Source organism: Molothrus ater, chromosome 16, assembly GCF_012460135.2.
Source record: "Molothrus ater isolate BHLD 08-10-18 breed brown headed cowbird chromosome 16, BPBGC_Mater_1.1, whole genome shotgun sequence".
Lineage (NCBI taxonomy): Eukaryota > Metazoa > Chordata > Aves > Passeriformes > Icteridae > Molothrus > Molothrus ater.
The window spans coordinates 3,140-564,996 of record NC_050493.2 but is presented as its reverse complement, the minus strand read 5'-3'; the positions used below and the strand labels follow the sequence as shown (position 1 = coordinate 564,996).

The 561,857-nt window shown below is 48.4% G+C and overlaps 19 protein-coding genes and 1 long non-coding RNA gene across 48 annotated transcripts in view; 14 read left to right on the top strand and 6 right to left on the bottom strand.

The window, feature by feature from the left end:
• COG7 (component of oligomeric golgi complex 7) overlaps window positions 1-11,400 on the top strand; it is a 15,889-nt gene extending 4,489 nt beyond the window's left edge. The window contains exons 7-17 of one of the 3 annotated variants that reach the window (XM_036392401.2): window positions 758-956; window positions 2,961-3,088; window positions 3,453-3,607; window positions 4,837-4,953; window positions 5,462-5,527; window positions 6,227-6,413; window positions 7,342-7,482; window positions 8,516-8,599; window positions 8,919-9,033; window positions 10,258-10,401; window positions 10,572-11,400. In XM_036392401.2, coding sequence (XP_036248294.1) covers window positions 758-956; window positions 2,961-3,088; window positions 3,453-3,607; window positions 4,837-4,953; window positions 5,462-5,527; window positions 6,227-6,413; window positions 7,342-7,482; window positions 8,516-8,599; window positions 8,919-9,033; window positions 10,258-10,401; window positions 10,572-10,738 — 1,503 coding nt within the window. In that variant the 3' untranslated portion in view covers window positions 10,739-11,400. Of the gene's footprint in view, window positions 1-757; window positions 957-2,960; window positions 3,089-3,452; window positions 3,608-4,836; window positions 4,954-5,461; window positions 5,528-6,226; window positions 6,414-7,341; window positions 7,483-8,515; window positions 8,600-8,918; window positions 9,034-10,243; window positions 10,402-10,571 lie in introns of all 3 variants that reach the window. The other 2 variants (XM_036392404.2, XM_036392405.2) reach the window with 2 other exon arrangements.
• Window positions 11,401-14,002: 2,602 nt separating this feature from the next.
• On the bottom strand, window positions 14,003-27,349 carry SCNN1B (sodium channel epithelial 1 subunit beta). The gene is made up of 13 exons (XM_036392425.2): window positions 27,299-27,349; window positions 22,712-23,030; window positions 21,211-21,610; window positions 19,843-20,036; window positions 19,477-19,580; window positions 18,879-19,042; window positions 18,332-18,439; window positions 16,579-16,696; window positions 15,971-16,046; window positions 15,727-15,784; window positions 15,275-15,336; window positions 14,819-14,894; window positions 14,003-14,470 (listed from the first exon to the last, which is right to left on the bottom strand). Exons 2-13 carry the CDS (start codon window positions 23,020-23,022, stop codon window positions 14,105-14,107), a joined length of 2,037 nt encoding a protein of 678 aa, XP_036248318.1. The 5' UTR covers window positions 23,023-23,030; window positions 27,299-27,349; the 3' UTR covers window positions 14,003-14,104.
• An 8,344-nt stretch (window positions 27,350-35,693) lies between these two features.
• On the bottom strand, window positions 35,694-46,629 carry SCNN1G (sodium channel epithelial 1 subunit gamma). Its single transcript, XM_036392828.1, has 13 exons — window positions 46,556-46,629; window positions 46,078-46,402; window positions 45,034-45,328; window positions 44,432-44,625; window positions 43,944-44,047; window positions 43,058-43,221; window positions 40,215-40,313; window positions 39,098-39,215; window positions 38,568-38,646; window positions 38,432-38,489; window positions 38,060-38,121; window positions 37,789-37,864; window positions 35,694-37,406 (listed from the first exon to the last, which is right to left on the bottom strand). The coding sequence occupies exons 1-13, from the start codon at window positions 46,584-46,586 to the stop codon at window positions 37,020-37,022; spliced, it is 1,992 nt and encodes a 663-aa protein (XP_036248721.1). The 5' UTR covers window positions 46,587-46,629; the 3' UTR covers window positions 35,694-37,019.
• Window positions 46,630-47,036: 407 nt separating this feature from the next.
• On the top strand, window positions 47,037-76,417 carry USP31 (ubiquitin specific peptidase 31). Of its 8 annotated transcripts, none has more exons than XR_004981160.2 (18): window positions 47,037-47,739; window positions 56,771-56,908; window positions 57,345-57,433; window positions 57,847-57,939; window positions 58,996-59,131; window positions 59,646-59,790; window positions 60,551-60,734; window positions 61,222-61,333; window positions 61,529-61,623; window positions 62,157-62,234; window positions 62,425-62,554; window positions 63,714-63,833; window positions 63,989-64,214; window positions 64,595-64,753; window positions 65,479-65,631; window positions 66,610-68,165; window positions 74,241-74,302; window positions 75,482-76,417. XR_004981160.2 is itself a non-coding variant. In XM_036392343.2 (17 exons), the coding sequence occupies exons 1-16, from the start codon at window positions 47,158-47,160 to the stop codon at window positions 68,148-68,150; spliced, it is 3,981 nt and encodes a 1,326-aa protein (XP_036248236.1). In that variant the 5' UTR covers window positions 47,037-47,157; the 3' UTR covers window positions 68,151-68,165; window positions 71,256-74,014. The 8 variants fall into 8 exon arrangements, 2 of the variants coding, with proteins under 2 accessions (XP_036248236.1, XP_036248235.1); XR_004981159.2 differs by having other exon boundaries at window positions 75,479-76,417; XR_004981158.2 differs by having other exon boundaries at window positions 66,610-68,669.
• A 4,011-nt stretch (window positions 76,418-80,428) lies between these two features.
• On the top strand, window positions 80,429-80,887 carry LOC118692653 (proline-rich protein HaeIII subfamily 1-like). The gene has a single exon (XM_036392613.1). It carries the CDS (start codon window positions 80,429-80,431, stop codon window positions 80,885-80,887), a length of 459 nt encoding a protein of 152 aa, XP_036248506.1.
• Window positions 80,888-90,602: 9,715 nt separating this feature from the next.
• On the bottom strand, window positions 90,603-100,983 carry HS3ST2 (heparan sulfate-glucosamine 3-sulfotransferase 2). The gene is made up of 2 exons (XM_036392552.2): window positions 100,528-100,983; window positions 90,603-91,847 (listed from the first exon to the last, which is right to left on the bottom strand). The coding sequence occupies exons 1-2, from the start codon at window positions 100,959-100,961 to the stop codon at window positions 91,229-91,231; spliced, it is 1,053 nt and encodes a 350-aa protein (XP_036248445.1). The 5' UTR covers window positions 100,962-100,983; the 3' UTR covers window positions 90,603-91,228.
• On the top strand, window positions 100,960-105,114 carry LOC118692654 (basic proline-rich protein-like). Its single transcript, XM_054516590.1, has 3 exons — window positions 100,960-101,094; window positions 101,207-101,751; window positions 104,425-105,114. Exons 1-3 carry the CDS (start codon window positions 100,960-100,962, stop codon window positions 104,492-104,494), a joined length of 750 nt encoding a protein of 249 aa, XP_054372565.1. The 3' UTR covers window positions 104,495-105,114.
• A 61,306-nt stretch (window positions 105,115-166,420) lies between these two features.
• HS3ST4 (heparan sulfate-glucosamine 3-sulfotransferase 4) lies at window positions 166,421-223,155 on the top strand. Its single transcript, XM_036392393.2, has 2 exons — window positions 166,421-167,242; window positions 219,651-223,155. Exons 1-2 carry the CDS (start codon window positions 166,593-166,595, stop codon window positions 220,285-220,287), a joined length of 1,287 nt encoding a protein of 428 aa, XP_036248286.1. The 5' UTR covers window positions 166,421-166,592; the 3' UTR covers window positions 220,288-223,155.
• A 2,334-nt stretch (window positions 223,156-225,489) lies between these two features.
• LOC118692518 (uncharacterized) lies at window positions 225,490-359,593 on the bottom strand. 5 transcript variants are annotated; one of them, XR_008508653.1, is made up of 8 exons: window positions 359,341-359,593; window positions 339,990-340,126; window positions 319,880-320,070; window positions 317,561-317,746; window positions 275,655-275,821; window positions 257,030-257,220; window positions 229,002-229,796; window positions 225,490-227,202 (listed from the first exon to the last, which is right to left on the bottom strand). It is a non-coding gene; the product is annotated as an uncharacterized LOC118692518 (long non-coding RNA). The 5 variants fall into 5 exon arrangements; XR_004981163.1 differs by lacking the exons at window positions 225,490-227,202; window positions 229,002-229,796 and adding an exon at window positions 243,050-244,913; XR_004981165.1 differs by lacking the exons at window positions 225,490-227,202; window positions 229,002-229,796; window positions 317,561-317,746 and adding an exon at window positions 243,050-244,913.
• A 142-nt stretch (window positions 359,594-359,735) lies between these two features.
• KDM8 (lysine demethylase 8) lies at window positions 359,736-368,295 on the top strand. The gene is made up of 7 exons (XM_036392395.2): window positions 359,736-360,226; window positions 360,304-360,470; window positions 361,667-361,799; window positions 362,681-362,722; window positions 363,473-363,622; window positions 367,090-367,182; window positions 367,275-368,295. Exons 1-7 carry the CDS (start codon window positions 359,738-359,740, stop codon window positions 367,437-367,439), a joined length of 1,239 nt encoding a protein of 412 aa, XP_036248288.1. The 5' UTR covers window positions 359,736-359,737; the 3' UTR covers window positions 367,440-368,295.
• Window positions 367,050-377,167, bottom strand: NSMCE1 (NSE1 homolog, SMC5-SMC6 complex component). Of its 4 annotated transcripts, none has more exons than XM_036392396.1 (8): window positions 377,103-377,167; window positions 375,923-376,097; window positions 373,611-373,732; window positions 372,701-372,778; window positions 371,814-371,960; window positions 370,725-370,841; window positions 369,737-369,857; window positions 369,067-369,295 (listed from the first exon to the last, which is right to left on the bottom strand). In XM_036392396.1, the coding sequence occupies exons 2-8, from the start codon at window positions 376,038-376,040 to the stop codon at window positions 369,255-369,257; spliced, it is 744 nt and encodes a 247-aa protein (XP_036248289.1). In that variant the 5' UTR covers window positions 376,041-376,097; window positions 377,103-377,167; the 3' UTR covers window positions 369,067-369,254. The 4 variants fall into 4 exon arrangements, with proteins under 4 accessions (XP_036248293.1, XP_036248289.1, XP_036248291.1 ...); XM_036392398.1 differs by having other exon boundaries at window positions 369,067-369,283; XM_036392397.2 differs by having other exon boundaries at window positions 377,089-377,111.
• Window positions 377,168-377,309: 142 nt separating this feature from the next.
• On the top strand, window positions 377,310-391,061 carry IL4R (interleukin 4 receptor). 3 transcript variants are annotated; one of them, XM_036392370.1, is made up of 11 exons: window positions 377,310-377,392; window positions 377,667-377,905; window positions 380,436-380,549; window positions 383,938-384,079; window positions 384,918-385,069; window positions 386,117-386,271; window positions 386,841-386,997; window positions 387,799-387,898; window positions 388,491-388,560; window positions 388,700-388,776; window positions 388,874-391,061. In XM_036392370.1, the coding sequence occupies exons 3-11, from the start codon at window positions 380,480-380,482 to the stop codon at window positions 390,612-390,614; spliced, it is 2,664 nt and encodes an 887-aa protein (XP_036248263.1). In that variant the 5' UTR covers window positions 377,310-377,392; window positions 377,667-377,905; window positions 380,436-380,479; the 3' UTR covers window positions 390,615-391,061. The 3 variants fall into 3 exon arrangements, with proteins under 3 accessions (XP_036248263.1, XP_036248262.1, XP_036248264.1); XM_036392369.1 differs by having other exon boundaries at window positions 388,871-391,061; XM_036392371.1 differs by lacking the exons at window positions 377,310-377,392; window positions 377,667-377,905; window positions 384,918-385,069 and having other exon boundaries at window positions 380,440-380,549; window positions 388,871-391,061.
• An 84-nt stretch (window positions 391,062-391,145) lies between these two features.
• IL21R (interleukin 21 receptor) lies at window positions 391,146-412,284 on the top strand. 2 transcript variants are annotated; one of them, XM_036392373.2, is made up of 9 exons: window positions 391,146-394,534; window positions 401,285-401,359; window positions 404,450-404,555; window positions 405,169-405,365; window positions 406,997-407,148; window positions 407,554-407,731; window positions 408,961-409,051; window positions 409,875-409,956; window positions 410,451-412,284. In XM_036392373.2, exons 2-9 carry the CDS (start codon window positions 401,305-401,307, stop codon window positions 411,363-411,365), a joined length of 1,776 nt encoding a protein of 591 aa, XP_036248266.1. In that variant the 5' UTR covers window positions 391,146-394,534; window positions 401,285-401,304; the 3' UTR covers window positions 411,366-412,284. The 2 variants fall into 2 exon arrangements, with proteins under 2 accessions (XP_036248266.1, XP_036248265.1); XM_036392372.2 differs by having other exon boundaries at window positions 408,958-409,051.
• Window positions 412,285-419,304: 7,020 nt separating this feature from the next.
• On the top strand, window positions 419,305-427,585 carry LOC118692551 (interleukin-9 receptor-like). Its single transcript, XM_036392452.1, has 9 exons — window positions 419,305-419,349; window positions 420,226-420,316; window positions 420,710-420,818; window positions 422,078-422,271; window positions 422,962-423,107; window positions 423,423-423,597; window positions 423,834-423,948; window positions 424,974-425,058; window positions 425,546-427,585. Exons 2-9 carry the CDS (start codon window positions 420,238-420,240, stop codon window positions 426,083-426,085), a joined length of 1,443 nt encoding a protein of 480 aa, XP_036248345.1. The 5' UTR covers window positions 419,305-419,349; window positions 420,226-420,237; the 3' UTR covers window positions 426,086-427,585.
• A 5,117-nt stretch (window positions 427,586-432,702) lies between these two features.
• Window positions 432,703-464,287, top strand: PDPK1 (3-phosphoinositide dependent protein kinase 1). Of its 5 annotated transcripts, none has more exons than XM_036392789.2 (14): window positions 432,703-432,717; window positions 443,413-443,685; window positions 447,345-447,387; window positions 447,579-447,716; window positions 448,957-449,101; window positions 451,410-451,507; window positions 452,261-452,336; window positions 453,816-453,884; window positions 454,377-454,473; window positions 455,773-455,946; window positions 456,362-456,579; window positions 457,325-457,382; window positions 458,297-458,449; window positions 459,031-464,287. In XM_036392789.2, the coding sequence occupies exons 2-14, from the start codon at window positions 443,470-443,472 to the stop codon at window positions 459,136-459,138; spliced, it is 1,593 nt and encodes a 530-aa protein (XP_036248682.1). In that variant the 5' UTR covers window positions 432,703-432,717; window positions 443,413-443,469; the 3' UTR covers window positions 459,139-464,287. The 5 variants fall into 5 exon arrangements, with proteins under 5 accessions (XP_036248682.1, XP_036248680.1, XP_036248679.1 ...); XM_036392787.2 differs by lacking the exon at window positions 432,703-432,717 and adding an exon at window positions 432,829-432,915; XM_036392786.2 differs by lacking the exon at window positions 432,703-432,717 and adding an exon at window positions 432,854-432,981.
• Window positions 464,288-464,483: 196 nt separating this feature from the next.
• KCTD5 (potassium channel tetramerization domain containing 5) lies at window positions 464,484-496,494 on the top strand. 3 transcript variants are annotated; one of them, XM_036392328.2, is made up of 7 exons: window positions 464,484-464,760; window positions 472,034-472,142; window positions 473,280-473,371; window positions 474,225-474,320; window positions 477,363-477,479; window positions 483,188-483,313; window positions 485,810-486,547. In XM_036392328.2, exons 1-7 carry the CDS (start codon window positions 464,527-464,529, stop codon window positions 485,852-485,854), a joined length of 819 nt encoding a protein of 272 aa, XP_036248221.1. In that variant the 5' UTR covers window positions 464,484-464,526; the 3' UTR covers window positions 485,855-486,547. The 3 variants fall into 3 exon arrangements, with proteins under 3 accessions (XP_036248221.1, XP_036248223.1, XP_036248224.1); XM_036392330.2 differs by lacking the exon at window positions 477,363-477,479 and having other exon boundaries at window positions 464,496-464,760; window positions 485,810-486,019; XM_036392331.2 differs by lacking the exons at window positions 477,363-477,479; window positions 485,810-486,547 and adding an exon at window positions 490,388-496,494 and having other exon boundaries at window positions 464,503-464,760.
• Window positions 496,495-498,507: 2,013 nt separating this feature from the next.
• On the top strand, window positions 498,508-510,404 carry UBE2I (ubiquitin conjugating enzyme E2 I). 2 transcript variants are annotated; one of them, XM_036392336.2, is made up of 7 exons: window positions 498,508-498,597; window positions 502,485-502,563; window positions 502,752-502,835; window positions 505,493-505,565; window positions 506,726-506,835; window positions 507,008-507,087; window positions 509,747-510,404. In XM_036392336.2, the coding sequence occupies exons 2-7, from the start codon at window positions 502,498-502,500 to the stop codon at window positions 509,808-509,810; spliced, it is 477 nt and encodes a 158-aa protein (XP_036248229.1). In that variant the 5' UTR covers window positions 498,508-498,597; window positions 502,485-502,497; the 3' UTR covers window positions 509,811-510,404. The 2 variants fall into 2 exon arrangements, with proteins under 2 accessions (XP_036248229.1, XP_036248228.1); XM_036392335.2 differs by lacking the exon at window positions 498,508-498,597 and adding an exon at window positions 498,844-498,928.
• Window positions 510,405-511,699: 1,295 nt separating this feature from the next.
• On the bottom strand, window positions 511,700-516,411 carry TSR3 (TSR3 ribosome maturation factor). Its single transcript, XM_036392327.2, has 6 exons — window positions 516,289-516,411; window positions 515,982-516,198; window positions 514,944-515,137; window positions 513,989-514,162; window positions 512,604-512,667; window positions 511,700-512,525 (listed from the first exon to the last, which is right to left on the bottom strand). The coding sequence occupies exons 1-6, from the start codon at window positions 516,368-516,370 to the stop codon at window positions 512,381-512,383; spliced, it is 876 nt and encodes a 291-aa protein (XP_036248220.1). The 5' UTR covers window positions 516,371-516,411; the 3' UTR covers window positions 511,700-512,380.
• GNPTG (N-acetylglucosamine-1-phosphate transferase subunit gamma) lies at window positions 516,354-530,750 on the top strand. 3 transcript variants are annotated; one of them, XM_054516526.1, is made up of 13 exons: window positions 516,354-516,477; window positions 516,558-516,612; window positions 516,868-516,935; window positions 519,047-519,101; window positions 519,210-519,293; window positions 520,342-520,435; window positions 521,739-521,853; window positions 522,410-522,492; window positions 522,748-522,876; window positions 524,297-524,378; window positions 525,494-525,689; window positions 528,575-528,973; window positions 530,201-530,750. In XM_054516526.1, exons 1-11 carry the CDS (start codon window positions 516,369-516,371, stop codon window positions 525,616-525,618), a joined length of 999 nt encoding a protein of 332 aa, XP_054372501.1. In that variant the 5' UTR covers window positions 516,354-516,368; the 3' UTR covers window positions 525,619-525,689; window positions 528,575-528,973; window positions 530,201-530,750. The 3 variants fall into 3 exon arrangements, with proteins under 3 accessions (XP_054372501.1, XP_054372500.1, XP_054372499.1); XM_054516525.1 differs by having other exon boundaries at window positions 516,420-516,477; window positions 516,555-516,612; window positions 528,575-528,788; XM_054516524.1 differs by having other exon boundaries at window positions 516,420-516,477; window positions 516,555-516,612.
• Window positions 526,112-528,153, top strand: LOC118692474 (ubiquinol-cytochrome-c reductase complex assembly factor 4). The gene is made up of 2 exons (XM_036392332.2): window positions 526,112-526,467; window positions 526,573-528,153. The coding sequence occupies exons 1-2, from the start codon at window positions 526,112-526,114 to the stop codon at window positions 526,907-526,909; spliced, it is 693 nt and encodes a 230-aa protein (XP_036248225.2). The 3' UTR covers window positions 526,910-528,153.
• Window positions 530,751-561,857: the final 31,107 nt, after the last annotated feature.

Genomic DNA, 561,857 nt, shown 5'->3' with positions numbered 1-561,857 from the left:
GTGTCAGTGCAAGGCCTGTGCTGCAGAGGAGCTCAGTGTTTCCTTGAAATGTATTTTTTCTGCCTAATGATTCGATGTGACTTACAGGTCAGATGTCAGGTTACATTTTAGCAGATACTCTTTGAACTGGGGATTGTGAGAAACGGCATGTGGGGCACAGCTCATGTCACTCAATCTCCTGTGTTGCTTCTGCTTTCTGAAAACCTCTGGGAACTTTCTGGTGGTAAACCCAGCTTTCAAAGCAAATGAGCAGAATAGCTGATGAAAAAGTCACAATGAAGGCTGTAAAAAGTTTTATGCTAGTGGAGTGGCTGATTCTCAGCTGATTACAGACTTTCTAGCCTTTCCACTACTGACTTCTGCCTATCTGACCAGTAATTTGGCTGATATAGTCCTATTTCTTCATATTTTACTGATTCATGTTGTTTCCCAACACACCTGTGTAAACTTGAGTGCTGTTTCAAATGCCCTCTTCTGCCAGGTGTTTTTAGAATCACTGTAGTGCCTGTGTTCTGAGTTCAGGTTTTGACCCGTGCCTGTCTTCTAGTTTCTTGGTGGCTGTACTCCATGTACTGCCCTAGGCTTGCAGTCAGGCTTGTCTGTGTGTAGGTCAGCATGGCCCTTGCAGCCTGAGCTGACACCTCTGGGCTCTTCACCCCTTGTGGGGTGTTCCAGGTTTGGCAGCTGCCTGCTGCTCTCTCTGCTGTGTGTCCTTCCAGGTAATGTGCTTTTGCCAGTAGCTGTTCTGCTGCCACAGGTTTTCAAGAACCCGCATGAAGTCGTGACTGTGCTGTTGATTCAAACCCTGGGAGCTCTGGTGCCTTCCATCCCCGTGTGTCTCAGCACTGCCATGGAGAGGACGGGCCAGGACACCAAGCTGGCCCAGCTGCTGGAGCTCCACGATGCCACCGTCCACTTTGCCAAGGGGCTGGAGGTAGCCATGCTGCCAAACCTCAGTAAGGCTCTGCCTCTGCATTCTGCCATTCTGTGCTGTCCCCTTTGTGAAGTCCCATTGTGGGATTTTGTTTAGTTTTAGGTGGAGAGGGGGATTATCTCTCTTAAGCAGTGCCCAGTTCCACGGCACTTGCACCTTTGTGGTTGTGTGTGTGTATCTTACACCTGAGCTGTTGACACAACACTGAGTTTCCTGAAGTTGCCCTGTCCTGAGCTGGCTCTGCAGGGTAAATAGTATTTAGCATTCTCCTTTTACAAGATTTACTGTTTCTTCTGTCTCCCAGACAAGGAAATGTCTCCAGGGAGGCAGCGAGACCCATTGTGCGAGATGACAAGGCAGAAAAGTTGAGGAGTTTCCTGGAGTTATCACATCTCACTAAACAGGAGAAAACCTGCTTGAAGGCTGCATCCATTGGATGCTTGTATTTGTTTTTGTAGTTTTTCTGATGCTGCTGGCTTAGGGTTTAATCAGGTGACAATGCCCAGTGTTTTTTCTGAGCTGTTGGTAGTTTTTTTTTTCCAGCAGCATCTTCAGTGTTTGTTTCCAAATCTGTGGTTTCCCCTCCCTGGGACATTTGTCTTTTTGGTCATGATTGCTGAGTGATTCCTGCAAACCACACAGCAGTGAGGTGCTGTTTGCACAAGTTTATGCCTGGCTGGAGCCGTTGGCTATTTATAGACCCTTATGAATTTGGTGGGGCTGCTTCAAAGACTGGCTGTGGGAAAATCCAAAATTAAGGCTAAGGGAGCATTTCTGATGCTGTGCTTCCTGTGTTTGGTTCCTCATAACATTGTCTTGAGCTGTTTAAACCCAGATTCTTTCTTGATCCTGTAAATTATGATTGCTGGGCAATGTCAGGGAGTGTGACTGTGTCTGTTGTCAGGCTGGTTGCATACACATCAGTCATTTTCTTATTTAATTTGTGGTTCATTATAGAAATTAGTAAAAAGGACTTGGAAAAATAATGCCAGATTGTAGAAGATGATGGAATAGGGAAACTACTGTTGTCTGAGTGTGTTTAAAAAACACCCAAGATCTCTATTTCTGTCTCTTTTAGTGTGGGGTAGGACATTTGAGAAAAGAAATATCTCAAGAATGGAAAGGCCAGGTGACTCAGCTGAGGAGACTCAAACCAGTTCCTGCGTGTGTGTGTGTGTGAGGGGAGGGCTCAGCTGTGATTCACTGGATAATTCAGTTTGGAAGGGACCTTGGGAGATGATCTGGTCCAGTCTCCTGTTGCAGGCAGGATCTGCTGTGAGGTCAGACTGTGCTTGGGATACTGTTCAGTCTGGTCTCTAAAGTGTCCCAGCACAGAGGCAGTGCTGGCTGTGGACAGACTGCTCCATTGCTTTCCTGTCCTCAGGGTGTGAAAGTCTTTTCTGATGGCCAGGATTCAAAGTAAATTTGGTCTGCTGCAGGTTGGAGTTTGGCAGAGCTTTGTGAGAGCAGCTGGTGTCCAGTTCTGATTTGGGCAATAATCATTCAGCCCTGCTTTGTGTTTGGGCTGGCAGCTCCCTGCTCAGGCATGGCACTGAGAGGCTGAGTTTGTGCTTCATGTTCAGCTCTGGGTGATGAACACTGGCACAGTAGTGCTGAATGAATTGAATTAGTGTCAATTATTTTAAGTGTGAACTAGGCTTTCTGATAAATGAGGATTGCCCCTGTTTGATGCCGTGGGAGTAATGTGTTTCACTTCTCAGATGGCTTCAATTCTTCTGCTGTAGGTTGGAATGTTTGATAGATTTTTGTCACCCAGGCTGTTTTGGGTCAGTGAGTGCTAATTTTCTTGAGACACTTGTTGAGGTAGAACATCTTGGTTTTAGGAAGCAGGTAGAGATAATAATCTTGTTTCTAAAAAAATAAAAAAAACCCAATCTGTGTAGTTGAGATTGAAGCTGTTGGGCAGCATTCCAAGCCTGTGCAGGCAGCATGCTTTAGTAGCTTGAAATGAGGCTTTTAGTAGCATATTCATCTCTTTGTAGACTAAACATGTGATTCTTTGTAGAGGAGCAGAACCTGGTGAAAGTGATGGAGCTCGTGGAAGTGGTGTATGCTCCCTACAAGCCCTATCAGCTCGAGTATGGAGACCTGGAAGAAGAGAATCTCCTCATCCAGATCAGCGCAGTGCCCTTGGTAATATGTACCAGCCTTTGCTCAGCTGTCCTGGGAGAGGCTGAAGCTTCCCCTAAACACTGGGGTCTTTGTCACAGTTACTGCTGTCTTTGCCCCTCTCCTTTTTGGTTGTATTTCCTTTCACTTGCAGAAGATTCTGCTGTTGCAGAGCTGTTTTTCCTTGAGCACGTGGGGAGCGCAGGGTTTGGCAGCCTGGCTGTTGCTACAGTCCGTGGGCAGGAGGGTGGGAGCCCCAGCGTGGTTCTGCCTTGGGAGTTTCACAGGGAAGGAGGATACCAGAGAGCGCTGTGTTACACAAGGTGTGTTTTCTCTATTGCCTGGAAGGAGAGCCAGGCTCAGCTTTGTTGTTCCTGTTGTTATTTAGGAGCATTGGGAGGTGATTGATTGTGTCCAGGAGCTGAGCCACTCGGTCAGCAAACTGTTCACGCTGGCGGCCGGAGCCATCGACAGCTGCCTCAAGCTCACGGACGGCCTGGGGGTGTGTGGGCTGCTCAAGGCCCTCAAGGCCCTCTTCTCCAAGTAAGCTGCCTTTAGCTACTGCTCCATTCATCCTTTAGCTACTGCTCCCTTCATCCTGAGCGTGCAGTTTGTGGCCAAGGACTCGGTAGTTTATGGAAAATGGCTGAGAGCAGAAAGTGTCTCTGACTGTACCATGAGTCATCAATATCCCCCTCGCTGCTTCATTTGAGCACAGGCTGTTTTCTAGAGGAAAAATGGAAGATTTTTATGGCTAAATCAAAGGCTTGCCAGCTGTTTCCATTCTAGATGGGGAGAGTTTTCATTTTTAATAAATACTTTTGAAGGAGAAAATGTTTCCCAAAACAAAATAAGGCAAATTAGGCTGATGAAAGTAGATCTCAGCGGGAAAATAAGTCTGGAGGTTGAGCTTGTTCATCTTGGAGGTCTTCTCCAACTATATTGATTCTGTGAATACACAGTTACTGGGACAAGTGACCTCACATTCAGGATCTGCCTGTAAGTCTGAGATACCCCACAGAGTGAGGTTCACTCTTAGTTCTTGTTTTAAAGTATCACTTTCCTATTCTGATACTGATTTACTCCTTATTCCTTCACGATGCTTAAAGAGCTGCTCACAAGGTATGAATCAGGTATTGCTGCCCTTTGGGAAGGGGAAAGAGGAAAGCACAAGTCTCTGATCTCATCTTCTTTATAGGCTATTAGAGAGCAATGTACCTGCCTCCGGCTTATGGGCATTATTAAAAAGAAAATGGGGGTGGGTGGAAAACAAAATGTTCTTCTCTTTATCCGTGTTCTCATCTGGGGAGTAGCTGAGAAAACAAATTCATGAGATTGTTGTCACCATGTTCCTGGAGTAAGAGCCAAGTGATGTTGGAGTAGAAGGAGCTGTATAAAGTTTTCCTGGTCTTTCCTAGGAGATGGCCAATGTAGTGGTAACTAAAATATCTTACTCCTTCCTTCTCACGGGCAGGGAGAGCTCCTGGTAATCCATAGGCAGCAAAACTGAGGCAGCCACACAGCATCTTTTGTGCTCCTTGTCTTCTGGTCTGGGCTGGAGTGGGCTGTGGCTGATCACTTCTTCACATCCACCTGTTTGGAGTGGAGCCAGAATGTCTCTTCTGTACTCCTTTTAGTATTTCTGGCTCTTTTCTGGTTCTTTCTGGGCCTTGCAGAGGACTGACTGAACAGATCACAGGACATGTCTTTGTGCTGCTCTCCAGCCTGTTCCCTTATGCTGGTGCTTCTCTCTGCTGCTTTTCTCACTGCAGATACACATCTGACTTCACGAACACACTGCAGTCCATACGAAAGAAATGTAAACTGGACGATGTCCTGGCAGATTCCCCGTTCCAGGAGGACTGGACTGCCTTCCAAAACTCTGTCCGGTAAAGGGTGTGGGTTTGTTTGTCTGGCTCAGAGCTGATTTTTGTATCAAAGCTGAAAGGGAACTACTCGGGGTCAGTTTACACAAGTTCTCGGTGCAGAACACAGGGCTGAGCTCGCTGTGCTCCTGGGAGCACCAGTGTCAGTCATGGGTTTCAGGTTGCTCCTGGCACAGGGAGGGCTGTGGGGCTCCCCACCCTGCCTGGAGCAAGGCTGATCTCATGTCACTTGTAATATTAGCAGCTCTTAGAATTCTTCCCAGTGACACTGAACTGGCCTTCCCACAATGACAAGAAGTAGCATATGGATGAGGCCATTGGGCAAAAAAATTCAGTGTTATCAAATGGATGCAGAGTTAACCACCAGACTGACTCTTGACTGGTGTGTGGGCTGTGGTTTGGTTATGGCTTTTCATAATTACTTGACATGGGTCTGAGATGGATCTCTGAGGGGGGTCTGGCATCATCTGCCTGAAATCTCACAGTGTGTTTTTGTCTTGTTCTTTCCCAGGATAATTTCTGTTTGTGGTGAACTCCTTCATCAGTGTGGAGACTTTGAGCAGCAGCTGGCCAACAGGTGGGCACTGGTGACCTTAATTCACAGCTGCCAATGTAGAAACCAAGTTGAAAGAAAACAAACTCCAAGGTGCTTTGGTTGCAGAGACCATGGAGGGAAAGGCACCACTGATTCCCCTTCCCCGGGCTTTGACATGTCAGAGATGGGGCATAGACTGTTCTGCCCAGTCATGTTCCTGAGGCAGTCCCAAGAATCTTTTCCTTGGATTCCTGGCTGGGCACCACTGGGCTGCCAGATGGGGGTCAGGGAGGAATTTTCCACCAGATCAAGTTGGCAAGATCCTTGTGACATGGGGCGTGAATCACGTGCTGAAATGTGTGGGTGTGCCTTACCTGATGGGTTCCCTGTAACCTGAGGAGTGTAGGCACAGGCAGCACGTGGGGTTTGCTACTCCTTGTTGTAAGCAGTGCACTGCCCAGGCTGTGGTTCCTTGAAGTGCTCGGTGTGACTGGAGAAGAGCCCAGCCTGCAGTGCTCAGTGGGGCCCCTCTGCCCTCCCAGAACACAAACCCCCCTGTTCTCCCAGCACTTCTGCAGCTGGTGAGCTGCACACTGGATGAGAGGACTGGCTGCAGGTCTCTGTCAGTGAATGCTCTCCCTGGAAGTCGCTCAAGGGTGGTGCTGGTCCCTGGGCCAGCATGAGGACAGGACTGCTGAGTCCAGAGGATTCTGCTGGTAACTTTCGTGTACTTGTTTTCAGGATTTTGTCAACTGCTGGGAAGTATCTCTCAGACTCCTACAGCCCTTGCAGTTTTTCTGGCTTGCAGGACACCAGTTCTGCAGAAAAGAAGAGCTCCATAAAAAATCCCTGGCAGGAATACAATTATCTCTCAAAGGAGAATCCATCCGAGTATGCCAGCCTTATGGAAACACTTTACACTCTGAAGGTAGCCCTGGTGCCTGGAGAGCCTGCCTCTATTACAGTGTGTTCTTGTGCCCCTATTGGGTAGATGACACCTGGATTCCCCCTCCAGTCTAGTGACTTTTCATGCTGGGCTGCAGCCTTTCCATGGGCTGTGTTCTGCAGAGACACTGATACACAGAGAGATGAAATGTCCAAACCCAGGGAGTCTGGACTCATTCCATCTCTCCCCAGATCCTGGCTCTGTTTTGTGAACAAACCCTTATCAGCTCAGGTGAGGGAGATTTTATCACACTTAAGCATTGGGAAGGTTGTGTTGGAGCCATCTCAAATTCTGGAGCCCACACACCACCTTCTGAGGCTTTCTCTGCCACTTAGGCTCTGCTGCCCTGTCCAGTCTGAGACAGAATTCTGCAGGATCATTCATGCATGGATCTGTGAACAGGGTAGAATGGCTTTAGTTATCTTCTCATGGATCTAAGTTCTGTTTGCCATCATTGGTCACATGGAGTTGTGAATTCAAGGTTATGAGTTTATTTCCTCAAAATGTTTTGATTTCTTCTTTTGTGGTTCCACCTTCAGTGTCATGTGTCTGATTTCAAACCTTGACTGAACTGTCCAGTTCCACAGGTCCTCTTCAGGTAGAACTTAATTCCATGGAGGGTATCAGTTGTGCCCTTTGAGTAAAAGGCAGTTTTGCCACCTTCTCTGTAAGTTTCTCAATGACCAGCATGTGCCAGAGCCTGAGGAGGCTGGAATGTGATGCTGATTGCTTGTCCTGCAGTTCAGGGAGCAGTGGGAGTTGGAATAGGTCATTCCAAAAGAAACGGGCTGTGCCATCACGGAGGAAAGCTCTGGTGCACAGGGATGGCCTGATAAAACCCCTGTATGTTAGCACAGCCCAGTGTGGCACTGCAGGCTGGTGTGTGTGACTGTTTCTCTGTGTGTGTCAGGAGAAGGGCACCAGTAACCTCACGCTGCTGGCGCCGTCGCGAGCGGCGCTGGCGCGCCTGAACCAACTGTCGCACCAGCTGGCCTTCGACTCGGTGTTCCTGCGCATCAAACAGCAGCTGCTGCTGCTCCCCAGGATGGAGGTGGGCACGGGGCTGGGCCCAGCAGGCAGGGCTGCCTGGGGATCCCTTGGGTCAGGGTTGCTGGGGGTCCCTTGGGTCTATTGCTGGGTGTCCCTTGGGTCAGTGTTGCTGGGGGTCCCTTGGGTCTATTGCTGGGTGTCCCTTGGGTCAGTGTTGCTGGGGGTCCCTTGGGTCTATTGCTGGGTGTCCCTTGGGTCTATTGCTGGGTGTCCCTTGGGTCAGTGTTGCTGGGGGTCCCTTTGGGTCAGGGTTGCTGGGTGTCCCTTGGGTCTATTGCTGGGTGTCCCTTGGGTCAGTGTTACTGGGGGGATCCCTTGGGTCAGTGTTGCTGGGGGGATCCCTTGGGTCAGTGTTGCTGGGGGTCCCTTGGGTCAGTGTTGCTGGGGGTCCCTTGGGTCAGTGTTGCTGGGGGTCCCTTGGGTCAGTGTTACTGGGGGGATCCCTTGGGTCAGTGTTGCTGGGGATCCCTTGGGTCAGTGTTGCTGGGGGTCCCTTGGGTCAGGGTTGCTGGGGGGATCCCTTGGGTCAGTGTTGCTGGGGGTCCCTTGGGTCAGTGTTGCTGGGTGTCCTTTAGGTCAGTGTTGCTGGGGGGGTCCCTTGGGTCAGTGTTGCTGGGGGGGTCCCTTGGGTCAGTGTTGCTGGGGGTCCCTTGGGTCAGTGTCCCTTTGGTCAGTGTTGCTGGGCTGTCTCCTGCTCAGAACGGTTCTCCCTGCTGCTGCAGGCAGTGGAACAGTTTCCCTTCCTTCACCCACTGCCTTTGCAGCACAGGTGTTTGAAGGCTCCGCTGTTGGTTTGAGGTGTTGCTTTTCTGACCTATGTGAGCATGTTTCCCACAGGGAGTTGGGCAGAAAAAGAGTGGGTGTTTTGGGCCTGAGGGATAACGTGGTGAGCAGTTTTCCCACCATCTGTGTTCTGCTTCCTAGAATCCCTTGGGTAGTCACAGTTCATGTTGTTGGGTCACCCCTTTCTAAAATGCTGACAGGCTTCGTGCTCTGGGAGGTCATTGATTCATCCTGCACTTTCTGCCTTACAGGGCTGGAGTTCTGGTGGCCTTGGTGAGACCCTGACAGATGACCTGCCAAACTTCAGCCTGACCCCTCTGGAATATATCAGCAATGTAAGAGAACTCATCTGTCTTTCTGCTCTAGAAAACAAATTGCTGGGAACACTCCAGAGAGCAAAGATTTGCTTGGAGTAGCAGTTCTCTGTACAGGTCTTTCTTACCATGAGTGTTTCAGTGGCTGCTTCTCTGACCTTGTGAAAAACTGTTTCTTGTACCAAGTGTAATGATGCACGAGAGCCAATTTGTAGGTGAGTGAGTGGCTGTCAGGCTCAGCTCTCTGCTTTCAGGTGTATTTACTGCAGGTGACCTTTTCTGTGTAAAGGACTTGCCTTGCATTTGTTCAGTGACTCAGCTTTTGGTGTTTTTATTCTAGATTGGGCAATACATTATGTCTCTTCCTCTGCACCTTGAGCCATTTGTCACTCAAGAGGATTCTGCTTTGGAACTGGCATTACATGCTGGAAAACTGCCATACCCCCCAGAGCAAGGTAGGGTGAGACCAAAGGCTTGGGTGTCTGGGGAAAGCTTTCCCATCCTGGCATCACACAGGTGGGATGTGATACACTGACAAAACCATTGGAGATTCTTTCCTATCACACTGTTTCTTCCAAGAATCCTTTGGTAAAACCCAGGAGGAGCCTCTAAATAATGAGTAAAGCTTGTTTTTGTTTCATTCAAACTGGAAGCTTTGGTTTGGTCTGTGTGAGTTTGATGTTCATTAAAATGGAGGTTTGGGGTCTGAAGAGTTCTGTTGGGTTGTGGCTCCTGTTCCTGCTCCAGGGGACTGGCCCTGCCTGCTGTGTCACTAATGCTGCTGCAGGTAACAGCAGTAGCCACCTAATGCCTTTCCCTGCAGGCTGGCAGTGTACCTGGTCTGCTGGGCTTAGTGTCTTTATGGGGTTATTATTTCCACAGATAGTGAAGAAAGCATAGAGCTTGGTATTTACAGCCTTCCTGGAACCTTCCACAAACACACTCTTCAGTTCAGGCTTTTGCATTACTATTATGTCACCTTGAAGCATTTACATGTTGTAATGCCTTGATAATTTTCAAAACACTAATGAACACAGACTGCCTTCAGGGCTGGAAAAAACCTCTTGTGAATCCTTGTCTGTGGTTTGCAAACTGCTCCTGGAAGAGGATCCTGTAGGAGGTGCCAGGCAGGGCCCTGTCCCAGCTGCTCACCCATCAGCCCTTTGGAAGTGACTTACCTGGAGGGTAATGCAGGGAGTACACCACATGTCAGTGGTGTGCAGCACGGGGAGAGTACATGACTGCTCAGATTACCCCAGAACCAGCTGATAAACTCTGGCTACCTGGATGTCCTGTGGAGGGAGCACTTCAGATGTTGTTAACCAGTTGTTCATTAGCAGTTCAGATGTTGTTAACCAGTGGTTAATTAGCTGTTCAGATGTTATTAACCAGTGGTTAATTAGCTGTTCAGATGTTGTTAACCAGTGATTAATTAGCTGTTCAGATGTTGTTAACCAGTGGTTCATTAGCTGTTCAGATGTTGTTAACCAGTTGTTCATTAGCATTAACCAGTTGTTCATTAGCTGTTTAGATGTTGTTAACCAGTGGTTCATTAGCAGTTCAGATGTTGTTAACCAGTGGTTAATTAGCTGTTCAGATGTTGTTAACCAGTTGTTAGGGCTGTGTGCTGTGCAAGCCCAGGGGCTCAGGAGTGCTGCCTAACAGGACTGTGTGTGCAGGAGATGAGCTGCCCGAGCTGGACAACGTGGCTGACTACTGGCTGGGCTCCATCGCCAGGGCCACCATGCAGACCTACTGCGAGGTCATCCTGCAGATCCCGCAGCTCACACCTCACTCCACCAAGCAGCTGGCCACGGACATTGGTGAGCTCCTGGGCACAGCTCACGTCACCCACGGGCAGCTGCTCTGTCCCCACGCAGGGCTCCTGCCTGGGTGGGAGCTCTCTGTGACAGGATTCCCTCAACAACCAGGATAGCTTTCATTTCACAGTGTCTATCGCAAGTTAAATACCAATTTTTCCTTAATTTTGCAGATTATCTCATAAACGTGATGGATGCCCTGGGCCTGCAGCCCTCACGGGGGCTGCAGAACATTGTCACCCTGCTGAAGGCCAAGCCAGAGGAGTTTCGCCAGGCTGCCAAGAGCCTGCCCCGCCGGATGGCCGCTGGCATCGCGGCCATGAGGGGCCTGGAGGCTTAGCTGTGCCCTCCCTGCCCCTGGCATCGCAGCCATGAGGGGCCTGGGGTGCCAGCTGTGCCCCCCTGCCCCTGGCATCGCGGCCATGAGGGGCCTGGAGGCTTAGCTGTGCCCTCCCTGCCCCTGGCATCGCAGCCATGAGGGGCCTGGGGTGCCAGCTGTGCCCTCCTTGCCCCTGGCATCGCGGCCATGAGGGGCCTGGAGGCTTAGCTGTGCCCTCCCTGCCCCTGGCATCGCAGCCATGAGGGGCCTGGGGTGCCAGCTGTGCCCCCCTGCCCCTGGCATCGCGGCCATGAGGGGCCTGGAGGCTTAGCTGTGCCCCCCTGCCCCTGGCATCGCAGCCATGAGGGGCCTGGAGGCTTAGCTGTGCCCTCCCTGCCCCTGGCATCGCGGCCATGAGGGGCCTGGGGTGCCAGCTGTGCCCTCCCTGCCCCTGGCATCGCAGCCATGAGGGGCCTGGGGTGCCAGCTGTGCCCTCCCTGCCCCTGGCATCGCAGCCATGAGGGGCCTGGGGTGCCAGCTGTGCCCTCCCTGCCACTGGCCCCTGCTCAAGGACTCATCTCCTCAGACTGGTTTTCATTTCTGCAAGGACAGTGAAAAGATCTCTGGGGAATAGGGAAATTTATTTCAGACTAACTTTTAATAAATGTCTTTGTCTAGGAAAAGCTTGTTCCATTCTTCCATCTTTAGAAATAAGGAAAGATGTCCTGCAGCCAAATTTCCCAAAACCTCTGCATGACCCTGAGTAGGTTGAGGAGTGCTGGAAATGTTCTGCCAGGTGCTGCAGAGTTCATGCTTTGTGGCAGCTTTTTCAGAGAATTTAATCTACTGTATCTGAGGTGATGGTGTAGATGCAGCACAGAGGGAGCTGCCTCTAGGCAGTGGCCACTGCTCAGGGCTGTTGTTAATACAGGGTCAGGAAGGGTCTCTTCAGCTGACAGTCGAGGCTTGATAAAGCTCAGCCCTGAGACTAGAACCAGCTTTGTAGGTTGTTCCTGGTGCAATTTCACTATTCAACTGAAAGCCATGAAGTTTGTAAGGAATTTAAGGAAAGTGGTGCTTCCTTGTAGTATTTATTACCATTTGTTATATAGATTTTTGTGAAGCAGCTGGTCTAGCCTTGGTGTGCTCTCCTGGGAGACAGCGGGGCAGAATACAGGGACTGGGCTGGCAGCTGAGTCTGGAGCGCCTGCACTGCTGCTGCAGCTGCAATCCCCTTTGCTCAGCTGGGCTCAGGCTGCTCTGGGTCCAGCCGGGCTGGGACAGAGCTGGAGCCAAGCACTGGAGACACTTCCCACTTTTATGAGATGTCAGACAGCTCCACGAGCCAGCTGTGACTGGAATGGTGAGCTGTCCCTGTCCTGCAGAGAACACTCTGTTCCCTTCACCTGCTGTAAGGAGGGTGCAGCTCACTGGCTGTGCCTCTCCCAGCCTTCCCCTGCCCCAGTGCTGCTGGGGAAGGTTTTGGGGCTGTTCCTTGTCTGCTGCTGTTGGCCTGGGCTGGCAGCCAGCTGGGGCTGAAGTCATGAGGACAGGGTGAGCAGCCTGGGACCTGCTGCCCATCATCCCAGGGACCTGCTGGTGACAGTGTGAGAGATGATGCCCAGGTTCTTGCTCTCAGCATTCCCCATGTTTTAAGAAATGTGCTCTGGTTTTTCACTGATTTATCCTTAGGAGGCCTTTGCCAAGGATGGCACTGCATACAGTGAGCACTGATTCAGGAGGGGAGGGTGGCAGGTCCTTGTTTCCCACTAAGCTGTGATATGGGATCAAGTGCCATCACTCTATGAGAGCTCTCCTGTGGGAAAGGAGGCTGTGCTTGTGAGTTTGTGGTACCCAGAGATGGAAATGTTCCTTTCAGGAGACAGGAAAAGTCTAGGACAGCTTGTAAGGGCTGCCTTCCTCTGTCTTTACAGATGTGTTTGCTGTCATTTGCCCTCTTTGCACTCTGGTGGGTTTAGGGCTCGCTGAGCTCAGGCTCTGCCTGGGTGGGGTGGTTCTGTACAGAGCAGTGTGTTTGGGGCTGTTGGTCCTTCTTCCTTCAAATGAGAACCAGCTGGGGGAGAAAGGGCTGGGGCAGAATGTGGATATGTGAAGGAGGTACTCCCTGCATCAGGATTCAGTGAATTTTGAACACAGAGTTCTGTTGTGTGGGGCAGAGTCAGCTGTGCTGGTGGCACCTCAGCTGTCAAATGCTCCCCCAGTTCCTGTGTCCTGCTGCTGGTGGTCATCAGCAGCTGGCCCCACCATTTCCAGCACTGCCGAGGGGCTGGAGGGGCCCTGGGCACGCTCTGCCCCACGGCCCTGCAGCAGAGCACCCAGTGCTCGGGGACCTTGCTGTGCAGAGGGATCCTGGACCCCCCTCTCTGCAGCTGTCCCATGCTGGGCGCCGTGCCCAGAACAGCGTGTTCTGCTACGAGGTTTAACCACAGGATTGTGCTTCCTCTTGAACTTCTGCAGAGGTACTTCAGCAAGGCCATCCCCCGTGATGGGTTCCTGGGAAAGCTCCTGGGGCCCATAGCCAGCCAGGGACAGGTGAGCTCCCTGCCCCACTCAGCTCAGCCCCACAGGCACCACCCAAGGGCCCCGGCTGCCCCCGTGTCAGGGTGGGCACCCTGTGTTCTCCTCCTCCCAAGCCACTGCCATCAACCTCTTGCCAGCACTGCACTACCCCCACTGCCAGCAGGGAAGCTAATGGCAACTTTTTATTGTTGCAAGAATGATAATTAAACAGGCTGGTGCCTCCTCCCACCCGAGTCTCTGTGGAGTGGTGTTCTTGGCACACACCATCAGCTGTGCCCACCCGCACCGTGAGTGGTACAAACCCCGGGCAGCAGCACAACAGGGCACCCAGGGGCTCCAGCAGTGAAGGGAGAGTTCAGTTTCCATTGTAGTTCTTTGGGAATGGAAATTCTGCAGCCTCAGAAGTCAGAAGCAGCTTTGGTGCCATCCCAAGGCTCTGCTCCATGGTATGGCACACGCTGTGCCACATCCCTGCAGCCAAGAGTGCTGGAGAAGGGGGTAGGATGAGACAGTCTTTAAGGTCCCTTCCAACACAAACTCTTTTAGGGTTCTGTGATCTACCAGGCCACGGCCTTGCATCCACTGTGAGCACATCCTGTCCTCTCCCTGCCACCACCCTGCTCTGCTCACTGGGAATTGCTTCCCACCCACCTGGTGACGAGAAACAGTGACATGATTTTACAGCAATACTGATGTACACAAGCCCTACACACTAAAGCCAAAGCCTGACTCTGTGAGGTTTATTGCAGGGTTTATTGGGCAGAGCTTCCTGCCAGCGATCAGTCATAGGAGAGGACAGCCTGGGCTTTAATTCCCTCTGACTGTGGACAGACATCTGCCCTGCGCTCACTCGGTGTCCGCGTCGCTCTCGGGGCCCAGCGTGTCCAGGGGCTGCACCCGCAGGGAGTCGTAGTTGGGCGGGGGCGTGCCGGGCTCGGGGGGCAGCGCCGGGGCCCCGGGCACGGCCCCCACGGGCTCGGGCTGGAAGCCCAGGTTGGTGTGAGCCTCCACCAGCTCCGACACCGTCGGGGGCGAGTCCGGGAACCGCGCCCGCGCCCGCCGCTGCTTCAGACCTTTGCACCAGCTGATGACGTTGATGATGGTGATCCACAGCGAGTCGATGATGATCTCCCCAAACTCAATGAGGCACAGCACCGAGCCCCCCATCCAGAACCCGAACTGGCCTCCCAGGCTCGACAGCAGCCAAACGATCTGTGGGAGGAGAGCAGAGTGAGCCCCCCAGATGTGCCCCAGCCCGATCCATCACCCGCGTGCCAGTGCTGGTGTGGGTGATGCCCCTGAACCTGGGACCTGCCTGCTGGGGCCCCTCCTGTGCTGGTGTTGCCCTGCAGGGCTGGGACAGCCCTGAGAGGTGGAGTGGGGGAAGGAATTGAGGGCTGTGAGCCACCAGGCAGAGGTGGCTTCATCCACTTCATTTCAGCAGGTGTGCCAAGAAGCAGCCTCGAGGGACAGAGTGTCTCCCAGGGCACTGAGCCCTGCCTGTCCCCGCTGGCTGGCTCCTGTGCCTGCCCTGCCAGAAGGGCTGGCATGGGCACTCACCGTGGTGGCAGCTGACTCTGAGATGGTGCGGTAGTTGTACTCCTGGAAGTAAATGTTCAGCTTGATGATCCCATTCCTGTAAAGAGCAAAACCCACCTCAGTGAGGAGCTGGCTGTCAATGCCCTGCACCTCTGCTCCAGCCTGGCCGTGGGACAGAGAGACACCAAGACATCAGTACAGCGTGACAAACGTTATGACATTGGAACTGTCCTTAAGGCTGATTTTACTTTGCTGCATGCTTGCGTTTGACTGGCCCAGTGTGCAGCTCTGGAGAGCAGAGGACATGCATGAAGTGCCTTTTGGATCTGCTTTTTGTGTGTCCCAGGTGAACACGCTGCAAACCTTGTCCTCCCTGAGCATTTGCACCCGCGCGCGCTGGCCCAGAGCCAGGGCTCGTGTCAGGCTGATGTTAACAGGCTCAGCAGAGAAGATAAAGTGGTTGTTCCTTTCACTCACCTGTCCAGAGTCACATTTGTTGACATATCCCTTTCATAAGACAGAATATGGAAAATCCAGTCCTAGGGAAACAAAATCTGTTCAGAAAGAGTAGAGACATCCTGTGCTCCTGAAGAGCACAAGCCCTGCAGGTGCTGTGCCCCGTGGCAGGCAGCCCTGGCGCCCTGTGCAGCTGGAGGGGCACTGTGGGCTGAGCAGGGCAGCTCTGCCTCAGCAGGGCAGTGGGTGCTCCTTCCCTGTCCCATGTGGGCACAGCCTTGGGCTGACACTGGGACAGAACCCAGCAGGGAGGGGCCACTCTGGGGGTCCCTCCCTGCCTCATGCCCTGGTGCTGGGCTGGTCTGCGTGTGGAAAACATGGACTGCAGCAGAGGTGCTCTGACAACAGCCAGGGCCCATGTGCCTGGGAACAGGAGCCAGCAGTGTCTGCTACAAGCCAAGCAATGGGGTTACCTCAGAGGCTTCTGATGGCCAGTCCGCCATGGAGATGGTCATTTTGTACTGGGTGTCACTGGAGTGGAGAGGGACAGCATTAGTAGGGAGATTTCCCCTCCTCTGAAGTCCCTGGAACTTCAGTTCTCACACAGCAAACCAGCCCTGCAGGGTTTGCTGCCCTTTTGGGACAGTCAGGGCTGATGGAGTCAACGGGAAGGATCCCTCCACCTCCACAGCAACCAGGTCAGGCTCAGGTACTCACTTGCATGTTTCTTTGCAGGAGTCAATGCAGATCTGACGCTGTTTTATGCTGGATCTCAGTGAGGAATAGCAATATGCTGTTTGGTGAAAACAAAATTAAAGTATTTCTTTAGATAAGGACTCAGTTACTGAGGTATATCAGTTCCATTTATCAAAATAAATATTAGGTATAACCATTCAGCACAGATTTGCCATCTTTCCTTTCCTTGAGAAACTTGAGCAAAACATTCAGGCACTTTGCTAATAAATTAAAAATAAACTGTCAGTTTCTGAAGGCAGTTCTTACAGAACCAGCTTGCCCAGGGCTGGTATTTTTGGCACAGCCCTGGCCTCTGCCAGCACAGAGCTGTGCTACCCCAGGCGGGCACTGGACCCTCCATTGCCCCTGCCAGGGGACCCAGAATTTTTGGTGCAGAGCCCTGGAGTGATACCCTGTGAGCGATTCTCTCTCTTTGGTGCCCGAGGGCTCCCCCAGCCCACAGCCAAGACCAAACGCGGCCCCTTCTCCCCAGCACGGGCCCAGGTGGCCTCGTCCCACGGGGAGCAGCTGTGCAGGACCTGCAAGGACAGCAGCAGAGCCCGGCCCCAGAAAGCCCCAGCAGCTCTTACCCCAGCCTGGGTTGTCCTCGTTGTTGCAGTAATTCACCCCTTCAGGCAAAGGGAACATGTAGTGCCCACACCCACAGATCTCCACCATGTGGGTTTGGAAGCAGGAGCGCAGGCAGGCCTGGGGAGGCAAGAGGGACGCTCAGCCCTGGGGAGCTGTGCACTGCTGGGATGGCAGCGGCCCCAGAGCCCCTCTGCCCCCAGGAGCTCCCTCTCCTGCACTGAACAGGTGATCTTGGCGCTGCCAGGGCCTGCCAGACTTGCTGGGCATTGGAGTCCTTCAGGCCACTCGTGAGACCTCGTGGGCAATGCAGGGAGCTCAGCACCTGCTCCCACTCACACAAGAAACTGCTCATTTCTCGATTATTTCAGGGCTTCACAGAAGTAACATTCAAGCTTCCAAAAGGGAATACAAATGTTCTCTTCCACCACAGACAGGGCTGTGCTCTCCAGGCTTTACACAACACTGACAAAGGGCTGGTTTTACATTTTAAGGCCAGGAATTTCCAAATCCTTCAACATAAAGAGCAGACAAATGAATGATCTTTGTGTAGGTGCTGCTCTTCTGGGGAGGATTGTGGCTGCAGCTCCAGCTGCTGCACTGCCATTAGCTTGGTGAGGCGTGAAGTTCATCACCCACGACTGGAGAGGGATTCTGCACGAGGCAGCACAAAGCAATAGCAAAGTTTGTGAGAAGATAATTAAATTTAACCGGTGTGGGCAGGACAGGCAGAGAATTTCCGTGTGATAGGAAAGGTCCACAGAGTGCAGAGCAGCCAGGCAGTGATGGAGAGCCTGGTTTAGCTGAGAGGGCTCTGAAGTGGCGTTACGTGGGCACAGAACTCCGTCAGCATTTGCACTTCCAGGGAATAATGCAATCCTCCTGAGTGTTTGCTTAAACCTTATACAAGCATCTTCAAAAGCTGGCTAAAGTGGTCCAGTTGTTATTATATTATATAAAGGTAGAAATACAAAACCACTGCCAGCCCAAAGCCCTCCTGATCTCCAGGTGCATCTGTGAATCACCCCAAATGGTTTGGGTGTTTCCCTTATTATCACATTGCACCCTCAAGAGCTGCTTCTCTCTCCAGCACAGCCTGTTAGAGGTTAATTTGTATTAACCTCTGCTTAATGTTGGCCCTCTAATTTTCTACAGATGCAAGGTTTACTGACACTCAACTTTCTCATCCAATTTTCAGAGTGATGAAGAAGCAAAGGGCTGTCTCCCTTCCTGCACAAACCAGCTGCATTTTCAGGGTGAAAAATTACCTGATTCCCCCAAAGAGAAAAAAGTTAAAGATCACAGGAGTGTTCAGAGGGAGACTCTCTCCTTTGTACTCCTCTCCCTTCAGGGGTAAATATCACTTGTGTTCACGAAACACAGGTTCCTGAGAAGTGTCACTTTGACATTGTCCCAGCAGAAGTTTCCCAGAGCCTCAATGACTATTTCTACAGAACCATGTGGGGCTTAGGTCAGATATGAGGAAAAACTTTTCATGGAAAGGGTTGTAAAGCATTTGAACAGGCTGCCCAGGGCAGTGGTGAAGTCACCATCCCTGGAAGTGCTCAAAAATCATTTGATGTGGCACTTGAGGACATGGTTTATCAGTGCTGGTGCCGTGTTGATACTTGGATTTGATTATCTTGAAAGGTTTTATGGTTTTATGATTCCCCAGTACCCTACATGACAGGCAAAGATCTAACTGCTTTGATGGCTTTTCCTAAAGAGTGGTGTTTGATCCGGAGGGTGTTTCACCTGGATGGAGTAGGAGGTGTTGTACTGGCTGTAGAGGTTTCTGACGGGGACGTCGGAGCCGTTCACGGTGCAGTCGCTGTAGGGGTAACCCATCCGCTCCAGCTCGTCCTGCGGAGAAACCCAAACACCAGACTGTGCTCATCTCTTCTCCACAGGTCCCTGCGCCCATTCTCCAGAGCTCTGTAATTCTGTGCTCCCCAATGGCTTTGCTAGAGATGAGAGTCAGCGGTGGCAGAGCTGAGGAGGCTGCAGCCCCTTCCCTGGGTGGATCCAGGCAGGCCAGGCTGCTCAGGGGCTGCCAAAGCCCCTTCTGACGTGCTGCAGAAAGAGACAACCACGACCCGAGCCCAGAATCCCGGCCTCAATCAAGCACTTTGCCAGGACCGTTACATAAAACCCTCCATAAAGCGCTCCAGCCCCTGACAGGTGTGTACCTCGTCTCCTTTGGTTTGAGCCAGTTCAGCCAAGACTTAAAGCAAACTTGGTTTGGGTCCCATCAGATAACATTATTCTCAGACAATCTGCTCCCGAGGAATGCCACACATACCACCAGCACTCCAATGGAGGTTTCTGTCCCAGCCATGGCGTAGATGCCCTGATCCTTGAGAAAGGGGAAGCTCTTCTGTTGGTGCAGCATGAGCCTGGCCCCAGCAGCAGAGGACAGGTAGGGAATGTAGTCCTGCTGGCTGATGTCCAGAATCAGCTTCAGCCCTGGGACACCAGAAAAAACACTCACAACAGGAATTGTATTGGAAGGTGAGGCTTGGGGAAAGAAGGGAGTCTATTTTCTCCTCCCTGTTCCTTGGGAAGAGCCAGAGTCTGGCTGCCACAGCAGCCTGATCTGGGGAGGAACACTTGTGGTGGTGAATGCCCAGAACTGCAATAGCTGGCAACAGTCGCGTGTTGCCTCAGATATTTCAAACATCAGAGGATGCCCTTCTGCTACATGTCTGTAGTCACTTTTTTCTGTGTGGCACATTTTCCTTTTGGGGCTCATCCCCTTCTGGAAAGCCTCTGCTCCCTGTTGCAGTGCTCCAGTGACAGAGGAATCATAAGTCTGTCCTGAGGGACAGAAATGGGCACCAAGAGACAGAGCCCTCACGTCTGCCCCTCCAGCCCCCTCCTCCACCACAGAGCTCCCTTACCGAACTCAGCCCCGGGGTTGGAAGAATTCAGAGCCTCTTCATCCATGCCCCAGTTAAAGATGTAGCAGTTACCGTGGTCTGGGTGGTAGATTTGGGTGAAATTCCTGGAGGAATCATACACAGAAAACTGTGACTCTCGGGAGGACTAAAGGGGTGTGACATAAAGCAGAAGGTGGGCCCAGCTCAGCAGCTGTGCTTCCCAACACTGGGAAGTGTTGCTAGAGCTGAGAATCAGCAGCAAGCTCATTATCAGCTGACCTATACCAATCTCATTAGCAGCTGATATATACCTTAAAAAGAGAAAGGAACCCGTGTGCTGTTTGTTGCGCAGGGACAGAAAGGAGCAGGGAGCTTGTGTGCACCTACTTGTAGTTGCAGGGTTCAGCCCCATAGAGACAGGCCAGGATCATGTCCTCTGCCTGGTAGCCCATCCTGATCCTCTCGTGCAGCGGGACCTTGGAGAGGATGGAGGTGGACTGCAGGATGTACCACTCGGTCACCGCCTGCGCCGCGCTGCTGAAGTTCCTGTACGTGCAGTTCTCAGAGCCCTGGTGGCTGCACTGGGGACACAGAGCAGGCAGCCTGAGCCTGGGGGACAGCAGGGCCGTGGGGGACCCCTCCCCATGTGCTCACCCGCATGCCAGCCCTGCCTGCAGCTCCAGGGACTGAGAGGTTCAGCCTGACGGGGCCACAGGCCGACTGTCACTGAGCCGGCTGTCACTGAGCCGGCTGTCACTGAGCTGGCTGTCACTGAGCCGGCTGTCACTGAGCTGGCTGTCACTCTGAGCTGGCTGTCACTGAGCTGGCTGTCACTCTGAGCTGGCTGTCACACTGAGCTGGCTGTCACTGAGCTGGCTGTCACTGAGCTGGCTGTCACTGAGCCGGCTGTCACTGAGCTGGCTGTCACTCTGAGCTGGCTGTCACTGAGCCGGCTGTCACTGAGCCGGCTGTCACTGAGCTGGTTGTCACTCTGAGCCGACTGTCACTGAGCCGGCTGTCACTGAGCTGGCTGTCACTGAGCTGGCTGTCACTCTGAGCTGGCTGTCACTGAGCTGGCTGTCACTCTGAGCTGGCTGTCACTGAGCCGGCTGTCACACTGAGCTGGCTGTCACTGAGCTGGCTGTCACTCTGAGCTGGCTGTCACTGAGCTGGCTGTCACTGAGCCGGCTGTCACTCTGAGCCGGCTGTCACACTGAGCTGGCTGTCATTACAGGGTCCTTCCCCAGGGACATTTCCCTGCTGGGCAGGTTATACATCATCCCCAGGGTGACCCCACCAGTTAACAGAAAATGTCAGTTTTGGACCAATTCTTTAAGGCTGTAGCTTCCCCAGCCTCCGAGGTCTGCCCAGGCAGGGTCCTTGGAGCCTCCATGGGAGCAGGGGTGAGGGGTTCCAGGATCACCTTGTGCCTCTGCACTGTGGACTGCAGCAGGAAAGGGATGGGGCAGCAGCCACAGCCTCTCCCTGGCATTTTGGGTGCCTGACCCCAGGAAAGGATGAAGGTGCCTGGGAGCCTGCAGGGACCACCCCTGCCTTGGCTCTGTCCTGGGCTCAGCCTGCAGCAGGGTCTGGGCACAGGCAGTCCCCAGACGTGGCACAGCCAGAGCAGAACCCCAGGGCAGAGGGCCATGGGCAGCTGGTGCAGAGGAGACACAGATCTCCCCGCTGCATCCTTGCCGAGGCACCCATCCCTCATCTCTGCCCGCTGCCACTGTGGGACCCCTCTCATCTCACCAGCTTCACTGCCAGCTTGTACTTTTTCTCTTCCAACGTGGTGTTGGCTGGGGCAGGTGCAGCAGTGGTTTGGTTCCCCTCAGTGGTTTCGTTGTCCATGGTTCCATTGGTCCCATAGAGCTGGTGGCCCTCAGCAGTGTCACTGCTCACATTGGCTCTGCTGTCCATGGCAGTTTCGTTGTCCACAGCAGTCTGGTTGGTCTCAAAGATGTCCAGGATGATGGGATTGTCTTTGTCGTGCTCGTCAATGAGCACCAGGGGGATCTGGTTCCAGAGCTCCAGGTCGAGTGGCAGGGACATGTTCTCAGTGCTGTTGCCTGGCGTGGGCTGCAGGATCCTCTCCAGGGCTGCCTCGATGAGCCTGTCCAGCTCCTTCAGCAGGGGCTTCACCTCCGAGTACCTGCGGGACAGGGAGTGGGACCAGCAGTGCCAGCGTGTGGGGACACGTGGCAGCTCACCTGCCACACCACTGGCTTGGACCCTCCTGGGCACCTCAGAGTGTGCCTCAATTTACTGCAGGACAAGGGGAGCTTCCACGCACAGCACGGCCAGCTCGGACCCTGGTGTCCCAGCAGCTGCAGCTGGGCAGAGCAGTGAGAGGATAAACAGGGAGTGCTGCAGGGCTGAACACACCCGTGCTGGGCCACGTTGGTTCTAGTTCAGTAATTCACTGCAGTTTACACAAAACATCTCTAGCAAGTGGAGGAAAAACTACCCCTAAGCAATTCTTGTGTTGGCTGGGAGCTACACAAGATAGTCTTGCCTTGGGTTACACTATTGCATGGATTTAAAACAATGATAAATTTAAAGCAACTCTAACGAAAATCAGTGACTCCTTTGAAATCACAATTCAGTTCTCTGTCTTTATGGCAGACAGGACTGTGGAACCAGCTCTCAGTGACTGGAGTACGAACAATGAGAAGAATGCTCACAGCAAGGAAGGGGAAGGAAAGTGTGGGAAAAAATGGAAAGACTGATTCTAGCTGGGAAGGGTGAGCTGAATTTGGTTCTTTTATGAGCTGAGGAAAGTTTGCAGGGAGGTAAAAACCTTCATTAGATTGACTGATATGTGCAGAAACTGTGTTAGGAAGAAACTCTTCCCCATGAGGGTGGGAGGCCCTGGCACAGGTGCCCAGAGAAGCTGTGGCTGCCCCTGGAGCCCTGGAAATGTCCCAGGCCAGGTTGGACAGGGCTGGGATAGTGGAAGGTGTCCCTGCCCAGGGCAAGGGGTGAAATAAGATGAACTTGAAGGTCTCTTCCCAACCCAAACTGTTCTGGGATTCTGTGAAGCCCAGGAGAACTTGCGGGGAGATGAACCCTCCTCTGGCCCTGAGCCATTCATCTTCACATTGTTCTTTATTTGTTTTTAGGGACACCTGGAGACTCCATTGATGCTCCTAATGTGATGTCTCAGACAGGAACGGGCCCTCAGTACCTCACACTGGCAATGTTTCTGAGGGGTTAGGGCACACATGGGGAAATCCTGAGAAGAAAAGCTTACTTGAAGGGGTTGGCGTTGCAGATGGTGACTGCGGGGAACTTCATGGTCTTAAAGCCAATGGAGAGGGATGAGGTGACGTTGTAGGAGAGGTAGGTGTTGATGAGGATCCCCCACTGCCAGAACACCAGGGATGCAAAGAGCAGCGTTAGGAAGAACCAGATTAATTTCTTCTTTGGCCCCTCCTTGATGATGCGCTTGGGGCCGTGGGTGTTGGTGTTGTCGCAGTACCAGACCAGCAGCTCCTTGTAGGTGTAGCCAGGGCCCTTCTGCAGGCGGTGCAGTGCCCGCACCAGGTACTTCTTCAGGTTCATGCTGCTGCCTGCAAGCAGGAGAAGAGACATCAGAGCAGCTCTGAGAGGAGCAGGGCCTGTGCCACACCAGGTGCCCCAGGTTGGGCAGCCCAGCAGGAGTGGGGCAGCCACTGCAATGGCACGGCCATGGTTTGTAATCCAGAAAACACTCAAATGTTCTGCAGGGTCATGCCATGGCAGCAGCATGGCACCCAGCCTCCTCTGCAGGAGAGCTTTGGGACTGGCAGTTCCACGGGTGGTGAATGGTTTTGTCACATTTGGGTTCTTGCTGGCCCCACCAGAGCTGAGTGACCTGCGGGACGTGGCCGTGCCCGGTGACTCCCGAGCCTGGCAGGGCCCTGCAGTGTGGCAGTGCCTGCCCAGGTGCTGCTCGGGGAGTGGGAATGCTGTGTGCACTCTGATACAGCTGGAATGCTGTCCCAGCCTCAGCCAACGCTAGATGGACCAAGCAGTACACGCAGGAGCTGGCCTGGGTAGAGCTCGGGCTCACAGTGCTCAGGGATCAACCTCACATGGAGCCTGAGACAATTTTTCTTTAAAGTAAGAAGTATTAGAGCACATCCAGCTTTCAGAGGGACAGAAGAAGAGGAGCTGGAAGCAGCAGCACCTTTCCCAGGACCAGGAATGCTGTCCAGGGCTGCTGCCTGCTGGAGGAGGGAAACCAGATTGGTTTTTTCAACCAAATTCCTTTGTCTGTCAGATATTATCAGTATGCCCCCCCACTCCTCTGCTCTGGTGAGGGATGCTGCATACTTGGCATTCATGTTGTGAGTAAATAGAACATTTTGTGCTGCTATTTTAAGGTTAGAATCTGTGTTACTAAATCTTAACATCCCGAGGCAGGATTTCAAAAAGAACCTGAGGCAGCCAATCAGAACATTTGTCAGATTTAAGCTGCAGGAGAGCAGAGTTAAAGATTAATGCTGGGAATAGCCCCATCCTGGGAGGAAGAGTGGCGGAATAATGCAGCAATAGTTCACCAAGGAGCAGCACTCGGCAGGGCAGGAATGAGAGTGACACAGCATTACTTGCAGGTGAGCAAAGAAGGCAGCAAAGGTGTGCACGGGCCCTGGGGAGTGAAAGGAGGTGGGTTCTTCACACTTTTCAAAAATAAAGAAGGTGATACTGATTCCTTGATCTGCTGGCCAGATCTGCAAGTTCTCCTGAGTAGCACACGGAGAGTTTGATAACACTATAAACCCAACAGATTTTGAAGTCTCGCTGCATGACACAAAGAGAGGTGATGGTTTTCACTGCATGCCTATTACCTCTGATGTTAGATGTAGGTGATCCTCTGTGGGAGAGGACTTTGGGAAGAACAAACCCCAGCTGCTTCCGAGGGCAGGCTGTACTCCTCTAGACAAAGGCTTTGTTCTCCAAGGAACTCGTGTCCTGGGACTGGGACCCCTGGACTCCCAACCTCACCATCCCATCCTCCATGCCCTTGTGCCGCTGAGGTTCCCCTGCCCGTGGAGGGAGCACGCCTTGCAGCAGAGCCTGGCTGGGGTTTGGGCAGATACCAGCAGAGGGGGGCAGTGCCCTCAGCCTGTCCGAGCTGCCCAGGCTGTGAGGAGGTGCGAGCCCCGGGGCGGTGCTGCCCCAGCCCTGCAGTGTGAGCCAGCCCTGCCTTACAGAGCCCAGAGCTGCTTTACATCTGGGAGCCCAGCGAGGCCGACGAGGAAATACCTTCTGCCTTTTAACAAATCCAGTAACAGATTTAGATCAGATTGCAGTTTCCAGCCCCTGCCTGGCTGCTGTTGCCAGCTGCGTGCCCTCGGCCGTCCCTGCTGTCACCAACCACTGGCTCCTGCCACAGGGGGACCCCACTTGTGTGCTGGTCTCTGTGGGTCACTCATCAACCTGCCAGTGCTGGGAGAAATGATTCCTTTTTATATGGAATAAAAGAAATGGCAAGAAGCAAAAGCTGCATTTGAATATGCCTGGATGACTTTCTTGCGATGTATATTCTCATTTTAACAGTTTTCTTCCTACCTTTATTTCCAGTGTTCCCAAACAGGCTCCTTCCTTGCTGACAGCTGGAAGCTGCCCCAGGTGAGCCCCAAGGCCCTGTTTTGGGGGCTCCTCCCTGGCACAGTGCTCAGAGCTCAGCCCAGAGCTGCTCAGGGCAGGGTTGGTGCCAGGTTTGGTGCCAGCCTGGGGTGGGTCCTGCTCTGTCCCATCAGTGGGCTGCACCTGAGCAGAGAGGTGATAAATGAGGGGTGTAAGGACCCACTCTCCATCCGTGCACTGACAACTGTGTCTCCTTCCCACAGCCCCTCCGGAGGGAGGAAGAGGAGCAGCGATGGAGCAGGAGCTGAGCAGGGCTGGGGGCACAGAGGGGCCACCCCCTCAACAGACACACATCCCTGAAGCCTTTGCAGGTGGCTCTGGGGAGCCAGCACTGCATTACATCCCTGCTCTGCTCCAGGCTGCCCTGGTCACAGACCCCAGGGCTGTGAGACCCTGTGTGTGCCCACAGGGTGCCATGGCCCCTCTCCTGGCAGCACCTGCATCCCTGTGATGACCAAAGCCATCCTAGGAGAAACCTGCTCCTGGTTCCAGTGGGGTTTCTCTGTGCTGTGGACGTGTCCTCCCTGTCTCCAGCAGCTGATCCAGCCCTGCCTCATCCCAGCATCACCCTGGGTGAAACTCCTCCACCTCACAGTGACATCAGACTCCCACATTACGAAATGATCCTGTTGACTCTGTTGAATCTCCTCTGGGGTTTTCCTAGGGCAATTGCCACTTGAAGGAAATAAAGTCATAAGCAAAACTTGCCCCACTCCTGGAAGCTCCAGAGTCAGATATGGGCAGCAAAACCACGCTGACACTACCAGCCTGATGACACTGTGATTGCTCAGCACTTTCTCTCCTGAGACACACCAGTCACTCCTCTATGATGACCAGCTGCTCATCTGCCATCTCCCCTGAACCCTGAGGGAAAAGCCTAGTTTTCCTAAATGAGACATCTCCCTAGTGGTACTTTTGCAAATTAGAGGAATTTCTTTTATTACCTCACAAGTTTACAGGTTGGCAGTTTGAAAAGTGGAGCAGCCACGTGCCAGTGAGCAATGAAAGCCTGTCTCAAGGTGGGGTCAGAGCTCCCAGCAGATGCTCTGTGCTGCCGGTGCAGGGCCAGTGGCCAGGGCACACCGTGCCAGCTCCACCGCCCACGGCTCCAGCCCACGCAGGTGCCTCCGGGGCTCCAGCCCCCGGGCAGGCGTGCAGCACTCAGGAGAATTTACAGTCTGGAGTCAGATAGCGCTGCCCTGACGCTGTACCGTGTGCCAGGCACTCTGCTCCCGCCGCCCTGCCCAACCCTGAGCTCCCTCTGCTCTGCAGCCGGGCTGGGGCTGCTGGGGCTGCAGAAGGGAGGGCTCCAGGCAGAGCTCAGAGCCCTGCCAGGGCCTGAAGGGGCTCCAGGAGAGCTGCAGAGGGACTGGGGACAGGGCCTGGAGTGACAAGGGCAACAAGGGGTAATAGTTTCCCACTACCAGGGGGCAGGGATGGATGGGATATTGGAAAGAAATCCTTCCCTGGGAGGGTGGAGAGGCCCTGGCACAGGGTGCCCAGGGCTTGGAGCAGCCTGAGGTAGTGGAAGGTGCCCCTGCCCAGGGCAGGGGGTGAAATGAGGTGGACTTGGAGGTCCCTTCCAACTCAACCCAGTCATGATCCTGTGGCTCCCATGATGTCCCTGTCTCTCGGGACAATCACAAGCCGTGCTCCTCATGTGCCAGGAAGGTCACATTGTGAGTTCTCTTGGCTGCTTGGGCAAGGAATCCTGGACAGTAAGAGGAGCACACCCCCAAGACGAGCAGAGCGACTGCATCCCCTGGGATGCTGCGGGCACACGCTGCCTCACTGGGAGCACCATCCTGCGGGAGATGGCACATTTCCAACGCCAAACCAAACACTGAACTACTCCACGAAGATGCAGTTTGCTCCCATTCTCTTTTATCAGAAAGATTAAAGGAAACCCCTGGGTAAATAAGGGCTAAATGCGAATTACTGCCCCTTGCTGCACGCCGGGTACACCCCAAACCCCTGCCCAGCACGAAAACCTGCCCCGCTGCTGCCAAACCAGGCAGAGACCGGGTGACCTCAGGAGTGTAGCAAAGACACCACGGCCAGTCCCGTCGAGCCGGTCCCTTCGGCCCGAGACGCTGCCCGGGGATGCCCGCGGGCGCTGAGAGATGCCAGGGCATCCCTGGGCAGCGTCTCGGCCGAAGGGCAGCGCCCACCCGCACAGCCCGGCCCGGCCCCCGGTGCCCCGTACCTGCCGCCCGTGCGGCTCCGGCCGCGCTCCCGCCGACACCGGCACCGGCCCGGCCCCGCCGCCCGGCCCGCCCCGGCCCGCCCCGGCCGCACGGCTGGGCCCGCCCTCCCGTGCCGAGAGCGCTCCCCGGCCGGGCCCGGTTCCTTGGAGCAGCGCTTTGGTCTCCTCCCAGCACATCCCGAGGAATGGCGCCTGATTCTGCTGCTCCTGCTCCCGCCGCGTCAAACGCAGCCCGGGACCGGTGGCACGAACCTCACAGAATCACAGAGTTACTTGGTTAGGAAGGGACCTTAGGAACAGAATCCTGTCGTGGCTTGGGTTGGAAGGGGCCTTAAAGCCCATCCAGTGCCACCCCTGCCATGGCAGGGACACCTCCCACTGTCCCAGGGGGCTCCAGACTGTCCAGCCTGGCCTTGGGCACTGCCAGGGATCCAGGGGCAGCCACAGGGGCTCTGGGCACCCTGTGCCAGGCTTCCCACCCTCCCAGGGAAGGATTTCTTTCCAATAGCCCATCTAACCGTGCCCTCTGGCAGTGGGAAGCCATTCCCCCTTGTCCCCTTTGTCACCTCACCACTTTACCTTCCCTGGTGCCAGCTGTCCCTGGTGCCAGGCTTTTGACATGGGTAAATAAATGCAGGTGAGGTGCATTAGTGTTTTGAAACAGTTTTATAAGCTGTTTTAGAAAGATCCTATAATCTTTTTTCTATTTAAAATAATAATAAAACCTTTTAACCTTGGCAGAAGCTGCCTAGGACAGTGATGGGATCCCCAGCCCTGAAGGGATTTAAAAGCCATGTGGATGTGGCACTTGGGGACGAGGGTTAATGGTGGCCTTGGCAGTGCTGGGGAAATGGTTGGACTTGATGATCTTGGAGGGCTTTTCCAACCTGAATGATTCTTTGGTTCTATGTTAATTGATTTTTTTCTGTAAAAAGCCTGCCTTCGCAGCTGTTTGCTCCCCTGCCTGCTGCTGGGCACACTCCTGGCAGGAGTCAGAACACCTCGAGCCTGTCAAGTGTGGACTAGACAAGATACTGATTTTCAAACAGAAGGGGCAGAGCTCAGAGCCACCAATGGACTGATCTGGACCTTGACTATCTCTTTCCGGGAGAAATGAGCGATGTTTCTATAAAATGACAGAATGAAATAAACATGGCAGCAGCTTTTCTGTTTGTTTCAGGGCTGGGAGGCAGCAGCTCAGAGGGGCCAGGGTCCTCCCAGCCCAGCTGTCCTCGGTGATTTTCACGGTGATTAGTATGTGCTCTGTGATTTCATGACTTAATCTCAATATTATGTGTCTTGCACGCTGACTCCTGTTGATCCCATAATTAATCCCTCGGGGGGCTGGAGAGACCTCCCCCCCTTTTCTGTACTCTCCTAGCCCAGGGCCAGCCCGGTGTGTGCACGGGCTGGGATCCCTCAGCCCAGCACTGCTGTACAAACACATTTGGGGGTAAAATCCCGAGCATCTCCAGCAAAGTGGGAGACGTCAGCTCCTCACAACAGAACAGTGAACCTGTGCAAACCTCCTTGGAACCATAAATCACTGCTGAGGGCACAGCATTGTACAGGGGAGTGATTGCCTCTTGCTAGGAGAGGTAATGGCAGATTCTTGTTCAATCAGGACTTGGTCAGACTTTCCCAAATGTCCCCGTGTTCTGTTATTTGGGAACAAAAGGGATTTTTATTTTTAACTGGCACAAGTATAGCTCATGCCATTATGTCAGGAGTGGAATGTGGGATTGTGTTTGAGAAGTATCTCCAAGGGAAGCTGGAATGAACAGGTTGGATGGACCAGGACCTGCCGGGTTCCTCTGTCCTGTCACAGTAATTGCCCTGCTGTGGCCACTGCTCTCCCAGAGAACAAAGCCAGTTACCAGCTCTGGCAGCTCCAGCACTGGAAATAGAGCAGCTGGCGTTTGTTCCAGGGTTTGGAACATCAGCTGCGCAGCCAGCAAGGCCAAATGACCTTGAGCTGCTTGACTTTCCATCATCTCTCAATTGTTTATGAGGAAGTTTATTTCATAAGCAAAAACCTCCTGCTGAAAATACAGCTGAAACGCCACAGGAAGCTCCCCTGCATCCCAGGCATTGTTTCCCCAGTGGTGTGTGGTGCTGGCATGATGCACTGCTGACAGCAGCTAAATACAGCTGGGACACCAGATCCACGGGGAAAATCAGCCCTGAAAGGGACTCCATCTGCCCGATCCACCACCTTTCAAAAACATCAGCTGCTCCTAAATTTGTCTGATGGAAGGAAAACGTTTTGATGGTGGCTGTGGCTGGTACAAGGGCAGCTGGAATTTTGCTGGATGCTGTTAGGTCTGGATGTACAGATGAAGAAGAGCAGAGGTGATTGTTCCTATCGGTCCCCATCAGTCCCTGTCACTGTCACCCGCCCAGTGCTGGTGCAGGCATTGTGTCCCCACACAGGGAGGCTGCTCCTGCCCCTGCCCCTGTCCCTGTCCCTGCCCCTGCCCCTGCCCCTGTCCCTGTCCCTGTCCCTGTCCCTGTCCCTGTCCCTTCCCCTGCCCCTGTCCCTGTCCCTGTCCCTGCCCCTGTCCCTGCCCCTTCCCCTGTCCCTGTCCCTGTCCCTGCCCCTGTCCCTGCCCCTTCCCCTGTCCCTGCCCCTGTCCGTGCCCCTGTCCCTGTCCCTGTCCCTGCCCCTGCCCCTGTCCCTGCCCCTGCCCCTGTCCCTGTCCCTTCCCCTGCCCCTGTCCCTGTCCCTGTCCCTGCCCCTGTCCCTGCCCCTTCCCCTGTCCCTGCCCCTGTCCGTGCCCCTGTCCCTGTCCCTGTCCCTGTCCCTGTCCCTGTCCCTTCCCCTGTCCCTTCCCCTGCCCCTGCCCCTGCCCCTGTCCCTGTCCCTGTCCCTGCCCCTGTCCCTGTCCCTTCCCCTGTCCCTTCCCCTGTCCCTGCCCCTGTCCCTGTCCCCCTGCCCCTGTCCCTGTCCCTGTCCCTGCCCCTGTCCCTGTCCCTGTCCCTGTCCCTGCCCCTGCTGAGGGAGCCGTGCATCCGGCCCAGGCTCACCCAGCACGGTAATTGCCAGGTTTATCTCTCGTGTGCACTTCCAGAGACAGACGCTGTCACTAAATGAAACAGAGTCGTTTCGTTGTGACCAGTAAAAGCCCGTGAAGTGACAATGAGCATCTCACAACCACCGTGTGCCGGAGCCCTGTGTCAAACCTGTTAACTGGCCTGTGTTTGCGTTACAAAGATCAGGCAGTAAAACCCAGACTGGTTTTGTTTTACAAGGCGCAGCAGAGGGAGGGAAGGGGCCCCGTGGCTCCTGCTGGCCTGGCACAGCTCGGTGGGCCGGTGGCACACCTCAGGGGCCGGTGGCACAGCTCGGTGGGCTGGTGGCACAGCTCGGTGGGCCGGTGGCACAGCTCAGGGGCCGGTGGCACAGCTCGGTGGGCTGGTGGCACAGCTCAGGGGCTGGTGGCACAGTTCACGGGCCGGTGGCACAGCTCAGGGGCCGGTGGCACAGCTCAGGGGCCGGTGGCACAGCTCGGTGGGCCGGTGGCACAGCTCAGGGGCCAGTGGCACAGCTCGGTGGGCCGGTGGCACAGCTCAGGGGCCGGTGGCACAGCTCGGTGGGCCGGTGGCACAGCTCAGGGGCCGGTGGCACAGCTCAGGGGCCGGTGGCACAGCTCAGGGGCCGGTGGCACAGCTCGGTGGGCCGGTGGCACAGCTCAGGGGCCGGTGGCACAGCTCAGGGGCTGGTGGCACAGCTCAGGGGCCGGTGGCACAGCTCGGTGGGCCGGTGGCACAGCTCGGTGGGCTGGTGGCACAGCTCAGGGGCCGGTGGCACAGCTCAGGGGCCGGTGGCACAGCAAGGGCTGCTCGGTGCCAGGCTCGGGCACTGGGCTGTGGCACCACCGTGTGTGGCCCTGCCAGCCCAGCTGTGGCCACAGGGACAGAGGGATGGGGCAAACCCCTCTGGGGCCCTGCTTGCTCAGCCTCAGCACGGTGACCTGGGCACCGAGTCCTGGTTCCCCTGCGGATGACACGGGGCAGGTTCAGCACAGCCCGGTGATCATTTGTCACTGGTGGGGTTTCCCCTGACCAGCTCTGTAACTAATGGTGACAGAGCATTAATTGCACTCATCTGCCTTTTCCGCTGTACAAGTTTACTGGAAAAAATATCCCTCCTGCTGTGACTCCAGCATCCAGGGATGTGGCAGCTCAGGTCCTCTGGATGCCTCCAGGCCACCCTGGTACAGGCGGGAGTGCCAGTGTGGCTCCAGCAGGATGCAGCAATGTAAAGGTGCCCTGGGCTGGTGCTTTATGGTCCCCTCCCATGTCCTGGGGCAAATGTGAACTATTTTGTGACTGATGACATTTTATAACAAGACCAGAGCTGATTTATAGCAAGCCCAGGAGTGATTAGCCCTGTGTACCCAGGGGAACAGCTTGTACTGTTCAGGATTCATTATGTAAACTTGGGTGAGAAGGTCTTAAAACCAGAGGGATGGCACTGGTTGTGACAACAGGGTGATTCACCCCGGCTGGAGCCGGCTGCCACCTCCACTGTGTTCTGGGTGATCACATCCCGCCAGGACTGCGCTGTGCTCTGCGGCAGGTGAATAAATACAGGGAACACATGGTTTTAATCCCTGGAAACACATTTGGACAAAGCACATGAGTGGAAGAGAGAGATGTGACCCCACATCCCACACCTGGTGCTGGATGGGGCCTGGCTGGCTCAGTTCCTCGGGGCTTTGCAGGTTGGGTTGGGTTTTTGTCACTCTCCCCACAGTGTCCCCTCCTGTAGTTTGTATCTCACAGCTTTAGGAACATTGCCAATGGCAAGGCTGCTGGGGTCACAGTGCCACCACGGTCCTGGGGGGCTGGCAGGGCTGGCAGGCACATACCCAGCAGTGAGGGAGGCCCGGGTCCTGACAGGGTACAGCTCCCACCCAGGGGAACTGAGGTAGGTGTGTACGACTGGGAGGGACAAGGCAGTGCAAGAGTGTTACAGGAAAGTGCTGAGGCTTGGCTGAAGATTCCAGAGGACAGAGGCAGGAACACTGTGTCCACAGCCCTGGGGCCAGGTGTGTTTCCCTGTTTACACCCCCGGCTGTGTTACAACCAGGCCAGGGAGCAGGCATGGCTGCAGGTCAGCATTGGGCCACGCTGCCCGCAGGGGCCGCAGGGACAAGGACAGGGAGGGCTGGAGAGCCCCTGCCCTCCACCACCACTGCCCCAGGGCCTCCACTGTCCCTTGCTGCACACCGGGCACACCCCAAATCCCTGCCCAGCCGGGTGCCCCGGGTCCCCACTGCCCTGGAGAGGGGTGCCCAGCCATGTGGGACGGGTGCAGGCCGTGCCCACGCTGCCCAGGCCGGAGTGGCACAGCAGGCTCAGTCTGGCGGCTGGGATGGCAGTGCCCAAGCTGGGCCAGGGTTCCTGCTCGCCCTCCTGCCTTGGGCACCGCTCTCTTCTCAGTCTGGTTCCAGGGTGAGCCGTGCCCAGTGCCATGAGTGCCAGGGGGTGTGGGCAGCTGACAAGGGCTTTGCATGTCCCAGCCCGTCCTGCTCTGGGGAGATGCCACCATGGGGATTAGTGTGGGCCCTGTGGTGGCATGTCCCTGCTGCAGCCTGGGCCACACTGCCATGGGGATTAGTGTGGGCCCTGTGGTGGCGTGTCCCTGACTCACCTGGAACTGCTGTGGTGCCACCACGGCTGCCCTGCCATGGCCTGGCCTTGGCTGGGGATGCTCCAGCTGCTGGAAAATGCTTCCAAAGTACTGAGAACAGGCTGGTGGGGATGGCTCAGGCCATCTGTCCGGTATGGGGAACTGCTCCAGGGCTGGCTCACCCTGCCCTGGAGGCAAAGGGGTAAAATGTTTGGCCTGCCCAGAGCTGGGCTTGAGCACAAGAGGCTCAGAGCCTGGATGGATTTTCCATTTCCATAGGCATGTGCTGGAGATGCCTTTCCCCAGCCCAGGCCCATTTACATTAATGAGGCATTTAACTCCCAAACCTGTTTGTGGACCACTGGATGTCACCCAGATGTCACCTCTCTGGAAGGGACCTGGGCAGTTTTTAACCCTGTGGGTGCTGCCTGGCTACATCTGCTGGGAGCAGCTTTGGGCAGCTGCTCCTTCCTTCCACTCTGAGGGAGGCTGGGGTCACCCCTCCAGGCTGACAGCCCCGCACGGGCAGGTTCCTGCCATCCCGAAAATCTCCGTGCAGCTGGATTTTCCTCCTCCTCAGCCACTTTCCCCCACAGCCCCTCCATCCTCTGGCTTTCTCCCCGCTGGCAGTGGCTGTGGAGGAGCAGAGCGAGGTTCTCCTGCTGTGCCTCCTCTCCTCCAGGGCCGGTCCGGGGTGCCGGCAGCCTTTCCCTTGAGTCACCAGCACCTGCTGCCCCAGGTTTGTTTCAACACCTCTCCCCAGCCCGTCCCTGGCCAAGGCAGTGCCTGCCATGCTGCCTGCACCTTGGCTGTGGTTTTGGGTACTGCAGCTGCTCCCCGCAGCCCTGCGGTGCCACAGAGCTGCAGCTGTGGGTCTGTGGGTCTGGGGACATTGCCATCCCTGCCCACTGTGGCTGCAGCTGAACCCCAGGGACGGGAGGCAGGCAGAGGCTGTTGTGAGTGAGGGGTGCCTGCTCTGGAGCCCCGAGCGGGGCTGGCTGGGCTCCCAGTGCCTGCCGTGGGTCTCATGGGGCACTGTCCCCATGGCAGGACACCAGGCTTCCCAGCTGAGCCCAGAGCCAGCGCAGTGCAGCAGGGGATGGTGCTGAGCCCTGGCTTTTACTGCGTGTTGTTCCTGTAAACTCCGAGCTGAGTTTCTCAGGAACTGTGGGTTTATGATGTTCAGCGTGTGCCAGTCCTCATTCTCAGACCATCCTCAGTGGCTTTCTGTGTTTGAGGTGACTCAGGAGTTCAGCACAGTTCAGCGTTTAACTCATGATGAAGTAAGCCATTTCTGTAGCTCCATGGCTCTCTGCCTTCTGAGGATTATTCATACAGAGAAAAGGTGTTGCACCTGCCCAAGAGTAACTGCAAACAACACCTGTGGAACACCTGTGCTTTTCCAAAGAATTTAAAGCAAGTGTTCTCCCAAAAAAGCACCTGCCAGGACACATATCCTGGGTTTTCAGTGGGAGACCCCTGACATTTCTGCTGCTGGACCACAACAGGTTAGCAGCTTTGCTCTCCATCAAAGGATATTCCCCTTATTGGAACTGCAGTTCTTCCTATAATGTCTGACCAGTCCTGCACCTGCTTTTGTGCAGGGTTGGCACTACTCTGTTTACTTTGCAAGATTTTGTTTTGCTCTGGGGAGGCTTTAGAAGCACAAACCCCTGACCCATCCCAGTCTGTGCCGGCTGCCAGGGCCTTCCCCAGCCCTGGAGCGGGGCTGGGGGGTTCCCTCCTGTCAGGGGGCTGATTGCATGATTAGCACTCGATGATTGCATGATCAGCACTCCTGATATAACCCAGCTCTGAGGGCTGCTGGGGCTGGGTAGAGATGCTGGAGTAGCCTGAGGGGAAGAAGAAGCCCAGAACCAGCATCAAGCTGAGCTTGGGCAGTCTCTCCTTAGCACTGCCTGCAGCAGATATGAGCAAACCCTGTGGAGAGCTGTGGTCTCAGGTGCTGCTGCACACGCAGGTACAGATGTGGAGTTGAAGAACTGTGCTATGGCCCACTTTGTGATGTTTGCTGCTTTCCCCGGGAGGTGAGCCCCTGAACGGTCCCTGTAGGCTGTGCTCCATGGCAGCTGGGGGCAGCTGACCCCTGTGCACTGGAAGGCAGGTCCTCAGTCAGGTGTAATGGGGTCAAACCAGCTCCTGTGCCAGCACCACCATGCTGGCAAGGAAGGGGTTTGTGGTGGTGTTCCTTAGCTCTGCACTTTGCTGTTACTCCTGTCCCTGCTGTAGGGGGACAGCTCATGCCTGTAACACCAAGGGGAGGTGGGGCTGCCCTATTCTGCTCTAGCTCTGTCCTGCCACCGCTGCCCATGAGGCAAGATTGCCATGATGAGCTGGTACTTGGTGCTGTTGGGGTGATGGGGATGAGCCACGGCTCGCCCAGGGCTGCACCAGGGGCTGAGGCAGGTCTGCTTCCCACTTCTCCTGTGGCCTCCAAGGGACTGCTCAGGTGCAGAGCTCTCTGGGGACATGAAAGTTCCAGTGGTTTAGGTCTCTTGCTGGTTAACATTGCTATGTGAAAGGCCTTTTCACTGTTTCTGCTTGCACCCCATGCTCCTTCTGCCTGCTCTGAGCTGGGTCCCACAGAACCCCCCTGCTGCAGCTCTCTGAGAGGCCTGGGGTCGCTGAGAACCTACAGCCCCTGGACAGGCACAGACAAGTCCTCTCAGTTCCCTGCAGGCATCCTGAGAGCTAACTCATACAGTGGTGATTTAAAAACAAAAAAGGGCAAAGCAGTTACTCAAAAATATATCTTTATTTTTTCAGTTTATCATATATTTAAATAATTCAGTTAAAATAGGTTTTATTGCACATTAAAGAACCTTTCTGGATTCTCACTGTCCTGTATAAAATAAGGTCATAGAGAAAGGAAAGGAGAGACTCTTCCACTCAGACCCCCCTGACATGCTCTGCATGGCTCTGGCCCTACAGACCCCACCAGCCAGTGTGGGGTGGGCTCTGCCCATCCTCTCCACAGGGAGCTGAAGGCAGCACAGGGGGCTGTGGCAGGAGGGAGGCCCCAGCTGCCCCAGGAGCACTCGTGGCTGTGCTGCACAGGCAGCAGCCCCTGGCCCTGGGGGGAGCAGCACAGGAGGTAAAACGCGGGTGCTGACACTGCTCTGCGGATGGGAGTGTGTGGGGGCAAGGTGGATGAGGTACAGGGGGGCAAAACTTCCTCCAGGCTTTGCCAGCTCCAGGGCAGGTAGGTGGGGAACTGGCTGCAGGAGGAAGTCCTTGCCTGGGGTTGAGCAGGAAAGGAGCAGCCAGCTAACTCCCTGTGAGGCTTCTGGGAAGTAATTTAATGAGCGCCTTGGAAGTTATGTTTAAGGGCTGCTTGAGTGATGTGGAATGGAACAGGCTTGCAGAGGATGCACTTCATTACTGTGCTCCAAATTGGATTTCATGCCCTTTCAGATGATTCTTTGGGGATGACTCGGGCTTTCCTACCTCAGCTGTGTAGTAACTTGCTCTACAAGCCCATTTTTGGTTGTCCTGGCTTTTCATCTCACAAGAAAGAGCTCCTCAGGCCACCATTGGAATCGGGTTTCTAATGAAAATTCAAGTGAGAGCTTTCCTTTCATGCTCTTTTGTGCCTTACCCAAGCCCCTGTCATGCCCTTGCTACAAATGCTATCCTGGATTCCTGACAGCCTGGGGTTTTTCCCACAAGTCCAGCCACACAGCAGAGAGCAATTAGTGTTAATGCTCAATGTGGCATCAATCTGCTGCTGTGGAGCAATTCCTGCCCACATGCAATGGGGTGTGTGCAGCTGGTGGCTAATGCGTGCCTTTGCCTGGTGAGACATCCCAGCTTAGTACCACATCCTGCTCCAGCCATCTCCTGCCATCATTAACTCGAGAACTGATGTTGCTTGAAGCTCCCAATGTCTCTGAGCCCTCGGCTTTTGTGTCTGAGCTTTGTTCGGGGCAGCTTTGAGTGCCAGTTCAATCCCTGAGTAAGGGTCTGACCTGGCAGCCCTTCAGTGCTTGTCCGGATCGGTGCCTCGGCCCCGGACACGAGTCCAGCACCCACCTGGGGGCGGGTGGGTGTGTGTGGCGGGTGTCAGTGCTGGCTGAGCTCCAGCGTGTCGGGCAGCTGCTCTGTGAAGGCCGTCTCCAGCCGCAAAGTGCTGTAGTTGGGCGGGGGAGTCCTGGGCAGGGGGCTGTCCTGGGGCAGCGGCAGGCGCAGGGCGGTGGTGAAGGTGGGCAGGTCCTCGTCGATGCACGCGGGGTTCTCGTGGCCCTGCCTCTCCACATCACTGGCCGTGGCCTGGGCCGCCCTGCCCTGCTGGCGGCCGCTCCACCACTTCTTGGCCCTCTGCCACTGGCGCCGCAGCACGATGGACAGCGAGTCGATGAAGAACACCTCCACGATCTCGATGACACACACCACGGAGCAGCTCATCCACAGCCCCAGCTGGCCCCCGAAGTTGGACAGAAGAATGACGAGCTGCAGGAGCAGAGAGCACAAGGTTAGGGGCTGCCATGGAGCCATCACAGCAGGCAGAGATGGAGCCGGGGCACCCAGGGCTTGCTCAGCACTCCCAGTGCAGCGGGCCCATCTCTGCTGTTGTTGTCTCTGGCTCAGTTTCAGAAGGAGCTTGGAGCTGAGCTTGCTGCGCAGCCCCTGCACGGGGCTCGGGGCTGGAGAGGCAGAGACGTGGCCTGAGATAAGGGCTGGAAAGGGCAGGACCAGCCCAGAGGTGCATATCTGAGATCAGCTTCCTGCCTCTGCCCGTGTGGGACTGCTCCCCTGGGCAGGTGAAAGCTTCCAGCCTGCGTGGGAGGAAGCGCTGCGTCTCCTGGGAGTAGGGACCAGCATGCTCACTCACCGTGTTGGCAGGATTCTCCGAAATGAATCTCTCGTTCAGGTCCTTGTAAAACACCATGAGGTTGGCAAGGTCTGTCCTGGGGAAGAAGGAGGCAGGCAGAGGGTTTAGTAAAACAATAACATGAAACATACTGAAAAACTATGCAAATAACCAGTTGGACCAGTAGGGCTGGGCTGCTCCAAGGGAGCTTTTTCCCCAATTGCCATCATTAGGGCTGCTGAGATCGTATCAGAGCTGGAGGTGCAAGGCAGGAACACACAGGGGGACTTACTTGTTCAGCTTCTTGTTGAGTTTTTGCCCTTTGTCCCAAGAGAGAACTCGGAGCATCCAGTCCTGGAGAACAGACAGAAAATGCTGCTCTAGCTGCAGGTTCTTGTGCAGAGACCCTTGGGAAGGGACTCATGCTCCACATCTCCTTGGGCTAGTATGGGCACCAGAACTGAGTGTGTGACAGGCCAGCTGAGCCTGGGCATCTCCCAAGACAAATTTCAGTTTAATGATGAACTCCTGGAGGGGAAGCCCTGAGCTGGAAATTACAGACTGATCTCTGGGCATAGTATCACTGCTTTAGTGCTGAGCCTCTGGGGTTACTCAATGCCTTGTGCCAGGCTGCTGTTGTGGTGGAGTGCAAGTGGGGACTGACCTCTGACACGACGGATGGCCACTGAGCAATGCTGGTGGTGAGCGCCCACTCCTTGAAGCTGCAGAGAGAGGCAGGGTGTCACTCGTGAGCTCCAACTCCCACGCACACTTTACCTCTGGCTGTGGCAAGGACTTACCTGCAGGCATCTTTGCAGATCTGCTGGCAGCCCAGCTGCTCCTTCACAAACTTTTCATGCAGTCTGTAGTAGCAGTACACTGCAGGGGAGGAGCAGGACATGTGTGAGAAGCCAGAAAGAAAAAACCTGCTACCTGGGCTGGGGTGGGACATCTGGGGCATAGGTGGCCTTTGTGGCCATCGCCTACATTGTGGGGATAAAAAGATTTATCCTATAAATATTGCAAAAGACTCTTGAGAAGTGGCTGTCACTTGATATAGGCATGAACACTGCCACACCTGGTCAAGCCCTCCACTCGACTGCTCTGTGGTGGGCACAGGTGACAAGCCATCAGGGCAAGTTTCACAAACCAGTCAGTGTGAGCAAGGGAGGCACTTCTGGCTCTGGGTGTGGGGGCTTAAGTGGGTTAAGGCAGATTTGGCTCATCCCAGCATGCTGGGTGTGCAGCAGCTGAGACAGGGACACTGGGGGTGCAGGGGACAGCACTGGCAGCTGAGGCATGGGCAGTGCCAGAGTGTTTCAATACTAACTCCAGTTTGGGTTCTTCTTGTAGTTGCAGTACTCGGCCCCAGCAGGTAAGGGCTGTGCGTACTGGGCACAGCCACACGACTCCACCATGGCCTTCTGGAAACAGGAGTGCAGGCAGATCTGGGGAGAAACAACACACCTGGGGGCTAAGAGGCAGCACCAAGCTCCAGGCTCCTGTGCAGAATGCCCCCACTTCCCCTACAGCCACCGAAAGCTTCAGTGTTGCAGTTTTACAGAGTCAAGGAGAGGGTTTTAGGCCTGCCATGGCACGTGGCCCATGAATCACTAACTAGGTGTGGGAAGTGACTCACAGCAGCAAACGTTCACAGCTTCCACCAAACCCTGCTGGTGCCTAAGAGAGGTGAAGCTGGGAGGATTAACAGGGCAGCAGAGCTGTGGCTTGTGCTACAACACTGGGACATGCAGGAACAGAACTTCTCTTTTAAATCCCAGTCAAGCTTTTCGGTCCCAGTCCCAGCCCTCCTGAGCACTGAGTTTCGGTGAAGTACTGTTATTAAAAACCTGAGATAATGTCTGGGTGATCCTACCTGGCACTACACCAGAGCAGATTTCATATTCTTCATAAAACAGAAATTCAGCCTAGACCTGGGCTTTGCAGCAGGCAGGAGCTAATGTAAGTACAATTCTTCAAGGGGAGAGTGCCAGAACAACTGACACTCTCCAAGAGGACCCAATTACAGAAACCATGCAAAATTAGTGGAAACTTACTCTGTAAACAAACATCCTGCTATCTGGATACTGATTAGATGGTTTCTGTTATTCTTGGAGTCCTAAAGGTCACAATTTCTGGCTTCAAGGGTTACTAAGCTGCAACCTTTACTTGGCCAATATTTTCCAGTCTCACATTGCTTGAAAATTGCCTAATGAGCTCATGTTCTCTCTTTATCTAACAGGGTGCCTGAGGGAACTTCAAACAGCAACCACTTAGGAATAAAAGTTGGATTTTAAGAAGTGCTGTTGCATTTTACATCAGTGGTAAAAGCAACAAGCCTGTGCTCGGACCATTCCCAGTCTCAGGTCCTCAACCACAGACTGTTACAAAGTTTTTCATGCAGGTAGTTTTCAAGCAACTGATAAACCCAAGTGGAATGGCTTTACCTGGAGTGAGTAGCTCTTGTTATAGAGATTTTCCACAGGTATGTCAGCTCCTGTCTCTGTGCAGTCACTGTAGGGTTTGCTTAGCTTGCGAGACTGAGTCTGGGAAACAGAAAAGAAAAAACTTGTGGTCTTGGAGTTCACAGACAAACCAAAGGGTTCAGTGACACTTTATCCCAACTCTGAAACTGTAAGTGATAAGGCAGCTTTGAGCAGAATGTTTACCTTTTGCTACCTAAAGTGATTTGTCGATCCCTTGTCAAAACAAGGGGTTTTTTGTCTCTAATATCCGTTTCCCAAAAAAACTGCTCTGCTGGGATTCTCTGCTGTCTTCCTGGAAACCTTCTGCAGGAATGCAGGGTGGTGTAATCATGGCAGTGAGGATTTTTCAAAGCACAGTAATCCATATGCATGTTCTCTCCTGGTCTTAGAGGCTGTGTTTTTACTCTGGATGTTTGTGCTCTGAGGGAGGGCAGTTGTTTTCGAGGGTTTTGGGTTATTTTCTGTGAGGATCCCCACCTGCCTGAGCTGCTGTTGCACTGGCTGCTCCTGTGCTGTGGGCAAATAGCACTTGAGGCTCCACTGGTGCTCAACAGCACCTCTCTCAATCCACTCTAAATCAAATGTTTGTGTCTCCCTCAAACATTTTTCCAGGTGCTGCTTTGACCCTTCCTCTCAAATGCTAATGACTTTTCCCAATGTCTGCCCAGAGCAAAGAGCTCTGACATGCCAAGTCTGTGCCCGCAAGCTCTGTGAAACCAGGGCTGGGAGCCCTTAAATTCCCGAGATCTGATTCCAGCTGCATGGCCCACTTCCTGCAGACTGCCCTACCTCCCTCAGCCCCTGCTATCTTTCCGCAGCAATTATGCACTTTACAATAGAGTGGCCTGAAACCACAAGAAACATCCATTTAAGAATCCATTCACCGATCTTTCTCTACAGAGTTTAAAATTAGAATTTAAAATTCCGCACAAAGGATCAATCCAGCAGGAACATGAGAAAGGCTCGTTACCCCTAAGGCTCTGAATGCAGCTCCTGAGGCCACCTGATAAGAGCATACCTCACCACCTTGTCTACAGCAAGAGAAGGCTCTGGGCCAGTATGCTGCAAGTCAACACTTTTAGAGATGTTTAAATCTCTCTTTGGAGGGAAAGATGGGACTTCAGTACTAGAGATGCATTACTTCTGAAAACTGACTGAAACCAGCTTTGAAATTCCACATCCACAGTGCCAAGGCACTACCTCAGTCTGCTCCTGGGGCTTCCAAGAGATGATCGATCCTTTGTATAGAATTATTTTGTTGTGGCTTATGCTCCTACAAAACTTACTTGTTCCATCAGGTACTGAAATAATTTCTAAACTAAATATTTAACTAAAGCATTGTAACTCTGACCAAGCAATGCCTTGTTTGCATGCCAAGCATGTTGGAATATTTTTGGAGGTGGGAGGCAGTCCTAGTAAGCAGCAGAAAGCCATGAGCACTAACCAGACACTGAGGGCATGTTCAGAGCCCAGCGAGCAGCACCGTGTGGGACACAGCTGCTGTGTCCTCCTTTGTGACTGTGCATGTGGGACAAGCACTGACCTGGCCCCTTGGTGCTGCAGCCCTGTCCTGACAGTCCTGACCCCCCAGCACTCGGCAGGCTCTCTGGAGTTGTCTTTTCCCAGCAGGACAGTGATCTCCAGCTTTTGTTCTGAGACCAGAAATTGTTCTGAGACCAGCTTCTATTTCGGCTGCCTCATTAGGACGCAATTGGATCCCTTCCTCATGACAAATCCTTTATATACAGACATTAGGATGTGCCCAATCTTGTTTTTTATACTACAGCAAAACTTCAACCCTGTTGTGCTAGGAACATATTACATTAAATATTGAGACTGCCTTGTGTGACAGAGTCTCAGTACGGTGTGACAGTGACAAAGAAAAGAGTCTTGAGAGACTTTGTGTCCTCACACCATCCTGGTTCCCAAACCTCTCAGTCATGATTGACCAAGGAGCTGCTGCCAGTTTTCCAGACAGCTGGAAGACAGTTAACTATTTGCATTTTGTGAAACATCAGCCCTCTTTTAATGCCTTTTCTAAGGCAGAGCCTATCAATATTCGGCATATCCAGATAAGCAGGATAGCTGGTGCTCCACCAGAAAGAAAGGCAGAGCTGAAGTGCTCACTTAACAGCCCATCCAGATGAAAGGGGACCTGGCATAGCTTTCGCTGCTGCGCCGAATCCCCTCGGGCCGAATGCCTCCTCTGAACTACACTAAATGGGGAAAGCAGGAGCTGCAGCTCTCCTCGCCTTTGCTCACTGCTGGCAAAGGCAAAGCCGCTGCCCAGGGGAGTGGTTTACTGCTGGGATAGAGAGAAAACCGGCAAAGTGAGGCTTACAGTCACAAAACACTTCAAGGGTCTGTGTTGCCACTATTCCTAAGGACCCGACCCCAGCATGGGCACCCACAGCTCCAGCTCTGGCTCCTCTGTCTGGGGACCCTCGTGGGATCAAACTCCCTGCTCATTGCTAAAGCCAGTCAAGTCACTTGACAATACATTTCTGTGGTTGTGGATATTGCTGTGAAAACAAAACCAAAAATCCCCTGGAAAGCCAAGGGGAGGAAGAAAAGGGAGAGCAAACAATATCCCAGGCCAGTTTGGTTTAGAAAGACCTGATTTTCCCACGGCCTATTTTTCAGAGAAGTGCTGTCACAGGATTTCCTTCAGGGCACTTCAGCTGCTGAGTGGGAGGTATTTAAAGGCCTTCGAGCTGCTGGCTCTCTGAAATCACCCTATCAGTTTTTATTTACAGCTGTACCAAGGCAAAGGTGCGCCCAAAAAGGAGATTGTTGCCACTCACAAAGTGCATCCCTATGGAGGTGGCTGCTGCAGTCTCAATTTCCGTGCCAATGTCTTCAATGAAGGGATACTCGTTTTGGTCGTGGACCATGATCTTGGCTCCTGTGGATGTCACCAGGAAGGGGTTGTAGTCTGCTTCATCGATGTACAGAACAACCTGCAATCCTGAGCCGCAGAGACAAGGCAGAAGTTACACCAGGAGCTAGAGCCACGTTTTCTCCTCAGGGAGGGCAGGTTTGTTTCATGTTATCTGGCCTTAAGTGGAACTGTAACAGCCAAGCACAGCCTCTGCCCAGCCAGACCAAGACACCTGCAGCCAGTAACATCCCTCTGTGGTACTGAGTACAGCAAACAAATAACGTCTGCTGAGAACGTGGCTGGAAGTCACTTTAAAAAGTTATATAACTGGGCAGCAGTAATTTCAGCTGGAAAACATTAGTGATGCAATGATATTATCTGTATTCTCAGGCAAGAGTTTGCACTAGTTCAAACAGGCATTTCCCCAATCAGCCTGTACATCTACAGCCAACACATCGCTCACGCTCCAGCAGGATCCAGTTTGCTGCACCACTTGTTATCAAACAGTTCCTCTGCAAACCGCCCTGGGACACCACAGGTGTGCAAAGAGCCCTGGAAAACCTCAGGTGTGCAAAGGGCCCTGGAAAACCTCAAGTGTGCAAAGGGCCCTGGAACACCTCAGGTGTGCAAAGAGCCCTGGAACACCACAGGTGTGCAAAGAGCCCTGGAAAACCTCAGGTGTGCAAAGAGCCCTGGAACACCACAGGTGTGCAAAGAGCCCTGGAACACCTCAGGTGTGCAAAGGGCCCCAGAAAACCTCAGGTGTGCAAAGGGCCCCGGAGCAGCCCGGGTGGGCAAAGGGCACTCACCGTACTCGCTGCCGCCCGTGGAGGTGCTCAGGATGGTCCCGCTCTCGCCGCTGTTGAAGGTGTAGCAGTTGCCGTGGAGGGGGTGATGGAAACGAGTGAAATGCCTGGAATAAATCGAATATCATGACATTGTTCCCTGTAGTTCAGTCTGTGGGAAAAAGGCAGCACATTTGGACTTTGGTTTTGACAGAGACAGACCAGGACTGCATGGGCGGTTTATTACTTCTTTTCAAGAAGTTTATTTTGCTGAAAGATGTGGGTCTCTTTCTGAGACTTGAAACTACATGGCAGTATGATCTAGTTTAATATTTCAGGAGATGGAAACTCGAGGAAGTTTTAATGTGGGAATGGGGGTTAATAGCATGGGGGAGGCAGATTCACAGAACCATCAGTGGCTCCTGCTGGAATTCAGCAAATACCAAATATTCTTACATATTATGGACTTGGAAATAAGCTGTTAAGATGGCAGGAATTTTTTGTGCACTGACCTTTTGTCACAAGATAGGCCATCAAAGAAACATGTCAGCAGAAGGTCCTCGGCAGAATAACTCAATTTTTCTTTAATCTCCAGGGGAATTTGTGCCATGATGTTCATGTAATGCAGCTTGTACCACTCCTGGATGGCGTTAACCCCCGAGCTGAATGTGTACAGGGCACACTCGCTGCTGTTGTTTGCGTCACACTGACAAGCACAGAGGGGAAAAAGCATTCAGATGGACTGAAATCAGGGATTCTACAAGGCAGGTGTAAATTAAGGATTGTACATCCGATAGTGTTTCTCTTCCACAGAAATAACCATATATGAAGTTAGAGTGGGCATCAAAGACCTTTTATGCAGGGCTAAGTGATATGACCAAATATTTCAGGACCAAAAGAAAGGTCAGAGATGGCACTGACTATTTGGGAAGACTTCAGGAAGGTACTTCTCTGGAGGTGGATCTGCAGCAGCCATGGAGGCTTAGGCAGAAGAGCAGACAGGGTGCTCTTCACCACTGTGCACTGCAAAGCCACCTGAGCAGGCAATAAAACCTGCAGGAGGGACACTGACCCCAACACAGCCCCTTGCTGGCCAGGGCACAGTGACACTCACCAGCTGAAAGCCAATGATGTCGTTGGAATCGCCCGAGTTCACGATGGAGGAGTCCTTGTGAAAGACACTTCCCTCTATTTTCCTCTTCTGCCCACTGTGCAGTTCAGTGGCTGTCCTGGAGAAGTCCTCGACCTTCAGCAGAGGGATCTGTTCAAAGAAGTCGCTCCCTGTGCTGTTCCAGTCATCCACCGACCGGCGCACCTTGGACTTGCCCTCAGAAAATCCATAGAAAGTTTCCAAAGCTTTTTTTGTCTCTTTGTCCAATTCATATAAATATTCTTTCATGGCACTGTACCTGCACGGGAAACAACGTGACAGTGACATCCCATCCCACTTCACTGCCCAGCTGCAGTGCTCTGCCTGCTGCACTGTGGATGCTGGGGCTTGAGACAGAATTCCCTGTGGTCTCCCACCGGGTTCTCACATCACTGAGGGTAGACAGAGCTACATCCATGGAGAGATCTTGGAGCAGGGACCCCAGGAAGCAGAGCAGACTGAACTAGAGAGAAAGTTCTCCCAAGACTCTCAAGCTCCTTATGTTAGGAAGTCTGAGGAGGCAGAGCATGTGGAAATAAGACTTCATCTGTCTAGTGAAGCATCATTAAAGAGCTGGATCCCCATGGGGATCGGGAATCTGGCAGCAGAACAGAGAGCCACGTAAAGCATGATTTGACAGGAGGAAAAGTATTGATGATGAATCATGTCAAAATATCCCATACGGAAAGAAAGAAGCAAGAGAGGAGTGAGAGATCTGCCCGTTCCACTTTTTAGGAGATGATGCTGTTTGAAATCCTGGAACTTCGGTCCTGGGAAGAAGGGAATTCGAAGAGAGCCAAAGAGCTGACAGGGACTGTCAGGAGCAGAAAGCAGCACGAAGCGAGCCGAGGTCAGCAGGCAGCAGTGAGAGGTGAGAGTGTAAGCCACGCAGCACAGAGGGGGATGTGGCACCCCAGGTGCCCTACAGGGAAAAGCCACGGTAGGGAAAGTGCTGACAAGGAGCGCCGTGCGGAGCCCCCATCGTCCCGCCAGCCCCCCAAGCCTTACTTGTACGGGTTGATGTTGCAGATGGTGACGGCGGGGAAGGGCAGCTTCTGGAACTGGACGGTGACGGAGACCGAGGCGCTGTAGTAGTTCATGAGGAGCTCCGCGCACTGCCAGAGGATGAGCCCCACGGCGCTGAGGGTCAGCACGATCCAGAGCAGGCGGCGCAGGCGGCCGCGGGACACCACGATGCGGCGGCAGCCGTGCGTGTTGGTGTTGAGGCAGTACCAGCGCATCAGCTCGCTCAGCGTGGGCGCCTGCGGGCCGCGCACCGGCAGCGTCCGCTTCAGCCGCGCCGTGATCTTCTTACCGGGAGCCGCGGCGGCCGCTGCGGGCGGACCAGGCACTGAGGGGGCGGCCGGGGGATCGGCGCCCGCCCGGTGCCCCGCCACACCGCGACCGCAGGGTCCCGTCCCGCCGGGAGCCGTCACCCGCCATCCCGCCCCGTCCCGGGGGGGGGATCGCGCTCGCCGCGCCTCACCTCGGCCACCCTCGGGGCCCGGCGGCGCCATGCTCCTCTCGCAGTCCCGGCGCCGCTGCCGATGGGCCGGCGGGCGGCCGCCCCGGTACCTACCCCCGCCGCCACCGCCCCGCCCCGGACCGCCCCGCCCCGCCCCGCCCGCCCCGCTCCGCGGCCGCGCAGCGCCGCCCCACGGCGGCGGCCGGGGCTGCGCGGGGCGCCCGGAGTAACGGGCCCGAGCGGGGCGGGTCCCGGGAGCGCTGCCCGAGCCCCCGGTGAGGCGCGCGGGGCCCGCGAAGGGCGGGGCTGGGGGCGGGACCAGCGCCGGGACCGGGGGCGCGGCCACGGGGGTGGGGCCCGGCCCCGCCCTCCCGGGCCCGCCCCGCGCCAGCACCGAAGATGGCGGCGCTGCGGCAGCGTCTGCCCGTCGCCAAGGTGGCGGCGCGGTCACGTGGCGGCGCGCCCCGCCCCGCCCGCTGCATGGCGGCGCCGTGAAGCGGCGGAGCCGCGGCCCGACCCGGCCCGGCGGGATGCGGCGGCCGCCGGGCTGAGCTGCGGGCCGAGCGCCGGGCGGGCTGAGCGGGCCGAGCGCCGGGCGGGGATGCGCGCTGCGCCGCGCCGCCATGTCGCGGGTGAGCGGCCCCGGGCCGGCCGGCAGCGCCAAGGAGAAGCGCTCCTTCAGCAAGCGGCTTTTCCGCGGGAGGGCGGCGGGCGGCGGCGCGGGCTCGGCCCCGACCGCCGCCCCGGCCCCAGCGCCGTCCGGGCGGTCGCTCGGCGGGTTCATGAGCCGCGTGCTGAAGACCCTCTCCACGCTCTCGCACTACAGCAGCGAGCCCGAGACCCGCGGCGCGCTCGCCCCGCGCCTGCCCCCGCCGCAGGCGACGGGCGGCCTGGGCAGCTGCTTCCCGCCGGGCCCGCCGCGCAGCCCCGAGCCCCCGCCGCGCCCCGCCGGCGGCTCCGAGGCCGTGCCCGGCGTGGCGGGGCTGCGCAACCACGGCAACACCTGCTTCATGAACGCCATCCTGCAGTGCCTCAGCAACACCGAGCTCTTCGCCGAGTTCCTGGCGCTGGAGCAGTTCCGCGGCGGGCCGCCCCCCGCCGACGGGCCGCCGCCCGCGCCCGGCGAGGTCACGGAGCAGCTGGCGCAGCTGGTGCGGGCGCTCTGGACGCTCGAGTACACCCCGCAGCACAGCCGCGACTTCAAGGTGAGCCGGGGCCTCGTCCCGTCGAGGCGGGAGGAGCGAGCGCCAGGCCGCCGGGAGCAGCCCCGGAGGGCCGGTGCCCGCGGTGCGGAGGCGGCGGGGCTCGGGGCTCAGCCGGTGCTGCCGTGGCTCACAGCAGGTCCGAACGTGACGCCACGGGTCACCATCACACCGGCACCGCAGGCTGCCCCGGTCTCCAGCTGTGGTGGGTATCTTGCCGCTGCTGCGAGCAGCCGCGCCGTGGGAAGAGCCCTCTGGCCCTGTGTGCCCGTGGCCCTGGAGTGCTGCTCCTGCTCCCAGCATCCTCCCAGGGCAGCAGACCCTGCTCCGGTGACAGCGCTGGGCACCCACGGCAGCGCCCTGGGGATGGGACAGGTGCTGCCGCCGTGCTCTTTGCTCATGGTGTTTGATGCTGGCTGATGCTGGATGGTTTTTATCGGTGAAAATACCCATTTTACTGTTTCGTTCCTCTACTGTGCTACCATTAGGGAAGTTGCAAGTAACTGTTGTTTGGGAGTTGTGAGCGTGCAAGGAAGGAAGCTGTTGAGAGGTGTGCGTTCAAGTCTGCTAACCAAGAACTCGTGAGTCGGGGCTGATTTGGGGAGTGTGTTTCAGGAGTACCTGCTTGTCCTCTCTTGCTCGGACTCGCTGGTGTTTGGCCCCGCGGTGTTGGTTCCATCCAACAGCCCCTGCCCTGCCCGGGCCTTGCGCCTGCCCCAGGAGCTGTTGGAGCACAGGGCTTGGTCCTTGTGCTGTGGTGTAAAAACTCCCTGCCGTGGCTTTGGATGAAATCGGGCACAACTGTTTTAAAAGTACCCTAGGCCTGCTTTGCCTCCTGGACAGGGAGAAGTATTATTCCTGGCACAGAAGAGTCTCTGTCTGTGTCAGAGGATCAGAGGGTGGGTGGTAGCCTCCACACCATCAACTTAGAGACACTTTGGGGAGTGTCTCTACCACTTTTAGGGGTATTTTTCTTGCAGAGTGACTTGTAGAGGAGATGTTCAAATGCATGAACACAGTGAGGATATTGACACAGTCTTGGGCCCTCTGCGTGCAGTTCAGCTGGGGTGCACAGCAGGTAGAGACTGGGTCCCAAAGTCAGCTCTCCCTTGGCGCTGCTGGATGCTGGGATGTCCTAGAGGGTTCTCTGAGGTGGCAGTGGCCTTTGGCACCCTCAGTCATTTGCATGGCCAGCACCTCTTCCCTCTCTTGTCTTTGCTTCTCCTGTGCCCTTTGAGGCAGCTGCACCCACCTGTCCTGCAGGGGGATTCCCTGGAGACCCTGGCTGTTTGCCTTCTCTCAGGATGCCTGCCACAAGGACCACGTGTGGCTCTGGTCTTTTCAGGAGAGGTTTTTATGGGGGAATGCTTGGAAAGCTGATCACTCTGAGGCCGGTCTTGGCAGTACCACGGGCCACTCACCTTGACCTGTCACTGCTCCTGAGGTGGTGTGGCAGGAGAAGGAATTGTGGATTTCTCCTGAGTAATAGCAGGAAAAACGGTTGTGAAAGCAGGATTGTCTTCTGGCAGTAGAGCTGATAGAAGAGGGAGCAGCTCTCTTTCTAGGCCAGGCTCTGCTGTTCAGGCAGGCTAGGCTGTGGGAGCAGGGCTGGGACACGAGTGACAGCAGGAGGAAGAGCATCAGGGCCAGGGATTAAATTAAGGCCATGTTCCACGGGTGCTGAGAGCAGAACTTTGCTGTTTGCAGGCGCTGCTGACGGTAAGCCAGTGCTGTTCTGCTTGGGATGGAGCTGGAGCCCATCCATCTCCTACCTGCCAGCTCCCTGGAGGTTTTGAAAAGCCTCTTGCTGGAGGGAATGTGGTCCCAGTGGATCCAGTTCAGCGCTGCACAGTGCCAGCAGCCTGGGTCCTGCTGCAGGACTGTGCCATTGTGTCAAGTGCTGTTCCCTTACAGAGGTCAATTACTTCTAATATGGAATTAATGTTTCTAAAGACAGTTAAGTTGCCTGAACCTGCTATTAAATTCAGTTTTTAATTAAACTTTTTCTCAACAGCAGATTTGCACAGATCATTTACAAATGTAAACAATGGGCTCGGATTGGAGAAAGGCAAAGATCAGTGTTTTCATTCTGGAAACTGCTGCTTCTCCCCAAAACAAGGAAAACATCCCCCCCAGCTTGTTCTGCTTAGAGGGTGGAACATTCCTGATCTGCCTTGATGTAACTGTTTTTAAGGGTGTAAAGTGTTTTCACAGAGTAATTTTGGGCTTTCCCTCCAACAGTAATAGCCACTGACAGTAATATTTATTTGATAGGCAGAAGGCTCTTTATTCAGCATGCTTTCAAATCCATGTGTTGTTTTGTTTGCTATTTTTCTTCTTTTGGCACCAAATGTAATGGGGCAAAGGCACTTGCTAATTCCTAAATACTTCTCTGCAGCTACTAAATGTCTTTTAGGACAAAGGATGATACTTATTTTTTTGCTCATTCTTATATCTGTAGGCTTCTGTCTTGGAAGAGAGGAAATTATTTTCAAGGAAGCATGTCTTAGAGTCCTTGTGGACAGGGGCCTTTGAAGGGATGGTTTTTGGCATGCTTTTTACCCTCAGCTGGTTTTCCTTGGTAGTGTTTACTCTCTTTTTAAGTTGGTCTTCAGGAAATGACCCATGTCATGGGTCTCTGAATGATGTAGCTGCTGAAGCTAAGCAAAATGCAGTTTGAACAAGTGGTTTGTGATAAATGGTTCATCTATAGGTGCAGGTTGAGAGGAGAGCCTGGCAGAGAGCTTGTGCACAGAGAGGGGAGGTCAGGGGTGCTGACAGAGCAGGGGGAAGGAGGCTGAGGTGGTAGGAAAAGGTCCCTAAGGACTGGACTGAGAGGTGGAAGCAGAAGGGTTTGATTCCTGTTGGGAACAGAACGGGAGCACCGTGGCAGGGCTGGCAGTTGCTGGGTGTCTCTGCTGAGGGTGACTTTCCCACTGGTGCTGTGCTCCTTTGCTGTTTGCTTTCACGAGCCTTCTCTTCCGATTGCTCAGTGGGTTTTGTTTTCCTGCCCAAACAAAGCTGCTGCTTTCATAACAGGGGCCGATATTGCAGCTCGTGCTTCCTCTTTCCCCTTTGTGATGGGGTGACAATGGTGACAAACATCTATTGTAGAAGCAGGGTTTTGGGCTTGTTTTTCTGCAGGGAGCTGTCCTGTCCTGCCTGCAGAGCTCCTGGGAGTGTCAGACAGGGAGGACAGAGTGCCCTTTGTATTGCAGCACTCGGAGGTGATGGTGGGGGTCGGCAGTGAGAAGGATTTTGATTTAAACTAATTGGGCTTGAAAAATTATGTTCTTATGCAAATCCTCTGCCTTCTGTGGAGTATGGGCTTTCTGTGAATGATGAGGCTCTTACTGTTTTGAGACTTTCTCTGAGGCTCTAGGGCAGTTGACCACTGAAGCATGCCCATGTTTAACAAGGCCCTTTGCACGCCAGAGCTGGGATTGCATTTCTCATCCTACAAGAAGATGGCCTTGGCTGTGACCTGCAGCATGTTCAGCAAATACAGCACAGTCACCATAACTCAGTTGGGTTGGATTGTCAGAATTGGATCTGAACCCAGAATGAATCCCTGTTGGTAGAGCAGGGATTATTGAGCCAGGTTAAAAGTGCTGCTTCCTTATTTATTTATTTATTTATTTATTTATTTATTTATTTATTTATTTATTTATTTATTTTTAAACTTATGCTTGGTGTGAGATTTCCCGGTAGCTGTTTGAAACTCGTTTCAAGGTGTTTTGGGAATGCACTTGGTGCAAATATCTCACTTTGGGACAAGCAATCTGTTGGGCACTTGTTTGGGAGTTAATCGCTAACTCCTGAGTTATGAAGGAGCTCCTGGAGGTGTTGTCATGGTCAGATCTTTGCCTCCTGCTGAAGGTGCAGTGAGAGCAGCTCTCACTGGGGGCTGCTGGGGCAGTGTGGCTGTCAGGAGCCTTTGGTCCTGCTCACAGAGCTGTCAGCCCCAGGCCCTTCTGCTCACCAGAGCCCTAGTGCCTTGCTAATGGGGCCAGTGATGTGTCAGATGTGATCTCTGGGATTGTATTTAATTGTCTTGCTCTCTGCCTAGCACAGGATCAGTTATTTTATTCTGGATGGGGTCAACTTATTCCTAAGATATTTCTGCAGAGAGCAAACTGTCCTCCCTCTGCACAGAGGGATGGAAGAAAGGGACTTGAAAGAATAAATGTGAAACCCTTCACGCTTCCCTTCTGGTAGCTTGGCTGTTGGTTCCTGGTGCTTCAGTTTCTGTGTTGCTCTAAAGAGGCTTTGAGTGGGTTAGGTAATATGGGATGTTGAAGTGCTTGTTGCAGTTCAGTCCAGGTGCTTCCAGTGGTGGCATCAAACTGAGGAGATTTGTCCTAGGGCTGCTCTGGGAGTTGGAGTTGAAACACTTTCCTTAGAACAAAAAGCAAGTTACAAATTTTCTACATCATTTTTCTGATGGTTCTTGACATCACAGAAATGTGGTTCACTGGGATCACAAAGGTCTGGCAGTCCTGCCACTTTACACCTTTTTTTTAAATGTCCATTATCAATAAGATGTAAGTCCATTATTGCATGTATGGTTTGTTTTGTTTTGCTTATTTTCTTGCCTATTTTTCCTTACAATCGCTTTGCTCTCTTTCTACACACATACTCCTAAACCCCTTGGAAAGGGTTTCCTGCAGCAGATCTGGTTGCCTTAAGGCAGCTGTCTGACTTACCTGTGAAATCCAAATGCTTTCTGGGGATTTCTGTGTTGTGCTTCAAACTCTGATCTGAGTGAATGCAGCACAAGGCTGGGGAGCCGAGGCTGAGCAGCAGAGTCCAGAGGTCGAATGTGGTTTGCTGAGGGGGTTCTGCTAGAGGGGCCAGCAGAAATGTGCTGTGGGTGCTCCTTTCCAGAGCAGTGGGTTGGCTGAGGCAGGAGGAGACCCCAGTGTGGAACAGCACTCCTGCTCCACTGCCAGGTGGCCATGGGGGCTGGCAGGACCCTCTGTGAGGCTGCAGGGCAAATGTACATCATTGCCAACATGTGTTTTTTGTCTTCTGAGCTTCCAGGTTTTTATTTCCGTGCTGCTTGTGCAAAATGACACATGGTGAAAGTATGAGAACTGTGTGGTGCCCGGCAGCCCGTGGAAGCCGTGAGGGGGATGCATGTTCCCAGGCAGCTTAACTGGATCCGTGCTGCCCTGTGCTTTGTACATGGCCACACTTCATTGGAGTGAACCCATTCTCCCTGCCATTTCAGCAAAGCACTGCTAATGAACTTGTTTGCATATGGCTGTGTCACTGAAGTGACTGTTTGTTATAACGTGCAAGGGGAGGCTTCTCAGAGTGGTAATGATGGGATCCCCCATCTCAGTTTCTGTGCCCAACTTGGGACCTGAAGCAGAGCCTGGAGAGAGCAGGAGAGGTGCAGGTGTGCAGCTGGAGCATGAGCTCCTCGGGCTGCCGAGCCCAGCCTTCCTCCTCCCCGAGAGGGGCTGCGAGGAGGGCACACACACGGCATTCCCTGGAGCAGCAGCCACGGGGATTCAGCAGTCATGGACCCACTTGTCTGCCCTCTGTGCCAGCATTTACTGATAGTCCTTTACTGGGCTGCTTCACGTTTGTGGCATTCTCCTGCTCCTCAATCCCTTATTCTTTTCAATCCCACCAGTTGCTCTACTAGAGTAGCAGGAAAACAAGTTCTTGCTGAGCAATTTGGGATTTCTGCTCTTGTAAGGGTGAATTCCCCCGGCAGCCAGCACTGGCTCCTGGCAGTGCCTCCTGGCAGCAAGGGCTGCCCTCCTGGGAAGGGCCTGGAGGGGAGTGTGCCAGCTTGGGAATGCAGCACCACATCCTGCCTCTGTGTCTGTGCACACTCGGCAGCCCTGGACAGCATCATCTGGGCACACTTCACTCTCTCCTTACGGCTGAAGGAAGGTGCTTAATGAGGATTAACAGGCTTCAGCCTGGGAGGGTGAGAGTAGCTGCTGGCATGAGAGGTGTTAGGCAGGGGCAGGGCAATGATGCTTCTTGTCTGGGCTTGTTAAACGTGGTGGAGAATCCCTCTGGTGCTGCTGTGCTGCTCCCTGTAGTGCTCCTCATGGCTTTGCTTCCTGAAGTATTCTCATAAGGGCTGTGCTTATTCCCCTCTGCATTGCACAGGGGCCTGTGTGGGCACATGGGCCGCCCATGGAGCTGCCACGTCCCGTGGGCTGCTGCCTCCGGAGCCCTGGTGCCTCTGGCTGCCCAGAGGGCAGGGAAGGAGTGTTTTGTCCTGCCCTGGCCGCTGTGACAGACCTCCTGTCATCAAAGCTCCCTTCTCCCTGTGTGCTGCCTGTGCTAAGGCCAAGTCCACGGTGATCTCTTCTGCCCCTGAATGGAGGAGCTCCCTTCCTGAGCCTGACCCGCGCTGCTGGCTGGGTACTGGTCTCCCCAGAAAAGATCATCTCCAGAGAGGGGGAAGAGCTGGCTGGGTGTGAGCAGAGAGGGCGATTCAGGTAACTGGTTGTCTGCTGTAGAACTTACTCAAACACAAAACTGTGGCTGTGGGCTTGAACAAGAGCAATAACATGCTTGAGCATAACTGGTTGTTGAACAGAAGATAAAGAATAGCCTTTCTCTCCTGCTCATGTGTGTCATTGGGTCAGGTCTCTACTGAGCTGACTTTATATCTGCAAATCCTTCCACATTTGCTTCCTAGCAGGGCCACACTGGAAAGTGGCAGACTGGCATTTTTCCTCTAGTTGTCTTTGTGATCTGGAACAATAATAGCAGCAAAGAAGAGGCCAGTAGTTCAGCTCTGTTTTGATCTATTTATTGCATCTATTTGGAGCAGTAGATGAATTATTATTAAGCTTTCAGTGGCCTGGTAAAAATGATAATGTGTCTTTGCTATAGATCTGCTTCATGGACAGGCAGGGACCGATATGGTTGTAGGGTGCTTGCATTAGGGGTACATAAGTGGGGTTGATGGGAAATTTTGCTTTTCCCCCTTATCTCTTTGGATGGAGCCACTTCACCCAGGGTGTCTGTGTACCACTGCATGCACATCTGGTGGAATGGAGGATCCACCCACCTCCTGCCAGGCCCACAAGGGCTGAGCTGAGCAAAGGGCTGGAGGTGCTGTGCATTGTGGAAGGTGTTGGGAGGCAGTGTCAGAGTCCATGCCCACTCCTGGTGCCTCACAGCAGAACCAGCAGCACCAGAATTGTTCCAGAGTCATTCTTAAACCTGGCAGGAGCTGGGAGGAGGGCACACACACAGCATCCCTTGGAGCAGCAGCCACAGGGGTTTCAGCAGTCGTGGACCCACCTGTGGCCCCTGATAGGGGCTGGGAGGAGGGCACACACACAGCATCCCCTGGAGCAGCAGCCACAGGGGTTTCAGCAGTCATGGACTCACCTGCAGCAGTGCTGGCAGGAGCTGGGAGGAGGGCACACACACAGCATCCCCTGCAGCAGCAGCCACGGGGGTTTCAGCAGTCGTGGACCCACCTGCAGCAGTGCTGGCAGGAGCCCTGAGTGGCACTGGGAACACGCTGCTGGTGCTGGAGTGTTTGTTTAGCGGAGCCTCTCGTGAGGAAGTTGCATCTGATATTTTGTAGTGCTTCCTGAATCACTTCCAACATCTTGTGATGTGTCTCCACAGGCAGCTCTTTATCCTTAGTCCACTCAGGCTGCTAGAGTGCTGAGGAAACCAGAACAATTATCATGGAGATGCTGCTGAGCCGAGCAGTGGCACAGATACAGAGCAGGGCACGTGACTCTTGTGCATCCCTGGGTTCCCTGTGCTTGGGATTGGTACAGGCTGGCTGCTCTCTGGGCACACTGCACACCAGGGACACACATCAGCAAAAGCCAGGGAGGCTCTGGACTGGAGTGATGTGCCTCTGGGGAAGAGGCAATAACAAGTACTAGCCTGGATTCCCAAAGTCCTTATGTTTCTGTACAGAACCCCTCCATGTCCCCTTTTCAGAGGTGCTGGGGTCACACCAGTGTGGCACAGAGTGTTGGCTAGGGACCACTCCCATGGTTCAAGCTGTGTGCACATATTTTATGTGGGAGAGTGCTGGTCCCTGCACAGCAAGGGCAGTAAATCTGCTGTCAGAAGGTTTGCACATATGTAATGAGAGCAGATTATTTCTGTTTCCCATTATTTTGCAGCCTTGAGACAGTGGACAGATTATAGAGCATAGACGGTGTATGTTTATCAGTCCTTTCCTGCCTCTTTCATCACCACCCCCCTCTCTGGTGACCCCATTTTCAGAGGGATAAAGCGAGCAGCCCAACCTCATTTCTCAAATCTGTTGCAAACTCTGATTAGAGGAGTGGAGGAGCTCTGGCACGAGGCACATGTGCAGCCTGCTGGGCCTGGGCTCTGCAGCCTTCCCGCCCATTCCTGCCCTACAGGTGCTGTCTGGCCTCTGCCCTGCCACTGTCCCTCCTGGGGACCCTGCTCTGTAAGTCAGAGTCCTGTGTGAAGAGTTTTTCTCTCCACAGGTGTGCCAAGGATGTAGGTGCAGCACAGCATGGGATGGGTGCTGCTCCAGCACTGGGAGCATTGGCTCTGCGATGCCATGGTTCCTTGTGTCCAGGAAAGCTGCACCTCCCTGGCTGGGATGGCAATAGAAGATAGTGTTTAGGATGAGTGAGTTATGCATAGTGGAGTCTTGATACCCAGCAGAAAAAATTCCATGGTGGCCTGTACTCCTGTGCTTGACAGGGTGCTGATGGGAAGTAATTTTGCTCTACCTGCATGATGATGATTGTAGAAGCATCTGTGATTTAGATGTTCTGATCCTGGCTGAGTCCTGGAACTGTAGACCTAGATTAGCATTGATCACCTGCATCAAGGTTTTGGGAAATGTGTGACCCTGCCAAAACTGCGGTGAGCAAGACAGAGTGTGTGGGCATTAGGAGACTAAATTGTTGTTTTGCTTCAGTTGGAGCAAACAGAAGGTTTCATGAGGGCAGCAGTGTCAGGTGCTGCGAGGCAGGGAAGGTGTGCTGCAGTGGCCCCAGCTGTGCAGTGGCTGTTGCTGCAGTGTCTCTTCTCCCCACAGAACATCGTGTCCAAGAACGCGATGCAGTACCGCGGCAACGCCCAGCACGATGCCCAGGAGTTCCTGCTTTGGCTGCTCGACAGAGTCCACGAGGATCTGAACAATGTGGTGAATTCCAGTGGCATGCCTCCACTCAAGGTAAGGGATGCTGCTGGGGGACACTCTGGGAGTCTAACTTGCACACAGGCTTTCCTTTTAAAGTAGTTCTCCCCAAGCTTAAAGTAGTACTTTAAGCTTGGGTTAAAATAATGTATGTTTCTGCCCTGGGAATGTTCCACTAATTCCTGCTGAGTGCTCCCTGGGGCAGTTGTGTTTGAATGGCTCTGCAATAGCCAGGAGGTGTTACTGGGGGCTGCCAGACACTGTCTGGTATGAGCCCTGTGCCCGTCCTGGGGCCGCCCTGCCCACCTGACCTTCCTGCATGCCCACCCCTTGGAGCAGAGTTAAAAATGCTTGTGGCATTTTTCCAGTGATTTTTGGCTAAGGAAAGCAGAATTTGACTGGGGTTCTGGAGCCACCTGCTTGGTGCTCCCCCCACCCTGAGTGTGTCTCAAGGGTTTGTTCTCTCTTTCAGCCACCTCTGGAGGATGATGTGCTGCTTGAGGGCCCAGCCTTTCCCATCAGTAGCACTTTTGTGCAGGAACTCTTTCAAGCCCAGTACAGGTATGGTATTTTGTAAATTTCTTGAATGTATGGGTGACCCCAGTATAATTCTAAACTGACACTGGCTCCCAGTACAGTTGGGACTGGTGTCACTGTTAACAGCTGTTTCTGAATTCCTGCTGAACTAAGACCTTGCTCTAGAGGAAAAAGAGAATTTCACTGCTACAAAATTGGTATATTCTGTGTAAATCTGCAATATGTACCACTACACCTGTTCCTGTGCATCCTGAGAGCGAGTCAGTGCTGCCCAGTGCTGGCTCTCTGTCCCTGTCCTGTAACTTCACCTCTCTCCAAAGACAAAACCCTTCCAGGGTTTCCCGTTGGATCTGCTGATGGTGAATGTGGGGTTTGATGGTTTATACATTCCCAGTGAGGTGAGGTGTAACTGTGCCCTGTTATCCATGTTGTCCCAGGTCCTCCCTGACGTGCCCTCATTGCCAGAAGCAGAGCAACACCTTTGACCCCTTCCTGTGCATCTCGCTGCCGATCCCTCTGCCGCACACCCGGTACGGAGCTGTCCCGAGCTCTTGGCTCTTTCCCCTGCATGTCCTGTTCCTTCACTTGCTGCTGCAGGAAGACAACACCAGCAAAATTTCTGATAAGTCATTAAAAAAGATGGATAGGACCATATGGGGATTTAAGGTTTTGCTTTGCAGGTAAAATGGAAAATTGAGGCTTTTACTTGAAAGGCCTATCCTTCCTATAGAATTAATTTTGCGAGAAAAAGTCTTTGCTTCACATAACCAAAATATTTTGCTTTTCACTTGATTTATAATTAAATAAGTTTTAAAATTAAAAAAGGGAAAAGGATGAAACGCTTTGTTTTTTGAGAACAGCCTCACTGATCACTCCAATTTCAAAAATTGAAGTTAAAATCTTTCCTGCAAAATGTTTTGCTTTTTTGAAAGACAGATGATGCAGATAAAGAAAAAACTTCAGGGGAGGAAAAAAATCCAGATAAAACATTCAAAGTGAAGATAGAGATGCACAGCAAAACTACCTGTGGTATAAACAAACTCCTTCACTTGGTGTTTGCATCCAAAAAACTTGTGTAGGTTCCAGAAGCAGTGGAACAGAGTGATGATAGGGCAGATTAAACATTTGTCTCACATTTGCTCTGGAAATCTCTGCTTCACCACTGGGTGGAGGCTGAGTGGGCTGTCCAGGGAAGGTGTCCCCTCCCTCTTCTGTCTCCAGTAGTGCTGCTGCTGCTGTTGGAGGCAGGATTGAGGCAGCCTGTTCGCAGTAGCAGCTCTCCAACACTGCAGGGTGCTGTCTTATACTGACTGTCCCCAGCTTCCTTACTGGATCCCTGCTGGAAAACTGATTGCCTTCTCCTAGACAGTTTTGGTTTTAACTTTGTGGGCCTCTTTGAGATGTTCTCCTTATGGGAGCAGGTAACACCAGGCCATACAGTGCAGCTGCAGTGAGGTGGATGCGGGCGGTCAGGAGGGCCCTGTACCTGGTGGGCAGCCTGGATGTGCCCAGGCTGGGCTGAGGCTGCTCGGGCAGTGCCCAGAGGTGCTGAGCCCAGCCTGGCAGTGCTGCCATGCTCTCCACAGGCCTCTCTATGTCACCGTGGTGTACCAGGGCAAGTGCTCGCACTGCATGCGCATCGGGGTGGCCGTGCCCATCTCCGGAACCGTGGCCAGGCTGCGGGAGGCTGTGTCCTCGGAAACCAAGATACCCACGGAGCAGGTAAGGAGCTGTGCTGCTCACCTGGCTGCCCTCCCTGCACTGGGAGGGAGAGGGGAGGCTTTTGTGCCTTGCTGGATATATAGGAATCGAAATTGGCTGCCCACGGTTGAACAGGGAAGCGAGGTAGTGGTGGAAATCTGGATCATGCTTTTCCCTGTGCATTGGCTGTTTGGATCCTAGTGATGTTGGAATAGCCCTCAGTGCACTGTGCAGACCTGCCTGACCCCATGGTCTGCATGCTGGCAGTGAGGCAACCACAGGGCACCTACAGCAAATTCCTTTGTAGGAAGAGCTTCAGGAAAGCTGTTGAATTCCACCAAAACCTCTCCATATGTTGCTTTTACCTCAGCTTCTCATTTATGGCTGTCCTTTTCCCTGTTCCTTGCTGCTGGCTGATGACAGGGTGTCTTGAGGAGTGCCATCCCTTAGCAGGAAAATCCCAGCTGAGAGATGGGGCACTGAACTGAAACCGTGGGTGGTTTGATGGGTTCTGGTTTGCTCCTGGTGCCTGCAGATCGTGCTGACAGAGATGTACTACGATGGGTTCCATCGCTCCTTCTGTGACACCGACGACTTGGACACCATCCACGAGAGCGACTGCATTTTTGCCTTTGAGACCCCAGAGATCTTCAGGCCTGAGGGCATCCTCAGTCAGAGAGGTGAGTCAATAACTCTTAATTCCCACCTCGGGTGACTAGTGAGGGAGGTTTGTGTGGGAAAAGAATGAGTCCCACAAGCTGTTGATGTTCTGGTGTATTGATTTCAGCTCTGACTTTGTCCGGGCTCATTCCGGAAGATTTAATAGTGTTGTCAGCTGGGAGGTTATCAAGCAGTGTTGTACACTCCTTTCTGCCTCTTCTCGGGGCTGATGCTGCAGGCCAGGCTGGCTTAATGGGAAATCTCTTGTCAGGCTTAATTTAAAGGCCTGCCAGGGACCAGATGAAGCCATTGAAATCGTGTTATTTAAAATCAGATTGCTAGCGATGAATAAACAGTCTCAGGAATGAACAAACACTTTCTCTTTCCAAGCTCAAACTCCTTGGCCTCTGCATGGCCCCTCAGTGACATGTAATCATGGTATCCTGGGCAGATGGAGTGTAATCAAAGGCAAATTTTATTATTGAAAGTAGCAAGTTGGGTTCTTGGTTCTTGGTTTCTTGCGGGCAGTAAAAGCTGGAGTGCTTGTACAACCTGCTGTGAAAAATCAGATGGGGAGCACTTGCATATAATGTCCTTCTCTAAAGAAACAGTCACTGTGAAAGGAAGTTGCTCTTTGAAGCCTTTGTCCAAGTGATGAAAATGCTCCTGGTTCCATACTGACATGCTCCTCTGTAGCCCAAGGAGGGCTTCTTGAGGGGGGCATCCGGGCACTAAAGGCAAATGACGTCATGAAATCTTTCCTTTCTCCTAATTTTTCAGGAATACATGTGAACAATAACCTGAATAACTTGAAATGTGGCACTGAGCACTCCCGAACAATAGCTTACTCTCAAGGAATGGTGAAGTCTGGAAAACTGGAACAGTCCTCTCCTAAACTAGCAGCAAATGACAAGATTGTCTTGCTGGTGTGTAACAGAGCGTGCACTGGACAGCAGAGCAAAAGGTGACTGGCAGCAGCATGGCTGGAGTTACTCTTCTGGCTGCTTCCTAAACTGACCTGGATTTTACTTTCCTGTAGTACAGGCTCCAGGTGAAGGAGCAGCATCAGGTGCTAAAGAACATGTTGATCAAAAAGCATTAATGGGTGCAGCAAAATATTTCTAATTTTGGTGAACTTCAAGTATTGCATTACTGCAAAGAAACAAATGCAGCCCAGTTGAGAGGATACACCACCTTTGTCTGGTTTGAGAGCAGCATGTTTGACCAGACCCTCTTATGGGTGGGAATTTTTAATTGGAGTGAAAATGGGAGGAAGGAGCAAGGTGAGAAGCAACCAGGGCAAAGGCATTTGTATCAGCTGGAGGCTGAGAACTGCCTCAGCCTCTGAAGCTTCACAAAACTTCACATGAAGTTCTCCCATGTAGTTTGGGGTTCCGATTGCTGAACAGGATAATATTTAAATTGTTCCTCAAATGCTTTACTTCCCATAGGTTTGGCTTGCCCTTTGTGTTGCACTTGGAAAAAACAATTGCTTGGGATATTCTGCAGAAGGAAATACTGGAGAAGATGCAGTATTTCCTCCGGCCTGCAGCCTGCTTGCAGGTGAGACTAATGTGAGCTGTTGCATGCACAGGTTCCATTGCTGTACTCAGCCCTCTGTCAGCTCACTGGCACAGGCATCTTCGAGACCTTGTACATTTGCTTTGTCATGTCAAACGTGTTCTAGGGTGAAGTCTTTGCCAGCCAGTGGCAGGTTGGGTCGGAGGCACTGAGGTGGTCTCTGTTCTCCTGTTGCAGGTTTGCCCATTCAGCTTGCGAGTGGTCAGTGTTGTGGGCATAACATACTTGCTACCTCAGGAGGAGCGACCCCTCTGCCACCCAACAGTGGAAAGGTGAGCAGGCCCTCAGTGCTGGGTGCTTCCCAGGAGTGGAGAGAGGTGTGTTAGCTGGGAGCCTGGTGTTTACCATGCAGAAATGAACAGTCCTGGTGAGGATGTGTGGCATGCACTGCAGGGGCCTGAGGAGCAGGGAAATGAGGGAGCATCCTTAGGAAGCTGTGTGAGAATACCTCAGTTGTGTGTCATGCCATCTGGAGTCTGTCCTCCCTGGAAATGGAGAACAGAATGAAAATATTACTCTCGCTATTTTTAATTTTTTTCTTGTGTCTGTTGCTCTTTGAAATGTTGATAAATGCTGGTTCTGTAACAGGTGTATGTTGCCTTACAGAACTCACATACTTGGGTGAAGGCATTTACCAGCTTTGCCAAGTGTTTTGCTGTGTGAATTCCTTTTACTCCTTTGCAAACCTCAGCTGTGGGAGTGAAGGAAGGGTGAAGGGCTTGTGGAGAGAAATTACATGCCTGTAGAAGATAATGTAGACTTTGGATTGAAAGATGGTCTGACTTATTTCTGCTCCTCCCCGCAGGGCATTGAAGTCATGCGGACAGGGGGGAACTGCTCATGTGAAATTAGTGGTAGAATGGGACAAAGAAACTAAAGATTAGTAAGTATGAATTAAAAAACCTTAAACTGTGTTCACCTCACAATTGCTGCTTGCAGCTTGCTTGTGTGAACTGTGCATCCTTCAGCAAACATGAGATCACTCAAACTCCACCTGTGCCCAGCCCCTGTCTGCAGGGGCAGCCTGGGGACCAAGGGGATGTGCTGGTAAATGTGGTGTCTCCCTGATGCAGCTTGTTTGTGAATACAGAAGAGGAATATATTCCAGACTCTGAAAGCGTCCGCCAGCAGAGAGAGCTTCATCATCAACCTCAGATCTGCACTTTATCTCAGTGTTTCCAACTGTACACCAAAGAGGAACAGGTAGATACAGCCTGTGTGCTCTGGCTTGTTCACACGCTGCAGGAACTCCCTCACTCCAGGCAGCTCTGTTGTGCAAACATTGATTCCTTGTGACAGGAGAATAGATTTGTAGCACAAGATTAGTTATCTGTGCTGCTAACAGAGCTCCTCTGCAGTGAGAAGCTTGTGGGAGGTCCTGGGTTCTTTGCTGCCCAAATGTTGATACAAGAACTTAGTCCTCTCCTTGGCAATTTCCTCTGTGAAATATTGTGAACATTATAAAGGGTTAGGACAGTGTGGCTTCATGGCTTCAGTTCTGCAGGAAGGTGGCTGCTCCCCTGCTCTGGCTCTGCTCTTTGTGTGAGGCTGGAGGGACAGGAGTGATGCTGTGCACAGGCAGGCTAGAGGGGGCTCTGACCTGGCCCCTGCCTGGCGCATGGAAGCCATCTGAATTCCTTTGGTAGTCTCCAATCTGCTGCACAAAGGGCTTGTCTGGAGGTAGTCTTTGGACCCAGGACTGAACTGTGATAGTTTGGGAACCTCTCTAGTTGGTTCTTTCAGAGGTGGGGGAAGAGTTGTTCGGCAGTTTAAATCTCTGGCTGCTGAGTTCTCTGAGCACTGGGCTGTGGAGGGAGGCTTGGGGGACAGGGAGAGCCTTCAGTGTGTAACTCTGTGCTGTTGGGACTACAGAGGAAGGAGGGGGTTCCCAGAGGGCAGTGACGTGTCAGAGGGGCATCCAAAGTACACCTTTCTTTTTTCTGTTCTGTTTTTTTTTCTGCTTTTTTATCCCTGCTTTTTTTCTACTGCTGGTTTTCTTGTGAGAATACTTTTCAGGCTGCCAAGCCTGCCTGCTTTTTGCCTTGGTTTTTCCTTTTCCTTCTTCTCCACCTCCAAGGCACTGGTGTTTATGAGGTGCAGAAAGGTCCTCTCCACAGCAGCACGGGCTGAATTCTGCCTTGCAGCAGAAAGTGCCTCCTGAATGAGACACACATATCCCTGCTTGTCACTTTGAAAAAATCATTGGGAACCCTGCATTTCCAGTGAGCTTGATAAGTGCTGGAGGGAGATGAGGCAGAGGGGTCAATGTCTGCACAGGGCTTGGGGCAGCAGGGGAGCAGTGGTGTGGTGGAAGCTGCCTTGGAATTTGCAAAGCAATACCCACTCCTGCCTGTTCTTGTAGCTTGCCCCAGATGATGCATGGCGATGCCCACACTGTAAGCAGCTGCAGCAGGGTAGCATCACACTGAGCCTCTGGACCTTACCTGATGTTCTCATCATACATCTCAAAAGGTTTAGGCAGGTAAGGATGCCTGTAGTGTTGCTGGAGGACTGCTGAGTGAAGTGAGTAGACTCTCCTCTTTAGAAGCGGCCATTCTGCCCTGTGTGTTCCTCACCTGGGGTTTCCCAGGCATGGTGGCCCTGGCCTCTGCAGCTCATGCTCTTCTCTGTACACAGGAAGGAGACCGAAGGATGAAACTTCAGAACATGGTTAAATTTCCCTTGAGTGGCTTGGACATGACTCCTCACGTTGTGAAACGCAGCCAGAGCAGCTGGAGCTTGCCATCACACTGGTCACCTTGGAGGAAACCTTATGGCCTCGGCAGAGATCCTGAGGACTACATCTATGACCTGTATGCTGTCTGCAACCACCATGGCACCATGCAAGGGGGACATTATACAGGCAAGTGTCCTGCTCTGCTGTCTGTGGGGGAGCCTTTCACAAAGATGCTGGTTATATTCCTGAAGGGAGTCAGAAAGGGAGTCACTGATGGAAGCAGTGTCACAAGTTACAGAGGGTGAAGGGAATGGAGCCACCCCAAATGATACTCTGCTCTAAGTGGTAATGGTGGACAAAGAAAGTCCTGAAATGGAAGCTGTTTATTATGTTCTGGCAGCCTCAGGCTTCTGTCTTGCCAGTCAGACTGGAAGATGATGCAAGAATCCATCTGTTCCTCGCATTGTCCGAGTCCATCATAGCAGAGAACCTTATGTTAAATGTCATGCAGCAAACCTGAGAGCAGTAGGAGTGAGAGAGTCTTACTGGAATGTATTATTCCTTAGCATATTGCAAGAATTCTGTTGATGGCCAGTGGTACTGCTTCGATGACAGTGAAGTTCAGCAGCTTTCTGAAAGCGAAGTCTGCAAGCAGACCGCTTACATCCTGTTCTACCAGCGGCGCACAGCGATCCCCTCGTGGTCTGCCAACAGCTCGGTGGCAGGTAAGCCCTGCTGGCCCTGTCCAGGGGTGCCTCTAACTTGTCTTCCTTGGGTAGTTTGTCCTTCTGGGGAATTTTCCACCCAGTTCTGCTTAAACCCCCATTCTTGTGTCCCAGAACTCAGCGAGGTTTGTCTGAGTCTGTGGCTGGGTGTCAGAGGCCATGGGAACTTTCCAGCTCTTCTCCTAAGGCAGTTTTGGCAGGGACATGGGGGAGCCCCTGTGCCCCAACGGGTGACTGCTCAGAGCTGCCCTTGTGCAGGACATCAAATCGTGACTCGCTCCTTCCCTGTGGCAGCACTCTCAGTCCCAAGGAGGTGCCCATAGTGCCTGTGTTGGTGGAATCCAGGGTGAGCTGTGGGCAGGTGCAGGCTTGGTGACCTGCCCTGGAAAAAAAGGGAGTTTTTTGGCCTTGGGGTGGCAACTGAAATGCCAGTGCCTGCATGCTGGTGTTCACAGCACACTGGGACAAGTGCAGTTCTGACCATAAATGCTCCACAAGAGTACATCCCCATTCCTGTGCCAGTGTCTAGGTGCTGGGGCTGCGAGGGCCAGCTCCAGGCTCAGGTGTGGCCCAGGGCAGGGCAGCAGTGCCTGACCCGGGGCTGCCCAGCTCTGCTGACCTGTGTGTGTGTGTCCTGCAGGCTGCGAGGTGTGGCCCAGGGCAGGGCAGCAGTGCCTGACCCGGGGCTGCCCAGCTCTGCTGACCTGTGTGTGTGTGTCCCACAGGCTCCACCAGCTCGTCGCTGTGCGAGCACTGGGTCAGCCGGCTCCCGGGCAGCAAGCAGCCCAGCGTGGCCTCGGCCGCCTCCTCGCGCCGCACCTCGCTCGCCTCGCTCTCCGAGTCCGTGGAGCTCACCGGGGAACGCAGCGAAGATGATGGTGTGTATCTCTCCTGGGGACACGCTGGGGCAAGATCCTTACTGAAACAGCTGCAACATCCGTGGTTGCAAGGGATGGTTAGTCCAGCTGAGAGAGGCAGGAGCTGGCTCGGTGGGAGCACAGATGGGCTTCCGTCTCATAGGAAGGGAGGAGGAGAACAGGCAGGAACCTTAAGCCTTTCAAAGAGAGCAAATGCCATCAACAAAACCTCTCAGTCAGGAACTTCTTGTGCTAGTGTTCTCTCTGGGTCTCACTGCATCACCTTTGCAAGGTGGCTGACACAATCCTGACAGATTTAGCATAGGTACTGATTACCTGCTGCTGTGCTTATGGATAGTCTCAGGGAGGGAGATGAAAACTCACCCATGTATGAAAGTTACTGTTCAGTTCCTGGCTTTGCCTGGTTCCTCCACACATTGTCTTGTAACTTCTGAAAATGCAGAGCTTCATGGGTCAGTCAGAGCATTGGAAGCTGGTGTGGAGATGTCCCTGCAGCAGTGCTGTGACAGCTGTCAGGTCTGACCATGGAAGTCACACTTCTAAAATACTTACATTTTGTGTTTCTAAATACAATTACATCACTTGATCTAGAAGTAGGAATCCTACTTTGCCTTTCATAGAATGCTCTGGGAAATATTCTTTAATACAGAATCATAACCCTAGCTGGTGATCTTGCCAGTTTCAAGGACTTCTGAGGTGCGAACCTTGTGTTTGATCTGGTGCACAGGGATGAGAAAAGAATCTGGGTTATCAGTTAGAGGCTTCAGAAAGCTGCTCCTGGGTGACCCCTAGCACGTAACAGTTGTTGGATTCCTCATTCAGCTTCTGTGCAAGAAGCTGTGCCTGCAGCCTGCATGGGGAGACACATAGTGAGGTGTGGGTGGGCTTCTTGGCTCTCGTGGGGAAATGTGCATGGGTGGGGTAAGCCAGCTGCAGCCTTGGCTTTCCCATTGAGACTGTCACTTGCTTTCTCTGCAGGAGGATTTTCAACTCGACCATTTGTAAGGAGTGTCCAGCGTCAGAGCTTGTCATCCAGATCCTCTGTCACCAGCCCGCTGGCAGTGAGTGAAAATGGTGTCAGGCCCTCGTGGTCGCTCTCTGCAAAGCTGCAGTTCCGCTCCAACTCCCCATCACGCTTCTCTGGAGATTCCCCAGTACATACCTCTGCTTCCACTCTGGAGAAGATTGGGGAAGCTGCTGATGACAAAGTTTCCACCTCGTGCTTTGGCAGCCTGAGGAACCTCTCTAGCAGCTACTTGGAGCCCTGTGACAGCAGTCGGCGAGAGCACAGGACAGCTCGCAGAGCCCCTTTGGCTGTCATGGAAGGGGCGTTCAGGGAAGAGTCCGTTGTAAGGACATCGAGCTCAGACCTTTCAGATGGCTATGGTAAAAGCTCTGTGCAGCCAGACAGGAGTCACCCTGCTCTGGACCCTTTTGATAACAACAATCAAATCGCCTTTGTTGACCAGAGCGATTCTGTGGACAGCTCTCCAGTGAAGGAGGTGAAAGCCCCAGCTGGGACGGGGCTGGCTGCAGAGAAGGCACATGACACCCCTAAGAAGGGTCACAGCTCCAAAGGAGCTTCTGAGCCAGACAAAAGTTTGAGGAAGGGAAGGACAGTCTTAGCTACCCAAGAGACCAAAGTCTCTCACTCTTCTCCTCCACTGAAGAGCTCTCAGAAAGCTTCCCGGTCTAGAAGTAAGGCAGACTCCTCTAGGGTCAGCGGGCGACACGGGTCTCCTGCTCCCACGCAGGCCAGGAAGGAGCACAGCACAAAGCCCCTGGAGGCATCTGTCCCTTCAGCTGCACAGAAGCAGAAGTCAGGTTCTTCTCCATCCTCCACGGCTGCCAAGAAAACCCCATCAGGCTCATTGACTAAGGGCTCTTCCTCTGGGAAGAGCCGGACTTTGGAGCGCAGCCTCAGCAGGGAGGGCTCCAAGGTCAGCCTGGGCTCAGATAAAATGAGCGTCACCAGCGGCTCCAGGACGAGCTCCCCACGGATCAGCCACTCCAGGAGTGACAGCAGGGCAGTGGACAGCAAGCACGTGCGCAGCTCCTCCATGGCCAACCTGCGCTCCCCGAGCGCCGCCGCGCGCTCTGGGCTGAAGAGGGACAGCAAGTCGGAAGAGAAGGGTTTGTCTTTCTTTAAATCAGCCTTAAGGCAGAAGGAGACACGGAGGTCGGCAGACCTGGGGAAGACAACAATGCTTTCAAAAAAGACAGGGAGTGTCAGTTCCAAGTCAGGCAGTAAAAATGTGCTGGAGGACAAACCGGAGAAAGGCGGTGTCCCACCAGCCTCTCAAACCAATGCCAACATTACTACAAAAGAAAAACTTGTCTCAAAAGATGCCACATCTAACAAACATTCTCTGCTATCCAGTCGCAAGTCCAAGTCTTCCCAGCTAGATCCCAGAGTCCAGTCTCCTCCTTCCAGTGGCAAGCAGGCTGCTGACAAGCCGCTGAAAAAGTTACCTTCCAGCATGCAGGTGTCTGTACGGCCTTCTCTGGAACCTCAGTGAAATGCTGCAATCCAGGTGTCTTTTCTTCTGCTGAGAAGCTAATTTATTCTGAGCTCTTGATTTTTGTTCATGTGCCTAATGTATGTTTTGAGGAGAAGTTAACTGCAAGTTGTTAAAGCGCCTTTGATTCTGCCATCAAACCAAATAGCCACAGGCAGCCAGCACTGGTGCAAGTAGCCTAGCTGGAGTCATTGCTGAACATGAATGCAGCTGTCCCATAGCACTTGTACAGGAGTCTCTGTCGAAAGTGCAACAACTTTCTTCAGATTTGAGGGTTGGGACCTGCCCGCAGTTGTACTGACACTGGTGTGCTTTGTAGAGCTGTGAACTGATATTCCTTTGGTCTTGTTCTGAGTGGGCTGTGTCCACACTGGTGTATGGCCTTGTTCTGAGCTGTGGAGGATGCGAAGGAAACTGGAGAGACTGTCGCTTCTTTCTGCTCTCAACTCTCTGTCCCTGCTCCCCTCCATTTCCAAGCTTTCTAAAGGGCAATATTTCAACACTAATGTTGTTTCTCAGGTATATACTCAGCCAGTATAGGAGGGACTAGCATTAGTGACGGACAGAAAGGTACCTGTGTGTCTCTGTGCACGTCTGTGTAATAGTTTTCCTTTTTGCATTCCAACAGCAGGAAGTTTGAAATGTAACCTGCAGTTTTTGTCGCTGTGTCTGTGGAGAGTTTTGCTTTGTCCATACCTAAGGCAGCCTCTGGCCTGTCCTGTTTCACTACTTTCTTCTGAAATGCTCTACTAAACAACAGAAGAAATCCCTGGGCAGCAGCTGCTGGCCAGCTTGTCCTGTGGAAGCAGTGCCATGGGAGAGTTATGTCCACACACCTGGATGGCCATGATGCTGTCAGGATGCCCCTGTTCCAACTCCTGGGAAGCATTTCCTAATGTGCTCAGACCCTTATCGTAGTGGTGTAATTAAGCCTCCGTTATCTCTAGGGGTGATGTTTAGATCCAGTGTCATCCTGCCCTCTCTGAGCATGCTTTGACAGGCCCCTTTGTGTGGGTTGGAGGGGCAGTTTTCCTGTTCCCCAGAGTGCTGTACATTCTTCCCTCTGGCATGCCTGTCCCCTCCCCATGGGACTGGCTGCCACATGTCCCTCCATGGAAGGTTCCCCTTCTTGTTTGGATGACAGCCTCCACCAGGGTCAAAACACTACATCTACTGATGTCTTTGTTTACATGCCCTTCTTACAGGGGAGATTCCTCAAGTTCTGTAAGGTTCCTCTTAAGGTGGATTTCTTAAGTCCTTTTACATACATGTGGTGTAATCCTTTTTTCTTTTTAAATCCATGAGTTTTTATTGATGTGCTGCATATCCTTTATCCACAGCCTGTCGTGTAGGTTGTGACAAGCTGGGCAATGTGCTGAGCGAGGTCTGTGCCTGTCCAGCCCAATGGCAGAGCTTGGGGCCAGGGACGTGTGTGCTCTGTCCCATCAGCATAACCAACTGGCCTCTGCCACCTCCCTTGCTGAGGTCCTGCTTGCCCTGCAGGCAGCCTTGCCCCCAGGACACCTTGCTGCTCTATCATCAGTTTTCTGCTCACCACACACCTGCAGCAAGCTTGGGAGGGAGGGGTTGGGGGTAGCAGGCTCCTCATGTGTGTGGGGCTGGGCTGGCAGTGCCATCGGGCTGGGTCAGTGTGGGATGAGCCCACCTGCCATGGAGCCCTTGCAGGGTCCTGGTGATGTCCTGCTGCATCCCCTCCCCGTGCTCCAGCAGTGCCCACGGCCTGAGGTGTAATGCCCTGCCTGTTCCAACCCAGACATGACTGTCCCCTCATGCATTCCTTCACCCGGGCATTGTTTCAGTCTCATTTATTGCAGCAACGAGAAGCAAAGATTGCATTGCTTGCTTCTGAAATGTATGACTTGGATTATTCATGGATTATTTTCTGTTACATCCAGCAGAGCAGATAAGACTTGCTTCACATTGCAGTACTTAAATTACTCCCTGAAATGTTGATGTTGAAGTATTTGTTTAAGGTTTTATCTGTATTAAGGTCTTACACTGTCTTGGCTCTTCTCTTGTAACAACTCTTCTAGCAAGAATGTAATTCCGGTGGCTTACACTGACTCGGTTTGGGATCTTTTAATAGACAGAAATACTTTCTGTGCATTTTTGCCATGGACATTTGTGAAAGGTTATTTTTATCAAATGGCATTTTTTTTTCATGTCATCATTCACTGAAGGAGTTTAAACTGGAAGCTGGTGTGTGGGTTTTGAGGTGGTTTTGCTCCTGTGCTGCATGCCTGACTGAAGGGAATTTGAAACCATGTCCAAACCCATGTTTTAGCTGAACACCAGTTCAATGTTTGTATCTGTAGCAAGATAATGGTCCTTGGAGCTCTCATTTGGGTAGAAGGGAGATGGAGGTCCTGGTATTCCAGCAGCTGATAAAAGTAATTGAACCTCTGCAATCCCATGAGAAGCCAGTCTCACTCTCTTTCTGCACATTGTCCATAACTCCTGATGCTAATTGCTGCCAGCTCCAGCACTATCTGCTCTCTCTATGCAGCCAGACTGGATTTCTGTCCCTCTGGAAGGGCAGCTCTGTGCCCGGGCTCCTTGCTCTGCAGTGTGAGTAGGCAGGAGGGGCTGCCCTGGCAGTACCCTTGTCTCTGAGCGGGTGAGGGCTGCTCCTGGTGGGTTTCCTGCTCGGGGCCTTGGCTTGGGGTGTCCTCAGGCAAAGTGGTTTGGCTTACCAGGCTGCACCAGAGTTCGTGTGGGACGTGCACTGGGCAGAGCGTGGAAGTGTGAGCCTGTGGGGAGTGCAGTCCTGCTCGTGTCTGTGTCCGTACCAGGGCCCCTGGGAGCAGCCACTCCTGTCACTGCACACCTCTGCCTGTCCCTGTCACACGTCTTCAGCAGTCAATGAGCTTCCTTGCACAGGACAGGGTCGAAGGCTGTGGGTCTGGGAGTGTTAATCAAAGCCTTGTTGCTGTTACAGTCCTGACTCCATCAATGAAGTAGGAGAAATGTTTCTGAAATGGAATGTAGGTTATTACAGGCCCTACTTAAAGGGATTTGGGGAAAATCATCAGTCTTCTCTCCTTGCTTTAAAGCAGACTTCTCTCTTGTCCCTTTCACGTGTAGGAGCTCCTGTCCACGGTATTGTGTTGTCCAGCTGCCAGGATGTGGCATGGTACCAGGGAACACTCAAGAGAGGGATCTGCCAAGTCCTAGATGCCAACGCCACCGTGGCTTTGCATACGGATCCTTCAAGCAGCAGTGGCTTGAGGCTGTTCTGGAGCAGCTGCATGTACATGGTCACGTCTTAAAGTTCCTGTTGGCCATCAGAAGCACTCATGGCTGCTGGGGAGGTGGGCTCTGCCATCTCCCAGAGGCTGTGCTGCCCAGGGACCTCTGCCTCCCCTGGGTGGTGGCATGTAGGGCCTGGAAGTCTCACGGGCATCTCAGTGTGATGGGAACAGCTCTGCCAGGTCTGTCCTGCCCAGCCTGGCTGGGGTGGTGGGGTCTGGGACCTTCCTGCCAAGGTCCTGGCAGCAAAGGTGTGGCTCACAGTGATGGGCAATGCCTGGGAAGGGAGGCCCAGGCATGCCCCTGCTCCCAGACAGGCGAGCTCCAAGGCAAAGCAGGCGTTCAGGCAGAGTGTTTCCAGCTGGCTTTGGGTTGGTTTGCCTGTGCCAGCCTGTGACCTGCACTTCACCTCACATCCCCAGTCTGCCACTCGCTCCTGCTGCTGGAATTGGCCCCCTGGGCGCAGGAGAGCGGCGCCTTCATTCCAGTGCTCAATTCCTACAGGAGTCACCTAGAGACTTTTTTTTACCCTTTTTGGGCTGTGTCTTTTGGACAGTGTTTAGTAGTATTCAAGTTATAAGCACATTTTCAATGACGTGTATTGAAGAGGCACCTTTTATTTGTATTAATCACATTTGATAGACAATTTGGTGCCTGCAGTTCTCTGTAACTTGTGTCTCACTTTGGGTGTGTAAATTGTTAACCCTTTCACACTTATCAAATACGGATTAATAAAAACAAGATGCTTAGGATAGAAAGCTAGCAGCTTAATTGCACTTCTCCCACTGCAAGTGCCCTCATCCGCCGTCGCTGCAGGGGTTTTGCTTTCTGAAGCTGAAACTGGAGCATGCCCAGCCCTTGTCCTCGGTGTGAGGCAGCCTGCATGGCCCTGCTGTCCCCCTGCATGTCCCTACTAACTATGCAAGCCTCTAGCCCAGCCGTGGCTCTGGAGCAGGCTTGGAGCCTGTGCTGGCCTCGGCGCGGCTGCTGCTGGCACACAGGAGCATGTCCCTGCGTTCTGCTTCCTTTGCACATCTCTGGCTCTTTCCTTTGCAGGATTCTGCGTTACTGACAAGGCTGCAGCGTAACGTAAGGTTAGAGGGATTGGAGCAGGGAAATGAGAACAAACTGATTTCTCTTTTGTGTTGTTTTTCCTTTTGTTAGCAGGGCGAGCTGCTCGGGGTTCTGTGTGCCGCCTGGCATTGCATGCGGTGTGAGGGGCTGTGAGCAGGGGCAGGGTGGTGCCCGGGGCACACAGAGCTGCTGTGAGTGTCCTTGGCAGGGGAGCTGTTCCCTGCTGCCCAGGCTGCTGCTGGGCTTTGCTCTCTCTGGGGGAGCCCCTGGGCTGCCTGGCCGTGCTCAGAGTGCCCTGGTGCTGGGCTTGGAGCCGTGTCCTGCGGGGCAGCCCCGGGTGCTGCATGGCCAGAGCAGCTGCCCTGGGCTTCCTGCAGGTCCCAGGACTCCTCCTGGTTCTTGGCCCTGCAGCTTTGGTGCCCTCCTCTTGGTCAGCTGGCATGGAGAGGGTGTGGAAACAACATTCCAAATAATTTCACTGTTGGGTGGTGTTGTGGTTTTTTTGTTTTTTTGTTTTTTTTTTTTAATTTTAGTTTGGTTTGGATTTTTTTAATCTTTGTCATTTGCCTACTAATCCAAAAGAATTTGGCAGTATCTAATGATACCTGTGGAGGGAACTGAAATTTAGTTTTAATCTGTGGTGAGATGAAAGTCCTACATGGTTTTCTCAACAAAAGCATCGTAAAGCAGTTACTGTTAAGAGCTTTATTTTGTAGAAGAAAAGCACCTGAAGACTTGTACAATGTTTGGTTAGACCTGAAGGCTTAGGGACTCTATTTTTTAAAAGGTGATAGCACTCAATTTATCTGCAAATAGTGTTTTTTAAAAGACACAGATTAAAACTAAGTGTAACCACCAGTCCCGGCTCACTCAGCCCTGCAGTGCACACGTGCTGGCCTCAGGCCCGTGTGCCATTGTGAGTGCAATAACCCCTTTGGAGGTGCTACACTGCCTTGGGTAGGGTAACACAAGGGAATCCAGGCCACCAGTGGCTCCTTTATTGTCCTGTGGCCTTCCAGGTATGAATTTGTACAGATTTGCTCACCACCTGTGCCTCACCATTGGTTAAAATTGAATTTTAAGTCCTGTTGCAAATGCAATTTCTCTTCTGGACACAATGTCAGATTTTACACTGGAATATCTACAGTTCTCAAACTGCATGTCACATCACTGTACCTGGTACAGGGACGTGGGGCTTTCCCACACCTTTGATATTCTCCTCTGTATTTTAATGTTTTTGACCTGTACAGTAATTGGAAAGCAGGCTGTCTACTTGGGGTTGAACATTGTACCATAAATTTTAAATTATTTGAGGACAACTGCATGAGACTGTGTCAATGCCTTTTATTATTTATTTGTATGTTTTATTATTCGAGGTGTATGCACTTTTAATATGCAGAATTTATATTTTTATGTTGAAAATCATTTTCTTTCAGAAAGAAGAGTTTGAATATGAGGAATTGGAATTAAATGCAAAAAGGGGAATATGTAATAAAATACAATAAATTTATTACTAGGCATCCTGCCTGAGTGAGCGTTTTTCCAGGCTGCAGCTTCAGCCTTGCTGTGTTCCTGCCCTGCCTGCTCCGGGCCCAGGGCGGGAGCACGGGAGCTGCCCTGTGTGCCCCAGGGCTCCCGTGGGGACACCAGCCCCAGAGCCTGGCTTGGGCACAGCCTGCGTGCTGGGGAGGGGAGGCTCGGGCTCCTCCTGCCCCTGTGCTGTTCCTGATGCTTCTCTCTCCACAGACCCTCAGCCCCGTGCTGCTCTGCCCGGAGGGGTGTGGGACCTGCACCAGAGCCACGCGCGGGTGAGTTGGGCCCTGAGCCCCAGGGCAGGGGGATGTGCTCGGGTTCCCCTTTGGTGCTGGAGGGCTCACACCTGCTCAGGCTGAGCTGGGAGTGCTCCCTGTCCACCCATCCATCCATCATCCACCCATCCACCCATCCACCCATCCATCCATCCATCCATCCATCCATCCATCCATCATCCATCCATCCATCATCCATCCATCCATCATCCATCCATCCATCATCCATCCATCCATCACCCATCCATCCATCCATCCATCCATCCACCCATCCATGCATGCATGCATGCATCCACCCATCAATCCATCCATCCATCCATCCATGCATGCATCCATCCATCCATCATCCATCAACCCACCCATCCACCCATCCACCCATCCACCCATCCATCCATCATCCATCCACCCATCCACCCATCCACCCATCCACCCATCCACCCATCCACCCATCCACCCATCCACCCATCCATCCATCCATCCATCCATCCATCCATCCATCCATCCATCCATCCATCCATCCATCACCCATCCATCCATCCATCCACCCATCCATCATCCATCCATCCATCCACCCATCCATGCATGCATGCATGCATCCACCCATCAATCCATCCATCCATCCATCCATCCATCCATGCATGCATCCATCCATCCATCATCCATCAACCCATCCACCCATCCACCCATCCATCCATCCATCCACCCACCTATCCACCCACCTATCCACCCATCCATCCATCCATCCATCCATCCATCCATCCATCCATCCATCCATCATCCACCCATCCATCCATCCATCCATCCATCCATCCATCCATCCATCCATCCATCCATCCATCCATCCATCCCTCGTGTCTCAGCCCCCCATGTGAAGGGGCTGCTCAGTGCCAGAGCAGTCCCTGCCACTCCCAGCCCTGCCTATGCCCCTGCCACCCATGGCAGTGAGGCCAAGCTCCCCACACGAGGGATACATGGCCCCAGGTCCTGTGGTATTTGGGGCCAGGAGACCCCCAGCCAGATCCCCACTTGTCCAGGAGACCCTGAGGCCAGCCCTGACTGCAACATGGCCAGAGGTATTGAGGGCTGGGGTGGCCTCAGGGGCTTCTGCCATCATCAGACACGGGAGGCTTGAAGCTCCTCCAGCTCTGTCCTAATTAAAGATCATTTGTCCTTTAGCAGGGTGTGCAGCGGTGGCTCCAGATGCAGAGGAGATGAGGATGGGCTGCTCCTGCTGCCACCCCTGAGCCCAGCGAGGAGGAGGATGGAGCAAGGCAGGAGGAGGACAGGCTGCCTGTCCTGGTGCTGAATGGAAACCTCTGTCCTTGGTGGATTGCTTGCAGCGACCCCCCTGGGCTGGGAGAGCTGCCCAGTCGCGGGGCAAAGGGGGCACAGATTGGGCCACCCAGGGTCTCCTCTGGGCCGAAGGATGGAAGATGATGTGCCCCCAGCCTGTGCCTGCAGCCCTTTCTGCTGTGGACTCGGATCCTCCTGCTCCAGTGAGCCCTCGGATCAGTGCATCAGGGGCTGGCTTGGGCATAACAAACTCACCTTTCAACACGATTTTTGATTCTCAAGGGTTCTTTTTCTCTTTCCTCCTCTGTGCATATTTTTGCAGGAGGGGGCTGTTGCACAGGTGAGCAGCATTATCACCCCCATGCCCTTCAGTGCTCACCAAAGGGGAAGTTGTCAGTGACTCCCCCTGTTCCCCAAATCCCCAGATGGGTTGTCCTGTCCCCTTTCCTGGTGGTGGTTACAGAGGTGGTGATGTTGGTGTGTTCATCAACAGCTGTGCTGCATCATCCCTTGCCCATAGGGTCCTGGGGCCTTGGGGGACACATGGCCCCTGCCAGGGAGCCTCAGTCTGTGTTTCCATCCATCCTGCTGGGAGTGGTGAGCTGGAGCTGAGCCCTGGGTGCTGAGCTGAGGAGCTGCTTGCTGCCCTGGCCCAAGTCCTGGCACACAAGTCCCACCCCTACCGTGTACCAGAGGCACTGCTTCACAGCTTGTGTGGAAATGGGGATGGCAGATGTCATATTAAATCACGGGGTCATCATTTATTTATAGGTGATTACATTAAAGAGAGATTAATATAGCCGAAGGCTTCACAGAATTAGAGTTAATGTACTTGTGTTTATTGTATTTGCCAACATTTCTCCAATCCAGCTGGGTTTTCTGGCCACAGGATTTAACAGTGAGCCCACTGCCATCCTGGGAGGGGGGTGTGAGGTCCCTGTAGAACGCCTGGGAACTTTGGAGTGCTCAGTTGTGCTGCCTCGCACTCGGAGGGTCCGTGGGCAGCACCCGGGGCAGGGCAGGACTCAGCAATGCTTAGAGTGGCTCGGGAGGGGAGCCCGGGGCCGGGGCTCCCAGCTGGCGCTCCCAGGCTGGGATTATGCTGTGTTTAACTGGGATTGCACCATGCAGAGCTGGGCAAGGGCTCTGACACCCTGGGGAGGGCGTGTGTCCCTGAGGTGTTTCCTTGGCCCTGTGCCCCCAGGGCCTGGCCGGCTGTCACTGTCCCATGGGCTGCAGGGTGGTGCTGCCAGCAGAGCTGCCCTGCTGATGGGTGAACCAGAGGAGCCAAGAACAGCCTGTGTTTGGCTGGAGGTGCCAAACCGCACAGCAATGGGCCCTGGTTGTGCCAGTCGGGACTGAGGGTGCAGAGTGGGTGTGTGAGTCCCTGCTGCTGCTGGCGGGACGCCTGCCTGCCTCTGAGAGCCAGAACAAACCAGGCTTTGGGAGGCTGTCAATAAATTGTAACACGTTAGGCACTGTCACCCCTACCCCTGGACTCTTAAATTTTGCTCTAATTGGAGTATTGCTTTTCCTTCCTCAGCACTTTTTCCCCTCGGCCAGGTATCGATCCTGGCTCTGTGGGGATCTGGCTAACTGTTGGCAATTTATGGGAACATAAAACTAGTCCATCGTAGAGCAAAAACCCAGCCTTTACGAAGAAATGGCAACATCAGCCAGAGCCTGATTCCAAGGTGGGTTTACCATTTTACAGTGGGTCCCCAGGGCAGGGGAACAGGGGCTGTTGGGGAAAGGGACCATTAGAAGCCCTTTGGGCTGGGCAGCCTTGTGGGCAGGGGAGGCCTGAGGGGCTTTTGAAGATGTGGGGCGCTCCTTTTTGGTCTCCTGTGCCCCTTCCCATGGTGGCTGAGGGTCTGGCTGGGGTCCCCTGACCCCACAGGACCTGGGTCCATGATATGTCCCCTCCTGCCTGGAGCTTGGTCTCTGCTGTGTGTGACAGGAGCTGGTGGGCAGCAGGCTGGGCTGGGGCTGCAGGAGACTGCTGGCAGTGAAGGGCTCTGGTGCTGGGCAACCTCCCCAACCCTTTCACATGTCCCTGCACAGTTCCCCCAGCCCCTGGGGCTCTCCCCTGGTGATGGATGCTGGTGGCTTTGTGGACTGAGGCTGGTTGTGGATTCCCAGACCTGTGGGCCTTCACCCCCCTGGGGTGTTCCTGCAGCTTTGGGGGCGTGGGGTCCTTGGGGAGCAGGGCCCTGGGAATAGGGGGCACCTGGCACTCCCAGCCCAGCTCCAGCCCGGCAGGAGCTCCCGAGCATCTCCTTAATCCCAGCCCAGCTCCAGCCCGGCAGGAGCTCCCGAGCATCTCCTTAATCCCAGCCCAGCTCCATCCCGGCAGGGGCTCCCGAGCATCCCTTTAATCCCAGCCCAGCTCCATCCCGGCAGGGGCTCCCGAGCATCCCTTTAATCCCAGCCCAGCTCCAGCCCGGCAGGAGCTCCCGAGCATCCCTCACTCCCAGCCCAGCTCTATCCCGGCAGGAGCTCCCGAGCATCCCTTTAATCCCAGCCCAGCTCTATCCCGGCAGGAGCTCCCGAGCATCCCTTTAATCCCAGCCCAGCTCCAGCCCGGCAGGAGCTCCCGAGCATCCCTTTAATCCCAGCCCAGCTCCATCCCGGCAGGGGCTCCCGAGCATCCCTCACTCCCAGCCCAGCTCCATCCCCGCAGGGGCTCCCGAGCATCCCTCACTCCCAGCCCAGCTCCAGCCCCAGCAGGAGCTCCCGAGCATCCCTCACTCCCAGCCCAGCTCCAGCCCCAGCAGGAGCTCCCGAGCATCCCTCACTCCCAGCCCAGCTCCAGCCCCCGCAGGAGCTCCCGAGCATCCCTCACTCCCAGCCCAGCTCCAGCCCCCGCAGGAGCTCCCGAGCATCCCTTTAATCCCAGCCCGGCTCCAGCCCCCGCAGGAGCTCCCGAGCATCCCTCACTCCCAGCCCAGCTCCAGCCCGGCAGGAGCTCCCGAGCATCCCTCACTCCCAGCCCAGCTCCAGCCCTGCCTCCCAGCCTGCAGACGGTCGCTCTGCCCTGTCTGTGTCACGCAGCGCCAGGGCGTGTTGTGTTGGGTGTCCCGGTGCTGTAACAGCTGCTCTTCCCGCCATTTGCTGCCATCTAATTGTGGTTTTATTGAAATGAGTCTAAATTGTCTGGGAATACATTAGCTCGCTGTGTCCCTGTGGCGCGCACTCCGCATGGATGCGAGCACTCCGCAGAACGCTCCCGTTTTTAATCTTGTGGACCCGGCTCCCCGGAGGGCGCTGCATTTCCCAACAGCCCTGATGAGTTCCCAGAGCTGGGCTCAGGTTGTGTTGGCAGTGGCAATGGGGCCGGGGGCTCGCCCCGCCGCTCTGTGCTCCAGACTGTGAATAACGCCCCGCTCCCTCTGCTCCAGAGTGTGAGCGCTGCAAAGCAACTCCCGGAGCCCCCAGGACGGTCTTGAAGCACTTTAATACTTTGCGAATGATTTATTGAGGGTAACGAGCAGATGATAGACTGCATTTCAAGGTGTGGATTATCTATTAGAGCTCATGTTGAAGGCATCTGCGATGACAAGCTGCTGCCGAGCGAGGCAAGTACGAGCGATCTGTTGAGTGGCAGGAGGGGTCAGCACCTCCTGCCGCAGCTTGGAGACAGCTCAGTGCCCTCGGGACAGCGCTGAACACCTGTCCCTGGCCGGGTGGCACCTGTCCTGCCACGGCCCAGAGCTCCTGTCGTGCCTGGTTAGGAGTTCGGAACCTGGTGGCGGCTTCCCCCAGTGCTGGATGGTTCATGGGCTGTGGCATCACCTCTGCAGCTCTCAGGGAGGCGGGTGGGCAGCTGCTTCACTGCCCTCTCAGGTGATTTGTATTGCAGGGCCGGTCGTGCCCCGGGACCTGCGGTGCTGCCCCATCCGTGACCCGGCGGGGGCCGCGGTGCCCAGGAAGGCGCTGGCTGCGGGGCACGAAGCTCTTTGCCCTCCAGGGTCTGCCCTGCACCCCCTTTCACACCTTCTGCAGTCGGCACCGCCCGTCCCCGTGCGGCACAGCCAAGCTGGGCCAAAAGGGGGCCCTGTGGGCTCAGAGTGACCGCGACTGGACATTGTCCCCTGGGTACCCCTTCTCTGCTGCGGGAGCGGCCGCCACTGCAGGGAGGGCAGGGGCTGCCCTATTGCTGTGCTGGCTTCGTTACAGCGAGATTAATGCTGGTTATTGGGAGTTTTTATCACCTCAATGTTTCCCCTCAGCTCCTGAAACCAGCTTCAGCCCGGATTTATTACCTGGCAGATAAATACAAGTGCAGGTTTATTTTGTCTCCCTGCTCATCAGAAAGGAATGAAAATGTAAGCAAAATAGTAAAAATAAAATAGACTCAGTTTTTCTTTAATTGACCTTTGATTTTTAACGTAATACCTTCCCCATGTTGCTGCTTCAGCCTTTAATTTCTCTCGGTGAAGTGGCTGTGTTCAATGATTCATTCTGTCCTGAGGCAAAGCACACACTGTAATTGGTTTTTAACTTCCTGGAATGTCAAAGCCAGGATTGAAATTTTACGTATCACACCACCAATTCAATACTGGCTTTAATAATAATGTTGCAGAAAGGAAAGCAGATTTACAGCTGTAGAAAAATGTAATCAAATTTTGAGCCTGAATGCAGTAAGTCCAAATGCTAGTTTTCATTTGGAAACTTGTTAGATAAATGTGACATCACCTGAGTGGTTCCCAGCTCATTTCTGCTTCTCCGAGCCGCAGCCGGGGGAGCTTGGAGGGATGGGGCGAGGTGGGGACTGCGGGTCCGCGGCTGCTGGCGCTGCCCTGGAGGGGCTGCGGCTGCTTCGGGGCCGAGATGCGCTCAGCCCGAGCCGCTCGCGATGGCAGCGGCCCGAGATCCGCCCCAGGTCCGGCCCGAGATCCGCCCGAGATCAGGCCCGAGGTCCGGCCCGAGATCCGCCCGAGGTCCGGCCCGAGGTCCGCCCGAGATCTGCCCGAGGTCCGCCCCAGGTCCGCCCAAGGTCCGGCCCGAGATCCGCCCCAGGTCCGGCCCGAGATCGGGCCCGAGGTCCGCCCCAGGTCCTCCCGAGATCCGCCCCAGGTCCGGCCCGAGATCCGCCCGAGGTCCGGCCCGAGATCCGCCCCAGGTCCGGCCGAGGTCCGCCCCAGATCCGGCCCAGGCAGCGCCGCCGCCGGGGCTGTGCCGGCCCGGGCCGGGCTCTGCCGGTGCCGCTCCGCCGGGCGGGGGCTGCTGGGGGAAACGCAGCACTGCAGACGCCAAACAAGCAATCGATTTTGGCCAATTAATGTCTGATAAAAACTAACAACCCTCCTCTCCCTTTCTTATTACCGAATGACCTCCAGCGATCCATTAGTTTAACAAATGATATGCGGACGTTCAGCATGGCTAATGGCTCTGGATTAACGCCGCTGACACCTAATTTATCAGCGTGCCCGCACCACAGAGCTGCCGTGCCGCACCCTCCATCACAGCGCGTCCCACAGCGCCTGGCCTCGCACCCAGCACGGAGCTGGGCTCCGTGTCCCCGTGTCGTCCCCGTGTCCCCGTGTCGTCCCCGTGTCCCCGTGTCCCCGTGTCCCCGTGTCCCCGTGTCACCGTGTCCGGGCCGGGCCCGCGGTGCCGGTGCCCTTTGGCCGCGGGCTCTGCGCATCGCCCCGCAGCGCCGCGCTCCCTGCTCCCTGCTAGCGTGTCCTAAAAAGCTAACTAAGCTGAAATTATTTTCTTTCCTTGGAAAAGCCTTTAAATAATGTATTGCCCTCACTCGCTGTTACTGAGTGTTTTTTTTAAACCCAGGAAACTTTTCCTTCTCCCTTGTGCGTTGCATCTGTTTGTTGTAGGGTGTGAATTCCCTTGGGAGGATCACTGGAAATTCCATCTCAAGGCCAGTGCCCAGTGCCCCGTGAGCTCCCAGCCCGGCCCCTGGAGCGGAGGGCTCTGGAGTGGCCCCTTGCAGGGCTGAGGGGAAAAGCTCCCAGCCCCGTTTGCAGAGAAAAGAGCTGAGCAGCCGCAGAGGCGGTGGGGAGAAGGACGGGAAGGGCCCCGCAGTGTTGCTCCGGGCTGGCAGCGCTCCATCCCCCCGGCCTGTGCCTGGCCGGGAAGGCTCCCTGGGCTCCGGGATCGCTCCTCCCAGCCAGCTGCCAGTGCTGGCAGCAGCGCGGCACCAGCCCCGGCTCCAGCCCAGCTCCATCCCAGAGCGCGGCAGCGGCCCCGGGGCTCTCGGCTGAGCTGCAGCACCGCGGCCGGCCCCTATTGATTTCCATGGCTGCTAATGGTCTTTTTCATACAACAAGAGGCTTTTGTGGGGAGAACTTAATCCAGTCCCATCACTGGGTGAAATTGCACTGCTCACTGCTCAGATTTCCAGGATGTGAGCTACTGTAATAGCAGAGGGAGTTTTATCTAATACATTTAATGCTCCAATATTTTTATGGCATGACAGGTTCTAATTGCACTGCTGCAGTACCAGGAGCATGAGAGCCCAGGGTCTGCGGGGTGTGAGGGAGCTGTGCTGGCACACGGTGGCTTGTGGGCACCTTGGCAGCGTGGCTGTCACTGTCACCAGTTGCTGTGCTGATCCCCAGTGTAGCCACTAGCATGGATTATTGAGGTGATGATGAGGCTGATGCTGGAGATGATGGAAATGTGCAGGGAACAGGAACTTGGTGTTCCCCAGGGCCATTTCTTGGTCTTTTCTCTCCCCAGCAGAGCTGCTCTTGTTGCTGGACACTTGGGCTGGGGCTGGGGCAAAGCCTCGGGTCAGGTGGGGGTGACAGAGGTGGCACCTCTTGGGACAAGGGGATGCCAGGGCAGGGTCAGGCCCTGTGTGCTCTCGTGCAGGGCAGCAGCGCAGGCTCAGGGCAGGCAGGACGTGCTGACCTGTGCCTGCAGTGCAGGACAGGCTCCCCTTGCCGTGCCCCTGGCCTGTGCCAGCCCCGGGCTCTGCCAGCTGCAGCCAGGCCAGCTCTCCCCTTGTGGCCCAGAGCAGAGCTCAGGGCTTGGCTTGTGCAGGGCTGGAGATGTGCTCCTGCCTTTCAACCAATGTGCAGGGAGGTCTCATGGACTGTGATGGCCAGGATCAAAGGTTAGGAAATTTCTCTGTGTAACTTATGTAAATGAGGACTAATGAGGTTTTCATGATTACCTTTAATTAGCTTTTCCACAAGTAGCAGAGGTTTATATGGCCAGGATGGGTGGCACATGCAGGTATGTGCACAGCCAAGAACCTTCATTCCTTCATTAAAAACATTGTTTAAAAATTAATCTGCAAGATGCAAATTATCTATTAAATGCTCAAGAAGAAGGTTTCAAATGGGGAAAAAAAAGCACAAGGAAAGCAGCAGCTCTGCAAGCCCTCCAGGGCTGTGGTGTGCAGGGCAGCAGGGCAGGCAGTGCCACACGGGGGACGTGTCTGTCCTCGAGGCTGTGTGGCAAGCACAGAGCTGCTGCTGGGTGCTGCTGCGGGGTCCTGGGCAGCCTGGACCAGAGGGGTTTGTATCAGAGTCAGAAGCAGCTCCCCTTGGAGTTTCCCTCTTGATCCTGAGGAGCTGGAGCCTCGTGTTGGGCGGGAGGAGAGCGTAAACGGAGAGACAGCAGAGTGAGCGAGTGAGATGGTTCGGACAACTGCATCCAATTAGCCTGACATTAATCCTGGGCAAACATGTGGAAAAATCACTGCAAAATTCAATTAATGGGAGAATTAGAGCCTGGGAATATAAATTCATGCCTGTCAGCGTGGTTGAACAGAAGTAGGTCCTGTCAAACCGACCTGATTTCGTTCTTTGATGAGGTTGAGTTTGGTGGTGGCACAGCAATGGCCTGTGTTTCCCTCAGTGCCACAATGCCCTGGGCAATAAGTGATGAAAAAGGATTGGAATGCAGGACTGAGGAAGGGGAGGGAAAGCCTTGTTCTGCAGCTGGCAGGGGCAGTGTCTTCCTGGGGAGCTGAGTCTCCGTCCAGGGGTGAGAGCGGTGGTGCTGTGGGGCAGGGATGTCTGGTGCTTGGGCAGGGGGAGTGGAGGAGAGACACGAGAGCTGCTCCTGCTGCTGCTGCTGCTGCTGCTGCTCTGGGGCAGGGAATTGCCTGCCTGGCACAGGAGCAGAACTCCCCTCCCCACAGCACTGGCTCCCTGGGGAAAACGTGTGCGCACAAAACGTTAAGTTTGCTTTATTCAAACTATTACGTGAAAATGATTCTGAGTGTTGTGAAAGCAGCAGAAACTGTGCCCACATCTCTGGTGCCCTGGCAGGAGATGCCATGGTGGGATGGCATGTCACAGCCAGAGCACTCTCTGCCCCGTGCCTGGGCACCTGGCCCTGCCTGGCTGGAGGACGCTGCCTGTCCCCGCTGCCTGGGAAGGTGACAGCAGCCGGGCTGCAGGAGGCACTTGGCTCCAGCACTGCCACTAACGCTTCCAATTTCCCTCTGGAAATTGTTTCTGTCAATATTTTAATTTCATTTGGGCTGAGCAGGTGGAGCGGAGGCAGCGCATCCTGAGCAGATCATTTGTCTCCTGCTCCGGGTTTGGCAGGGACCCACTGCCAGCAGCTCCTCATGGCTGGAGCCAGGATGGCCGGAGCAGGAGGGCATCGAGCCCTGCTGCCCCCAGGGCCCTGCTGCAGGGCTGGGCTCCGGGGCAGGGCTCACGGGCAGGGACCCTCTGGTCCCTCCTATGGGGCCACCACACTCCCCCCGTGCCACAGGAGCACCCTCAAGGTGGGAGCCTGGCTCAGCAAAGCCCCAGAGGGCACAAAGTGCCAGAGGTGGCAGTGCTGGGGCTGCTGGAGCACTGAGGCCACGGAGGGCAGGAGGCTCCTCGTGCTCCTCTGCACTCCCAGTGCCCCCAGGTGCTCTCCCTGCAGTGAGGGGTGTTTGGGGAGAGGAACAGGGTCTAACCAGATGGTGGGGCTAATAAATTGCCCAGGAAAAGCAAACTAGTACATGCAGCTCGCGTTTCCTCTGCGTCTCCATTGCAAAGTGCCAAAAGAAATCTGTCTCAGGAATTATTTCAGAGAGGGTAATTTCTGTTTCCCAGTTGCTGTCATACATTAGAAATATCTGAAATGCCTCCGATTGGTTTCCAGTGGTGAGGAGCAGCCAGGGGCTGCCATGGATGAGAAGCACTAAAAGAAAATAAATTAGCCTCTTGCACTCAGCCCTTCTCAGCACCGCACCACGAGTGACGAGCAGCTGCTGCTTAAGTAACAACCAGAATAATGAGCAGAGCAAGATCCTCAAGGGAATATTAACTCTGAGAAATAACATTTTCTCCCCCTTTTGAAGTTTGCCCTGTCCTGGTGTGGAGGTGAGCCGTGGCTGCTGGAGCTGGCAGGGAGGGCTGTGGTGCTGTTCTGCAGCATCCTCTGCCCCACTCCATCTGTGCCAATCCTCTCCCCTTCCTCCCTGTCGGTCCCAGCCCAGTCTGTCCCTTCCTGGCCCCGCCAGGTGCAAACCTGCTGTGCTTCCCACAGCTGCCCAGTCACCTGCGCTCCAACAGGATTGGCACTGGTCACTGCAGCGCCACACTGCTCACCAGCGCACGCTCACCCCAGCTCTGCAGGCAGGAAGAGCCTGAGCAGATGGGACAGGGCCACGCTGGGCTCTGAGCTAAGCTGGGCTTGCAGGCAGGCTGGCCCACGCTGATTTAAGCAGGTGGCTGCGGCACCAGAGCTTCTCAGTGGCCATGAGTGAGCCCCTGTGGCCTGGCACAGGGGTGGGGGGAGCTGCTGGCACCAAGGCCCCCTGGGCACCGTGAGCCCACCTGTCCCTGGGCTTGTCCTGCTGCTCTTCTGTATTTCCCAAAGCCAAGGGTGTGTTTGTCTGGCCCGTAACAGGAGCCACCCAGTGCTGAGCCCTGCTGTGTAGCAATGAGTGTTTCAGAAGGCTCATCCCTCTGAAGATGTAAGCCAGCAGCACTCCTGAATTTCAGTTCTTTTATCTCCTCTGGTTGGCTGAGTCATCCAGGGATGGACCATTCCCCTGACGTATGGCTGCATGTGTGTACAATCCCCAGGACAAGCACTGCAGTTTGGAGAAAGTGCCTTTTTTCCCAGTGGTGATTAATGATGATAATCTCCCCTCCCACTGAGCCTCTCAGGTACCTGTTGCAGAGCCACCATCCCCAGAGGATGCTGTGCACTTAATGTGCCACCGTCAGGAAAACTACACATCCTTCTGCTGAAAAAGACACAGCACAAACCTGAATGGGCTGTAAGTTTTCTTTGTCTTGTTTCCCACAACACCCATTTCATCTGTCCCCCACGGGTGAGCAACGGGGAAGCAGCGGGTTTGGTGTGCCCTCCCAAGCACGTGGGGGGATCCCTTGGCTGATCCCGTGGGGCTGCACGTGGGGGGATCCTGTGGGGGGATCCCCCAGCTGCTCCCCTGGACAAGATGCCATCAGCAGGGCTAATGGTGGCCATTGCACTGGTAATTTGGACTTGCAGTTTTTGCCAGGGCTGCTGGTCCCAGGCAGGCAGCCCTTTGGTAGAGGCAGCCCTTGGCAGAGTCTCTGCCTTGACAAGCTGCAAGCACAGGAGTGAGGGCATTAAAATGCTTGTGTTGATCTGGCAGGGACAGCGCTGGGACAACGACAGGCAGTGATTTGCTGGGAAAGAGGGAAATGACAGTATTCTCCATCAACATTATTATAGGGCTGTGCCTCGGGGTGGACAACCCAAGAGCTGCGAGAAGGAATTTAATTTGCTTTTTCTCCCCAAGGAGAGCTAATGGCGTTTAGTGCAGCTCTGGCCATCAGCCACCCTTGGTGCCACTGGGGCACCGAGCACCCTGTGTGCCACACCAAGCACACGGCAGGGCTGGGGGGATTGTCCCCCGCTGGGGCCGGGGCTGGCGTGGCTGAGGTGCCCCCCTGCTCCACTCAGCTCTGCAGAGACACAGCGCATCTGAATGAGCTTGTCAAATGAAATTTTCTGTCTGGTTAGAAATGGATTTTCGAGCTCCTCGCTCACATGTAAACATTTTTAGTGGTCCCCAGCCAAATCAGAGCCAGTGAGAGCAAACATCAGCCTGAGCAGACCCAGTCCCTGCAGGGAAATCACTGGCCACGGAAGGAAACCAAATGCACGATGGCTTCGAAAGGCATCCATTAAAGTTGTGCTGAAGTGATTCATGGTGCTGGTAGTCAGACTTTAATTAGATCTTAATCATGTAATTTTATCTTTGTTTTAGAGATTAGAGCTAAATGAATGGATTGGTCTCATAACAGTGCTGTGACTAAACACAGCACTGCCACATGGCAGCTCTGGGGCAGGCAGAGATGGGGCTGAGAGCATTCGCCTCTTTGGGTGTTCTAAATAAAATTGGTGTGTTTAAAATAAATAAAGAAACACACAAATTATTTAAAACACACAAATCCACCAGGACCTACCAACACTTTCCCTCCTGGGTTGCTCTTTTGAGCATCCACAGAGCTGTGGCACAGAGCTGCTGTGCCCTGCAGGGTTTGTGGATGGACAGGGGGATGAGCATGCCCTGAGTGGCAGTGGCAGTGGGGACCATCCCTCTGCTGGCATGCAGGAACCCTGGATATGTGTCCCTGGAGGGGGTTTTCCTCCCTTGCAGGTGTGGGATCTGTCAATATCTGCCCTGCCTTGCACCTTGCTCTTCAGTTACTTCATTTGAGCCATATAAAATGGGTTCAGGTTTGCAGAATTAGTGCCTATGGGGGTAGGACTGGGACAATGCTGCTGAGGCACAGTCCAGCACAGAGCCCACTGCCAGGGCTGCCCCTGGGGCTGGGACTCACCCATGCCTGGCACAGGGGCCGTGTCCTGAAGCACATCCCCGGCAGCCACGCCTGGCTGGGCATGCAGCAGCTCCATCCAAGTCTCAGCTTTCGCCTCTCTGGGCTCTCCGAGCTCTGCCCGGGGCTTGCCCCTGGGCTGGCAGGGAGGATGAGGTGGCAGCTCTGTGCCCCATGGTGCCAGCTGCCCAAGGCCGAGCCAGCTCCCCTGTCCTTGAGCCCTGCCTGCCCTTGCTGCAGTGGCAGTGGCCCCTTCCCACCTTCCCCCTCCTGCTTGATATGCCACAGGAGCCACTCCAACTCATTACTGTGGGAGATTATAGGTCCCCAGGTAATAACGAGTCTTCAGATAATTACTAACAGATTCTCTAATAGGAATGAACTCGGTTGAATCCATTCAGTCACTGGGTAAATATTTATCCCTAAGCTGTCCTTATCTCCAGCCACTGGAGCGTGCCAGAGATGCTTTGCTGTCCCCACGCCGTGCTCGCCGCAGGAGCCAGCTGGGGGAGCAGGCACGATAAGGTCCCTTCACACCCTGACACACCTGTTAACACACCTTGACACACCTATGCACACACCTATTAACACACCTTGACACACCTATTCACACACCTATTCACACCTATTCACACACCTATGCACACACCTTGACACACCTATTCACACACGTATTCACACACCTATTAACACACCTATTAACACACCTTGACACACCTATTAACACACCTATTCACACACCTATTAACACACCTTGACACACCTATTAACACACCTATTCACACACCTATGCACACACCTATGCACACACCTATGCACACACCTATTCACACACCTTGACGCACCTATTCACACACCTATTCACACACCTATTCACACACCTTGACGCACCTATTCACACACCTATTCACACACCTATTCACACCTATTCACACACCTATTCACACACCTATTCACTGCTCTGACCCAGCCTCATGCTGCGGCTCAGGGCTGGCCAGGACTCAGCATCACACCCTGTGAGCCCCAGCAGCGATGTCCCCTGTCCCTGTGGGAGCTGTGCCCATCCAGCTGTGCCCATCCAGCTGTGCCCATCCAGCCATAACCACCCAGCTGTGCCCATCCAGCTGTGCCCATCCAGCCATACCCATCCAGCCATGCCCATCCAGCTGTGCCCACCCAGCTGTACCCACCCAGCTGTGCCCATCCAGCTGTGCCCATCCAGCTGTGCCCATCCAGCCATACCCACCCAGCCATGCCCATCCAGCTGTGCCCATCCAGCTGTACCCACCCAGCTGTGCCCATCCAGCTGTGCTGGGCAGCAGTGACAGAGCCCTGAGTCACACCAGCCCACGCTCTTGTTCCTTGCTGCAGCCTGATGGAATAATAGGAGGAAGCTTGACCTACTTGACTGTGTGTGAATCCCAGCTGCCCTGAGCATCCATCGTCGCCGAGGGGTTGGAGGTCTCCATTAATGAGTGTATTCACTTGCTGCCCGCTCTGTGTGTGGGGAAGGAGGTGAGTTGGGAGCACACAGCCAAGCATTGCAGTGGGGGGACAGGGCTGGGAGTCCCCCACAGCCACTCACAGGACTCTGCCTGCTCCAGTAAACATGGAGCCAGCACTGAAATTGAATCACATTAGCTTAATAAGAAGTTAATCAAATTTTCTCGGTGCTCACGGTGCTGTGATCCTGCCATGGTCAGAGGGATAACAACGCTCCTTGTGCACCTGGAAATACCAGGGCTGAATTTAACGAGCTGCGCCAGGGACCATGGGAGACACTGGAGTCGTGGTGCTCCCCCCTGGGTCAGGTGTGCTCATCAGGGCCAGGCAGGGTGAGGAACTGGAGGGGACGCTCTGCCACAGGTAAGATCCTGACTGGGGGGCCTGGGGCAGTCCCAGTGGGGAAAGGACCATTCTGGGAGGAGAGGCTGCTTCCAGGCAGGAGTGGAGCTGTGACTCTGTGGATGTGCCAGTGGCTCTGCTCTCCTGGGCAGGGCACTGACCGCTGATGGGAACGGGCCAGGGAAGGACTCCCTTGGCCCAGCTGATCTCAAGAGCTCTTCAGCTGGATCAGGGACCACTTAAACCACATTCATTATGTTTAACTATTTATGAGCTGATAAATATTGAACAGCTGCTCTCTGGGGTTCAGGCCTGAGTGAACCCATCAAAACACAGCACACAGGACGGGGTGGCTGCTGTGGGGACAGCTGGGGCCGTGCTGTGCCAGGGATGGCTGCAAGCAGTGGTGTGACAGCCCTGAGAGCAGAACCCCTGTTCCCTGTGCCCTGCCAGGCTGGGCCAGCACGGGGGCTCCCTCTGGCAGCCCCTCTGCTCAGCCTCACATCTCCAAACCAGCACCACTCCATGTCCTCACCAAACCCTGCCATCCTCAGCAAACCCCTGCCCTGCCTCCTCGGCACGCAAATTGCCTGCTTGGGGCTTTTTAAGCCATTTTTAAGAGCTCCTAATGTGCTCTGCATTTTCAGTGCAGCCCTGCCTGTGCCCTCATTTGCTCACCCTTTGGAAAGCTAATACTTGATTTAAGCACATTTCTGCTCCCTCCATTTGTAAGGACAAATGTAAAGTAATTGTTTGATATCGCAGCAGTTTCCTCAGGCTCCAGCTCTAATTTCCCACTAATACAGTATTGTCAGGAGGATCAATCTAACCTGGCACCTTCTGCCTCCTTGGAGTGGATTGGAAATGGCTTTTCTACTGTGAGGCTGGGATTTGTGAGTCTCGCTATGAATGTTTTTCTCCTTTAAAGGAAAAATCATACAAGCAAATATCCCATTTTCCTGTCAATGGCCATTAATTCCCTCCACCTGCCCATACCTGCCTCTGGGTCCCCTCTCTGCTGTGTCTTCCCCTGCGGCTGGCATTGGCAGAGATGCAGATGGGGCTCTCTTAGGTGGCCACTAATTAACTCCAATTTTTTCCTATTAGAGCTCACTGGTTACTAATCACTCTCAGTAAGGCCTTGCAAACTGGTCCATGATGTGCTGCATCCCTGTGTGGTCCCTGTGCACCATTCTGAGACATCCCAGCCCCGTGCCAGGGGATGAGCCTGGGCAGCCCCAGGCAGGGCTGTGCCACAGCTTCCCCTTGGTTGTGTAGGGCTGAGCCCCTGTCCTGCCCGAGCCCCTGCCCGTTCCCTCGCCTGTCTGGGGGTGGGGGGGCTCCCCGTGGCCCCCCAGCTCTGCCCAGCCCTGTCCTAAGAACAGCCCATGCATACGGACTGGTGGAAGCCACTTTATTTACATGAAGGGATCACAAGCTCAACAAGGAAATTAGTGCCACTATTGTACCCGTAACAGCAGGATTCTGTGCTTTATTCACAGGACAAAATATCAGTACAACATTTTCCATAGATTCTGTGTCAAGCAGATACATCTCACTGTCCTCAGGGGTACACACGGCGCGCAAGTGACAAAGAGCAGCTCTGCCTGCCCAGGACAGGGCCTGGCAGGGACAGTCCCACTGCCACTGTCCAGGAGCACCCATCTGCTTTGGGACACAGAGGGATGTGCCCTGGAGCAGCCTGAGCACAGGCCGCAGGACAGGGCCATCCCCGTGGCCCTGGGGACCATGTGGTGCTCAGAGCAAACAGGACCCCACAGAGGCAGCTGGGACAGGCAGTGCTGCTGGGCACTTATCCCTTAGCTTGGGGGCTGCAGCAGGACTCTGAGTCTTCCTTGTCTTGGTTCTCCGGAGCGCTGCAGACTCCTCAGGGACAGGGAACCCCTTGCCTGCCTCTGCCCACAATTCTGGGCAGGATGGGCTGAGGGGTCCTGGCTCCAGCCCCCTTGGGCCCTCCTCAGAGAACACCGCAGCTTCCTGTCACTGCAGCTCTGCTCCTGGACACTTACTCCCACCTGAAGTCCTGCCCGACTGTTTCATAGAATTTGATGTTATAAGGTCTATAAAAGTCCCGAAGCTGCTCGATGACCTCGGGGTCTATCTGCACGTGAGTCCTGCCCTTGGACTTGCCAAGGCAGCGAGGCAAGCCGCTGCTCTCTGACTTCTTCAGGCACGGAAAGCCTTTTGTCTTGTTGAAGTAGAAGTGCTTGTCTGTGATAACCCGTTTGATGCCCAGGAAATCCTGGACTTTGCCCATCTCGCCCGCCGGGTCCGTGATCAGCCTCTCGCCGCTGACGAAGTGGATCTGGGACAGGGGGAAGTACTGGAGCCAGCTCTGCAGGTGCACGGCGTACATGCCGATGCGGATGGCGTTCCAGGAGGTGTCCACCAGCCCCAGGCTGCGGTTGCGGAAGGTCAGCCCCTCGAAGGTGGGGATGTCTGGCTTCTTGGACAGCGTCTGCGTGTAGTCCGAGATGGCGCGGGTCACCGGGTTGCGCACCACCACGATCAGCTTCGTGTCCCGGGACATGTTGAAGATGCGCCGCGGGGCCTCCTTGGTCACAAAGTAGCTGGGGGTCTTCTCCACCGTGATCTGGCTGTCAAGTGTTCGTGGCATCAGGCTCCTGCAGGCGAAGCAGAGGGTGATGGTAAGGGAGGAGCCGGGACAGGCACCGGGAGGTGGTGACGGCGCCATGGGGCTGGTGACACGTCCCCTCCCAGTGGGACCAGGCAGGCACAGACCCCTCCAGCAGCTCTGTGGAGGACCCATGGATGGCTTCCAGGTCCATCCCAGTCGCAGGGGACAGCCTGGGCAGAGGATGGGGGCACCGGCAGCCCCACACACACAGAGCAGTGTGTGTCCAGAGCCAGGACGCAGGAGTGGGATGGCTGTGCCACACCACCACCACAAGCAGCCTTGGGGAGCAATGACAGACCCCAGGGGGCTGTGCCGCTCTGCTGGTGGGAGCTGGGACAGGGATGTGGGGCTTGTGCCCACCAGGGTATCATCCACCCCACCAGGGCCTGGCCCAAGAGCTCCAAATGGGCTCCTGGGTACACACATCTGTTTCTGGCACTGGCAGCTGGGCTGCAGGCCAGGCAAGGAGCACCAGCCTGGGGGAAATGCAGCATCCCTGCAGCCCAGCTTAGCACTAATTAAATCATTTGCTTTGACATCTGAACATCCAAATCAAATAAAAACTAATGGGACGGAAAGATTTATAAATTGGTCTTGTATTACTAGAGTAAACTATCAAATCCACTGCAGTCAGATTCATGGCACTGGAGGTCCCCTGGCTGGAGCAGGCAGGGAGCAGGTAGGGAATGCCTGGCTGGAGTGCACAGGGAGTTGTGGCAGCCAGGATGAGGCCAGCATCCTTCTGCTGCACCCACACCCCAGCAGTGCCCTGCGGCAGCAGCAGCTGCTGTGCTGTGAGCAGGCACAGCCCCAGTTCAGGTTGTGGAGCTGAACACAAGGCCAGCAGCAGCCAGGGAAAGCAAACACACCGTCCCTCTGTGCATCCCTGCCTGCAGCCATCCCTCTGGAGAGCCCGGGGCACTGGGTTATCCGTGCCACAAACCCAGACAGTGCCAGGGCCACCAGGGCTCCCCAGGCCGGGCCAGGGCGGTGACCAGGACCCGGCACCTCCACCATCCCTAAAACACAGCCCATGGCCAGCAGCTTTGGGCTGATGAAAGACCTGACTGGGAGGAGGTCCAAGAGCAGCCCAGAGCACCTGTGTGAGCAGAGGACAGAGATGAACCCGGGGCACAGAGGGGAGTGGGGGCACCTGCCCAGGGCACCATCCCACGCACCCTCATGTGCTCTTGACCAGCCTCCTAATTTGAGAGAAAACAAACTAATTAGTCAGCATAAATTAGCAGGGCTGGTTCACTGAGGTACCTGAGCATGGATGGTGCTTAATTGGCCTTTCCCAGTGCTCTGCTTCAAACCCCATAAATCCCGATTACGATTCCCATTGGTTAATGACTGTCAGGAAGCACAGGCACATGGTTCTATCTCCACATCACAAACAAGTTTCATCATAAATCAGCACAGGACAGCTCTGTAAGTGATTCACTATTACAATATATTGTGTTGGATCATAAAACTGCTGTTTCATTAATGGCTCATCCTCAAGCCTGTTAGATTTTCATTACGTGAGTTATTAGGTCCATGCATTCAAAATACAAAATTACAGGTTCTAATCTATTATGAAAAACACAAAACCTCTGCATAGTAAATTACTGAAATGAGACAAGAGTTGTTTTTTTTAAATGGACTCCCAGTGTTTGCTGCTCATGAGAAACAGAGACTGCTGAGACAACAAAACACAGCATGGGCAGATAAATAAATCACCAGTGAAGCCATGCAAGGGGGAGAGATGTCATCCAGGCATTCATTTTCCCACTAACAGCAGGATCCCCAGGGCTGCAGGAGCAGGGAAATGCATGGCAAACTTAATTACACCAGACTTTAAAATAATATTTTTGGACTTCTGCACTCACAGGGTTTTTTGCATACAAATAGCATGTCACACAGCTCTAAGGCCCAGGCTGGCAGGTGTAGGTGTGAAGGTTCTTGGTGCTGGCCCGCAGTGCGTGGCCAGGGCTGAGCCAGGAGCTGCTCCTGCTGCTCCAGGGCACGTCTCTTGGCTCTGCTGATGTCCCCAGCTGGCCTTGGCACTGGCCCCTGGCACGTGCTGAGCCAGCGGTGCCAGCCTGGGGACAGTGGTGCGTGAGTGACGCTGGCAGGGGGAGGATGGCTGGGACACTCGCTGGGCACATTGGCTGCAGGGACAGCATTAATTCCTCCCGAGTTAGAGACTGCTTTCATTAGAGCTGCCCAGTTCTTAAAGCCCCTAATTGCCACTTGATACGGGCACTGACACTCCTTTCAGCCCAGATTTAGGGGTTGCCCATGTTAGTGACACGGGGACAGGTGGGTGACAGCCCAGGGGAGCTGCTGTGCCCAGCTGTGTCCAGCTGTGCCCCCGCCACCCCAGAGGTGCTGGGCAGCAGCAGCAGAGCCTGGCCTGGCTGTGCCAGCACGAAGGCAGCAGCTTGCCCTGAAGGGGTTAACTCCTCACCAGCACCTTCCCGAGCCTGAATTATTAATTTTGTTATAATCTGCCTTTGGGCACCCTGCGGCCCCTACAACACTCCCACATTAAAGAAACATGCACTCCCTCACTGGCTGCACTGCTTTGATGTTGAACATGCCTGAAACACTCTCCCAGGGAGGAATTTGTACCAAATCTCATCAAACAATTGAAATATTGCAGATAAGAGTGAGGAGGGCAGTGCCCACTGATAATCCCATCACTGCCCTGCCCGGAGCAGCTCTGGGTCAGCCCCTGCTGTGTGCAGAGCTTGGCCTGTGGGGTCCTGGCTCCATTTGCTCAGTGGCATAGAAACAAACTGCTTAATTTGGCAAAAGCCCCGAGTGCCAGCTCCTGGGGTGAGGGCTCTGCGTCCCCCTGTGCCGGCTGATGGCCGCAGCAGAGCAGGGTGGGCTGTGAGCGGGTCTCCAGCTTGCTGTGCTGGGAGGTGAGCGGGGGAGGCACAGGAGCTGGCACTGCTCCCAGCAGGGTTGTGCTGTGCCATGCTGTGCCATGCCGTGCTGTGCCAGGCCATGCCATGCTGTGCCATGCCGTGCCATGCCGTGCCACGGGTGCACACACAGCTGACAGCACCCTCAGCTCCTGCCTGGCACCTCTGCTAAGCAGGACCGTGGGTGGCAGTGGTGGATGAAAGCTCCAGCAAAGCTGCTTCTGGTAGCTCCGGGAAGTTTGAACAAAACTGGTTAAACGTGTGAGAACCGAGGTGTGATGGAAACAAAAATCTCTGGCTGAGAGACATCCCGGGGTCAGGGGGACAGCAACGCCCTGGCTGGGGGCTGCACCACCCTGCCAAGGGCTGCGAGGGGCTGAGGGGACAGAGGGGATCCCCAGCAGCTCTGCCACGCTGGCACCCCCCAGGCTGGACCAGCTGGCCCAGAGCTGGGCACTGCCATGCCCAGCAGGACCCAGTGGCTGCATGCCCAGCCTGCAGGGACAGCACCGTGCCCACAGCCACAAACGCCCCCCGAGGGCCCCTGGCCCTGGCAGCAGTGGCTGAGCCCCACGGCCCCTGCCACCACCCCACTCTACTGCAGCCACGATTTAATGACGGAGCAGCTCCCTCTAATAAATGTTTATGTTCAAAGAATTTACACCAGTGCTTGCAGACAGCTAATGAGGGACATTTCCATGCATAAAAGCAGAGCGAACACAGTAATTAACTTTGTTGCTGATTCATTTTTAATCATTTAAATGCTCCAGAGATTTGCAGTGTCCTTTAAGTCAAGAGATTCTTTTCCAGAGGGCACACTGCCATTGCCCTTCACAGACACACACCTATGTGTGACTCTCACCTTCCTCAGTAATCGCTCAGCACTGGTGGAGGGTCTGGCAGAGGCCAAGGCAGCTCTGAGGGCAGCGGAGCTGGCAAGGAGCAGGAGGCAAGGGAGGGCTTCCTGCACAGCTTGCACAGAGCCCGGCTCTCAGCCCTGCTGGGGACTGCTCTCTGCTCATGGACACTGCCCAGAGTCTCCCCCTTTCCCATTTCCAAGGCAACTCCTTCCACAGGCGAAACTCCAAAACTGAATACTTGTTTTTAAAACCTCTGCCCGTGCCCCAGCTGCTGCAGCAACTCCCGAGCCAGTGACCTGTGGCAGAGCCATGGAGACCTCCCTGTGCCAGGTGAGTGCAGAACGACCAAACACAAACCCCTCCATCCCAGCAATGGCTCCTGTGGGCTCCCCATCACCCAGAGGCCCTGTGAGCAGCTCTGGCCCTGCTCCCTGTGTGCTCATCTCTGGGCACACGCTGTGGGCACAGCCTGCCCCACCATGGACACCCAGGGCCACCAGGGCCTGCCGGCCTTTTCTCACCAGCCTCCCATGGTGTGCCAGGCCACCAGCAGAATTTGGTGCTTCCAAAGCAAGGTGAGAACAAACTGCAGATTACAAGCAAGGTGAAGGAACGGAGCTGGCATACACATCTTTAACACCGAAGGTGAGGCACCCAGCATGAGCTCATCTCCAGCATCTCCCCCAGCTCCTCAGACAGGGGGGCTCTCCTGGCCCGAGTGAGGGCCCAGCAGCCCCTGGCCCAGGCCGGGCAGGTCAGCAGGAGCCGTGCAGGGGCAGCAGGGGCAGCGCAGTGCCCAGGGAGCACTGCCCAGCACAGCTGCATGCAGCACTCTCTGCCACGGCTTCCAGGCACATTCCCCAGAGCCAGGGCACTCTCTGAAGTCAAGGAAATTTCAAAGCATCCTTGAAGCTGCTGCCTTCTTCTCTTCTCGCTAATTAACTTCACCCAAATGCACTGTCAGTAAAGCCCACAACCAAGTCCCGGGCAAAGCCTAATGGGCTCCCATTTGTGCGTGTGCCAGCCCGGCCATTAGCCGGCAGCAATTAGCAGTGGCCGGGAGCAATTAGCGTCTGCCGGCTCCGTGCTTGCCCTGCCGCAGCCCCGGGGCTCGGGGACACGGCCGGGTCCCGCAGGGTGCTCCAGCCACCCTCCTGGGGCAGCCGCAGCGCCGGGAGCACCGGAGCAGGGCAGGGCCGGGGCAGGGCCGCAGCGGCGCCGAGCTCCAGGGACCGGCGGCACAGGAGAGCCAGGCCCGGCCCAGGTGCCACCCCTGCGGTCAGGGCATTCCGGCAGGTGGCTCCGTACAGAGCCAGAGGGCTCTGCCCTGCGCCAGCACCGCCTCGGGCAGGGCTCGGCTGTGGGAGCCACGGCATGGGGGCAGCCGGGCTCAGCCCCTCTCTGCGAAAACAGCTCTGGGGCGCCTGACAGGACCACTCCGGAATCCTGAGCAGGAAAACGGCACCCCGAGATGCTGCAATTAGAGCCACTGCTCAAAGTTAACGGCAGTTTAGATCACACCATCTTCCCTGTGTTCTGGAAAATATTGAAGGTTATTGGCCCACACTACTTGCAGCAGGAAAAAGCTCAATATTGAACATTTAGTGCAGAATTGGTAATGAATCGATATCCCCAGAAGCTGCTGTTTGGTTTCAGTTGTCTTAAAACAGACCTTGCTAAAAATATCTTTCCTGTAGTGTATCTGTAGCTAATGAGGTGGATTAGAGAGTGATGGGAACTGGAAACAGCACGGGGCTCAGGGTGTGGAGCCGGTGAGCGGCAGCCCTGGGTGCTGGTCCCACACGGGGAGCTGGGGCTGGCTCTGCCCAGCCTTCATCCCCCTGCACGGGGAGCTGGGGCTGGGGCTGGCTCTGCCCAGCCTTCATCCCCCTGCACGGGGAGCTGGGGCTGCCTCTGCCCAGCCTTCATCCCCCTGCACAGGGAGCCCAGGTCTGCCTCTGCCCAGCCTTCATCCCCCTGCACGGGGAGCTGGGGCTGCTGCGGGCCATGGCAGCAGCTGAGGCAGAGGCACCATGAGAGCAGCTGTGAACAAGCATGACATTTGGAGAGGCAAGGGCAGGCAGATGAGGAGGTGTCCCCTCCCGCTAGCTCTGCCATCTCTGCGTCAGACAAATGCCAGGGCAGGGGGAAACGTGAGAAAATGATAACCAACGTTTCTGGAGCATCAAAGGGGCTCAGTTCTCACGCTACTTGCAACCGCACCAAAGACCAGCTTGGTCTCTCCACTTGGGTCCCCACTGGGGCACGAGGGAAAGACACAGCTGACTTGGCATCAGCAGCCAGGGCTCCCACAGGCAAAGTCTCTACTCACACCAGGGAATGCCTTTACCTTTACCTTTGCCTTTCCAAGGGGTCAGTGCTCTGGGCAGCCTGCAGGGACCACCCTCCACCAGCCTGGCAGCGCTGGCTCTCCCCAGCCAGAAGCTGGAACACAGCCCCAGCCAGGCCAGGGGCAGCCCCCCACCCCGGGCTCGGGGCAGGCAGCCCCTGCAATCCCTCACAGCCCCCACATCTGCTGCCCCAGCCTCTGCTCTGTCCTTCTGGGCCATGGCCACGGGCAGGACTACTCTGCTCTCTGCTCCCAGGCTCTTGGCAGAGCCACAGCAGCTTATCCCACTGTGGGTTAGACCTGCTCCACATTAATTGCTCCAGTTGCAAGGAGAAAAATCAATTCCACATTTTATACTTTAGAAGCCTCTGCGCTTAAGTTTTGGCACATTTGTCAGTTTAAAAAAAATAAGGTAATAAAACCAAGGAAGTGTCATTTAATTGTTTTAGCTGAACTAATTTGCAGGCCCCGCTGCTCTGGCGTGATCTCTCTATTGATCCAGACAGAGCTGGGCCCTGGGGCAGGGCGCTGCTCACCTGGCCACGCTCCCACTGCTGCTCCAAAACCACCCTGCCACGGCCACAGGCTGCATCCCTCCTGGTCATGGACAAGTTCCTTCACATGGAGAATCCCAGATGGAACAACGGCTCAGGGTGGGAGGCTGGCTGGTCAGCTGCACGCTGCTGCAGCCCCTCAGTGCCAGTGGGAGGGGAGAGGGCACAGCTCCTGGCCAGCACCATCCCTGGGGTCCCCAGGTGCTCCTACATGCCCCAGAAGGGTCTGTCACTTCATTCAGGGCAGGCTCCGTGTCCCAAACCTCGTAAGGGGGGAGTGTCACAGGTTCAGTCCTGCACTGCCCATGAGGCTCCCAGCCCCACATTTCCCACACTGACAGCACACAGGGGAAGCACAGCCCACATCAGTCGCAGACACAGGGATGTAGGGAAGGATCCCAGCTCAGGATTTGGGGGGTTGCTTCCCAGCTAGGTGCTGAGCCCATGGAGCTCCCCTCTGAGCCAGGGGCTCAGCCAGGACCCATCTTCTGCTCCATCACCCATCCTGACACTCTGGGTGTCTTTCAGAGAGAGCACTGTCCTCACATGCCTGTGCTGCAGGGCTGCTCACAGCTGCAGGCTTTTGGGGGATGCAGGAGGGGTGACAGTGCCTGATGTTGGGAGAGGACGTGGGAATGACACAGACCTGCCAAGAAGCAAGAGCAGATCAAGAGTATTGCTGTAGCTACTCTCTGAAGAGCAGGAGGAGCAGGGCATGCTGCAGGACACCCTCAAGAGAAGGAAATAGCTCCCATGAGCTTCACCTGTGCCTGTCTTGGCTCTCCTGTCACCTGCCACCAGTACCAAAGGATCTGAACACAGGGCAGCAGCGCTGCAGGTCTCCATGCATGCCTGCACTGCCTCTCAAGGCACGAGCCCCAGCCACCAGGACCCGAGCAGAGCTGGGAGCGAGCACAACGTCACCCTGACTTCCACCTGCCTGCCACTGGGCACTGACCTGCTTCGGAACTGGGGACATCCCTGCCAGGAAAGCGCCGTCAAGATGGAGGCAGGAGAGCTTGGTGTGACCCACAGGCCGCCTCCTGTGCCACCACGGTGCCCCGACACACGGACAGAGCCCTTTCCCCTGCTCTGAGCACAGGCAGCCAGGGCCAGGCCAAGCCCCACTCTGCTTCCCGAGGCTGATGCCCAGCAGAAGTGCCGTGGCCTTGCACCAGCACCCAGCAGCGTCCCAGAGCACAGCAAGCGCCGCTCGGGGAGCAGGGTCTGAGCCCATGGGTGCCGTGACCTGCTTACAGCAGCACTGCCTCTCCCAGAGCGCCCACTGCACCTCACAAAAGCCCTCATGGAAATTAAAATCCCACCATCTCCTGCTGGAGACACACTCGCTGACCTCTGCAAATGATTAGAGATTCCATATAGATCCACAGTTACTCGAGTTCGGAGAGAGGGGATGGCAGAGGACAAGGAGTGTCCCTCTCAGGAGCCAGCGATCAAAGCCGGCAGCAGAAGGGTGCCGGGGCGCACCGAGCAGGGCAGCGGGAGGACAGTGCATTCCGTGCAGGCACTCACGCGTTTTGGAGAACCGTTCACCCAAGCAAACGTTTCCTCAGACGGGATGGAAGGGATGCCCTGGCATCGTCCCGGCTCCGGGGTGCCTATCGGCAGGGCCGGGGCTCGGGGGGCTGCCGCCGAGAGCCCCGGCGAACGGGCAGGACCGAGCCGCGACCCGCTGGGCTACAGCAAGAGGAGATTAAGGAAAACTCCCGGAGTGCGGGCGGGCGACAGCCCCCGCCGCCCGCCCGCCCGCCCGCCGGAACCGCTCCGGCCCCGCCGGCTCCATCGAGCGACCGAGGAACGCGGAGCCGAGTCCGCACCGACAGCGAGAGCGCCGGGAGAGGAGAGGGGACGGGCAGCGGGGCGGCGAGTGCCCGCGGTGCGGAGGGACGGGGATGCTCCGGGACGGGGGACGGCCAAGGGGTGCCCGGGGCGGGCGGGGGCCGGTGCCGCAGCCCCCCGCCCTCACCTGTACCACTCCAGCCCGCGGTGGTAGTTCCTGTCGAAGAAGTGGGGCTCGGTGCCCAGGGCGCGCACCTCGGGGTGCACCCGGATGAACTCCAGCACGGCGCGGGTGCCGCCCTTCTTGACGCCCACCACGATGGCCCGCGGCAGGCGCTTGGTGCCCGGGCGGGCGGGCCCCGGGGCGCTGCCGGCCGGCGGGGCGGGGGCCGCCCGCCCGCACGGCCGCGACTGCTGCAGAAGTTTCTTGGCGGCGGCGGCGCGGGCGGGCGGGCAGCGGGCGCGGGGCGCGGCGGGGCTGCCGCAGCAGCACAGGAGGCTGTAGCACAGGTACGAGCAGGACAGCGACAGCGTGAAGAGGACGAGGACCCTCCCTGCCAGCCGCCGGGACGGAGCCGGAGCCACGGCCGGGGCCCGCCCGCTCGGCGCCCTACGCGCCATGGCTCCATGGGGCCGCGCCGCCGGGCACGGCGGGCCCCGGCCCGGCGCCCCGGCCCCGGCGCGGCCGCTCCGGCATCGCCCGCGGCTACGCGGCGGCGCGGCCGGGCCGCCCGAGGGGGCCGCGCCCGCCCCGGCCCCCCTGCGCCCGCCGCCCCGCCGCGGCCATCCCCGCCATCGGGCGGCGGCGGCTCCGCGCTGCCTCCGCGGGAAGTGCCGGGGCAGCGGCGGCTGCGTCGCTATTTAAGGGGCCGCCTGACGTCAGCGCCTCCCGGAGCCCCCGCGGCCGCTCGGCGGCCGGTGCCTCCCCCGGGCCGGGCCGGGCCGGGCCGGGCCGGGCCGGGGGTGCCGCCGCGCACAGCCCTTCCTCCCGGGACCGGGCCGCCCGCCGAGGCCCGCCCTGCCCGGCCCCGGTGCCGCTGCGCTCGTCCCGTCTCCGGTCGCGCTGTCCTGCCCGGCCCTGCCCCGCTCTGCCCCCACATCCAGCCCTGAACCGCTCGAAGCAGCGCTGTGGAGCCGGGGCAGCCGCCTCGGTCCCCGCAGCCGCGCACCCTCCGCCCGGGAGCGGGGAGCAGCGGCGGAGCGGGCTGAGCAGCCCTCGCCGGCAGCGGCAGCCGGGGCTCGGGGCTGCCGGGGTCACGGCCGGTCCCGGGATGCCCCAGCCCGGTGCCAGAGCCGCGCTGCCCCAACAATCCGGCCCCGAGGGGAGCGCGGCGAGGCCGCCCCACGGTAGCAGTCGCTTCTGTCCTCGGGAGGGCAGGAGGAGCAGCCATCGGCCGCCGCCGTGCCGCCGGTAAGTAGGAGGGAAAGCTTTAAAGTGACGCATGAATTAAATTTCACTGCCGGGCTGGGGCTGCTCAGCCCCGCCTGTCCCGGCTCCGATGCCCCACATGCAGGCTGAGCCGGGAAGCCCACCGGCTGCGGCAGACTCTGAATGCGGACTGCTCCATCCCCATCCCCGGCTCCCCTTTTCTTTCCTTTCCCCTTGCGCCCCGACATCCCAGGCTTCCGCTTGGCTGCTCCTGCTGAGCCAAAGGGCTGCGTGCGGCACCGCTTAGACATTAGCAGCCATCGCTCCTGCTTTCTCAGCACTAGAAGCTTGATCGGCTGCAGAAAAGTACTTGTCTTGTTCCTTGGGAAGAAGGATGATGACAGGGAGAGACAGGCAAGAAGTGCCAGCCCGACACAAACGAGGATGCCGCAGGCTCCCGGCTGCCAGTCCAGGGCAGGGACCAGGTTCCCTCCTGTGCAACACCCAGAACTCGGTGCAGACCTGAGAAACAATGGAAAAAAATGAAAAGCAGTGCTGCCTGCAGCCTCTCACCTGGCTGGGGTGGGAGCGTGGCACTGCTCCTCCCTGGGAGCAGGAATGGAGTTTCCAGGAAGACATGTCCTGTTGCCTCAGGAGAGCCCTGGATCTAGAGGATGGGCTGAGTCCTTGTGGAGACAAACCTCATCCTCCTCAGTGACCCACGGGTGTTTCTTTTTGGGACACTGGGTACAGTGTGCCCTGGTCTGTGTGGCAGCAGGTTGTGGCAGGCAGGGCTGAGCCCCAGCCCCTCTGTGTGGCTCAAAGCAGGGGGATGGAGCCAGGGGCACAGCACCAGCCCCTGGGCAATCCCTGACTGATGTGAATGCACCCAGGGCTGGTTCTCCCCCTCTCACATGCTGCACCAGAGCCAGCACAGGGCTGGGCAGGGCCCTGGCACTGACAGAGCCTACAGGACCTCAGCCTGGGCCCCTGCCCTGCCCGGGCAGCAACAGCAAGGGTGGAGGTACCTGAGGGACCAGGCATTGGCAGGCTCTGTTTTCTACGGAGGAAAGTATCTGTCACTTAGTTCCTCTCCATGACAAACTGCCAAATCTGTGGAAAAGTTGCTTTTTCCGTTTTAGATCACCACCTCCATGTGGTGATCCAGCCTCGGCAGCAGACACATTGCCTAAGCATGAACATTAGAGGCGTCTGGATAAATAAAGCTGCTGCGGATGCCTCAACACCTCCACGTTTCTCTACTTGCAAGGGAGGAATGTTTTGTAAAGCCGACAATTTTGCTTCCAGTCTTTGTATCTGTGCAGGGCACGTCTTTTCCATGACATGTTTGCTGTTTACGCCCCACTCCACATAAACAACAGCTTTCTGGTGCCATCAGCACGCTCCCGGCCCTGCTGCCTGTGCTAACAGAGCCCTGGGAGCCAGCCCCCAGTGGGATCCCCAGAGTGGGGTGCCAGGCTCTGGCATTGCAGGGGGAAAGAGCCCACTGGATCACTGCAGAAGATACCCCCTCCTCAGCCAGTGCCTTGCAGCATGGGGCCTGGAGGAAGAGCTGGAAACATCCTGCCTCCTTCTGCCCCCTCACCTGGTCCTTTGTGGAGCTGCTGCTGCATCCTGCTCCCAGCCTGATACCATCCTCTCCTTCATCTTCTCTTCCCCACCTCCCTTTGCCACTTTTCAGAGTCCCACCAGTGCTCCCTCTCCTCCCCATCCCTCTTGGGTCCCTGGCTCTGTTCCCAAGCAGATCTTTCCCATCTTGCCTCCTTCATCACTCCCAAGCTCTCCAATCTCTGGCTGTACATTTACCAAAGCAGCTAGGGACCCCAGTGCCTTGTCTGACACTAACCCTGAAGGACCCCAGCATCCTGTCCCTCCCAGGCCACCTGCAGCTCCTCGATGCTGCTTTGCCCAGGGCAGTTTCTCCAGTATGGCTCCTGCAGCCTCTCCTGCTCAGAGCAGCGCTTGGCTCACGGGACTGTGGGGCTGTGGCCAAACAGCGCTCATGACAGACACCACAGAAGGGGTTTGGGGCCTGTCTTCAGGCCTCAGGCCAGCCCCTTTGCCTTGTTTCCCCTCTGAGAGACTGATCTCACCATAGCATGAACTGACAGCAGCAGGAACCACTGCTGGGGGCTCACAGCTCTGTGTTTTCCAGGGAGGACCTGGTCCAGGGCTCATCCCAAGCACAGACAGCTGCCAGGCAGGCAGAGAGAAAAGCTCCCTACAAAGTGTAGGGATCAGGAGATTATTACAGAAATACACAAAGTTTGTGCCAGGATCACATTAAACCTAAAAGAATAGGGAAGCAATAAAGTGCACACTAGAAAGAACAAATACGATTAAAAGTGGTGTCCTGCCCAAGTTATGTCTCTGTGTTGAAGGCAGAACAGAACAAGTTTAGAATTTATTTCCAGAGCCAAAGAAATTGCTCAGTGCCCAAGTGTCACTGTTAGTCCAGTTTTCTGCATCTAATATTGATGTCATTAAGAACCTTTTGGTTCTGGGCTGACAAACTGCCACCTACCCTTGTGTTGGGAATCAGGGGCTGAGCACTGCACGTGCAGGGACAGGGAGATCCTCAGCGCTGCGGGGCAGCCAGAGCTGAGCTGCTGCAGCCTCGTGGCCCTGATGAGGTCCTGAAACAGACTCCAGGCCTGTTGCTCAAGTGCCTCCCTGTTCTTCTTGTCCTGGCAGGAAACTTGGAGCTGCTAAAAGGACATTTTGGCATTTTGGAGTTGGGCAGTGGAGCAGAGGGATGCATTGAGCCAGATCCATGGGCAGCTGTGAGGGGCCAGGAGGATGCAGGGATGGGGATCGGGGCTGATGGCGCTCAGAGACTTGCTGCACATCCCCAGGATACTGTGGACACTGTGGGGGCACAGGCCAGCAGGACTCAGCCATTCCCAAGCACTGCAAGCACACTGGGACTGCATCCCTCGCTCCCAGAGTCTCCAGCATCACCGTGGCACCGTCAGCCCTCAGCACTCACCGGTGACTCCCTGGCACCACTCACACCATCTGAGTGGTGCCCTCCCTGGGTGGGAGCCACGGGCTCGGTGCTGCAGAGGGTGGGGGTTCAGTCCCAGCTACTGGCACTCAGCTGCCCCGGCCCCTGAGCTGCTCCTGGGGGCTGCTCCTGGCTGGCACAGCCCCTCGGCTCCGTCACAGCCCTCCCAGCGCCGGCTGGCACATCTCCCAGCTCTGCACTTCGGGGTCTCCTAAGGCCAGGGGAGTCTCAAAGTGCCCGTCAGACAGCAGGATGGAAGTGCAGGCTGTGGAGCTGCCTTCAATTGGGTCTGAACTCCTGTTAAGCCTCATTAATCAGTTGTAAATGCACTGTATTCTCAATAAGGTCAGAAACAATAAATTTAATTTTGACTCTGACTCAAGCTACTTTGGTCCTAATTCTGAGCCTCCTGCCCAGCCGGAGCAGCCAGCCCTGGCTGTGCTGCACAAACTCATTTGATTCTGAAATGCATTTTTAAGCAGGATGGAGTGGTGCTTAAAAGCTAAATGGCTTCCCCCCGGCTGTAATCACTGCTAAGAGTCCTGGAATGAAAGGGATAAAGTCTGGGGGCGGGGGGAGGTTTTAATCTCACTGAGTAGATTACAGATTACTGCAATTTAATCCTTACATATCTGTCACTGACGCTGCAAAGACCATAACCGAGGTGGGCACGGGTGTGCCGCCCCCTCCCAGCTCTGCCCCTCATGCTGCCCACCATGCCACGGCCACTGCTGCTCCTGCTGGGGTGAGGTCCAGCGGGCACTGACCCCGGTGCTGCCTTCTGACACTGAGGATGCCGGGGGGGGCCTGGCCCTCTGTCCCAGCCGTGACCACCTGGGCAGGGAGGGTCTGCTGGCTGTGGGCCTGCAGGCTGAATCTATGGCACTGGGCACCTGCTGGCCGTGCGGGGCTGGGAATGCACCAGAACCTGAAGGAAAGGAGGGAAGGGCTCTGGGAGGAGGCAGTGCAGGCAGGCGAGGGTGACCCACAGGTTCCCTGTGTCCTGTTGCCCAGGGAGGGTGGCTGGATCCTCCCTCTCCCCATGAGCATCCCTCCTGCCCCAAAGGAGCCAGAGCCGCCTCCCTGGTGCCGGGGGCTCCAGGCGGCTGTTCTGGGTCTGTCAGCGCAGGCACGGTGTGAACAGCACAGAAATGATGCAGTGGCAGGGTTCATCTGTGTGCTGCGGCAGGCGGGGACCCTGTAACCATCTCTGCTCTCATCACACACCAGCACGGAGCTCTCCCGGCTCTCCGCAGCGCCTGCTTAGGGTAAATCTCATTATCATTCCTCGGGGATCACAGGGGCAGGAGCTAGCTCTCCAATAACTAGAAATATCTCTCTGGCTCACAGACCTTCACAATTATATTTAACTGCAAATGAGGAATCTGTACTCAAACACAAGCTGGTAAATTTTTTTTGAAGCTTGTTTTCAGTGTCACCTCATGTTCAGCCCAGCTCTTCCACAGCTCTGTAACCCCGTCCTTGCCTTACGTAAACTTGAAGGCAGAAAATCAGAACTGAGCTGCCCCGTTCCCACCGAAGGGACAGGACTGGGTCACTCACTCTTGTTCCCAACACTGCTGCCTCCTCTGGCACCTTGCTGGGTGGAGGAAGGCCTGCCCTCCTCTTCCTCGCTTCACTGGCTCCCCCTCCACATACCAGGAGGTGTCACTGCCCATGTTGAAAGCTTTGGGCTGGCTAAAAAGCCACAAAGGACCAGCAGAGCAGGACGTGCTGGCAAAGGTCTGAGGCTGTGGAGGCAGCAGCTCCTCTCCCAGGAGGGGTCCCTGCAAAACTGACCCCAACCCACCTGTGTCATCTTCGGGGACTGCTGGGCATCTGGGAGTGGTTCCCTCCTCTTGTTCCCTCTGGGTGACCAACCCATGGCTCTGGTGCAGGGGGAACTGGGCACAGCTCAGGGGACCCACCTGACCCCCACAGAGCCAGCACACGCAGAAGGTCCAGGCAACACCAACCCCTGCACTGACAGCCCTGCACTGCTGGGGGCTTTTAAAGCCTCCCCAAGAGCCAATTGAAGTGTCTTGACTGACCTCACCTGGGGCTCGGGGGCCCAGAGGGCACCAGCACCTGCACGGGCTCGCCGTGGGGATGCTGGACAGGGCCATGGCTGCAGGCTCGGGGGCAGCCCAGGAGGGACAGGTACACGGCCGTACCAGGGAGGGACAGGTACACGGGAGTTTGTGGCAGGCAGAACAGCAGAAGCTTTGGTGGCAGCTTTGCACTAAAATTAACTCGTTTGACAGCAGTTTCTGGTGCATTTCCATGGGCTCCGGAGCTGTGAGTGAGTGCAGGGCACAGGTGGGAGTGAAGAAGTGACGTGCTCCCGTCTCGGTGCCCCGTGGTGCAGCTGCTGGGCAGGGATCGCTGCCAGCCCGGCCGGGCGGAGGGGCTGCGATCAGCAGTGTGATGATGGTCTCCCAGCAGCAATACTTGCCCTGAGCCTGCCCTCCGCTCCCGGCAGCCTGCGGCTTTGTGGCTGCTCTGCACCTGTGGAAACAGCCCGGAACAGCCTCTCCCGGCAGCGCTCTCTGTCTTTGCCGGGGGTGGCAGAGGCGGCGGGCAGCCGAGAGGGCTCCCAGCTCGGCGTGTTCAGCGCTGGCCCATTCCCGGGGCCCTCCTGCAGCAGCTCCGTCCGGATCCCGCCCGGATCGCAGCCCATGGGCTCTGTGGATAAAGGCTCTTTGCAGTGAGGCGCCGGCCGTGCCCGTGCCAGGTGATAACGCAGCCCCAGCAGGGTCCTGGGGACGGGCTGCCCTGCAGCTCCCCGGGTCAGGTGCCTGTGCTGGCACAGCGGGCACTGACTGCCCCGGCAGGGCTGGCGCTGCCCCGGCTGCTGGGGATTCTCCTCCCGAGGCTGCTCGGCCCGGCTTGGCTTGGCCCAGCCCGGCCCGGCTCGGCTCGGCCCGGCTCGGCTCGGCTCGGCCCGGCTTGGCTTGGCCCTGCTCGGCTCGGCTTGGCCCTGCTCAGCTCGGCCCGGCCCGGCTTGGCCCTGCTTGGCTCGGCTTGGCCCTGCTCGACTCGGCTTGGCCCGGCTCGGCCCGGCTCGGCTTGGCCCTGCTCGGCTCGGCTTGGCCCTGCTCGGCTCGGCTTGGCCCTGCTTGGCTCGGCTTGGCCCTGCTCGGCTCGGCTTGGCCCGGCTCGGTCCGGCCCGGCTTGGCCCTGCTTGGCTCGGCTTGGCCCTGCTCGACTCGGCTTGGCCCGGCTCGGCCCGGCTCGGCTTGGCCCTGCTCGGCTCGGCTTGGCCCTGCTTGGCTCGGCTTGGCCCTGCTCGGCTCGGCTTGGCCCGGCTTGGCCCGGCCCGGCTTGGCCCTGCTTGGCTCGGCTTGGCCCTGCTCGGCTCAGCTTGGCCCTGCTCGGCCCGGCCCGGCTTGGCCCTGCTCGGCCCGGCCCAGCTTGGCCCTGCTCGGCTCGGCTTGGCCCTGCTCGGCTCGGCTTGGCCCGGCTCGGCCCGGCCCGGCTTGGCCCTGCTCGGCTCGGCTTGGCCCTGCTCGGCTCGGCTTGGCCCGGCTCGGCCCGGCCCGGCTTGGCCCTGCTCGGCCCGGCTTGGCCCAGCTCGGCCTGTCTTGGCTTGGCCCTGCTCAGCTCGGCTTGGCCTGGCTCGGCTCGCCTTGGCTTGGCCCTGCTCGGCTTGGCTTGGCCCTGCTCGGCTCGGCTCGGCTCGGCCTGGCTTGGCCCTGCTCGGCTTGGCTTGGCCCTGCTCGGCTCGGCCCGGCCCGGCTCGGCCCGGCCCGGTCCAGCGGTGCCGCTCCGGCGGGCGCGGGCGGAGCCGCGGGGTGCGCTCCCTGCCGAAGGCGCGTCCCCCATGAGCGCGCATCCTTCAGATCAGAAGTTCTCTCCAGCAGGAGTACTTTGAACACCCCGCCTGCTATTTTTAATGGGATTGAAAAGAGAACAAAACCATTTAAGAACTTGAGGAATCAAAGCAAGTGTCCCCACATCACGCCCAGTGCTTGCAGCTATATCCTGATTAATGACAAGAAAGAGTGGGGAAACAGTATTTAATCACACCCTGTTTATACTAGAGCCAAAAATCAAAGCACTGCATTCCTCTTTCATGAGAAAAACGAGGTGGGCATTTCCCCTCTGGTGATTAAGTTTCCTACTACAAGCACATCAATTTCCTTGATTTGGCATGGGGTCCTCGATCATGCCACAAATGAGGGTTTCCTTAGCAGCAAAATATTGCAGACCCCCAGCCAGATCCATACACAAGACACCGATGTCCATCTATCATTTGTCTGGATTATCTCCATACACATCTCCTCGGGGAGATGGAGATGAGGCAGCTGCAGCCAAACCACGGCTAACGATTGGCACAGCTGCAGCAGCCCAGGGCACCGCGGGGCTCTGGCCGCTGGCCCTGTGTCCTCTGGGCTCGCAGCCTGCATGGCCACTGCTGCCCCTGTGATGTGCTGAGGAAGGGTGGAGTGGGGCGTGATGCTTTGGTGGGCAGGACCCTGCAGGACCAGACCTTTGCAGTGCTGGTGGCAATGCTGCAGTTCTGTCACTGGCCAGACCCGCAGCAGGACCCAGGTCCTGTGTCACTGTGGCCACACCGACTCCACGCTGAGGAGGGAGCAGAGCGGGGTCCAGCTCTGGCAGTGGCCAGGGGGTGATGCAGACAGAGATGCTGTTGGGGCTGCCGTGGGGACCCCAGCTCTGCTCCCAGCCCAGAAAAGTGGGTCAGGGAGCACATCACCTCTGCAACACCCACTCCCTGCGTCCCCTGACTCCCCCCTGCCTACATTGATTTGCTTGGTATTCCTTGATTAATTAATGTCAGAGAAATGCAAGGTCTGTTAATTACCTCTGATTAATTAGGGTGAACTTTTAATTGTATCCCTTAGCTGAGATACGCTGTTCAATAGGCTCCGTAATTAGTGACCCAGCAATCTCTGTTAAACCAATTAGCCCAGTGTAACAAGTGTAAGGAGCTGGGGGCTGCCCAGCAGGCTGGGGTGCTCCAGCAGCCTCATACAGGGCCCTGCCTGTTGGTGCCATCTGTGCAGAGCTGTGCACATATTCAGATTCATGTCCCACATCCCGGGAGATGATGGCTGGTCATGGTGGGCTGGCCCTCAAGTGCAGTGGTGGCAGGGGCTGAAGTGCCCTGCACTGACTGGGATGCCCCATGCTCTCCTCAGGGACTTCAGGGGCTTCCAGGTCCCTGGGAAGCTCCTCTGTAGGCTCTGAGGGAAGTGGTTAAGAACAGCCCAGCCTCCATCCAGAGGTCAGCCTGTTACCTGGCTCACTCTTCTTCATGACGTCCTTCTGTCCTTCCATCCTTCTGGCCTTCCTTCTATTCTTCCATCCCTCTGCCTGGCCCTTGCTCACTTGAGCAAAAGGCTCTGGCAGGCAGAAGAAAACTTTCTTCCCATTGACATATTTAATCATCTAGTGCAGTTTAATATCCAGGTCAGGAAGCAGATGGCGAGGAGCCCGGCTGTCCTGGCAAGCGGGGACAGGAGCGGCTGTTTCCCAGCGCCTGCTTGGCTGTGCCAGCTCCATTGACCGTGCCAGCAGCACCAGCCCTCGCCCACTCCCACGCCTGCTCTGCCCTCCAGCAGCACCCAGCAGGCTGGGCCACGAGGCCACACTGCAGAGATGGGCGCTGACAGCACAGGCAGGCTCCAAGAGCAGAATCCCTCAGGGAAATGGGGGCAGTGCCCGCTCATCCCAGGGCTGGGGAGTGCCGCCACGGCGAGCCCCCTGACCTGAACTCCCCTGGGCTGGGGGGCCACATCTCAGCATGGATAAGCAGGAGCTGGAGTTGGGGGCTGCACGGCTCCCCCAGCCCTGCCAGGCTTGCTTGCAGTGGCACGGCCGTGTGGCACACAGCCCCAGCAGGGACCGGGTTGTGGCCTCTGGCTCCACACATTTGTCCCACTGGTGAACGGTGCCCCTGTGCCTGCCTGGCGCCACCGGCACTGCCGCTGCCTGGAGACTCCTGTCAGAACCACCCAGGCCCCAGGAAGTCATTAGTAATTAATTTGGTTTCTAATCTTCTAATCCAGCTGCTCCTTGATTTGATAAGCAAAAAATCTGCTTTGGCCACATGGTCTCTGTTGCATGTGCTGTGTCCCCACAGAGACGCTGGCAAGGACAGTGCCACCCTGAGCTCGAGGGCCAGCATGGCCCTTTCCTGTGGCAGAGGATTCTGGTCCTGCCAGCCGTGCCACGCCATGCTCTGCTGTGCTGTCCCTGGTCCCAGCCCTAAATAAAGGGCTGAGGGTCCACACGCCCCACCTTGCTCTTTCTGGACCTGGAGCTGAGACAAGACAATTTACACTTCTGTTTGAGGCTGGGAGCCGTCATGCACCTCAGGGGTCCGGGAAAGGAGCCTCCCCTGTCCCCGGCGCTGCTGTCCGTGGTGTCACTGTCCCAGTGGCTGGGCAGGTCACTGGCTGCCCGTGCTGCAGTGTGCTCAGTGCCCTGGTCCCCGGACCCCCGGCCCCAGCAGGCACGGGCCAGGCACTGCCCACGGCGCCAGCAGCTGTGAGCTGTGTCCAGAGCAGCCAGCAGCAGGTCCACAGCACACCACGGGATGAGGGAACATCACAGATGAGAGCCCAAATCCTTCATTAAATCCCACATTAATCTCTAAGAACAGCGATGTCAAAAATCTTAGCAGCAAAATTAAATTGTGTAGCCATATTTCAGCTGCACAAAATCAATATTAATTATGGTGGGACTGACATTGCTGAGAAGGGGTCTGACCCAGTATTTACCGCTGCAGTCCAACTCCAGCTTGGCAACTTGTTTATATAAAACAACAGCACATGTTTTTGTGGCAAACAGCCTCAATCCGGCGGGTGCTGGGGCTGAATACAGATGTTCTGGAACAACAACCCCCCGCAGAAAGGACACAGGAGGGAGACACTGGGAAGGCTGTGTGCAGCTGAGCAGGAAGGGGGAAGGTGGCCATGGTCCCTAAAAGGGGTCTGCGGGTGGGCTCTGTCCTGGCAGCACCGTGTCCTGCTGGCATTGCCGCCCCTGCTTCTGCCCAGCTCCCCCCAGCCTCTGCACGGGCTCTGCTTCCTGGGGATTTACTCTCAGCTAGAATGAAGCTCCTGTCAGAGGGTTAAATCCCATGTTCGAACACAGTTTTTCTCTTAGTTACATTAAAACTGAGTCTGAGCAGGTCAAAAGTCCATGTGGGACCTGTCAAGCTCGGCAGCCCCCGGGAGGACTGCTGCCTTCCTTCAGCAAGGAAGGACCTGTTTTACCCTGGTGTACCCACCCTGCCTCGGTGAGCTCGAACCAGAGAGAGCTGAAATGTGGTCTGCAGCTGAGCCTGCCTGCCCACCCTGTTTGCCCTGCCTGCAGGGAGGTGGGATGGCTTTAAGGGAAGGGATTTGATTGGAATGGCTCCTATCCAGTGTGGGATTTAGGGGCAGAGGGAAATTATTGCAACTTAGTCATTGAAATGTCACTTGGTGCAGGGGAAGCTGTGCAGGAATACTCCTGGTCAGGCTATTGCAAATTGATGCCCACCAAAAATCCCGACCTTGGGCTTGCAAGGAGGGGCTGTGGGCTGAGTGTCCCTATGGGCACTGGACAACAGTCGGGGGACATGGGGAGGGGGACATGGGGAGGGGGACATGGAGAGGGGAACATGCAGAGGGGGACATGGGGAGGGGGACATGGGGAGGGGGACATGGGGAGGGGGACATGCAGAGGGGAACACGCAGAGGGGGGACATGCAGAGGGGGATATGGGGAGGGGGACATGCAGAGGGGGACATGCAGAGGGGGACAGGCCTTGGCTGGAGCAGGGGCAGGAGCCCATCTGGTCGGGCTGGGTCACACCTGGCCAGGGCAGAGGCCCTGCTGGCTGGATCACAGCAGCCTGTAGGGGAACAGGGGTGCCAGGGGTGTCCCCTCACCCCCGAGCCCGTGGGGCTGGGCTGGGCTCTGTGCTCGATGGCACCAGAGCGGGCTGGCTGGGCGTGGGGCGTCCCTGCTGCCTGTCTCAAGCAGTTAGTGTCACATTATGAGATGATCCAGAACAGGGAGATTGGGGCAAAGGAATTAAAATGGGAGGGAGAGTTTTAATTAGAGGAAGAAGTCAGAGTCCGTAATCAGCTGGGTGAGTGACTGCCTGCTGTGGGGAATTCTCCATATGTCAAATGGCATCAATCAAAATGCCACTTCTTATACAACGGCCTCTGTGCAGGAGGAGGGGCTGCTGGCCCTGTGCTCAGGGCACTGCTCTGCCTCGGGCAGGGCATTCTCCCACTGCAGTCCCTGGGCTCCCGAGCACCCCATGGCACAGGGCAGCAGGGCCAGGACCAGCCTGTGCCGTGCCCCAGACTCCTGCACTGGGTGGCAATGTCATGGGGGGTTCTCTGTGCCCTTCCCCAGGCCTCCTCCGGCCAAGAGGAACAGAATGGCTTCTTGGGGGCCATAACCAGCCCCCGTGCTCTCTCCAGGTTCATCGCAGGCACCATGAGCTGCTGCAATCCTTTGTAATGGTCAGCAGGACAAGGGCAGCACGTGTCCCGGTGTGCTGGGGCAGGAGAGGCTGTGCAGGCAGCAGGAGGCTGCAATGTGGGTCCCTTTGGTCCTGTGTCCACCCAGAGCTCCAGAGACCCCTGGTGATGCCTGTCAGCAGCAGGGCCCAGCTGAGCCCAGTGTGACAGAGCCCAGAGGCAGTGCCACGGGAGATTCCTGACACCAGCGGGGCCCAGGGGCTGGCCTTGGCCTTGGCCTTGGCCTTGTCATTCCTGCCACGTCCGTCCAGCCACACCTTGCACTCCTGGCAGCCTCAGTGACTCCCCCATTCACGCTGGGCTGTGTCCAGGGAATGTCAGTGGGTGTTCCTTTAGAAACGTGCTTCATGCACCAATAGCTTAACAGTGCAGAGATGAAATGGTTCATGCTCTACATTTGAGAGAGTGGCTTTCCTGGAGATGGAGAATTGGAGTGGGAAGAGGAGCCTTGCCATGCTAGGACTGAGCAGGATGTGTGCAGGATGTGTGGAAGCAGGAGCGACAGGAAGCCAGGGCAGCCCTGTGGGAAGGGTCCCCCTGTGCTTTGGCCACTGAGGTGCCACGTGTCCCAGGGTGTCCCCTCCATGCTGCCTGAGGATGTGTTCCCAATATGTCATGGGGGGCTGCCCCCCAGGGCACCCTGCCCTCTGCCCCTGCTCAGGGTGTCTCACTGTGCCAGCAGCTGAGCTCAACACTTTTGACTCTATTTATTACTAAAAAATTATGCAACTGGGTCGCATTCCTGCTATTTTTTATGCATGAGCCAAGCAGCAAATTCCATTATTTAAAAAAAACTGTTTTAGCTAGTGATGCACTAGACCACGCAAGTAAATGCCCAAAATAATTCCAGCTGACACCTTTATGAAGGCAGAGTGAAGTTTAAAGTCTACACAAGCCTTTCATTTGCAATTTCCCATCCCTCCTAACAAGCACCTGGGAACTGTGCTGCCATCTGGCTCATGGATCCCCTTTTCTGGCTGTGCCTGTGCCCATGGAGGGTGCAGCCCCCGATCTCCTGCCCTGAAGGGCAGGCCTTCAGCCTGGAGACTCTGCTGTGACGGCAAACAACATCTGCAAACATCTGCAAACAGGGTGCGGGACAAGGGACAGAACAAGATCTTTAAGGGTAAAAATCATGCAAAGAGGTGGGGAGAGGCTGAGCTCCCCAGGCAGGGGGATCCCAGAGGAAGCTCCTGGGGTTTTCCTGCAGCTGCCTGGGTACCCTCTCACCCCTGCAGGGCACACAGGAGACCATGGGACCCTCCCCAGGCAGGAGCAGCTCCCAGTGAGGGACAGAGACAGGGTAAGAAACACAGGCACTCCCTCTCCTTGCTGTACATCACCTCCTCTGCCTATTGATGGGTGGTTTTTGGAGTTCTCTCTGCCTGTGGTTGGTGGCTGGTGCTTTGTCCCCTGAAGGGTGGCTGTGCCGGAGGCTCGCTCTGAGTGGCAGTGAGGCTGGAGTTAATCACACCAACCTGATTATTTCCAGCTCAATTCCACCCTTTGGCCTGACCTTGCTACTTTAATGAACACGATGCTGAGGTTTGTCTTACCATAAAAAATTTTGGTCGACCCCAAAAGTAAAAGACGACAAACAAACTCTGATACAAATAACCTGGCCTCTGTGGAAAGCATCAAAGGTAACTCACCAATTAGCCCTTCTCTCACCAAATAAATCATCGTGCTCTGGCACCTGACCCTGGCATGGCCGACATTTCTATAACCCATTTGCCACTGTTCATGTATCAAATGGCTTTCAGTCACCCTAAATTTGGAGATTCTAATCTCCTATATTAAGTCAGTGGTTCTTAGTAATTCTTAGTGATTTTATTTTTATTGGCTTTGTAAATCAGAGTTATCCATGTCAGTGCCCATGGTCAGGGAGAGAAGCGTTTGTCTGTGAAATTGGGTTGACACAGCCCATTGAGTGTGATGATAAGAGGTGATTTGCAGGGCTGGCTGGACAAGCCATTTACACCCAGCAGATTATCATATCACAATACAGAAGTTTTGTTACCGGAAGAACAGTGGAAGCTGCAGAACATGCAAAGTGGGGAAGGGGCACTCCTGCTCTTCTGCGCTGGTGCTGAGCCCCTGGGAGGGGACAGGACTCATCAGAGACACAGCATAGGAAAGGAGGAATAACACCTGTGCCATCAGCCTGCCAGGAATGTGCCAATGCCCTCAGACCGTGTACAGATCCTGCTGATGACTGACCTGTGTGCCCCAGCCACCAGGAGCATCCTCACCTGGAAGAAGAGGGGCTCCCAGACACTGAATAATATGCACTGTTTTTAAGAGCTATTGTGATATCTAATTAGTTTCAGGATCGACCCAGATTCCTGCAGAGAACTCAGTACCCCTGGGGAAACAACCTGCAATAAAAAGGAGCAGCAGCCCAAGCTGGCGCTGCCATCGAGCACGCTGCAGCCTCAGCACCAGCCGATGGTGATGCGAGCCCTGGGTGGCAATGTGCCAGCCTCTGCCAGATGCACCACGAGGAGCCCCTGAGCTGCATCAGGCTCCCTGCAAGGGCAGGGCTGAGACAGCCTGTGCCCCTGTCCCTGCAGAGGGGATGGAGGGTGTGGGGCACCCAGAACAGTGTCTGCTCCGGGTGCCAGCCTGGGGCAAGCAGTGGCACTGAGGCACAGCTCCAGTGGCACTGAGGCACAGCTCCAGTGGCACCGTGCTCGCTGCTGCTACGGCCGTAAATCTGTGGCTGAGCGGTAGCTGGAGAGGCAGCAGGGAGCAGTGCTTTAGGAGCGTTAGCAGGGATGTCAGCAGCCTGGGCCAGCCCTGCTGGGAGCCCTCACTGAGCGCCGGTGAGGCTGAGATTTACACACGGGGCTGGGGATCACTGCCTCATCTCCTCACGCTTTTGGGATGTGTTCCAGAGGGCGGGCGCTCCATGGATTGCAGGGACAGGGCCAGGAGCTGGCAGCAGTCAGCTTGGGCTGGGAGCAGCAGCTCTGGGATGAGCCTGACCTTGGGGAATCCCAGCTGGGCTGGGCTGTGCAGGGCTGAGCTCCCAAACCAGTGAGTGCCCAGGAACTGAGGCACTGAGCCCCAGAGGCAGCTGCAGCCAGGGAGAGGCAGGCACAGACCCGGTGGGCAGCTGCTGCCGCTGTGCAATGCACTGTGTGTAATGGATATAACATGTGTGAAGCACCACGCATCTGCCTGCCACGGGAAGCACACAGACAGCCAGTTATTTACCAGCCCTTCCCAAGAAGTGCAGTGAGGGCACTGAGGGGGCTGTGCCACCTCGTCCTGCAGGCTCGGGTAACAAGGCTTGTCTGGAGCATCACTCATCCCTGTGGGCGTGCTGGGGATGCCCGGTGCAGCTGGGGAGAGGCTGCAGGACTTCACAGCTGCCAGTGCAGCACATGGGCAGGTGCTTGGGAACAGCAGCTCCCGGCTGAGCTGAATAATGCCATCAGCTGTTGAACACGTGTCAGATGACCTTTCCCTGCACTCTTCATAAAATCCCATTAATCAAAAGAGCAGAGCAGAGCTAAGAACCCTTTAACAAAATTATTGTAATCTCTGGGTTTCTCATTCATCACGCAGCAGCTCAGCAGCCTCCACGTTCCCTGGAGGGGTCAGAGGATCCCCTCATCTCTGCTGTACAACACCTTCCCCTCCTGCTCTGTCCTTCAGCAGGCTCAGGGCGCGTTTCCTACCAGAGCTTTGCAGATTCCTGCTTTGTGGGCTTGCAGGCCCACTCACACACATCTTTCTGGGCAAAGATCTTCCTTGACTGTTGGTCATCACAAACCAGGACAAAGTCAAATTCTCATGAATCTTGTGGGTGGGCAGCTGGGGAGAAAGTGAGTTCATAGGCTGAGGAAGGAATGTTTCAGTGATAATATGAATGTGATCTTGTCTCATAGAAAATGCTACAGGGAAGCTGTAACAAAACAGTCAGGAAAGCTGTAATGAAAGTTGGCATTTATACCTCAAATCATTGCCAGTATTTTCCACTGGGAGTTTCATCAGTGCTGACACTTTCCCTCAGAACATCTCAGCATCAGCATGGGTGGTGATGGGGCAAGCGCCTCCTGCCCACTCCCACCACAGGGCCTGGCAGCTCCTGTCCCTGGTTCTGGGGATCTGGGCCCCCTGAGTGGGGCTCCAGGGATGGGGTTATGCTTTGTCTGCCCAGTTCTGATCATGTGTGTTGGTTATCATGGGCACTGACATCCGTGGTGGACCTGACCCCAATGTCCCCAGCACACCTGCTGCCCTCTGGAGCTCCTGTCCAGGCAGGTTCCACCCTGGAGCAGCTGCCCCATTAGCTGTGACTGCCTGATCCCAGAGCTGCTAATTACCAGCTCCAGCCCGCCTCTGCCTTTTAATCCACACAACATCTCAAAGAATTAATTTTCAGCAGTAGAGCAGCAGTCAGAAATGTCCCCCTGGCATCTCCCTGTTCAGGAAGTCCCCACATGCAAGCTCTGTGCTTAATTAGTCGGTTAAACACTCCCCAGTTCAGCCTGCCCTCTCATGCTGTGGGTCCCCATGGGCACTCTAGGCAAGGGGATGAGCTGTCCTTGCTGCAGGACTGAGCCAAAGGCTCGGGCAGCTGATGGGATGGGTGCACCTCACCCAGACCCCCACTGCAGGCTGGCCCCTGACACCAGCTCTGGCACAGGGACATCTCTCGAGCACTGAATCTTGGATGCAGGAAACAGGAGCAGGGAGCAGCTTTTCTAGGGGAATTTCTTCCCCCTCAGAGAGTGGCAAAGATGGACTGAGAGGTCTCACTTGCCCCCTGCCACCCCTTACCTGTCCCTGGTCCCAGAGCAGGAGGAGCAGGCACCACTGGCACTGGAGTGCTTGGTGATGCCAGGGTCCTGTTGCAGTGAGCGGGGCCATGCCTCAGCATCAAACCAAGTCCCTGCAAGGTGCCCCAGTCCCTGTGGCAGGCTGCAGCCTGGGCTGGGCTCTGGGCCTGAGATGACTCACACCAACCCACAGCGACCTGTGCTGGTCCCCCAGCAGCAGAACTGCCCAGCCCTTGATGACAGTGTGAGAGCCAGGGCCCCTCCGGCAGAAAGGGGTGCCTGCAGGGCACATGGGACCTTCCTGGGACACAACTTTGCTCTAAGGGAAGGGCAATATGAAAGCAGCAGCAGTGTGGCTCTGCCCACTGGATTTGCCACGTCAAGGGGGTGGAAAAGTGGGAAGCAAAGGACAGGTAACACACAGGACCCATTGGAATGAAACACTGACAACTCAAATCCAGCAATTTCAAAAGGCATCCATCATGGCAGAGCAGCCTGACCTCTGGTCCCAGCCAAGGGCACTTATTCATGAGCCATCAGCAGGTATGAGCAGAGCCCGTTAATAACGCACCCACGACTGGCTCCTGTGCTGCTCCGCCTGCACTCAGATCAATGGTCCTGCCTAAGTCCCTGCACCACAAAACTTCCAAGAAATACCACCCCGACCCTGCCACACTGCACTGGGCTGTCACTTCCTCAATTTATTAACAGACACGACTCCCATCACACCCACCTCCAGTCTGGCTCCTCCTGCTCCAGCAGAGACCCCCTGTCCCTGGGTGAGCAGGATGCTGCCCCCAAGCCCCTTAGTCCTAACCCAGGGGACAGGAGCCCGCTGCCTGCTGTCACTGAGCCTGGGGTGCTGGAGTGGGGCAGGACGGGGCAGCGGGGATGCATCAGTGGGTGCAGCACATGTGACACCCTCAAACGTGCATGCACCCGGCTGCGGCGCTGGGGGTGAGGATGACATCAGCTCTACGGGCCACGTCGCTCAGCAGTTTATTTCAGGGCTGTTAAACACTGCTTTGCATATTTATTAAATTGAAGACAGTTTATGCCTGTGATTACTCTGCCTGACAAGCAGCCGCCAGCGGCTGGAGGCAGCGCCTGACTGGCAGCACTGGGGCATTACCCTGCCATGGTGCTGTTCTGGCCGCAGCCAGGGGCACCCGGCCCTTCCGTGCCATGGCTGAAGGGAAGATTTAGGAGAAAACCATCATGGTGCTCCCTCCCAGCCCCAGGGCTCTGCACTACCCAACATGGCACCTCTGATGGATGAGTCCCGCACTTCACTCCAATCTGCTCGGAGTTAGGCAGTAGCAATCATTTTTTTTCAAGCCTTGTCATATATAAAAGCAATTGAGTCAGCAGGCACCAGTTGTCTGGCACAAGGAGAGATTATATTTTTACAAGGTTTTGCAGAAGGTCTGTAAAAGTTTGATCTTTCTTTAAAAAATAAATACACATTTGACAACGCCTCACTGGAAAAAAATGGAAAAAAATTAAACTTGCAAATTGAAACATTATGTCTGCAAGAGATGTGCTTAAAGACCCTCTTTATGGCTGATAGGAAATGAAAAAGATTTTGTGTATAAACTGTGTTTCAGCCAATGCCTTTGGAAAACTAGGAATTTCCCTGACAGCTCTGGCCCCATATTGTGGAAATGCTGCAGTTACCGCGAACTCCATCCCACAGAGGAGAGCAGCCATGCCCTGCCCCTCTCCTGGGCGGCAGGGCTCTGTCGGGGTTACCCCCAGCCAACAGGACTCACTCCAGCAGGGCTGGAGAGGCTGCAAAGCTACTGCTGTCCCCTGTTCCATGTCAATGCCAGCACCACGAGGACAGCCAGCCGCTGGCACTGGCACCACAGTGGATCCTGCAACGCCCTGGATGCATAAGGAATCCCCTCAGCCACTCACAAAGGACATCAGGGACTCCCACCAGGGATGGAAGTGAGAGCCAAGACAGACAGTGCTGCTGCTGGGCTTGCTTGGCACCCCGCAGCACCCAGCAGCACCCAGCATCACCCAGCAGCGCCCAGCAGCACCCCACAGCACCCCACAGCACCCCACAGCACCCAGCAGCGCCCAGCAGCGCCCAGCAGCACCCAGCAGCACCCAGCAGCGCCCAGCAGCACCCCAATGCACCCAACAGCACCCAACAGCACCCAGCAGCACCCAGCAGCGCCCAGCAGCACCCAGCAGCACCCAGCAGCACCCCACAGCACCCAGCAGCACCCAGCAGCACCCAGCAGCACCCCACAGCACCCAGCAGCACCCAGCAGCACCCCACAGCACCCGACTGCTGCCCAGGGAGGCCTGGAGGGGATGCTGCTGTGCTGGGGATGCTGCTGTGCTGGTCCCGCCAGGGCCAGCAGCTGCCAGCGTTGTTCATTCCCACTGGTCGCTCCGCGGTTGTTGGAGCTGTAGGAAACGCTGACATGAATCTGCAGCTATGGATTTTTTCTGACAGAAGCTGAGCCCTCGGGATTGCTGCTCATTCTGTGCTTGAGAAGGAGCTACTTAGTTATAACCAATCTTTTTATAATGATTTTTCATTGTAGAGGTAGAGTATTAATTATTAGAGGGTATTAAGAAAAGCGTTAGCCCTCTGACCCCTGGAGATGCTCAGGGCTTGTCAAGTGTCTCCCACAGATCTATGGGGCCAGGGGCTGTTCCTCAGGATGGGGGTGATGCCTTGAGGCATCAGGGGCAGGTGCTGGGCAGTGGGAGCCTCCGGCAGCAGCGCTGGCACCGCTGCCTGCTGACCCTCTGTGCTGAGGCCATCCCTGCTGGCAGCCCCCTGCCCTCTGTGCAGAGCCGGACACCCTGCTCCAGGCAGCCCCTCGCAGCAGGCTCTGCTCAGCACCCCTCAGGGCAGGCTCTGCTCAGCACCCCTTGGAGCAGGCTCTGCTCAGCACCCCTCGGGACAGGCTCTGCTCAGCACCCCTTGGAGCGGGCTCTGCTCAGCACCTTCAGAGCAGGCTCTGCTCAGCACCCCTTGGAGCGGGCTCTGCTCAGCACCTTTGGAGCGGGCTCTGCTCAGCACCTTTGGATCAGGCTCTGCTCAGCACCTTCAGAGCAGGCTCTGCTCAGCACCTTTGGATCAGGCTCTGCTCAGCACCCCTTAGAGCGGGCTCTGCTCAGCACCCCTTGGAGCGGGCTCTGCTCAGCACCTTCAGAGCAGGCTGTGCTCAGCACCTTTGGATCAGGCTCTGCTCAGCACCCCTTAGAGCGGGCTCTGCTCAGCACCCCTTGGAGCGGGCTCTGCTCAGCACCTTCAGAGCAGGCTGTGCTCAGCACCTTTGGATCAGGCTCTGCTCAGCACCCCTTAGAGCGGGCTCTGCTCAGCACCCCTTAGAGCGGGCTCTGCTCAGCACCCCTTGGAGCGGGCTCTGCTCAGCACCTTTGGAGCGGGCTCTGCTCAGCACCCCTTGGAGCGGGCTCTGCTCAGCACCTTCAGAGCAGGCTCTGCTCAGCACCCCTCGGGGCAGGCTGTGCTCAGCACCCCTTGGAGCGGGCTCTGCTCAGCACCTTTGGAGCAGGCTCTGCTCAGCACCTTTGGAGCGGGCTCTGCTCAGCACCTTCAGAGCAGGCTGTGCTCAGCACCCCTTGGAGCGGGCTCTGCTCAGCACCTTCAGAGCAGGCTCTGCTCAGCACCTTTGGAGCAGGCTCTGCTCAGCACCCCTCGGGACAGGCTCTGCTCAGCACCCCTTGGAGCGGGCTCTGCTCAGCACCTTCAGAGCAGGCTGTGCTCAGCACCCCTCGGGACAGGCTCTGCTCAGCACCCCTTGGAGCGGGCTCTGCTCAGCACCCCTCGGGGCAGGCTGTGCTCAGCACCCTTTGGAGCAGGTTCTGCTCAGCACCTTTGGTGCCACCCCATTCCCCTGCCCCACCACATCCAAAATCTGCTTGGGGCAGAGACGGTCTCAGCCCAGAGCCCCAGGGAGGAGGTGAGTGCCCCTGTGGGGCTGCCCTGGCCCTGGACACAGCTCGCTCCCACTGCCTGCAGCACGTGGCTGGGTGATGCCCAGCACTGCTGGCACTGGACCCTCACTGGCAGCCCTGCACACCTCCCACCTGGACACACTCATCCTGTGCATAAAATTCATGTTAAAGATTTGTCTTCACCTTCATTAATACCAGAATTTATTGCAGAAGAGAGGATTTCTTTATTTTACAAAACCTATAGATGGAACACAAGCAAATTGCTGGCTTTTACTAGCATATAAACTGGGAAAAACCTCTGAGATATGTCTACATTACACTAAACTACATCCATAATTCATACCTAAAGGAGAAATTTTTAGCTCCCTCGGAGGTTTGTGAATCTATTATTGATGGGACCGTGTTGGGCAACAATAGGCTCCCTCACATTCACACGCCATTTACTGGCTGAGTAAGGCTGCGGCTCCTCCACCCAGAGGCACCAGCTCTCCGTTAGATTTTTGCAAGGATTTGGAAGGGATTTAGTTAAGAAGCTGAAGTGATGTAGACGGAGTGAATTGGGAGAGTGTTTCTACATAGATTCCCACTCCCGGGTTAATCAATAGATCAGGAATGTGGAAGATACTCTGAACAATCTGTTCCTATTCAGATCTCAGAGAGCAGCATTCGCTCAGCAAAACACTGATACACATCTGAACTGGGAATGTTGGATCCTTTACTGGTGGTGACTGGAGCACAAGGGGGTGGGCAGAACTGCCAAGCCTTTCACTGCACTTAATACAGTAGGCCTGGCAAGGGGTCACCGCTGCATCACACTGGACACAGGCCTTTTGGTCTTCTTCTTTAAAAATGTTTAGAGTTTTTTTAGCCAATCAAAGCTAAAACCCCAGCAGACACTGAACTGAGCCCCAGGGTATGGGGCAATGCAGGTGCCTGTGAACCATGGCAGTAGGGTGGGGGGACAGTGCCCCATGCAGATCCACAGCCAGTGGAGCGCTGGGGGTCCCTGACATCCCTGCTCCAGTAGCCAGATGGAAGGGAATTTTGGGAGAGAGCAGAGGGAGTGACAGCAGTTCACAGCACCATCATAAATTAAGGAAATGTGCCTGGCACATGCAGGAATTTACAGAGCACGTAGAAGTTAGCTTAAATCTAAACTAAAGGCTGCTGTTAACAGAAGAATCCCATCCTTCCCAACCCATCGATACAAAGCTGAATTAGATCCAGGAACCACAATGAAAAGCTCAGTGCTACAAATCTCACTGACAATATGTTTTGTTCCACAAATAGATGCAAAGCCGAGTAAAAACACACACACCAACCCTTATCTGACAGATTTGCCTTTGATTAGCTTTTAATTGCTCATTAAGATTTGGGTGGTTTATGCCTTTTCTGCGTGGCAGAGGAGCAGCATCCCTGCAGGGCAGTGACGATGCTGGCCAGAACTCCCCTTCAGTGGACCCCATTCCTCCTGGGAGCAGCACGGCTGCTGCTGGCAGTGCCTGCCCACTGAGCCTGCCTCGGGCGCTGCCTCCCCTTTGGGCGCTGCCCTCCGGTTCTGTTCCCTGTACCTCCCCCTCCCCGCTGCATTTAGTGCTGGCTGGGGATAGTCAGTGAGGATAGAAACAAATTATTGCTGGAGGAGCTGCACAACAAAACCTTTCTGGAAGAAAAAACACCAGTGATGGCTCAGAGCCAAGGTGGTTATTGCAGAATTTCCGTGGCATTACCCAGATCCAAGGGATTATGATGTGCCTCTGTTTGCTGGCTCAGGTGGAGCAGGATGCCCAGTGCTGGGAGCTGGCCCAGCTCTGGCCCGGCAGGGCTGTCTGGCTGTGCTCTCACACCTGCCCTGTGCTGCGGGCGCTGGCTGGGTGCAGGATGTGCACACTGGGCATGCAGCACTGGGCATGCATCACTGGGCATGCAGCACTGGGCATGCATCACTGGGCATGCAGCATTGGCCATGCATCACTGGGCATGCATCACTGGGCATGCAGCACTGGCCATGCAGCCCTGGCCATGCAGCACTGGGCATGCAGCCCTGGCCATGCAGCACTGGGCATGCATCACTGGGCATGCAGCATTGGCCATGCATCACTGGGCATGCATCACTGGGCATGCAGCACTGGCCATGCAGCACTGGCCATGCAGCCCTGGCCATGCAGCACTGGGCATGCAGCATTGCCCATGCAGCATTGGGCATGCAGCACTGGCCATGCAGCCCTGGCCATGCAGCACTGGGCATGCAGCCCTGGGCATGCAGCACTGGGCATGCAGCACTGGGCATGCAGCACTGGCCATGCAGCCCTGGGCATGCAGCCCTGGGCATGCAGCACTGGCCATGCAGCACTGGGCATGCAGCACTGGGCATGCAGCCCTGGGCATGCAGCCCTGGGCATGCAGCACTGGGCATGCAGCCCTGGGCATGCAGCCCTGGCCATGCAGCACTGGGCATGCAGCACTGGCCATGCAGCACTGGGCATGCAGCCACAGTCCCCCTGCACTGCCAGCAGCGCCCACTCTCGTGGCTGCACAAAGGGGGCTGCTTGTTTTCTACTTGCCCCTGGAAAAAGCACCTGCACCAGCAGAGACTGAGCATGTCAGGGGCCTCGTGTTTGTTTATGAGAGGTTTGTGTGAAATTTTAGGATTTACAAAGTAGTCATATCATTTAATCCTCTTTAATGAGGTTTGGGGATTTATGAATAAGATATTTTCATTTGCAGCTCACACAATTAACCTTGGTTAACCTATAAAGGAAACTTCCGGATAAGTTTGACTTCTTTGGTTATTAAAGCTGGGTTTGCAGAGTGGCAGCAGGTGCAGTGCCCTGCTCGCTCTGCACAGAGGATCCAGCAGCACCCTGCACATTCAAAGCAGCCCCAGTGTATACGAGTTTGTGTACGCTCCTTCTCTTACAGTTTATTTAGTGATTAAGCCTTTGCTCTCCTGCCGAGCCCCGCGCTGCTCCTCACAGGGCCCCAGCTCCCCACGACCCTGCACTCCCTGTGTCCCCCCGTCCCCCCTGCAGTCATGGGGCTGCTGCCCCCATTGGGGCCAGGAAGGGAGCTGGCTGGGAGTAAATCCATCTGGGAGCCCCAGCAGACAGTGCTGCTGGCTGGAAGCGCTTCACGGGGGGAGCAGTGTGGGAAGGTGACACTGGGGGGTCACCCGAGCTCCTGAGCGCCCAGGAGTGCCTGTGCCCCAGCCATGGAGCACCAGCTCCTCCAGCCCCAGCGGTGCCCACACTGGCAGCAGTGTTTGGGCATCGCAGATGGTCTCCTGGCTGGCACGCAGCGCTGTGCGAGGGCACAGTGATCCCACGGCACAGCACGGGAGGGGCAAGTCCCTGGCACAAGCAAGAGCACTCAGTGTCCCCAGCCAGCAGTGACATCGGGGCAGTGCTGCCAGCCTTTTACAGTTCCCATAATTCCACAATAAATCAGTATGATAATTTCTCTCTGCAATAAAGCCCCTATTCCCGTCGTGAACTCTCATAACCGGCACCTCGATCTTTCTGTGCTCTTTGCTCTTTATTACCTTCCAATGACTTAAGCCCCTGAACTGAATAACTTCATCAAGGTGTCAACCTAAACAGATTTTTCCCTATAATGGCCCAACTCTCACAGGTTCTTAATGAAAAATATTGATTCCAAAGGATTAGTTGCAGATTTATGTGGTGGATGCTGATCCCTCTGTCACCTGATACCTTATCAGTGGATGAAAGAACTGATCCTCCCCACATGGTTTTAAAAAAGCAATCACAGACTGTGTCAAGCAGGGCTTATTCACAGAGAAATGCATATAATGCTGTGTCTGGATCAGATAGGACGCTTAACAGAGAGGTAATAGTGGGCTGTGGGCATGGCTGGCGTGGCCAGGCCAGCCTGCAGCTCCCTGCTGGCTGTAGCTGGGCAGACCTGGGCTGGTTCCTGGGGCCTGTGGCCGTCCTTGGCCACAGGGAGCCAGGTCCCACCACAGCTGCCTCTGCCAGCCTCTGCCGGGTGGACCATTGGCTCTAAAGACCCCCACAAGTGTCGAGCAGTGAGCTGGCAGGTTGTATGGCACAGCCAGGTGCCAGTGCCAAGGAGTGGGTTCTCTGCCACCACCCCACGCTGCTCTGTGCTGTGCTGATGCCTGCAGGGTCCTGCTGGCTCCCTTGGGCTCCCAGCACAGCGGCACCCATGGCTGGGACAGCGCCTGGCGACAGCCGGGGCTGAGGGCAGCGTCCCAGCCAGCAGCAGCTTGGCCTGGACCCTCCCAGCACCCATGGGACCCATTGTGGGCACCCCAATGGCAGATGCCAGGGCAGGGACCGGCCCGTGCTTCCCCAGGGGCCACAGTCAGGTCTGCAGGGTTTGGGGGACGTACGCTGGAGGAGACACCGGCAGTCATGGCTTTTACTGGCAGCCACACATCCGATTATTCATCTTTTTTTCCCCTCCCTCCAGAAACTTGCAGCTGAAATTAATTCATAAATTACAGCCCAGAGTGAGGCATTATAAATAACAGCAGAAGGGCTTTGATTATTTACATTTTTATGGAATCTGAACTGATCAAATACACAGAAGTCACCAGGCACATGGGAGAATTATAACGTGTTCAGACATGATTTAAGGCTGTGCAGGAGGGACCCTTCCAGAAGAAGTGATCAGGCAGGGCCGGTCACTCTGCATCATCTGAGTGATGTACAGACACCACTAAATAAACCTCAGCCCTCTGGAACTTCAGGGAGAGAAGAGAAAGCCAGGATTTGTCTATGGCATCAGCCCTACAGACATCCCTGTGTCTCCTGGTCTCCCGCTGTTTGTTGGGTGCAATAATGAATGTTTTGGCAATAGCCTTGCTCAAAATCTAATAAAATTATTCAGGATTCTGTGAGAAGCCTTGGAAATGGAGGCTGTCCTACAGCAGCCCCGCGTGGCTCTGGCAGCAGAGCTCTGCGTTTGGGCTTGATTTAAAACCTCATTCGTTTTTCATTAGCTCAGAATTGCTGCAGACGAAGGTTCATTTTTACTACGTGCGTGGAACACGAACGAAAATCGGGATTTTGTTTCTTCCATTTACCTCATGTATGAAGTCATCCGGTTTTAGGATGAAAGGAGTTATTTACTTCCAATTACCTAAACATGACTGAGAGCAGGAATATCCCTTCCTCGCTATCAATGCCTTCCATGTTACGCATGGCAGCAGGCTGCTGTCCCTGCGGCAGCCAGAGGAGCTGTCAGCCCCCTGCCTGCACCCTGGCTCTGGGCACAGACACTCCCAGCCCCTGGCTGCCCACTGGCACCCTGTGGCACAGCTCAGCACTGCCTGGGAAAGGCAGCAGTTCTGCCCCAGAGGGATGTGACCCGCCTGCCCTGGGGGCACACGATCCATCAGTCCTGGGGGAATGTGACCCACCCTTGTGCAGCCAGTGCCCACCCAGGGCACCCACAGGGCAGCTCAGGGGTAACGGGGCCTGCAATGCATCGAGCACATTGCACAGCTCCTGCAGTGAGGAATGGGCGCAGTGTCCTGCAGCCCTGCCAGCACTGCCACCCATGGGAGAGGTGCACGTGCCACCAGCCCCCAGGGACAGCAGCAGGCAGAGCTGCCCATGCCAAGTGGCAGAGCTGGCAGACCTCCCTGAAAAGGAGGTGGGGGCTCAATGCCCACCTGCCACCCCAACAACTGGCCGGCACCAGTGCACTGTCCCCATTGCACCCCCAGCCTTCTCCTCTCTCCTGCATTCCCTTCCCTCCCCAGAGCCTGGAGCCTCTTCGGGCTGGGCTGCTCCTCTCCCGACTTTGTAATTTACACCACAAGCCAACTCTGTTCTCATTTCCAATTACTTCACTATTCAGGGCATAATAAACTATTCCACTGATTAAAACGGCAATAATTAAAATCGAGGCTTTGTGTTGCTTCTGCCTTTTAAACACTTTACAAACTCTCCCTAAACTCCCTATTTCAAAGCTCCCACCATGTCCTGATTTCCTGGCTAGTTTGTAGAGGCACTGTGAGTGCTGGGTGGGCAGGGGCAGCAGTCTCTTGGCCAGGCATTCCCACTCCTTGCCTCCTCCCAGTATATATTTATTTATTTATGTTTACATTATCATTCTGCAAGCTCTGGGTGTTTGTCTACACAATAAGTGGGAAGGGAGGGTTAAGGGCCCTGCTCACCTGCAATCCACCTGCTCCCAGACAGCCAGGCCTCCTGTTCCTCCCTCCCATGGTCACAGCCCTGCCTGGCCCCTGCCAGGTATCCTGCACGGTCTTCTCTTCCTCTCCTCACCTCTGGCTGAGCCCATCCCTGCCTGGCAGGCACCTGGAGCTGCTCTTAACTCCTGATCTGCTGCAAATCAGTTGAGTTGTGACCACAGAAGGCTCTTTTGCAGCTACCTCCCTAAGGCTGTAATGCATCTCTATTCTGATTTCCCTTCCCAGTCTGGCATTTCTCACCTATTTCTCCCCAGAAAATGGGGTGCACCCTGGGCCTGGACATGCTGTTGGCTTCTCATGGGAAGGGAGGAGTGGAAAGGCAGTATGTATTTCGTATGCAGGAATAAATGAGAATGGATTTTAATTCCTTCTAATTGAGACAACTTCCCAATTAACACCAATTAACATAGTATACTTGACATCCCATAACATTCCATTAAATTTCCTAAAATAAGACATGTAAAGCTTCTATCTTCACAGAGACGATCCCACCAAATGCTGCATCTCAAAGGTATTTAAAGAAACCCTCGCACCAGGTGCAGTTTAAGCCCTCTGTGGGGAGATGCACCTGCCCAGCAGCAGGTTCTGCAGGTGCCACTGGTACCGAACTGGGCCGGTGGCTCAGCACATGGCCAAGGCTGCCGGATGATCCCGGGCACGACGTGAGCTCCCTGTGTGGGAGCCCAGGCCCAGATAAACATCCCCTCCAGCTACTCATTTATTCCATGGCACGGCTTGAACACTTTCCATCCTCATGCCATGAGCTGATTATGCAAGACCAACAAACAAGACACAGCTTTGGAAGTAAACATCTGGTTGGGAGTCAGCTGAATAACTCCTAAAAATTGGTATTTTTCTGCTTGTTGCCATCACGGATCACAGCCCTTATAATTTGCTACCCACAGCTCTCTGCTGGATGTGCATTTCTTGTCCCTAACCTGCATCTAAGACAGAATCCAGCTGTGCAAAACCATATTTCGCTTTATTTAGTGTCATGGAAACCTTTGCCTAGACAACAGAGGCACAATGCCAGCTGGCGCAAGGAGCTCAGCCCCGGGGCGGAGTGGAGCTGAGGAGGGAGTGAGGTGAGCCACTGCCCGTGGCCCCATGGCCCCAGAGCCCTGCTGAGCCACACCGTGACCCCCACCCTGCCCCGGCCGCAGCACCATCCCGCCAGCAGGGCTTGGCTGAGACCAGGGTGCCTCCAGCTGCAGGGCTGCATCCCCCCGGGCACTAACCTGTCACTGGGGTGAGGTTCTCAAAGGGCTTCCCCCACATTCCCTAGCCTCCATCTCCCCCTGGCTCTGCCCTCTCCTCCCCTCAGCATCTGTTTGGGAGGTTTGTGGGGTCCCAGCCCCCCGAGGTGGGTTCCATCAGTGAGCCTGCCAAAGCTCAGGGTACTGGGGAGGGGAAGACAAGCCTATAAATAACAGGTAAGGGAAGGAGCCAAGAGTTCTGGGAAAGGCCTGGTGACGCATCCATAACAAATAAATCATAAAAACCTGATGAACTAATACACAGCCTCCCCCCGCTGCTGACCTCCAGCTCTCAACTGCGGCAAAGTGCCAGTAGACCAAAATAGCAAAACAACACCAATTAAATATTAAAACTCAGAAATGTAACACAGAGCAGGAGAGGGGAGGGGGCCTGTGCCAGCCCCAAAGGCCCTGTGAGATCAGGTTCCCACCTTCTGCAATAAAAAAGGACAATTTGTATTGGAGACTAGACTTTCCAAGCTCATTTCTACAGAAAACATGGAATGCTGATGACACCGTTAGGAGTGTGATGGAAGCCCGTCCACCGCTGGGACTTCTGGCACACTTATCCCTGACATTTGGCTGCTTTGCAGTTACTCCGTGCCTGAATTTGCTCCTTGCTGGGCTCTGCCTGCCTGACACTGCCCTGGAGCCCTGGCAGGAGCATTCCCGGGGCTCTGGAGCTGTGACTGCGGCCAGGGCCTGTCCCCTCCTGTCCAGCCCCCACAGAGGCCAGGGGTAACAGGAAGGCCAGACAGGGCTAAGAGAGGTTCTCCATGCTAAAAGGTGGGCAAGTGCAACGCAAACCACAGGCAGATCAGTTTTGCGCAGCCTTTAAAGTGTTATCACACCTCAGGAATAGGCATAAAGGTCAAAATCATTAGTGTTTGAGTTCTGAATTAAATCCCCTGCAATTAGCCCTGAGAAGCCAACTGGAGATGCTGTTGAGATAACAGAGCAGGTATCTCTGTAATTGATAATTACGAGGTGTAAAGACGTGTGCTTGCTTTGAAAAACATAATTGTTTCTCATCTGAAAAGATTACTTTATTGTAATGGTCTGCAATTATTTTTATTTTAGACAGACTGGTGCCAACATCTGTAGCCTCAAAACAGCCCATTTCACAGAAAATTGCTGCAATTTGCCAGTTTCCCCCATATAAGAGGATGTTTGTTGTTCAAAGGGACAGAATTAGGGCTGTTCTCTAAACCTCACAAGGAATTCTACCATTCTGTGAAATCACACACTTCAAGCACCTCTCGGGGCATTTTCATCTTGTTCCAGTTCTGCATAAGCTGCAAGCATGGCCAAGGTATTTGCTGCTCCTGCATTGCTGATGCCAGCGGGGCACCAGGAGGGCAGGAGGGAGCAGGGTGTGCCCGGGGAGGGCGCAGGGGCAGTGCCAGGTCCTGCCCTGTGTGCTGGGCTCAGCTGCCCCTCGAGCCTCCCTCGGGAGGCAGCCCTGGCCGCCAGCTGCCCAAAGCCATCCTGGAGGGCTGGAGCCTGACCCACCTCGGGTAGCTGAGGGGGACAGACAAACCCTGAGGTGTCAACGTGGAGAAGAACCCCCACGCACTTCAAAGCAGAAGGTGTTCCTTTCTAAGTGATCTCCCAAATGACTCCTGCTCCTCTGCACAGCCCTGGCCAGGAGGGAGCATGGCCCCACTCAGCCAGAAGCCGTGGGGTGCAGCACCACATGGCCAAGCCCAAAAGGTCCCTTCATCAGGGCTGAACAGGTGACTTCTGTTATCCCTGCTTCACACTGCAGCTGCCAGAGACTGCGGGTCTCTGACACTGACCCTTCACCAGCAGTGCCCTGGAATTATGGCCATGAACAGCCAATGCACATGGACAGGTCATGGGAGCAGCCTGGTCAGGAGCTGCACCCGCCACAGACCTGCACTTCCCACAGCCTGGAGCTTCCCCCCTCCATGAGGGCAGAGCAGGGTGATGAACACTGTCCTTGCACCGGGGGCTGCAGACCTGCCCTCTTGAGCAGGAAGAGAGCAGGAGCAGGGAGGCTTTAGACCATCCTGAGGATGGTACCAGGACCCGTGGGGCAGGAGCTGCAGCTGGCAGTGGTGCAGGGACAGCCCCACACAGGCCCCTGAGCAGATCCCTGGAGAGCAGCTGAAATCCTGTTAAACGAGAAAATGGCAATTTGCCCAAAGTGGACACGCTTCATCAGTGGTAAGAGGAGCTGAGTATAGTTTTATAACCTTTCATGCTGCCTGATGACAGCACACACATCTGTGTTCATTACTGCAGGACTACCAGGCACGTGTGCTGCCCTCAGAGTGGGGCAAAATGGGGCAAAGGGGCTTGTGGCCAGTCCCTGCTGACCCCCTGAGCACCAGTGGCTGCTGGCTGTGCTGCCAGCTGCGGGAGGGTGATCACAGGCTGGGTCTGCCCCGGCTGCAGCCCAGGTCCAGGCTGGGCAGAGGGACTCCCCTCCGCCCAGGTGCCACCCACACGGCTGCCCCTGACAGCAGGGCACAGGAGGGCAGCTGTGGGGGCAGGCTCATGCCTGTAGGGCTCCCAGAAATGCCAGTGCACAGACAGGCTTTGCCAGAGGTGCCATCGTGTGCAGAGCTGCCCTTCTGTTTGCAATGCACAGCCGTCAGGTTTGATTTAAATATTTGCTCTGCTTATGCCAAATAGTTGTTCAAAATCTTCAGGGACATTAATATTTATGCATGAGTTTTGAATAAATCTGTTATGATCAAAAGGTCTTGCATAATTGTTGCTCGTTGCTGCTGCCCAGGACCCTTCAGAGCCCACACAAAGTGGCAGGATGGAGCGGTGCCACCGCCAGCCCAAGTGCTGACCTTTATGAGAGTATGTGCAGGGCTGCCCTCGTGTCCTGCTGCTCTCCTGTCCTCCTGGATCTTGGGAAGCTCTGTCAGTGCACCAGTGCTCCTGGGTTCTCCCTGCCAGTGCCCTCCACACAGCCCAGCTGGTCTGTTCCAGCCTGTCCCTGCCCTGTGGGGTGACACAGCGCCCACAGGCTGATGGGTGACACCACGGGGTGACACAACCCTCAGCAGCAGCAGCAGCTCAGACCGGCCAGGCCCAGCGTCTGGCAGTCTCTGCTCTACACTCTTCAGAAGGGAGCCCATCGCCCATCCCTCGGCTGGCAGAGGGTCCCGTGTGCCAGGCACTGCCAGAGCTGCTGCACAGCCACCCTGTCCCACCATCCCTCCTCCGTGTGGCACCCTGGCATCCAGGGGCTGCTCGGGGGCTGCCAAGGGACCCTGGTGGATGCAGGGGTCCCTCCAGCCCAGCACTGCAGCACTGAGATCACCCGGGCTCCTCGCCTGGGGCAGCCTTGGCTCTGCGCTCTTTAGCCCAGGGAGGCTGTGATTAAAGCGTGCTTCATGCCTGGCACAGAGGGTCCTTGCAGCAATCCATCTCCCTGACAAGTTCCCCTGAGCAGAGGAATCAGCAGGTAAATCAGCAGCTGGCAGTGGGCCCGGCCGGCCAGTGTCACCTGGGGGCTGCCCTGCTGTGATGGAGGGCTGGGATGGCCACGGCAGGGGGCTGCTGTGGCTGCCAGGGATTTATCGCCCCTGTGCTGCCAACACAAACTCAGTGTGGGGAACAGTGCCACTGTAATTATTCCGCAAATATAATTAGGTACAAATGTAGTGAATAATACTAAAATATACTTGTTTCCCACTATTCTCCCAACTCTTGGAGCCCATTAAAATGTGTTATTATGATAATTTGTCATGAAAATGACAACATTTATTAATGCATTAAACTAAACTCCTAGTAAATTAGTAATTGGCTAAACAATGCCACTGAGATCACTGTGCTGGGGCCGTTAGGAAAAGAGAGAAATGCAGGAGGAAAACCACTTGTTTTTGTAGTTTCACCCACTCTCCTCAGTGGCAGCTTGGGGTTAAGCCATGGCCAAGCGTGGCCAGTGGGGCCAGGGCTGTTTGGTCCCTGCAGAGAGGCAAGCCTGCTGCCAGGCACCTGCCAGGGCTCAGGGTCAGGGCCTGGGAAGGACGGGAGCCCCAGCACGCAGCTCAGGGACAAGGTGGGAGCTCTCTACAGCTCCTGACAGGAGGCTGTAGCAACCTCTAGCGGGTCAGGCTCTGCTCCCAGGGAACCAGGGACAGGATGATGGAAATGGCCTCTAACTGTGCCAGGGGAGACTGATGGGACATGAGGGAGAACTTCATGGAAAGGGTGTCAGGCACTGAAGGGGCCGCCCAGGAAGGGGATGGAGTTTCCATCCCTGGAGGTGTCCAGGAAACGACTGGATGTGGAAGTCAGTGCTCTGGTTTGGTGGACAAAGTGATGGTCAGCCAAGGGTTGGACTCAATAGTCTTGGAGGTCTTTTCCAAACTAAATGGTTCTGGGATTCTGGGACTCGGATCGCACTGGGGTGACTGTGTCTAAACCTCCAGGGATGTGTTTTAAGATTTCCCCTGGCTGGGTAGCAGCTCTGGGGAAGCTGAAGCCAGAGTCAGCTGCAGTCTGGCAGCAGCTGCCATTGCTCCTCGGGAGTAGTCGCTGCTGGGCATGTGTCCGACCGTCCTGCCTCTCCGTTAAACACCAGGGACAAGCCCATGCAGCTCCTCCAACCTCTGCTCTCAATCTTGTTAATTACACACAAACTAACAGAGCGATGTATGAATCAAACTGAAATTGGAGGCGCCCCCAGAACCCTCCCTGCCGCCCTGCCCCGCCCCTCAGGCGCCATTTTGTGCCGGGGAGGCGACGCGGCCCCTCAGGCGCCTCACGGCTCCGCGGCCGGCAGCGACCCCTGGCGGGCGCGGAGCGCAGGGGCGGCGGCAGCGGGGACAGCGACGGGGACAACAACGGGGATAGCGGCGGGGAAAACGACGCGGATAACGAGGATAACAGCGGGGATAACGAGGATGACAGCGGGGATGGCCGCGGGGCGGTTGCGGTGGTGACGGGCCGGAGCCCCTGGCGCCAGCGGTGCCGTCCCGCGGTGCCTCAGCAGAGGGCGCTCTCTGCCCGGGCTGAGCCGCTCCTGCCGCAGGGAACGGCCCTGAGCCGCCCTGGAAGGAATTTCCCAAAATATCCCATCTAAATCCCATTCCGGCAAAACCTCAGGCTGCTGTTTCTGATCCTATTGCTTGTTACTTGTGATAAGAGACTGACGGCCCTGAACATGCAAACACGTGCTGGCACCAGCTGAGGCCAGGCGTGAACAGGGGCTGCCTCGTGCCTCCATCTGCCGCACAGGTCGCCGCTCATCCTGCCCGCTTCAGCGCCGCCTCTGCAAACTTCTGAGCCATTCTGGGCCCAGGTGGGCCTCAGAGACCCTAGAGACCCTAGAGGTGCTGCCCATTGCTGTGGCTCTGTACCCTGTGGTCCTGTGCTGGCCCCTGTGCTGTCCTGCCAAATCCGGCTGGAGGCTTGCTGGCCTGGGGGAGCCTGGTCCAGCTGCGGCACCATCACAGCCTCTCCCCAGCGGCCAGGAGCTGCCTGTCCCCGAGGAGAATGACATGCTGCATAGTCCCATACGAGCAGAAACTACCTTGACACACTTGCTGGGTGGGAACTGTAGCCGTTCCCTCGGCTGTCTGTGTGTGATTGCGCACGGTGCAGTCTAGCTGCCTGTCACGCTGCCTGGTACATGGGCACAATGTGCTCCTGTGGAGCAAGGCTGGGTTGCAACAGCTTCTTCTTTTACCTCTTCTGCCCGAAAGAACACAAAGAAAGGCAACTCTCTGTTCTGGGCTCTTTAATTTTGTGTGACACCTTACTGCCTAGGGAAGGTGCTGTAGAAGCCCCAGGCAGGGTGGCAGCAGTGTCGAACAATGGGAGGGAGCTGCTGTGCAGCTGCGCCCAGCTCAGCTGGGTTCCAGTGCCCATCATGGCAGTTCTGAGCAGCAGCAGGAGCACTGCAGCTGGATCTGCTTGCTCAGGAGGCTTTGCCTGGGCAATGCTTCTGTCCAAGGGCCCGACTGCCTCCAGGGCTGACTGAACTTTCTGTCTGCTGGGGCTGTGGGAGGCTCCTGTCCTGTCTGGTGCTCAAGGGGGAGAAGCAAAGGCTGGTCCTGGGCCAGAGGCAGCTCCCCCTCTCCAGGATGCCCCTGTTGGCTGCTAGGGAGCAGCTGCCTGTGTTTAGGATCAGGCACTTGCCTGCTTGATTCCCGAGCAGCAGGCAACACTGCACCTGCTGTGAGAGTTCAAGTAAGTTGTGTTTCTTTCTGCATTTTTTTCCAGCTGAGAAATTCACTCTGTGAACTTTTTATTCTGTTTTCCTAAGGCAGGAGAGGGCACTGTAGGTGAGGTGGGCGGCAGTGAGCAGCTGTGTTTGCTGCCAGCTCATGAAGAGCTTTCCCAGCTGAATTACCCTGCAAACTCCAGTGGTGTGCAAGCAGCCCACATCTGTCACACACAGGTCGGCAGTGCAGTGATTTTGGGGATCCACTCTACTCTTAATGGTGCTGAAGGCTCCTCAGACTTATATCAGACTGCACAGTCACCCTGGGAATGGCAGTGGAGGGGACTTGGGGGCTTGGAAGAGGAGGATTTGCTGCATTCCCTGTGGGATAGCCAGGCTGCCTCTGTGTGGAAGATCCTTGTGTGGGCACAGACAAGGCCAGACCAGGATCAGGAGGAGGAGATGTGTCCATCCAGCCCTCGCCAGTGCCTGGTTTTGTTTAGGTGTCTGGAGAAGACAGACGGGGAGTGGGTGCCAAGGAGCCCGTGGGGAGCCAGGGCTGTGCTCTGACCTGGAGAGCTGCAGCCCCCAGCACGGCAGGGAGCAGGGCAGGGGGGGATCAGCACTCACCTGCCCTCCTTGCTAGAGATGGGACTCTGAAAGCAGCGCCTGCCACTTCATTCCACCCTGTTAAGCACCTGTAACCGTGACCGACAGCATGGCCCCAGGCAGCTGCTGCTCTCTGCAGTTCCCCTGTATTTTTGCTGTGCTGGCAGCACAGAGCCAAGCAAAGGACGAGTGGCTGCGCAGAGACACTCAGGTTCCTGAGGTGATGTTGAGGAAACTGCAGCAAGCAAAACAACAGCTTTGTAGGGAAATCCGTAGGCGGGGAAAACAGCTGTGACAAAGCCATTGTGGCACAGCTTTCTGAGCACCTAATGAAAGCTGGCACTAGGCTTGGGCACCTGGCCCTGCAGATGGGCTCTTGCCCACTTCGTGCCCTACTTGCCAAGCTGACCCTCTGGCCTGGTGCCTTCCCTACATCGGTCACCAGATGCCTCTCCATGGATGCACCGCTCCTCCCTGTAACAGCCAGGACCATGCTGTGCCCAGGTACGCTGTGAAGCCAGCTCCTGCTGCCACAGTGCACCCATGCTGTCCCCTGCCTGGGGAACAAGGACCTTGGAAACATTCCCATCCATCCCCAAAGTGCCTGAGCAAGTCCTGGTGCCATCAGCTGGCATAGAGGGGAGCCCCTGGACTGGCAGTGGATCCCTGGGGCACAGAACTGCACTTGTGCTTTTAAGCATGCCGGATATGGGTAGAACTACCACTGACACCTGACTAAATGGGGATGGATGTCTGGTGTCTTGTGGACAGTCATTAAATGGACAGACTGTAAAGGATGTGCTGTCCTGATTGTCTTGGGGACTTTTCCATCTCAGTGAAGACAGACAGAGCAGCACCTGCTAACTCTTTGCATGCCAAGACTTGTGGGACAAGAGGAAACAGATGGTGCTTTGTATTCACACAAGACGAGAGCAGAGAAGTCTGTTCTGGCACTTCAAGTGTGAGCTAGGCGAAGAGCAGAATTCTCTATCTTCAGATAAAATCTTCCCCTGAATATGCTCATGTTCTGGCAAAAAACTTTAAAAAAATCAAACCTTGGCTGTCCTTCCTGCTTCACCAGCCCTTGCCCCCATAGAACAGATCTTCAGCTGGGAAGAAAGAGCATTTGATGTCATGGAGTAGTTAAATGTTTTGCAGCCCCCTCCAAGCACCCCCTGGGCCATCCCAGGGGTATCCCCACCCCAGCAGAGCCTGCAGGGTAGGAGTGTGCCCAATGCTCACTCAGCCCCTGCTTACCCCGAGCTGAACATGCTGGCTACACATCCCAAAGGGCTGGTTCCCAGCAGCATGGGGATGGAGGTGACCAGGCCAGTGCTGTGTGCCAGGGGTTGCCAGCAGGTGCCAGGGCAGAAGTGACTCCCTGGCCATGCAGGGCTCAGGGCCTTCTGCAGTGTCAAAGGGACCTTTGGAGCATGTGGCTGTTTTATTTGCTCAGGAGTAACCTGGAGCACCAGGATGAGATCAGGAACCTGTGAGAATTTTCAAATCCTACCTTTCCAATAAATCAACATCACATTGCATGTGTTACTTATCAGCTTAATGCCATCCTTATCCAAAAAGACTAATCCAATTCCTCTAGAGAGATGTGTCTGATTAGATTAATTAATCTGTTTGCACTAGAGATTTTCCTAATGCTTGAGCATCCTTGGGGCAAACTCCTCTCTGAACCCTGAGTGTTCTGTCTTAGTTGGGGAAGAAAGGGGAGAAGGGCAAAGGCATTGTCGAGGTGGAAAGAAGGTCCTGCTGCTGTGGCTGCTTCAGTCAGATCAGAATGGGGAAGGGGTTTTGGAAAGCTGGGCGCTCCCCAGGGAGCTGTGAGCCCTGCAGCTGGGTGCCAGCTCTGTGCCCCACATTCCCAAGCCCCACGCTGAACACCAGCAGCACCAGCCTCCTTCCACTGTGGCACATCTGCCCAGGCAGCTCGGCAGGGGCTGCTTCTGGTGTTTTTCTGAGTGTCCTCACTGTTTGTCATATTTTGAATAGAAAGTTTTCCATATCAAGCTAATCTAACTCTCGGCAGAGCTCTCTGTGGACAAAACCAGGATGGAATCAAAATTACAATTTTCTAATTGCCAGTTGGTGTGGGCACACATATTTGTAGCCATTATCTTCTTACAGCCATTATTGTAGCTGCCAAGATAAAAGCTTTGGAAAATTAGTCAGTTTTGCTCAGGAATTTGCTTAATTGCGCCAAGAGTATTTCGTTGGTCTGAAGTGTGTAGGTGAGGAGCTGGGGGCTGGGAAGGGCAGCAGGGCCCCCTCCTAGGCAGAGCTGGCAGAGCTGGGGCTGGCAGCTGTGCTCTGGAGCCCTGCTGTGGCAGGAGGGTCAGAGCTGGGGGCACAGCGGTCAACACCATCCCCACCACTTCTCCCACTCTCTGGCAAGGTCTAAAAAATATCATTAACATTTGTATTCAGATGTGCTCTCCCTGCCCCTTCTCGCATACAGCAAAAGAGGTGATTTAAAATTTATCAGCAAGTGTCAAGATAACCTGTGCAATTCAGCATCAAAGCGTAAAGACCAGTGTGAGATGACAGCTGCAGCATCCATGGAGTCACATGTTTTATCCTAGTAAGCACATGAAAATTGCAATGTGCTTTTCTGCTATTCAGGCTGAAGGGCTCCTTTAGCACCGACCAGCTCCTGATATCAAAGTGAATGATTTCTTTCATTATTCCTGGTTATGAAGCCTATTTCCTTGTTATTTGTCATTTGTGAAGCAATTTGGTTTAAAGATGGCTCGAAGCTTTTGTATTGAGCAATCAGGAAGAAAGTAGGGAAGGAATAACTAAGGAGAAGATTGGGATTCTTCATCTCATCCTGTATAACGAAACAGGAGCTGTCACATGTGGAGCAAGACCCATTCCTAGCAGCTGGATTGTGCGAGCTCTGTGAGGCTCAGGTGATTTCCAGGCTGGTGCGGGTGCAGGAGAGGGGGTCAGCTCAATGATTTCAGCTGCTCAAGAACTAACAGCTCCTCTGGGACATGCTGGAATTTAAGTGACTTTGGAGCCAGCAACTTTCTGCAACTCACAAATTTGGGCTTAAGAGCCAATCAATTGTGCACTTGTTTTTGCACCACCAGAAATGGAGTATGGATCTGCTGGAGGAATTTTAGAGGGACTTTTTATCCTCCCGTCTGCAGCTGGGCTGCTATTCCTCATGCTGAAAAGCCAGCCATAAGAGTGTCCTGAAAACCAGCCCTGTGCTGCTGCAGGGCTTATATATCGCTCGCCGAGGAGCAATACCGTGGCAGCAGCTAGGAGGGAAACAAGGGGCAGAATCAATTCTCTAGCAAGTGTTGTTTGATTTTGTCATAAACCCCTAATATTCCATATTTAAAAACGTAGCTACTCAGCCTGGAGATGAAAAGCCGTGTCATTCAAATGCCACGGAGGGCAGCTGCCGGTGCTGAGAGGCTGCCGATTCCCGCTGCAGGAGGGTGGGCACGTGGCTGGCTGCTGCTGGTGGGCTGAGCCTGCCGTGCCCGGCCGTGCCCAGCGCAGCCCCTCGCGCCTGGCCCACAGCCCGTCCAGCGCCGCTTCTGCGCCGGTCCGTGCGGGCCGTGTGCCCCGGCGGCCGGAGCCGGGCGGCTCCGTGTCCCAGAGCTTCCCCCGCCCGCGGGGCTCTCGCGGTTCGTGCGCTCGGCCGCAGCCCCGCGCCCCTGGGGGCTGGCTCAGCGCTCAGCGCGGCTGGGCAGCGTCCGCGGGGCTGCCACGCGTGTCCTCGGCGCCGCGGGCTTGTCCCTGGCTGTAGGAGGTGCTGCTTGCCACCAAGAGCTGCCGGTGCTTTGCACTCCGGATGAGCAGCTTTGCTCCAAGTGCAGAGGTAGGAATACCAGTGCTTTCCACAGGATATTTTTACTGGCTGCTCATGGAGAAGTGGCGCTGCAAATCTAAAATAGCTAGTGATGTAAAAGCAAATATAGGGAATGTGCCTGCAGAGGCCCCTCCCGGAGGAGACAGATTCCATCTGCTCTGGTACCAAGCACATTTCAAAGGAGTTTTAGTCCAGTTTCAGGAATTTGGTTCTCTCTCTGCACTCTGTATTTTAAGACTGAAGTGAAACAGGGTGACGTGAGCAGGTTTTAGCATGCACACAGCATCTCTCCGCTCTCGGAGCCTGTCACAGGGCAGCCCAGAGCAGCCCCAGCTATGTCTGCAGTGGGTCCCTCTGGGTGGTCAGGGACCTTCTTGGGGCTTCCTGCCTTTGGGACTCTTAAGTAAGATCTACATGTTCCTAATTCAATGAAGTTTCATGTTTTTCAACGATTTAAAAAAATAAAATACTTCTTTTCACCACTGAACACCTGCACCTGGAATGCTGTTCCCAGCCAGAACAGCTCCATGGTTTCCCTTGTGGTGGAGCCAGGCTCCTGAGACAGTGCCCAGGCTGTCAGCCCCTTGGTGCTGTCTCTGTGCGGGAGGGGACGTGGAGGAGCTGGGAGGGCCCAGAGCAGCTGGGGTAGGGGCTGGGGCCAGCATCACCTGTCCCCTCCTGGCCTACACCAAGGCACAGCTTGAGGGGTCCTTCTGCTCCCTTCCTTTGTCTCCCCACGTTGCTGTCCCACCTCCCTGCCCTGTAACATCTCTCCTGGTCCCCACATGAAACGTCTGCTGAGAGGAACATGAATACAATGATCCCCTTATCAAGCTCGCCTTTCTCCCAGGAAACCTGCAGTTAGCTCTGTGGTGATTAGAAGACCCTGCTAATGAAGGGAGCTGGTGAAGGTGGGCTGGGGCACAGCAGGTAATAGTCATGTTGGAGCAATGAAAATTAATTGTAAAGGCAGCAAAAATGTAAAAACGTGTGGTAAGTGTAATGCATCATCAAAGCAGAGTGCCAGCTCCTGTGCTGCCCTCCAGCCTTGCTGTGCATGCCGGCCCCCTCAGGTTGTCAGGACTCACCGCTGGGCATTGAGCACCCAGACAAGGGAAGATGTCATGCCCAGCTCAGCAAAGGGCTCTGCTGCCTGGCGGCTCCGGGCACGGCAGCCCAGTCTCAGCCAAGTGTCCCCATCCATGGGGACACGCTGCTCCATTGCTGGCCATTGGATGGGGTCACCTCCAACTGGGCAGAGCAGCCTCTGCCACCCAGGGCCGAAGTCAGCACCGTGGGGACCCCGGGACCCTCCCCTGCCTGGGGCTGACAGAGCGACACCCAGGCTCTGCAGCTTCTCCTGCAAGACGCACACATGTAGTGGCTCTGTTCAAGTCTACATTCTTAAAATTACAACAGTCTGGAGGCAGAAAGAAAGCCTCTTCTATGTCTGAAAATTAAAGATACTGTGTCCTGATCATTGTAAAATTGACTTCTAAAATAAGATACTTAATTAAATGTATCCATTCTTCTGATACTACTCAAAAGATTTAAGTCCAGAAATGATGCAGAGATACTGAGGGATAATGTATTCATGGGGATGGTTATCTGCCTCATAAAGGCATTATGAACGTAGCAAAAGTAATTGCATTATATTTATGTCGATTCTCTTATTTAACTTGGCTGCAAATGAAGTATTCTGTATTGAACTGCAACCCATTTTAATTTACAAAACCAGCCCTGCTTTGCTCAGTAGTATTGCAACTAATGAAAAATGACTCAAAGGAGTAGATCTTTTCCATATGAATGCTTGTATAGACCTCAAGCAGGCACTCGATGGATGGAGCAGCTGCTGGGGCTGAGGGGCTGTGGGCTGGTGGGGAAAATGAGCTTTAGTTTGCTCTGAAACTTGCAGGAGTGGAGGGCTCATCTCCTGGGAGATGCAGCTGGAGGAGCTCCTCATCTCCTCTGGGGCCTTTTGGGAGCACTGCCTTCAGCCTTGTCCCTGTGAGCAGGTCCTGCTGCAGCTCTCTCTGCTCCCTTGGGCTGGGATGCTCCTGGACCGAGGTGGTGTCTGTGTTGGACACGTTAGGGAGGAGCAGGGCCCTGTGGTGCTGCCCATCAGGTGACAGTGACACCTCAGCTGCAGCAGAGCTGCTGGAGTGGCAGACGTGCCCTTCGCCGCAGGCAGAGAGGCAGCGCTGGCAGCACCCTCCTGTCCCCATGTCACTGCTGTGCACTAATCCAGCCTGATGTTTCTGCACGCAGAGGCATTCCTGAGTGTGCTCAAACATGGTAATTTATTATTATTTATTTACAAGTGACAGAATGTCTTCTGACCTTTCTGTCCTGCTGGGCTGACTCTGAAGCTCTGGCTCCAACAGTGTCTTGTACATCCAAAGAATGCCGAAGGCAATGCTGTCCTGGCCTGAATCCTGGCAGCATGAGGCTGCTGTGGCCACGGGAGGCCGTGTTTGCTCCGGCTGAGAGGAGCAGCCAGAGGCAGCAGTGCTGGCATGGTGGGCTCAGCAGCTGGCTCTGTACCAGTGGGCAGGGAGGGCTCCAGGCCAGGTACCCTCCCTGGTGGCCAGGTCCTCCTCTCTGCCATGCTCCAAAGTGCTTTATCTCCCTCTGCATCCTCCAAACCCAGCCTCAGCCACCTCCATCAGCAGGTCCCTGCATGTCCCATCAATCTCCCAGCTCGACACTTTGCATAACATCTGAGGGAAAGCAGAGGCCCTGCTGCTCTGGGGCCTCTCCTGCACTCTCTGCTCCATCTCCAGCTGGCATTGCCTCAGCGCTGCGGCCATCAGCCCAGTTCTCCTCACTGGAGCCAGGAGTGCAAGTCCTGTCAGTTCTCTGCAGCCATTGTGCCCTCTCCTCCTCCTCCTGCCTCTGCTGCTCTGCAGATTCTGGACATCTTGAGCATGCACTGCCCCGTTCTGAATTTTGGCTGAGCAAAACCCTCCCTGTGTTGTGGGCAGGGCTGGGAGCCCAGAGCAGAGCTGGGGCTGGAGGACACGTGATGGGTACAAAGGCTTCTGCCCTTCCAGGTTTGTCTGGGAAGGTTGTGTTCGCACAGTGCTGTGGGAGGCATCACTGCTCATCACAGGTCTGTGACAGTGCGGGGTGGGCACTGCTGGCTGAGCTCCCTAAGCCCTGCCCACGGGCACCCTGCCCAGCCCTGACCTGCTGCCCGCAGTCAGCTGCTGGCAAAGGCACTGTGCCCCCCTGCTCCGTGTCCCTCAGCCCCCCTCGCTGTGCATGCAGGAGCGTGGGTGCTTATGAAGCACATCTGAAGGCCACCGCTGGCGGGCAGACGTGGCAATACAGAGATTTTCATTGTCAGTGACAATATTAATGTTGCGTGATTTACAGTCTCTGGCACGCTTGCTCTGCTGGCAGCACAGCAGCTGCTTCGGGCCCATTTGGGTGGTTTAGATCTGTCCTTGAGGGTGTAATAGAGTTATTGAGAGGGCGCAAACATTGATTGATTTGTATTGACTTGCTTGGCAGACAGCCTCATGTGGTTGTGTGGGAGCAAAGTTTGGGACAGGAGACCATCAGATAAGGGGCAGGGACTCACTGGGCACTTACTGGGCACCCCAGAGCCAACCCCACTGACCTCTCCTGGAAGTGCAGCTGCAATGTGCTGGGCCACATCCCTGCCACTGGCATTTGGTTCCTGGCTCTGAGCAGCAGCAGTGTGGCCCTGTCCTGGTGGCACCAGCAGCTGCTCATTGCCAGGCCAATGTGTGGGCCCTGCCTGGTGCCATTGGTGCTCAGTGATCCCCAAGGCAGGTGCGTGTGCCTACTGCAGCTAACCCGCACCAGATGGTGGCCTGCTCTCTTCATTCCAGCCATCCAAGGCAATCACAGAGCTGCTGCCAGTGTGTGGGCTAAAGGGGCAGTGCTGGAGGGAAAGTTGTGAACATATTTCTTGCCAGCATGACTGATGGCAGGACTAATGCCCTGCACATTCTGCTCCCACCACACAGCAGTAGTGAGATGGATGCAGAACTGGGATCACTGTCAGCAGGGCCAGAGGGCAGCAGCTGTGGGAGCAGCCAGCCCTGCTGCCACAGCAGCAGCCAGCGAGGGAAATGCCTCCTCAACTGGCAGCTAGGGGCACAGGGTACTGCTCCAGCAGCCCATCACCACCTCCTTCCCAGCAAGGGCCAGTCAAGAGCCCGTGAGAGAGGGCGAGGGGCTGGGTGGGTTCAGGGGACCCTGCCCACCGCACCTGGCTGCACGGGGCCATGCTGAGCTGCAGCTCTGCCTTGCCCTGTCCACAGCAGGAGGGGACCAGCCTCATGCCAACACCTGCCAACACCCTCAGCCTGCTCGGATGGGGACAGCCCCCTGAGGGCATGGGAAGCTCCTGGGCTGGCAGGTGGGCTGCCCCTGCTCCTCTGGTGCTCCAGACATGTGCTGGGGCAGCTCCCACTGAGAGGCACCCCAAGACATAATTGAATTCACACTTGGGTTTAACTCATTATCCTGCCAAGATTTTGGAATTTCAAATGATTCACACTTGCTTCAGTTATAAGAATTGGGGTGTTTAGACAGTTCTACCCACCCTGGCTTCTGCCCTTCCCCTGCCTGGTGTTCCTGGCTGCCAGGTGTGTAACCTACCCCTGCTCCAGTCCCCTGGCTGGAGGAGGGTCTCCCCTGGGATTCAGCTCTTGCCCCCCTCACCTGCCTGGGCATACAGTGTGTGGCCCCTCAGGGGTGTGGTGCAGGGTGCTGCTGGGGACCTGACTGGTGCAAGCACTCCCCTTCCATCCAGAAATGAGCAGCACTCACTAAAGGCAGCATCCGTCCTGGAAGTGCCCTGCAGACTTGCTAGGAAATTAATAGCTCTGTTTCCTCCTTCTGTGGTGCAGAATTGTAATTCTTCTGGCACAGCTAAGAGCTCTGCCCAGTGGTGCAGGAGGGACGGATCGGAGCAGGCTCTGCAAAAGGACATTTAGAACTGATCTCTGGAAAACATTTATCACGGGGGGACCAGCAGGAATAATGAACAGCTCCCTGTGCACGTACGGGACAGGCAGGAGATGAAAGCTGTGGACAGTCCCTGCACGGTACCTGGAGGTGCTGCTGGAGCCCACGGGCAGCTCTTGTGACCCCCTGGCATGGAGAGCAGTGTTGGAGGGAGGGGGGGCATCTCCATGCAGGAGTTCCCTCATTCTCCTTTAGCCACCTCCCATCAACTCCAATCCTCCCCACAGATCCCACGCCTCTGGGGCCTTCTGGGGCACACGATCCCACTTTGGTCTGTGATTATTTTATCCAAATCACCAGGCTGATACTGGAGCAGCTTATAAGTATACACCAGGACCAACTTAAGAAACACTTACAGCATTTGCTGCTTCCTTGATATTTTAATTAAATTCCTTGAAAAGAGTCTAAACATTTCCTGCCTGAACATCGCAGCTTTTGGCCTGGGCACTCATTGGTCCCTGCTCCACAGCCTCTCCCTTTCTGTAGGAGCCCAACTTTGGGTCAGATCAGCCCCAAGCCAGGAATCACCCTGCAGTCCCCACAAAATCCCTGCAGTGGGGCCCAACCAGCCCCAGCAGCTTCCGTGCCCTGGGCCAGGGGCTTTGGTGAGCTGCCAACACACGCACAGGGACGTGCCCCAGACAGGCAGGAGCACAGGCTCTGAGGCATTTAATGCCAAGCTCATTCTTGGGTTTTATTCCTTCTTGCCCATGTTGCCCCTCCTTTTCTGTGCTCTGAAAATATAAACCCACATCACAACACTGGGCTCTGAAAGTCATCAGTCAAAGGCGTGTAAAGTATGTATTTGTAACAGGAACACAAATTCATCATCTTTGTAACAAGTAAATACTTTCTATTTTGAGTTCCATGACAAAGTGTGTATCAAGACATATTACATAAAATGGACAAGTTAAATTCAATTGGGCCTGAGTTAACATCAGCATTAGAAACTTGACTTCTGCATTTTCAAGATTTTGAAATTTCCAGTCCATAATTTCACTGGTGAGGTCATGTTGAAGAGATGGCGGGTCTCTCTCCTCTGGCAAGTTGAGGAGCAGATGTTTATGCAGCACGTCCTGCTTCTCTGGGAATGACAGAGACAGCTTTGTGTAATCATAAAGGAACACATTCACTTGGAGATTGTTAGCTCAGACCCCTTAGTGAAAGTGTGCTCGTTGAAATACATCTCAACCCTTGAACAGAAAAGGTAGAAATTCCTCTGCTGTTCATCTCCAATGTTTATATAACAAACTGCTGAGCTCCAAGTACTGATCTCAAACAAATACTTATTCAATACTCAAGATTTCACCATTACTTTTGAAAGCATAATTGTTATTTTCCTTGTTATACTTTAGAGAGGCAGAGAGAGGCAGGGTGGCTTTTCTGGCCCATGGGCTGTGCTCCAGCAGGGCTCACCCCGTGGCCAGCCAGGACCAGGGCTGTGCTGACGGACCCCTGCTCAGCGCCTGCAGCCCCCTGAACCCCACCTGCAGTTGGGGTCACTCCTCACTGGGCAGGCCAGCCCTTGCCTGAAGCTGAGAGAGGGTCCAGGTGAGTTTTGCTCCTGCTGCTGATTTCAGAGCAGAGCTGGGGATGAGGTGGGGGCTGGGACCTGCTCAGAAGGGAAAAGGCTTTGGCATGGTGGATCTCCAGCCCATGGTGGTGGGCATTTTGGAAGCAACTTGTGACCTGCAGTTGGTCTCAGCTCTTCCAGCTGGCAGACACTGAGTGGCAGCCGAGGATAGTCCCATAAATGTCCAGGGTTTCTGTGTTGGCTTCTGAGCCATCCACTGAAGAACTGTGTGATATTCCACAGCCTCTGGAGCTCAGTGTGGAGCCCTTGCAGCCCTGTGGTGCTGGCAGTGGGGCAGTGGCTGGCTCCCTGCGAACCTATTTCCCTGCACAGCCTGGAGTGCAGCTCGGTCCCTAGTGTGCAGCCAGGCCCCAGCTCCATGCCTGCTGCCACGGGGTCTGGGGGCTGCTGCTGGCACCCTCCCTCCAGGCACCCTCACAAAGCACAGGGCAGCGGAGCAGCTGCGATTCATTAGGCCTTAAATCCTACCAGAGCACAGACAGGAGCACAGTGTGTTTGTTTTTGAACAGAGCACATGTCACAGTAAATGCCAGCGGCCTTGGTGCTCAGAATAATAAATGTGCAAACAGCAATTAACAGTTGCGTCTTCTGCGCACATGCGAAGGACATAATTAGCCAGTTCCATCTGTTAATTATACCTGCCATGGTGCAGATATTCATATCCCAGCCAGAACTCGGAGGAGGAAGGTGAGCTTGTGCAAGCAAAGCTCCTCTCATCCAAACATTAGATCCTTTGAGCCTCTCCTGGGTGTTGCTCAAAGCAGGAGGGCAGCAGCTCCCGTTCCCTGCTCCAGCCCCTTGCTGGGCTCTCCCTAGGGGCATTTCTCCACTTTGTGAGGCCCCAGCAATAGCTTCTCACTGGAAGTACCTGCAGAGCCCTCTGCAAGTGTTTTCCAGAGACAACTTTGCTCGAAGCCCATCCCGGGTGGCTTTGAACAGGGTGGATTCTGCACTGCAGCAGAAGGTCTGGGTCAGACCTTGGGGACTGATGAGGCTGAGCCCGGCTCAGGCAGAGCAGGAGCATTACACAGTGCTCTGGCAGTGCCTGGAGCTGCACTCCCCCGTGGGAGCTTTTAGCTCCAAGGAGGTGCAGGATGCCTGTGGCCATCCTGCCCCACACCAGCTGTGGGTGAGGGTGGAGGCAGCGCTGGGGGAAGGGGCTGGAGACAGTGCCAAGGAGCCAGGGGATGCTGCCTGGGGGCCGTGGGGCCAGCTCCCACCCCTGCCAGCTCTACCATTAAGGGTAACTCCACATTCCAGTGGGGAGGGCGAAGATCAAGCCCTGACTCACAGCCCCATTCCTGTGTGCTAATTTCAAACAGACTTGCAGGATGTGCTCTCATGGATCTAAGCAAGCAGCAGAATCTTAACTATCAGAGCTCCTTGCTGGCTGATAAAATATGGATAAAGGAGCCATCACTTCAGAGCAGCAGGAAGAAAAATAATTGCCAAGGTTGGCTCTCATTTGAATATTGTTAAAACCCTTGTAGTGTGGTGATGGCTGCTGCAGGTTCATTCTGCTTCTGGGAATAATTTTGCCAGACAAGATTTCACTCGGCACAGAGCAGTGGTAACGAGGGGTGCCTGCTAATTGCCCCAGCAGCCCCAAGTGGTCTGCCTGCTCCAGTCAGGTCCCCTCCACCCTGGCGCAGGGGACCCCTGGGGTGTCACAGCCCCATGCACCAGCTGGAATGCAGCCCTGGCATGGGGCAGCAGCAGGAAATAGCGTGAGCCATGGAGGAATGAGCCACAGAGAGAGGAGACCAGTTTTGGTATGATTTGGTTTGGTTTGAGCAGGCTTTTTAGGGTGGGTTTTTTGTTGCTTTTTTTCCCTGAGCTGGTGCAGAGGCTGACAAGGACGGTAAAGTGACACTGACTAATTGAATTCTGAACTAGCAGGAGCAATGCAAATATCTGACAAATTGATTTAATTGCGTTCACGTACAATAAAGCTGAGATCTAAAAGGTCAGCTAGAAAATGGAAAGGGTCCCTGGAGTACTAACAGGAGGAAGCTGACTTTAATACACATTCATCACATTTTATCATCTAATTAGTTCACACAATGCCAGACTGATAGACAGAGGCCTAAACAAAAGTATCGATTGATTATTAGCCACATATCTATCATATTGCCTGGAGCTGGCTGTCAGCATGGGCTGGCAACTCCTGCCCAGTGTATAGCAGAGGGGGGCATTTGATATATAGTTTTTCTATAGCAGAATTTAGACTCTGGAAAGTGTTTTACACAGACACTGAATGATAAAGATCCCTGCAAAAGCTCTCTAGCAAAACCACCATCAAAACCCAGCCAGTCTTGCCTGCATCGAGAATATTTATGAGTGTGTGGGCAGCCAGCCCTGCTCGGTGAGGAGTGTCCACCCCAGCGCTGCTCAGCTCCTGCTCTGCGGTGCTGGCGCGCTGCTCCTGCCCCCTCTGATTCCCCACGGGGCCAGTGAACCCCCGGGACACTCGAGCTCCTTTCAGGTGCTGCTCCAGAGCCAGTGCTTCACCTTTGCTGGCTGGGAGCTCCCTGCAGAGCCCCACAGGAGGGAGAGAGGTCCAGGGCCAGGCTGGCGTCCCCAGGTGCGCGGGGCTGAGCTCAACTCGCCTCCGTGTGCTGCGCCAGAGCCCCCGCTCTGCTCTCCCGGCCCTCAGCCGCACTCCCCGGGACTCTGTTTACTCCTGATTAGTAAGACGGCAGCCCTGTAATTCCGTCAGGAGCGGGGGTGGCTCCAGAGTGGCCGGAACGGGTCCCTGCCAGCCGGGCGGGAGCTCTGGCAGCGCTGGCAGCCCCCGGCCCTTTAATAACCTGCCCTGGCGCTCAAGCAGAGGCGAGAGGATGGCTGCCGACAGCGGCTCTCACTCCCCACTCCATCCCCACCCACAGCTGCCTCTGGAGCCACCACAACTGGTTCTGCCACAGCACAGAAGCCGCTTTGGAGGCGCGAGGGGACCCCTCCAAAAACATCGCGCAGGGCACAGGCAAAGCAAGCACGTGAAGCCAGTCTGCAGTCACGCTCCAGCCCTGCCACACCTACACCTGCCTTTATCTGCAGTATTTTTGTCACAACATATGGGATGGGACCTCACTAAAGCGGCTGGTTTTCCCTTTTCCTTTTTCTCGGGCTTTATTAATTTGTATTCAGGATTATCTAATCATTTGGGCTTTAAATATCTACAGTTAGAAAAAGATTTGACTATGACCTGATTCAGAAGAATTAGCTTCTGCAAAGATTGACATGTTCAACAGCTGCCAAAATAACATCAGACTTGCAAAGAAAATGTCTTCACTTTCTATTGTTAAAAAGTGAGTGGAGTTAATAATGGGGATGGGGGCATTGAATCTGCGCACAGACTGTGCTGGATCCAGTTGTTGATTAGGCTGAGATCAGACCCCAGAAGCAAAGCAGTTCTCAGTCTGAATGTCCATCTGGAGTGGGGTGCAGGTCGGAGCCCTGCGGGGAGCCCTGGCCAGCCCTGGCTCAGCTGCAGAGCACGCCCTTGGCACAGCAGCCGCGCCTCACTCCCGGGCTGGCCCCGAGGCTGGGAAAACCTTCCCTGGAGCCCTCCTCTGGGCAAGGCAGGGCTGGCCAGGAGCAGCCCACAAAGGCTTTGGGATGTGCCCGCAGGCAGGAGCCCGTTCCTGGCAGCCCCCAGCAGTGCTGGAGCAGCAGCACGCACCAGCCTGCACCAGCATTCCCTCATCATCCTCAGCGGCTCCAGGAAGGGAGCAGAAGGGCCTGGGCACAAGGCTGGCTCTGCAGCCTGGTGTGGCTCTGACCTGGAGAGTGCTCCCTACATTCCAGTGTTTAGCCTGGCCCTCATTATCTCTCTGAACAGACTACCACAGCTAATTTATTTTGAACAAAGCTAGAAATAAAAGGATAATCAGGTTATCCCAAATGACAGCTGCAACATCTGTATTTTCTGATACACTGGCACATTCGTTTTACAGAATATTGTAATGAAGCTGAAAAACTTGTCAATGATATTTCTTTTGTCCCTTCTTCAAAGGAGCAATAGTTAGCTCTCCAAAAGAATATAAATTGGTGCCAAATGTGGGAAACGGGGTTTTGTGCAATACCTGTCATTTGTTCCTGACTTTGTGCAGAAGCCCCCTCCCTGCAGCAGTGAGCAGATGTGGCCCCAGCCTTTCCCTGGCTGGTGGGCAGAGTCCGGAGCTGCTTTCTGGAACCTTCACATCCCCATCAAGTTGAGTTTCCAGAGCCCCTCACGGAGCTGCCCCAGGCCCAGAGCTCAGCACTCTGGCCCAGCCACTCAGGGTCTCATGCCCAGAGCCCCGGTGGGGCAGTGGATGTCACAGTGCCACAGCAGCGCTGTGTCACAGTGGATGTCACAGTGCTGGCACACATTGCACCCCTAGCCTGCTGGTTTAACTGCAGGACACTGGATAGATCTGCCAGCTGGGGTAGGAGTCACCGTGCCACCCACCACGCTGTCCCCTGCTCAGCCCTGCCTCTGCTTCTGAGGCTGCATGAGGGCCTCTGGCTCTCCTGGAGGCCTCTGCAGGACCCCCTTCTGCCCTGTGCCCTCCTGGCCATGTGGATCATTTCTCTGCACACACAACTCCCTCGTGGCTCTCCTGAGGCCACCCAGAGCTCCTCATCACCCAGAGCATCCCTGACAGGCATGGGCAGAGCCCCTGGCTCCTTTGCCCAGGTTCTGGGTGCAGGATCTGGCCCCCAGCCAGGGTCTCTGTGCAGGTGCTGGAACAGCTCCCAGCGAGCAAAGCTGCACAACAATTGCAGATTTTCTATTTATGCTCTTTTTTGCTTTCAGCTCTTTAGCTCTGCTTATTCTGCAGGGATTATGTGCTACTCACTGCTGGCCTATTGCTTCAGTATTTTAATTCCTTTTTTAGCTGTAAACCCATTTTCCACACTCTTTCAAGGAAAGCAGCAGCCACCACCAATTGCTGCTACTGGACTGAGGCCAAAGGCAGGGCAGTGTCTTCCCAGCCCCAGGGCAGGAGCTGTGCAGGGGCCCTGGCACCAGGAGGTGCTGGCTTTGCTGGCTGTGGCAGTGGAGACTCTTCCTGAAGTCCTGATGAAACTTGGGGCAGCTCGTGTTACAGATTTTACTTTCCCAGGGGTGTTACTTTTATCCCAGTCAGTGGCTGTGGCTCCCTGTGTGCCTGGCTGTGGTTGTGCCAGAGGGGACCCTGCCAATACAGCAGAAGGTGCTGGCTCGGGTGACAATCCATAATTCCCCAATTTTCATTTAAATTGAGCTTTGTGCTGCCTTGATGAGGGAATGTATTAAAGCCAGGAAGGCTGATGGTTTTTAAATAAATTCCAAGATGAATTCCACACATATCCTGCATTAATGTGGAAGGTGGAGATAGAGGCTGGGGTGAGCTGAAGCAGAAAGTATACTGTAAATTGAGGCTTGGCACCGAATATAAGTGGCAAAGGTTGCTGCCTGCCAATAACAGTAAATCAGCGCGAGCAGCACAGCGATAAGCAGCGAGATGGATTTGCTCGTGCCCGGGCAGGCCAGGGGCAGCCCTGGCACTCGGGAGCGCTGTGGGCACACGCTCCGTGCTGGCCCCTGGGGACGCTGCGGTGCCTCCCCCGCTGGCCGCGGTGCTGGGGTGGGGCTGCCCGGGCTCAGCTCCCCCGGGCTCAGCAGCGAGACCGAGCTCAGAGCCCGCTGGCACGGGAGGGCAGCCCAGAGGGGCTGGGGGCAGCGAGCCCAGCCCGGGGCACTGCCAGTGCTGCCAGCTGTGGCCCCACGCAGGGCTCACTGTGCCAGGGAGACGCTGCTCTGTGCCAAACACTGCCTTGGTGCCTTGGAGGAATTTTCAGGGTCTCTCCTGAGGATTCACCATGTGCCATGTGCACAGGGAGGACTGCCCTGCGCCTCTCCCGTGGGAAGGTGCAGGGGTTAAGGAGTTTCTGAGGCTTTTGCTCTCCCAGACAGCCCAGGTAAGGAAAGGTGGTTGTATCAGCAGCAGGAGAGGAGAGGGGAGAAAGGGAAAATGACCACAGAAAGACAATTTTGAGAAATGAAAAGACAAATCGGAATGTTTTTATAATGAAAAAGGAACCTGTACAAAATTGGTTTTGATTAATTGTCAGTTAACTGAACTTATTCAATCCAAATTATTTTTCAGGGGGCCACATGAGAGCTGGGCTAGACAGCAGGGAGATGCTGGCAAAGTTTGGTGTCAGGTCCACCCAAGCAGGGAAAGCAAGAGAGAATTCTGCCCAGCCTTTGCTCAGCCACTTCCCTGGGGGCTGCTGGGGGATAACAGTAGTGCAGGAGTGGGGTGCTCCAGTAGGATCTCGTGGTAAATGACCAGGGGGCACCTCCTGCCCACCTCTTCACACAGGAATGCTGTGCCACTGGAGCCTGTGCTGTCCCACCTGCGCTGCTGTGCTCAGCTGGCACAGGCTCCCCACGTTCAGGGCAGAGTGAGCTGCCCGGGCACAGGGAGGCTGCCCCGGTCATCGCCTGCTCAGGATCACCCAGTGCAGTTCTGAAGCCCTGGGGAAGGCCCGGATCCATGGCAGCGAGGTGGGACAGCAGCTCTTGGCCGCCAGGACTGAGGACCTGCGCTGGCTCCAAGTTCCTCCGGGAGCCCCAGCTGCAGTGGGGTGCTGCCAGCGATGCTGGGCTGCAGCATTTGCTTCTCAAAGGCACAGCAGCTCCAAGGTCACACACAGAGGAATCTTTAGGACTTAGTGCCAGCACTAATCCCAGGTCTGAGACTCAAGAACAAGTCCTGGTTTGTAAAAACATCCCCCAAATCATCCATGTCAGCACGCTCTTCCCAGGCTGGGTTTTGCCATGACAGCAGCCTGATTCCTCTGACCTGGAGGATTATTCCAGATTTATGCTGGGATGTGAGAAAACCAAGGACTGATCAGGCCTGATGGGAACAACAGAAGGCTGTATTTGTATTACCCAGCTGTCTTCCTCACATGTCCCTAATAATTAAAACCTTTTAACATAATAATTTTGCAAACAGATTTATCACAAATGGTCTGACAGCCAGTCTGCTCCTGGAAATCAACCCTCCCATCCCCAGCTGGGAGGAATCCACAATACAGGGCATTTGTGATGGCCAGTCCCAGTCCCCTTGGCTCTCTCTTGGTACCTCTCCCAAGGAAGTTGAAGTCAAACAGTCTCAGGCACTTCAGATCCTTGGGGCAGGAATGGCCCCAGTCTCCCCAAGATTTAAGTGGGCATCTTTCAACCTGCAGAAGCCGTTTTCCAGGAAACGATGAGCACTCACTGAAACTCCATGGGAGTGCCATTGCCTCAGGTCCTTGAAGATCAATTTCCACGTGGATCACTCCAGCTGTGCTCTTGGCAAGGTGCTGTGATTCTCTTCTGTGTAAACAGCCATAACTTCAGAATTACCCAGGAAAGACAAGAGACCCCAGGAGATGTGTAAATGACCAACTGTCTCATTAATCAGACACAAATGCAAGCCCAGCAATGGCTCTGGTTGCTGAGCTGGAAAATGTTTAAATTTATTTATTGAGACCGCAGGAATAGTGGATTCCTGCCCAGGACTATGAGATCCAGAGCTGGGATGTGGCCATGCTGGCAACTGGCTCTGGAGTGCTGCTGGCCTGGGCACCCATGTCCTGCACTGGAGTTTGTTCCTGCCTCACCTGAGCCAATCTCAGCCCTTCCACCAGCGGGACTCAGAGTCCAGGAGCACCGTGGGAGCTGCACCCCTCATTTCCACAGAGCTGCTCTGTTTGGGACTGTGGCACTGTCTGCCTTGATCAGCAGGAGCACAGGCACGGCGGAGCCGGGATGTGTCTGCATCCCTGAGAGCTACAGCAAGGCTGTGCCATCCATCCTCCCAGGTTGCCATGCCAACCAAGAGGAGACAAGAACCGATGTAATTTGCAGAATCACCCTCTTGACACAGAATCCAAGCAGCTTGTGAGAAGTAGGGTGAAAGATGTCAAGGGATCAGGGAGAGGCTCTCAGTGCCTCTCTGCATGCAGTGCCTGGCTGTGTTCCATTTCCCAGAAAGGATTCTGACACCTCTGCTGCAGAGCTGGATGTACAGAACCCAGACACCAGCCCATGGGAAGGTCACCAGGCAGGGGGAAAGCAGCTGGGATCCATGAGAAATCTCAGCACAATGTACCTCAGCATCTGGTGCTGTGATGACCTGGCTGGGTCACTGGCCCAATGCTTGGAACTGTCTCAGGAACTTCAGTCTCCTTCCCCATTGCAAAGAGAGGAGGGATAGAAATGGTAAAAATTGCAAAGCCCTTTCTGCTCTTCATCCTCTTGTTGTCATGCTTGAAGCCAGCTGGGACTATGGATGATGAAGACTCAGCATCATTCCTCTGACCAGCTTCTGGCTGAACTTGCAGCCCAAGGAGGTTCTTTCCCTGGAGAGCCATCCCGAGGCCTGGAAGTGACTCCCTGTGCCGAAGGTCTTGCTCAGTAGCTGATCGCAGCCATGAGGCACAATCCATCATGTCCAGGCATCCCTGGAGCCCTCCAGGTTTGTCTTTCTGAGTGCATATCCTATTTGTATCCTACACAATGACACTGGAAACACTGGAGCTCCATGCTGTGCTGCCAGGAGCAGGGCCTGCCCAGTGTTGTGCCACCGGCCAAACAACCCGTGCAGTGGGGAACCGGGCACGTCCCCACTCACGGGGACTACCTGTGCCTTTCCTTGTGCCCAGCTGCGGGCATCCCCCAGCCAGGGAGGTCACAGAGATAAAAGAGAAAAAAAATATTTCTTCAAAATTCCTGTGGTGATGCTCCATCTTCCTCTTCAGCAGCCTCAGCTCCTCACTTTCTTTTCACCTCTGTGCAGTTGCCACCCTGTGCAGCATGCTCCAGCCTGGCTCACACTCACTGCAGACACCCTCTCACTGCCGTGTGTGCTGTGTGCCTGGCTGGGGCTCTGCTCCCACCTGGGCTCCTTCCTTGCCAGTGTGATGGATGTGGCAAACGAGTCATGGGGCCTCAGTGTCCTGAACAGCTGCACAACATTTAATTCCATGTTCCTGCTTCAGCCTCTGATCTGAAATCTGAAGAAATACAGATTGCTTTTGGAAGGGATTTTGGGGTTTTCATGGCTGTCTGGAGCATCTGGGATTACAGGATCAGGTCAGCATCTCAGCACTGGGCTGCCATCATCACCAATCAATATCCCAAATTACCTCTTCACACCAAAGGTGCTGTGCTAATTTTCATGGATCCCCTGCATTTCATGCCCTTGGTGTCCTGTCATGCACTGGTAGTTTTAGCCCACAAGCTGGAGTGCAATATGCTTATGAGTAATAGCATCTTATTGGAGTGTAAAGATGTTCCTATTTCGCTGATTTATCCTGCACTTAAACTAATTCAGAATTCACTTACTTCAGAAGTACTGGAAGCAAAATGCTCTCTGTAAATAGCCTCGCTTTTCTAAACTGATATCGCTGAATGGGAAGATGGAATAACTCGCACTATCTATTTTCCCTCAGAGGGAGCATCGCTGTATTATTTTGACTGTTTTCCATAATGAGAGCTATAGTTGATTCTGCTCTAAGAAAGGCTCATGGTCTGGGAAGGACTATTTGACCTTTATGGCAGAGTTTTTAGAAGCTCTGCTCAGGTGAAGCTGAAGTTTGTTTCAGGAGCATCAGGCATCCCCTCTGCTTCCAGCCCCCTGCACGGTGGGTTCTGAGTCACGCAGTGCCCGACTGCAGGCCCTGAGCCCCTTGCTTTGGCATCATGAGGGCCTTTAGCTTTTCCTTTCCTTAAACATTCCCAAGACTCTCTCCAGTTTATGGGCTATCACTTCTCACACCATGGAAGAAAACCCACACCTGGCCAAGAGTGGTTGGATTGCTCAGCTGCAGAAGAAAGAGGCACGGCTGGAAAGGGGGGAACAAGGAAGGGGCAGGGGATGTTCCCAGCACAGTGCTGGCCAGTCATGGGACAGGGACAAGGAGAGCAGGTGGGAAAGGGCCCAGTGATCCCTGCACAGGTATTTCCACCTCCATCACGGTGTCCTTTCCCTGCCCTGTCCCGAGCTCTGGGCAGACACATCTGCCGTTCCTTCTGGGTCACTGCTCCAGTTTGGAGCCAGTCCAGGAGCTCCCCAGAATGCATGCTGGGGACTGGAGAGGTCCTGGGAGCTGAGTGCCACGGCAAGGACAGACCTGGCCCATGCTGCCCAACCTGCTAGAGTTGTTGGAAGAGGGACCAGAGGCATGGAGGGGTGCTGAGGGCTGGGCGGCTGCTCTGGTCCTGGCTGCTATCTGCCACAGCCCTGCCACAGCCGCCAGCGAGGCCGAGCCCTGCTGTTCCCAGCCAGTGGGAACAGAGGAAGGTGCAGGTGCAGCCTGGCTGTGGCCCTGACAGCCCTGGGAGGAGGTGGTGTGAGGACACAGGGGCTGTTCCCTGAGATCTGTGGGCTGGAACGGCAAGGAACACCCTGGCCTGACATGCACAGACACCAGCTTGCCCAGTCAGTCCCTTGGCACACAGCAAGAGTTTTGTGCTCCCAAATGAAGCCAAATGTTTTTTACATGAGTTGGTTCTACCCAGGACTCACTCCTGCAGCTGGACTGGATCACAAACTGAATACATTTGCTGTGTCCTCACAGCAGGGGATAAGCTCAGGTTGCAGGATTCATCAGAGAGAACTACATGTGGCAAACACCCATTTTGTTTCCTGGTCCTTCTCATCACCCCTCAGTGTTCTGTCCTCCAGAGCAGGACTGCTCCATCTCTGGCAGCTATGGGATGGGAAATATCATCTCCAGGGAATGCTTTCAGACTCAATCCCAAGTGAAATAATTCAAAACCCTGAAAGAGAGTCCCTCAGGAGCCAAGAGATCAGAGCCCTGCCAAGGAGGTGGCATGGGTGTTTCTGAAGAATAAATCTTAGTGGTAGCACACTGGGTACCTTGTTACCAGGCAGAGTGATAAATTAGGCAGCTCACGGAAGAGCTACAGAAATTATGAGGTAGGAGGAGGATCTATCTAATAAGCAGGGATTACATTACTGAAATCAGCAGGGCTTGGCTGAATGGCAGGTGATGAGGGAGAAGGAACCATACAGGGAAGGGGAGGGATGAGAGAGAGCAGATGATTTACAGGGACTCACGCTGGGCATTGCTGTTTCCAGCAAAGGGCGGCAGTGACTGTCTTTGCTCCATGGCCCGAGAAGGCCACACGAGGGAGAAGGAAGGGAGAAGAAAAGCACCTTGGCTGGTGCTGAGGGGGAGCTGAATTGCCCTGAACACATGGCTGCCCTGAACACATGGCCATTCCCTCTCTGAAGGCTACGACCGTGCAGGATGAGCAGCTCAGAGCAGGTGAGGTGGGGCTGGGAGGCTGCACACCTGCAATGGCATCTGGTCACAAACAGTCCTTGCTGGCCCGTGAGGAAGCACAGGAGCTGTCCTGCAGCAGGGAATGGGCTGTGCAGCATGTGGCCCATCTCCTTGGGCAGCCAAGCCACCCAGCCAGGGAGTTCTGGAGTGGCCCACGCAGCTGGTGAAGGGCATTTTAAAAAGCGCAGAATATGTTGATGGAACATTTCTAATCCAGCCTCCTGATACTAATGTGGCAGCAGGCCATGCAGCAGAGGAGCTGTGTCCAAGGTGCTCAGCTCTGCACTCTTTGGTAGGTACGTCCCACTTCTTCCCATTTCAGGATTTCCCCCAGCGCTTTAGGGACTCTTCCAGCACGGAGTGAGCAGGGCACTGGCAGTGGGAGTCACAGAGGGCAGGTGGCAGGGAGCAGAGGCCAGGTGGTCTCCTGGCTGTCCTGTTATATGTTTGTCCTTGGCTGACTGGCTGCATGTGTCCTGATGGCTCAGAATGAGCTCCCTGCAGCCAACTGTGCAGTCCATGGCAGCAGCAGGACAGGCCATGCTTGAGTCACAGCTGCCCTCAGCTGTGAAGCTGCAGCCACACAGCTGGGGCTGCTCTCTGTGTGATGCACCCTCTGCAGCCCCTGCCACCTCTACCAGCCTTTGTCAGCCCCTGCCACCTCTGCCAGCCTCCAGCCCTGGGTGTCATGCCCTCATCAGGGCTGGGATCGGACAGTGTGACTTCTGAAACTGGGATCAAAGTCACTCTGTGACCACGGGTGGCCTCTGTCTCCCTCCCTGCCTCAGTTTCCCTCATGATACACTCAGATACTTTGCAAATCTGAGACAGCTTCTCTGTGGATGCTGTCTTCCCCTTTCTGAGTATCACCACCGTTTAGCCCGGGATGGAGACAGCCAACTAACACCGTGTTCAGCACAGACTTGGCATGTCATCCTGTTGTGCAATCAGCAAAGGGCTGCTCGTGCAAGCCCTGGTCCTCATTCTGTAAGAACCGAGATTAGAGTGGGAGATTATCTCCTGATCCTGAGCAGATAGAGCCACTCACCCACTGACAGACGGGGCAGGGGCTGCAGTGCCCTTGCCACGGAGGGAGCGGCCAGTCCCTGCTCAGAGAGATCGGGGGCAGCCGGGAGGGCACCGGGGCTCGGACCCGAGCCTGCAGGGAGGGACGGGGCTGCTCGGGTCTGACCGAGCCTGCAGGGAGGGACGGGGCTGCTCGGGTCTGACCGAGCCTGCAGGGAGGGACGGGGCTGCTCGGGGGCTCAGACCAGAGCCTGCAGGGAGGGACGGGGCTGCTCAGGTGTGACCGAGCCTGCAGGGAGGGACGGGGCTGCTCAGGTGTGACCGAGCCTGCAGGGAAGGACGGGGCTGCTCGGGGGCTCAGACCAGAGCCTGCAGGGAGGGACGGGGCTGCTCAGGTGTCGACCGAGCCTGCAGGGAGGGACGGGGCTGCTCAGGTGTCACCGAGCCTGCAGGGAGGGACGGGGCTGCTCAGGTGTCACCGAGCCTGCAGGGAGGGACGGGGCCTGCTCAGGTCTGACCGAGCCTGCAGGGAGGGACGGGGCTGCTCAGGTGTCACCGAGCCTGCAGGGAGGGACGGGGCCGCTCGGGTCTGACCGAGCCTGCAGGGAGGGACGGGGCTGCTCGGGGCTCAGACCAGAGCCTACAGGGAGGGACGGGGCTGCTCGGGGACTCAGACCAGAGCCTACAGGGAGGGACGGGGCTGCTCGGGGACTCAGACCAGAGCCTACAGGGAGGGACGGGGCTGCTCGGGTCTGACCGAGCCTGCAGGGAGGGACGGGGCTGCTCGGGTCTGACCGAGCCTGCAGGGAAGGACGGGGCTGCTCGGGGGCTCAGACCAGAGCCTACAGGGAGGGACGGGGCTGCTCAGGGTCTGACCGAGCCTGCAGGGAGGGACGGGGCTGCTCGGGTGCTCAACCAGAGCCTACAGGGAGGGACGGGGCTGCTCGGGTGCTCAGACCGAGCCTGCAGGGAGGGACGGGGCTGCTCGGGTCTGACCGAGCCTGCAGGAGGGACGGGGCTGCTCGGGGCTCTGACCAGAGCCTGCAGGGAGGGACGGGGCTGCTCGGGGGCTCGGACCTTGAGCTGCAGCCCCTGAGCCTGGTCGGGCCCGGTGCAGCCCCGCTGCCAGGGCCGTGTCCCGGGGTGCTGGCTGGGCTCAGGGTGAGCAGGGCGCCACAGCCTCTGGGTGCCTCCATCTGCATCTCCCCAAGGAAAGACAAGGCTGGCACTCCGCAGCACCACAGGGATCTGGGCTGATTGAAGGAAAAGCTGTGGGGAGGAGGGGGAGCCCCAGAACTGCAAGGGGAGGTTTAGAGGGAACAGATCGGTAATTCAGTTGTTCAATAATGGACAGAAAATTTCCTGGTTTCAGTATTTTCCTGACTTTCCTAAGGACTTGTTTGTCCCAACAGTGACAGAAGAAACCAAAGATCCTGAAGCTCCTGCATTCCCCACGTTTGCCATAGCTACTCTGATTGCTGGAACCATGGGAGCCAGGGTGTTAAGCACCTTTGAGTGTGCTAAGGCAGACTTCAGGAGCTGGTGGGACCTCGAGGGACCATCTGTGTCACCTGTGAGTGCCCCTTTCTCACCTCTGCTAGCACACACCTCTCAGGGTGACTGGCTTTCCTCTGGCTCCACTTTCAGGACTACACCCTGGATAAACCACGTTCCACAGCATATTTGTGGTACATGCATTTTTCTAAGTCCAAAGCTGTTCCTTTTTATAGCAACTGTGAACAGCACATCAGTGAAACAGTGGGTTTGGTGCCTGAGCAGCTTGCCCAGTGATGTCTTCTTCCACCTTTGTAATTTTAGGTCAAAGAAGTGAATGCACGTTCCCAGACTGGGCCATTTAGATCACTGGAGCTGCTACTAACAACCATCAGAATAACCAATGATTCTAAACCTGAAGCTGTTTCTATGAATGGGAAAATGGTTTGACAGAGTGGAATGCCACTGCAAAACATCTTGAGTGCCTTCTTTGACTGGAGTTTAAATGTCATTGCACTTTTACTGGGGTTTTTTGCTATTCAGTATATATTTACAAACTTTATTCATTCCCTGAAGGATGTAGAGCACTGTGTGCATTAATCCACTTCTTTTCAAGGTGTTTCATTGCTTCTGTTGACAAGTAAATAATGAGGAGGAATTATGGGAGGTTAGTCTATGAAGTTTGCTGAAAAATATATTCCTAGTGTTTGTAAAAGCCAGTAAATTGAGGTGATAATCTCTGGAATTTAGTCCTTAGATTCTCAGGCCAGAGACTGTCCTGCAGGGACCACATCCTGGCTCCCAGCTGGGCCCATTTCTTTACAAAGAATTCCAGTTGCAGGGTAAAGCCTTCCAAGAGAAGTGTCCTGTGATATTCCTTCACAAATTATTACAAAAGGAAATTACTGTCCCTGTTAAAATACACCCTTTTCATGGCACTCAAATGAGTCTAATTCCAGATTCTCTTCAATGGATCTTTTTAAGCCTTTGATAGATTAGAGAGCCCTTTCCTGTTAGAGGGCTCCTGCTCTGATCGGTGCTTGTGAATGACAACAGGAGCATGGAACCAGAAGGGACAGCTTGGGCCATCAAATCCCATTTCCCTGCAATTGCTGGCAATGATGTTATAAAGTCCATTTCAAACTCAATCTTAAAACTAATTGCATACCTTGCCCCCAACGCTCCTCTCAGGAATCTGTTCCAGAACAACATTTCTCCCACTGTTAGAAACCATCTGATTTCCAGCCAAAAGTTATTTGTGCCAACTCATACCTCTTTGGTTTTGTGCCAGTACAGACTATTATCTGAGGCCATTTTCCTCCTTCCTTGGTGCTCATCTGCTTGTGCATTTAGAGAGCAGGGACATGCTCTCCAGCTCCCTTCTCACTTGGCCAGATATACCCAGGCCCCCTCAGATGGGCTCTGCAGTCTGAAGATGTCCTTGGAGTGCTCCTCTCCCAGTTTCTGTTCCTGGAGCAAAGGTGTGAGAATACTGGAGCAGAAAATCCCATGTCTAAGCAGTGAGCGTGCCAGCACTCAGTCATCTCAGCCTTGGAGTGGAGTTCTGCTTCCCCCCATGGGCCAGGCCATTAGCCTTTGCACAGCTCCAGCTGGGCCAGCAGCACCTCTGAAAGGGCTTCCCAGCCCATTATGCCTCACACATGGCTCTAACTGGAGCCTGGTCACCAGCACGGGCAGTCAGAGCCTGGCAGCTGGTGCAGGGAAGGGTTCTCAGCTGCCGACCATGATTTACTGTCACATGTCCCCATAACCAAGATTCTGGGAGGAATCTCAGCACTGCTGTCCCTGTGGAGATGAGAGCACCACAGGCATATTGCCCAGGTGGGGTAGCCATAAGTCACTCCAAGTGACTGAACTTAGAAAAAACTGCATGCAATGGGTGGCTGCTCCATGGTTGCCTAGATTCCTTTCCCTTTGTCAAAATCAACTGATCGTGATCCCTGCCAAAATGGGGGGCATGAACTAGGTGATCTACCCAACCAACCCACCCAGGGAATTCTCAGTTGGCCTTGCTAGATTGGCTCTGCTGCCTGCCTGGAAGTGCTCCCATTGCTAATTGATGTGCCTTGGAGAGGCAGGTATGTAGGGTAAATACAGAAGCCTTTAAGAGCAGAACTGTCAAATAAAGTGTTACACTCCATCAGCTCCTATTGCATCCATGGCTGAACAGCACTAGCCAGCATTGGATAACACTCAGATCTGCTCATGGATGCATTTGACATCCACGCAGGAGAAATACACACTCTGTGATGAATCAGGAGCCGGAGCCCAGCAGCAGGCATTTAAGGATGAACCATTTGTTTTAGAGGGTTTCACATTCTGGTTATAAAATTTCCTCTGGGCTGGAAGCTGGTGCCCAAGAAGAAATTGTCTCTGTGTTCTGTGTGGTTTGCTGTAAATCCTGTTGGTCTCCTGTGCAGCATGTCACAGGAGCTGGAGCCACAGGGATGTCAGGCTGGGGCATTCTGCTAAGCACTGCAGTTTGGGTGTGTTATCAGTGTCAGAAAGACCAAAGCACTGTGACTTCATTAAATAGAGTCTAGTTTGAGGTTTATCTTATTTTTGAAACTGAAAACTATTTGAGTTTTGGCTTGGGTTGAGTTAGGGTTTTTTGATATTGGGAAACTCAAGAGCAGGCTTGTGGCTGCCAGCAGGCTCTCAGTGGGTTCTCCAGTGTGGAATAAACACATCTCCATGTATGAGAAGGATTCATCTCTCTCAAGGTAAATCCATACATACCAGAACAATTACACGCGAGGCCCTGTGTATGTGCTAAGCAGAGCAGCCAAGTGAACCTGCTCTGCAGGGCCTCCTGGGAGCGTCCGTCTGTCCCCAGCCCTGACCCACACTGCACGCGCTGGGATTCTCATTCAAGGTTCAAGCCTGATTTCCGAGTTTCAGCAGCCTTGCTGTGGGCTGGGGCAGTCCAGGACAGGCAGCACGTTCCCCTGGTCAGTGCCTGAGGGATGCCCGAGGCCAGGAGCTGCTGCTGGGGCAGCCACGCCGCTCCTGCAGTGCCGGCGGGGACAGGCAGCGCGCGAGCGGGGACGCGAGGCCGCGCTCCTGTCAGCTCCAGTTAGTCCCCAAACGTTCACATTACTGTAATGCAGCTGAAAAGGAATCCACGAGTTACAGAAAATGATTTACGGGACACAAGACACTGCATTTCAGAGGTCTCATGTGTGCCATAAAAAATATATTATGAAGGAATTATCTCCATTGGAACTGGAGCTACACAGGGAGAACACATGTCCAGCTGAGAGCAGCATTGAGCTTTTGTTCATTATGGGAAACATTGGTGCTTTTCCTCCTTTTTTTATGAGTACATTTCTCAGCTCTGGGTAGCTACCTAACATTGGCACTTAACTTTTTCCAAATGTTGCTTTTACAATGAGACCGAGCGTAGCTGGGACCCCAAAGGTGCATTGCTCTGTGGAGCTGGCAGTCCTGAGGGATTTAGGTCAGGCGAAGCATAAAGTTAGGGCTCTGAATTTTAGGAAAGCAAACTGCCAGCTCTTCAAGGAGTTGGTCAATGAGACCCCTGGGAAACTTCCCTGAGGGACAAGGAGCAGAGCAGAGCTGGAAAGTCTTTAAGGGCGCTTTCCATAGAGCACAAGTGCTCGTGATCCCCAGGCACAAGAAATCAGGCAACGAAGGCAGAAATATGACATGGGTGAGGTGGGACCTGCTGGTCAAACTCAAGGGGTGGAAGGAAATGCACAGGCAGTGGAAACAGGAAGAGGTATCATGGGAAAAGTACAGGGAAACTGCCCAGTTGTGTAGGGATGGAAGCAGGAAGGCCAAGGCTGGAGCTGAGCTTGGCAAGGGACATACAGAATAACAAGAAGGGCCTCCACAGTTATGTCAGCTGAAAAGGGAGGTGAAAGAGAGCAGTGACAGGACAAGGGGAAATGGCTTCACACTTGCAGAGGACAAGGTTAGATTGGATATATGGATATGGAAGAAATTCTTCCCTGTGAGGGTGGGTGAGGCCCTGGCACAGGGTGCCCAGAGAAGCTGTGGCTCTCCCTGGATCCCTGGAAGTGTTCCAGGCCAGGCTGGACGGGGTTTGGAGCAGCCTGGGATGGTGGAAGATGTCCCTGCCATGGCAAGGGCTGGACTCTATGACCTTGAAGAATCTCACAATTCAAACCATTCCATTATTCTGTGTCCCCTGTGCAACAGTAAGGTTTGGAGATGGATTTCCTCTGTAAAACCTGGGCAATTCCTGGGCTTCCCCTGGAAAACCTAGGCCACAGCTCACAGCTGGGGCAGCAAGAGGAAGCTCTGCCAGCTCTCTCCCATCCAGCCTCACCCAGAACATCTCTGTACAGTCCAGTAGTTCCCCAGACTGGTGAGTGGAGAACTGTCACTGCCTCCAAATTCTCGTCCTACTCACAGGCAGGAGTTACACGGCATTCACGGATGCACAAGGCTGGAGACACAGTCTGCATTCTCCCAGTGCTGGCTCAGGAGTGCAGCTGTGGCCCTTGTAGGTGTGAACATGGAGCTGCTCTGCAGCTTTTGCCACTGGGGTCAGGCGCTGGCTCTTTCTGGGATCTGCTGCTCCCAGGTAGTGCTGGCAGGTGCACAGGGTTACAATGCTGCTCGTTCACCTGTGAGGGTTTTAGCACATGGCCGTGTTCCTCAATTCATCTCTGTGCATGGCACTGCCAGCCTTGTTCTGCTGTGGGGCAGGATGCCAAGGGCTGTGACATGCCCCAATATTCCAGGGCAACACTCATGATGGAGAAACTCTGAGAGACCCCAGACGAGACATTGGAGAAAGCTGAGAGACAATAATGCATTCCTTCCCCTCACAAAACACATCCTAATGCCAAACCTGAGAACTGGAGGTGGGAAGTGACAAAACGTGGAGCTGGAAAGAGGTGACGGCTGCTCCAGAAAACTGTGAGGAGGGAGGCTGTTAGCCCCAACCTGCTCCACCAAAGCTGGGGACCGAGTTCCTGGAAGAGCATCGTGCAAGGGTGTAATTGGCCTCATCTACCAGTGCAGCTCCTGGCAGCCAAACTATGAACCCTCCATGCTCCACATTAAGTTCCTGCCTGCCCCTGCCCACAGTCTGCCACCTCTCCTCAGGATCCCAGGGGAAAGCAGGCTGCCCTGAGAAACGGTCCCAGATCCCCATAAGGCCAGAGCCAAGGGACCTGGGCCTGCTGTGCGGGGCTGTCCCAGAGGATCTGTCTCTTGGCAGCTGCAGGCTGTGTGCAGGAGCCATGGGCTGGGGACAGAATAGACTTCGGGGAGGTGAAGGGGAGCAGGCCAGAACATGGGGCCAAGGAGCTGTGGCGTGGTGATTTTTGCAGGGGAAAGGAGGAGGATTTGTAGGGTACAGCTGACACTGGCCCTGTTTCTGGGGCGCTGCGCCGAGTGCTGGCACGGGCGGATGCGGCACGGCGGGTGGGTCTGGGCGCAGATGGGGCGGCGGGTGTGGGGCAGCCGGGAGCTGTCCGCGGCGAGCAGCGCGGGCCGGCGGGACTGCGGCAGCGGGGCCTGCCCGGCCCGGGGCTCCCCGGGCTCCCGGCCGCTGTCCGCGGTGCTGCCCGGCCCGGGGCTCCCCGGGCTCCCGGCCGCTGTCCGCGGTGCTGCCCGGCCCGGGGCTCCCCGGGCTCCCCGGCCGCTGTCCGCGGTGCTGCCCGGCCGCTGCTCCGCGCCGCCGCCGCCGCTGCCGCCCGGCCCGGCCCGGCCCGGCGCGCTCCCCGCGCTCCCCGCGCTCTCGGCGGCGGCGGCGGCGGCGGCGGCGGGGGCGGGCCGGGCCCTCCCTGCGCCGGGAACGCGCTCCCGCCTCCCACCCGGCACAAAGTTTCGCGGCAGGAACTCGGGCGGCAACAGTGCGGAGCCGGTGGCACCGGAGCGCGGCCGCGCGGAGCCCCAGCGCCCCGGTACCCGGCGGGGGCCGGCGGCGACCGTGCCATGCGGGCCCCCCCCCCACCGGCGGCGGCGGGGCGGGCGGGCAGCGGCGCCCCATGCGGCTGGGGCGGCCGGGCGGCGGCTGACACCATGTGCGCCCGGTGCCCGGGGCGAGGAGCGGGGAGCAGCCATGTCCCCCCCCGCCCAGCCGGGGGTGCCGGGCGGGCGCGGCTCTAAGGGGCCCCCGGCGCGGAAGCTCCTCTGCATGTGCAGCCTCTCCCTGTGCCTCACCTACCTGTGCTACAGCCTGATGGGGGGCACCGGCCCGGCCGCCCTGCGCTCCCCCGCCGCGCTCCCTGGCTCGGCGGCCCCCGGGGCCCCGCGCTCGCCCACCGCCTTCCCCGCCACGGTGGCCCCGCGCTCCGCCGGCGGCCCCGGCAGCCCCGCGGGCAGCCCCGGCGCCCCGGGCCCCTCAGCCGCTCCGCCGCGGGCCTCCAACGGCAGCCGGGAAGGGGCGGCGGACACCTGGCTGCGGACGCAGCTGGCCCCCGGGGAGGTGATCACGGCGCAGAGCGGAGCCTTCGAGAGGGACCCGCAGGAGTCGAGCACCACGGACGAGGAGCTGAGCCGGGCCGGCAGCCCGGGCAGCCGCGGCGGCAGCAGCAGCACCACGCCGGACTACGGGGAGAAGCGGCTGCCGCAAGCCCTCATCATCGGGGTGAAGAAGGGGGGGACGCGGGCGCTGCTGGAGGCCATCCGGGCGCACCCCGACGTGCGGGCCGTGGGCACCGAGCCCCACTTCTTCGACAGGAACTACGAGAAGGGGCTGGAGTGGTACAGGTGAGGGCGGGGGGCTGCGGGCGCGATCCGCGGCCGGGGGGGGGCAGGAACGCGTGTCCGTGCGGGGCGGGGGAAGCTCCGCGCGGTCCCGGGGGTCCCGGGTGCCCCCCGTGGGAGCCGGGGCGAGCTCCGAGACCCCGCGGGGCTGGGGCGGGCGGGTCGCCGGGGCCGCGCCTGGCAGCGGTGGCGATGGAAAACGCGCTGTTCTGGTGGGAAAGCAGGAAATCCCTGATTACATCCCTCTCGGCTGCTCGGAGTGTGTGAGCATGCCGTAGCAGTTCAGCTGCAGTTGGTGTAAAATACGCCTAAATAGGTTGGTAATTAATAATTACTGAAATAAACAAGATCGCAAGTTATTCCAGGTGCTGCTAGGGCTGAAGGATGCTGCCTTCATGTGAGCACAGGCTTTGCTTCACAAATAGGGTCTACTCTTTATTCAACAAGTTCCACGTTAGGAAGTTTTTTTCCATTGACAAGATCTAATTCTGCTTGTGAAGAAGTCTCTAAATACTGTTGAGTGGCGCTGGGTAGCATTTTAAAGGAATTGTATGCTAAAAGTCATGGTTATTAGAAAACACTGGACTGCAGTAAGGAAGTGCTAAATGTCTTGACAGGTTTAGGAAATCAGTGGATTGTGATGGCTCAGTGTTTTTCTCTCTCTTTAAAAATTTCGGAGCAGAATGCAGCACATCAGTAGAACTTAAAAACTCCCAGTAGCTCTGTAGTTCATGGTTCAAAGCAAACCATACTGGTTCTTGATATAAAGGGGTCTGTGGCTGAGCTGGTGAAGTTCGTGTTGTCGTTAGTATGGCAGCTTCTTAGTTGCTCTGCAAATGAAGCTAAAAATGAGAGGCTGCAGGCAAGTTACTGCCTGGATTATCTGGTCCCTTGTTATTAAAATAAAGTACATGGTCTGCATATCAGGGGTATTTAAAGGTGAGAAACTCCAGGCACTCTTCTGTGGGGATTGTGGAAGGAAAGTCTTCGTAAGGCTTGGTGTGGCATCCGCTTGGCTCTGGTGAAATGCTGTGGGATTTTCTGGAGGGATTTCTTGAAAGTGGACATCAGCACTGAGAAAGTGAGGTTGTCCCTGAGAGTGTTTTTGGTTTGCTGCTCTGATGGGGGGAAGGACTAAAGGACTGGATATGGTTATTGTGTTTATAGATATAATTTCAGACACAGTATTTTATTGTATTGAATTTTCTTGGAGGAAAGGCTTAACCTTGAAAAATAAGTTTAGAAAACTGGCTAGAAGAGGATAGAAAGTGGCACATAAAAAAAGTTTGGTTTTATTTAAAACAGGCAGAAGAAGATCAAGCACTGAATATGATGAGCAGTTGCTTTTTAATCTTTAAAGTTATGCTACTAGAAAAGGGCTAGTGAGTGGGTGTAGCTCCTCTCGTGGAGTAAGAGGCACACACAGGTTTCCATTTGCAGAATGCAGTTTGGTATTTCCCATCCCTGCAGCAGCTCTCTGGGGTGAGCTGCTCATTTCAAGCCCTGGAGCTCTGCTGCTGGGGCAGGAGAGGTGGGAGAACAGGTTGGGGCACCCTTGGTGTGTGAGGGTCTGGGCAGAGCAGGCTGTGGGATGGGTAAAGCATTGGCTGGTGCTCTGTGCCGTGTCAGCCCTGGCCACCTGGCCTGCAGTTATCTTCACACCTGCCCAGCACAAACAGGTGCTTCTTCCCCCCTCCTTCAAGAGCGTTCAGCCTTGCAGGGGCAGGACATTGCTGGTGCTCTGTGCCACAGCAGCAGCCACAGCTTCCCTGGTGCTGTACTGGTGCCAGGCTGTCATCATGGACTGGCTTTTAGTGCCATACAAACACAAACCAAGAACAGAATGGGGAAAGCTCACCATCCATTCCAGCAGCTGCTTCTTCCTGACCTCTGAGATTACCTGATTGAGTGCACTAGGGAGGCTGACAGCTCATAGCTGTGTCCCAGGTAGAGTAATTACAGATTTTATTCCTGTCCACAGAAATGTCAATGTTTTTTTAGCAAAGAACCAACTATTGAAGTCACCTCCTTATGGTGACTTCTTCATTACACACTGTGAGCTTTTAACACGGTCAGACTTTTTCTTACATAGTGAAAAGGGGAATGGCAGACCTTCAGGGTTCCTTGCTTAGTTGTTCAGTCACCAGATTATCTCCCAGCCCTGAGGAGCTGGAGGAAAGGGAAACGCCTTCTCCACCTTGGTTTCTCCTGTAAAATGGAGCCGGCACCAGGGCATTGCCATTTCTTTGTGTGTACTCCGTGCTGCATTACCTGTGTCTTTGCTGCCTTGAGATTGAGAAGCCCTAAACGCTCTGGATGTCTGGTCCAGGATCTCTCTCAGTGGCTGGAGCTGCTGCAAGCACTGGCCAGGGGGTGCCAGCTCTGTGCTGCTGGGGACAGGGTGGCATGGCAGGATGGCAGTTCCACACTGCTTGCTCTGTTTTTCCCTGGGAACCTGTAGGGAAAGCTGAAGGTTTGTACGCTGTCTCTGATCTCTTTAGCTCAGTTCATGTGGCAATTGCAAACACAGGTCTTTCCACACACAAACTGGTGCAAACTGGGCCAAGATTAGTTTTGGTTAGTTTCTGTTATGCTGGCAGGGTTGTTTGTGTGGCTGCAGTTTATGATTCTATCCATCCTAATGCTGGGCTGTCTGAAGGACAAGGTCCATGGTACAGCTTTCCTTAAACAAGATCCAGTCTTCCTCTGCTGTTCCTTTGTAAGCCGTTGTCTTTAACTTGCTCCTTCCCTCCCCAGGATGTGCCAGTTTCCTGCAGGAGCTGCTGCTGATTTTAGCCAGTGTCCAAGTGTCCCCCTGCTCTCCCACGTGCTCAGGCCCAGTGATCTCCACATGTCCCCCCCAGCCAGGCTGGACTGCAGGCATTTGCTCTCTCCAGTGTGATGCTCATGCCTCAGTGGGCACGTCCCGTGCCAGGAGCTCTGCCCTGAGCTATCCTGCATTTGGAAAAGCACTAAGAGCCTTTCTCAGAGCACAGAAAGGATGGCAGAATGACAGAGAGGCCTCTGAGACCAGGGAATGGAGATTACATCCATAAATGCTCATTACAAGCACAGGCACAGCATTTGGGACATGTCTGATTTCCCTGCCTGGGCGTGTATCAAGGGCACACAATTGTGTAGGGATGTTGTGGATGTTGCAGACTGCCTGCAGTGTCCAACACCGGGACAGGTTTGTCTCCTTGTGCTGCTAGGGGCCTTGGTTCAGTCTCAGAGAGGAGAGAACCCAGGGAGGTGTGCAGGGGAGCCCTGCAGTCGGTGGGTGCCGGTGGCTCTGTGTGACTGGGGAAGGAGGGGAGGTGATCCTGTCTGCAGGGTCAGTGGCCACACTGCCCTGCGCCTGTGGGTTTGCCTGTGCAGATCCAACACCTCGGGATGCTCAGATGCTGCTGGTGACAGCTCTGGGGGTTTCGGAAGAGAAATGCTGCAGGTGGCTGTGTGAGGGGAGTGGGAGCTCCAAGCCATGGTGGGGGGCTTTAGTTGTGTCTTTGTGCTGGTGCAAATGACCCGCACAGGACACCTCATCACTTGGGCACCCTTGAGGTTTTCTGAGCTGAGCGGAACAGCCCAGTGCTCCCAGGCACCATCCCCAGCTGCCTGCAGGTTCAGCATGGCGAATGGGTTAAGTTCTGTCGCGTTACACTTTCAAGGCTATGTTGACATCCTACCTTTAGCAGAAAAACTGGGGATTTGAAAACAAACTTGTGGTTTTAACACGAATATGATTTCCATAACGCAAAAAGGACACCTGATAGTGGTGAGTTGAAATTGAGTTTTAAGGTTTGCTGATTGGAAGAGTTGAATTCTATCTGTAGATACACATTGCTTTACTCCTTGCTTCCCCCTCGGTGGAACCCTCATGGAGAGGCTGCAGCAATATCTGTGATTAGATCACATTCCCCTCTCTGCCCTGGTCTCCAGCGCTGAGTGCTTGGACGGGGTGCAGCTGTGTGCGTGGAGTGGCCCCACTGCAGGAGCAGTCACCGTGACAGGCAGTGGAGTGGCTTGCATGTCTAATGCTATTTGCACTGCTTGTCTGGGTTTTTTGGAGTGTTCTCCCGAGCAGTCAGGCCTGCGTGTTATTGGTGAGCTGCTGGCCTCATACAAATAATGAATAATGCCATGACAGGGAGCTCTTCCCTCAGTAATAAACACGTGCTCACGAGTGAGCGGTTCCGTGCAGCCGCTGGCCGTGGCTCTGGCACTCCCAGCCCCGTCCCTGGGGATGCTGAGTTCGTCTGTATGGGGGAGGTGGCTGTTGTGTGTTGTTATTTCTGCCACGGGCTCTGCTCCCCCTGGGGCCATCTCACCTTCCTTCCTGTGCTGACCTGGTGGCTGGGGCAGTGGGGCCAGCCCTGCGTGCCTGGGGATGATCCAGCCTTGGCTTTTGCTGCCGTGGCTGCTGGCAGGAATTGTGTCCAGGGATGTGTGCGGGGACCCTTCTTCAGGGTCCCCTAACAGCTGTTGGGCAGCAATAGCTTGGGGCCATTTCAGCCTCATCCCACACAGTGTCACCTCGCTGTGAGCTGTACCTTGCTGTGAGCTGTAATTGTGTTGCTGGCTAATGCCTGTGCTGTTCTGATCAGCTCAGGGCATTCAGGAAATCAAACCCTTTCCATCAGCACTGTGAGCCTGTGGGAACACCTACAATGGGGTGGGATGGATTGGGGTCTGCTGCTGCCCACAGGCACAGCTGCAGAGCCTGGGAACTGCTGTGTTTCTCTGCAAAAGGCCTTCCCAGAGTGTTGTACCCACTGCACTTCTGGTAACTTAGGGAAAGTGTATTGATTTTGTTTCTGGGCCCTGCTGTGAGTTGGCTTTTGCTGAAATGTAGTGACTCAGCTGCCTCTCTCCTCTGTGGATCCAGTGTATTGGACTTTGCTGACATTTGGGTCAGCTCTGGGCTGGGGACTGCGAGCAGGGGTCAGGCTTTGTGCTGGTTGGCTCCCGTGTTTCACCCATCCTGGGGACTGATGAGAGGCCATTCCAGCAGCAGGCATGGATTTTCTTCTGCATCCTGCAGCTACTGCAGTGAATCTGCTGTGTGAATCTGCTGTGTGCTCAGGGTCTCCTGGCTCTGCCCCTGCCTTGTGTGCTGTGCCAGGGGAACCCACCCTGCACCCTTCCTGGGCAGCAGTTGTCTCCCTCCTTTCTGCTCTGTTTTAGCTCAAGGAATGGGATGAAGGAATGAATTGTGTCTATTTGCAGTGTTTTATCACCTGATGGTGGTTATCCACATGCTGCTCAGTTGTAGCCATGGGAATGGCAGCTGCTCTCAGCACCTGCAGCCCCTGTGTGCTGCTCTGGCTCTTCCTGCAAAGAGAGTGAGAGAAGTGCCGGTGCCAACACTGTCAGGGGGGCTCTGGAGCACCCGCTCTGCAGGGCTTGTCACTATTTCTGCCTCCATGTGGAACGCATTTGTGGTGGACTGTGAGCACAGGGTGCTGAGAGAAAGGTGCAGCAAGGGGGGGAGGCACAGGGTGCTCTCTGTGCCCCTTGGCAGCCCCCAGGCCCGGCCCCTCTGCCTTGGCAGGGAGGTGTCCGGCCCCGTCCCCTCGGATGGATGGGGTGGGTGACCAGGGTGACGTCCCAGCAAGCCCAGCTGGGCTTCTGCCCTGCTCCCTCTCTATCCCAGGGTGTGTGAGGAGCCGGGAGCAGGGGCAGCCACACAGCTCTCCTGGCAGGGCTATGGACACAGGGCTCAGCACACCAGCCACACATGCTCCAAGGGATGCCTCTTCCAATGACTGTGGGAACATCCCTTGGAGCATGCAGGAAACCAGCGCACGTCACCAGCCCTGAAATCATTGAAGTGTTGCACTGTAGTCTCAAGAACATCCTTTCTCTAGGATTTTGCTCAATTACCCACTTTGTAAACAGGCTGGTGCTTTGGTGCTAATGGTTTAAGTGTTGTCTGGGATGTCAAAATTTGTGAGCTTCGCTCTCTCTGTGAGTGCACTACTGCTCGTGCATGTAGAGCTACAGAAAACTCAAAAACAGGCCTGGGGAAAAGCAGCCCCTTGGAGAAGCAAAAGGGGAAGTGTTGGGTGGTCGTGTTCTCTGGTTTAAATGATGAACCTGACCCCTGCCTGCTCCCTGGCTAGCAAGGCTCACTCTGCTCTGTGCCAAGCCCGGACTGGCAGAGAAGGAACAACAGCTTCTCAAAGAACTTTATAGGCAAAGGCTTTAGATTTTCAAAGTCAAAATTCCGACACAAATTTGTGACACCTTGTATTGACAAAGGTCAGAGTCTTTTTCTTTTCATGGGTTTCTTTTACCTCTTCTTTTCATGGGGACTCCTTTTCTCTGAGTCATTATTTCATGCAGTTCAGCAGAAATTTTATTGCTTTGGGGGCTGGGCTGGTTCATGTGGGACATTTCTCACTGCTCAGACTGTGATACACAGAGGTAATTTCTTTCAAATGATTTTTGCTTGAAGGGTTTCAATGAATTGTGAAGGGTGTGAGGCTATGAGCATGAATGAATGGCTGAAGCATTTGTATGGAGTCCAGGTGAGGAACCTCCATGATCAAACTTTCCAGAGCATGCAGTGTGGATACTGTAATTTCACTGCTGTGTGCATGTGAGCAGGAGCTCATTTTAGGCTTTTAATCCCCTTTTAAATAAGTATTATTTAGGCTTGTATGAGGTTTAAATTGGTTTCCCCTATATTTGAAGAAGTTTAAAGGAACCCCAGAATTACAAGAGTCTGTTCAATCACAGTGAGAAATTCCTCTTTAGATCAAGGTATCTGTCAGGGGCATGGGGGAGTGGCTGGGCAGGATTGGGCCCTGACCCTGCCAAGAGCAGCTCCTCTCCCGGGCATGGCCAAGCTGCTGCCCAGACTCTGCTCCATGATGGCACATGGGCACTGCTCCCCCCATTTGTTATTTAGGTAGCTGCAGTTTCCAAGCTGAAGGAGAATCTTGAAAGCTGACTGTAGAAGGCTGGGGAAAAATTCATATTTATGAAAAAAGAGAAGAAAAAAGCCAAAAACAGCCCTCAGAAAAACCCTCCAACCTTTTTTTTCCAAAGTTTCCCATTTCCCTCCCCAGTGTTAAAACACCAATTTAGTAAATGTTGCAAGGCACAGTATTTCCCCCCTTGTCATATTATACATCCAGGCATCAAGGATGGATCATAAACTTGCTCTTTATGGCTTTAACATTTCAATTGCTAGTCACATTTTATGTAAATTAAGGTATTTACCTTGACAAGCTCTCCTGTGAAGTACGGTACTTCTTTACAGAATATATTTGGCAATATAAACAGGCCAAATGCTGGGGGTGGATGCAAAATTCACAATTGATTTTTACAGCTAAGTAGGATCCTCCCAAAATATACTGGAGTTGTCTGCTCCAATCTTGTCAGTTCCTGGAGAAACTGAGGCAGGGGGACCTGGGGGAAGAGGAAATAGCAAAGGGACATCAGTTATAGCCACCGACCTACTAAACAGAACTAGCTCTGGATAAAAATAACTCCATCTGCCAGACTTTATTTTGTATTACAGAGATTGCTATAACACATTTCAAGCCAAAATCTGATTTCCATTCCCTTCAGAGCCAGGCTGGACTGGACTTGGCCCCCTCCTTTATTAGCAGTAATTATTTTGGATCCGAGCAGAGCAGCACTGCTGTGATAGCCCAGATCTGCAGTTCTCCTTTGTTTTGAGTGTATTTCCTTTCATCTTGCATTGAGATGTGGGCACTAATATATTTAGTATTAGTGCTCATCCACATCTGCAAATAACTCTATTTCAGCCCCAGCTCTGCCCTCTCTGTATTTGCTCTTGATGGACACTCATATAATTAAGCTGAGCCGTGAGCACGCTCATGGGAAGCCAACGTCAGCATCAGGCCTGGGTGTGAAACCGTGGCTGGACTGCACAGCCCCAGCAGGAGCTGCCACCATCCAGCCAGGGTGAGCAAACCCACCCAGCCTGTGTGAAGCCAGCGTGGGGCCGTGCAGCCCCTTTGAGGCCCCTCCAGGCGCCTCTGTGCCCCGGGAGGCTCAGCTGCTGCCCACCCCTGCGCCCCAGACATGTGGGAAGGGGTCACCTCCAACCCAGCCCTGGGTGGAAGGTGCTGCCTCACCTGTGCAGGTGACAAACTGTCAATTACTCGGCCCTGGTCCTGCTTGTTCAACAACAAACTGAGCGTTTTCCATCCCAAGTGCTGACTCAAGAAATGCTGGTGGCAGACCTATGGATCCTAAAGTCGTTGCTACTGGAGGTCTTTAACTGGCTGTTGGTTCATCCCTCCTTGGTCTGTTCCCCAGGGAGTGCCAGCATCGATCCCACAGTGCCCCTCCCCTGCACCGTCAGCACTCACAACCTTCAAGCTCATTTTAGGGCTCTTTATTTGTACCCTTTTAATTCCTGAATTACCAATCACCACCTCTGCTTCATGCTCTGTGGCACTGGAGCTCGCGGAGCCAGAGGGTGCACTGAGGAGCACTGGTACATCAGGAAAGGGCTCTGGGTACCCTAGCAAGGGGCTCTGCCTCCTCTGCATGAGCTGTTCACCCTGCACAGAAAGGCAAATCCACAGTCTGCGTGATCTGGAGGGGCTCTGGGGCACCAGGCCGTGTGATGGGGATGGTGATTTCACAGCGTGAGGGAGGTGCTGCAGCCATGGGTGCTGCTGGTGCTGAGCTGCGCCGCAGAAAAGAGAATGTTACATCTGCCAGGGGCCTGGCCACGAAGGGATGGCACTCAGCAGTGTCCCTGCTCTTGGTCCTTGTTAATGGCTCCCCCAGAGAAATGGGAATCTGGCCAAACGAGCACAATCCAGGGCACCCAGGCACCTGCTTCAATCGCTGTGGTAACCGTGTGTGTGACCTCCCGGGAGCTGGGGCTGCAGGGCAAGCCCAAGGGGCTGGTGCTGTGTGGAGGGCAGAGACTGGAGGGGGGCACAGCCCCTGCGATGGGGCAGGGGGACAGAGACCCCACGGCTGCACAGCCCCTGCGATGGGGCAGGGGGACAGAGACTGGAGGGGGGCACAGCCCCTGGGATGGGGCAGGGGGACAGAGACCCCACGGCTGCACAGCCCCTGCGATGGGGCAGGGGGACAGAGACCCCACGGCTGCACAGCCCCTGGGATGGGGCAGGGGGACAGAGACCCCACGGCTGCACAGCCCCTGGGATGGGCAGGGGGACAGAGACCCCACGGCTGCACAGCCCCTGGGATGGGCAGGGGGACAGAGACCCCACGGCTGCACAGCCCCTGCGATGGGGCAGGGGGACAGAGACCCCACGGCTGCACAGCCCCTGCGATGGGGCAGGGGGACAGAGACCCCACGGCTGCACAGCCCCTGCGATGGGGCAGGGGGACAGAGACCCCACGGCTGCACAGCCCCTGCGATGGGGCAGGGGGACAGAGACCCCACGGCTGCACAGCCCCTGGGATGGGGCAGGGGGACAGAGACCCCACGGCTGCACAGCCCCTGGGATGGGGCAGGGGGACAGAGACCCCACGGCTGCACAGCCCCTGCGATGGGGCAGCTGTTGTTTGGCTGCTCATCCTGTGCTGCCCGTGTGGGGAAGAGGCTGCAGCAGCTCTGTTGCTGGGTCTGCTGCACACACTGGGATCTGGAATGATAAGGGCTCCTTACTCAGCTCAAAATCATCTAGACCCTCCCCAAAAAATCGAAACACTGGAAAAATGCCTGAGGCAACAACTTCATTGGTAAACTAAAGCATCTTGCTGAGAATTTCATAGACCCAGCAAATCATAATGCAATTTCCTATGCAAAAAGGGTTTATCTCTATCTAAATATTATTCCGCACTGTTACTCATTGTAGGGAAGTTATTGCTCTCCTAGGTTAACTGATTGAACTTTGGAAATAGAGCTGCAAGCTTATTGTACAGACGGGAGCTTGACTTTTATTGCTCCTAAATTGTAGTGATAATATTAGATGTGAGTAAAACATACACTCCATTAGAAAATATTTAAGTTTGGTACCACTTTAAAATTAAAAAAGATTAAAAGAAGCATTTCTGCAGTCTAGCCCACCATGAAATTGGAGTCTATTTGGTATGTGAAATGTGTTATACAAATAGCCTAACAATTAATGACAAAGAAAGAGCTGGGATGGATTTATGGCTTAAAGTACCCTGGATTTCACAAGGCTGGAGTGGCAGCAAGGGAAATGTGTTATTAGATCATTACAGGCTTTTCTGCTAGAGCCACTGCTGCTAAAGTTACGGCAAGGTGTTTTATTATTACTCTGTTCCCACATAATACTCTGAAGCACTCTCGTCTTGGGATATGGTTGTCTCAGTGGGAGGCAATCCATGTCTCTGCTGCAGATGGGTTCCTTTGGAAAACCTTATCAGGAACTCCTCAGCCATTTTTTTGCAGCAGGCAGTGGTGAAGTGCTTTCCATGGCCAGGCTGTGTAAGGAGCTTGCTGATTAGTGTGCAGGTTCAGAGCTGCTGGCTGTCAGGGGTGATGGGTCTGGGGGCTCCGGCTGCTGAGGGCCCCATGGCCCTGTGGTGGGTCTGTCCCTGCTGCCCAGGGTCCAGGGTCCTTCCCCAGGTGCTCTGCATGGCTTTGCCCAGTGCAGCTCCCCCGTGACCCCGATTCACTTTTTCCAATGCTTGGAGTGTGTTGCAAGCTCTTTGCTGTGCCCAAAGGGTAAGGATTTGGGAAGCTGGTGTAGGGACAAAGGGAGGGCTTTGCAGAGAGGTGGATTTCACCGGTGCCTCTGTCTTCAGTGAGCCTGGGGAGAGCTGAGCCCCCAGTTACCCCAAGGCTGGGGAGACACCCTCATCCTGCAGCGCTGCTGCTGCTGCTGCTGTTGGGGAGGGTCTCAGCTGCAGCCCTTCCCCTCCCACATGTGGCTGTTGGTGTCCAGGAGGGACCCAGGCACTGCATGTCCCCACCAGCACACCCAGCAGCCGTGTTGTGCCTTGGGCTCTCTCTCGGGGTGGGAAAATAGATTGAGGTAGGACTGGTGTTTTGGGTGCCTTCTGGGTGCAGATCCAGGGCTGTGGTGCCAGATGAACATTGTATGGCCCTTGGGAGTATAAACTGCACTTCTAATCCAGCTTTCTCACCTTGCACTTTGTATGAGAGTCATTTTGTACAGGTGCCTCTGTGCTGGAGCATGCAGTGCAGGTTACGTATCTCCTTCTTCATTAATGGGATTTATATCCTTGGTGTTCCTCGCTGGATGACTTAGTATTGTAATGCAGAACATGAGTGCTGCCTTAATTAAAATGTAACCCCCATATTAATATATATGTTGCTGCTGAAAATTGGAATTCACTGAAAACTGAGTTTAAAAGCTTGTGGCAGGTGTAACTGGCGGCATTGAAAGGGGAGGTGATTTGGGGTGCCCCAGCTCGGCAGCCCAGCCAGGCAGTGCCGTGCTCACCCATGGCAGGGCTGGGGTCAGAGCTGCCTCCACAGCCCCCAGAGCAGGCAGGCAGGTGCCTGCCCCACTGCCTGGCACTGGGGACACCACAACTGTCCCAGGGCCGTGCGCTGCCACCAGCCCCGCGCTCAGCGTTGGTGGGAGCCTGTGCCAGTCCTGGTGCTCTCTCCCAGGATGTTCTCTTTCACCAGGGAGGTGCAGAGCAGCTTAATGAACCAGAGAATTTGTTCCATAATATTACTTAAAAAAATCTTGTGAATGCAAACATTCCAAGCCTGTCTCCGAGCTGTGCATGCATTGCCATTGGCATATGATCAGTTATGAAGATATTTTGCATTCAAGGGTTTGCGGTTTCTAGGTCCATGAATATTCAGGCTCCAGCTCGCCCTTTTTGTCTGTGTTCCACACCTACCCTTTCCATTCCTTTGCGCCTTTTTTTTTTTTTTTCCAGTGGATTCAATTAGTTCTATTTGCTGCTTTAGCAATAAAACAATTCCCTCTGTGGCATTAAAATGAGTTTCTTTCATTATTTCATTTGGCTTCTTGTTATATGTGGAAGGAAGGTAGGGAGCTGTGCTCTGTGCCCCAGCTCACAGGGGCTGCCAAACCCTGGAGGACATGAGATGTACTTGGGGCAGCATTAGGAATTAATGAAGGGCACTGCTGGTGCAGAGCCGCCGGAGCTGCACTGACAGAGCCACATTCAGAGCCACCAGGAAAATCTGACCAGTCCCAGAGACCTTCGGTAGGACTTTGGCACCCGAGTCACTGCAGTCTTCAGCGTGCTGTGCTCCTGATCATGCTTGGGTTGTTGGGTCTGGTCAGTTCTCATATGGCCTTTGCAGTACCTGTTGGTAATGAAACACAGGGACTTGAGCTCCTCCTTGGCTTAGATGAGGCACAAGTCAATCCGAGCTGACACCCCAGTGGAACCAGCAGGGAGGTTTGTGGAAGCAGTGCGGGTGGTGCCTGGCAGCAGGGGCTGAAGCTGGTCAAGGGTCCGGTCCCATTTCCTCCCTAAGGAGAGCCGAGTGCAGTGTGAGGACAGCACAGGGGCACTGCGAGAGCCAGGACAGCAGGGGATGGAGTGGGCAGTGTGTACAAAGAATCACACCTGGTGCCAGAGCACTCGTCTGGCTACTCTTGGAGTGCCCTTCCAGGGGGCTGCAGTGGCATTGGGAGTGTGCGGTGCGGACAGACCATAAATCATTCGTTTCGCACTGTGCTAAACACAAATCCTATTAGTGCACTGAGGAGCATCTGAGTAGAGAAAAGAAAAAGGCAAGATAGAAAGAGGAAACGAGATTTAAATCTAATTGTTTTTCTGCCTGTGTTTCACCACTGTTTGTGTGGGGCATGATGAAATGCAGCAGAGGGGAGCCACACAGGTGGGAGTGGGATCCAGTTCTGTTCCTGCTCTGCTGCCCCGGACAGCTGACGCAGGTGTTGAAGGTCAACGAGAGGAGATGTGGCTTTGTGTATTCAAAATTATTTTTTTAATTACTTTTCCTCCTCTTTCTGTGACTGGGGAGGGTTAAAGCAGTTGTGCTGATTCCAGTTGCTTTTTCATTCTGAAGTTAAATCTAGAACCAAATGAGAATTTCCAGGCTGGCAGAGGGGCTGCAGACCCTGGGGTCTGACAAACACCCAAATTTCTGGAAAAAGAGGTTTGTGCCTTTCCTTTCCCCACAGAAAGGCTCACACCCTTCTGGAGAGCGAGTGGCCGCTGGTGCTGGCTGCCTCCAGATGGAACTGCAGATTCAGGCAGGATGGGTGGCTGCCAGTGCGACGGGTCAGTGACAGCAGATTTCAGAGGGGCAAAGTAAAGGAGCTGAACAAGGAAAGGCGTCTATTAGGGATGGAAAGCCATTTTAAAAGGAAGCAAAATTAGAGCATGCAGTAGGGTAAGTAGGACTGCAAAGTTCTGTAATTAATCACACTGTTGGAACTTTTAAAGGAAATAAATGTGATAAAAGGATTTGTCCAAATAGATTACAGGCAAATTAGGAAAAAAAAAAAAAAGGTGGGGTCATCATGGCCATGGAAATTGTGCTCTTCAGAAATCTTCAATCATCCTCACAATCAATTCTGCATTTCTTTAATAGCACGGTCTTGGATTAACTGCTGCCTGCATCCAGACATTAAATGAAATATCGAGTATTTGTCTCTCAACAATACACTTGGAAATTGTTTATTTCCCTACTTGTCCTTTGCGATGTATTTCAGTCCTGTGACCCAAGCTGAAATCCAACCTGCCCGAGGTGCCCAGCACTTGGTCCTGCTGGCTCCCGCCCCAAGGATCTGCAGCATGGGAGGGTTTTCTCATAAACCACTTGTTTGTTTGTGCAGACGATTACACCGGCTTTGCTATACAACAGTGTGTTTCTCTGCAGCAAACAATCTGCTTTATGGGTTTTCCTAGGAAAATATCAGCTCGCTATGCTCACTAATATGATTCAATTGTGCTGTGTTATGTGACCTTTAAGGAACTTGCAATCTATAATGACATGGTTCTACAGCAGAGCCACTAGTGAAAGCCCTGGCTCCTGGGGAATTCCGGCTGCAAATAAGTGAAGCCCGGCTACAGAAGCAGTAACAAGGCACTTTAACCCCTTGGCTGCTGGCCTGCGGGGGCGGGTCGCCATCCCCCTGGCGAGGTGCTGCAGGGATGTGTGTGTGGGCAGCTGGAGGGGGAGCGCGGCTCTGTCTGGGTATCCCATCCAGGAGCACCCGGAGCTGGCGCCTCTCGCCCCCTCCCCAGAGGGCACGGTGGGAAACGGGACAGGGAGGGGACCCGCTGTGTGCCAGCAGAGCCGCGGTGTTGGCTGTGCTGAGTGGGCAGGAGAGGCTCCCCCGTGCCCCGTTCCTGGCAGGGCAGGAGAGGCTCCCCCGCGCCCCATCCTGGCTGGGCAGGAGAGGCTCCCCGGTGCCCCGTTCCCGTGCTCAGCCCTGGGTAGGGGGCTGTGCCCACCAAGGGCTGTGCCCACCAAGGGCTGTGCCCACCAAGGGCTGTGCCCACCAAGGGCTGTGCCCGCCATGGGCTGTGCCTGCCATGGGCTGTGCCCGCCATGGGCTGTGCCCGCCACGGGCTGTGCCTGCTATGGGCTGTGCCCGCCATGGGCTGTGCCCACCATGGGCTGTGCCCGCCATGGGCTGTGCCTGCCATGGGCTGTGCCTGCCTCTGGCTGTGCCCGCCACGGGCTGTGCCCACCAAGGGCTGTGCCCGCCACGGGCTGTGCCCGCCACGGGCTGTGCCTGCTATGGGCTGTGCCCGCCATGGGCTGTGCCCGCCACGGGCTGTGCCTGCTATGGGCTGTGCCCACCACGGGCTGTGCCCGCCATGGGCTGCGCCCACCAAGGGCTGTGCCCGCCATGGGCTGTGCCTGCTGCCTTGGTGCGCGGTGCCATGGAAATGATTAACGCTGCTGTCATTGCCACCCACCCACCACTCCCGTCTGTCCACTGCGGGCACCCTGCCACTTGTGGGGGCACCAGCAAGCTCCGCTGCAGATGGGGACCCTACATGTGTCCCCTTGTCCTCCTGGTGGCATGGGGGGTCACGTCACTGCCAGCGCTGGCTGTGTGCTGCTGCTGGAGAGTGTGGGACTGTCCTGATCTGGCATAATGTGGCCTCTGGCCCCCACTGCTCCCTTCTGGCCTGCCAAGGTCCCAGGGGAATGTGACACTGCAACCCATTGGCCTCATGGCACAGTGGAAGTTCAGGAGGCAAACTGTTATGTGCCTACATCATCCTTTAGCTCTGGCTGTTCTTTTCCCTCTTGGAATTTTTCTGCATGGTGTTATGGGGAGGTCTGTAGGTCTTGGTCTCAACCAAGACTGGAGTGACCCCCAGATCGTAGATCAAACAGCCTGGTCTTCTCAGGAAGGGCAATGTCAGCCACCAGCTCCTGCTGCTGGTCCCTCCCTGCACCTCTCAGGCTGGAGCAGGACATGGTGCTGTTGAGGAGGCCTTGGGAAGCCTCAGGGTGTCTGTCCACTGTGCTCTGGCTGTATTTTCAGCCCACTAATCACTGTCTGATCCCTCTGATTGCTTCTGTCTGACCTCCCTCCACGGCTGGAATGCTTTACCTAAGAGGCATTTCAGGGATTTTATTCAGCGGAGTGAAAGATGGGGGATAGTTGGGAATCTGTCACACCCAGGAAACTGGCAAGAGATAGGGAACTTGAGCAGAGAAACAAACACTTCCGGAGAGTCACAGAAAGATTTGGGTTGGAAAGGACGTTGAAGATCATCCTGTTCCAACCCTCCTTCCGCCCAGGTGCAGGGTGGTGTGGCTGGAGCACTTGCTGGCAAAGACTGAGACCAAAAGATTTTGAAGGATTGGTTTATCAGAAACTAAGGACAGCCTGTGCCAAATTCTAGGTGCTGGGTTTTAATAAAGTTTTCTCAGTCTGCTGCACCAGCTTTTGGCAGAAATCTTTGTGAAACGACTTTTCCACTGAGGAACAGGAGATCAGAGAACTGTTCCCTTTAACACTTGAGTGTGCATGAACTTGCAGGGATATTGTTTGAAGCTCTGCTACCCTTGTTAAAGGTCACTTTTTGATCCCATCAAATACCCTCTTTACCTGGAGATAAGATTTAAAAATGGAAGACGAAAGAGAAAGGGCTTAAGGAAGAAGGAGAAGCGGGGAGCTGGCTGAGCAGCCCGCGCCTGGCTGGCAGCGGGGGGGAGATTAAAGCGGGCGCTGGCACAGCCGGGAAAAGGCTCTGCAGGGTGGGACGGAGGGAAGCAGAGGGGCTGGGGCATCTCCAGGGCTGTGGGGCAGCCCCTTGGCATGTCTGGAGCCAGGAGAACTGCCCACCCCGTGCTGCTGGTGCTCCCTTGCCCTGCCAGAGCCTGCTGCTGCCACCGCCACAGCGCAGAGAAAGGAAACCGCGCCGGGCCAAGGTCGTGGCTGAGGTCAATAAATTATACATGACAATTAATCTTAGAAACCTGTGATTCGGGGGAGAAAGGCGAGGACACTGCGGATCCTGAGCTGGGCTGGCAGGCGGATGCCTTGGCTCCATGTCAGCCCGGGGAAGTCAGTGAAAAACAAGTCTGTGCTGGGATGCTGGGAGTCGGTGTGAGTCACTCAGCACGGCTGGCACACTCTGGGTGCCCTTCCCGGCTGGCAGGGGCTGCTGGCTCTCACCCCTGCCTCGGGGCTTGCTCCCACGTCCCTGTGGAGTGGCTGGGCTGTGGTCCCAGGGTGTTTCCTGTGGGAGCTACTCAGCCGTCACGCAGACCGTGAGCCCTCCATGCTGGGGGTTCAGCGATTGTTTGCGTGGCACAATCAATTCCCATTTGAGATGTTTTAGAATGTATAACTGTCTCCTTGAGACTACAGCATTCAGCAGGTGGTAACACTCAAAGCTTTTTTTTTTAATCTGTAGTAAGGATTTACAAAGGAAACCTTGACTTTTAGATTGATTTTTAAATAAGCATATATTTAGCTGTTAGTGCTTGAAGTACATATTGGATTATATTCTTCTGCAAACAGAATATTCTAATTGATCTTGCTAATAAATAATGAAAGCCAGCCCTGCTACATATAATTCAAGGTTACAATGCATTTTGTATCAGCAGCACTGGGGAGTTTTTTAATGCTTAAAAGATTATTTCTTTTGAATGAGGAAAAAAATGGGGGTGGGTGTGAGACTAAACGCTGTGTTTTTCTATAGAATTTCCTTTTGTTCTTTTCTAAACTGTAGTTAGCAAGTGGCACTGCTTGAGACCCTCCTATACATATAAAGCTAAACCTAAAAGCCTATCCCTCTCCCCAGTGGCTGCCCTCAGGAGGGGCAGCAGCCAAGGATGTGCAGCTCAGCCCTGGCTGCCTGCAGCTGGCCCTGTGGCTGCCTGGTGGGTGAGGTGAGGGCAGGAACCCCTCCCACGCTGTGTAGTGGGTTCAGGTGACGATGGCGCATCCACAGGAAGCCCTGGGAGGAGCATGGTGCTGGCCCTGGCACCTGGGAGCAGCTGGAGATGGGTGTGGATGTTCAGCCTGGCATTGATAAGCTCCTGGCTGGGGTGAGAGCAGCTTCGGGAGCTGCTGGGATCACCCCGGGCACTCAGGGCTGGCCCTGGGGCTGGGCTGGGAGCTGGGAGCTGGGAGCTGGGCATGGCCGCGGCTCCTGGCAGGCTGCAGGGCACCTCGCTGCCCACTGCTGCCCACTGCAGCCCTGCTCTGGCCCCCGTGGCCGGGGACAGCCGGGCTGTCTGCAGCTGGGGCGCTCAGGCCGTGCGTTATTGTGGTTTGCAGATGTGCTGCGGGTTCTCGGAGTGCAGAGCAGGCACTAATCACCCAGTGACATTGCAATTACCATAGCGGACAGGCACTTATTTGGCATTTAAGTTGCAATTAGGGGAAATATCTGTTTCTTCCCCATTCACAGAAGTTGTAAGTTGCAGCTGGCCAGCTTTGACCTGGTGTGTTTGTGCAGCTCAGCTGCATTGGCTTTGCCACAGGGCACAGAGCTCTTGTGTGCAGTGGAGGTGGCGCCTGCTGTCACAGGGACATTCACAGCAGCTGTCCCCACGCCATACCACAGCTCCGGGGTGGCAGCAGTGGCTGGAGCAGTGGAGAAGGCAGGGCACCTAGTCCAGGGTCATGCCATCCCATGGGCCCCACGGGTCAGGGACACAGGACAGTATTGCTCTCTATTTCAGTATTGCTCTCTATTTCCTACAGTATTTCTCCAATATCAAATGCCCTCAGCCTGAGGACCAGGACAGGGGCCAGCCAGGCACGCAGTGGGGACTGGCAAAGGATGAAGCTGTCTGGCTTTGCATCCCGCTGGCTGCTGGAGGGACAGCAAGATCTCCGGGGCGAGGGCAGTGTCCCAGCTGGCCGCTCAGGGCTGAGTGGATGCAAAGGGCTCCATTCTGTTCCACGCCTGTGAGACCAGCTCCTCCCTCCCGAGGAGAGCCCTGCGTGCCTCGTGCTGGGGCCTGCCGCTCCATTCCCCCCTGGGGACAGGGCAGGGAGCCGTGGTGGCTGCTGAGCCTCGTGCTGCCTCTCTGCTCCTGCTGCAAGAAGCCATTTGTTTGTGGAGTCAAGAGTGGTGCAGGAGGATGAGCCAGTGTTGGTCTTCCAAGCAAGAGGAGACATTCCTGTCATCCTTTTCCCATAGGCAGCTGGCAATCACTCTCCCACCAGCTGGAGTGACAACATGATTGGCCAGGAGAAGCAGCACAATATTAAAGAGCTGTGACACCTCATGGGAAATTCACTTTAAAATATTTTATTTAGGTGTGTGTCTGTGGATCTTTCTGCTTCTCCTCTCCTTGCTCCACACGCCAGGGAGCACTCTCTGAGGAGCAGGCACTGTAGTGAATGGGGTCTCGTAGATCTCACTGGGGAGAGGACAGGGACACAGAGCCAAGCCCATGGGGTGTCTGGGAGCCTCATGCCATGTCCCGTGCCTCCAGGGCTGCCCAGCACTCCCAGGGGTGGGAGCAGACTGACATGGAGCTGCAGAGCCCTGTGGGCTGCGTGGGCTGGGTGTGTTGGGTGGGAGCACAGAAACAGAGGGTCATGGCACGAGGACAGATGGACCCTGCTGGGACTGGCCAGGATGAAGGGCTGCTGCTGGTGGCTGTTTATTAGCAAAGCTTCTCATGGTTTTGCCTTTTGTCTGTTATAGGAAATCATGATAAATATGGATGTGAGTGCACGGGGAGATGGGATGGTTAATTAGAGGGGAGTCCTGGGAGTGGGATCTCCTGGGCTGTAATTGCACCCTGGGGAGGGAACTGGTCCTGTAGGGACCCCCACACGCTGCCAGGCTGTGGGACCTGGGGCTATGGACTTCCCTCTCCACGCATCTAATTGTACCTGCCTCACAGGCTTGTTGTGTGTGTTGGAGTTAATTAATGCTCATAAAGCCACTCAGCATCTTTGGAGAAGAGCAAAGGTATTGTAGCTGCTGTTAGGGTTTACTAGGCAATGCAATTAGTTTAATTTCAGAGAGCTATCAGGCAGCCAGCGCTCTCCACAGCCCCTGCGCTGTCCCTGTCTGCCCGCTGCCACAGACAGGTTCACAGAGAGCCAGCTCGTGCTGTCTGCCAGGGAGAGACAGCAGCACTCTTTGTCTGCTCCTCCTGAGCACCTCTTCCCCCCTGCCCCATCCCTGCTTCCTGCATGATCCCAGTTGTCACTCTTTGTCCTGTTAATGGCCTGATGTCATTGTGACCCGTGGCTCTGGTCACAGCAGCCACCAGTGCTGTCATGGACAGTTGAAGAATAAAAGTCATCCCATTTATCCTCAGCTGTTTACCTCACCGTGGGCTCTGGTGATGTCATTCCCTCTTCTCCAGCTGCAAATGTCTCTGGTGACACCCCCACACTACAGCCCCAACTACTGGGAGCCCAGATGAAGGATGTGAATCCAAACTAGCCTTTGCTCTGGTGTCAGTCTCCTTTTGTTTGTGCTGCTTCTGGCCAGCAGATGTGTGGGACAAGCTCTGTCTCAGGCTAGGTCCAAGCTCTTTTAGTGTTGGAATGTTGCTGTGTCCCAGAGACTTGGAAAAAACAGAGCATTAAATCCTTCTGTCACGGGAGGAGGCAGGCGTGGCTCAGCCAGCCTCGCATGTCTGCAGGATGAGGTGGGGTAGAGGCTGTATTTTTATATATCTATATGTATGTACGTGTGTCTCTGTGTGTCTGTATACATTTATTGGGTTAAGAACTTGAGGACCATCTGTTCCAGCTTTTGGGGGAAGCTAAAGCCATTTCTGGCATATGCTGAGGCTGGAGGTGATTAATCACTGAGGGCTCAGAGGTTTGCTGCCATGGAGAGGGGTTTGCTCTGCTCCACCACCCCATGACCTGAAGCCAGGGTGACCTTGGGCCCCTCACCCTCCCTGGCCATGGGCAGCAGGGGCAGTGGTGGCTGGCAATGTCCCCTGCATGTGTTTTGCCGCAGGGCCACGCAGTTCCCAGCCCTCGGGGAGGGAGAGCTGCAGCCTCTGAGTTCAGCCTGAAGCACTTAGACCGGTCACTTCTTTCCAGGCTGCCTCAGGGAAAATGTCTGGCATCAACTTTTGTGCCCCATCTCTGCACAAACCATTCTTTGTCACCAGCTCTTTTTTCCTGCTGAGACATGAAAACTGAGACCTGCCGCCTTTCTCTTTGCCTTTGCAGCAGATGAAGATGTCAGGAGCCTGACTGGCTGTTGAAGAGATCTGCCATTACTTTTTTCCTCCTCCAATTTTTGAAATCATTTCATAGGAATCCAATTTTCTCTTTCATATTCACTTCTGCAAACAGATTTGAAAAACTCTTTGTTAGTCAGAATCATCTCTGAAATGTACTGCTGTATTTCTTTTTGCTATTCTAATTAGCCTTTTAACTCAGCACTGCTTGTATTTATAGCTGGCTAATCCTCCCTCTCCAGGCCCCATCCTCCTCCATAGTGGAACATTTCCACTGTTTAGAAGCCATTTCCTCTTTCCTGTTTTCTGTTTCCCAGTTCCTTTGCTGTGTCTGTTTCAATGCTCCAGCTCTTGACTGAGCTCCCTGATCAGAGGCAGGGTCCCCTTTGCTGCAGCACCTTTCCTGGAGCGAGATTCAGCTCCAGGCTGGCACAAGCCTTTGAGCAGCTGCCTTGATTCTCTCCTTCAAGATTATTTCAAGACCATCTATTTTAGCTCCTCAGCTCCCACCATCCGCTCCTGCAAAATGGGCAGCCCAGGGTGGGCACGGATGGAGATGCGATTGCCTTGCCCTGCCAGGTGGGCAAAGAGCCTCTGGCACGTTTTGGTGGCCACGGTCGTGTCCTGCCATCCTGGGCAGTGCCAGAGTGGGACTCCTGAGTTCTGACCTGCCCGGGTTCCTCCCCTCAGACCAGTTCCTGCATCTGTGCAAAGGGGGCAATGGAACCAGATTTTTGTCCTCATCCATCATCCTAATTAATCACCATAGTGTAGAATACATTTTTACTTTTTGATGCTTTTATGTACTTAGGAGCCAGGAGGAATCGTTTTGCTGGAGTGTTTCAGTAAAACCCTTCAGCTTAGCATTGGGGAGCATCACAGTTTGCCCAGGGTTGAGGGGGGGGTAAATACAGACTTATCCCCCAAAGCCAGGGGAGAGAGAGCACCCCCTAAGAACCCATTTTGCTGTGCGCCTCTAACCCTTGACTTAGGAGCAATTCCCTTGCTAATGCTTTAGCTCTGCATTTATGAAGCTTAAGATAACTCAGAGCTCTTCTGGAGCAGCGCCAAATGCTGGCATAAAATATCAAAATGTCTTGTATGGTACAGAGCTTTATCTGTGGGCTGGAGCTGTGGGGCTTTCCCTTTATGTGGCCCTCCTGCCAGAACTCCTCAGAGTGGGCTTTCAAAGAGCAAATACGCAGGAGATCTGCTGGCTTAGCACAATTCCTAAATGCAGATAAGGCTTAGAGCCTCACACCAGGTAGGAAGATTCCAGCATCAGTTAAATGGGCTTGATTGTGCAAATCTCTGGCTGTGGCAGGGAGAGATGGGGAGCGCTGACAGATGGTCTGGCACAGGCAGCACAGGGCCAAGGCAGCACAGGTCTGGATAAGGCACCCTGGCCAAAAGACCTGGGGCCCCCAGCTCCCCATGCCTCTGGGGCTGGACCCACCATGGTGGCCACTGTTTCACACTCCCTCAGCATGTCATCTTCCCCTGGGGCAGTCTCAAGCTGCCTCCGTGAACAGCGACCGCAGAAGTGTAAATCACTAAGGCTGAGGAGGATCCTGTGCCCAGAGCAGCCCTGGCACAGGGAGTGGGGCTCGGGGCAGCCCCTGGTGAGCTGTGGGGACTGGGGTGTGTGGGGCGAGCTCTTCTGCACCCAAAGCCCACCCAGGACACTGCCCCTCAGACTTGGGGAGAAGGTGCTCCCTCTCCACACTGGAGAGCTGCAGCCCCAGGCCCATTCCAACGTGGCAGCTCCTGTGGGGAGGGCGTTGGAATATGAGGCAGCACTGAGGGCAGGGTGAGGAGATTGTGTATGTCAGGGACTTGGATGAAAAGTAGGGGAAATCAGGACTTTGTTCCTAATACCATGTTTTTAAATGTGCAAATCTGTTACTACTCAGTTATTTGCACCACATAAAATATTAGTTCTTGTCAAGATATATCTTTCCTGTGCATAAACTGTGTAGTTTGATGCCATGGTTTTTCTTCTTCAGCCTCTCTGCTCCTGAAAATTCATCTACATTTTATCATTTGCTCAATTTTCATGTTTGTGTGGCATTCCTGAGATAAACATGGCATCACCCCTCTGCTTTGGGAATCTCAAAGCCCTGGTGGGGAAGAGTGGCTCCTAGTGGCCCCAGTCACAGATCTGCCCCTGGCATCAGGATCCACATAGCAGGGTTTGGTACTGATGGATGGGGCAGGGAGAGCAGATGTGGGAGGGAGCAGCTTCCCAGGGACGCAGGGATTTGTTCCAGGAGTGGTGCTGAGAGGCTCAAACGTGGACTGTGGCCAGAGGCACAGAGCCTGGCTCACTCCAGCTCCCTGGGCACCAGGGCACAGTCCTCAGCAGCCTCGGGCTGAGGACAAAGCATCATTTTCAGGTTGAAAAATTGTTGCATGTAGCACTGGGTCACAGCATAGGAAAATATTAAAAGAGGTAAAGCAAGAAATCCCCCTAGGAGCATATTTAGCCACCAGGATTGGACATGGCTGCCTCAATGGCTGTCACAGGCATCTTCAATTCCAGCTTGTTGGTGTGGAGGCCCCAGTCTCCCTCATCCAGCCTCCATCAGATCTGGAATCTCAGTGCCCTGCATCTGCCTTTGGGATATCACATGGAGCTGGAAGAGATGGCTCAGGCTGCTCCCGACCCTGCCCCAGCCTCCCCAGATTTGCCTCTCAGTCCTTCCCCCAAGCTGGCATTCCCTCAGCTGGTGTTCCAGGCTCACAGCCTCCTCAAGACCTTGCAGTAAAACTTCACACATCATTTATCACGAGATGTATTAATGGTACAAACAATCTCTTAGCTTCCTTTTATCTCAGCAGGCCCACCATGTGCTTTGCCCATGACTATTAGCAGCACAGATGACAGTTTAGGCAGTAAATGGATGCTTTCTAGTTTCTTCTCCTTACCCCCCTGTATTAGTGGGGATTCTACTACCAGGCTAATGTGAGAATAGATGAGGAAGTTTATAGCATACAGGGGGTTAAAGTCCTGTGTGTCATTGGGGTTAAAGTCTTGTGTGTCATTATGCACAGACCAAGATTTCTGTCTCCCAGTCCAGTTGGTGCTTTTTAAGCATCATAAATCTGTCTTCTTGCTGCTGGAGCCAGCAAGAAATCACACCTCACTGTGTCAGTCTCCAGTTGGTCTCTTGTCCTGATTTAAGCAAAACCATGCAACTGGTGATACTGTATGGGAATGCAAACGTTAACGCCTCATCTGCGATGCTGCTGGTGGTTCTGCAATCATTAATCTAATGAAACTGGTAATAACTCTTGGGGATGTGGTTCTGGGTGAAATCTCAACTCAGCTAGAGACACGCTGTGCAGCCTGTCCGTTCAGGCAGTGATTTGTCATCTGCAGGATGGAGGCACCTGGAATGAAACTCGATGCTGCTTCTTGGTGGGGAGCAGGCTGGGAAGGTTTGCTGGTGGAGCTGCACACTCAGCACTGCACCAGCAGCCCGGGCTGCCCCAGGACAGGGATGGGCAGGGGTGGCCTTTGAGAGAGAACCTATAAAGCCTGAAGTCTCCTGGTCAAACCTGACACTTGGAGCCAGGTGTGGCAGCACCTCTGCAGCAGTGTGAGATGTTCCTCCAGGTGGTTTCACTGTCAGAGGCCAAGGGGAAATGCAGGTGCTCATTCCCACTCTCGGCAAGGAGATGAGAAAGAGCAGCCAGCAGAGAGGCAGAGGTTTCTGCTGCCAGGAAAGGGGCTTCCAGTAATTGGCCCCCTTTGCAAGTAAGCCTTGGAAAGGTTTACCCCTGCCTGGGGGTGGTGCACCCTGGTGTCCACGGTGGCACCTTGCCACTGCTCAGCCAGGGACGTACCCCACACCAGGGGTGTCTGTCTGAGTGTGATGGGGGCCAGCAAGGGCCCGAGCTGCCCCTGCAAAACCCAGGGACACAGAGCCACAGCCATGCTCTGTTAAACCACACACCATTTTGTTGTCTTTATGGCTGGAGGCTTTCATGAGAACATGCAGTTTTTGTCTGCGCTCCAGCAAGAGGAAGAAGGATGCTTATAATCTGGTGCTGGAGAAATTGGCTGAGAATCAGAGCTCTGTGCCAGCCCCCTTTGCTCTCCCAGAATCTGCAGCAGAGATGCCTGGGAGCTTTTCTTAACCGTTCTTTTTGCCACAAAAAAAAAAAAAAAAGCTGCTAAGTCAAAACCTAAACAGTTTGCAAACTAAAGTTGATTTTGATGAACCTTTGGATTTTAAAGTGTTTGGGGGAAAAGTTTCATTGTTGACAGAACACCTTCTCTCAGCTGTGCTGATGAACAGGCTGGAAAATGAGTCAGAATGTGAAGGCTTAATTGCTTCAGGCCTAGCATGTAAAAAACCCCAAAATTAATAGGGCTGAATTCTTGGAAGACTACATTTCCATAGACACCAAATAATTTACTGAGAGATGATAAGATGTTGGTCTTTCATCCACACAGGAAGAGCATTTTATATTTTAAAATCTCTTCAGGGAAAGAGAACCATTCCTGGCTTGTCTGTAAGCAGGAATTCCTTCCAGACAGGCCCACGAGGTGTTTGTGTGAGCTGGGCAGGCTCTGAGAGGGACCAGAGCTGATTTCAGGATGGCAGCCCTGTGTGCCCAGGGGTCCCACTCCCCAGCACACCCTGGCCAGGAGCCTTGCCCAGGGACACCTTCCCAGGCAGCCACTGTGGATGTGGGGAGACTCTTACTGTGCAGAGATCCAGCTCCCTTGCGCTGTGCTTTGCCTTCCCTCTCTGCCCAGGCTGGCACGGGGTGAGTGACCGTGCCAGCTCTGGGAGCTCCCCATGAGATCTGCCCAGCACTGAGCCCTGCTTTAGCTGCTGCCTCCTCAGAGGCCTCCCAGGATGATGCTGGTTATCCCGCTGGTTTTATGCACTTCCGAGGGGGCAGAGGGAGGAAAGTTTATGGCTGCATTTATGAGGGGCTTGAGATTATCTGCATACGCTAGAAAAATCACAGAGGCTATATAAAAAAGGGAAAGTGCCATCCCTCGGCAAGCGGAGTGAATTGGTATTAGCCTGCAGTCAAAGAGGATCTTAAATTATTGTTGTCTTTTTGTATTGCTGTACAGTAGTTTAAAGATAAAAGCCATCTGGGAAGAGTTGAGATAAGTTGTGGGGGGAGCCAGCCGAGCCCAGAGCGCAGAGCTCAGACACTGACTGCAGCGTGCTGGAATGAACCCGCTGCCTGCCAGGGTTTGTGCTGCACCTCCCTGGGCTCAGGGCCATGAAGCTGCAACACCCAGGGCTAAATCCTACCTGAGTGCTCCAGCCTCTTCCCCACAGCTGCCTCTGCAGGTCCTGCTAACTGCACCTGCCTGTTGCAGACACCTGCCCATGAAGCAGCTCTGGCTATAAATACGCTTGCTGTCCTTGCTGTGTATTATCCCTGCTCTTTCCCCAAAACAGAAGCTGCACGCCCTGAGCTGGCTTGTCCCCATGTCCCTGTTGCCTGTGACATCTTCTCCATCACTGGCATCACAGACTAGGGGAGGTGTTTGTTCCTTCTCTCCCAGTGCTGGGGCGTGTGGCTGGGCATGTGGTGAGTCTGGCTGTGCTTGGGCACGGGGGACACGGCTGAGGTCTCGCCCAGTGGAGGAAGGGGGATTGCAGGGCTCCATCCCAGCTGATTCTGGGGATGCAAGTGAGGCCTTTGCCTGGCCCAGTGCTGACTGCAGCAAGGCTAACAGAGTGAGAAGCCCTCAAATCAGCTGGCCCCTGCCTGGGTTGGTAATTTAAACATGAGTTTATTTGAAATAATTAATTTAGCCTGCAGCGGAATGGCGCAGGTAGAGCAGCAGGAGGTGGCATGTGTTGGGAAGGGGAGATGGTGGCACTCCTTGTGCTGAGGAGCCAGGAGTGCCAGCCTCATTGGCAGCCCTGCTCCCCTCTCCCCTGCTGCTGCCACCCATGGCTCAGTCCCACAGGATGGTCTGGGAGCATTGCTCCAGGCTGGGGTCACTGCCTGAACATACCAGTGGCATTTTGGACCTTTCCTGGGAGGAGGGAGGAGGAGGTTTCTGGCAGTTTTACGCCATGCAGGGAGTGTGTTGGGCCCCAGGAATGCCAAAGCAGTTCCACACAGCCAGGTGTATGGCAGCCTGCAGAGAGTGGTGAGCAGGAGCAGCACACTGTTGGAGAATCTCCCTGCTGGGGCTGTTGGGAAGGCAGCAGGAACACCCAGGGCTCCTCTGCCAGGGGCAAAGCCTGGGTGACAGCAGTGCTGGCTGCTGAGCCCCTTGCAGCTGGGCAATGGGGCACGGCGAGCACAGGCTGGGCTGAGCTCGGTCATGGTGCCAAGCCAGAGCACTCTGCTTTGCAGACCTGCCCAGGAGGGAGAGCCAGGGAGCAGCCCCAGCACAGTGCTGGGCTGGTGGTGGGCACAGGGGGCACGATCTGTGCTGCCTGTAGGGCTGAGGGCTGGAAATCAGCCCTCCTGGCAAGCATGGAGGCATTACTATAATCTAGTCTGCAGGAGATAAAAGCTCAACGAGCTTTGTGGAGTCAGACAAGGATAAGCACTGGCAAAGTCTGGAATGTTTTTGCAAATGATAATGGCTCTCCTTAATAAAATGCCAATCACAACAGTGGGCAGGGCTGAAAGCAGCGGCAGCAGAGGCCTCATGGCCACCCCAGCCTGGGAGCAGCCGGGTGGCAGGGGCTGTAGCTGGCCATAACACTGATCTGGCAGCCCGAGGCCTGCCCAGCTCCACCTCAGGCAGCAGCACTCACCAACCCCAGCACCTCACCAGGGCCCATTGCCACCCTCCATCAGCTGGGAGCAGCAGCCCACCCCAGGGGCAGTGCCAGGACTGACCCTGCTGCTGCTGCTGCCATGTGGGGGACAGTGCTGAGAGGGACTTCTGACCTGTGCCAGCCCTGCTGGGACTGAGTCACTGCACCTGCGGGGCTGGAGCACAGCTCAAATCCAACAGGACAGGCGCAGAGCAAGGGAGTCTGAGAAACTATTGCTGATTCCCCAACGGCCTCAAAATATGTCTTTGTGTGGTGCTGCTTTTTGAATTGCTGCATTCACACAGCAGCTTGAGGGGAGTGATAAGGCTCATGAATATGGAAATTTTTCTCAGATGGGGGAAGAGGGTTTGCTGGGACCTGGGGTGCTTTCCTGAAGCGCTCCTATCCTGCCTTTCTTGGAGCACAGGAACTGATGTCTGAAGCAGCCCCGAGTGCTCACATCCACCCTGGCTCTTGACCAGGGGCCCAGGGAAGAGTGTGGGGGAGCTCTGTGAGGATAACATTACCTGTGCCTGTGTACAGAGAGCCAGTTTTCCAGCAGCCACGGTGGGGCTGGGCTGCACGCCGTGCTCTGCAGAACAGGCTCCTTCAGCTCAGCACACACTGTCCCCGCCGGCAGCACACCCAGCATCCTGCTCTGTGCCTGCTGCAAATGGCTTTGAGCGCTCCTCTCCTTGCTAATCTCCCTGCCAGCTCGAGGCTAAACTTCCCCTTGCTCCCTGCAGCCATCTGCATGCAGCCAGAGCCTATGGCTCAGGAGAGACAGCAGGAGCCCTGCTGCAGGTGGGGCTCTGTGTGCCCCAGCCACACTCTGTGGCAGCATGACTTGGTGTGTCTTGGAACCCCCCACCAGTGCTGGCCTGGTTCAGTTCTGCCCAGGTCCTCAGATGGCTCCAGGGCTCAGTGCCAGGAGCCCCCAGTGCCACAGGGCTCAGCATCCCAGTCCCTGGAGCCCTTCAGCACTGAGTGCCCCCAGTCTGAGCTGTGGGGGACAGTGCCCACCGCTGGGCATGGGGCTCAGCACGGGTGCTTGCTGCACGGCTGCTGTCCCCTCCATTGGGCATGGGGCTCAGCACGGGTGCTTGCTGCACGGCTGCTGTCCCCTCCATTGGGCATGGGGCTCAGCACGGGTGCTTGCTGCACGGCTGCTGTCCCCTCCATTGGGCATGGGGCTCAGCACGGGTGCTTGCTGCACGGCTGCTGTCCCCTCCATTGGGCATGGGGCTCAGCACGGGTGCTTGCTGCACTGCTGCTGTCACCTCCATTGAGCACGGGGCTCAGCACGGGTGCTTGCTGCATGGCTGCTGTCCCCTCCATTGGGCATGGGGCTCAGCACGGGTGCTTGCTGCATGGCTGCTGTCCCCTCCATTGGGCATGGGGCTCAGCAAAGGTGCTTGCTGCACGGCTGCTGTCCCCTCCATTGGGCATGGGGCTCAGCACGGGTGCTTGCTGCATGGCTGCTGTCCCCAGCTGCGGCTCCAGCCTGCTCTGCACACTTCCACTGGTTATTGATCGCTCTAAAAATCTTTAAAGATTAACTTCTGGGAACAAATATGACATCTTTATGGAGAGCCAGAACAAGCTGCTTTAACATTCGGGTGGCTGCTTTGCTGCACAGAGACATCTGTTTGCAGCAGGACACGCAGAGCAAATGATCTGTCAGCGTTCAGGGGGCGTCCTACGAGCAGCTGCTCCCCTTGATGGCAGGCACAGGTAACCTTGCCATCCGTGCAGCTGCACGACTTGCACTTGTCACACTTGTTACTACACCAAGCTCCTGGCATGTGCTGTGAAGCCAGCCAGTGTTTTCACTGTGTTCAGCCTCCAGTGGAAAGCCAGGTAGGGCATGGCCTTCCAGAAGCTTGGAGGAGGGAGCAGCTGGCAGCAGCAAACCCAATCCTTTGGATTAACTTCTTTGCCACAGCTCGAGAGAGCTTTTCTTGTGGCCACAATGCAGAGCACACCTGGGAGCAGGGGACTCTGGCACCCCAGGGGTACGGGCACCACGGTGCAGGACACTGGAGTCTCCACAGGGTTCTGCTGCAGGAGGATAACCTGCTGCAAAGAAATAACTGTCCTGGTGCAAAGCCCAGCCTGGGGCAGGGCAGCAGACTGTGTGAATGAAGGCACCTTTACCCAGCAGTGAATTGTCATTAGAAATCACTCAATGATTTATGTCAGGAAGAGCAAGTCACATAGTAGGTCATCCTGCTCCTCTCACTAGCCATCATTTGTGCATTCCCTCTGGGATATTTGCCAGGGATCTCCAATCCACCTCATGCTGTGGAGTTTTCCCCCTTTCCCTGGGATGGCAATTCCCTGACTAACATGTTTGCTTCCAGAAAACTTTCTCCAATATTCAGTCTGCGTTTTCCTTATGTTAATTTCTTGCCTTTACAGCACCTGATTAATAACTCTGTCTATGCCACTAGAATATTTGCAGGCCCTTGCCATTGATGCGAGGACACTTAATAGAAGAGAGGTGTCTGTAGGTCTAATTGCTAAATGAAGCAGTGAGGAACATTCTCTGTTCCCCTGGGTTCTGCAGGAGCAGCAGATGTTTCTGTGGTCTGACTGTGTCACAGTTATGATCCCCTGGGCTGGCTCCAGCTTTCTGGTCACCCTTGTGTTCCCTTCCACAGGCTCCTTGTCCCAGGGAATGCTGCTTCCACAATGCAATCCAGAAATGGGACAGGGTTTCTATATGGGTTCTTACTGACTTGCAAATTAGGGTAAAAACCCACAGGGAAGATGCCCAACAGTGAGTGCCTGGGGGTCCAGGTTCCTTGGCCCCGCTGTCCAGGTGTGTGTGCATTTGGCACTCCCCACCTGTTGTTGAATCCGTCAGTTCTCTCTCTGTTTCCCCAGCTCTGGGTGTTGCTTTTGCTCCCCAGCACGTGGCAGTTCCTCCTCCACAGACACATAATGCTGTGCATCCCCAAGCAGGAGCTGAAGTCCAGCCCAGTGTGCATTTCCCAGTTATCCCAGTTTCCCTGTGGCACTGCTGAGGCCGATGTCCCTGTGCAGCCCGGGGTGCCAGCTGGGCAATGCTGAGCCTGGGGATCAGTGTGTCTCCTGCTGCTGCCCAGGCATCTCCTCCATGCAGCAGCTTGCAGGAGCTCAGTTCCCCTCCTCGCCTGAGACTTTGCCAGCCTCAAAGTAAAAGGAGGCTCCAAAAGGTCTTCTGACCCCCTGCAAGGCTCCCCAGCCTTCTTGAGTGGAAGGAAAGGATCCATTAATGTTTGGCTTCATTTCTGTTTATCAAAGAGAAAAAAGCTTTTGTCAAGCATCAAAGTGGCGATTCAGGACACAAAGCAACTGCTGTGCCGTGGGCTCCTGAGGAACCTGAGGAAGGAAAACACTTGTTCAAAATTCCCCACTAAACTGGTGAATCTGAAGACCCCAATTTGTTAAAAGAAGAGGATCAAGAAATTCCCTGTCTGCTGTAAGCCTCTCTGGAGTCTGGAGCTCTATCCAGGTCTGAAATCCTGGGCAAAAAGGATACCAGCCTTGCACCCTGAGGGGATTTGGGACTCCAGGCTGGAGCTGGAGCTGGAGCCAGCTGTGCACAGAGCCCTCAGACCAGAAAGCCCCAAACTGGCTGAAGCAGCTGCAAGGGAAATGTAAAATAAACATGTGGCCTGAAGTCCGGATGTGCAGTTCATTTTAAAACCTAATAACTCCAGATAATTGATAGTGGAGTGCAGTATTTTCCATGCGTTGGATTACGAGCGTCTGTCGCTCACCAGAAGCTGTAACCTTGAGCTATGAGACATTATTGGCAGTATTTAACACAAATCTGTTTTCCATCATTGTCAAATCTCACTTCAACATGCACCACAGGAAGAAAGCCGAATACTAAATTGATTTCTCTAATGGGAAGTGTTCTTCAGGAGATACCGACCCATGTGGAGATGCATTAATAGGATTACAATGGAACCTTTTTATTTTGCTTTATTTTTAATGGAGATTTCCTATTCTGACACACCTGTGAGATGCTGCTCGGCCACAGACATGGCAAGACAAGGCAGGGCAGTGTACCGCGAGGGGAGCGTCTGTCTCTGGAGATGCAGCTCCTGAGCTACAGTGGGACTGTAACTGTGGTGGCTCTGCCAAGCTGTGGCTGCCGGGAGCAGCCTGGAAACAGCAGCATTCACCAAACACCAAGGGAGAGCTCACCAGGCACTGCTGACTGGGAGCAGGTGCTGCATCCTGCTGGCACCTGGCAGCGCCCAGGACATCCCTTCCTCTCCTGACCCAGCAGCCCTTGGGAGGGCCTGGAGAAGCATCTGGAGAGAAGCAGAGGAAAAGGGAGCCCAGTCCCAGCATGGAGATGGGTGTGGAAGCCCGGGGCCCAGCACCAGCCTGTCCCAGTGCTGGTGCTGTGCCCAGGCAGCCAGTGGCCAGAGCAGTGGTATCGGCAGCGCTGGCCACCACCGTCCCCACAGGCTCCAGGTGATCAGCCTGGGGATAGCTGGTGCCAAGCAGGCGGGAGGAAGGTTTGCCTTCTCCAGGAGAGTGGGAGTTCTGTAAGCGACAAGGTAATTACCTTACTTCAGCATAAGCTGATTGACAGGGAGCTAATTGACATTTTAAAAGTTACTGTTTGTTCTGTCCAGGCTGGAGAGAGTCCCATGAACTTCTCTCACTTCCTCCTGCTGACACTGCCTGAGCTGAGGCTTGGCTGGGAGTCCCAAGCCTGGGCAATTGAAACCTCACAGCTCTTCTGGGGTCTGTCCAGTGGGATGAGGAGCTGGGAGCTGCACCCACCCCGCAGGGCTGGGGGCTGTGCCTCAGCCCTTGAAGAGCAGGTTCACCTGGCAGCTGCTGACTCTGACATAGCTGGCGCATGACAGTGCCACATTAAAATGTCTGTGTCAGAGCTGTGGGCCACTGCAAGGTTGTTTACAAGTCTGACAGGCAAAGCTGAACCTTTCCGTGATTTGCTGAGGATTGATGTCTGTAAACACCGAGGGGATGTGCAGGAGGCACAACGGGTAACGGGGCCGTGCAGGGCAGAGCCTCCGCAGGCAGAGGGTTCGCTCCTCACAGCTGCCTGCAGGGCTGGACGCCGCTGCCAGCTGGGTGTGCAGCAGGCTCCGTGCCACACAGGGGCTGGGCTGCACTCAGGGATGCTGTTCAGGCAGGGAAGAGCCACCAACCAGTTGACAAACAAGGCTTTATAGAGTGACAGGGGCACATTACATGTTTCCAAAGGCAGTATGGTATGCTCTGGAGCTAATTTGAAGGAAGGTTTTGGATTCAGAGACAATGCCGCTCTGGCATACCCTGACATAAGTGATGCCGTTGCCGTGGCAACTCCCCAAATCTTCTCTTCTGCTCTCAAAACCCACCTGGGTCTCCAGCTGCCCTGGGAGTGCTCAGGGCTAGTGCTGCACACCCTCTCCCTGGGCAGCTGCCTTTGGCTTTGGTCAGCAAGGCTCATCCTGCTGGTCCTGTGGCTCCAGCCCATCAGGCACCTGCACTGCTTTGCTGCAGCTGCCCCACTTCTCTGCTGCCCGTGCAGCACTGGGCCCTGGGTAGGTATAAACAAGCTGCCACTGTGATGGATAAGAAAATCACAGCGTCAGTTAGAGCAGATTATAGCTTTTTTCTCCCCTGACAGGAAGGAGATGTCTCTCCATACAAGCCTGAGGTTGCTCAGGGCAGCCACAACCTTCATCCGTCACTGCTAGTCCCCAAGCACTCCTCAGCCAGAGATGCATTTGGTGGGAAATGCATCCACGTGGGCTGAAGCTTTTAAGGTGATCGGAGCTGATGCAGACCATGCTGCCCTGAGCTCTGTCTCAGGCAGGAAACTTGTCCTGCTGCCTCCAAAGAAGCATGGCCTGTCCCTTCAAGCTGCAAAAGGCACAGCAAATATGGAGAGTCTGGAAAAGTCCCAGGTGACAGTGGGAAAAGTGACTTGGCCCCAGCCAGCATGTGTGCCCAGACTGGCTGCAGCTCTCGGGCCCATGCAGCTGGGATGCAGTGTGAGCACCTGCCCGTGCTGTGGGCAGCCGTGATAGATTCAGACTGAGCATCACCTTAGGGAGCCAGAGGAGCTGGGTCTGCCTTAAAGCAAGGTGTTCATGACCAGTCAGATATCACAGAAACATCTAATGGGATTACTTGTGATGCTGAGAGTGTTAGGTCTGCTTCAGCTTTGTCCTGTGCTCAGCACAACCACGAAAGGCAGAGCTGCCAAGTGTCCCGTGTGGTAGAGCCCCTCGAGGACATGGGGGTCACACAGGAGCAGCAGCTGGGACTGGGCTGGGGTGATTGTTCCTGGCAATGTGAGCAGGTTTCCCTGGAGGCTGGTGCCCTCCTGGCAGAAGCTGCAGGTGCAGATACGCAGTGCTGGCGGCACAGCACACACCCGTGCCAGGGACATCCCTCCCCACAGTGCCCCGGCGACACTGGGGCCCCTGGGCTCCGGGGGATGCCCTCCTCGCTGGGTGCGAGCCCCCTGAGGGGCACAGGCCGTGCAGCATTTGCTGCGAGTGCAGCGGAGTGCATCGCCTGTCAAGCAGCATCGACCCGGGTCTGTCTTACCTGAACCAGCCGTGGCCCCGAGCAAGTGCCAGGAAGACATTCCACTTAACAAGCGCAATTAGGGCTGTGACACAGCGGCAGGAAAGGAGCTCGGCAGCGGTGATTAATGCTCTCACACCTCTGTGTGCTGCAGTGGGGCTGCACGCCTGCCTCTGGTGCAGAACGGCCGACCCTAGGCCCTGCTTACACCTGTTTGCTGGAACCTTTCAAACACAGAGGAGAAACATTTCCTCTAGGAAAGTCTGTGGAAATGCAGTGCTTGCTGCTGGAACCGGACCTGTCCCTGGCAGCCAGGAGCCAGGGCAGGCGTGCCGTGGTGCTGCCCTGCAGTGACAGGGCAGGAGTGGCACTGGGATGTGTGTGCCACAGAGGCTGCCTGTGGCAGGACAGGGCACAGGCTGGCAGGCTGGTGGCACACGGTGCCACTGTCAGCTGGAATGGAGCCACTCACGTTACAGAACCTGTTTCCTGTTGAGGCTGTGCCCATTTTCCTTCCATGTAACCTGGGGCTTCTTCAGCTCCTTCCCAGCCGTGCCGTCCCAGTGCCGCTAGCCCCGTGTCTCTGCAGGTTGTGCTTGTGGTCCCAACCTGCTGCTGGTGAGTGCCGGAGATTTCATTGTCTCTTTGCTAATGGATGTGGGCATTAACATGATTATTTTGCATAGTAATTGGTGGCATGTGTAGCAAGGAGATCACCATGTGAGGAATGAGAAGTGAAGAGGTTTAGGGAAGCAGGATGCTTGGGCGTTGAGGCAGGGTGTTTGAGTGCCACGAATCGGTGCTCTGTGGCCAGGAACCCGCCCGCTGCGAGGAGCCTGCTTGCCGTGCTGCCCTGGCTGGGCTGTGGCTGCCCTGGCTGGGCTGTGGCTGCCCTGGCAGCCGCTGCAGTCGGGGTGCCAGCCCCGTGGTGGCAGGTGCCCAGTGCGCCGGGTGGCATCCGCCACAGGCAGTGGCGGGCGGAAGCTTTCCCTCCCACGGCACCATACGGAGAGGCTTCTGTCACTGTGCCACTGCAGAGAGAGGAATTTAAAAGTGTGACAAGGCAGGTTCCTCTGAACTGCCTCCAAATACCCGCCTAAGAATAGCATCTCCCTCCAGAAGGGTGGCTGGCTCCGGGCTCTCGGCTCCATCCCTCCTCCTGTCAGCCTGCGGGCTGTGACCAGCTGCTGGCATCGATGTCTGAGGGGCAGGGTGGGATCTGGGAGTCACACAGACTGCACGGATCTTCTGCAACAGAAATCTGCACTCCACCTGCACAAAAGCGGGAGTCGTGGATTTATTCTCCAGCTCCTTCCCCTGCTAATAGCAGGCCCTCTGCTCTGCCTGTGATGTCTGGGCACAGCAGCTTTACCAGGTGATAAACCTGGCTCAGTGAAGCCAGACCTTGTGTCAAACACAGCAATATTCCCCAAGCACAGCCCCAGCAGTGCGCAGCCTAATGCAGCTCAGGAGGTTAGGCAGTAGAGCCCCTGTGTCCTGTCAGCTGAGAGACAGCAAATCTGGTGCATGTGGCACGGGAAAGGAGGAAAGAAGCTGGCAGGGGTTTCCTCCCTGTGTGCCTTCCACTGCAGACATTTACCTTTGAAGCAATGTGCTGGAAGGTTTCCTTGCTGATTAAAGCCCAGCATTAGTATGCAGATGAAAACATGAATCAGCCTAGATGAGGCTTTCTGGGCAGTAGTGGAAGTCAAGGATTTAATCTAGCCTGATCTTGGACATGGTTTAAACTCTTCAAAACAAGAGCATGTAACCTGCTGAAAAGGTTTCATTTCAAGAAACCTCCCTGCCAAGAAGCTCCAGCAGCTTCTGTTTGCCTTTGCAGTGATGGCTGGCAGTGGTGAAGGGCCTGGCATTAGTCCCTGCACCCCGTGCTGCTGCAGCAGCCCCCAGCTGCTGCCAGGACAGATCCTGGCACCCCTCTGTGCCCCTGGGCTGTGCTGCTTCACTCCAGCACCTGGCTGAACCTGTTCATCTGAAATGCAGTGGTCTGAGCCTTCAGCCAGCTCCAGCTGAGCCACCACAGCCCTCTCCCAGGACTGTGGTGATGAGCAAGTGAGCTTACTGCTGCTGCTCAGGGACCTTGAGACCTCTCTTCTGTTTGCCTTCTATTGCTTGTGGGAAAGCCCTGCTTCATGCTCTCCCTGTACCTTTGCAGGACCCCCACAGCTGTTTATGGGACCAGGACAGCTCCAGCCATGCTGGAGTTCTGAACCTCATCCTTTCAAGTTGTAGTACTAATTCATAAAGAAACTAATTGTCATCTCTGTGCCAGGTTCTGGAATTTCTTCTGCCAAATCCTGCATATATCCCTTTGATAGAGAGGCCAAAGCAGTGGAAGTGCCAGCTAAGTCACAAGTTTTGATGAGAATTTGCAGAAGCTCAGATTGCCTTGAGAGTCTCCAAATCCAAAGAGAATTCATGGGCTGCAAAGTCAATGAACTGCCCCCCCTGAGGGCACTTGGGGTAGGCAGAGGTGATAATGTGTTTGGTGGCCACAGCTCACAGAAGCAGCTCACAGCCAGGGTGGGGCAGAGAGAGGGGCCCCTCCTCACTGCCCATGGCCCAAAAGGTTCCTTGGCCAGGCTTCGGTGTGGCAGTGGTCCTGCCTTGCTGGCAGGGAGCCGTGGGGAGCATGGGCTGCCCTCAGCAGCTCCCGGGATGGCGCGTGGGCACAGCAGCCCCCAGGCCCCAGCACAGTCAGGCTGTTCTGGGCAGCAGGAGGGGGGCAGACAGAGAGGGAATGTCTCTGGACAGAAGACCAGCTGACTTGATCAGCAAGCACTTAATTAGTCTCTGTGTAAAGCCTCCATCCACAGCAGCTGTACACAGGAGCTGTGAGGACAGGAAGAATCCTTCAGCAAGAACAAGCAGCGAGACTGTGGCTTCCCAGACCTTCCCTCCAGAGTTAGAAAGCCTTCACACCAGGAGCACAGCCAAGAACTGCTGGCAATGCCAGGCAGCCGAGCACAGCCCTCGCTGCTCCATCCTTGTGCATAAATTACCTCCGGGCTCTGAGCTAAACAAAGGGCCCTGAAATAATTCTGCATTTTAATAAAGTCAGCATTCGTGCCACTGTCGTCCTTACAGAAAGAGAATTTGCATTTCCTGCTGCCAGCTCACCCCACACAGCCCACTGGCACTGAGGCCAGAGCACTCGCCTGTGTTCACACCAAGGACAATGTTAGATTTTGTTTCTTAATCACGGTGACACAGGGTAGAGCCTCCCAAAGCCCCAGACTAGAGAGCACACCAGCATCTCCAGAGCCCTCCAGTGTTCAAGGGTGTCTGAAAGCAGCGCTCTCCAAAACACTTGCTCTGGTGGCTGTGCATCTCCTTGTGTCCCCCTGGATCCCCTGGCAGCAGCCTGTGGGCAGGCTCCTGCCCCACGGCTCTGAGAGCTGGTGCTTGCACTGCTGGTCTGCATTCCTGGGAAATCTGGAAAGAAACAAACCACAGTTTCTCCCTCCCAAAGGGAAGGGATCCCCTGGGCTTAGAGTCTGCCAGCAGCTGTGCCTCCAGCAGGCAGCATGCACTGAGCAGGTGAGCAGCATCAGCATTCTGTGCAGGTGCTGATGGGTGCTGGGCAGGTGCTTCCCCAGGCAGGCAGAGCAGAGCCGTGTCTTCCTTCCCTGTGATGGGCCTGTCACCCCTCTCATTCCCTTCTCAGCCCCCTGTGCTGCACACACAGGCCAGGGGGGCTTGTCTGGCCTGAAGCACTCTGCCTTTCCACTTGGAGCTGGGGCCAAAGCTCCAGAGTGTGTCCTGCTGAGGGCTGTGGGGCTGCTGCAGCAGAGGGGGCCCTTGCCTGCTCCAGGGTTTACTGTGAGGGTCCTCAGCCCACCAGCTCTGTCCCACCAGCGCTGGGTTGCTATGGGCTGAGCAAAACCCTGGCTGCAGCAGCCCCCGTGCATCCCTGCAGGGCCCCCCGTGGGTCCCCCTGCCAGCTCTGAGTTCCATCCCACTCCCCTCTGCTGGAGCCAAGCCCTGCTGTGGGGGATAGGTGCGATCGCAGCTCTCAGCATGTTCAATTACTGCCAGTTAATGATGATTAATTTACAATTAGGGGCCTCTAAAGGGTAGTGTGTCTGTTAAATAAATATTGATCTTTCATTTGTGGCCACAGATATATTGCCCCAGTTATGCGAAGCACTGCAGCAGCAAAGCCAGGCTCTCCCAGAGAGACTCCCTGCAGAACCCGAGCTCACAGGGCTCTTGGGGACTGGGGGCTGCCCAGTGCAGGGGACTGGCCTTGCCTCATCTCGGGAACCTGGGCTCCCAGGGCTGGACAAGGATCATGATATCTGGGGTGTTTCAGTGCTGACTGGATGTGCTCAGTCCCATTGGTCCTGTTCCCATTTGCAGAAGGGGTGTGGGAATGGGGATGCTGGAGCTGGTGCTTCCCTCTTGCATGACCCTTAATTGGCCTTGTAAAGTAAACAAATTGTCCAGAGGCTCCACTAGCAGCCTGACGACAAACTCCTCACTGAACATAGAATGTGTTTTCCACCCCCATCCCAGCCATGCTCTGGAGTCTCTGGCCAGCGTGGCCATGCCACTGCCCACACATGCATGCCACACTGTGGGCTACCTCACTTCTATCCGTCTGAGCCCACTCTCCAAGAGGTATTTTTCTAAAAATCCCTCATCAATTACTTGTAGCCATATAGCTCTTGCCCTTTCCTGAGGCATTGACCTTAAATAAACAAAGGCCATTTCAACTATTTGCCAGAGCCATCCAGTCCTGAATGCTGGAGCGCAGCAGGGATTTCTGCAGGAGTGTAGCACTCTTCTTTCTCACCTGTGATTCTTTTCCACATGCAGATGAGGTGGAAACACCATCCCACCCCACCTCCAGCTGTGTCCCAGGAGTCTCTGAGTGAGCCCTACTCCTTCTCCCTAGCACATTCCCAATCACTGTTCCCTCATCTCCCTTCCCCTCTGCAGTGCATTCCTTGGAAGCAGACTCACCAGGAGAACACTCTCTGGCTTTCTCTTTTATTTGAGGCATGTGTTTGGAACAGTGCTTTTGTTCCAAATGAACACGTTGATTCATTCAGAAGTGCAGTTTCTGTTTTTGAATCAGCAGAGCTGTTTATGCTCATAGTGTCCATAAAACTGTTATTTTAGTCCTGACACTGATGCTTATGAATAAAATTTAGATCTCATTCAGAAGAACATTAGCTGTAGCTATTTGGCTTCTTGTTAAAGCATTAATTTTTATTGAGACCACATTGCCAAGCAGCTCCTTCTGCATTTTGCAGCAACCAAGTACCTCAAAGTGGAGACTTGGGTAGGACCAGATTGCAGCATGTGTCCCCCAGCCCCTTGGCTCCAGCCGCTCCATCTGCAGATGCTGGATGATGGTGGGAACCTCCCAGTTCCCCAGGTGAGCAGGGCACCATTCTCAGGGCAGATGCTGGGGTCTGCCAGAGGCCTCAGGAGCTGACGCAGCAGTGCTTGCTCGTGCTGGGTGGATGTTGGATGTTCTGGTGCCAATTAGCTCTCCTATGTATTTATTGCACCTTTTTGCTCGAAGCAAGCTGTTAAATGTCAGAAACACTTTAGCATTTTAGCAGAAAGATAATTTTTAATAGATTCCACCTACAAAAAGGAGCTGACTGGCAGAATATTAAACTCAGGGAGATTTATTTTTACTCTGTGCCTCCAAACAGCTTGAGATAACCATTTTTGCATGGCTCCTTGCTGATTAATGCTGCTGTCTCTTGCCTGTCCTCCTCACTCGGTGCTGTGGCAGCTGTGGTCTCTCACATCCCATTAACCTTGTCTGCAGAAGGGATACCTGGCCAAAGCGAAGAATTAGCCCTTGTAATTAGGAATGTAAACATCTCACACTGCCTGCTAACATCCACACATCCTTCCCTGCCTGCTACCAGTGCTTGTTAGGGCAGGATACCCCCAGACAGGCTATTCCTATCATCAGCTTCCCTCGTACCAGCTTTCAATAATTTCTAGTTGAAGAAAAGCCCAAATAAAGCCCAAATCAAACCCAAAGTAGCTTTAGTTCTTCAGGGACTAAGGTGGATGTTCTGTCAGTGCTGGTTTTGCTCTCAAAAAGTGCACTGGCATCTGGTGGGGTTTGCTGGGACTGTGGAGTCTTTCGTCTTCCTCAGCAGAGCTGATGGATGCCTGGGATTCATGGCTGGCACTGGCCAAGCAATTGTTGTTAGTGGTGGTGATGTTTTGTCCTGGGCACTGTAGCTGGTGGCACAGCACCAGGCCAGCTGCAGGGATGGCACCTGGCACCTCTGCCTGTGGCCCAGGTTTGATTTTTGGGTGAAGCTGTATCAGTCTGTTCTCAGTATGAGCAGTGACTCCCTAGTGCAGGATGGAGCAAATGAGTCATTGTTCATAATACAGCAGCTTCTGAAAATTCAGGTGACTTTATTTGTTTCTCGGTGATATAATGAGCTGTTTTGAGTGATGCTAGATTTAATGGCTAAATCAATGTGTGTGTTTAGTGTTAGCCTTTATTTTAGCACTAAGTGACATGAGATAAGCAGACTTAGAGAGTGTTAATTGGTTTGTGTTTAGCATTTACACTAATCAGACTGTGCAGTGCTGCCCAGAGCTCTTCAACACTAGTGATTCTGTTTATCCAAACCAGGAATTGTTTACTCTATTGACTGGAGTGGCATCAGGCTGTTTTTTCACTCACTTGGATGTTACACTACATGTGTGAATTAACAGAGAGCCCTGGCTAACCCTGAGTGCTGCTGCACACAGCGTGTGGGGAAAGGTGGCTGAGCAAACCCTGCTGAGACAGAATGCAGCAGGGCCCCTGTGCAGGCACAGCAGGACCAGCAGGGCAGCCCCCCTGCCTTCGTGCTCCTGCCCTCACTGCGAGCAGGGAGGGAGGCAGAGGAGGCTCTGCTCCCCATCCCAGCCCTCTTCCAGATGGAGCTCCCATCACTGTGATCAGGGCAGCAGGCAGAGGAGGCTCTGCTCCCCATCCCAGATGGAGCTCCCATCACTGTGAGCAGGGAGGGAGGCAGAGGAGGCTCTGCTCCCCATCCCAGCCCTCTTCCAGATGGAGCTCCCACCACTGTGAGCAGGGCAGCAGGCAGAGGAGGCTCTGCTCCCCATCCCAGCCCTGTCCCAGATGGAGCTCCCATCACTGCGAGCAGGGCAGGAGGCAGAGGAGGCTCTGCTCCCCATCCCAGATGGAGCTCCCATCACTGCGAGCAGGGCAGGAGGCAGAGGAGGCTCTGCTCCCCATCCCAGCCCTGTCCCAGATGGAGCTCCCATCACTGTGAGCAGGGAGGGAGGCAGAGGAGGCTCTGCTCCCCATCCCAGATGGAGCTCCCATCACTGTGAACAGGGCAGGAGGCAGAGGAGGCTCTGCTCCCCATCCCAGATGGAGCTCCCATCACTGTGAGCAGGGCAGGAGGCAGAGGAGGCTCTGCTCCCCATCCCAGATGGATCTCCCACCATTGCGAGCAGGGCAGGAGGCAGAGGAGGCTCTGCCCCCCGTCCCAGCCCCCTGCCAGATGGAGCTCCCATCGCCCCATTCCTGCATGGAGCCACTCAGCAGCAGGATCACAACACTCTCTTCCCATGGACCGCGCACTGGAGAGCTGTGACACCGGGGTTATGGGCTGAGATGTGGGGCTGTGCTGCCCAGAGAGGGGAACCCCCAGGTCTGCTGGGCACTGGGGATGTGCCAGGACCCTCCTCCGCAGTTGTGGCTGGGCTGCCTGGCCTGGGCTCACATCCATCCTCTACTGATAGGAGCAGATGTCTGGGCAGGAGCCCACCAGCGCATCCCAGGAGCCAGCAACAGCACACTGGCCAGCCAGCAACACACAGCATGGCTGCTTTCAAAATGGCTTGAAAATTGCCTCACCATTGCTCTGTTCCCATCACCTGGCTGGTTTTATTAAAGTTGGTTTTGGATCATTTAATTTTTATCTAAACATTCACTTCCCAGCTGAGCTCTTGGAGAGCTCTGGCTCCCTGGCTGCTGCTGAGCCCCTGGAAATGGAACTGCCTGTAGGATGTGCTGACAGCCCTTGCTGTGCTGGGAGCTGCCTCCTGAGCTATCCCTGGCCCTTCCCTGTGCAGTTCCAGTGCTCACTTTGCTCCCGGGCCCTGGCTCCTGCAGGGGTAGGTATGGCTCACCTGTGAGAGCCCACGGTGTGCTTCCCCAGCAGGGATGCCCTGGGTAAGAGAGGTCAGGCATGCCACAGGCTGCTCCTGCTCCAGGCTGCTCTAGGCTGCGCTAGGAGGCACAGCAAGATGAATTCCCTTTTATTTTGCCAAGTGCTGTTTTACTGATTTCTGCCAACCAGCCCCAAACTGGGTTGCGGTGCCCCTCAAGTGCCACCCCTGGGGATTCTGGAGAGAACCCAGAGTCACCATTATCTGCAGGGGCATGGTGACAGTCCCTGGGATGGACGTTAAATCACTGTGTGAGGGCAAGCAGAGGGATGTCACTGGGGCTCAGGGAGGAAGCTCTGCGGTACCGTTTGCACTGACTGTGTGATCCGAGTCAGAATGAGAATCATAAATCTTGATTATTCTCTGTCTCAGCTGATTTGAACCAAATGCCTTGGACAGGGATATAGTTCACATCTCGCTGAAAACTGCAAAAAAACTGATTAAATGTACAAACTGATATCAATAGCACTCTATCTCTGTTAATGCCCAAACTGTCAGAGTTTGGGGAGACGATCCTGTGTGGGCGGGCTCTGTCCCAGCCCAGATCAGCTTCCTGAGGGGTTTCAGGGCAGCTTTCTCCCCACTGTTACTTATTTTGGTACTTCGTTCCTGCAATTCTGGCTGTTATTATGATGCTGTCAATTACAGATGGCATCTCTGATTCTGATTGCACTTTGCTTACAATTAAGCATCCTATAGAAAAATGGAAATGCTGGGTCATTAACATAGTGTAATAATAAGGTAAACCATTCAATTATGGAGGAAAAACCACTTTGAATAATAAGGATATTGTATGCCTAAAAGACATTCAGATGCCAGTGTATTACCATTCTTGCATACATAATAAATGAACTTAAACCCAAAAATAATCAACAGAAGCAAATAATAAATAGCTGTGCCCTCGGCAGCAGCCTGGCTGGCATCACTCCCTCCAGGGGCAGAGGAGCAGCTCTGGGGTGGGAATGGGCAAGTCCTGGATCTGTGCAGTCCTTGGCAGTTGTTTTGGGAGATGCCTTGGCCACTGCAGGACTTGTCTGATGCTGGAACTGATGTAGTTCCCACTTGCATGGGGAGGAGGCAGAGGAGGGGCTGGGGCACTGGTGTGCACTGCTGCCTGCAGTAGCAAGGGGAGCACTGGGGCTCTGCCCAGGCATCTGCTGGGCTCCAGAGGCTGGATGCAAGCACTGGTCCTCTGTAGATTAAGCAGTGGGATATCATACTTTGGGCAGTTGAGAGGCTCATGCAGTTGGGAAGATCTCACCACTCAGTGTCTGTGGAGGGATTTGGAGCTGGCTTTGCTAGGAGAGCAAAGAGAGAGCCCATGACCTCCCCACCTGCCCCTTCAGCTGCTCTGCCTGCAGCACCGATGGCTTGCATGGATCCATCTCATTGACAGCTAAAAAGGAACAGGAAACTGCAGGTGTGAAGGTGCAGATGGTCATGCTCCTGCCACCACCTCTGACCTGCCTGGGGCAGGTCCGAGACCTCCGGCCTCTTTGTGCTGGTCCCTCTGCCGTGCCCGGCTGCCAGCGGCGCTGGAGCTCAGCACAGGGTGTGAACGATTACTGCTGTTTTCAGCCTCTTTGGCAGTATCGCTACTCCATAACAATTCCCAGCCTTTTAGCTGTTGATGGCTTACCTATTACTCTGGCACTGCGTTAGGATAACATCCAGATACATCTGAAGAATAGAATTTATTTACTCTTTTCCCTGAAAAGCTTTTAGTATGATACAGCTGTGGTGCTTTCACTTAGGCAGCCATTATTGCCAGGGTGTTTTTCCTGGTAGAATTAAATTTTCCAGAAGATGAAAAAGGACTCCTCAGGATATGCAGCTCCAAACCACTATATTTTAATATTTTATTTCCCTGGTCTTCTTTGGGAAGGGCCCATCCCATCTTTGGGAAACCGGAGTGATTTGGCCACCCAGTTGAGTCTGATCAGTGTTGGATGTCAGCTGCACGGTGTGCACAGAGCTCTCCCCATGAGCTGTGGCTTTCCCACATCCAACTGGCTGTTCCAGGTACTGCAGCCTGCAATGCAAACAGCATCTGTTATTGACAGATAACAGATCCGAAACTTCCACGGCACCACTCAGCAGCCGTCAGAGCCGGCTGGGCGGGAGCAGCCCCGGGCGGGAGCAGCCCCGGGCGGGAGCTGGCCCGGGCGGGAGCAGGCCCGGGCGGGAGCAAGGCCCGGGCGGGAGCAGGCCCGGGCGGGAGCAGGCAGCAGGCCCGGGCGTGAGCAGGCCCGGGCGGGAGCAAGGCCCGGGTGGGAGCAGGCAGCAGGCCCGGGTGGGAGCAGGCCCGGGCGGGAGCAGGCCCGGGCGGGAGCAGCCCCGGCCGGGAGCAGGCCCGGGTGGGAGCAGGCAGCAGGCCCGGGCGGGAGCAAGGCCCGGGCGGGAGCAGCCCCGGGCGGGAGCAGGCCCGGGCGGGAGCAGGCCCGGGCGGGAGCAGGCCCGGGCGGGAGCAGGCAGCAGGCCCGGGCGGGAGCAAGGCCCGGGCGGGAGCAGCCCCGGGCGGGAGCAGCCCCGGGCGGGAGCTGGCCCGGGCGGGAGCAAGGCCCGGGCGGGAGCAAGGCCCGGGCGGGAGCAGCGGCAGCAGGCCCGGGCGGGAGCAGGCCCGGGCGGGAGCAAGGCCCGGGCGGGAGCAGGCCCGGGCGGGAGCAGGCCCGGGCGGGAGCAAGGCCCGGGAGCAGCCCTGGGCGGCAGCAGCCCCGGGCGGGAGTGCTCCTGGACGGGTGTCCCTGTGGGCTCCTGGTGCTCTGCTTGGGGCCGGTGCTGGGGGCTTGACCTGCTGCATGTTGGTATTGATCGCCCAGACTGGAATCCCAAGGGGGTGGGAAGGGAGTGTGTGTGATGGCTGCGGCCAGCAAGGTGCACTGGGTTGCATGTTTCAGAGATGTTTCTGTCCTGCAGAGATTGAGTGTGCATCAGCATTTCATGTAGCTCTGCCCCATACCTGAGCACTGGCATGGGGCAAGAAAAACCAGTGGAAAGTGAGTGAACTGGCACCGAGAGGACTTGAACTCCTGTGCTGAAGGGAAATCTGGACTGGGAGCAGACTAGTTGGACTTGAACATCCTCAGTAAGAGGAGGCAGGCCCCACCCCTGCCTGCCCGTGAGTCCTGTGCTATAACTGTGACTAATACAGTAACTAAATCCAGCAGACAACACGGAGATTCCCAGTGAATAGGATCATGGCCTTCTGTAGGGAATGATAGTGAGACTTCATCAAAATAATTTTGACAGCAGAGGGGCTAGAAATATGCATTTCCAACCTTTCTCACAACCTGTTCCATACATGCTGACCAACAATAAATCTTGTACTAAAATTGGAGAGATTGGGCCAAATTTATCCCTGGTCAAACAATGTCAGGCACTTCCCCATCAGGAACCCCACGGCACTAACCTGAGCCTATCCAATTTGTGTGAGAGCTGTGCAGGCAAGGGATTTGGGCACAAGGCAGCAGCCATGTCCCAGAGGAGATCCACTTGAGGGAAGAACAGAAGAAAGCAAGATTTAGCATTAGGATCATAATTTCAGATTACATTGTGCAAGTATCAACAGTCTATACTCATGAGAGCCTTGGGGAACACAATGCTGCAGCAGCTCTCCCAGCTAGCCTGATCAGTGAGGGCTGGTTTTAATTGCAGCTGAATGGATCTAACCTTGTGATGTCTGTTCACAAAGCATTGCCAGATTAATATAGGTTCCATAGTTGCTTCTGCTAAAGGACTTTAATGGATCAGCTTAGTACTCTGCTCCATGATTATAGCATTCCTACCCACCTATCATGCCTGAGCCAGATGGTCCCAGTGAAATCAAAGCATATTTATATTTTTGTCTGCTATTCAGCCACCTGCCCACTGATTTTGTTGCATAGTGGTAGGAGGAGAGGAGACTTCCTGGGTGCAGTTTGCTCCCCCAGCCCTTACCCAACCCCGGTATCTGCCCCACCTTCTAAAAGACCCCAGAGGAGCCACAGGCTCTCCTCTCAGGTTGCCAAGGAGGCTTGCCCGGCCCTCTGGAGGGCAGCCACCCTCCTGGGCAGCAGCGTGGCTCCGACTCCTGGCACGGAGACAGCTGTTCCCAGGGCGCTGGGGGATGTTTCCAGTTCCATTGGTGATGAGAGCCATTAAGAAGGTACAAGTACTAAAGAGATCTTGAGCGATGCCTATAAAACCTTTGAATCCTTGACAGAATCAATAGCAGGTCTCAGGAGTAACTTATCCAGGCCAACTTAAGCACATGCCAATGAGCCGTTAAAGATTTTGCATTTCGTGGAGACACAGAAGCCCTTTCATTGGGATTGTTGGACTCTAGACTAGGCGATATTGTGAAAAATCACGTTAGCAATGGGCTGTGCTCCGAAGGCACTTTCCTCAGTGTCTGGCGGTGCGGCTGCAGGGGTGCCCCTGAGTGCAGCCTCCCTGCGGGCACCGCTGCGGAGCCGAGCCCTGGCGGATTGGGCAGCACCGACCCCTCCGCACGGGAGAGCCGGCAGGGGACAGGGAGCGAGGGAGGGAGCAGGGCAGCTGTGCCCGTGGGATGGAGGCCCTGGGGGTGGCGGCTGGGATGCGGCGGGAGCAGCGGGCACGCAGCCCCTGGAGCTGGATGGCCCCGGTGCCGGTCCCGAGCCGCCCCAGCAGGCAGGAGCAGCGGGTGGATGGCCCCGGTGCCGGTTCCGAGATGCCCCAGCAGGCAGGAGCAGCGGGCACGCAGCCCCTGGAGCTGGATGGCCCCGGTGCCGGTCCCGAGCCGCCCCAGCAGGCAGGAGCAGCGGGTGGATGCCCCCGGTGCCGGTTCCGAGATGCCCCAGCAGGCAGGAGCAGCGGGTGGATGCCCCCGGTGCCGGTTCCGAGATGCCCCAGCAGGCAGGAGCAGCGGGTGGATGGCCCCGGTGCCGGTTCCGAGGTGCCCCAGCAGGCAGGAGCAGCGGGCACGCAGCCCCTGGAGGTGGATGCCCCCGGTGCCGGTTCCGAGATGCCCCAGCAGGCAGGAGCAGCGGGTGGATGGCCCCGGTGCCGGTTCCGAGGTGCCCCAGCAGGCAGGAGCAGCGGGCACACGCAGCCCCTGGAGGTGGATGCCCCCGGTGCCCCAGCCCCGCCGGGCGCTGCCCCCTGCGCGCTTGCCGCCTCCCGGATACCTTTGCTATTGACACGGATTCCAATTTGGCATCTCGGTTGCCATGGCAACCCCAAGCTGCCATTCTCTGATCAGCTCAGCTCTCAGCTAGTCAACACGCGTTAGCACCTGCGTTGGTATGGCAACCCGGGTCCGCGCTCCATCCGGCCGTGCTGCGGACGGACGGACGGACGGACGGACGGACGGACGGACGGCTCCAGGCAGCCCTGGAGGCACTGGCAGAAGGGCTGGCCCTGCTGAGGGACGCTGGGACGCTCCCAAGCCCCAGCTGCTTCTCGTTCCCTGGCTGCATTGGGGTCCGGGGCTCCCACATCCTGCAGGGCTGGGGGACACTGGGGAGAAACTCAGCAGGGACACGGCTGGCACAGAGCAAGGACCCGTCCTTGCAACCCCAAACTGCCCCTCACAAGAGTGCTCTGCATGGACAGCGAATGGCTTTGGAAACTCTGGGAAGAGGGAAAGCTCCTTGTTTTGGAGAGGGAAACCAATGGTACCGGCAGCCATTTGGAGTTACAAGCCCTGCAAAAGCAGAATGCAAGTCACAGAGAGGGGTGGATCACCCCCTTCTCCCAGCCACCAGATTCCTAACCATTAAACTCTTCCAGTGAGTCTCCTGGGGATAGTTCCTTTGGCCCCCAGTCTGAACTGGCACCCGCTTTTCTGAAAGGGCTTTATAATTTGTGTTTAGTGTTTTTTAACAGGCGTATGTGAGCTGTTTGAATTAGAGCAATGTGAATCTATTAGGCAGCGACAGATGCAAGTTTTTTGTCTCTTATTAGAAGGGATTGGCTTCTGAGGTTTAGTGATGTGCAAAGGATTGGACTTTGGAGAGATTAAAATTATTTTCAGCGTTAAGCACAATATTTCTGAGCTAATGCACTCACTCTTGAATATAGATTCACAGACTGAAAAGATTATAAAACATTAAACCTATGTAAATTCAGCTGTAAATTTATGTTTGAACAAATTCAACAAGAGATTTGACTCGGGGGCTTATAGCAAATGGGTTCTGCTTTTAATGCTTACTGCGGGCTCAGTTGCAATGCCGCTCTCCCCTTGAAAGTCCCACGCCTGCTGAATTGCTGGCAGGTCACAGCTGACAGCTCGAGCAATTATACTGGAATGTGTTAATAATAAAAAGAAAAAGGATTCATGTTTGTCTTTTCAGAAGACAAAAGCAGCTGTTTGCTCCACCCCAAGGAGCAGCAGAGAAGAGCTCGGTGGGCAGGTGACACTTGCAGCACCTGGCCATTTCCTCTTTCCACGGCAGCTGTGCAAATCCTTGTCCTCCTCTGTGATTCCCCAAGCCCTGGGAGCTGCTATGAAGTTTTTTCTCTTTTTGAGAACATGAAAATACAGTTAACAAAGACTCTTTTTGAGTGGGATTGCAGGAAACCTGCAACATAGTGAACAAGCTGCCTACACAGAGATAAATGACAGCTGTGACTGAAGGAATAAACAAGATAATCTGGATTTAAATAAACCACAAGGGGATTTTGGCAACATGCAAATTCGCAAATTTATAAAATGTATCCTTTGAAAATAAAGAGCTTGTTTGAAACCAGCAGTTAAGAGCAATTACGAGAGCACATTTTGCCAATGAGGGTCCCTGCTCCAAGCCAGGGCGGGTGGGAGCCAGCTGTCCTGCTGGAGGCTCCCCGTGCTCAGAGCAGAAACCTGGAGTGAGAGCAGCAGCCCTGTGCAGCTCCGGGGGCACAGAGCTGCCCCTCCTCAGCCTCTGAGGAGCACTGGGGAATGAACAGGAAAGGAGAGAAATATGCAAAGCCCAAGCAAGTGCTCAGTAATATATATTGGATCATCTGCTTGGAGGACGAGGTAGTTCCTGGGTCCAAGGCCAGCATGGCAGCCTAGCTGTGGCATTGCACAGTGTAGTGATGCTGCACCACAGCTCAAGGGCACGATGCCCGTCCCGTAAGGGAGCAGAGGGTTTGTTCATGCCTGTGTCAGCAGAGCTCCTGCCAGTGGATTGTTGCCACTGCTCCCCTTTTTCAGGTGAGCAGTGATGAAGAGAGAAGAGGCGCAGGTGGGGAGACACCAGTGGCAGAGCCATGAGTAGACATGTCCCACTCTAACACCTCCTGCAGTGCCCTGTGCAGGCATGTCAGGCACAGTCACTGCCTGGCCGTGCATCTTCAGCAGCCAGGCTGGCCTCGAAAGGGACACAAACACTGCAGGGAAAGCCAGCATGTGTTCAGAGGGAGCAAAGCCCTGGCCCCACGCTGCAAACTGCTCTGCACCAGCCGCTGCAGGGGAGCTCTGTGTGCTGCTCTGCCTGCACACACAGAGCTGGTTAGAATTCCGTCGGCACACACGCAATTAGGGCAGAGCACATGGCAGCAGCTCTGTGAAGGTTAACTGCTCTGAGGAGCATTCCTGCCGTGCCAGAGGCTCGGCTGGTCCAGCTTTAACACCCCTGTTATTCCCAGCAGCAGGAGCTGGCCGTGCAGTGTGCTGCTCTCTGTTTGGCAGCAGTTATTGCCTGCCACCGGCTGCACGCAGGGCACCCGACCCTAGGGCTGCAGGCTAAGCCTCCTTCACCTGCACAGGGCAGCTCAGCTCCTGCCCCAGCAGGGCAGCACGTGGGGGGATTCTGAAACACAGCAGAGTATGGGGTAAAGCTTTTCTGGATGCATGTCCCAGAGCCACAGTCATTCCGGGCTCTGCATGGCCAGGGTGTCCTGAGGACAAACTGTGGCTTCCAGCTTTATGCTTAAAACTGTGCAGCAAATGCTGAGTCTGCTTCTCCTCCTCTTTTCCTTGATCACTGCTTCCCTGTTTTCTCTCCTCAGGGCCAGCCCATCCATCTATTTGGCTTTATTGTGCACAGAGTTAAACACAGTCCTTAAATGTGGCAACACTTCCAGATTATTAGCTCTGCAATTTCTTGGCTCTTGTTTATTATGGTAACATCATCTGAAGGGGCAGTTGTAATTAACATGTTTGTTCATGCTTTTTTTATAAACCCCCAGTGTGTTTGCTTTCTACAAACCAAAGCAAAAGCCCTGGGGCATGTGGTGCTGCTGTGGGGAGCAGACACCGTGGTGGCTGCTGTCCTTGCTGCAGGCGGGTCGCTCCCCATCCTCCCCTGCCAGCTGATAGCCATGGGCTGTGGGAGTGGGCACAGCGCAGCGCTGCTGGTGGCAGCACCTCCCACTTCCCCACCCCCTGTAGGACAGCAGTGGGCACCCAAGGGCTCCTCCCTGATCATCTGTGGGTCTTGCTGTGATGTGCATAACCATAAAAGCTGCTTCCTTCCCACAGGGCTGTTAAATTCAGGTACTGGATTCCCCAGGGAAGCTGGTCTGTAATTCTGCAGCGTCTGCAGTCCCCAGGTGCTCCTATCCCTCTTAATTTTTTTCTTAATTTTTTTTTCTTAAAGGAATAAATACCTCAAGATACATCATTCTGACTAATCCTTGCTCCCTTCGTGCCACTGCTACTCAAGTGGCTGATGCAAGGCAAGCATGAAGCACCAGAGTGCTCTGGACAGGAGACAGGCTGGCAGGCACCTTGCCATTGGGAAGGCAGCTCCAGCAGGACCTGATGCCACGGGGATGGCTTTCCCTATAGAGCCTGGCCAGCAGCATGCTGGCCCAGAGACAAGGAGCCCTGCAGGCTGCATTGCTGGTTCTCAGACAGGACTGTTCAGCAGGAAAGGTTCTGCAACAGGACAGGGGCAGCCGAGGAACGCCAGCCTCTTCCCCCAAAATGCTGAGGACACTGGCAGCCCTGTGGCAGCAGCAAACCCACCCTCACTCTTGCCTTGGCAGGAGACTCCTCACCACCCCTGTTCTCAGCAGAACAAGCCTGGTGGGCTGGACGGCACCAGCAGTGAGTACACAGATTACAGAGGCGTTAAAGCCAGATGATGCCTTTAGCAGTCAAATACGAGGTGACACTGACAGGCACATCTAGCGGGCTGTGCCTATCCTCTGCTTCTGCTCCAGGCTTCAGCTGTGTTATTCCTGAAATGGGTCTTCCTGGGGCCCAGCAGTTTGACGTCAGCATTACTGTGGCTGTCGCTGCCCAAGGTGCTCTCACAGAGCCATTTCAAGCCTATCCACGTTATTTCCTCACCATATGTTTGTACTAAAAATAGTTGCAGTACAAAGGGATAATCCTGCAAGGCCATGGGCATCGCCATCCTCCGTTCTGACACGGGAGATCTGCCCAGTGCCCTGGGTGCTTCCCCGGGGCAGTGACCCCGTTCCTGTCCTTGGCACTGAGGCAGGGCTGGTGCTGCCCACGGCCGGGGCCACGGTGAGGCTGGGTGTGGGCAGCGGGCAGGCCCCTGGCTGTGGCACAGCCTCCAGCCCCCGCGCCATCTGGTAGCACAACAGGTGTGAATGAGGCTGTGACACTCCTGCAGGGGACATCTTGTGGGTCCCTTGCAGTTCAGCTTATTCTGTGATTCTGTGATCACTTAAAAGCCTCTGGCTGGCTATGATAATCCTTAACTGGTGGGACTGGGACAAGAATTTACCTCTTAATTTTCTTAGACATAACTGCTATCTCGCTGCAGTTTCATTTTACAATATGGTAATATGCTATCCAGGAAAATCTTGCTACATGCTAATTTATCCAGTAGGCAAATTCCTTTTGGCTAATAAAAGTGCTTGCACAGGAAGCTCAAAACCCAGCTGCAATTAATTATTGACAGAGCATGTGAATTAGAGATAAAAGAAAAGTCATTCTTTCTCACACACAAGATAGTAAATAAATTTAATTATTGTACTAGAAGCAAGGGATCTTATTCTGTATTAAGTTTTATTAGCTGAGACATTTAAAAGCACGTCATCATAACAAAAAGGTCCTGTGTAATCCGAACTGCGGCGCTCCGTACACGGCTCTGGAGTGAATAGGCTTAATTGAGCAAATGGGAGCAGATGGCTTCTGAGCAGGCAGGTATTGTGCAGGTTTAGTGTCAATTAGCTTTGGTCTACACACGCCTATGGCAAATTGTCTGCATAATGTGTCAACCAAGGCTGATGTTACGTTTTGGGTGCCCACCATGGCCAGGGCTGAGAAGAAACAAAGACAGAAGGACTCGGGTCTGGGGGTCACACAGGGGTGACAGCATCTCTCCTCCTGCATGTCCCATCACACCTGCACCAGGTGCCCACCCCTGCTTGGCCCCTCGCTAACCCCTCCTCTGCTTTTGCACAGGAACGTGATGCCCAAGACGCTGGAGGGCCAGATCACCATGGAGAAGACCCCCAGCTACTTTGTGACCAACGAGGCCCCGCGGCGCATCCACTCCATGGCCAAGGACACGAAGCTGATCGTGGTGGTGCGCAACCCCGTCACCCGCGCCATCTCGGACTACACGCAGACCCTCTCCAAAAAGCCAGAGATCCCCACCTTTGAGGTGCTGGCCTTCAAGAACAGGACCCTGGGGCTGATTGATGCCTCCTGGAGTGCTATCCGCATTGGGATTTATGCCCTGCACTTGGAAAACTGGCTCCAGTATTTTCCCCTCTCCCAGATCCTGTTTGTCAGTGGTGAGAGACTCATCACTGACCCAGCTGGGGAAATGGCCAAGGTCCAGGACTTCTTAGGCCTCAAGAGGATTGTGACAGAGAAGCATTTTTATTTTAATAAAACGAAGGGGTTTCCCTGTCTAAAGAAGCCAGAGGACAGCAGTGCTCCCCGGTGTTTGGGCAAGTCCAAGGGTCGAACTCACCCCAAAATAGACCCAGATGTCATCCACAGACTGCGGAAGTTTTACAAACCCTTCAATGTCATGTTTTACCAAATGACAGGCCAAGATTTCCAGTGGGAGCAGGAAGAAAGTGATAAGTAGAACCACAAAATCAGGAAAAAAAAAATTTTTGTTTTTGGGATGTAAATCATCATTTGAGACCCAAAACTCTCTTGGGGCCAGAGGCTCATCCCTGTGTGTAACAGGCTCTTGTGTTGCCAGGGCTGCAGCAGAAGTCGCCCCACGTGTGCAGTTGGAACTGTTGTGTCACCTCGGGCTGCGCTGGGGCTCTGCCCACCGCAGCACTGGGGCAGGGGCAGGTGGGAGGAGGAGGCAGGGGGAGCACGGCTCCTCAGGGTGAGGGGGCACTTTGTGTCAACGTTTCGCTGCTGGTGTCCCCCTTGCAGCCAGGCAGGCAGGTCCAGACCTCCTGCCACAGCAAGCTGGCAAGAGGGTGGCTCCCAAAACCCAGCACTGGGACAAACCCATAGATTTGAGTTCTCCTGCCCTGCACTTTAGTTTTGCCCAAACAGCAGCATCAGATCTGGTAAATTCAGGCCTTGTGCACTCACATGCACACTGGTCTTCATGTGTGGAAGGAATAAAGCCAGTTATGCTGCAAAGGAACTATGTACAGGAACTTCATTTGCACCAAACATTTCAATTACTTCTTGCACTAAAACTAGAATTTACCAAGTGCCACAGACACCTGGTCTCAATTCTCCTCTGACTGATGGGTGCACCTCCCCTGTTGGAAGAGAGTTGTTCCTTCTTTACTGAGATGCTCAGTGAGATCAGAACTGGGATCCCCCCAGGTCTCCACCGTCCTGGAAGCTGAAAGAACACTCCAGGCTCCCCAGGAGGGAGCCAGGCTCCCACTGCCCAGCCAGGCTGCCAAGGCACAGTGTGGTGCACTGTGTGGTGCCCATGCAGCACGTCCAATGCCCTGCTCCCTGCTCCATGGTTTGGAGCCAGTGCTGCCAGTGGGGACCGAGGGGAGGAGGCCTGGGACAGCCCTGGCACGGGGTCTGACAGTCAGGACCCCTGGCACTGCCATTTGTTTGCACCTTGAAAATGCAATCCCTGCTGCTTGCTGCAGACAGCTGGGGTCGCAGAACAGGGAAACAGCCTTCATCTTACTTCAGAATTACAAAAGAGCAATCAATTCCCAGGGCAAGCATTGCTCAGCGCACAAGACGTGCTTTCCAGTGGAAATGACCAAGTCACCCAAATTTGCAAATCCTGGTAGAAATTATAGACTAAACCTATATCCCTACTCGATCCCCCAGTGTCATGAGAGCTGTTTGCTGGGCCCAGCAGAGAAGAGCAGAGCTTTCACACAACTGCACAGTTCCACCTCCACTGCTGCGGGAAACCAGGCAGAGGGGGAGCAGAGGTGAAAGCAGAGCTGCTGAAATGGTCCCTCACATGGTGATTTCTCAGGGCACTCAGACACTGCTGGCAGCTCTCTTTGCTCTGATGAGGGCTAAGGCTGCCTCCAGCTTGGGGTGCAGCCACATGAGAGCCCCCTCACATTGGGCAGGTCTGCAGCAGAGGCGCAGGAAGGGGTTGCTGCGGGAGGACCAGGACTCAGTTCTGGTACAGCTCCCTACAGTTCCAGCTAAGCAGGTGAAATCACTGTTGCATTCACTGGGTGAGAAGCTGACCCTGCTCAGGGTTCCAGGGCCTGTCGTGTGGCTCACTATGCCATGAAATGGTGCCGGTGCCTTGGACTGCATGAGAAGAGCTGAAGCCATTTGGACCATTTACTAAGTGGCCTGTGCTGGAGGGACACTGCAAGGTCCCTGCTGACACCATGTCAGCTCCCATCAGCCTGGTCAGATGTAAAAACAGCTCCTGACATAGCACAGTTTTCACTAACCCACAAACTCCCAAATTACTACAGGAAAATTTGAAGTATATAATAAGAATAATCTTATGATGTTTCACACATTATTGAAATATCAGAACAGATCCTACATAAAACCTGTTGTTGCAGGATTTGGTGCAAGATGCTGAATGGAGGACAAGGGGCTCCAGGCCCAGTGTCCCCCTCAGCAGAGGATGTCTGGGAATCTCTGCCTGTCACTGCACCCCTGGTGTGGAGCAGGGTTGGGCTGGGTGCTGGGACTGGCTCTGGCTGCCTGGCACAGGGGCTCAGCTCGGGGCTGGTGGCTCCTGGGCGGGCTGGGGCCACGCTGTGCCCCTCCTCACTCCTGCCCCCACACTCATTCCTGTCATTTCTGCCATATATTCAGAGGTTTATTTTTTATACCAGACACCATCTCCAGCTCGGCAGGAGCTGATGGGTGCCCACTGGGAGAGGAGACCCTGCTCCTCTGCCCTGAGTGCTCCATGGACACCAGCCACGCAGCGTGGCGGGAGAGCACACTGCAGCCCCACAGCCCTGTCCCCAGGCGCAGCTGTGGTGCTGCCAGTGCTGCAGTGCTGGGAGGGAGCAGGGGCATGCCAGCCACCCTGGGCTGGGGCATGGGGATGGAGGTGGGCTGGGGGGTGGTGTTGTTTTGTTTTGCTCTTTGGGAATGCGCCCCATGTATGCCCCACTGAAGCTGGGGCTGGATGGGGGGATTATTTTCTATCTGGCCAGAGAGAGGCCTGCCAAATGAGAGTCAGGTTAATAACACTTTTTTAAAAAAAAGACAACTATTCAAATGTCAGCATTAGAATACCCAGGAAATTGAATTTTGTATTTAGTTTCAATTAGCAAAGCATAAATTATATTTAATTTTATACACAGACTGAGTGATTCATTGTTCTGGAAAAGCTGGTACTTTCTGGTTCAGAGACTGGAAATGGAGAGTGGGTCTGTTCTGAATCTTATTGCTGTGCTGTCACTGCCTCCCCAGTGCGTCTCTGTCCGTCAGTGTCTCTGTACCTGAACGATGTGACTGTCCTGAACTGAACCCTGGAACCCCCAGCACTAAACAATAAATCATTGTAGCAGCTGCATTCTTGGCTCCATTTCTCTTGCCCCCCCCAGCAGCACCAACACCCAATGAGCAGGAGCCACAGCAGGACAGCACTGGCTCCTGTGACCCCAGCCCACCTGGCTCCTGTGTCCCCAGCCCACCTGGCCGCTGTGACCCCAGCCCACCTGGCTGCCATGTCCCCAGCCCACCTGGCCGCTGTGTCCCCAGCCCACCTGGCTGCTGTGACCCCAGCCCACCTGGCTGCCATGACCCCAGCCCACCTGGCTCCTGTGTCCCCAGCCCACCTGGCCGCTGTGACCCCAGCCCACCTGGCTCCTGTGACCCCAGCTCACCTGGCCGCTGTGACCCCAGCCCACCTGGCTGCTGTGACCCCAGCTCACCTGGCCGCTGTGACCCCAGCCCACCTGGCTCCTGTGTCCCCAGCCCACCTGGCTGCTGTGACCCCAGCTCACCTGGCCGCTGTGACCCCAGCCCACCTGGCTCCTGTGACCCCAGCCCACCTGGCTGCCATGACCCCAGCTCACCTGGCTGCCGTGACCCCAGCCCACCTGGCTCCTGTGACCCCAGCCCACCTGGCTCCTGTGACCCCAGCCCACCTGGCCGCTGTGACCCCAGCCCACCTGGCTGCCATGTCCCCAGCCCACCTGGCTGCCATGACCCCAGCCCACCTGGCTGCCATGGCCCCAGCCCACCTGGCTGCCGTGACCTGCCCCACAGGCCATGGCCCCCATGGCCAAAAGGGCTGGGCAAGGCACGTGCTGCAGCCAGGACTAGAATGAGGACCAGGAGCAGAACCACCTGGGCCAGCCTGCAAGTCCTGGAGTGGGGGAGAGCTTTCCTCACTGACCTCTCAGTTTGGGGTGCACCTCCCAAGGTCACAAAGAACAAATCCCTGAGCAATACCTGGGAGATTTCACTTGCTGCTGATTAAGGATAAATCAGTGGCAAAAGAGAGGGATGAGGGAGGGCTGGCTGCCAGGGTAAGAAATTTGGAGGAAAATTTTTTAATCTTATTTTGTGTGCACAATTTCCTGCTTGTTTAAAAAAAGGTTATTCCACAGCATGGTCCTATTGTGTCATCTGATAAAAAACACAGAAAAACTTTTATCGACAAAATTAGGAAGTAGTGAACTATAAAATTGCTAATTATTTTCTAGTAAATTTACTTTTAAATAACTTTAGACACCAATTACAGGCACCATTAAGCACCATTAACACTGGGTATATTTACCAAACAAGGATGGAATACTTATTCAAATCAAGATCATTTTGGTGTAGATTCTGCTGTTTGGAAAGCAGCCCCCTCTCACCAGATATTTAAAAAGCCATCAGAAGATCCATTACATCTCAGGTTCCTCATCTTTGAGTGTTGGTGTGATGCAATTCGACCCTTGAAGGAAACACCTGTGAACAGGAGCCGCGTCCTGAGGAGCTGCCCCGGCAGCAGCGGTGCCGCGGCAGCAGCGGGCCCGTGTCCTCCCGTCCCCCGGGACAGCGACTGGCACTCAGCTGCTCCAGCCGCCTCCCGCGCCGCCTCCATCCCTGCTCCGAGCGGGGTTAGTGCCCTCGGCGGGCCCGCTCCCAGACCGGCGGGCCCGGTGTCGCTCCTCTGCTGCCCCGGTGCCTCCCGCTGCAGTGTGGGCCGGGATCTGCCCCGCGGAGGCAGCCTGCCCTGGGCAGTGCCCGCAGCCTCAGCAGTGCCCGCAGCCCTGGGCAGTGCCCGCAGCCCTGGGCAGTGCCTGCACCCTGCTCTCTGCAGTGCCCACAGCCTGCCCTGGGCACTGCCCGCAGCCTCAGCAGTGCCTGCAGCCCTGGGCAGTGCCTGCAGCCCTGGGCAGTGCCTGCACCCTGCTCTCTGCAGTGCCCACAGCCTGCCCTGGGCACTGCCCGCAGCCTCGGCAGTGCCTGCACCCTGGGCAGTGCCTGCACCCTGCTCTCTGCAGTGCCCACAGCCTCAGCAGTGCCCGCAGCCTCAGCAGTGCACACACCCTGCCCTGGGCACTGCCCGCAGCCCTGGGCACTGCCCGCAGCCTCAGAAGTGCCCGCAGCCCTGGGCAGTGCCCGCAGCCCTGGGCAGTGCTTGCACCCTGCTCTCTGCAGTGCCCACAGCCTGCCCTGGGCACTGCCCACAGCCCTGGGCAGTGCCCGCAGCCTCAGCAGTGCCCACAGCCCTGGGCACTGCCCGCAGCCTCAGCAGTGCACACACCCTGCCCTGGGCACTGCCCGCAGCCCTGGGCAGTGCTTGCACCCTGCTCTCTGCAGTGCCCACACCCTGCCCTGGGCACTGCCCGCAGCCCGGGGCACTGCCCGCAGCCTCAGCAGTGCCCGCAGCCCTGGGCACTGCCCACAGCCCGTGCCCTCACTGCTGCCCAGCCAGTGCGGAGCCCTGGCCACTGCCCGGTGCCGGACACCGTGGGGATGAACGCCGGCCCCTGCCTTGTAATGGGAGGTTGCCAGGCAGCTGTCAGAGAGCTGGCTGCAAAGCTGCTACCTGCTCCCACTTTCCTGCTGTCATCTTTGACATCCTCATTATTTATTAACTGCCCGGTACCCAACAGGCTGCCACTGATGCAGAGATGCTCAGATTATGCAGGTTCGATATGCTGCCTGCCTCCAAGGTCACGTCCTCCAGGATGTCTTGCAAACCAGATTGAAGAGGTACCAGCAAAGATGCAACATGTTCTGTATTGCTGATGCCAGATTTCAAACAGAGCCCTTTGAATAAGGATGACTTACTACATAGCATCATGGAATTGTTTAGGTTGGAAAAGGTCTCCAAGACCACTTAGTCCAACCATTCCCCCGGCACTGCAGAGGCCACCACTAAGCCATATCCCCAAGTGCCACATCTACATGACTTTTAAATCCCTCCAGGGACAGTGATTTCATCACTTTGCTGGGCAGCCTGTGCCAGGGCTGGACAGCCCTTTCCGTGGAGAAATTTTTTCCTAATATCCAATCTAAACTGGGCCTGATTCCTTGGTTATCTTGTATGTGCTGTGTGATGGTAGTCAAGGTGATCTGGTCCTTAAGCTTCCTCAACACCAAGGTCAGACTGACAGGCCTGTAGTTCCCTGGAGGAATTCTGTGCCCTTCAAGACTCCCAAGGAAATCTCTCAGCCAGGCTCCTCAACAGCACGGAGGAGATTCTGCTGGCCCCTCCTTACTCCCCCAAGAACCCAAATACTATCACTTTGGGTTCTCTATGCCCAAGATGGGCTCTGGGCAGATGGTGATATCAGGCCCTGCTGCTCGCTGCTGTTCCCAGTCCTGTGTGCAGCTCGGAGCATTCTCTGCATCAGCACCAGCAAACACAGGCCCAGAATGTCAGGTGAGAGATCCTCCACAGCTTTCATAGCGGGACCACGGCTTTGTCTGTACACCCGAGCCCAGGGGATGGCAGGGTTGTTTATCTGGGCAGGTTGTGACCCTGCAGTGACCTGTTACAGCCTGGTCAGCAGGAATCACCCTGCCCCTGGCCACTGCCCCCCGGCACCGTGCTGCTGCTGGTGACCCTGCACCCTCAGTGCCGTGGCTTTGGCACCCTGTGCCGCCAGACCGCGACATCCTCGGCAGAAACAGCTGAACAATCTTTCACATCCCAGATTTCCTGGGACCCTGTGCTTGGGGTTTTTTCATTTTGTTAACCTCAGAAACTCTCCCTCTGTGAGTCATTTGCTGGGAAAAATTTATGATTAGACAATTTTTGGTGCCTTTTAAGATGCTCTTCTAACTTCTGGTACAGGAAGAAATATTTGAGGGTCACATCACAGTTACTTTGTGCCACCAACAGAGATGTTTTGAAGTATTTAGCTGCAATATAAGGATGAATACCAAATCTCAGCACTTGCCCACAAGTACTTTGTGCAAGGACAGAAGCTGACAGATGTACCCACAGATTAACAGATTTCTGCTCTCACCTCTGCTGTCCCATTGCCCCCACAGGGCCCAGAGGGAGAGTCACTGTGTGCACAGTCTTCAAGGAAATGGGAATGGAGGGAACTGGATTTTTTGCAGCACCTCATTTGTGACTGAAGTCATTATGTGCAGAGAGATGAACGGGTAGCTGAAAGACAGAATTAATATAGTAAGTAATCCTCTCCCTTTAGCATATCTTTCTGCATGAAATAATGGTTTAATGTCTAACTTTTCTAGGCACATGCTTTTCCTCATAACAAACACTTATATGAGATGCAGCTATTTATGTTTCAAGGCAAAAAGTGTGGAGTGTAATGGACTCTACTCTGACTATCTGCCCATGAAGAAATTTCACTGTATCATGGGAAATGAAGAAAAACATTTTATTTGGAGACAATTTCTTTCTTTTTAAGCCATTCTTATCTTTCTGCCTTGTTCTGTGTTGGAAAGGATATTTGCTGGCTCTGAGCCTCCTCTCCTCATCCCCAGCAGGGATGCCCTGGCTGCTCCTGGGCACTCCTCACAGCAGGCACACGGCCTCGGGGGGTTCCTGATGCCTCCAAAGCAGGCTCTGGTCTCCAGGCTGCAGTGCCTGGCCATGGCAGCCCTGGCTGCTTGGGCCTCAGTGAGGAGCTCCCGGCTCCACTGCTCCTTTTACATCCCACAGGCTAAATCCAGAGCAGTGTGGGACAGAGATCTGGCTCATACAGGACCTGCCTCAGGGTGTTGCTCTCTGTAGTGGCCAAGGCACATCCCACAGACACCCAGACCACGAAGGAGGGTGAGGTTTTCCCTGGCAGTGATGCTGCTCAGTGCACTCATCCAGGTGATGTAGGAGATGTCTGTGTTAGGAAGGCAAACGGTACATCTGGCAATTTTCCACCCAACTGACAGAGATAAACAGGTATAAATATACCCCATTAATAGTGTAAGCATCCTTCAAAGCTTTTGTGGAGAGGCTGTGGGGCCAGCGTGTGGCAAGGGCTGGTGCTGCAGCCAGGGACCTGAGCAGCAGGGATGGCAGAGCCACCAGGTGTGACAGAGACACCAGAGACAGCAGAGACACCAGGGACAGCAGAGACACCAGGCATGGCAGAGCCAGCAGGGATGGCAGAGCCACCAGGTGTGACAGAGCCAGCAGGGATGGCAGAGCCAGCAGGTGTGACAGAGCCAGCAGGTGTGACAGAGACACCAGAGATGGCAGAGCCAGCAGGTGTGACAGAGCCAGCAGGTGTGACAGAGACACCAGAGATGGCAGAGCCAGCAGGGATGGCAGAGCCAGCAGGTGTGACAGAGACACCAGAGATGGCAGAGCCAGCAGGGATGGCAGAGCCAGCAGGTGTGACAGAGACACCAGGTGTGACAGAGCCAACAGGTGTGACAGAGACACCAGAGATGGCAGAGCCAGCAGGGATGGCAGAGCCACCAGGTGTGACAGAGACACCAGGGACAGCAGAGACACCAGGGACAGCAGAGACACCAGGCATGGCAGAGCCAGCAGGGATGGCAGAGCCACCAGGCCTGAAGCCCCTCACCAGCAGAGGCAGAACGAAGGCTGGCAGTGGCAAAGGGAGGCACTTCCCAGGAACAGAAGGACCTGGGCAGCCATGAGTGCACCTCGCAGCACTGCCAGGGCAGCAGCAGCACCTTGCTGGGTGCCAGCTGAGCCATGCTCCCCAGCCACTGTGGCCACTGCCAGCTCAGCCCTGGCAGGTCAACAGATGCTCAAGTGTCCCACCAAGGGACTGACATTGATCCCTCTCCCAGGGGACCCTCTGTAGCACCCAGCAGTGATGAGCAGGTAGACCTGGCTGGGTTTCAGCCCTAGCTCAACAAGGGAAAGCTAATGGCAGGGCTTTGCTTTGATCTAAGAAAGTTACTGCAGGATAAATTGCAGTTAATGAAAAGAGTGAGGAATAGGCAGGTCATGGGGGTGACCTCACTCACCTCTTGAAGGATTTTTTTTCCAAGAGAATAAGCAGCTGAGAGCAAGTCCTTTGTCAAATTCAGCTTTTTCCAGGGAATCTTTGCATTCCCATGACATGTGAAGCTGGAGGGCTGCATGTTGTGCCTGCATCAGAAACCTCTCCCTGTCCACTGCAGTGGTAGAGCGTGAAGAACTGCTGCATTTCCTCAATGTTTCAAAGTCACCCATGAAGAAGTGTCTCACCACAGTTAATTCATGCTAATTTAATCTAATTTCTCAGCACTATGGCTGTCTGCTCCCCCTGTCCCATGTTTTGGAGGCATGGTGGGTGCTGCTGGAGCAACAAGACTCCAGAGCTGGTGGATGACATGAGCTGCTCACAGCAAATGATCTCCTTGGAGGAGGGCAGGTGATATACAGTGCTTTGCCCAAGTGCTGATGGGTTTGACTGCCCTGTGGGCTGGCCTGTTTGTCCAGCAGGTATTTACTGCCTAGCAAAGGTTTACTGCTCAGAAGTTTGCTTTGTCTTAGAACACCACTGCATCCCCTGAGACATCCGTGCCATTCTTTAGTCCTGAGCACTGCACCAGCACGGCCCTGCCTGACTCGAGACCAGGCCGCCCAGACACTCCATTAGTGACTGTGCAAAGAGGCTGCAATTGGAGCATTTTCCAGTTCACACATCCTGCCCGAGTTCACAGCAGAGGAGCGTCCTGCTGAGAGGGGCTTCACAGCTCCTGGAGAACTGCAGCTCCCAGGCTGGAGGGCAGCAAGCACTTGGCTCATCCATTTGATCCAGGGCCATCTCTGCATCGCTGTAATATAGAAAAACAGTTTCACTAATATTGTTTTCTAGCAAGATTTGATAATAAAATCATAAGTCTGGTGTTTTCCTTCCAGATACAACAACTTATGTGGAAAAGTTGATTTGTAAGATTTCCGGTATAAGAATTACTCTCAGAAAGGGAAAAAAAAAAACAAACCCAAGGCAGTACTCCCAGAGACATATACTAGAAATCTTCTAATGCCCCTGAGAACTGTGAGTTTTAACCCCATTCTAATATGGAAAATATCTTTCCATGTAACTCAGAGAGAATGGCTTGTGCCACTGGCTTGTCTGTTTTCTCTCTTTGCAGCAGCAGAACTTCAGAGCAGCCCATCAGCTCTTGGTCCTGTCAAAACTGCAGCATCCAGTTATTATTTTAAACACAGGAAAGAAGAGCTCACAGCAGTGTGAGCTGCAGCCCTGACCATGCACAGTCAGGCATTCCTGAGGGGCTGTGCACACACCAGCACAGACAGGCAACCATGGTGCCCCAATCCTGTGGCACGGGAGACTCTGCCTCCTGCACCGGGGCGTGAACATCGGAGCTGCACCTTCTCGTGGGAGTCACCTGTGGAGGCAGATCGTGGGCACTGGCCGTGTGGCTGCCTGAGTGGAGAGGGTGCTCATGGCCTGAGAGCCTGCTCACACCATGGGCTACAAATAAAGTGCTGCTGCCACCTTTCACCATCCCCAGGCACACACCAGCTGCTGGAGCCTTCCCCATGCCACCAAGGAATCTGGCTCTCTCCGTGGGCACAGCTGCTGGGACTCAGTCCACACAGCACCTACAGTTTCTCTGCTATTCACCATCTTGTTTTATGTTTAATGAGTTCATGTAACTTTTTGTTAAGCAGCGAGAAAATGTTTTCCAGGGAAGCCACTTCCAGCACATCCTCTGTGTGTAGGTTGGATGTTATGGAACAGTGGCTCTGTTGAATTCATTAGCATACAGCACTTCACTTACTCACCTAATCTACATATTTTTCTCCAAGGGTGAGGGAACCTCCAGGTGCTGGTTAGAAGCTCAGGTGCCTGGGGCTCTCACCCAAGGCAGGTGGGCACGGGCAGGTGTGGGGCAGAGTGCTGTGGCTGCCCATGCCATGGGTCTGACAGTGGCTGTGGGTCCCTGTGTTCTCCAGCCAAACCACAGTAAATGGGACCTGCATGGGGCAGTGCTTCCTCCTGCCAAAATCCGGCCTTCACCTCCTGTCCTCTGCCCAGGGCACGTGCTGCCCCTTCAAGGGGACCATGCCAGCCCTGTCCCACCGCCCTGGCCCCGAGAGGAGGATGAGCAGAGCTGCCCCACAGCTCCCTCCTGGGCTGTGCTCACGGAAACACACACATGCTTCTGGGACCCAGGCATTTTTTCATCTTGGCACAGAATTCTTCCAGAGATGATTATTTGAAAGATGAGTCACCAAATACAATAGCAAAGACACATCCTTGACTTACTGGCAGAGAAGGGATGTGACCAGCATTAAGTCTCCATGCAACGTCTCCATCACACAGTGTCTGGCGTTTATTCTAAACAGCTCTCAGTCTTGAGCAGAATTGTTTTTTCACATCAGAAATCCAGCTACTTTTTCATAAGAAATGTTCCTTAATGAAAGGAAAACCAGACAGTGTTCACGGATGTAAAAATCATTATAGCACAGCTATGTGCTCTCTGCAGCTGCTGCCTGTTACAGCCTGTTTGTAGAACACAGGCATACATGGAAATGCACATCAGTATTCCTGCACTGGGGGTAGCAAGGCTGTGCCCCTCAAAGGGGGCATAACCAAAAGGACACCTTTGTACACGGAGTCACACAGAAAAGCCAAGGGGAAATAGGTGCCGGTTCCTCCCAGGGTGAGTCCGGCTGGACAAAGAGGAGAATTTTCACCATGAGGACACAGACACAGAATGATCTCCCCAGGCAGCAGCCCCTGCTCGGCCCCCGGTGCGGGAGCAGCTCCGTCCCTCGGCCAGGAGGGAGCGGGGACAGCGCCGGGGCAGGGCCGGGGTCGCTCTGCCCCTCTGCCGAGCAGGGGCTGCTCTCTGGGAGCCTCCTCCAACTCAGCAGAGTGTCCTGACCTTGATGATGTTGGTTTAACTAGGATATGAAATGCAAATATAGCCTAAGCTCTGTAATTCTGGCACCCAGCAGAGAGCCTGAAGGGTGGAACGCTTCCCAGAAGGGTCAGCAAGAGCAGGAAAAATTATATAGAGCAAATAAACAGAATAAAAGGCTTCTCACTTATCCTGGTGCAGAGGGCTGCAGCTCCAGGGGACTGCAGGAGATTGTGCTGCTCTGAGGCTTATCCTCAGGGACAAGCTGCTGATCAGGAGACAGAGGAAAGGCGAAGGGCGAGGAGTCAATTTGTTTTAAAAAAGTGCAAGCCAGGAGGAAGTCACCCCGGTTCCGCTTCTTGGCTGATCTCTGTCACCCATCACCTCGCCCCACAGCCAAGGCAGTCCCCCCCGGGCTTTCCCAGGATCTGGGGCCAGACCTTCGGAGAGGGGATGATGTGTGATCAGCCTGGGGAAGGGAGGGCAGCCCCCACTGAACCCACCTCCCCCTGCTCGGAGGAGCTGCTACCACCAGCCTTGTGGGGACCTGAATATACCCCAAGCTACTGCCACCAGACACAAAAATCCCCTTGAACTGTACAGATTAAAATACCTATTTTCAAATCGAGGTGGGGCTTGCACGTTGCCTGTAATCTTCAGCAAAACCATTCAAAATGCTGATCCTGACTCTACATCTGCCAGGAAGAGCAGCTCACACACCGGTGTAAGGGTCACAGCCCGGGGTGTTTTGGCCCCATGGGGACTGGGGGCACAGAACAGAGACAGAACAGACTCCAGCCCTTCCAGCTGGCTCTGCCTGGACCCTCAACGTCCCAGGTGTGCACCTGGGAGCATCCCACGAGCAGCAGACCAAGGGATGCACACCTGAGAGATCCTCACTGCCACCGACCCGGCGCTCCCTGGGGAAGCCCGGAGGGGAAACGCCTGGATCCGGGCAGGGCTGAGCTGAAAAGAAGGGCACAGGGCAGAGCCAGGGGCACAGGACAGAGCCAGGGGCACAGGACAGAGCCAGGGGCACGGGACAGAGCCAGGGGCACCAGGGACAGAGCCAGGGGCACAGGGGGCAGAGCCAGGGGCACAGGGGGCAGGGAGGGATCTGGTGAAGGCGCTGCCGTGGGCTGCTGCTCCTGGGTGCTGTGGGGTGGCCCCTCAAGGCACCAGGCAGGGGGAGCCCAGCAGGGCCAGAGGCTCAAGACGGGAGGAGCAGCCTCATTTAGGCACCATGACTTTATTAAACATTTAAAACACAAAGTACAACATTTATTGGGAAGAATCGCTTTCCTACCAATTACAGTTAATAGGGTAAAATTAATGTACCAATTAATATGGCTGCTTCTAAACTTGGTCTAATATGTTAAATACTGTTCCTATCTCTGTAAATGCAGCAAAATAAAGTGATGATCAGGATAGGAGCTAATAAAGTTTTGCTTCTCTGTACTTAAACTATTTGGCATCACTGAGTTAAGGCACAGGAAAAAGGAGATTATTTAACATTTTAAGGTTTGTAAGACCCATAAATCATTTCATACATGCCATATTTGTTGAAAAGGATAGAATACATTCAATTTTACAGTATATTAAACTTCATCTAATTTGAACGTAAGAACAGACCAGCAAAATAAATGACCAATTTCTGAAGCAGAAATTACCATTTGGCTGCTGCCATTATGAAGCTGCTGGTATTTTATCATGTTCTTAACATAATATTGCTTGTCTATTGATGCATAGTTATAGTGCTAGTCCAAATTGGAAGGCGGTGAAAGAGGACAGTGCAGAGGGTTTTTTTAATAGGCGTCATTTGTCAGATGTTATTTCAGAGGTCTTTGCACTGATGATAATATGCAGATTAAACCAGAAGTAAATAGGAAAAAAAAAAGAGACACAGAGAGAGAGGAAGGCAGAAAGGGAATGAGAATTTCAGCCCATTTTGACTGCAGCAGGTGGACCAGCCCCGGTGGGATCAGATAGCAGTAATTAATCTGGGTTTTAGGGTTTCTTCTGAAACCTCACCGCACTTGACAAAAGGAGATTTCCTTCCTTGCATCCCAATGCTGCGGGGCCACGGGGAGCGTGGGAGCATCGAGTGCCAGAGCAGGACTGGGGGCGGAGTTCCTCCCACCCAGCACAGTCCCCCCCTCCTCACTCTCCCTGCACCATCCAGAAACCTGAGCACAAATAAAAATTATGTTTAGTTTGCAAAACAGGAGGAAGGTACCTCCATCCTCTAGAGTTCATTGTTCTGCTAGACTTGGTATTATAGTGGCAATATATTACAGAGAAGAAAAATCAGCTGGCTGCTGCCTCCAGAATGACAATGGAAACCACAAACACGCTGGAGCTGCAGCTGCCCAGAGGGGATCTGCCAGGGCTCTGCAGGCACTGGGGCACCAGGAAGGGCGCTAATGGGGAAGATGTTTGTCCCATGTATGTTCCCAGGGGACAAAGAGACACCTCCTGTGCAGCAGGGATGGCCACGCTCTGGATGAGGCAGGCAGGACCCAGCACCCCACTGCTGCTGCCTCTGGGCCATCTCAGGCTCTCCAGGCAGCAGCTCCTGTGCCAGGGCAGGGCATGACCCCCAGGACAGGGCACTGCCCAGAGCAGGGCACTCCACTGGCACCAGGAGCAGTCATGCCCCCAGGTGGAGGCAATCACTGACCACTGGCCACTGGCCACTGACCACTGGCCATAGCACCTGCCCCAGTGCTGCCCAGGGGCACAGCTACTGAGCTGAAAACAGCTTCATGCCAAACCCACCCAAACAGGGATGAACAAGGGGGCTCATTTCTGTTAAGGACAATCGTCCTGACCCCTAATCCTCCCCTTCCCTCCCTGCAGGGCCTCTGCTGCCTGCAGGCTGCCAGGAGGGCGGCAGAGCAGGGGCAGCAGGGCAGACCCTGCTCTGTGCTGGCAGCTGCTGAGCACCCCCCGAGCCTGGGTCTGCTTAAACCAAATGAGTTGCTCAGATATTTGAAGTGGAACTGGGTTCTGTGCCTGCAAATCTGCACAGGGATATATTGTGCTTTAACATAGATTTCAATTACTTCCCAACCTTCAGTGTGATGATGCGACATTATGCTCTACTGCCAGGGTTTGCCAGCATGCTCCTACTTTTATTTCTCCTGTTAAATATGGTCTTTGTTGCGCTTCATTGATCTCTGAGCATATTCTGCTGTTTACAACTTTGATAATCTTTGTGTAATCTTCAGGGGTAATTGAATTCTGACAAACATAGCTGAATTTTAAACACCACACAGATTTCAGTACATTGAAGAGCCATGATGTGAAAGTCAAAACTGGAAATGGGGAGCAGCATTTGCTTTCAGTGTCTGTCCTGAACAACAGGAGATGAGCCAGGCTCAGAGCCCAGGGACATTGAGAGCAAGTCAGGAGACAGGACTGGGGGTGGGACCAGACCTAGCCCAGAGCTTAATCCCAAGTAGACAATATAATGTCATTTAATAACTTTTTAATATACACCCCCAAGACACTTCTGCACTTGCACAAAGTCCCAGAAATCCCACTGGGTCTACTCTGCTAGGATAGGATACAGTCAGCAACTACCAATCTTCACTAAATACCTCGGGAACTGCCCATGTACAAATAAATTATTGTTTTTATGGGCATATATTGTGAATTAGACAAGGGGGAAAACGTTGCAGTTGGATTTTGATGTAGAAGGTTTTTTTGCAGAGCCCATGGGGCACATGCATAGCGCTTCCATAATCATTATTGTTATTTATTATTTGCCAGCACCAGGAACGTGCCCAGCCCAGCCCAGGCCAGATGGAGCACGGCTGCTGGGCAGCACTGTGCTGCCAGTGCCCACAGACCCCGGGCACCCACCCAGCCTCCTGTTCCTCGCCAGGACACAGTGCCACGTCCCTTGCCCCAGCCTGTCCTCCTCTCCTCCACACCGGCCTCCAGATGCTGCAGCTAGGCACAGCCTCCCTTTTGGTGTCTGGAAAAACAGCTGTCTTGCTTGAGGACATCAAATTTTTGATGCATTTTCTACAAACTTTAATTTCCCAAACCCTCCTCGCTCAGGATGCAGGGGGACTGCTCAAGCACGCTATAAATTAGTATGCCAGCAGAGCTGCTGCTGGAAGGAGGATAAGCTCAGCCAGACAAGAAGGAGCCTCCAGAAATCTCAGTGCTGGAAGGGAAAACTTGCTGCTCTCCTGCTGTTTGTGCTGGAGCTCTGCGTCTCCAGTTTATTGCAATAGCACACGACAGCCTTGGTGCAGCAAAGATTTTCTGCTGAAGGGTCTGAGCTGCACAGAGGGTCCCCACGCAATCGAAAGAAAAGGAATTAAGGGGTTGTCTGGTCTGAGAAAAGGGATATTGAATCTAATCTGAGACGGTGTAATTTGGAAATCCAATTGCAGTTGTCCATCAGCAAAGGCAGCCACTGGCGAGGGGAGGCAGGAGCTGTGGAGGACTGGAGCCCCAGCACCAGGGCAGGGAGGGCTCAGCCCCACAGGAGCCCAGGGCAGCCCCGGGATGTTGCAAAGCCTCCATCACCGGCACAGCCCACAGCCCCTCCCAGAGCGCGGCACTGGAGCCCCCGCAGGACGCACTGCTGTGGGTGGAGAGGGAGAAGCAGGAGGGAGGCGGCTCCGAGCTCTCCCCACCTCCGCTCCCCGTCCCGGGAGATGGAGCAGGGGAATGCCGGCTGCCCCTCCAGCACAGCCAGCTTGGCTCACCCCATGCCCATGCCCATGCCCATCCCCATCCCCATGCCCATCCCATCCCCATCCCCATCCCATCCCCATGCCCATGCCCATCCCCATCCCATCCCCATCCCCATCCCCATCCCATCCCCATGCCCATGCCCATCCCCATCCCCATCCCATCCCCATGCCCATCCCATCCCCATCCCCATCCCATCCCCATGCCCATGCCCATCCCCATCCCATCCCCATCCCCATCCCCATCCCCATCCCCATGCCCATCCCCATCCCCATCCCATCCCCATCCCCATGCCCATCCCCATCCCCATCCCATCCCCATCCCATCCCCATCCCCATGCCCATGCCCATCCCCATCCCATCCCCATCCCCATCCCCATCCCCATCCCCATCCCATCCCCATCCCCATCCCCATCCCATCCCCATCCCCATGCCCATCCCATCCCCATCCCCATGCCCATGCCCATCCCCATGCCCATCCCCATGCCCATCCCATCCCCATCCCCATGCCCATCCCCATCCCCATCCCATCCCCATCCCATCCCCATCCCCATGCCCATGCCCATCCCCATCCCATCCCCATCCCCATCCCCATCCCCATCCCCATCCCATCCCCATGCCCATCCCCATCCCATCCCATCCCCATGCCCATGCCCATCCCCATCCCATCCCCATCCCCATCCCCATCCCCATCCCCATCCCATCCCCATCCCATCCCCATCCCATCCCCATCCCCATCCCATCCCCATCCCCATCCCCATCCCCATCCCATCCCCATCCCATCCCCATCCCCATCCCATCCCCATCCCATCCCCATCCCCATCCCATCCCCATCCCCATGCCCATCCCATCCCCATCCCCATCCCATCCCCATCCCCATCCCATCCCCATCCCCATCCCCAAGGCACAGCACGGCTTCCCCTGCACCTCCCTCCTTGGAGGTGTTTCAGGAGAGACCAGACACCGATTACAATTGATTCAACATTTTCTGCTCGAGTTTAACTTGGACTCAGATTCCTCCTCACATTTCACTTGCCCGGGGTCATTACACTGATATTTTACCAGAAGCCAGACAGTTTTTAAAGCTCCTGGATGGACCCAGTGACCCAAATGAGGCCATGTGGCCCTTGGCTGAAGGCTCCTGCAAGCCACCTGCAGCTCCAGGTTCCCATCCTGCCTCTGCCCCGGCAGGAGGCTCAGAGAGCCGGTCAGGATTGCAGGTGCCAAGTGTCCGTGACTGCATGCAGGGCTTGCAGTAAGGACAGAGTCCAAGCCTGACTGCAAAGCCCAGCTGCTCCCTGCTGCGCTGCGGGGCAGGGGGTGATGAGGCCCCTGAGCAAGGGCAGGGCTGGCCCAGCAGCCTGCCGGGAACCAAAGGGGCGCCTGCGGAACGGAGACACACGAGGATGCACCGGGGCCATGTCCCCTGCCCACCAGCTGGGCCCTGCAACTGCCGCGGGTGAGGAAAGGAGGGCAGAGAAACAGACTCAGGCTCACTTGTGTCTCCTGCAGGACTTGGGGGCCCTGGTGGAACCTCGCGACTGTCTCTGCCCTGATGCAGAGGTGGGAGCAGATGAAACCTCCCTGCAGCACAGCACTGAACATCCCCCCAGCAGGAGAGCTGGAGCAGAGCTGCTCTCAGCTATTAGCTCCCCACATGTGCTTTATTTCCTGAATTAAAGAGCAGAATTATAATGAGACTTGACGTTAAATTCCATAAAAAGTCAAGCTAATCAGTGACCAAACCTGTAATTGATTCTTTTGCTAGTTCAATACTTAATGCTACATGTTAAGCAATAGGATTTTACAATTTGCTAGCACTTCACTTACAGAGAATTAAGCAATAAAAATCTATTCAGAGTACAAGCAGCAGGAAGGGAACCACAGCTGCTAATACGTGAACGAGCCAATAAAGTGGCTCAACACTTGCATCAGTATCTTGTTTTTCAGAGTACCTACGCCTGTTGGATAGTGAAACCTCTTTAACACATGCAAGGGAGGTGTGAAAGCCCTCGGGAGGTGATGTCGAGGCGGGGCACGCCGCGGATGAGGTGCAGGTGGCAGCAGATCCGCAGATCACTGCCAGCGCTGGGGCTGCAGAGCCGGTGGGCTCAGCCCGCAGGAGAAGCTGGGACACGGCGGGGCCCAGGCCAGGGACAGCAGGTGCTCATCAGAGACTGCACATCCTCCACAGCTTTCAGTCCTAGCCCTGCACATCTGCCCCAGAGCCCACAGCAGCACGTCCTGCAGGCAGAGCCCCTTTCATGGACTCTTCCAGAGCATCTTTCAAACATGTGCAGATGTCCTAATGTGAACACCCAGTGCCCAGCCACCAGCTCTGACTGCACCACACTGCTGCTCCTCAGGGAACCAAGAACTGAGCAAGGAGAGCAGGATTAGGGCCAAATCTGCCTCAGATGTGAGTACGTGGCCCTGCAGAGTGTCCTGCTAGCAGACCTGAGCCAGCACACCATGCTGTAGAGCAGAAATGCTGAAACATGGCAGGAAACAGATCTACAGCCTGAAAAATCTTCTGAATGAAAACTTTAGGTAGTAGTAAATCTCATTTTTAATAATGCAGATTAACACTGCCAAGAGATGTGGCTAAAAAATAAAATTTCTCAGGGCTGGAGGGGAACACAGAGAAATCCAACCCCGTGACTAGGCAGAGCACCGGGCCGGGGGGCTGTGGCTGCAGGGAGCCCCGAGGAGGGGCAGCAGGTACAGGGTGATGGCACAACAGAGCCCCGGGGAGCTGCTGTCACCACTGTCAGACTGCAGGCAGCACTGCTGGGTTGTGCAGATTATATCTTCAAAATATACCTGGCTAAAGGATTCATGTCTGACAGCTTCAAGTGTTAGACAATTTGTACAGCACAAGAATGTGTCTGAACACTTGTCACTGCAGACTTGTACAGGGAGCTGTGGCCACACACTGGGCATGCCCTGCATCTGCTACAGGTGCATCCATCACCTTCCACAGGCACCGTGTGGAAATCACTGCGTACCCAAGAGATGTGCGGCTGCCACCTGCACACCTGGTGCCCTGTGTGCATTCCTGCCCCTCCACAGCCCTGCCCCAGCCATGCTCTCACTGCTAGCAAGGAAGAAAAACACAGCTTTGGATGCAGGATTCCTGCTGTCTCCAGGCAAAGCAGAGCAAGCAACTGGCAATGCAGGTGCCTGTGCAGATGGGAGGATTGCAATAGCTGTCTGTGCTGAGCCAGGAGCTCTCAGCAGCACACAAAATCATGATCTAGGGTCAGTTCTGGTGGACATGTGGAGACTCAGGGCTCCTTCAGGTCTGTTCTTTTGGCCCAGGCCGGGAGCAAGAGCAGAACCCAGGGGTGTCAGTGTCAGAAGAGGCCAGTGTGCCAGCCAGGCCCCAGAGAGCTGCAAGCCACTAAGCATTTCTCCAGATGGGATGCCTGGAGGGGCAGCAGGTCCAGCTCCACCATTACCAGAGCTCAGGACACACACTTGGTGTTTGGGGCTGAGCCTCTGCTCAAATGCATTCCACACTCCTGTGTCATTTCCCCTACCACACTGAACACCTCATCACCAGGTGTCTGCCAGAGCCCTCAGCCGTGAAATTATATGGCTCTACCTTGACCTTAGATTTCCCACAGTGACCATCTCCTGCAGAATACCCTCTGCAGCTTGGGGGCATTTCTCTGAATCAGCCAACAAAAATTACAGCCTCAAAAATGTGGATCTCTGCTAATTCACTAGGATGCCTCCCCAGTTTCCAAAGCAGCCTCAGCACAAGGCCAGGAGCTGGCTTGCTGCAGCAAGGGCTCCAGCAGGGGCTCTCTCCTGCCCTCAGCACCTCAGGCCTCAGGGGATGCTGCAGACATCATGCTGACCATGCACGTGGCCCCAGATGGCTCCAGTGAAGGAGGATCCCAACTGCACTTGCTCCCAGTTCACACCAGTATCCCTCCAGCTAAATATGTGTCTCTTCCTCCCACTGTGCCTGCAGAAACAGGCACCACCTACAAGGATCCAAACACTTTTATTTGCCCAACTTCTTCCAAAGGATTTAAGAGATATTAAGCTCAAAACTAAAAAAATCCCTAAGGTGGTGTGCTGCAGAGCAGGAGGAAGAGGGAACCCAGAGTCCTGTGCAGGGACTGGGCTCAGGGGGGCTGCACAAAGCTCCCAGGGCAAGCAAACTGCATCCCACAGGATGCTCCTCTGTGCCAGAAAACTGGCACCCTTTCACCACCCGGGGGACAAGAGCCAAGACAGACCCCCCAGTCCCCACCCAGGCAGAGGAGCCTTAAAGCAAAGCCCTGGTTCCCTGGGGAGGAGAGAAGCCCCTTGCTTTTCCCACCACTCTCAGGTTGCTCCAGCAATCGAGAGGCATCTGATCTTCCAGGAGTCTGATGGAATGAGAATGCCAGTGTCATTACCAAGTTAATTAGAAAAACTCAAATGGAGCTTTAAACATTTTTATAATACATTTGGGTCTTTTTGGCAGGATTATTGCAATCTTTTGGGTTTCCATTTCCCATTAAAGCACTCTCAGTTGTGCACATATAAAAGCCATGTGATCTTGGCTCCTTACTGCCTTTTTTCCCTTTTTTTTCCCCCCCTTTTTTTGGGTAAGATGTATTAAATATTTTAATCAGTTAAATTCTGGCAGCTTAAACATTTTCTTTAATAGCCTTGTTAAATGTGGATTAGATTTAAAATCCCTGCCTCTGAACTCTGAAGCAGCAGTATTTATATGCAATGTTAAAAAAATTAAAAGCTTTACAAAGCAGTAATTACTCCTTTGCTGCAGGAGGAGGAGAGATTGACTTTCTAAGTTATTTTTAGGCAAGTTTACCAGTCTCACCACTCCAGACAATACTACACAAGCATCATTTACTCTTCCTGAAGGATTCCCTTCAAGGAATGTCAAGGTGTGGCATGCCTTGGATGCAAAGCCCGCACCACCAGCTCCGGTTTGGTTTTGTGCCACCAGAAGCAGCCAGCAGCCACAAAGGGGGGGGGGTGGCCCGAGCACCCCTCACATCTCCTGGAGAAGCTGCCCTGGCTCGGGGGGGCTGGCTCAGAGCAGGGTGTCCTGCTGGGACAGGGGCAGGGGCGGGACAGGGCAGGGCGAGCCCCGCACACACTGCACGGTGTGTGTCAGCAGGTGCGCCCAAATCACCAAGGCTCTTCTGGGAGAAGGGGGTTGCCCCTCTGCATGGCGGGGAAGGCAGCTGGAGGGTCCAAGGGTTCCCAGGGGCACCCAGAGGAAAGGTGCCAGGCTTGTAGGCAGCACCCTGAACTCTGGGGAAGCAAAACGCCTGTGAGGGAGGGAGAGTTCCCCAGGCAGCGCTGAACAGCTGAGCTGCCCTCACCCCATGAGAGCACAGAGGAGCCCGTACAGAGCCCTGCCTGGGCAGCACTGAAAGCCCTCAGCACGTGCTGTTGGAAGGATGAGCTTTGCTGAATATTTCTGAGGAACAGAAGGTACCTTTGGGAGCCTTACCTGGGTTTTAATGAAGCTTTTTGCCATTGAATGTAAGTCAATTTTCTTGGAGTGATTACCCTGTCTCTGGAGGGTATTGTAGGAATAGGTAAGAACTAGAGAGGGACAGGAGTAATATCAAGGACTAGAACAATTCTTAGGTAAGGAGAGACAGAAAAACAGGGTAGAAACAGAATGAATAAATAATAAATGGTCTTCAAGAGACAGGCTGGGAGCTCCTCTTATCCCACTCTCATAAAACAGAGGAAATATGATGTTGAATTAAAAGGTGGAATAAAAGGTAAACACTTTCCTCATGTGAGCTGTAACAACTGCACGGTCCCAGGCACTCCCCAGGGAGCTCAGCTCTGCCTCACAAGCTTTGGCTCTGGGATGCAGAGGAAGAGCCTGGGATCAGCTGGTGCTTTGGTCCAGGCGGCAAACTGACTCCCTCCTGCAGCAGAGGCATCTCCCTGAGCTGATGAGAAACTCAGAGCTGGGGTTTTAGGCTGAGGGCCCTGCAGCTGGGCCATGCGTGGGAAGGATCCTCTGCCGATGCTGTGCTCCCACCCTGGGGTACCAGCTTCCATCCTCTGGACCTGCAGCTGGTCCTGCAGGCACTGTCATGAAGCCACAGGTAAAACACAGGAGCAAACAGATGAAGAAGTGCTCATGCAGGAAGAGGCCATGAGCAGACTCTTCCTTCCTTCCTTCCTGTGAAGCTGGCTCCCGGGGACGGGACTTCAGGGAACAGGAACTCCTCTCAGTTCTGCACCAGAGAACGAAGACTTTCTCCTTTTAACATTCATAAAACAACCCAGACTGTAAGCTACAAACTGCAGAGCTCCTATTTACATATATCACTGCAAGAACCACAGTGCTCGTTATGAATAATTTAGCATGATGCACTCTCACACCAGCCCTGCTTGCTCCGTGGCCTCCTCTCAATGGGGCCTTTGTGGCAGAGGGATCAGTAATAACAGGTCACTTAACTGTAAATAAAAGTGACACTGGGAGATATGCTGGAGTATTTATTTGTACTGTTGTATTACTGTAAAACTGTGTTCATGGAGATCAGCTCCTCACATGTTTACTCGTCATGCAAAAATGTGTTTAGCAAAATGCACCTGACACAGCTGATGCCCAGCAGGTGTGGCTGTTCCATGCTGGGCACTGCCCTGGAGCTGCTGTGCCCTGGGAGCTGGGGCAGCTCGGGGCTGCTCAGCCTGCCCAGCACAGCCCTGCAGGCTCGGGACAGGCACCACACAGCCCCGGCAGAGCTGCCAGGAGCAGGGACTAAAATGAAACATTTTGTGGCAAAGAAGCAAATTTGCTGACAGTGAGTTTGGTATGCCAATTTATTTGGCTTTCAAAAGAACAGCTTTTTAAGGAGTTTTGGTGCTTGTCCACCTGATGCCTTTAATGTTCTTAAAAAGAACAAATTCACTAAGGATGTTAAGTTCTTCATTTTGGACCAAATAAGCACTTCCCCACACAAAAAGGCTGCCCTCTGTTCTGTGTTTTATGGTACTCTCTGCTTTGTAGAAGTTTTTGAAAAGTCATTTAATATCAAGCTAATGTTTCTGGGCTTTTTCAGCTGCAAGCAAATAGAAAAATCAGGAAGATTTACTTCCCAGGAAGTAAATCAGAAAATAGAAAAATCAGGAAGATTTACTTCCCGGAAAGTAAATCAGGTTTTTACTTGCCCAGGAAGCTCTTTCCCACCTGTCAGCTCCTCCTCCCCTCTCTGCCTGCAGCCTCCATCCATCCCATCCACCAATCTTCCCCAGCACAGTGGCACTGCAGCTTGCTGCTGCATGACAGAGGGCCTTGGCCCCGGGGACAGGGGGGACCCTGCAGCCTTCAGCCAGGCAAGGATCACACTGGCCTTGGCCTGCAGCAGTCCACAAATTCACTTGCCATCAGTGGCATCAACCTGCATCAAAAATTAAACTGCTGCCTAGCAGAGCTCCACTGTCAGTGGGTGATGCTCCTGGGATCATCCTGGGTGCAAGGGGATGCAGAGGAGCACGGGATGAGGGTCCTCCGTGCCCAGCACGTCCCTGTGGAGATGTACCCCTGGTCCTGTGTCCCCAGAGGATGCAACCAGCCCAGACTTGCTTTTCTCAGTGCCTTTGCAAAGGGCTGTTAATCCCAAATCCCTGGAGGGACAGTACCAGCATCTCCCTCCAGAGCCCCAGGGCTGGCTGCTGCCTCCCTCCCTGGCCTGGCAGGACAGGGCAGTGGGGCTGGGGGCTGCCCTACCGCTGTGGGACAGGGCTGGGATCCCTCACATCCAGCAGCAGCCCCTTCCCAGTGCTCAGGATGGCTTTTCCCAGGAACTGTTATTAGCTCAGTATGGGAGGTGATAATAACAAGCCATTAATGGGAATCTGTTTGAGTGCCACTGTGTGGCAGGATCGTAAATTAATGGTCATTTCATTTATTGTCATTTTACCCATAACAAGATGCTGATTTTCCTCCTGGGACAACGAAATTGATCTGTAAGAACCATAAATCCTCCCCCGTGGTGTGGCTGGAGCAAGGCGCTGGATTAACAGGCTAATGGCAGAGATGTGAAAGCTCATGAATCACGTGGCAGCAGGAGGAGAGGGCAGCTGTGCTGGCATCACACCGGCTCCTGTGCCAGAGCTCTCTGCAGGCTGACAGCGAGGTATTTCAGGCATCAGATCAAGAAGATCCAAATATCCCTTGGTGGCTTGTATTTTCTGTTAATGGAAATTTTTTAAAGGCAAACCAAAATGGTCCAGGACACCTCGTCGCCTTCACCCCATCAGGGGTGTCCCAGACAGATGCTGCCTGCACACCAGCAGCTCAGGATCAGCCAGGAAGAGGATTGATGGCTTCTGTAGCCTTTACCTGGAGCATAAAACAAAAACACATTGAAAATTTATAGCACGCATTGAGCTGAAATGCTTCCTTTGCTTTGTGTTCCCTGCTGTTCCCTGGACCCCCAGGCAAGCACCTTTACTCAGTGGAGAAGTCTGGCTTCACAATAGTGATGCCTGGAAATAAAAATTAAGAAGACAAAGTTTCTCATAATTAAGTCTTTGAATGGGAGAAGGAATTGGAGCTGTTAGGGTGCTGAGTACCTCCCCATCCTGCTGCAGAAGCAGGGGCAGAGAGGCACAGCTCACTCTGTGCCTGCCCCGTGCTGAGCTGGCTCAGTGACCCTGCAGCCGCTGTCCTGGTCACTCTGCTGGGAGCCCTGGCGTGCTTTAACCACCGATGGCTCTTGGAGCCCTCGCTCCTTACCCTTACACCCCTTACACCCCTTACCTCCTACCTCCTACCTCCTACCTACCCTTACACCCCTACCTCCTACATGGTCAGGGCAGGATGTGGCACCAGGGCTGGCTGGGCAGAGCTCCCTACCCAGAGGGATCCTTCAGCAGAGAAAGGCAGTGGGGAATACACCCCTGGGACCCTCTGCTGCTCCCAGGAGCCCTCTGCAAACCCTCACCTCCTGCAGAAAGGTGTTTAGAAGGCCTAACAGTTATCTGGACTTTCCCCTTGTGTAATTCAGCAGAGATATAATTTTAAATATAGCTATTTTTCTCACTCAGATACCAGAAATATTAACTGGCCAAACTTTGCTGTGGCTGTCACCATCCTTTTAGCAGTGTGATTGCCAGCAGGGATTTATTGTCCTCCCCGCACCTGGGTTATTTGAGTTTTGCTTTGCTGCAGGGCCAGGGCAACAATAAATTTCCTTCTCCTCTGGAACATGCTCTAACCTCTCATTTTCTAATAAAGTGTTAAACCTTGGAGCAACCACATTGGCCTGGTGCTGGAGAGGAGTGGAGTTCCAGCTAAGCCCAGGAACTGCCCGTTGTGGGCAGGAGGGGCACCTTTGGGAGCCAGGACACCTATTCCCGTGGTGGCTGTCATGAATTCTGGCTTCTTTTCCTCGGGAGAGCCCCCTCCCCAAGCAGAGGCTGTGTCCTGCCTCTCCTTGGCAGCCACACCCAGCAGAGTGGCTGAAGGCATCAAGGGAGGGTGTTCAGGAGAGCCCACCCGGGACAGTGGCAAGAGGAGCAGCTCAGGAGCTCCCCAGCCACAGGCAGTGTCCCCATTGCAGCCCCTGCCCACCCAGCCCACAGCAGGCTGGACCTCAGCCGGGGGTGGAGGGACAGCAAGGGCAGCTGGCAGCACTGAGCTCATCCCCAGCACAGGGCTTAGGCTGTTAAAGGGCTCCCAGCCAGCAGCCTCCCACCATTCCAGCCCTTCCTGCTGCTGCAGGGCTGCAGGAGAGGCTGATGGGGCAGGAGGGGGTGATGGGTGGGCAGGTGAGTGGTGCATCTGCTGCTGGTTGTTACTGAGCCAGAGCTGGCTGCAGCACCAGGTTCCACTGGCTGAGCTGGTTGGTGAGTTATGGCAAGGACCCATGTTCTGGAGATATGATTTTTCCAATATATTCTGTTTGGATTGGCAAGTTGGTCTCACTCTTTCTCAACTGACTGATAAAGCACTAGACAGGGGATTAGTCCTCTTGGAAGCTAAAGAAAGAGGTAATTTGGGTTGTTTATAGCCTGCAGGGGTAGAATCAAAATGTACAATACTGAGAGAGTCAAACTTTTACAGCGTATGGCAGAGCCATAACTCAGAGCAAGTATCACACATTACAGTCCTGTGAAATGCATTCCCGTGACAAAAGGCTGGAAAGGCAGAAAGAATGAGAGGAATTAATCTGTTCTTGGGACAAATATTGTAATGAAGACAGGAAATGCCAAGAAAACTAACCTTCATCCAGTTCAGTCTTGGAATTAGAGTGTTTAACCCAGAAGTCCTGGCCCTGTGCTTTGTGCAGTGTTGGAAACAGCCCCAGCCCCAGTGTCTCTGCGGTGTGGGCAGAGAGGAACCCTAGCTTGACCTTGGCTTTTCTGCACTAAAGGAGTAACAGCTTTCCCTCGACTGGGTTTTGCTGGATTTCCATAGCTATTAAATCTAATTGCTGAGATAGAGTTATAAAATTATAATTTTAACCATGCAATTTAGATGGAGTAACCGGTCGCCTATTTCTGTGATTATCCCTGATTATTAAATGAACAGCTGCCTCCAAATATGTTTGCAACAAACTAATTCAATGAGTGCATGTGCCTGAATATTCATGGCCCTTATTCACAGCACAGACTTTTTCACTGTGACTTTAAAAGTTAATTTATCCTGGCAATTTAAATAAATCCACTTCCATCAGCCTCGGCTCAAGCTCCAGACTCTGACAGGGAGTTTGGCAGCGAGGAAGGTGTCCCAGCCCTGCCTCGGCGGGGCTCGCACACGCACCAGCCCAGCGTCAATTCCAGCCTTCTCCCCTGTCTTGTTTGCGGGTTTGACAACTCTTCTCTGCACAGAACTAACGCAGTGTGACACTCCACAGTCTGGTTTAGCTTTACCACTACAATCTGCAGCCATGCCAAGCAGTGAGGAGATAGCCCGCCCTCCCCAGGCACTGAGATATGGGCACAGCTGGCCAGGGCGAGAGCCGGCCGAGGCTCCCCCGCTGCCAGGCTTCCTGCTACCAGGAATTCAGTTCTCCTCCTTGCCCAGGAGGTGCCTTGCGTTGCGCCAGCCAGAGCGAGGCCGGAGGGGCCAGCAGCATCCCAGGCAGCCAGAGCTGTTTGCAGCCTGCAGTGTGCCGGGGGTGGCTGTGGAGCAGCCACGGGGCAAGGCACCCCCACTCTGCGGGGCAGAAGAAGGCAATGGGACACGGTGCAAGTGCCCTTTGGCACCTGCCACTTTGGCCGTCTCCTGTGGCCCCAGCCAGGGGCAGACAGCACAGACTGGGGCAGATCTGTGTCAGGGTCTGGCTCCCCCTGGGACAAATGCTACTGTCCCCAGCCTGGCCTGCAAGAGCACTAAATACATTTATTGGCCTTAAATCTCTGTGCACTCTTCAGAGCAAGCTGCAGTGCCACTGACCACAGGAGCATTTTAATAATAGCCACAGCATGATACAGACTGCTTAGAAACCTGAAAGTACTGCCTGAGTGAGTGCCCAAGAACTGTTATTTCATCTGATGCTGTTTGTATCAGGAAGCTCTGGAATTCCCCCTGGGGTCTTCCAGCCACAGTGGCAGCATGCAGCCTCTGGACCCCAGCAGAAACCTCCTGCACTTGGGAATGTGCTAAGCTTTACATACTTACTGGAGAGAAACAGCAGCTGCTCAGGAGGCAAGCTCAGCTCCCAGGACACATTTCTGAGGTGCCTATTAGGCAAATGCTGGCAGCACATGCCTGGGTTCTCCAGGCAATCCATCCATCCTGCCCCTGTGGAAGATCAGCAGCCACTCCACTGGAACAGGCACGCACCAGCCTGGAACACCAAGCCTAGTTGGGGCAGTGACTTGTGCAACCTCTGAGTGCAACAGCTTCCTCACATCCCCACTGACATGTCCTTTGGCAAGCAACCACCTTAAAAAAGGTCTGTTTAAAGCGTTTATTAAAAATCCAAGAAAAAAAAAAAAAGAGAAGAGAAATCTGTTAAAGCATTTGAAATGTAAAGTAGGTCTTTCATTCCAACAGCATCCCTGCTGCCTTTTGTCTCTTCCTGTACAGAGGTTTCACAAAAAGAGCCATAGTTTGACAGATGTTCAGATAATATTAAAGAGGGCAACGTCTGATTGTGGGGGAAAATAAACAGTTCAGCTGAGGCAGGCCAGAGCTGTTGGACTGTGACTGGCTGTTCTGCAGAACCAAACACCAGTAGGAAGGAGGGCTCAGAGGGGCCTGGCAGCCCCTGCCGGAGAGAGGAGCCCATTCCACAGCCTTCCCAGCTCCTGGAGCCCCGCATGTCCTCCCAGGGGACATCCCTCCATCAGTGTGTCCTGGGCCCCCCAGGTACAGGGGTCTGGGTCTGGCTGGGGGTCCCCCAGCTCTGTAGTTCCCATGGCTCTGACAGTGCTGTCTCCCCCTCATTCTGAGGGTGCCTGACCCTGGGTGCTGAGGCTGCATCCCTTTGGGCTGTTTGCCATGGGTGGGCACAGGGACAGGCCCCTGCTCCAAGAGATTGATTGCCCTGCTGCTGGGCTCTGCTTGTCCCAGGCATCACCTAAAGAAACTTCCAAAGATCCGCATGGAAACTCATCCCTGTGTACCAGTCCCTTTGGGAGAAACAGAACTCCTCCTCGGCCCCTGTATGGCTGCTCTCAGCCCTGTGTCCCTGCTCTGTGGGGTTGTACCCATGGGCAGGGCAGCAGCAGGCCCTGCCCTGGGACCAGGGGCTCTGGGTCCCTGCCCTGGGAGAGAGGTTTGGCAGAGATGCCACTCTCTTGCAGCTGGGGAGGCAGGAACAGGCATCAAGGAATGCTCCTGCTGTTCTAACAAGGAACAATAGATTACAAAGCTAGTTAAAAATTCATCCAGGAGAGGCAGAGTTTCCCAAGCATATCAGAGTTAATATTTATAAAGGGGATTGTTGCTCAGTCTCAATTATCCTAAAAGCTTGGTACAACTGATGCATTGGAGAAACCACGAACACAGACTTGTCAAGGGAAAACCATTCCCTGTGACCGCTAACAAAATGCAATCAGATCTACAGCATGTGGAGCCAATTGATTTTCAACAAGACCTACAATGTAAACAAATGATTGATTCTCAGCACTTTCATTTCTGAGCAAGCAGCCAGACACCTCTCCAGCTCCCGGTGCAGGTGAGGCTGGAGGTAAACAGGGCTGCAGTGGGGCAGCTCAGCACTTTCATCACCACAGAACAGCAGGAGCTTTGATTTTTGTTTCCCCGGCCCCTTAAGCAGCCACTAAATAATGAACAATTCCTCATGCAAGCAGCCCCCGATCATGTGAAATCCTTCTGCTGCCAGTGGTCATGTCAGACCACATTCTGCCTTCAATGGGAGTCAGGAGTTTTTTATTGCTTTTGCATTTTGCGTCCTCTGATGTTTCCAGGTTCGCTCTGATTTACTCGAGGCAGATGAGACAGGAATATCTCCAAGAGCTTTATCCCTGCTCTGTCAGTGCTGCAGCAGTGCGCTGGTGTGTGTCTGTGCCAGCCGTGCAGAGCTGCCCAGACCACTCCCCTCTCCCTGTGAAACCAATAAGCCAAACTCCACTGCACAGTAGCTGCTGGACCATGCCCCTGGGTATGTCAAATTAAACCTCAGCCCAGCACAGGCAGACTGCCAATATCAGCACCTGTCCCTGGGCAGGGGTGGGCACCTGGGAGCTGGGGCTGCTCCTAACCCTAACCCTAACCCAGCCCCAGCAGTGGAGCCACAGGACTCCAGGGTGTCACCCACTGGCACATCTCCTTTCCCCTCTCATTCACGCCCCTGGTTGCCCCCTCCAAACTGTTTTGGTGCCAAGGAGGCACCAGCGCGGGGCCTCCATGTGCTCCCCCACCCTCCAAGCCCTGCTGGAATGCTGTTAGGATTACTGATGGAGTAATGGAAGGGAAAAGTCACATCTCCATGAAGTGCAGCAATAGGTATAAAACTGCATTTCCAGAGCTCTACGACCTGCCTGTTTCTGCCTCGTGTGCAGAGTGATGAGCTCTCTGGTGCTTCTGCAGCACAGGGTTCCGAGGGTCCCCAGGGAGGAGGAGCCACTGCCCCCTCCCCAGAGCCCCTGGGAACGAGGGCCTGGAGCTCTGCTCTCCCAAAGGTGCCAGCCCCCTTATACCAGCAGCAGAGAGCTGCCCTCGGGGCTGGGGGCCTGTAGACAGCCACGTCTGGGTGTGCAGCTCCTTCCCTGCAGAGCAGGAACAGCGTGGGGCTGCTGCCTTGGATGTCCACCTTGGGCTACAGCTGCCCTCTGGCCACAGAGCCGAGTCCTTCCCAGGAAAAGCCTCCTCTTTCCAGATCTCTGGGGCTGGGCATTCATGACCCCCCCGGGGGGGTCCCCGAGGTGGCAGAGCTGTGGGGTTCCCCCCCGGCCACCCCAGTGTGTCTGTGGTGGGATGTGTGCTGCGGGGAGGGCTGGTGGCACGCCAGGCATCGTGCCTGCTCCTGGAGCCAGGGGCTGGCACCAGGCCCCGTGAGTGGGCGCAAGTTCTTCCTAAAACACAAACAAAGAAGGAGGCTTGCGTGGGCACTGACAGATTCCTGCGCATAGAGGGACTCCAACAGGGCCAGGAGTGTTCCTGTTTAAAATTAAAATGGTCTTTTCAAAGGAAATTAAAACTCGTGAAAGCAACCACAAACATCTGTGATCTCTTCATAAAGGCCTTCCTGGCTATTTTAGAAATTACCCTGTGCCCATTATAGTATCAGCATAATTCTGCCTCTTTATTTCAAGCTAGCAAGATATTTATATTTTAAATAATTTTTACATAGTTCAAATGTGAATCACAAGCTGGTTTTCCTGCTTATGTATTAATTGCATGTGTGTGTCCAGTGCTAAGCCTTTTTGCCATGTAATTTGTACAACGTAATTAACCATGTAGAAACCATATTACGTTGTGTTTGGAAGTGTTACATCCAGTTAATCTAATTGACTAATAACATGTTTTCATTTAGCAGCACGTACTGTATTTCCAGTGATTGAATTAATGTCATGTTAACGGCTGCTTTTTGCAACAACATTTGGCATAAATTGCATTAAAAATTGATGTTCGTACAAATGTATTTTGAATACAGCTCAGCATGTGGCCTGGGAAAACACTCCTGCTGTTTATAAAATCAGCTCCACTTATGAGTGCACTCTGAGGCACGGCACTGCTGGCACTGCTGGCACTGCTGCCCTGCCCGTGCACTGGGACCCCCCGGACCACTGTCCCCCCTTCCCACCCTGCATCTGAGCCACCCCAGCTGTGACACAGATTCCTTGGGCTGGCAGTGCCCAGGGTTACCACTTTACTGCCTGGGCTCTCGTGACGGGTTTTAAAAGGACTCTCTGTTGATGAGATTGTGATGGGCAAGCTCCAGGCCTGTGCTGGTAGAGGCAGACCCAGAGGCACCTCCTGCCATGCCCTCGGTGAGTGCCCAGGGCTGCACCTGCCAGCCCAGCCGCCTGTCCCCCAGCAGCCATGGGGACAGGATGGGCACGAGCCCCACAGCCACCCCCTGCCTCCCATCCACGCTCACAGGAGGCCCCAGGGCGGTGGCCCCATGCCCCTGTAGCCAGGAGACTCTCGCTCACCTGGATTTGCTGTGGGAAACAAGTGGAAGTGCAATGCCCAGACCACCCTCCACAGCCACCCCCTCTGGAGGGGCCAGGAGAACGGGCAGGGCAATGCCCATTGCACACAGCCAGGCCAGTCGTGTCCCAGTCTGCGGCCACAAGCCCGTTGAAGGAGCTCAAGGCTCTCCCTGCTTCTCTTTGACAGATTAAAAATCCTGATTTTTTTTTGTTCTATACCCATCAGTGTATTCTGTTTCTGCTGGGATAGAGGGAGTTGATTTAAGATATTTGTGAAAGCAAAGCTAAAAAAGAACAGGAAAATTGTTGGCTGTGGTGGCACTTGTCCAAAGCCAGGAAAGCAGGAAAACAAGGCACAGCTGATGGCAGCTTGATGTCTTGTTTCCTCATAGACATTTGCCATGCCATTGCAAAACCACATTTTCCCCACCTCTATAAGCACCACTCTGGTAAACTGGAGGGGCTGTAAAAAACACCACAAGTGGTCTGTGAGCCAGCGAGGCTTCACAGCTTTGTAGGGGAGAAAGTTTCCCTTCCTGGGCTTGCTGTCTTCTTTGCAGGCTGTACAGGCTCTATTCTCCATCTCTCCTACAGTTGCTGCTGATCAGCTCCACGGGTGAGCATCCTGTGGAGGGTGACTTGCTGGAACCCCACTCCTGCTGCCCATATGCAGCTGTAACCCTACGGCATCCACGGTGTGGGGGCAGCCAGGAACCACCAGAGCTGCTGCCAGGGCAGTGGCACCCGCAGCCCCTGCTGGGATGGGAGAGGGGCAGAAGGTGCAGAAGGCAGTGCTGGGCAGGACAGCACAGTGCTGCAGGGAACAGCCTTTGCCTCCCTGCTGCATGGGGCAGCTGTGGGATGGAGTTCAGCCAGGAGTTCAGCGTTCAGCCAGGAGTGCTGCTCTCAGGGGCCATCCCTGTGGGTTTCAAAGACAAAACATAGACTCAAGCTCCACCTTAGAATCAGGACAAAGAGGAGTGACAGCCTTGACTCATGGCAGTGTACCTCATTGGACCCCAGTGTGTTATTGCATCCCACCAAAGACCTCTGAGAAACAAAACCATAACCAGAAAGAAGCTTAAATCACAGAACCTCAGAGCAATTAAAAGCCATGTTCATACAGAGCCATTAGCACTGATTCTCACACTCTTTACATAGGAGCAGAACATAATAATAATTTCCAATTAAATTATGCTTCTCCAAGGTGCATTAACCACTTTTATCCATCCGATTAATTGGATGCATCTCTGCTGCATGGAGCAGTTACACCGCTCTAGAGGGAAAGCAGACAGTTAATAACACCTGCCGCTGTGGTGCTAATGTAGGAACACTCTGCTGCCAAACCCACAGGCACATTCACTGCAAACTGTCCACCAAACACAGCTCTGTGGCTCCCTGCTCCTGTGCTGTCCTGTGCTCTGCTCACTCCTACAGCATGACAAGGGGATGCACCAGTCCCTGGGCTTCACACCAGCACTTGGATCTCGTGTTCCCTTCCTCCCAGGACACGGCACCGGGAGGTTCTGTGGGAAGTAGCAGCTTCTGTGAGGAAATTGCAGCGGGCCCAATTTATGCAGGGAGAGGTGGCCTGCTGCCATGACCCAGGGATGAGAGTTAATTGAGTGGGATGTATGTTTCCATGCAAATTCTTTGGGCACCCAATTCTTCAGACTCCTGAGTGAGAAATGAAGGCAGATTCCTCGCATGCAGCAAAAGTGATGTTTGTGCAACACAACAGCAGCAGCAGGGCAGCATGTGCCTGAAATACTGTGAATACTGGGACACCCAGACGTGTGTGGTGGCCTGAGTGTGTCTGCAGAGAGCTCACAGACACAAGGGCAGCTGCACCTGGGATGGAGCCCCAAGGTGCCTTCCCACAAAGAGGTAAGAAGGGATCTTCAAAAGAATTGTCTGCTGACCTTGGGGCTTTGTAAATCAGGTCAGTACGGTTCCATGAGCCCTACCCCCTTCTCATGATTGCAGTTCCTCTGTGGGAGCAACCACTTGGACATCCCTTGGGGACTGAAGTAATCTCCTGCGATAGGAGGCAGTGCAAGCATGAAAACAGCCAGGTGTACCCAGACAATGCACACTTGGACCCCAGGTAGTGACTTTGGGAACAGTGAAACTAGGTGGGTACTGGAACATCACCAGGGTCCCTAAACCAGAGACGTGTTGAAATAAACAGGAATGGGACAGAGACAGCCCAGATCTGAGAGGCAGAAGTCTTTTCTAGGAGGCCTGATGAGTCTCTGACCTGAGCTGGAGGGGAGGTGTTGGGATGGCAGGGGTGTGTGTGTGCCCATGCCCACACTGCAGGAACAGCAGCATTCCCACTCATTTTCTCTGCAGGCACGGATAACATACTCTCAGGAGCATGCAGTTATCAAAATGTTATAAATTGCTGCCTTTTAAATAGTGTGGTAATTTGCTAGTCCATTACAGGAGGAGTTGTAGGATACAAGGAGCACGCTATGAAAAATTAAGCCTTCTGCGTCACTGCTGACCTCCGCAGCTGAGGTGCTCTCAGAACTGCTCCATTTTGTCAGCTTGCCCTGAGCAATTAGCCACCCCTCAGCACTCGTCAGCGTGTCACCGTGCCTCAGAGGACAGCGGGCCTGGCAGTTCCCTTCCCCGGATCCTTCTCCAGGTTCCATGGCCCCGCATCAGTCATCGGGAGCTGGTCCTGGCAGGGAACCACGGCGGCTCCGTAACCACCTCTCCTCCGCAATTAGTGCGTCTGTATAGCCATCACTGGGAGCTGCACCACCTAATTTTAGCCCAGCAGTTTCATACTCCAAATTCCTCAGACTCGGGAACAATCCTTTCTTGTGAGAAGCAGTGCTTTTGGGGGCAGTGCTGCTGCCCAGTGCTCTCTGAGCAGAAGGGAGCCTGCTCCAGCACGGCAGCACTGATGCTTCCCAGCTGCACGTGTTGCTCTGGGGCTGGGATAGCTGTGCTCCCCATTCAGTGGCAAATTCAGCTGGACATTCAGCTCACACTAGGAGAATTAGGTTCATTATGCCAATTTTGTGCAAGGCAAAGGGATATGTCTCCTAACCCATGTTTGATTTCTCAGCAAAAATCCCTCTGAAACTAAACTTCCCCTTCATTTTATGTGCTTAGATATTTTCTCACAAGCTGCAGGTGAAATCCATGTCCTGGCACACACATAAATGCAAATGAAGGAGGGATGTGTCCTGGCAATATACGCATCATCCCTGGAGATATATATTTTCTTGCTGGGGAGGAAATGCACAAACACCAGCTACTATTTTTTCTCAATATATATACACCTCTCAGGACAAAAATAAACATGTGAACACAGGACATGCTATTCCCAGGCTTTCTGCCCAGAGCCAAGGTGACAACCAGCAGTTTAGAGGAAACTTGCACACAAGTTACGCTCAGCCAGCTCATTAAAAACACATCAGGGAACCTCCAGTACCCTGGGAACCCCAGAAGCAGTTTCTGATCCTATCACACAAAACACACGGGCTGCTGCCACTCTGCTCTAGCAAAACCCTTCAGAACGGGAAACACAAGAATGGGTGGCAACAACATGGGGCCAGAGGCTGGCACGGCCCAGAAGGGGCCCCTGCAGCCCCACCTGGGCACACAGTGCACCTGCTCTCCGCCCAGGGAGGAGCCAACACTTCCACCATGGGGGGCTGTCCTGGGCCCTGTTGGTGCGGGACAGCTGTGAACCCAAGCAGGACCTCCCAGGTTTGCAACCTGCACATCACATTCCTCACAGGAGCACCATCAGGGAGCTTTGTGGGATCGTGAATATGAATTGCTTTGACCTCACTTAGTCTGATATGGTAGAGTATTAAATCTCTATTTTTCAAGCATTAAGCCTGTGTAATAGAAGGATGCTGTGAGCAATTTGCAGTAAGATGAAGGGATATTACTGTCCTGGGAGACAGACAATCCAACCACATCCACAAATTGATAACAGAGATAGTGGCTTAGGTTCATGCTAGCTATTAATTAAGGGCATGTTTTATGTGGAAGACAATAGCAGCTTACACTGGCAGGTACTCGCTGCCTCCTCTCCCCTGCGGTGAGCGGCGCTCCCGGAGCTGGAGCGCAGCCAGGTGGGTTCATACCTTGCTGAACCACAGTTCACACGTGTACATTTGAATTTTTGACAGGCAAAATTAATTTCTCAAGCCTTTAGCATTCGCAGCTCCAAGAGCAGCTGTTCTGGCTGAGGAGAGGTTGGCAGCTGCTGGAGCTGTGCCACAGGAGCACTGTGCTGGCCCTCCTTCCAGGGACAGCCAAAGGCTTGGCCAGCCCAAAGAACCAGGGTGCTGAGAGCTCTCACATCTCTGGCTGCTAATGAGCACTAACCATGTCCCAAGCTCTTCCTCTGCCCCCAGAACCCACTGCCTCGTTAGCTGGCTGATCCACAGCTCTTAGCAAAGAAATCAAATACCCAGTTTCACTCCTCTTGTCTTGGCTGTGGCAGCATCCCACTCAGCCGTCACCCCTCTCCCACTTGGTGCTCTCAGCAGGTTGGTGCTTCCCAGCCCCTGTGGCGGGACTCTCATCTCACATCCACTGATTAACTTAGGATGATTACACAGCCACTGATTTTTTGGTCCAAATTACCAACAGAGTATTATCCTTTTACAATCTTTTGCTCCTTGCCCTAGAATTTAGCAACAAGCCTGCAACATGCCCTGACAGCTGACCCCCGTGCTGGCACAAAAGACCCACCGTGGCTTCAGCTTTGCTGAACAAACCCTCTGGCCAGCCTCAGACAGGTTTCCTGAACAGGGGAAGCCCATGCAGGGAGATTTGCCCTTGGGAGTTCACAGCCACCCATGGCACAAGGTGAAACATTACAGAGGGCAAGAACCAAGAGACCCCAACCTGTATCCCTGGAGCCTGATGGAGCTGATCCTGTCCAGCTGATGGAGCCAGGGTACACAGCAGATCCAGAGCACCAGCAGTGCCACAGTGTCCAAGTGCTCTTCTGGAGAAGGTCTTCCCAGCAGGATGCAGCAAAGCCAAACAGTGCAGGTCAGCCATGGAAAAGAACACAGATAACGCAGGGGGCTGGTCTGGGGAGACAGAAGAAGTTTATTTTTTTCAGATGGGATTAGAGAACAGCTGGAGAATTGATGAGGTAGCAAGGACAGGAGATGGCTCCGGGCTCCTACCATCACATTAGAACCCCTGTGCTGGGCCACAGGCAGGTCACACACACCTTTCTGTGTTCAGAGATGGGGCAACTCTTGGCAGGAAGCAGCAACCCTTACAAACCATGGCAGCTCCCTTCCCTGGCCATTGGTTCCCAGAGACATCTGCCAGACCTAGGGTATGTCCATGAGCTGGACAGAAGCAGCCCTGCTCAGGCATCCCCAGCTGAGCAGAGCGAGCACAGGCAGGCAGGGACCTGGGTGGGGGCTCTTGGACAGGGGTGTGCTGGTTCTCACAGTGGTGAGAAATGGAAAAATTAACAAAACAAAGGGAAAGAAGGACAAGTTGGAAGTCAGGCCACTGAGGATGGAAGGAACAGCCCTCATAGTGGGAGAGTTCGCAGCTGCAGACATATCTGGCCACAGGTTCACCCTGTCTGCAGGGTCTCCTTGAAATGCTCGATGCAGATGTCCTGATGAAGCCAGAACATGTCCTGGGCTGAAGTGACCCTCCACCCAGCAAGAGTGACACACCTGGCACCTGTAGCCACACCCCCACGCTCTCTGGAGCCAGTGTCTGTTCCACACCCAGCATCCCAGGCTGCCTGCTGCAACCCAGCTGCGTGTCTGATCTTGGGTGAGAAATTTCTCTTTATACCAGGCTGTCTATTCAAGTAATAAAAATAGGCTTTTTTTCCTTCTGTAAGTGCAACACTTTTCATATTTTTACTTCCAGCTGTCTAGATAGTATTTCACTTTTTTCATTTCTAGTACTCGCTCTCAGTTATTTAATGTGAATTTCTAGGGCATGGTGCCCTTAGCAGACATCAGAGCAATATAACACAAGAAATCAGATATACACTGTTCTAGGAGAAGGCAGGAACAAAAAGACAAACTAGGCTCTTAATACATATGGTGCTTTTGATTCATGGAATATAGAAAATTGTATTTGATTATATCTGTAATGGATCCTCATAACTTTAGATTAGGCTTATGCTGATGGCCCAACTAATGGACAGTTTATTGCAGGAATAGATTTCATCCTATCATATTTTTTCCTGGTATCAATTACTTGGAATGTTTAAATGTCTCATTTCTGTGGATGTTTATTGCTTAATTTTCCTTTCTAAGAAAAGCCTACACGCACACAATGCCCTGGTGCTTCTCTGCTAAGGGGCAAGGAACTACAGGGCTGTGCTCCTGGAGCCCAGAAACTCCCAGCACCTCTGGCTGTGCAGGCCAGGAGATCCACTCGGGAGCTTCACAGCTGCTGGCACCACCGTGACTCCAAGCTGTGAGGGAACACAGCCAAAGTTCCCTTAGCAGGTGCTGCTATTGGGAAAAAATAATTAAAAATTAAAAGACTTATTAAATTTACCTGTCTCAAAAGCCAAAGGACTGTGTGGGATTGCTGCCACAAAGTCAACAGCAGAGCTGATGATAAGAGAGGTTGTAAGTAAAGATGGTTTGGTGGAGATAATCTCATTTGCAGTCAACTGAAATGGTAATATTATTAATAACAACAACAGTAATAATAATTTCAACAACAATTATTAAGTAATAATATTATGAAACTCTGAAGAGAAATGCTTGTTTCCCAGTAGAGAGTTTAGGAGGCTGTTGAGGCACCAGAGATATTACTTATTGATCCCAGAGCCAGAAGGCAAAGAGGCTAGTGGATTTCTAAATTTTTTTTTTTTACTTTGCCTAGCTGTAATCACACCTGAAATCGTATCCAAAAAAAAAACCTGAAACAAACGAACAAAAACCCCCAAAGAAATATAAACCCCCTCAAAACATAAAAACTTCTAATCAAAGAACAGTAACAGAAAGATCCCAAACTACTGAAAAAAACCAACCCAAGAAACCAAATAACGACAACAAAAACACAAACAACCCCCACCCCCAAAAAACCCCAAACCCTAACAAAACAAACTTGGAGAGATATATACCACCTTTGTCTCATTTTAAATACAGCTGTTTGACACCAGTGATAGCAGAATGATCTCTGCTATTTACTTTACACAAGTGTGCCTTGCTTCACTCCAGAATTGATACCTGCCAGCCAAAGGAGGGCCATGAGGTCGATCTCCCTGAAGAGCAGCAATCCCAGATCAGGAACAGACACTGAGCATCTGCCAGGGCCATTGGCATTGGCAGGGAGCACAAGCTGCACATCCCAAAGGGTGCCCAGCAATGGGAATTTTTACTTTTTGTAACCTTTAGCTGAACTCTCCCATTTGCCCTGCATGCTGAGAGGGTGCTCCAGTGTGCTTTGCTGCCCAGCCCCTGTTTCCTGGGCAGGACAGGGCCTGGCAGCAGGGACACAGGATGGCCCTGCCAGGAGGGCACAGCTGCCCGCAGCCAGAGGCATTTCCTGCTGCCAGGGGATCACTGAATCCTGCTCCTGCCTTTCCTGGAGCCTTTCCCCCACTCTCGGTGGCAGCCGCAGCCCGAGCTGCAGCCCCCACACACAGAGCCAGCCTCAGCACTGCTCAAGGACACGGGGAAGGGAGGGGACATTGCCTGGGGACAGGCCCCCACAGGGCTGCCAAGCCACCTCAGCTTGGGCAACCTCATTCACATACAGGTGGCATGTTATTCCCACTTCAAGAAGAGAGCTGGCTCCACTTATTTTTTTTCATTAAAATGCAAATTAATTTAATAAAAAGTGGAATTGTAAATTAATGAAGCGCTTTAAAATTCTACATAACACAAGGCTAATACTTACTCTATAGCATTTCCTCCAGTTAATACCACTACTAACTCCCCTAAGTGGCACCAGCTCCACCAGGCTCAGTGCCTGAGATGGGGTCAGAGCTTGCAGAAATGGGCACGGTGCCTTCATGCACTGGCCCAGCTGCTGGGGCAGTTGCCAGGCTCCCTCAGGAGTCTCACCCTGCAGTACCTGCCTGCACCCTCAGGGCCAAGGCACTCGAGAGCAGAGACGCTTTCTTTCCTCTATAAATAGCAGTGGATCCCTGTAATTTACTGCAGCCCAACAGTTCACATGGAGATTGCAGGCGCTGCTGCCCAAAGCAGCCCCAGAGACGAGTGGCCCTCCCAGCACGGTCAGCTGGGATCACAGCTGCCTCGGGTGCTGAGCCCCCACAGAAACTTTAGGCATATTTGGGGTTAAGAGAGACTGTGGATCCACATAGGGGTTTTTTCCTTTATTTCCTTTATTTTCCTTTATTTTTGTATTTTTACCCCAATACAAAAAGTCAGGTTCAGGTATTGACTCCAAAGCCAAGCCACTCTGGGGGTTGCCCTGCACACAGGGCTGCAGCCAGACAGCCCCGCTGTGCTGCTGTTTTCTTCCACCCTGAGCTATCAGCACCCCTCCATCCTCACCCCTGCTGCCCCTTCACTGCAGGACGGAGCAGAGAGACAGGAGAAGGCACCCAGGCAAGGCTGGCAGGGGGCAATTACTGCTCAGGACCACCTGTCTTCAGGGCAAGGTGAACCTGGCTCAAGAAAACATTACCTTGAACAAACATGTGCAAGGCTTGTTCTCTACATCTTCCCTTTCTAACATCTACTTGCATGGAAACACTGTAGGAGATCCATGCTTACAAAATGCATCCTTAAAATAAAGTAGAACCAGAGAAGCACACTAGGAAAATATTGAGCATTTCCAACAGGTATTTCCAACAGGATCTATCCCGCCTGCCTTATAGCTCCACATCTGAGATTATCACCTTCTGCTTTTTTTATAGCAAAAGGAAAGAAGAGGCAATTCTGAGAATAATTCAATTCATCCCTGAAGTAAGCATCTCAAGTGGGTCGGTAAAACGGCAAAAACCAGCAAAAACCTGCCCTTCCCTCTCTGCTGGTGATGGAGTGTTCAGACGGAGCACTCCTGGAGATGTGGCACCGGCACATCCAGAGCTGGGCAGCCGGATCCTTCCTCCCGCCGGTCCCGCTCCCCTCCCAGCAGAGCCCACGGCTGCACGAGCTCCTTTTCCTCTGGCAGGGACCACACAGCTCCGTGCCGGCCTAAATCACCCACCACACTCCTTTTCTGCCTGTGTACACCACACATCGTCCCTTAAATAAAGCTCACCCACCCTATTATTGTAATGTCAACCCTGAACCTGAGATAAGCCCTACAGACAATTTATAATTACACAGCAATAGCTCTTCTACGCTGCACGGAGGGGCCATCGAGAGAGGATTTAGGTCTTTCACGGAGCCAGCGTTTGACAGGTCTCTGCTGTTATTTCATCCTGACAGCTCCTTGCCACCCGACTCCTCCTGCGACAGCACACTCGGCCTTTGCGGTGAGATCTCAGGTGAAGAGAGCACGTAATGGGCAATAATTGCGGGCGATTACTGTTTACTTGTTAACTCTGCTTGGCAGAGCAGCTGTGATGGACACAGAGACTGGAATATTCCCTTTTATCGCCTGTAGCACTGAGAGTGAACTGGTGCTTAATTCAAAGGCTGAAATCTATAAAAAATAAGACGAAACCCATCATTAAATTTCTCTTAGTGGCTATGTGCATAATTCATCCAAACACCATCAAATATAAATGGCCTCATGTCAGGCTGAGCGGTGCAGGCACAGCACACCCGCTGCTGCAGGAGCAGAGCAGCCCTGCCCGTGATGGGCTGGCACTGGGCCCGCAGGACGGGCTCTGCAGGACGGGCACTGCACCAACCCCTGCTCCTGCTGCAGGAGCAGCCCTGCCCATGATGGGCTGGCACCGGCCCACAGGACGGGCACTGCACCAACCCCTGCTCCTGCCCGCCCTGCCCCTGCCCATGATGGGCTGGCACCAGGCCTGCAGGATGGGCTCTGCAGGATGGGCACTGCACCAACCCCTGCCCCTGCTGCAGGAGCAGCCCTGCCCGTGATGGGCTGGCACTGGGCCCGCAGTGCCCAGGGCTCTGCAGGACGGGCACTGCACCAACCCCTGCTCCTGCCCACCCTGCCCCTGCCCGTGATGGGCTGGCACCAGCCCGCAGTGCCCAGGGCTCTGCAGGACGGGCACTGCACCAACCCCTGCTCCTGCCCGCCCTGCCCCTGCCCGTGATGGGCTGGCACCAGGCCCGCAGGACGGGCACCGCACAGCCCTGCCCCTGCCAACTCTGCTCCTGCCAGCCCCGCTCCCAGCTGGGCAGGCACTGGTGAGGTGTTGTGAGGTTGTGAGGATGAGGTGAGAGATGAGAATTTGACTCCAAGTTCTCAGAAGGCTGATTTATTATTTTATGATATTATATTAAAAGAAAGTGATATACTAAACTGTAGAGAAGGGATACAGACAGAAGGCTAGGAAAGAATGATAATAAAAACCAGTGACAGACCCAGAGAGTCCGACACAGCTGGTTGTGATTGGTCATTAAATTAGAACAATTCACATGCTGGGTAAACAATTCTCCAAATCACATTCCAGAGGAGCAAAACATGGAGAAGCTGAGGCTTCTCATCTTCCCAGGAGAAGAAATCCTGGCAAAGGGATTTTTCATAAAATATCATGGTGACACACCGGGGCTGCGTGTGCCCGGAGCCCAGGACTGGTCCTGATCCCCAGTCTCTCCTGCTGTTGACTAACATTCCCCCCCTACAGTAAAAAAGCTTGCATAAGTTACAATATCCAAACTCTTTATTGCTCCCTGCTAGGGTCTGAACTTTGGTTAGGTGCTGAATGCCCTCAATTTCACCAGCCACAGCCTGGTACACAGCCCTCATTCCACACTGCAGATGTCAATCTGCAGCAGTTTAGTGAAAGCTTGCAACAAGTTTCCCACAAAGTTTTTTTTTCAATTATTCGAAAAACACCAAGCTGGTTAATAAATCACAGAAAGTTGTTTTGCAAAAGTATCCTTTGAACCATTAGATATTATTTTGAATGCCAATTTTTCTTCCCACCTTATGGCAGGATAAAGATACCCCACTCAATTTTCATCAAAAGCACATGAAAGCAATTAAGGCTCCTGTAGTTTCTATGGAAATAAGGGATGCAAATTGGGATTGTGTGGTGCCTTTTTTCTTGAATTTATCCATAAAAATGCAAATATTCTTCAACAGATAGTGAAATATTTGCCTTGTTTTAAGGGAGCAGAATACACAGACAAGGCTCTTTTGTCCACCGGTTCTTCTGGCAGAGGTTTGACAGCCTGTGGAGCACAAGCCTGCAAAAGCTGAACGAGTTCTGCCAGAGCATGGATGGCAACAAAGCTGGTTCCAAAAGATGGGTACCCACCCAGAGGACTGGGGCTTCCCCTCGCGTCTCCTTCAGGCACCAGCATTAGCAAATGGCTTCTCCTGCCTTTTCCTGCAAGGGGACCCACCTCACCCACAGGGACTGCACTGATCCCTGCCCACAGTGCCAGCCCTCACCAGCCCTGTGGCACTGGAGTAGGATAGTGATGACACCTCCTTGGTGTGGAAAGCATAAGCCAAGGGACCAGCACAAAAAAATCCCATTTGATTTGATGCATCTGCTTTACTTTCCTACCAGACATTTCAGAGCAGAACATCCAGTACAGAACATCCTACTGTGTTGCTGGGACTCATCTTGTCCTGCAGCAGGGATGGATCAAAACCCTGCAGCACAAGGTTTAATTAATTCCCTTTCAGACTGAAGGATACAGAAGAGTTAATACTAGCAAAGGTCTCTGGATTATTCCCTGAAGTGCCGTCCAGCTCTCTCCTCTCTCTGCAGGCTGGATGTAGTGAGCATCATAGAGCATTCACTAATAAATAATCCAACATCCTGAGAGCTGCCAGTCTGCAGCTGGGCACCTCATGCCTGTCAGCTCCGGGTGCTAAGTGCCTCCCATGTAGGAGGCTGGGGCTCCTCCCCAGCCTGTGCACTCTGCCTGCGGACTTACCGATGTTGAAAAGGTCAACGAATGCTATTTCAGATCACTCTTGTTTGCCAGAATTGATGACAAACCCTGGCAACTCAACTAGTAAAACTCTAGGCATGAACTAGAGCATGCTGCAACTGCACAATTATCAGCCTGCAATTAATTAATTGTGCTGTCACTATATGCACCTGAGAACAACAGTAAGATCAAAGAACTGAACAGAGATCAAAATGATTTGTAGATCACCTTACTTACAGCTGAAAGTGCCAATTAGATACAGAAAAGACAGAGTCTGGCTTAGCTGCTTAACGGCTCTGGGAAAGAAAAGTCACTCAATTGACTGTAGGAAAAACCCCATGAAAGCTGGATTGCTTCCAGCCTGGGCAGAGGGGAGCTGTGATGGACTGTCCATTGAGTTCTTCCCTGCAAGGCTGTAGGGTATCTCTGTGCCTCTTACACTCCACACCATCCACACCTTGGGCTGTGCTGCACTGAGCTGGGGAGTCCACTGGCTCTGTGGTGCTGGGACCAAAGGCCCTTCCAGCAGGGCCAGGAGCCCCAGGAGAGGCAGGAGCAGGAGCCCAGCTGCTGGCACATCCTCTGCTGAGGACCCTGGGGGTGGTAGCCTGTGACCATCACCACCGGCACCCACAGCACTGTGAGGCTGAGCCAAGCAGGCAGCTGGTGGAAGTGACTCTGGGGACCATGCCCAAGGTCTCATGACATTTCCCAAGGTGTCAAGGGCTGACCCACAGCACCATTCTGTCCTCCAATCTCCGCAAGCTGCTGCACACTGACTGAGCCAAACATGGCTGTAGTTATGGCGTTGATTTATAATTTTCTGTAAAGTTATTTGGAAAACACATTCCAGCTGCACTTTCCTAGCCTCCAGGAGGGACTTGTCCTGCCTGTAGAGAGCCTCTCCCCTCTGCCAGCACACTGAGGGCAGCAGTGAGGAATCCTGCAGATTGTTATCTTTCAGTGAGCCACACTCTAGCTCACCCAAACATATGAGCTCCCTGGAGGAATTAAGAATTCATTTCTGGCACATGTTAACCTGGATGCCATGTTTGTGACCATAGAGATCAGCTCTGACTGCTGGGCTGGTCTGTCTCATCTCTGAGCTCCAGGCTGAGAGGATGCATTAGGCTGAGTTCAGGAAATGCTGCCCTTCCAGAGCTGGCTCTGTGAATCCTTCAAAGTCCCCACACTCTTCACCAAGCACCCAGCTCATGAGGCTAGAAAACATCTGCCCAGGTGCCTAGAGGAAAGGGATTTTCTGGACTCCACTGCTGGCACAGGAAAGAAGGGGCCAGGAGGAGAGGCCAGACCAAGGAGGAGAAATCCCTCAGGAACTGGGTTCTGAGCAGTGTCAGGTGCCAGCCCCCATGAGACAGGTCCCATGGCGCACTGAGGTGACTGCAGAGGTGGGGAAGGCACCACTGCACTGACACAGACAGCTGTTCATGTGGCTGCTGTTCTGGGTGTCCTTCCTTAGATATGCCAGCTTTGTCTCCATTGTCTCCTGTTTATCACATTGTTTAATTCCTCTTTTTAATTGACTTGGACATTTTTTAATTTCTCTGTTTAATTGGTGCAGACTGAGAGGCTGCAGGCAATGTCATCTTCACATCATCTCTCAGAAACCTCACCAGCATGAGGGTGACATCATTCATTGGCCATACACAGCAAATTGTGCAGGACCTACAGCCTCTCCCAGCTGGGGCCGAGGAGCAGGAACAGGGAGCAGATTTAAATCATGGATGTCTGCAGGACAAAAGTGATTAGCAGGGAGCTGTCCTGGGCTGTATAGGAGCTGCTTTCATTTAATATACAAGTGGGATGGCAGGCAGACACCTCAGCTCAAACACAGATGACACAACTATGCACATCATTCAAGCCCAAAAGTTCCTGGAGGGAGCTTCTGAGGCATCTCACAATGAGGTGAAAGCAGGTAAAGACAGTGAGCAACAAAATCCTGCCAAGACATGTGGTCTTGGAGCAGAGACTGCAAGGTCTATTTAAGCCACATGTTTTTCTTAAGCAATAGAGATTCAACAGATACCTGAAAAACTATTGAACAAATGTTCCTTTGTATTTTAAAATGTCTTGAATCTCACGTCTTGTATTTTTCCAGTCACATAAATTACTTGAACGGATGCATTTATTTCCCTGGGTTCAACAGGGACAAGCCAACGTCTGCTTCATCTGCCTGCTTTGACAAATCCAGGGGCTTCAGGAGGTGATTTTCCACACAGGTTTCTTTCAGTGGGTGCTGGACAGGACTAAAAGAGCAAGAGGTGAAAAATGCAAGTTCTGACTTTCCCTGGTGAGCTGTGAGTGTTTGGAGATATGCAGCACTGCTCACTGAAAAGATTTTTAATAGCTTTGACCTTTGTGGGGTCTGTACAGTCTCCTTTTGTCAAAAAGTGTATGTGGAAGAATTGTGGGAAAGAACTGAAGATAATACACATGTTCTGCAGCCTGCAAGGGGATTACAGAGCACTCCTTACTTGCTTGGGTTATTGTTCCCAAGTTTAGGCCATCAGCATCAGCTGCTGCAGGTATATGGGGATTTATCATCAGAAAGGGCAAACCATTGCTGGTCATGAAGCAATATAAACATTAGTTATTGCAGATGACGTATAAATAAATAATTTAAAATTACAAAATTAATCGGACAATTTATCTGACAAATAAGTATTTTATCAGCTCTGTCTGAACCACTGTGGCCAGCCAGGCACTCTGTAAAGAATCCCTGGAATTTATGGGAAGCAATATCTCTTCACCTCAGGAGGCGCAGGCACAGAGAGCAATGGCCTGAACATAAACTGTGGGCCTTGGGCACTCCAGACAAGGCAGGTTCCAGAAGGTTCCCAGGGGCGGGAGCAGCCACAGGGCACAGCCCTGGACTCCAGCCCCCACCAGGCTGGTGGGGACACGACCCCTGCAGGGACACGTCCGGGCACAGGGCACTCACAAGTGGCCCTGAGGTTTGGGCAGCGAGGGGGCTGTTGCCAGCCAGGTGCTCACATCATTTTCTAACTGTGCCAAGCTAACTTGAGCAGGGGTTTATTTTTTTTCCAAACCTACAAAATGAGCGTGTGTCAGTCTAATAGCTCTGTGTATTCTAAGTCTCATCTGTATTCAGCACATCACCAAAATGAGAGGAAGAAAATAGCCCCTGAAAATAAAAGTGTGAGAGAGAGAAGGAGACACGAGCCATTAAAAAAGCAAAAAGCTCCCTGCATGTGCTCTGCCAAAGTGGGTGCTGGACACAAGTCCTTCCTGCTCACATTCCACATCTCCAGTGCCTTTATCAGAACCATAAGCACTGACCTTCCCTTGGGCTGGCACATTCTGAGAAGTGAGGGTCCCTTGAAAATTGAAGATTTCATGTCCCCTCTGTGTATTTTAAGGGGAAGCTTCCTATAAAATCACATACATGTAATTCTCCTACAGTCTCCAAATCCCCAGCTGCTTTCAGCTGATGTAAAGAAAACCTGTTATACATTTTACAACTCTTGCACCTCCCCAGGATGGGGGGATTATCTGAAGCCACAAGGAAGGTCAAACTTCTCCTGATATCCAACAATGTCATGGTTGATTTTTATGTGGGAGTTTTAATGTCACAAAGAAAACAGCAGCAACTCTGCCACTAGCAGTGCCACCACAGTCCCCATGGGCCGTGTGACAGGGACACAGCAATGTGCTGGGCAGCACTGGCTCCTGCTGGACAGGCCCCACAGCAGCGAAGGGGGAACCACGGCTGGTGAGACCCTGCCAGGCCAGAGCCACCCTCACCCAGGGCTGTGTCAGCCCAGCACTAATTTGGCCAAAGCCTGGTTTGGAGACGTGTGTGTTACCCTGCAGCACACTCCTCTCCCTGGGACGCCAGGGCTGATCCAGGCTGGATGTGGCAGAATTTTCAGGACTGATGTGGATATTTTCTACTCTGTCAACCTTTTATTTAAATGACATTTGGCTGCAGTGCTAGAAGTGTGATATTGAAAATCAATAGCTGGAAAGTGTTTGAAAGCCAATCTAAATCAAATATTACAATATGGTGAAGTTAATCATCTGAAATTAACCTTATAACTGCTTGAATCACTCTAATCTATAAAGAAAATCAATATAAGCATATCAAACCCTGCTGTGAGCTGCTGTCTGTTTGAGCTGACCACGCAAATGGAAAATAATAGCCAGAGGATGTTTATTGCTCCCTGTATGTTAACACTTCTTACAGGGCTGAGATGGGTAGCTGGATTCCCCAGGGAGATGTGCTTGTGAGATGCAGGCAAAGGCTCCTACTCCAAAGAGACCCAGCAGCTGTGAGGACCCTCTGAGCCTCCCTCCCAGCAGTGGATTTCAGAGAGCTGTGAGTGACTAACAGGCTGTTTCATGAGAAGAATTGATTCTCCCAATTGCCCATGCACAGCACCTGGCACCCCCCGGCTCCAGCCCGGCTCCAGCTCAGCTTCCGTGGCTCTGGCCTCCTGCTGGTGGCTGGGCCAGCTCTGGGCACAGGTGAGGACCCAGGCACACGGGTCCCCAGTGTGACAGCAGCCAGCAGCACCCCCAGCTGCGGCAGCTGCACTGTGCCCGCCTCAGTGCTCTGCCTGGGTGTGCTGGGCCTGTCACAGCAGCAGTCCCACTGGGACAGGGATCTCTGGGAGAATTTGCCCCTACTGGAGGCTCTGCTGGCTGTGTCACTGTGTTCCAGTGAGCAGCTCCAAGCCAAGGGTGACACACACCCACCCTTGTGGGGGCTGCAGGTGACAACCCACCTTGTCCAGCTGCATCTCCATAGTGGCCATCAGCGGGCATTTACTGGAGGCTCTGGGGTGTGACAGTGATAAGTGCTTTGATAGCAGACAGATATCTATAAATAACAACAGCTTCTCTCAAACCCCTTATTTTAAAATAATGAAGACATTCTATAAAGTGACAAGTGTCTAAAACATTGAGAGTAAAAGCTTAGAGAGGCTCATGAAGTTTTGGGAACAGGTGGGAGGAGTGAGATCCCAGCAGCAACTTGCATGGCCTCAAGAGCCTGGGACTAGTCAGAGCCAAGGAGATCAGCCACAGGCTTTTCCCAATGCTCCTCATGGGCACCAGATTTGAGGAAGGGTGAAGGTTTCTGGGCAGATGCCATTGTCCAGTGAGTGCAGCTGCTTCACACCACTCCTGCCTGTGCCAGGGTGAAGAGTCGTATTTGCCTCCAAGGTCTGCTTGCTGTGGAACTTCCTGAGCTGCCACAGATCCCAAGGTGAAATTATTTTCTGCATTACAATAAAAAGAAAAAAATAGTGCCAATTCTTCAGCTGCCAGTCTGGCATGAGTTGGCTCCCATCCTGGTCTTGGGCCAGTGGTGTGGGCAGACAGACAGACAGCAGCAGCAGCAGGAGTGTCCCATGCAGAGGGGTGACAGCTGGACAGAGGTGCTGTGGCACCAGTGACACATGGCAGCAGTTTCCTTGCTGCTCATGATTTACCTTTTGCTCAGTGTCCATTCCTGAGGTATTTCCTGCATTCCAAATGGAGATGTGAACCATGTGGATGATGTGCTGCCCTAGGGAGGGGCAGGAAACCAAATGTGGAAGTGGGCAGCAGCTGTTCCAGAGGTGAACACACCAGCTGGGAGGCTGAAGCTGCTGTTTGAAGTAGCTGGTTGCCAGGGATTAGGAATGATCCTTTGATATTGGAAATGTGTTTTAATGAGTTTCCTGCAATATATGCATCATTTGGGTTCCTGTGGAAAGGTGTCGAACAATTCCCCCTTTTCCTCACCCAAAAGGACATCAAGACATGTAAAAAAATACTTCATTTTTTCATACTTTAAGCCAAACAGGTTTTAAAGAACTGGGAGCCTTCTCAGTGCTTAAAAATTTCTTGCTTTCTTTAAATTACGAGGACAAGCTGCATTTTCAGAATCAATACTCAGAATGTACAGGCAGCTCTCCGGGTGAGGAGGCTCAACAGCAGAGCTGGGCTCTCCGAGGTTGCTCAGTGGTGAAGCTTTCTGTCCGAGCTGTGGAACAGGGCAGCTGCAGCCCCGACGAGCAGAACCAGGCTGTGACACTGGCAGAGGTCATGACTCCAGCAGAACTTGGTTCTCCACAGCACAGGAACCCTATTTTGCATTATAATTTGTTTTAGAGTTTGAGCTTTCTGAGGAAGGGACTGTATGTAATTTAGTGTGGAGAGAGTACACACTGGCCAGGACAGAAAATCTGTGTCTGCTGAAGCTGTGAGCTCCTGCACAGTGCAGAGAGTGAAATAATGGCAAGCATTAATTCTAACATTCATCCAGGGGTCTTGCAGCAAGAGCTCAGGGCAGGTGGCACAGTGCCAGCGAGGAGGGGTGCCACCATGGGGAGAAGGGTTTGCTGCCCTCATCCTGACTCTGAGCCTTCACAGACCCTCCAGAGGAGCTGGATAAAAGCCCCTGGCCCTGGTCCTGCTGTGACCCGTGAGAGGGGTCACAGCGTCCCCAGTGACCCGTGAGAGGGGTCAGGCTCAGCCCCGGGAGCGCTCAGGGATGCACCGGGGGCCAGCAAGTGCACAAATGTAACGCAGAAGGCAGGCTTTGCCCAATGTCACTAACACCATTCACAGCCTATTGGAGGGGACAATTGTCCCATTAAGAAACCCAAAGACATTCTGGATTTCTTCAGCCTCAGGGCTTGGAAGCAGAAAGCATTTACTGCCTAATTAAATTTTCATATACTGGCAGACTACAGCTCTTCTAGTGAATCTGTACTGGACAGCGTGCCAGATTTTGCAGAAAAGAGCAGGCTCGATTTGCCTGGGGTGCCGGCATCAGCTCCCGGCTGGTTATGGAGAGCCCCGAGCTCAGCGCTCACGGCATCCCCGCCCCGGGCTGCAGCTCATGGACGCAGCGCTCACTCTGCGCTGCCGCTGACCGGCGGCACCTCAGGCCAAGCGGCTTTCTCTTTCTAGCAGATGAAGAACTCCTCTGGTGGCTCCTCTGCTCGTTTTTAAGGGGCAGATGCAGCCGAACGGGCTGACCCTGCCCCAGGCAGAGGTGAACAGCGTGCAGCTCTCGGCAGTCGCTTTCCTTGAGCTCCACTTTGGCCCCAGCAGCACCCACCGTTCAGCACATGGGCTCCCTGCACCTGCGACTCTCAGAGCCAGGGTGCTTCCTTGCCTGTCCCCACTATGCCAGGTCAGAGCTCCACACTGGGCTCAGCCTTCCTGCTCGTGACTCTCTTGGTGTCTGCTCAGCTGCTCTGCACACCAGGACACAGATGGAGAGCCCAGGAGACAAGCTTGCTGCTCTTGGATGCCCCTTGTTACTTCTGCCCCAGCCCTTACCTGATTGCCCTTGAATCCTTGTGACAGGATGAGGACAGGGAGCCCAGCGCCATCCCCACCTGGATACAGCCCACCCACAGACGTGCACAGCAGCATGAGGCTGGGACCACTGGCTCACTGCTGAAGATGCCAAAGGGCCGTGGTCCCCAGCCCTGATTTCCCCTAAATAAGCACCCAGTGGAGACCAGGGGCAGGTCTTTGCTCTAAACCTGTCGTGATCATTCACAGGGCAGCTCGTACATTCTCCTGTGCCACGGCTCCACCACCATGAGCTGCTGCAGGAAACATCCCCACAAGGCTTCCAGAGCACAGGGCTGAAATAAGGTGCTGTCAAAACAAGCCAGGATTGTGCAGCTGCTGCCAGGAGTTGTTGCTATTGTATTGTTTTTTAACAGACAGACAAGCATTGGAGCTCAGACCATGGCAGGAGTTTGTGATGGTGCTGGGGCAGTGTGAGGGAGCTGGGAGAGTCTCCAAAACAGCCCAGGGCTGCCACAGGCACCAGGCAGGTGCCAAGGGCTGAGTTTAGCTCTCAAGCAGACTAAAGCAGAGCGTTCCCACTGACCAGATCACATTCCAAACATACTCTCTGTGGGCATGGAGTAGCAAGTCACAGACCTCCAGCTCTCTGCACCCAGACAGGGACAGCACTTCCTCTCCACACACATCCATCCATCCATCCATCCATCCATCCATCCATCCATCCATCCATCCATCCATCCATCCATCCATCCATCCATCCATCCATCCCTCCCTCCTCCTGGCCATGCATGGGGCCCCACCACTGCTGTCACTGGCCTTCAGCTGGGGCTGAATGCAGCAGGAAACCTGCACTGTGCAAGGTTGTGTCAGCCACACACATCCAGCTCCAGAAAAGCCACTGCCGAAAGTGCTGGAGGGTGAAGAGAGACAGCAGCAGCCACTGTGCACTGCCCCACCACAAAACATAAGTGTGCATGCACACCCATGCAAACACTCTCCTGAGCTGCTGCACACAACATGAAATCCTGAGCAATTGAGTAGTTGAAATGCTCTGTTTCAGTCCAGCTAGGGAAAAGCCAGTGTTTGATCAATATTTTCCACAACAACCACTTCCATGTGATAAATGCAGTTATAGGGAAAAGGAACAAATTAACCTTCTGGTGCAGATAGCAGCTACTGCCTGGGAAAAAAGATGGCTCAATTCTGCGGGGAAGCAAGGACAGGCCATGCCAGAATTCCTGCAAAACTGACCAGTCGAGGCAGCATCTGGAAGGCGTTAATGAAAATCAGCCCAGGAGCACACACCCACCTACCTGTACAGGGGGAAGGTAAAACCAGTCACTGAAAGCGGCACCTGCATGACTCGGAAGGAGCTGAACCAGGGGAAAATATATGAACTGGGGACAGCTGATAGATGAAGACATCTGAGGGACTGTGCTGCAGCACCGTGAATGTGGGAAGATAAAAGGCATCTCAGAAAGTGCTTCCCAACATCAATCCTTCCACTGGTGACAAATTGTCTGAAGTCAGGGTAGTTCAGCAGCCATCTGGATCAGAGATTCCATCACAGATTTCTCTACCACAGGCAGCTGGATGCAAATGGCAGTGAGTGGAGATGTGCAAAGGGTGCAATGTGTAAGGTACAGGAGCAGTGCAGCCCCAGGAAAACCAGGAGCCTGAAAAGTGGAAAGATGAAAAAGCAATTGCCCATGCAAGGACAGGAAAGGCAAAAGCAGCATATGGCGAGACCCATCTTTGGGCTGGCCATCCATAACTTGCTTCTTAGGCCTGGAGAAGGCAAGCCAGACTTCCCAAACAGAAAAAAAAAATAAAAAAATAAAAGCTAGAGAAAAAGATCAGAAACCTCATGGGGATGAAGACATCAATTTCTCTCTGACGATGTATCTCTGACCATTCAGGTTACATTTACTGTTCTCCCAGCTGTAAATGCTGCCTGGCTTCATGCTGCTGTCACTCTTGTTGTGGGGACAACACCACAGGCTGCTCAGGAGCTCATCCTGTGTAACAGCTCCCTACACTGGCTGGGGTTTTTCTGTCAGATCCAAGCAGATTTTGCCCCCAGAATGAGTGACAAATGCAGTTGCACACTCCTGTAAGTGCCTCTCTGCCATTAGCAGTGAGCAGCCCCAGGGGCTCCGCAGAAAAGGCAGAGCTGTTACTGCAAAGCACTGCTGGGAGGAGGCCCAGAGCACCTGCACTGCACAGCATAACCCTGCTCTGCTCCGACACCTGCCTCACTTGAGTCTGCCTTCCAGGCAGGACATCCTGACCTTCGAGGTCTGAATCCTGCTCTGGAAAAGGTGATCGAGGAAAAAAAAGATCACATGTGACCTGGTAATGGTGAGCAGCAAGGCAGAGGGGTTATAAAATTTTGCTGAAAGAAGATGAAAGCCTGTTTGTGTTCTGGCTTCCCACTGAAACAAATACACAAAGCACAAATTTGCTGAAAATTCATTAATGTTCTGCATATTTCTAGGAATTTAATTTATCAACTAGAAACTGCATAAATAGAACAGGCGAAAATGCTGAAAGTAGATTAAACATTGATGTAAGTATATATCGATTTGAACATTTCTGTGCCTTTGCTAGTGACACATCAATAAAATTAAATAATATCTTAATAAAATGTCTTGGTAATTATGTCTTTTCCCTTGCGTAAGTGTGCCCTCCAGCAATGTAATTAAAATCAAAATTACATTAACCCTCCAGTGACCATTTGGCAAAAAAAAATTAAGAGTCTAGAGATTTCTCTGAGCTCTCCCGCTGAGCAGGATCACTCTTGGTCACACAGGCTGCACACTCCACTTCCATTCTGATGGCTCTGATCGTGCTCACTCACAACATGTGTTGAGTGATATCCAAGCAAATCAGAGAGCTCTGTGTGGGAGAACAAAGATGGTTCAAAGGTTCATTTGGGCTCTGGGAGGACCTGGCTCTTGTCCCCTGCAAAACATTCCCATGGCACTCGAGCAGTGATGAGTCAGACAGGCCATGGTGCCTCCCTGGCACAAGGCAGGATCCACCTATAGGCTCTGCCACTGCCATGGGACCTCTGCTGTGAGGACACCCAACTGACTTCTCCTGTCCTGGACCCAGAGAACCATGGCAAAGCTGGAGCTGCCTGGGTTTGCCCACTGTTCTGGTGGCAAGCCCATGCCTGGGGTGCAGAAGAAGCCCCCTCCTACCCAGCACAGGGGCACCTGCCACAGCTCTGAAGCAGCTCTTCAGAAATGTCACCAAGAAGCTTTGCTGTTTGCAGGAGTGATTGGAGAACAGACCAGCAAAACCCCTTGTCATTCCCATTTCGCAGGGGGGAATGGCCATTGTCCTGCTGTCAGAGACACTGACAATGTGGTCTGTCAGGAGCCACCCATAATCTGTTTGCTGCAACTCTGCTATGTCACACTGTCAGTTTGTCACCTATACTTGCCATTCATATAACCTATTAGTTGTCCAGTTTGTCTTTCTGTCATGGACCATGTGATGCTCAGCACAACAACTCTGTGCATTTTATTGCTCTCCTTAGTTAATAAAGCACCACATTCGAATTTGGGGGAATTGAGGAGACATGTCTGTCATAGCACATCCCTGTCCTTGGCACCCAGCAGGTCCCACCATGCTGTGGCATCTCACCAGAGCAACCCATGGGGACAGGAACAAAACTGCCACAGCCTTGATAGGGCTGCCACACAGAACACCTCCCAGCTTGCTCAGGACACCTGCTGAGGCTGTCACAAAGGCATCTGCTCTTGCCTCAGACAGAGCTGGGCATGGATTCCACCACCTCCAGGCAGAGCAAAAGGTCCAAAGTGAGATAGACCCCAGCCTGGCTTTCATACCTTCTGCTTCACTTCTGGATTTCAGCGTGAGAGGGGATTGCAAGTGAGTCCTGCCTGAGGAGCAGGGCACTGTCGGCTGCGTGGATGGAGGGAGGCCAAGGGATACTGATCAGCTCCAGTGCCAGATTCAGCAGCAGATGTGTACTGCAGACAGGGACTTGGAGGCTGAGTTGTGTCAGATCAGAGGCTTCTCCTCCTGTACTGATGCTGTGAAGTGTTTGTGCCAAGTAAATGCATCTGCGTCCCAGAGACAGGGACCAGGATGCTGGTGTGGCTCCATTGGGTGCTAGACCCACAACTTCCAGGACTGAAGGCCAAACCTTCCCCCATCCCCAGAAGATGATCATAGCTCTGTACCTGATCTGAATCCAGCACAGCAAAGCCTTCAGGTCCTGGCTGGCAGCACACAACATCCTTTGAGAGGTGACTGCACCCTCCGCTGTGCTCCTGTGGGTGTTTCATCTGAAGGACTTGCAGAGAACTTTGTAGCCATTCATTAGCACAGAACTTCCTGGCACCATGAGCTAATGAGAGAAGAGAGACAGATGAAAAAGCTGTTCCTAAAAACCAATATCAATCCTGAATTCACAGCAAAGCTTTTTTTTCTGCTTATTAGGTTTGGAATTAAAACAATTTCGCCTACTATTCTGCTACTTTGCATATCTAATAGGCAGACATTTTTCTATTTAGATACAATTACAAAATAAACCTTGAGTTGTACAGCAAAGAGCTTGGAGTTTCTGCCCACTCACCTTTTTATTGAAATCCTTGTAATACTGTGTGCCATACTTCAGCAGGCAGTCAAACACCATAGTTAAAGCCCCAGTATGACATTTTACACCTGACTTAACCAGCACTAGATTATCGGCTGTTGGCACAAGAGTGCATTTTTTACAACTTGCTAGTCTCTGAACTTGTATTAAAGGGTCCTGAAGCCTAGTGGGACTGAGCAGGCTCAAGACAGCTTTGGTATAACTTTGCAGCTCTTGGTGAGCTCGCACAGACCATTAGCTGCAGATGTCCTTCTGAAGATCAAGAGCACTTCAAAGTCTTCTAAATTCCTTCCTAAGCTCAAGAGGCTTGGAACATTTGCACAGCTTACACCAGCTGACCTCGATCCATGAGGCAGCACTCAGATCCAGACTAAGACTTCTCCTAAAAGTATTTTAAATGTCTCCCATTCTCTGCAATGAAATAATCAGTAGACCTCATTTTCACACATTTGAAAAGTTACATTTTCAGTAGTCTGCCTTGTCTGCAGACAGTTGCCTTCACAATAAACTCAGAGGAGACTCCCCCTTCACTCGGTCTGGGACAGCAGTGGAGACATTCCTGTTGTTCCTGGCACTCTTGGGGCCAGGCAGCAGTTGGCATTAGTACTTGCAAGTTCACAAGGAACACTGAAAATAGTTACTGATTTCTGAGGACTATTGTTAACTAATCTTCAAATATTATAGTGAGTGACAAGTGCCTTGGAATTTGAGGATCGCTGATGACTCCTTTTGTCTGTGCTTACTGTTGCAATATTTGTAACAAAATAATTCAAATTCAGATAATGTAAATGCTTCATGAAAGAAAAAGCTTTGCCAGTCAAAGATCCAGGGTTGTGGAGATTACCCAGGGAGGCAGATACTCAACCTGTACCTGGAAATTTGGAAGGATGGGAATCCCTGACACAACAAGCTCATGCCCCCCTCTTTCCACAGAGGACCTCCTGATTTACTGGCAAGACAAGGATAATTCGTTTTGATGTTTTTAAGAAAATGAACCAGGCATAGCCCAAGCAGGACAGTCCACAGCCTTGGAAACAAGCACGACAGTATTAACAGAGACCAGATGGGCCTCACATGGCAAGTGGCACAGCAGCATCTGTTACAAAGGAGGAAAAGCAGCACAAATAGCAGCAAGTTTCCATGGCCTGGCAGCTCCTGCCAGGGACGAGTTCACAGTGGGAATTGATCAGGCAGGAGTCCACTCAGCATCATCAGGGATGGTGCTCTATGGAGACTGGTTTCTCCTTTAGCACTCTCTCCTCCAGAGGACCTGGCTCTCTCCATAGTGATGGGATGTGCTGATGGCTTAACGAGCTGCCAATGGGATTATGCAGAATCATTTTGTCGGGTTCAGGAGCTGTGGGAAATGGCATATGCTGGAAGCACAAGACTGCACAGCCCTAACTGCACAGACAATGACATCTGAGCCCAAAGCCTTGTCATAAAGAAGAAAATACATGCAGAGCCTGAACATCTTTGGTATTTCAGAGCAGAAAAGTCGAATCCCTGTAGATGGTGGGCATCTGGGAGCTGCTGGGTTTTCTAGCACAGGCAGGGATTTCTGCTGCATGCATAACAGAAACGGAGAGCCCCACAGCAATGAACATCCTGCAGCAAGAGCACTGCAAGGCTGGTCAGACTACTCGTGTCCAGCGCCACTCCCTCCCACAGGAGGGACACATCCAGGAAGAGCAAAGGATGGCTCCTTCATGACCTCTGCTACTGTCAGGACCCTATGACAAGAGCTCAGGCCCTTCCAGCCAAAGGTGAACAGCTTACCTAACTTCATTAAAAAAACAGCAACATTCATTATTTCAGCCTTCCAGGGCAGGCACAAAGATAGATGAAAGGAATAAAGGCAAGCTAGAAACATCAATAAATTACTGCATCTTCTTATTGGCTGCAGTATTCAATAGTTTCAAATGTTTTCTGCTGCCTTTGGCAAGCAGAAGGTTTGCAAAAGTGCTGAGCCTGTCACCTGTAACATGTCACCATCACTTATCCCTGCTAAGTTGCGTTTTCTCTCCCTTCCCGGGGAGTTCACATGACTGCAAATGGCTGCAGCAGTGAACTGGTGACAACGGCTCCGAGCTAACAGGGCTTGCTGGTAACAGGAGGGATGGCTCAGATGGACGAAAGCAGCAGCGCAACAGAGCTGAGTGAGTGCAAGGTAAAAGAAATACTTCAGCTACAGTCACCAATTACCTACAAGAGCTGGACATCTTCCTAGGTGAAGGCACTGCCTGCCCACACACACACCTCCCCAGCTTGCCTCCCAGGGTCCAGGAAGGACACTGCTCCCCATGAAGACTCACATGTCCCCAGGCAATGATGAGCCCTGCAGCCAGGGACAGAGCTCCTTGTTCTGTAACTGCATGGGAAAGCAGAGGTGAAGGCTTGGGTTGTCTTTACTGATGAGCAGCTGATAATGAGTCACAGGTCCCATTCCTGTGACTTGCCTTGCTCAGCTCAGCAGCTCCTGAGCAAGCTCAGGGATGCCCAGCCATGGCAGCGGGGCCCCGCTGCGGCTGTGGAGCAGCCTCTGTCCAGTGCAGCATGCCCAGCAGCACTGACCCTTTATCTGGGAAAGAGCTCTGCCTCCAGTTGTGCATGGAGAGCTCATGGAGAGCCCACACATGGAGGGGAGGGGATGTGGCAGACATGGTCTGGCCCAAGGAGGCACACAGGGTGTGACAGGCCTGGAGCCACTCACAGGCATCCTCAGAGCAGCCCGTGGGGAACGAGTCCAGTTAAAAACAATCCTGCGTGACCTGCTCCCTGACAGTACCATGGACCTGCACCGAGGGTTCTCACAAGTGTAGTAGACTACACCACGTGGCTTTGACTGCTGTTGAAAATATTTAATAAACTCTAGAATATGAATCACTATCAAGGACCCTGAACATTAATTTCAGTCACAGCTGGCCACACTCTATCACCCTATAAACACCTCTCCAGTTTCAATTAACATTTCGCTATCTCCTGTCTCCTTGAATATTATATTTAACTAATTTAAGAGGATTGGTAAAGATAGTTTTCACACTTCACATGAAAGCATAATGAAATAATGATACCTGTACCCACAAAAAGCATGAGGATACTGCATAAAGAGCTTTAAAGTCATCTGAAGCAAAAACTTCTCCAGGAGACCTTCATTCTAGCTTTGGCTACCAAGGCCCCCATGCAGGTGTGTGCCATCCTTGGCACAGGGTCCAGCTCCGGACCCCAGCCCCAACCAGCCACAGCTGGCTCAGCCACAGTGCCCCTGCATTTGGGTTTCCCCATGTTGTAACAAATGCCTTTGGAAGGAGCAGGCATTTCCCATGGCAGACTAAGAGAAACTGATTATTGTTTGTCCTCATCTATAACCTCATTTGCAAAAAACCAGTACTGTGGGTTTTCAAAATCATGGAAATTTAGGCCTAAGAAGGGCAGAAAACAACAGAATGGTGTCCTTTGTGCAATAACCTTTCCTCTGTTTGAAGACTGTCACTTCCCCACCTCTTATTTTCCCATTTCAGGTCAACAACACTCAATTCTTTCAGGCTTTCCTCATGAGTCATATATTTTGGATCTTAGCATCTCTTTCAAAATTTTCCAGTACTTCACCAAGTTCTCTGTATTTTTTCTTAGAAGAAATATATATTTCATTATTTTTAAGATTTAAAATATTTTTATTCTCTGAGATTACATGCAGAGGGAATGTTTATACCTGGGCCCATACAGGCAACACTCATGTTAATGTGTCCTAAAATAAGGCTCTGCTTTTTGGCATTGTCACACCCGCATCCTTTCCTGCAAAAATGTTGCCTTGCCAGATATTTCATATATCAAAAGCAGAATATATAAATACTTAAGTATGCATTCCTGCTTTTTAGTTCTCCCTTCTATGCAGAATGTGGACTTTCTGTATCAGTGCAAGCTACTTTCCTATCTTAATTGTGCCCCAGGGACTGTTCAGACTCTCATCTACATGACTCGGGCCAGAGCTACAAGGTTTATAAGCTTGTAGGCTCTGCCCTCATCCCAAGCTAGGGTTTAGTAGACCTCCCAATTTCCTATATTAAACAAAACAATTTTCCAATAATGTGCTTGCTTCATCTCCCTCCTGTGTGGAGCAGAAGCAGCTCCCTGTGGGAGCACAGCTCTTCCCAGCTGCCACACGGCCAGGGGCCGTGGAAGACCCCGGTCTGGAGGGAGATGTGGAGACACTCCATGCAGCCACATCCCATTAACAGCATTCATCCCCAGCCAGCCCTGCAGTGGGACCTCACACTGCTGGGAAAGCCCTGGAGCTCCTGGCACGGGGCTCCAGCCCCACGGCAGCTCTGAGCCCGGTCCCCCAGCTCTGTGTGGAGCAGAGTCCCACTGGCTGCAGTTACGCTGCTGCTCCTGCTCAGCTGCCACCAAGCTGAGGTCACTGAGCCTGGGAGCACTGAAGGGAGCAGCTGAGCAGGCAAATGGCTCTACCAGAGGGTTCAGGCACTTCCCTCCCAGCCACCCTATGTGTCATCACCCCCTCTGATGTTTTCACTTTGCTTTCAGATGCTCCGTGGCACAGCAAGTCCTTTCCTGATGGTGCATAGCTGCATAGCTGCACCACTTACCACTGCGTGTTTTGGCCAAGGCAGGAACACGCTGGGCTGCAGGGACAGAGCGCAACCCTCCACAGCTTCCTCGGGGCTGGAACACAGCATGCGGCCACAGCCACAGACCCCCGGCACGGCCCCACCAGCCCCTCCAGGACAGCTCAGGAGCACCCATTCCCCCCGGTCTAAAGCTCCTCTCCAAGCCCCGGGCTCCATCCTGGTGCGAGCACGTGCGCTGGAGCTCCCCGTGCTGCGGGTCCATCTCCCCGGGGCACCCCGGCATGCCCTTCCGCAGAACGCCTGCAGCCACTGAGCTCGCTGGAGGCTCCCTCGCTGCTGACAAATCCCTCAGGCTCCATTCCTGAGAGCTGCAGCAGCGGCACAGCCCAGTCTTTGCAGAAAGTCTCCCACAGCACAGCTCAGCCTGTCAGGGGTTTCCTCTATCCTTCTCCAAGCACTGACTGTAGAAGCCAACAGTTTAATGTTGTCATTTCCTTTAGACTGCAGTGTTCTCATTTTAGCACACCAACTTATTTTTTATGGAGTTTGGAAAGATTTCTTTTTGTATGTCCTCACTTCTACTCCAAGCATGTTTGCTCTCAATTTATTTCTGCTCTTCTTATCTTCTCAACAACTGCATCTCTTGTTCCTAGTCCTGCTCATTTTCTGCTCCATATTGTGATTTTTCTTTAATTTCATCTTGCTCTCACACTTCCCAATCACACATTTCATCACTCCTGCTTCCCTATTGCCAACAACATGTGATTTCTTTATCTTAATTGTATCACCCAGTCATCTGGCTCCAGGATGGCATCTCTTTACCTCACAGTGCCATCCCTTTAATCATTACTGCTTCTGGCATGTATAATAATAGTTGAGACCAGCTGTTAGCTTTTACCTTCCAGTTACAGGCACAAGGGGTTTTTTTCTTCCATATAAGTCCTAATGACAACACAAACTGAAACCATCCAAACATCACTTCACACAGGCTGCAGAAATCAAACCAGTGCTCCATGAGCTCCTCTTCCCTGCTCCCAGGTAAGCAGCAGGGAGCTGCCCAAGACCAGCCCTTGAGGAAACAAAGTCTTTCTGAAGGACCAGACTCATGCCCTTGCAAGGAGCCCATCAGCAGAAGTACCTGAGTCTAGTCACAGGTCCCATTTCTGCTGTTTGCTTCCATGTCACTCCCAGGGGCGTCTCCATCCCATGAAGCCTGTGCTGTATCCAGACCCCTGACAGGCTTCTGGCAATGGGCAGTGGTCTCCATGGAAATGCAGCCTTCCCCCACAGCACATGAAACCCTTTTTCCTCCTATCTGCCAGGCTACACCTCTCTGATGCCCACCAATCCACCCACAAGTGACAAAGCTCCACAGAGTTAGCAGCCAGCCTGCTGCCCAGCAGAGTGGGCTCCCACCAGGCTGTGGGACTTGACACCAAGTGTCTTTTTCAGTGCATAGCAGATGTTATAGACCAGCTTCACTGCCTGGGGTGCTGTCCTGTCTGTCTCCAAATGCAGGAGGTTGTGGCACTATGGCGTGCCTGGCACTGTGGCATTCTCTGGACAGCAGGCTACACAAGCTGCTATAGGCAGTGCCCTCTGTGCCTCAGATCTCCATCCAGCTCCTCTCTCCCTCCCCCAAAAGAATTTCAAATGGCTGATTCATGTTCAAAGCATCTTCAGCATTTGGGGGGTCCTGCTCAGTGCACGCAGTGACAGCTCCTTTTCAGGGAAGCAGAAGGGAACTGGAACTGCCAGCCCAGGCTGGGAGGAGACACCTGTGCAGGGCGGTCAAGAGGCAAGAGTGGAGGCACCACCACAGGGGCCCAGTAACTGCCCACTCCAGATGAAAATTCTGCTGTCTGGATCCACTTGTCCAGCTCCAGGAAAAGGCAAAGAGCTTTGAATGCATCACAAGTTATCAGCAATAAGAAGTTTTACATGGCGGTATAGGGAATAAAAACTGATACTACAAGCTCCTTAAATGCCACTGCAAAAGGCAGAATGGCACAGGAGTCATTGTACAGGTCTAACTCAACACCTCTGTCTGTATCCTGATCCACACATGCTGCTTGGAAGGTCAGCAAGAGCTGGGCTTCTGCACAGAGAAACATTTTACATCTGTCAGAGGGTGCCATGGTGCCAGCCATGAATCAGCACAGGAGAGTGTCTGGTCACCTGATTTACACAAAGGTAGAATTGAATTGGAGCTTGAATAATACAGGTCAAAAAAAGAACAGAGCGGGAGATTATACAGCAGGAAAATCTGACAAAAGGACTTATTTAGTCTGGAAAAATGCCATTTACACAGGGCACCATACTTTGTCAATGTAAAGCAATCCTTGCTGATCTGTCTCTACACAGGGCCATGCTAAAAGTCAGCAGCTCAAGAGGAGAAAGATTGTGCTCCATCAACACTTGGGGCTTGCACTGTGTTCCTGCTCTGCAGAGCAAGGCCAGGACCATGGCACCCAGATGTGGCCAACACAGTTAACTGTTCTAGCATAGCAGGAGAGTCAGTCAGAGAAGAACCATCCTGTTCCTTGACTTTGCTATGGAGCTGATTTATCCCCTGGAGCAACTAGGTGCTTTCAGGGATTAAACACTTGACTCATCATAGGAGTCACCACTCACAAAACCTGGGCAGAGACAGGGCATGGACCAGGTGTGAAGCATTGCCAGAACCAAAAAGTACATGAGCTGTTCAGGATGAAGAGCTGCATGTAGGAGAGAAAAGGAAAGGAAGTTTTTACCAAGTGGCAAGAAAGCAGATGTTGTACAAGGGCTGGAGCAGGATAGCTTTGCTGACCTAGATGTCTGCATTTACCTACAGGGAAGGGAAATGCACAAAAAACTAAACCGGGTCTAGAGTAACAGAAATGTGTTTAAGGGCCCCATAAGCCTACCTACCTCTACTCCTGCCAGAGCTAGAGGAGCAGGCACAGGCATGCACTAGTTCAGAGGGCAGTGCCACAGGCTGGTACTGAGCCTTTGCCTGAAAGGCTTTCACAAACCAAGGTGAGTGAAAAGGCAGCATGTAAAAATACTGACAAAGATGTACAAAAGGACTATCAAAATAGATGTTGGCAACAGGCAGAGATGAGGGGAAGGTGCTGGACTGGTCCCTTGGAGGCACCAGGTCAGCCCACTGCTTCAGCCATTCCAGGATGTGCCTGAGGCAGCAGGAGTGTACATGGAAACCTCCCATCCAGCAGTCCCCAAGGCTGCACACTGCTCAACTTGACTGAAAGAGCTGAGTAGCAACAACACTGCCTCGTCCCTCCTTCCTGTACACTGAACCTGCACACTGTATGGTTTAAAGCATAGGCATTCAAGGCATGTTGATGCATTCAAATATTTCTGCCATGCAAATAAGAGTCCATATAATCCATTTTAGGCAGCTGTAACCTAAATTGACAGCTGAGGGAGCCTGCCACGACCACGACAAATACAGATAACAACCTTTGAGGGCAATACCCCAATAGTCAGCCCTGGATGGATGGGGAAAGCCTTCCAGGGCACTCAGGTCAATGAAACCCACAATTCACCACATGGCTTTGGGCTTATCGAGCAAGTCAGTGTTGGCACTTTGATTTCTCCCCAAAAAGAATTGCTGAAGGAAAAATAAAATCAACAAAGAATGCCATCTGAAGCAAAGTCTCAGAGTCTTCTTTGAGAGGAGCTCTTTGAGAGCACATTTTTCCTAAGGAAAAGCAGCTGCCCAAGAAGCACACACAGCCCAAGGTGCTGCCCTGTGCAGCCCCCACAAGCAGACACTGCAGTCCCCAGACCAGCCGCTCTGCTCTTTGGTCTCTGCAATGCTTAAAGAACCTCACACCTGGCTCTGACCTGTCACCTGCCCTCACTGCCTCCCCAGTGCCCACTCCATCCCTGCCAGGCCCATCACCAAGACCAGGGCAGCTCTCCACTGTGTTTCCCCAGACGTCTCATTCTGACACTGCCCACCCTGCTGCAGCTGCCCGTCTAGAGCCTCACACTCAGGCCTTGCCAGGCTGATGACAGGGCCATCCCACACCCATATACATTTGTGGGCAATAAGGCCAGCAGGGACCTGATCATAGAAACATTGAATGGCTTGGGTTGGAAGGGACCTTAAAGCTCAACTAGTTCCAATCCCTGGCCATTGGCAGGGAACCTTCTATTAGACCAGGTTGCTCCAAGCCCCATCCAACCTGACCTTGAACACTCAGACGAATGGGACATCCACAGCTGCTCTGAGCAACAGCTGCAGCTTTTCTTCCCTCCTGGGGAAGATTTTCTTCCTAATATCTAATCTAAACCTACTCTCTCTGACAGTTTGAAGCCACTCCCTCTGGTCCTGTTACTACATCTCTTGTAAATATGCCTCTCTCCAATATTTTTTGTCAGCTCCCTTCAGGTCCTGGAAGGCCATAATTAAGTCATCCCAAAGCCTTCTCTTTTCCAAGCTGAACAACCCCAAATTCCCTCAGCCTTTCCTTATAGGACAGGTATTCTATTCCTTGCCTTGCTGGCCTCCTCAGGACTTGTTCCAACAGCTCCATCTCCTTCCTGTGCGTGGTCCCAGAGTTGGATGCAGCACTGCAGGTGGGGTCTCACCTGAGCAGGACAGAGAGGTGATGATCATCCAGGATGACCTTGTGCCCAGCACAAGCCTTCAGACTACTCTGGATTAACTCCAGTTTGAGCAACCAGAAGGTTCTTTTAGAAAGAAAACATTTGATCTTCACAGCCAGCATTTCTAATGAGGAAGAGACCTGAGGTCCATTGTTCCAGTGCTTAATTACATTCAGTTCCCACTGTGTCTCTCTAATCTAAACTTGTCTGTGTTCAGCTGCATCTAGTTAGAGAGACCTTTGTCCTCCAGACACAGTGTCTGCTACCTGAGCTCTGTCCCCTAAGTAGGGGCTGAAGGAAGCTGCTTCCACAGCCTGTCTCTGACAAGGAATAAGAGATCCTTTCCTGCAGGCTCCCACCCCACAGCATGAATTCGTTCTCCATAATCTCATAGCTCTTCCCAACTCTTCTCTTAGACATCAACTTCCACTTTAGCACAGCTGGCAGACCCAGGCACTCTGCTCCAGCCACACCAGCCACAGGTAAACTTCAGCTTCAACCTATTCTGTCCTGTGTCTGTGAGGGGATGACTACTTAGATTTTATTGTGCTCATACAAAAGAAATAAGTTGAGTCCTAACACCCCCCAGCTCTCCCTTCAAAGCTACCTGGAAGGTCTGGTTCAGGGACCATGTCCTTGCTGTAGAAGGGTTAACAAGGTTAACAAAGGGTTAACAGCTGCTTTTCCTTGGGGAAAACAAGGGCTAGCACAGCACTCCTGGATGCAACCCAAAACTGGGTACTTGTCATGTATGGGTTTGGAAACATGGGGTCATTTTAGTTCTGGTAGCATGGGCCCTCCAGTCACATGACTCCAAGCAAAATATCCTATGTAAACCTGGTCTTTTGTCCTCTTTCCATAGATTCACATGGAGCTATCCTCCTCCTCCATCACACATTCTGTTTTCCACAGCAAACATCAGCCACCTCCCCCGCTCATGCCCTACACACCAGGACACGCGGCACCACTGACCCAAGAGCGCTTCTGCTGAGATGGACCTGCCACCATCTTTGCCTCCCAAACCCTTCCAACAGCTTTCTGGCTAGAGGTTTCCCATGTAACTTTTCAGTTAACTTTCCCAGCAAGTCCCAGACACAGCAAATGGTTGCAATGGACTCTCATAAAGCAGCAATTCTAAATCTTGTGTATTAGCCAAGCTCCTGGCATTGATACACAGCAATTAAATAACCTTGTTAATGTATCTTTTCAAACTTCTTACTGCACAGACAGGAACGCCTTGAGATCCTATCACCCCTGCCCAGGGATTTATAAGCACAAGCAGCAACTTAGATAAGATAGACCAACTGGTGCATGAAATCATACCAAAGCTCTCCCCAGTTGGCTCACAACAGGAAATGCAGCCTTTGGGGTAAAAACTGCTGCTTCAGAGAGAACCTCTGCCTCTGGCTACATCTTTTTGAGAACCAGAGTTCCTTTCTAATCAAATTGTCATGCCAATGCCTGTATTTACCACCAGTGCAATTAACCCCCTCACGCATAAAATACAAATGATTGAAGCATTTCTTCTCTCCAGGCTCTGTGTGACTCACACATCAGATAGGAGTGGTGCTGGTCCACCCCTGTCACTGGGAGCTTCCGTGGCTTCTCCTGCATCCAGCAGCACAGCCCTCCTGCATTCATCTCCTCTCAGTGTGCACTAATCACCAGCACTAACCCCATCTCTCTGTGCTCCTCTTGTCTCATGTAAGAAAGAACACAAAAAAAAACCCAGAAGCCCATAAGACCTCATAAACAACTGGTCCCCTGCTCCTGTGAGAAAGGCATGTCCCACACACTTGGTGCCACTCCTGCCACAATGTGAAGCAAATCAGATCTGCCCAGTGAGAGCTGTTTGTCTCCAGGTGACACCTGCCTGGAGGTCAGCCCCATTGTCAGCGGTCAGTGCTGGCATCTGGAAAAGAAGACACACCAAATACTGGAGCTTTTCCCTGCACCTAGCAACAGTGCCCAGTGCCGAGGGAACCAGCCCTCAGCTCTGCAAGAAGCACTGGGTGGGACAAGCTCCCGGGCCAATTCACATGAAATATAAAACACTTTACATGGAATGAAAAAACCCTTTATACATTAAATTCGTAACACTGTGGCAGCCATTTCCTACACACAAAACAAATGCAGTATTGGTTGTTCTTTCAGCCAGTCTTTCCCTGCCCTAGAAAGAGCTCTGAAGTGCTCTTCAGCATCCACACGACTGCTAAACTACTGCTGACTGCATCCCCTCCCCAGGGACACTCCGGTGGAGGGCCCTGGCCAGCCTGTGCTGAGGTGCCATTCCCACTGGCTGTTTGTCCCCTGCGCCTCCACAGCTGCTCCGGGGCCTGGCAAGCCCCAGTCAGCAGAACCCTGGCACCTCAATGCGGTGTCCAGGAAGGGCCCAGCCAGGCAGGCACAGGGCGCTGCTGGCTCCCAGGACGTGGGGCAGCCAGGTGGGCAGAGGGAGCTGCTGGCTCTATGGGCAGGGGGACACAAGGCCACATCTGCAGGAGGCAGCTGCCTTGTAAAGGCCTAAGAGCTGCTGGAGTATCCATTTGTAGTCAGTACTGGTAATGTATTAAGAGAGGATAAAAAGCCTTTTCCTCACACACACACTGGCAGCAGTCACAGTCCCTGCACCAGGCTCAGCGCTGCAGCACAGCTCTCCCAACAATCCAGCCCCACCACCACCTCCAGCCTCCCCTGCTCACAGCCGCTGACAGACCACTGTGCAAGTCTCCAAGGAGCAGGCACTCCGTGCACATCAGCAATTCCCAGACAGGGATATCAGAGGCTACAGCCCAGTGCAGTGAGCTGACATCATGTGCCTGATGTTGCCAAACATGGGTGAGCTGTTGCTAGAACAATCAATTTTTAAATATCTCTGTGCTTGTTACCCTGAGCCTGCAGTAACTATAGTAACCTGCTCCGGGGCTCCTCATCAAAGGCACCACAGCTGTGCCTGGGGCTAGGGGTTTCTGGGGGCTTGGAAGGCTGATACCTCCTGGGCTGTGTCCCAGGATTCTCTGTGGGTCACCCTGGAGCATCCCATCTGTTCTGTTTTGGCAGCACCGGTCCAGGAACTGGCAGAAGCACTCTGCAGACACCAGGTAGCTCTGGCCTCTCTGACCGTGGAGGAAACATTCCTGTCAGCACTGCCAGGGTCTGCCCCAATACCTTGGGAACAGGAATCCTCTGGAAGGGGCCACAATGCCCACCCATATGGCTTTTGCAGGGCTCTTTCAGGGGGATCCAGAATGTCCTGCAAAGCAGATTTCCTCTGGCACATGTGGCTTTTGGCAACAAGTGGAAGAGTCCCTGCCTCGGAGTGGTGCTGACTGAGTGGTGCTGACAGAGTGGTGCTCTGTGAGTGCCCCCCACCCTAAACAGTCCTGTCTTCAGCACTGGTGCTCATAAGGGAGACCATGCATGCCATGAAGACTAATGAAGAGGAAACTAGACTTAGTTTGTTTGCTGAGCTGAATTAAAGGATCAAGCAATAAATACCAGGCTCAGAAGTAGGAAAAGGCAGAACAGTGATGTGCACTGCCAGTAATGGAGAGCCCAGTGGCTGCCAGCTGACCTCTGGGCTCCCTCGGCATGCAGAGTGATGCCATGCCCAGCACCAATGCCACAGACCTCTTTCCAGAGTGGGTGCAGAGACACAACTCTTGTCCAGTGTCAGTGCAGTTCAGGGGTGATCCCATCCTCACCTCTCTGACATGCACACAGCCTGGTCCAGAGTGCAGCATCCCACCACCTGCAGCAGGATGGCGTCTCCTTGGCAGTCTGCAAGTGGGCTCTGAGACCCCATGTAGGGAGCACCTCATGCTGTGGTCTGGGCTGTCTGGCATGTTTACCTTATTCTTCTCCTTACCTCTATGCTGCTCAGTAAAAATGCAAACGAAGGGTTGTCACTCTGCTCACTCTTTCTGCAATGCAAATGCCGTGTGTTCCCTCTGTACCTGCTGCTTCCCAGATTGAGGGGGTGGAGAACAAGGAGGGAGGTGGATTGGCTGAATTGCACCTTAATTAGGCTCCTCCCCAGACAACCTGCACTGTGAATTTTTCCAAATCCTATAAATTGTGTAATATCAATTATTCAATCATTCTGGTAATCTAAAGGTTTCCAGAAGATTTCTAGCTTTGTAGGAAAGCTAAACATGAAGTATCAATAATTGACAGGCTTCCCATCAGAGTATTAACTCCCAGAAAATATCCCTTTGGAGCACAAGTAGAGCATGCAGTGCTCCCTGGGGAGGTATTACCTTCACTAGTCAAAGTGCTCTTGGAGAGGTGTCATCACACCAAATTCCATCACTGCATTTTATAAATCCTATTCTATTAGATGCATTTATCCTGCAAACAACTTTGCAGTATAATTCCTAGGTTTTTTCCCTGACATAACTGAGGTCCATATAACCAAGGTACATGAGGGATTAACACAGTGAGCACATTTGACAATCAACATTTGCAGATAATTTCTGGAGTGTCCCATAGGACTGGGCTCTCTGCATGCCCACACTGGATCAAGGAGGGTCACCTCCTCTGCATACAGTGGAAGCTGAGAGGGGGTACCCCGTGTCACACCTCAGGGTAACTGCACGCTTTGCCAGCATCTGTTCATCGCCCCCAGCCCCAAACCAGACAGTTGCATCTTCCATCTGATCAGAGTGGGGTCACGTTTTGACCTTCTCCCATAAGCCGGGATTCCCCGGCACAACCTTTTCCCTTTGCCATGCCCGGCTGGCATCCAGCTCCCAGAGGGCACGTTCCCTGCAGCCATCGGTCAGGCTGGGACGATCCCGGGCAGTTTGCCCTGGGCAGCGCCTTCCCGGCGCACGGCGGGTGGCTGCAAGAGGCTGAGGACGATGGTTTTCCCTGGCAGCTCTGGAAGCATTCGCTACAGAGACTGCAGAAAGCCGCGAGCTTGCCAGCACCACGCAGAGCGTTTGGATGCCTCCTACAGGCAGGAGGGGCGCAGAGAGTTAATTAAAATGCACTGAGCAAGTGTAAAGTTTCATTACAAGACACAAAGGTAGGCTGAGTTCGTCCTCCAGCAGACATATCTGCACAATTCGGCCCGGCCCTGCAGCTGCCGCTGCTGCTGTGCTCACTGCTGCTGCAGACGCTGTTTTCATCTGTTTTACTGAGTAAACACTACCCCAGGTTGGAGCTGCATAACCAGTCCTGCTGCGCAGTAATGCTTTTGCTTTCTTCCTACAAATCTAACATAAAAGTGACCATCCTGCAGAGAAGCACGCCCATCCTTCGCCACTGGCTTTCGCTGGCATCTGGCACGGGGACTGAGCATCCCTGTGTACAGCCTGCACATTGGCTGCTGGCATGGCTGAGCCCAGGCACACCTTCAAAACTTCTGGTGGTGGCTAGGCTTGCAGCAGACTGGAGACCATCCAGGGTCAGCAGTCCCACCGCAGCACATTTTCCCAGGAAAACATCCACAAAAGTATTGCTGGTTCCCTGTCTGAAGCCCAGCTCAGCCTGCAGTGTTTGGAGTATGAATATACTGTACATGTGAATGGCAGATTTGTTCCACATATTTTCCTCGAAGACTGTATGTCTTTTCCTTTTTTTTTTAAATAATGTCAGTCATAAATGTCATGTGCTGGAGCCCAGATCTCATTATTGTGAGCAGAGAAATGTATGCCAGGCAATAAATTCTTTTGTTGGAAATAACCCTGGTGACTAGAGAAATTTATGAATTTATTACTCTTTGTAGGAGCCTTTCCTCCTATGACTTAAAGAGAGATCTATCATCCTACAGGAGACCTTGCTGGTTCTCTAGAAACCTTTGTACAGTTTTATGTCGCATTCCCTGCCTTCCTGCCCTAAGGATTCATTCACCTGCATGGCTCATTATAAACAAGGTGTTCTGAAACCAGGCATCAGCTCAGCAGCGCTGCCAGCGCCTCCCAGGCTGGCACCGCTCCCACATGGCCCAGTGGCCACGGCCTTGGTGGAGAGAGTGTCACCAGTGCTCAGCCACTGCTGGGCTGGCAGTGCTGGGGGGCCATCTGGGCTCTGCAGCATGAGGCTGGTGGCTCCCGGGCACCAGCCCAGCCCTGCCAGCCCAGCCCAGCCCTGCCCTGCCAGCCCAGCCCAGCCCAGCCAGCCCAGCCCAGCCCAGCCCAGCCCTGCCAGCCCAGCCCTGCCAGCTCTGCCAGCCCAGCCCTGCCCTGCCAGCCCAGCCCAGCCCAGCCACAGGCCCCTTCTCAAGCCCCAGCACTGATACTCTGCCAGCTGCCTGGTGAAGGGCTGAGGGGCGAGATGGGGCTGGCAACTGAGGAAGATCAGAGGAGTAAATGGCATTCAGTTCAGCTCCAGACAGCACGTCAGAGACCCTGCTGCCAGCTGCAGAACATCCAGAGTGCAGGGATGGCTGTGCGATCACCTCCTGACAGAGCCACTACAAAATTACACCTTGTTATCTCACTGTCAATTATATTTTCATGTAGGTCTGAAATACTTTGAATACAAACCTTTTTGGTAAGATTACAAATCACTCAAGCACTTCTGCAATTTGGATGGCAGGGGGTCAATTATTTGGACACGGGTTTGCATATAAGGGCCTGCAACAGATTGTAAAGGTTCTCTGTTAGTGAAGCAATTATGAACACTGAATCCAAACTATGGCTGGAGGGTGGTGGAATGGGGCCATCTGGACATGGAGACACATGCACAGCTGTGAGGGGACTCCCTCGCCCAGTGCTGTAGGCACTGGGGTATGTGTACGGTCTCCACAGAGCCTGCTGAGGCAGAGAATACATAAGAGACAGTCCAATAACAAAAATAAACACAAATACAAATGTAAAAATAAGAATGAGAAGTGTCAGATTTTTTTTTTTGCCAAGAAAGAAGTTCAAACTTCACTTCCACATGATTACTGTTTATTCTAGAAAACCATATCACTTCATTCATTTAACAATTCAAAACATGCTATTTTCAAAAATCCTAAAAAGCTTTCACAAACAGACTCTCATCCAGCCAAAATTCAGCTGGCAAAGCTCCTAGGTGTGAGGATAGACTAATTTATCACTTCTCAGCAATGAATATTAGAGTTTATTTTGTTGAAAAGAAAAACCAGTCAGGGTTTTGACCATCCAAAGTGGCAATCACTGCTGCTAAACACAGAACACAGAGTGCCGGCCATGAAAGACTCCAGAAACCACGTCCATAAAAGCACATTCCCCTCACCAGGCCCTGCTCCTGGGACAACATTTGCACCGTTCCTGGGCTGTCTCCACAGCTGGTTTATCAGTTCCAGGCTCCTGTCCTGCTCCCCACCACCCAGGGCATTGTGTCACCTGCTCTCCTCTAGTGGCACATGGGCCCCCGTCCTGTGCTTCTCTGCAGCATTTCAGCACCATCGTGTCACAGCCATGCCCCAGCCCAGGCACAGCCACCTGCACTGGCAAAGCTGCCTGTTCCACACCCAGCCACACTCCTCAGAGCTACTGCCTTGATTTCCTGCTTTTTTCCATCCCTTCATAAAAAATGGATGTTGAATGAAAGGTTTTACACAGCAAGCAGAACTGAGATTTAGGGCTACAAATGTCAGATTTCACAACACTCTGTCCATAGAACTGTAGCACATCACCAGTAGCATGAACCAGGGGGTGGGACCACAGATTTCCTAAAAGTAAATGAAAATGACATCTGAAGTTATTTTTCTCCTACTCTTAAAAATCAGCCTAACAGGAACATCAAAGTAATCCATGAGCCTGGTCATTCCTGTAACACATTGGCATAAATCAAATACAAAACCATGGTTGAGCCGGGTAGAAAATCATCTTCCAGAGACATCCAACTGAGCTCAGCAAAGGAGAACAGGCTGACACAACATCTTTAAACATTTTTAATTACCCTGTCAAAGTGACAATTATGGAGCTAATTATTAGGAAGACAATACCAGATATACTGAATAGCACATCAACAGTGTTTTTATGTAATTATGCAATTTAATGAATTGAAGGCTACAGTAATGGACTATATCTGGTTAATTAGGGACTCCCTTTCTGCTAATAATGCCATTTATTTTCAGTTCACTATATTTCTTTTTCTGTAAAATGCATTTCCATAGGCAATGAAGGATGTTTCAGAGCAGCTCATACTGCTCACCTCTTCATGTATGGGTGGGACACAGAGTGTTTCATGGGTGAACAATGAACTCCAGCTGTTGATCTTTTATTTCCGCCTTTGCCATATTCTCTAGGGGTTAGTCACACCCGGGGCTGGGGTCCTGGTGTTGGCACTCAGCCTGCCCAAAGCCACCCTCTGCCCTGACCTTCTGGCCCAGTCCCCCACCTCAAGCACAGCCCTGTGCCAGGGCACTGGGACAGGAGGTCCTCAGTGGCACACAGATGGGTTGAGGTCTCAGGAGCCCTTGCAGGACATGTGGGGCCTGTTGAGCCAGTTCCCAGGTGGACTCTGCTCAGCAGCACCCAATCTGCATCAGGCCCCACACCTCTGGCAGCTCCTCACTCTGCTCCTGAGCCACAGGGCAACATGTGTAGGCCTGGGGCTGGCTGGTGGTGGTGCCCCTCTAATACCAGTCACAGGAAGGAGAAGAAATAATTTAAACATTTTCCCCATCAGACAAAATTTTGGAGAGTTTCAAGCCTCCTAATTTCTCATTGTTGAACAAAAAAATCTCTGATAAATTATTAATTGTATTTTAAATGTACCAATAGAAGCCAGGGCCTTCCATGGCATGGAGGTGACTGGCAGTCTCTTCCTTCTGCAAAGAACTGCAATACCTGACAAAAGAAAGCATCAAATTTACCTTTTCACATTTGCAGGCTACTGGCATTAATGGACCAAATATTTGGCAGGTGACCCTTTGCAGAGTTTTACTGGCTTTACGACCCTAATACACTAAAGGACTTCCCCATCTAAGGGGAAGCTGCTGTTACGAAGGAAGAAATGCAATAATGTACTTGTAAATTAATAAAATCCTGGCAATTGTGAAAACATCCTGGGCTTTTGTTGGCCTGAAGATTTATTCAGTCCTGCTGGCTTCCCAGCTGAGGCAGAAAAGATCATAAACCTGCTTAGAGAAATGCCGCTGCAAAATGTTCCATGCTCAGCTATAACATTCCTCCTCCCTTTGGCACAGCAGCCAAGGTGCCCCAAAAAGGCCAAGAGCTGAACTTGCAAACCCTGTCCCGTCTGTCCTTGCCAGCGACTGCTCAGGAGCGCTAACGCTGACAAGAGCTAACTGTTCTGCAGTTGGAATTTGGTTTGGGAGGGTCTTTCAAAGCTTCCTTCTTTCTAGCAGCACAGTAAGCCTTGAACTGTGTTATGTGCCCATCAAAATTCCATGAGGGAGTGTTGGGAGGGGGTTATGGGTGTCTGGACTGTGCACAATCCCTGCTGTCAGCTCAGGCTGAAGAAGAGCCTCTGCTGAGCTGCAATGGGAACGGTCAGGGATAAGCATGCCACATGACCTGTTCAGAGCACAGCGCCCAAGTCAGGGAGAACCAAGCTAAGCTGGTGGCAGGGTGGCAGGAAAGGGACCAGTCGAGTGCTGCAAGGCACAGCAGCAGCAGGAGCAGCTGTCTGGAGTGATAGTCACATTCCTGCTCCTGCCTGTTAAACAGGGTAGACTCAGCTCCCCAGCCCTCACTCCCCCAGCGATGCTCTGAGGCAGTGAAACATTTTGCTCCTGCTGTACAAGTCAAACACATTAACTCCAGCCCTCTGGGGAGTCTCTGAGCACTGTACCGAGCCACTTCCCCATGGTCAGCAGCTGATCCAGCCATCCTCCCAACTATCTGTCGTCAAGGCAGCAGAATTCACCGCATGGTGAATTCACCACTTGGATTCACAAACACTTCGAGTCCTGAGCCCAGGTGCTGGAGATACATGCTCTCTATAAGTAGCATCACCACAGAACAGACAATGGGAATTCTGCCCTGCAGACTTGCAGTCCACATTCCAGCGGACAGTGAGAACCTGCTTGCAGGTTGCTTGCTTGGGATGCTTTGCCTTTGTAAGTTTAGGAATAGGATGACATCCTGGGTCTGGAAAGGGCTGAGCAATGAGGACACCAAGGCTTCAGTCAGACTTCACCAAATATTTAATAGAGAAATGATCCAGAACCAGCTCTTCTGAGGCACAGCAGCAGTTCATTTTCATCAGGGAATACTCAGCTAGCTGATTTTATGACAGTATGTCTTTTTATGTATATAAAATCTGTGAATTAATTTAGTGCTTGTGAAACCAAAGGAGTAATCACACTCGCATGAGCCATGGATACAGTGGAAAGAGTGGCCAGCAACTTGGGTCAATAGCTAGCTCAGCAACATGTGCCATACCACTTGTACCACACAAGGAAGGCAGCTGCCCTGCTATTCCAGCACTCCAGATCAGACAGTGGCCACTTTCTGAGACTCAGTACTTCAGGAGGAAAATCTCCACCAGCTTCAGTGCAACACTCATGAAAACAGAAGTTGGTTGCACCAGTCCTTGTGTGGTATAAGTGATGCCAAGGAAGATTCACGCAGCTCTGCTAGATGGAGATTCACATGAATAGTCTCTAGAGTGGTTACCCAAAATGTCCCAAGAGGCAACAAAAGAGAAAGGCACAACTTGTTTAATCTACTTCCACACTGGTGTAAGAAGAACTGAACTTCTCCTTCTCCTGCACCCCAGAGCACCTTCCCTGTTGTGGTCTCTGTTCTCTTACTGCTCCTCATTTCCAGGGGAAACCAATACTGGGGAGCCCTGGGAAGAATCTCAGGCACACCACTCCTTCCCACAGCATCATTCCTGTTTCCAGCCCTGTCCTCAACCTTCCCTGTCTGGATGCATTAAAGTCAAACTCTCTATAACACTACCCAGGCCTTGGCAGCATCTCAATGTCTGCAGAGCCAGCAGTGACCATGGTGACATCACACATGCTCTCCTTTGCCTCAGCCCTGTCCCCACCTGTGTTCCTACCCCTCTGGCTTTTCTCCTTCATTCCTCCACAGGCTTATCAACTGTGCTGTCACTGTGGGTTTGATCTCTCTTCTTCTCCCTTTCATGCAATGACACAGACAAACTTTCTTTTCAGTCATTTACAATTTTTTTCTACTTTACAGTCTAAGATTTTCTGGCTGATAACAGAAGGATTATGAGGATGGACATCCCCACCACTTTGCTCAACTGACTGTCTCTTGCACCTGCTGTGCTTTCAAATATCCAGAGTGCCTTGGATATTTTAGCTTTCCCTTCTAGCTCTTTTGCTGCCAATCCTTCTGGGCAGATGCTTCCTCTCACCCCTCCTGCTCTGGCATGTCTTTGGCAATAGGTCAGGTTGGATAAGCAAAGTCATCTTCTCCGGTCTGGACTGTGAAATGCCAGATTTTGTACCTAAGCTCAAATTCCATCTCATGCTCAACCATCCATAAGCCAGAGGTACAGACCAAGCCTTCACAGAGCCCTGGAGAAGGTGAAGGGCTGGCAGAGCTGTGGGCTGAGGGCAGGAGGGATGATCAGAGCACAGTGAAGTCAAAATGGTCAGGCACAAAGGCAGCACCAGTCCCAGCAAACATCATTCTCTGATGCCACCACCCCATTGTCCCAGGAGCAAAGCCATCCAATGCCAGAGCGTGGTGTGCCAGGGGGCACTCACAGAAATGACAAAGGGGGTTTGGTGCCAAGGAGCTCATCCTGTACAGAGCAAATGCTCCTTCTGCAGGCCTAGAGGAGGGAAAAGGCAGCACTGGGGGTTGCAGGGAAACAGCCCTGGTACTGAAGAGTGGCCCAGAGTCCCCCAGGGCCAGAGCAGAGGGAACAGCACTGGCCACAGGGCTGCTCTGCTGGCAGGGCACAGCCCAGCCTGGCCATTGCCAGCGCCAGACTCTCTCTGCTGAAGCTGCTCAGCCATCACGCATGGGGTGGTCACTCCAGAGCACCCACCTGCTCTCACCGCACCGAGGGTGCCCCATCCCACTCCTGCCTGCAGACCATGGGATTGGCTCCTGCCCACCCGAGCACAAAGATCAAGATTTTCCTAATGACCAGTCTACGGGGACTGCAGGGCAACCGGGGAGCTCTGTTTCCTGGCTTCAAAATGTTTTTGCAGAGCTCCATCTAGGGGGGATGATGCTGGGCCAGGCTGCAGATCAAGACAGGTACTAGTAAAAAACACAATGGCTCCTTCCCCTGGCCTGAGGCCTCTCATCACACACTTACGGTGCTAATTACAAAGGAAGGAAACAGCCTATAAATTTTACGGTCTATTCTAATTTCAGTTGCAACTGATTTCAAAAAAGCTGGTGAAGATAAGTGCACCTGTGCAGATCAGTGGTGCATCACAGGCAGAGAGCCAGAGCGCTTAATTAAATGTTATTCTACGAATAGCCCTCATTGGACAAGACTGAGTATTAAAGCATCCGTTTTCTGAAGGAGACTGAGTGTAATCAGAATCTCTTGCTATAGAAAAACAAAACTAATCCCAGCTCCAGACACTAATGTCCCTCAGAGAGTGGCAGAAGAAAGCAGCACAGCCCTGGAAGCGCCTAGCATTTCCAAAGACAGAGTGGTCTGCAGAGAGAGAAGCCCCGGGAGGTCTCAGAATTCTGCTCTGATCACAGTTGGCCCAGCACAGGGAGCGGGGTCCCAGATCACCCTGACAGTGATAGCAGCACAGGTGCTGAAAACAAATGGGCATTTCCCCAGCCCTACTGCATGTAGAGCTGATGGATGCTCTGCTGGGGAAATTGTCACTGCTGTGACAGCAAACAGCAGGTTGGGTCACTGACAATCCCCTCAGAGGGGATGGAACAGATCTAGCCTCATTCTCAATACGTTTTTATTTTCAGGTGAATCATGGTGTCTCATTTTATGGCCTCAGTCCTGAGATAAAAGAATAGTGTTAAACTTCACAAATCCTCTAATATTGCTGTGCCTAGAGTTGGAGGCCTCGCATATGCAGATATTACTTCTCTGTTGCTCTGAGGTCTCTTTCTAATTTAATACTTCAACAATATTGCAAAATTCATAATGTGGGCTTCTCCAGAGGAAAACAGTTTATCTTCCAGTAAAGGGGGCCTGTCTGAATCCACTGCAGTGGATTCTGCTGCTCACCCTGTCCCCATGTCTGGGTGGAGAGGCATTGGCTACGATGCCAGCACATACCTCTGCATCCAGCCTGGCATTTGGTGTCCACGCCAGCCTCGATGAAGCTGCAGCAAGCGCAGGGCAAAGGTTGTGTCTGTGGGTCCTTTCTGTCCTCCAATGGTCTCCACGCCCGCCAGGAGCCCTGACACGAGCAGAAGGAAAGAGAAGGAGGGAGGGAGGAGGACAGAGGGGCTGGCAGCCAGATCTGCCCTTTGCTGTTACTGTCAGATCAAATAGCTGCTAATTGACCATTGTGTCTCCTTTTCCTGAGCTATTAGCCACGGCACCATGGCAGCTTCCTGACATTAATTATCTGTGAGTTAGCAGGGTCTGAAAGCATAAATAAGAATTTGCCATGATGGCAGGGTGAGCTCAGTGCTGCAGGCACTGATGTGGCCACTGTGCCCTGGTGTGGTGGGTGCCATCGCTGGGCCCATGGCCAGCAAGGTGTCAAGCACCACGCAGAGCAGCCAGTTCTTCCCAAAAGCACTCAGAGTTTGGTTGGACTGCCATGGTCCAGGAGTGCCCTGCTTCTTGGGCCACTTCAGCAGTGACAACAGTGCCAGAGACCTCAGCACCAGACAATGGTATCAACAGGACCACAGCCCCCCCACACTGGCTGGGCTTTGCCTTGGTTTGGAAGCCCTGTCTTACGGCCAACGCAAACATGAAATGCAGCATGAGGGTCATTCCTCCAGCAGTCCTCCAGCATATCCCAGGGAGCCTGGTCTTACTGGTCTGAGGACTGCCAGGGCTGTCTGCAGTACCCCACAGCTCTTCTGAGTGTTCTTCCTCTGGTGTTCCCAAGCTCTGTCACAGCAGCTGCCCCAGGCAGCTTTTCTCAAGCAGTTTTGCCTAATTCCTGCAGTGCTGAACCTGGGTGTCCCAGCCCACAGGTCATGCACAGGCAGGAAAGGACAGCCCCCTGCCATGTACCCTGTCACCCGTAATCCTGCCCACGGCTCCATTTCTGACCTGTTTCAGTGGGCCTCTTTCCTTGTGTATTTAACCCTGTCCTTAAGAACAATTCCTGCTCTCCTGAAATAGCCAGTGGGTTCAGTAGTGAGAGCATGGAATGTGGTGAGTTTCTGTCCCTTCAGGGCAGTTTTGACAGCCACTAACTAGGGGCCAGATCCATGGCACACAACGTCCTCCCTGGCATTTCACCGGTTACCAGGTGGGCAAGGTAGACAGCAGGTTCAGCCAGCTGGGCTCACCTCATGCTGGAAGGGGGCTGCTTTTCAGAGAATCCAGACCTTTAGCCAAAGGGTAGATGGATGTGACCTGGAGTGTTATTGCAACAATCTTGCCATTTTTATTTCCTAATAGTTAAAATATTTCAAAAAATGAATGACCCGAGGTTATTAAGCTTTCTAAAGAGATTAGTGCAGGTATTTCCAGACATCTCTCAGAAACCAAGTCACCATGACTGCCAATGACTAGAGGAGAGCACAGGCTGGCAAACAGTAAATCACCCTGCTTTATATCCCATCAGAATTTTTGCTGATATCTCCTAATTCTTCATGTCTAATTTGATGACCATATTACTTAAAACTAGAGTTGAATAAGAGGTGCCCTTACCCTTTTATCACCCTATCTGATATGAAGAATGAGTCTAACTTTTGAGAATATCATGAAGATAGATAACTGTAGAACTCAGGTTCTTTAAACCAGTTTCTGATTTAAGGATTGTAACTTTTGGGGACTACTTTTGCTTGCCTGTAATATTCAAGAGACATGCAAAGATTATTTAAAAGTTGTAGGTTGCAGAAGTACAACATCACCCACGACTCCATGAAAGGGGCCCTAAAGAGCATCCTTGTCGCTCCCCTGGACAGCAGCATCATCACTGGTGTGCCCCAAGCCATGGACACCATGTAAGCAATGACACCCTTGCTGGCCATAGGGTTTTCCTGGGGCTCTCTAAGGGTTTTCCAGGCTAGCAGCCGCTGTGTAGGCCTGGGATGGCACATCCACTGCCAGAGTTCCCAGGAGGACCCTGTCTTTAGAGGCCACACAGCAGCACCAGACACTGCTGCTCATGGCAAAAGTATGACACAAACAGATACAGCAGGATTAGATTGGATTTTTTTTGTCAATCTTTTTGCTTTGTTTCAGTGTGGGAGAAAAAAAAAAATCAAGCCAGAGTTAACATGATCAAGGTGTGAACATGAGCAGCCAGAATGCTGTGAATCACATAAAAGATTTGATCACAGTCAATATCAGCTGCTGAGCTATAATAGCTTTTGTGACTCTCCAAACAGGATTTTAATTTTATGTTTATTATTTGGGGACCAGCAAAGCACAGGAAATGCCCTTGTGGAGGTACAGGCCCCCTTCCCTCTTGTTCTATGGAAACCTGGGAAGACTCAAGTGCAAAGCAGGCTGACTTTCAACATTTTCAATTTTTGCTTGTGTTCCCCAGGCTTGGCAGGAGAGAGTGAACTTAATTAAAATCAATGGAGAAACAGAACGGAATAAATCACAATATGAATATTCTCAGTGCCTTCATTGAAGCGTTGCACATGGCTCTGTCACACTCAAACAGTGACTCCTTCAAGGCTGGAGGAGCCTCCAGCCCTCTGTTGTCTCCAACAGCACAGCAGCCCCACTGCAGAGGCTGTGCCCTCCATCCCTCGCTCAGCATAGGACAGGACATGGGAAGCAGGCAGGAAGTGTTGCCGTGGCCAGCCTGGGTGTGCTGTCCCAGGCACACAGCTTGTTTTCAGCACCCTTGGCCTCAGACCCAGGCCTGCCTCACTGGCCAGCACAGCCCCCGTGCAGAGGGTCGGCCTCCCCCAGTTTTTCAGACCCCAGGGCTGTTTCCAGCAGTGAAGAGAAGTTGTCTGATTCTTTTCCTCAGTCAGGAAGCTTGGTTAGGCAGAGTGTGTTTTCCACAGCCACACACAGCACCATCCTCCGCATGCTGGCAGTGCCTGGGACACTGTAGAGCCAGAGATGGGGACAGGCCTGGGACACAGTTGGAGGGGGCAAAAGCGGGGGGTGCTCCTCATGGTGATTCAGCTTCTGAGCCCCAGCACAGACCATGAATAGGCCAGGAAATGAGAGCAAAAGAAGAGGTGAAAGAAGGAGAAGGGGATATTGGGAGGGAACTGCCAGCCCCGGCCCCTACTTATTCCCCAATAGGCTGTTTATGGGCAATCTTGGATTGCTTTTCACAAGCAAATAACAGCTTTTTAGAGTCACCTGCCAGCAGGTGTATGTACTTTAAAGCTTTTCCACACCAGAATAGAACTGCCATGTATAGTGTGCTGAGTGGTTAGAACCAGCAGGTTAGAAGAGTGACAGGAGTGCCTCACTCCAGGCTGGCCCCACATCGCAGTGCTTGCCATCCACGTGCCCACAGGGGCTGTGTTTGGGGCATCCAGGTGTCCGCCCCAGACAAGAGCAGATTTCTCTATCGCTGCCCTGCAGCCTCCTCAATAGCCATTTTTCCAAGCTTCTGTGACTGTTACAAGCACTATACAGAGCCACAAAGCTGAGCAGCAACCAGCTTGTGCCCCTGCAGCAGGGGAGAGCCCTTGGCTCAGTGAGGACCATGAGAAACCCCAGAGCCTCAGGCAGGCCCAGGCATCCTGTCTGCCTCGCCAGCCTCAGTGCTGTCCTGATCTGCCTTCTCCTCACCCTAGGAACCTGCAACCAGCAGGAACCTGCAACCAGCACCATACCAGGGCTCAGTCCTCCCACCACATTTAGCTGCTGCCATAGCTATCAGGCAAGAGCAACAGGGCTTCCTCTCTCCATGTAGCCAGGGGTTCAGATTTCATAAAAAAATTCATTATACCATTGTTTAACACCACATGCCAATCCCTTCCAGATGACTTAATTTGTTAATCACACTTTTAATGGTGGAGACTGTTAGAGCCCATGAGGGAGAGGTTAATATTAGTACCATTTAACTGTCGAAAGCTTTTCATGTCGTAAAGCAGGCACGCGGCCGAACAATAAACCCGCAGTGTAATTGGCGGGTAACAGGCCCCCCGGCGCTCGTAGCTCCTGCCGCTGACAGCCGTGTGCCAGCCCAGGATGGCCAGCGACTGACAGCGTTCTGCCATGTCCCCTGGCCCAGAGCCCCCGGCCAGAGCCCCCGGCCCGGCTCAGGGCGGCAGGGTGAGCGCAGAGTGCCTGGGGGGGCAATCACCTGCCTCCAGGCTGGATTGCTGCCAGTGGCAAGGACGTGCGAGTGGGTGCATGCCATGAGAGAGCACTCAGCAAGTACGTGGGCTGTTCCTGACTGTATTTTTCTTACAGTCAATCTTTCACAGATTTATGCTGGAGAAATGGGAACATTAAATATCCCCTTGCTGTAATTCAGCATGCCGCAAGAGATACAGATTTAAATATTTAGTAGCACATAACTGGCTAAAAGCTTCGGCAACATTTTAAAATATCACTTTTTAATAAAACTGGACTGAAATATTCCCCACAGTTAGAATTTATGGTTTGTAATCGGTGTTCTTGTGATAAATAGGAGTGAATATATATTTATGAACAACAAATGTTAATGAAGAAATAATATGGGAGCCCACCTTCAGGCTGTGTAGCTGCTAGTGCTCTGCAACATTCCCCTAGGAATGCTGACATTGAGCAAACAAAAAGGCCAGATCAACAGTGCTATTAGACTAAAAATCCAGGAGGCAAGGAGCATGGCCTGGGCACAGAGGCCGGTTCAGAGGCTGCTGCACTCAGTGAGAGCCTCTGCACACGACTGCAAAGGCACGACTGAGCTCGCTCCTTGCCTGCAGATCACAGACATCGTGTGTCTGCATCGCAGCCGGCAAGCGCTCCAGCACGACTGATTTGTACCGGGTGAGCCATTCATTTGCATGTGTTTCCCCGTGATGATAAACCTGGAGGCAAAGCCCACAGTAACTGCTTCTCTCTTCTGTCCGATGGCAGGAAGAGATTTATCTCGGGGTGGTGATCTCGATTACTGCCTGGGCGCAGCACAGGCAGGAGCAGCATGCTGATTTCTCTGCACTTCACGAGCAGTTTGGGTTTTAATACTGGCCATCTTCTGCACCAAAACGTCGAATTAACAGACTGAGGAATGCCAGAGACCGTGGGGGAATCCCTCCCCTCACATAGCAGCATCTGCACCTGTGGGGGCTCTGCACCCCAGCCTGGACTGAGTGGAGGGAGCCACTGGGCTCCCCAAGGTGTGTGGAGGATACCACAGCCCATGGACTGTGCAGGCAGAAAAGCAGTTCAAACACCATCCCAGGGGACCAGCTTCAGGGAGTCAGATCCACAGCAGGAGCTCTTGGAGCAGCCATCACATCTCTCTGCCCCACGGGGAGGCTGGCACTCGCCCCCACACTAGCAGTGCTGAAGAGCTACAGCAGCCAAAGGAAACATTTCCAACATTAAATAAAACAGACATGTTTATGGTACAATAGAAGCTCTGTGATCTTGGAACACAATTTGCATAAACAGACAATTTGGCTATAAACAATTTCAACATTAACTAGTATTTACATATAGAACAACTCACTCAAAATACAATTAAAGGCCTTGATGGATTGTAAAATGTCAACATATTTAAAAGGCTACAATACATGCTTGGTTTATGTCTCCTTGGTCAGACATTAAACTGGAGTTTGTTTACATTTTCTTGGCCAGAGCCCAGAGCACAAGGGGCTTCTGGCTCCCTGCATCAGGACGTGCAGGTATCAATTTGCTGGTTATTCCTCCACACAGGGAATAATCTCTGTTTTCTCTAAGAACATATTTAAAATAGGGAGGCTATGGTTCACCTCACCACTCCACTCACTCCATACCCCTAAAAGAATCTGCAGGGCCATTGTTTTCCATATTGCCCAAACAGAGGCTGGTAGGATGGCATTCATTCAAGACTGAGATATTGCAGCAGAAGACAAGACCTCACTGCAGGCTGCCTGAAAGCAGAAGAATCCCAAATCAGCAGCAGCCTTTTCCAGTTTGGGCCAGAACCTCTAGCTGTCCAGAGAAAGCACCTAACACCTCAGCATTTACCAGAACAAAAGCCGAAGCCCACCTCTCCCCACTCCCCACAGAGACTTCTGCTCACAGGCTTGCTACTTCACCCCACAAAAAAGCTAAGTACCTAACACAAATGGGAACATCTCCAGTATCAGCAGAAAGTCCTCCCCACCTCAAAGAGGCTACCTCACTACTGTGAGACATGGGAGACACATGTCCAACCACCCTTGGAGAAGAGGTACAGCACAGCTCAGGCACCCACGTCCTGAAAGATGCTCTTTCCTCCCTCCAGGAGGAGGGTGCAGGCAGGAGCTTTGCTGGCACAGCAGACCTGCACAGCTCAGCTCACCAGGCAGGAGCTTTGCAGCACAAGGCAGCCAAGCGAGGTGGCAAGAACCAGGCTGCGCACTTCTGTCTGGTTCAGCTTCACACCCTCAGAGCTTGGCTGTCAGAACCAGCACACAAGTCACCCAGCCAAGACTGTCCCAACTGCCAGGAGTGACGCATCCCTGGAAATCTCACCAGACACTTGGTAACTTTACCATCAAGTTCTTCTCTGCCTCTGATTGCACACTGAGATTACCTGAGAGAAAGAGGAGGCTGGAGCTCAAGTTTCCTCCCAAACTGTACCAGCCAAACACACCACCTACTGCTGAAATAATAAGCAAGAGCAATTGTCCTGTCTGATCATCCTGAGAACATTTTGAAAGCTGCTCACAGCATTCCTTCTCTTCAAGGTCAGATTCTTCAGGGACTGAACAATTCTGCATTCATCCTAAAAACACAGAGCTTATTTATAAACTGCCTAATATATTTTAAAGGGCAGACATTCCACATTTTACTTTTTATTGCCACTTATCTTCCATCTCTGCTGCAGTTTTTTATCTTCTGCTATGCCAAGGCACATCTCCGCAGCCCTGCTGCTGTGTGGCTGACACGGTGGAACACTGTGAACTCAGTTAAGTGCAGCCCTTGTAATCTGTCAGAGCTCATGGAGGGGATCCAGATGCTTTCCCAAATACCACTGAGCTTATAAAGCAAAGCAAAAACCCATAAGCAGTCATTGACTGTGGAGCTCAAAGAAAGACTGAGAGCTATACTCACAAAACCCACAGCATCAGCCTGGGAAAGTGGTGGAGGAGCAGCTCCAAAAGCGAACAGGCTTTGCTCCTGGCAGAGCAGCACCCTCGCTGAGAGTCTATTCCACTCACAAGGAGCCATTTGCCTCCCTGTACTCTTTTATGCTTTCCTTCCAGGCTGCAGCAACTGCCCAACAAGGCCTGCAGGACAAGGCTGCACGTGAGTCCGGGCTCTGCCAGCACAGAGAACCTCTGCACTCTGCTCCAGGGGCACAGACAGCATGGGCAGGTGGTGCAGAACCTCTGGGACGTGGCTGCAGCTGGAGAGAGCAGAGGTGCTGCCCAGGCAGCCTGCATGGGGCTCCCCACTCCTTTCCTACTTCCCACCACCTGTGCTGGGCAACGCAGCCCCTCTGCCCACAGACCCTGCCAGCTCCTGGCACCACCAACCCCACTTTGCACCAGCAGCAGAACAAAGAGCTCCTTCTACTCCACCAGGTTCAACAGCCCGGTATTAATTGGGCTTGTGGAGGTTCTCATCCCTCTTTATCCTGTCCCTCAACACCACAAGCACCCAGCAGGGCCTTCCTGTGGTGACTCCTCAGCTGGACCCTCCTTCTCTAGCCATGGTAGAGCCCTTTGTTCGTGCTGCTGCTGCTACTGCCCAGCAAGTTACAAGTATTGTTTATTGCAACACTGCATATGGATGCTGTCTTTTCTATTTGTCTCCATTCAATAATTATTTAAGCTATATTAGGCATTTTTCAAAAAAACTGTCAGCATCTGAAGTTTCATTATTGTAGTTGGAGATACAGAACAGGGCAATTCGTATGGATCCTAGCCCTTGCATTGAAAGGACTTTCTGCAGGCTGAAATTATGGCATGAGATACTAGAACTTAACCTCGAAATGTGGGGAGATGGAAGAGTGAGGGGAAGCAAGCTCTCCAGGATGCCTGACACAGCAAGAGGCTCCCAGTTGTGCTTCTCCCAGAAGCTCAGGGGCAGGAGCTGATGGTGGGGCAGTAGCAGACAAAGCAACACGACTGTCACCTCTGGTCAGGGCACCCACTGTGACCCTGCAGTGCTCCTCTCTGTTCCTCCTTCCTGAGCAGGAGAGGGACTGTGCCTGGCTCAGGGACTGACAGGGGACTGACCCCTGCCCTCCTGTCCCTCCTGAGATCTCAGAGGCCTCTATGAGAGTGCTGCAGCAGTCAGACAAAGCTCACTGAAAGCTGAGTGCTTCCTCTCAAGATCCTGTCCACAGCCCCTGCCTGCACAGCACCCTGCAGACTGCGTCTACATCATGGGATGATCAGTACAGAGATGGAAACCCACACAGTTTTCAATTCCTGAAAGAAAGCGCATTTTTTTCCTTTATAGATTCTTGATAATCAACCTACTCAATGCTTTTTATTTGCATTGATCACATTTTATAGTATGATTAAATTTGTATGGAAGCAAACCAATTAGTTTTGTTTTACACTTATTGAATCCACTTTATGGTCAGACAAATTAACTCAGTTAGTTAGTTTGATTTATCTAGGAGCATGAAGCTTGACAACCTGGGATCTCAGAGAAACAGTTTTAAAAGAATTATCTTTTTTGTTACTTTTCCTTCTTGGGAAAAACCATAAAACCTGGAGGTAGGTATGAAGAAGCAAACACTCATCACAGACTGGCCCTTCCCAGAGATTTCAAAACTCAACCTGATTGTTTGCCAAAGCCTCTCTTGAAAGGCACCACCATATTCTACACAGAGATGGTCTCCTGGCAGAGAGCAAGTGCCAGCACAGTGACCCTGTCCTGAGGAGTGAGTGCCAGGCTGTTTTAGGAAGGTCACTTACCCACTGTTTGGGGACTGCATGTAGACACAGGACCAACGGGTGCAGTGGGTGTCCAAGATGCTCCCCCGGGGGAGCAACTGGAAATGCTGAGCCAAGAGGGCGTAGCCAGGGATAATTACCTATGGGAGACCTAGAGGAGGATCTCAGCAAACCAAGCAGCCTGGGCAGGGAAACCTGCTAATAGATGCCCCTTCCCCCTCAGTCTCCACCTGGGCTCTGCCTGTCCTGGCTGGCCCTGTCCTGAGGACAGGAGCTCCCACTGCTGCAGCAGGCAGTGGGTGGGATGGCCCTTGTCAGAAGGGTGTAAAGCCTTGCTGTGTCCCCCACAGCTCTCAGAACATCATTCTTTCCAGTGCTCTGTCACTACAGAGACATGTGTCAGGATGGGGCACAGGCCACAGCTGATGGCTGCCCTTAGAAGTGGTCTGCTCCAAGGCTGGCCCCTCTCTCTTTGTCACTTGGGCAGGGCGCACAGTTTGGAAGAAATTATTGCCAGTGCTGGGGATGTGTTCCTCTGCACTAGAACAGAGCTCTTGCAGCTCAGCACCAGAGACAGGTCTCTGAACCTTCCTCCTGTGTAAGCATTCCTTAGCCTGGAGCTCAGCAACCCTCTCCCATCTAGCAGGGCCCATCAGAAAACAAGTTTTTTACTGGCAGAGTGCAACTGTCATTGACACAGGGACAAATGGGCCAAGGAAGCTTCCTGGCACCTGGGCAGCTCTGAAGCCCAACCTCATTTGTATTCAGCAGCTACAAGAAAAATAATTTGTTCCCAGTTAGTAAATGAGATTTAGTCAATAAATTGGCACATGTGATCAAGCTGCCAGTCATTCCCATGCAATGCAATAAATGAAGAGATGGAAGCTTATTATTTTATGAGAAGAAGCTGTTTTGTTACAGGACGAGGTGCAGCAGAAATGTTATTTTTTGGCAAGCAGTGGCCACATTTGATGATCATTCATTTCATGGATCTTCACAAGGCAGTCAGAACACTGCCAAGTCTGCTGAACTGCACAGGGGAGCTCCTTCCTGACAGCTCCATCACCACCAGACTCCGCAGGCATGGGGGGCTTCTGTCACTGATGCAAGCCCCAATATACCTTCTACAGAAGAAGCCACATGAGGTTACCCTGTATAGCTGCTAGATAGGAAAACCTGTTATGTTAGAATGGAAAACTGACGGAGGAAGAAGGAAATCTGGAAATCCTATGAGCAAATTCATTATCAGGCCTATCATATAGGGCCCCATTCCTGGTCCTTATTGATCCTGTAACATAAAATTCAAAAGTAGCATCTCTTACAGGATAAAACACTATTACTCTCTAAAATATGAAGCCTTAATATGATACTGAGAGACTGAGACAGCAACAGATTTCTAAGGTGGGGAACAGCACTGTAGTTTGGAGGACTGCATCCAACAAACAAAAGCACCCCAGCACTCCTCTGAAGTGGGTATAACTTTGCAGGGTTCTTAGAGGACACTTTTGCTCCTTTCTCTCACAATGGTCTCCTTAAGAGCCTTCATGTGCACAGATTCCACAACTGCCATTTGGCCAAGCCACGAAGCACTATGAAAGTCAAGCCTTGGACTGGGAGCAGTACACCATCTGCTCAGGCCTGAAAGACAGGAAATCGCTATCCCAACTACAATCTAATCATGGTCAGGTTCCTGGCAGCTGACAAGAACACACGCTGTCTGGTGAAGAGCAAAAATGCCTATCAGCTGAGCCCTGCAAAGAGAAATGAAGTGTCTGATTGACTGAAGGAGAAGTACAGGAGTGGGTAGCTAAAACAAGGCTAATGAAAGAGGAAAGTGGTGTGGTCCAGTGATAACCAGGGAGCATCTACACAAGGTTCCTCCACTTCCACCTGTACACCTGTACTTTGTACCTTAAGTTGAGCCTGTTTTGCCCTTGAAGAGTTTTCTCCCCATCCCTATCTCAACTCATAAACCCTTCCTTAATTTTTTTTCTATGCTGTCTGCCTGTGGTAGGGGAGGGAGAGCGAGTGCCTTTTGTGGGTGCCTGGTGCTTGGCCAGTGTCAAACCATGACAACACCTCTGGTTAAATCTACATCCTCCATGAAACAGTGGCCAGGAAGTAGTCAAATATGGCTGCAGAAACAAAACTAAAGCCAACAGCAGAGATGGGAACCAAGCACTACCTGTGAACTCTGAAGGACAGGAACTAAAAAACATGCACTGGATAGAGAAACTGAATCTCTGGGAAAGTATGGAAGACATTCTATGAAAAGGACACTGACAGCAGATCCCTGAAGAGGCCAAAGTCAGCTCTACTGAACTCCAGGGTAGAAGTAGCAATATTTTTCTTTAATTATTGAACTGTTCTTATTTCAATCTACAGAAAAATATCCTTTTTCTGATTCTCCTTCCCATCCCTCTGAGGGGGTAGGGTGAGCAAACAGTTGTGTGGGACTGAGTTTTTGGCTGGGGTTAAGCCATGACAATATCCCCTGTTCAAGCACATTTACAGCATTTATCTCTTTCCAGAAACTTGTTATCCCAGGAGCATCTGATCATCCACAGCCATTGTGGCTGTAGATACTCCAGATATACTGGGGAACTGACCCCAGGACAGTTCTCTGTGAAAAGACTTAAATCTGTAATGAATTTGTCACTTCCTCACTGGGCTAAATAGTGAATGCCAAGGAAAAATACACGACTGCTAGTTACTGTGACAGCCTGCTTGGGGTCACAGAGTCACAGAATCACTGAGGTTGGAAAAGCCCTCTAAGACCATCAGGTCCAACCATTCCCCTTGCACTGCCAAAATCATCACTAACCCTTGTCCCCAAGTGCCACATCCACACATCTTTTGAATCTCTCCAGGGATGTTGACTCACCACTGTCAGGAGGTGAACAACCCTCTCTGGAAAGAAATTTTTCCTAATTTCCTATTCCCATCTAAACCTCCCCTAGCACAACTTGAGGCCATGTTCTCTTGTCCTGTCACTTGTTACCTGGGAGAAGAGCCCAACCACTACCTGGCTCTGCCCTCCTGTCAGGAGTTGTGCAGAGCAAGAAGGTCCCCCCTGAGCCCCCTTCTTTCCAGGCTGAGCTCCCCCAGCTCCCTCAGCTGCTCCTCAGACTCGTGCTCCAGCCCATTCCCCAGCTCCATTCCATTCTCTGGACCTGGCCTGCTGAAAAACTGTCATCTTTCAACGCCTTTTTAAAGCTGCACCTAAACAAAATGAAATTTAATTTTGGGCAAACTGGAAGATAAAAAATGTGAAAAACTTAACAGAGCCATTATTTGCTGTAATGGTATAACAGCTATTCCTTGAGCAGCACAAAGCACAGTCTTGCCTGTGCTCAGCTCTGCACAGGAAATGTAGAATTTGCCCATCATTGTTGTTTCCTTATTGATGACATCTGGGATCTGTAACAGACATAGATTGTCCTGAAATGTCTCCTCCACTTTTCATGTCAAGCTTGCCATTTGAATCAAAGGACTCGCTTAAAAGGTATTTTGAGGATTTTTTTGAATTTCTGTTGTGTATGTAAGAAGCTTTAATTGTTTCTAAAACAGCTTAGTTTCAGACAGCTTCAGCATTCAAGGTAGTGCAGCAACACAGGTGCCATAAAACACACGGCGTCAGGTATCACACCTACAGCCTTCCACAAGTAAACATGAAACGTGTGTGCTGATCTTGGCCAAGACACAGTCAATACACCCAGTACTGAGGGCAACAGAAAGCATGTTGCATTTGAGTAAGAGATAAATGGCTAACTCCAGGAGCACTGAACACACTCGTGGATCACAGCAAAAGGGAAAGAGTACCAGGGAGGACAGGAAGGAAAAGTCCCTCTTTCCCCAGCTCAGCCCCACGGCCCATTAGAGCTGCCACTTAGGGAGAATCTGACACTCAGGACAATGCCGACCACGCTGTCACTTGTTCACAGACACAGATCCATAAACTGGGGGTAGCTGGGTGCAGGCCAGGCTGGCTGCAGGGGCAGGGACGAGCACAGTGTCTGTGCCACGCAGGCTTGGAGGCTGGGGACAGGGCAGTCTGGTCCTCATCTCCCATGGGCAGATGGAAGCAGAGCCCAGGCCAGGAGGGTCTCTGCAGAGACAATGGTGGTGATGCAATGGTGGTGATGCAATGCTCTGTTTTCATGTCAGATGGAGGGAATGGGCAGCACCTCCCAGAAAAACAGAGGATGTTTCTTCAAGAGCTGTGGCTACAAAATCACTTCTCTGTGGTTGAAGTGATTCAGGACATGCATCTCTAGTGGTGAAGGACTGCAGCAGGTGCAGCTCAAAGCCCTGACCCAGCGGAGGCTCCTGCAGGCACGATGCTCTCAGAGGAGGCAGTGCAGAGTCTGGGAAACAGTGCATCCCCCTGCTTTGGGAGATCCTCCTCCAGGACAGAGAACCCATGTCACTGAAGAAACTGAACTGGAAGTTTTCAGGCTGCTATGATACATCCAATTTTGCTTTTTAACAGTTGTTTTTCTTTTTCTCCTGTCTTTGGTGTTTCATTTCTTTCTGGAACAATAACAAGAGCAGATAGGCATTCTTTAATCTGCTCCCAGGGAAAGGTGGCATGCCAATTGCTCTCTGTGCCTCTTTTGGTCAAGCATTTTTATCCTGAATTGCTATGGGGAAAGGTCTTGGCTCTTCAGGCACCAGCTTTTGTCTTTTTGTTAGCTGAAGGGTTTTTCCCAAAGTGAGTGCTGAAATGCTTCAATGATCTTTAAAAAAACATTGTGCAGATTTTGTGAGATTTCAGGCAGTGGTAAAAGCAAAATTTAACATGCCGAATGTCATTTTTTTAAGGAGTTAAGCAAAAGGCTACTGGAGCTGTCAGAGTTTAAGCTTCAACCTTTATGTTTACAAAGAAAAAAGGGCAATTAGATGTGGAAAAAATAAATTTTTCCAGGACTCTGTCAGCAGCTGTGGTTTGTACTCAGACTTCTGAATGACAGGCTAGTTTAGTGCCGCAGGCAGAGAGTCAGCGTAGAGCAGCCCTGACATTTCTTTGATGCTAAGCAGTGTACCCTAATAAAGATGTGCTTTGAAGTCACTCCCTCTTGCCTGGCATGCAGGCATTACAGAGCATTCCCAGGGCAGCAGGACTGGGACTGGCTGCACGCTCCAGGCCTCCCCTGCCTGGCATTCTGCTTCCCTCCTTGCTTCAGACTTCCTCCACACCTCCATCCACTGAACCTGAGGAAGAAAGTTTTGGAATAAATCAAAGATATAGCTAATAGGCAAGTTCTGTGCTTTCACCTCCCAGCTATTTCACAAAGCTTGTTTTCACCAAGGAGGTAAGGACAGAAAACCTCATGGTCCTGTAAGCAGAGTCCATGAGTGAGCACAGCCCAGCCTGTGGCAAGGACAGGTGCCCAAACTTGCAACCAGTCACAGTCCTCCAAGCACCTTCACGAGCAGCTGAAGGCAGACCTGCTTTCTCAGCAGATGAGCAAGCTCCTCTTGGCTCTTTCCTGTGCACGCTATCAGTCAGTTTTGAGCCTGTGGCCAGGCCAGCAGAGCTCCCTGTGAAGGGAGAGCATGGACTGCAGACAGCAGTTCCCCAGTGCCAGCTATGAGGTCCTGGCTGCCATTCAGGGAAGCACTGCACTTTCTTCCCATTCCCTTTCTATCAGCCTCCTGTTCTTCACGCATTTCTTCTCTCTGCAAAGACCAAAGTGCAAAAAGAGAGAGAACAGAAGTGGGGGAAGGCACTGGGAAGCCCATCTCCAAGTGTGAAGTGACAGCAGATGGCAGAGGCACTGCTCTATGGCAGATGAAGAACGTGTTAAAGCAGTCATTACAGCAGCCTGCCTGCCTGCCTTGGCTCCCAGCTGCCAGCACCCGTTGGATATGGATCTCCCAGGGACATAGCACATTCTTGAGCCTCCTCCCACAAAGCTACAGACACAGGCACTGCAGCAGCTCCTCAACCCCTCAGGAAAGATGCAGCAGTGCAGGGTCAGACCATGGCCCTGCAGCACAAATTTTTTCAGCACTGCCTGGGTATGAACTGCTCCTCACATGCTCAGCAAAGTAACATTGTTCCCTCTGCCATTTACTACGCAGAGCATCAGTGGCTCATGCCAAGCACGGCTTTTGGCATGCCTCCATACACAGCCTCCAGCCTGGGGCTGGAGGGAGCAGGGCCAGAGCAACAGCAGCACACAGCTGCCAGTGGAAGGAAGACCATGGTCCTACCTCAGAACTGGAGCAGGGCATCCCAGAGTGAAAACTTAATTAATTATAACACTAAGCACTGCTTTGATGCCTTTACATTTACAAAGACCTGGGTAAACACTAACTAATTAATCTACTCTACTTAGCAATTATATAGTTCTTTATATTTTCCAGGTCCTGTGCAAACATTACCTAATTAATCTACTCAATTATTTCCATGTTTTGTATTCCAGAGCACTGCACAATGGCAGCACGAGGAAGAAGCCGTAGCAGGAATAGTAGCAAGAACATTCATCTTTTAGGTGTGCTTTGGGGAGATGTATTGAGAAGGTGCCAGCAGTCCTGGACAGTGCTTCCACCACAGCATGCCAAGAGAACGAGACAAGTCTAAACTAAAGAAATATGAAGCATTTTCCATCAGAAAGATCCTAAAAAATCTGAGTCTGCCAATCAGACACTCTCCAAACAAGGATTAATGTGCACCCCCTCATGCAGAGCCACAGCTCTCTGTTTATTGCATTTTAACATTGTCAACAGTGCTTGCTGAGGTACTTGCTGTGCTCTGCTGACCTCCACTATTTGGGATGGCATGTAAATTGATTGCAGTTGAAAGATTCTTACTGGAATAAAATGAGCTTCTCAATTATTGCTATCCAAATAAATCCCTGTGTTCCAGTGATCTCCACCAGGAACCACTTCCAAAACCCCAAATTCATGACAATAGGTATCTCCAGCTCGCAAAGTACAGGTAGCTGTGTTGTCATGACTGTTGAGGTACAGGACAGGGGAGGTCAGGTGATGCTCTTTCTGACACAGGGAAGGGAGGCTGTGGGGACAATGTAGGGCTTAGTGGCGTGTCTGATGAATAAATGATAAACTCTTTAGCAAAGCAAGCTGCAATCATTTTTTATACCTTTTGTCAAACACAGTGTAGGAGATATGCACGAGGTATTAATGGGATGATGAACAGGTGAACTAGATGAACCAGCCCTTCCTTGGATGTGTTACAGTAACTGAGGAACTAGTTGCTTCTTTGCTGTGCTTCTCTATGGCACTGTCACAAAGGCACATATTCACAATTATAAAAGAATATAATTTGGCCAGAAAAAAACATTTTTTCTCTCTAAAGAAAGGGGTGCCTGATACAAATGAACTCTGAATCTTCTCCAGAATTATCCTGAAGAGGCTACACATACACATTTGCTTCTGGTGAGACATGTCCTGTGCTGCAACAGAGGCAACTTTTTATGTCTTTCATTAGCTGTGGAGAGTACACACACACTCTGAATACACACACCAGCAGAGCATTGCAGTGGCAATATGTACCATCAAACAGCATCCTCAGGGGGAAAGGAAAATAGTGAGTTCCCTTTTTAATCAAGATGTCCTTGACGTGCTCACTGAGAAGTGATCTGAGATCAGGACTCTGCCAGTCTTCCTGAAAGGGATTTCCTTGTTGATTGTGCATTATGGAGAAAAGCAAGTGCAATATTTCGTGGGTGATGTCATAGAAATGATTGATAATACTGAAAATGAGGCATCTTGCTGTGACAAAGTGAGTGGCAACAACTTGCCATCAGTCTGGTAGTGAAGATGTTGGTGCATGTTCCCCTGGCTAAGAGAAGTTTCCAGGAGAAGAAAGAAGAGCATCTGTCAGGATAGATGAGACAATGTTTGGACAGCAGTTTGCAAAAGTTTTATGTTCCTAAAGTAGATTTCTTTGCTTAGAAGTAACCAACGCTTTTCAGAGGCAAATTTCTCTTTAGCTAGTATATCTAAGAAAAACCTTCTAAACACACCATCACATAACCCATACAACACACACACCTCACATGTGGTGGTGTGCTTCCAGGACATTACATCCTCTGAACAGAGGCGCTGCATCTTCTCCCATGTCCCCTTTTATACTTGATCCTGCTCAAGTCAGCCAAAGCACATTTATCTTGCATCAGTTTTGATGACTCTCCCCTCCTCATTCTGCCTGCATGGTCTTTTGGAGAGGGAAATGATCAAGGACTCGGTATGCAGAACAAGAGTGGAGGAGCCATGGACATGAAGATGGGATGCACCAACTATTGTTTCTTATCACACTTCCCGTGAATTCTTACACAATGTTTTGTTTCATATTTTGACTACAGGTGTATACTGACCAGTTTTCTTGGCTTGACTGCAATAATGCTGCTCTGAATTCAGAATCTGTATGGTACATGGATGATTCAGGTTGGTTGTTCCACTTTGCCTTGCCCTACATGTGTCAGTGGTGGCTAACATTTCATTTCACTTTGCTCTCAGCTGACACTTCCACGAGGAGAATGGCACACAAACTCCTGGTTGAAGTCTCTATTGCACATGTTTATCCACTACTGGAGGAACTGGCTTTGTTGAGATGACCCTCACCAATCATCACCTCTCAGACAGACACTCCAGGAGATGGACACCCAGCCAAGGAAGCAGAGAACATGTCTTGCAAGTCAAATGTGATCCCATTTTCAGATGGTCTGCACCAGCTTGGATCACTGAATCACTTTCTCCTGTGTCTCAGATTGTTCTGCTGCAGATGAGGTCACCCCCCACCAGCTGCTGCACAAAGTGCTGCACTGTTGCTGCTTCTTTCTGAGCAGGGTCTTCCGTGATGAAGGGCTCTTCCTTCCTTGAAAAAATTGTGGGGTGAGGGGCAGACCTCTATAGGCTATTAGACCAAGCATCCAATGTAGTCCATAACTCATGTGTTATATCTCCATTCAATAGGAAAATGTTTGTAATAGTCCTGTTCTCACCTGAAGCCTGGCAGCATGCATGCCCCTTTCTCCCAAAACCTGCCCAAGAGGGCTGGCCCTCTCTCCCTGCAGTTACAGATAGTGGTGCCAGCCAGCTCCATCACCACAGTGTGCCATCCTGTCCTGGCAGCCTGGCTCTTGCAACAGCAGTCATCCAGGAACACTGGAAGTATCTTGTGACATGGAGAAGAGCCATGTGCAGCACAGCCATGGTAACCTTGAGGCCTCACGGAGAGCAGGAGTTGCTCTGCCACTTGTGGCGAGGGGAAAGGAGTGAGGGTCTGCTGGAAGCACTGACTCCAGCCTGGGCACATACCCTGAGTATCCTGTGCCAGGGACAGGCCTGGGCACATGTCCAGACAGTGGAGCAGTAGCCCCTCCCTATGCTGGCCTTAGTCTGAAGGGACCATGCACCATAACCATCATATAAATAATGGAAAGTGACCTCAGATGCTGGTGAAATTCTCCCATATCCATAGGATGAGTATAGGATGAGTCCAGCATGGAGTGTCTGGCTCACCAGTGAAGCTGTCATGGACCAAAGGAGGAAATCGTTCTCTTGTCAGAGTTGTTTTTAATATGCCCTTCTAGTCAGTCTTGATTAATTCAGCTCCATGTCTATGTGTCTTGCAAATTAATCGGCAGAAAAATGGAAACCATTAAAAACATTAGTTTCATCCATGCTCCCCTGAAGCAAAACACCACAGTGCTGCCCAAGCCTGCTGTGCTCCTTCTGAGCAGGACTTGCAAGCCTTTGGGTGGAGTTCTGGGTGGAGACTGCTGTGGCAAACCTACCCATGACCTGCCAGGTACCACAAGAGAAGCTACAGCAGCAGTGTTGCAATTTAAGTTAGTTTCAATCCCATGGATCTCCTGGGACTGCACTTCCTTTGCCCACTTTGTACTTGACAGAGAATCGCATGCCTGTGAAAGGCAAGTACTTCACTCATAGTTCTGGCAATTATTTAGAGTTACATTAACAAACAGATCAAGCATATTGCTTAATAGACACGTAGTATTTAATTTTTCATTATAACCTATTAAAGATGGATTCTCTCAAGTTGCTGTAATAGAAGAAAGCTTTCTGAAAAGGTGATTTAAATACAACTATCTGAAAAGATTTTTCTTCTGACTGATACAGTGAGCACTGCTTATGGGCACTAGTAATTGGAGTTCTGATAGAGTTGGCATGGGCATTATTAGTAACTAGTTTTTAAATTAGTAACTAGTTTTTAAATTTGAATTAATTAGAGGACTATGTATCTGAGGTTAAAAAAACCCAACAAATGTTAATGAAACTTTTACCTGTGCTTCAACTTGCACACCCCAGCCTGATTCTGAAGTGATCACTCACATCCTGGCTCTGCCCCACAGGCGACAGCAGTGTTGCTCCCAGTGCAGCATTCGACCCAGGCAGATGGGGCACCAGAAGCCCGACTCTTCCAACAGCTGCATTCACATCCATTCCCGGGAAACTGGGGCATGGGAACACTGCAGAAGGGAGCAAATGGGGCGAGGGGGAGCTGGGACAAAGAACCAGGTAGCAGTGCCACAGATCCTCCCAGAGCATCTCAGCATTGCCCTCCCCACAGCAGGAAAAAGCACTCTGGGCACAGGATAAGTTAACAGATTTTCTTCCTATAGGAAAGACCTAAGAGAAAATTTTAACCAGCAAATGTAAACAGGTAACAAAACTGATGCTGACATGGACAAACAGCAGTGCAGAGCAGCAGCAACCACTGAAGCCTCTGCTCCCTGGTATGCAGGGCCTTCCCAGCAGCAGCATTCCCACTATCCTATGCTGCTCCTGCCCAGCATCCTCTCATGTTGGATGAAGATGCTGTACAAACCTGCAAGGAGATGAGAAGCAAGCAACAGGATGGCTCCAAGCACCAGCACTTCTCAGTCCCACTCTGGAATACCAGGACAGAGGAGCCATGTTTTGCATACCAAGGGCATCTAGCAGAGGAGAGACGCTCTGTGCTGGGGAGAGGGTCAGTATCCAAATGAGGACAAGGCCAAAGGAGGAAGATGGACATCCAGTGCTTCTCTGTGACTGCTCAGTTGGGAGCAGGGAGATTTTCATGATCCACCATGGCCCCTTAGTAAGATCAAATCAGACAGGGAAGCAAGCAAGAGGCATGCTCTTTCCCAAGGCTTCCTGAGTCTTCAGTTGCAGACAGATACAACAAGCTTGAGATTTGAAGGGTTCCACACATCCTCTGCAATAAGCAGCACCAGCATGAGCAACAGCTGTGACACGTTTCTGCCACAGCAGAAAACAACTACATGGTCCAAGGGACAAAGGCCAGAAGCTGGGATACAGCACCTGCCAAGGACCAATGATCACAGCAGCCTGATTTCAGCATCACTCCACAACTGAATCAGCCACACCATCCCCAGCCTGCTTGGACCAGCACCCTACACACCTGTGCAGTCCTGCAGCCCTGCTGCTGACTCAGGCCATGAGCCTAGGGTTAAATCTATGCTCAGCTGCTTCCTGCCCTCTGCTCTTGGGCCATCCCCTCCACACATGCCAGGTGGAAAGGAAAGCAAAGCTGAGAACCTGGATGAGAGATAAGGAAGCCATGCAGGGAGCCTGCTGCTCTTGGGGGAGTAAGGGGTGAATCATAACTTCATCAGCCTACAAGGAAAAGAACCAATTATCTGGCAATTGTATGCAGTCCATTTCAGTGAGAGGCTCATAACCTAACCAGCCCTCGCAGTCAGGAGGAATAAAATATATGCTGACATCAGTATACAGAGATTCCCATTGGAAGCCACTTTCACTGCAGTGTCGTGAATCTTTTCAGAAGCAGCTTGAAAAGATTCACTCAGTGTATCAATCTTCCTGGGGAGCAGAGCTGATGATGGTTGTACATAATAATGCTTAAGCCAATTCACATGCACTGTTAGTGGCTGTCTACAAGTCCTGGCCCTAATCAGTGCATTAAATATAAACATATAACTAAGAACTCTGAAAGACCCTCTCCAGGGGCAGTGAAATCCTCTGCCTTGGCCACTGTTAGCCCCTCAGGCTTCTTCTATAGTGGCACAATCTCCCCTTGACTCCAAGAGGGAGAATGGAAAACCATAACTCTTCTCTTTGTTGAGGTGACACATTTTTTATGAGGATTTCTTGAGCAGTATTTGTATTGCCATACCTGTTATCACACATACCCCTCAGGGGTGACACTGTGGCAAGGATGGAATAACCTTAAATGCCACATCTTCTGCAGAAAGCATGTGATGCATCCTTACCAGACATCCATGTGCTCCAGTACTGCTGGCACCACTCACTCCCCATGTGTAGGAAAATCCCTCTAGAAGCAGCATAATGCTGTTGCAGAGTTTCCCATGTAATAGAGTCTGTGTGTCTTTTTCTTTCTTTTTGATTCTTGTGGGTTTTTTTAACAGGTAGTAAACCACCTTAAAACTTCCCATTTCATCATTACACAAACAAAATCTGACCATTGATCCCCTGTTTATCCCCTGTGCACATATACCTCTGGTTGCTGCAGCTGTGGGAGTCCCCCATTTACTCAATGAAATAAACAGGCACCTAGTTTGTGCTGCCAGAGGAATGTGACATTGAGAGAGAACGCAGTATTCCCCCTTCCTTACCTTGGTGTGTGCTTTACTGCTGGCTCATAGGTATGCCCTGCACTTGGGCCACTGAGGAGGTAACACAGGACACTCCAGAGGAGGCAGCCCCTGAGCATGCTGTGAGCTTGACTCAGGGGACGCTGCCATGACTTGTCACGGGTCTGCAGGAATGAAGTGTCAACCTAGATCAAAGTCTTGTGAGAGACTTTCTGTGAAGAGAGGGGATAGAAAAGAAAGCATCTTATAAAGCAGATTATAGCTGCCTTCACCTTCCCCCATCTGTGCGACTGAGGTGCAGCTCCCGATACACTGGCTGTGCCCTGATTGTGTGGGCAGCAGCTCTGAGCTGGGAGCCTCTGTGCCATCCTCCATGACAACCACACTGAGGGTAGGAGAGCCCAGATGCGGTGTCCAGGCCAGGCTGAGTCCAAATCCAGTGCTGAGAGCCCTCTATATGTTGTTTTCTACAGCAGCTGAATCACAGATACTGCTTCATCAAGCTTGAGATTCGTCAGCCATTGATAGTGTTTCACACAGTAACAAAAAATATTTTAAAGAAAATAGGCATCAGAAGAAAGCAAGCACACTGGCTTCTGGGTCTGCCATCCCCCACTGAAGCCTGGCAGCCTGCCTGCTGCCAGGCCTGACAGGTAGGCAGAGATGGGAAAACCCCTCATGGCTCTTTTTATTGTGATAGCCCTATATGAAGCTGCAAACATATCTGTCACCTTCCAGCACATTGTTTACCAGCTCTCCTCAACATTCCCCAAACAATATTTTCTAGAGACTATAATTCAATACCTCACACCCCAGAGCTGTAGCATCAGCCCAGAGAGCAGCATGATGAATGTATTGTGTTCCTCCAGAGCTTGGGCTTGGGAACTGGTTTGTGCTGTTAATTATCCCTCTGCTTTTTGCTATTCTCATCCCACCTGTGCCTCTGTATTTATCATATGGGTCTACATGCACTAAAAACATCCTTACTCTTTAAAGTATAAGGAGTAGTTTATCCCTTTTGTGCAACACAAGGCAGCTCAAGGGACCAAATGGCAAGACTTGATCAATAAGGCACTCACTAGATTAGAGGCACTGGGGCTCAGACCTCAAAGTGCTTGTTTAGAAGAAATGCAAGAGAGTGAACTAAGAATGTTAAGCACAGATACAAATACAATTTCCACCACTCTCCCTTCCCCATCCCTTTCCCAGCCTTCATCCCAGAGACATCCTCACACTAATCAGTGCTGAGAGCACCCTCCAGAGCCAGGCCAGCCCAGGTCAGGCTGCTCACTGGGAAAGGCTGATCCTGCCCTCGCAGGCATGACAGCACTGTCTCTGCAAGCAGCCAGTGCACAGGACGAGCACCCCACTTTGCTGGGAAGCAGCACACCAGCCTCCATCTGTTCAGCCCCCAGCACCCACTCGGCACAGAACACTGCTCTTGGGTGGTTGTTACCTGGTCTCACCCAGGGAGCTGCAGCCATTCCCCACAACAGTCCTGCTCACTCCAGAGTCCCATCATGGTTCACTCACTCCCCCAAACCTTTAGTTAGTATAAATGTTGGTATAAATGGAGTATAAATTAGTTAGTAAAAATGGAGTATAAATGTTGAAGGTCGCACACTCATGCCCATAGCCTGCAATCCAGAGGACCAGCCAGTAATACTGACAGGTAACTTAGAGGTGCCAACACCTCTCCTTCATGTGTTTCTAGTGAGCATATCTTAGACCTTTGTCCACACTGTACTGCACTCTCCCTTTCTCACCACTCCAGTACTGCTGCAGGGCTTTCTCACATCTGTGCTGAAGTCTTGTTCTCTGCTTATAATGACAGCTTGGACGTCTTAGGAAACCTGCAGCCTTATGAAAACAGCCATGATGTACCCAACTCAGGATCCCTGGCAGGATTGCTGTCCTGCTTTCCACCAGTGGCCAAGAGGCTTCCTCCCACTGAGGCACCACACATCTCACTCCTTACAAAAGTGAAGGATAGTTGCTGACCACAAGGACACTTTGGTTCCAAGGACCACATGCAGATAATTAAGACAGGTAATTAAGACCCATGCTGCCATTTCTTGCACAGGGAATTGCTGATATTTAATGACATTTCTAAAAAATTTTTAATGGGAACTTCAGGTCTTCTTTCTAATTTGACATTTATCTTCTATTAGCATGAAAACAAATAGAAAAGTCTGAAAATCATTGCCTATATTATTAATTACTTTATTGTTGGTTTTATTACATTCTCCATTAAGCTGTCACAATCTGTGCCTCCTCCCATTTTTGTGATGGCCAGCCACTGAAAGCCATCATGCTTTCCATGTGATTTATACAGGACCCTAGTGATAACTTTATTCACCATGAGGATAATTATCAGCTATATTGTTAAGGCTGCTCAGTTGCCCTAGGGGATAATGTGTCAGAAAGGTTAAAATATTGACAAGCAATAAAATATGGATTATAATTACACTGGTGCCAGGATAGATAACTGGCTGTGAGCAAGGAACTGAGCTACATCTTTGCAGCCTTCTCCCAGTAAAGACAGAAATGCTGTGGTCACACCGAACACATCCCTACAGGACTGCAGCAGTCTAGCCCTATCACCTGGAGGGGACCCCAACAAAGGGCATGCTCCTTCTCATTCACATACATTGACCATTTCAGCTCTGACAACTGTGCTCTCAGTGAGTTTCTTTATGATTCATAATTGAACAGGATGCATAGCTGAAGTAGAGGAGGTTTTTCCACAATCCTATTTCTTCCCATGTCCCCTAAAAAAGCTTTTCTTCATAAGAATGGCAGAAGGAGGGAGAGGAAAGAACTGGCATCTTTGAAATGAAACATTGATTTCTTCTGGGACTGGAGCAACCAGGTGCATGCCTTATTGGTATCATGGTATATAGGTATAATCTGAAGGATGTTGCTGAGATAAATTGCTTTTTGGTTCAGACACTAACAAAACGAAGCACTGAATAACTTGGCACTACATCTGAAGTGAGACCATAAAACTAACCTTGGTCATTCCTCCAGATCTACTATTGTTACATCAAGACTAGACCGGGGATGGAGGAGCTCATAAATAATTTCTCATGGAAAGCACGTACACCAGCCAGACAAAATCTCGCTCTGTGAGAAAATGTGGAAAAGTAGTAGACTTAACCTACTTCAAAATGTCATTTTTTGAAGAAAGAAAAAGCCAATCCACATCTCTTTCTTGATGCTTAAAGGATGTGTCTGTACCACAGCAGCATGTTAAGCACCAAGCCCTAGACCTGGCTTTGAGCAGCTGAAAGAACTTGCTGCATCAAATTCTGCCGCTTCCCTCCAGTATAATCATATTGGAAATAGATGGTCACCTATGGATAAACATGACTGAACAAGAACTGTAAGACATTTAATAAACTACATTGTTTAACTTTCTTCTGCTAAGGAAGTGCCAAGGACTACAGAAATTGTATTTACCTCAGGTTCATCTACATCTCACTGAATTTGTCCAGGGGAACATAAGAAGTGTAGAGGACTGTGGTCCTAGAGATGAGGGTCACAGCTCTAGCCCAGCCAGCCTGAGGCACCCTGCAGCATTTCTCTGGAATATGAGCTCGTGCTACCCTTTCACTGGCCCTTTGAATGAGTCATGGATGCTAGAGAATTAGAGGTAATTCAACAAAATATCATTTCTCTCTTCACTACAAGTACAAACGTGAGAGCCTTTGGCTTTCTTTTATTCAGAACCAAGAAGCCTGGTGCTATAGATGCAGCTTTGTGCTCATGAGCAACAGTTTTTCAACCCAAGAGGTGCAAGACACACCCCTGGGGCAATAAGCAAATTCAAGAGCCCAACTGTAATTACAAATCATGCCAGAAATTAGCTATAGGGAGCCCACAAGGCACTCCAGCTCCCCTCTGCAGACTCCCTGAAGTCCCACAGGAGATGCTTAATGCAGTTCTGGTGGAGAAGCTCCTTGGGTACTCACAAGCACATCTGTCTCCAGGCTTAACATTTACCCTAGAGCTAGACAATTTATTTCTGCGGCACACTGCTCAGGGCTTCAAATGAAAAGACCTCTGCAAGGGTGACCAGGGAGCTTGCCTTCCTGCCTGATCCCCAAGTTTTTCCTCCGCCATCCAAGGAGCTGTCTGGCACTCAGCAAAGTATCAGAGCCAAGCCTGACTTGACTTAAGGACCTACTCATGTCACCCCCATTGCCAGCTCCAGCACAAATGCACTAAAGTCCTCAGAGCATGCCATCTGCTCCCCATGCAAGGGTGTTTCCACAAAGAGGCATCACTGCAGTCAGTTCTCCCCTCACATTAGAAGGAAGCCTGAACGCCCAGAAAGGCTCCTTTTCTCTGAAAATTTGTTGTTAACTTCCTTGATGACCCCCACACCATGCACTGCAGGAGGTGTTAAAACATGGACAGATAACCAAGAGTCTCCTCAGATGACAGCTTTGTGGGACTGATTTAGAATGCCTGGCTCAGCCTGGCCACAGCTGGTTCTGCCCAACACCCTGTGACAGGATAAGCAAGACCTGAGCAGCACGAACTGCAACAGAAGCTCATTTGGTCCACAGGCACCTTGGGAACTGAACGTGTTCTACAGTGTTACATCAGCACATGGGGAACAGATTACATAAACGGAGGTGAATTAAAACCCATGTCTCATGAGGGCAAATGGCTGTGCATGCAGCATCTGCTCAGCCTGTAGTTTCAAAGCAGCAGAAATTTTAAGTACTACCATTTACAAAAGGTTCATCTTCACCTTTTGTTTGACCGTAAATCTCTGAAGCTCACCTTGTTAAGGAAAAGTGTGGAACAGCAGGAGTCTTGTACCTCTGCCACACCTCCCCCAGTGCATTCCTCTCTGATGCATTACAGATCATCTCCAGGAGAGATACATCTACATTACAAAGCATGAATACTCCTTTCAATAACAGATGTGTCCACCACACACCTGACAGCAGGAGACAGAGTATTTCATTTGCAGTCACCTGCTCCCACCATCAGCTCAGCCTGCTCCGGGCAACAACCTTAGGAGGTATTTCCTACGTGTGCCACAGGGAGCAAGAGCACTGGGTTATTTGGTAGGAGTTTTCCTGTGCTTGTCTATGGCCCAGTATTAAACCGTCCAGATAAAATCACAGAGAGGGGCTGGTGTCAGCCTGGGGAAGGCACAGGTCACTATATCTTCTCTCCTACCAGAAGCACTGAAGGCTGAACTCCCTCCTCATTTGAAAGAAACACTTCATATTTACTGACAGAGAATTAGACAACACAGACTCTTAGAAGAAAGCATGATTAAATAACACACTGTCCGTGCCACAATGCATACAAATGCCTATGTTGCCTCTCTGTATGCTATCATCTAGCATTATAATACTTTGTGGAGCACCAGAGACTGTCTCTACAGGACTATTACCTCTGACTTCTGATAAAACCTCTCCTGAAGTATTTTCTTCCTATTGTGCCTTGCAGATGTTTCCCTTTTTAATTTGTCAGAGACAAGTAACTGCATCTCTGAAAATAACATTCTTCAACAACACTCTGTTTACTGCCAGATCCCCTTTCTCAGCTAGTACTGGTTATGTTTATCCTTGTTTGTCAGAAGGGAAAACTGAACCCAGGCCCATGGTTTAGGTTAACAGCACAAACATGTTCAAATAAAAATTAACTTTATACTATTGAAAGCTCCATAGCTATGAACGGATGGGAAACATGAAGTCTTCTCACAGCACAAGGGTCCCTGGCACTGGGCTACAACAGAAGACTGGAGAGCACTGATGGAATAAAGTCCCTTCCCCGCCTAGCTTCTGCCACAGAACCTGCAGCCAGAATCTACCTGATTGCATGCAGGTCACAAGCCTCTGTTGTTACTGGGTTGCAGCTGCTGGGAACATACAAATCACTCGGTGCCTCTTCAGGGAACCCAATACCACAGGGCTGGGAAATTCCTCCTACCGGCTGCTGTCCATTTGTGCTATAGTCAGCATAGATCCAGGAATCAATATTACTGCTTGTAGGAATTACAAGCATTAAGGATGTTAGATAGAAGGTGAACTCGTCCTTTCTTAGAGCCAAATGCCTCTTCATGGCACTTAAGCAGCCTAGCAGTAATCTGCCCTTGCTGGATGTACAATCACAGGGGCTCTGCCAGCACTATAAACAGATGTGGAGAGCAGAACCAGCACCTCAGAGGACAGTACATCAGCAGAGCAGGTGCCAATGTGACCAAAGAAAGTCTGAGAAACAGAGCTCCTTCTCAAGGGAGATGGTGCAGAAAGGTGCCAAAGTCTCTTTCCTTCCTCATGGGATACCATCAGACTGAAATAAAAAACAGAGAGCAAAGGTGTCCCATGTTCTTAAGGGAGGTAGAAATTTCAGGATTCATCTACCCTGGAACCAGAAGCACTGCTGTTGAAGCCCCCAGTCTTCACAGCCGACAGACCCCTATCTCTACAGAAAGTCCAGTTCTACTAAGATATATACAATGAGGCGTTTTGTCCTGTCAAGCTCACCTGTAAGAAGAAACAAAATTACTTGTCCCTGTTTCCTTCAGTGAGCTGTAAAGACACTTCTGATACAGCCCTTTGACAATGGCATCCTTGCTGCACCTGAGACTGGCAAATCCGTGTTAGTGACCTCACACTGTCCCCCTGGGTAAGTGCAGGGCAGGTTTCCAACTCTGCAGGCTGATAACCTTGCAGAGTTGTGTAGGCCAAGTAAAAAGTATAGGAGGGATTCTTCCTCCAAAAATAAATAAACTTTATGTGAAAAATGCCATTTTGAGTGTCTTGAGCTGTCAATTGCAGGAGAAAGTGATATTGATTTCTACAGAAACTTTATTTGAGTAACCTATTAAATGAAACTTATTTGACACCAGATGACTCCTGCAATTTAATTCCCAAGTGAAGTGTTGTCTCCAAGGCTTTGTGATGTTCTTTAACCTGAATGATGAAAGGCATTTTCCTTAGAGCCATTTGCTGATGGATCTCAGGGTCTTTGCAAATAAAGTCCTCCAAAGAATCTAGAACATGCTTTCACTGGCAAAGGGCAGCTGATACCCCAGATACCCCAGAACATACCAGGCTTTAGGAGCAAAGCTAAAGGTGCAAAGAGCCTGACAAGAGCTGCCAGACTCTGCGGCCTCCAAAAGTGCTGAGAAAGCCCCAGGATCCAGGAGTTCAGTGGCCACAGGTGTTACAGTCCTGCCCCAGCCAACACTTGTGCCAGGGCAGCCCAGCACAGGGCTGGGGTATGCTCAGACCTCAAAACCTCCTCCCCTTCCTCCTCAACATTTCTATCCCCAAGTGCCTCAAGGCAAAGCTAGAGCTGCAGAGGCATTTGCTTTTCAGTCCAGCCCCCTCTGCATTGCTCCTTGAAGACTTGTTAGCTGGCTGTGATCACGAAGCTGCCTGTCATGCTTCAGGGGCCACTCACTTCTGCTCAGCAAGCCTATTACACAGTTTGTTCTTTTAAAGAAGCCAATTTACTTTTTATTTGAAATTTACAAGAAACAATTGAATAGGAAAAGTGTCAGATTCCATTTCTTTCATCAAAATGGCTTAGTCATGTCTGGAGTGTCAGCACTAACAACCTCAGTCCTTTGGTGCTCACAGCCCCAAGAGCTCATGCTGCAGCACTAGACTGGCTGTGTAGAGCCCTGTGCTCTGTCACACGCCTTGCAAGGGCTGCTTGTGCTGTGAGCTGAGTCTCAGAGGTCCTTCTCACTCTGAAGTCCCTCCCAAGGGCCCTGCATGGGCAGAGACACACACTTACCTGTTCACTTTAATCCCTCTGTTCCCAAAGAAACAGGAGCTAAGATTGCCTCAAGTTTTGGGAAGACTTTTCCAGCTGTGTGCTGCAGGAGGGGGAGGAAAAGCACAGTGTCTGCATACAGGAGGAGCCTTCTATGGTGTTCTGAACAATGTGTAGGTCATAAAAAGCCACAACTTGGTTGTAAATGTGCTCATGGGAGTTCCACGAAGTTCTGGAGCTCAGCAAACACCTAAAGCAAGGCTAAGGAGGGGGACAAAAGCACTGCCTGTGGTTCTGGGTTAGATGGCAGTCTCCCACTAGGAAGCCTCAGACCACAGCACTGGATGCTGAGCAGACCTGTCAGGTAAAGTTGGCATCAACAAACCAATGACACATCTAAAATGAGACCCCCCTCCAAGCAAGAAGCTGCCTGAGGAGCTGCTCCCTCCCAGTGACTCTCAGCAAGCATCCCGGGGCACAGACAGCAGGCAGAGGCCACTGGCCACTCAGGTTCCCCAGGACCATCAGTGCAGCACTGTGGCTGCAAGAGCATGCACTTGTGTCTTGCCTGCTGCTGTCCCATCTCTGGCCTGTTCAAGAGACAGTAGAGCCCAGACACCAAATGCCTCCTCCTGCAGCCCTCCATCCAAAGAGCTTCTGTAAAACTACTTTGTACATTTCCCCTAATTTCAGTTCAGTCATGGCAGATCAGCCTACAGGGCTTGAATGCAATTTTCTCATTGAGGTATATATACTAAGTCCTTCAGGGAAGGAGACAAAACTATGTAGAATCCATAGAAATTAGAGTAACATTTCTCTTCTGCATTTTAATATTTTATTATTATTTAGCGTTAACCTTTTCTACTTTCAAATCATTAATTAATTTTATATTCCACTATCAGATATGGGCCCTTAGCTACAAGAAACAGGAGATCACTGTTTGTTTCATACATACGTGAGCTAAAATATTACAGGGAACCCAGTGGTCATTGCTTCTCAGAACAAGGCCCAGAGAAATCAATTCACTCAAGGCACACTACAGTCTGCTTGTTCAAAGAGGACACAATGACACTGATTATACATGGTCTCCACTGGAATGCACCCAGCTCAGCTCAGAGTGTTTCACCCCAACAGAGCTTCTCCCTCTGCTCCCAGGGTCATCTCCATCAAATTTAAACACAATAGCTGAAAATCTGGGACCTAAGAACTTGGACAGTAAATACCGCAACCCAAAAAAATCAGAACATGTTTAAAACAGATAAGCTCTCAGCTGAGATGCACAGAGCACCACTGCCTGTCATCAGCAGTGGAGGCTAGCTGGAACTGCTTTCTTGCAAAGCACCACATATGAGTTGTCATTCCAGGGACTGAAACTGGGCTTGACAGATACAGAGTTAAATTAATGATGACCCTTTCCATGTTAGCTGCCTGAGGGCTGGCAAGCAGCTGCCACAATCATCATTCTCACAACTGGCCTGTCTGCTGGGAGCCTGCAGGGCATCTCCTGCCCTCAGGAGAGTCCAGCCAGACCCAGAGCCACTGTCTCAGCCCACTGCACCAATCCAGCTAGGTGCTGTGCTCCCAAGACAACTCACACCACAGGAGTTATTCTAAGATCAGCCCAACCTTCTGGAGGGAGGACCTGAAAAGATCACTAAAGCCTCAGATGGAACAGCAAAGGGAAACTAGGGCTCACCTATCCCACTGGCAATGCCTGGCAGCCCAGGATCCTGTCAGTTCAGCTCTCATGGGATCAGAATCTACAGCGCTCTGAAGAAGAATGAGGTTTTCCTGGTTGAGCACATGGCATGTGCTGTCGCAGAGAGGAGCAACCAGTCTAATCACCCTGTCTGGTCAAAGCAGCAGCTCCTGCCAGAGACCAGCAATTTGCCACTGAAGCCAATTGCTGCCAAAGGTGTTGGGGTGCTGCTGGAGCCTGTTACACTCAACATACAGCTGATGGGCTGCCACATGGATCTCTCATAGCTGCATACTGATAGCTGATGGAGTATATCCTCAAAGACAAGTTTCCATCATTTAGTATGTTTGTTTTCTCTCCCTGCTGCCTTTCCAGATGCCAAGACTTCTTTAAAAAGAAAGCACATAAAGCAGCAGTTAATTTATAAAACACTACTTTTTTTTCTGAAATTTCAGCAAAGCTGAAACTTGACTTGAAAATTAACATCAGCTGCATTTACTCTACAAGTAATTAATTCACTTCATACAAGTGCTACCTTGGGAAAGAGAACAAGTCACAAACATATTCACCTGTCATTAAAAAAAGGCAAAGTAAATAATTCAAGAGGTTTAAAAATAAATTCACACACTCATAGAGGCAGACATCCAAGCCTCTTTTCATCTCCTCTCTGCAGCACCCTGCTGTATGTAATGGAACAGTGATACAAATATAAAGGGAGAGAACACAGAACAAGTACTGGGCTTGACTCACTTGGAAACCAAAGGAGTCTGTTTGCAGTGACAGAGCCCTGTAGAATACACACAAAGGCTCCTGGATTTTCAGTTGGGCCCAAAGGAACCAGACCCTTGATATTCTGGACGAAAATGCTGGCTTTCAGAGCAGATCTCTTTTGACTGGATCAGGGAGGGAACCTGCAGTGCCTCCTCAGAGCTCTGTGAAAGGGGATATACAGCTGTGTTGTCTAACAGGAACCACATCAACTTTGCTGCGGCATTTATGATGCAGCATTCATTACTATTGTGGTTCCAGCTGGTACTTTCAAGCCCTATATTTATTCTCAGCATCCTGACTAGAATGAAATAGTACTGCAGGTGTATCAGTGAGGGGGCTGGCTGCCCCTGCTCTTCTCAAGGTTTTATGTGCTTCTGAAGGATGCCAGGAGAGTGGCATGTGCCTGGCTCCACTGCCATGGACCTCTGTCCCAGGTTGGGCTTGGGACTGTCCAGGGCTGGCTGCTGGCAGACCTCACCATAGTCCCTGCCCAGGAAGACACTGCTCAGGGACTTTCCCCAGAAGACTGTCCCTTCAGCAGTTAAAAGCATTTCAGAAATGATGGGCTTGGAGATCATGCCTAGAAATAAGGGGGAAGAGTCTTTCCTGGCTCCACTATGCCCAGGATATTCTGAACCAGGGCACTAAGGCTACATGGGATTGATGTTCCTTCCACCTAGCAGTATATGCCTGACTATTCTACATAGAACTGGGAAACATAATTCCTAATACCAAGTAATAATTATCCGGGACTTCTAGTATCTTCAAAATCTGTAGAATTTTATTTCCCAGAGTATTTGAAAATTACTCTTTGTTAATGGCTAGCTAAATGTCTTTGAAGCTAAACATCTTTCCAGCATGTCAAGTAGCTCAGAGCAGTCATCATCCCTTGGGGTAGAGGAGTTACAGCTCACACAGACTTAGAGGAGTCCCCAGTTTTGCACTCACAGACTGAGGCAGAGAACTGCAAAGACAGAGTCCCAGCAAAGAGCTCCCTTTAAAGTATACAGAAGTCAGGTGGTATTTTGTCTGTAATATTCCCAGTGCTGATCCTTTTTTTTCCTCTCTTGACATCTACCAAGCTATCCTCTCCAATTTCAGGTCAAATCTGCTTTGTTTTTGAGAAATCCTTTTTTTTGTCCTCTTACATAGCAGCAGCAACAAGAGTGGGAAGGTCTCTGGCATCTAAAACAAATTTCTTGCAATGCCTTCTTGCTGAAGTCAAGAGGCTTCCTGTCATGTGAACTTAAATATACCAACCTCATACAACAAAAAAAGTGAAGCCACCTTTCAGCAAAGAGCAAGAAATGGCAATTTCTGGCAGATCCATCCAAAGCAGTGATATCATACTACTCTTTAATGAGTGTCAGATACTTCCATAGTACAAAGGAACTATATGGATGTTACTATACACTGCCCAAAAATTTTGTGCTGAACCCCCTATTTGGGCAGCTCTGTGGCAGGACGCTCTCACTCCTCATCAACCGCATGAGCATGTGGCTTCCTGAAAAGAATACATTTTATCTTTCACTACATGAAAAGCTCCTGTTTTCTCTTAGTTCAGTGTACACATATCCATATTGAACAGCACTATGCTCACATGCTGCCTGCTTTCCCAAAGTCTTTAAAAAAGTCCTTTCAGTGTGTGCTGGCAAGAGACAGGGTCCCAGCAGGCCTGCAGCACCAAACACTTGGACTTCATGATGCAGACCAGACGGAGCAGACAGCCAGCATTCAGACTGACAAAAAAGGGATTCTGTTAGCATCTCCTGTGGGGATTGCATGGGACACTAGTATTCTTTGGGCCCATGAAAACTGGCTTACAGCTGTGACAGAGAGGAAAAAAACTCTCTTACAAATGTAGCTCCCTGAAAGTGTTCCTCCTTGTGGAAGGATAAAAAGGAATCAGGAAGCTGTGAGTGCCCCTCTTGGGGTGTGCAGCAGGAGCAGGATAGCTCAGGTTATGCTGCTTTGTGACCTGTGATGATGGCTAAATACTGGGGATCTCCCAGGAGCTGGCTGAGCCAAGACTGAAGAGGAGCTGGTAAGGATGTTCGGGATCTAGCACAGAGGCAAGATGGATATGGATCTGGAAGCCTGGCACAGAGCCCTGTGGTTATCTGCTGGGGGTGAGGGAAGAGGAGCCCTGTGTCAGCACAGCTTCTGTCAGAACTGCTCTCAGTCTGCCTCAGCAGCCAGCATTCCTCTGCTTGGGAGGAGGGAGAAGAGCTCCTCTTTGATAGAATTTCATTTGTTCTCTTTTGTAATCCCAGCAACAGGATGGAAGCAGATAATGTGCAATTTGTTTTAATTCAGCTTTATCTTGTCAGTCCTAGCTATAACACTGCAGCAAACATCATCCTGAAGAATAGAGATGTGATGGAGCAGGGTGAGATTCTGCAAACCCTATTGATTACATCACAAGTCATCACTATAAATATTTGAAGGAGAGAAAAACTCTTGATCTAAACATGTTCATGTAACAAATTGTGCAATTGAGAGTGAGTGAGAGATGGCTCTAACAGGAGAGGGATGCTAGAAAGCAAAGCATTTAAGCTGCTTACCTTTCAACCCAAATAACATCCATTAAATGGAGCATTGTGGAATTCATGCTGTGAGAACAGAAATACAAAAGGCTCAGTGTGCAGGAGCCTCAGAAGCACGTGAATAAAGTATGTCATGAAGGAAGCACTGTGTTTCTAATCACTACAGAGAAACTAAAGCACTTTCTACAGTTCCCTTTGGGACATAAGTTGTTTTGATATCAGCTGTCAGGTGGACTTTGTTACGAAGCAGAGCAACAGGACTTGGACTTAAAGGAGCAAATTGAAGGGGTCCCAGTGGTCCTCAAGAAATAAGGACACCCGTGTATGATCAAGGACAAAAATGAGACCACTGGGTGTTCTTTGCTCCTCAGAAACAGCACTTCTACAAAGACAAACCATCACATGGTACTTTACAAGTTTTTCTACAGCACCTCTCCATAGTCTCTGAAACCTGGAAAGGCAAAGAGGCCCAACAGCTGTAGAGGAATAAGATAAAGAGCTCTGAGGCTGCCAAGCACCCTGTCCTCTTTATAAAGACATTTCTAATACCAAGTGGAGTATTCAGTGGAATTTGGCAACAGGCATACCAAAACACAGATTCGAGATGAAAGGCAACAAGCAGTAAGAGAAAATACTTGTCAGAAAGCAAGCGCCAATCTGCATTTATCCTGTACTGTGAAAGCTCATCTGAACCAGCAAGTGCCAGGCTGTGCAGGTGTCAGACATGCTCACCATGGATGGACACAGGTATGCAAAGGGCTTAGGTCTGTTACCATGATATATTTTCCCCACTCACCCAGGGGTAGCCCAGCAGTGTAACATGCTTGTCCTGGCCAAACCAGCCATGCTAAAGCGTGCTCAGCACAAGCATTTGCAGTGTGCTGTGCAATTAGCCTGTGCTGTGGTGACGGATTGACAAAAACTCCTACATGCCAGGCATGGCAGCGTGGTGCAAGTTTAGAAAGTGGAGCAGAGGCCCTTGAATACATAAAAGTAGCAGGAAACAATGAGACAACAGGCTGGAATGAGCTTCACAGTCCCTGTCTGAGGTAAAATCTCATGCCTTTATAAAAGACATACCTTTTCCTGACAGGCAGCCTAATTCTAGCATAGATTCTCAGAACAACAGCTCCCAGTTTTACTCCTTGTGACTGTAGTGAGTTCTGTTTTACCCTTGAACTCTGTGATTTCTCTTGAAACCAATTGTCCTTCCCATAACCATCATGTGCCTTGGGGTAAGGCTTCTAACAAAAAAATTTTTATTATTGAAAACATGGAAGTTCACAAAATTGACTTCAAGCATTTCAGACAACAAAGGTAGATGACATATTTGCTGCAAATTCCAAAGAGAGAAAAGTACTGCTTTTATAGTAACAGGAACACCTGAATGAGACATTAATAGTTCCTTTAATCATAATTACAGAAGCTGTCCTTCTCTTTTCCTGAAATGAAAGAACACATTGGTAGTTGGCCCTCAAACTCTCCCTACTTAAATTAGTATTACGCTAGACTGGACTTCAGACTGATGAAAGCCTGTGTTTCCTTTTGCTATTGCTGTAGTAAAAGCATAATGACCAGGGATGCTCCTCTTGGCACAGCAATTTGTTCTGCATAAAAGGTTATAAACCATCCCAGGTTCAGTTCATCTAAAAGAAAGCTGCATAAGACAAGCCAGATGGCCCTATCCTGCAACCCTCACTTGCTTCTGAGGGAAATATACTGTAAACTAAGAGGTCTTTCCCAGCTTTTACTTTGATGACTTTGGAAGGGGAATATTTTTGCCCTGAGTCATGAAGAATCTACTCCTATCTATAAGCATAATGGCAGAATTGTCTCTGTCCAACACGGGGGCAGTTCTTGGCATCTTCTCATAGAAGATGTTCCTCACAGTCCCTCTGCTACCAAAACCTTGCCATGTAACCCCAACACAGGACAACCCTGTCTGCTCCACCTATTCCTTTGCTCCTCTTGGCCCCTGTTTCCCCCTCTGCAGCAGGTCATGGAGGAGAGCATGGAACCCACCAGGTAAACAAAGGGGCTAGGAATCCAGATCACACTGGATAAGTGCCTTTACATGCACCTTTGGCACTAGCTCCCTTGTCATCTAACTCCTGCAGGTATTTATTAATGAAACCCTCCTGACTGTTGATTCATTTGATTGTTAAAGCTTGTGGAACTTGTGCTGTTATTATTCATTGTTATTAATGTTCACAACTCAGCCTGTCTCTTTCCAATATGCTCTGCAGAGGAAATCGAAGGCTGAAGCCAATCGTTGCAGTAAATGAGTGATGGAGATGCTGGAGGACAGGACAGAGCCCGTTGCTCTGGGACTGAGGCAGGTTTTGGGAAGGATGTTAATCTTCTAGCACAGGGACTGCAAAATGAGTAGCTGTTTCAAGTGGGTTCTCTGGTGTGTGCAGTGCTTGCTCAGTTAAGTCACCAGGGACCATCACCCTAACAAAATTGTCTGTGCACAGGACCAGTGACCCGGGCCAGATTCTGATCTGTGTGAAGAAAGGTTCAACACAACAACCCACACAGAGGCTACAGAACACATACAAAGCCTTGCAGAAAACACATCTCCATGTGATGGCTGAGGATATACTGAGGAAAAGCAGAGCTGGATAACCTCTGGAAGTTCTCTTCACTCCTCTGCAAGGCATAGGACAACACCAGAAGGACACAGCTGCTGGTATCCCAGACCTCAGGAGTGCAAGACCCCAGTGTGCTGAGTCGGGGCAAACGGCATGCTGCTGGCTTTAGCATGCTCCCTCTCCTCCCCTTCTGCAAGCCTCCTTCACCTTTTCACAGCCTCCTTGCTGCACAAATGTTTGCCCATTCTTGCATTGCATATAGATGCCGCAGGCCAGGATGGTCCTGCTCCTGCCTGTTTGGTAGTTGGAATGAGTCTAAATCTTCAGCAGTGTTGTTATACCAGCTCTCCAGAACAATGTATTTGTTCAAGTTATATCTTTGGAGTCTACAGAGCCATCACATACCATATTCAAACCATTATTCATCTCAAACAGAGAATTCTGCAAAGCAAGAGGAAATGAAAGAGAGTTTAACACAGCTTTACTAAAATGGAATTTGCCAAAGACTCACAGAAAAATGGATTTAATTAGGGCTGCTAATGGGGAACAGTTTGTTCCTGTGATTTAAAACAGAAGTTAGATAGTGCCTGTAATTCCAACATTTTTAAATTATATATAGGGGGTTATTTCTCATTTCTACCTTAATTATAAAAATCCATCTTTATGAATCAAAATTTTAAGGCAAATAAAGCAAAGACAGTAAAACTGATGTTTTAGTTAATAAAACTTTTAAGAACTCACCAAAGAAGCAAAAGACTTCAGTGTGGATAAAACAGACTTAACACAGTCAGTCACATTTGCAGGCAGTCCTCTGGATACTACTTGAGAACAGCATACCAAGGTTAAGCTTTTTACTTGGGAGTAGGTATGTAAAGGAAGGTATGTTATGTTACAAGAAATGAAACCAGGTGTCGATTTTAGGGAATGATGGGAATGTCCTCCATTTAATTTCACAGCTAGGTCTATTTAAGTTGCAGGCATTAATTGGCCTGACATGCTCCAGATAAAATCCCAAATTCTAGAATTCTCTGGTATCCATTCTTACACTGACTACAGTAGATTTTTCTGAATTGTCTGCAAATTATTAGTCCTGATTAAAGGGGATACAATTATAGAATGGTGAGCCTTTTCTGCAGCCTTTGGTTTTATTTAAAACTAACAAATGTTTGTTTTGTGAAATTTCTCCTGACCACATGACTTAAGTAAAGGATTCGCAGCATTGTAAAGCTCTGAATAATTTAATTACAAATAGCCCAGACAACTGATAAGTAAGCTGGGCCTGGCTGCTGTCACTGCTGCAGATTCTTCACCAACCATACTGCATTTTAATACTACACCTTGGATCAGAACAGAATCAATGAGTGAAGTTCAAATGTGGCACATTTCCTATTTCTCTGACAGCTTATTTCATGGATCACAGGGATGAAAGTACAGCTGCTTATTCAACAGAGGAAAGAATGAATCAATTTTCATTCTTTAACACACTGTGTGACCTATTCTCTTATGCTCTATCCTTTACAATGGCTTCAGTCTCTTCAAGACCTTCAAATTTGTCAGATAGAGAAAATTTAAAATAATGACAAAATGCCCTGCCCTAGGTCTGCTTCCAACTGACTGACTGCTCTGCTGGTAATAAGTCCAAATTGAAGCGATTAGGTCACTCAGGTTGAATTAAACAGACAAATTAGAGTCCTAGCTCATTAAAAATGAACCAATCTTCTGGAAGATTTCTGTGATTTCACTCCAAGCTCCCCACAAAAGGCACTGGATGCCACAAAGCTTTTGATCCTCATGTGCTCCAGTTTCTTCCCCTACTTCAAACATGAAGGACTAACATGACAGGATGGCAGCCAGGCAGCAGCTGCTGACCTGCACATTGCACAGGTCGCTCCTGTGTCTGCCCCGTGCAGCAGCACTGAGGCCAGCTCAGGGCACCAAGGCCAGCAGGCAGACAGACACAGAGGTGCAGGGCCTCCTCCCAACCCACTGTCCCAAAGACCCTGCCACACTAAGAGGATACCAGAGCTCTGCATACCCCACCAGACTCCATGAAGCTAGCAGATAATGTCACAGTTCTTTAGGCAATGCCAGTTGGGCAGAATTAACACAATGAAATGCATAATTTTTCAATTTCATTGTGAATTTTTTTTTTTTTTTAGAAATAGTCCTAGGTATTGTGGCTTAAAATACCTTCTGTGTACCCTGTGTTTGTCTTCTTTTACTGTTAACCCCAGTTCATTGGTGACACTTGCATAGTTCCTGTCATTGATAACTTTGTACTAGTCTGTGCTTTTTACTGTAATCAATTTTTAGATAAGGAAGCTTATATTCTAAAAAGGAGAACAGAGCACAAGGGCAAGTGCTGTGGTCACCCTTGGCAGGCATGGGCACCACAGGCACCACGCTGGCACCCCAGAGTCAAAGCAGCAGGGCCCCCTACAGTGCCAAGGTCAGTGGGCAGCAGCCTGGCATCAAAACAGAGGGGCAGCTAAAGTGCCAGACAGATGGTGGACCTGACAGCATGGCCTGAAGTAGAAATTCTGAAAGCGACGAACTAAGACACTTCTACTGGCAAAGAGGATTTCTGGATCTCCTTTTTCAAACTCTTCTCCTGCCTCATTCTACTTTATGACTGACCCCATGAGGTTTGCCTGGCCTTAAGACATAAAAGTAATAAATCCGGCCTTACCAGGATATTACCCAGATGAAACACACATATCACAGCCAGCTTTTATTTGCTTCTCTCTCTGCATATCCAGTAGTTCAAATCTAGGGCTTTCAAAGAGTGAATTTGACAAATATCAGTACTTCAGGACATGTGGGCAGACAAATTGCTTTTTCAGTTCATAAGATGGATCTGGGACAAGCATGGGTCACTAAATGGTCACAGCAAATGTTCTAGTCCAGACCTGTGTTTAAGCAGGCCATGAGATGTAGCAGAGGTTGCTGGTTTGCTTTTTTTTCCCCTGAGAGATTAATTTTCCTTTTTAATTTTTCTGCCTTCTGTGAAGGAAAACCAAAGACCCATCACAGCTCAGGATGGCTCAGCAGTAGTAACCATTCACTTGCTGCTATAGTGTAGAAGCAAACAGGACAGTCAGCTTGTGAGAGCTGTTGGCTGAACTGTAAACTCTTCGGTATCTGCTGTCTCTTTCTTAAGCAGCCAGGAGCACACTGCAGCTAAAGAAAACACCCGAACTTCCCACTGATCAGGTTTTGGCACAGTTCTGGAGGACTGTAATGTGAAATGGAGGGTGAGCAGCCAGCAGGTAGTAGACGGTCAGATGCTGAACAAGTGGATTTGGATGACGCTCACCAGATCAGCTTTGGGTGCACTAATGAGAACTGTGCATGAGCATATAATACCACAGAGGTTACACTCACTGTGCCTGTCACCAACACCCATTTGTCCCCTGGCTAATGGAGACAAATGCCCACCATGCTCTGCTGAAGTAATGTTCACAATGGAGTTTTAACAAAACCTTTTCCCTTCATACAGTACAAATTAACAGACCGCAGCATTTGAAAAATGGTCCTAATCCCTGTCCACACGGGGAGTTTGTTCCCAGTGCAAAGTGCCAGATTATGACAACAATATATACTTCAAGTGGGTGAAAATGAATGAATAACAACACCCTGACAGTGCTGCTATTCCTGAGTGCTTAGAAGCTGGGTAAAACTGACAGTTCAAGATGAATATGGCACTGAGATGTTACTATGCATAGCTGGTCAGGAGAATCCAGACTTACTTGCCATTACAGATGGGTTAATTCTAAAGGCTGCATTTGATTCTGAGCCATAGTTGCTCTCTGAGGAAATAGGAAAGGGTCCATCACATGAAGGACTGAATTACAGGTAATACTCCCATTTATGAAGAAAGCATTGGATGATGCTAGAAACAAAGGATGCAAATTTGCCTGTTGCCTCTGTGTCCCCAACAGCAGGCTGACTCCCCTGCCCACCCCTGGAGGATCCAGCCAAATGGAAGTGGACAACTCGCCTACAACAGCAATCAGGAAGGCAGGACTGTCCCCAGCTGGAGGGATCACCATCACACACCAAATACTCATTAGCCCATTTTCATAGCATAAGCATCACAAGGTGCCAGGGAAATTTTTTGCTATCAGGCTGACAGAGGAAAGCCAGTGTGATCTCAGGATCACATGTGGCTCTTTAGCAGGAATCCTGTGGAGTCCAGATGCACTCAGGATTTCAACAGGCTTCAGAGACACTCCTGGAGCATAACCCCACCTGCTAGTTCAGAGCAGTGGTCAAACACAGACAGTGCTCCTCAAGGACTCTGATCATGATCTCAAGAACTCCTCACCTTGTCTGCTACAGGCTTTTCAGAAGCATCTGCTAATGGCTGTGGCCAAAGAGAGGCCCTAAGCCAGCCAGCCTCCCATGCCCCAAGGAGCTTTCTCTCAGATTGCTTCCATGGTGGTGCTGAGGGTCCTTCCATGGCTTGTCACTGCCAGTAGCCAACAGCAGCACTCCCCAAGCTCAACAGAGGATCCCCAGCAAGGGGAGTCCCTGTGTCTCAGTTACCTCTGCCCATCCCCCTGCAGTGCTGTGGCGTGTCCCCTACACCTGCAGCTACGTCAGGTAGGCTACATCATCAAAGAAGGCTTGGCGTGCAGCAGCAGTCTGGAGTCCCTCATTCCCCAAGATGTGACACAGCTTTGTTCCCACTTCAGTTTAAATGCAATCAAGGGCAGATCTTCCCTGTCCTCAGAAGATACAGAGCACATCCCTTGCACCTGTACCTCTTTCCAGGAGTAGAGATTTCATATGACAATAACCTTGCAGTACATTATCCTGGTGAAATCATAGTTGCAGTGATGTCAGGATGGTCTCTGAGCCTCTTACCCCTGGCACTCTCCTCCCCACGAGAAGCTGGTTCCTGTAATTACAAAGTGGAGTCATATTAGAGGAAAACTAATCAGCTTGCTGGATGCCAACAAATTAAATATTAATCTAACTATTGTGAAAACAAAAATATTCATCTTCAGATATTTTCTGGCACAAGTGTCAAAATCAGAGTGGAACTAAGACTTTATTCATTTTCCATTATCAACTTAGATAAAAACACTCAGAAAAATGGGCAATGATGTGCAGAAACCACTCAGCACAGATAATTACAGAGTAAGTTTAGGCAGCTAATCACTTCTAGAATATGCTTCAGATCAAGATAACTGACTGGCTTGTTTCCTTGCCTTGTTAAATCAGGCAGATTCTCAGCTTTGCCTAATGGGCATGGAGCTCCCAGAGTCAGCATCTTTAACTAACAATAGGGCTGTCTGGCGGGCATGCTTATCCCACCAGTCAGCAGCAGGACTGGGAGATGGTGTCCCTACTTCAGGAGAGCAAGACACAGCAGAGGCAACAGCGGCAGTTGGGGCAGGCAGTGGGCAGGGCAGGGACAGTGGGAGAAAGGCAGGGCAGAGCAGGGCATCTGTGGCAGCGGACAGACAGAGAGCCACAAGCAAGGACATGCTGAAGAAGGATGAGCGGCTGCAGCGGCAACAGTGGGACAGGAAGACCAACTGAGGGAAGATGTAGCCTTGCAGGGGGCCACTCCCTGCAGGATACCAGCTCTGGCCTTCATGGCACTCACAAGGAGGGGCTCTTGGGGCTGCCCAGGAGCAGCTCCTGCACAGCGCTCACACCCACCCCGCCCACTGCCACCAGCCGCAGTCAGAGGAAGGAACCACAGTGAGACCAAGGGATTCTCCTTTGGGGGAATCACTGCGGGCAAGAGGCAATTTTCCACAGCTCTTCCTCTGGCATGTCAGGCCCAACCTTCCCAGGACTGCAAGTCCACGAGTTTACACTGCAGTTTCAACAAAGGCCTGAGTGCTGCCAGCAGCCACGGCAGCGAGCAGGAAGGTGAGCTCTGGCTGGCTGTGGGACAGGTGCCATGGATGCCATTGGGGCACCAGGGACAGCGAAAGGGGCACCCACCTGAGCCAGAACACACTCAGCTGCAGTCTGCATAGTCTGCACTCACCAGGACCTCACTACTGCATTTACTTTATTCAGAATGGAAAAAAACTCCCCTTTATATTTCAAGTCAGTAACCCTTATGTTCTCAATTTACATGGAAGTTTTCTTTCGAACTAAGGCAGGAATTATTTTTACAACAGCATTCATGGATAGTCTCTCTTCTCCTTAATTATTAACTTTGCTGTAGTAAAAAAAAAGTGTTTAGGAATTCCATCAATATCAACAAATCTTTTGCATTAAAGTACTGAACTAAAGATTGTCTAATGAAGAAGCAGCATTCACTTTTGCTTTATTTAAAGGTATGAAAGGTTAACTACAGTTCTATGGATGCTCTTGTGCAGCTTCTTAAATTCGAAAGACTGCCAAAAATTATGCTTAGCTTATTATCTGATTTATTATACCAATCCTAAAAGATAGGAGTAGAGTGAAATAAACTGGGAGTTTAAAGAGCTCACAGGCCCTTCAGCAAGACACAGACCTTCAGGGATGGCAGCAGCTCTGTTAGTTAACATGGTGCTCAGTATACTGTTTTGAAATGACAGTGTCTCTTCCTGTCAAGAACTGTGCACCAGCTGAACCCTTCAGTGATGTCACAGAATGCTGCTTGGCAGGCTCTGCTCACAGCAGTGCTAGAACTGCTTTGGAGACAAATGAAGAAATTCCATATTTACTTCCCTTAGCACGTTCTGTGTCCATCCTTTCTTTGGTCATAATGATGAGCCTGTATTCTGGGGAATGCTGAGCTGCACTATTTCTCATCCATAAGATCCCCATCAGGTAGAATGCTATGGGGAAGTGCCAGCCATGGATTTTTCAGAGTGGTCCCCAAGAATTACCTCACCATTGAAAATGCATCTCTCCAGAGATACACAAACTAAAGCAGTAGCTGTTCCTGGGGATTACATATCCCAAGGCACCTAACCCAGCTATTTATAAATTACATTGCTAAACAGGGATTGCCAGAGCTTCTTCTTCCACCAGTGTTTTTTATTCTGATCCAGCCTGACCCTGACAAACAGTAGCTTCCCTGGAAAAGGCATAGTCTGTTCTGTTTTCCAAGTAATCAGCAATCTTTCATCCATCTTGATTTAAGAAAGCCACAATCTTTGGGTGTATTCTGCTTAGGATCCCAAGGGCTTGGGACATGATACTGACAGAAGCCAGTGAATTATTCCAGCTGAGCCTAAAAACAACTCGAGCTTTTGTCGATATAAACCAAAAATGACCATACAATCATTCTGGAAGAAACCGTAGTATTAGAAAGCATAGGTTTGACAAGACAAACTGAAACCTACTCTTCAGATTCCAGTAGGTCTATGCCATATTAATTATTTATCAACATGTTTTCTTAAAGTAGTGCCTCTGTGCCTTTAATTTTCAATTCCCTTAATGCTAGGAGGATCTCTGCTGGCAACACATAAATTATTAACAGAGTTAAAACAATATTTGTTTTGCCCCAAAAACAGTTTTGAATGCTGTCCTCATACCAGTTAGATTTTTCTGAAACTTTAATGAAGGTCTCTAATTTCCCCCAGACTCATGGCTGAGGCACAGGCTTCGCTGGGCCTTTGATTTGGCTGTGGGAGCACCACATCCTCACACTGTTCATCCCACTGGCGCTGGGGGAGCGATCAAGCAAAACAGCTGTGATGAGGCAGGAGAAACAGCAGCATGTCTATAATTGCAAATTCCAGTTGCTGAGTTCAGAGGTTCTGTTTTTCTAGTGACTGTTCTGCATTTTTTTATTTCAGCAGCTGTCCCTAGGCTCAGCAGAGAGAGCCCATGCTTCACTCTGCTCGGAATACTTTTCTCCTAACAAAGAAAAATACAGTGCAGTTCTTTTAGTCTACAAGAGAGCCATTTTGATTCAGCAAAAGGATACTTGAAACATCATGGGTCTAAGAATTTTATGCAATCTCAGCCACTTCTCTCTCTGCCAGGGAGCATATAAAAAATTAAAACCCCAAATATTCCTTCTTGCTCTTCTAGGCCCTAATTACAAATACATTTTCAAAAGGAGGAGTCAACTTAAGCCTAATTTTGTGCAAAATCTCATACTTTCAATACAGTCTTCACTTGATGTGGATTGGTAATTGGAGCTGTGGAATCAATTTTTCCCACACTTGAAACACTCAGATGGGTATGAAATGTGTTGCATTTGTTCCACGCACGTTTACAGTTCTGCACTTTGCTTGGAGTGCAATGATCATTCTGATGTATTTTTTATAACAGAGCAACATTTCCTCAGACTTTGATGTCTCATGTACAGAGCTATTATAACCATTTGCCATTTAGGTGCATGATCCATGGCTAATCTCCAAAGCTTTGATGCATGCAATAATTATTACTATTGATGTCATTGCACCATATTTAAAATATGAACATCTCATTGTAAGTCTACAGCTAACAGAAACAAAGGCAACCAATCCACACCAAGACAGAAAATTCCCTGTTGGTAAACATCTGAAAGCTTGTAAGATGACATTCCACAGGTTCCAGTGAGGCACTGACTGTGAGTGCAAGGTCTCTGAGAGCAGAAGGCGATGCAATGTGTGTGCTGGCCTCTGCACTGAGAACAGCTCTGGGAAATTGAGAATGGGGGTCTCCAGAAGACATATTCTGACAATCTGTTGTTGAAGTTTGACCCTGAACTCAGGCACATGGCACGTTTCAGCAGCTCCTGCACCTAGGCCTCTGAGTAATTTTATCTGTGCCCTGTGTCATTGGCATTCTGGAGACCAATATTCATTCAAACCACAGTTTCCAGACCTGACTAAGCAGAACATCTGGAAGCCCCTCAGAGCTCCCTCCTGCCTTTTTATGAAATCTGGATCTGAATAGATTGTTAACTGGGACATTATCATGAATATTTTCAATGAGGGCTGAAAATGTGTGGGCCTGTATTAGCACTTTCAACTTGCTAAAATGTACCTTACAGGTCTCTAATTACACTGAAACAAACTGCATTAATGTATCTAGTTAATGGTCCATTTATGCTACTGGCAACTGTTTCTGGAAAGTCAAATTAACAACTCTGAACATCTGACTAATAGGAAAAACATTATGTTTTGATTGTACATGAATGTTAATGGTTAATAAATTTTCAAAGCTTCTGTATCAGAATGAAATCAATATTTCCTTTAATTGCCTTAGCATAATGCTGTAACTGTGGAAAAACTTACTAGAAAATAATGACAGAAAGTAGACCAATGTCTTCTGCCTAAAAAGTCACATGGGTCTGAATGCAGTGGAAATAGTCTGCCTGGAGCACACAGGACAAGATTAGTTTGCTTCTGAAAGGTGGGAGCTGGAGCTGCTAAGCTCGGCCTGTGCTCAGGGATACCTGGGATCATCCTGCAGCACAGTCTGGCTTACACAGCAGCTGACACTAAGCTAATGCTGTCACCCTGCTAGACAGCAACAACTACAGCCAGTGCACAGCAAAGTCACAGACACAATGAAGGATGGAATGCCATGCATGGAAAATTGCAACTACCTTTTCTTACTATCTGAGGTTTCTCATTTTGCTGCTCAATCACTGTTACACATGCAGTGACTATTAGCTCTGTTAGACCACAGCTTGCTGTAGGCAAAGACCATACACATATACACTATGTGAAACTGTCTATAGCAACAGAAGTTTATATCCCACTGGATATATTTCTTCTGAATACCAGAGCAGAAAACAGTATCTGATTCCTACAGAGCAGAAAGGTAGAGAGTGTGACAGAATAGCAGTCAGACCTTTATCACATTATTGCATCTGAGTGGTGCTTGTAAAACTGTCCCTGCATCATGCCTCCAGACAGATTTCTCCTCTTTTTTCCCAAAGAGGCCCAAAAATATCTCAGGGCTACGTTCACAACAGCTCTCCCCAACTAGGCAAAGAATGAGACACCAGCACCCTTTTTGTCTACTCAACACTCTCTCCCTTCCTGTCTGGGATCTTTTTTGCCAACTATTCAGAAGAGTGGAGAAATTCAGCTATAAGGAGCAGTCCCAAATTCTTGCAGCAAAGTGCCAGAGTTGCTTATCATCTGGATACACAGAAGAAATATCTGTACAGTATATAAATCACCTGTCATCATCCTCTCTGGAAAACTCATTATTATAATAGTCTAATCATTGTGATATCCAGTGGCATTATTCCTGCTAACATTAATCCTTATTAGTTCATCTAGTATTAATGTACATGTCACAAGTATTTCCACATGATTTTCCAGGCTTCTTGTGTGCTTAAGACCATCCTTGTTTCTGCTTCAAGGAAAAAGCTGTTCATTCAACACCTGTAAGACAGTCAGGCACCGAAGTGCCCAGACTTCAACCTAATGAACCCCTTCCCTACATCCTCCAGTGTCTTTCTCTTAGTGAAATACATACATCATACCCCACCACCTTGCAAGTTCCTTGGTATAGGGGATCTGTGTTTTCCTATTGTTATTTTGTACACATACCACAGAACTGAGGCTGAGTTCAGCATCAGCGTTCAACAGGTAGTAACAACCTGTCTACAACACTGGAGTCACAAAGTCCTTCCAATATGCAGGGTCAGTCCTTCAAAGGGAGGGAAGCACTGGGATTTTACATACCTGCTTTTCTGTGTCTGCACTTTCGCCTGGGGAGCAGTGTGGGACCAGCCGGCAGGCAGATCCCCCAGTACCAGACACTGGTGTCAGTCTGCAGCAGGCAGCACAACCACTACCAAGAGGCAATTTCTCCTGTAAGAACAGGAGTGGGGATCACTCTGCTCAGCCTGGGCATCTCATCACAGAGCCAAGAGTTTTACTTCCAATTCCTTCAATGCTGTTTTACGTTTCACTAGCTCTGCCTTAAACATGGCTGGAATGTAAAGCAGAATTCCAGGCGAGGAGCATCAGCTAACCCATGCTGCCCTCCTCAGGAGCCGAGCACAGCCTGCACAGGGAATGATGGGCTGCTTAGCATAAACAGGCACACCATAAATTTCATTTTAGTAAAAGCTAAAGAGCTTCTCAAAAGGAAGGGTCTTGTCTACAGCACTAAACATACTCGTCTTCAGCTGAAGCTCAAGGAGTGAGAATGAGCCCTTCTTTGGGACAAACAGGCACTCAGGAAATGCAAAAGGAGACAAAAGAGCAGGTGCTGCATTAGTAGCAGCAGCAACACCCACTGCATACACCTGGTGGAGCAAACACTGGATGGAGATTAAAGGTAGCAAAACCTGTACTCCCTTCACATCCTTATGCAGTGCACAGCACACAAATGAGGATTTCTCCATGGCACATGCCATCACACCCCTATCACAGTAAGCTCCTCTGCTTGATCACAGTCACAGACTCAAAACACTGGCACCATCCTATTGCAACAGATAACTTCATAGCTCAGAAAGCAAAACAGCCAGAGACAAATCAATTGGTACACCCACTAACAGGAATGTTTCCCAGAACCAAAAGGGGCTTGTCCAGGTCATAAGGTCCAAAAGGGGTAAAAGGGGGCAAGTAGCAAACAACAGGGAGATAGCAATCAAAATAAAAACATCAATGCGTCACCTGAAGTGGGAACAAGGCGGATTTTAGCATTGCAACAGTATGAGGAAAAACAGAAAGTCATTGAGAGAATTCCAGCTAGTTATGTTTCATTGAAGAGCTAGAATTCAGCACAGGGTTGTGTTTGAAAGATGCAACTCCATCTGGGAAGGTCATGGTCTGGCATGTGCCACGAGGGTTGCCAGGAATGGTGCCACAGTAAAGGGCCTTTAGCTTCTTCCCATGGCACGAGAGAAAAAAGCTAGAGCAATCACATCCAAAGCAGCTATCTGGAGGCAAGCTGTGGCACATGTCAGAGATTATGTTTATAGTCCAATAATGTTTAATTCTTTTGCTCTCTCATCTACCACCCAGGGACATCTTTGCATTTTGCTTTTATCACCAAAGTCTATTCTCATTCCAGTCCACAGAGGCTGATGAACAATGTTTCTTTATTTTTCATTTCAGAGGATCATTACTTACGTTGAACCCATTAGTCCCTAACAGAGATGTAAGATGTAGTTCCCTATAGGAATTCGGAGGTTATTTAAAGTTCTTCTCCAATATCCAGTTTGCCTGTTATTTATTTAGGGAGTTATTTCTGCAGGAACCTCACAGCTGAGAGGCACCTTGACTTGTTACCAGCACTGGCCCTAAAGGTGGCCAGAAGTTGGGGCAGGCAGGTGACAACATTGTAGATTAAAGTAGTAATTACAACAGAGAATCCAGTCTCGAAGAAAGCAAAAGTAGAAAAGTCAAGGGAGGAAAAGGATACATGAAGTAGGAAATATACCATGGTGCGTAGGGTAATCGGAGCGCAGGAACTAGAGTGTGCTCCCGAGGAAACGCTTCCCAGACAGACACCCTTCACTTCAGAGTAGCTCTCCTTATGCATGCTATGATCATGTATGTGGCTGCTAGTCAGGCTGGCATATCACCTCTCCAGAGGCCATCAGCCACACCTGTGTTGGCAGGATGGCTCTCAAACCACTGTTCAGCAGAAGGGGCTGCCTGCATTCAGCAGAGTGTGGGGCTGGTCCCTCCTAGGAGCAGACTTGCAGCCCTGACTCTGCTCTGCTGCAGACATGCTGTGCAGCCCTGGACAAGCCTCTTCACCTTTCTCTGTCAGAAGCACTGTGTGACAATGACACTCCTCACACACTCACAAGTGATACATTTGTGACTGTCTGGACTTGCACTGAACCTGTCTGATGGGAGAAGAGACTGAACAAAGCCCTGTCACCCAGCATTCCCAGGCAACCCTCCCATGCAGGTCTCAGCAGATATGCAGCAAGGAAAGGGAACAGACTCAGGCAGGTACCAGGAGCTGAGCAGCCTTGTTTGCAAAGAACTTCTCTGGAATAAAGCACCTTGTGAGTAAGACCTAGCCAGGCCCCTCTGCACAGCACCATGGTGCCAACCCAAAATTCTGTGGCGCTTGCTTGGCAGCACCAAGGAAAGAAAGCTGCGTTCTCCTTAACTTTATGGGCTTCTGAATGAGCATTAAAGAGGTAAGCCCATTACCCAAACACAAGGCAGCTGCTAACTACTCCCACTACTGTTAGTTTTCTCTGGTCTCACTCTGATCATTTAATGGGAAGAAGATTATGCAATAATCAAATGTCGGAACCAGCAGAACCCCCACTCCAGCAGGGGATACACATTATTTACCATGTAAACTGTGATTATTTAATTTCACAGGAGTTATTTCTGTGGCATGTAAATGGAAAGCTTCCTGCAGAGGAAAAGCTGGGGAGCTGGCTCCATCCTGACAGTAACACAGACATGCAGTGAGAGGCAGCCCTGAACTCACCCCCAGGACTTTCGTGCCATACAGTGAACAATCAAGTGTGCAAAGCAGTGGGAATGGTGGAGACTAGAGTGAGTGTCTGCTTAACCCAATACCAATTTCCATCTATCCACAACCTCCTGACCATCTCAGTTTCTCCATGCTAGCAGGCTGCTAGCCCCTTCCACAGGCATGTAAGTGCATGTTCCCCAATCACCATCCACCGCATAGGAGTCTCCATAAACTTTCCCAGGGCCTCAACTGACCATCTCAGAGAGAACTCTGAATGGATCCTCAATGCTGACAACCTCTTCTTCCCCTTTCTTCCTTCACCCCAATCAATCACCAAAACATCACTGGATCAGGGCCTTGCCTGCCCACCTGTGACATCCATGCAACACAGCACTTGTCTCCCAACTTTAGACCTGACTTCCATTGCTGGTAATACAACTTTCACTGCAAGAATTAAACACACCACAGCTTAGGGCTGCAGTTATCTCTGATGAGCCAGAGGAAAATTCCAGAGGTAAATAAAGCAACAGTAAAAAATAATGGCCCTAAGTGTAAATCTGCACCATACATAGCTTCTTCCCTGGAATGTCTCAAGTTGAGGATAACACAGACATGAAAGAGTAGCCACATGGCTTCAGATCTGAAGTCCATTCAGCTCAATAGCCTGCTTCTGGCAACAGACAGAAGAAGAATGTCTAGCAAAGACCGTAAGAAATAGAAAAGCACATAGCAGCATGTTTCCAATCTCCAGTGATGCACATAGTTTGAAAAAATTCTGAAGAGAGAATGTGGTGGGGCTTTGGTGATTAATATTCACAGGTGGACTTCAATTCCACAATTTTTGCTTTAGTTTTTGAAACTTTTAGCACCTACAACATCCTGACACAAGGAGTTCCACAGCTCCAGTATGCATAGTGTGAAGAAGCACCTCCTTTTTGATTTATTTCTTTGAGTTTGACTCATGTATTTCTATGTCCTTCCCTCCACCTCCAGGTCCTTCATCAACAGAGACAGTGAGCAATCATTCCTTCCTCATCCTTCCTATTCCACATGATTTTATACACATATATTCCATTTAATTGTCTCTTTTCCAAGGCAGAGCTCTCCTCATAAAGAAACCATTCCAGATCTTTTATTATCTTTGTCTTGGCTAACATTTTCTAGTTCAGTTCTTTGCTTTCTGAAATGGGGAAACAGCACTGAATATTCAAGGTGCACAACACTGGGAATTTAGGTAAGGACAAAATCCTGTTACGTGTTTTGTTGCTTCTCTAAGAATTCCTAACATGTTATTTACTCTTATGACCTACTGCTATGCCAGCTTTTCCATATAAGTATTTATTACTATCCCAGGTCTCATTCATCAGTTAACAATCACCTTTGTACTTTTGACTGTCTACACAAAATCAGGATTATTCTTCCTCCTGCTCATCACTTCCTAGTTCTCTACACTGGATTACATCAGGTCAGTCACTCATAGCACAGGACAGCTGGGAGAGGTGTCCCACTCCTCTGTGGACATAGCAAGACAGTCAGAGGTGGTGAGGCAAGGTGAGCACTCACATCCCACTTCCATTATGATGTTGCTCCTCTGAGGGTGCAGAAAAGCTCCCTGGTTCCAGGGTGCCAACCTAAAGCTCTGCCATTGGCCATGGGCTCCTCATACATGTCCCCTTATGCCTCCTTACATCCCTACCACAGGGACTCCTAAAACCAGCTTCAGGCCCAGGGGTTCAGTTCCACACTAAGGACAGCCACACTAGTACAGCAGACAGGAGAGTGAAACAGCATGTGTGACTTGGAAGCCATTTGTCACAGAGTTTTTTAGTTTCTCATAGTGAAGAAAACAGCAGAACATAGAATTCAAATTTTTAAATTCTCTATAGTGACAAACTAGCAAGTGCATTTAACTACCAAAATACATTTTGCAGCCAGTAATGGATACTGTAAAGTGTAAGCTGGTACTTGGATTATCAAAGGCAGAGTCTATCAACTTTTCGTTTTGTATTAAAGTTGCTTTTTCCATCTGTTGAAAGTGGCTCTTTGTGATTTCACAGGGCATTACACTTTATGTGTCTCATTTGCTGCCCCCAAAGGAATTTCATTCTGCTACATTAAGAAATACCTTGGTACGATGGCTAAGCTTTTAACTTTCCAGAACACACTGTTTCATGTCTGTCTCCATCCTAGCAGTTACTTCCTTTAAGTGTCTTATTTATACACACACATACATGTACAAGATATAATGTAATTCACATGTCATATTAGCTTTGTCACGATGAGGATTCTGTCCCTGTCCCTTTGTGACCTCTGTGATCACCATCCCAGCTTCTGCCACATGTGTCCAGAAGGGACATGCCTGATCTCTGAAACACGCTTGGATCTGTAGCTTTTGTTTTGCTCTGCACGACACACAGGTGGATAAATGGGAAATTACACTGAAACTCCTTTTGCTGAGGATGTCCCACAAATGCACACTGCAAACACAGACAGCTGTGCCTTCATTCTTGTGAAAATCTCATTTTTTCATTTTACAGCAACATACGTTCCAGCAGGGTGTTCCCATGCGAAGGCACAGCTACCTTCTAGCAGAGGATCACCCCAGTCGTATCACTAATACCATCTACTACAAGTGCCAGCACAAAAACCACTTCCAGATGCATATTCTAGTCTTTCTTAAAAGCCATGGCAACCAAACATCTGTAATTATGCCTCAGTAGCAAGTCCAGTCTCCAGTTCATCCAAAGTTCACAATGCCCCTTTCTCCCTGCACACTTGTCCTTCCTTCTATTCTCACAATACTGCATCAGCTCAGATGTTGCTGTCATTAGATATGTATTCTGAAGGATCTTGCTACAAATTAAATTTAGGGAAGATTTAGTATACTGCTGAATCTAAGCTTCCTATGGGGTTTTTCCCACCTGCACTGTTACTTCACGGAGCTGTTAACGGGAAGTGATGGTAGCTAGGCAGGTGACTTGAGCCTGCTCCACAACACACACCGGCAAAAATACCTGCTCTAGGTGGGCCTGCTTTAGGTGGGTTGGACTAGATGATCTGCAGAGGCCCCTTCCAAGCCCAGCCATTCTGGGATTCTGTGAAAAGCAGAGACAGCGTAAGTCCTACACTGCCTTTTTGGAGCAATAGTGTTGTCCATGGTTCTCAAACGCAAGCTGTGTGCAAAGCATGGCTGGGTGACTCGTTGGAAAATATAAGTCTATTTCCACAGTGATGTGTATTACATTCCTTTAAAAATCATGATGGAGAGAGTCTCCAGGGCAGAGGAAGCTGCACAGCATTTTCATAGACTATTACAACATGAAGGAATGCTTCTTCCCTTATCCTCACTGCAGTGATCCAGAAAATTCTCTTCCCCAAAAACTCTAGCCTGTCTGAACTGGAGAGTTACTCACAAATAAATGGAGGCTGTTCCTTCTCAGAATGTGCATGAAAATACACCCATTTCTTTCAATTCTCTTTACCGTGCTTTCCAGAGCACACTGGGAGCATGGCCTGACCTTACAGGACACCAAGACCTCCCATTCTGGCCACACTCTCTGTATGCTTTGTGAAAAGCTTTGCTATCACAAGTATCAGGCAAGGTGGGTACACAGCTGCTCAAGAAAAATCAACCCCAAAATTCTACACAATATCTTGGAATGAGTCAGGAGGAGGCAGCAGAGCAGCATATCTACCATCTGCCCACATGGGAAAATCAAAACCTGTCTCCAGTCCAAGGACAGCACAGCCAAGAGCCCCTGATTGCTGCTGGGCAAACATGGAGCCACAATAGAGTGAAGCTTCGTATTTTCTTACACAATTCAAGCAGGGACACCAAACTACATAGAACAGACAGATGCTGGACATTGCAGACAAAACTGAGACATATGAACCTGATGGGTTTCTTTCCTGCATTTTCTTACAGCCTCCAATATTGCTATAGTGATGCACAACACCAGAGAATATAATTGCTGTAGTGATTACTTACAGCCATTACATTAAGCTTTAAAATGCTCCTTTCAAATTGAACAATGTTTTTTTCAAAGTCAACAGCTGGTTCACAGCTTGAAAGCACCAGTTAAGATAAATTAAATTAAAAGTGTAATAAAATCACAGACTAAATTTAATTTTTGAAGCACATGCAAACTGCAACAAAGACTTTAAAATATCTTTCAAAAGCATCCACAGAAACAAAATACAACCAACAATTGTGGTGTGCAACCACTGTGCTCATTAATAAGAATGTGATTTAGGAACACAGATAAATGTGTATACTTAGAGCACAAAACAAATTCATGCAGCATTTATAGCTCTAGTTCAGGGGATGAATCAAACAGTTTCAAATGAGATTTTTAAATCCTGGGAGGAAGGCAAAAATGTTTATATATATGTATAAATATTCTTCCTCCTAATGTACATAAATGTATATAAAGTGTGGCTGATGAAAATTACATGTCCCAGCCCTTAGCAGAAAAAGGGAATCTTGTGTGAGTGCAAGATCAGTACAATGGCAGGAGCCTGCATCAGCTCTTGAAAGGCACTGTTGGAATGACAGGTAAGCCTTACATTTCCAGAGTGTACATCACCACCTAAATGCCAAGAGACTTTCCTCTGGCCTGGCTCTCTGTTTGCCATTGGGAGAACATTGTTCGCAATTCCAATGGCCTCTGCCTCGCTACCAATGAAGTACCAAAGCTACACATCCATTCGGATAAAACAGAAAAACACAAAGGACCCATGGCCTCACTTCCTTCCACACTCCTATCAGGAAGTCTAGTACCTGCAGCAGTGTTCCAAACAGGCTGACTACAAGCCAGTTGTCTCTGTGCCTCAGACCTTCAGGCTGCCAATCAGCTGTTCAGCAGCTGACACCCTATGGCACTTGAACAAGAAAATGATAGAAGAATCAGGAATACATATTCTACCTTCTTCATCACAACAGGGTTTTCTGCCTCATGAGAAACGCTGTCTCTCATTAATGCTTATTAGCAATAAGAAATATCCCAATTCAGTTTTCTTTGCACCTGCAGCTATAAAGACTGTTTTAAAGGTTTGTTCTTGTGGTAGTGCATCTGCTCCATTCCTTCTTGGGCCGCAGTATGACCCAAGAAATGCTGGCTAGGCTTCGGCCTTGACAAACAGCACCTGCGCCAAGCTCCTCTTGAGCTTCTCAGAAACAGTGTCTGTTCCCAGGAAGTGGTGCTGTCTAATGAGCTCCTGTTTGTAACAAAAAGCCTTGGAAACTTATTTTTCTTGCCTGAATAACAACCTGAGTGGAACAACACTTTTGTTATCGAAATTTCAAAGGAAGTTACCAAAGCAAATTGCAGCCAGGATGAAAAATTACTGTGACTGAAGGCCACTCTCTTGACACCCTATAAACAATGGTCCTGAATGAGACCCTTTGAACTCTCCTGGACTGCAGAAGGCTGTGACCAGTGACCTCCTTTTGACTGGGGCCCCTCAGAGCCAGTGAATTCTCGTTTGCTATACTCAGACAACCACTGCTGAATGACAAGATAGATCCTGGGTTGATGCCTCCACTCCTCGAGGCTCAACCCTTTAACTGTTGAGAAGATGCAAAGGCATCCACTGTGAATCCTGCACTGAACTTGAGGGGAATTTTTCACAGGTATACACCTTGTAAATAGTGTTTAGGTCTCTGTGTGTGCAAATGTGAATACACTATATGAAATGTACTATAAATGCTGCTGTCTTAAATTCTTAAGTTTAGATTTTTAAGTAAATTAGGCCTGGTAGTTACTGTTGCCCTATAGTAAATGCTAAATTAATCATTTGTTAAATTGTTCAACTTGAGCTGTCAATTAAGTGTTGTTAAATTTAAGATTTGTTAAACCCTTGGGCCTAAACTGTTGGTCACACCCCAGCTCAGTTCAGCAGAGAGGTCCATTCTGAACCTTGGGACTCAGCAGGAGGGTCTTCCTTATCCCATTGTATCCTTATCATTTTCTACCCATACTCTTTTTTTCCCCTCCATCTCCCAGCCTTCACACAGATAATATTGGAGTTGATTCTGGGTTTAGACTGATTTTAGACTTTAGTTTGCTTTTTTTAGTACTTAAACCAAGTAGCAGAGTTAACCTTGCAAACAAACTTTTTTATGCTTCCACTTTTATATCAACCATACTTTTGCTGATACCTTCACTGGTGATTCTTTAAGCAACCTTAAAACACTCATTCATGACAGTTGTAAAGATTTTATGTTTTCTTTAATGTTAAAGGAGCTGTCTGAACATATTAGCATATATGAAGGGGATTCAAGTTGATATAAGGAAAAAGAACTTTAAAATAGTCTAACTTACATAATTTCCATCCAGCAAAGGTAACTAAGGCAACATGTGTAAGCAATACTGTCTCAGATGCATCTCAGCACTGACACATGTCCCAGATGGATGTTACATAATGTTTTTGTAAAATAAGTACTTCCCAGTGATTTCTGAAAGTAGAACTGGGTGTGCTGATATAGCTTGCTCCAGAAAGAACACTGTGTGTCCTATACCCAAAGCAATGAGACGCATTTCAAAGTGCCATGCAAAATGTCACCTTATCTCACTTAAAGTTATTTCATGTAGTAATATCAGGGAAATTACAACAATATGTTGTTCTACATGAAAGTACATGACCGCACTATTTGTGAGACCTGGCAGCTGCCACTCTCAGCCAAGCAGATGGCAGTGATAAAAACAGTTCAGGGAACAGGTTGATAAAGATATATCCGTCATTACACTGTCACTGCACAACTACACTCAGCTCCAAGATACCATGAAAATACATGGCTGTGTTACTCTCAATCAGGAAGACCTTGCTCATCTGAGAAAAATTATGTTTAGTAATTAATTCTGTACATATTTTAATCAGAATCATTCATCTCCTGTTCAGAGGAACAAAAAAAGCAATCTGGAAAGACACCCAAAATCTTTTAAGTCTTATGTGTTCACACTGTTGTTCTTGCAGAAGAGGAGACAATCATTTCCTGTAAAGGAAAATAAGAGCCAATTATGGCTTTCATGGCAGTTATCAATTTATATTCCCATTTAAGTGCCAGAGGGCATCTTAGGTTCCATTTTCACGTATTTTTACCTTTTTTTTTGCATGGGTGGGGAGGCACAGGGGCAATGTTAAGTGAGTATATTGTGTATACTGCTCATGGAAGGTACCAGTCAAGCACTCCTGGAAGCAAAAACAGCCTAAGCACTGGTGGCAGGGCAGCAGCAGCATCAGCCTGTCCCCACTTCATCCCTGCTCCTGGACGCTGCCGAGACTGGCAGGCACTTACCTGCGGTGATGGCCGGTGAAGGCACATGCCCAGGCGTTCCAAAAGCCCTGGCAACGAGGGAACAGATCACCTTCCTTCCCTGGTACAGAATTACAGAATGGTTCAGGTTGGAAGGGACCACAGGTAGGTCATCTGGCCCAACCTCCCTGCTCAAGCAGGGTCATCCCAGAGCACTTGACACAGGATCATGTCCAGTACATTCTGGAATATCTCCCGTGAGCGACTTGCCACACCCTCTCCAGGCAATCTGTTCAGTGCATCTCACCCACACAGTGAAGTTCTTCCTCAGGGTCAGGTGAAACTTCCTATGCACCAGTGCCTTGCCTCTTTTCCTATTGCTGGGCATCACTGAGAAGAGCCTGGCTCCATTCTCTTGCCATCCTCCCTTTCAGGAGAGTATAAATTCCAAAGTACCAGGCTGCCAAAAGGGACATGGCATTCCTGAGGAGCTGAGCAGCAGCCCCGAGTCCTAAAAAAGAAAATCTTCAGTGTTATTTGTTGTGCTCTGGATTGCTAGACATGATGTAGCACTGAAGAAGGTTTCATCTTTAACAAAAACTCTCAACGGGGTAACTTATCTGAGATGACTTCACCATTCAGCACTGCAAGCAATTTACACGTCTTGACTTGTGTTAGATATTTGGGGCATCTATTTAGTTTTTATTACTCCTGGCCTCAGCTTTCACACTCCTTCACAGAACAAATAACTGCTTTCTCTATCTGCTAATTCTAACAGCTGGCTATTCCTCACCAGACTTCTGCTACATTCACCTAGGGAAGAATCATAAATAAATATGTACAGGCAAGCAGATGCTGTCATTTTAAAAATTGATCCACTTAATACAAATGTCCTATTTTGGACTTAAGTGGTGAACCACTGAGCATGTGTCTTGATGTAACTTTAATAAAATCCAAAAACAATCACAGGACTTTGTTCATTAACTCAAATTAGCAAATGAGGAAAGAGTGCTATAAAGGAGGATATTCCTATAAATAATTTTTTTGAAAAAATTAAATTCTGGACCAGGCCAAATACTCTTTGGCCAATGCTCTTTTCAATAAAGACAAAGGCAAGGTAAGATACAGAGTGTATTTTTTTTTATACTTGGTGTAACTAATTACTTTTTCACCAGTGGCAGACAAGGTAACATCAATTGCGGGTCGTGGAATATATGACTGTAAACAGAAGCGCAAAATACAGATGGCTTTATCTGTATACAGATGGCATTATCTCCTTTAATTGTGTGCCTGTTCGTTTGGGTTTTTTTAAATAGATAATTTCTTTCTGAAAGTCCATGCTAGGGGAAAAAGAGGTGGCTGGAGCATATTTAAAAATATGCAGAATATAAAGAGAATGAAAAGCACAGACTATAACCCAGGAAGCAGCAGGGGAAGTCTTGGTACCAAGTTTTCTTCTATGCTTTAAGGGACATCTTTCTACAAGGTTAGGCAGTCTGCTTTCCACAATCTTTAAAAAAAATACTTCTAACAAAATCAAGTTTCAGTGATGGTGGCATAATCCGTGGAACTCTTTTTCCCATCAGTTTCTGCAGGTTAGACACATGACAGTAATCTTTGTTCTTTGGCAGCAGGAATTAAATTCTCTCTTCTTGACTAAAATGGAAATGTCTAGCACTGAAGTGGTCCACTTCCTTGGTCAGTCAGCTCATACAAAACATCTGCAGTAGCTCACAGGCATTTCAAAGCTAGCATGCATTATTGCAAGGTTAACTGCTCTGAGAGCTAAACTTCCCAATTCAGCATTTGCAAATCTGTTAGGTTTTTTCCCCCAGTGAAGATAATTTCAACCAAGTTGTTAAGATGCAGCATGATATTATGAGCTTTAAGTGGATTTTCCTCCAAGGTTAGAGGCCAAACACACAAGACTCAGTACACACCCTAAAACCTGAGCTTTATTAGCTCAGCAGATATACAGCCCCTTTAACTGCAACAACAACTTCCTGAAAGGAGTTTGTAGCCAGGTGGGGTCGGTCTCTTCCTCCAGGCAACCACTGACAGGACAAGAGGACACAGTCTTAAGATGCACTAGGCAAGTTTTAGGCTGGATATTAGGAAGAAGTTCCTCGCAGAAGGAGTGACTGGGCATTGGAATGCACTGCCCACGGAGGTGACCAACCCTGGAAGTGTTTAAGATAAGTCTGGAAATGGTACTCAGTGCCATGGTCCGGGTGACAGGGCGGTGTTAGGTCTTAGCTTCAACTTGATGATCTCAAAATGTCTTTTCCAACCTAGTTGATTCTGTGATTCAAGACTATTGATGCCGTATCAGAATTCAAACTATTGCACCAAAACGGACTAGAAATAATTGTCTTCCAGTGTGTACTCACAGAGGACCACCGAGCCTCCTTGAACACTCAAAAACTAAAATCACCTGAAGTGAAACCGACAAAGCTCATCCTGGCCCTGTACTGCTTTGCTGGAGATTGCTTGTTCGGACCTTGGTGTTGTATGAAATTCCAGAAAGGAAATCCTAATCTTCAAAGTGAAACTCATGAAAATATTACTCATATTTAAACTACAAAAACTATTATTTAATGAGAATTGTATTAACCAACCTAAATGCAAATAGAAGTTAATGTAAATAGTTATAAAAAGTGGACAGTCCACGAACACAAGACTAACAACAGTTGCTATCAACCTAAATTGCAAATAATGAACAAAGGGTCTAACAAGAAAACCTCCTTGACACTTAAATACTTTCTTCTAGAGCAGCATATATTAACATTTAGCAGTTAAGGAGAAAATAGTGAATGAAGGTGCTAAAATCACACTTTCACAGAAGGAATTTAAGGTGCTAAGAGAAAGGCAGTCAGAAGACAGGCAATAGACAGGCCAGCATGATAAGCAATGCACAACTTTGAAGTGTGAGAAGTGTGAATGCAGAAGTGATCATTTCGAGGAGACAGCTGGGGGGCAGGGGAGAGCCACCACCAGCAGCAACAGAAGGATTCACATCAATTTTTTTTTTCCTTTTTGGAAAGCACTAGTAAATGAGCATGGAACAAAGAAGAGTGTCTGAGTACAGAAAATTATGATTTTAACTTTTTCTGTAAATTAGGATTTGTCTCAAATCTGAAGACTTCAACCTTAACTAGGAGCTAAAAAATCCTCATTTCTTCTTATGGTGGTTTAGTTTGGTTCACCCTGTTAAAACATTCCTCAGTTGCTGAATTTTAAGTAAAATATTATTTTGCCTTTGCAGTCAAGTATTAAGTCCTGAGAACTTAATATTTAGTATTAAGTTGAGGGCACATTATCAAAGCAAATTTGGGCTCAGTGATGCCGTGCCCAGCGCGTTAGAAAGAAGACTTTCGTGCATATCCCATGCAGAAAGCACGTCCTATGTGCAGCTGAGCCAGCGGGAGGACACGGGCTCAGAGCCGCGCTGGGCTCCGCTCGAGCTCCTCGAGGGGGCCGGGCAGAGACTTTTCTTTGCAGCACAAAAGGTCAGCTGGGAAGAGCGCATCTCCCTTTCCCCCAGCACTCACCGCCTGCGCTCCGCTGTCCCGCGACCGGGACTGAGAGGCTTCCACAGCGCAGGCAGCCCCTCCTCACGCCGGCCCTCGTTGAACGGCCGGAGTAGAGACCGTGACATTCGCCGCGTCTATGGGCTCCCCTTTACTGCGAAAGCAGTGCCGATGACAGTCACGCAATTCCAGCTGACTCGCTGGTCAAGTGCACAGGTAAAGAACGACGAGACCGAGCTTCGCCGGTACGACAGAAGCTCCGATCCCGGCGCGGTCAGCCCGACTGGCCTCCGGGTGCCGCCTCAGCCTCGTCAGGCACCGCCTCAGCCCCGGGCCCCGCCTCAGCCCCCGCCCCGCCCCGGCCCGGCCCGGCCCGGCCCGACAGCGCCGCCTCGCGGACGTCGGCGCAGGCGCGGCCATGGCGGCGACCGGCAGCGCGGAGGGCGCGAGCGACAGCCCCGCGCTGTGGCCCGAGGTGTGGGCGCTGCTGCCCCGCGCCGAGGAGGGGCTGACCTTGGCGCTGAGCGGCGAGGTGGAGGACTGCGTCCTGCCGCTGCTGCGGCGGGCCCGCGCGCTGCTCTACGGCGCGGCGGGCCGGCCCGGGGCGGCAACGGCAGCGGCGCTGGAGCGCCTCAGCGACGTCCTGCGCGACTACTCCTGGGAGAAGCTGAACGCGGGGCCATGGAGGGAGGTCGGCAAGGGCTGGCGCCAGGTCTACGCCTACGGCTGCCTCTTCGGGGCGCTGGCCGAGGTGGCCGCGGGCCGCCCGCTCGCGCGCGCCGTGCGGCTCTGCGACCTGGGGCTGCTCATGGGCGCCTCCGTCCTGGACAACGTCCTGGCGCGCCTGGTGCGCGCGCTGCAGCCGCACCTGCCCCGCGCGGCGCCGCGCGACGGAGCCCGCGCCCAGGTAGCGCCCGCGCCCCCCTCGCCCCCTCGCGGCCCGGCCTCCCTGTGCCGGCTGCTGACGGGGAGCGTCCGTTCCAGAGCGTCCGGCCGGAGCCGCCGCCGCCCTCCGCCGTGCAGCCGGAGGACGTGATTCCGCACCTTCGCTGTCCTTCGCTGGAGCACTTCAGAGACAACTACCTCGTTCCCCAGCGGCCCGTGGTCCTGGAGGGCGTCATGGATCACTGGCCGTGTATGAAGAAGTGGAGGTGAGAAGTAAGTTCCTTCCCTGTACGAGTGAAGGCACGATCGTTCCTTGTGTTGGATGTCTTGATGCCCAATAGAGCCGCAGGCCTTCCCAGGCAATGGATACCGTGGGCAGTGCATTTTGCTAGCAGCACTGTCCTACTGCTCTGTGGAAGTTGCTTCATAGATGAGAGAAGCTCTTGATAGCATTCAAGGCAGATGCTGGGCTGTTTCGGGGCCAAAGGTGACTCTTTGGCCAGCCTCTGACTCTTCATGGGTGGAGGCCACCCTCTGCCCAGCCTTCAGCCGTCCCAGGAGCCCAATGGCAACACCTGGGAACTCATGAGAAGTGCACATTGCGAAGTGCCAGTGAGCTGTTCACAGCTCAGTGGATCTGTGTCAAGCACACATATCAATGGTTTTTACCTCTTGGAGTTTGCCGATAATTACTGCAATGGAAAGTGAATTTCAGAGCCAAGAGTAAGCATGGTTGACTTTTTCATTCTTAAGTCCAAGCACTGATGTTTGTTCAGTGTTGTGTTTGAGTGTTGGGTTTCAGACACCACTGTGCAGGACTGAGTAACAGCATTGTGCTGCCTGGTTACTGCACGCAATGGTGCCCACATTTCCAATACTGACCATCAAGTATTTGTGAGGTGAAGGTCATGATTCCCCTGAAAAGGGAAAAAATCACTCGCAAGATTAGCTTCTCAGTTTAATTAGTACTGTTGTCCATGGAGAGATGTATTTCACCCATCAAACTAATCCCTCTGGCTACAATTGGAATGGGTATTATTGGCACCTGTATAGACACTGACAGAGAGTTGATCTAATATTACTGAGTAAAAGATACAACATGTTATCAAATGTGGCAGCAGGCAGCAAAAAGATTGGCCATCCATGAAAGCCATCCCTTGCCAAGAGACAGTAACAGCTTAAATCTTCTTAGTTTGGAATGAAACAACTGAGGCAAACAGGCTTTTAAACCAAAACAAAACAGACAGTTGTGGAGTCATGTACACATAAACCTGCCTGCTGATTTCCTTGTTGCTTGCATTCTTTTATTCTGTCTTTTTCTTCTGGTTGGTTTGGTTTAGACAGGAGAAAAGCAGGGTAGTAGAATTTTATTACCCAACAAGATTGATTTGGATTGATTGCCTTACATTCAAAATTAGTAAGAGCAGTAGAATAGAAGGTAATGGAACTTTCTTTATTTCAGCGTGGACTACTTCTGTCAAGTCGCAGGCTGCCGCACAGTCCCTGTGGAGTTGGGTGCTCGGTATACAGACGAGGAATGGTCTCAGCAGCTCATGACTGTCAGTGACTTCATCAGCCAGTATATCATGGATGAGGTCTGTTACACTTGTGTGTTTAATCTCCAAACACAGCAGCATGGTACTGGTACAGACAACAGTTCTGTTTACAACAAACCTACTCAGAGGTGGTATCAAGGGAGGGGGTGTGCTGTAAGCACAGCTCTGAATGAAAAGGTTTGACATATTTTTAAGACCTGAAGCTAGGAATAATTATTGCAACAATAGGTTTGATTTTTACCTATAATCAAATGTACAGTAGCTGGAATTTGATTAATAGATACACACATACATACGCAGCAAAAACCTGACTGCTGGAATCTAAGAATAAGGGATCCTCAGCCAGCAGTGTTGTTCTTCTGTCTCATTAAACTCCTTAGTGAGATTTAGGATCAGATCCAAATTTACAAGCCATGGGGCAGAAAAATACAAAGTTGATTAGCATCTAGAATGTCCTTTTGCTTTCAGAGATGAGGATCCCAAGCCCCCATTTCTGTTTCCTGGCCCTCTGGCAGGAAGGACTATGTGCCTTAGCAAGTTGGTCTGTGGTGCACCCTGGAATAGAGTTTGGAAGTAGTTCCAGGCCGTGAAGGAGAACTGGTCTGTGTGCCAGCAGGGTCTGGCTAGAAAGATGCAGTGCATTGTCAGCTGTCAAGACTCCATAGGAAATCCCAGCTTCCTTCAGTAACTCAAGCTGGATAATTTATTCATTGTGGAGACACACCTACACTCTCACTATTTCAATAGAGCTGTAAGTTGCTATTTCTGAAGACACCTTATACTGTTGAAATAGTTATATATAGTACTCTGAACAGGACACTGGAATTTACTATAAGTAAATTCTATTCACCTGTAAGTAAATTAACTCACAGTCTTACCTGTATGTTACTGTGTTTTTTCTTTCTCTGCTGTTATTTCAGAACAATGTAGGATACCTTGCCCAGCACCAGCTTTTTGATCAGGTAAAACTGAGTGAATGTTTTTATCTTCCTGCAGTCATGTCTTCCTTTTGTTGCAGCACGAGTTGTATCTCAAGATGTTGACTGTACTAGATTGAAGGGCATATGGAGAATTCACAGTAATTTTTAAGTTTCTGTTTCTATGATTTGAAGGATCAGAGGGAGAAGTTTGTTCCATTTGGCTACAAGATAAGGAAACAAATGCTGTTTGGGATGAAGACATTCAATCCTAGTGCTGTTTCAGTACAATGTAGCATATACTTAGGGGGATATCACCAGGAAAGCCCCTTTCATAAGTCAGGGAAGAGATTTGGACAGGAAAGTTTTCAACATTAATATGTTTACCATAATCTGAAATGTCATTCCAGTTTACCAGAGCTTATGTTGGTGGGAGACATAAAAATGGAAGCAAGCATAGTATAGAAGTGATAGCTGCTCCTTTTCCATGAGGAGCAAATGTACTTATTCTTGTGGGTGTCTCTGATTTCTGCAAAAGCAAAGGGTCTCTTGAAGAATGAGGAAACCCCTTTCTTTCTCCTGCTTCTCCTTCCAACAGAGTCTGCTCACTAGAACAGAAAGTTTGAGAACATTTCCTGCAGATTCCTAGCAGGTCAGCTACTTTTCTCCTACCCTTGCTGGACCAGCCAGTCATTTGTTTTCTTTGCATCCAGCCTGGCTCATCTGTTTGATGAATTACGTATTTTGGCAAGTCAGCACATACCCTTTTTAATGTTTCTTTCTTTGTGGAAATAGATCCCAGAACTGAAAGAAGATATCAGTATCCCTGACTACTGCTGCCTGGGGGAAGGGGAAGAAGATGACATCACCATTAATGCCTGGTTTGGTCCAGGAGGCACAGTCTCACCTCTTCATCAGGATCCCCAGCAAAATTTTTTAGCCCAGGTATGTACTCTAGTTATTCTGCACATGCCATTAGTGCAATACTTAGAGAAAATGTTTATGGTATGTGTTAGAGACAAGGGGAGCAGACAACTTGAACAATGGAAGGTTAGAGAACATGCAGATATTATTTTGCTACTTCATTGCATTTGTCACTACTGCAATTTACTACTGAATGTAATCTTACAGACTACAAGTGTTGCTCATTGAGAGACCATTATTTACCCTTGTTTTACAGATGATAGATAGAAATCACAAGAAGCAACTTTTCCAAGGTCACATGGATTTTGTAACAGAGTTGGGAAGAATCTGGATCCTGTCATGTTGTACTTAGGAGTTTATTTTTCTGATGGTGTGGTTCGAGCCCAGCCAATCCCCAAGCCTCTTGCAGCTGCTTTCTTTCATTCCCCAACCAGCAGGATGAGGGAGAGAATGGGGAGAGTAAAAGCTAGAAAACTTGTGGATTGAGGTTTAATAAGCAAAAACTGTGCATGTAGGCAAAGCAAAACAAAGAATTACTTGACTGCTTCTCATAGGCAGGCAGGTGTTCAGTCATTCCCAGGAGAGCAGAGCCCATCACGCTTAACAATTACAAACACTGTCACTCCAAACATCCCCCCTTTCTTTTTCTTCTTCTTCTTCTCCCATATACTAAGCATGATGTCAAATAGTCTGGAATACCTTTGGTCAGTCAGTTTGGGTCACCTGTCCTGGTTGTGTCTCCTCCCAGTCTCCCAGGAACCTCCAACTTCCTTGCCAACATGGCAGTATAATAGACAGAAAAGGCTTCAGGTCTGTGTAAACCCTGCTCAGCAATAGCAAAAACATTTCTATATTACCAACCCTGTGTTCAGTACAAATCCAAAACATAGTCCTATACCAGCCACTGGGAAGAAAAGTAGTTCTACCCCAGCCAAAGGCAGCACATCTGGAAAGCAAGGTTTTGAGGTGGACTTAGATGCATACTTTAGTCTGTTTCAGGTTACCCCGTAAAATATTAATGCATGCAGTGAGATAGGAATTAAAACTTGTACTTTGACATAATTTCTGTTGAGTTTCTCTTGGTAGGCTTTTTGATGATGACTTCTAGTGCAGAATAACCTGATAAAATATTGGGGCCTTTTGTGGTAAGCACTGAACAGGTCAAAGGGATGTCTTCTGGATCCAAGCAGCTGACTACTGTGAATCTTTGAACACTGAGAGGTGTTTTGTTTACTGAAGGAGATTGCTGTCCCATCAGACTTAAAAAAATCCAGGCTTACACTTGTCACCATCGTATTTTCTGAAAAATCCATTTGCCAGGATTTCTTCTCCTGGGAAACTGAGAAGCCATAGAGAAAAATGAAAACAATAATTATCTGAGTCACTTCTCCTGTGTTTTGCTGCTTTGGAATGTGGTTTGGAGATTGTTTATCCAACATGTGAATTGTTTTGACTTAATGACCAATCACAGTCCAGCTGTGTCAGGACTCTGGCGAGGGTCACAAGTTTTTAATTAGTACCTTATTGAGCCTTCTGTAAGTATCCTTTCTCTATTCTTTAATATAGTTTAGTATTCTTTAGTATAGCATTCTTTAATATAATAGAGTAACATAATAAATTAGCCTTCTAAGAACATGGAGTCAGATTCTCAATTCCTCCTTTGTCCTGGGGACCCAGGAAATACCACACACACTTTCACACTTTTCTAGCAGGATTGTGACATTACTTTCCACTGATGGTTATTTATGGGTTGAGCCTTAGTTTCTCTGTCCCAGATGCATCTTGCTAACATATGTTTTCACTTGAAACTGAGGCTTAATTCAGGCCTTCCTAGAATGGTTTTTTACAACTGCTGTGCAACTTTTTATGGATTGTATTTCTTTTACATGCTACCTGCTCAGCACACTCATACAGCTGCATTCTGAAGGTGAAGTACTGTAATATTCATGCTATGTAAAGCTTGAGGGGAATTTTTCTTGGTGGAAGAAAAATTTATAGGAGCTGTTGGACTGGGAAAAGATACTTCCCTTACAAACCTCAGAACTTGTTTTCTTCTGCCTGAAAAAAATAGGAGATTATCTGCCAGTGCTGTGAAAGAGTCTTTATAATCTGGCAGCTTTCAATTAAAATTGCCCTGTGTTGTGATGCCATTTAAACTGTGGCTGTGGAGTACAGGAAGGCACAAGTACTAGTAACAAAATAAAATTATCCTGGCTGTTGGCTGGTGCTGAGATCATAGTTTTTCCATTAATGAGAAAAGCAGTCTCTGGAGATGCAGGCTATTGCCCATTAACTGGTGCCTGCCATCTTATAATATACAAGGTCTTAATCCAGTGAGGCAAGTGAAAGAAGGAGGTGTTAACAGCTGATGGCAGTCCCAAAAAACTTTCAAGTATCCAGAGAATATGCTATTGGAGCAATAACTATAATTTTTGTCACTTCCGTATGTCACCAAAAATACCCTGTAATACTTAGTTCTTTAGCGAGCTAATTAATATCCTTGATCTCTTTGGGGTATGGAATACATCCTAAAAACACATGGACAGCCAGAGTTATATAGGTCAAGTAGTTTAATCAGTGCTAGTGAAGAGGAGGACAGGGCAGGAGTACTTGGTACTTGTCCAGTCTGTAGAATACCTTTACGTGATGTCCTCGAAAGCAACAAACTCTAAATAGCCAGTATGACAGCTTTGGTGTTGGTAAGGTATCAGGAAATCCTGTTCTATTATGTGGGAACAATGTTAAGATAGAGGAAAAGCAGGTTGGTTAGGAATGGTTGGGTAGCCACTCAAGGCTGCTGGGATTAGTCAGAGTACTCACAATAGTACCTAGTACCTGATCATGCCTAGCTCTTGCGGTGGTCTGGAATGCTGGCACCAGCACTATGAATCTTCACCCTAAACCTTCTCTTCCACTGGTATCAGTGGAGGACTCAGCTTTGACGTGTTCATGCTGCCATATCTTGACACCAAAATGTTGCACTTCATGTAGCATTCAGGGAAGCCAGGCCACTTGCCTTACAAATTCCCATCTCATTTTAGCACTCCAATGAAAGAACTGGTTTAATGATGAGACAGAAATGAGTTTGAGGGGTATATGGAAGGTTAGTAGTCACTGTGCAAGTACCTCTGCCTATTGATGTGAATTGCAATGAAGGTTCAGCCTCCTTACTCTCAGTTCTTACTTCTAGCTGTGTAGAGCCCAAATAATGATATATAAATTGGATTCCTTGAACTTTGAATTGAAAGCAATCTGGTTAATGCATTTCCTTCCCAATGGTATTTCAAATTCTTATCTGCTCCAAGGGAAGAGGTACTTGAATTCCAATAGCCTGATTTAACTTTTTATTATAGCAGTGTCTATTACTAACAATAATTCTATTCCTTGTAATCAGGTATATTTTACTGTTAACTGCCTGCTATGGCCCACAGCTTCCAGTAACGTGCCAGTTAATGACCAATGGAAAACATTTATTTTATTACATACAGGTATTTGGAAGAAAGTATATCCGTCTCTATTCACCACAAGATTCAGAAAACCTGTACCCCCATGAAAGCCAAATTCTTCACAACACTAGTCAGGTAAATAGTTGCTTGAAATTTTAGTATCAGTAATGTTATCAAATCATATTTGAGTAAAGACATTCTTCTGATGATTGTTTGGTTTTTTATAGGTTGATGTGGAAGATCCAGACTTGGTCAAGTTTCCAAATTTCACAAAGGCTGCATTTCAGTCCTGCATTCTGATGCCTGGACAGATTCTGTTTATTCCAGTTAAATATTGGCACTATGTGCGATCACTTGAACTCAGCTTCTCTGTTAGTTTCTGGTGGTCATAGTTCTGACATGTAGCCAGCAGCACTGAAATTAAATTAAAAATCAGGCAATTAGCGTCTCTCTCTCAGGAGAGGTTAGAGATGGAGCAAAACCAAAAACCAACAAACTCTTGCTAAAGCACGGAGAAGTAGTCACAATGGGTAAGTGGAAAGATGATGCTGTAGTTACTTCATTTTTGTAGATGTTTCTAATAACTCCTAAAGAGCATATTGTTAGGTCATTGTCCTGTGTATGCATCCATCAGAAACAGCCTCTGTACAGGCACTGCCAGGGCTCTGCCTGAGCCTCTGTCTGAATAACCAGGTCAGGGTTATCTTCTACTTGGATTTAGGAACACTAAACCCTGGAGTTAGCTAGAGAGATGGTGCTACCTGAAGGTTCAATCCATTAAAAAATTAACACCAAGCAAGGTAGTAGTCACTTGCATGGAAAAAGTTACCAATGGCCTGGTTCTGGCCAGGATAGGGTTCATTTTTGCAGTAGCCAGCAGGGGCATGGCCCAGACCCAGAGGTTATTTTGTACCACCTCAGCCTGCCACTGCTGCAGGCCAGGGGCAGGAAGGGGCTCCTTGGTCTTTCAGTGATTGAATCTGTGTGAATCTTTTTGTGTGAATCTTTTGTCTCTCTTGTACACTGTTATTGATATTGTTGCTATTACTGCTCATTTTCTTATTCCATTGCTGTTTCCAGTAAATTGTTCTTATTGCAAATCATTATCTTTTGGACCTCCCAATTCTCCTCTCCATGAGGGGAGAGGTAGTGGGAGGAGGGAATGAGCAAGCATCTTGTGGTTTGGAGCGTTTTGGTGGAAACACTAATTTGGGGAGTACTAATTCTAAACCACAACATCCTGTTAAAGCCTAGAACATAACTGAAGTTAATCCATAGTTTAATTGCAGTTAGATAACCTGAGGTTTAATTATACTTTGATTAACCATCATATGAACTGCTGCCACAGCCCTTCTGCTGTGTCACACATCTCTACCAGGGACAAGAATGCTGCCATTTTAGTCAGGTATCTGTCTGGCAATAGCCAGCCCTTGGCTCCTTTCCAAGTCACTCTTAAAGGAAAAAGCATCCTTACTTAAAACTGGAGACAAGTGCCAAGACAAAAAACCTAAAGAATCTCAGAATGGTAATGTTTTCAGGAGTTTACAGACATAAGCTAACATTGCCCCATGTCCTGTCATACTGCTTCCCAATCCTTCTGTGGCAATTTTACCTCCTTACAGAGCACAGCTGCTCATTACATGGCCTTACATCAAGACAAATTCTTCTGCATCTAAAGAAGGGACCAAACACAACCACAGTGCCAACTAGAAGTGCTCCAGCTCCAGCCCTAGGTCAGAGACTGAGCCAGCTGCCTTGCACACACTGCACTGATTTTTCACCTGCTTGACATGCTACAGCAGGTGTCATTTCCGTTGTGCAACTGAATTTGTACTGTTCCTGTACAAACAGGGAGCACTTGCTGAGAAAGGCTTCTTTTAAGAGTTCAGCTGCATATTCAGATTGCAGGGCTGACTAAAACATTTGCATCTTTCATCCCCAAACATGCACCGAGAGTCGCAACCTAAGAATATGGAGAATTACAGACACAAAATAGCCTCCAAGAAAGCTGTACAAGCATTACTGTGAACAGGAACATCAATTATATTTTTATTTAAAGATTCTTAGAACTTTAGAAAACGAGTACACTGAGCACTGTTACTAACGAATACAATACAGTCTGGCTGTTCTGCCAGACTGGCGGCAAACAGATGTCACTGACATCAAGTTTAACTGGCATCATCTAGGGCCAAGAGTGGAGCTCGGTGCTAAGTCTGGGAGCCCATCCGATTCACACCTGTAAAGAAAACTAAAGGAAGGTTAATAGACTTCACAACAAAAAAAAAGATAATATTGTAAAATCACCTTTGTGATTCCTCTGTTGCTGTTCACAATGTCAAATTTCCCTGGAAACATGGAGTAATTCCAAAAAGATTCTCAGAAGCTCAGTATTTCCAGAAGTTTTAATGTCATGGGTTGTGTATGCCTCTATTCCTTCCCCACTCCCCCCTACCTCCTAAAGATAGATATAAAAAAATATGCACAGGGTCTGCTAATGCCCCTGTGGCACTCTTTGGGCACTGTGGGGGCTCAATGCTGCCTGTGTGTGGTTTAGTGTCTGAAACGTACCACTGAAGCCAGAAATACCTGATATTCACACTTACAAATAATACAGGCAGTGCCACTGAACATCACAGCCCATTTCCTAGTATTATTACATTCAACTTTTCAAAAATACATTGCTTAGTACCTGGGGTGTCATAAGACCAGAATTCATTACACTTGGGACAGCGGGGTTCAGCCTGGCCTCTGAAGTACTTTCTGACACAACGTAAGTGCATTCCAATTCCACAGGATTCACATACTTGGCTCTGAAATCAGGAGCGTTGATTCATAAAATCATTCTAAACTGTCCTTCAATTTAAGAGACAGTTGTTACAAAGAGCAGCAGATATGCAACGCTTTGTTCCAAAGAATGGCTCCCACAATACGGGTGGTGGACACACTCAACAGTCAAAGCTGGTAACTGGTAAAAGGAGGTCTTTTTCTGTAAAAGAGGAAATACTTTTTCCCTATAGGGACAAAATTTAGCTTGAAAGATGACAATTTCAGTGCAATAAAGGAGACTAATTGGGATGGAAAAAGTAACATGGAAGCATGTTAGTTGGGCAGATCACAAGATGCAGGCTCAGAGAGCAAGAAAATGTAGCAGTTTTGGAATATGAATCCAGGCTGTAACTACTTAAGCAAGATGGAATGGGTAACATCCCAGCTATCAAAACACAGTGCTTTAGCATGCTCTACATAGCACACGTGTTCCTTCTGAGGGCCAAACACAAAGAATTGCTGAATTAAAATCCCAGAACCAAGAATGAATGTGTGACATGATGACATCTATTGGCAAGGCCCAAAGAGGACACTGCTAACACCTCACTGCTAAACCTCTTTCAGCACCAGGAGCTCATCTCTAACATGCTGGTTTAGAAAGCTAGACAGGAAAACCATGTTCCTCATTGTGGGAGCGCACTTTTCCAGTTTTATACTTGGAGACACTGCTCCAAGACAATTATATTTCTAAAGACAGGAATAAAATGCCTAAAATGGAAAAAAAAAATTTTTTACAAAATGCATGAGCACCATGACCAGATTAAAAGACCGAGATTATACCCAAGGGGAAGCATCACAAACCTCAGCTATGACCATGCAAGTCCATTGGCTGAGGTGATAAAACATGTTACCTGGATGGCGAGGCTGTGACAGATGTTACATTTCCTTGCCACATCCTGGTAGTTGCTGAGAATGTACTGTTCCATCTCAATTATGCAACGAGTATGCAGAGTATATTCTCCATTTTTCTAAGGAAACAAGTGTTGAGATTAGGAATTTCTTTTCATTCCTTTTATCTTTTTTCACTTTGCTAACCATCTGTTAACAAGCCACTTCTTTCTACCATCATGAAACCAACATGCTGTACAATGCAATGCCAGAACCACTTTTGAAATAGCAGAACTCCTTTGTTTAGAGGAGCAGAATAAAAATCCCACACCTTTAACAGAGATCTAGTCCTTGGAAAGCATAGATGAGTGAGCATGCACTCCTTAACAGAGGTATGCTGTTTTGGGATCCTCCCAAAAAGAATGTTAGAGAAAATTCTTCCAGCTTTCAACAAAATCTAGGCATTTCCTGCTTGATGTATCTTTGGAAACATCTGCCAAATCAACTTAACATGTAAGTAACTGTGTGGCAGCAGGTTGAGGATCTATGATGCAATGACTCCAGCAGAAAAGGGATTAAGGTCTCACTTAGCAAGCAGTTGCAGTATCCACATGGTCAGTCCACCATGGTCCACATGGTGAGTTAATCTCCACTGCTTCCTCATAGAATAAAACAGATGTAACTATGTCCACAGTGGCCCATGCATTTCTGCTACAGGAGTTTTCAACATGTCTGGCCTTACTCCTTTTCAGGAAATTCTAAATGCAACTAACAGCACTGATCACTCTGAAGAGCTTTCCCCAGCTCTTGTTCTAGGTTGAAGGATGCTGTGCTGTTGCGTCTATGCATCACTGGGCAGGACTGGACACACAAACCCACCTGGCACCAGTACAAGAAACTGAAACCACATGGTCCTGTACAGACCTACCCAAGGACTTTTTCCATTTAAGTCTACTTCCTTTTCTGCAAAAATCACTGGAGCAGCAATAAGCATGGGTGCCATAAGACCATTTTTGCCGTCATTCATTCAAGAGGAGCTCCAGTCTCAACTACGCATCCATAAGAACATTGTAGCTGGACCCATTGAACTAAGAACACCTGAATGCAGTTACCTCAGAGAGCCACTTATCCTCCACAAAAACTTTCAGCACTTGTTCTGCTTCCTTTTTCTTCATTTTTTTTGTCTTAAGTTGGTCAGCCAAATTTAAAATATCTGTAGATGAGGCAAAGCCATTTTCTGATAAAATTATTAGGTCCATCTACAGGAAGAAACATTACCAAGTATTAGAAACACAACAGTTAGGCAGACACACCTTAAGGTAATGTGCTGATATGCATTTTTTTGCATCCATGTATGTGAGAAATACTACAGTATATGGCTTGAACCAGAATTGTAAAACAAAGGCCAAAAGCTGAAACAATCATTGTCCCCTTAGCAGTTTTAATCTTTGCCAAGAAAACGTTTCCACAAATAGAAGTATATGTGCTGCCTAAATGAAGCTGCATTCAGGGACCCCTGGCCACACTCCGTGGTGACAGATCCATTTCTTTTTATCTGCTCTTTGTCAAAGATCTTTGAGGAAAAACCTCAATAACCATAGACAAATGCTTAAATGCAAATAAGCAAATTCATTTTGTATGTTATGGCATTAAAAACTACTTTATATTACTAAACTACTGAAGCCAGTGAAAAACTCAGCAGTCATGACTGAAAATCCTGAAGAAAGTTGCCTGTGTAACTAAAAGCAGGCATGTCTTGTCACTAACCCAGGGAGCCATTCCCTGGTGCTGATTTTGCCTTACCCATAACTGACTTACAACAACAAATCATTACTTGCACATATCTTCATCCCTGCCCACTCCACCGATTTGATCTCAGATAAACTTAGGTAAAATGGCAACTACTTCTTCAACCACATCTCCATTTCCATTTTCATTCATTTTAAGATGAGAACTTCACAAATAATATGATTTACTAAGTGATAATTGACATACTTACTGTTTTTCTGAACAATTCCAATTCAATTTCTGTATAGTCAGATGCCATTTTAGTTACTTCAGTTTCCGCCAAATTCACCTACAAAAAAAATAAACTGACAAAGTGCCAATGTAGTTTCATACCAGAAACTGTCAAAAAACCCCTGAGGTTAAGAATACATCATCTTACAATTACCATAAATGTTAGTTCTTTGAGGAGCATTTGATGGTATTCAAGTTCTTTCTTTACAACCCCTCATCTTCCAGCCACAAATTCTCCACAGCTTCCTCTGCCCAGGCAAAGCCATTCCACAACACAAGCTCCCAGAACTGACACAGAGTGCAGCAGCAGAGCTGACACATCACAGTTGCTAGACTGGTCTGGTGCTAGACAGCAGCAGGAACTATGTTATCAGTCACCTTTTTTTCACTGAAAGCTGAAAACCAGTTGCCCGTGTTTTCTACTCTTATTGAACATGCTACTACTATTAATGAGTAGCTCAACTTAACTGGAAAAAGGAAAGGTTAAAGGCAGCAGCTAATGTTAGGATACGTTCTGTATGGTCCTCTGAAATTACTAGATAACCTTCTCTGACATGCACATTGCAGATCATCTGGGGAAACAACTTTTAGGCTACTTCTCATCAATCCTTTTGTGCCAGGTTGATTTTTGAGTGGGAGAAAAAGAAAAAAAAGAAAATTGATGTTGGACTGCTCTCTGTGTTTTCTAGTTTAAAAATCTGTCTCAGGAAAGAAAGTCTCCTGTGGAAATCTCACTTCAGCACTGAAGCAATGTTTATACTAAGTAATACCAAGACTCCTGTCATCCTTGCTGCCATGTCCTATTCCCATACAGCTAGGCTGCGGCAGTTTATCCTCCCAGCAGCTCCTGCAGCCACTGCCAGCCCCATGCAAACACAGCAGGTACCTACTACAGCATAATGTGCTCTCCCATCGTCTTCCGATATTCCTTTCCGGATCTGCATGAACAAAGGCTGCAGGTGGCTATTAATAATGCTGATGAAATCGTCCAGTTTATCATGTGCATAGTAAACTGAAAATGAATGAGAAAAGTCATACAGAGAAAAGTCAAACAACTACACATCAGGCCGATCTTTTTATGTGAAACATTTTTCCCAGGTAAGAGTGCTAAAACTGAGGCAGAATTCAAACATGAATTCAAACTGTTCAATTCAGCAGAGATATCATTTCCTTGTGCTGCTGTTTCGTGCCCTTCAGAGATGCTCAGCTCCTTTAAAATCAGTTGACAGAGTCCAGACAGTCTGCCTTGTTGCAGGGAACCCATAGCACTAATCCAGTAATTACAGTGACCTGAACTAAGCTGAATTGAAAAGATAATATGACTGGGGAAAAAATGTTATGCACAATAGAACAATACAATGACTTGAATTCCTTTATACACAAGGGACTTCTTGTTTCTGTATGCTCTGTTTCACAAATTAATGGCACATAAGTGCTCAAGTTACACATCAGAAAATGTAAATTCTAGTGTTGTAGAAACACAAGAAATATCTTGAGTCACTTTCTACAAACCAAATACTAGCAGCAGTTGTATCATAGACATAATTAGGATGGACTTTGCAGTCATTCTGTGGAAGAGTATACAATGGTTCTTGCCTGCACAGCACCAGCACAACCCTCATATTCATCCAAAACAAGACTTTGTCAGTGGCAACACCCCTGCTTGCCTTCATCAGGGTATGGTTTAAAAACCAGAGCTAAGTAATGTTACAGTAGGCCCCGGCCAAGTAATAAGTTACATAGACTCCATACATTTACATAATGCTGATGATTTCTTTCTTAATAAACCAATTGCTTATTTTATACCCTAGTTCTCTACAGGTAGACCTAATTGGTCCTCCAATTAAAACACCATCATCATTGGCTAATTAAGAAACCACCCTTCGTTAAACAAATCTCCATAACACATTCCACATGTTCACAATAACAGGTGCAGCCAGTGAAGATAAGAATTGTTTCTCACTCTTTTCTCTGATCTTCTCACAGCCTTCCCCAGGCATTGTTCTGGGAAAGTTGTCTGTCGCTCTCTGTGACCGGAGAGCTGCTGCCGCAAAGTAACAACTCACAATTTTAGATAAATGATTAATGTCTCGATAAAAAAAAATACAACCAGTTATCATGAAATTAATCCTGTTCTCAGTCACAGGAGTTCCTCACTCACATAAGAGCATTGGGCCGAGGTCCCGCTCCCAAACTGCACTATCCAGCCCAGTGCCAAACAGCACTCGCAGGACGCTCCTGCCCAGGAGTTCCTGATATACAGGATTCCTTCCGTGAGCAAAGTCAACAAACAACAAAAACGATAGTAAACTAAGTACAAAATGAAGTACAGTTTTGCCACCTGCTCGGCCCTGGTCAGCAGGAAACACTGCACACAGCAGCCAGGGAGCTTTAGTGACAGATCCCAGAGAGGGTAAAAGATGAAAGGTAACAATACTCTTTTGTACAACAGCATTAACACTTTAATGCTACATTCTAATGTTAAGTGGCTGCTTGGGTAGATCTTATGTGGGGAAAAAAGGGATAAAAATTCTCCATAAAAAATGAACAGGGGTTAGAGAACACCAAAAGTTGCACTTCACAATTTTAGCATCTAAAAAGTAGGTCAAATTACAGTTCCTGACTCAAGAGACATACAAATAGATTGCTTTGTGGGACTCTGACCTTACATCTATAGCTAAGGAAAACCAGAAGAGTACCTGCAGAGTGAGTAGCATGGTGGCATGACAAGGGACATACCTAAGCCTGGTAGGAGCACAGCTTCCAGGACTTGGAATGGACAATATAGTGCAGGTGAGGTGGGAAGAAAGCACAGCAATTTGCCAAGAAACCTCATCTCATCCTCACAGAAATATTTTTGTAGAGTCACTTCTCCCACAACACCTGGGAGAAATAACTGAAGTGCATTTACTTAAAAGCATTACTATAGTGAAGTACTTCCAGTGTCAATTTTTTTTTAATCATTTATATGTATAACCTATAAACAACAACCTTGATAAAATAAAAAGTACTATATATGAATCTGGCCTGATTAGAAGTTAGTTTACTCATTGCTGTATTATCTTTCAGGAAAGAGAGGGAACACTCATATCATTAGAGTTTTAAAACTTTTTTTAGCTAGTATATGCCCTTCAGAAATCAAATTATTTGCAAACTGCACCAGGAAAAAAACCCAGTTCTTTCATCGCCAAGACAGACACACCTTTATCAGTTTCACAGCAGTGCTGGTGTAATTTTCTGGCCTCTGATCTTTCTGTTATCCCATTAGACATCAGAACCTGCAAGAACCGTCGATGAGCATTGGTCATCTGAGCTGCCATCAGATTGTTTCACCAGGCTTCAAGTGCTGCAGGAGGTTTAAGCTGGAATTAATGCACCTGTTAATGCAAATTAAGAATACAACAGTCCAAGTATACACAAGATTCCAATTAAAGTGTATTACATTGAATGAGGGCAAAAAAGCAGATCCCAAGGCTGTCCTCAGAATGCAGAGGGTGACCAGCTCTGACATTCTGGAAGGGTGCAAGAGATAAAATCTAACTAGTTTTAACTACAGAAAAGAACAACGTAGGCATTGTGTCGTTGTCACCCAAAATCGGGACTAAAACTCCTTCTTAACACCAATGTAGCATTAAGAAGCAAGCAATACTTTATTGCAGCACTGCATGTGAATGGGGAACAGGGGAATGACTCCTGCTTAACGCGCATAATTGGCTCAAGGTTATACACATAGTATTCACTTGAGTCTGCACAGTTAGTCTCAGACGGTGCTCTTGGAGTGTCTTTAGGTATCCCTCGTGGTCACTGAGCCTCTCAATTTTCACAGTGATCTTCTCTTTCTCTATCGCTGTAGCTTTCATCGAAGCTGCAGAGCATGTTGCTGACCAAACTGGACTGGGCCGGTTTGGCTTGCTAGGAACTGGAGCTGGAGAGCGCTTCACGCCCCACTAACCGCTACAAAACGCTCCCCTACGGTATTAGCAAACCTGAAAATAACAGCGTGGGGTGACAAACACAACACCGTCCGTCATTCCATGTTAGACAAAGCTCCTGCTCCACACACAGCCCGATCTGAGCACAGGCGATCAGAGAGGGTGAATTTGGACAGAAAAGAACCCTCTACAGGTTTCAAAAAACGCCTGAATTAATTAAAGGCAGCTCAGGAAATTCTCTGACCACCGCACCAACCGACTGCCCTCTACTGGCTGAGCTCCGGCCTCGCCGCCCGCGCGGCCCCGGGCCAGCCGCAGCCCACGGAGGCAATGCCCCGGAAAACCGCTCGGCCCGCTAGCCCTCGGCCCTACCGGAACCCACCGGGGTTCCGCGGGACTCCCACCGCAGGACCACCCCCGTCAGCCGCCCCCGCACCTGTCCGTGCTCACCAGCTCAGCGACGGCCCCGCTCGACCGCCATCGCCGGCCCCGCCCCGCGCCGGCCCCGCCCCGCGCCGGCCCCGCCCCGCGCCGGCCCCGCCCCGCGCCGGCCCCGCCCCGCGCCGGCCCCGCCCCGCGCCGGCCCCGCCCCGCGCCGGCCCCGCCCCGCGCCGGCCCCGCCCCGCGCCGGCCCCGCCCCGCGCCACGCCGGACGGGCGGTGTGTCGGGCTGGGCCTGGGGCAGCGCTGCGTCCGGGTTCGGGAGCGTCCGGGTCCGGAGTGGGCGCCGGTAGACACAAGGTACGTCCGGCGGCCCCTTCGTCCTGGCGTCAGGACCGACTCCTCGTTACTTGCGCTTGGCGTGCAGTTTGTGCCGTCTGTGTTTTTCTCCGTGCCGGTTCTGGGAAGGGCGGAAGGTCTGTCTGGGAAGGGCGGAAGGTCTCCGGGGCTTCGCCGGGAGCATACCCCTGGGCCCGTCCCGTGCGGCGGCTCCGGCTGGAACCCGCGGCCAGAATCGCTTCTGTTTCCTGGAGGCTGTTAAATGCGAGTGCTCCTTTTACAATATTTTACACAGAAAGGTGTAATTCTCCGAAGCGTTCTTCCTGCTGGACGTGCTGCGCGGTAGGCGCAGCAGCCGCGCCTATCCCCGGCCCGCGTTCCCGACCGGCGCCGTTCCCGGCCGTGCCCAGCCCAGGGCTCGGGCTGCGCTCCCCGTGTGCCTGGAGGCCTACGAGCTTCGGACCGGTTCGTGCTGAGGAAAGGAGAGGTTTCTCGTCAGAAGGCATTGCACGCTGCACGGGTTTTCTTTCCAAGGTTTGATGTAGAATCTGTTGGTGAACATTTTGCTTTGCTCTGTACCACTTGTCTCACTTTATTCAGCGTTTATAGTTAATGCTTTAAACTAGAGAGTAAGACAAGATGTGCATCAGTTTTAAAAAGAGGCAGCCTTAAACAGGGAATGATGCTTTAGCTGTACAATTGCAGCAACGGTGCGTTAAGCAGTCTTGTTTAATATGACCTCTTGGTTTGGGCAGGAGTTACTCTTTGCACATAACAGTTTTGCAGATTATACCTGTTAATGAAATGTGACCCTAATTTTCTTAGAAGGCCAAAAGTTAGTACCATTTTTCTTGATAGTGAATGAAATAATTCTAATCACATCGCATTTTTTTCAAGAAACAGAAAGTTAAGTGATTAAAGCATGTAGCTTATGCCAGTAACCGTGTATATCTGCTTCTAACCCCGACAGAGATTTCTTTCCTAGTTTTGGGGAAGTGACTTATGTCTTTGCAAGTTACTTTCCTCAAATATATCAGACTTACTAAGCCAAATATATATTACAGAGTTTGCTGTAATTTTAGTATTGTCTATATGTGTTACCTGCTTTTTTAAGATTGGTATTTCATTGTCTGGTATAATGAAAAACTTAAGAGGTAACAGGCAGAAGAGCTGTGGATGTTTTAAAATTTTCTGTCTTGCAGTTTCATTAAAGCACTGGCTTCACTCCATTTTCATCCACATGTGCAGATCCATTCTTCCATGTGAAGATGCTTTTCGTCTGCCATCTGCTCATTTGGACATGCTTATGTGGTTCAGGATTCTTTGCCAGAGTTCCAAGAGTTTCTTGGAACTCCAGTCATGTGGCACTATTACCTAACAGTGGAAAGCAAATGCTTCCTCTCTTGAGAATTCCAGGAAAAAGGGAAATTAAGGATTTTTATTTTTTTTATGCCAGAGCAGTTGGCTCGTTTTTTTCTGAGCAGCAGCCAAGGTGCTTGTCTTCTTTTTAAAAAAATGTATTACTGTGCTTAGTCACATTTCATCTATTCTCAGAATATTAATAAACTCAGCTCTTGAGTAATAGTTTTCTCAAGCTCTTATGAGAAATTTGTCTGTCATGTTTGTTCTTAGTAAAGAACTACTCGATGAGCAATAACTGCCCCAGGGAAGGTCACGGAAGAGTCTCCATTCTGATCTTCTATTTTGACTAACAATGTCCTTATCCCTTAACTTCTAAGATGGACATTTTCAGACAGACTCACCTCTGTCAGACACATGTATTGTGGTTCTGCTGCATGGTTGGTTTGGGGAAGAGAGTATTGAACCACCATCCACAAATACCTTACACTAGTCTTTTCTACTTCAGAATCTGACCAGCCTTATGCAGAACACCCAATACTATTCACCAAGAGAAGGAGATTCTCCTCTCCTCTCCTCTCCTCTCCTCTCCTCTCCTCTCCTCTCCTCTCCTCTCCTCTCCTCTCCTCTCCTCTCCTCTCCTCTCCTCTCCTCTCCTCTCCTCTCCTCTCCTCTCCTCTCCCTTTGAAATAAAAACTAGTGTACTACCCAGGAGCCTTACAGGTATAAACAGAACTGCTGAAGCTTCAGGCAGCGAGAACACCCTGTCCAGATATGAAAGTTAGAGAATTCCAAAAGCATGAGAGGAAGGGACCAAAGGGTTGTGTCCTAACAATGTGCTGCTGAACCAATATTATCCCGCTTTATACTGAAAGCAAAGCCAAAAGCATATTAGTTAGCATGACTTCACTTACAAATTTACCAGAATTTTAAATGCATGATATCCGTTTGTAGTTATATGAAAGCTGGTAGCTTTATCTTAGACATTAAGTAGCTACATTGGTAAAATATCTTGGGGACACTTGCTATTTTGAAGTCTGAAATTAATTATTTCATCTGTTTTCAGTTTACCTAGACAGTTTTGCTATGCTTAGGGACATAAAGGCTGCATTATTTTCCTTCTCCAAAGTTGTTCTGGTTATATAATGATTAGGTATGTGTTTTACAACTTTTTAATAATTAATGTTTTAATGAATCTGCATTCTTTTGGAGCAATGCTCAGAGTTCTTTGCTAAAATTCTTTTTTAAAGAGGTGATACTCAGATTATCGAGGTACTGGTGATAGGACTTAGAGAAAACATTTTAGTCAGTAGATTGGACACTTCATTCTTAAATTCTTTTACTTATCTGAGTGGAATCATAGGGCTTTGGTGACAATGTCACTGATTTTGGTCTAGTTCTTGCCCTTTTTTACCCTTTACATACTAGCAGCCATTCTTTTATAGTAGCTAAAGAGAGTAGCTCCACTGCCAATGTCAGTCCCTTATTCTCCATAATGAAAATTTTGCAGAAAAGTCTTCTAGCTCATTTATGTTCTCCTTATTCTTTTACATGTCTCATTCCATGAGCTAATTTTAGGGGCCAGAGGTGGGAAATAGGTACAGCAGGGAGTCTGAATTCTAATATCTAGCAGAGTGATAGGAAAAACTACGCCTTTACCTTAACTTAGACAGGGATGTAAGCTTATTATGTTTTCTGTTGGCAGAATTGCAGCACAGTTTTTCCTACTGAACCTGACAATTATCAATAATGGCAAGACTCCCAAGTGCTGCACCATATATCCGGTGGATCCTTTTCTTTTCATATACAACAAATGAAGGTATGTTTGTCTATATTTTAAATTATTATAGTTAAGTTTTTCTTGATAGCATTTTTCTATGACCACTAGGTAACGCTGTTACCACTAATTAACTGCTATAAAATTTGTAGCTTCAAATGTCAGAAGTATCCCTGTACTAGAAAAAAATCTTAGATTTTTGGGTTTTTTTAAATCTTTATATTGACCTTTTCTATGCGGACAAGAAAAACTAGAAATTTGCAGAAAGGAGAAGCAGGTTTGGAAAGCCGCGTCCTCCTTCCCCAGTATCTGGTGCGCCCTGGACGCGCCAGCGTGGGCCGGGTCTCGGCGTAGCCCAGGCGGCTCTGCGGAAGCCCCGGCGTGCCCTGGCTGCCGCGGCGTGCCGAGGGAGCCGCGCCCGGAGCCGGCCTGCGGAGCCGCTGCCGCCCTGTGCTCCCCACGGTCTGCAGCGAGGCGCCTGGGAAGCGCGCCCGCCTGGATGAGAGCAGCTCTGGCTTGCCCTGCCAGGGGCAGACAGGGGACGGCATCTCTGCTGTGTCCCTCGCCACCCTTCTGTCAGCCTGCAGGTGCGTCGAGTCTGAGTGCTGCTGGTTCCTTAAGGATTATTTCATGAAGCTCAGTTGGCAGAAGCTGACTTCCCATACCCATAAACATGGGTTGTTTTCATTTCATCTTTTATGATATTTGATTAAAAATACTAATGAGGTATATATATAGAGAGATATATATAAATACATATATATATATATACATACATAGATATATAGTAATGGTTTTCGATAATGCATTTTTATTTTCTGGAAAATGAATCTCACACTTTGCTTTCTGTATTTTTTTTAACTAGTTCCACAGTAGTCTATAGTTTCTTAGATCTCATTTTGTTTTATAAAGCAAACCAAAATAGTTAAAGGACAATTTAAAGTACCCTGTCTCTAAAAAAGAAAGTTTTTTAGCTACTATCTTACGTACTATGAAATAGTGCAATTTGAATTAATGAGAAGGATCAAGGTTTGCAAGAACACATTGGCAGGATTGTCTGGTGTAGGTAATCCCACCTTTTCATTTCCCTAAATTATCTTTGTCAAAGTTTAATTTTATTGTGTTTTGTTTGGGTTTGTTTGCCTAGTTAACTATGCGTTTTAAGTTTCTTCAGCATTGTGTACTCTTTGAGGATCAAAAAAGAAATTCAGTATTTAAGTTCCCTCTTTTAACTATGCAAAGTCAAAACAAACCCTGTACTGTATATGGTTTCAAAAGGAAATTCTCAAATATCTGAGCTTTTTGAAAAAAAAATGGTATACCAGAGATGAAAAAGTGAGAAGGTGAGAGGAAAAGAGCAGAGAATATAATTTAGAGTTCTGAAAAGACATGACAGCACTGAATGGCAAGATAAAGTAAAACTGTTAGTCATCATAGCTTAACACAGCAGGAAGAGCTTAATTTAATTGAACTATTCTTGAAACTGCAAGATGATTAACAGATTGAAAAATAACGTCATTCATCTTTAAGGGCCTTAACTTGATAGTACTTATGTTAAAAGTACATTTTAAAGTGAGAAAAGGAAACTAGCAATAAAATTACAAATGGCAACCAAATATAAACAACATCAACAGAGTAATGATTATTGTAAAATAAAAAGCAGTATGACTGTTAAAGTGTTGCAGAAGTTTGACTTGCTGCTTTTTTAATGAGTGTTAAAGAATTGGATACCATGCAGAAAAAAAAAGGAAACCTAACGTGGTACTGTCATCCAGAAAGGACATAAAAGCAATAGTTCTTATCTACAGGATAAATATTTAGCCTTTGTAACTAAACCAAAACATTTTCGAAGGATTGGAACACTACTGAAACCATGAATCACAGTAAGTTCTAGGTTTATAAGCAGTCAATATACCAGACAACTTAGAATCCAAATTTTATAGATCCCATTGTGCTATATATCATATCCACTAAAAGGTATCTGACCATCACATTTTACATTTGCAGATCCTGTACTGTATTAGAGTATGCAGAAGTTGGATCATAGTAAATAACACAAGTGGACTACAGAAAAGTAGAGATCTAGGGAAGATAAAATGAAATTTGGTACTTTCAGCAAAAACGGCATGGGATGAATTATTGAAATTTAGGTACCTGTTGGAAGGAATAAGCCTGTGAAGCAGACATGGCTGAAGGACAAAAACCTTGCAGGATGTGAATAGTTGGCAAATGTGTCTTGAATTTGCAATGTAAATGACCAGCATGCAGAGTTGGTAATGTACTGGGCTATGTACACAAAATTTGGTCTTGTATAATTGCCACGAAAACCTTCTAGCAGAATCCCTTTGGAAATTCTCAGATAATCTTAATTAATAGGATTCAAAAAACCAGGTATTTTAATTTTTTTACAGGAGATTGACATGTAAAGCAGAAAAAGATTTATATTTGTACAGGTTGTGCAAGAAAAGTGAGATACTGTTTTTATTTACCTGTGAAAGAGAAGTCAAACATCAGAAAAGGCAAATAATTGTCTTTGATGATAAAAGTATTAGCTATTTCTAGCTATTTTCTTATAATCACATTCCAGGGTCCAGTATCAGGGTTGGCACACTGTTAGTCCAAATAACAACGTGGCATTACTGTCACCTAGCTTCTCTTCTGTTCTGTGTATCACTCTTGTGGAGCACATTGAAATATAGGAAAGTGAAGCTGGAAGGGATAATGAGGATTGTGGATTCACTTTGCACTTCCAGTTCTAACAAAGATATTTTGACCACTATATTCTATTTTTTGGTTAAATACAGCCGGTGAAAATAGTTATAAACTTGAACACTGGAATGCAGAGACTCTGGGCTTTTGTATACCTCCTCAGTGCCTGGCTCAGTGTGACTTCATCACTCCTCAGTCTTGAATGCTCTCATAACAATGATGAGTAGAAGACAGAGCAGGAAGTTCTGAGTGAAATGAAGTATGGGAAGCTTAGAACCTTTTACCTTAGTTGTAGGTAAAACAGGAGTCATGACTCTAAGCAGTGATCCTGGTCTGACTCTGTTAATAACCTGCATTTTGGCTTTTGTATTTAATGCTGTTTTAATGTAGTGTCATTTAATGCTGATGTGTTTTAAATAGAGCTATTGCAATCAGATTTTCTGTTCTTGGAAGTCTGTGTTGGCTGAAATGTGCCTTTCTATGTCAGTATTACTACTGCAGACTTCTCCTGTCCAAGACCATAGACATTGTCTCCAGAAAGGTGGAGACGGTCTGAGTGTCTGTTTCTCTTTCCATTTACCCAGACACAAAAAATAGCAATGTTTTCACTTAATTTGTAGAGGTGTGGCAGCTCTGTTTAGATGGAAAAGTTAGTATTTCTGCTTAGTGCAATATAGTCTTCTGATTCTCTTGCTTCTCATTGTATGCTGCTTTCCCCTAGTTTTGACTGCAGGACACATACAGGAATTTGCATGCTTCACTGACTATGACAAAGAGCTGGTTTGTCACTGGAAGGTGCCTGCACAAACCAATTGCTCCAAAGAATTCGTGCTCTACTACAGCAACGAAACTTCTTCTGTGTCGTAAGTGTTTAAGATGTTACACTGCCATTGTTAAGTTTTGTATATCCTATAGCCACTACTGGCTTTAATTTCCTCCCTCTACTGTGGGTGTGTGGGACAAAATGTACTTCAGATTATTGCTCTTAAAGGAAAATGGATTCTTTCCTTTTAAGTAAAATGGGTTTCTGCAATTAACAGCACCCTCAGTTCAGCGGTCTACTCTTCTGTAGAACTTTCTGCTTTCTTAGGACAGAGCATGGATCAAGTCCTACTGGTGGGAGTGGTAGGGCTCTTAGAAGTTTACAGAACTTTAACTTCATGTAAAATTTTACCTTCTTCATGAGAAGTCTTTCTTGATTCACTGGTCTGTGAAGGTCAGGTGATTGTCTCTGCATACAGTGTAGCTCCTTGTTCAGGCACAGACTGTTGTCCCGTTCTGAGCAGGGCCAGTCATCATCTCTTACACAAGAAGATGCATCTGGGTTCTCCTTTCCCTTGCTGCATGATTTCACCACACCAACATTCAAATAACATTGCTGATACTCTGCAATAAACCTGTTCCTATACTAACAAGCCGTTAGTATCTTCCTTTAGAAACTGAAGTGTGACAAAGGGTTGTATATGGGATCAATACTTGGCCTTTCTGTCAAGTTTTTAATTTGTGTGATACAGATATCCAGTAGGTGGCTAGGGAGGGTGGGTTGTTTGAGGATCTCAGTTTTGTTTTGGAAACATTTCTGAGAACTGACTTGTCTCAGTTCTGATTGGTTATACATGTTGGGAGACTTGATTTCACCTTTTCAAGGAATAGTGTGTAACATTCTCTTAAACATCACATAATTTTGTGCCTGTTTTTCAGAAATAAATGTGTTCCTGAGAATGAAAAAGACCGTTTAAGGTGCACTTGTACAATATATCCGGAATATTTTGTATTTAGCCTCACATATATTCTAGCCCTACAATTCAATGGCACTGATTCGTGCAATTACAGTGTTACACCAGCCTTTGTTGGTAAGATCTTGTTTACTTTGTCACTGGTGCATCTGGTTCAAGGCTTTGCAATCCTAGCTAATTTCTCATTCATGTCCCCAGAACAGTTTTTGCTTGTCAGAGGTGCAAAATGCTATGCTAGCTTAAATGCGAAATCCATTTGTTTTAGAAACCTGATTCTGGATTAGATTCTTCAGGAATTAATGTAAGTAATGGGGAAGGCAGAGAGTGATTGTTCCTCTAGCTGCACCCTCTCAGCTGCGAGCCAAAAGGAGTTTGGGGACTAAGATTATCTTTAGTGCCTTTTACTTGTGGCTTACAAGAGGAAGAGGAATCATGCTACTTTCAGTTTCTGGAAATAAGCTAGGTTATCCCTGCTGAAATTCTTCCTATTCCTATCTCTGTCATACTCTGATTTTTCATGCTAGTTGAATCATGCCAAATGAGCAGGAGATTTTTTACAGCAATTCCTGTTGGATTTTAACAGTCAGTGATAAAAAAGTTAAAGAGACTGCTCCTAAGCAGGACAGAGTTCATGTCTCCGCCTGGACCCCCCAGTTTGGTCAGAACAGTGTGCTTGTTGGTAACGCCTGTCACCTTACACTCAGAGAAACCATTTTCATACTTTAGGCAGGCCAAGGAGCTGGTTCTCTTCAGAATACTTGATTGATGCTGCTGCTTATCTGCCAAATAAGCAGAACTCCACATTGATTTTCAAGAGACAGGGAGCCAGGACAGCTTGGCTGTGATGTTGGAGCTCTGTGCCCACCCGGCCTCATAGCTGCTCCTGTCAGGGCACAGGCTGTTCCTGTTTCTCCAGGCTGAAAGCTGCATCCAGTGCACCAAAAGGCCGTGCTTGCAATTGGTTCGGCCAGCTTGAGTAATCAGTGCTTAATGAATACCATCAAGTTGCTCAGGTTCAGCCTCTCTATTCTTGTGGTACGCCATAGTGAAAAGGGCTAAATGCATTGCCTGCAATGATATTCTGGTCTCTGGTGAATGCTTCTCTCTCTGCTTCTCTCTATCAGTGCTCTCCCATTACCCTGTTCTGTATTTTTTACCATACAGTTAAGCCGAGAGCCCCCAAAAATCTTACCATTGAGAAAGCTGAAAATGGTAATTTCAATCTGAGTTGGGAGGAGAGCTACTCTCATCCATCCTTTCTCTCTGGACAGCCAGTCATCTATGAAGTGAAATACTGGAGGAAGCAGCACCCGACAGAGGTAAGAGACACTCAGTCTCTTCATTTTCTATCTCCAGGGCTTAAAGGTTTAAAAAGTCCTCTAGAAAGTCACTTCATTAATAATAATGTAAGGGCCAGCCAGAGCACAGTGATTCTGATTACACACTTGCCACAGTTCACTTTGCCCCCAAGATGGTTCAGCTGGGTGTCAGAGAACTGAAACTCTTGTGACTGCCACCCCAAAATGGTCTGCTGCTTGCAGTAGACAGGGCAGAGATTGAAAATACAATGCTTCTATTCCCTGAACTTCATTTGCTCCTTAGACATCAGGAAGCTGGAGGTTAATGGCTCTGTGGGGCAGGTAAGTTCTGAATAATTCAGCATTTCTGGGCTGGGCTGCTTCTGGTCACAGAAGAACATGCATGGTGGCAGGTAATAAATTCCACCTGCCAATGACATGAACTGCCAATGGCAGTATCATACACAAGTCATTCATTTGTTCATTTGTGAATGGTCACTGAAACACATAACACTATTGATATGTAGTTGCAGTCACTGACCCTTCACCCTATAAAGAAATCCAAGTCAACTTTCTCACTTTCTTTTCAGGTTTCTGTAAAAGCAATTAACTACCAGGCAAAAAGTTTTGAGATTACTGCAAGCTCCTTGAAGAGAGGCTATGATTATGTTGCAAGTCTCAGGTGTAACTATGTGGACTACCCAGCCTACTGGAGTGAATGGAGTGAAGAAGTTGAATTTCGCAATGGTAATAGTGTCAGAAATAACAGCTTGGTAAAAGGATGGTATACAGTCTTACATACTCTGCTGCTCTCTTGGAGGAGAGTTATGGACTCACCATCTTCATAATTTTGAATGTAATGTGAATACATCTGTAAAGGCTTCCAAAGACACTAAACATAGATAGGCAACTCCTTGGGAAACTAAGGAAGAGAAGACCAGGGGAGGTTGGATTGCTTAGCCTTGTGAAAAACAGGCTGAAAGGAATCTATTTATTCTCTATAAATATTTCATGAAGTAGACAACAGGGAAGTAGAAGAGGTATTTGAACTAAACAGCAACATTGATGTGAGAGCAAGTGAGTATAAATTATATGTGTGTGTGTATATATATATATATATATATGCTGCAAATACAGCAGTATTTTAATAGAGGTAGGAGGGTTTATAAAAGCCCCTGAAGAGCAACAGAGAGAACAAGAAACATAGCGGCACTACAGTGACAATGGTAATGCATGGTAAAGCCCTTTTAGGTGCTGTGTGATAGCGCCTTGTACCTGAGGGCTGACAGTGGCCTCGCAGTGCACACTGGCTCTCCCAGCTCCTGCCACACCCCGTAGCTGAGCACAGCACCTGAGCCAGGTCTCTGATGCACCACACACCATGGCTGCTGGCAGCTGTGGGGGTCTGGTTTTAACGTGGTGGAAGCTTAATTTTACATCCTCTAAAAGAGCATTTTTTTGAGTTGCAGAAGAGCAGCAAATAATTTGGTATTGTCAGTGCTTGCATTTAGATGCACATTCACATGTGGACATTTGCTTGTTTAACAGATTACCAGGTGGAGGCTGAAGACATTCTGCAGATGGCTGTGCCCACATCCTGCATACTGATCATGGCAGGATCCATAATTTGTTACTTCTGTTTCACCAAGTAAGTATCCTGCTTTTCACAGAGTTTATAGAGTTTATACAGATATCAGTATTGCTATTGGTTAGACAAATGTCTGGTAGCACAGAAATCTAATGTTTTGGGTTTTCTCGGCACCTTTATCTAGCTGTCTGTGAGCAGAGGTTTTATAAACACAAGTCAGTTTTATAAACTCTGTCATTTTCTGAATAGTCTTATTAACTTACTACAATAGGTTTATTATAGTAGGGGTTGTCAGTTCTGATCCTTGGTCTTTGCTGGAGTTCAAGTAAGGATGGCTAAATACATTTATTTCTTTCAAAAACTTTTAAATGGTAATATGAAATTTTTAAATGGTAATGAGATCTTGTCTATTTCACACATCCTTTTAAACATGATTAGAAGAACAGGTGACTGTTGCTGTGCAGAGCAGTCACATACCAAACATACAAACATCTTTGTACTGGTTTAATGAAAATCAGGAGATGCTCAAAACAAATACTTTCTGTTGCTGCAGTGCAGATGCCTAAGAGGGAAAGGAGAGCAGAAGAGAGAAATGTACACTGGTTAAGCCCAAGTACAGTCAAAACAAGTTATTTTCATTCTTTCCTTGCAGAGTGAAGAAAGAATGGTGGGATCAAATCCCAAATCCAGCAAAGAGCCAATCGGTTGTAAAAAATGTCAAGGTAATTTAAAAGCTTTGCAAAAAATACCTTTTCCTGATCATCAGAAGTAGAATACGTAGTAAATTCTATTGTCTGTCTAGTGTAAGGGATACTAAATACAGTTCATATGTGTCCTAAATCCCATTTGTATCTTTATTAGTTTTCAGTTTTGTGCTACTTTGATGAAATTAAGTTCCCGTTCCAGGACTTAAAGCAGAGTCACATGGAACAACAAATGTAAGTAAGATTAAAAAAAATCCTCTGCTTTACAGCATAAAATTGTTTCCTGTACTATAAACATTAACCGTCCTTTCCTTTTGACTTCCAAAAGCAGAAGTTGCAAGAGCTGTCTGGCTCAAAGTTTGTCAAGCCAAAACTTCAAGGGAAAAGATAACATCAGAAATGTTGAGAAATCTTGCAGTTGCCACAGCAAGTCTGAAGAGTGGTTGCCAAAAGGCAGCAGTGCAGTTTTAACCCCTGATACAATACCAGTTGAAGAGTGTATAGAAATCTGTGTATGTTTAACAGACAGTGAAACTGAGAGCCAAGAAGAAACTGGCAACCAGTTCACCATGTTTGAGCCTTGTGAGAGCAGCATTGGTGCTTTCAGAGAGCACCCTGAACACAATGAGTTACTAGCTAACATGTTTGATGCACTCCTGGCAGATGAAAATAACATGGAAGACAATAAAGGCCCAGACATCCCCACAGCTGAGAGGAAAACCTTAGAGAACATTGGGTCTGAAAATCCATCACAGCAAAATCCAAAAGAAAGTGTAGCCCAGAGTCCGCAACCGTGTGACATTTCTCATACAGCTCCTCTTTTCACCAAAGCCTCTCAAGATGACTACAATTGTAGTACAGCCAGCAAAGAGTCAGAACTATCAGAAGAATCCTTTGAATCTGGATATCGGAGCTCCAGCATAAATTCTGCTTCTCTGGATGCAAGAGATCTTCAACAAATGGTTCATCAAAGCTGTTTTCTATGTCATTCTGAAAGTGAGCTTGGCTCTTGTGTCCTGACCCAGGAGTCTACAAATAAATCATTGTTTGGAACTGAAACAGACAGAAAAAACAGCCCTGCAGACAAGAGTTTTGATACCCTTGTGTCTGCATCCATGGGGTTGTGTGGTTCTGCCTACAAGAGCTGTGACACCCTTTTGTCTCCATCCCTGGAACCCTGTGGCTCTGCCTACAGGAGCTTTAATATGCTTGTGTCTGCATGCAAGGAACCAAGCAGCTCTGCATACAAGAGCTTCAGTGCCCTCATGTCTCAGTCAATGGCTAACAGTAGCCTGACTCTGGGCTTTGAAAGTGTGCCTTCCTTACCACCTTTGAGACAGTTGTCAGAGATGGCCAAATGCAGCTGCAGAGACCAAAGGGCTCAGCCTGCTAGCAATCAGATGTGTTACAACAACTACAGATCTCCCAGCACTGAGCTTGATTTTCCAAACACCTGTTCAGAACATACTGATTTTCCATCTTTCTCCACACATGTAAAGGAAGGTGCTTCAGCTTTTCTTTCAGAGGAAGAAATGCATAAGCAAGTAATATATCAAAATGTTCGAAGGAAAGCTGATATAATTTCTTGCCCCATTGCACCTCAGCCATCTGGCTATCAGCCTTTTGGTAGCGTAGGTAAATGTAATGGTCTATACTGGGACAGTGACAATGAGGTTATGTCTACATCACTGTATGAATCCTTCATTAATCGGTGCAACAACCTGAATGAAGCACCACCAGATACTGCAGTCTATGAATCTGACCCAAGGATAAAGGATGGTGTGTGTTTGACTGTTCAGGGTTCTGACTGCACCACTGCCCCGGGTTTAGCATCTAGTGAGAATGACACGCAGATTAGTGATGGCAGCCCTTGGATCAACAGCACTAATGAGCTGTATGGTGATAGCAATGATGAAAATACCAGCAGAGATGAACAGCTGTTGCATTTGTTAGAGATGAAGTGTCAAGATTTAAACAGCAGAGAAAGAGCTACAAAGGCAACAAAATGGAGAAGCTTTAACCCTACTGGGAAAGTAATGCAAGAGAGTGGTGATAACAGACTAAATGACTAACTTCCACTGCCACTCACACAACCACTTGAGGGAACTTGGAGATGCAGGGGGAAGTGAAGAGGTGCTGAAGCATGCAGACAGGGGGCGGGGGGTGTGGCTCAGGAGTCAGCTTACCAGCATCACTGGACAGTATTGGGCTAAGCTTAGAAAGAAAAACTGTAGAGACCCTGGAGCTCCATGGCTCAGACAAGGTGCTACCTAATCATTTTGTGAGTAACTCCTATCCTTCTGTCTCTCACACCATTCACAGTGAGGACTCCAGACTGGCACTTGCAGTTAAAAAAAAGACCAATAGAACTACTAGTGGAAAACAGCAGGAAAAATGAGAAAAAAATGAAACTTTTGCGCGAACCCTTGCCCAAGAGAACAACTGCTATATGGAGGTAGCCTAGCCACATTTGCCAAGACTGAACTAGTCTTTGGAAATAAACTGTATGGCAAGTTGAATTGTTGCTTGTTATTTCAATTGAAATGTATACATTTATTCTCATTTAGAAACTCTGCTTGTATTGCTATTCATAAGGAAGGAAACCGTAATGCTAAGCACAGCAACTGGTACTGCAAATCTCTCTTCCAAGATGGTAAAGAAGTAGAGGTGTCTATGCAGGGACACCAGTGGTGCTTTCTTTCCCTTCTACACCTGTGCTCGCTCTTGCGTTCTTTGTGAGAAGAAAGATTTTGCATCGTTGAAGGCTTGTGCCTGGCTGGAGAGGTCTGCTCAGGCCAACTTTGCTGCAGCACTTACTTCTCTGCTGAGCCCCAGCTCCATTTTGCCTTTCCCTGGCTTTTTTGTTCAACATAGCTATGCCTTCCAGTCTGCACATTTCCATATGATGGTTTTCTGTGTGGGGTTATTCTTCCTTTCTCTCCCTTCAGTCCTTCTTTGGTGAAACGGAACCTAACTCTCAGAGAAGGGGGATCCTGTTCCTATGTCTTTGTATAACCCAGAACTGGAGACAGACAGTGGGGTTGAGGGGGCAGCTGTCTGGCTCACCCTCTCTCTGCAACAGACACTCTTGTTCAGAAGTATTAGAAATTCTTCCCGCTTCTGGTCAAGCTGCCTTTGCTGTTCTTGCAACTTAAAAACTTAAACAACTTGTAAGAACTGCTGTTCATACAACTCTGGCTCTTCTCCTATATTGGGTTTGTGTAGCAAGATTTTATAGTGGAGGGGGGCTACAAGGGTGGCTTTTCTGAGAAGCCACTCCCTTCCTGCCTTTTCTCCTAAAGGCACGTCACATTGCTGCCTATTTTTTACAAAAAATAGGTAATAGGTAATTTTTATTAATTGTTGCCCATGGATGCACACAAGATCATTTCTCACCTCTGCAGATTGCTGAATTCAAGGTCTGCCCCAGGCTCCCACACGATGATGTATCTTGATCTCACATTACCCGGAATTTTCATTTCTTTCAGCATGCTTCTGTGACTGAGACCTTGCAGTCACGGCAACAGCCCTCAAGGCCTCTCCTACTGCACCAAAGTCACAAGGTCAGAAGGAACTTTCTGGTAAAAAAAGCAAGGAGACCAGTGAACTGGTTAGTTTTCAACTGCAGGACTGTTGTCTTTCTAAGCAGATTGCTCTAAAGCAAAGGAAAAACACAGCCAAGTGAGGAAGAGAGCATTTTCCAGTTACTTCACTGACACAACCAAAGCCTAATGAATTGCCATACATTGGCCTGTTTTCCCAGAGTGCCTAACAGCTATCAGCAGCACAGCTGGATTGCTAAATCCTGAGTGTTTTCATTCCTTGTGACAAGCTTGTTGAGAGGAACTTTACATCTCTGCAGAACTCTGGCCAAAGGTGCTTTGCTCTATTCGTTCTTTTTTTGCTGTCCTGCTTCCAATCTGCCCATCCTGTAGTTTTCTATAATATTGAAATGCCCATACTGTCCCTTCAGTAGGACTGCAAGATGAAAGAGAAGAAAAACTGGCAACAGCCCTAGTTGAACAGAATGGGGAACTGGCTGCTGTGGCATGTTTAGCTGCTCTGGCATGTTTAGCTGCATGAGGGGAGGAACAGCTGTTTAGGTCTTTTTTGCTCTTAGTCAGAATGCTGTCTATAAAACTGATCATCTTTGCATGAGGCCTAAGATTCTGTATTCTGAATGCAGAGAGGCAATTGTCGTGGCAAGAGCTGTTACAGTACAGCCTGTGAGCCACAGTCTGTCTTTGGTAGAGGGATTTCTGTGCTAGACCTGCCCCAGTCCAAGGAGCATGGCAGGCATCCTAAGGAGCTCCTGTCCAGTTTAGTGATGGATCAGCCACTTCCTTCATCCTGTCTCTACCCAATCATAAAGAGCAGGGCATTCATAACAGTGTGGTATTTGTCCTCTGATTGAAGGCTACCAAGTTGTTGACTAATACGTAGCACTGGGATTTTCCTACTTGGTGCTGTTTCCCCAGCTCTTAGAAATGGGGAAATTCACTATAAACTGAAGGGTTTGAGGTTGACTGCTTCTCCCCAGCTCAGCTTCTGCTGGTTTCACTTGCAATGAGCCACCCACACACGCAGCAAGAATTATAATGAGGTGAGAAAGCACTGGACGGCATTCTGGGGGTAGAATTTCCATGCCTGGGTCAGCCTTATAACCAGTCCCCAGTTCTTGTTTTGACACCCTAGGGAGTTTCTGTGAGAACCAGATGTGCGTTGGCCGTGGCTGCCGTCGAGCCAGTGCCTGTGGTAAACAGCCAGCTGAGGTCTGGAGGAGGTGGCTTGTACTATGCTGCAAGTGCTGACCAGTGCACGTGTCTGGCAGGCCCTGGGCTTGAAGGTTGTGCAGGGCAGTTCACTGCTGCCTGGTCTTCCCCCTCCGCTGCCTGGCTGAGGTGCTTCAGAAACACATAGCGTGCTCCTCCACAACATGACCGAGGGCAATGAAGCCATGAAATGCCTTGTTTCCTCTACTATAGCAAGAATTAGGATACACAATTTGGCCTGTGCTGACTATTTCATGGCCTCATTCTGAGCTAGGCCGGGCCCCTGCAACAGACGCTTGTTCAGAAGTATCAGGAATTCTTCCCACTTCTGGTCAAGCTGCCTTTGCTGTTCTTACAACTTAAAAACCTCTGGCTCTGCTCCTGAATTAGGTTTGTGTAGCAAGATTTTATAGTGGAAGGGGGGCTACAAGGGTGGCTTTTCTGAGAAGCCACTCCCTTCCTGCCTTTTCTCCTAAAGGCACGTCACTTGCTGCCAGTGACATGAGAAGTCACCAAGTGTGTTAGGACTGCATGTTCTGTGGTTTACAGGTGCAGCTGGCCACCCCCCTGCAGCTTGCTGTGTCAGGCCTTTGCTTTGCACATGCTGCCACAGCCGAGGTTGAAGACAGCTGGTGTGTTTTTCACCCTGTGACAGATGCCGGAAGCTGCCTAAGGCACACTCCATTGCTGCACCAGCCCCAAGTGTGGAAGAGCTGCAGCCAGGCAGGATAGGTGGGACATGCTGATTTTTGACAACTGTGGTAAAACAGAGCTCCATGTGATGCAGATGAGGCTCTTGCCATAAACAGCTGTGTGCCCGGAGCAGAGTTCTGGTCTTGGTGCATCCCCAATTGCAGAGATCTGGGGACAAGCTGATCAATGTTGCCTTAAGAGGGTCAGTTTCTGCCAACCTGCATGGAAGGAGCAGGGAGTTCTGCCTGCACTGCCAGCTCAGGTGAGCACTGTGGGAATGTGTGAGTCTTGCTGACCTTGTGCAGAGATGCTCTGGGCATGCTTTGCATGGTGCAGCTGCGGATGTTGGGTTCGAGCCTGAGCAGAGCTGTAGGTTTCTGTTCCAGATGGTCAGGGTGAGTTCACAAGCACAGTCATTCCTGTTTCTCTTTACCAGCATGTGTTGGGTGATTTCCTAAGAGAAGATACAAGCCTCTGTACAATCTCCTCCATGTGAGCAAGACGTACATGGCCACAGCTCTGTGAAGGTAAGCTCTTTTCCTCTGGCTAGAGCCAAAGTGATGTCCTTTTACAACAGCATTCATGGAGTATGGGTTCAGACTTAATGGATATTGGGGAAAACAAGAGGCTGACCCCAGTGTTGATGGCTACAGATAACCAGCAAAGGCAGAAGGGAGGAAGGAGGGCAGGATGCTGGGGTCTCTGCAGGTGACATTCAGTATTCCCCAGACTGAAAGCAATGCACTCCTCCCTCCCCTGCAGCATCCTGTGTCAGCTCACAGCCACCACCTGTAGAGCTTCGGTGTTTTTCAACCTGCTCCTTTGCTGACTAACACCTCCGCTTTTCTGCCTGGCTCATTCATATTTTAGCTTGTTTCCTGAGCTTTGAGGTGGTTTCTTCTATTGCTTTCCCTTCCAGTAGAACACTGTTACTCATGTCTCAGCTGTTCTTCTGCCATTTTTCACTTATTGCAATGTATGATTATCTTCCTCCTAAATGTCACCAGCCAGTAATGGTGCCTTTGACTCTAAAGTTATGCCAGGTCTGTATCTTTGATGCTGCTGGGGATATTGGTTTAATTCTGTTATTACAGGAAGAAAGTACAGAGGTAGTACTGTTTCTGTGGAGTTTTTTCTCTTTTTCGTCAAATCATGAACTTGATAACTCCAAGCATGACTGGTTTTATATCCTAGAGAAAAAATTGTCAGCTCTGAATGTTGTTTTTTCAATTATTTATCTTGCTGATAAATACATAATGATGTTGCCCTTCTTCCAGTGATGGCAAAATGGTTTTGGGTCATGAATAACAGAATCTACCAAGCTTTCCCTTGTGTGCACTTCACGCTTGCTTCTTGGTGAATATTACTGCTGCAGGCTAGGCTGAAATTATACTTTTTATGAGTTAAATTTGAGAAAAACAGGCCTTTTGATGCAGTGTGTTTAAATTTATAAAGCCATTAGAGTGCTACTAGTGTTCCTGTTTTTAAAGTTAGCTCTGTAATATCAAATACATATTATTGCATGGTTTAAAAGTAGTATGGCTTGGGTCTGCCAGACTATCACTCTTTGGATTGATCAGACATGCTGCTCTTTCCCTCCCTCCTCTGCACAAATAACAATATTGGCACACCTTGGAGAGTCCTGTGTAATCAGGGGGCAAAAGCTACACCACTGTCCTGGTATGCTATCCTCACAACAGAAAGATATTACTTCTGGGAAATTTCTGACTTAGCCACTCAGCCTCATTAACTCTGTACTGTCCCACACTGCACCCAAGAGAGGTGGCAATCTCCACAGCCCACAGGCACCATCAGCTGAGACAAGTCTTTTCTAGAAGCTTGGGCCTGACATTGTGCCTGTAAGTGATCCACAAAGCATGCAGAAGGGAGAGCTGGTCTTTCACAGAGGCTGCTCCAAACACAATGAGGAATAGCTTCTGGATTAAGTCATGTGACCTTCTCCATGCATGCCCTAACAGTGTACAACCAGCTCAGTTACCAGCAACTCCCTGGCAGGCATGGTCAAGAGCTGCCTGCCCTGGCCTGAACATTCCAAAACATCCGTTTTTCAAAGGGTGAGTCAGAGGTATGGAGGGCTTAACATGGAGCTCCCTCACCCTGCACCCTGCTGCTTTGTGCCAACTTCACTGCTGCAGTCTTCTTGGGTTCTTGCTCCTAGCTCCCCCTACCTCCACACTGTGTTGTGTGTGCCAAATCCCTCCATAGTGCTGCTCATTTCCCTCTTGTCCAAGGATACAGTGAGTGTGCATGTGTTCCTTGAAGCCCCTCTAAAGGTATGATGAGGTGAGTTGATGGATCCTAAAGAGATCTAAAGAGACCTGGCCCAGACACAAGTCATAGGCATGAGATACAACAGGGGTGAGCCCCTCACCTGTGTAGGAGCCAGATGACCTCCCTGCCTGTGGTCTAAGGACTGGTGCTGTTGCCCTGATCCTGGGCCATTTTGGGAAAGGATGGAAGCTGAATGCAGTGGTGTTTGACTGTCTCCAATGTGGCACATGCTGTACTATGCAGTTTGGCTTGGCCCTTTAATACCTTGACACTGATGCCTCCTCACTGCACAAATCTAAGCCCCACTATGACCTTTTAGATATGAGGCTTGTGAGTTTTTATCAGTTCTCCCACCCTTTTCTCATGTAAGAAAGCAGAACAGTACAGTAATAAATGTTGTGTGGGTGTTTGGACCTGAATTCATCACCTCCTCTCACCACATCCTTCTGTTGGCACAGTAATACTGATACAGTGGTGACGTCAATCTCCACTTATCACTGTGCATTCCAATACACCACGGCCCTTGGTTGTGCACAAGTCGGCTTTGCTCTTACTCAGTGCTAAGGAGCCCCACCTGCTCCTCAGCTCCCCAGGTGGGGTCTGCAATTGCAGTGATGATTTAACCAGGCTGGTCATGGAAGTGTTGGAGGGCTGAAATGCACAGAACAGGGCAGGTAATATCCATGTTTCCACCAACTCTCCCTGCTGCTAGTTTGTTCCTGCTTGATGTTCAACTTCACATGTGCAACTTCACTGTAAATCTTTCTTATAGCTGATGTGGCCCTTGTGGCCCAGCGTCATTGCTCTTAGCCTCTGGACGGTCAGAGCACCTCTTTGTCTCCCTGTTGCTTCAGCTTTCTGATTAGATGGCAGTGTGCATTGATAATGATTTTTTTTTTCAAGAAGAAAGCTTATTTGGGTATATAACTGGTGGACTGTGTCTTCCACTCTTTTTTTGCTTGGGTGCAAAAAATTAATTTTCTCATGTTTGGAAATATTTTTTTCCTTTCTTTTTTTTTACTTAAACTGAGTTCTTAATTAGTTTTGATTTGGGGTTTGGTGGTTTGGGGTTTTTTTGTTTGTTTTTTGGGGATTTTTTTTCTGGTGTGTCTTTTTTTTTTGTTTGCTTGGGGTTTTTTCCCTTTTTTTTTTTATGTGCGTTTTGTTGTTGTTTTGGGGTTTTTTTTTGTTTTGTTTTTTAAGTACATACATTTCCTGGAAACAGTTCAAACTGTCAGCTTAGACTGCATCAATGTTTGGCAGCTTATAGCATCATATTTCCAGATTCTTAACAAAAATAATCTTCATAAATGTCTGTCTGTATTGGTCCTATTTCCTGTTCTCTGGTATATTATAAACTTGTAGCGTCATTTACATGTGTATATTATGAATGGCTACTCAGCTTTATTGCTGTGATCTCATAAGGATATTACAGAGTTTGCAGATGTGGTACTTGGCAGCTGTAAAATGTTCGACATTTTATAACAAGTGTCTGTGTTGCAAGGATGCATGAAGCTGATTCTGAGTCCCCATTTCACAGACTGAGAAAATGAAACGAGGCGGTAGAAAGGACTTTTCTAATGCCAGACTGGGAATAAGTTCCTGCCTTTGCTCATTGCCCACTGCCCTTCTTTCCTCCAGGTTTACAATCACATGCTGACAGATAAAAGCAAATGGGAAGGGTATAACAAATGGAGAGATGTAGGAAAGGTGGGGGTCCCAATAATAGACTGGGATTGAAGCTTGCAGGGGGCCTGACACTGGAGCATGCTTTAGAATTAGGGCTGCTATATATCTCCATTCAAGTCATGAGGTCTTTGTCATCAAACACCACAAAGATGCTGCTGCAGAGCTGCAGCTTTCCCAGCTCTTCTGCACATGTCTTGTCTGTCCATGTCATGTCATAACAATCTGGAGCACAGCGAGGAGGTCAGACAGTTTTAGCAGTACTGAAACTGTCTGTGGTGCTCTTAGAGGTCAGAGTCCTTTCCTACCACACTGAGGTAGCGAAATAGAAGATAAATGTTGGACTAATCTGTGGGCATTGGCAAGGGTAAGAGATGGGACATTGGCATCCCAACTGAGGAAGTATTGTCTCTTTGTTTCAGCTATTTTAGCAGATCCTACTGGTTTTCTTATTTTTGCCAGTGTGCTCATCTTCATGAATCTTCCTTCTAGAATACAAGGCTGTATGCTAACCTCTCCCCATTGTGTAATGGCAGTCTCTGGTAACTCTGTTAGACATCTACCCAATGAGCTACTTGGGCTCCTTGCTTTGACTTTTTCCAGTTGAGTCCTGCCTGTCCCTTCAGATCAATGGTACCATTCTCTGAGCGGAGAAAGAAAAGTAGGGGAGGTCCTTGAAAGAAACCACAGTCCAATACGTAAAAGCAGCAAAGACTTTCCTTGCATTGATCTGTTCATTTAGGCAGGAATAAGCATAAAAACAGGGAGCTACTGCAATATCGTGAATACCAAGCATGAGAGGCCCTGCCAGTTGGATTCTGAAATAAGTGGTGGGTCTGCAGACCTCTCTGAGGGCCCAGCCTTTCCCTTTCCTTTTCCTTTCTCTTTTCTTTTTCTTTCACAAGTTGCCTTTCTTTGTTTTCTATGATGGCCAAGAGTGTGGAGCATGACAGTCACAATACTGTGATACTCAGTATCGCAATAAGTGATACTGAGATGGGCTCGTGGTGCAGCCAGTCTCAGCATGAAGTCAAATGAGCAGGTTTCAGATAGCAGGATAACAGCAAGCCTTCCTCAAAGGAATGAGGATTTGGAGAAGAGCTATGGAAGATGGGTGAGATCACAAGATGGAGTTAGACAGTGGACTGTATCTCAGTGCCTAGGGACTGCACTACCAAAAGTAGTGGTAATGATGAGAGTTATTATACAGAGAAAACTTGGAGAGCTTGGACCAGAGGGCTCAAGAAAAGGTGTTTACTCAAGGCAACGTGTGATGCAGAGAGAAGGGCTGGAGTACAAAGGTGGAGAGTCTGCCCTGCCACTGGCAGCAGGTGAGGGAGGATGGCAGGGTGCCTGGGGCTCCTTGCCGAGCTGGAACAGTGCTTCATGGGCAGGGTTTGTTTGGCAGGAAAGAAGGGGCAGCAGCTGCATCATTGCTCCCACAGCAGGGTGTGACACCTGTGTCTGAGGCACCTCCAGAATGAGTCTTGCTAGTCTCACCTGGGCACTGACACCCTGAGAGCACATCTGTGAGCTCACATGAGGCTGCAGGGGCTTTCTGGTGGCTGCTAAATTTGTTTTGCTTTCATTATTTGAGTAAACCTGGGAAATTTTTTAACTCCACAAATGTTCCCCAAGTCTTAAAGGCTTCATGGGTTTCTCTCTGCTGGGTGATTGCCTGGGTATTTGTTGCTTGTGGTGGATGCTGCATAGGCACCCCAGGACCTGAATACTTTGAACCCCCCATATGAATACAGGCTGAGGGACAAACAGATTGAGACCAGCTCTGCTGACAAGGACCTGGGGGCAGTGGTGGAATAAAAGCTGTCCATAAGCAGGCCATATGTGCTGGTAGCCCAGAAACTCCTATGTCCTGGGGTTCTTCCCCAGTAGTGTGGGCAGCTGATGGAGGGGATTCTTCCCCTCTACTCTGCTCTCTTGGGACCCTGCCTGGTGTTCTGCCTTCAGGTCTGGGCCCCCCAATGTGACAAGCATGTGGAACTGCTGTATTGAGTCCAGAAGAGGCCACAGAAATGCTGCAAGGGCTGAAGCACCTCTGCTATGTATGACAGGCTGAGAGAGTTGGGCTCGTTCAGCTTGGAGAAGAGCAGGCTTTGAGGAGACCTTACTGCAACCTTTCATTATTTAAAGGGAGCCAGTAAGAAAGATAAGGACAGACTTTTTAGCAGAGTCTGTTGCAACAGGACAAGTGCTGATGGTTTTTTAAATTAGAAGGGTAGATCAGACTATGTGGCATGGCATATGGGCCCTTCCTGTTGTCTGTGCATCCTTGCAACTTGCTTTCAATGAAATTATGTCGCCAAAATAATACACATTGCTTCTCCAAAGTCTTGCCCCATTTAAGAATAGCTTGAGAAAACAGTGCTGAAATCTGTACCAGGTATCAAAGCCAATACTCTGCAGAGAGCATATTTTAAGTCTTTCTGTGCACATCCATGTGTTTGTATAAATATTTAAATGCTGTGAAAACACAGCCTTAAATACATTATATGACTTGAGGGCTTTGTCTTGGAGCAGGGGCTGTGGGTTGAACAGTCATTTGTATGTGATGCCATTTCCTCTGTTTTAAACATCCTGCTGTCATCTTCTCTGAAGACTTTCTTGTACGTTCTCTTCACTATACCATCAGGGCAGCCTTTCCCTGCAGTCAGCACTGTACATTGTTCTCTTGTATGCTACATGGGAGGCTGTTTTTTTTTTTTCTTTTTTTTTCTCTGGTCTGTTTTTCTGGAGTCCCTTAACTAGATATTTCATGCTTATTTAACTACAGGTAGGCCAAATCAATGAGTTCTCACTAGCTTTCCTCACACAGACCCACAATGATATTCAGACTCCATTTGGCCAATTCACTGTGTAGCTATTCAATCTGCCACAATGTCACTTCTAGTGGCAAGCCATTCCTAGCTGCAAGATACTAATGAAGAAAAAATGGGTTAGCAATTAGCACAAGAGTCTTTGTTGTTGCCTGGACAGCCTGAGCTGCAGTCACTTTGCTGCTTTCTCTGTGCATGTGCTAGCAAAGAGCAAAGATTTCACAGACCTTGTTTATGGCAAGTTGGCAGGCTGTTGGTCATACCCCCCTTAGCCCATGGGAAAGATACACACAGGAGAGCTGAAGTTAATTGTCTTAATAAGGCACTCTACTTTTAGACGTTTAAATGAAAGCAAGATTAATTCCACCTCAACCTTAATCAAGTAAATGTCTGAGCCGAGTTCTAAATTGGTTGTGTGAGTATTGTTTGTGGTTGTTTTGTTTTGTTTTTTTTTTTCTTCCCCAGGACATCCAGTGAGAACCACCATGAAGAACAAACCGTGGCTCCAGAATATTTTCGTCTGCCTTTTATTCCAGTACAGTAAGTCCTCAGATATTTCTTTCAGATTGTACAACCACAGGATTTATCTTAGTGACCATATGTGCCAGCTCTGATGAGATGTGCATGGCACAAGGTTGCCATGGGACAGCAAGCAGAGGATGAGGTCCTAGGGGAGAGAGTTCCGTGCAGTAATGAGTGGAGGACAGGCACAGGAAGGTGCACAGCTGGGCAGAGTCCAGCCAGCCTGTATACGGCTCTGGGGAGCAGCACCTGTGGAGAGCCTGCAGAGGCAGTGCCTGCCTTGCACTGAAATGTCTCCTAGTGACATTAGAGTAGGATTTCCCCCACCAAAAATACCCTTTGCTGTAGAAAAGGTTCTGGTGGCCAAGACCAGGATATCCCCAGGGTTGCTGTTGTCTGGTCAGCCAGGATCAGTGTAGTGAACCTCTCCTAGTCTGAGTCCCTTTGCTTAGGACTGGACTGTGCATACAGTCATGCCCCCTGCCCCCCCCCCCCTTTTTTTTTCTGGCTCCTATCCACACTGCAAACTCCAGCTGACTCAGACCTGACTTTCTGAACAGATCAGCTGGACAGAAAAAGGCAGTGACAACCATGTCTGCAGGGAACCATGCAAGTTTAGTATTTTACCTGCTGCTTGTAGGCAAAGCATTGGACCTGCCCCAGACCTAAATAAGGAGAAAAGATGCATTCAGAATTATATCTTTCTATCATAGGGGACCACTGTGATATCTGGTCCAAGTTTTGTGTGATGCAAGCCAGGGAATTACCATGTACTAATTTCAGTTTTGATAAATCTAGATCTTACTGTTAAAAGTATTTGAGTTTTGTTTCTGAAGCTGCCAAGGAGACACACTTCTCCTAGATCTAGATCCTAGATCTAACTAATTGGTTTTAGGATACTTAATTATTCCTTTCCCAGTAAAAAGCTGTCCTCTTAATTTTGTTAACAGAGTCTTGCCCAAAGATACCCTTGCAACTTACCAGCTACCTAGGAATAGTAGTCTGTCCACCTAGGAATAGTAATCTGTTTGACTAATCAACATAATAACATAGAAGAACACTAATTACTGATGCTTAATAGCCTATTAATACTTGCTGCCCTTTCTAAAGGAATGCAAGAGTTTCCTAACCCCATTTTTTCTAGGAGAATAAAGTTAGGCTAAAAGAGAAAAGGTATGTTGCTCAGGATTCTGAACTAAACAGCGCTTGGTCCAGGACCCTCAGAAGAGTTTATTGAGGGTTCAAAATAAAATGTGAGAACTTAGTTAAAATTTAAAAAAGAATTCTGAAGTCAGTATGAAATTAAAAAGTCAAAATAAAGGTTTAAAAAAATCATATGTACATCCTTGGGACCAATCTGTTGCAAATATCCCCAAATGTCTTCTGCCACCATCCTAAACCTTTGGGTTAAGAAGGATTTTGTATGGAAATCTGAGTGCTGCCCAGAGCTTGTGTAGGGAGAATAGCATGTGCTCTGATACGTGAGGACTAGGAAGTAAATGTTGTGATGGGTGACTTCAGCAGGGAAAAGTTGGACTTTGTTTTCCTCTGGACTTACCCCACCGTAGAAGGAGGCTGCACCCTCCGCTGGACACGCCTGCTGTTCGTTGTGACTGTCAATGCAGACAGCTTGTTTGTGTGGACAGCCATTTAATCTGGAGGGTGGAACCGATGTTTCTGGTCCTTCATTGCACACGCTGTCTGCTTTCCATGGTGGTTCCCTGTGTACAGCTTCAGCTGTAAGATTGGCCATTGGGATTGTTGAGCATATCACGTTAACAAACAACACTCTGGACATAAGCATGTTGCAACAGGGAAGGAGGAAGCGGGGAGTGCAGCTTCTCTAACCAAGGAAGCAGCAGAACAACAAAGGGAAGTGAGCTTGCAGCCTGGTTAGCATCAAAGGGTTTGGTTGCCTGATGGCTGCAAAGTAATGTGTTCTCAGGAGGCTGGGAGCAGCCTTTACAGTAGGGGAGGACACATGCTTGATTTAAGTATGGATGTAACAATCATGAGTCTTTTCCGAGATGATGAGCATTTTATTCCCATCAAAAATGGGTTCTACTTTACGTGTCAGAAATGAATGGTCACTGCAGTAGGCATGGTTTGAACCAGCATGGCATGCTGCATCACCTGCAGGCCTTTCCTCATTCAGCCATTTCCTAGTGTAATGGTGGTGGTTCTTGTCAGCCCAGGGAGCTGTCAGGAGGGGACTTGTCAATGCAGACATTTCTCACTGTGCTACTATCTTACCTGCCTTGAAATCCAGGGAGATAAGTGTGTTATGTACAGGACAATTGTACTTTTACAAAGCACACACTCTCTGAGCAGAGCTCTCGCAGAGCAAGTAGAAGAGTATAAATGCTCTTTTGTGACCACTTTCAAAAAATTACTTGATTTTCCTAATGACCAGTATAAGTTCTACAATTGCATTTCAAGTTCTCTTGAGAAGTCTGTAATTAATAAATTGTGCTTATTGGAATGTTTTATAGAAATTATAGGAACTACAAATTTGCAGTATTTTTATTCCCAAATTTCATTAAAAATGTACTTCAAGATTCTAGAGCTGGACATAAAAAGTATTGATACTGCAGATATCAAGCTTTAGAAAACAGAATGGCAAAGAAAAAATTACTAAAATAGCACTTGAAAAAAATGTGTAAAGTGCTATGTAGATGTACAATGAAAACTAGACTAGCAATGAACAGTACTCAATTTAGAAAGTGGTATCATTAAAATGTTTGAATATGCTACTGTTTCTTACTGGGTTTCAGGCCTCTTTTATGTGCCATATAAGCTAAGATTCCTGCAGAAATACGTGACTCTGCTGTAGTGATTCTACAGGAGTCGCAATTTGGGCATTTCCTGATTTTGGCTGCCACAGCATTTTTAATAGGTTTTTGTTTGACACTTATCTCGCCGTCAATGATTTGTCACCCTGTAGAGTTGGAACATGTCTTATGCCCCAAAACTGGAGACTTTCAGTGGGAGGGAGGGCGGTTGGCAGAGACTGGTCTGTTTCATTCAGATGCAGTGGGAACCCTGAGGAGTGCATATGTTGATTTATCACAGAAGTTGATATTGTGTTTTCTCTTTCCAAACCTACAGCTATGTGTTGTGAAAGCCTCACTTGTTTTGTGGACTATGTACAGACCCTGTCCTGTATCCTGCGAGCTGAGTTGGGTGCTGGTTCATACAATCTCACTGCTACATGGTATGTCTTGGTGGGATGAGCAAAGTCCAGTTAGCAGGAGCTTCTATATGGCCCTAGCACAGTGGTGACCTTCTGTCCTCTTTGTTAGGTAGAAATCCTGGTTTTGCTGCCATGCTGGTTTTTTACTTGGTTTTTTGCACTGCAGTTACAAACTGACTTCTTCCCTAGCAAAGGACCCCCGGTTCCTGTCTGCACTGACTCTGCTTCTTGCTGCTGGCTGCTCTGCTGACTCCAGCTTCCTTAGCATTGCCTTCTCTGCTACCATGGGAATACCTTGCCCTTTGCTGCTGCTAAAAGTGAAATTTCACCTCTGTGCATTGGCAGGGCTCATGTAGATTGTCCAGTCTGCTGCTGTTCTGTCCCAGCAAGGAAGTGGATGCAGTCTTGGGCTGTGTAGCCCTGAGGAGCACCTTTCCTTTCCAGAAACACTTTCCCATTTCTCTCAAAGATGCTAAGCTGAGCAAGTAGAAGGGGAAAAAAATATGTTTTGAAGTTCAAAGATATTTTTTTATTTGAACGCGTTGATTTTTCATTTTAATAATTTCCTGTGCCTGGTGGTTCAGCAACAAATTTTTCCAACTACTTGCAGACTTCTTTGTTTTGACTTTTTTAGGGTTCTTGAGGAAGATCCAGAAAATACTGTGGCTGCCTGCAGTCTCGTGCAATTGTCAAGAAACACCAGTCACACACAGTACATGTGCACTGTGGACATGACTGAACTCCTAGCAGATACCAAAGTCCAGGTGGATGTTACAGAGATAGCTGATAGGCAGCATGTTCTTTCCAAAGAATTTTATTTGTCAGACAACAGTAAGTACAAAAATGCTGAAATCCATAAATACTTTTTGACTTTATGTGCTAGGATAGTCTGGACAAGGAGTGAGAGGGCAGCAAACAGTGTGGGGCTATGTTTGCTGTACATTCATCTACAGAAAGCACTGTACTCTTATTATTGCTATTATGCTTGAAGCTGAGCTTCAAGCTGGCTTGTTCCATGCTTTTTGTGTGGAAATTCCTTTTCCCCATGAAGCAGTAGGTGATAAATATCCACCTTAGACCAGTCTCATACCTAGGCTATGCAAGAGCTTGTTCTTGGCTGGATTCTAAAGGGCAGGAGGAATTACTTTATAACAAATGTCACAAATCACAGAATCCTTAAAATGGTTTGAGTTGGAAGGGACCTTAAAGATCATTCAGCTCAACTCCCTGCCATGGGCAGGGACACCTTCCACTAGACCAGGTTGCTCCAAGCCCCATCCAACCTAATCTTGGATGCTTCCGGGGATGGAGCAGCCACAGCTTCTCTGAGCAACCTGTGCTAGTTCCTCACCACCCTCACAGAGAAGAATTTCTTCCTGATATCCCATCTAACCCTGTCCTCTGTCAGTATGAAGCCATTCCCCCTTGTCCTATCACTACATGCCCTTGTCAAAAGGCTGTCTATAGCTCTCTTGTAATGTCCAAGGAGCTGGAGGCTCCCAAAAGGCTTTTGCAGTGGACACCTGAACCAACATGACATTATTTTGGGTGGCACAAGGTTTCCCAGATGTACTGGATGTGGCAGTTCCCCTTTCTGGGGCAATTCCTAATCATTTCTTCTGCATGACACGAAGACTGAATGCAATCATGTAGCTGACTTGGTGGAATGCTGGTAAGTTCTGGGCTGTGTATCAAACTGTGAAGAAAAAGGAGTGGGAGCCAGGCAGATGGGTACCAGGCAGATGTAGGAAAAGGATTTTTCTATTTTGCTTCTTCTGAAACTTTACTTGAGAAGTGTCATCTTTTTGACAAATGCCTTAACATTTCAAGAAGCTTCCTTGCTCCCACTGACAGACTAGAGATTGGGTAGTGGTGCTTTGCATATCTCCTAGAGGCCCTCATCCAAAGGCATCATAGCTCAGCAGTGGGCCCTGCAGACTGCTGGAGTTTTGCATTACTGCTTTTCAATACATGAACACTCCCTGCAGGGATACAGAAGCTTGCTTTTTGAGCAGATGGGGCATGGAATTGCAGTGGGTTTATGCAGTGTCTCCTAGCCTCAGCTTTTCCTCATGACTCTGTTACATTGAGGGGTATTTCCCCAGTCTTATGAGTGATCATGACTACACAAAGTTCTTTTATGTCATGAGAAGAACAAGGTGCTCTACATTTTACATAATCTCCCAGGAGTTTATTAGCTCTGTGTACTATCTTTCCTTCTCCATAGGCAATGAGGAGCTTCAGAGACAAGCAGAAGATATATTCAGAGAAATATGGTCCTGACTTCATTATACTCCTCACATGTGGGGTTCCATGCATGGCTGAGGGCAGGAATGCTGTGGATGTTTTCTAGCGTAGGAAGGCCCACCACTGCTAGGGCAGCTTTGTTCCCTACTCACTCTGCATTGCTGTTACCATGTTGGGCCATGTCTTAACTGTAGTAACACCATCCTGTCTTTCAGTAAAACCACAGCCTCCATTCAACCTGACCGCTTTCTTCTCAGAGGGTTACAATATTTCTTGGGAAACCATCTACCAGAACTCTTCCTTCTACTTTTTGAATGAGGAGCTGGAATATCAGCTGCGTTACAAAAGAAGAACTGACACCTGGGAGGTAAGTGAGATGTCAGTTTACCATCAAGTAGGGTGTACCAGAAAAGAGAAGGCCAGCACAACTAGGACAGTAGCACTGGTGGGAAAGAAGGGTTTTCATGGTTTAGAAAAAAAGTCTCTCTGCTTGACTGGGCTGAAAACAGGCAAATCCAAAAATTAATTGAGACGCAGAAGCTGTGTGAGAAGTATTAGATCCTGTGAGGAAGACTGATAATTGATTTGATTCTCATGCTGTCCTGCCTGGAAGGTTCCCCCAGGATTGCATGTAGCTGCTGACCAGTCAGAGCATGGCCTTGCAGAAACAACATAAAATCAGAAGAGGTTAGTTTGTAGGCATCCTCACTGTGCAGCAGTGTGAGCAAAGTAAGAGCAGTCACTCTAGTGTTTGGTGTTTAATCATTCACAGACTCAGAAGACTAAAGCTGTTCATGAAGATAAACGGACATTGGTGATCCTGCCATGGGAACTACAGGCCGACACTGAGTACGAGTTCCAAGTGAGAGCTAGACCCCGGGAAAACAGTGACTATGGTGGCTTTTGGAGTGAATGGAGTTCTCCGCTGTCATTGAAAACCAACCCTGCCGGTACATGCTGCCAGATCTCCTTGCCCTTTCAATTAGTCCAGTGTCAGAGAATGCTTTCAGAAATTTAATAAAATCTAATTAATTAGAACAAATTTTAAACAGTCCCATGAAGACAGGTATGGTTAGCTTCCTTACTGGTTATGTGAACCCCAGGCCTGGGCTGTCAGTATTGACGTTCTCACTGTGTGGCAAAAGAAGAGTGTTTTGTGGAGTTGCTGTACATTTGGATACCACTTGCAGGAGTGCAGCCTCTAGCTTCCTTTTCAGTGTCAAATGTCCAGGGTCCTATTTGCAGCTTTCAGAAATGGGAGAGATCTCCTCTACTGGGTCTTAGTGTTGTCTTCAGCTGAGGGAAGGGGGATCCTGCTCTCAAACCTGAGTTCTGTGTCTGGACTGTGATGTTGGGTCATGCTGGGTATGGATGTTTTGTTTGGTAGCCACCACTCTGCAGTACTCTGCACGGAGTTCACAGTATATGGAAGTACACTGATGCTTGTCATGGTGGAACAGAGACTATGAAAATTAGGAGCCTTCGCTCCAATAGAGCAGGTGCAAAATTACTGTGATCACTGCCAGCAGTATGTGCTGAGCTTCTCTGCTCTCACTGCTCTGCAGCTCAAACTGATGTATTACAGGGTTTACCTGGTGCAATGGCAGCATGGCCAGGCTCCATTTGCTAAGGGATATCTGAGTACTGGATCTCAAAGATGCTGCTTTTCATCACAGGTGGAGAGCTGTGAGACTCCCTAACCAGGAGTCAGAACACCAGGGGTCTTTGTGGGAAGGAGCTGTCCTGCCCTAACTGCTGGCTGTCTGCTGTGCAGCCAAGTCATAGGGCAGCTGATGTGCTGCTCCTTTCATTGATGCAGTCATCATTGAGCACCCTCAATCAAACCTGTCTGGAGTACAGATGCCCAGGTGACAGCCTCAGTATCCCAGTGAGAGAATCTGGGGTAGAAATCAATCATTTAGGTTGGAAAAGACCTCAAGATTATCAGGTCCAACCTTTGACTGATGGCCACTTAATCAACTAGACCATAGTAGTAAGAGCGATGTCCAGTCTCTTGATCTCCAAGGATAGTGACTCCACCCTCTGCTTGGGCAGTCCATTCCAATGCTTGACAGCAATTTGCATTCCAAAAACCCTTTTTCCCCTCACCATCTCCTGATTATTGATCAGGATATAAATGCAAGGTGAGCCTGAATGACCTTGTCTCTTTCTCCAGCAGTGACACAGACAGCAGGCATGGAATGGCTGTTGTTTGGTATTGTCGTGGCAATCATGGCTTCAATCACAACATTTCTGGCCAAACAGCAGAGGTAAGAATGCTTCAGGAGGCAGAAGTTAATGCTTTTATTCTGTCTTGTTAAAGATGGGGTGTTCACATGCAGCCTTCCTTGAGTCTCGTATATCTATGAGTGGGCAGCTATGAACCTGTTAGGGACAGCCAAGAATGGTCACTGGCTGATGTACTGCCCCGAGTGACGTGCTTTTCTCTGTGACTCTGTTGCCGTTCAGCTGGCTGGGCCAAGATGGTGGCACATGGGGATGAAGCAAGGGCCACACAGCCTTCTGAGCTGTTCTCCTGGTCTTGTCTGTGCTCCGCAGTTGCCAGAGAGAGCACAGTAGCCAGAGCTAGCTGCCCCCTTCCAAAGCTGACATAGGTCCCTCAATGCTGGCTGGAGGCCTCTCTCCCTCTCAGAGGCTTCTTATGCCCTTGAAGAGATATGGGATGCTGACATGGAGGAGGGCTGGACTGGTGCAGCAATAGGGCTGGCACAGCCTAGGTCCACAGAAGAATTGCATAGGTTTGTGGTCTGGCCTGCAGACCACAAACCAGCTCAGCCTCAGTGAAAATGCATTTCTAGCATTTAGTGCTTTTCCAGGAATGAAAAAAAATGGAACCTCTTACCTCAGTGTGAGTGTGTGTGTGCAAGTGCTGAGGTCTCACCTCTAGTGAGGTTCACAAGAAAGGCTATTAGATGACTCTGGCACAGCATAAGACATCCTTGGAACCTCAGCTGCTTGCTAACTCACAAGGCTGGGCAAGTGATTCCAATTGCTTGAAATGGATCTAGAGATGCCTTGATTTGCATTTGTAATGTGTGATTAACCCCAAAGCCTTTCTCTTTTCTCTTCCAGCTTGTGGAAGAAGATGGCTTGCATCCCAGACCCTGCTCCCTTTTTCAAACCTCTTTACATGGCTCATAATGGAGATTTTAAGGTATAAATGGGCTACTCAAGTGAGTGGAGTACATGACAAACTACAAGGCCATCATGCTGTCCTGAGCAAGGGATTTTCATTAGGGCAGTAGAAGGAGAAATCTATTTCAAAGGAATGCCAAACATCTCCAGATATAAGAATCAGAGCTTTCCAGTATCTGTTCAGTGCCATGAAAATCTTTATGTTACATCCAAACTCTTTATTCTCTGTAAGTGCTGTCTCAATGTGTGAGCTGAGTTCATGGGATTTCTGAAGCCTGGGATCCTGTTGGGAGTGTCAGAGGAAGCTCTCAGAGCTGATTATTTTCAATTACTTCAATTAATTCTCCTGCAGTTGCCCATGTCTCATAATAACAGCATCCTCCTGTTATATTGGAGGAGTCAGTGAATTTAATTTTTGCCTCCAAAAGTGTAAGAAATTTGGTTATTTCTGTGGAACCTCAAACCTTGTGATGCTAACCTAACCTCTCTCTCTCTGTGTTTCTTTTTCTGCAGAAGTGGGTTGGTGCATCCCATATGAAAATGACCTTTGATTTCTTTGAATGGGGAATAGTCCTTCCAGAAGTCCTAGAAGTTTACACCATGCATCCTTCCAACAGCACACCACAGGAAGAGCTGCATGAGCTAAGAAAGAATCTGCCTTGCAAGCCCTGTGTGTCTTGCCTGACTACCCCAGGTCATGGTAGCCAGTCACTGTGGTGCAGTGTAAACAGTAGTGGTGGGACTGAGGACCAGTCATATGGGCACTTGTCAATTGATACAGTGACTGTGGCTGATGAATTTACATCTTGTAACTGCCAGTGCAGCTGTAATCATGTGTACAGGGAACATGACCATACCAACAAGGAAGATGATAGTGCTGGAGAACCCGGTTACCCCAAGGTTAATCTTGATGAGGAAGACGGAAAGATATCCAGTGACTTACATTTGGCTGATCTGAGTACACAGGACAAAATACTTGCTTCAGGCTCTGTGTCCACAGACCACCTGAGGAGCACAAGTGTCCCAGTCAACCAGCAAGGAGAAAGGGAAGTGGAAGGAGGGGTGGGGAGCATCCTAGAAGCCCTTTGCTTGCAGCCTTATCAGTGGGATTTGGAAAATCCAGGTTCTCTACCTTCTCCTGATGGTGAAAGTGTTTCCTACAGTGAAGGCTCCTATGATTTCTTCCCTCAGAATACAAAGCCTGGTGACAGTTATCCTTTGATCTGTGTAGATTTGGACACCATTGACAGTGGCTTTGTGGACTCAGACTGTGGAAGTCCAGTTGACTCTGAATTTGGGCAAAACAGTCAGACCATTTGTGGGTCCATCCCTCTTGAGCAAGAGGGGCAAGACTTTACACGGAGCTACGTCAAGCAATGGGTCTCCTGCCGCTCTGAGAGCCCTATCAGTGGGACACAGACAAACTAAGGACTGGATGAGTGTGGGGCCTTTTTCATAGTGTGCCAGGAGCAAACTGCTAGCAAAATTCAGAAGAGAAAGAAAGTTTACTTTGTGTAAGCTCTATTGCATAAATTGACACCTGTTAGGTCCACAGAAATATACCTGTTTCTATTCCCACTTATCCTATTAATGTCTCAAATTTGTTGTGATTGATTGTTCCTGAGTTTTGTTGGGTTTTGGTTTTTTTTAGAATCATAGATCAACCCTCCCTTGATGTCAAAAAAAAAGTTAGAAAAAAGCAACTGTACCTTGAAAATGATCCTTTGGCTTATATAGATATGAAAATTTTTTTTGCCTTAATCTTATAAAGAGTACAGAACTTTATTTTCCCTGGTGTTCTCACATGACTTAAGAGTTTGGCTGCACATGGAACCTTAGAATCACAACTCATGGCAAGCATGTTTGCTACGTTATAGTTCCCCTACCTTTCCAAACAACATGTGATGTTACTTTTCCTTCTACTATCTTTGGCTCTTTAAACTCAGCTGTAATAGTCTGTTAATTACAGACTGGCTCCAGACAGGTCCATGGGGATCAAAACTAATTCTTATGAAATCATTGCAGAAATGTGTGTACTAGAGACTGAGCACAACTCAGGTTTCAGAAAGATTTTCCAGGTGGAGTCTGCAAATGAAAAGACTTCAAAATATATATAATTCTAAACAAGCTCTCACTACTTGGCTTTTCTATTGAGTCAGACTCTCTCCCTGCACTTCTCAAGCATTTTAATTGAGCAGCTTTTAGAATTTTGCCACAATTATCGAAACATTGTCTTACCTGCATATGCCTGCCACTTCTGCCTTGGACTTGCTCTGCTGCAGTTAACAGGTCAGTAGCACAAATTTTGAGCAATTTCTGCTAGCTAATAAAGCCTATTATGAAACTGCACTGTAACCTTGAATCCATTTTTCTCTCTGGCATCTCCATATCTCTGATTTGTTCAGGATACATGTCTTAAAAAGTCACTGAAGAGTAATACTGAAATTGAATGTGAAGACCTTCATCTTACATAGACATAGTGCTACTAACCCATAGACTGCTTGGCTCCAGAAGGTCGTATCTTGAGAGAACCTTTGTGGTGAATGATGCATGTTTGCAGTGTAGTAATAATCTGTTGTTGCTGTGATACCAATAAACTCCCTTCCCTCACCCCTTTCTCTTACCTGAGACTATAGGCAACCCCAAGCTCCCTCAACTGGAGAGAGCACTGTAGTAAGTAGAAGCTGTTTTTTTCACAGGTGAGCACTGGGACAGTACTGCATTGCATCCACATCCTCTGGTTTGATTGTTCAGATCTGCCATGGTATTTGCTGTGTTGATTTTGGACCTAAATGACTTAGTTTTGTCCATGTAGTTATTACTCCCCCAGTACATCCCTAGCTCAGTGGCTTCCTGGGTACTTCTCTAAGATATATTAGCTTCTTTGGTTTCTTCCCTCCTTATTTTCTATTTTTCTTGTCATGTGCTGTGATAAGTCATGGGAGTAGTTGTCTTCATGTGCTGATGCATGCTCCCTGCTGCTACTGATCCCTCACATGCCCTCCACAAGGCAGCAGAGAATCCAGCAGAGAATCACCCCAGCTTCACTGCCCTGAAGACCTGACTGCCCCACACTATCCTATGAGGGCAGCTTGCATTGTGATCATGTTGATGCAAATGTGCACTGGACAGAAGCATTTCTGGTGGTCTCAGCACAGTCTTCTACAGCTTCATCTTGCAGCTCTTTTCACTTCAGAAGCTACACTGTGGTAACTGACCCCAGGCTGCTTAAAGGAGAAACTTGCTTGTTTTTCTGGGCCCTTTACATCTCAGTCCTGTGTGCTCTGTTTCCATTTGTATTGATAGCCACAGAACTGCTGAAGAAACTGTTTCTGTTACTGGAACACTATCTGGCTGTACATCTGATAGATGGTGGTGGTTTGGTGTTATGTTGGGCTGGAAATTATCTCTGCTCACCCTAGGAGGCAGACTTCATGAACAAGTGTGTGACACAAGGGTATTAAAATAATGGAAGTTGTTTCCTTTGAAGCAATGTATAACAATTAAGCTTTTGGTCAGGGAGTTGTCACTGTGAATGTGGAGGGGATTGAGGTGGGGGGTTTTCAGTGCCTCTTATGAGCAAACTGCAAATGTCCCTGATCTAGCAGTTCTGATTTGGAATTTTTTTTTCCCCCAGGAACAATAGGGTCAAAAAGCAAGTACTGGGAGAAGCACCACAATCCAGTCTGATATACCAGTTCGGAAATGTCCATCTCCATTTCTGCATGGCCCCTGCCTCCCTGTCTCTTGGCCCCAGAAGCTGATACTGACAGACTGTTAGTCTGTTCTTTGACTGCTTCTCTCTCTCTGTTCTCTCACTAGACCCATGTACAGGACTGACTTGATGGATTCCTGGCTGTAACACTGCCATTGCATCATTGCTGCTGGGCATGGGAAGATCTGTTCCTTATACACTCTAGGATCAGGACAAGGAAGCACTGCAATGGTTGTTTGCCTTTGCTTCCAGAGCTGCCCTTTGAGCACAGTGCAGCAATCAGCTGTGGAAGAAGTACAGGGCAGGGAAGCTCAGGGATGCTGCAGGGGTCTGAGCACATTTGGGCACAGGTCTTGGCTGGAAGCAGTTTAGCCCCACATCCAACAGGGCTAGGAAATGGCTTTAGGTCACTTAGAAAGTTATTTTGTTGACCTATTTATATAAAAGTTGCAAGCAGACACTTTTCTATTCAGCAAATTACTTGCCCCTTTAAATGTTAACCCTTTAGCAGAAATTCCCGTTTCTCCATAACTAATGAGAAGTTACATATATAGCTACTTTAACTCAATCTGATAATCAGAGCAGTTTTTCATTGGTTATTGAGATTATCTTTAAATCAGGCACAGTAAGCTCTGTTTTATTATGCCACTGCTGCTACTGCCTGATCATCAAACCACACAGCTTAAACTATCAAGGGACAGAAGCAGGGTGAAAAGTGACATTTCTTTTTTGCTGGTAAGACAGTTTACCATATTTCTGTTCTATGCATTCCAGTATGTAATGTTAGGGGACGTCTACTGAGCACGTCTACTGTGGAATTCTATATTGTTTCTTGAACTAGGAGCCTGAAGACCAGAAGTGTCTTTGCACTTTTGTTCTGGTAGTTTGCTGAGCACAAAACACCACTGTTGCAATAATTCTGATGGATTGTGCTTGAAAGAAGGGCCATCTTGAACAAGGTACTCCTCTCTGACTGCAAGAGATGAATGTAAAGGAATCCAGCCAAAATAGTCCTTAGTGTTTGGGACTTTGCAGACATGAGCATACTTTTTAAATGTATGTGTATATATATGTGTGTGTGTGTGTATGAATATTGCTTTATTGCAATCATCATTTGAAGCAGCTTTCTTTCTGGGATCCAAGTATATCACATCTAAAAGTACGTGGCTGTTTGTGGGCATCAAATTATTGGGAAAATGGCTCTCTAAAGATGAAGAGAGAAAAAGGCTTGTTATATGGGGTTCTCTTGGATAATCTGTGCAGATAAGAAAATCCAACTACCTTTTCCTTATTCCCCAGGATAAGTCTCATGCAACCCTGTTGTGCACATTTGATGTGTTTCTGTCAAACGTGTGCTTAGAGGCCTAGATATTCAGAAGGTAGATAAGGTATCACTAATTTTTCTTTAAGGACCTACAAAAGTATTTTCTTATAGGCAGGGATGATTGTTTGCAGTGGGTACCCCTCCGATTACACATACTAGCATGACAGATTGCTCTGGAGACTCTGCACTTTGGGTAATCGTAGTGGATGAAGGGGTGTACCTGTTGGTACAGACATGCTATTGCCTGTCACTGTTTTACTTTGTAGGTGCTAGTCAGTGTCTTATCTTTAGTGCTTGTTAGTGCTGCCTGTGGAAGAGACGTAAGCAAAGGAAGGGATTATGGCCACGGGAGAGCAAGTCATTTATGACTAATTGCTAAAATGTAAGGAATGGAAACTGAGCATTCAAGGGTGCAGATCTGCTGTGTCTGCTCCCACTGTGCACCACTCATTGTATCATAGAATTCTGGAATAGCTTCATCTGGAAGGGATCTTCAAACCCTCTGCCATGGGCAGCAACAGCTTCTACTAGACCAGGTTGCTGCAAGCCCCGCTCAACCTGACCTGGAACACCTCCAGGGATGGGGTAGGAATGTCTTTTCTGGACCACTTGTGCCAATGTCTAATTGCCCTCACAGGGAAAAATTTCTGCACAATACCCCATATAACCCTGGCCTCTTCTTATTGGAAGCCATACCCCCTTGCCCCATCACTACATGCCCATCTCCAGCTTTCTTATAGCTCTTTTATGTATTGGAAGGGACTTTAAGTTCTCCCTGGATCCTTCTCTTCTCCAAGATGAACAAGCCCAGCTCTCATCCTGTCTCCATAGCAGAGGGACTCCAGTTCTCTGATCATCTCTTTGGCCTCCTCCAGATTTGCTCTAGCACCTCCATGCCCTTCTTATGTTGAGGACCCCAGAACTGGACACAGTACTGCAAGTGGGGGTCTCACAAAAGCAGAGTAGAGAGGTAGAATCCTCTCCCTTAATCTGCTGGTCATGCTGCTTTTGATGCAGCCCAGGATACAACGGGCTTTCTGGGCTGCAAACATGCATTGCTAGACCTTGTCAAGTGTCTTATCAATATCAGAATCTTGCTCTGGGAGCGAGAACAAGCAAAACACATTTTGAAAGAGTCCAGAGCCACTGCCAAATCAGAGCCTGAAGTTTCTGACTTTCTCTGAGATTTAGGTGAGTATACAAGATCATGTGAATGAGCTGCAAGAAGAAAAATTTACATTGATTAAGCAACATACCTTATAAAAATGTTGATGTCAGAAGTGGAATAAAGCCTAGAACTCCCAGCTGTCTGCTATGGGCTGGCATATAATATCATATGTATCAGAGGATACCCCAAGCATATTGAAGAATCTTATGCACGTATCTCCATGCAAAATCCTTACTTCATGTTTTATCAGGCTTTTGTAAACTGATCTTACTTGTAGCCATCCAAGAGTCAGAGACACAAAAATCCTTTTTTATGTCCATCCATTTGAGCCCATTACATTTATCTACACATTTCTTCTATCTCTTTTCTCTATCTCATCAAACATAAGCTTCTTGTCCCCACTTTTAAAGTCACTGACAGCTTCTTCTTGTCTTCCTGTCATCTCTCACTTCCCCATCTAGACCTTAACTCTATGATGTTAGAGTTATGTTTAACTAGATCATTAAATCTACTTCTCCCAATCATCCTCCATACTACTGCTTACACATTGAAGGTGCTGCTTACAATTCTCTTGGGCCACATCAACCTTATTCCTCAAGTCTCCCTGTAAAGCTCTGCTTTACAGAGTTTCTGAAACCTAGATGATATCTAGGCTACCCACATGCTGAGACTGTGTTGTCAACTGCTTGCACTACTTCCTCTCTCAGTGGTATCTGTCAAATAATTTATTTTACCTTATAAATTCTTATGAGAAAATGTTATTGTTTTATTATATATTCAACTGGACCCCAAATCTGGGGGTAAATCCCAGAATATTAATTTCTGGTGATAGATTTAGCAATAGCAGTCAGTCATCTGTCTTTCTGTTAATAAGAAGTTGAAAGCATTTGGAAAATCTGTGTTGTACAAATTCTGGTTAAAATTACTTAAAATTGCTTTTGGGAAGTGTAGACAGGAACCACAGGAGGGGAGGGGAAAGGCACAGATACAAGGCCTCATTTCCTTGAGCAGATAACAGGCAGAATTCTGCCCTAGAAACATACAGAAAGGATGGAAACACCATTGGAACCAACTTGAGACCACTTTGGAAATCGAGGTCATTACCACCTCCTGGTGCTGATAGACTGCTGGCAGCATACCTGATGTATCATTTCAGGGCATTGTCTCAGAAATTTTGTCTCTTCCTGCAGAGTGAAGGTGGTTCTCCTTTCTTTCTTTGTAGTTCTCATACAGCTTTTCTGCCTTCACCCACAACTTTGCAGTGCTGCAGAAACTGGACATTAGAACACAAGAAAGCAGCAAGTAGTCTGGTCCCCAAGACATCCAGCTAAGAAGTTGATTTTTCTTCCACTGCTAGAAGCTGCTGTAATTCTACCTGCACTGCTAGTACTGGGCTTCCCTCTGAGCTAATAGGAGGACTACAAGTCTTGCATACGTTTAGGCGAGAGGTTTCAGCAATAAAGATGGCTCCCCTTTGTAAAAATTCTTCATTTCTGTCTAATTGTATCTACCTTCAGTGTCCAACTACCGGACTCTTTCCATATTTCTCTCGTAGATTTAAAAAATAAGAAAATACTTTTCTCCTACCTGAAATCATCTTCTCATGTAAGGTACTTATGGCTGGTGTGAAATGACTACTTAGCCTTTCCTTTGGCTAAGTTAAAAATATTTACTTGGTCTATAACTGTTGATTTCTGAGTAAAGTTATCCAGGACTAAATCATTCACATCTCCCTTTTCAGAAGCATTTTCATATTGACAACAATTTTTTATTTAAAGCATTGATTCCAACAGAAGAAATTAATAGTGTTTCTAATGCTACATGTAGCTGCAATAACTTTTCTTTTAATTTATATGTATCCACAGTCTGTATGTTAGCTCTTCTAATTGTATTAATGTACTGCAGAATCTCATTCAGCTGGTTATGTGCTACTTCTTGAAATTATTTTCTGGTAAGTCTTTCAGAATTCAGTGCTCCGTGACCTAATTATGACTAACGTTTATGGCTTCTAACACAAAAATTTGCATTTAAACATGCTGTATTTGCTTCCAGGAGAGCCAGAGAGCCAGAAATGTCTAACACATTTCAAATGTTGCAGAACTGAACAAAGAACTTCTTGCGTGGGAGTGGGGGGAGTTTATCAAATTAGTAGCAACTACCTGGAAACATTCTGTCCTGGTTTACTTATCTTGACCTAAGTTTGTTTGCTTGTGTGCCTGAACACAACTTCTTGTAAGCACATGAATAATTCTACTTAATGCAGCTCTCTCTATTTCATATTTAGTCAGAATTACTGTATTTATCACAGGGACCATAAGCAAACCTGATTAGAATGATAAGCACAAGAGGCCTCCCAGCCTCCCTGCTAAAATCAGCTAATGGTGACACTTCCTCTAAACAACCCCCACCCTGAAGAAAGTCTGCAGCAAAACAGGGTATTTTTTAAAAACCTGTAACTGAAGAGGTGGTGAAATGAAAGCCAGAAATACTCCTTTTCTCTTGATTAGTTTCTGAAACATTGTAATTATTTTACAATTTAATTCAGACAAGGGGAACTATAGTCAGGCATAATCACATGCAAGAAGTTATACATGGATGCAGTTGTCTAGCTTTGTGAAATTCATGACTGGAAGGATATTCTTGGTTATGGATCAGGTCGCTTAATCTCTTCAGTAAAACAATCCTAATGATTACTATATCACAGCCCTTGCTAAGCATAGGGTTTTTCTCGCACACTTCTATTCAAGACTGCTTCAGATCCTTTGTTGGTTAGAAATCATAATATTATTCTAAAGTCGGGCTATATACACTTGGTCCTGTGCTAATGCTGTACTTATTTTTTCTCCTATCCTGACACTCCTTCCCTTTTCCCCAGCTTCTTCTGAAAGAGAGAGATCAGAATCTCTGGCAAGTTTTGTTTGGTATTGTTTTTTCTTTTTTTTCTTATAATAACTAACCCAAGCTCTTTTGAGACTGAACATTCCACCCTCTTGTTACCCCAGTTGTAAAGCTCTGTTCAGTGTCTGTGCTAGTCAAGTAGTGCAAACATTGTTCCTTCAATATTGTTTTTAACTTTCAAGAAACTGTTTTTGTTTATACTGATTAGTGGTCTCTGTCTACAAACTCACTCTAAGTTTTCTGGGTTTCAGGCTCTTTGGAGCAGCCGTCTCCTTGCAGTGGTGTTGGGCTCATTTGCTGTGCTCAGGTAACAGCAAATAAACTGGAAACATCTTTTTTAAACACCACATATTGCTACATAGATCAGGTCCATATTCTTCATATTACATGTTGCCAAAAAATCATCAAATCAGAAACTTTTAGTGAAAAAGTGTAATTTTAAATTAAAACTTCATCAGGAGACAATTCCGAGAATTGAATTTTTGGTTAAAAAGAAAGAGAGTGAGCCCACAATAACCTTGTAGAGATGTAGAGTCCCATATTGTGGAAGATGTTCTTCAAACATCCTTGCATAAGCCTTCAGTGAATTGGGATAATGACTAGGCCCTAAGTATTCTATATCTCCCAATGAGTGCTTTGACCAGGATCATATCAGTTATTCTCTGTGTCCGTTTTCTGAATACGCAGAAATAACGTTGCTCCGGGAGGCCTGTGAGCTGCAAATGTCTGGAGGCTGAGAATGCTCAGAGAGAAGCATGGATGCTCTATTACTATGATTCTCTCTAAGCATCTGGTTTTGACTATGGTCAGAAACAGGATTTGGGAAAACATAAACATTGGTTCCAACCCACTGTGGCTCTCTCTCTGCTGCTCTTCAATTGTCACAAACCAGATGACAAAAATGCAGGAAGAAAGAAAGATAGAACACCCACACCTTCTCCCACCCTTGATAAAATTGCAGGAATTGTAGATTTCCTTTCAGGCAGGTGGTGCTTTAGTGCAAAGTACTATTTACTGCTATGAGAAGAACAGTTCCTATAGAAGAAATTATATAGCTGAGTTGGTGCCCTCTCTGACAGATTCAGGATCAGCTTTTGTCAGGCTGGCAGAAGTATGCAGCTAACGCTTCAACCCACTGGTAGAAATACCAACAAAACTGGTCTGAATTATTATTCTGTTCTAGATACTATCTGGAATGGGAGGAGTTGTGTGGCATCCGGGGCTCCAGCTGTGCATTGCTGCTGCGCTGCTCTTTGGTGGAGGAAGAGGGAGAGGTAAGAGGAGATCTGGAATAGGTCCACTGCACAAAGACAGGCACACATCTGTGCTCATTTTTCATTCACAGACCATTTGGTATGGAATCCAAGGTCTTGTGACTACCCTGTCCCAGGAGCCAGTACAGCTGGCTGACAATGCCAGGCCTAGGGGACTGAGCCAGGACAACCTGGGCACCAGAAAAAGTGTAGCCACTGCCCAAGGTCCCTGCCCTATGATCTTACACTCATCTCATGCAGTGAAGTGTGGTACAACAGAGTAAGAACATGATGAGGAAGATCTGATGCAGTGTCAGCAAAGGAAGTACTAGCAAGTAATGCATTTATTTAGTGTGTTGAGCAAGGCATCATCCACTGATATATGAATCCAGTTCTGGTCTCCTTCCTCTGCAGAGCTCTCTGGCAGCCTAAGCTGCCTGAATAACTACATGACTACCGTGAGCTGCATGTGGGTAACGGAGAAGCCCATGGGCAATGGACCTTTCCACCTGCATTTCACCAAGTAAGAGCTGCACGCCAAGAGCTGTCTGTGGTAGCCCCAGCGCTGGCTTGGACAGGACAGAACTGAGAAGCAGAGATGGAGCCCAGCTGTGGGCTTTACTCCCTCCACAGCAGGAGACCTGTGGCACAGTAGCTCTGCCACCCTATCACCCCAGGCCTCAGAAGCTGCTCTCTCCTGTGGTACAACAGCCTCAGGGGTCACAGCAGTCAAGTGCACATGGCTGCATGGTCTCCTGTCAGCTGTGGGCTCTCCATCTGTTCAGTGAACCATTCTGGCAGGCATCTCAGAGCAGAAAACCTTTCCTTCCTGGCCTCTGGGTCCCCATGACCTGGGAACTTCCAGAGCCCATCCTATGTAAAGCTGTCTAATCAACTTCTAATAATTTATTTCCTTTTTGCCTAAAAATTAAACACCTAATGGTTTAATGTACATTATATATATAAATACAAGTCATAATCTTTAATAAGAGATTTAGAATATTATCTGAATAGTTAAATAGATTTAGAATATTATCTGAATAATTTTTCCTCTAATAGAAGATATCAGGTGAATAGTTTGCTAATTGATAGGATAACTTGAGTTTAATGTATTTAGGTTATGTAGAAACATTGACTTGACCACCAGTAACTATTATATGATGGTAAGCCACTCTGAGTTAGATGCCTTATATTCTGCTACGGTTAAGTAAAAAATAGCCTAACTCTTATTAATACTAGGTTTTAAATCTATGGAAAGATGGGCAAGGTGATAAACTGTGATATCCCAGTTTCCTGTGGGATCACATGCAATGTGAAAAAATTGCTAACAAATGGCTAAACCACAAAAAGGCAAAGCATCTTTGAACATACTTTGCTGTCAGTAGTGGTTTGTTTGTAGTGAAAGAGGACTTAATGTACAGCTTATTGTTACCTTTGTGCTATGCACTTGTAACCAACTGTCCATCCACTCTTTCCCCCAACCCACCTGTGTTCCTGCAGTGACAGCAGCTCTCTCACTTTCAGAGGGAGTAGGGAACAGCTACCGGATGCTATGTGCAGCTTCCGTGAGATCTGGTGCTCTCAGCAGTAAGGTTATAAAGGTGTCTTCTTCCTATCCAGCCCTGCCATCCATCCAGCCAGCTGGTTTGCTTGCTGTCTGCACTAAAGAGGTTCATGGTCTTCCAGAGTGTGGTGCTGTGCTAAGGTGCCACATATGCATAAACTGAAAAGCACTTAAATTGTATGACTTAAAAGAAACTTTCAGCGTTTTTATTCTTCTAGCCTCTGGTCAAAGGGCCACAACGCCAGCTGCAAACTGACTGCCACAGAGAGCATGCAGAATCAGTACCACTGCACAATTCATCTAGCCAGCCAGATCTTGGAAACAGATGGTTATAGAGTCTCTCTCCAGGGAAACTTCTTTGGATGTAATCAGACATACATGGCCTTTCTAGAGTACAATCCCCGCAAGCACAGTAAGTATGAACCAGGACAGCTGAGAGCTGAGGCTCTGCCCAGCAGCTTCAGGATAGGTCTGATATGCTGCCTAACAAAGGATGTCTCAAAGATAGCAAGGGAAAACAATGAAAACAATCAAGTCTGCCCATCCCCAGAGATTGCACTGTGTGAACTGCACCAGTAAGGATGCAGTCGCTGAGTCTCTCCATCCTGACTTTTCCCAGACTTCAGAGGGGCTGGCTCTGGAGCACCATTCAACAATACTTCTCATCTGCATCATGTTTTCTTGTGCCCTGGGTAATTTGCAATTGGATTGCTTCAATTATTTGTTCGTTTTGTTGTTTTATTTTTCTCTAAGAAATTATGTAATGAGGAGTCGTAGATTTTAACGGAGTGTCCCATGGCCTGGTACCAGGGAGAAATTCTCAAAACCTGTCCGTATTTGTGGTATGTTGTAAGCGCAGAAAGTGATATCCAGAGTGGTTCTTTGCTTGCAAGATTAACCCTAGAGACTACTGGAGTTATCCTTAATTTATGTCAGATCTGTAGCTGTTCTGATGCTGTAAGCTAACTTGGTCTACTGCTAGTGTTAGTATCCCTCTTTAGACTCAGCTTTATTTCCATTATTTCAGTCACCCTAATACCATGCATTTTCTTTTCTGGTGTCCCAAACACTGTGAAAAAAACCTCACCTCCTCTATTTGTAGTAAAACTTGATCCACCTTTGAACATCCAGAGCAATGCCACTGCCAGCAAGTGCCAGATATGGTGGAGTGTGTGGAATGTGCCTTGGTACCTCGCTGAAATTCTCCAATATGAGTTGCAGTATAAGGAGTACAGCATGTCCTGGGAGGTAACTGGATGAGGCATACAGTGATCCTACCTTTTTCTTCGGGTACAATGGCCTTGCCACTGAGCTCCACCAGCTGGCTTAAGATGGCCTTTCTGGTTTCCCATACTAAGGCTGAGAGATTTTACATTAAACATCAATACTGAAGTTCAATAACTCTCCTTCTTATGAACCCTGCATCATTATTCAGGCCCTCTTCTTGCATCTAAAAAAAGAAAACATGGAAAAGAGAAGGGAAAAACCAACAAAAAAAGAGTATTTAAAAGACCATCCTTTTGCCCAATCTCATTAACAGCAATGCTTTGTAATACTTTGCAGGTTGCAATGAACAAGACACTGCCCAGTTCACTTCCACGAGTAGAAATTGAAGCCACAGAGCTTCGCAGTGGCATTGCTTATGCTGCAAGAGTTCGCTGCAAAGTTTCTGAAAATGAGAATTCATACCACAGTCAATGGAGTGAGTGGAGCCAGACGACAGTGTTAAAAAGAGCAGGTACAAAGAATATTCATCTCATTTCGTTTCTTTTAATGTCCATGTTAAAAAAAAAAAAAAAAAAAGGTAAAAGGAAGCTTTTCAAATCAGAGCTAGCTTTCTTCAAGTATTCATAGCCAAATTATTTTCCTTAAGGCCTTTAGCTGCCTGTTTCATTTGCAATCCTTGGTTATTTGGGGTTCTATCTTGACTTCCAGACTTTTTATTAAAAAATTTTGTGCTGATTCTTTTTCTAGATGTCCCCAAAGTTTCGGAAAAGATTCTAAATATCAAAACTATGCAGTACTTGTTCATTCCTCTGAGTTTTGGCACTCTACTCTATTTATTCTGGAACTGCAAGCTTTCCTCAAGGTATGTGATTTTCAATAAGTTCCCCTTGATCTTTATGGCCTGAAAAGGGTAAATCAAGAGTCATTACATTATTTTTTCTTCCTGTTTCTGCTGCACAGACTCAGTAATTTCCAAAAGGTCTTCTGACAATCTTGGAATGTGACATGTTCCTTGGCTGATGATAGTTAATGACACACTATACAGTCCTTAAGGAGACCAAAATACCTTTGAGACTCCCAAATTTGGCTGAAGTCCAAGGATGATGGTATCTTAAAGTTAAAGAAATTTAAGCACATGGAAATATTTGAAGTTTCATGTAGATAAATTAAAAGTGCAAGTACACAGCAACCCATAAAGGCTGTTAAACTAATGTCAATGCTAAGCTACATGTGATATTCCTGGCAGGAGTCAGTAAGTAAAATACCAATAAAGGCAAAATAAACTGACTCTGATTCATTTGAGACCAAGTTGCACAGAGAAAAAAGTGGTTTCAGAACCTTGGTTCAAAAATCCTCTGCAGTTTTTTATTCTGGCAGAGGATAGGTACCTCTTTCTTTTTTACCTTGACATATATTATTATGCTCCATATACACATCTTTCGTAGAGAAACAGAACACATTATGTCCACATGATAAAATATTTTCATAGGATAGACTCCAATAAAGGGGCAAGAATGTCTGGCAGAATTTCTCTGTTTAAATGTAATGAAACCAGAACTCTTTAAAATACTTTCAGAAACAGTGGTTTAGATCAAGTAAGCTGATAAACAAATGCTTAAATAGCTCAGTGTATATAATGAGTAATAGACAAGTATATTAAGTTTGTGACATAGTCCAAATGAACTTATGAGACTGTGCTTCAGGTTAGAAACATTAAATGCATGCACAGGTGGCAGAAAAATAATGGCATGAGAAGTCAGAAATTATGATGAGTGGGCTTCTTGTGCAATCTTACTAACAAAGTGGGCTGGGGTTCATCTAGCCAGTATCATGGAGACGGAGCACAGAAAAACTCTATTTTTTTTAAGTGGTGTTTTCTCACTTTAGGGCAAAAAACCTCGCCTGCTTTAACATTCCCACGCCAGCTGCTTTCTTTCAGCCACTCTATAGTTTGCACAATGGGAATTTTAAGGTAAGAAATAAATTTCATTTCTTTCTTATGACCCTCCGTTTATGAGAGGAGGATTTTTTTCTGGGATTAATAATTCTAGCTCCTGAGCAGAGTTACTGATAAATGATTCTGATCTTCTTAAAAGGTTATAGTTTCTCATTTTGCTGCTTCCACATACTAGTTAACCACCAGAGCTTCTGTCCAGCCTCTTGCTCCTTAGAAGTGGAACTCCTTCAGTGGCTCCCAGCTCAGAGTGAATGCAAAAGGTGCACCTTTTCCAAACCAAAGTGATACCAGCAGCTTGCATTATATTCTAGTGGTGTAATCTTGTAAAAATTCTTGTAAAAATTTGTGAAATTAGCTGCTAGGTTTTTACCCTGTTATTCTAACTTTACCTGTTGGATTTGCACTAAACATCTGGGTTATTGTGCCAAAGCTATATAAAGAAAGAAAAGTTATTTTGGAGTAACTATGCAAAATGACCCCAACTTATTGATGCTTTCATTAGGACTGGGTTGGACTGAATGAGGCTTGTAGCCAGCTTGAAAGAGAAGAGGCCAGCAACTCAAGCAAAGTGAATGCAGATAGAGTTTTTGATCTAAACACCCAAGAACTGATTTCCCAAATCTCATTGGAACCTACAGGAAGTACAGATGTGGTTACTGCAGAAGAAAACTTTGCATTTGCCTCAGGTCCAAGCCAGCAGTATGTCCCCATCAGGTACATAAGAGCAGAAGAGATAAAGATGTGGCCAGGACTATTGTTTGCACCAAACCATGCTGATGATACTGTTGGCCCGAAATTCTCTGAAATAATTAAAGACAACCTTGAGAGCCCTAGTGTTGGAAGGAATTATCCCTCTCACTCACAGCATGGAAAAGATGACTTTCTTATGCTTCGAGAATCTTTGGGGATAAAAGATGTGTTATTCAGTGGTAGTGACTATTGTACTTTGTGTGACAATGATACCACAGGAGGTTTGATTTCCGCTGAACTACTGAAGCTTTCTAATCACAATAATCATGTTAAACATCAGAAAGATCAGTGACCTTCCCTGAAGAATACTGCCTACAAAGTTCCTTGTGCTCTCCTATCACCTCCCAAGCAGCACAAATGGTGACTGTGCAGACAGTTTCAAACATGTATCATTTTAAAACACATCCTCAATTGCTGTACTTCAGAAGAAGATTGTGACTAAGTTCCCTGTCCAGCAAATACTACCCCTACAGGCATTCCCTAAATTAACCTTCTGGCTGCTGTGTCGAGACACCCTTCCCAAAAAGTGTGCTAAACTGTTGTGAGCAGTCTTTATCTGTAAGAAAAACAGGAACAGGTAGAGGAGTTAACATCTGATTTGTGTGATGCCACAGGAGGTGATAGCAGTGATTAGTTTTCAGTGTTGTAAGCAAAGGGCTTTTCTGATACCTGAAAAATATCCCATTTCTGGTTCTTGGTGCTTTTTAACTTACAGAAACTATATTCAAGGGTGCTTCTATAACTCCGCTACAATCTAATGGCAAGAGAAGTACATGATGTTGCTGTCATTAACAGTTACTGTTATTTCCCCAGAATGAGAAAATCAGTAAAACAATGCCACATACCAGGAGGATGTTGGTGATCCCGAACTTTTAGACCCCATAGCGCGGTTTGATGTACTGTCCCAAATTTCAAATCTTCAGAATCTGAGGGACGCTTTTTGAAATTGTCAGATCAATTGTATCTTAGATTCATCAGTTCTTGGCAGACAAGAACCTCGCAGACGTGGTGAGTTCCCCCTTTCTTATGAACGTCTGCACAGAAATATAACCATTTTCATAAAATCTTGTTTTGTTAATAAGGTATTCTGTACCAGCTGTATTAGCAAAATGAGAATGGGAACAATTATATTCAGATATGAGTAAGGAGAAGCAGGTCAGGCTTCTATGGAAGGGAGAGTGCATTAAGGGAGTTTTCATTAATAGAGAAGCAAAAGAAAACTGAGATTGAATGTAGTCAGAAATTATTTGAGAGAAATGAAAAGTCAAAGACTGTGCTGCTTGTGTCCATCAGGGCAAGATAGGAAGTCTATAAGAACTGAGTCTGCAGATGACAGGCTGATGGTTGAAAGGCTGAAATGATATTCCAGCATCAGCAGTTCTCCAAGTGAAACCTCTTAAAAACTTTTAGCTGCTTCTGCTTTTATGGAATTACTTAAAAATATTAGTTGTTGCAGCTAAAACCAAAATGCCTCTTCTTTACAATTAGGTCTTTGGAAAAACAAAGCCTCATTTTTATTTAGCCACTGAAATACTACAAATTTTCTAAAGCCGCCTCCCCACCCCCCCCTTTTTTTTCCCGTTTCCTTTGTTTTTGAAATTTTTTTGTACTTTTTTTGGTGTGTCATTTTTGAGACTGGTATTAGGTTCAAGCTATGGGTTTTCACAGCTTCTTCCAGAATCTCTGAACTATTCTAAGGCTGACTTTTGCCTCTAAGAGTGATACATATCCTTCCAGTGGAAGATAGAGAACTACAGTCTAATAAAGAGACACAATATTGGCTATGGTCAAACCTGTGAAGCCTTTCATATCCTGGGACTACTGAGCGCATGTTATTTGTATCACCTGCAACCAGAACAAAGTAGACAGCATTTTCCCCTTTTTCTTCTGTTGAGTTTTGTCAAAAGAAAATATTTTGGAAGATACTTAAGTAGTGCTTGTAAGCCACTAAGGAGCTGGAAATGTTCTGTGACAGAGATTTTGGTTTAATTGTAGATATGCTTTTTGGTGGTGTGTTTGCGGGTTGTTGGTTTGGTTTGGTTTGGGTTGGGTTGGGTTGGTCTGGTTTGGTTTGGTTTGTCTGTCTCACATGGGACTTCTACTCACATAAACTGCCCAGGGCATGGGGACTCTATTTAGCCTCCATCTAGGTCTGAGGCACACAGCTTGTCTTCAGTTCTGTTTTTGTGTCGCTTCCTGTATGGCCCCTGGCCACGGGCTTCAGTTAGTTATATTTGGATAGCCCCCTTGAGTGGATGTGGTGGTGTCTCCCCCTCCCCAGAGCAGTGTCCCCCTCCCCAGGGCAGTGTCCCCGCTCCCCAGGGCAGTGTCCCCCTCCCCAGAGCAGTGTCCCCCTCCCCAGAGCAGTGTCCCCCCTCCCCAGGGCAGTGTCCCCCTCCCCAGGGCAGTGTCCCCGCTCCCCGGAGCAGTGTCCCCGCTCCCCGGAGCAGTGTCCCCCTCCCCAGAGCAGTGTCCCCCCTCCCCAGGGCAGTGTCCCCCTCCCCGGAGCAGTGTCCCCCCTCCCCGGAGCAGTGTCCCCCCTCCCCAGGGCAGTGTCCCCGCTCCCCGGAGCAGTGTCCCCCTCCCCGGAGCAGTGTCCCCCTCCCCGGAGCAGTGTCCCCCCTCCCCAGGGCAGTGTCCCCGCTCCCCAGGGCAGTGTCCCCCTCCCCAGAGCAGTGTCCCCCTCCCCGGAGCAGTGTCCCCCTCCCCAGGGCAGTGTCCCCCCTCCCCAGAGCAGTGTCCCCCCTCCCCAGGGCAGTGTCCCCCTCCCCGGAGCAGTGTCCCCGCTCCCCAGGGCGGTGTCCCCACTCCCCAGAGCAGTGTCCCCCTCCCCAGAGCAGTGTCCCCCCTCCCCAGGGCAGTGTCCCCGCTCCCCAGAGCAGTGTCCCCCCTCCCCAGGGCAGTGTCCCCCTCCCTGGAGCAGTGTCCCCCCTCCCCAGAGCAGTGTCCCCCTCCCCGGAGCAGTGTCCCCCCTCCCCGGAGCAGTGTCCCCCTCCCCAGAGCAGTGTCCCCCTCCCCAGGGCAGTGTCCCCCCTCCCCAGGGCAGTGTCCCCCTCCCTGGAGCAGTGTCCCCCCTCCCCAGAGCAGTGTCCCCCTCCCCGGAGCAGTGTCCCCGCTCCCCAGGGCAGTGTCCCCCTCCCCGGAGCAGTGTCCCCGCTCCCCAGGGCAGTGTCCCCCTCCCCAGAGCAGTGTCCCCCCTCCCCAGGGCAGTGTCCCCCCTCCCCGGAGCAGTGTCCCCCCTCCCTGGTGCAGTGTCCCCGCTCCCCAGGGCAGTGTCCCCGCTCCCCAGGGCAGTGTCCCCCTCCCCAGAGCAGTGTCCCCGCTCCCCAGGGCAGTGTCCCCGCTCCCCAGGGCAGTGTCCCCGCTCCCCAGGGCAGTGTCCCCCCTCCCCAGGGCAGTGTCCCCGCTCCCCAGGGCAGTGTCCCCCTCCCCAGGGCAGTGTCCCCCTCCCCAGAGCAGTGTCCCTGCTCCCCAGGGCAGTGTCCCCGCTCCCCAGAGCAGTGTCCCCGCTCCCCAGGGCAGTGTCCCCGCTCCCCAGGGCAGTGTCCCCCCTCCCCAGGGCAGTGTCCCCGCTCCCCAGGGCAGTGTCCCCCTCCCCAGGGCAGTGTCCCCCTCCCCAGAGCAGTGTCCCCCCTCCCCAGGGCAGTGTCCCCCTCCCCAGAGCAGTGTCCCCCCTCCCCAGGGCAGTGTCCCCGCTCCCCGGAGCAGTGTCCCCGCTCCCCAGGGCAGTGTCCCCCCTCCCCAGGGCAGTGTCCCCCTCCCCGGAGCAGTGTCCCCCTCCCCGGAGCAGTGTCCCCCTCCCCAGGGCAGTGTCCCCCCTCCCCAGGGCAGTGTCCCCACTCCCCAGAGCAGTGTCCCCCTCCCCAGGGCAGTGTCCCCCTCCCCAGGGCAGTGTCCCCCTCCCCAGGGCAGTGTCCCCGCTCCCGCTCCCCAGCCCGGCCCGATGCCCCTCGGCGCGTGGCCGCCCCCTGCTGGCAGATCCCGGACGGCTCCTCCCGCGTGCCCCCCCACAGGCAGCGTTGACTTCCCCCGATTCTCTCCAAATGCCTCACATCTTCCTAAAGGCGTCATGCCTAGACTTGGATATACTTATTCAACTGCATCCTCATTTGTTACATGAAGAATGAAATAAGTACTAGCTGCCGTTCTCCAATTCTGTATGTCATTACATGCTAAAATAGTATTTATTTGCAGTAACTCACTATTAATTCATTACATAAATTCTGGTACCCTGTAGCTCTCACATCCTATTTCAATATATTGTTAGTAAACTATTATTTCAGAGTTTATATTAATACATTTGCTTTCTTTTTTGAAATGCTTTACTTTGCACTCTATGTAATTCCATATTAGAGTGTATTTCACATATGTCAAAATATTTTTTCTCTTCATTTTTGTCTTCCCAAGTGACTAAAATCTTTCCCAGAATAATATCACAAATCTTGTACACATACTTTCTATTTCATTATCAAAACTGATGAAAACATTGAATCAGATCAGGTTTGAGCCTGGAATGCTCCTTGAAATGCCATTCCACTTTAACAAGGAACTGCTAATGATTAGACTCAAACACATTATCAAAAAATTTAATAACTCATTACAAGACTAGCTGCTCCCATTTAGGTCAACTAGCTTCCTTAGTATTCCTTTAAAATTGAACTGTGTCAAAAATCTTAGCAAAGTCAAATTATATACTACCTACCCTGTTAGCAGCAAGTAAACTTTTTTGTCAAAGATGGAAGTTATATTGTTTCTCTGTTTATCCACTTGGTGTAGCATTATTTTGGGCCTTACTTTTCCAACATTTGAAAATGAGACTCTATCATTATGAAGTCCTCTAGTGTTCTTGAATGGCTTCTCAGAAATAACTTTTAACATTGAAGAGACTGCTTCAGTTATTTACATTTTGCTTGTTTTTTTTTTCTTTGGGGTTGTTTATTTGTTTGGTTTTGGTGTTTTTGTTTTCTTTCATTTTCCCCCAAAAACTAGTTTAGGGCAAATTTCATCTGTCCCTGCAGAATTTAACACACGTGCTAAGGACTTCAACTCAGATTTTTTTGTGTGCTATTATCTTGTTGAAATGAATATTATCGTGTTAAAACTAGATTGTTTGCTGGAAGAAAAATGGTGTGCTCCTTTCTTCAATCCATTACACATTATCTACCATTCATTCCCTTTCCTGAACAGTAATGGGCCTTTACTCTCCCTTTTTCCCAAGACTGATGACAAACTTGTGGATGTTGTGGTTGTTCCCTTTTCTAACTAATTTTAGTTTCTCAGTTTCTTTTCAACTGAACAAGACATAAAAATATCTGCGGTCCAAGTTTTCCAGCAGGTTTGGTACCCTAAACCCTGCCAGATGAAGCCATTGGACTCTACAGCATTGTCATCTCAAAGGATTACATATGATATATTGATATTTCATAGCCTTAAATTCTACTGTGTGCTTTATTACCTCTATTCTAAAGGCACTATTTGCTTTTCTAGAAAGGAAAATGTTACAGTTTGCTGATATTAAGCAGCAGAACCTAGGAAATTGCCTATAGTGATGCTGTTGCCTGATTTGTGTTTGCCTTGGCTCATACGTGCTGGAATATACATATAATCTGTACAGATGATCCACTGCCCAGGGGAGCTGAATCAGTATCACATGTGCCCAAGTAAGCCCTGCTGGACAGGATATGAGCCTGCACAGAACTGTCTTGACTGACACACAGAGCTTAATTGAGTAGTCATGTAATATTATTGCAAGTCTGATGTTTTTGGTTCCTTCCTTTTCTTTGTGTTCACAACTCTTGGCAATATGATGTTTGAAATAGCTGTAAACTTGCTGATACTTTTTGGGCCTTATAAAAGTATCCAAGGACATAAACATAAATCCAACTGCTCAAGCAGCCATGTGGACTATTATACTTGTCTAGTTAGACCCAAAACTGTAAACAGAGGAGAGAAAATTCTTACCAGATCACATGTTAAAGAATCTGCCTTTTTGCCAGGATAATCTCTTTGAACTCACATGTGTGAAAACCATCACAGTGTCTGTCATTCAGTGGCTACAAACGAAGTTACAGCACTACTGCCCCAAGTTATGCAAAAGGTTTTTGATACTCAGGAGGGTTTCTCTGAGAGGCCTAAAATATGGATAGTCTGAATAGCGAGCGTAGGCTTACAATAAAAAGCCACACACACACACACTGATCCATGCATCCAACCTACTACAAGATTATGATCAATTGTTCTACTCATCTGCAGGACGAGGAAATTGTCATACAGGAAAGCTGGTTTAGGCCAGCTTCTTAAAAAAATCTTTCTGAAAAAAGTAGATCAACCCTGGGACACAGCGATTGCCCTTGCCCTCCATGCCACTCCCATTTGAAGCTAAATATCTTTATTTTGTAGATTGTGATGTTCAGTAAACTAGATGGTCTTTTCCTGCCTCACCCTTTTGAGTTATCCCTCACAATTCTGAATTCCTTGACAAACTCAATTTGTTCGCTGCAGTGTCGTGCGCCACTGGCCCGCCCTTCCCGGCCTCTGCGGCCAGCGGGCTCGCACACAGACTGACAGAAAGCCGTTAACGGGCACAGCCTGTCAGAACTGGCGCGAGGGACCGCGGGTGTTATGCAGACATGGGGGGTTCTCAGGAGCGAACACCCGCACTAGAATTGCATTTATGACGCATTTGAGTTCCGAGCTGTGCGGAGGGCGCGGCACTCCCGCCCGCCGCGCTGACGCCACCGTCCCCCGTTAGCACGGCGCGCCGCCGCCGTGGCAGGGACCCGGCAGCGGGAGGTGCTGCCGCCGGCCCCGCCCTCTTCCGCCCTCATCACACGCAGCTTCCTGGGGGCGTCATCCCACAGCTGCGCAGCCTCTCGTCGGCTCGGGCGCTGAGGCTGCCGGGGGACGCTCTGGCCTGGCCCGAGTGTGAGTAACAGTTACCGCCACCAATGAGCGAGCGCAGTGCGCGGAAGACCCGCCTACGGCGGGGGGATTGTTGTGGTGACGTCAGGGGCGGGGGACGCGGGCGCCCCATTGGCTCAGGTTGGGCCGAGCGCCTAGCGCGGAACGGGTGGGGAGAGGCCCCGGTCCGGGCGGGCCATGGCCAGCACCGGCAGCCCCCTGGTGAGTCCGGGCGCGGGGAACGGCCCGCGGGCCAGGCGGGCCATGGCCAGCACCGGCAGCCCCCTGGTGAGTCTGCCCGGGGCTGCGGCCCGCGGGGTGCTGGGGGAATAAGTAGGCCCGGGCGTGAGGGCCGGCCGGTGAGAGGTGGCCGCCCGTGCCCAGCGCTCTGGCGGCGGCGGGGTCGCGGTGGGCTTTCGCGAACAGCCCCGCCTCCTCCGCCCGCTGGAACAGGGCGGGTGAGCGGGCGCTGCCGCCCGTGGGGCCACTCTTGTCTCTGCTGCTCGCGGTCATTCTTCCGCCCCCCGCTCCTGAGTCGCCGCGGGTCTCCGTTGTTCCCCGAGCGTGGCCCGTTCGCTGGAGGAGGTGAGGCCGATGGTGAAGGGGCCGCACCGCGGCCTCTCGCGGACCTCCGTTTTCGGTTCCGGTACGGGGCGTTGGCGTGGCTATGCTGGGCCGTCTCCCGACGGGAGAACAGGTGGTGTTGCCTTGTGGGAGCTACCTGTCACTTTGTAATCGATTTCTTTTGTAGTAGGAACAAACGCGTGAGGAAGATCGCGAGGGTCACAGTAGGACGCCGTTTCAAACGCAGTTGTTTACGTTAGTCTGATAGCGTAAACTTGGTTTGTGTGCAGTGGCATATCTAGAAGATGGAGTTGTAACTGGTATACAGACGTGGTAATGGTAAATCTTCTTTTGTGTTGTGAGTTATACAGTTCAGCTAGCATAGACATTCCCTCTTGAAAAGAAAAATAATCACCAGCTTTCACTCGTGTTGACAAAACTACCTGGCAGTGATATGTTCCTTATCCTCGTGTGCATGCTGCTGTGCTTTTGGCTCTTGTGTTCTGTCAGTTGCAAATTGCCAAGCTTAATTCTGCAACACTTAAAACCTTTTCATCAGTTGGAATTGGCTAAGGAGGGTTTTCTGTGGAGAATAGCACAGCAGTGGTGATTCTTGACATGCTGTTTCAGTGTGCTCTCCTCTTCATGCTCAGTGATTTTTTTCATCAGGGTATTACACAAAATCGTATTTATTGATGAAGATGAGAAGTACTGTGGGAATAACTCTTCAGAATACATAAATGCTACATTAAGGAGTATGAGATAAACCAGTTTTTGATTATTAAAGGAATTAGTTTTGCTTTATTGCTAGTTGATAAAGCTGCTTCTTAGCATCAGAGATGACTTCTGTTTACTTGGACTCTTAAACAGAGAGTATGCTTCCCTTTGTGTTTCTGCTCTTGCTTATTGCCCATCTTTTTTGGGGCTTTTTCTCAAAAATACTTGCATTTCTGTTCCTTTTCTATATACAATTTAGGTCCTTGCCCATAAGAAAAGCATGCAGAGAGGGGAAAATTTAACAACGCAACTGCTGACTATTTAGGTAAAAATTAGGATATTTTGTCAGGATAATTCTTTTTAATTCCTTCTCTTCCATTCTATTTAATATTTTCCTGGTCAGGTGAGTGTACTGACAGGCAGTACCAGATACAGGTGGCACAATTCAACTAACCTTTTTGTAATTAAGATGAGATCAAAGATGGGAAATCCAGTATTTCTGAGAAAGAGCAAGTTAATGTTAGTGTTTATGTGATGGAGTTAGTGACATAATGAGTTCTGTGATGACTGAATTGTAAATACATAAGAGGGATTAGGGAGGGGAGGTGTGAATAGAGCACAGCTTTGAAAGGAACATTCTAGCAATTCTCTGCCAAAACAGTTTTCTGTATTTTTGTATGCGCAGACAATTCCTAAAATGTTCCATTATTTTCTGAAGATGTGACATTAGGAGGGAGTTGTACTTCTAAGAAAGAAAGTATTTTAAGCTTTAGTTGCAGATTCCAATGTGATGTTAGTTATTTGCTGTTAATCTTACTGTGATTATATTGGGTCTCAAACCAAGAAGTGCCCTTCCTCTCATAATGAGAAGTCTGGAAGTATGGTAATGAACATCTTCATCTGCAGCAGCATCTTCACTGGACTGTTCAGCTGCACGAGCAGCTATTAGGTTCTACCAGTGTTTCTGACCTGCTAAAGCCTATAGTGTAGTCATGGATCTGGCTGAACAAAATTGCTGCCTTCTTTTTATTCCCCCAGTGGAACTAATATGAACTACACTTTTCAAAGAACTGGGCCTGCAGAGCTTACGTAGAGTAAGTTTTGCATCTATGTTAAGAATTGGATTACACTATATTAAGAGTTCTGTTTGTAGTTATTTGTACGTGTAAAACTTCCTGATACATACGTAGGGAAAACCCTTCAAGCCTGTCTATTTAATGTTCTCTTCTCCTTCTTTTCATCATAAAGCCATGACTAGTCTTTATCAGTCATGTTATGGGCTTTTAACTGGGATAGGTTTTCAGTAAATGTTCTAGACATCAAATCCCTTACCAAAGCAGGCTGCAAGAATAGAAAATAGTAGAAGACAAGGATATTAAAAAGGTGCTCAAAGGTGGAAAAATCAGAAGTTTTAAGAGGAGCAGTTTTATATGCATTCATATTTCCAACATTAGAAGTTCTTAGAGCTAGTGGAAAGGATATGATCCACAGAATAATCTGAGTATATGGGTAGGCTTTTTTTTATTAATGAATTTTTCTTTAGGTTATTGATCTATTACAGTGCCAGAAGTAAAGTTTAATTTAGCTCTTGAAACTCTACAGGTAGATTACTGTAGCTGGATGTTGTAAGATACCCTGCAGGCTCAGGCTCCAGTTAGAAGGCAGCATTGCCAGAAAATCTTGGAAAGGGATGCTGACTACTGAGGTACTTGCAGGAATTTTTGTACAGAAGGCATGAAACCAGGGGCACAATCACTTTGTTAGACTGAAAAATGTAGTCAGCTGCCAAAGTAATAAAAATAAATTTGGTCTGAGTATGTGAAATATTTTAGTAATACCTGTTTTTTAACAGTAAACTTGTATTTTTATATATGTATTTGTCAGAAAAGCTATATGGATTGGTGTAGAACTAGCACATTTATGGCATTCAGAAAATATGCGAGTGACCTTAATTTAGAAAACACTATGTTTGAAAGATAAAATCATTTTCCAAATTCCTCATATTGGACCTTTCCAAAGAATATGTATGATGCCAAGGAATTATTTCTGGTATTTCAGATGGAAGAAACTTTCTTTGCAAGTGGCCAGGTTAGATTATATATATATATATATAATAAAGAAGGAAAAAAGGGGAAGAAGCAGATTTTCCTCCCTTCCCACTTCCCTTTCTGACATCTTATTTGCAGGTAAGCTTGTAGAAACTTACTGTAGTCTAAAGCACCTGAAAGAACTGGAAACAAAATACACAAAGCTAGCTATTTGGTCTAGAACCTTATTTTTCACGCTGTATGAATTCTACTCCAAATTGCTGTAGGAAATAAGTGATTTGCTGTGTGGTTAAATATTGAACTTGAGATACGATTTCTGCTTTAAAAGACATGCTGTAAATACTTCACTTGCAAATATTTTATTATTCTTTATGGTGAAAAATTGCAAGGATTAACTGGCTTAGAGCATTCTTCTTAAAAAATACTTAATTCAATGTATGGTTCTTTAGTAATCCTGCAGGAATTTACATTTCTCGAGTGTGCCATGAATCCTTCGTACATACACTCCATATATATACTGGCACCTTGGTGCGTCTGCTTCTCTGTTCTTCACCCCAAGCTGTTCTCTTTGCCTCCTGTAGCTGCTAGCAAGGAGCCTGGCATAGGAAACCCTTTTGTGTTTGCTAGGCTGAGTCCCCATCTGTGCCATGCAGCACCTGATTATCAGTGTGCCTTGTGAGGTAGCTGGTGGTGTATCCTGAGATCCAGACTATTGCGATCACAGACGGCTTTTGTTTTCCTGTGAACTAGCCAGCCTAGATCTGTTTATGTTACATTAATTCTCAGTGGTTTGTTTACATTATAGCTGTTTGGGCCCTAGGCTGACTTTAGGTTCTTGGAGATTTGAGTGGTTTCCTGTTTCTGATTTGTTTTTAAGTACTAGGCAGTGGAAGGAGGCCTTAAATAGTCTGTCTCTGAAGATGATTGGAACTTAATGCTGTGCTTAGCAGTAGAGGAGGTTAGAGGGTAACTGGCTGATATGCAGGTTCTTATAAATCCTTTCATTAGCTTTAATCCCTACCTGATTTTTGAATTATAATCTTGGAAGTCAGTGGCAAGAAATACCTCTGTATGTAAAGTGGTCAAATTTAGAGAAGGGCATTTGCATAAATTAAAGTTTTGGATCAGCATTGCTTGGTATGTGAAAAATTAATTTCTCTAGAAGCAAAAATGGTCTTGCGGATAAAATACCTTTATTCTCTAAAGGCCAAAACAATCTTAAGAATGTAGAGGTGTTCTCTGTACTTCCAAAGCATTGAGCCTCTTGGCCATATTTTTGCTAATATAATATGAAGCTGATATCCTCATTAATCACTTATGGATGAACTGTGTTATGGATTTACTGCACAAAGCAAGAAATGACAGATAAACAGTACTTCTGTTTACCACTACTGCAGAGGTACAAGCCATTTTAGGTAAAATAGTATGTTTGAATCGGGAAAAGCTTGAAGCTTTTCTTCCATTAATTTCTACAGTCTTTAATCTGGAAATGTATTACCAGGACATGGTTTTTTAAAGCTCTTTTATTGTCTTTTAAATTATGGTTATTTCTATCAAGATATTTTGTTAAGATATTTTTGAGGGAAACAGTTTTATGCAGTACTTCAATGAGTGCTTACCTTTCAGCATTAGAGAGATTTCAAATGACACTGGGCATGAGGGTGAGCATAGTTGTTTTGGTGGTTTAGAGCCTAGACTTCTTTAATCAGTATCACCGTCTGTCTGGACAAGAACAACAAAAACCCACTCCTTTTATGCAGCCAAATGCTTTTGAAATTTGCGTGGTTAATTCATAAAAATGGTCTTTAAACAACAGTTTTTTCATGTGGTAACTTCTGAGATCAAAAAACTTCAGCGTAGATAGATATGACTTCCGATTCTCTTGCAAAATGAATTTGTGTCAAAATAGTTTTTATAATTGAACTATGAGATTTTAATATATTCGTTTAAATATAGTAGTTGGTAACCATTTATGATCCTTGATCAAAGTACAGATTTTGACAAATTGTTTGGCTTCAGACTGTTTTGATGACTGCCAAAGTCAGTTTCTTCAAGATATGTGGTGTTAAAGAGGCAGTTTGTTGGCTTATGTGCTAAATTTTAAGTTCTCTATAGCAATCTTTGCCATTTGATGATGGGGTTCGAAAGAGTTCTGATGCAGCTCTATATGACATAAATGCAAACCACTGCTACATGAGATCACAAGATGACTGTTTGATGTTAATGCTTTTTAAATATCTACAAATAACTAGTACATGGAGTGGAATTTGTTTGCTGCAGTTTGACTTACTATTGTCTTCAAAGAACTCTATAGAAAAGTGTGTCCTATCTTTTTTGGTTTTTTTGAGAGGAGTGTTTGCTCTTAGAAGTCATGTTGAACTTCTGTCAAGCTGAAAGTATGAGCAGAGTACACGTCTTTAAATTACTGTGATGTTTTAATATGTCTGTATGTATTTTGGTGTCAAAGTTAACCTGTTCAGTGGGTGAACAGTTAACGAGCTGCATGATGCATTCAAAGTTCTTCTGAGACTTGGCTTACTGTGAGTTTTGTCTCATTCATTACATGCTTGATTTTATGTTACAGTAAATAGACTGATAGCATCTAGTGACCTTTTTCTAATGAACGTTTTTTTTCTCTTTAGGCTAGTATTTTAATTACTTAAAGGCAATAATAATGTTGGCAGATAGATGTACTGTTGAATTCTTGAGATTATCTGACAAACTTCTAAGCATATTCAAAGTGTATATAAAGAGAAACTGGCATGCAATGGAGTTGCATTAGTCAGTATATTGTTTCTCTCTATACAGATACGTGTACAATTGGTTAATAGAAAGAGGATGCTGTTGTCACTTAGCAGAAAGTCTGACAATCCATTTTTAGACAGACATCCAGAGCATAAATAGACATGAGCATATAAGGTCTGAGAACTGATGTTTACTGTAATTTATGAAAGCACACTATCCATCATTGCTCTGGGTTTTCTTCATTGAGGGTGCTTCACTCTGGTGCAGCAACAGAATTTATGAAAGGAAAACTGATGTTAAATATTGATAGGGATCACACAATAATCATTACACTTCTGCAAATAGCTCCTATGTGGGATTGGTATTTATTGGTGCAAACTGTACTGTGCTCTCTGCACTGAAATGTGAGGCCTTTAGTTGGATTTTGTTACTCTGAATCAGTGGGTTTGTATCTTCAGTTTCTTGTACCTGAACTACACTGCTTTTGCCTGCAGTCTCATTTTAGGTACTGTGAGGCATAGTTTGAAGGCCTATATTCAGGCCCATCTAAGTATCTGACCTGCTTTTTCTTTTGGAATATGCTGGAGCTCTCAGTGTAACTGTGTTACACAGTAACCTTTGAACTGGAGACTGTCCCAACTAGGTACTGGGGAACCTAGAGAAGGTTAACATTTTAATTGTGGGATATGAGGGGGGAGGAGGCCAGTGGAAAAGCTGTGTGTAATATCTGTTAATTATCCCTTTATCCCTTCTGATGCTTTTTTTCAGGTATGAGATGTGTGTCACATGCAGTTGGTGCATCTTTGTCAACCCTCTGAAACACCAGTGTGCCTTGAAAAGAATATATTAAATATAACTGCTTAGCTTTTAGTTTTTTCACTTTAAAACTCTAGGTTGTCAATGTTTAAATTGTAAGCAATACAAAATAAATTTCACTTTCAGAACTTTTGGCTTATATGACAAGGTCAAAACTGTTTACAAAACAGCTCAGACCAAATCTGTCTAACTTAAACTGCCTTTAGCAGAATCTTGGGTTGTGCCAATCTTCTAGCTTATAGTCTCATTAGCATTATTTATAATCAAAACAAATGTACCAGTTGAGGTTTAAAGGTCTTGTTGCTTTGTGTAAAAAAATACTTTCTGTTACCAAGGTTTGCTTCCAAAAAATTAGCTTTATAAGTAATTAGATTAAGAGGTTTTATGATCATGTCTGTCCTATGTCTTAATGCAGCTTGAGATTCTGTAATAGTCAGCAGTCAGACTGTTATCAGACAGCTGAGAGGTCAGCATCCTGTTCATACTGATTTTCTTTGTAATAGATCTTGCTAGTAGAATTTCAGCAATAGCAAAGATGTTCTTAGTCATCTTCAGTGTTCAACAGTGTTCAACATCCTGTCACTTAGTACAGAAGTAGAGGATATTGGAAGTTTCAGAAGCTCGGTCTCTAAAAGTAATTTTGCTGCTGTCAGTGTTGATAGAATAGTCTCAGGAAAATAGTGTTGCGGATTTTGTGGTGGGATAAAGCTAGTGGATATGCAGTTGTGGTTGTAGTTGCTTTAGAGAAGTGTGGTATGTGTTTGATGCATATAAATACATTAATAGTTGTAGTGATAGTGCAGTTGTCAAAATGCTGAACTGCAGAGGGAAAAGGTATGAGTCCTTTTGGGTGATGGGGAAGAAAGGAAAAACATGATCCTATCTAGTGGGTTTTTTGCATTGATTCCAGTTTACTAAAGTTTACTTCTACTGTTTGCAGGCAAGTGAGGAAAAGAACAGTATTAGTACTTACTTCATGTATAAATAGAAGGAATCCTGGTTCTAGTTATTTAGTGAAAACTACTTGATGGAGATTTTGAAATGACTGTTGAGCTATAGTGCCACATATATTCAGCAGATTTGTTATTTTCTTCCTTGAAAGATTTTCAAAATCAAGTATGTTGCTAACTAAGAATGAAACAACTTCTATATCAAAGTAAATGAAAAGGAGAACCCTTAAGGGTTTGGGAAAGTGGTGTTATAGACTAGTTTTTAAAGAGATAACCACTTACCTGGTAATTCTGTCAGTATGGTCTAGGGTGATACATGACATGCAAGAGGGCAGTCTGTTGTTACCATGTGAGGATCTGTGCTTTCACTGACTGCCAGCTGAGAAATGTTGATAATTGCTAAAAGGAGAGCATCCTCAAGCTTCTGAGAATTGCAGATGCAGTTTAGAATATTTTAAATTTCAGTTACTGACTTTGTATCTGACTAAAAAAACGTCTGCATCTGGCAGAAGAAAGATCTTAAGTCTGATTTTTACAAAAGAGTAAGGTACAGGGTTACATCAGATAAGCTGGCCTGTATTCTGTCTTAGGCATATATGAAAACCTATATGTAGATGCATATATAGTTTCTGCAGACATGTTTTTTGGAGCCTTTCAAAATAAAACTTAGAAGGTAAATAACACAGGACAAAATACTAAAGAATATGTGGAGTGTGAAAGGACGAGTGTAGGAATCACCTTTTTCAATAAATGTTGAGGTGCAGACCTAGTTACATAGTTCTGTCATTTCTTAGGTAACTGATCCTTTTAAATCTATTGCGTGTTCCTCTGTCCTCCTTGTTCCTAATCTTGACTTTCCTTTGAGAAAGTCAGGGGACTAATTGATGTTATACCCTGGCCGAAAATAACCTTCTTTTCCTACAAAGTCCATTACTCCTATCTCTTCCCTCAGGATTTTTCTATACTTGATATTCATTGTGACTTAGTTTCAACTACTGTGTAATGAAACACACTGCATCCAGCACCTTTTCCTCCCTTTCTCACAGTGCTCTGATGCTTTTGTAGTGGATGTTTTTCTTGCTTGTTTACTTTTTCAAGGTGATCTTGCTAGCTGCAGAATCTAATCAGACCACTCCCCCCCCAACAATGCTACTGCTTTATTTACCTGTAAAACCTCATTTGTGACTGGTGCCAGTTTATAATTTAGATCCCAATATTTAGTCTGTGTGTATGTGTGTTTTATTTACTGTATTTCATTTAATGGGATGGTTTTTATACTGGCGTCACTTCAGTTGCTGAGCACTTATGCTTGTGTCAGTCTTGCTGCAGTCTTGATGGGAAAGGGTACAATCTGTTTTTAATTCTAGCTAGTGTTTATCTTTAGACACGGCTGCTGTGTGAGTAGCTGTCTGAAGGAGAGGTGATTCATCTGGGATATGAAAATTCTGGGGACAATAGTCTCTGCAAAAGGTGTCAGCTAAAATATATGCATATAAGGCATAAAAGGAACTGTGACCTACAGCACATACACTTCAATGTGTATGCGCATAATAATAATAATATCAGTTTTAGCAGTAAATGAAGGCAGCTTTTCTCTACTGCACAGGGCACAGCCAAGTGAGGAATCGCTTATTTGGGAGCTAGGTTCCTTAAGACCATGTGCATAAGTGAGTGCCAGTCCAACTCCCTTCCAAGGTGGTTTCTGACTAAAATGCAGAAAACAGTTTCAAATTGAAATTCATGAGGTAAAAAAATTCTTTTTGTGAGAAGTAATTTTTAATTTGGTAACATGGTGTATGTTACAGACTCTCTAACATGGTTGTACAATACATCAGTTTTGAGATTCGGTGATTTTCATTAAGTCGGTTTCATTCTGCTGGATGTATGTTAGAATAGTGAGATTTATAAAATTGTGTTAACTTTCTTGAATATTTCCTCTTGTATGTTTACATTCAATGTTTTGTTTTGTTTTGTTAGTGGTAGTTTAGCAGAGCTCTCCTATTTGTTTGTGTTTTCTGGCCAGTTTCAAGTAAAACATCAGAAGCAGTCCCTGACAGACTAATTGTGGTGTATTCCCAAAAGGGGCAGAAAGCAGCTTCATAAGGTTCCTTGATCTTACTTAGGGAAAATGGATAAAAGGGTACCAAATGACAATTTGCTTTGTATATTACATTAATCAGTTTTAGGAGTGTGTCATCTTGTATTTGCTGTTTTCTGGGCTATATCCGTTCTTTTTGTTTTGCAATTGGATTGTCTTTATGTGGCCATATGTACAATTTAAGTAGTGCAATCTCCCTTGTTTTAAAAGGTCATGAACCAGAGCATTCTTCAAAAAAAGTTTTAGGTGTTGCTGATTATTAAACCCTCCACCTGATCTGCCTTTTTATGTTATGTCCTTCCCCAATGTGTACTAAAGTGAAATTCTAAGTAAAAAATTAAGAATGCGTCCTTTGTCTCCATTAAACATTTCATGTGTTTGTTTAGAGTTCATTGTAACTTGGATCTCTGAACTAATGTTACTGGTACATACAGGTGTTTATTGTATGACTAGAAATTTAAGGTCATGTTGTTCATAGGAGAAGATGCCATGAAATTTGATAACTTGGTGTTAGGAGCATTTTTTTGAGTTTAAAAAAAGCATTCTTGAATTAAAGTGTTCAGATGTTTGACCTATGGCTATATGACAGCATGACCTAAAAAGAGTTATTTATCAAATTGTTGCCATTTCCAACATAAATACTTTTATTCTCTCCTAAAGAGATTTTTAATGATAACCCTTTCAAGGAAGAATTTTTATGAACCTTGTATGGAAATAAAGTACAGTTGTGCATGGTAATTATGTCAGGTATGGGAATAATAGTTTAATTTTCTCTTTTCAGTATGATGCTGTTCCAATCCAGTCAAGCGTGGTGTTATGCTCCTGCTCATCCCCTTCAATGGTGAGGAACCAAGCAGATTCCAGCACTCCACCTGTCATTTCCGCTTGTGGCAGCAGCAGGCAGGCATCTAACATGGAGGGCGCAGCACCCGAATCAAGATCTAATTCAAACTCCTTGCAGCAGCATGCAGGACAGCAGCCTCCACAGCCTCGAAAGAAACGACCTGATGACTTCAAATTTGGGAAAATTCTTGGTGAAGGATCTTTTTCCACGGTAACTTTACTTTTTATAAGAAGTGACAGATATCTTAGATAAACTTGAAAATTTGTTGTGTAAGATTGATGAGATTGAAATGTGGAGAGAACAGCTTGAAAACTTAGTGGATTTAAGCTTGACTGTTAAAATTAAGTGTTGCCCTAAATATGGGTGGTGATTTTTTTTTTTAAGCTCCTCTTAAATTGATCAAAAGTCCTGTTGTATCCTAATGACTTGATGCTTGGATGTTTAATCAACATTGCTTTCTAATGTAAGTGTGATAGCCATAATAGGTTATGTAAAAAATTTGATATAAAGGATTGGAACTGATCTAGGAGCTTGTGGTAAAAACTATGTGATGTCCTGTCTGTGGCAGGAGGTACTGCCAGATGCTTTCAAAAGAAAGAACACTGATACTCCTCCAGTATTCTTACTCAGCCCCTAGTCCTTGAGATTTAGTGAGTCGTAGGCAGTATCTTTGTGTTCAGTAGCCTTGAATGGTTTGTATCTCACATCCACAGCATTGCACAAAAATGAATTACTTAAGTATTACCTTCATGAATCCATGAAGCATTTAATACTTTCATTTGATGGTTTGGTAGTTTACCAGTTGTAAGACAATAATATTTCTGCATCTTTTGCATTTGATACTTGTTGCGTATGGTTTTTGGTTGTAGGTCTCTAAGTGTTGGAGTTTTCTGGTTCTTCCAGTACAGCCTACTGCAGTGTTTAGGATGCAGGCCTCTAGTACTTGTCAAAAGTAATTTGCGCTCAAACGTGTAGTTTGCATAATTTGCAGGTTTCCCTAAAGCATCCAAGAGAGTTGTTGTGGTTTGGGTATACCAGGACACTTTACTTCAGTAGTACACTTTTCATTTCTGCTTTTGGTCTCTGAAAGTTAATGCCATGTTCCATGTAGGTAAAGAAATTCATAGGGCTGAGCCCAGACTCTGAATAAACTTTGTCCAGCACTCTGCTGCCTGTCTCCCTGGATGGCAGCACAACCCTCTGATGTATCAACTTCAGAGCATTTGATCTGTGGGGCATGTATCTTTATGTTGTCATCAAAGCATCTTGTTAAAAAGCATATGATTTTTTTTCATATTAAACACCGTTGTAGACTCAGAGATCTGACTGTACTCCCCAAGATCCTCACCAATATTCTAACTAAAAAGTGTTTATCTCAAAAAATAGGTGCCCTCATATTACCATATATCCAATGACAGCTTCAGATTAAAAAAATATTTTCTTCAAGGTCATAATGAATGTATTCCATTTTCTTGGACTTCTGTTAAGCTGCCACAAACTCTTACTTAGTGCCAGGGCTGCATTTTAAATTCAACAGAGATATACATGATGTGGCTTCAGGGTTTTTTTTCAGAGCACTCTCCAACTTTGTGGGATTGTATTCTGCAGCTGCAACTTCTTGAACCCATGCCTGATATAAACAAACACACAAATACAGGGCCTTCTACTTGTTGTTCTGCTCTTTTAAATTAATGAGAATCTACTTGCTTTGTAGACAGCTTCAGGCTTCTTTCAGAATAATATCTGTTATTGGTAGAAAAATTATAATTCTCATGATTGAGGAGGCATGTTGTGTAGCTCATCTCCTTCGATATGTGGGTGTATATATATATATTCCACCTTGGTTTTGTCTCCACCTCTAAATGAGGCATTTCTTAAAAACAGGAGCTCTAAGGAAGTATGATTGTCTGACCAAAACCAGTTCTTAAATGCAGATTTAATCTCTAGCAGCCTGAAGTATTTGTTTAAGTTTAGCGTGGGGCTTGGTCATGATGTATGCCAGGTATGTTGGCAGTTACTTTTGCTTTGTAGCCTCTGAGGGTTCTCTGCTCTATCTCCCCCCCCTTCCTCTCCCCTTCCTTTGATTTGGGATGTTTAACTACATTTCTTGCCTTGCTGTTGTCTGAATTAGCAACTTACATGTTTACATGTTCTGTGAATGCTTTTGTTTTTCTGTTCGTTTTATGGCTTTTTTTTTTAAGCTATCCAGTTAATGTCTAATTTCTTTCTATAGAATTTGCATTCATTATTGATATTACTTCTTCCCATATGGTGGATAAGATTCAGGCCCCTGATAAGAGACATTGTATTAATATGTACCTCTGAGGTGTTTTCTGTTTCTTTGGTTTTTGTGCATATCTACTGTGGTTTTCTGGATTATTAGTTATGGGGAAATTAATATATATGGTATACTCAGATCTGATCGGTGAGGAAGGAGCTTGAGGGTACCAAAGTACTCCTGCTATCAGGTAAGTGCTCAGTGTAATTAGAACACAGCTGTTCCATGTCAATGTATGAGGGTAATACCTGTGAAATACAATGGTAAAAAGTTGGATACAGTGCAGGACTGGAAGAGAGTCAGTCTTTAGCTTAATTTGCCAAGATATATTTTCATCTGTGTCAGCTGATACCTTCTGCCATCTGAGTATGGTCTCTGTGTATGTGGGGTTTTATTTGATAACTGCCTTTTAAACTGACCTGCTTTCAGAAGCTTTCTTGGTAGATATGGTTGATGAAACCTAGTTACAAAAATTAGAAAAGTTAATAACATTCTCATTCAGCTGCACATCCTATCTAGTGTTAGGTGTATACACAGAAGGATCTCAAAAATTCCTTATGCAGAGAGGCAGATGTTAACAGACTGGTTGTTTGTAACATTTCTAATAGAAATTTTCATTGATGAAATACTGTAAATGTCAATGGTTTTAAGAGATGAAATTTTAAAGAAAATTAAGGCTGCCTGTTACTACTGAACAATTTTCTAGTACTAAAGAGTGCAACTGCATGCACCTCTTTCATCTGAAAAAATGCCTTATTTAGATTTCCTAAATACCTAACATTTAGCATCAAGTGTGTGTAGTAATATTTTGGAGTACTCTGTTATAACTGATTTTGCAAGGGATAGAAGCAAGTCTGGTACAGTGATTAAAAAAATAGTGTGAAGTTGAGATTTTCGCAAGATGTTGAAATGGATATAAACTTAAAATGAGAAAAACAAAGAACTGTACTCATCTATTGTTACAAGGTTATTGGTTGCATTCATGCAAGAAGACTTTTCAGATTGTCTCTAAAATTGCCTTTTATAGAGTTCTGTCTTGAAAATGAGCCTGGTGTTCCTCCAAAAGCATTTCTCTTTAAAAATGTAAACCTGTTTGCCTGAAATTTCATCCCTTGCTTCTACTAATTGGAAATCTTCTGTTCCTTTTATTTCTTAAGAAACTGTAAATAATTGAAAGTTCTGTCTCACTTCTTACTTTTGCTCATTTGGATAAAATTTATCTTTCAATCTTTGGCATCTGTATTCAGGAAAGTACTATGACAATTATTTTTATAAGTATTCCTCAGTGTACTTGTTGCTTTTTGTTTCCCCCTTTAAGAAAATTTGGCAGTTTACTTCGACTTACATTACAATCTTCAGAATTCTTCTGGGAAAAAAATATGCGGTGTTTACACTCTTACGTGTGTAAATCTTTTGGCAAAACAAACATTGGTCAGCTGAACTGAATTTCTGCAGAAGTCTTGCTGAAGCCAGCATAATGTTGAACACATGCTTAAATATTTTGCTGTGTTCCAAATACCTACTGGAAGAACAATGTTAGTGCCTGTGTTTAGTGGCCAGTAACAATATGTTTTCTTTCCTCTGACAACAGGTTGTCTTGGCTCGAGAATTGGCAAGTTCTAGAGAATATGCCAGTAAGTATTGACTCCTTTAACATGAACTTTTTGAAAATAAAGTGTCAATGTAGTCCAGTTATGAAATACCTGTTGAAGGAACAGAATTAGTGGTTTCATCTTAATTAAATGTAACCAAAAAAACTCCAAAACAAGATGGGCTTAATTTACTTGTACCTCTTGCATTTTTACTCTCTCTTTTTTTCATTAAGTTAAAATTCTAGAAAAACGTCATATCATAAAAGAAAACAAGGTGCCATATGTGACACGAGAGAGAGATGTAATGTCCCGTCTGGATCACCCTTTTTTTGTGAAACTCTACTTCACCTTTCAGGATGATGAAAAGCTATGTATCCTTTGCATATTAAGACTTGCTGTAACACTTTCTTAAGAGTAATAACAATGCCCAGTTTTGATTCCTTAAAAAGTGGTCTAATGGAAATGATGGAGGTAACTTAAGGTATTTAAAGTATCCTGATGTATGTGATGCAATTTTTGTAGTCACACTTTTAACAGAAATTAAGCAGATGGAATGAGTGGGTCCTCTCAGAGAGAAGAAATTGCTTCCCCCCTGCTTGTGAGACAGGGGGAAGCAATTAAACAAATTGTCCATGTGGTAAATGTTGAAGGGTGACTTGTAACAATCCAAGTTTAAAAATAATTTAAAAATTCTAAATTGGGTTGGAGGGAGGAGATGGGATGTATGGGAAGTGTTTCAGAAGTGTTTTATTCCTGATGTATATATGTGTGTATTTATATCCATCTATCTATCTGTAGTAAAACACAGTAATTCCTGCATTTAAAATAGGGCTAGCCAGCTATGCTTCCTACTAGTTTCATTTCTACAATTAGAGCTATTATTAAAATTTTTATGCAAAGATGAAGATGCTTATAGAATAATATGAATCCTCTGGGCTGCTGTTTTCCCAGCTCTCTCTAGCAGTAATTGTGAAGTGCAGTTTCATCCTGGGAGCTCATTGCTTGGCAGTTGGCTTTGGGGTTTTTTTGGGTTTTTTTGTTTGTTTGGGTTTTTTTAAGAAAATGTTAATTATGTGAACTTCCTCTTAAATTTCCTGCTTGGCATTGGCTGTGCCAAGCATAAAGGTATAGATCAGTCTATTTCTGGGGTCAGTAAGTAGTTTTCTGGTTTTCCCAAAGGCTGCTAATAGTGCTGGCAAGCCCTACATATCATACAGTATGAGCTCACAGGGCCTCTTTCGTATTGTAAACACTTGCTCTGGTACTTTCCAGGTGATGGGACAATTTTTAACTTCTATCAGTTATTACTGTAAATAACTCTGAGGACAATTATGTATGTCATTTAAATGAATTATCCAGATCATTCTCTGGAAAAACTACGAAGTTAACCCTTTATGTAGTTTTTGCTTTGCTAAGAAATTTGGACCCATGTCTTAGGTTGTTGATATATTTAAGAAATTGCTTGGGCTTGCTACTTGTAAAGTTTCAAATTAACCACCTTCTTCCCTGTTGTTCATGTATTTTTAGTAGTATTCTTCTCTTTGGAATAAGATTGTGGGGATTTTTGTTTTGGAGTGGCTTAGAGATAAACCTTAACTAAGTTACATCCAGATTTTGGACTTAGCTATGCCAAAAACGGAGAGCTGCTAAAGTATATACGCAAAATTGGCTCATTTGATGAGACCTGTACAAGGTTTTATACTGCTGAAATTGTATCAGCCCTGGAGTACTTGCATGGCAAAGGAATCATTCACAGGTAATACCGAGTTGAGACAGACATGCGGTTGATCATGTAAGAGGTGTTTTTTTCCCTAAAAATGTTCTTTGTGAAACTAAAAGCAAAGTTGGATTTTTGTGGAAAGCTAAAGAGCACAAATTGCATTTGATCAGCCCTAGCGCAGTTAACATCAGTAGTTAAACATAGCAAACTTGAGGAGGAGAGCCAATCGTTGTTATACCAACTGTTGGAGCAGGAAAGAGTAAGAAAACCTTCTGGCCTTGAATTAACATTACCAAAAGCTTGTCTTTCAAGCCTCATTGGTTGGCCTGAAAAACAGAAACTGACTTTTTGTTCAACTCCTTTTTTTCCTGTGCTGTTATGTTGCAAAAGTAACTAGAATTCTTTTTGTGTGTGGCTTAATGTGTACTATATAATCAAGTAAATTAATTTATATCAGTTTTCAGTGAGTAAACAATTTCCACAAAGCTGCACAATAATCAGGTAAGTGGTGAAATAGGCTAAGTTTTCAGCAGTACTTACGAAGTTGTTCTTGATGTAATATATTGTTTGGATGGTAATGTTTTGTCATTAATGTTTATTAACTAAAGTTTTAAGTGCTAGACATCTGAGCTGCAGAACTTCTTTTTGGGTAAGAAATTTATTGTGTTTAGGTTACCAAGCAGTTGTCATGGGACACTAGATGCTAGTTGGCAAAAAAGCTGACTGGTTATAATTCTGATAGCATTATTTCTTTCAGTTATTACAAAAACAGTTTTTCCTTTTAAATAGAAGTTTTTGTGAAATAATTTGAATCTAAGGGGGATGGATGTGGAGCATACTGAAAGCATAATACTTTCTACACGGGCAGGGGAAAAGTTCAAGAACTTCCAGTTTCCCTTTGATTTTATAGTTCATGTGTTTAGGCTGAGAGGATGCTTATAAAATGAATGTGGGATGATTGTCAGTGTTACTAACCCTATATTGGAAACCGCCTATTGGAGAAGAGCTGCTTTATACTTGTTTGTATATGAAGGACCCTATGAGGAGGTCAAAAAAAAACCCAGGAAAATTGTGCAATTGGAGAACTTAGTATGAAGTTTATGAGGACACAGCTCTAGCAATGCCTGAAAACTCTTGGGATTTTTTACTGCCTGAAGAAATAGGACATGACATAGAACCACTTTAACATGTCAGGCTACCCTGGAAAATTTATTACAGATATCTCTATGTATTTATATATAGCTATAAATCCATAATCCAGTAATAATGTTGGTATAGGATATATTATATAAACAGTATATATGAAGCATGTATAGAGTACAATATATCTACATACATACATATCTTAAAAAAGCTCTACACAAAACTGTTAAGGAATCCATTCCATTCACATACTTTCTACCTCTCTCATATGACAGGCACAGGAAAATCAACAGGATTTTTATGGCTTGTTGCTCTCTGTGGTAGTTTCCAGACATTAAATTGTACAACTCATACTTTTCCATAGTAGGGGACTTTAATCTGAAGAAAATAGTGCTGCACAGTGATTGACAGAAACAGCTTTCAGTTTTTACTGGCTTTTTCTTACCAGTCAAACAAAACAACTCGCATGCTCCTAGATTTCTTTATGAGCATTCAAAGATTCAGCTTAGGAGGGAAATACGTAGGGTTTTTTTGGATCAGCTAATGAAACTTGATGCAAAGGCATATCATATCAGTGTAACTGAATGCTCTTAAGTTGTTTCTAATGCAGCTCTTGACATCTAACTCTGTACTGCTATCTATTGTGTTTGTGAAGTCTGGTTTTATTCAGAATCAGAGGCTGTGTCTATGCAAATAGTAGGCATGCATTTGAAATGCAGATTATGCATGGAGGTGATCTACCTTACCTGGACAGGACATTTAGCTGGGGCTGGGTTTGCCAGTGTTTGACTAACTGGAATTTTGCAGTGAGGAAACAGATGTAGAAAATCTTAATGCCATATCAATCTGTCAGATGTTATTTAAATTAAGGCTTTGGAGTGAAGGGGCTTGGGGTTTAGTGTGTGTTTTTGTGAGGTGGGGTTTTTGTTGGGATTTGTTTTGTTTTTGAAATTTTTGAACATGTGACATACACAGGAGCATAGTTTTGAGATGATTATTTACATGATGTTTAAAAAAAATGTTAATGGATTTAAAAAAATCTGTTAGTCTGCAGGTTGACAGCTACATGTTAGAGAAGCTGTTGTAACAATGTTTATAGAATGTTTGCATCGTTTATTATAGCATTATGTACCTCAGTCACTAGACAGTTTTTCAACTTTAATTTGTATCCTGTTTGAATATAAAAATCTGTCTTTTCCAGGGACCTTAAGCCAGAGAACATCCTATTAAATGAAGATATGCACATTCAAATAACAGACTTCGGAACAGCAAAAGTATTATCTGCAGATAGCAGACAAGGTTTGCCATTATTCATTATGTGACACCTGTAATTATAGCAAGTGATCCTTTGGAAATGTACATGTGTTTTATTTACCAGATTGTAACCTTCCAATGGCATTACCTCACCTAAATCACTAAAGGATCTTGAAACAGTTTCGACTGTCACTACGTAGTTTGTATCAGAGGAGGGAGTACTTGGTGTAGTGGAATACCAGCTAGATTACCAAATAGAGTGGGAAGTTGAACTACTTCAGGTTGCTTAGTTTTCATTTGTAAGACAAGAATACAAACAAATAGGTACCATGGCTCACCTGATACAGTAAGTTTTAACTCTGCTTATATGTTTAACTCCAGTGGCTGAAAGAATTGCACAAATATGAAGGTGGTAGAATTAATGTGTCTGCAGTTGTTACTAATAGCCTGTAAATAGATGCTGCAAACAATGCTTGAAAAAAGCACTAGGCTGAACTGAATTCAATTGACATTTTTTTCTTAACTGTAGCAAACTTGTGTTGGTAGATTTTATAACTAAGTACCTAAATGCTTAGCTTCTTGAACCAAACAGGTATCACTGAGATTGATTTGTTTCTTCCAAGCAGGTTTTGTGTATAGTTAAAGAAGTTAAATTCTCATGGGTTCTTTGCAGTATTATGTAACTTGCAGTGGATTGCCTTTGGGGTTTGTTTTTTTATAAACTGGGTGGCGACAGGGGAGGAAGAGGAGTATTGGCTTATGCATAAGTATGTGTTTGCTTATTTCTTTCCTCAACAGCGCGGGCAAACTCATTTGTAGGGACAGCACAGTATGTTTCTCCAGAACTGCTGACAGAGAAATCTGCCTGTAAAAGGTGAGGGCTCTATATTCCAGAACTTTACTGACTCTGTCAGGAAACTGTCAAATGGGGAGGAGTGGATAAATCAAGCAAGCAAGCTTAGTATTTTAAAGAAGCAAAATGCTTGAGTATTTTAACAGAGCTTGACAAGTTTTTTCTTATTAAGTATTGCTTCTTGTCCGAGGGCTGGCTTCCTCAGTTTATCTACTTTTTTGGGTTCTACTAACAGGATTAGGTGTTTTTGGAGAAGGAGGTGTGTAAGGTGAAGTTGGATTTCTCACCCATAAATAAATCAGAAAAATCTGTTATCCAAGTAGTATAATTATTTTAATTCCATTTTATATAAGATTGCTCAAATATGGTATTTCCTGCTGTAGGAACAACAGAATGTCACGTGCTGTTCAGTTAAGGAAAAGGCTGCAGCTTTCTTTGACTTGTATTTAGATCAACTTGCAGTTATGTTTCCTAAACTGTACTTAGGATTTGCAACCTTTTAAAGCTTATCTCTCTGCCTGGTATGAGTGATGCCCTTAAGAAATTTCTGAACTCATTAAAATTGTTTGTTGATGGTATCCTAGTGAATGTGTATATCTATTTTACTGCAATGATGGAAGAGTAAGCTAGTCGCTGACAAATCAGAAGTTAAAAGGGTCATTTATGTGAATAGGTGTAGTAATTTGTGCTAGCATTTCTTTAAGTGATAGAGATACTATCAGACTTTTCACATCTTCTTTTAGTGAAGAGCTTTTGACTGTTTTGGCTAATGGAAAGATTTAATTAGAATATCATCTCCTTTTAGAAGTTGCATAATGCTTCACCTGTACAGAAAACTCTTAGTTTGAGTAGTTTTAAGTATTTTAGTCTTCCATGAGGATTTTGAAGCTTTAATCAAATCTATGGGTAGCTTACCTCGAGGTAAAATAAGTTAAATGTGTTCTTTCAGGCCAACACACTAAAGCTTAACTTTCCTTTACCTACCACACTAGAACATAGCTTTTCCTTATCATTATGGCCTGTCTTTCTGTTTGTGTCTTAAGAAAAGCTTTAAGTAAAAAAGGTAAAAAACTGTATTGTAATATATACTCTTTTTTTAAAATCAAATATTAAGAGGAAAGTATTTTAAATCTGAAGGGGCATATATTGAATGAAGTTGGACGCATCCTTGAATCATCATGTGGATAATCAATATTCTTTTCAAAGTCATTAGTTACCCATTATTTTGACTGAGAATTCACCTGTCTTCCACTTGTGCTTGGAGTCAGTTTTTTGTGGGACTATTACTCTACAGTTTTTTCTTTTAAGTTGTGTTGCTAGCCTATTCTTCTGTCAAGGGCTAAAGTAAAAATAATGTGGAAAATATACAAAGCAGGTTTGTCCACTGGGTTCATGCTATGTTTTAAGTAGCAGAAGGTTAAGAATTTTTCTTTTTAGATTTCATTTTAAAGATTTCTTTTACAAAAAAGATTCTGTGTTTTTTTCCTCTTTGTTTTGAAGCTCTGACCTCTGGGCTCTGGGATGCATAATATATCAACTTGTAGCTGGATTGCCTCCATTTAGAGCTGGGTAAGAGATTTGAGCTAGTTATTTACATGTGGATCATAAATATATTGCCTCTGATTGGATTTTTACCGTACTAGCAGTTCTGAAGTATTTTTCATGACGCAGAGCTGGTATTAATGTCATGCTGCTTTTATTTGTCCTTTTTGGTGTAATGAAGTTGCTTAGACAGCTATAACTAGAGCTCCTGAGGGAGAGATTCCTTTAAGCTATCCTAGAATTTCACATGTAATTTGTGCCATGATGGTAACTATATAACTGTATGTGAAAGAGGTTTATAAGGCATAGCCTCAACACTCTCTGTTGAGTCATTTGAGCTTTTGTTGTTATTTCTCAAGTATCTGGTGCTTGCAGGATCATAGTGCCCCTTCACCCTAGGAAGATTCACAGGAACATAACTGGTAGATTTTTTGTTTAATATTTGTCTGGTTTATTCAGGTTAAGGTGAAAGAACCATGGAGAACTAATAACAAGAGTTAATATTTTTCTCTTATGCAGAAATGAATATCTTATATTCCAGAAGATAATAAAGTTGGAATATGACTTCCCAGAAAAATTTTTTCCCAAGGCAAAAGACCTTGTGGAAAAGCTGTTGGTAAATATTTGTGCTTTTCTTCTTGAATGTACTATGCTTGTTTTGATTGATTTTTTTTTTTTAATAACTGACCAAGTACCTAAATGCCTAACTTCGTCAACCAAAAGGTATCACTGAAATTGATTTGTCATTAAATGGTTTGATGACATTGGAAAACATTCAGCTTATGTAGTTCTCTTTTCTGAAAGTTTCTATGCACTCTTGCAAATCTTATAATATGAACATCTGTGAGCATTATTGACTGTGTAGGGGACTGTCTTGAAAATCAACATCTGTTATTAAACAGCACTTTGATTTTTTTTTTAATCTGAATTCTAACAAGAATTGTTAGAAGGATAAGGAATGTCTTTCTATGAAATGGAAGCAAACAATTCTAGATACTGTGCATTACAAGCAGAAATTAAGATTCAAATAGTTAGGCTTACATAGTTCTCAGATTAATTGGTTTTGAGTTGTATAAGGGATCATTTAGTTAAAAACAGCATCCTGTACATCACAGGCAGATATATTCATTACAGTATAAATCCAGTTGCCTTGCATTTTAGCATGCACTTAACATGTCTCAGTAGTATCAGTCTAAGAATTACTATGCCTCTGAAGGTTTGACAAGTAGGAAGAAAAAGTAGTTCAGTTCCATCAGTGAGATTATAGTCATGACACTCAAGTGAATATGCAGAGAACATTTTGGGGGTTATAAGCTTTTTTAAGTTCAACAGTCTATCATATTAGCAGGGGATGGGGAGGAAACTCTAACCTTTGTGGATGATGATAAATACAGCCTAAAAGGCCTATTAGTGCATTCCCGTGTCCAAGTCCGGGTCTATGGCCAAGCCAGCGTCTCCTGAGTGGTGAAGTCCAGGTTGTATTAACCTAGTTGTATCTTGAGAAGTGTGTCATTTTGAGGTCCTTGAGAGGCTGATGTTTAACACCCCCTGTAGTTTCCACGGCTTCTTGCATCACTAGAATGTGATGGTGGACTAAACTTAAAATGGCTTCATCAGGCCTTCTCTGTACGTTTGTTTCAGTCTTTACAAAGGAGCAAAGCCAAAAAATGCTGTCAACTTAAAGAAGTGCTCCTGTCCTTAGATCTGTGAGCAGATCTAATACAAAATGTTGTTGACGAGACATAGTGACAAAGAGCATCTTTTATTATAAACAACCTCCTTATAGTATTGATATGTATGCTTAGGGCAGGGTGACAGACTGGTTTTACATTTTCACATGGTGCTTTGCAAATGTGAATAATGCTTGCCCTTTGTCATTATTTTATGCAGCTTAACTTAATTTTAATTTGGTTAGGTTCTAGATGCTACCAACCGATTAGGTTGTGAAGAAATGGGAGGATATGGACCTCTTAAGGCTCACCCCTTCTTTGAATCCATTGTGTGGGAGAACCTACATCTTCAGACACCCCCTAAACTTACAGCATATTTACCTGCTATGTCAGAGGATGATGAAGACTGTTATGGAAATGTATGTTTGTCTACTGCTGTATTCAGCTCTGATGCTGCCTGAGACTTCCATTATAGCATAAATATTGAATACCAATATAAATAAATAATATAAATACTAATATAAATATTTTTACTGAAACTATGGATTAGTTATATTTTAATTATTAAGAATGTAATAAATGTTGCTGGTTAAATTTTTACTTAAATCAGCATTTGTTTTCTGATAAAGTGGGTATTTTTAAAAAACAAGGCTGGCTTGCTTTTGATCAGTCATACTTTTTGCATAGAACCCTGCTGATCTATAGGGAGTAGGCTGGGATTTGGCCCAAAAGCAAAATAAATTAAAGCATGCTTAAATTAAAAGCCACAGTTTAGTGCAAAATAAGCTTTTTAATAAAAGACATTTAATTACTTCATTTTTTTTCCTCCTTTAGTATGACAATCTCCTGAGTCAGTTCGGTTGCATGCAAGTTTCTAGTTCTGCCTCTTCCCATTCACTGTCTGCTGCAGAGACAAGTACACCACAGACATCAGGAGGAAATATTGAACAGTATATTCATGATCTTGACAACAATTCCTTTGAGCTGGATTTACAGTTTTCTGAAGACGAAAAGAGGTTGCTTCTGGCAAAACAAGCTGGTGGAAATCCTTGGTAGGATCTTTGAATGTAGCTAAATAACTTGCACAGCAATAAAGAATTCTGGAAAATAAGTGATTTTGATTCAAATTAATATTTGTCAATCTTAGTATTTTCAAGTAAACAATTAGCAACTAGATTTTTCTTGGCTTCTATTTTTAAAGCAATAGCAGCAAAACCCTAATATTATATTTCTAAAATTTACAAGGTCTAGAAGACGATGTAGAGTGTATTTGTAAGACAGGCAGAATGACACTATCCAGTGCTGCGGAGTCCTTGCACTACAATCCTAAACTAGAAGAGGTTCCTCCTTTTTTACAGATGCCATAATTTGTTGGAATTTTTTGCATGATAATATTCGGTGGATATCTAACCAAAATGCCTCCAGACTATGTAACAGCATTTCTTTTCACTCTTTAGAGAAGTCTCTCATGTGTGAATTTTTGTCATTGTTGTTGTTCCTTGGGGGTGGGGGGGGGCATGCACTAAGGGGTTTTTTTTTTTTGGTTGGTTGGTTTGTTTGGGTTGTTGGTTTTGTTTGGTTTTGGTTTTGGTTGGTTGGTTTTTTTACCCCCATCAAATTTTAGGAAAAACTCACTGGTCTGGGCTAAGGAAGAGTCCAAAACTCACGTACTAAAGTTGTTCAGGACTCTCATGGAAAAAGACATGCTAGGGAGTGACATGAAAAACTACTTGATCATTATAGCTGTTTCTGTGAAAGAATTACTTCTGGAGTAATAGTTATTTTTCTTTTTCTAAGGCATCAGTTTGTAGAAAATAACTTAATCCTAAAAATGGGTCCAGTGGACAAAAGAAAGGTAAGGGCTTTTCTTAATTTCCTGTAACAAGATTGAGCTGTCAAATTTTTGCACAGCTGCAGCACAGATAAGCAGCTTGTTTTAAAGCTTCCTTGTTTAAACAATTTGTCACCTATAAACAAGTTATTTCTAAAAAATCAGTGTTTTCTTGTGAGTAGATTGATTTTTTTTTTTTCTTGATTTAGTGATGTCCTCTTGATTTCTTGGAAAAGCCTAAGTAAATCTGCTACTGATGCTTTCGTTTTGAGATTGCAGCAAATGAGATTTGCTTGTCCTTCTCCTCCCAATCTGATATAATCTAATAAACACTTTCTTGATGCATATTTGAATGTGGTTTGAACCAAAAATACCAAAAAATTATCAGTGTTGTTCTCAACTGTGCTTTTTTTCCTGGATCTGACTTTGTGCCTTTATCCTGAAAGAGGCAGAGGTGATGTTAGAACAGCTTTAAGTGTTTATTTCAGCAGCTTACAGAATAAGCAAGGATAGTCTGCATCAGCTTTAGCAGAAAGAAGGTTCTCTTTCATCTAAGTTAATACCTGCTTCTTTGTAGTCTTTTCTACAGAATCACGACTATTGATTTCTTTGATAAATAGATTCTCCTTCACTCTGTGCCACTGGGTGTTTCAGGTTTTGCTAGAACTTGAAGATACTTTCCTAAAATAGTACTTGTGTTTCACCATGTAGTAGAATAATGCACTGCAACACCCTAAAAAAGGAGTGAGGTCAAATAGGTAAAGTAAAATTAAAGACAGCCCCCAAACCCAAATATACCATCCTTGCACTGAACTGGTTTTATCCTGCCTCTGTTGTTCAGGTCAGAGATGTGTAAATTTACATTTTTAATTCCCTCATGGATTTTGCTGGGGTTTGTTTGTTTGTTTTTGCATTGCTACTTCTACTTTTCTTGTTAGGGATTGTTTGCACGTCGGCGCCAATTGCTGCTTACGGAAGGGCCACACCTGTATTATGTGGATCCTGTCAACAAAGTTCTAAAAGGAGAAATTCCATGGTCTTTAGAGTTGCGTCCAGAAGCCAAGAATTTTAAGACATTTTTTGTTCACACGGTACGTTTATTTTCTGAATTTTCTTTGTAAATTGCTCTAAGGCCCTTGGGCAATTTCTGTAAGTTATCAAAAAGATTTTTCTGAAGAAAGTATAGTTTTTTTGATACAAAATTTCATAGTCCTAATTTAAAACAAAACTAAACAAAAACCTGAACAAAGTCAACCAACAAAAAAAGCACAAAATCCACACCCCCAAACAAAACTTAATAATAATAAAACAAAAAATCACATAAAATCTCACTCTGACATACATGTTTATCACAAAAATGCAACTGTATTTTAATTATTAGTGTTTAAATTAGCCATAAGTGGATTTTGGGCTTTGAAGGATGTTCTTAATGACTTAACATTTAGCCCTCCTTGTATGTAGTGAATCATGAGAGGTGTATAATATATTGTCAGTTGACTGCTTAAAATGGTTAATCAGTAATACATAATGTTATATAGCTGTAATTGAATTTAACTTTCAGAAAGTTAACGAGCTCATTCTGAATAATTATTTTATTGGTAGGTGCAGAATTACTGCTGCTTTTTGGTTAATCTATGTTTGGAGTAATCATTAAAATGTTGTTCACTTATAGCCAAACAGGACATATTACCTGATGGACCCAAGTGGGAATGCTCATAAATGGTGCAAAAAGATACATGAAGTTTGGCGGCACAGATACCACCAGAATGCTGCAAAATAGTAAAGCTCATCCAAAATTTCCCAGTTTCCCTACTTGCTGCTAGAACTCCGTGTGCAGCCGATCAGAGGAATCTTTTCAACCCACCTATTACCATCTCAAGGGGAAGCATAACGTCTGAAATGTTCTTGGTTTTGGGGTTTTTTTGGGGTTTTTTTTTGCCTTTTGCTTTTGGTTTTCTTCTTTTGTTTGTTTGGGTTTTTTTTTTTTTTTTGTTTGTTTTTTGGAGGTTTTTTGGTTGTTTTGTTTGTGTGGTTTTTTGGTTTTTTTTCTTTTGGTTTTTTTTTGGGGGGGTTGTTTTTTTTTTTTTAAGAAGAAAAAAAAAAGGAAGAAAAGCAAAAACCTAATGGAATTCAGGGTTGCTTTGCTCGCTCTTTGTGCTTCTGTTGAGGCTTCCACATGCATATCATTGCTGTGAAGATCTTGCTTTTGTGCACTTCAGTTCTGTTTCTGCTGCAGACTAGTGGATAGACCTTGCATTACCAGCTTCACTTAAAATGAGTTAAAACCAATCCACACGCACACATGCCGAATCATGTACCAGCCTTGCATTTTATGGGGCTGGAGTTTTCTGTGACTCTCAGATTATCATTAAACTGTGTTTCATCAGGGAGCTTTTATATGCCTCTTCTAAGTACCACCTCTTTGTTTTCTCTTCCTTTCCTCACAGTCCCCCAGCTTATTGGTATATGGCATTTATAGCCAGGTTGGTTGCACCCTTGTGTAATTCCTAACATAGTTCTGGTTGCAGGAATTTTGTGGTACTATAGTAATTATGTGAATGAATCAGATGTGTTTGTCTGGCAGACAGGCTCCAATGATAAAGCTTTTGAGAGAGTAAAATGCTGAACATAGCACTGAAATTTCTAAAATTGAAATGTTGGCTTCTGAAGCCTTTTAAACATTAAGTTTAAATCTTAATATAAGTCATATGTGTGATTAATCAAGGGACAATAAACTTACCAGCATGCTTTTAACTAATGCTAACTAAAAGAGAAACTAGTTAGTATGGGGGAGAAAAGGCTACTATTGAAATAGTAGATAGTTTTTCACCTTTTCAGCAGATGAGGGCTGAAAGCTTTCTTTCCAGGGTGTGCATGTGTTGTTCATTTTAGTGGGGCCAACCTATTTTCTTGGGTAGAGAAGGAAATGTGAAAACTTTGTACAATTGATTACTTGACATTTTTTTTGTCTCATTGTGTAATGAGATATCAGTTGTGTTTTTGGTCCTTGGCCAAACATTCAGGAACTCTGGAAAACTGTAAGGAATTGAAATACAGATAATAAAGTAATCTGGTGAGAAAATCAAAGGCAAATATTGATACAAAGGGGAAAATATATGGTACTTAAAGCATATCTATAAAATGAAAATATTTATCATATCGATCTCCTTTATCCTCTTCAAATTATGGCTGTTTTCTGTGGTCAAACATTTCTTGTCATGTTACAAAGACACAACTTCCTGTGTGCTAAAAAAAAACTTCCCCAGTGGTATTTTCTACATGCTTGTGTTCTAAACCTTGCAGAAGAGAATGACCTAGGTCTGGCCAAAGGCATTCCTTCTTGGTTTTAAAAGCAGTATAAACATCACACCTATTTATTCACTCATTACATATACCATTACTTTGCATTTTGAGTTGTCATACTATGATGTGCTTTTCCTTCCACCAAAGAAAGGTTTCTCTACAATGTTGAAAAAACTCATAGGCTACTGTTCTCTAGAAGCAGTATTTTAAGAACAATGGCTTATCAGATTTCTCAAAAGATACATGAATGTTGAATATTTTCTTGTACAGGGTGAAGGAAATTTATTATTGATCTCTTAAAAACTGTGTTATGTGGTTGAACTTGATGGCAGTTCAGCTTTTCCAGTCTTTAAAAGAGAGTGCAGTTGCCTTTTCTTTTGGAGCAACTGCATTCCTGTAGTCGTCCGTATCCCATCACATACGGAAACCTGAGAGAAGCAAAGCCCTGGCTTACTGTGTCTGGTATTAAGGGGGAGAACGGGTCCCGTAAATGGCTTAGGAAGACATAAGAGTGTTCCCTTTGCATCATGAGAAATTCGATCACATACAAAATATACTGCTTGTCACTCAAATTTGAATAGCACAGTGTACCTTCGATCTGCGTCTGTAGTAAGCTATATGTGCTGTTCTATCCAACATGACATGTATTTTAAGTCTGTTGCAGTGCTATCCATTTGTTCTCCAGCTGCCAAATTTTGGCCATGTATTGTGTCCACTGGAGACAACCCTACCACTTTTGGATTTAGTCTCTGGTATTGAGATCTAGACAGATGTATTCCCAAACTTCATACAGGAGAGTTTGGCAGTGATGGGATTCACAGTGCCACTGCTGTTCAGTGTGACAAAACTTGGCCTCACATAAAAAGTCTGGCAAAATGGCCTGTTAACTAGGTAGAGATCTAGATGCGCTTAAACATGTTTTCTGTAATATTTAGATTTTTAGTCATTTTACCATAGCAAATTGTGTTTTTTCATGCCTTGAAAATCTTCTCTCAGTAGGCTTTCATCCTGCCCACCAAAAGCTTTCATCCAGCCTTGTAGATCTTGGTAGCAGTAAGCTGTTAAGAAGGTTTCTGGAAGGCTGATGTCTGCATTCTAGAAATCCTTTTTTTTTTAATTGACAATCCTGTTATTGGAAAACTGTAAGCATCTCTTACAGGCATCACTCCACTTAGAGCTTCAGTATTCCTAATCCAGTCTTACTTAGCTACTGCTTTTTTGGGAAGGAGCTAGAACTTTCCTGGGAGAAGTATTTCTATTTCTTGGACTATGTGTAGAATGTGTGGGTTTGAAAGGTGGCAAGAGTATAGAGTAAGGCATCACGAAGTAATTGTGGATTCAAGTATGTTTTACCAGTTTGTCCACTTAAATGTGTGTTGAAAGGTGCTGCATACTATGAAGAGCTGGTACCCATTTAAAATGCTTATACCTGATGTGGGGTGGAATCAGGTGTTTGTCCTGAAGATCACTCCTGTGGTTCATGGGAGTTCATGGAATGAAATGTGCAAAGGAGGTTCTTCAGAGCTGCACATAGGCCAGGTAATTTTTTTTGCTTTTAATCCAAGGTGTTCAAAGGAGAAAAAAAAAATTTAGGTACTTGAAGACTCCTCTTCTTACTGCAGACCTACTGAAAACCAAATCTGTTGATTCATTCCATCTCTTGAAATTTCAACAGTTGTTGATCATTTATGAAGAATCTGGTCAATAATGTTGTAATTTTGCTTTGCTTGGTATTTGAACTTCAGAAAGGTATTTATTCCATCTTTTTCTGTGGTGTGGAGCTTAAAAAAGGATGAAGTACTACTGCCCAGTCACAAGAAGTTTAGAACTACTTTAATAAACTGAGAAATTAGTTTGTTACCATTTGCCTTGAAGTCCAGTTTTGTATTAAGAAAGAGTTACTTCAGATGTGATGTTGAGGCATTGCTAGCAGACTGATATTGCCTATTAGGATTCCATTTGCTAGGCACTTAAGTACTGAAAAGATCAATTATCAGTACTGTGCTCTACTTTTCTCCTTCTGATGTGATTTAATTGTGAAGTATCTGCTATATATAAGTCTGAAAAGAATTGTGGATTGAAACAAAGATGTGATTATTCTAATCAGTTTTCATAGTTCAAGATGCTTAATATAATGTGCTTGATACAATTATTTTTTGTGCTGGGAACTCTGAAGAATTATGGGAATTTCCCACATGTACATTTTCTCCCGAATGATTGAGTAAAGTCAAGACAATTACTTCATTTGGCCTGTGGACAAAGCATTTGATTTCAACACCTTGCTGAGGAGAGAACTTGTGTATTAATAGTTGCCTAAAGATGTGGATGGATTCTGATCATTCTTTCTACTAGTAAATTGCACAAATAGGTGCAGTATTTATATCTGAAATTTTGCTGAATGTCTATAATGCTTCATGGAAATATTTTGTGACTCAAATGGAAATGCTCCTGCAAAGCCTCATGATGCAGATTGTCTATCAGTTGATCAAGTGAGTTTACAGACAAGTAGTTCTGTAATCCCAAATGGCATGTTTTCATTTATGACTAATAGTTTCAGAATGTTTCCTCTTTCATAGAAGAAATTACTGTTATGCAGCAAACAGTTGGAGCAGTTCTTAAGCACCCAATAGCCTGGTTTTAGAGTAAAGAGAATATACTGAGTTGGAAAGGACCCATCAAGGTCACCAAGTCCAATTCTTGGTGCTGCACAGGACTCCCCAGCAATCCCACCATGTGCCAGACACCTTCAACTCAGGCAGGCTTGATAGTGTGACCACTTCCTGGGGAGCCTGTTCCAGTGTTTGGCCGCCCTCTGAGTGAAAAACCTTTTACTGACACCTAACCTAAAGCTCCTGTGACTCAGCTTCATACAGTTTCCTCAAGTCCTGTCCTGGTCAAGAGAGAAATCTGTCTTATCAGCTGGGCCATGAATGTAGATGATTGCCATTTGACAAAGCTTCCTATGGCCATGTACTAACTGACTTGATATGGCGAATGTTCGCAATGGTAGCAGAACTGAAAACTATATCTGACAAAAGAACAATTAGGAACCAGTTTTGGTAGTTGTATGCTGTTTTCAGGTTGCTGGCAGTCAGTTACATGTGTAATATGCTCTACCTGGTTTGTAGCTGTAACTGTGATGTACAGTAAAAAAGAAAAAACCCACCCCAAAGAAATAAAACCCCTGACCCTCCATCAACAAACCACAAAACAATCTTCCCAAGACCTCGTGAAAACAGAAGCAAATAATGCAATGATATGATACACACTTTTGTATTTTTATTCTTCTAAGGTTATTTGCTGGCTCTTGTTGGCCTCTAGTTCAGTCTGTGTTATTTAAATTCTAATATATGAATTATTTGGATTGAATTCATGTTCGGGGCCATGGTGTTGTATGTATTGATGTACAGCCTTGAATGTGAATAATTATTGTAAACTATATTTTACACCTTTTTTCTGGCTTTATTATATAAATTTTCTATTGGTCGATGATTTAATCATATCTCATAATTTAATGACGGTTTATTCTCCTCTCGACAGATCTCTGTGCTATAGATGTGTAGTTAGTGACTGGATGACGGATTTCACTTATGCTTGGTAGTCTGTAATAAAGGCATGTAGGGTTCTGCGCGGCCTCCGCCTCTTCCTTCCGCCGTGGGGCGGGGGGCATGGGACAGAGACGGGCCCGCGGCCTCCGGCCCGGCGGCAGCCCTGTCGCGGACGTGAGGGCCGTTCCCGGGGCCCCAGGCCGGAGCCGCTCGGGCGGGTGGCGAGAAGGGGCAGGGCGCTGTTCCAGCCGACGCTTCCGGTGGGCGGTGCGCCGAGGGCCGGGCAGCCGGGGCGGCCCCTTCCGGCGGTGGTGAGGATGGCGGCGGAGAACCACTGTGAGTTCCCGGTGCCCCCGGCTGGCGGCCTCGGCGCGGGCGGGCCCTGCCGTCGGTGTAGCTCGGCCCCCCTGCCCGCCGCGGGGCCCGGCAAGTGGGTCAGGCTGAACGTGGGGGGCACCTGCTTCCTGACCACTCGACAGACGCTCTGCAGGGACCCTAAGTCCTTCCTCTTCCGCCTCTGCCAGGCCGACCCCGACCTGGACTCTGACAAGGTGAGCGCCGGCCCCGCCGCGCCCGCTCCCCGCTCCGGGCCCGCTCCGGGCCCGCTCCCCGCCTGCCGCGCTGAGGGTGCGCTGCGGCCGGTGCCTCGTCCCGCTGTGACGCCTGCCTAGGCGGCCGCCGGCGTGACGGGAACGCGGGGCCCGGCGCCGCGGTGAGGGGCGGCAGGAGCGACTCTGCTGCCGTGGAGGGAGTCTTCTTGAAGAGTGCTGCTTAATGAGTGCTGTCGTGCGAAGCAGTTGGGTTCGCGAATACAAAACTGCTCATAAATACAGCAGACAGCACAGTATCGTTTGTACGTTTGTGTGATATTTCTATGTCGTTTGACGGAGTTTAGTTTTAGCGGTTTAATGAAATATCTGCGTGCACTGACATTTTGTTATTTCTGCACTGTCATTATTCTCTTGTTCAATTACAAGAAGCAAAGTACTTTGGATAATAATCTCTCACTTAGACGTAGCATTCTGTCTTTTCAGCAATTCTTAGAGAAAAATGTTGCATATTCTGCATAGATTGCGAGTAGTGGGTGAATATTTTGGTATTCACTCTGACTCATTTTTAGTAGGGGAAGAAAGTTATTAAGATTTCATTTGTGGTGTGGTATGTAGTGGTATGTAGTAATGGATATAAAGTGCTGGCTCTGAAAGAAATTTTGGAGCATCACGGACAAAAAAGTTAGGGAAAAGAGAGGAACAGCTTATAACCCTATAACCAGCAGGTTGAAAATAAGGAGTTGCTTATTATATGTAAATTTTGAAGGTTTTTTTTTCAGTGAGGTTAGTAGATTTCATCATTTTTTCGGGCATAACTTCCAGAAAGGATATTTGAACACTTAGGGAACAGAATGTAATCTTCCTGAGTTAGAAGGAAAAAAAGTTGAAGTCTGGTGGTGTGGGAGTTGTTTTGTAGTTGTCTTTGGTTTTGGTTGAGGTTTTTATGGAGAGCTTTAATTTACCTATAAAACCAAATTTAAATATGTAGGCAACTTGCTGATAGGTAAACTGTCTCTTTGGGAGAGAGTAGTAAAGCATTCCTCTAATGCTTCCTAATTAAAAGATAAAGCACTGCCATATGCTCTGGCAAATGGAATGGCCAGCTGTGTCCTGCTCTGTTGTCCAGCATTGTCTGATTCTGCTCTTTTTTGGGATGTGGCCTCACTTTGAGTCCTGTAGCCAGTTTTGGGCAGCACAATATCAGAAGGATATAAGGCTCTTAGAAAGCATCTGAAGGAGGAACACAAAGTTTCTGAAGGGGAAGCCATATGAGAAATAGCTGAGGTCACTTGGCTTCTTCAGCTGGAGAAGAGGAGGCCGAGGGAAGGCTCATCGCTGTCTGCGTGTTCCTCTTGAGGGGCAGTATCAATCTCTGTTCTGTGTGACCACTGACAGGATCCAAGGGAACGGCTTGGAGCTGTGTCAGGGAGGTTTATGTTGGATATCAGGAAAAAGTTCTTTCCAGAGAGATTGAACACTGGAACAGGCTTCCCAGGGAATGGTCATGACCCTAAGCCATGAGCTTGACAAAGCTCAAGCACATGGTAGGGGTGTTGGGGCTCTGCTGTGCAGGGCCAGGAGTTAGACTTCATCCTTGTGGGTCAATTCCAACTCAGGATAGTCTGTGATTTTAAGATTTCCTTAATGCTTCCTACTGTAAAGAACTGAGAGGCTTCAAGAAAGGTAGCATGTTGGCCTTTAAACTGCCTTCAGGTACTGATGTTGAGAAGGACAGGGCAGCCTGCTGTCAGGTATGTTTCCACTTGTAATGGGAGAAAGATTCACCTTTAGCACACTCTGTGGCCAGACTAGTGTTGAATGCATTAGGAGAGTGACATTGACTCTCTGAATTTAGTGTTTCAGAGTGTCACTCGCAGCTTTAAAACTGTTCAAGAATCATTTCAGATTTCAGCAAATAAATGAGCTGAAGCGGTCATATTTACTGTTCAGAATAAGATTTGTTTTCCATGGTATTTAAATCTTGGTTTAGAGATGAATACATAAAAATAGACGAGCAGAGCCTTGCTCACCTTGTTATCATTGTTTAATTTAATGCTTTTACTGCATTACTGCTAATAATTTACATATATTCCTTGTTTCAGCATCTTCCTATTTTAGCTATATACCAGTTTTTTATTTGCAAACTGTTATAGCATTCTTTTAACTTTCCCCTAAGAAGGAGATTGTCAAACTTTTGTAATAAGGTTTTGGCAGTAGTGTTCATCCTTGATTTTTAATGCCTTTCTAAAGTTGGCATCAAATCTGTCAAAGAAGGGAGCACGCAAGCACTGAGTGTTTCAGAAAAGTCAAAGTCTTCCTGGTAGTGCAGCCTTGACTGTCAGCATTAAGAAATATCTAAATTGTAGTCATTTTTCTAAGAAATAACAGATACATTTCATTTGTCTATGAGATTTCTGACTTGTCAGGTGGGTTGTATTACTGATGTAGTCTTGATAAGTACCACTAGTCTGCAGACAGTTTGTGAAAAATTCACTAGTTCAATATTTAAAAAGCACAGATGATAGAGATGACAATTATATATAAATCCAAATTTAGTACCAAATACTACTGTGTTTCTCTGCATATTGCTGCCTTTATAAGAACTCAGAATATGTAAATGATGTAAAATTAAAAAATTATGTAAAATTAAAATATTCCTGTTAAAGCATACAACCTTGAGCCAAGAGCTTGATGGTATGACTTGAGTGTGTCCAGATCCAGTATTGATCCCAATGAAGATAATTATTGGAAATAAATTTATGACATTTCAGCTAGTGTTTTAATGCAGTTCCTGGGGAGATTGTTAAATCTCCCCAAGAATTGCATTAGGATTAGGGAGGCGTATGTATTTGGTGCACCTTTTGAGTCCTGCTGGAACCCTGTACTGGATTCTAGCATCCACAATTCAAGGTCATAGCAGAGCAGTGAGTAATCACAAGGTGAAATATGATTTGGTGAAAAGTTTTAAAGAACAAAACTTTTTAATGGCATGGAGCTTAAGGAGTGACTTCTCAGTCCAGAGGTATATACATGGAGACAAGAAATCTAGTAGAGAAGCCTGTTCAGTCTAGGAAAGGTGTTGTGAAATACAGCTAGCAAAGTGTCAAATTGTAGATGTCCTTGTTAGAAAGTCCATAATATTAACAGTGGCAGTAATTATTTATTGGAATTATTAGGTTTAACTGCTACTTTCTAAAGGTTATAAATAAATTGAGTTCTTTGTGTGTTTTAAACTAAGATGAGGGTAAGTGTTCATTATGATTCCTTTGAGCTTCAGTCTCTATAAAGATTGAAGTGAAAACATTTGCAACTGGAATACATGATCATTTAGTTGCTTTGGTCAGTATTTTTCAAAGGAATGTAATTGTGAGCTACACTGACTTTTCATTGGTATGCTGAACCAGGTGATTGAAAATTTAAGAGCAAGTTACTAGATTTCCTCTAAAATTCCATGGTGTTTGTAACTTGAACTAAACATTAGTGTGGGAGAGCGGTAATAAAGAAATGCAGTCTTCACTGTACGTAGGCAATGCTGTCTTCTAAATGGTGTCCTTGTAAATATGCATGAAAACGGCCTAGAACTTGCAGACAATGAAGAAAAAAGCTCTTCAGAGAAGAATGTAATGCAAAAGTAGAACTGGGTAAAGATACAAACAGTCCTGTGATTAACTAGCAGTTTAGGGTTGGATGCACAAAGACAATGAGCATTTGTTTTGAATTTTCTTATGAAGAATGACAGCATTTGCAGGAAACACCTCTAAGTGTGGGGTGATATGACTATACTGAATACAGAGGAAAGTTGAATTTCTGTTTTATTTCTAATTTTACCTGCTGTTCTGGTAAACAGTAACACCTGTTTCTATAAAATACGTCTGAAAGAGAGAGAACTTTGAAACCTTATTAGAATATAGGTTTATCTGACATTTGTGGTATTCACCCGAAGTTTAGGAAATGGCTTCAAAATACCTACACTAGTTGTCAGTGAAGATGCAAACTTTCTCAAAGCTTGTAGAAAAAACAATTTACTAGTTAGCAGAGGAAATTGCATAGCTGGGACATCAAAGCCTATTAATAATTAAGCTAGCAAGCGTAAAGCTAGTTATGTACATGCAAACTAGCAACCCCTTTTAATTGTCCGGTTCACGTTGGATCACGTTTGCAATTTATTATTTTATCTTTCAATAAAACAGTTTTTATTAAAAAGTGTCAAAAAGCTAATTACATGTGATTACACAGTGTGTTTTCATGTACATGTGGATGAAAACAGTCCTGATAATATTCTGAAAGACTTAGGACATGTATTTTTAGAGTTCTAGGTAGAGCAGATGACTATGCTTCTGTGCCAGCTTGTATTGGATTTATGTTTACATAAATATCCTTAAAGATCTAGTGTAATCGGCCTTTCTTAGTGATTTCAACATGAAGTGCTTAGCATACACTGAAGGATATTCAGGCAGCTCACTCAAAAGGAGGAGTGATAAGGCATTTTCTATAGGAAGGTGCTGAGGAAGTAAATTTTTTGCGCCACTCACCTGTGCCTTATTTGCATATGGTTACAATATTCTTTACTGCTCGGTTCATCTCTTGATTCTTGGCTCCCTGGTGCTAGTGTGTAGCATATCTGAGCTGTCAGGTCAATGTTCAAGACACACATCCTCCTCTTAATGTTAATTAATGCATATTTTCTGAGTCTATAATCTGGGTAAGCAACTTTTGCATGAATTTAGATGCTTAAGTGAATCCTGTTGACAGAATTTGGTTTGCACACTGTTAGAATTTAGCCAGGGTTCTTTAACTGTTGATATTTTCTAATGTTTTAAAAAAATTATTACAGCAAAAATTATAGGACTTTTGTGTGCCTTCTTTTTTTATTATTTTTCAAGCCACCTTGTCTGAAAGGCTTCCAGAGTAAACTATGACACTACTGAGATGTTTTTTTTTCGTGTATGACCTCTCATAAGGTGGAATTTGAAAGAGGAGAGCTGACATAGCTTCTTCCCTTTGTGGTTTTGTTGGAAGCTTGTTTCATATATAGAAATCAACTCAGAAAAGTACAATTTCAGATAATGAAGGCCTTTAAATAAAAAAGTTCAGGCCTTTTGTGAAAGGAGTGAAGTAGCCATTGCTACTTAAGATTTTGTTTAGAGCTTTTAATGACTTTGCTTCTGTGACCCACCTCTCTATCATTGAAGTGGTGTAAAGCTGACAACCAGTATTGCTTCAGAAGGTGATGTGAGAAGACACTGCAGTGTGAAAAATTACAATCATCTTAATGAAGAAGATTATTTCTAGAGATTGGTTTTTCCTAACTCCGAAGACTTCCAGTTTTGTAAGCCCTGTGTTTCTTAATGCAGTTCAGATGATGACCAAGTACGGGGTTTTTTTCTTGAAAACAGCTTTTATTTTTATCTGTTTTGGATTTTCCTTTCCAACCTCACTGGTTTCTTTTCCTTTACTAAATAATACTTTTCAGCCTATAATTCATACAGTTGTCAGCTATTCTAATTTCTTTGGGTTGTATCTGTAGATTGCACATTCTTGAAGTGTTTTGGTTATGTAAATATATTTATAGATTAAATATTAAAATTAGTCTACTTCATCTATCTACTGGTTTTGATGCATAGTCTTGCTTTTGTGAGACCATGAGCTTAGATCAGAAGAAATTGTGATTAGACTTCATCAAGCATTGTCTGTTCTGAGTGTAGGTTAACTGACAGCACATTTTAATATGTTAGCATTTTATTGAACAGTTAATTTTCTACAAAATTATACACTCCTTCACTTCTTCTGAAATGACACTGTGTCTAGGTGTGTAAAGCATTTAATTGTAATTTTAGAAAGGGTTTTGGCTTTTGTAGTTGAGGTTGTGGTCTTTCTACATTCTACCAATCCTGTTTGGACAAGTGCATTTATTCAGAAACTAAATCAATGTACCTGAAAATACATCCTCCATGTTTTTTTCCAGCAAAACATTTTAGGAACTCTACATACTGTTAAGTAGAGAGAGCTTTCAGATATCACAGTTCAGTAATTAGATTTTTCCATATAGGCATTAATGTTCAAATGCAGATGATTGAGTCGGTAGAGTTTCTTTCTTTCACTAGCAATTATTGCTAGTAGCGATGGTTTTGAGGGAGTATGATCCACATTATTGGTAATGATAATTTTTTTAGTATCTCCTGTAAACTACTAGAATATTAAAAATAAGAATAAGTAAAAAGGTATTTGGGGTGCTGCTACATCTCTTTAGTAGATATCTGTAGGATATCCATTACACCAAAACCTTATGGACCAGTAGATTAACACAGTCAGTAACCCACTTGATAGTAGAAAGGAGCAGTAGATCAGTTAGAAATCTTTCTCTGAATCTTCCTTAGATCTCCAGCCAGCACAAGTGTGTCAGTACTACCTTGATTGCAGGGGTTCATACATAGATTCTAAATAACATAGGAATTACCAATTTTGCTTCTTTATCTCTTTGTCAAGAATATCAGCTCTGCAGGTGAATCTCCTGAACTGTTTCACAATTCACAGAACGCTGTAGTCTGTTTGGTAAATTGAGCATTAGTTTTCATCTATTCATCTATTACTTTGATTGTCTGCATGAGATAGGTAGGAGTTGCATCTTCTACTTTTTTTTTTTAGAAGATGCATGTACAACCCTTGCTTGGTATACAGCAGTTCTTATTACCCTGTGAATATTTGTACATCTGAGCAAAGACAAAAGCAAATGTTTTTAGAGCAAAGCGTTGAGGTTAAAAAAAGTCAAGTTTGTTTGCCTTTAATTAAAAAAAAAAAAAAAGAAAAAGGAAAAAACTGGTATTTGAAGCTCGCTAGAATGTAGCCATTGTTCTGACTCTTCAGGCTCCCAAACAAGATTTCCTGGTTTTAAGGGCTATTTTTAACCTTAACTTTTGGTGGTCTCACTTACTGCTTAGATCTTTCATGCTAACGATGTTGTTAATCATTGATAAGGGGTTAGGGGGATTGATCAAATAAGAGAAGTTGTGTATTGGATGATTTGATTGATCAGTCTGATACCATGACAGTTATATTGTTTAATTCCTTTTATTGTCTTTAATAAATCCAGCTTTCAGGGGATGTGACTATATCTGCATACCTGCTTGCTGCAAGATGAATATTAGCTTGCAGTTCCCACTTGGATGTTCAAATTATTGTGAGGTTTTTGGTTTGTTTGGTTTGGGCTTTGGTGTTCTCTTCCTTTGTTTTGGGTTGTTTGTTTGGTTTGTGTTTGTTTGTTTTTCTAATCTAGGATGAAACAGGTGCCTATTTAATAGACAGAGACCCAACCTACTTTGGGCCAGTGCTGAACTATCTCAGACACGGAAAACTGGTTATTAACAAGGACCTAGCTGAGGAAGGTAAGACATCTCTAAATATCTCGTTTGCTTGCCACTTGCTTATTATTTTCACTTCTTTTGAATCACCAAAATTAGCTTAGAACAAGATGGCAAACCTTAACCAGTGTAGCATTTCTATCTGTTTCAAGCAAAACTGATAAGTATCATGCACTTATAGTTTATGGTGTTATTTGAGCATTTTGAGTACAATTCTTGATTTCACAACCCCCATTCTCAGTTGGAACATAAGTATTCAAACAAGAGGGGGGATGCCTTTTATTGTGTAATCTTGTATCTTTCCTGTGTAACTGTGAAATATTTGGGTTTAGTTCTCTTTAAGCAAAAGAATGCTGCCTAGGAAGCAAGCTTTAGAAGATGTAAAGCAAACTAAAAGTGAAGTTCTGGCATTGTTCAGATGTGTGGAATATGCTTTTAACGACTGAATTCTGTGCCCAGCTTCTCCCTCCTTGTTCCCAGTTTGTATCAATTTTACCCTAATGGAGGATGACTTTTAAAACATACAGTAATAAAACTGTATTGATAGCATATTGAAGAAATTTATCAAAGAGTAATACAATTTAACAATACTAGGGGGAAATAGTGTGAAATTTAATTTCCATGTGAATTAGTTGAGCATTAGGTAAGCACAGTTAAGCATACTGCGTGTGGAGAACAGGTAGGCCTTGAACATGTGAGTAGAAGCAGTATATATCTTCAAGCTTTTGTTTCAGACTCTAAGATCTCAAATGACAGGAAGAAAAATTTTATGCTTGCTAGCAGCTGCAGAGATTTTTCAGTAGGATTATTTAAATTTCTCTTTTGCATTCCAGCCTGAGGCAGGGCCTGAGGTATGGTAGTCTTAGTAGTCTGCTATGGAACGGTATCTGTGCGCATTTTTTTGTTTCTTATCTTGTTCTGTATATGAAGTGGCATCGGTTTTCTTTGGGATTTTTTTAGGGCAATTTTTTAGAATGAGCCAAACATTGAATTACATGTACCTGAAAGAAGCCAGAATTGTTAGGTTGGTGAACTGCCTTATCATAGAGAAAAGTAAATAATTTTCTGTAGCTGTTGAGAAGATAATCTTATGAACTGGTTGGTGATTTTGGCCTGGAGTCTTTAGTTATACTGTCTTCCCAAAAACTGTTTTCATACTAGGTGTACTGGAAGAGGCTGAATTCTACAATATCACATCTCTAATAAAACTGGTAAAGGACAAAATAAGAGAAAGAGACAGCAGAATCTCTCAGGTGAGGCTGTTTTCTTGTGTTCTTTTGATTATTTGTTCTATGACAAGTAGTGGGTTCCATTTGTTTTTTTTATGTATCTCCCGATTTCCCCAGTAAGATACTGAATGGCTGCCTCCATCACTGGATGATCTGGAACCACTAGTATACAAAGATTAATATTCTTAATTGCTGACTCCTGCCAGTTTGCTTACAAACTTAACAGATCTCTTTCAAAAACTGAACACATTCTAAGTAATTGTTCCAAAATGTTTGGTAATAGTAGAATTTGTCATAATATCATTTCTGGAAATAGTTATGTTAGAGAACAGGTTTTGTAGAGCATAGCTTTCTCATTGACTTTTAAATGTTCTGGATATAATGGGGTTGCCTAACTATGCTATAACTGCTGTTTATACAGTATGTTCATGCAGCGTATATACATACAGATGCTGTTTAGTTCCTGTCGTGTTTTTGTAGCAAAGTTGCTTTCTTTATTTGTAATGCTCTGTGATTGAGAAGGTTGCCTCTTCTCATAGCAGCTCATGTTCTCCATGAAAGTGAATATGGTGAAGTTTGTTCATTAACTCTGTTTCTCAGGTAACTGGTAACTTCCCTGGTAGCTGATTCTTCATGGAGATACTACAAACTTACATTGTTATTGACAAATTTCTCTTTAAGCTAGGTTGTTGGATCGCAGGGGGGCTCTGATAGCATTTACTATTTGTCTCAGCTACAATGGCCCTAGTTATTCATTGCTCTGGATGGGTTCAAAATGGTGTTGCTTACCATTTCTAGAGAGTAAGGGCAACTTCAGACAAGTCACAAACATAGTGAATTCCATGCCCTGTTGAGCATCTTATATTTCTTCTTGAAGGTGCCAGTCAAACATGTATACAGAGTGCTGCAGTGTCAGGAAGAGGAACTCACTCAAATGGTTTCCACAATGTCTGATGGCTGGAAATTTGAACAGGTAAAAAATCCCTATGGGATATAGTTAACACAGTCTTCTAAGAAATGAGTATGAAGTACCTTTTGTGAAAGAGGACTATAAATTGAATTCCATGCATCTTTTTCTATTCAGTCATTTTCAAAATTTGGATAAACATACACAGCGAAGTTAAAATGTGATATTTGTGTTTGCATTTATCATAAAACAAAAGAAAAACTCAGCTTTCCAGGAGGTAAATTTTGCTGACTTTCTATAAAAACATCTGCAACGTCTGAAATGTAATTCTTCAGTGTCTACTCATGAGCAGCTGAAGGGTGAATCAACCAGAATTAACTTATAACTTCAAGTTTATGTGAATGATAGGTTAGATATGAAGAGCTCTGGGTAAAAGAGATGAGCTTGGGAGATAAATGTTTGCCAGGCCCAAAGAGTGGTTCTTCAGATAAAAAAACCTGATACATAAAGGAGGATGGATTTTACCTGTGTAGATATGAAGCTTGATAGCTGTGAGCTATGTGAATGTTTTTGTTCTTTGCAGTGCATAAAAATAGCTTTGTGTGTACATTCAAGAACACATTGTAAAATTGCAAGATCTATCTGTTATCTTTGATAATTTCTATAAGTAAGAAATGAACTGTACAGCTGCTTTATCCTTCACATTTCTAATCCAGCAGAGTATTTAAAGTGCATTGGAGCAATGAATCTGTTAACTCTGAAACACAAGTGTTCATCTGCTAGCATCTTTTTCAGTGTCTGATGCTTACAATAGGAGAAATTGAAATAAGCACAAGCCCATTATCCTGTGTGGTCTCACTGTAATAACACAACAAAGCAACGTTTAAGAAATGTTTATGACATAAAGGTGAAGGAGAACATTTTATTTATATTTGACAAAATGTGTAAGGTGCTGGTAACGTGGAGACAGTCATGAGCAAATAGAATAAACAGACACAGAGCAAGCCTTTTATGCTTCAGTACTCCACTTCAAGTGTTACCAGGTCTGTTTGCCACGCCACAAGCTAAGTGTTAAGTCCCTGAAAAAAACTCACTTAATACACTACTGTTTTTTGACTAGTGCAGGGAAAAAGGTTTTTCAACATTCTCTTTTGTCAGGAGAAACTAACTTTCATTACAAATAGAGCTCCTTTACTTCTTAGCAGCTTAAATGACACCATATCTTTTACCTATCCTTAACCCTTCAGGGATATTTTATTTAGGAGTAATACTGCTTTGACAGTGCAACTGCTGAAAGACCTATTATAATCTCTTTTAGAACTGGAATAATCCACTGGTTCTCTTGGACGTTACATCCTTGTTTCATCCAGCTGTCTCCCTACTTCCTCCCTCTCCCATGTCGAATATTTTTAGACACATAGTTTGAAGTAGATAAACAGAACAGCTGTATGATCTCATAATACTTAGCGTCTCATTACCTCACACTAGCCCATTCCCTCCTTTGTACTCACTTGAAACAGGATTAGAATATTGTGCATAAACAGTTTTATTGTAAATACCTTCAAACACTGTAGCATTTGGTATTTTTTTAAGCCCATGCTGCTCAGCAGCATGCTTTCCTTCAGAAGCAGTCTTTGGGCTGGTTCCCACCATGCTCTGTACGTGAAAAAAGATGGACTCATCAGCTTTTTCAGAGGAGTGATATTTTTACAGATTAAGAGTCCTTGTGCTCTGAGCCACATATAACATGTTCAAGTGGTTGGTTTTGAAAAAATGTTTTTTTACGCTTAGCATTTCAAAATTTTATAGTTAAATATGATTGTATGCGGTTATTAAATAGGAGTGGAAGGTGCTGAACTGTTGGTGCACTAATGCAGATGTATTGATGCCCTTTTCCAAAGAACACATTTGAAAGCTCTGCTAGAATAGTACAATTATGTATTAGTCCCAGTCCAAAATCTATTACCAAAAATTATGCTGCCCCACTTTCCTGAGTTATTTTGTAGAGGATTTTTAGCTTCAATTGTTGCCTCTTCAGTCAATCAGAAAAAAACCCAGTATTTTGGCAATACAACAGAATAAAAAACTGTGGGCAATACAAAGTGGCTAAATAGAAATGCTTTAGACAGCAGCGGCATTGATCATGTATATTTTAATGATTAATGTAACCTGAGTCTGGCACCATAATGCAGTCGTAAGTTTGTTTACTGTATGAGGAGGATGGTGTTTAACTGCTGTCTTCAAAATTATTCACACACAATAGCAGGATATAGATAAAGTTACTATTTGTGGGCCTTCTCATCTGTTGTAATCTCCAGTTTTCTCAGAATAGGCAATTGTTGTCTAACTCTTCACATAGAAATTAAGTTCTAATCTCTCTAAAGTGCACTGAAAAGCTATACTTCAATTTAAATGGGCTAGGAATTGCCTTGTGTTATTAAGGCAAAATATGTTTTGTGATAAGAGGTTGAGAAATTTAGCTGCGGTTGAATTTTAAATTATTAGATGTTTGGCCAGTGTTCTTGGTAGTGATTTTTGTGGGAACAAGACAATTTTTTACATTCCAGTTATTTTCTTGGATCTTCTGTAAATTACTCTTTCTAAAACTAATCTAGACCACTCAACGTTTTTTCCTCTCGTTGACTTCTTATGTTTCCTTAGCTGTATTTTATCAGTAGTTGCAACAAGATGAAGCTCTTTAATACCCAGGCTTTATATATTGCTTTACATAACGCCCTCCAGTCTTATATTCATGCTGCCTTCTCCACTTGTCAGTGTATGACAGGAAAATAATGGTTACTTTTATAACGCACCAAAATTTGTTTGTTTTTCAGAGTAGTTGGCTATAACACAGTTATATGGGGAGTTTTCTGTCTTCTTATCAGTAATTCTTGACTTCCATTTAAATTAAAAAGGGCTTTGCAACTGCTGCCTCAGTAAATTTTAAGTTGAAATGAAAGTTGTAGCTTGATAGCAACCTGTTCCAGTGGCGAGTAAGTGTTACCTGAATGTTTGAGCTCATCTGCTACTTGTACAATTTGGATAACGGTATGTACCTCAGCTTTACAAAGGTTTCTTTTTGTGTTTTGCTTTGATTGGTTATTTCAGCTTATCAGTGTAGGTTCCCAGTACAGCTGTGGCCGGGCTCAGCAGTCAGAGTTTCTGCTGATAGTGTCACGGGAAGTGAAAGGGGAAGAGAGATGCTTCCAGAAATGCTGCAGTGAGGTGTGTCACACCATTCTTTTTGCCCTCACAGTGATATGCTTGGCCTCCTTGCGTTTCTGCTGCTTTCAGATCATTCCACTTTTTTTCTGGATGTACAGCACATAGTAGTTTGTGTGTATTTGTGACTGGCTTTTATTTATATTCACGATATTTCATTACACATTATGAATGTCCACATTGTAAAAATAATAGAAAAACAACCGAACAAAAATCCCTCGGTTATTTAGTTCAAGGTTTTTCTTAGGGAGAGTTCTTACTTCCACAATAGCTTCTTTTCCTTAAATTTTCCTCCAAAATTAACAGCCTTTGATCAATACTTGTTAAGTAAGAGGTACAATTCAAACGTAAGGAGCCCTAAAAATACACCTTTGAGTTCAGTGGATCCAGAAGGGGACTTTTCTGGTAAACTAGGAAAATGATTATTTCATCCACCAAAGTTAAGTTCTGAGTTTGAACCCTTTTTTTCTGGTAACTCAGAACTTAACTCTTTTTTTAGGTGAATGAAAGATGTTAAAATTTGAATAACGAGTAACAGGAGTTTTTATATGTAAAATATGGAGGAGTGAGGGGAGAGCAAATTAGACAGTTTTAAATCTTGTGTCAAGTTGAAAAAACGTGCTGGGTGTTACCTTGGCTTTACTGTTTTGTTGTTTTGGGGTTTTTCCATCTTGGGAAATTTTCTTGAAATCCAAATGGAGAATCCTAGCTTCGTTAATTCTCTTTTTTTTTCATCCCTCCTTTTCCCCTTGTTCTTCTTTTTTGATTGCTGTGTTACTTACAAATATTTGTGAGTTTGGGAAGGATTTTTTGCTCTCAGTAACGTTGGAGGCAGTTTCTGTTTCTTTAAATATCTGTGCTACACTTTGAAGTGTTGTATGTGAATTTATTTGGGAACCTGGTACTCTGTATTTTTTTTCATCAACAAAATGCCTGGAGTACTTGTTCTTTTTCTTGCAACATATATGGTTATTTAGTCTGAAAGATGAGTATAACATTATGAAGATAACATGATAGTGAAACGGCTTAATAAAAACAAACCTTTGCTTGTGACTTTATATGGACACATAATCATGCAATACTAGATTTGAAACCCGGACTGTTACCCAGCCTTATAGCAGAATCTGCTTTCAATGTACCAAGCACTATCTGTTTCTTGCAGTTGTATAGGTAACATTTGGAATGTGAAATGTGGGTGTTTCATACTTCCGGCAACAGAGAAAGAATTGTGGCTTGTAAGTGATGTGTAGGGTACAGGCAGAATGATGTTATTCATGCGTTCATGTCCTGGATAGCTCAAAGTAAAAGACAGCATTGTAAAATGGAAGGTGGGGAGGACAGTGAAGAAATTAATGCAGGTATAAAATAAAATAAAAATTATAATAAAAAAAAATCTTTGAAGTCTGACTATTGCATTAAGAGACCTAAAATAAATACTCTTTCAGGCCTGGTGTCAGTCATCAGTGCTGAGTTTTAAGAGCTGATATGTATGTATCTTCATAAACTTTTGCAAATCCTTTGGGAAGGCAGAATAAATGTTTAAAAGGCATAGAGTCATTTCTTAGATTCATACAACTTGATTCTGTAAAAAAAAATTGAGTGGACTATTTTCTTTGATTTTATTAGGTGATAGTATAATTAAAAATTTTGAAAGGACCGTTTTTTCAAGCTTTCTAGTTGAAACAAGGGGTTCACCACATCTGAAATAGAAGCAGTAATATTCAAAGTACAAGAATATTGAAAATAGAATTTGAGAATAATTGTTACAGAATTTACTTGGTTTTGAGGATTAGAGCATCACAAAATAGAGAAGAAAATTACTAGTGGTGAATAGGAAAGTTAGTTAAAATTAGTAACTCCAGTGGTAAGCAGAGGAAGAAGGAAGATGAAGAAGAAGAAGATTGGGCTGCTGTTTGTGCAGGCTGGAGTGGTTATCTGAGATAGCAATACTGTTGCTGATTTGTCTGGTAAATATATCATATAGATTTTGAATCAATATTATTAAAACAATGCAGCAAATCTGTATAGGCATGTTACTGAAATGTGTCTGGTTTAGAGATCTGTCTCAGTTCAGTTAGGCATGAGATTAGCTCACTTCAAAAATAAAGTTCCTTATTATGAGACAGGAAATTCCTTCTTGTGATTTCTTTTCAGGAGAATTGTGATCTCTATTAGCACATCAAGCAATAACTATATTTCTTTTGATTTAATAAAAATAAAAGTAATGTTGCTTTCCCATTCTTTAACCCTTATGTCATGCAAGCAGTAATGGATCCTTATCTAATGAATTTTCTGTGATAAGTCGCATTGGCATTTTCCTGTGCTCAGTTCTGGTGCTGTTGGGGCTTACAGGGATGCTTAAATAGGATCACACTGCTTTAGTAAGGAGTGTAATGAAACAAGCCATGGAAGGAAAAAACCAATGCAGAAAAATAGATATATGTATGTATACGTACATATGCGTATATATATAAAAGCGTACGAATCTATGGAATTTACCATTTCACCATGTTATTTTATCCTTCCTTAAGTTCTTGGTAATTTAAGCTACATGAAGCAAATGTGGCTTCAAAACAAAAACAGTTTGTCCTTTCAGAAAGTCTGAGAAACAGTAGGCTGGATAATCTGAAATCCTTTGACCTGTTCTTCATACCTCAGATTACTCTGATGTGTTGTGGCTTCTTTTGGGGTGTGGGATGGTGGTGGTAGTGTGGGGGCAGATGGACATGACAGGGATAGTCTTCCAGTTTATCAGCATCCTTCTTAAACTGTAGTCACCAATACTGGGAACAGTGAAGTGACTTTTGGAATAGGAGTGCTAAAACGTATTTCTGATCTCAGTTCCCGACAAAACAGTTCAGTTCTAATCTGCAATCATTTTCTGTTGTTTCTTTTTCTGCCATCACCCTTGTTGATCATTTCAGAAAGCTACAATGACATTTCTAGCATACAGTTGCTACTATGCAAATGCTACATTTTTGACTGCACACATATCAAACTGCTTATGAGAGCATTGTGAGTTGGAGTTTTGAGGAACTTAGGTCTCATTCTGCAAAAGTGACTTTATCAGCTGTTCAGTAGTGGCAAAACGTCATTTGATGTTTTGCAGTCAGCTAAATTGATAGTCCTATCCAACTGGCTAAAAATATTCAATTTGCCATGTCTCCTAAAAAAAGACTTATGTGCAATACGTTGATTTACATGATTGGATTATGAAGAATTTGTTAGTAGCTATCAAGTGAAGACCTGTCAACCTGGTTGAAGCAGGATTGATGATTTGGCTGATGTTTGGGTCTTGTATGGTATCTACTTTCAGAGAGGTCATTTGTTTCTTTAGAGTGTCAATAAGTAAAGAAGTATTTTTCCTTCTGGTAGTTAACATAGCTTACCTGATAACTAGTCCTTGCCATTTTCCAAGAAGAAGAGTCAACTGTATATTAATTAAATCGTATGCTTGAATTCTTCAAACTTCAGAGAAGGTGAATTTTGAGTGGCTTTATTTAAATATGTATGCAATTTTTTTTTTATGTTTTCTAGCCTTTAAGTGGGTTAAAAATGTTGTTTAATGTCCTACCTTTTACCTTAATAATTGACACAGTTACCGTATTTGTACGAAATGGTTTATAATTGCTATATAATGTATAGTGTAAACTTTGTACCACTTTGTTGGGTTTAAAGCAACTTAATTGCTTTTATTTTCTGAAAATCTGTGCATATTTTTTGTTGATAGGAAAGACAATCAACAAATCATCTTAATATACAAAGTAAATTTGAGTTGATTTTCCAGCTTTTCAGTAGACTTTCTTAGTCCATCTTGTGCAACTAGTTACTCTGTGGGGTTCATGATTCTGTGTTGCACAAATACCTTATGGTGCAGACTGCAGAGTATTCATTGTGAAAGAGTAGCTGATTTAACATCTCAAGGTAAATAATGTCTTTATATCCATTGGTGCTTCTAGAAAACCTGGGTGTTTGTAACTTCATTACACAATTCTGGTTGAAAAAATGTCTTTGACGATAATTTTTGCCTGTGTTCATTGCTCTTTATATATATATTTTGCAGAACTAGAGTGATGTTAGAAGAGGAAGAGGCAGGGAAGGTTTCTGGTGATCACATTCAGTGTAGTTAAAGTACGTAATTTGAGAATGATGAATTTTGATGGGCAGTGCTGCTCATGGAAAGCTGAGCCTTGTATGCTGTAATATCATCAGGCTCCAAAAATTTTTGACAGTGCCTAGGCCTGACATCAAGTTGATTCATCATGTAGACACACTGCCTACTACTCTTTGTAGACATTGACTCTGTCCATCTGTAGAAGTGCTTGCTTGGCTGTCTTACTGCAGTCCAGGAACATCTGAACATCTCTCTCCTCTCCATAGAAAGTACAGTGAGACTTTGTTTTCTTCTAACAGTGCTATATGGAAGCTACTTTTCACCTTGGTCTAACTTCAGTTTTTGTTGGGGGAATAATTTTATCCCTTATGTGCAAACTCTGGATCAGGATTTCATCTTGGCTTCATCTTTCATGCTTTAACAAATCTTTTACTCTCTTTGGTGTTCTGCTAGACTAAGGGTAGCACACTATTTGTCTTTACAGAGGTAACTGCAGTGTTTAGAAAAATAAGTTAGGCCTTTTCTATGTGGCCATTTCTAGAGCACTTAAATGGTACAGTAGAAATTGGGGAATAGGGCAGTCTTATTGTATATGTGTGGTGATTTGGTAGATAGATTAAATATAGTTTGGGTAATGACAAATTGACACAGTGTATCTGTGCAACAGTTTTATTTTTAGGATTTTGATCTGTGTCAGTAGATCTGACATTGTAAAACATACATTATCTTGTGCTTTTGAAATAAAACTTTAAAATAAATGAACCAGCTACATCTGAATTGAATCTGGCTTGGAAAGGCAGGCAAGCATGTAAAGCTTCTAGCATATTAGGTAAGTGTATTGTGTGTAAGGTAAGACAATTTCTGCCATTTGGTAAACATGCTGCATAAGAAGTAGTAGTGATGTTGAGTATATTCTTCTTTCTCAGTAAATTGTCATTTATCATTCAATGTAGAGACTGTAGAAACTTGTAAATATGTCACATTTCATTATACATGGCTTCTGCTTGTAGCACTTCCTTGATTAACTTCCTTGTAGCAGTACGTATGAATTTCAGATGTTAATCTTGATGTCCCACCATACCGTGTCTTGTTGTTTTCCAATCAAATGCAAATATTGTGTTTGTTCATTCAAAATATGTTTTAATAGAAATACCATTATTCTGTAAGTACTGATGGGTATCCCTTCAGGCTAAAGAGGATCCTGCATGCAGCCATTTACATGTTAAATCATGCCACATTAAGATACTGCATATAAACTTTAGAAATTAACTTTGGAGGATAGGAAGGTTTCTAGTAAATAACAGAAACAGGGAACAGGCTACTTCTTCACTGGCCTGCCTCCAGAGTCTTTTCTTTCACAGTGAATCATTAATTCTGTAACTGTTTAAAAATAACCTGTGTGTATCTTATCATCAGAGTATGTATTGTCAATGTATTTGTCAGCATCAGAACGTATTTGCATTGAAGTGCAGAATCATGCTTCAGGCACAGCCTACAGTCTGAACCGTGAGGAATGTTTGTACTAATCATGAGACTTTATGGAATTTGTTTTATGTGGGGATACAACTGACTTTTTTTTTAAATTTTCATCTTTCAGCTGGTCAGTATTGGTTCTTCCTATAACTATGGCAATGAAGATCAGGCTGAATTTCTGTGTGTTGTCTCAAAGGAATTGCATAACACTCCTTATGGCACAACCAGTGAACCCAGTGAAAAAGCAAAGGTGAGTTACTAGGCACTGGACTAAAGAAATTGTGTTGAATTGAGTGGGCCACACAAGTCATGATAGATCTACCTCTGTTGTAGACTATTACTTCATTGTCCCCCCATTTTTTCCCCCCTTGTTCAAGACTAATAATGATTCCCCGTCCATTGTATGAGGGACTGTAAATGGTACAATCAGCATGCATTTGTTATGCATGCCCAAATTATTTAAATACAATACTCTGTACTTTTTCAGGACCTGTTTTTTTTCAGGTATTGGCAAATACTTGCTCTTTACAGCTGAGAAACTAGGTTTTGTTTATTACTCAACATATAACACTGGTTCAGTTAAAAACTGTTTTTCTTGCTTGACCTCTGCTGAAGAAATCTTACTGTTGAGAATGGAACTTGAAAGATGCTATCTCTGTAAAAGTCATGTGCAATAAAATGAGGGTACTTGTTAATGTTTCTAGGGTTCTACCAAGTTTAATTTCTGTAACCAGCTTTATAATAAGATTGTAATGGGCATAGTATCTTAGCATTTTACTCAGCTGTATTTCAGAATTTGTACAAAGGAAAATGTAAAACCACAGCTGACTAATCATAAGGCAGAGCAGTTCTGTAATGTAAGTGTACTCAGAGTCATGAATGGTGAACAGCTTTTATCATTGTATTGCTGCTTTGTATGAGGAGATGATTACAGACAAACTGGATACATCTGTAGTTGTCTAAAAAGCTTTTGATTTCCTTTATGTAGATGGAAAACAATTGATAAATCATCAAAGCTTGCTTTTTCAAAAATCGCCTTCAAAGAAATTGGTTTTGAAATAATGCTAAGAATGGGTCTGAGTCTTGGTATTGAGGCCTCAAATAGATAAAACTTCATTACTTTCTATGCTTATGCAGCTACACATATGGAATAATTTTATAATTTGAACTATAGAAATACTCTAAGCTGTATGTTGGATTCCTAGTGAAACGAGTAATTTAAGTTCATCACTGTTGAGATAAAGCTTCCAAAGAGTTGTAGAGGATTAATGTAGTTGGGGGTAAACACACACACACCACCACAATGAAATAATAGTGAAACTGGGTAAGCCATGACTTCCTCTTTCAAAACCCTAGTTAAGGTCTGGTTTTGCCAGGATGCTTGAGGGAGACTTTGAAAGTTGACATGTTAGAGGTGTGTGGTAATAATTTAGGGCTGAGCTATCTACCTGAAATAAAAAGTAGAATTCTAGTGCCTAATCAAGATCTTCATAAGGAGTGGCAGTGCATCTCTAGTAGTTGCCAGAACTATGTTGCATCCTTGATGTAATAGAAAATATGGGTCAAAAATAAGTGTTAACGACAAAAACCAAAAGCTAGTTGAGACTGCATTACAACTGTGTAAATGGAGTAGCGCTAAGAGAGGCTGTCTTAGACGTCTTCATTAGTGTGCTGCTTGGTCATTATTTCAGAGAAGAGAGCAGAGCATCATTTGACCACTGTGATGAATAGTAATTACTGTTAATTTTTGTTGGAGGTTCCCTCCTTTTGTCCTGGAAGAGTTAAGCTGTTCCTAGCAATTAATAGGCGATACATGAAGAATAATTCTATTATATATTAAGTTTCTAAAAGATCATATTTTTGTATATAGGTATATGTTGTGACCAGGAAAAAAAGGAAAAATCATGTATTTTTTTCTTGAGAGGTTTCTGACAGCTGCGTTCAGGGGTCTTGACTTTGGGAGATGTTGTCTCCATAGTTCCCTCTTAGCAAGCATTTTCCTCTCGCCTCGGTAGTGTCCGACTTGGTCTTCATGAAGTTCATATGATTGAAATTCTGGTATCCACCTTTATATACAGAATAATATGTTCGTGTACTGGGACTGACTTACAAGAAACTCCTCCTATTACTTTTACAGCAGATTGAGTTAGAGAAGGAAAAAAAACCAAACTGCCAATATGTATTTTTTATTGACAAGCACTTCAGTTTTAGTTAATAGTCCTGGATTTTTAGAATGGGAGAAAGTATCTTCTGATAGCCATCTAATCATGCTTCATCTTCATTCCTTCTTAGGGACTTTTTTCTTGTGTTTTCTTTTTTTAGTTAACAGCAAATAAGTTATAGACAACTTCTGTGTAACCTTCTAATACACCTAAACAAAGAAAATTCATCTTAAATGGTTCCATTGGCTTTTACTGGTAGCCATGGCACAACCAAAAGATAAGCTGTATTCCCACAAGCAGTATTCTCTTTCAAACCACTTTATGGACCTGACTGTTGGCTTCTATCTGCTGACTTCAGGATGTTTGGAAGAGGAAATTGTCATGATATCTGTTACGTTCCTTCTTGAAATGGTCAGCTGTCATACTTTTTTATACAAAGAGTGGAGGTCCCAGGTAAAAGTAAATAAATGTCATTGCCACATGCTTCAGGTGTAAGTGGAATTTACTTTTTTGCAGCTCTGACTCACTTGCAATCTCTTCTTTTCCCTTCCTTCTTCTATACGTGCTGCATGCTGCATGACCAGAGTGAGGATGAAGAAACGGATTACGATATGAATGACTCAGATTAAGTGTAAATGTCATGGTGAGCACTAGCTGCCCTAGGATTTTAACCAGATTCTTTTCTGCCCCATCCAATTCCCACCCCCACTAGTGCTGTCCTTCAGCTAGTCCTGGTGGTGTGTGTGTGTGTGTGTGTTTGTGATTATAGTTGTGGCATGGTTGGCAAAGGTAGAATTTGTGTTCTGGATATTGCTTCTTTGACAGAATAATTAGTGTTGCTTTTATAAACTGTATTGTGAGTAGTACCTTAAAGCTTTGATGAGAAAGAAAGTTCTTAATGTAGATTCTAGAGCCAGAATTGCTTTTTATTCATTCATTTCTTTCTTATTTTATGTGCACCATCTTTTCTGTCAGATAGGTTTTTTACATGTAGAGGCGTGTGATACAAACTTACTGTATACATTTTCAGTAAATGTCTGATTTGGCAATAATTTAACAAACTTGATTGAAGTGCAGCATAGTCCAAAGGTGGTCTTAACTGATAATTTTGAAATAAGGATTTTCTTAGTAAAGATGTGGCAAATATAAGTAAATAGTGTGATCTTGGTGCTGCAGTGGTATTTATCACAGGAAACAACTCTGGGGAGGGATCCTTTCCGCTGTAGTTTGACATCTTATTGAAGATCAAGTTACATTAAAAGTCACAAGTGGAAGAGCACAAAAAAAGCTGCATCTGAAAAAACAACTTAGGCACTTTTCCTAATGTGTCTTTAAGTACTATTCATATTTATTCCACTCTCTAGTTTCTAGAAGATAACATACATTGAATTTTCAATGGTATGATGTGGGTGGTCACTTGAGCCTGTATAAATTGAAGATATTTACCATCGCATGAGATGAAACTTTGGCTTCTCACCTATACACCTGACCTTTGTAGCTGTAAAGCAGCCTTAACACTTATCTCTGAAGTTTGGACAATGCTGTCAGATACATGGCGTGATTTTTGAGGTTGACTTGTGCAAGGCCAGGATCATCACTTAATGTTTCTTGTGGGTCCCTTCCAGCTCAGGATATGCTGTGATTCTATGAAGTCACTGCACATGGCTGAAAAAGAACCTATATTATTTTCTGAAATGATGCATACAGAAGCTACTGCTTTTGCCAGGTCTTCAGGAATGGCTGAAAGGAATCAATCGAATCTAGAGCTTTATTGAAACAAAGTAAACTGGCACTTTGCTGGAATTGAATGTAATATTCTTAAGCTGCCTGAGAGGCAAGCAGTCCTTAAAACACATTTCTAGCAGCAGCAGCAGCCTTATTTTGAGTGGGAAGAAATAGTTTTCTTGTTCTTTTGCCTAAGAAACAATCACACTCAGGCCCCTAGAATATGAAAGTTCATTCAGCATTGTTTAGAATTTTTAAGTCAGCTTTGGATCTGGTGCACCAATATGGAAAATAAAACAGAAATATGAAAATAAGGAAAATTCTCTATACAGCAGATCTGTACTAGAGTTGGTACAATCCGCAGTATCAGTACAGACTGGGTGATAGATGGATTTACTGCAGCATTGCAGAAAACTTGGGCATACTGGTGGGTGAAAACCTGAATTTGAGCCAGCAATACTTGAAGACTAGAAAGCCAGTTATCCAGGACTGCAGCAAAAGATGCATGTCCAGCAGGTCAAGGGAAGTGATTCTCCCCCTCAACTCTATTCTCATTAAATCCCCCCTGGAATGCTGCATTCAGCTCTGGGTTTCCCAGTACAAGACCTGTGAGAGTGGGTCCAGAGGAGAGACACAAAAATGGCCTGCAGGCTAGAACACCTCTCCTGTGAAGACAGGCTGAGACAGTTGGGATTGTTAGGCCAGGAGAAGACAGCCCTAGGGCCGACTGCATTTCCAGTGCTTAAAAAGCCTTATGAGAAAGATGAAAAAAGACTTTTTTACCAGGGCTCATGGTGACAGGACAAGGGGAGAGGTTTTTAAACTGAAAGAGGCTAGCTTTAGATTGGATATAATGATGAGCATATTCTTTACCGTTAAGGTGGTGAGACACCTGGCACAGGTTGTCCAGAGAAGCTGTGGTTATTCCATCACTGGAAGTGTCCAAGGCCATATTGGACAGGGCTTGGAGCAGCCTGGGACAGTGGAAGGTGTCCATGGCAGGGGTTTGAATGAGATGATCTTTAGGATCCCTTCCAACCAAACCCACTCTTGTGAGTCTGTGATTTCCCTTTCAGTAGAGGTGGAGGTTACAGAAGAAGCATCAAGAAAAGTGTGTTAAAATATTGCCTGATGTAATAGAATTTTCTGCTTTATGTTAGGATTGCTGGTTCAGTAAAGTGCACAAAGTTCAGTGTCCAGATCTGGCTCAGCTTTATCTTACTGCATGTGTTCCTGATGCTACATAAAATAGTTCTAAGGCTATTAATCTTGCAAGTACTTTCCCAGGAATGAATAAACTCAAATACTTCATATTAAATCGGAAATATTAACAAAATTAATGGATCCAGTATTATTTTCTAGTTGCACAGGTATTTATTTCAGCCATGTTTTTGTCTGATGGATATGGTTTCACTTACTGACTCCATTTACTGCATCAGACTGTTATCCTCTGTTGTGGACGTCTACTCCAGCACTTTGTTCTCTGGTCTGACCGACAGCAAATACTTGGGGAAGGAGTTTAAGTATGAAGCATTTATGATATCTGCTCCTGATATATTTCCCCACCTTACAGTAAAACTCAGTCTGTGAATTTTTTTCTTCAAGCCTTCATCTAGGTCATTTTATGGAAGCTACAATGACACTGTAATACCATGACTTGGTATCAGTGGCACTATCTTCTGTAAGTTTATCTAGTCCCTTTGGCATGTATTACACAAGCAGTGCTGAGTAATTTACAGAGCCTGGTTGTTCCCCACAGAATTCACTTATCTCTTTCCTACAGTTTCATATGGATGCTTTTTGCTTAGTACACATAGGCATGTGTAACATTCATGAATTACCTTCATGAAATAAGAGGGTTTTGCTTCTAAAATGTACCTTAAAGTGTGATATGACCAGTGGAAAACATCTATTTGTATTTTGGAAATTTTTCAAAATAGTTGCGCTGACATCTGGCTTTATAACTTCAAAACAATAATGCTGAATTTGAAATGAAAAAGAACTTTGTATGCACAAAGCTAGATCCAGGTGTAGGAGGGAGTACAGTGAGCAAGTGATAAAGTAGATTTTTAATTTTTTGAGCTAACACCACACTGCCTCTGAACTGTCCCTGAGCTACACAAATGGTAATGGGTGTTTCATGAACTCCAGCCTTTAAAAAATCCCATGGAGTTGGGCAAAGCAGGTGAGACCTTGCTTGTCTTCAGTCACTATTGTTTAAATGGCCATTTAAACAATATTAAAAGGAAACCACATATCTCAGATTTTAAAATTTAAAACCATACTTGAAACTGTTGTGTGAATCAGCTGCCAGCCTTTACCCTAAAAGCACAGAGATTGAAGTGTTTATGTGTGCTGGCAGATTCTGTGGGCTGGAATCTGCTACTGAGTGTTTGTTGTAACATCAGGCTACACAAAGATCATAATAGAAGGAAAATCCATCTTGAGAGAAGCTCTGCCATTGTCCGGGGATCGTGCCTTTGCTTTCTTTCAGCTTTTGAAATAAAGAGCCCTTCCCTATACTAAGAAAATTACCAAGAACCAAAAGAAAATGAAGTATCATAGGACTTTACTTACAGATTAACATTCTTAAGCACTTATGCTCAGTACGTTTGAAGCTTTGCTTAATGCATTGTTTGCCTTTTGTCATGATTGGTTCTACAGCCTACTGACACAGTTCTAGAGTACTGTTCCGCCCAACAGTTCACCTCAGTATTGCTGGTTGTAATTCAGTTTAGAGCAGCAACATTAAAATATAGTTGCTTGAACAGTCAGTCCTAAGACTTGGATCCTTTCCTCTCTGGAGGAGACAAAATAAACTGAAACAGAAAAGGACAAAAAATAGTAAAACTGGAAGTAAAATGGTTGTTGTTGATTTAAATCTTGCTAGGTTGTACTTGGCCTTTAAAAACTTCTTGCATCAGTGCACATCAGTGTGACATTTCTGCACATTTTGATTTGCTAGTTCATGTTTTCAGTACTAATTTATGGAACACAGTTAGCATCTGAAACTTCAGAAGGTTAAGGACGTTTTTCTGGAACAGGAAAAATTAAGATTAAATTCAGTTCCTAGTAAAGTACACAGGTTAATTTACACATAGGACCTCAGGATCTTCTGAACTAAGTTGAGGCGCAATGGCTTACTTTTTGCAATTGCCAGCTCTTAAGTCTTATTAATGTATTAATGATTTATTTAATAATACTCAATTCCTAGCAGTGTTTTACACCTGTTTTAATGGTATTTGATAGTAGACATTGTACATATCAATCTGTCTTTTTTCAGCTTTAAAGCACAGATCCCAGGAATTTCCTCAAACCAGGTCCCTGACACATTACCAGTTATTTAAAGTAGTCATTATGTTGCTCTTTGATCTCCATGCTTTAGGAATGACATTGAGCTAATCTTCATTTATAGAATTTTTATTGGTCTATTTCAGATTTTGCAAGAACGAGGTTCCAGGATGTGAAGACAGTATTGACCGGTGACAATTTTTTTCTTTATTCGAAGATGCAGTGAATTGTCACACTGAAGAGGCTTGGCTGCAAAAGAAAAAAATCTGATTTAGACAATTTTCTGTTGATCTGGGTTCAACCATATTTGCCTATAAGCTGGTGTCAACTTCTGGAAGCATTGCAAGATTACATAATGGGAATAGATGGTGTGGGAATGTGTGTTAAGTCTTGGTTGTAGTGCATGGTTGTGCTTTCTTGTTGGCTTATTGACACTGGTCATTTGAAAAGAAATGACCATGCACTCATATTTTCCTTGGAGACATGTAGCACTTAATGCCTGGTGCTGGATGACCCAATGTTGATCAGTTTGGAGACCTTTTCCTACTAATCATTGTAAACCTTAAAAGGACAATGTAATTGGTGCTACACACACATACACTTAAACACACACGCACACACACACACACACACACACACACACACACATGTTACAGCCCAGAAACGCAAGTATTTGGGCATATGTTGTTTCAGAATCAGTGTCAGCCCCAGTTGACTGTATTATACTGCACATTCCTTATGGTTCTGTGACATAATCTATTATGTAATAACAGCCTAGAAGATCAACTGAAACTAGCATGTGTAAAAGTTACACAACAGAGAAAAGGTTTCTCTGAAGGGTGTATATATTGACTGGATGTATAGCTTATTTCAATACCCGAAGGGAAGACTAAATTCAGAGAAAATGGCCTTCCTCTGAGTTATTCTTGATGTTCTCTCTGTTAAACAGTCTCCTGCAAAAGTTACGCTCCAGTCCTGGTCACATGCTTGAAAGTGGAATCAAAATTCAGTTAAAATGACCAACTGAACATTCTGTTTCTTTGGAGGTGTTTGTACTCATATGTGTGTTTCTGCTTCTATAAAATGCCTATAAGCATTGAACTGTGGATTAGGGTAGAGATTTTTCTAGAGCTGAAGGTTTTACAGAAATACAGCTGGCTAGTCCTAGGTCCCTATCTCTCTATGACTTGGATTAAAATCAACCTTAGTGTGAACATAAACTCCATCCAGTTGAAAAACCTGATTACTTTGGATATTCAGGATCCCTGTAATCAGCCTTTCTCTTTCTATACAGTTTCAGCTATGCAGTTAAGAACAGTGTTTGAACAGAATGTGGTGCAGCTTTGTTAGTTTGTCCTTGATAAAGGCTAATACACAAGACACACACTATGTTTTGAGCAAAATCTTTAGCACATCTTTAAAACACTTTACAAAATGGACAGTATAAAACTTGGCTTCATTGACTCATGGAACCAGTGGAAGGGAGTTTCAAAAAGCTACAAGATGGTTTTAAATTCTAAAGACATCACAGTTTTCATTCTTAGTAATTTCAGAATTTATGCATATACTGTATACTGATTTTCAAACACCCAGGGTCTACTTTATTTTTAATTATTATTTTATTTTTTAAAGGACTTCGACATTGATAAAAGTTTGGCAAAACAATTTGTAAGAAACATTTCTACTAAACAGATTAAGCAATGGGCTAAATGTTTTGTCCGTGTGCCTAATGCTTGAAAGGATTTGTAATGCATTTTGTGACTTGGATGTGGTCTGCACGGGAAGCTGCTGGCCTCTCCACAACACATACAATTTTTGTCTTTTTTTAAGAAGTTAAAACTGAATTTAATTTACTAAAACTGTAATTGTGTAGGGGGGAAATGTTTATACTTTTATACTTTTTTAGGTACCCATATTTTATCAGCTTAAATTGAGCACAGAGATGTCCCCTAAATAGTGACGGATTATCTTGTGTATCTGAAAATAAGCATAACAATTGTCTGTGTTAACTGCATATTAAAACATTTCCTCTGCTGCAGTAGTCACTGTGTTTTTAAGCAGTATGACTCCACCAAGATCTCTGAGCTCCCCGGCTCATTGCAGCCAATTGCAGCCAACCATGTTACTTGTTGTTTTCTTGATGTGCTCTACAGAGTAATTCAGCATTGATCTAAGTGGATTTTAATGCCTAAAATACCAGTTTTACACTGATCCTTCTGAATCAGCATTTCTGTTGCTTCTCTTATTAAATCCAAAAAGGACAGACTATTTAATAAAGTGAACTTTTCCTGAATGACATCGGCAAAGCATGAGTAACAAATTGAGCAAACCGAACAAATTTTGAGTATGTAAAAGAGTGTTTTTTTCTAAGTATGGGGGTTTTTCCCCAACAGAATATTTTCAGTTTTAAAACCTGCTTCTATGCTGAGATTACCTGCAGTTTAGTTTATATTGTATCCCTGCCATAGCTAATTTTAGGGAAATGAGTGTTTAATAATTTTTTGCACGTTGTTTCCAATATCTCACAAAGATTTTAGGAAGGAAAGAAAAGAAAGAACTTTAGTAGGCAGGTACCTTGTAAATTATTTTAAATACACTGTCGTTTGAGGCCACCTGAAGTAACTACTTTCCTGTTCTTGCTATTGTCATCATTGCTTTAATTTTTGTGATCATGCAGGACTTTCAGATAGATGGAAATGCTCTCTTCAGCTTTTTTCAAGGCATTAAGAATTTATCCCTAAATAAATTTTGTTTCTTTTTGTTTGACTGTTGCAGTTTCAAATAGAGTAATGCAAGGTAATTGCATTAGAGTCCAATCTCCGTGACCAGGCTTGGCAAACATTGCTTCATCTGTTAAGCTCTTGCGAGGAGGAAGCAATGTACCTATACAGTTAAAACTGGATTCCTTTGTTCTTTTTCTGCTCTTTAGAGAGTACCTACCTGAGAATTGCCTGTGACTCTGCAGAGCTGAGGGGTTCACTATCAGGCTGGAACTGCAAAGCTGTACTGCAGACTGCTTGAACTTAACTGTGGACATACACAGCTCCTCTGTTGTTTAATCAGAACAGTATTCCAGGTTAGAACTTCAGATCCTGCGCTTGAACAGATCATAGCAGAAGGAATAAAACAGGAAAGGAGAGAGATGGAATTCCTTAAAGACATTTACATGACAAACTTCTTGTAAAACTTGTTTAAAAACAGAAGTTCAAATTTGCTGTAGCAATTTCTTACTTTGAGTTAGGAGACAGCATATTCTTTGCCTTAGGTTTTCTCAGAGGCTATTTTTTCCTTTATTGGAGATGGTATTTTTATGTTACATGCTTTTTACTTCTTCAAGCAGCAGGTGAATCAGAATTTGTCTGCAATGAACAAGTAATTCTGAGGCCTCAAAGACATGGATGTCACATTGTCCATAATAACTATCCAAATGTATACTCTGAATCAGCAGCTCCCAGCCCAAAGGTTACCTGGGATTTTGTCCTATTTACTGTGGGATTTCCATGGATTACAGTTAATTGCATGTTTTTAATCCCAAAGTAATTTAATTGTGTGTCAAAGATTTGATTGACTTTAGAAGCTTTTTTTGAATCTTTACTAAAGTTTCCATCAATACAATCGTATACTCATAAAAGTTGGAAAATGTGCTGTTTTTTTCAAACTCAGATTTCTTGTATTGATAAAAGTTCCTTTCATCCTTCATTGTAGCATTAGGAGAAGATATTTCTTAAAAAATGAAGCTCAGTGAATCCATCTGACTTTTTTGGTTTGAGATTTTCTTTAGACACTAGCTGTGTAGCTCCATTTCTAGCAATGTGAATGCACAGTTATGATTGATTAGAAACAAGACTATTTCCTGCAGATTCAAAAATGGAATCAATCTCCTCTTTTTCTGAGAGAGGGGTATTTTTGGTTTCTTTTTTTTTCAGGAGAAAAATGAAAACTGGCAGATTAAACAAAAGATGACTTAGTTGCAGGCATGCAACTAAGGGAACAAGTCTGCTGAGTATGGTGTTAACACTATCAGAAAAGTGGTTCTCATAACAGAACGCTATTCTGTGAATGTCTGTTGAAGTTGTTGAGAGTTGTCAGTCTCTGTTTAAGCTGTAGAGAGCTCCCACCAGCAAATTAACACACATTAGTTACAAATTTTATTAATATTACAAAAATGAACTTGGAGTGCAAAAATGCAATAGTATCTGGTTCAGTGGAATTAAGTAGAATCCAGATAATAATTACCCAGGTATACTGGAATGTATTCCTTGGGAAATACTGGGAGAAGAGTGAACTTCTTCTGGGCTTTTCGAGGAAGATGGAAGTCAAATGAAAGCCTGAAGTCTGGGGTTTTGTTCCCTTAAGATGTGATAAAATCAGAAAGTGCCATTCTCCTATTTTTTATTCTCTCTCACCTCATCAAAAGTTTCAAGTTCTTCAAATTAACTTTTTCGATCAGCCCTTGAGCTGTAGGTCTTTGAAAAGAGATGAAATTTTGTTATGCCTTTAACAGTGTCTGTTATCTTAAGAGAGTAAGGTTAAAACTTGAGTTGTCATTGGAGAAGTGTCTTTTCTAATCCAACAGTTTTGAAATACTTAAGCCTAAGGATGATGCCTGTTACTTTGTTGTAATTTAGACTGCAGCTGTCTCCAGTTTTGAGGACAATCTTGGGATCTTACATGGGGCTTTGTGTAGAATTAGTGATTGTTTAAATAGTATGAATATTCAGTTTAAAAAAAACCCCGAAAGGCTCTCTGAACTCAGTCATGCAAGTTTTCCTTTGTTTCACAAAAATCAGGAGCTGTCTTTAAAGGCCTCTTAATGCACAGAGGCTTTAAAGGGCTAAATAGATCTTGTCCAGTTTGCCTAAATGACTTTCAGAAGGAGCTCTCCATTTTCAGAGCAGAAATGCTAAGGGCTAAAATGCTTTCCAGGGCTAGTTTGAGGTTCCAGAGACATACAATATCTAAAAAACAACTAGTCTGTTTTCCTTTCAACTCATGGACTCTGAAATAATTTTTACAGATGTCTGAACCAATTGCAGATCTAAGTGTTCCTATATGGCTTGGATTTTCAGTATCCAGATTGGATAAGGGCACACTAGAGAAGGCAGTACACCTACCCTCCACTTCATTATTACCTTGGCTGAAATCTATCGACTTTTATGAACAGCACTGGCAATAGAGAAGCTTTGAGGAAGATTCTGCCCCAGGAAATTGTCACAGAATATTTCTTTGCAACTTAGTTGGCCTTTACTTTAGTGATGTCTACCAAGGCATAAACTTCTCAAAAGTTCAGTGAGTAGATACTGCTGCCAATATAGCTTTCTAGAGGCATCAGATGGTTCTCTTCAGGATGTTGTGTCTTAGTAAGTACTATAATGAGAGAAACTTTTTTTAAAGGTATTTTGCTACTTTGGGGGTGAGTGGAAGGGGAAGAGGTTCTGTGACAGTGCTCTCCTTGCCTTAGAAAGCTGAGCCTGAATTTTGATCTAAGACCTGTTGTGATTTTGAGGCCTCGTCATCTGAAATGAGTGAAGAGTAAATGTATTTATTATGTACACGATTCTTGCTACTCTTGAAGATTTTCCAAAAGCTTATGCACAACTTTACTCACATTAACTTGGCTCATGTGTACTTGCTAGAATGAAGAAAGTGCCAAGGTGCTTGTAAAAGGAATGTTACCAACCTCTCTACTGGAACTGAAACAAGATCATCAAACAGAAGGAGTATCAAATGGCAGCTTTTTCCACCTGCTTCTGCCCTTATCCTTACCTCAACTTAGCTATGAGAAATCAACTTCCTATGCACTCTTTAGGATCACCTACCCAATTCAACAAATGTTCTTTTTTTTTAAGCTTTTCCTCCAAATCACTGGTCTCAGAATTAGTTGGGCATCACCTGTTTGTGCTTATAACCAAGTGGCCATACTGGCAACGTGTTATTTCCTGGATAGTGGATTAGCAATAACACTTTATTTTGTATCTGAAGTGTTCTTACTGCAGCAAAATTTGAGTTATGATTGGTTTTAATGCATTTGCATTAACCAAAACTCATAGCACAGACACAGACAAGAAACTGAATTCAGGGAAATTTCCCTGGAAAAATATCTGCTAGGGCTTCCCAAATAATTTGAAGATGGTTACAGTTAACCATCACTTTCAAAACAAATGAAATGTGTATGGGTATTTTTTTAACTTCCTTTTCATAACACTAGTGTATTGTAAACTGCATGGAATAAACCTGGTTTTTCCCTTTTAAAGTGTGATGTCTTACATCTGTCTTTTCTAAATGCACTAGTTGATATTAATAGTGTCATATCCTGTGAGAATTCCTAGTTAAGCACTTCAGATGTAAAATGTAGTTACATATTTGTGTAGTGATTCAAAGCATTAATGCTTTCTCCTTTGTAAAGGAGAAGTATCCTTTACTGCTGCCCCAAAAAACTTTGTCATGAAAAAGTTAAGTCTATTCAGATATATATCAGTTGGGAAATTATTTTCCTTTGCAGTTGCTGTGACATGCTGATTATTGTAGGAGGAAGTAGTTGTCTCTTTTATGGATATATAATCACATGAAAAAGTTTCAAGTAATCACTTTGCTTACCTTTTCTTTTGTACAACTCAAAAACCACCCTGCCTAACATCAAAGATCCTAGAATCCCCTACTTTGCTTTTTAATATAATTGCTTCCTTTGGTTGAAAAACTAAGCTAATGGAAATTGATGCTTTGTAATAAGGCAAACATATAAGTTGCAAAGATAGAAATGGCTGAAGGAAGTAAATTATTTAACTACAAAGTACAGGTTGTTGAAATTATCCAGGAAATTTGACAGCTGTGTCCTCTATAACTATAGAAAAGTTTATAATTGAATATTAGTATTGAGAAGACCACTGGGCAGCTCTTATTTGCTGAACTGCTCATAAGAATTTGAGAAGCTAGGACCCATGATTTTTAAATTCCTAAAGGCTCTGTAGTTACAAATGAAGTGAATTTCATCTTAACAGTTTAGTCGGTTTTAAGTGCAAAGCACATTCTATTATTTCCTTGTATATCCAGCAACATCAGTAAAATTGTTATTTTACAAAACCAATTTGCTGCATTTAATTGCACTTAAATTTTTCTAAAATAAGTGCTAAGAACAAACACTGCTGTAGTAATCAAGTACAGCAATTACAGTAATTAAGTAATCAGTGTGTGCATCTGTATTTTCATCAGACTGTCCTACTAAAAGTATTGATATTTTAGAGTCAGCCAGCATGACTTTCAACCCAAATTCCTATTCTACATCTGTTGCTGCAAATGTTTTCACCATTTAGGAAAAATGAGAGCACAAAAGGGACAAGTGTCTACCTTGAACTAGAAACCAGGTTATAAAGGGGACACAAATGACCAAGTCATTAGCAGCGTGTTTGGATATTTTATAACATCTAGGGTTCATTTGGCACTAGTTTTCCTTTCAGTGGGAAGTTTAACTTCAGAAAGATGAAAATGATCCTGCAAATTCTCCTTTTAGGGTGCTGTTCATCTTCCATGTGCTGAAATCTTGCCTGATAGTCATATACACATAGCCCAGATATATATATGACATTCTCAGAGACTGTAATGTGTACAATTTCATGAGAGAGATCCTGTAAGGCAGGTGTTAACAGCTTCCACTGCTTTTCGTAATGCCACTGGACTTGTATGGAAAGTTACACAGGGGAGTATGTGTTTTTCCTCGTCTACAGTGGGTATTTGCTACTGGTGAAAGGTTTCTTAGGTAGAGTGATATTCAGCATGTATTTTGATTAGGGCTGATTGGAATCTAGGTGATTATTATTGAAATAGTCAATTCTGGAGTTCTGAAGAAATAATTTTGAACTTTATTACTACACAGAACATTGTTCAAGTAACATTGACACAGACTAGCACAAGGCATAGCTAGGCAGCGGTTTCAGGACTAAAAATTCCTCAGTTTCATTAAGAAAGACGTTCAAGATGAGAATAGAATGTGATTCGTACTCGCCATTAAAAATGCGTCGTGTCCGTCCCCCCCCTCCCAAGGAAAGGAAAGGAAAGGAAACCAAACCAAACCAACAAAGCAATGGGAAACAAAACCCAGGTCATAAATCCCGTAAAGGTCAGTGAAACTAGCGCGGGATGGAGGCGAACTGAAGACCGCCTTCCGTGCCGCCTACCGGCTCTCTGATAGGCCCCTCCGCAGCCGCGGGAGCCCCTCAGAGCCGCGGCCCCTCCTCCAATCAGGCTCGGCTGGCACAGGGGGCGGGGCTCGGCCCGGCTCGAGTGCGGCCCGCCAGACCTGCGCGCGCCCGTCGACGGACCAGGTGTTCTTAAGTCGCAGGCGGCTCCCACGGCGCCAGAGGTAAAAATTGATTCAGCTTTCCCCCGGAGCTGGCGGGAGCGAGAGGCACGAGGAAGTTCTCGGCTTTGGGGTAGCCCCGCGTGGAGTTTTTCTGGTGCTTCATACTCAGGCATTGTTGGGGGCACCTCTGGGTCCTGTCTCGCGGGGATGCGTAACGCGTGACGATAGGATCACAGACGGATCGGGCCGAGGGACAGAATAGCGCTTTCGCGCTCCGCGCCGAGGCGAGAGGGAGGGAAACTCCGGAGTGGAGACAAAGCAGCGGGAGCGGGAACATCCGGGTCACTCGCGCGGCCTCGATCCGGGACACGCGCGGCGGCGGCGGCTCTCGGTGAGGCCTGGCCGGGAGTGGGGCCGGGGTGGCCCCGGGGTCGGGGAGCGGAGCGGGGCTGGGCCGGGCCGGGCCGGGCTGGCGCCCCTCACCTGCGACGGGGCGGGACGGGACTGGCGGCCACGGGCGTGCGGGCCTGTTGGCTCCTGCCTTGTGGCTGGGCCGCCGGCGCAGCACTGTCCGCCTGAGGCTCTGAGCACCCCGCAGGTCTCGGTGGTGGCGGGCGGAGGTCACCGAGCAGGGCGTGGAACCGCTTGGCCTGCGCGAGCCGGTCCCGCCCCGCCGAGTATATGCCCGGGAACGTCGGGCGGGCCCGCGGTGCCCCGTGCAGGCCTTGGGCGCTGCCCCGGCCCCTCGCGGGGCTGACGGGACCAGCGGCCCTCCGCGGTGGCGGGCGGTGCTCGGCCCTGTCCGGGTACTTGGCCGTCCGAACACGGAGTGCGGCATCTTCTGTTGTTTTACGTGCGACTCCGGTCGACGCTCGGCCTCTTATACCTTTCTTTTGCCGCAAGCAGAGGAGACTTTCTATCCTAGTCCAGAGTTAGTGTGCTTTGATTAAAGCTCAGACCGTGGCTTTCTCCACCCTTCTGAAAAATAAAGTTCGTATAGTTCAGGGCGAACTACTTCGATAATAATGTCTTTCTATGTTAGTATTTAACCTGTAAAGTAAAAATGTGAGGCTAGCAATCTTAACGTTTTGGGGTCTTTTTTCTTGCTGCTTGGAACCAATAAGTCGTACTGAAATTCTTGAACCTCAAAGAGCATATTGCTGATGTGTTTAGAGAGTTGTTTGTGGTACGGGATTCTTTGCAAGACGAGCATTTTGTATGTGAAAGTAGGTTGTTCCACCCCATCAGAACGTGTAAATGGGTAAGATATTCTGTAATGAGGCACAAAAGTTTGCGTCTATGATGAGCATAATGGTTTTATTCTGTCCTTTTTCTAACGTAGGCAGTAACAGCAGCAAAGGCAAGCTGCTGAGTAAATTTGGAAGTTTCTGTTAACTTTGAGTTGATGGCAGTAAAAGGGACATTACTACCTCTTAATGGCAGGGGGGAATTTGGGGGATTAAACTCAAAACGTGAAGACTGGTGGCTTCGACTTTTGTGGTATGTGCAAAAATAGGATTGAATAGACTTCCTCTGGTGCAGAATTCTTTCTGGTAATGTAGTACATTAATAGATAGGGATATAGAGAATTCATATTGACAGTTTGTTAGCAGATTTTTTTTGAGGGGATGCTTAACTAATGGGATCTTAGTTTGTGAAATGAGATTTCAGTCTTCTTGTTTAATATTTTCTAATAGACTGATGAGGTTCTAGATGCTTGTCTGTTCTCTTCGATGTAACTGAAGTCTGGAAACCAGATATGTGAAGCCTGTCGTCTCTCATGTGCACTGAAATTTTTTCAGAGTTTAACTAAAACAAATGCCTCAAGATTTGGAAACCTATTTGTAGAGCATTAGAAAAATCTTTATTGTATTAGGGCACAGTATAGTGTGTAACAAAAGTAAGTAGGATGCATGGTCTGAAAACTCGGGATTTTTTTTTTCAATTACTTGAAAAGTTACTGATGTTCTGCAGAAGATCCACTGTTTATTTACCCGGTGAGAAACTGGCGTTTCCCTTGAGGTTGTAAATAATTGGTTGTTAGCCACAGGAAATGGAATAAATGTGTAATGCCAACCTTTTGGCAGAAAAGGTAGTTGAGTTTGGTGAACTATGTAAGAATATTTGGATGGTTTATAAGCAAATACGGTTTTCTCAGCCTATGATGGGAAGGTTAGTATTAGTACAGTGGACTACCAGGTACCAAGAGCACAGCTGAAATTCTGCTGTATATGCCGTTCATTTACATCTCTTAAAACATATTAAAACTTGCTCACAACCTACTAAAACTTGCTGCCTGTATAATTTGGTTAAGGAAGAGATTTTTTGTTGCCTTTGGTTTTTGGTGGTTTTTTTTTTTTTTCAGTTTTGCTGGTATTTTTTTTCAATGGCTCTGCATTTCCTGCTTGTGAACAGATTAAAATCTGAAGTCATGTGTACACATTCACTAAGTCCTGCAAGTCTTCTGCCATAATTAAGATAGAGGTGTAGGTGTTGGGAATACTAGAGGAAAACTGGACTGAATGTATGACTATTTTTTGTGTGTGCATGTCCACTGAGTGTGCATTGTCCCTTTCAAAAAGCTTTATCTGACATTAATTTGGTTGCTACTTTGAAAGTGAATTAGGGAATATGGCCGTCTAGGCAAAGCGGGCTTAAAAGGTTGAAGAACAGATTTAAAATACATAGTGTCCTAGGAACTGCATACATTGCTTAGTCTGGTGTTTTTAAAGATCTACAGTTCATATGCTTATAATAGTAGTAGACTGCATTACTTCTTATAAGTAATCAACATATTGAGTGAAATTCTGCATAATTCTTAACCAGTGTATAAGAGTTTGTTTTAATAGAGTTGAAACAGCACTTTCAGTCACTCTGTGAACTTGTTAAGTGGAAGCATTCTACTCTTCGGCTGTCAAAAAGGTTTACGAGGTATATGTGGATTTGAGAACAAATTGGCCTGACTTCTCCCATTGCCAATTATCATCTCTTATTTAAAATGTGTGAAAGTGCAGTTGTAAGAAGGATTAAAAACCTTCATTGGAATTTGAACATGTGGCTAGTGAAACCCTGAGTTTAGATACAGTTTGACAATGAAAAATAAACTCACTTTGAATACTGTTATGGTGAATGGAGTATCGTCCCCTGAATTTGAAAGCACCACTCGTGCAATCATCCTGTTTAGAACTGTTGTTCTGTGTCATGCAGTAGTGAATGACCTGTGCTCTGCATATTTTTTCTGTAGTTGTGGTCACCATGCTTGGCTACTACTAAGGCAGTGAAGGTGCAGAAATATTCTTCAGTTTATACTGGAATTTAAAATCTGTCTTGTGGAATGAGCTGCTGGCTCTTCCTTAGCTGAGCTCTGTGTTGCTGCCTGTTCCTGCTGTTGTCTAGAAATTTTATAGCCGCATCACTGCAAAACTGAGATGACTTTGTTAAATTCTATATCCCTGTGGCTTTTCTGGGGAATACTGACTTTCAGTGGAATTTACCCAAAAAGTAGTATTTCTTATTCCCATTTGCCAGAAATAGGAGTAATGCAGATAATTGCCTACAGAAGAAATTTGCCATGCCTCATGTGGTGTAGGAGGGAGATAAACAGAGTGTGTGTCAGTTGCACAAGTAGGAAGTCTGAGCACTTTTTCCATTACTAATGTTGCTTCTGTTGGGGCAATATTAGTAATGGATGGGGTTCAAATATAAAGCAGTAAGGTAAGGATGGAATTTTGTAGGTCAAGTCCAGTTACTTAGAACTTGATGGCATGGGGAAACTTGATGTTATTCCTGATGATAAATTCTGCTGGTTGTGCAGAAACACGTGTCTAGGTTATTGAAGTGAAAATGAGAGGTCAAAATTACTCTTGAGTGAGCAGGGCTAATAAACGTAATGCATTGTTTATGCTATAAGTAAAAGTATATGCTAATAGCAATTATTTTTGTTGTAGAGGGACTCTGAATATGTCTGGCATAGCTCTTAGCAGACTTGCACAGGAGAGAAAAGCCTGGAGAAAAGATCATCCATTTGTAAGTATGAAAGCTACTAAATATCTGACTCTGCAATTGTTTCAGTGTTCTGGTGATGATTTTGTCACTACCCTGATAGGATTAGTAGTGCAAAAAGAAGTAACTTTGTGTAAAGATAAAATATGTCACAAAGTATTTTAAGTACATCTTGTAAAATCCTCACCATATGTCTTATTGCCTTGATTCAGGGATTTGTAGCAGTACCTACAAAAAATCCAGATGGCACGATGAATCTAATGAACTGGGAGTGTGCTATTCCAGGAAAGAAAGGGGTAAGACTTACTGTTCTCCTGATTTCTCATTTATGGTGAAAAGTAATGTAAGTTGCCTATGCATTACATTGACAATTGAGAATTTACCTTATGTATAGTTTAATAATGAAGTTTGTGTCCTGCTGCTACTTTAGAATAAAAAGTGCTGTGGGCTAGGAATATTGGACAAAGTATAGTGTAAGCCTGTTCAACTCTTGGCACTTGGCACCTGAAGAATACAAGTTTTCAGAGGAGTGTTTAAGAATCTTGTACTGAAACTGGAGGTTGTCTTCTGCTTCTTCTTGCTTCTTCTGAAATTATTTGGGGATTTTAATTCTTTCTTCTGGGTCTTCAGTGTGGGACTTTTTTGCCTTGCCTTTTCTACTGCCTTTTGCCAATTTGCCTAAATACCCTTGATGATCTTGTTTTGTAGATTCTCAGAAGAGTCTGTGTGTAGGCAAGACGTGCAGGGTCTGTGATGCTGCCCTAGTTGAATGCTGGACATAATATTGCTGTTAGAGTTACAACTTAGTTTTGGTAGTAATGCTCTGGGCTCAGCATTAGTTAGTTCTTAAAAAAGCAAAAACAAATATTGTAACACAGTCTAAGGAAAAACTCATCCCCTTACCTTCTGCCTGAACAAGATTATTCCTCATAACAGTTTATGTACCTTATGGAGATGTCGCTTGTAAATACTTAGGTAAAATTTATATGCCGTACAAAATCTTCATGGCGTCGCTTTGAAGTTTTGTAAACCGCAAAATGGAGCGAACAAGGCCTTAAAGCTTGCTTCATGTGTACCAGAAAATGTGTCACACCCGGAAAAGATCAGTTAGGCTGATGTGATTCCTGCTAATAAAAAAATTATATTTAACAAGAAGCAGCATGACTTATTCATCTCTATCAGACCAAGCAGTTGCTTTCTATTCCCTTTGTGTTTGGAGGCATCCTATACTGCAGCTGCTTTCCCTGAGACGAGTAGTTGAAAACACCAGAATGCTTTCTTGTCAGCCAGATTAAATATTGAAGTGGCGTTAGTCCTGGATGGGATACTCTGTTCACTTATTTGACAGCAAATCACTTGTTAACTACCTAAAATTTGACTCAAAAAACATCTGCAACTAGTCCCATAATGCAATATGGTCTCGATGATACTGCTGTCATACTGTTAGCCTTAGTAGGGCTTCTGAATGTCTGCTATCTTTCACCCATAAGGTATGTCGCTGTATCAGAAAAATGATAAAAACTTTGCCAACTGTTCTGTTCTTCTGTGTAAATTATTAAAAGTTGTTTGTCTTCCTGTGTGACTGAAAGCAAACAAAAATTTTATTCATCAAAAAGCTCCTATTTTCTAAAAAGGAACTCCTCTGAGAAGGTATGGAGAATGGATTTTTCTAGTTGTTGACAACTGGCTGCAGCGATTTAGAATGAGTTCTTTAAATACACTACAGCAAATAGAATAAAATTCATTCACTTCTGGAAGTGTGTTATCTTATTAATTCCTAGCATGTTTTTCTTCCTTTTCTAGCTTGAGACTTTGCGTAATGAATACCAATGACAATGAAGTGATTTCTCTCTTTTCATGTAGGTTTTTTGGATGTTTTGGTTTTCATTCAGCTAAAAATCACATAGTTCAGATAGGAAATAATAAAGAATTTCCTTCTAAGGTGGTCTTCAAGCATGTCTGTCTGTGAGGATAAGATTTGATCAGTTTTGCTTTTAAGATGTGAGACCATCTTTACTCCAGTTGTTTTAAAAAAATCACCCCAACATTTACTTTCATTGCAGTGTTTCCATAGCAAGGGGAAGTTACAGAGAAGTAGCAGAGAAATAAATTTTATAGCTATAAGAATCTTTTCTACATTTCTACACTTATTAGCAGAACTCAGTTTGTCAGAAGATGGGCTTTTTTCTTTATGTGTTTTGTATATTTGAGACAGTCTTTTTCTCTATTGCTAGATGTTTTTTTCTTGTTTGTATGACACTTTTGAATAGTGCTGTCCTATTTGGCTTGCTCTCTGTCATGGAAGCTGCTCCTATTAGTGTCCTTCCCAGTGCTGGGTAGGGATAAAGAGCCTCTTGAAATTTCTTGTAATACAGAAAGATGGAATCTGTGAGACTACATTCTACCAAACGCAGACAGGGTTAGTTTAGACTAGTGAATCTCATTAACTGTAGCAGTAATACAGTTCTGTCCACATTTTTAGTTCATTTATGGTTTTATTAACCACATTCTCATAAGGCATGAGAGAAGCCATTTACATTCCCATGCTTAAGGGATGTGTCCTTCTCCTATCTTCTCAGACTTTAGTGAGGGTACAACAGCCCCTTCCTCGTTGTACATGTATAGTGTAAAACTTCAGCAGTATCCTGTTCTTACATAGTGTGAAAATTTTACTTTTATATGGAATTACTGGTGGTGACCCTGACTGTGTTGATGAGTTGGCATCACTTAGTAGCTGAAGAAAGAAACCCCTTCTTTCCACTTCAGCTTCTTCTACAGGTAGAATAGCTTACCATAGTCTAGACAGTGTGCTACAGTGCAGGACAGCTATTTTCTGCCATTTAGCAGAAGAATGTCTTGTGCTTTGCCTGAGAAGCTGTATTCTTGGTAAGCTTTTTTCCACAATTTTGACTTTTCCTTTCTGTAACCAAAATTCTACATTAACTCTTGGTAGACACCATGGGAAGGAGGCTTATTTAAACTACGGATGCTTTTCAAGGATGACTACCCTTCTTCACCCCCAAAATGTAAGTAAAATTACCACAGGTAATTAAAAATCACAGGTTTATTAGAACAGTGTTGAATTAATCCATGAGGTTCTTACAAATGGTTATTACTTTCCTGCAGTTTTGTTTGATTTTGTTGTTTTTTTTTTTAAAGATACATTGCCTTTTCTTTTTCCCCACCCACTTGCATTTCATCACAGAAAGTTGTGATGAAATCAGCTAAGTGCTTGATATATCTGAATTGGGAGGGGAGGGAGATTGGTTCCCTCAAAGTGTGGCGAAAGCATCACTTGAAATGCTCACTACATTATCAGCTGTCCTTAGAAACTAATACGTAGGCAAGCTTAGACTAAATCCCTATGTTCTTGCTGTTAAGTTGGTCTTCTAAGCTGAGAACTCAGAAGACAGGAACTTGGAAAAAAGGACCTCAATAACTTGAAACTTTTAATCAACTTGCTCTAAAATATGAATCTGTTCTTTTTCTGCTACCATGTATAACTTAGATCTTCAGGTACCTAGTCTCCTTAAGTTTTTGAACTGAATTTTCCTTATATCATCTCAAACTTCACCTATTATAGAAACTTGAAAACATCTATTCCATTGCATGGTTTCTTGGTTCTTGAATTGGCTACCTAGTCTTGTAATTTAAACTTGGTTCCTTTTGTTCAGTGCATCTTGATTTCATATAGGAAAATATGAAACTGAAAAAAATGCTAAGAACTTAAAGTCTTCTTCGTATGAAACTTTCATTATTTTAAAGTGAGGAGAGAAAAAATGAGTGAAGGGTAGTATCTTTCCGTTATGTAGTAGTATGTAAAGCTGAAAAGACAGAATTGTTTTTAAAAGGGTTTCAAGACCTTTTAAAAGGTCTTTATCACAAAGCTACTATGAATTACTTTGTATGTTTCCATTCCTAAACCAAAAGATTACCAGTCAAAAAGACAATGTTGGATTGCCTGGATTGATATCACAGATGTGATGGAGTTCATGTTTTAGGTGCGGGCTGAGCCAAGAAGAAAACTGGTATTAATAGCTCCAGAAAATGGTGGGGTTTTATTTGTGACTCTTTTGCCAGTGTTGGTTTGGGGATTTTTGGGTTTTGTTTTCCCCCAGCTGATCTAACCCAACTCTCTGATCTTCCTCTTAGCACTGTATGCAAGTAATTTCCTCTTCTTTATCAGGTAAATTTGAACCACCGTTATTCCACCCAAACGTGTATCCTTCAGGCACCGTGTGTCTCTCCATCTTAGAGGAGGATAAGGACTGGCGGCCAGCAATCACAATTAAACAGGTCATTAGTTGTACTTGGACATATTCTTAACACTTCTGCTTTGCTTGCTTATCTGATGCAAGTATAAGATGTTCACTGTGTGTACCTAAATTGGTTTCCAAGGGTTTTTCACTGAATCTCTATTAGTAATACCCATAATATATGCCTGTTACTTCTATTCCTTTTTCCATAGATCTTGTTAGGCATACAAGAACTTCTAAATGAACCAAATATTCAAGACCCAGCTCAAGCAGAGGCTTACACAATTTACTGGTAAGTGTCTTTGCATATGAGCCTGAAAGTTGTCATGTTGCTTACAGGTGTCTGTTACTTGTAGTATAACATGCAAATGTTTTTACAAATGACATGGGGAATTTTCTTACCTTCATTACTCTATTCTGTGGAGATGTCTAGATTGTGCTAAACTTGAACAAAATGGTAGCTGCATGGCTGTTAGGCTAGTGGAGCTTTTAATAGCAAAGCAGCAGCAATAAGATGTGAAGGCTCCTTATATCAAGATTTTCATCCTGGTTCTAGACTAACACACAGTCCGTTCCCTTAAAGGCCAAATAGTAACAATGTGGTGTAATGGTATCACGAGACCAGGAGGAGAGGAGACTGAATTAGGTGACAATTCACATTTGTCAGTACAGGAGTAACTTACTTCTGCCCAGTGGTGCACACCTGTAAGAACTTGTGCCTGAAGGACAAAGGAGAGCTGTGGTCACTATAGGAAACATGGCATCTTGGGAAAACTACATTTTCCAGAACAGTAGGTTGAAAAGTACAGAATGCCTGTAGCTTTAGCAGAATGAAGTTTGCATTGATTAGGAAAGGAGATAATTTGTGAGCTAAAGAGACTTTTTGGGTTTCTTTGTTAGTTTGTTAGGTTTTTTTTAGGCTTAGTCTTAAAAGTTTTTCCACCATTAAAAGTGAATATCTGTTCTATAATCTTTAGGGAAGCAAAACATTTAAAACAAATGCTTTTGGCACTGGTAGCAACTGAAATAATAACCAAGGTGGAATTGTGGAATTACAATTCTGGACAGAAGAGGCCTCCAGGAGAGTGCCAAGTTTGAAAAATAACATTTTATGTGACTGTACTTGCAAGCTATGTTAAATGTTTTTTTTTACGGTCCTAGTGAAAAGGAAACATAGGGATGGATAGTGGGTTTTGCATTTAATTAATGGCTTCACTCAGTGTTATTTTTTTAAAGTGCTTACCTAAGGCTTGATGGAGTGCATATGGAAGACAGTTGCAGGAGCCAGGAATGATGAAGAAGGCCTCAATAATATACTTCTATACATGCATAGATAGTCTGTGTTTTATTCTTTTTAATCACCTCCCACGTGCATGTATATACAAAACCAGTCTTGGCTAGTCTTGTTTCTGTTTAAAGTGCTTCTAGGGGGAAAAAATACCTGTTTAGCTTAAAATATTACAAGATTTTTGTTACTTCAAGTATGTATAGTCTCCCACTTATGCTTTTCATGTTTCTTGGACATGCAGAGTATTTCAGATTATTATTCTGCAGTCTGAGAGTGTCTCTCGCTACTTAGTGAATATCTGGTAGAAGTTAAACAGAGCAGGATTTTGCACACATCTGTAATGTTGGCATAGTTGATAAATACTGCAGTAGATGCACCATTGTACATAGAGGTCTTTTAGTCAAGTTGTTAAAGAATAAACATTCAGAATAAGAATACATATTCTCAGGATTCCTTTGGTACTGTCGTTCAGTAACTTTAGCACTCCTAAGGTGCTAGCCTACTTCCTACTCTTTGCTGTAGGCATTCAGGGTCTCCTATGGAAGGCATTCTTCTGTGTGGATTCTGTGGGTGCCAGACTTAACAGCTAGGCTATGTTCTCATGTGGCAATGCAATATAACTTTGAGGAAAAAATGTAGAATAAATCTCTAAATGTAGAATGTGAATCTCTTCATGAGAAGAGACTGTCTTCAGTCTCTTTGCTAGCAATTGTTCATTGCATGTGACCACAATTGGTTTCATTTCTTCCCCCCAATCTGTCAGGTTCTGAGGATATAATTTGCTGCCTTTTTTTCTTTCACTGCAGCAAGCCTTTGTAGCTGAAAGTAAGTTAAATTTACTGCAAAGCTGTTTGCAAAATCTAAGCGCTCTAAACTATCTCTGGCAGAAGAGTAATGGTTACAAATTCTTGTTTAGCTCAACTCACACTTCTGACGGCTAATACAGAATGGACAACTGAATGTAAATGAATGCTTTACTGTGGTACTACTATCCTTCATTGGCACAAGAACAGAAGACAAAGAACTTACCCTTTTACATCTTGAGTCAGAGGCTTAGTGACTGGACATAGTTCCCTCATCAGTAGCAACTATGCTACACATAGCTGTGTTGAACTAGCTTTTTTCCCCCAAGTGAAGATTAGGATAAACCTAAATCTGTGAGTCAGGGTCTGTAGAGATAAAGGCTGAAATGACCACACCATTGTCATTCTCCTGTTTCTTAGGAGTGTTTCCTTTCTCTCTCCAAAGCAGTAAAGATGATAATTTAAAACCATATGAAGTCCACCAGCTATGAGTGAATTGCTCTCCTCACTTTGTACTGTTAGGGTATGGAATTTGTTATTAATGACCTCAGGTCTTAATGTGAGCGGGGAGTAGAAAAATTTGGATGAACGAGGGAATGTTTGCACATGAGGTACAGCTGGTCTTGAGAAGAGCAGGTGCAAACCCGTTTGAACAGACTGGTACAGTACAAAGTCAGTGCAATCATTTGACAACAGGTGATGGAAGTAACTAGGTGAACAGTACCATACTTGTCCGGAAAAGTCTTTAATTTATTGTAGCGTTTGCCTTCAGCAATGATTTCTGTTTCTTTTTATTATGAAACTAACGCTGTAATACAGCCTCTGATTTTTCCAGCTATAATTACCCTTTCTCTTTTCAGCCAAAACAGAGTGGAATATGAAAAGAGGGTTCGAGCACAAGCCAAGAAGTTTGCACCATCATAAGCATTTGTCATGCAGCATCTTAAAAAGGAAGGGATTGGTTTGGCAAGAACTTGTTTACAAAACTTTTGCAAAATGTAATGTTGCTATGTACAATTAATATCCACATAAGGGGAGGGGGTTGTATGTGTGCCATTTTCCATATTCGCCAGTTGTATACAGTTCTAAATTTGCTGAATTGCCCCCAGTTTTTTCATACAGGGTCTCTTCCTTCAGTCTTTTGTATTTTTGATTGTTATGTAAAACTTGCTTTTATTTTAATATTGATGTCAGTATTTCAACTGCTGTAAAATTATAAACTTTTATACTTCTATAAATTCACTAGTATCTCTAGTTACTTTGCTATCTGATGCAGGCATGCTTTAAAATGTTAGAACTATATTTAGCCTCTAGCTGGCTGTATGAAAAAAAATCATGCCCTCCACCCCCTTCCCTCCCTGAATTTGTTTTTTCTATCTTTCAGAAACTAGGTTGTTATTGCTTAAGAGCCTCTGAGATCCAAAGTTAGCCAGCATCCTTATTCTGCATCACTTTCTTTGTGTTTATATGGCATTCTGTCTGTGTTGCTGTTTAGAGTAAATAAACTGTTTATATAAAGGGCTTTGTTTCATTTATCTTCATTAAAATTATTAAAAGACGGCCATTTAAACGGCTCTGAACACAATTCAGTGCAAGTTGTTTTCAAGGCCTGTGATGCTGCGTTTGCCTTTGGTTTAGATGTTGGCTTCATTTGTTTTGCCGGTCCCTGACCTGGAACAGGTACGTGGCTCGTCCTTGGGCCATGTGTGGTTACAGCAGCAAGTCAATTCTGATCAGTTCCTCAAGCAGAGATCAGTTGCTTACTGTGCAAAATGGGATCAGCATACTGGTGTGACCACGTCAATATAAAAAACGTGAGCTTTGGACTGATATGAACAATAATAGAAGTTGTCCAAGGAATGCTGAGGATTTTCAAATGGTGCTTGTTTATTATTGCTGGAAATAATTTTGTGCCTCTTTCCATATATTAATGCATATAGCTTCTAGGGAAAGGATGTGCACTATGCAATTAGAGTTTCCTTCTGTAAAGGAAATCTGTTAAATTATGTATTTTCATGTATGTCAAGCTCATATGCCCTCTATTAAACTTTCCCTGCTTTTTTAATTCTATTTTAAAGTCAAATCATTCTGCAAAACCAAAAAAAGTGAAAAGCTTTGTTCCATCTGAGCTTAGCTTCCTCAGTGGTTCTATTAAAAAAAGGCTACAGCTCAGCACTTAAGTTAATCTAAGTTATACAGCTCTATTTCCAGATCTGTTTTGCTCGTCTCCATTTGATTACTACAGCTTAATAATATAAAAGCATTCCCCCAAATTAGAATAGCTGACATGCTCACATGGTTCTCAGTCTTTTAAAAGTTATGTTGAAATGCTTTCTTGTCACTAAGAAATCCTTGCTAAAGCAGCACATGTAGGACAGATTTCATATGGGTGGGGAAGTTATTGAAAAAACCAAATCAAAGGGAATTGTCTCCTTATAGAATTAATTTACTTCTTGTGCTTCTTGTTTTTAAAAGGGAAATTGAGTATTTGTACCACCCAAACTGCTGCTGTTACTCCCAGCTCTAGCTCCAGTAGCGCTAGTATTTAATCCCTCTAGTAGTAGAGGGACAAGAGGAGAAAGTCCTGTGATGTGGAGAACTTTGAGTTGTGAAGGTGAGTCTACAAATTGTCCTTGGTATCTCCAATTCTACTGAAGGGTCACTAAAGTTTAGGTTTCAGTTGGGTGCCTGAAACTCCAAAGAGGATTCTATTTAAATATATAGGAAACAACTGCTAACAGCTCATTTTCACTATACAAAGTGGCAGGCGTTGGGAAAAGTGACCTGAGATACTAGTGCTGGTATCACAAAGCTTTAAGGGCCAGACAATGTTTATTTCTGACTTGTTACAGTGCCACTTTAAGTGATGAAAATGGACAGAGATAGCACTGATGAACCTGTGATGTGAAATTTCACAGTACAGTTCTGAGTATGAAGTGCCAAAAACACTGTTGTTGCTTAGGACAGTATCAAAATAACTAAAATGAACAATTAAAGTTCCTGAAAAGACATACTGAAATGTTAAAGGAGTTCCAAGAAGCGTTTTTTTTTCCTTTCAGGCTTAGCTCAGTTTATTCTAAACAGATGAAGTAGTTGAAATACATATGGCAGATTCAAGCCTGCAAAAAGTCAAGAGACTCCCTATGTGGTAGGTACCATGAACAGGCCAATAGCTTAGTCATTCTCCTATTGAAATATAGACCAGAAGTTATGAAAGTTTACCTAATATACTATTAGTTTAATAATAGAGTTTATTATAAACCACATTCCAGACATATCGATTAGAATACTGGGTTATTTTTTAACTTGTAACTAAGCTTCAAACTCCTTACAAAATAATTTAATGTTCCATACTTACCTAAAAATTTAATAACCTAGGGCCTAAAAATACCTCATGCCTAAAAATACCTACAAACCTGCATAGAGACTGAGGTTTGCCAAGCATCAAGTTACAGGTGAACAAGACACACTCAAGTAGTCACAAAAAAATTTCTTTATACAAGATGTTGCAACTCTTTGGGATTGTTGGGGATTTTTATTTCTTCTGGATTGCTCTCATCAATGCTTTCGCTGCTTTCAGTGGCATCATCTGAATTGCTTACACTGTCCTCCTCAGAGTCTTCTTTCCTTGTTGCTAGACTGGAAAGATTTTTCAAGATTATAAAAGCAAAATAACTTATAGTAAGTAAAACTATGATTTAAATTAAATTTCATTACCCTGAGGAATTGACTGGCCTGTTGGGATTAGAAAATTCTTTTTCTAGGTCAACATCAAATGGATCTGGAAAAAGAAGATGAAAAAAGCATTTTCTAATGGTCTTCCTTCATTTTCATAGATTAATGGCAGGGAGGGGAAGGAACAGAAAGGCTAGTTCAGATTTCTCATAAGTTTACCATAGTTGTTAGAGGAGAAACTGGGGGAGATGAGAAAATAACCCAAGTCCTGCCTGTCCAGTTTAGGCTTTTCACTCTATTCCCCCACCCCCAGCAAGGGGTCCTGTAGCTCTTGAGCTACTTACTGTATAAGTAGGTTTCTAAGGCTTTGGGTAAGAAAACACTGATTAAGTTCTAAAATGGCTGTCTAGTTAGCTGATGTCCACTGAGAAGTGAATTACAGCTGTCCAGATTTAGCTCTTGCTGAGTAAGGGTAGGGCTGGGCTTACTTTGGCTGAAGTAGCTGGGAAGAACTGTCAGAAAAGTCAAACAAGTCTTGTTTCTGCAGTTCCAGAAAATACACAGGATTGTAGGTGGAAGTGTATTTTAAGTGGCATAGCCATGTTGCCTCTTAAGAGCTGTCTTCAGTTTAGTCTACCTAGTTAGGCTTCCATCAGGAGGATGGTTTAATTCAGTATCATGGCAAAGAGATCAAAGTTTAGAGCAAGTGAAGGCTATTGACCATCTTCTTGCAGTATGAGCCCCTGGCCTATTTTAAGGGCTTAATCACCATGAAAGGAAAATGTTAATTAGGATAATCCCTTTTCATATGTTCTTGATTATTTGCCTTTCTTTGTGCTGTCTTGAATGATACCAAGCACTCAGGTGAATGCAGCCTGAAACACTGGGACCGCAATAAATTACTGGAAGACTTTGTGAATAAGCTACTTGTACTTATTATAAATTATTTTAATTCTCTTTATAGATCTGATTTTAAACATCATAATATGTCTATTAAGGGTCCTTCTTAGATTTATGTGTAACTAACTTGGTGTCTGACTGTATGCGTATATTTCTCTCATAGGTTACTTCTCAATTATTAGTCTTTTTACTCATACTCTGCTTTTAACATCTGTATAGAAAACAAGGAAGCATTGTATTTTTTTTTGCTCCTAAGTTTCCAATTTGGTTAGCTGAATAAGGGTAACTGCTTTATGGTTCAGCTGTGAATACTCTATGTATTAAATTGCTTTAGTCATTTTCACCCTATTTGATTTGAAAAAAATGGGCTAACAGGTACACTTAGCACAGTATAAAGATAGAACAACACATATCAGCAAAGCACTTATCTTCCACCTTGCTAATATTTTTATGGGATTTAAGGAAAATACTGTAAAGAAAATAGTTAGAAAAAGAGCACATGTAATGTTTCTCTGTTTGTCTCTTACCTATTTCTTCGTCTTTTTTTTCTTGGACACAAGCTAAGAAGTCCTTCTCAATGATTAGCATGTCGTCCTGGCAATGACAGGCTGCATATTTTTCCAAGAGATTTTTGTTCAGGTCAAGAAATGCCTTACCCCATTTAAATTTCCTTAGAAGAATGGTGGCTAGATCTGGGAATCCTAAAACAGAAAATAATTTATTAGTTTTCTTCTTTACTGTGAGATTTCACTTGGCTTACATGTTTCTAGTTAAGTATGTGCATTCATGTCAATACAATAGAAAGCTGTTTGCCAGTGTTTCTTTCAGTGTTCGGGGATTAAAACTTATGGGAAGACTACAAATATTTTCAAATTTCAGTTTAACTTCAAACATGGAACTGAATCCAAGAGCAGATCATAGCCTTCTGGCAAGTGCTACATAAAACTATTTTGTACAGGTAATGAATGATTCAAGCTCTATCTCCCACAGCCCTTCAGTACAAGATCAATTGTACAGTATTTTCAGAAGATAAGATTTGTCTGCAGTATGGTAGAGCATTTCTTTTATCAAAGTTCTGTGATGACTCTGAAAAACATCACAAGAGGGGCCAATTTATTTTGTTCTTACCCAGACCTAGCCCTATAACAGCCAGCTGCTACCTCTCATTAAGGCAACCTTGCCTAAGCATTTGTGTTGTCTTCTTTTTTTTTAACAGCTTTTCTAACGTTATGTGCCATCCAGACAAAATGAGGATTATCAGTTTGTGTCCCATTTAGTAGCTGACATGAATACCGCACGGGTACCTCAGTGCAACTGGTAAGACGCACCTGGAGGAAAGCTAGATAATCTGATCCCAAAGTCAGGAAAGTGATGACCTGTATGACAACATTACAGTTTGTTTTGTTGCAGACCATCTCTTCTGTTTTATTAAGGATGTAGCAATTGCTAGCACCATACTTCCCATCAGACAATTGAGCCTACCAACAATGCAAAACGCTGCAGCAAAAGCTTCCACACAGGACAGCTTGCATGGCCGACCGTAGTTTACAGGATTTGCAGCCACCAAGTAAGGCAGCAACCGTGGATGACTCCCCCTCATTCTCTTAAAGGGAGTTTCTTCTAATTTGGCCCATGAGCAATCTATGACTGCAATTCCACTCTGAGCAATGACACGCCTGAAAAAAAGAAATGTCACTGTATTTGAAAAATTGTTACCATTATACTGATGAAGTGAGAATCCAATTGCTGCTTTATATTGGCAACAAACTTGCATACATCCCCTGGTTTTGTTAATCAAAATCCATATGCTTTACAATAACCTCTAACAGAGACTCAATGAGAAAGAATAGTAGCATGGTTTTCCTCCAAACATACAAATGGCAATAAAAGGTTTACTCATGTGTTTCAAAATGAAATGTGAATAATTCTAGGTTTAAAAATGTGACAGAAGTGTGATTAATAGTAATGTTCACACCTTCAACTACACCGAAGTTCTGATTTATGTTCTCTGCTAGCTTCTCTCTGCTTCTAGAGACAAATCTTTTCTCTGATAAGTGTATCTTTATTAAAATTCTACAGGCACATTTGAAGAAAATTCTCATTTTCTGCAAAAAGTTTTCGGGTTAACACATTGTGTTGTCTACCGAAGAACTTAATATAGCATGATACAAGACACAGCAGCTACACGGCCGTGCTCTGAAGAAATTAACCTACAGGACGTGCACTTGGATTTTTCATTGGGAGCTACAGATGCTTTTCTCATCTGATAGTAGCTGTGTAAAAATATTAAGCTGATTTAATAAAACGACTCTGTTTCTCATGTTCATGCATCAGTGTAACGTAATAAGAACGTCAATTTCATTCCATAAGAGTTTCAGCCATGTATCAGTGGTTAAAATGCTCTCTCTCTTTAATACAGCATCAGTACGGTATTTGAACGAAGTGCTCTCCCTCACAGTCTGCAGCTCCCCCCCCCCTTCCCTCGCCGCCGGGTTTTGCCAACAGGCACCGAGGCCCCACCTGTCAGCCGGAGAGACGTACTCCGTGGCCAGCGGACTCAGGACGACGCCCGGGAATCTCTGGCGGAGGCGCAGGGTTCGCAGCAACCCCTTCCGGGCGAGTTTTCTCCCGGTGCATTTCTTGGGATCGCAGTGTCCGAGCTCCCACATGGCAAGGGGGCAGGGGAACTTGGCCTCCCGGGCGCCCCCATCCGCGGCCCTCTCGCCGTCCAGGCAAGCTGAAAACAGCAGGTGTACATCAATGCCCAACGGTGACGCGGGACACCTCGGCAGGACCCGCCTGCCCTTGCCCGTGTCGCCTCACGCACCTGTCAGCGCGGCCTCCGCTTCCGCCGCGAAAGTCTCGAGGCCGCGAGTCCCGCGCCGGCCCCCGCGCCGGCCGCGCTCCATGGCCGCGCTCGGCAGAGACACCGTGCCGCGGCGTTACGTACTTCCGCTTCCCGCGAAGCAGGCGATGGCGGCTCGGGTGCTGCTCGCAGCGCTGAGCGCGGCGCTGGGTGGGTGCGGGGGCCGCGGCCCGGGCGGACGCGCCGGTCGCTTGGCCCATCCGCCGCTCCCAACTGCTCTCTCCTAGCAGGTCTCTTCGCCTCGGCGGGAAAAATGAAGATCGTGGAGGAGCCGACTACGTTCGGGTACGTGGCCGCCTGCTCGCCGGGTCGTCCCGTGATCCACCTGCACTCGACGGGTTCGGGTCTGTTTGCTGTCGTACCCGCTCTAGCCCGTTTCTGCCAACGGGGATGGGGCGCCGGGCCGGGCCGCTCCCGCAGGCCCCGCTGTTGGCCCGCGGGCAGCGGCCGTCGGTGTTGAGACACACAGGTAGGGGAGGATGTATGGACGCCCAGATGCATAACTCAGCCTTAAACGTTTAACTTTCCTTCTTTTGAAAGGTTGAATAACCCATTCTTGCCTCAAACAAATAGGCTGCAGCCAAAGATGTCCCCGTCTGCAGTATCAGGTATATGCAACCGTTACTTTTTGGTTTTTTGTACCGTTTTCATCATTTAGCAACAGTTGTTTGCAGTGCAAGTAGTCTATTTCGACTTTATGCATAGAAAACCGAATTTCGCTTGTAGTTTTTTTAAGCATCATGGAAAATAAGCACGGGCAAATATATTTCATTGTGCTCCTGAAGGATTAAAACCTATATTAACTTCACTGGTGGTTCCAGGTCCCGGTGCTATTTTTGTGATGGCACTATGCATACATTTTATTCTGTATTTTTCTAGCCTGTAACAGATCCTTTTGACCCACAGTAAACTCTTTTTCTTGACACAATCCTCACCGTCATTGAGATTATTATATAAAAGTCATCCCATGGTCTGGTAGTACTTACTATCCAAAAATAGTTTTAAAAAGAAGTCCAAAGAGTAGTCTTGGAACCAGTCAGAAGGGCTCAGTTTCACACGCAGCCTCAGTGATGCAACATAAATGCACCCCTTAAGCAAAATGAACTGGGATGTACAAAATTCTAGACCATCTCTAGAGGAGAGCAGATAAACACTGAAGGCAAAGCAAAAGGGAGTAACTCTTGTCTCTCTGCTAACCTTAGGCAGAAACTTAAACCTTGTTGAGATTCAAGAAAGGCATTTTGGTACGACGACACTGAATGTGATTATGCTTAATGTTTCCTGTCACATTTTATAAACTCAAATGTATAATTCTGCATGTACTGCATGTGAAATGTGATATAGTTAGAAATGTGATTAGTAATAGAATGCTGAATGGGAAGATGCCAAAAGTAGTAGGAGAAAAGGACAGCACACCAGAAATCCTTCTTGCTTTGTTGTGGGATCTGTCACGTAGCCAAAAATTGGGAGTGTACATGGAACATGAACCTAAGGGCATGGAACCTTGTCTTGCACAATTATTTGTTTAGCATGGAAACCATCCTTTTCTTTTCTTCTACAAAACAGTTGGGGTAATAGTTCTGGTAGTTTCTCTTCTACAGCATCTGCCCTGGAAAGGGAGACATGAGTTTAATGCATTCCTTACGGACACATTCACATCTGCTGTTCTTCATTTGTGGGGAGAGCATGCTAATCACTGAGGCACAGATTTCATGTAGTAGAGGAACAAACCCTTTGGCCAAGCCCATCTCTAGAATGAAATGCAAGATCATGCAGTCAGAAGAATACCTGGGAAAGAGCACCTGCCTGTATCCCAGTATCCCTGTATCCCAGTGGTTAAAGCATTCTGGAGGGCGTGTTTCTGGTAGTCTGACCTTTGTTTGTAGGATTGATTGTCTAGATACTTGGAAAAAGTACCCACGCAATCCTGACAGTGGGGAATTAGCGTCCAGGATGGGGTTTTACTTTATTTGCTTTGTAATCTCTTTTCTTCTTTCCTCATTAATATTTAGTAATTCCAAGGTAAATTTCCATATACGAGAGAGACTGAAGTACTTCTCTAGCATGTAGTTCAGAACTTTTCTCCCTGTTTTTAATGACAAGTTTCCAGTCTTGGATTTCCTTGGCAACAGGCCTTGTAGTCAATACAAAAAGAATAGAATTGCATCTGCTGACCTGTCTGACGGCAGAAGTTTTATCTTGTTGAATGTTACCTGGATCAGACGATGAAGGCAAATGGAAAAAAAAAATCCAGTTTGAGAATCTCAGTGAAACTTAAATATGCACCACTGTCAACATTTTGAACAAATGAGCTTTGCTAGTATAAACTTTCAGAGTTTGGATAAATTTGGAGACAGATGCCAAGCAAGAGTTTCAGTGATTTCAGTGTTAGATTTTGGCAAGATCTGCACTGATGATTCCTTTTATGGACCTCACCTCCAAATGTTTTATTTTTACACCAGTTTCTCATTTTTGTTGTCAAATTAGGCTTATCTATTTCACTGGGTAGTGGGAATGAAAAGCATTAAAGAACGTGATGCAATCCGGTATTGTGCTAGTGAGAACTTACAGTAATTTATATGAAGGATAAAAATTTCCTTATGTACAGCAGAAAATTAAATTTGTCATGTACTCCTCACAATTTTGTCACCACAGTAGCTTGCTTAAATTTAACCAAAACATTCTTTTTCCTTTATGTCATCTCTTGTGATGTTTTTAGGCCCTGCACATCTCTTTAGGCTTGCTGGCAAGTGTTTCAGTTTTGTGGAATCCACGTGAGTAATGGATTTGGATATTTGTTTATATACTTACTAGTAATAAACTAGTTTTTTATTCCAATCTGAAACATTTCTTATTTTCTCTTTCTTTTCTCTCCTTTTAAGGTACAAGTATGAGTTTTGTCCTTTCCATAATGTCACTCAGCATGAGCAAACTTTTCGATGGAATGCCTATAGTGGGATTTTAGGGTGAGGCACTTAGACCTTTTACGTTTTAGCTATGTTGTCAGCAGGCCACTTCATAGATTGTAAAAATGAGGCTGTTTTAAAACTAAGATTCTTCCATTGGTCAGTTTAGATCATGGTAGTTCCCAAGGTGTTATACTTAAAAATACCCTGTCTTGAAAAATTCAGTTGTTTTTTTTTTTTGGTTGATAAATACTAACCTCCTATTTTAGCTGGAGACTGATTAATAACCCCTGCCAACTGCAAGTGTGATATGTTCATGTGAGAAATTCAATAATGTCTAACTACAGCTTATATTAACACAGATTTCATGGCCATTAACTATTTGCAGTTTGGGTTAAATACAAATATTATAAAATGAAAAAGAGTGCTTTATGCCTAATGGTAGTTGAACAATATAAAAAGCTATAAAACGCTCAATGTAGAACCAAAAAAAAGTATCCCAAAGTATTTAAAAATACCCTGGATCTTAATACCACCAAATCATAATACCTAAAATAAATCTAAGTATAAACCAGACCATTGCTTTTCTAGATATTTTGTATATAGATATCTCTTTTTCTCCTATGTGCAAAACAGTAAGCGGGTATGTGAGAAAACTGTACATCACCATGCTGAGGGTATCATTTGCTTTAGGACTAGTAGAAGTAGACTAGTTTTTGTAGGTGCTCTCACCAGCACTAAAAATCCTGCAATCAAACTGAGTTGCACAGGGTACTTAGCCTCATGGACTTTGTTGTGGGATTGATCGATAAACTTTATTTTACTAGACTTAAACACAGATTTCTAACTGCAAATGGTTTCCAAACTGAAATTTGATCCAAAACTCTGCTCTCAAAAAGTGCTTTTGATGTGTGCTGTATAGCAACATGGATAACAAACTACACTGCTTCCAAGGTGTTGGCTGTAGGAAGTGGAAATCCTGAGACAACAGAAATTAAGTATATACACTTAAATTGAACATGGTATAAGGGTATTCTTGGTTTTCTTCCTGAGGGTTCATCTTTTTGTGTCCAGTAACTTAAAACAAAATAGTGTCCTCTTTTTTCAGAATCTGGCACGAATGGGAAATTGACAATAACACATTTGTTGGAATGTGGATGAGGGAAGGAGACTCCTGTGAAACTAAGAGCAGACAGACAAAGGTAAAATAACTTAAACTATGCTAATTCAGACAGCATGACTCTACAAACACTTGTGACTCTACAAACTGAAACATTCCTACCCTGAGGAAGTCATCATTTAAGCTGTGATAGAAAACATAAAGATGAATTCCTTCAGGGACTGTGTGAATGACTGGAGGAGGAAAGCTAGAATCAGGATAAAATTTTGGGGATATTTACTTATGTATTCTCATTGGTTACTTACAGCTCATTTTTTCCTTGATAGAGTGGTATAATTATTACTATAGAAATACAGTACAGTGCTTTGTAATGTGTGTCAGGCAGAATAAAGGAAAAGAGCTCTTTGCAGAATTGAAGATGCCAGTCTATTAAAAACATCCAGGAAAAAGGAGGGAAAAGAATTCGGCAGTTAACAATAGCATGCTGAGAAGCTAAGTATGGTGTTAGAACAAGCACTAGGGATATTTCAAGAAAGACTTTGAGGTGATGGAGCATGTCTAGAGAAGGGCACTGGAGCTGTGGAAGGGTCTGGAGCACAAGTCTGATGAGTAGCACCTTTCAACCAGCATTCCCAGGTCTTTTTCCACCAGGCAGCTTTCCAGCTATTCTTGCCCAAGCCTGGAGCAGCGCACGGGGTTGTTATGATCGAAGTGCATTACCCAGTACTTCACCTTGTTGAATCTCTTGCAATTAGCTGCCAACTTGGCTGCCATATCCTGGCCATGGTGAAAATGTTATACTCTAATGGAGGTGCCTGCTTAACATCTTTATTTCCCAGAGAAGCTGCAGAAAGAATTCATATTCTTGTATGACCTTTGATATTGTGATTGAATTTTTCACTGGCATTTCATTTTGAAGACAAAAAATATTGGTGCTGCAAATCTAAAGATGAAAACAATTCTCTGCAGTCTGGATATGTCTTATATTCTTAAATTAGCACACTGGTCAGAAATGAAATTTAAGAAGATTGTGCTTATGTTAGATGAGATTCTTAAGGTGTCCTATTCACTGTCCTTTTTACTCTCCTTCTTGTTGAAAATATAGTACTTATTAGTCCAAGGAACAATGGTTGGTGGGGAGAATCATTTCCCATTAGAGAAAACAATTTTCACATTTGATAAAATAAATGGATTATGTGCTTGCTATGATGCTGTTTCTTTTTTTTTTTTCTTTTTTCTTTTTGATTTAAAAAGGCACTGGAAGCTTTGACATGACAGAATGTACAGAAATGCATCTACTAGCATTGGAACACAGCAAATAGATCATCAGTGATGGTGTTTCATGTAGATATTTTTTGCTCATCTTTGTTTTTTCTGATGTTTAGGTTCATCTTGTTTGTGGAAAGAGCAATAAATTGGCTTATGTGTCTGAGCCAAGTACTTGTGTTTACTCTCTGACATTTGAGACTCCTCTCGTGTGCCATCCCCACTCACTTTTAGGTAAGATTAAAAAAAAAAAATACTTTGTGGAACAGCTAGCATATACACTATCCTCAGAGTGTCCATTTTTAGGTTGAGTTAGTACCTTAATATAAATTAGTATTAGATGTTAACATATTATATGAAGTGGTTTTTAAAATGCCAGTCATTATAACACCTAGGTATTTCTCAACTAATTTTTTTATTTGGGATTAATTTTTTTTTTTTGTCAATGTGAATGATTTTTTTTTTTCCTTTTCTTGGACTGTAGGAATAAGCCCTGTAGTATCTGCCCATTTACTTACATTACAAAAAAGCTCCATTAGAATTACGTTGAACACAGGAATATGAGACCTTGGATCTGGAAATAAGAAAAATTTCTGGTCATTCTCCAGAAACTTTAAATGTGTGAAGTGCAATTTAGGCGTAAGCCCAGCTTTTGAAAGCAGTGGAGACTGTGTACTGTAAAGAAACATTGAGTTCTTAAAACAAATATTCTTGCGTGATACTAGAGGAGGAATTAACTAATGCAGGATAGTGCTCCTGGTTTTTATATGGTTTGACTTCCATTTTTCAGTTTATCCAACTCTGACTGAAGCACTGCAGAGGAAGTGGGATGAAGCAGAGCAGCTTCTGTACGATGAACTAATAACCGACCAGGTTTATTAATTCTTCCAACTCTATGTGGTAAAAAAAAAATATTACTGTCAAATAGCCAAACCTGGCTTCTGTAGTTTCTCCTTTTAGAGCAGATGCATTTATTCTGCAGTTGGCAAATAGTAATTTTCGTGTTTCTGTAACTGCTATATGAAACGGTAATGAAGCTTGAGGACTTGGAATGGCCAGTGCAAATTGCAAGCGGAGATGAGAGTTGAATAGATTGATCTATCACCTTTTGGAAACTTTCTTTTCTAGGGTTACAAAAAAATTCTGAAAGAGATTTTTGAGGAAGCAGGACTTCTAAAAGCAACAGAAGAAAATGAAGTTGAAAAACAGAGTAAGAAAATATCTCTGGAATTTGAAACAGTGGAAAAGTGCAGTAAGGTATAGAGCATAATATTTACAATGTGGAATTGCCACCTTTTCACTGTATGACAGTATCAGTGGGAGAGCATTATGTAAATGCCCTTGGTGTTCAGCTGAATCTCTTAATGGAGTTATCTTTTCTGGTTTCAATATGTAACAGCCTGCATGTAATGTGATTTGGTATCTTTATTATAGCCCCTAAGTCAAAAACAAACCAGCAAAAATGAATGCCCAGTAAGAAGATAGGGGTTATGAAGGAATTGGTGGATGCGCTTGGGTTATAAACACCCTGTAGGTACTCTTTCTGGGAAATATCAGTCTGGAGATAAGGAAGAAATTACTAGTGAAGATAAATGTGTAACCAACCTCGACAGTGTTGACACTTTTAATTCTCTCTGTGGATAATTATCTCTTTTGATAATTACCCAGACTCCTGTAAGAATGCATTGGCTGTTGCACAAGCAAAAGGCCAGAATGGCTGTATTTATTTCTGAATGACTCTTGCGTACGTGAACAGTTCTTCTGCAACAGATTTGGAATGGGGAAAATAGAGGCCGAAGGCGTGCTCAGCTTAAAAGAGCACAACCTGACCATCAGAAAAAGAGCATGGATGGGAATTCATTTATTACAATACAGAGAAGCAGTTGCTGTTTTTATTTGAAAAAGGTAGCAAAGACAAAACACCACGTAGTAATTAATGAATATAACCAAATAAAACCATGGTTAAGCTGAATATACTTCAATGTAAAGATCGCCGTTTTGATCTCATAGGAGCTGGAACAGTCACATGATTATTTTTTCACTCATTATCAATACAGTATTTAATAGTTTCTATTTCTTTTTCTGGCTTCATCATAGCTTAATTGACATAAATTGGCTGGTTTGGTAAACACAGAATCTTAAATACTTATTCTTTTGCTCTGTCTTTATTCACGTAAACACCAAAACACAGCAAAAAATAGGGGCTTCTCTGAGATTTCAGGGACATGCTTTGAATCTCAAAAGAACTAAGCAATGCCTGCTGTAAGGTAACAGAAACTGCTGAGAGCAAGAACATGAAGTTACTAGGCCAAGAGTTGAAGAATTTACAAATTTCCAGATGGCAGAATTACAACAATTATAAAATAAGGGTAGTCCTGAGGCAAACTTAAGATTTGTTCTGTGATAAAATGCTAGTTACAAGACAGATTTGAAATAGTTACAGAAAGCATTTCTAATTTTTACTCTTGGGCTCTAAAAAAGCTGGCTCCTCTTTTGGCAACACAGACATGTATCTTTTTCTAAAATTTGCTTTATGTTCCTGGAACAAGCATTTTAAGTTCTTCAAAGCCAAGAGGTGTAAAAACTGTGCACAGAGGCATTTTTTTCTTAAAAGCTCCCAATCTAGGTATGTATTTGAAAAGTGGGAGGACTATTTTTAATATATTTTCTTTCTTAGGAATACAAGCAACTTTCTGAAGAAATAGAAAAACTTAGAGTTTTATTAGGTCAGCATGGTATTGCATACAAAGGAAATCTTGGTGAGTTTTTGGTATCATTCTTTTTCATTGTTGTCTGCTCAGAATGTGAATACCCCAATGCTGTTTTCACTTACAATAACAGTTAAATAATCTGGCATCTCTGGAGGTAAAATTCAGTAGACAGAGTTTTTAATAAGTACTTAGATTTTGATTCCTGTCCACAAGGACTTACTTTGTCCTTAAAAAATCTGTTGATGACTTGAAATTCTAGCTTTATAGAAAAATTTTGACTGCTGTTGTAACTGAAGTTTGTCTCCAGTCCTTAAGGTGCCAGTTCAAAAGGAAACGGATACTACATCATTAATAGAAGAAATGTGTCTGTTAAGTAACTCCACTTCTGTATTTTAACCACAAGGCCTGATTTCTTTCATAACACTTGAAGTTTTCTCTGTATCTTTTTGGATTGTTTTTTTCCCTTTTTGAAGTTGCCTGTTTCTTTCTTCCCTCTCTTTGATTTTTGTTAGGTAAGTACCATACCACATGCAGTTTTTAGTAGAAAAGACTGCTGCTGGCTGTGAAGGGGCACGGCTTATCTGGATTAATTCCAGATAAGTTGTTTTTTGATTTTTTTTTTTTTTTGAGAGGTTTGTAATTGGGTTTTCTGTTTGTTTGCTGGTTTGTTTTTCCTCATTCCTGCCGGACCATCATGCCCTTTATTACATGAACTATTTGTCAAAGGAGAATTTAATGTCCAGGAATACATGTATATACATAAATACATATATCTTTTTCTTTTACAGTTGCATGTTCAGAATTGGCACTTCAACCAAACAAAGAACCTTTGAGCTAATTAAATTAGCTTAAAATTAGTGACAAAATATTTTTTTCTTTTTTGGTTTGAGAAACTTTTCTGGGAAAAAACTTATATAAAAATTTTGTAGAACATGTTATCTGCATGTTTAAACTATTAGCAATGTAATTTGCACAGTATTTCTGCCTGTTTGGTCGTATTGCAATAGTTCTTTTAATTATTGCAGATTAGCACTCTAAAATCAAAAGTCGAATTCAGTTCACTGTAGATGACTTCAAAATTATTTAGTGAATTCTGTGACAAAAAAGTTTTGGTGTTTAAAAGCCAAAATAACTGATGTCATATTAAAAACTTAATTTTACAGCTGGAAATTCCAGTGTTGAGTATGTAAGTCACCAACTGGCAACTGCAGTGGCATCAGTTCTTAATGGGTCAAAGGATGATGAGCACCTGCATGGCGATACAGGAATTTGGAATTACACTCTGTGAAGAAACTTGGATGGTACATAATGTAAATTAAACTGAACATGTATTATGCCACAAAGATGATTTGCCTTCTTGTGAGTATTCTTGACTTTGTTTCAATTTGTGCCCTAAAGCAAACACAGTGTAGTAGAGTGAGGGCACACCATTATGAGAATAGTTAGCTAGTTTCTGACAACATTTGTAACACTTCTTTGGTACGACCAGTATTTGGCCCAAACTTAAAGATTCTCTGTGCCTAGTTCCGGCTTTTGCTATTTTTATTGACCAAGTGTGGTAGAAGATGGAGTGAATATAAACCAGCTCAAGACCAGTGCTGCAACGCGTTTCAAGAAAGGTAGTAAATACAGTATTAAGAACATGCTATTTCATCTATATGCTAAAAAGATTTCTGGACACACTTTAGCGGAAAAGGAAACTTTTTCTGCCAGCAGTGCAGACCACACCACTGCACCGATTCGTGTTCAAAGGTCGATGTCGTCTTGGGCTGTCAGGTTAAATGGAAGTTGGTCAGAATCTGACAGAAAGGTGCAATGAAATCACTGAGTTGTTACAAAAACATAGTTGTGGTGAGGTAATACCTGGCAATTCTCTGTACGTAATACAGAATAAAATGGACTCCTCCAACACAAACTGTGGAAGTATCACTGTTGCCATCGGTGAACGCCGAGCACGCCATCTGCGGTCACTATGCCGCCTCCTGTGGTGCGGTTCGGCACCCCCCGGCCCAGGGTCCTGTCGGCCTTGCCCTCACGGCGGCAGCTGCGTTGAGCCACGGCCCAACCCACCGAGCCCTCGCGCTTCCGCTCCCGCTCACGTAAAGCGGGGGATGATCCGGGCGCTGGGTCGCTGGCGGTGAGGAGCGGTGAGGAGCGGGGCGGACCGGGGCCGCTGACGGTGAGGACGGGGGCCGGGACGCATCGTGAGCCCTTCGCGACGCTCACGCGTATGTCGTTGCAGGGTGCGGCGAGCCCCCTGTCTGCCTGGGCCTCGGCGGGGGCTGGCACGACGGCGGAACCCGGAGGGTGCGGAGGGCGGGGGGCCCATTCCCTTCTGCGGCAGCAAGGCCAGTCCGCGGTTTTGGAGCGTTAGTCGGTCGATGGGGAACGACCACGAGAGGCCGTCGGTGAGGGTGCTGCCTCTTAGTGTGCTAAGCGCAGAGCTGTTGCTATGGTGTGTGTTCAGAGAGAACGGGGAGACCGACGAGCGACTAGAGGCGGTTCTCTTCGGCCAGATCGTGGACTCAGATACGGCCCAGGAAAGCAGTGCTCCTCTTCAGCTGCTGAAAGAGAACTGAGGACGGGAGTGCGGCTGCCGTGAGGGAGCTGACAAAAGTTTTCTGGCATTCACCTGTTTGAAAGCTGTACTGGCGCTGTAATGAAAAAGACATGTTTTTCTAGTTTTTCGGCAGTCTTATCTTGCAAGTTTGATTTCTTCATGCTGTTTTTTGTGCCGATCTTGCCGTAGTAATTTACACTGGTAGGAAAAGGTGTAGTTTCTGGATTGCACAGGTAGGGATGAACAGGATGTATTGCAAATCAAGTTGAACTTGAAGGTAAGTTTTATGCAACCCATCATTTTTCTATGGATCATTTTTCTTAGCGGATTGTTGTATTAAAAAGTACCTAATGTCATTGTGAAATTGCTGCTTAAGGTGACTTTCATTTCACATTTTGGTGGTTACAGAATATGTTCTGTTTATACTGAAGACAGCTGTAAATGAATGATTAATTACCATGCAATTATGTTCTGAATTTTTGTATGTAATTCTCCTCGTTAATGTAGAAATTGCCTACAAGGGTGCATTCTTTCTGGACTAGAACTTTCTAGGCTTGATTGATTTACACGGTCAATACTGGCAGGAGAGTATTTTGCCCAAAATTGAAATGTTTGGCTTGCATTATATTGGGGATGTCTCATTGAACAATGCAGTACTAGGCTTTTTGTGTGGGTTCATAGATATTCAAGCTTGCACTCTCGGGAAACTTTTCCTGGAGAGGAGAAATGCGAAATACTAACATGACTTTGTTCCCTTCAAAATTAGAGGCTTTTTAAAGTTCTCAAATGTAAAAATGGAAAATCAGGTTTGTATCATGAAAATGCCTAATTAAAACCCCAACACCAACAAAGATGATAGTAACTATTAAGATAGGCTGAAGCTATGGAGAAATTGGGGGTAGCATCACATTTGTGTAATACCACTGATTAGTCTGAACAACATGCACTACTGTGGCTTTTGATTTTGCTGTAGAGTCCCTTAACCACATGATGCCACATTTGATTTGGTACTGTCACAAGGTTTAATCTTGGTATTCAGCTTTTGCTACAGTGGAATGTTGCAAGTGAGATGCATGGGGGCATCCTGGTGAATGAGTGAAAGAATAATCTACTTTTGGTTTTTTAGCTTTTTTGTTTGTTTGTTTTTTTAGTATATTGAAGCTCAGGTGTAATGCCTGTTGCTTCTGATTAGCTTTCTTGCACCATATTCTATGGAAACTGAATTGTTTAAGAAATACAGAGCTGCCCCTCTGTGTGTGTTTATACCACTCGTTCTGTGCCTTCTTTGGGGGTGAGGAAAAAAGGCTGAGGGGGGAGGGAGTGGAGACTCAGGGCTCTGATGTCATTTGGGGCACCCCAACGTCCCTAGGAGAGAGAGCCACGCTGCAGTGGAAGAGCAGGTGAGTGGCGAATGAGAAAGGGTCATGCTGAGTTGCCCTCAGTTCCCTGGTTGGGAAAGTCCTTAAAGTAGACAAGCTGAACCATTTCTGAGAATTTCAAGCCTCCCGTTCTTATGATTCTTGGTACAGTATTTAAATAGTTACTATCAAGTTGAGATGGTGGATCAAGTGGATTTGCTAGAGTGGCAGAAATAGTTTTTTGCCTGGAAGCATGTTGGGATAAACAACCCTCCTTAATGCCAGAATGAATTAGTTTTCCGTCTTTTCCCTTTTTTTCTTTCTAGATTGCGGAGCGTCGGGGAGAACAGTTGGCATAAAGAAATTAAAGGCACGAAGGAAGTTCCGTCTTCCCGAGGGAATGCTTTAGGCGCCACGTGCAGCTTCTGAGCCACACCGATAATCCCAGCTCCCACCAAAACCTTCCGAAGTTGGAAGGGACAGGGAAGAAGATTCCAGGAGCGGTGGAAGTACTTTCTCCTGAGTCTGGAAGGCATTGAGGTCAGAACACGTTCCATGTACTCCTCTCTCCTGTTGCCAGCCCAGGACCAAGTCAGTGTTCCCTGAATGGCCACAGTTCCCTGCATGTGGAGGGAGGAGATCTGTATTGGAGAGTGGGAGAAAGGTCCCTGCTCGTTGCTGTGTCCTTGGTGGGCAGAGAACTCTGATCTTGGCCAGATGGGTTGGTGAGTATTGAATCAATCCTGCCTCCTTTTGACTGAGTTGTTTTAATGAGTCATCAGCAGGGACTGTTTTTAGCTGGCTTTAGTTCAGTTTCTTTTTCACAGATTCCTTGTTGTTTTGATCCTGAAATCGCCAAACCCTTAAGTTTGCTAAATTAAGCCTGAAAAGGTTCAACAAATCAGTCCTGAGAGAATTAGGGATTGGATGGCTGGGATCTTACGTCCCATTGAAGCCACATTGGGTTCACCCCCTGATTTTGGTGCCAAGGGAAAGTCCAAGTTAACACAGATCAAAATAAGAAACAGTTCCCTCATCAAAGTCAGCTTTCCAAACCTCTGTTCAGGATCCAAAAGAAGTGGGAATGCCCTTGGCAAAAAAGGTGCTTTTGAAACAAAGCAAGCTTAAAATGCCTGTAAGCAGGAAATCCAGGAGAAATGGCTGCTGGCGTCCTGGGCTTGCCAGGCAGGTTTTGTACTTGATTGCAAGGCAGTTTTCCTGCCTCTGCATGGGCTGGCACCTGCATCCCACTGGAAAGGGGAGGGAAATAATTCCCCTGCCCAGCCCTGGAGTGGGAGCAGCTTGCCCTTATCCTGGAGTTCTCCTGCTCCTGCCCAGCATCCCTCTGGTACCCTCATGTGCTTCCCAAGCTCCCAGCACTGATGGATCTAAACAAGGAGAACAATCCCTGTTCCTTCTCTTCTCCATCCTTGATGTTCCTGGGCCCTGCATCTCCCTGGCTTTTCACTGTCTGACTCCTCATCTCCATCCCACCTTCTCCCTGGTCACATCTGAGCCTGAGATGTGTTTAGCAGCAAATCCATTCCTTTAAAGGAAGCCCAGTGCAAAGAGCTTCCAGCTGCAGGTAAGTCTTCCTGCATTTCATTTTTCTCTGTCCAGTTTTGGAGGGTTTCCCTCTGTGCTTTCCTGTGACCCAGATGTGTCCCTTCCTTTGTCCAGATCCAGTGCCAAAGGATTGAACAACTGATGAGTGGGGTCTGGGATGAGAATGGTTCTGCTAAAACTAGGGAAAGAATGCTAGAAGAAAAATGAGCTTCCTTTGAATGTCTGGAATAAAAACACTGGGAAAGGGCACTTTTTAATTCGATTTGGTGCCACCTCCCCTTTTTTTATGGCTAAAACTCCATGGTGAGCAATGCAAGCCAAAAGATGAAGTGCAGGAGGCTTTGATTCTGCAGTGAGCTTAACTTCCCTTTTCTCCTCTCTTTCAGGACAGGGAGAACCACTGAACTTGTCCTGGCGTTGCCAAGAGCTTTGATGTTTGAGCTGCCAAACCCAAACTGGTCCTGATGATGGAGGACTTAAGAAATTACTCAATCCAACTAAATGCTTTAAAAAGGGAGATGGTTTGGTTATAAAAATATTTCTGCCTGAGACTGGGAAGAGACTGGGAAGAGTTAAACACCCCAGTTCTGCATAACAGCACAAGGATTTTTTAATTCTTTGCCTTTTTTTCCCTTCCTTTGAATGGGTTTGTTTGTTTCCCCTTGGAGACTGCACACACAATAGGCAGATTTTTCAATTAATCCTTTTTTTCCCCACTTTTAGTCTTCAATGGAGCCCAGGTGCCAATTGTTTGCTGCTTGGTTTCTGCCTTCCCTTTCCTGCCTGCAGCTTAACCCCTTCCTCTCCTTCCTGCTTTTTGGCCATCACTGGTCATGCAGATGATGCTGATGCAGATGGCTGATAAATAATTATCAAACAGCTTGGGAATGGTCTGTATCAGGTATCAGTGACATTAAAATATGGACCATCAACCAATGAATTTAGCAAGAGTTGGATAGTAACTAATCATCTTTCCTTTAAAGCCCTCTTCAAAGCATATTTATGTATAAAGGGAAAGCATTTGGTTTTTATTTTAAAAAATACTACAAATCACCAACGGCCAGCTTAAGTGAGCATGGCAGACTGACAAAGACATGGTAATGTTTTTTCTTTTAAATCCCTCACAATCCCATCACGTAGTGGGGAGGCAGCTCAGCGAGTTTCAGCCCACAGCTGCCATCCTGTGCTCATGGAGAGCAACCTCTCCAGCTGTCCCAGCCTCAGGAAAGCACAGAAGAGGGCTTTACACAGATCAGGGATCAAGCTAGGCCCAGGTTGGGCTCAGCTCAGTCTGCATGGCACTGTTAGAAGCCTTAAACCCTTTTTCTATCGGATTGATTGATGGTGGTTGTGGTGCAGCCACTGTTTTGCTGTCAATGTGCTCCCCTGCAGCCTAGCCTGACATGGTGAGCAGGGGCTTGGGGTTCTGCCTCATCTGTTAAACATCAAACCAGAAGATAAAACAACAGCTAAAACCCCTGCCCTGCCATGTGCCTCACTCTGCACCACTGCTATGAGAGGAGGATGAAAGACCCAGTCAGTTTTAGCTCTGTAAAGAAGCTGCAGAGCAGTGATGAGTGCCTGAATCACATCCTCTGCAGCTATCAGGGGAGTGAGGGCAGGGAAAAGGGCAGAGAAAGGGAAATAAAAAAACAACAGAGCCACCAAGACTGGAGGATGTGAGGATGAATCCAAAACTATGCTCTCCAAGAGCTGAAATAACACATTTCTCAAAATAAGAGACGTCCAAACTGGAATGAGGGACTTGCCCTCTTTCCAGATTTTCCCAGGACCATAACCCATTAAAAAAAAAAAAGCCATCTGTGGAAATGGGATGCTCCTTTAAGCCTTGCAGAGACTTTCTCCAGCACCACAAAGCACCCTTCCTGTTGCTCTTCCTTTACCACTCAGGGCTGAGCCATGGAGACCTGCTTCTTTAGTGTGTGTGTGTGTGTATTTCAGGGTGTTTTTTAGAAAGAAGAAAAAAGTCGATATCATATTTTAAAAAGAACCCCCAGAGCTTTGGGGAAAGTGGGCATAAATGTCAAACAAAACACAAAGAAAGACTGAGCTACTAAGGGTTCATACTTAGAGCAGCAGTGGTGGGGTAGGAGGGAAGAAATATAGCAGACAAATTTAACACCATTTAGGAGGGTTTATAGACAATGTTTTCATTGCAAGCAGCATTTAGAAGCGACAATTTAGTGATTTATCAGATCCCAGCACACTCCTTCCCTGTCAAAGTGATAGGCAGAACCAGCAGAGCAGCTCTGAACACACTGTTCACTACAAGGCACCACCAACAAACCCAGAAGAGCTCCACCCTTGGCCAACCCTGTCCCCTTGGGCCTTCTGAGAAGCTGGGATTTAGGAGAAGGCCATGCAGGGGAACAGTGTTTCAAATGTCAAAGGATTTAAAAATATACAAGGCTATGAAAGCCGATGGGACCTGAAAGAATTGAAGGAGAAGGTGTCTTAGCAGAGCATCTTTGGCCAGTGCAGCCAGATAACCCTCAGATATCATTACTGGAGCATCTGGGAGTGAAGCCCAGCAGGAGATGATGCAACATGAACTCCTGCCCCACACGAGAGGTTCCCAGAGACCAAAAACTCCGTGCAGAGCAGACAGGATCTGACCACAACACCTGCCTTGGGCCACACCTGCTCTTCATTTCTCATGAGCCACAGAGAAACCTGGTGTATTTATGATCACTTCTCTCACCAGACGTGGTCGCAATCAGCACTGGATCCCAAAACTGAAGGAGAAGCCTTGCGTAAACAATTCCTCCTTCAAGGCTCAGCTGCAGTACCAGGCTCAAGACCTGGCATGCGCATGCATTTGGCAGGGAGTAGCAAATCAAGTGAGAGAAACTTCTGGATGGAGGGGATGGGAGGCTGAGTGATTGACAGAGAGCCAGGGTGGGGGTTTGGGGATGATCTCATCCCGGGAGAGGGATAACACAGGTAAAGGGAGGGGGGTACAGTTTGGGATGAACCATTTGGGAAAAATATGGGGATACAAAACAAAATTACTTCAAAGTATTACAAAGTATAAAAATGCACTACAGCAGGTTTGGGCAGCACCAAATAAAATGTAATAAAATGCTTTAAAAATAGAAAAATTTAAAAAAAATTAAATAAAATTAAAACAACAGAATTAATTTAAAATAAATGAAAAACAAAATAAAAACTGTAAAGTGCCGTAAAAGTTCCATAAAAGGTACTGCTGTAATGCAAGACCCTCAAACACCACCACAATCACCAGCTTGCATTGGTCTGGGCAACACCAAATAAAATAAAAAGCTTTAAAAATAATAAAATTTTAAAAAATAAAATTAAAAAAAAATAAAAGCTTTAAAAATAGAAAAATTAAAAATAAAACATTAAAAAAAATAAAATAAAAGCTTTAAAAATAGAAAAATTAAAAATAAGAAATAAAATTTTAAAAATTAAAAGCTTTAAAAATAGAAAAATTAAAATAAAAATTAAATAAAAAATTTTAAAAAATAAAAAGCTTTAAAAATAATTTAAAAAAAATTAAATTAAAAAAATAAAATAGCTTTAAAAATAGAAAAATCAAAACTAAACCAAAATAAAAAATAAAAGCTTTAAAAATAGAAAAATTAAAAATAAAATAAGAAATAAAAATTAAAAAATAAAAAGCTTTAAAAATAGAAAAATTAAAAATAAAAACTAAATAAATAATTAAATTTAAAAAATAAAATAAATGCTTTAAAAATAGAAAAATTAAAAATAAAAACTAAATAAAAAATCAAATTAGAAAAATAAAAAGCTGTAAAATTAAACCAATTAAAAATTTAAAATAAATAAAAAATAAAATTAAAAAAATAAAAAGCTTTAAAAATAGAAAAATAAAAAATAGAAAATAAAATTAGAAAAATAAAAAAATGCTTTAAAAATAGAAAAATTAAAAATAAAAATTAAATAAAAAATCAAATTAGAAAAATAAAATAAAAAGCTGAAAAAATAAAACAAATAAAAATTTGAAATAAATAAAAAATCAAATTAGAAAAATAAAATAAAATGCTTTAAAAATAGAAAAATTAAAAATAAAAATTAAAAAATAAAAATAGAAAAAAGCTGTAAAACTAAAACAATTGAAAACAAAAATTAAGTAAAAAATAAAATTAAAAAAAATTAAAAGTTTTAAAAATAGAAAAATTAAAAATGAATATAAAAAAATAAATAAAATAAAAAGCTTTAAAAGTAGAAAAATTAAAAATAAAAATTAAATAAATAAAATTAGAAAAATAAAATAAAAAGCTTTAAAAATAGAAAAATCAAAAATAAAATTTGATTAAAAAATAAAATAAAAAGTTTTAAAAATGGCAAAATTAAAAATAAAGATTAAATAAAAAATAAAATTAAAAAATTAAAATTAATTAAAAATAAATGAAAAACAAAATAAAAACCGGTAGAAGTTCCATACATTTTTAGTTTAAATTTTTATATTTTTAAAGCATTTAAAATTTTTTTTATTTTTATTTCTTTCTTAATTTTTAGTTTTGAGTTTTTTATTTTTAAAGCTTTTTTTCTTATTATTTTTGATTTAATTTTTATTTTTGATTTATCTATTTTTAAAGCTTTTTATTTTATTTTTCAATTTTTTTATTTAATTTTTGGTTTTTTTTTTAAAGCATTTTTTTAAATTTTTTTTAGTTTTTAGTTTTCATTTTTTATTTATAAACTATTTATTTTATTTTTTTAATTTTATTTTTTATTTCATATTTATTTTTGCTTTATCAATTTTTAAAGCATTTTTTTTATTTTTTTAGTTTTTATTTATTTTTAGATTTGATTTTTTTATTTTTAAAGCATTTATTTTATTTTTTATTTTTGATTTAATTTTTATTTTTGATTTTTCTATTTTTAAAGCTTTTTATTTTATCTTTTAATTTTATTTTTTATTTAATTTTTTGTTTTAATTTTTTTATTTTTAAAGCTTTTTTTTTTTTAATTTTTATTTTTAATTTTTCTATTTTTAAAGCTTTTAATTTTATTTTATTTGGTGCTGCCCAGACCAACTCAAGCTGGTGACTGTGGTGGTGTTTGAGGGTCTTGCAGTTACCCCGATTAATAGGTAGAGATGATGTTTGGAGGCCACAGTGTTACAGGTAGGGGTTAAACTGTTTTTTAGGGTCTTTCAGGTGATTTTTCAGGGATTTTTAGGGATATTTCAGGGTTTTTTTTACAGGAGTTTTTTAGGAATTCTCTGGAAATGTTTAGGATACCTTCAGGGCTTTTTCAATAATTTTTAGGGTGTTTTAATGACTGTTTTACCCGGGCGCCCCAGCCACCCAAGGCACCCCGTGCCAGCGCCGCGGCGCTCCAGCCCAGGCTCCCGTCAGTGCCGCCCGTGGTCGCTTCCCCTCTCCTGCTGCCGCCGCTGCATGGCGGGCCGAGCCGTGCCTTCCCCACCGCACCCTCCCGCTTCAGAGCTGCTGGATGGCATGGCTCCGCAGCCTCGTTCCTGTAGCTCCGCCGCCTCCCGCACGCCCCGTCCTGCCCGCCGCCACGATGACTGCCCGCACTGCGGTAGTGACAGAACCCACGCATGCGCAGTTGCTACAACCCCAGCACCAGCGATATCACTCCGCGCCGACTCATCGAACCACAGCGCTGCTTCCGGGATCAGCCGCACGCATGCGCAGTTCTATCTCCACGGCTCCGCCGCCAACCCCCACTGCGTTCACCACAGCTTTGGTACAGCCCGGTCCCGGTTCCGAGTCGCTGCGTGCCGCTGTCCGGCCACAGCCGGCATCCCTGTGCCCTTTCACGCCACTTCTGCCACCACTGTGTTTATACACGGCACCACAGCAGGCGAAAACTGCAGCGCCTTGCATGTATCCCTCCGCGCCTCACAGAAAGGTGGTTCACATGTCCTTTAATATCATATGTGCAAATATTTCCAGTCTGCATTCTGCCTTATCAGAAGGCTAATTAATTGCTTTATTATACTATATTACATTACATCTAAACCCAATCTGCCAAGTACTCAACCCCGCACACAACTCATGACTGTCACCCAACAGTCCCGACACACACACACACTTGGCCCTGACAGGCCAAGGAAACAAAACACCATCACTTTGGGTGAACAATCTCCACGCTGCATTCTACTTCAGCACAAACACAGGCACAGCAAATGAGATAAGAATTGTTTTTACCTCCTCTGAGGTTCAGAGAACGTGAATCCCAGAAATATTCTTGGGAAGACTTGTGCCTTGCTTTTCTCTGTGAAGAGAAATGCGGTGACAGGTGCACCCTCGCCTCCAGGGCAAAGAATCACGGAATGGTTTGGGTGGGAAGGGACCTTGAGGTTTATCTTTGATTTATCCAACACTTCAACAGGCAAGAGGGGGCTCATCTGCTTCAGAGCTGCTTGCTTTTCTCACACCTTTCACAAGCAAAGCCTGAAGCAAACCCTCCCAAGTTGCCCTATCGACCAGGGGACCCCTCAGCACTCGGTGACGCTGCCGGCAAAACCTCAAACGTTTACTCGCACAGGGACAAGGCCGTGCACTCGGTTGTACTTTGAAGAATTGTTTTGGGGGGGGGGTTGGGTGTTTTTGGGGGTTTTTTAGGACTATTGAGGGTATGAGAAGGACTTTTTAGGGCTAGGGTATTCTTAGGGTTTTTCAGGGAATTTTTAGGTTTTTTTAGGGTCTTTTCATGGCACAACACATGGAGGCTGAGGGGCAGCTTGAGGGGCACTGTGGGGGCTTGAGGGTGACAGAGGCTGGGGGCTGAGGGAGGAACAGGGAGTGACACACAGAGATGCTGAGGGTGGCAGGGGCAGCTGTAGGGTGACACAGAGAAGCTGGGGGCTGAGGGGCAAAGGAGAGGGGTCAAGGGTGACACACAGGAGCTGAGGGCTGGGGGGCAGAGGGACCGGTTGAGGGGTAAAGGGACAGGGCTTGAGGGCTGGACAGTCCAGTGGAGATCAGGGGTGCACGGTACAGCTGTACCACCCCTCACCCCAGCCCTAACCTCAGCCTAAGCAGCCCCCCTAAAAACAGCCTTTTCCCCCAACAGCAGCACAACACAGCAACCCTAACAGCGAGACCAGACAGCAACCCTCACACAGCAGCACAATGACAGAACCCTCAGAGGACAACAGAGCCACTGCAAAAAGTAGGGACGACATCTGTGGGCTAGACAGCAAGAGGTAGAGTTCGGAGACTGAGCATGTCTTTGTGAGGCTTTTATTCCAGGACTTTTAAACTTATTTAGGGGATTTTGGAAGGGACTTTTCTGGGACTTCTTAGGGTATTGTTGGGGCTTTTTCAAAGCCATTTTATGAGTCTTTAGCATATTTTGAAGATTACGGTCAGGGTCACAGGAAACACCCTCTGAAAAGGCAGAGTTTTAGGACTGCAGTGGAATGCTTGAGCAAGGGGCCAGCGGTGGCACAGCGGGTTGGGTCCCACGCTGCCAGTCAGAAGGTTGTAAGTTTGAGACCCAGCTAAGTTGTTGCGGTTAGGGTTAGATGCTGTCAGCTTTGGTCTGGGAGAACTTCTGCACAGAAAAACTCACCCCCCACGTCTCCCGACGCCAGTTCGCAGGAGGTGCTCGGCACTGCCAGGGCAGCCGAGCTCTCGGCGGGGGCAGCTTTGCTCCCGGAGAAATCCTGCGCTGGCCCTCTTCCCCGTAAAGCCAAACTCACCCCCGCTGCGCGTCGACGTCCGTTCGCAGGAGGCACGTGGCACTCCAAGGGCGGCAAGAGTTCTCGGCGTTGGCAGCCGCGGTCCATGAGAACTCGTTCTCTGCAGTTTTGGAGGCCGAATCGCAGTTTCGGCCACGGGCACACAGAGAGGAAAGACGGTTAATTTCCTTGGAAAGGAAAGTCTGGCAGCCCATGGTTTAAGGGGCAGACGAAGGGCTGTGCAGGGGAAGGAACTCCTCACAGGACCTTTCTTCACCTCAAGCCCCACTCCAAGGTCTAGCAGCCCCCCGTGTGCCCAGCTGCTTTCAGAGGGTTACCCAGGGCACACCCGCACAGGGAGCCGCTAGTCCAGAGGGGCTAACAGGGACATCCCAAGGGTCCCTCCAGGAACTACGGTCGGAGCATCCAGCACGGACTAGGGAGCAGCCAGACCCACCCGGGCATGGAGCATCACTTTGAGAAAATGCCAAGGCAAGAGCCCTTTTGCCAAGGGGCAGCATCTGAGCAGGCCAGGCAGCATGTGGGGTTCCAGGAGAGGGCTTTCAACTTTCCCCTTTTACTGTGTCAGTCCCTCCCCAGGGCCCCCAGACCCTCCACAGCACTCCCAGAAAGGAGAGGGGTTATTAGGAGAAAAAGGGTTTAGAAAAAAGGGAAAAAGCTTCCTTTTCCTTTATTTTTTGTGTTCAAACTGGGAGGGACTCTGCTTCCCCTGCAATTTTAATGGTCTCAGTTGAAAGAATCCCTGCCTTTTCTGTGCTGTTCGGGGTGTTAATTGACAGGGAGTCCTCATTTTTGATTATTTTCCAGTTTAAGTAGAAGGGGAAAACCTTGACAATGTTTCTTATGGGTTTGAATTAAGGGTAGCCAGCCCCTTTTTGTTGTCCTGAGGCCTAAATTGAGGGAGAAGCCCAGCTATACCCTCCATCTTAAGAGTTTGAACTGAGGGAAAAATCCCTCTTTTTTCATCACTGGAGAGATTTAAAGAGAGAGGAAAACCTCTGGATTCCACTGGAGAGGAAAACCCCTCTTTTCCCAGTACTTAAGGAGAATAAATTAAAGGGCAGAAGCTATTTATTTGCCATTGTATTAGTTTCAGTAGAGGTAGCTGCCCCATTTCCTCTGTTTAAGGGTTCACTGGAAGGAAGCTCTGCTTTTTTCAGCATTTTAAGGGTTTAAAACTACATTTCAGGGCTCTTCTTTCTGTGCCATAGGACCAAGTATCTCAGAGCAGGGTAAGCCGGGCACGCACTTAACCCTTACACTGCCTGGGAAGCTTTTATTTTTCTTATTTTTACTTATAAAGTAGTTAGGCCTAATTAGAGGTCCCAAGGAGACTTAGACAATTTTCTCCACCCAGCTTAGTCACACGTGAAATACTACTTAGTAGCCACTAAGGAATGATTAGGAAAGTTAACAGCAAATTACCCAATTTATCTAGTTATGCTGTCTAAACAGAAACTTTTATTTCTTAGCAGTTTTGTACCCTTTTGCTCCAAATAGATGTTGCAAAAAAAAAATCACTGATATTTTTCTGGAGAGTTTTCTTCTATAACAAGCCCTCTACTCCCCTTGAAATCAAATTAGAAATGCCAAACACCTGCAGCCACTCTGAGGGTTTTTATACCCGGTGGGATTCGCCCCCTCCCTTTTCCCTGGGTGCCACGGGAACGAGAGGCGGGCACCATCAGGGGTATATTAACCCCAGCCTTTGCCCAGGGCCTTCATTCCCCCTCTGGGATGTGCTGGGATCAGAGCTCTCCTCTCATTTCAGGTAAGAGGCTCTTTCAGTTTACCTCAGCTTGTTTTCAGCAGGTGTTTCTGGGCATCTAAAGCAACAGAGGCTTTGAAGATACTGTGAAGAAAACAGCATAGAATACAGGGCGTATTTAAGTTCACAATTTTGGGTTTTGTGTTTAGGGGTGGTAAAGTGCATTTGTAATTTCTGACTTTGTTCTGTTTGTTTTTTTTTTTTTTTTTAGGAGGAGTGCAGCTTCCAGAGGCTCCAGGTTGTGTCAGCTACAACACTTTTTTCAGCAGATTCATCGTGTCCCAAGAGGCACCTGCCCAGTGTCCAAGATGATGTTTGAGATTGAGGCTTCAGGTGAGTTGAGGATTGTGACTAGGAGAGGGAGGGTGAGCAGGTATCCGGTTAGGAGTTATTGTTGGGGGGGTGGTTTTGAAGGCTGCAGGGTGAGAAAGGGTGTTTATTTGAGGCCCCTCCACCCCAGGCCTTTTAGAAGCCGAGCAGAGGCATTCACACGTCTTGCAGCACACAAGGTCACCCACTGCACTCACAGGAATGCCATTTAACTTTGCCTTTCTCTAACCCAGGTGCTACTCATAATAACGGCCACAGCCTTGGAATCAGGATGCAGCTGGAGCCTGAAGGAGCCAGGCACACTCAGGAGAGGGCAAGTAGCTGACTCGCTGGGATTTGGCCCACATAACTCTGTACTCATACTTTGGTTTTGTTTTTCTTTATTGTAGCTGAACGAGAGGCTAACAGGCGATCACGGGGCCCTCTGAGGCAGACTCATTTCAGGTGCAACGTGGATCCTCATCACCGATCATCCAAAAGATAAGTCAGGGCCATGGCCTGGAGATGGGAGAGCAGCGGGTTGGGAGTTCCTGGGGCAGATTTAACGATTAGCAGAGGGAAAAGCAATCTCCTCCAAGGGGCCTCTTAGGACAGCTGAAGGGCGAGGCTCTACTTTTGACAGCAGCTTTCAGGCGGGCAGCGCAGAACAGTTCCGGTCCCCGTCGTGTTGTCCGGCTTACCGTGTTACCTAGTGTGTTTTTGGGGTCCCTTTTGCCTTTTCCCCTCAAGACCCTCACCACAAGCATGATGTGTTGTGTTTGTTGTCCCCCTGTTTGTCACGTTCCGTGTCACGGGTGTCCGCACATATTTGTGCCGGAGCTGCTCTGCCCTGCCGTGCCGCATAGCCTGCTGCAACAGGACAAGTCCCAGGGACTCGCAGTTTGTGGGGTGTTGCCAGACTCTAGATGATATTCCTAGATAGACAGAAGATGTTTGGAGCTGTGAAGTCATCCCGCAGCCCTTTGACTTTTGTCCTCGCTTTCTTTCAGACGCAGAAGGATAAAATCCAGGGCAAAATCCATCCACCCATCCCGAGTGAGGAGGTTCCCCCGAGCAGGTCAGTCACCGTTTGTCTTTGCAGGGGGAGTGTAAAGTGTGACTCTGTTACAGCTCTGTTCTTTTTCTTTTTAGGAGGTAAAGCTGGATATCAGCAGTCAAGGTGAGGTGGGCAAGGTGAGCATTGAGTAGCGTCCAGAAGCAGTTGTTATTGCTCCAGTCTCACTTTCCGGTGCAACTCTAAGCATCCGTTCCTGTGTTTTCATCAGCCTCGGAGCGCGGCCGAAGGGTGCGGCCCCAGGAGCCGGGCATTCTTAGGAGAACGGTGAGTGGCAGAATTGTTGGGTTTTGGCCAGTGTGCTGCAGAGATCATGCACTGATATTTGCATTTCTTTCACGTAGCTGACTAAGAAACAACAGGGAGTTGTTGAACAACAGTGCCAGCAGGAACTTCCCAGATGTCGCGGCCGCCTTCTGTTGCACCTGACACGGACCTGCATCCCCAGATGTCTGTGAGATAAGTAGAGGGCTACAACCCACAGAGGGGATGAAAGTGGGGTGCAGGGTAGGGACCCACTGGGAGGGGTTTTTGAGTCTCCTTTGGAGAGGGGGGTGTCCACGAAGCGGCCCCTTAGGCCCCATAAAAGGACAGCCTGACTTTTGATCACAGTGCTGAGGTGAGCAGGGCAGAGCAGTCCCGGTGTGTATCGTGTCACTTGTCTTTTGTCTATTATGTGTGTTTGGCATATGTCATGTCCTTTACCTTAGGCCTTGGAGGGGCCTGTCAGGAGCCCTGGCATCGTTGTTAGCATCTGTGATCTCTGCATTCCTTGGCCTGGCACCAATGCCATAGAACTTTGGACTCAGGAGCTCAGACAGGCATCAGACTCTCTTGTCTCTTTAGAAGCATCTGGTCAGATGTCTTTTCAGGTCTTGTTCTGAGCTGTGTGGAAAGCTCTGCCCCTGCCAGGATCCATTATGGCCGATTAGGACTTGTGAGAATGTGAGGGCAGGTAGAGGCTTCTGGCCGTAGGATTCTCGGGCATCCATCTTTGCAGTTCTTGAAATAAATCATTCGGTTAGCATCTTCTTCCAGGAGGTTTCTCTGAGCCTCATCAGCTCATCATCGGTCTCCCCTCGGTCATCTCCTGTTGCATTCTCTCAGTCCTTGCAGCCCTTTTCCTTGCCCAGAGATTTCTGTCCGTGTTGTGTGCCCGTTGTCTGTCATGTCCTGTCTGTCCTGTGTCACGGGTGTCTGCACACATTTGTGCCGGAGCTGCTCTGCCCTGCCGCATAGCCTGGTGCAATAGGACAAGCCCTGGGGGGTTTAAATTTGTAATGTGGGCTGTACTTGGACTCCAGATGCTATTCCTTTATTGACCTGAGGTGTTTGCAGCTTTTGAGATTTTCTGCAGGTGTTTGACTTATGTTCTAACTCTCTTTCAGTTGCAGATGCATTGCATCCATGGCAGAGCCCCCATCCTGGGTGAGTGGGTTCCCACAAGCAGGTCAGTCACCATTTGTCTCTGCAGGGGGAGTGTCAAGAGTGACCCTGTTACAGCGCTGTTCTTTGTCTTTCTTTTTAGGAAGTAAATCTGGATCCTAGCAGTCAAGTTCAGGAGAGCAAGGTGATCAGTAGCCTTTCTTGTTGCTAAGGTCTCAATTCCTGGGGCAAGTCTAAGTCTCCATTCTCGTTTTTGTGCCTTAGGCCATCCGCTCGGAGCACGCCAGGCTCCCATCCCCAGCCGGCCGATGGACCGGGTTTGCTGCTCTCACGAGCCCTGAGTTCCGGGTCAGGAACCGCCGAGGAGCTGCGGTGAGTCGGGGAAGTAGGGAGGAGGAGCGAGGGTCCCCTCAGGTTTCAGCCATGCCAAATCACCTCATCTCCTCTTACCCCAGGCACCCCCTGTGACGACGGCCTCGGTCTCCGAGCGTGCCCGAAGCGTGCGGCCCGAGCAGCTGAGCGTTCTTAGGAGCACGGTGAGTAGCAGACTTGTGGGGTTTTGGCCGAGGGGCTGCCAAGATCGGGCACTGATGTTTGGTTTTCTTTAATACAGCTGTCTAAGAGACACCAGCCCGGTGCCAGCAGGACCTTCCTGGCTGACGAGGCGGCCTTTCTTCACACCCGAGACCGGCATCCCCAGCTGTGCGAGAGATAAGTAGAGGGCTACGACCCAGAGAGGGGATGAAAGCAGGGTGCTGGTTTGGGAATTACTGGGAGGGGTTTTTTAGTCTGCTTTGGAGGTAGAGGGGCGTCCATGAAGCGGCCCCTTAGGCCCCATAAAAGCAAAGCCTGGCTTTGGATCACAGTGCTGAGGTGAGCAGGGCAGAGCAGTCCCGTGTGTATCGTGTCACTTGTCTTTTGTGTATTATGTGTGTTTGCATATGTCATGGCTTTTACCTTAGGCCTTTGAGGGGCCTGTCAGAAACCCTGGCATCGTTGTTAGTATCTGTGATCTCTGCATTCCTAGAGAATGGCACCAATGCCATAGAACTTTGGACTCAGGAGCTCAGACAGGCATCAGACTCTCTTGTCTCTTTAGAAGCATCTGGTCAGATGTCTTTTCAGGTCTTGTTCTGCGCTGTGTGGACAGCTCTGCCCCGCCAGGATCCATTATGGCGGACTAGGACTTGTGAGAAGGTGAGGGCAGGTAGAGGCTTCTGGCCGTAGGATTCTCAGGCATCCATCTTTGCAGTTCTTGGAATAAATCATTCGGTTAGCATCTTCTTCCTCCAGGTTTCTCTGAGCCTCATCAGCTCACCATCGATCTCTCCTCGGTCATCTCCTTTTGCATTCTCTCAGTCCTCGCAGCCCTTTTCCTTGCCAGGAGATTTCTGTCCGTGTTGTGTCCCCGTTGTCTGTCACGTCCTGTCCTGTGTCACGGGTGTGCGCACACACATTTGTGCCGGAGCTGCTCTGCCCTGCTGCATAGCCCAGTGCAATAGGAGAAGTCCCGGGGACTTGAAGTTTGTAATGTGGGGTGTAGTTGGACTCTAGGTGGGATTTGTAGATGGACACAGGATATCTGGAGCTCTTAAGTTATCCTGCAACAGTTTGACTCTTGTCCTACTTTTTTTTCAGGTTCAGATGGATTAAATGTGTGGCAGAGGGCCCCATCCCAGGTGAGTGGTTTCCCCCGAGCAGGTGAGGCACATTCGTCTCTGCAGCAGAAGTGTATGTGGTGACTCTGTTACAGCTCTGTTCTTTGTCTTTATTTTAGGAAGTAAATCTGGGTACCAGCAGTCAAGGTGAGCAGTGGAGAGAAGTAGTTGTTATTGCTCCAGTCTCAGTTTCTGGTGCTGCTCTAAGTTTCCATTCTCTTTTTTGTGCCTTAGGCAATCCACTCGGAGCCTGCTGAGCCCCCGTCACCAGCCGGCGGATGCACTGGGTTACCTGCACGTGTGAGCCCTGTGGATGCGTTACAGGACCTGGTGAGGAAGCCCTGATCTTTTCTATTTAAAGGTGCCATCCAGGTGGCCTTGGGCACCTGCCAAGGAGTTGCGGTGAGTCGGGGAAGCAGGAAGGAGGAGCGAGTGTCCCCTCAGGTTTCAGCCATGCCACATGACCTCGTCTCCTCTTACCCCAGGCTTAACCCGTGACAACGGCATCAGCCTCGGAGCGCAGCCGAAGGGTGCGGCCCCAGGAGCCGGGCATTCTTAGGAGAACGGTGAGTGGCAGAATTGTTGGGTTTTGGCCAGTGTGCTGCAGAGATCATGCGTTGATATTTGCATTTCTTTCACGTAGCTGACTAAGAAACAACAGGGAGTTGTTGAACAACAGTGCCAGCAGGAACTTCCCAGATGTTGAGGCTGCCTTCTTTTGCACCTGACACGGACCTGCATCCCCAGATGTCTGAGAGATAAGTAGAGGGCTACAACCCACAGAGGGGATGAAAGCAAGGCACAGGGCAGGGACCCACTGAGAAGGGTTTTTGAGTCTCCTTTTGGAGATGGGGCGTCCATGAAGTGGCCCCTTAGGCCCCATAAAAGCAAAGCCTGACTTTGGATCACAGTGCTGAGGTGAGCAGGGCAGAGCAGTCCCGGTGTGTATCGTGTCACTTGTCTTTTGTGTGTTATGTGTTGTTTGGATATGTCATGTCCTTTACCTTAGGCCTTGGAGGGGCCTGTCAGGAGCCCTGGCATCGTTGTTAGTATCTGTGATCTCTGCATTCCTAGAGAATGGCACCAATGCCATAGAACTTTGGACTCAGGAGCTCAGACAGGCATCAGACTCTCTTGTCTCTTTAGAAGCATCTGGTCAGCTGTCTTTTCAGGTCTTGTTCTGAGCTGTGTGGACAGCTCTGCCCCGCCAGGATCCATTATGGCGGACTAGGACTTGAAAGAACGTGAGGGCAGGTAGAGGCTTCTGGCCGTAGGATTCTCGGGCATCCATCTTTGCAGTTCTTGGAATAAATAATTCGGTTAGCATCTTCTTCCTCCAGGTTTCTCTGAGCCTCATCAGCTCATCATCGGTCTCCCCTCGGTCATCTCCTGTTGCATTCTCTCAGTCCTTGCAGCCCTTTTCCTTGCCCAGAGATTTCTGTCCGTGTTGTGTGCCCGTTGTCTGTCACGTCCTGTCTGTCCTGTGTCACGGGTGTGCGCACACACATTTGTGCCGGAGCTGCTCTGCCCTGCCGCATAGCCTGGTGTAATAGGACAAGCCCTGGGGGGTTTAAATTTGTAATGTGGGCTGTACTTCGTATCTAGATGCCATTCCTATATGGACCTGTGGTGTTTGCAGCTTTTGAGATTTTCTGCAGCTGTTTGACTTATGTTCTAACTCTCTTTCAGTTGCAGATGCATTGCACCCATGGCAGAGCCCCCATCCTGGGTGAGTGGGTTCCCACAAGCAGGTCAGTCACCATCTGTCTCTGCAGGGGAAGTGTCGAGGGTGACCCTGTTACAGCGCTGTTCTTTGTCTTTCTTTTTAGGAAGTAAATCTGGATCCTAGCAGTCAAGTTCAGGAGAGCAAGGTGATCAGTAGCCTTTCTTGTTGCTAAGGTCTCAATTCCTGGGGCAAGTCTAAGTCTCCATTCTCGTTTTTGTGCCTTAGGCCATCCGCTCGGAGCACGCCAGGCTCCCATCCCCAGCCAGCCGATGGACCGGGTTTGCTGCTCTCACGAGCCCTGAGTTCCGGGTCAGGAACCGCCGAGGAGCTGCGGTGAGTCGGGGAAGTAGGGAGGAGGAGCGAGGGTCCCCTCAGGTTTCAGCCATGCCAAATCACCTCATCTCCTCTTAGCCCAGGCACCCCCTGTGATGATGGCCTCGGTCTCCGAGCGTGCCCGAAGCGTGCGGCCCGAGCAGCTGAGCGTTCTTAGGAGCACGGTGAGTAGCAGACTTGTGGGGTTTTGGCCGAGGGGCTGCCAAGATCGGGCACTGATGTTTGGTTTTCTTTAATACAGCTGTCTGAGAGACACCAGCCCGGTGCCAGCAGGACCTTCCTGGCTGACGAGGCGGCCTTTCTTCGCCCCTGAGACCAGCATCCCCAGCAGTGCGAGAGATAAGTAGAGGGCCACGACCCACAGAGGGGATGAAAGCAGGGTGCTGGTTTGGGAATTACTGGGAGGGGTTTTTGAGTCTCCTTTGGAGATGGGGCGTCCATGAAGCAGCCCCTTAGGCCCCATAAAAGCAAAGCCTGGCTTTGGATCACAGTGCTGAGGTGCGCAGGGCAGAGCAGTCCCGGTGTGTATCGTGTCACTTGTCTTTTGTGTATTATGTGTTGTTTGCATATGTCATGTCTTTTACTTTAGGCCTTTGAGGGGCCTGTCAGAAACCCTGGCATCGTTGTTAGCATCTGTGATCTCTGCATTCCTTGGCCTGGCACCAATGCCATAGAACTTTGGACTCAGGAGCTCAGACAGGCATCAGACTCTCTTGTCTCTTTAGAAGCATCTGGTCAGATGTATTTTGGGTCTTGTTCTGAGCTGTATGGACAGCTCTGCCCCGCCAGGATCCATTATGGCGGACTAGGACTTGTGAGAAGGTGAGGGCAGGTAGAGGCTTCTGGCTGTAGGATTCTCGGGCATCCGTCTTTGCAGTTCTTGGAATAAATCATTCGGTTAGCATCTTCTTCCTCCAGGTTTCTCTGAGCCTCATCAGCTCACCATCGGTCTCCCCCTCGGTCATCTCCTGTTGCATTCTCTCAGTCCTCGCAGCCCTTTTCCTTGCCAGGAGATTTCTGTCCGTGTTGTGTCCCCGTTGTCTGTCACGTCCTGTCCCGTGTCACGGGTGTCTGCACACATTTGTGCCGGAGCTGCTCTGCCCTGCCACATAGCCCGGTGCAATAGGAGAAGTCCCGGGGACTTGAAGTTTGTAATGTGGGGTGTAGTTGGACTCTAGGTGGGATTTGTAGATGGACACAAGATATCTGGAGCTCTTAAGTTATCCTGCAACAGTTTGACTCTTGTCCTAACTTTCTTTCAGATGGAGAAGGATAAAATCCAGGGCAGAGCCCCCATCCCAGGTGAGGGGATTGCCCCGAGCAGGTCAGTCACTGTTTGTTTCTGCAGAGGAAGCATAAATGGTGGCTGTTACAGCATTGTTCTTTGTCTCTCTTTTTAGGAGGTCAAGGCCGAGAGCAGCAGTCAAGGCCGAGTGGGCGAGGTGAGCATTGAATAGCGTACAGAAGCAGTTGTTATTGCTGATGTCTCAGTTTTGGTGCAGCTCTAAGCATCTCCTCTTGTTTTTATTTTAGGTGGTCCACTTGCCATTTATCCTGGCCAAGCATGCCCATGCCAGGTGGGTGAGAGCTTAAGGTATCGGTGTGGCATCCTTGTCAGATTTGGGAGGTTGTGTTTTCACAGTATCTCAGCATGCTTTTCTGCTTTGTTTCATTGCAGGTGCCGTCGCTGCCCTAGGCACGCCAAGGAACGGAGGAGGGCAGGTGAGTTGGGGTTTAGGCAGGCTGACTCCTAGGTGAGCGTTACACAGCAGCATGCTAAGCGTGTCCCTTTTCTCTTTGCAGGTATCTTCCGGGCACCCTCCGGAGCCAAATCAAGATTTGAGGTGAGCCGGGGCAGCGGTGCGGAGGAGTCCCGGGGATTACTGTTGTTGAGGGCAATAGTCACGTTTTCTGTTTTGTCTTAGGTACCCTGAGGAGGGTCGTAGCCCAAGCTTGGAAACGGCAGCACCGAAGCACACACGGAGAGCATCTCCACGTCCATGTGCGACCGAGGATGGATTTTGTCCGCTCCTCTTCCAAAAGCTAAGTGTCGGGGGCCAGCGGCTGGGAGAAGGGGAAAAGCCTTTACTCTCACAGGAGGCAATCAGATGTCAGCTTAGGGGAGAGGTCTGTAGGGGCGTGGGCTTTCTGGAAGTAAAGGGAGAGGGTTTCCCCTCAGCCTCGCCAGAGCCTTTGCCGGGCAGGGCAGTTCCGACCCATCTTCACATTTTCGTGTACTTTGCGTCGTCCACCTCCCTCGACTCGACGTCGTCACAGATCTTTCCCCCGAGGAGCTCGCCTTCACATCCGGAGCTCCAGCCACTGTCACCCGGCAGTCGGCTTCCTTCTCTAGGCTCACTGAGCCTCTCGAGCATCCTCTTAAGTACTTTGGCACTAACTTCTTTTAACGAGTTACATTTCATCATCACGTGCCATCGTCATAGGGCTTCCTTTCCTTTGGCATCATCAGCCTCTGGCTCATCTTGCGCTAGGAATCTCGGGTCCCTACGGGGACAGTGCCAGGCAGTTGTCACTTGTCTCTGTGTTATGTCATCTGTGTCTATGTTATGTTGTCCATGTCTGTGTTATGTAGTCTGTGTCCATTGTCTTACGTGTCACAGGCCTTTGTTATGTCTCGATGCTTTATCGGCACTATTCCGTGCCATGTAGGCCATATTCTAGTCACGTTCCTTTCCAGATATCCCTTATTCCGGCATCTTTACATTTTTACTCTTTGAGACAGGAATGTCTCAAAGGGACAAGATGTTCTCATCCGTCTTCCTTCCCACTACCGGCTTTGGTAGTGCCTTATTTTCCACACCATTCTCTTGGACTTCCTGAGGGAGCGTCTTACACCCTCCTCACGTGACTGCCGGAGTTCCATAGGTTCCATCCTCCCGAGGGGTATAGGGCTCAAGAATTAATCTTCCAGAGAGCTATCCCAAGTCCTGGCTTATACTGTATGTACTTACATTGTTTGTGCCTATGCTGGCTTATACTGTATGTACTTATACTGTATGTACTTACATTGCGTTTACCTATGTTGGCTTACACTGTATGTACTTACATTGTGTGTACCTATGCTGGCTTATATTGTATGGACTTACACTCCATGTACACTTGCACTGTATGCGTCTGCTTTTATTGTGTGTACTCATGTTGTACCACTTACGCTCAGAGCTGCCCTGCCCTGGCACATAGTCACAGTTAGGTAGAACAGTTAGAAAAACTTTACTGTTCATCTGTCTTTAATGGGGTTTTGGGTAGAAAATTTATTGGTCCAGAGCGGGGACAAGTCCTAGCTGTCAGCCACTCGTCGACCGCTTCCTGTCGTCTCACAGGTCCCCGAGGCTGCCGATTTCCCCAGAATCTACCATTTGACGTCGAGGAGCGGCAGCCAGAAGAAGCGTGGAAGCGCGTTCTTCAGCGTCTCGAGGAAGAGCCGCAGGGAACGTTTAAATGGGAGGAGTGCGTGAGCGTGTGTGAGAGCACGTGCCTGTGTCTGTCTGCGTCTGCTTGTCTCTGCGTGTGTGAGCGCATGCTGACTGGATTTAACCTTGTGTGTGTGACTTTTGCTTTTCAGGTTTTTCAACTCATTTGTAAATTTAGAGTAAAAAATCCCCAGCTGGGTTTACCCCCCCCACCCCGCCCGGCTGTTTTTTTTTTTTCTTTTTTTTTCCCCCCGGCTGGGTTTTTTTTCCCCGGTCCCGGTCGGTCAGCGAGGCGACGTTCATCGCCAAAGTTTGGGCACAGACCCTCCAGGGACCGGGTATTTCTTCAGGCAGGAGGAATTTTTGGAGGCTCCCGGGAACCACGTTCCCAAGGAGCAATGATTGCTGGGGTGTAATTTAGCAGTTGTGATCAGAGGGATGGTGAGTTTGTGTGTCATTTGAAGGGGGTGTTAATGGTAGATGAGTGCTGTTTTTTGTGTGCTTTTGTTGTTTTGGGTGTCCTGTAACAATAAATCCACAAGTAATGAAAATAGAAAAAGGTTATGATCTTGTGTTAATGTGTGTGTTGTGTTGTATTGCTCTGTATTGCAGGGTGAGCACAGGGTGAACTCTCTCCTCCTTGCTGTGACACCTGGGCTGGCAGGGATGACACAGTGACCTCTGCCAGCCCATGCTGCCTGTGCCATCACCTCGCACTGACGTGTTTGATGAAAATCCTTTTGCTGGGTTTTTTCTCCTGAGAAGCCTCAGAACAGAAATGGAGCCAATAACAATCTGGTGGCTGTGGAGTGTGGGCTGGAGATGGTTTAGCAACAGGGGCATCTTGGGTTGGTCTCCTGTGCATTGTTTCTACTGGATGACCAATCATGGTCCAGCGGTGTCGGGGCTGTGAGCAGTCCCAGGTTTTTATTATTCATTCCTTTCCAGCTTTCTGATGTCTCCTTGCTCTTTTAGTGTAGTTCTAATATCTCATTTTCTTTTAATATAATAGGGATCATAAAAATAATATTTCAGCCTTCTGAAAGGCGGAGTCAAGATTCTCATCTCCTCCCTTGTCCTGGAGGACCCTCAAACACCACCACAATCAGCGGCCGAGCGGGTTTGTGCGAGCCCCTCAGGAACCCTCGGCCGGTCCTGAGTCGGCAGCCCTGACACGGCCAACAGCGGGGAGACACTCTCTGTGTGTGCCCCGAGGGTGCTGAGGGCACCTGGGCTGGGGGCAGACACTCTCTGTGCCCCGAGGGTACTGAGGGCACCTGCGCTGGGGGGGGAGACACTCTCTGTGTGTGCCCTGAGGGTGCTGAGGGCACCTGGGCTGGGGGCAGACACTCTCTGTGTGCCCCGAGGGTGCTGAGGGCACCTGGGCTGGGGGGAGACACTCTCTGTGTGTGCCCGAGGGTGCTGAGGGCACCTGCGCTTGGGGGGAGACACTCTCTGTGCCGCGAGGGTGCTGAGGGCACCTGGGCTGGTCGCCTTTGCAGCACAAGAGACACCAGAGACAGCGGTAGATGATAAAGGGCCGACTCTTAGCAGGGGTTAATGCAAGGTTTTATTAGGAGTCCTAAAGGAGCTCCTGCACCTCAGGGGGCTCCTGCCGAGAGCCCCGGGAGCTGTGCCAAGGTTACATTTTAAGGGAGGTGGAAACCAAAAGTAGATAACATCCTACCAACCATTAAGTGACCCTAAGGGATGGGTACTGGGGGATAGACATATAGGACAGCGTATGGGGCAAGGCTTGGGGGGCTGACCCCTAGCCTCTGGCTAATCACTTGAGGACTTGGACTGAAACTTCTGCATGGGGGGATGGGAGGCTGAGTGATTGACAGAGAGCCAGGGTGGGGTTTGGGGATGATCTCATCCTGGGAGAGGGATAACACAGGTAAAGGGAGGGGGGTACAGTTTGGGATAAACCATTTGGGAAAATATGAGGATACAAAACAAAATTACTTCAAAGTATTACAAAGTATAAAAATGCACTACAGCAGGTTTGGGCAGCACCAAATAAAATGTAATAAAATGCTTTAAAAATAGAAAAATTAAAATAAATAAAATAACAAAATTAATTAAAAATAAATAATAAAAAACCCCAAACTGTAAAGTGCCGTACAAGTTCCATAAAATGTAGTGCCGTAATGCAAGACCCTCAAACACCACCACAATCACCAGCTTAAATTGGTCTGGGCAGCACCAAATAAAATAAAAAAAAAAGCTTTAAAAATAGAAAAATTAAAAATAAAATTAAATAAAAAAAAAAAATTTAAAAAATGCTTTAAAAATAGAAAAAATAAAAATACAAGTAAATAAAAATATTAAATAAATATAAAATAAATGTTTTAAAAAAAATAAAAATAAAAATTTAATAAAACAAAAATTAAAAAAAATAATAAATGCTTTAAAAATAGAAAAATTAAATATAAAAATTAAAAAAAATTAATAAAATTAAAAGGTTTAAAAATAGAAAAATTAAAAATAGAAATAAAAATAAAATTAAAAATAAAAAAAAGGTTTCAAGATATAAATATAAAAATAAAAATTAAATTAAAAATAAAATTTAACAATAAAAAAGCTTTGAAAATAGAAAAATTAAAAATAAAATTAAATAAAAAATAAAATTTAAAAAATAAATGCTTTAAAAATAAAAAAATTAAGAATAAAAATAAATAAAAAATAAAATTTAAAAAATCAAAAACTTTGAAAATAGAAAATTTTTAAAATAAAAATTAAATTAAAAAAATTAAAAAATAAAGCTTTAAAAATAGAAAAAATAAATATAAAAATAAAAAAAAACAAAATTAAAAAATAAATGCTTAAAAAATACAAAAATTAAAAATAGAAAAATAAATAAAAAACGAAATTAAAAAATAAATGCTTTTTTTTAAAAATAGAAAACTTAAAAAAAAAAATTTTTAAAAATAAACTTTAAAAATTTAAAAAATTTAAAATTAGAAAAAAATTAAAAATAAAAACAAATAAAAAAATTTTAAAAAGGTTAGAAAATAAAAAATTAAAAATTAATAAAAAAAATTTTAAAAATCAAATAAATGCTTTTAAAATAGAAAAATTAAAAATAAACATATCAAAAACAAAATTAAAAAATAAATAAATACTTTAAAAATAAAAAAATTAAATTAAAAATAATAAAATAAAAAGCTTTTAAAATAGAAAAATTAAAAATAAAAACGAATTTAAAAAAATTTAAAATGGCTTTAAAAATAGAAAAATTAAAACTTAAATAAAAAAATTTAAAAATCAAATAAATGCTTTAAAAATAGAAAAATAAACATTCAAAAAAAACCAAAATTAAAAAATATAATAAATGCTTTAAAAATAAAAAAATGAAATATGAAAATTAAATAAAAATTAACAAAATAAAAATCTTTAAAAACAGAAAAATGAAAAATAAAAACTAAAAAAAATTAAACAATAGTTTAAAAAGAGAAAAATTAAAAAAAATTAAAACAAAATTAATAAAAACCTTTAATAACAGAAAAATTAAAAATTAAATATAAATATTTAAAAATAAAATAAATGCTTTAAAAATAAAAAAAATTATAAAAAAAAATTTAAAAAGAAAAAGGTTTAAAAATAAAAATAAATAAAAAATAAAATTTGAAAAATACAAAGCCTTAAAAATAGAAAAATAAAAATTAAAAAAAAACAAAATTAAAAAAATAAATGCTTTAAAAAAAGAAAAATTAAATTTAAAAATTAAATTTAAAAAAAATTTTAAAATAAAATAAAAAGCTTTAAAAATAGGAAAATTAAAAATAAAAAACAAATAAAAAATTAAAAAAATGAAATAAAAAGCTTTAAAAATAGAAAAAGTTAAAAAAACCCAAAAATTAATAAAATAAAATTAATTAAAAATACATGAAAAACAAAAAAAAACTCTAAAGTGCTGTAAAGTGCTGTAAAATTTCCATAAAACGTCGTAAAAGGTGCCGTAAACGCGAAACTGTCGTAAAAGGTGCCGTAAAGCGCGACTGTGCGCGACGCGCAAAATGCAAAAGGTGCCGTAAAAGCGCGACTGTCGTAAAGGTGCCGTAAAGCGCGACTGTCGTAAAAGGTGCCGTAAAGCGCGACTGTCGTAAAAGGTGCCGTAAAGCGCGACTGTCGTAAAAGGTGCCGTAAAGCGCGACTGTCGTAAAAGGTGCCGTAAAGCGCGACTGTCGTAAAACTGCCGTAAAGCGCGACTGTCGTAAAAGGTGCCGTAAAGCGCGACTGTCGTAAAAGGTGCCGTAAAGCGCGACTGTCGTAAAACTGCCGTAAAGCGCGACTGTCGTAAAAGGTGCCGTAAAGCGCGACTGTCGTAAAAGGTGCCGTAAAGCGCGACTGTCGCCAAACTGTCGTAAAAGGTGCCGTAAAGCGCGACTGTCGTAAAAGGTGCCGTAAAGCGCGACTGTCGTGTGAAACTGCCGTAAAGCGCGACTGTCGTAAAAGGTGCCGTAAAGCGCGACTGTCGTAAAAGGTGCCGTAAAGCGCGACTGTCGTAAAACTGCCGTAAAGCGCGACTGTCGTAAAAGGGCCGTAAAGCGCGACTGTCGTAAAAGGTGCCGTAAAGCGCGACTGTCGTAAAACTGCCGTAAAGCGCGACTGTCGTAAAAGGTGCCGTAAAGCGCGACTGTCGTAAAAGGTGCGGTAAAGCGCGGACTGTCGTAAAAGGGGCCGTAAAGCGCGACTGTCGTGGAAAGGTGCCGTAAAGCGCGACTGTCGTAAAAGGTGCCGTAAAGCGCGACTGTCGTAAAAGGTGCCGTAAAGCGCGACTGTCGTGAAACTGCCGTATAAAGCGCGACTGTCGTAAAGGTGCCGTAAAGCGCGACTGTCGTAAAAACTGCCGTAAAGCGCGACTGTCGTAAAAGGTGCCGTAAAGCGCGGACTGTCGTAAAAGGGTGCCGTAAAGCGCGACTGTCGTAAACTGGGCCGTAAAGCGCGACTGTCGTAAAAACTGCCGTAAAGCGCGACTGTCGTAAAAGGTGCCGTAAAGCGCGACTGTCGTAAAAGGTGCCGTAAAAGCGCGACTGTCGTTGAAACTGCCGTTAACGCGCGGGACTGTCGTAAAAGGTGCCGTAAAGCGCGACTGTCGTAAAAGGTGCCGTAAAGCGCGACTGTCGTAAAACTGCGTAGTTTAAAGCGCGACTGTCGTAAAAGGTGCCGTAAAGCGCGACTGTCGTAAAAGGTGCCGTAAAGCGCGACTGTCGCAACTGTCGTAAAAAGGTGCCGTAAAGCGCGACTGTCGTAAAAGGTGCCGTAAAGCGCGACTGTCGCAAAACTGTCGTAAAACTGCCGTAAAGCGCGACTGTCGTAAAAGGTGCCGTAAAGCGCGACTGTCGTAAAAGGTGCCGTAAAGCGCGACTGTCGCAAAACTGTCGTAAAAGGTGCCGTAAAGCCGTCGCGACTGTCGTAAAAGGTGCCGTAAAGCGCGACTGTCGCAAAACTGTCGTAAAAGGTGCCGTAAAGCGCGACTGTCGTAAAAGGTGCCGTAAAGCGCGACTGTCGTAAAACTGCCGTAAAGCGCGACTGTCGTAAAAGGTGCCGTAAAATAAAGCGCGACTGTCGTAAAGTGCCGTTAAAGCGCGACTGTCGTAAAAGGTGCCGTAAAGCGCGACTGTCGTAAAAGGTGCCGTAAAGCGCGACTGTCGTAAAACTGCCGTAAAGCGCGACTGTCGTAAAAGGTGCCGTAAAGCGCGACTGTCGTAAAAGGTGCCGTAAAGCGCGACTGTCGTAAAACTGCCGTAAAGCGCGACTGTCGTAAAAGGTGCCGTAAAGCGCGACTGTCGTAAAAGGTGCCGTAAAGCGCGACTGTCGCAAAACTGTCGTAAAAGGTGCCGTAAAGCGCGACTGTCGTAAAAGGTGCCGTAAAGCGCGACTGTCGTAAAACTGCCGTAAAGAGCGGACTGTCGTAAAAGGTGCCGTAAAGCGCGACTGTCGTAAAAGGTGCCGTAAAGCGCGACTGTCGTAAAACTGCCGTAAAGCGCGACTGTCGTAAAAGGTGCCGTAAAGCGCGACTGTCGTAAAAGGTGCCGTAAAGCGCGACTGTCGTAAAAAGGGCCGTAAAGCGCGACTGTCGTAAAAGGGCCGTAAAGCGCGACTGTCGTAAAAAGGTGCGTTTTTTCGACAGTCGCGCTTTAGACATTACTTTTATGGAATTTTTACTGTATTAACTGTACGTTACGGATTTTATTTGTGTTTTTTAATTATTTTTAATTAATTTTGTTTTTAATTTTACGACATTACCTTTTATGGAATTTTTACGGTACTTTACAGTACGTTACGGATTTTATTTTGTTTTTTAATTATTTTTAATTAATTTTTTTTTTAATTTAATTTTTATTTAATTTTTTTAAATTTTCCTATTTTTAAAGCTTTTTATCTTTTTTTTTAGTTTTAATTTTTCTATTTTAAAGCATTTATTTTGTTTTTTAATTTTCCTTTTTATTTAATTTTTAGTTAGTTTAAATTTTTATATTTTTAAAGCATTTAAAATTTTTTTATTTTTATTTTTTTCTTAATTTTTAGTTTTGAGTTTTTTATTTTAAAGCTTTTTTTCTTATTATTTTTGATTTAATTTTTATTTTTGATTTATCTATTTTTTAAGCTTTTCTTTAATTTTTTTTAATTAATTTTTGTTTTTTTTTTTAAGCATTTTTTTTTAATTTTATTTTTTAGTTTTTAGTTTTCATTTTTTATTTATAAACTATTTATTTTATTTTTTAATTTTATTTTTTATTTCATATTTATTTTTGCTTTATCTATTTTTAAAGCATTTTTTTATTTTTTTAGTTTTTATTTTTAGATTTGATTTTTTTATTTTTAAAGCATTTATTTTATTTTTTATTTTTTATTTAATTTTTATTTTGATTTTCTATTTTAAAGCTTTTTATTTTATCTTTTAATTTTATTTTTATTTAATTTTTTGTTTTAATTTTTTTATTTTTAAAGCATTTATTTTATTTTTTAATTTTATTTTTTATTTCATTTTTATTTTTTGCTTTTTCTATTTTTCAAGCTTTTTTTATTTTTAATTTTATTTTTTATTTAATTTTTTGTTTTAAATTTTTTTATTTTTAAATCATTTTTTTTTTTAATTTTATTTTTTATTTCATTTTTATTTTTTGCTTTTTCTATTTTTAAAGCTTTTTTAAAAATTTTATTATTTATTAATTTTTAGTTTTGATTTTTTAATTTTTAAAGCTTTTTAAAATTCTTTTATTTAATTTTTTATTTCATTTTAAGTTTTAATTTTTTATTTTTAAACTATTTCTTTATTTTTTTAATTTTATATTTTCTTTCATTTTTATGTTTTGCTTTTTCTATTTTTAAAGCATTTATTTTATTTTTTTAATTTTTTTAATTTAATTTTTAGTTTTCATTTTTTTGTTTTTAAAGCATTTTTTTTTTTTTTATTTAATTTTTATTTTTGATCTTTTTATTTTTAAAGCTTTTTTAATTTTTTTTAATTTTTAGTTTTAATTTTTTTTATTTTTAAACATTTTTTTATTTTTTAATTTTGTTTTATTTTCATTTTTAGTTATAATTTTTTATTTTTAAACTATTTTTTTTATTTTTTTAATTTTCTTTTTTATTTAATTTTTAGTTTTGATTTTTTTATTTTTAAAGCATTTTTTTATATTTTTTATTTAATTTTTTTTTTTGATCTTTCTGTTTTTAAAGATATTTTTATTTTTTATTTAATTTTTTTTAATTTTTCTTTTTTAAAGCTTTTTTAATTTTTAATTTTATTTCATTTTTAGTTTTATTTTTTTATTTTTAAAGTATTTATTTTATCTTTTTTAATTTTATTTTTTATTTAATTTTTATTTTTTGCTTTTTCTATTTTTAAAGCTTTTATTTTATTTTTTAATTTTCCTTTTTATTTAATTTTTAGATTTGATTTTTTATTTTTAAAACATTTTTTATTTTTTATTTATTTTTATTTTTGATCTTTCTATTTTAAAGCTCTTTTTATTTTTTATTTAATTTTAGTTTTAATTTTTTTATTTTTAAACATTTATTTTATTTTTTAATTTTATTTTTTTTTATTTTTAGTTTTGTTTTTCTATTTTTAAAGCATTTCTTTTATTTTTTTTAATTTCATTTTTATTTCATTTTTAGTTTTAATTTTTCTATTTTTAAAGCATTTCTTTTATTTTTTATATTTTTTTTAATTTTTAGTTTTACTTTTTTCTGTTTTTAAAGCTTTTTATTTTTTAAATTTTCTATTTTTTTTTATTTTCCCATTTTTAAAGCATTTATTTTATTTTTTTTTATTTTATTTTTTATTTAATTTTTATTTTTAATTTTTCTATTTTTAAAGCTTTTAATTTTATTTTATTTGGTGCTGCCCAGACCAAGCTGGTGGACTGTGGTGGTGTTTGAGGGTCTTGCAGTTACCCCGATTAATAGGTAGAGATGATGTTTGGAGCCACAGTGTTACAGGTAGGGGTTAAACTGTTTTTTAGGGTCTTTCAGGTGATTTTTCAGGGATTTTTAGGGATATTTTAGGGGTTTTTTTTCAGGAGTTTTTTAGGAATTCTCTGGAAATGTTTAGGATACCTTTAGGGCTTTTTCAATAATTTTTAGGGTGTTTTAATGACTGTTTTACCGGGCACCCCAGCCACCCAAGGCACCCCGTGCGTCAGCCGCGGCGCTCCAGCCCAGGCTCCGTCAGTGCCGCCCGTGGTCGCTTCCCTCTCCTGCCGCCCCGCTGCATGGCGGGCCGAGCCGCGCCTTCCCCACCGCACCCTCCCGCTTCAGAGCTGCTGGATGGCATGGCTCCGCCGCCTCCTGCAACCACGGACATCCGGTGTTCCCTTCCACGGCTGCAGCCGCAGCCTCGTTTCCCGTAGCTCCGCCGCCTCCCGCACGCCCCGTCCTGCCCGCCGCCACGATGACTGCCTGCACTGCGGTAGTGACGGAACCCACGCATGCGCAGTTGCTACAACCCCAGCACCAGCGATATCACTCCGCGCCGACTCATCGAACCACAGCGCTGCTTCGGGATCAGCCACACGCATGCGCAGTTCTATCTCCAGCCCCGCCGCCCACCCCCCTGCGTTCACCACAGCTTTGGTACAGCCCGGTCCCGGTTCCAAGTCGCTGCGTGCCGCTGTCCGGCCACAGACGGCATCCCTGTGCCCTTTCACGCCACTTCTGCCACCACTGTGTTTATACACGGCACCACAGCAGGCGAAACTGCAGCGCCTTGCATGTATCCCTCCGCGCCTCACAGAAAGGTGGTTCACATGTCCTTTAATATCATATGTGCAAATATTTCCAGTCTGCATTCTGCCTTATCAGAAGGCTAATTAATTGCTTTATTATACTATATTACATTACATCTAAACCCAATCTGCCAAGTACTCAACCCCGCACACAACTCATGACTGTCACCCAACAGTCCCGACACGCACACACACTTGGCCCTGGCAGGCCAGGGAAACAAAACACAATCACTTTGGGTAAACAATCTCCACGCTGCATTCTACTTCGGCACAAACACAGGCAGAGCAAATGAGATAAGAATTGTTTTACCTCCTCTGAGGTTCAGAGAATGTGAATCCCAGAAATATTCTTGGGGAGAATTGTGCCTTGCTTTTCTCTGTGAAGAGAAATGCGGTGACAGGTGTACCCTTACCTCCAGGGCAAAGAATCACGGAATGGTTGGGTGGGAAGGGACCTTGAGGTTTATCTTTGATTTATCCAACACTTCAACAGGCAAGAGGGGGCTCATCTGCTTCAGAGCTGCTTGCTTTTCTCACACCTTTCACGAGCAAAGCCTGAAAAAACCCTCCAAGTTGCCTACCGACCAGGGACCCTCAGCACTCGGCGCAACGCTGCCGGCAAAACCTCAAACTTTTACTCACACAGGGACGAGGCCGTGCACTCAGTTGTACTTTGAAAATTTGTTTGGGGGGGGCGTTGGTGTGTTTTGGGGGTTTTTTAGGACTATTGAGGGTATGAGAAGGACTTTTTAGGGCTAGGGTATTCTTAGGGTTTTTCAGGGAATTTTAGGTTTTTTTAGGGTCTTTTCATGGCACACACATGGAGGCTGAGGGGCAGCTTGAGGGACACTGTGGGGGTTGAGAGTGACAGAGGCTGAGAGAGCAGAGGAGGAGGAACAGGGAGAGGGGACAGCGGGTGACACACAGAGATGCTGAGGGTGGCAGGGGCAGCTGTAGGGTGACACAGAGAAGCTGGGGGCTGAGGGGCAAAGGAGAGGGGTCAAGGGTGACACACAGGAGCTGAGGGGGGGGGCAGAGGGACCGGTTGAGGGGTAAAGGGACAGGGCTTGAGGGCTGGACAGTCCAGTGGAGATCAGGGGTGCATGGTACAGCTGTACCCCCCTCACCCCAGCCCTAACCTCAGCCGAAGCAGCCCCCCTAAAAACAGCCTTTTCCCAACAGCAGCACAACACAGCAACCCTAACAGCGAGACCAGACAGCAACTCACACAGCAGCGCACAATGACAGCCCTCAGAGGACAACAGAGCCACTGCAAAAAGTAGGGACGACATCTGTGGGCTAGACAGCAAGAGGTAGAGTTCGGAGACTGAGCATGTCTTTGTGAGGCTTTTTTTCCAGGACTTTTAAAGTATTTAGGGGATTTTGGAAGGGACTTTTCTGGGACTTCTTAGGGTATTGTGGGGCTTTTTCAAAGCCATTTTATGAGTCTTTAGCATATTTGGAAGATTACGGTCAGGGTCACAGGAAACACCTCTGAAAAGGCAGAGTTTTAGGACTGCAGTGGAATGCTTGAGCAAGGGCCCAGCGGTGGCACAGCGGGTTGGGTCCCACACTGCCAGTCCGAAGTTGTAAGTTTGAGACCCAGCTAAGTTGTTGTGATTAGGGTTAGATGCTGTCAGCTTTGGTCTGGGAGAACTTCTGCACAGAAAAACTCACCCCTGCATTTCCGACGCCAGTTTGCAGGAGGTGCTCGGCACTGCCAGGCAGTTTGAGTTCTCAGCGGGGGCAGCTTTGCTCCCGGAGAAATCCTGTGCCGGCCCTCTTCCGTAAAGCCAAACTCACCCCCGCTGCGCGTCGACGTCCGTTCGCAGGAGGCACGTGGCACTCCAAGGGTGGCAAGAGTTCTCGGCGTCGGCAGCCGCGGTCTGTGAGAAATCGTCTCTTGCTGTTTTGGAGGCCGAATCGCAGTTTCGGCCACGGGCACACAGAGAGGAAAGACGGTTAATTTCCTTGGAAAGGAAAGTCTGGCAGCCCATGGTTTAAGGGGCAGACGAAGGGTCTGTGCAGGGGAAGGAACTCCTCACAGGACCTTTCTTCACCTCAACCCACTCCAAGGTCTAGCAGCCCCCGTGTGCCCAGCTGCTTTCAGAGGGTTACCAGGCACACCCGCACAGGGAGCTGCTAGTCCAGAGGGCTAACAGGGACATCCCAAGGGTCCCTCCAGGAACTACGGTCGGAGCATCCAGCACGGACTAGGGAGCAGCCGGACCCACCTGGGGCACGGAGCAACACTTTGAGAAAATGCCAAGGCAAGAGCCTTTTGCCAAGGGGCAGCATCTGAGCAGGCCAGGCAGCATTTGGGGTTCCAGGAGAGGGCTTTCAACTTTCCCCTTTTACTGTGTCAGTCCTCCCAGGGCCCCAGACCCTCCACAGCACTCCAGAAAGAAGAGGGGTTATTGTAAGTTTAGAAAAAGGGAAAAAGCTTCCTTTTCCTTTATTTTTTGTGTTCAAACTGGGAGGGACTCTGCTTCCCCTGCAATTTTTAGTGGTCTCAGTTGAAAGAATCCCTGCCTTTTCTATGCTGTTCGGGGTGTTAATTGACAGGGAGTCCTCATTTTTGATTATTTTCCAGTTTAAGTAGAAGGGGAAAACCTTGACAATGTTTCTTATGGGTTTGAATTAAGGGTAGCCAGCCCCTTTTTGTTGTCCTGAGGCCTAAATTGAGGAGAAGCCCAGCTATACCCTCCATCTTAAGAGTTTGAACTGAGGGAAAAATCCCTCTGTTTTCATCACTGGAGAGATTTAAGAGAGAGGAAAACCTTGGATTCCACTGGAGAGGAAAACCCTCTTTTCCAGTACTTAAGGAGAATAAATTAAAGGGCAGGAAGCTATTTATTTGCCATTGTATTAGTTTCAGTGAGGTAGCTGCCCCATTTCCTCTGTTTAAGGGTTCACTGGAAGGAAGCTCTGCTTTTTTCAGCATTTTAAGGGTTTAAAACTACATTTCAGGGCTCTTCTTTCTGTGCCATAGGACCAAGTATCTCAGAGCAGGGTAAGCCGGGCACGCACTTAACCCTTACACTGCTGGGAAGCTTTTATTTTTCTTATTTTTACTTATAAAGTAGTTAGGCCTAATTAGAGGTCCCAGGAGACTTAGACAATTTTCTCCACAGCTTAGTCACACGTGAATACTACTTAGTAGCCACTAAGGAATGATTAGGAAAGTTAACAGCAAATTACCCAATTTATCTAGTTATGCTGTCTAAACAGAAACTTATATTTCTTACGCAGTTTTGTACCCTTTTGCTCCAAATAGATGTTGCAAAAAAAAAAAATCACTGATATTTTTTGGAGAGTTTTCTTTATAACAAGCCCTCTACTCCCCTTGAAATCAAATTAGAAATGCCAAACAACTGCAGCCACTCTGAGGGTTTTTATACCCGGTGGGATTCACTCCCTCCCTTTTC

Excerpts from the sequence above, each read along its gene's own strand:
- UBE2I (XM_036392336.2), top strand. The coding sequence starts at position 502,498 with ATGTCTGGCATAGCTCTTAGCAGACTTGCACAGGAGAGAAAAGCCTGG. Across the intron at positions 502,836-505,492 it reads CTATTCCAGGAAAGAAAGGG|ACACCATGGGAAGGAGGCTT; the intron begins GTAAGACTTACT and ends AACTCTTGGTAG. Across the intron at positions 505,566-506,725 it reads CCCTTCTTCACCCCCAAAAT|GTAAATTTGAACCACCGTTA; the intron begins GTAAGTAAAATT and ends CTTCTTTATCAG.
- HS3ST4 (XM_036392393.2), top strand. The coding sequence starts at position 166,593 with ATGTCCCCCCCCGCCCAGCCGGGGGTGCCGGGCGGGCGCGGCTCTAAG. Across the intron at positions 167,243-219,650 it reads AAGGGGCTGGAGTGGTACAG|GAACGTGATGCCCAAGACGC; the intron begins GTGAGGGCGGGG and ends GCTTTTGCACAG.
- IL4R (XM_036392369.1), top strand. The coding sequence starts at position 380,480 with ATGGCAAGACTCCCAAGTGCTGCACCATATATCCGGTGGATCCTTTTC. Across the intron at positions 386,272-386,840 it reads GGAAGCAGCACCCGACAGAG|GTTTCTGTAAAAGCAATTAA; the intron begins GTAAGAGACACT and ends CTTTCTTTTCAG. Across the intron at positions 388,561-388,699 it reads CGGTTGTAAAAAATGTCAAG|TTTTCAGTTTTGTGCTACTT; the intron begins GTAATTTAAAAG and ends TATCTTTATTAG.
- IL21R (XM_036392372.2), top strand. The coding sequence starts at position 401,305 with ATGAAGAACAAACCGTGGCTCCAGAATATTTTCGTCTGCCTTTTATTC. Across the intron at positions 405,366-406,996 it reads ATTTTATTTGTCAGACAACA|TAAAACCACAGCCTCCATTC; the intron begins GTAAGTACAAAA and ends CCTGTCTTTCAG. Across the intron at positions 407,732-408,957 it reads ATTGAAAACCAACCCTGCCG|CAGTGACACAGACAGCAGGC; the intron begins GTACATGCTGCC and ends CTCTTTCTCCAG.
- SCNN1B (XM_036392425.2), bottom strand. The coding sequence starts at position 23,022 with ATGAACCTGAAGAAGTACCTGGTGCGGGCACTGCACCGCCTGCAGAAG. Across the intron at positions 21,611-22,711 it reads TGCAACGCCAACCCCTTCAA|GTACTCGGAGGTGAAGCCCC; the intron begins GTAAGCTTTTCT and ends CCTGTCCCGCAG. Across the intron at positions 18,440-18,878 it reads CCTCCATTGGAGTGCTGGTG|GACGAGCTGGAGCGGATGGG; the intron begins GTATGTGTGGCA and ends GTTTCTCCGCAG.
- TSR3 (XM_036392327.2), bottom strand. The coding sequence starts at position 516,370 with ATGGAGCGCGGCCGGCGCGGGGGCCGGCGCGGGACTCGCGGCCTCGAG. Across the intron at positions 516,199-516,288 it reads AGCGGAGGCCGCGCTGACAG|CTTGCCTGGACGGCGAGAGG; the intron begins GTGCGTGAGGCG and ends TGCTGTTTTCAG. Across the intron at positions 512,526-512,603 it reads AGGCCAGTCAATTCCTCAGG|TCTAGCAACAAGGAAAGAAG; the intron begins GTAATGAAATTT and ends AAATCTTTCCAG.
- LOC118692653 (XM_036392613.1), top strand. The coding sequence starts at position 80,429 with ATGCGCTCAGCCCGAGCCGCTCGCGATGGCAGCGGCCCGAGATCCGCC.
- USP31 (XM_036392343.2), top strand. The coding sequence starts at position 47,158 with ATGTCGCGGGTGAGCGGCCCCGGGCCGGCCGGCAGCGCCAAGGAGAAG. Across the intron at positions 62,235-62,424 it reads GACAAAGAAACTAAAGATTA|CTTGTTTGTGAATACAGAAG; the intron begins GTAAGTATGAAT and ends TCCCTGATGCAG. Across the intron at positions 62,555-63,713 it reads TGTACACCAAAGAGGAACAG|CTTGCCCCAGATGATGCATG; the intron begins GTAGATACAGCC and ends CTGTTCTTGTAG.
- HS3ST2 (XM_036392552.2), bottom strand. The coding sequence starts at position 100,961 with ATGGCGCGTAGGGCGCCGAGCGGGCGGGCCCCGGCCGTGGCTCCGGCT. Across the intron at positions 91,848-100,527 it reads CGCGGGCTGGAGTGGTACAG|GAGCCTGATGCCACGAACAC; the intron begins GTGAGGGCGGGG and ends CTTCGCCTGCAG.
- LOC118692551 (XM_036392452.1), top strand. The coding sequence starts at position 420,238 with ATGGGAGGAGTTGTGTGGCATCCGGGGCTCCAGCTGTGCATTGCTGCT. Across the intron at positions 423,108-423,422 it reads AGTACAGCATGTCCTGGGAG|GTTGCAATGAACAAGACACT; the intron begins GTAACTGGATGA and ends AATACTTTGCAG. Across the intron at positions 423,949-424,973 it reads AACTGCAAGCTTTCCTCAAG|GGCAAAAAACCTCGCCTGCT; the intron begins GTATGTGATTTT and ends TTCTCACTTTAG.
- GNPTG (XM_054516526.1), top strand. The coding sequence starts at position 516,369 with ATGGCCGCGCTCGGCAGAGACACCGTGCCGCGGCGTTACGTACTTCCG. Across the intron at positions 516,936-519,046 it reads GTCCCCGTCTGCAGTATCAG|GCCCTGCACATCTCTTTAGG; the intron begins GTATATGCAACC and ends TGATGTTTTTAG. Across the intron at positions 519,102-519,209 it reads TTCAGTTTTGTGGAATCCAC|GTACAAGTATGAGTTTTGTC; the intron begins GTGAGTAATGGA and ends TCTCCTTTTAAG.
- SCNN1G (XM_036392828.1), bottom strand. The coding sequence starts at position 46,586 with ATGGCGCCGCCGGGCCCCGAGGGTGGCCGAG. Across the intron at positions 43,222-43,943 it reads CACGGGCGGCAGCGAGTACG|GATTGCAGGTTGTTCTGTAC; the intron begins GTGAGTGCCCTT and ends TCTGCGGCTCAG. Across the intron at positions 40,314-43,057 it reads CCTCCATAGGGATGCACTTT|ACTCAGTCTCGCAAGCTAAG; the intron begins GTGAGTGGCAAC and ends TCTGTTTCCCAG.
- NSMCE1 (XM_036392396.1), bottom strand. The coding sequence starts at position 376,040 with ATGGCAGCTCAGATGACCAATGCTCATCGACGGTTCTTGCAGGTTCTG. Across the intron at positions 372,779-373,610 it reads GGAGAGCACATTATGCTGTA|GTGAATTTGGCGGAAACTGA; the intron begins GTAGGTACCTGC and ends TTTTTTTTGTAG. Across the intron at positions 370,842-371,813 it reads AGGATAAGTGGCTCTCTGAG|AAAAATGGAGAATATACTCT; the intron begins GTAACTGCATTC and ends TTGTTTCCTTAG.
- KCTD5 (XM_036392328.2), top strand. The coding sequence starts at position 464,527 with ATGGCGGCGGAGAACCACTGTGAGTTCCCGGTGCCCCCGGCTGGCGGC. Across the intron at positions 473,372-474,224 it reads GAGACAGCAGAATCTCTCAG|GTGCCAGTCAAACATGTATA; the intron begins GTGAGGCTGTTT and ends TTCTTCTTGAAG. Across the intron at positions 477,480-483,187 it reads TCCAGAAATGCTGCAGTGAG|CTGGTCAGTATTGGTTCTTC; the intron begins GTGTGTCACACC and ends TTCATCTTTCAG.
- LOC118692654 (XM_054516590.1), top strand. The coding sequence starts at position 100,960 with ATGGCTCCATGGGGCCGCGCCGCCGGGCACGGCGGGCCCCGGCCCGGC. Across the intron at positions 101,095-101,206 it reads AGGGGGCCGCGCCCGCCCCG|GGGCCGCCTGACGTCAGCGC; the intron begins GCCCCCCTGCGC and ends TCGCTATTTAAG. Across the intron at positions 101,752-104,424 it reads CGGCCGCCGCCGTGCCGCCG|GAAACTTGGAGCTGCTAAAA; the intron begins GTAAGTAGGAGG and ends TTGTCCTGGCAG.
- KDM8 (XM_036392395.2), top strand. The coding sequence starts at position 359,738 with ATGGCGGCGACCGGCAGCGCGGAGGGCGCGAGCGACAGCCCCGCGCTG. Across the intron at positions 361,800-362,680 it reads GCCAGTATATCATGGATGAG|AACAATGTAGGATACCTTGC; the intron begins GTCTGTTACACT and ends CTGTTATTTCAG. Across the intron at positions 363,623-367,089 it reads AGCAAAATTTTTTAGCCCAG|GTATTTGGAAGAAAGTATAT; the intron begins GTATGTACTCTA and ends TATTACATACAG.
- PDPK1 (XM_036392786.2), top strand. The coding sequence starts at position 432,892 with ATGGCCAGCACCGGCAGCCCCCTGGTGAGTCCGGGCGCGGGGAACGGC. Across the intron at positions 457,383-458,296 it reads GTCCAGTGGACAAAAGAAAG|GGATTGTTTGCACGTCGGCG; the intron begins GTAAGGGCTTTT and ends TTTTCTTGTTAG. Across the intron at positions 458,450-459,030 it reads AGACATTTTTTGTTCACACG|CCAAACAGGACATATTACCT; the intron begins GTACGTTTATTT and ends GTTCACTTATAG.
- LOC118692474 (XM_036392332.2), top strand. The coding sequence starts at position 526,112 with ATGGAAGTTGGTCAGAATCTGACAGAAAGGTGCAATGAAATCACTGAG. Across the intron at positions 526,468-526,572 it reads CGGGCGCTGGGTCGCTGGCG|GGTGCGGCGAGCCCCCTGTC; the intron begins GTGAGGAGCGGT and ends ATGTCGTTGCAG.